Consider the following 538,473-nt stretch of genomic DNA (forward strand, 5'->3'; position numbering starts at 1 on the left):
GTGGCATGCGGGCTCTTAGTTGTGGCACACATGAGGGATCTAGTTCCCTGACCAGGGATTGAACCTGGGCCCCCTGCATTGGGAGCGTGGAGTCTTAATCACTGGACCACCAGGGAAGACCTGCCTTATCTCTTCCTTGAGGCCCCGTTAAATATTGGAAAACACATTACCGAATCTAACTTGAAAATATAATTTTTAGAAAGTGACAAACATTTTAGAAAAATGAAAATTTAAAGGGTTCTAGATGCATCGGGAGCTCAGTTATGACCTTCCCCAAGATCTCTCATCTCACCCAGAACCCATCTGCCCTCACGGAGCTGAGGGAACATTCATTTTCCTGAACTCTCACGAACAGTTTCCCTCTGGATCCAGCTCCATGTAATTGGGCAGCCAGTGTCCTGGGGACACAAAGTCAGAGGAAATTCTGAGCCAGGTCCTATATTTGCTGGGAAGGTAGAGGGACCATTTTCCATTTTTCACTTCTTGCTCAAAGCGCAAAAATGACAGGCCTGTGTGGCCTAGTTACTGCTTTCTGTCTCTCCAGGCGCCAGCACTCAGCTTCCTCCTTATTAATGTTCTGTGATGGTCCCCCCCTGGTGCTGTGATCCATCACACAGGGTTCTTAGAGGGCAGACACCAGCAGGGAAGGTGTTGTGGGCTCACTCTCATAAATATCATCCCTTGTATTATCAGAGCAATTACAAAATACTGCACTTAAAAATGCAATAATAAAATACCCAACTTTGAGGACTCTCTGTATAATTTATTTGTCTGCCAACTTTCTATTTTTACGATAGAAGGTTGAGCCATGAGGGAAAATAAACCCCAGAGAAGTTTAGTTACCTTAAGTTCTTCCAGGAGATCAAGAAATTTAGACATTTTATATCTTTTGTTTAAAAAAAAATTTTTTTTTTGCCTCCCTAATTCCATGAAAAATAAAAAGAATGAAAGAAATTGTGATTGACAGCGCAAAGATCTGGAGTTCAGGAGGCTCAGAGGAATGGGGGTGGGAATGGAGGGGGTGTGTTTTAGGCTCAAATCAGAACCATTTAAGAAAAGAAAATGACGTGGTTGCAGAATGCAGGTTCTATAAGAACGGCTGGAAAATGAAAATGTCATTTCTTACAGAATTAATTCAATGCTGCACAACTGTTTGAGGATTCCTAAAAGTCCAGGTTGATGCTAATAAAGAGCTTACCTTCTGAAAGAATGGGGTTCAATGTTCCAGTGAGGTCAGGAAAAAGAAAAATAAGAAAAACCAGGCCTGGGAAAACTGAAGAGGCTGAGGGCAGGGGACAAAATGCTCAAGGAGTGGCTGAGCCTGAAGCCACACTAAGCCACAGGCGACGCTCAGAAAGGAAGGAGGAACTGCTGACTCCAAGTGTCTCCTCGTGGAACAGCAGTGCCCCAAAGCTTTGGCTGGTATCTCTCCAAGTGTGGCCTACCCACCATGCCTTGGGATGGTGTTTGTTAAAATGCAGATTCCTGGGCCCCATTCTTGTCTTCCTAAATTAGAACATTTCGGAATGAGAAGGTGGAATGTGCATTTTATAACATAGCCCAGGGGCACGTTATTCTCACGTTCCTCTCCAGCGCCCTCTTACACAGTCGGACAATAAACACCAGGTCGGGCTTCCCTGGTGGCGCAGTGGTTGAGAGTCCACCTGCCGATGCAGGGGACGCGGGTTCGTGCCCCAGTCCGGGAAGATCCCACATGCGGCTAAGCGGCTGGGCCCGTGAGCCATGGCCGCTAAGCCTGCGCGTCCGGAGCCTGTGCTCCGCAACGGGAGAGGCCACAGCAGTGAGAGGCCCGCGTACCACAAACAAAACAAAACAAAACAAAAAAACACCCGGTCCCCGCTGTGTGTGGAGAAACATCCCAGGAGTGGTGTGGATGTGCCGCTCCAGAGCCTCACACCTCACCTGTTTCTCTTCTCACAGGCAAAAAGCAGATTCAAATTGGGCAGATGGTGAGTTGCCCAGAGGTGGAAGAAGCGTCAGTTCCGAAGCAGGGCGAGAGGGCAGGTTCCCACACGCATCAGAGAACCTCGGGAGAAAATGCCAAACAGCTGTACCCAGGAGGGAGAGGAAGTGGTGGGGCAGGGGAGGGCCCCACTTCATCCCAGCGGGCCTGGGCCCTCCCTGCCAAGGTGCCTAGTCCTGCTCGTCTCCGCTACTCTGCCCCCTCTCCCGGCAGAGCCTCCCAGTCCCGCCTCAGCACCTGCAGGAGAACCCCAAGATCAGGATGCAGCAGGTTGGCTAACTAGCAAACCAAGAAGGCTGACCGCAGGTCTGGCCTTGACCACTGACCACCTTGTGCCTCCTCAGTTCTCTCTGCAAGAGCCCCCCTCCTCCCTCTCCCCGCCCCGCCCCCGCCCTCCATTTACCCCCGTTCCAGTACATCTGTGGCCTAGCCCGTGCGTGGCCTTGGAGCCTGCTCTTCAGGATGCGAATCCCTGAGGAGAAAAGTTTCTGGAAAGCAAACAGAAGGCTTTTGTAGGAACCCGAGCCGGGGTGAGGCCGCAGCGGACCTCCCAGCTCGGGGCTGCGACGCCGGGGTCCTCTGTCATAGATGAGGGGTCCTCCTCCTCCCGGGACTCCCTCCCTAGAGGTCAGCCCGCCTCAGGCTCCCGGCCCCAGACAGAGTGCGACGCCTGCGCCACCCAGTGTGCGCCGCGGGAACTGCACCCCGCGAGCCCGGCTCCCGCCCGCCGCTCGCGCTGGACGCCGAGACAATTAAGAACAATGCCTGGCGCCGAGTAGTGCGCGGTGTTAGGTTGCTGTCATTCCTGTGCCAGGAACGAATCCACTTTTAGCAAAAGAAGAGACCGGAATGGCAGTAATATCAACAGCGCGGACGAAGACGTTCTGGGCCAGAGGACTCTATCACAGCCCGTGGCAGAAGTGAGAGGTCTGCAGGACTATTACCAGTCTATGTCTTGGGGACCTTGAGGTCCATGCCTTAGAAGCATTCATTTATTCACGGAGCTGCCCTTGTCCTTTAAACTTCAGTCCCTGAAATCCGAAGGAAGCTGCCCAGGAAACTGCACCCCCTTCTGCGGCCCGGGTAGCTCTCCTATGGGTCTCGGTGCTTTTTCTCTTTTCGCCTCGGAAAAGCAAAGGGATATTTTCCGCTGGTAACTTCCTCTACCTGTGGGGACAGAGAAAGGCTCAGAGAGGGGAAGGGAGGCTTCGGAGAAGGGGAGGGTGTTGTGGATTTCACCTCCTTGCCCTGAGGATGCTGCTTCCAGCCGGGAGGTGATAGAACACCTGAATCCATCGGGCTTGTCCTCCGCCCACCAGTCCTGGCCCTCTGGCTGATGTGAGAATAGGAAAGAGGTACCTGGAGGCCAGAGCAGGACTCCTCCAGCCGACCAGGTCTGCATTCCCACACCTGAGGCTGCCTTGAAACTCTGGATACCTCCCCAGTGGGGTTTGGGAGCCTCATTGAACACTATTTGTAGAAAATCAAGTCATTGTGAAGACATGCGTGTAAATATGTAGGTATATATGCTTCCTCACACCAGGTATTTGCATGACTTTCTCCAATACTTGTTCAACTGTGCCCACATGTCTCCTCCTGAGAGAAATTTCCCCTCACCACCCTAGGACCACAGCCCCTGATCCACCTCCTCTACTCTGGCATTATTCTAGGCAGAACAGGGTAACGGAAGGACCAGCTGACACTCAGAGCCAAGGAAGGGAGGGGACGTTGTAGAAGATGAGGTGTGAGAGGTGGCCAAGGGCCAAAGCAGGTGGGGTCTTGCCAGCCATAGTAAGGGGTGTGACTTATGTTCTGAGTCTGAAAAGGAGGGATGTGATCTGATTTTACTTTTGTTTTGTTTTGTTTTGTTTTGTTTGGCTGCTCTGCATGGCTTGCAGAATCTTAGTTCCCTGACCAGGAACTAAGAAAGCACCAAGTCCTAACCCCTGGACCACCAGGGAATTCTTTTTTTTTTTTTTTTCTGATTTACATTTTTAAAGATCACTCTGGCTGCCATTCGGAGAACTGATGAGGGGAGTATGGCAATAACATGAGCAGGGAGACTGGTTAGGAGGCCATCGGAAGTGACGATGTAGCTTGGCCTAGGCCAGTAGCAATAGAGATGGTGGGAGGAGGTCAGATCTGGGATATGTATCTGAGGGTGGAATGGACAGGAATCACTGATGGATTTGGATATGATGTATGAGGGAAAGAGAGAAATAAAGGATCCTTTTCAGGGTTTTGTTCTGAGCAACTGGAAGGATGACAACTCCTAACATGTACTGTTAGCCAGGCTAACTCTTCTGAACCCTTGACATACTTTAAAGCCATTACAACTTGACAGTAGGGGACTTCCCTGGTGGCGCAGCCGATAAGACTCCGTGCTTTCAATGCAGGGGGCCCGGGTTTGATCCTTGGTCAGGGAACTAGATTCCACACACATGCCATAACTAAGGAGCCCGCCTGCCGCAACTAAGGAGCCCACCTGCTGCAACTAAGACTCAGCACAACCAAATGAAAATAAATTTTAAAAAACTTGACAACACTCCTATGAACCAGGTGTTATTACTGTCCCCATTTTACAGAAGAAGAAATTGAGGCACAGAGAGTTTAATCCATTTGCATAGTTTCACATGGCTAGCAAGTGGAAAAGCTCAGATTTGAACGAACTCAGTGTTTAACTACCGCACAGCTCTTCCTCTTTATAAAAAAAGAAGTATGCCATTAACTGTGATAGGGAAGGCTTGGGGAGGAATGGGGTGTCGGGGGAGCGTGAATCCAGAGTTCTGGCTTGCATGTGTTCAGAGATGCCTTTCAAACATCCAAGTTAGGTGTATGACTCTGGTCCTGGAGGCAGGGAGGGAGCATTTGGGGCTGGAGTATTAACCGTGGCAAGGAGAGAAGAGAGGTCTTGAATGGATGGTGATGGAAACTGATCTTTCAGTGCAGTCCATCAGGCCTTTGGGGCATCAGGAAGGTGTTGAGGAAATTTTGTTCTAGCGGTGCTTGTTTTCATCTGAAGATGCCAAGAAAAGTTCTGACCTTGCTCCACAAAAACTGCATGTGCACACACGCAACATCTTCCACACAATTTCAGGGTGTCCATGGGCCCTCAGGAGCCATCCATGGGCCATTCTAGTGTTACTGTCAAACCTCCCCTCACCCTTCAGCAACAACCAGATGTTACCACTTCCCATAGGGTCTGACAGGACCTCTGACCAAGTCTCCACAGGTCCCAGCATCCTCTCTGGCTGCGTGAGGTGGCATTTGCACCACTGGAAAAGCAGACTCGCTGGAGGGTAAGAATGGAGTCATTTTGGAATGTCTACGTAGGGCAGAGATACTCACCCACCCCTCCACCTCCGCAGATGTTGCATCTATAGATGTTTGCTTTGGGTACAGCCCCATGTGGAATAGGAGGCTGTGTCCACACGAAGCCTTTTGCTCTTTCATTCATCTCTAGGTGATGTTATTCACCTGGATATTCTCTAAGTTTAAAGACAAGAGTAGCTCATCGTGGGCACTGGCTGCTGTTGCTCTGTTTGTTTAGGCTGCCCCAGTTTCCAGCACGCCTCCTCTTTGGAGGGAACCCCCCTGTGTGAGTCTCGGCAGAAGGCAGGATCCATCAGGCCCTCCGGGAGTTGAAGGCCCAGGTGTTCCCCCATCTTCCCACCCCCACGGAGCTTGTGGGCTCCCCGTCCTGGCCCAGGCAACGGGGGGCTCTGACCTGGGATGGGAAAAGTGCAGGGACAGAAGAGAACTCATCTGGGGCCGTGGCAGCTCGACCAGAAGACCATCTGTGAAGGCAGCGTTCCGTGCCCAGTGGCAGCAGTCCCGGCAGTGGCATCCTAGCCGTAGCGTGGCCTCAGCTGGGTCTCCTGCCTTGGGACGTTTCCCCAGTGTGGGTCTCCAGCCTCCCCGCTGATGACATCTGTGTGCATCCCCACATCCACTGAGTAAGTTCCTTCCGTGCTTAAGCCAGTCAGCCAGTTCCGTGCCCCCCGCCACCCGGGCTCTGCTGGAGTGGCTGTGCTGAGCTTTCAGCTGCCGTCTCGCTCTGCCTACAGTAACAGTGTTTGGGGTCCTTCTTCTCCCGGTCCCTGAAGTTAGGGTTCCTGGCCTGTCAAAGCCTTGCTATGTGACTCCTGCCAGATCCCCACCCGTGTCCCTGAATGCCCGTGCCTCACAGGAGGAGGGCTTCTCTCCCAGCGAAGCCTCTGCAGGTGAGAGCCCCTATGTAGGTAGCAGCCAGCCCCCATCATACCGCTGTCATGTCCCAGGGACAATCCTTTGACATTCCTGGCTCTAAATGAGTCATCAGACCTCCCAGTCTCATGTCCCTGATATTTTTTTCTAACTTCACAAGACCAACTGAGGCTGGAGTCCTCCTCCCAAGGAAGGCTATAAGCCTCCAAGTCGGAGACTATGCTGGGAGGCTCCCAGCTTCTCCTGGGTGGGGCCTGGGCTATGGCTGGTGATGGCTGGATCAGGATAGAGATGTCACAGCTTTTCCAAAGGCAGCAGATGACTGCAGGGTCCTCGGCACTATGCTGGAACATACCATCCTTTTTGAGAACGAAGGAAACCCAGCAGCTCCTGACTCACGACTGTGTCCTCCTGCAGACAGCATGCAGCTGAGGTGTCCAGTCGTAGTGTCTGTATGCTGGGCTCACATCTTGTGGCCACTGCCCCACCCACGGGCTGGGCAGAGCTTCCCTGGTTCATGCTACTCACAGCCCCGAGGATTGTTGAAACCCCGAAACACTTCCATCCTGGGAGGTAAACAGCTGCTCCTCTGAGCCCACCCCCCAACCCAACTGTGACCTGTCCATCATTACCCTGGTCCTCCCCCAAGACCCCACAGACCTCACCATAACCCAGCAACTGGAGGGTCACAGCTGGCACAGATGCAGGGTCGGGCCGGTGGTTAAATATTTTGGGTATCACCCCCACCCTCAGGGGTTCTCAGAGCCCATTTTCTCCTGATGTGTCTCCAGTCACCACCCACACGACTGCGCAGTCCCACTACTTCTCACCCCCAAACTAATGGCCAGCCTGTCTTCCTTACCTGCTTCAAGTCCTTCCTCCTCCAGGGAACTGTCCTGATCCCATAGGCCACAGATCTTGCCCTCATACCCACATCACACTGCCTTTCTCCAGGCTCATATGGACCCAAGGACGTCTCGCTTGAAGATCCTTGAGAGGCTTTTTTTTTTTTTTTTTTTGCGGTACGTGGGCCTCTCACTGTTGTGGCCTCTCCCGTTGCGGAGCACAGGCTCCAGACGCGCAGGCTCAGTGGCCATGGCTCACGGGCCCAGCCGCTCCGCGGCATGTGGGATCTTCCCAGACTGGGGCACGAACCCATGTCCCCTGCATCGGCAGGCGGACTCTCAACCACTGAGCCACCAGGGAAGCCCCCTTGAGAGTCTTAAACTTATCCTTGCCCAGTTGCTGGGATATAGATTCCTGTCTTATTGTTACCTGGTGGCAGGTAAGTGATGCCAGGACCTCTCGGGCCAGGGCCAAAGAGGGGAAGGTCCCAGGAAGGCCAGGACATAGCGAGTAGGACTGGCCTGAGAAGGGAAGCTCTTGAGAGAGGCCAAGCCGGAAGAACTCCAGGGCTAGGAGCCGTGAGCAAGGCTGAGCCGGCCAGTGGTCAGAGCAGGTACACGTGGGTGGGGCTGAGGCAAGGGGAAGGTCACACCCAGAGTGGAATGAGGCAGAGCAGAAGGAGGTGTGGTAGGTGATCAGCTGAGTCTCAACCCCTGCGTTGGGGTGGGCCTTGCCTCTGGGCCAAGGTGGGCCTGCGAGTGATGGACCGGAGCGAGGCCACGCAGCACCCACACAGGCCGAGGACATGTCCAGCCACCTTGCCCAGCGAGGAGGCTGCAGTGAGGGCCCTTGCTCTGCACCACGCTGGATACCTGGGAATGGAAGTTTGGAAACTCGAATCACATTTTCCCATAATGTGCCACGATGGCTTAGAAACTGCCTTCCTCAGCTGCCAGGGATCAGTGGCTCCTGACACATTGACTTCATTTTCTCGTTCCATATTTTTTTTATTGGCGTATAATTGCTCTACAATGTTGTGTTAGTTTCTGCTGTACAACAAAGTGAATCAGCTGTATGTATACATATATCCCCTCCCTCCCACGTTGACTTTAAATCTCTCTGTTCCCTGTCAGTTAGCTAGTTGAACTTTCTACGGTGGCACCGATGAAGGTCACCATTCAGCACCAGACCCAGATCCCGAGGGAGGAATTTTGTTGCCATGGAGATGGAATCTGGGCTTGGCGCTGCTGGCTTGGCCGCTGGGTGTTCCTGGGGTTGACTCACAGCCCAGCACAGAGCAGGAGGACATCCCTGTGGACCCCAAAACTTTCCTTCCTCAACTGATCCAGACCATGACTTCTGCTGGCCAGCTCTTTACCCTTGGTACTTGCTACGTGCCACCAAAACCTGGAGCCCCGGGAGCCCACAGCCAAGCCCACAGGAGCCAACCTTTGACCTCCTTGGATCTCAGCCACACCCCAAAGACCCAGAGAAAAGTGACTCAGGTTGGACACAGTGGCTCCAAATGACCTCAAGTGACTCAAAGAAAACAGAAAGAGGTTGACACCCGGTGTTTCACTTACCAACTCGTTTTGTCATTTATCCGGCAGTGACTGCCATCGTTTCCCAGCAGGTTTATCCAGCTATTTAAATGTGGGCAGGCTGGCTAAAAGCCTCTCACTCTGGCTGCGTGTCAGGGTCAGTCACCTGGGGGAGCTTTGGCAATCACTAAAGCCTTGGGCCTCCTGCAGAGATTTAATGGGGCCAGGGCGGAATCCTGTGCATCTGTGCGTTTCCAGAGCTTTCCAGGTGATTCGAATGTGCAGCCAGGTTTGAAACCCATGACTCTAACATTTGATTCTGTTGGGGAGAAGGGTGCTAAACTGACATACTATTTCCACCCCCAGCACGGCCGTGAGCACATCTGCAGCCTGGCTCATGCCCTTGGCTGGTGGGCCTCTGGTGTGAACTGAGCTATGCTCATTTCTGACCCATAATTCTTTTTTTTCTTTTTTGGCTGCACAGCACGGCATGTGGGATCCTAGTTCCCCAGCCAGGGATCAAACCCGTGCCCCCTGCAGTGGAAGCTTGGAGTCTTAACCACTGGACCGTCAGGGAAGTCCCCCATAATTGTCTCTGTATCCAATTCTTTCTCCTTCAGTTTTCAAAACGTTTACGTTTCTGCTTCATTCTCTGGACTGTGAGTTGAGAGTCTCATTCTATAGAACACTGCTGAAGGCAAATTATTACGTTACAAAAAATCTAATTATGGGAAAGTAGGTTGAGAAGGAAACAAGAAACGTCATCTTATTGTTCTTAGACAGTTATGGATCCTTTACCTACACTCTGTTTTGTTTTGCTTATATGTTTTTCTTACATCAATACTTTGTTATAAATCTTTTGTTTCTCTGTCTTAGCTTCTTAATTTTCGAGACTTTTGAACATACACCAAGTAGACAGAATGCTATGATGAGCTATCACACACCCGTCAAACCCCAGCAACGTCCAAACTGGCCCCATCCCCCCACTCTCAACAATTTAGCCCATCTTCTATTATTCTGAAGCAAATCCCAGATATCATATTACTTCATCTGTAAAAGTCTTAGTAAATCACTCAGAAAGAACTCTTTTTGTATCGTAACCAGTAATTCCTGGTGTTCGAATTCCCCAATTGTCTCAAAATTATCATAAATGGATTTTTAGAAAAACAGTTTGAATCAGGGTTTAAATAAGGTTCACCTGTTGAAATTGGCTGCTATAACTTTTGTTTTAATCTATAGGTTACTCCTGTTTTTTCTTTTGTTTTTTTCTCTCTCAATTTGTTTGTTGAAGACACTGGGTTGTTTATTCTGTAGATTTGTCCACAATCTAGATTTTGCTGATAACCTTCCTATAGTGTAATTTTACAGGATCTCTGTCCCTATTTTTCCTGTAAATTGGTACTTGGATCTAGAGCTTAATCATATTCAGGTTTGGTTTCAGTGGTGGGATATTCTTCCAACAGGAGGCACATGATGTCTGTTTGTCTCTTTCCGTGATATTAGATGCTGCAGGTGGTCAATGCCTGAATCTTTTGAAATATCACTCTTTCAAAATAGTCATATCTGATTCTATCATTTTCTCCTTCATAGAAGTATTCCTACTTATAAATAAAGGAGGAATAATAGAATCAGATATTACTGTTTATCTACTGTTTGACACCCAGGATAATTGCTTGATTTCCTCCCTTTATTTACCATTTTCAAAACAATGAATTGCTTTCTTACCATCCTCCAACAGTGAGCAATCAGAGTTTAGTTTTTAGTATTACTATGAATTCATGGATTTTTAACACATTTGATGTGTTTCAATTCATTGCAGATAATATTCTTACTGATGCTCAAGTGGCCCCATTTTGATCAGCGGGAGTCTCTTCCAGTTGGTTCCTGAATCTTTTAAACGTGACTTGAGAAGATTTGTACATTTTCTGCTTAGACCTAGAATCAGCCATTTCTCCCAAAGCTCTGATGCCTTTCGGTGGGAAATGGTATTTGGAGACCTCACTTTGGACGTGCAAAGTTGACATATTCTTTTATCTGACCAAAGTGTCCCCAGATTTCAGTTTCTCTATCCTGGTCTCAGAGTTAGAGTAGGTATTGGCTTTAGTTCTGAGGCCACTAGCACTGAATCCACAAATGCTGATGAGCACTAGGTGGGGAGAGACAAAGACAGTTGTAAGGTGTAGGCAGCAGGTAGAGGGGGAGGGAGGTGGGGGAAGCCTTCTAGATCAGCGGTCCCCAACATTTTTGGCACCAGGGACCAGTCTCATGAAGACAATTTTTCCACGGCCAGGGCGGGGTGTTGGGGACCCCTGTTCTAGAGCAGTGTTTCTCAAACCTTAATGTGCGTGCGAATTACCTGGCGATCTTGTTGAAAGGCAGAGTCTGATTTAGCAGGCCCGCGGGACATGAAATGTCTCACATCTAAAAAGCCTCCGAGGGATATAGGGATGCTTGTCCACGGCTGCACTCTGAGTGGCCAGGCTCTACAAGCAATAAGCAGTAAGCAGGGTATCAGCACTAAATGCTAAAGGAGCTCAGAGAAGGGGTGAGGGAGCCATCATAGAGGAGGTGGCATTTTTGTTGTGACTTTTTTTTAAAATCAGGAGCCACAGCAACAGAGAAGTGGCATCTTCACTTTTAAATTAAAAAAAACTATTATTAAGGTATACATTCATAGATCAAAGGGAACATATCTTAAGTGTACCACTTGATCCAGTTTTTGAGATAAAATTCACACACCATAAAATTCACCCCTTTAAAGTACACACTTCAGGCATCTTTCATACAGTCACAGAGTTGTATAACCATTGCCACTAACTAATTCCAGAACATTCCCATCATACCCCAAAAGAAATCCCATATCCATTAGCACTCATTCTCTACTTCCCCCTCCCCCAGACCCCAGCAATCACTAATCTACAATATTTTCTATCTCGGTGGATTTGCCTGTTCTGGACTTTTCACATTAACAAAATCATACTATTATATATACAGTCTTTTGTGACTGGCTTCTTTCACTAAGCATAATGTTTTCAAGGACCATTCATGCTGTAGCATGTATCAGTACATCATTCCTTTTTATGGTTGAGTAATATACCATGGTATGGATGGGTCACATTTTGTTTGTCATTCATCACCAGCTGATAGACATTTGGGTTATTTCTCCCTTTTAGCTATTATGAATAATGCTTCTATAAACACTCACGCACACATTTTCTGTGTGGCATATATTTTCGATTCTTTGGGGTGTATACCTAGGAGTGGAACTGCTGGGTCATAATGGTAACTCCTTTAAATTTTTGAGGAACTGCCAAACTGTCTTCCAAAGCAGCTGCACCATCTAACATCTGCAGCTTGATGAATAAATTTTTATACATAGCACACACCCATATTGCCACCACCCAGATTAAGAAATAAAATGTTATCAGCACTCTAGAACCCTCCCCTGAACCTCTAGTTTGACCTCTGTCACCATTGATGGCTGGGACTTTGAAAGGTAGAACTGGGGGAACATTGCCACAATGAACCAGGCAGGGCTTTAAATCCAGCTTTAAATCCTTCCATGTGGACAGGTACGCAGCTTTTCCTGCTGTACCAAGGCCTGGGGAGCAAAGAGGTTTCCTCCCTCCTCACCTCACTCCCTGCACAGCCAGGGGACCCTTTCAGAGGAATAACAGGTGGCAGGTTTGGGATCCTCTGGGAGCCCTGGGAGCAGCTGAAATGAGGAAGCAATGTGCCTGATGCCCAAGATTCATCTTGAAGGAAAACTTCAGCCCGAAGCACCCTGGTTAAGCCTGCTGTGTGGCCCACGGCTGCGATGGAGGAGTCTGCCTTTGCAATGGTCCTGTCACCATCCTCCCTGCCTCTTTAGTGTCCCCTTACCTCCCACCAGCAGGCCCTTTAGGAAAGACCAGCCCTTCAGACCCCAGCCCACCCATAGCCGCCGAGGCAGGACTTTCTGAGCAGGTCTCTGGCCATCAGGGAACCGTGCAGGGCAGTGGGCAGCACAGCCTTCTGTTCTGCGGCCAGAATCTGCAGAGTGTGCTCGGCCAAGCGATGCTCCCGGGAGGTGGCCCTTGCAGAGGCAGGCCTGGTGCTGCCACAGTGAGGCCCCGGCCCCAGGCCCCGGGAGGCCCTTTCTCCTACCTCAGTGGTTCTCCTGAGTCCAGCCCTGCAATCCATCCTTTTCCCCTGAACTGACCTTCTCCTTCTGGCCTTATCCCAGCACACACAGGGAATCACACACACACGCACACACGCACACACACACACTCAAAACTGCTCAGAGAGATTAATCTCTGACCTGCAAATCTTCTATTGTCAATGACTTTTCCATACTAGCACCCACCCCCGCCCTGGAAGTCACTCCTGCCAGCTCCTCTAAGAGACTGTGTGAGACACCCCTTGGCAGGTGCTCTGGCCTTTCTCTCAAAATACCACCCCCGACACAAACAGCCTGAAATTGTCACATCCCTCCAGCCCACTGTCTAGGAATCTACCACTCAGAGGTGAATTTGGGTAATCTTGAAAAGATACATGTCCTTGGGAGGATCAATCTGCCATATATCAGGGTGCGTTAGCTTAATGGATTACTCAGCTGCCAACACGGAGCTGAGAAGGGTAGCTGCAGGCCTGGGGGTGTGGATGGGGAGTGGAGGGGTAGAAAACTCTGGAGCACGGCCTCCACGACGGGCAGGGTGGGCTGGGGCGTGCTGCAGGAGCTCTGGGAGTGCCCCATGCAGTCCGAGGCTCTGGAGAGGTTAAGTCCCAAGTCAGGGTCTAGAAAGGGAAACGGGAGGAAGCCATAACAAACTTTTTAAGGTTCTATATTTTATATGCACCAGGCAGGGGATGGAAGCCAAACTGCCTTCCTCTTCCCCGGGGTCCCCTTGCTCTTCCTCGTCTCTCCTCTTTCTTCTCTCCCCACACTTTCTTTCCTCTCCTCCACACTGCCCTTCCCCGATTTCTTTCCTCTGACCCTAGAACAGAAAATAATCTCATTAGTTCTATCTTCTCTATATTAAAGATTTGAAAGTCTTTAGGGGGCTAGCCTTAGAATCTAACTATTGTTATGGCACCACTTTCTGGGAAAATTGCATGGTCTAGCACTGTGCCTGGCTCAGCAGGTGCTCGACCAATGCTGGTTAAGTAAATAAGGGAGTAAAGGAAAGTCACTTCATTGTGAATCCCAAATGCCAGACTGGGCGGTGGCCTTTTGGAACCGATCTCTATGTGGGTGACCACTGGCTTGCCGGTGGGCACAGATCAGAGGTGTCCGGTGTCCTGGGCTCCCACAAGATTCCAAAGATGAAGCCAGGGTGGGACCCAGGACCCAGACCCCTAATCTTGTGTGATTTCCTTCCTTGTGTCTTTGCAGCTTTTCCTTCTGGAGAGGTCACTGGGGCAGGGACTGATGGGGTCACAGTGCCCTCTGCTGGTCCGTTTTCATAGTCGGTTTTTACATACTTGGATTTACATTTATGTTTACTCTTGTTTTGAATGGGCTTTCAAGAGGCTGGAAGGGTGGGTTTCTGGTTTTATTCCAGGCCCACTCTTCATGAATGTCAAGACTGAAGGTGGCGCTCAGTGATAAAAATAGATGTCAGGGTGGGCTCCCAGACATTAATAATTTAATTGACAGTAGCTTGTTGTTTTTTTTTTTTTGCGGTACGCAGGCCTCTCACTGCTGTGGCCTCTCCCGTTGAGGGGCACAGGCTCCGGATGCGCAGGCTCAGCGGCCATGGCTCATGGGCCCAGCCGCTCTGCCACACGCGGGATCTTCCCGGACCGGGGCACGAACCCGTCTCCCCTGCATCGGCAGGCAGACTCTTAACCACTGCGCCACCAGGGACGCCCTGACAGTAGGTTTTGTTTCTGTTTTAACAACCTCCCTGGCCCGAGTGCCTAAGTGTCAGGTGGAACTAGCTTCTGCTCCAGTCTCAGTGCTGCATCTCTGATGCCAATGGGCTCTCTCACATGCTTTTAAGAGGCACAGGTCTGGTTTTCCCTGAGTGAGCTGAGAGACCTTCCTCCAAGAAAGAGAAGCAACAGTGCCCACAGCAGGACTGGCTCCTGGACAGAGGTTGGCATTGAGTTTTCCCTCCTCATCACGAACCTTGGTTCCCCCCAAAGCCCGGCAGATACTAAAGAGCTCCTGGGTCGAGGGGTAGCGGGCAGGAGAACCATCCACAGGGGTAAAGAACCCAAGGCCACTAACCCAAACTGCGGCAGCCCCTTGCTCAATGAAGCCCCCTATTTTCCATACACCTGCTGGCCCAGCATAGAGCACTGCTTCTCAGACTACAATGGGCACTGGAGTCACCTGAGAAGTCTTGTTAAAATGCAGGTCCTGATTCAGTAGACCTGGCATATAGCCTGAGACTCTGCATTTCTAACAGGCTCCCAGGTAATGCCAATGCTGCTGGCCCAGGGACACACGGGGAGATTCTGACATCAGAATGCTCGGGTTCAAACTCCAGCTCTGCCACTTATTCTGTGACCTCAGACAGATTACTTTCATTACCCTCTCTCTCTGAGCCTGTTTTATCCTATATAAAATGGGGAGGATGACCACTTAAATGACTTCATAGAAAGACAGAAAGAATGATTTCATGGGGTTATTGTAAGAATAAAATGAAACAATGCAGGTGAAGATCTTAGTGCAGAGCCTGCAGTGCTCAGTACATGGCAAATATCTTTATACTCATGTGTCCGTTCAGCAAGCCCCCGTCAACTCCCTGCTGTGCACTTGGCACTGCCCTGGGCCCTGCCGTAGAGCAGTGACAGAAACACAATCTCTGCTCTCAAGGAACTCACATTCGAGCAGAAGAAGACAGACCACAACAAGTGAAATGAATAGTACGTAAGTCGGTGCTAAGTGAGTTGGAGAGGAAAATAAAGCAGAGTAAAGAGGATAAGGAACGCTGGAGGTGGGGATATTGTTGTTTGTACAGATGGGGAAAGTGCCACTGAGAAGGTAACTTTGAGGTGACGGCCACACAGATAGTTGAGGAAATGGGCAGGAATGTCTGTGAGTGCAAAGGCCCTGAGGCAAGAGTGTACACGGTATGTGTGAAGAAGAACAAAGAAGCCAGTGTGGCTAGAGCCCAGAAAGTAAGGGGGAGAATAGTATGTGAGTGTGAAGGTAGCAGGGTGGATGCCACAGGGCATTGCAAGCATCAACTTTGGATTTTGCTCTGAGAGAAATGGGGGAACACTGGAAGTTCTGAGCATAAGGGCAACGAGATCTAAGTGACATTCTAAAAGGACAAGTTTGGCTTGTTGGGGATAGACTGCAGGGGCTCCTTCTCTACTCCAGACCACTGTAATTCCTCAGAGGAGAGAGGAGTGTGCAGGGACCCCTGGTAGCAGTGGTGGGAGAATATGTATCGAATAAGTGTCACTCATGGGTAAAAACATAAAGCCATTTTCATTTTGTTTTCTATTGTCCTTTTAAATTGTCCTTTTAGTGGTGTTAATTCGCCCCCTTCCTCTGGATGAACACATAGACGGCATGACTTCACTGGCCACTCCCAGGAAAGAGAAAGGTTCCAAGGTGCTTCCCATCAGAAAGGATGTGGGGAGATCTCACCTGACTTTGTCTCTGTTCTTAAGGGTCCTTCCTGGGCCACCTTTCTCTTCCTTAAAAAAAGAAACATGTTATTAGTTTTATTATACAAACAATGCATGTTCCTTGTAGAAACTTTAGAGATTACAGATAGGCACAAAGTATGACATAACTTGTCATAATCCTACTTCTCAGAGAAAACTACTGCTGTTATTCTATTCTTGTATATATCCTTCTAAGTCTTTTCAGTTCATGCAGGCCTCCCTATGTGCACACACACACCCCAAATTTTTACCAAAAATGGGATTATACTTTATTTCATAACTTGCTTTCTTTTCATTTAACATTATATCATTAATGTCTCTTGATGGCATTAAATATATTTCAACAACATATTATTCTTAATATCAGTGGAGCATTCCATTTTATGGATGTGCCACAATTTATTTAACCAACTGGTGTCCACTTATGTTTTTTCTGATTTTTAAATATATATATCATAAATGACTCCATGATAAGTATCCTTATAACTAAATCCTAGTGGCCACCTGTAATTTTTTCCTATCTTTTAAAGCATCTGATATGTATCACTTAATTGCCCTCAGAAATATTGTATGGATTAGACTCATATTGGAGTTGCTCATCTCCCCACAAACTCATGACCCATAAAAAAACCTTCTTGGTCACATTTAAAAGCTGATATTGATAAAAAAATGTCAGGTGGGCAGAACCTTGCACCATTCTGCTCCATCACCTGCTGAAGGCATATTCTGCACCTTCTGAGCTCTCTAGAGTTGGAATTGGGGTTGGGCTTTCAGACTCACTGTTCATTCTCCAGAAGTGAGATTTTTTTTTTTTTCCCCTGGTACACGGGCCTCTCACTGTTGTGGCCTCTCCCGTTGCAGAGCACAGGCTCCGGACGCACAGGCTCAGCAGCCATGGCCCACGGGCCCAGCCGCTTTGCGGCATGGGGGATCTTCCTGGACCGGGGCACGAACCCGCGTCCCCTGCATCGGCAGGCGGACTCTCAACCACTGCGCCACCAGAGAAGCCCCAGAAGTGAGATTTGATTTCTGTTTGGTTGTGTTTTGATCTAATATAGAGGGAAGTACCAAAGAGTCACATTGATCACCCGTATAGGAGGGTAAATGACCTTTCAAATACTGAAGGGGTTCAGGGAGGCTCTAGGGGTCCCTGGAGCCAGTCAGGGCAACTCCCCTCAGGAAGATGGGTGGGTAACCCATTGTCATGGAAATGGATATACTCAGACCTGTTGCATCTGAGAGAGATGGGGCCCCCCCGTCTGTGGTGGTGGACACCTGAGCCCATCCTCACCCACCTTTTGGGGCTGGCTGCGGCCTGTGACCAAGAGAAAGGAAGCTGTGAGTGGGGGTCATGCCAGGGCCCAGGGCAGTGATGGGAATGGATGACACAGCCTGGCCTCCTCCTGGGCCCAGCCCTGCCTGCCTAATGGCTGCCAAATGACGCACCCTCCTGTTTCTCTGGTGACTGCTTGAGTCAGGGCCTGGGGCTGCAGCACCTGTTACCTGTGCGTGAGCTAGAGTGAGCCACTTACCCCTCACTCTGTTGGAATCAGACACCGAGGTTACAGGATGGGATGCTGCGTTACAAGGGACTGTGGAAAACAGTATGGAGGTTCCTTTAAAAACTAAAAATAGGGTTTCCCTGGTGGTGCAGTGGTTGAGAGTCCGCCTGCCGATGCAGGGGATATGGGTTCATGCCCTGGTCCGGGAGGATACCATATGCCACGGAGAGGCTGGGCCCGTGAGCCATGGCCGCTGAGCCTGCACATCCAGAGCCTGTGCTCCGCAACGGGAGAGGTCACAACAGCGAGAGGCCCGCGTACCGCAAAAAAAAAAAAAAAAAAAAAAAAAAAAAGCGGGTGTGAAATAAAATATGGAATCCCATTAATTCGTCGTTCATTGAACTGAAGCCAAAGAATCGCACCCATGGCAAGATAGTTTGTTAAAATACTGTTTTCTCTGTATTTTTCTTTGCTCTGGTTTCAAGCCAGCAGCCAGGCTTCACCTTCCCTCGGTGGAGGGATTTGAGGCAGGACACAGCGTGGAGAAGTGGGAGGTCAGTGGCTTGTCCCCACCTTTAAAGGCCTCTGAAAGGCTAGGTCTCCTTTGGGTGGGGGGTGAGGAAACTTTCCAGAGGATAAGGAGGGTGGATCCTTAGAGCCCAAGAAGGGGACCAAGTTCCTATAAGCAGTGGAGCCTCAAGTCCTGCTTAGTGACGAGACCTCAGAGGGAAGCAGTGCAGGCTAGACCCTCTTTTGACCTGGGACATTTTCAGAACCAGGTGAAGAGGAGGGAAGCAGGGATGAGGGGGGAAGGATCAATGACCTTAAGAATTTTTCACTAAACCATCAGGAAGCAAGAAGAGAGGTTGGAGTCTGAAATACACTGGTTTCAATCCAAAAAAGTGACACTCCTTGCACACTCAAGTTTGAGGCTGATATTCAACGCTTGGACTCCCGCTTTGGCCTTAAATGAAGATTTTACTCTCCGGGTAGAGGGAGACAGGGGCAGGGTGGTATGCAAGAGGGCAGCAAGCATTTGCTGTGCAGCTCAAGGAGAGGGGAGAGGCTGAACCAGAGCTGCTGATAGGTCCTGCGTTGACACTAAGTTGGAACTACATCCTCAGTCACACAGGAGTTGAAGCACAGATAAATCAGAAAGCAGGTCCAGATGCCAAGGGTGAAAAGGATGCCCAGGCCTGGTATGGAAGTTGCCTGTTATATGGGGAGAAAGTCAGGAGCCTGAGGCAAGGTCAGCTCAACAGCTGGCAAGGCACCCTCCACTCCATGGGGGCCTCTAGGCAGCAGCCTCCAGGCTGGGCTAAGCAAGTCCTCCTTCCTGTGCCACGTCCTCTAAGACTGAGTGGATGTGATGTGGGGCAGAGCCTGCATAACCATAACCACGGGTGAGATTTGATGGGAATGCACCACTGAGCACACTGCCTTTGGGAGGACGGGGCACTGGATTGAGATAAGGGGCTTCCATGGATCTACTTACCGCTGACTGTAGTTGTTCTTTGGGGCACACCACAAACGTTTCTCCTGTGGAGGACAGAAACGGCACAAGAAAGATCATTTTCCCCTGGTCCAAGATGGCCAGCCTGCTGGGCACCTCATCAGGTCTTGCTATAGGGAAGGACAGAACAATACTGTTGCACTTGGGAACAGGTGCGTCCAGGGTTGAGTCCTACTTGGTCATGGTTTTGGAATCACCCCAGGCCTGTAGGGCAAGACCCCAGAGAGGACTCAAGACTAGGGAGGCATCCTGGGGCCAGGAGAGGAGTGGAACCAGTCCTTTACAGCAAGAGGTAAGGGAGTGAGAGAGCCCAGGGGAGGTTGGGGGGAACAGGAACCCAGGGGTGTAACACTGGGGCAGGGTCAGGGAGGGCTTCATTACACAGCAGGTATCACACTGGTGAAGGGAATCCACTGGATTCTTTTTTGGTTGTTGTAGTGCCGTCATCTTTTTATGAAGGGCCAGTGGTGCTCCATCAGCTCCATCCATTTTCTTCAGCTGGATCTGTGGGTCTGTGTCCGTCTTTCCTATCAGCCTGAGTTCTTGCTGCTCCTTTGGTCCTCTCCTGAGAGGACTGGGGAGTCAGGGAGGGGCAGAACTGGGGAGATAATTTTCAACAGGAAAGGAGATAACCGGTAGCATGGTTGGCCGTGGAAGGCCTTGACTACAAGCCACTGGGGAAGAGAAACCAAGACAGCTCCTTGAAGGGTCTGGGAGTCCACTGAACCCCGAGGACACTAGGCAAAGCGAAGGGAGGAGATTCTTTAGGGTTGAGGAGAGACGGGTGCAGGTTACACTCACAGCTTGCTGTTCTTCTGTATATTTATTAAAACATCCATCTTCTCATCCATATCCTTTTGCATTTCCTTCAAGAGAGAATGCAAAGCTAAAATCATCATCATGAAGGGCTTTTGAAGTCCCTTTTCCTGCCTCACTCTGCAAACCACTCAGAGACCACCGCAGCATCTTACTTCCTCAAGAATCCTCACCACCTCTGGGTAGGGTGGCTCATCAGGATGTGTCTGACACGTGCCACCCCTCCCTGTGTCCTCCCCCATTCCATAGTGAAGCTGAAGCACAGGCAGAGTCATTGGGGGCTTGTCCAAAGTCTCCATGTGAGTCAGAGGCCAGGATCTAATTTACCTGATCTCACACTTGAATAAAACCCTTATCTGCCTTGGTTCAATGCCTATGCAATCTTCCCCAGTGGCGCAGTGGTTAAGAATCCGCCTGCCAATGCAGGGGACACGGGTTCGAGCCCTGGTCCGGGAAGATCCCACATGTCACAGAGCAACTAAGCCCGTGTGCCCACAACTACTGAGCTTTCGAGCCACAGCTACTGAGCCCCACACGCCTGGAGCCCGTGTTCCGCAACAAGAGAAGCCACCGCAATGAGAAGCCCACGCACCGCAACGAACAGTAGCCCCCACTCGCCGCAACTAGAGAAAGCCCACGTACAGCAGCAAGGACCCAACGCAGCCAAAACTAAATAGATAAAATAAATAAATTTATAAAAAGAAAACAAACCCCGTGACCTCCCCCACTAAAGACGTTTCTGACTCCAGTGTTTGGACCCCTGCCATGTACGTAGATCCTGTGTATCTGTTTGTTCCATCTTTTACCCAACTCCTGGCAGAAATGGTCAACACAAAATAAAGTAGACAGTAGCTCAAATGGCACCTCACATTTATTATTAAGAACTGAAATAATAATAAAATCTTCTTGGCAAATTTTAGATCTATAAAATTTGACCTGGAAAAATTGGATAGAAATAGTGGTCACAAAGAACTTCTAAGATGGTGACAGTATTAGTGACAATATCTGTTAAGGACAAAAACAGGGTTGGATTGAATATCACAAAATATAAATGAAAAATAATTTGCTTCAAGGAAAACCATTTTAATAAAAAATGAAAGATCTGGGGAGAGTTTACTGATCTGGGGTAGAAAATTGATCAAGGAATTACACTGTCAGGATGGAAATGATTTCCAAAAAATATCTTCTTGAAAAGCATTTAAAAATGTTTGTATACATTTTGAATAAGACATTTGCATTTGTAAATAAAGTCAAATATCCTTGAAGTCAATATTCCCCCGGGTCCAAAATATCAGAGTCAAAACGTCCCATATTCTTAAAAGTCTCACCATCACTTCAAACTCATCATGTTCCAAACTGACCTCTTCACTTTCTCTTCTAAATTAGCTGCTTCCCAACTAGCCTGTCACTGTCACCACTTTTTTCTAATCATCCGGATTAAAACTTTGGTGTTATCATGCACGCTTGCCTCTCCTTCATTCTTTATACTGAATCAATCACCAAGAATGTTATTTTTCCTTCGCTGCATCTTTCAGATTTACCCTTTTCCTTCTGTTTCTAACTTGGTCCAGCTTCCTTCACCTTGAGCGGAGATGCGGCTTCCAGTTTGATATTCTTGCTCCAGACGGCCCCCACCGGCTCCCTCGGCGCCCCCAGGCCACCTTGCAAGCAGCTGCCAGCTCAGCTTTCTGATGTGCTGCTCCTAGCATGTTCTTTGATTAAGAATCTCCAGAGGCCTCTTACTGCTTACACAACCAAGTCCCAACCTGTCTGCCTGTCTTTCAGAAGCCTTCATTATCCACCGCCTTTGTGCCGACTCCATTTTATTTCTCACAGTTTCCCCCAATGATCCCTCTTTTATGACCGATCTCCCCACTGACTGTGAGAAGCTTCGCGTTCATCCTGCTTCCATGCTGTGTGCAAGCTGTTCCCGAGCCCGAAATAGCCTCCTTTGTGCCTTGTGATACCCAGTCCTACCCACTAACAAAACACTTACTGTGTTTGCATTTTGATATAGAAATAAGACATGCCCTTTGCAGAAAATTTGGACAATACAGAGGAATATAAAAGAAAAAATTAATCTTATCGCCTTTCAATAACAGCAATTAACCCTTTTGGTATATTTCTTTCCAGTCTTTTTTCTATATATTTACTTACCAATTTCTTTTCACCTGTTGAGATCAGCCTGTATATATTACTTGCATCTTGCTTTTTTACTTCTCATTAAAAGTATTCTTTCTAAATTCTGTCTCCTATAGTGAATTTTCATTATATAGATGTATCGTAGTTCTTTTGGCTATTCCTCTACTTTTGAAAATTGTGGTTGTTTACAATTTTTTGCTATTATAAATAATCCTCTGATGATCTTCTTTTTATATATACCCATGCTGGCATTTCTGATTATTCTCATAGGTTAAATTCTGAGAAGTCAAGGAGTTGATAAGTCATGGAGTTTTGATATTTTTGATACCTATTGTCTAATTCCTTTTTAGTTTTGTACAAACTTGTACTCCAATCAGCAGTACAAGAGCATTCCTATCTTGCTTTACCTAATTGTCATAAATTACAACTTGGCTTATTTGAATGTGGCAATTATCTAAGTATTGTTTTCATTTGCAGTTATTTGATTACTCATGAGGTAAAACTTGTCAATATATTTATTGCTTTTTAGTAATATTCTCCTCTGTGGATTGTTCACATATACCCTTTGCCCATTTTCCTAGTTGGTTCTTATTGATTTGTGTGAGCTTTGTATGTTAAAGATAAAAAGCTTTTTTCTATGTCTATCATATTTGTGGAAAATTATTTCCCCAAAACTATTGCTTACTTTTTCACTCTGTGTATGGTGCTTTTCTGTTATAATTTTTAAAATTTTTGTATTGTTAAACATTAACAATACTTCCTTTGTGATTTCTTCCACTGTAATTATATTTAGACCATCCAGTTAAATACATACTTATTTTTATTTTTAAAATTCACTTTATATACTATTTCAGTTTATAGTGTTAACTGAGTTAAGCTTTCCCCTTATATAGTCGGGCAATATTCTTTTTTTTTAAATTAATCTTTATTGGACTATAATTGATTTAAAATGTTGTGTTAGTTTTTGTTGTACAGCAAAGTGAATCAGTTATACCTATACATATATCCACTCTTTTAAAAATTATTTTCCCATATAGGTCATTACAGAGTATTGAGAAGAGTTCCCTGTGCTATACAGTAGGTCCTTATGAGTTATATACTTTATATATAGTAGTGTATACATGTCAATCCCAGTCTCCCAATTTATCCCTCCCCACTGCACCACTTTCCCCCCTTGGTGTCCATACGTTTTTTCTCTACATCTCTATTTCTGCCCTGCAAACCGGTTCATCTGTAGCATTTTTCTAGGTTTCACATATATGCATTAATATACGATATTTGTTTTTCTGACTTCACTCTGTATGACAGTCTCTAGATTCATCCACGTCTCTACAAATGACCCAATTTTGCTCCTTTTTATGGGTGAGTAATATTCCACTGTATATATGTACCACATCTTCTTTATCCATTTGTCTGTCAGTGGGCATTTAGGTTGCTTCCATGACCTGGCTATTGTAAATAGTGCTGCAATGAACATTGGGTTGCATGTGTCTTTTTGAATTATGGTTTTCTCTGGGCATATGCCCAGTAGTGGGATTGCTGGGTCATATGGTAATTCTATTTTTAGTTTTTTAAGGAACCTCCATACTGTTCTCCATAGTGGCTGTATCAATTTACATTCCTACCAAAGATGCAAGAGGGTTCCCTTTTCTCCACACCCTCTCCAGCATTTGTTGTTTGTAGATCTTCTGATGATGCCCATTCTAACTGGTGTGAGGTGATGCCTCATTGTAGTTTTGATTTGCATTTCTCTAATAATTAGTGATGTTGAGCAGCTTTTCATGTGTCTTCTATGGAGAAATGTCTATTTAGGTCTTCTGCCCATTTTAGGATTGCATTTTTTTTTTTTTTTTTAATATTGAGCTGCATGAGCTCTTCATATATTTTGGAGATTCATCCTTTGTCCGTTGATTTGTTTGCCAATATTTTCTCCCATTCTGAGGGTTGTCTTTTCACCTTGTTTGTAGTTTCCTTTGCTTTGTAAAAGCTTTTAAGTTTCATTAGGTCCCATTTGTTTATTTTTGCTTTTATTTCCATTACTCTAGGATGTGAGTCAAAAAAGTTGTTGCTGATATTTATGTCAAAGAGTGTTCTTCCTATGTTTTCCTCTAAGAGTTTTATAGTGTCTGGTCTTACATTTAGGTCTTGAATCATTTTGAGTTTATTTTTGTGTATGGTGCTAGGGAGTGTTCTAATTTCATTCTTTTACATGTAGCTGTCCAGTTTTCCCAGCACCACTTACTGAAGAGACTGTCTTTTCTCCATTGTATCTCCTTGCCTCCTTTGTCATAGATTAGTTGACCATAGGTGTGTGGGTTTATCTCTGGGCTTTCTATCCTGTTCCATTGATCTATATTTCTGTTTTTGTGCCAGTACCATATTGTCTTCATTACTGTAGCTTTGTAGTATAGTCTGAAGTCAGGGAGTCTGACTCCTCCAGCTCCGTTTTTTTCCCTCAAGACTGCTTTGGCTACTCGGGGTCTTTTGTGTCTCCATACAAATTTTAAGATTTTTTATCCTGGTTCTGTAAAAAATGCCATTGGTAATTTGATAGGGATTGCAATGACTCTGTAGATTGCTTTGGGTAGTATAGTCATTTTCAAAATATTGATTCTTCCAACCTAAGAACATGGTATATCTCTCCATCTGTTGGTATCATCTTTAATTACTTTCATCAGTGTCTTATAGTTTTCTGCATACAGGTCTTTTGTCTCCTTAGGTAGGTTTATTCCTAGGTATGTTATTCTTTTTGTTGCAATGGTAAATGGGAATGTTCCCTTAATTTATTTTAGTTTTATTGATCTTTGCTCTTGTTTTCTTTGTTTCTATTTATTTCTGCTCTGATCTTTATGATTTCTTTCCTTCTGCTAACTTTGGGTTTTGTTTGTTCTTCTTTCTCTAGTACCTTTAGGTGTAAGGTTAGATTGTTTGAGATTTTTCTTGTTTCTTGAGGTAGGCTTGTATTGCTATAAACTTCCCTCTTAGAACTGCTTTTGCTGCATCTCATACGTTTTGGATCGCCGTGTTTTCGTTGTCATTTGTCTAGGTATTTTTTGATTTCCTCTTTCATTTCTTCAGTGACCTCTTGGTTATTTAGTAATGTATTGTTTAGCCTCCATGTGTTTGTGTTTTTTACCTTATTTTTCCCCTGTAATTGATTTCTAATCTCATAGCGTTGTGGTCGGAAAAGATGCTTGTATGATTTCAATTTTCTTAAATTTACTGAGGCTTGATTTGTGACCCAAGATGTGATCTATCTTGGAGAATGTTCCATGCACACTTGAGAAGAAAGTGTAATCTGCTGTTTTTGGATGGAATGTCCTATATGTATCAATTAAATCTATCTGTTCTATTGTGTCATTTAAAGCTTCTATTTCTTTATTTATTTTCATTTTGGATGATCTGTCCATTGGTGTAAGTGAGGTGTTAAAGTCCCCCACTATTATTGTGTTACTGTCGATTTCCTCCTTTACAGCTGTTAGCAGTTGCCTTATATATTGAGGTGCTCCTATGTTGGGTGCATATATATTTATAACTGCTATATCTTCTTGGATTGATCCCTTGATGATTATGTAGTTTCCTTGCTTGTCTCTTGTAACATTCTTTATTTTAAACTCTATTTTATCTGATATGAGTATTGCTACTCCAGCCTTCTTTTCATTTCCATTTGCATGGAATATCTTTTTCCATCCCCTCACTTTCAGTCTGTATGTGTCCCTATGTCTGAAGTGGGTCTCTTCTAGACAGCATATATATGGGTCTTGTTTTTGTATCCATTCAGTGAGCCTGTGTCTTTTGGTTGGGGCATTTAATCCATTCACATTTAAGGTAGTTATCGATATGTATGTTCCTATGACCATTTTCTTAATTGTTATGGGTTTGTTTTTGCAGGTCCTTTTCTTCTCTTGTGTTTCCCACTTAGAGAAGTTCCTTTAGCATTTGTTGTAGAGCTGGTTTGGTGGTGCTGAATTCTCTTAGCTTTTGCTTGTCGGTAAAGCTTTTGATTTCTCCATCAAATCTGAATGAGATCCTTGCCAGGTAGAGTAATCTTGGCTGTAGGTTCTTCCTTTCCATCACTTTAAATATATCATGCCACTCTCTTCTGGCTTGTAGAGTTTCTGCTGGGAAATCAGCTGTTAACCTTATGGGAGTTTCCTTGTATGTTATTTGTCATTTTTCCCTTGCTGTTTTCAGTAATTTTTCTTTGTCTTTAATTTTTGCCAATTTGATTACTATGTGTCTCAGCGTGTTTCTCCTTGGGTTTATCCTGTATGGGACTGTCTGTGCTTCCTAGACTTGAGTGGCTATTTCCTTTTTCATGTTAGGGAAATTTTTGACTATAATCTCTTCAAATGTCTTCTCGGGTCCTTTCTCTCTCTCTTCTCCTTCTGGGACCCCTATAATGCTAATGCTGTTGCATTTAATATTGTCTCAGAGGTCTCTTAGGCTGTCTTCATTTCTTTTCATTCTTTTTTCTTTATTCCATTCCGCAGCAGTGAATCCCACCATTCTGTCTTCCAGGTCACTTATCCATTCTTCTGCCTCAGTTATTCTGCTATTGATTCCTTCTAGTGTATTTTTCATTTCAGTTATTGTATTGTTCATCTCTGTTTGTTTGTTCTTTAATTCTTCTAGGTCTTTGTTAAACAATTCTTGCATCTTCTTGATCTTTGCCTCCATTCTTTTTTTTTTTTAATTTATTTTTGGCTGCGTTGGGTCTTTGTTACTGCGTGTGGGCTTTCTCTAGTGGCGGCAAGTGGGGGCTGCTCTTTGTTGAGGTGCGCGAGCTTCTCCTTGCAGTGGCTTCCTTTGTTGCAAAGCATGGGCTCTAGGCACATGGGCTTTAGTAGCTGCAGTGCGTGGGCTCAGTAGTTGTGGCTTGAGGGCTCTAGAGCTCAGGCTCAGTATTTGTGGCACACGGGCTTAGTTACTCCGCGCCATGTGGGATCATCCCAGACCAGGGATCAAACCCATGTTCCCTGCACTGGCAGGTGGATTCTTAACCACTGTGCCTCCAAGGAAGTCCGCGGACCTCATATTAAGAGGTTCCCATATAATTGCTATGGGGTGCAGCCAGGCGTAAAGAGGAGCTGTTCAAAACGACAGTACAGGTGATTTCAGCACGTAGCCAATGTTAATAACTACTGCTAAAGTGCGAAGGACCTGGTTCTCATCAGGAGCAAGCATCTGAATCACTTAAGAGTTTTGAGCAACTGTGCCCAAACTTGGAGATTTTTATTCAGTTCATCTTGGCCAGGGCCTGGGTAAATGGACTTTAGAAATCCTCAGAAGTGATTCTCAGTGCATCCCTGGCAGAGAGGCTGTTACATGATTATCTATGTTGGTTTCTTCATTTGTCTGGTTATCCTTGGGCTGTACCACCTTAATTTGATTATTAAGTTGGCTTCATTATGATTTTAATATCTGGTAGAAGTAATGCCCCCTTACAACTCTTGAAAAATTTATAAATAAGTGCTTTTGTCTATTTATGCTTCTGCATTTGTTGTTCTCAAACTTCTACCTGGGGAACATGAACAAAACCCCAGGGTGCCAGCCCCATCAACACAGGATCTGAGCTCTGTTTCCTATATTTGTGCTCCTGGTGATTCTGAAACCCACCAAAGTCTGTAAACTGCTATTCTAGAATCTAGGTGATCCTTTTAGTAATTATTGAGTTCAAAAATAATCTTACTGGGCTCTTGGTTAGATTCACATTAAACTTCCAATGCTGCCTTAAGACTCACCTTAAGGCTCACTTCCTCTAAAAGGACTTTTCTGGTTACCCTAACCCGCATTCATTACTCACTTCTCTAAACCCCTGGTTAGTTGACAACCAGTCATCATTTAGCTTAGTACTTACTTGTTATTTAATTCTTTTTTGCAATAGAGTTTGGGTCTCTTACTAAGCTGTAAGCACTTGCAGGGCAGGCTCTGGTATCTCCTTGCATGATTCCTAGTATGGTACTGGCCCATGGAGGGCACTCAGTAAATGCTTACCTTCATAATCTCCACAAATCCCTGGAGTTTTTCAAAATCCTTATCTATTACATCTTTTATCTAGTGAGGAAGAAAGGCAAAGAGCACATTATTGAATGTGGAGTTGTCTTTCAGGCATTTTAAGCTAAGGGCTGCAGCTGCTCCCCTGGAATGAGCTGGATAAAGATTAAGGAATTTTCTAATAATGGCCTACTAAAGCCACTTTCTTCCCAAAAGTCTGTGAAGGGACTAGGGTGAGTGTATCATCAAGTCAACACCAGCAGCAGCCTTGGCACAGCTTGGATCTGGTCATTGCAAGGCTGCCATGTGGAGCTCAGACCACAGCTTCAATTACACGTTCTTGCTTGAGCATTTCCTTTGTTCATAAATATGCTATAGGTAATTCCATCAGAGAAACAAGAAGAGGATTCTTGCTCTACAGCTTGCTCAGGGGAGGAGTATTAGGATAATGGAATTGGTCCCTGACTGACCCCAAATTCCAGGTCAGCCCCTCTCACTCTGTCACTAAGGTTGTATCTCCCCACCCTTATCAATGAGATATCTTAGAGAGCCCTTATCATTCAAAATTTGGGTTTAAGCATCAAACAAGTAAGAAACAGATAACCTAAGCTGCTGACACTTAATCACTCTAGGGTATTTGGGCTCATTTGGTTTGATTGCTTTTTCCATGCAATTTCTGATTTTCTTTACTATTCAAAGTTAGGCATTGCATTTTCCTTGAAGCTACACTTTTCCTCCATGAGCTGAAAAGTCTCATCCTGTTACCTGTTTTATCTCCTCCATTTTTTCCTTGAGCTCTTCCCTCACCTCCCTGAGTTCATTCTGAGAAAATAAAATAGAGAAGGAGTAAAGAAATGTCTTGGATGGAAGGGAAACGGTCAGAAGGAGGAAAGGAAAGATCCTGGGGCATTGCCAAAAGAGGAGCAGAGAGATAGATGCCAGCAGGGAGGAAAGAAAGGATGCTATTAAGAAAATAGGATACTGGGACACACAGACATCCTGTACCTCCAGATGTGATGCACTTTGAAAAGGTCATACTTTCACTCCTGTGGTGTGACCACCGAAAAATGCATGGCCTAAGTCTAATGGTGAGGAAGCATCAGACAACCCAGATTCAGGGTCATTCCACAAAATAAATGATTTGTCATAAAAAATGACAGTGTTCCAAAAGACAAGGTCGAAGAACTGTTCCAGACGAAAAAGACTGAAGAGACATGGAAACTAGATGCAAGGTATGATTCTGGATTGCATCTCAGACCAAAAAAGTTATCTTCTCTTTTGTTATGAAAGACATTAGTGGGATAACTGGTGAAATTAGAATAAGGGCTGTAGGTGAGAACTGTATCAACATTAATTGCTTTTGATGTTTGGATAATTGTACTGTGGCTGTGTAAGACAGTGTTCTTGTTTTGAGGAAATATATACCAAAATTTGAGAGAACCACTTGCTCGCAGATGGTTCAGGAAATATATATGTTATATATAGGTGTGTGAATATGAAAGAGAGAAAAAAAAACCCAAGATAAAATGCCAACATTTGGGAATCTGGGGGAAGGGTATACTAGAACTCATTGTACCATTTTCTGGAAAATTTTCTGTAAGTCTGAAATTATTTTAAAATAGAGAGAACCAGGGCTTCCCTGGTGGCACAGTGGTTGAGAGTCCGCCTACCGATGCAGGGGACACGGGTTCGTGCCCCGGTCCGGGAAGATCCCACATGCCACAGAGCGGCTGGGCCCGTGAGCCATGGCCGCTGGGCCTGTGCGTCCGGAGCCTGTGCTCCGCAAGGGGAGAGGCCACAGGAGTGAGAGGCCCGCATCCCACACACACACAAAAGAAAAAATAGAGAGAACCAGAAGGAATGAAGTCACAGGGTCTGGAGCAGAACTGTAGATGCCGGCAGTTTACCTGCTGCAGAAGTTGTTCTGTTGGCCCCACTTGTTCACTGTGCTGATCCAACTTCCTGTCTCCTGGGTCCACACACCTACCTTTAGCTCCTTTGTCCCTCCTGGTTTGGTAAATGGCCCTTCTTGTTTAGCTCCTTTGTAGTCATATGTCTGTTGGTTGGAAACAGAAACACAGAATATTGGAAACTGCAGGTGTGGGAGGGTGAGGCAGGAGGGACGACCCCGAGTTTCTGCTCCTCCCTTTGGGTCAGTGCAGAGATAACCTGACCTCACCTGTGCAGGAGTTTCCTCCATCCTTCTCCCCTCTCTGAGCTCATCTCATTCCACTCCTTCCTGGCCCACTGGGCCTCAGCTTTCTGTCCCCTCCACAGACATACTCATTCCCACCTCAGGGCCTCTGTGCGCGCTGCTTTTTCTGCCCACAGCACTCGTCCTCAGCCCTCCAGGGGCCGCAGCCTTGTCCTACAGCTCTCAGCTCAGAGGAAGGCCTTCCTGATGCCCTCAACGCACAGCAGCCCCCCGGTCACACCTCCCTATTTTAATTCCCTGCATCATAGGTAAAACTACTGAATTTTTCCTTATTTATTTAGGTATCTGCTTTGTTCTGTGAGAGCAGAGAGGTTGTCTCTCTCTCAATGTATCCGCCAGCATCTGGGACAAGTCTTGGCCACCAGGAACAGTGAATGACCCCTGACTCCAAGTCACCTCCCCATGCATCTCAGGCCTGGCTGCCGGTATGGCCTCAAACAAGCTTCTTACTCTGATCAGCTCTGGCTTCAATTCCAGGCAAACTGCCTTGTAGTTCTTGTTCTGCAGAGACAGGAGGCTGGGATTCAGGCTGCCAGGCATCAGGATTGGGGAGGACCCTCCACCCACCCAACCCTGCCTGTCCAACTGCACTTAAGCTCAGGCCCACATACCCCCAGCGCCTGAGCCAAGATGACTCACGTTTTCTCATGTTCTACTCCTCTCATGAGCGACACCTGCCTGTTCAGCAGGCAGCCCTCTCCCTGGGGAGCTGGCGGGGGTGAGGCCTGGCGGGAGCACTTTAAGATAACTCAAGGAAGCCGTCTAAGCATTTTTTCAGGAGCATCGACTTTGGAGGTAGACAGACAGACTTGGATTCTAGTCTCAACTGCCCTCCTTACCAGCTGTGTTGACTTAGGCAAGTTATTTAGCCTCTCTGAGCCTTCACTTCCTCATCTGTAAATTGTGGATGATAATTACCTTTATCTGATGAGGTTCTTGTGTGCCTTAAACACGCGGGTAAGATGCGGGCCTGGCTGGGGTCATGGCTCCTGGAGTGGCTGGGATAGGGGTGGGGCATTTCAGTGTTCCTTGTCCTGGCGGGGGTCCTTCCCACCCCAAGGCCAGGGGTCCATTCCCCACCCTCCTTCCAGCCTGAGAGGCCACGTCATGCTCAGAGGGAGCAAGAAAAGCCGAGGGTTTGTTGGGGACTCTCTGTACCTTTTCTTGGCAGCCGGAGGTGATGAGGATTCACCTAAGGAAGTATTTCTAGATTCTGAGGGGAGCGGAGCTCTGGAACAGGTTTTAATTTAATTCTGGGGCATCTTTAAAGAATGGAACGCACCTCATCTAGCCTCAGGGCATTAGCAATTAGCAACAGCAATTACTTATTGCGCAATAAAGAGGTTAAAAGTGTGGGCTTTGGAATCAGACTTTATCACTTGCTAGAAATAAGGTGAGCGGCATCTCTGAGCCTCATTTCCCTCGTGTGGAAAAAACAAAATGGTATTGATGATGTATCTCATAAGATGGCTTTGAAGAATGAATGAGAATAAATATAAGGGACCTAGTAGAGACCCTGGCACAGAGTAAGCAGCCAAAAGATACTAGCTACTGACACTGTTGTCACCACAATCACATGGGAACCAGAGGCTCACCTGGTTATTCTGGATCTTGTGTGTGAAACGTCCCCTCAGCAACAGACTTCATCCTGCCTTGTCATTTCCGTCTCTCTTCTCTTTCCTCCCTTTCTTCTTTCTTTCCTTCTTGTTTGTATCAGCCTTATTGAGATATAATTCATGTACCTTTAAAATTCACTCTTTTGAGGTGGCCGGTATAGTGAGATTTAGTACATAGCCAGGTGGTCCAATCATCACTACTATCTAATTTTAAGACATTTGTATCACCCCCAATAAGAAACTCCTTACCCTTTAGCAGTGACCCCCCTATTTTCTCACACCCTCAGCCCTGGCAACCACTAATCTACTTTCTTTCTCTGTGGATTTGCCTATTCTTGGCTGTTTTCTTTTTGTATTCTGGATTTGATGAGAATCTTGATCCTTATCCGTAAAATAGGAACAATGGTTCCTCCCTTGTTGTGAGGAATAAAGATTGTGAACATACCTGTCCTGTGACGGGGGCCCTCCTGAGTCTGGCTCCTGTGACGGGAGGCTGGTCATCAGTGTCTGGTGGGACCTCTCACAGGTGTGTCGGCTGTGGCAGACCTGGGGGTGCTATGTCCCCCCTTATCAGCCCTGCCCTCACACTCACCGGTGGTGTTTTCTTGCAGACCCCACCATTGGACATCGGGAGTCAGCAGCCCTCCCTTAGCTCTCCTACACACCCTCCTCAGAAGTGACCATGGGGACAATGCCCAGGCCAAGTACCCTCCCCTGTTTTCTGCTATGGGTGCTTTGAGCCTGTTCTTGGCTGGATTCTGGGGTCTCCAGGGCCTGGGAAGTGGAGAGGGGAGCCTGGATGCAGCAGCACAGGGTGGGTCCCATGGGATCTTCCCCAAAGGGCCAGGGAGGGGCCAGGAAAGAGGTGAACCAACGGGGTGGCGACCATGGGCCACTTATGGAGAGGGATTTCCCTGGGCCCCCCACTCTGCTGGGCCAGCTGGGGTTTGGAGGAGGAGGACTCGGTCACCATCAACCTCCTTCCTTGAACTGGACCACTGGACTTGCAGCTCCCGGGCCAGGGGACCCAAGAGAGGTTGTGCAGTCTCTCAGGTGAGGTGATGAGGGCCTGGCCTGGGAGACAGATGGGAAGACCCCCTCACTGCCCAGCTGAGCAGTGCTTCTGAGGAAAAATCATGAGAGAGGCCTCTGAGGTTCAGCATCCAGAGAGGGAAGTGCAATAGTGGGCCAGACAAATCCCTTTCAATTTGGGGCTTTTCTGGGAGGAGAGAAGATGAGAGATGAGTTGTGGGGACATGGCTGGGAATGACAGTGATAGTGTTCCTTCAGCATCTTTAAATTCCTGAAACATCTTCACAGCTATTGCCTCATTTTGCTTCCCATGAGATCTGAAGCAAACGAGGATAACTGCGGGCAAAAATCACTGCTCTCCTGACATCTTTACAGATTCCTACGTCTGACAATGGTATTACTGCCTTTTTTGAGGACACAGAGACGTTAGGGGGCTTGCTCATAGTCGCACAGAGCTTTATTCATTCCAGGGACACAAGGGAAAGGCAGGGCCTGTTTTGAAGGAGCTGACAGCCAGCTGGGAAGAGGGCTCCTGACAAGCAGTGTTGCCTGTGTAGTCACAGGCATGGTGGGGACACAGAGAAGGGGATTGTCCCCGCTCCTGTAATTAAACGAGGATTTCCTGGAGGAGGTGATTTCGAAGTTAACTTGCAGAGGGAGTGGAGGGGGTCGGGGTGCGTAGCGCTGAGCGGGGAGGCCCGGGTCCTGCAGGGGTGGGGTCCCTGTGAGCTGCTAAGGAACGCGGCCCTACCCCCCGGAGGCAACAGATTAGGTTAAGCGGGGGGAAGAGCCTGTCTTCTGCTTTCCATCGAGGTCTCACCCGGCCCAGGCCGCACCTGGCGGGGTCAGGAGGCCCTCCCTGCTTAGCCTTGTCTGCGATGGGTGTGCAGGGCAGGGCGCGGAAAAACCGCCCGAACGCTGCAGGGCCCTGGAGCCCAGCGCACCATGGTCCCCCCCGCACCCCCCACCCCGGCCGCTCGGCGCAGCGGGCCCCACGGAAGCCTTCTCTCTGGCGTAGGGACCAGAGCCGGCCCCGCGCAGGGTCCGGCTGCGGCGGCGCGTCTCCCGCAGCTAGTCAGCCCGGAGCCCGCTGAGCTCGGCCCCCGCCCCCGCGCCCCCGCGCCCCCCGCGCTTCCGCCTCAGCGGGCCCTGCGGCGCCACAAGCCCAAGGACGGCGGCGCCGAGCCCTCCGACCCACCTCGAGATCCCGGGGTACGGCCCGGTCCCAGACAGTGGGCCCTCGACCCCGCCGGCCACCGCCCAGAACACGTCCTTCGGCCCCGTGCCCCCGGCCTCCGCGCCGACCCCAGCCTCGAGCCCCGCGCTCCTGGGGAGCCCCTGTCTCCCAGGAAGTGACCGAGACCCCTCTGGCCTCCGCCTCGAGCCCTGCTCCTGACCCCGCAACCCCCGGAGGACCCCGTGACCCAGGGCGGGCCCGGGACGCCGCGGGAGGACGCAGCGGGCCCCTCGCCCGGCTCCACCCGCGGGGCCTCGGCTCACCCGGGGGCGGCGGCGCCCCCCGGGTCTGCCACGTCCAGCCGGTCCCGCATCGCCGAGCTTCTGGGGACGGAAGAAAGCACCTCGGAGCCTTCCGGCTCAGGGAGCTCGGCTGGGCCTCAGAGAACAACGGCGCGCCGAGACGGGGTAGCTCCGAGCCAGGCCGCACGCCCGGAGACCGCCGGCAGCCGGCCAGAGCCTGAGACAGGTGCCCGCCCACTCGCGTCGCTGGGGGTTGGGGGCCCCGCCCTGGCGCCTGGGTCTTCCTCTGAGGAGACCAAGCCCTAGCTTCCATGCCCCAGCCACAAGTCAGGGAGGTGGAGGGGGTGAGGGTATGTGCTGGGCCACATCTCCCGGCACTGGGTGCATTCCAGACCACTCCATGGGGGATCCTAGAGCCAGTTCACCCCCTCATCCTCCCCCTAGATAATAATTTAGGGTGGGGAGAAAAACCTATCTTTGGCTAGAGGAGGCTTTCAGTCAAGGGTTGGAATGCTGGGTCTTCTACTTACTGTGTGGTCTTAGGCAAACTTCCTAACCTCTCTGAACTTCATTTTTCTCATTTTTAAAGTGAAGAAAAACACCAAATGTCAAGAGGTATCTTTCAGTGCCTGGCATCAATGAATGGTAGTTATTACTATTCTAGTCTCAATTCAGTAGTGAAATGTTTAGTGATTCAGTCTCCCATCTGTCCTTACCTTATTCAATAGACAAGGTTGGCCTCAGTCTCGTTTTATTAATTACAAATGATTATGAATGATCACAATTATGAATTATTAAGATTGTGAAATCTCACAGGGCAGGGGCTGTTTTATGTTTTATACCTCTTTATATCTTTCCCAGGCCTAGAATAGTGTTTTGCACACTGGTAGATGATTTAATTCAACAATCATTTCCTGAGTACCTGTTTTGAACAAGGCAGTGGATACCAAGATGAGCAGGACCTGTTTCCTGTTTATAAAAGAGCTTAGTCTAATAGGGGCTAATAGAGACAACCAGGACAGTTTAATTAGCGCTGCCGCAGAAAGGTGAACCAAGAGCCTTGGCAAGAAAATGACTCATTTATTCTGCCTGGAAAGGTGGTGGTAATTGGACAAAAGGTAATGGTGGATTTCATCAGGCAGCAAAGGCTAGAAGGTTCTTCGTGGCAGAGGGAACAGCATGGGCAAAGATAGGTAGATGTGGAAATGTGTGGTTTGGGAAAGACAAGCAGTCTGATGTGACTGGAGTGTCGGTCACATATTTGGGAAGGAAGCGGCAAGTGATGAGGGGAAAGAGGTAGACCGAGGCCAAATTCTGAAGGACTGGATCCCGCAGTCAGCACAGCCATCAGAGGATTTTAGCAAGTGAGCAAAATGGTCAGCTCTGTAGTTAGTAGAAGCAAGGTGGTTTTAATGACATGGGGCAATGCCTGTATCAGGATGCTAAAGGAAAACAGATGACTCAACATTATACATATAACACAGTCACAATAATGTTGAAAGGAAACATCAACCTATACTTGGGAAAAAAAGATTGTACAGAAATGTGTGAAAATGTTAACAATGGTTAAATTCAGGCAACAAGAATATGAGTGTTTCCCCCCTTCTGTGCTTCTGGATTTTACAAGCTTATTCATTTCACTGAAGAAATGTACAATGCTTTGGGTGGAGTAAGAAGAGGGCATTTTGGAGAGGAGACACAGGAAGTGTATGTGTGGGGAAAGACTTGCACAGTCCGGGAGAGTGGAACCGAGGCCAGATCTGGAGCAGTGGAGCAAGGAGGGACTTGAGGGAACTGACTTTACATCGTTTGCAAGTGAAGAAATATAAATACAAACACATTTTAAAAAATGCTCAGCTTTGTTCATTGAATGATAGCAGTGCAAATTAAAAGCAAGATGCATTAAAAAGTTCTTTGTTTTAACTTAGCAGTTTGGCAAAGATCTGGGGTGATAATGCTGATGAGAGTGTGAGAAAATCAGCACTGTCAGACATGGGATAGCACAGTAAACTTGTGCTACCATTCTTGCAATGCCTGTTAGTTCCGACATGTGCATACTCTTTCATACAGAAATTCTACCCTTGGAAATTTATTAAGGAAATAATAGTACAAGGTGCACATACACATATATACGTGTCCTCCACACACAGGTTGTTTGTTGCAGCATAGTTTATTACAGTGAAAAACTGGAGGCAATCTAATGTCCATTGAAAGCAGATTGATTAAATAAGTCATGGTACATTCAGTGAAATACTACTATGCAGCCTTTAAAGAGAATAAGGTAGATCTCTACGCATTCAAATTAAAAAATTCAAGTGTGTGAAGGATATTCTATAGCAAACTGTTAATAGTGGTTGTCCCTGGGTCAGGAGAGGGGATACTTTTGCTTAAATATTTTACAGTAATATACCACAAGAACAATATGGTTCAAATATTCCATATTTGAAAAAAAAAAAGACATCTGCAAGGCACTGACAGGACTTTGGTGACTGAACGTGACAGCAAGTGCGAGGGAGTAAGGGAGCAGCTGGAGAGCCTCAGTAGATGGGCACCATAAAGGGGGTGAGGAGGCTGCTGGGGGAGGCTGAGCTTGGTTTTGGAATACGTACTTTGAGTTTGAGGTGCTACCCCTTGATGGAGAGGTTGGGGGTTCCTGGGTGCCATGGTGGGGGCCCTGTGTAGCTGGCAGACTACATAAGGACACTGGGCCTCTCGGGGTAGGAACTGCTGAAAATAAACACTCACTCCTGAGGAGATATAATATTGCTAAGCCCCACAAAGCCTGGTATCAGAGACACTTTATGAGAGATGATGATGTAGCTACCGGGTACATGAGCCTACGGAGGTAAGTGAAGGATTGGCAGGGACTGAGTGTCCCACCCCGGATGGTTTCTGCAGGATGGTGGCTGCCCGTGCCTGTCTTCTAGCTCAGGGGCAGTCACCAATCTCAGACCACCTTGCTCCTGGCTGTATTTGCAGTAACTCCTTTATTTTCCCCTCTTGTAGCTGTGACCAGTGAAAGGAGTGGCACTGATATGACACATGCAGCTATTGCCACTCAGGCCCAACATTTGAGCTCATCTAATCACTCAGATTCTAAAGAAAACACTCTAGCACCAAAACCAGGTAACTGCTTCTGGTTACCAAGTTCCCACTCTTAACGACCAGACAGTTAAATCTGGACAGCCACTCCTTAGCATAGGGTGCTCAAGACCTTTTTGTGAAAGACAGCCTGAAATGGGAAGGGAACAAGGATGAGGATCCTAGAGTTGGTTAGCTCCCTGGCGATTGTGAAAGCTCGGGGGGCATGTTTCCTTACTTCAGAATCTCCTCTTTCTCATACACAAAAGGGACATAGTAAAAATGACCCTGCCTACATCACAGGGTTGTTTCAAGTACCCAATGAGATAATTATGCAAAGGTACTTTATAAACTATAAAATGCTGTACAGATATAGAGTAGTCCTATTATGAGGCTGTAGTCCCTGTGATTACAGCCTTCGTGGCCAAAGGCTGAGCCTGTTTATAGGCTCAGAGAACTTACGAGTTTTCTGGGGTACAGCTGGCCTTTACAAATGTGGTGGGTCCAGGGGAGAGGTGAATATTTCCAGCAGGGTGTGGGATATTTACTCAACAGATTTATTAAAAGGAAGAAGCAACAATTCCCTGGCAGTCCAGGGATCGATCCCTGGCTGGGGAACTAAGATCCTGCAAGCTGTGTGGCATGCCAAAAAAAAAAAAAAAAAAAAGAAAAGAAAAAAAAAGAAGAAGGAGAATACTGAGGAGACAGAAAAGAAAATAATTGCCTGAGGGTGGCCAGGATATGGGAGGAGAGCAGTGGTTACTCCACTCATGAGACTCTTTCCTGCCAGCCACTAGCTGGTTGTGGCTGAGCGTTTTTCTGTCCAGCGGTTTCTTCTTTCTTTTTGAAATCCTAAATCACCATGTAGCATCTATGGTGTCCAGGGGGCACTCCCGACTGCCAAGAACTTGAAGTTTTCAAATGGCTACGAGATAATCTCCCCTGAGCCAGGTAGTAGTACTTCCTTTTTCAGGGCAACTCTTTGGAATCCTGAAAGGAGATTTTCTTATCCCAGTTCTGATGAACCCAGAAGACACGAAAGACCAATTTTTGAGTGAGGTGAGACTTCTCTGTCCTCTAATTTTGATCAGTCAGGTGACTTGACAATGCAAAGCGATCCTGTCAAAGCCAATACAGGAAGAGAAAAGGCTTTGGAAAATTAGCTCATCTTTTCCCATTGTCACCATCCTGGCTCATGGTGACAGGTTGGTTCATGTGCTCAGATCTTTTCTTACTCTCTCCATTTTTCCTGAGCTCTTAAAAAAAATCAATACAGCATAGTCAGAAGGACCTAAGTTTGGGTCTTGGCTTTGAGCTTATTAGTTGTGTGACCTTGAGCAAGTAACTTAATCTTGCTGAGCCTCAGTTTCCTCATGAATTAGGAACAACAGTACCTAACTCATATGGCTGATATTATGACAAAATGAAATATTCTATAAAAAGTGCTTAGCAAATTGTCTGGCACATAGGAAGTGCTCAGTAAATATTAGCTATTATTATTATCAAATTATTATTCTGAATATACATTTGTTCCAGGCTTTTTTTTTCCCTCTTGTTTTTTTAAAGTATTGTGAGATGAGAGATTGTGAAGAGGAAGAATTATTCCTAAATATTGTGACAAAAGCCTCAAGCTGATTTTTGAATATGACCTAAAGGCACGTTTTTCAGTGATATCAGATAATAATCATAAGATGTCAGAGCTAGAGAGTTCTTCATAGGCCATCTAGGCAAAACCATAATTTTACAGACAAAGAAACTGGTTGGCATTAATCTGGTAGCTTATTGAAATTTACTCATAGGCCAAAGAAATAGCACCCAGGCAATTCATTCTAAAATCTCACAAACATGTCTCTAGGAAGAACAGTTTTTTTTGTGTGTGTGTGTGTGCGCGCACGTGCCCGTGCACATGCACGCACAAATGCCTGCCAGGTAGTGGGGAGGGAACTGGAGAGCTTTCAGTGCATTTTGCTGTTGAAGAACAGGTGCAAATGATGCAGTTTGGCATCTGATAAATTTTTTAGTAAAAGTTCAAGTAATAAGACTGCAGTGCTGAGTATTAAGTCTACAAAAGTCAAGAACCGTTTTTTGTTTTTTTTTTTGTCAGGGGAGGGTTACCAAACCAGAAACCATCTACCTTTTATTTTAAATTAAAACCAATAATGGGAAAATTGGGGTCAAGATGGGAAATTCCAGCTTCTGGTCACTTTTGTTGGAATATAGCTATCTCATATTAATGGAGAGAATTTCTACCTCACAGATATACAGGATGGAATTGGTGGGGACAAGGTAGAGTATATTATCAGCTTTAGTAGCATTTACTGATAAAATTTGAAATAGGAGGCAAACAAAACACCTATAGCCAACTTATCCCAGCTTCATGGATGGGAACAGAGAAAACATTGTAACAGACACTCACACAGTGCTCAGAGAGAGATATGGACTAGTGGTTGTTAACCCTATCTGAACTTAGAATCCCGTGGGGAAGGTTAAAAAAAAAAAAAGCCTGGCCCAATCCTTAGAGAGATTCTATTGAATTGTTCAATGGTGGGTCTAAAGGGGCATCTCTACTCTTATTTTTTCAAGATCCCAAGTGATTTTGATGAACAGTCAAGACTGAGAATCCCTGTCATTTGTTTTAGTCTCCTTTGTCATTAAACATTTTTTTGTGTGCTGGGGGTGGTGATGGTGACCTAACAAACTTGATTTCTGTACTTTCCTATTGGTGAAGGTGCTAACGACAAAAGGCAGGTAGCTGCAGGGAGGCTAAGAAAAATAAAGGGTATATAAAAAAAAATAAAGGCTGGACATAAAGGGTAGATGGGTGGACAGTTAAGGGCTAAGATGACTAGGAGGTCACAAGATAGCATCAACAACAGTTTCTTTCTTTTTGATGTTTCAGATCCAAGAAGTCTTAAAGCTTACATTAGGTCATGAGCAATTCAGATTGAAATGGGTTGGCTTTGACGTAAACAAAAAATAGCACATGTCTACTGTGACCTTGAGTCTCCTCACACAATTTTCTCTGGATTTTGAGTGAATTTTAGTTTTTTAATTCATAGTAAAACGGAACTAGAAGTCACTAGATAATGTGAAGAGGCTAACTGGTGGAATTTCAGACCTATACTTAGCCTGTAAGAAAACTACTTATGGGACCTGCATGCTGGGGTTTTAAAGAATGAAGGTAAGCAGAAGATGGGAGTATTTGGAAATAACCTCGAGAATTACAAGCAAACAAGAACAAAAAACCCCAACTAGACAACAAAAATCCTGAAACCACATTAATCTATTGGGGAATTAAGAGAGGATAGTACTGGTCTGGAGAGCTGAGTGGGGCCATACTTTCAATAAAGTGGAGGACATTTTCTTCACTAGTCACAAGCTAGTAAAGAGACTTCCAACTCTCCAGAATGAGGAGCTCTCGAAGGGTGTTATTACAATACAGTATGTGTTAATGCTAGCTCTTTGTCCTACGGCTAAATATTTTTTACCTGGAAATTGGGAAATTCTAAGACGCATTGTTCTTAATGTTAAAATATACCTTCAGAATAATGTTCCTGCATACATTTTGTTTCTGGTTTTTCTCCAAGTGTTCTAATCACCCAGATAACATGCTAGAAGTCAAACAGTAATATGTCAAATACAGTAGCAACTTTAGTCTGAAATGTTTAAAGTTAAAGTTTATTTGTATTCTTTGTAGGAATATCAATAAAAGACCTCAAACGTATCTATATCTGTACATGTACAAGAACCGTCAAAAATTATTCACAGAACAAAAATAAATCTTCTTTTAGAACAAACCCAGGTAATGAAATGCAGATATGGATCTCACATATGGAACAATCTAAGTGCCATTAGCACAAAAATATGGCTTTAAAAATAAAATAAAATCTTGGGTTTTGTTTTTCTAACGTGTATTTCTCTTTCTTGAAATAAAAAATAAATTATTTAGAGCTATCATTGTACAATAGTCATGTGTATTAACACACTCTTATTAAGGCCCTGGAGAGGAAAAACAAAATCAAATTTAGAAGTTCCTCACAGGTGTGATTCAGGTTAATGGGCTGCTGTCTGCTTTGAGTTAATTTTAATGTAACTAGGAAATGTCTAAGCACCAGTCAAAATTTAACCTGTACTATTTATTTCAAATTTTCCGCAGGATAGTGGTCAATTAGTATTTAACTTTTTGGTGAACTGGGAATTGAAATTTTTCCCTTGGGAGTTTAGAAGTGACATAAATATGATAGTTATTCTTAAATATTTGTAGCCCCACACAGATGATCGAGGCCCCTAAAACACAGCTTCTGTGGAAATCTTTCTACAACAGATATATCTGGTTTTAAATCCCAAACTAAAACATTTCCTAGGGAAAAACAAGGGCACTGAAAAATAAGAACTGAATAGGAAATTAAAATGCATGCTGAAATCTGGACACAAACGACCACTTGGCTTTCCTTGGGTGGCTCATCGCCAAGACTTGCTGGGTTGGTTCTTCAAACACCTGAGGATTAACTGATCAGGAACCAAAGCTATTTCTTTCTGTATCCTACTGTCGCATCAGTGATATTCAGCTTTCTTTCTGTGACTCCCCAAGGTATCAATAATGATATCTAGGGTTCTTGAGACAATGTCAAGCCAAATTTCAAGTCACTTTAACTTATATATACATATAACACATATGGTACATTTTAAAGAGGAAAGAACCACTGTCATAAAATCTAACAAAGGAGGGCATAAAATCTAAAAAATCTCAAGGAAGTTTGGGAGTCACTGCTCTATAAGATGGACTAACATTCAGAGAAAGGAAGCCCTAGGAATCGTGTGTTTTGTGGGGGTACCCACATGTTGTCTACAGAAACGGCCTTTCTATATATCTATGTATTTCGAGATTGGGCAAAGGATATAAATCCTCCTGTTTCCTTGAACCGTTGGGCTATGGAGAAGGCTGCTGTGCATTAGTCCCCTTTTGGATCATGTATCTTCCTCAGGTTCTTTCACTCCTCATAAGATATTTATTCTGTCTCATGCAAATTTCATCACTTTTGTCCTTCCTAAACTCAAGAGCATTCCTAACTGGGTCATGACAGAATGCTTCTAGAACTAATAACAATCACTCAGAGACAAAGAGAGATTCTATTTAAAAATTCATCACCCCAACATATCTTGCTTTTAAACAAACTAGCAAAATAGGTCCTTTCCATTGACATACTGATAAAAACAAAGTATCCCAAATTCTTGGCCCTCAGGTAAGGGGTGGGAAGGCAACTATTTACTGTTGAAGCGAGCAGGAGACTTCACTGTCAGACTTGAAAAAGGGAAGGGGAATGGAGAAGAAAGCCCTTTGGTTTTCCATAATCTGTAGAAGGTGACTCCCCCAAAGGTGAAAACACAGGGAAGGTATGGTGTGGGCTCCAGAGCTGCTGAGTCAGGCCCAGTGACAAGCCTAGTCTGGCGTCAACTCTAGTCAGGGTCACATGGGCCTTAGGTAAATCCCAAGGAGGGTTCCTTCTCCAAGTTCAGTCCCACAACCAGCCTTCTCAGAAATTCCAAACTGGACGTAACTGGAACTAAACCTAGACGGAAGGCAGAATAACTTGTAATCAAACTCACTTGATGGCAACTGTCTTGCTCTGGGGCTTCCAAAAAGGAAGTGCTCTCAACCCAGTGTGCCTCTGGGGACAGAGAGAGAAACGAGGGTCGGTAGAGCTACAGATCCACAAATAGACTAAGATCTAAAAAGCTTTACTTAAAAGTCAAGTTAATTCTCAAGCGCATACAGCAATCGCAGACAGGAAATCCTACTTTTTCTTTCACTGTGCAACACCATTACAGGGAAAGGGAAAGGTAGAAGCAGACTAGAGAAAGCTAATTCTGACCAACTCAATGCCAAGTGAAAAGGCAAAGTTACAGCAGCACGATGACCTCACTTTACCACATTTCCCTTACAACAGACTGCCCTGGACCCCGACAGTATCTTGGTGATAGTGCCTGGATCATAGTAAGTGCTCAAGTGTTTGTCATTGTTACCTAGTTATAATCTCCCCTCCTTCATGGCTTGTATTGCAGAGACTCGGGTAATGTGATGACTTGAAGGAAATGTTACTCCTTTTTGCTGCTTCGGCTCAGAAAGCTTATTGCTCCAGTGAAAATAAAAGGGAAATATAAAGCTCTTTCCCTAAATCCTACCAACATTGTCCTTGTTAATGGCCAAATCTGGTTGTCATCTGGACAAGCATTTTGCAAGCACTTCACCGGAATTCTAAATTCCATTCAGCCTTGGTCTATGCTGCACCCCACCATGTGGTGACGTGTTGGGTGTTAGAAGGAGTGCAAGACATGCTATCGTAATCCACCCACTTCTCTTCAACCATACACCTCCTCCCAGCAAGAGAGGTATGCACTTATCTGGGCTGAAGAAAAGCCAATTAAGCAATACCTCCATAAAAATTATCAGCTGTTGCTGACTTTTTCCATACTTAAAAAAAAATCTTTCAGAATAAGTTCTATAGACTGCAGCATTCTCTAAAGAAATACTCAGAAAAATATTCGGACAGGAATAGGTTCAAAGGATAATCTAAGATTTAACATCTGGCAACTACACTGAACTCCTAGCTTATCTCTAATTTTATTATTTGTTTACTCTTTTCTCTTCATTCAAGATAACCTGATAATAGAGGGCTGCATAATCTATCCAAACATTTTGGGCATCTAATCTTCCAAAGTAGGCAGCCCTCTAAGAAGCTCCCAGAATGCTGACACGATGTACTGCATCCATCAAAAACATATTTGATTTTGTGTCCTCCAACCCTCCAATATAGTTTATCAGTCCTCTGTCATCCGTAACCACCACCTGAGAGCTTCCAAACCTCAATGTAAGACATCACCCATGTTACATACTTAAGGCCACTGAAACGGACCATTCTTTTACCAGGTTTTCTGAAGACTTTTATAAAGAATGGCTAGAGCTGAAAATAGCCACAAACAAGAACGGACCTATGTTTACATACCCTCTCCCCAAACACGAAGCACTACTTCAGAATTGGTAATGTTTCTTTCCTATTAAAATAAGTCATTTGGCCACAGTGTGCCCTCAGCTTGGAGGGAAGAGAGAAGAATTTGTAAAATAATGATCATGGGTCAAGAAAATACACAAGTGCCAATACATGTGGGCATGAAGTCTGCAGATCAGATAAGCACACTGGGCAGCTCCTGATTTAGATCTCTGACTGGCAGAAACAGGAGTGTTACGAAGGGGAAATGTTTTAAAAGGCTGTGGGCTGGGGACCATGGTGAGGTTGCTGAGATGCAAGGCCCAACACAAAGACCCACCTGAGGGCAGTGCTTAAGAGGTCAGAATGCAAGCCTGGGGGTGCGGTGGAAATGGAGGCTTGGTGTCTCTGTCGGGGCTTCACCCAAAAGGGGACACAATAAATGTTCTCTCGTCTCCTTATAAGTATTCTGTTATGTGGAAACACTCACTCCAGGTCTATGGCTTCCTCAGGTGTTTTTTTCCCCCCTCCTTTCTCCTTTTCCTTCTTAAAAAAAAATTCCTTAAAGTTTATAATTTCAAATAAACAGCATTAACTTACTTGAGAAATGTTGTTCCTTTCTCAATATAAACAATTGCTTAGATCTTGCTTAAAGAGATTCTAACCCCTTTAAACATTATATCCAACAGCATAGAAGGCAGGAACTTTTCCTATTTGTGCAGTTATATGTACATATGTGTGAGTATATGTGTGTATATATACTTGTAAATATAATGTCTGTTTAACTTGTAACATTCCATACTTCTGATAATCAAGGTTGCATTCAAGATGACATTTCACACCTCTGGAAAAAAGGAAGTAACTTAGCTTCCATGACTGCTTCTGTCCCACAATAAATCTGTCCTACAATAAAGCCAACGATGACAGCTAGTGAAACTGGGTTATATTGCCAAATCTACAAAGAGCATGGGAATAACAGCTGGAATGTGCTGTCCTCCCACTTTTAGTATTTTATTTTTCATTAAGAGTAATCATGACTTTTAAGAGAGCAATGCTTCAGATTTGGACTTCTTTTCCAAATTTTACTGAGGGGATTCGAGGAAGAAGCAATTTACAAGTTAAAGATTGAGATAAACTTACCCTGCCCAGAGATCTGCTGGTACACCGGGTGAAATCTTTATCCCAAACCAAAATTATAACTTATAAATAGAAAAAAATGTTCGATAGGAAATATTCAGAGATTCCCGCCATGGTATGGTATGGTTAGCCCTTTTCTGTATGGAAGAAAGGGTGTTTATTTCAGATGGCTTATGGACAGCATATTTGAATAACCTCTCCAGGGGAGAGTAAACCCTGTTGGTGATGACTGCTCCTACCATGGGGGAGGAAAGGGCAAGTGGGTGTGAAGATGCAGATGGTTTATAGAGACACAAATATTTATAGTTTTGTAAACTCTAAAGAGGAAAAAAGAACACCCTTTATTACAACTGGGGTAAAAAAAAAAGCCCCCTATCTAAAATGGAAAATTCCCGTCTGCTACAGACAGAAGGAAATAAACATCAACAGGAGTTCAATAGAAATCACTCCTGAAGTCCAGTTTTGATACAACAGCTCTTATCTGTGTCCTCTGGAACAGTGTATCCCCAAATCAGATAGCTGTCCATCCAGAACCAGTCTTGGTTGATCAATGGGATAAACTGTTTTGTTTGGATCTCGGTATTTGCATGTTTTCCTAAAGGACAAGGGAACCGGAGTGGGGTTTTTAAACTGGTAGAGGAATCCCTGAAAAACTCATTCTGACAATGTCCTACTGCGGTCTGTGTGCTCTATCAGACAGACACGTGGTCTCTACCAGCTGAGCCTTCAGGCTCATCTCTCATTCACATGTAGCTCCTACTTTGCCTCCTCTAACAACTGCAGTGCTTTCAACAAGAGGACAACAATAATAAAAATAGCAATAATTAAAAAGGTCGTCTACATTATTAACTTCCTTTGGGTATATTACAGTTGTATTTTCTGTACATGGCCCAGAACTAAGTTCCCTATGTACACAGAGCCGGGGTGGGGGTGGGGGGGCGGGGAGCATCAACCTTGGAAGTCTTAGCCTTATGCCCTGAAAGACAAGGTTCCTTTATTCATTGGAGATTTGCTCGCTGTTCTGAAGTAGCAACATTCTGTAAACCTGGTGGGGCTGGGGAGGGGGCTGGGGATAGGAGAGCGGGGGCATTTCCTTCTGTCTCCTCCCACAGTCTGTCTATTCACAAAGCTGATCAGCAGCTGCTGTTTTTGAATTCACCATTCTCCGTGATGGAAAGCTTGGTGGGGTTGGTGGGGGAGATGCCATTGCGGACCTGCATGCTGTACCGCTCCTTCACTTGGGTCAGCGCGCTCATCAGTCTGGTGTTGGCCGAATCCAGTGACACGATCCGTTTTTCCTACAACACACCAATCATGGCTTTATTCTGGCTCCATGCAGGCAACTACACCGTAATATTCTACTGAATGACTGTTCTAATGCTTTCTATCAAACAGCAGTACACATGATGCTTCCCAGACAAATGGAACGTCTCTGCCTCTTTCTGCACCCTAGTCAGGCCAGCTTCCCCTGAGCCCAACGGGTCTGTGTTTATTTTCTCTCTTTTTTCCTTTCAGCATAGCAGGATTTGTTATTAATCATCCCTTGGGACCCTAGGACATCATGTAAAAATGACACCATGTGTTACGTCAGACTATGAAACAGAGGTGTCAAGCTGCCTTGCTGTATTAAGTACTTTGGGTCAAAACTAAAACATGGGAATTAGGTGGCAAAGAAAGAAGCACCAGAGGTTTCATTTCACAGAGGAGAAGTGCATGTGATCTATGGGTTCTTAGACCCCGAAGGGGGCACATCAGTCACATTTGGAAAGAATTCACATGGTGCTCAAAACTGAAACAATACATGGTGGCAGTTTATAGTCACCAACAAAGTGAGGATGCAACAGCAAGAGGGGGAGAAGCAGCCAAAAGCTCAGACCAAGGAGTTATTTGAATATGGGAAGGGAGATGTGGCCAAAGGGGGATGCCAGAAACATAACACATGAAAACAAACAAAGAACACAAGCTCCTAGACTCATTCCAGCTCAGAGGTACTCCAGGAAAGCTACCCAATAAGGAGACTGCTTTCATTTTACTTTTGAATCTTGGGGAAAAAAAAAAAAAAAAAAAGGCTTAGAACCAATATTTTGGAACCAAAGATGGTTGAATACACACACACAAAAAAAAAACCAAGAGAAAAAAGAGGGAAAAAATGGCAATCTAGAGAAAAGTAGTCTCATCTAAATTAAACAAAACTAAAAATCATCCCATCAAAATATTATCAGTCTCACAAAGACTAGGAGAGAAATCCTAATCTTAGCTTCACCAGCTAGGTAAATCATCCTAGAACCTTTCCTACATGAAGTTGCCATTTTTTAGAAAACAAGTTAACGCTGAGAAGGACAGTCTTTACCTACATCTATGATATCAAAAAAAAAAAAGAAAAAAAAAAGCATGTGAGGAACAATCCCCAAAGCCAAAAAGAGCTTTCCTACCCAGGGAGTGTTTTAATTTACTCAGGGAAAAGCATGGTAAGGATAGTCATGGCCAGGTTCAGAGAGGGCATACAAGGGCTGAGGGTTAGATGCGATTCCTTGCTGTTACAGCATAGCTCCACAGGGCCGTGAGCAGCACTGCTCGGCCAGAAACGTGCTGCCCAAGGATGCAGAGTGAAGACCACTGACTGCCCTGGGGGGAAATTTAGGTAAAAGCATATGCAACAACAGCCTCAAGTAAGGCTTCCCTTTAATCTCCTGCTTTTGGGGGTGGGGCGGGGATCTGTATGGCAGCAGGGCTGGTGGTCACAGTTTCAAAAGTATGAAAAAAACTAGCTCATACTTGTTATTATTAACATTGTTTTTTTCCTTTCCCTGATGGAGAACTCAGGTGGTAAGATACAAAAAAGTCAGCATTATTAACTAACCCCTAATCTAGCCTAAGAGGCTTTTTACTTTGGGAAGGTAACTTGTTTTAAGGATAAGCAAAACTCAAAGAAAGAAAGAACTACAAGGCTTTTTAAAAAATAATAATTAAAAAAGTACAGCCAGTGGAATTTACTGGGATAACACGTATAGATCCTTTAAAAGTCAGTAAGTAAGGGTTGGCCAGTGGTTACCAGGAGAAAAGGGGTGGGAGCCAGATATGATGTTTCCCCCTACGGTTAGAAATGATCTCTAAGCAGAAAACCTGGTAATATCTAAAAATGATTAAAAAAGAAAAGATATTTCAGTTTTGGGATAAATTATAATGCCTCAGGTCTAAGGAGTGCAGGATTCTCTAGGGTTGATCCAAAGAAATTAGGTATTCATGAAAAATTATTTGATTCTTAAAGGGTCAAAAAAGGCTAAGAATGATTGTCTTTATTTATTTCCTGCAAGAGTAACAGCTGAAGTCAAGCAGCCCTTCTACTAAACAGTTGAAAGTTTCCAAGTGCAGAAACTCCCTTCTGTAACTACCCCCACTGCCAACCTTTCAAAGTAAAACAAAAAATAAAAGAAAAAAAATCAAACAGGGACTTTTGAAAGTCAAGTTCAGTTGGCAAAAGATGGCCTTGACTTCTCCATTCTGCTTCGATTGAACGGCAAAGCCATCTAGTTCCTGTCTGACAGGAAGGATTTCAAGTGTGGGGAGTGCAGGAGCTGGAATGTGTAGGAGGCCAGTGCACCGGGCCAGGGCTGGGAACTGCTCAGCTAGAGAATGGACGGGTTACTTGCCTGTTTGCATAATCTCATCTCCATTTATGACCTGTAATTTAACACAGCGGAGATATCACTTGCAACAGTAACTAGGCAGCTGCTTGCTTCTCCTAGGAGGAAGTTCTCCATCTGAGTCACATGGAGAGATCCGGGGGTGGGGTGAAAGGCGGCACAGTCCCTGGTCTGATGTTTAAGAAATGGTCCCTTAGTACCATCACCAGGATCTCCATGGTGGTGCTACAAGGCCCAGGACAGGGTCACCAGGGGAGTACTCATCCTCTCGCAGTTCCAATAGAAAGTGGCTGACCCCGGTGGGGCCTTTGGAGCCTAAACTGACTGGAGGAGATGGAGAGGCTGAGTTCAGGGACCAGCCTTGTCTGTAGGGGCACAGGGCTGCTGAGAGAGAAGATGGAAACCAGTTCACTGGGTACCTGACCTGTCCTGTTTGGGGAAATGTTGGCCCATTGCTAGTATAAGGAAAGCAATTCATTTCAGAAATATTTTTTAACTGCCAGTGGCACCAAGGCAGATGCCAGGGACATAAAAGGATGGGTTCCCTGGCTGGGAAGCTTTCACCCCCAAACACGTCCTCGTTCTATTAAATAATGCCAGGAGGGCTGCCCTGCTCCACCAAACACGTAAGATGTAAGATTTATCCTTTCAAAGGGAAAGTCATTTGTTACAAAAGACACTAAAGGATTTTCATAGTCTTTTGCTAGAATAAGATTTTCATGTATCAGTGAGACAACAGCTGGAATTGGGAAACCTTCCTTTTAAGGAGATTATAATTTTTTAAAAAACCAGTTGTAGTGTTTATCATCTGTGCTGTGCATGGTACAGTGGTTTTCAAAATGTGGTCTAATGGATTCTCCACGTGTTCTTTAGGGATCCATAGTGAGCCTCCGGTAGAAAATTTATTATACAGTAAGACAGTTCGTTGAGAGAAGCCCTCGTTCTCGAATGGTCAGCAGGAACAGCTGGAAAGCCATCTATGGGAGGCACCTCTGGTTCCGCCAAAACAGTCCACAGAATCAAACCATTTGAAAACCACTGCCTGAAATATGGACCCAAACTGTTATCTAGTTTAGCCAGACCACAAGTCTGACATTGACTGATGCTTTGAGGATAAGAGTTCTCCCATTCCTGAATGGTGACGTCCTCGTGTTAACTGAGAGAAGGTCCTTACTTTCCAGAGTTTTTGAGCCCTGATGAACCTGATTCCCTCCCTTGCTTTCACCTTCTATGCCTATGACTCCTGCTTCATACCCAGTCATCTTACCCTAGACGTCAAAATGGGGGCAGGGGTGGGGTAGAAATCTTCAGAAGCTAATGATGAGGTTGTCTTGACAGGCAACCGAGAAAGTGGAAATACTGTATGCACAGAGCCAGGACTACGACACCCCCAAGCTCCCTCTGCTTAAGCCTGACACGGTTTTAGACAAGCTGAAGTTATTAAAACTGTCTGTATGATCTCATTAGAACTAAAATCTATTCGGGTGTAGTTATTAATAGAACTCTCCCTGCTTTACACTGTCACATTGAAGATCCCAAAGTGAACACTTATCAACACTTGTTTTCCCGACTAAATTGCCTTCTTTATCCAGACTGTTTCTCTTAAGCCTCTCAGATGAATTTTTACAGTGTGTCTGTCGAGAAGGCCTTGTCTCTGTTACCCTTCCCTCACCTACCTTGGGGACACCTAGAAAAGTTTAAAAAATGGACCAAGTAAGAACTTTCTTCTGATTCTTAGGAGGTCTAAATATCCAGAAGCTGCAGAGTTCAAGGGTCCAAACTATTCTGGGAACCGTGCTGACGAGAGAGCATCACAACTCACCCTCGACTGCTGGGTCTCGTGCACGTGAGGCAGTAGGAGGCCCATGGCGCCCTCTTCCCGTGGCTGTGCTTTCAGCCTTACTCCCAATTCCTTTGAAAAATAAACCCCATCCCATAGTAGCCCTGTCAGGACATTAGACTGGGGGTAAAATGCGTGTTTAAGAATACTGGGGGCTCTACCATAGACTGACTACTGGCTGATAGGGAGAGAAGAAAGTTGGACATAAAGTCCTTGCTCCCATTTCTATTTCAGAGCTGAGGGAAATTATATGGTACTTAAGGGTGAGAAATGCAAACCTGGCTGCGTGGTCTTCAGGGAGGTGATGCATTCAGTGGCCAGACCAGCCACATCCAAGCTGCACTGCCTTTTGTTATTTGTTTCACTCTTAAGAAATACAACCGTGTTTTGCACTGATAAAATGAAAAAGGAATTAGAAACGTGTCCTGCCTCCTGGGTTTTGCTCTGATCACGGACGTGAACCTGGGAGGGGGTGCTCTTGGCAGTCGTCCGTCATGCCATTATTATCACAGGTAGAAGCTGCAGTGAGCAGAGGCCCAGGTTCTGATTTCATCAACCAAAAGAGGCTCTCCAAGCACAGCGCCAACAGAGAAAGGCAGCCAAGCAAATCCCAGGCACCAACGCCAAATCCGGAACCAAAAGAATAACACGGAAGGGTACCTTTTACAACCCTGTCTTTCCCCTGCAGCTAGACTACTGTTTGGGGCCAGAGGCTGATGGCACAGTGGACGTGACTGACAAGACTGTGAACATCATAGCCAAGCAATGGTCAGTGGAGGTCACAAGCCAGACACATGCAGTGTACTTTTCACAGGTACCCCCTTAGAGAATGCCCTCCTTTCCAGAAGGAAAGAAGTGAACCCCATCATGCACTAGGTGGAGATTTGTCGAGCAACTGCACTAAGCACGCTAAAACTTTGCTAGGTTAACAGACTCATCACCAGTAAAGGAAAGAAAAGGTCACAGAGGTCACAGAGAGACTCTTTTACTCTTCACAAGGTAATGCTGAGAACTTTCCAGTGACCTATTGTCCATCATGTGCCTTGGCATTTGCAAGGGGTGGGAAGTCAGGAGGTAACAATTATACACAAGTGCCTTCCACTAGATTAAGAACCTGCTTACCTGTGCATCAATTATTTTTTGCTTTGCATCGATAACTGCTTGCATCTCAGCATGATCCTTCTTCAATTCTTCTTCCACAGCCATTAGCCTAGAATGGGGTAGTAAGGAGAAATCAACAACTTCAAGGAGAGAGCTGGCTAACGTAGAGGACAAGAAACCCACACTCAGGACAGCTCAGTACTGCCACTCCTTCCTAGTACAAGATCTGCAACCACGCTCTATCTTCTCACCCACCTTAGAAGAAGACATCCAAAGTTGATTTCTCTACTGGGACTGGATTTTTACCTCCTCTGGAACAGCATTCCCACAATTATTATCTCCCTCTTTTCTATCAGATCCTTTCCTCAGCACAACTTATTTCATCTTAAAATAGCAAACCAATCCACAAAAACCAAACCCTCTCTTAATCTTGTTACCTTGTAACAGCTGACCTTTCTCTTCCCCTGAACAGCTAAGTTTCCTCAGAGCGTACTCTACACATAGTAGGTCTACTTTCTTTCTCATCCACCATTCACATCTTAACCCCCTGATGTTTAAACTCCATGAAAAGCCTCTCGGTAAGACTGCTAAATACTTCTGTGCTGCTAAAACAGCAAACCTTCTCTGACTTTAAGTTACTTGACCTGCCTACAGCATTTAACAACACTGAAGCACAGTGGTCATGAGCATGGACTCTGGGGCTTGACTGCGTGGCCTCAAATCCCAGCAGCAACACTAAGTGACCTTGGGCAAGTGACTTAATAAATTTGTTGCCTGTTTCTTTATTTGTAAAATGAGAATAATAATAATGCCTACTTCAGAGGTTGGCATTAATCAAATTATTATTAACAGATTAAACATTTTATCTGTAAAGTGCTTAGAAAAGTACCTGGCCCATAGTAAGTGCTATGTAGTGTTTGGTAAAATTGCCCCCTCCCTTAGTCTCCCTTGGACGTCCTTGGCCTTCTCCCTTGATTCTCTGGCCCTAAAGACATCCCATGAAACTCCCTTCCACCTCTCTGGACTTGCTGTAAAAAAACTAAGTTAGCCTTTGACATTGAATACGTACATTTTTAAGATTCAGTTTTCCTCTAAGACCTCTCAAGTGAGTCACTAAGTTTTAATTTTTTCTAATTGTTACAACTAAAGGAAAATAGACTACCTCTATCTTCAAAGGAAGTGCACTAAGGTCTCACATTTAGAAAAGTGTAAGAGATATAGTCAGCTGTCACCTTTGTACCAAGTACCACAGAGGACATGCAGAGTTGAAAATGGCTTTTGCTGCCATTGCTTTAGGATTCTCTGGGTCATCGTCCCACCTCTTTGCAGCCCTAGCTACCTAGCCCACATCCACCGCCAGGCGACCTCTGACCTGCTGATGATGCTCTTCATCTGGCTATCCTTCTCCTCCTGCTGCCTGCGCAGCCTCTCCTCGCTGTCCTCCAGCCGGGCCTTATACTCCAGCAGCAGCTTCTGCATCTGCTGCTCCTGCACCAGCAACCGGCGCTCATACTCCTCTAGCCGCCGGCTGGACACTCGCAGGCGCTCCTTCAGTTTAGTAATTTCCTGTTCGTACTAGAGCAGAGGAGAAGAGGCACCACAGACAAGGAGAGAAATACTGGAGTTACGCTGGTTTTAGACGTTAGTGACTTATTTTTTACGAAAGAAACCCTAGGCAATGGAGCTGGATGCTGCCTGAACTGCCATTCCACAGGCTGCGGACGTTCTTTATTTTTTTTTTATTTTTTTTATTTTTTTTAAATTTTATTTTATTTTATTTTTTTGCTTTATAACAAATTTAATCAGTTATACATATACATATGTTTCCATATCCCCTCCCTTTTGCGTCTCCCTCCCACCCTCCCTATCCCACCCCTCCAGGCGGTCACAAAGTACCAAGCTGATCTCCCTGTGCTATGCGGCTGCTTCCCACTAGCTATTTACCTCACGTTTGGTAGTGTATATATGTCCATGCCGCTCTTTCACTTTGTCACAGCTTACCCTTCCCCCTCCCCATATCCTCAAGTCCATTCTCTAGTAGGTCTGTGTCTTTATTCCTGTCTTACCCCTATGTTCTTCATGACATTTTTTTTTCTTAAATTCCATATATATGTGTTAGCATACAGTATTTGTCTTTCTCTTTCTGACTTACTTCACTCTGTATGACAGACTCTAGGTCTATCCACCTCATTACAAATAGCTCAATTTCATTTCTTTTTATGGCTGAGTAATATTCCATTGTATATATGTGCCACATCTTCTTTATCCATTCATCCGATGATGGACACTTAGGTTGTTTCCATCTCCGGGCTATTGTAAATAGGGCTGCTATGAACATTTTGGTACATGTCTCTTTTTGAATTATGGTTTTCTCAGGGTATATGCCCAGTAGTGGGATTGCTGGGTCATATGGTAGTTCTATTTGTAGTTTTTTAAGGAACCTCCATACCGTTCTCCATAGCGGCTGTACCAATTCACATTCCCACCAGCAGTGCAAGAGTGTTCCCTTTTTTCCACACCCTCTCCAGCATTTATTGTTTCTAGATTTTTTGATGATGGCCATTCTGACTGGTGTGAGATGATATCTCATTGTAGTTTTGATTTGCATTTCTCTAATGAGTAAAGATGTTGAGCATCCTTTCATGTGTTTGTTGGCAGTCTGTATATCTTCTGTGGAGAAATGTCTATTTAGGTCTTCTGCCCATTTTTGGATTGGGTTGTTTGTTTTTTTGTTATTGAGCTGCATGAGCTGCTTATAAATTTTGGAGATTAATCCTTTGTCAGTTGCTTCATTTGCAAATATTTTCTCCCATTCTGAGGGTTGTCTTTTGGTCTTGTTTATGGTTTCCTTTGCTGTGCAAAAGCTTTTAAGTTTCATTAGGTCCCATGTGTTTATTTTTGTCTTTATTTCCATTTCTCTAGGAGGTGGGTCAAAAAGGATCTTGCTGTGATTTATGTCATAGAGTGTTCTGCCTATGTTTTCCTCTAAGAGTTTGATAGTGTCTGGCCTTACATTTAGGTCTTTAATCCATTTTGAGCTTATTTTTGTGTATGGTGTTAGGGAATGATCTAATCTCATACTTTTACATGTCCCTATCCAGTTTTCCCAGCACCACTTATTGAAGAGACTGTCCTTTCTCCACTGTACATTCCTGCCTCCTTTATCAAAGATAAGGTGACCATATGTCCGTGGGTTTAACTCTGGGCTTTCTATCCTGTTCCATTGATCTATCTTTCTGTTTTTGTGCCAGTACCATACTGTCTTGATTACTGTAGCTTTGTAGTATAGTCTGAAGTCAGGGAGCCTGATTCCTCCAGCTCCATTTTTCGTTCTCAAGATTGCTTTGGCTATTCGGGGTCTTTTGTGTTTCCATACAAATTGTGAAATTTTTTGTTCTAGTTCTGTGAAAAATGCCAGTGGTAGTTTGATAGGGATTGCATTGAATCTGTAGATTGCTTTGGGTAGTAGAGTCATTTTCACAATGTTGATTCTTCCAATCCAAGAACATGGTACATCTCTCCATCTATTTGTATCATCTTTAATTTCTTTCATCAGTGTCTTATAATTTTCTGCATACAGGTCTTTTGTCTCCTTAGGTAGGTTTATTCCTAGATATTTTATTCTTTTTGTTGCAATGGTAAATGGGAGTGTTTCCTTGATTTCACTTTCAGATTTTTCATCATCAGTATATAGGAATGCCAGAGATTTCTGTGCATTAATTTTGTATCCTGCAACTTTACCAAATTCATTGATTAACTCTAGTAGTTTTCTGGTAGCATCTTTAGGATTCTCTATGTATAGGATCATGTCATCTGCAAACAGTGACAGCTTTACTTCTTCTTTTCCAATTTGGATTCCTTTTATTTCCTTTTCTTCTCTGATTGCTGTGGCTAAAACTTCCAAAACTAGGTTGAATAAGAGTGGTGAAAGTGGGCAACCTTGTCTAGTTCCTGATCTTAGTGGAAATGGTTTCAGTTTTTCACCATTGAGGACGATGCTGGCTGTGGGTTTGTCATATATGGCCTTTATTATGTTGAGGAAAGTTCCCTCTATGCCTACTTTCTGCAGGGTTTTTATCATAAATGGGTGTTGAATTTTGTCGAAAGCTTTCTCTGCATCTATTGAGATGATCATATGGTTTTTCTCCTTCAGTTTGTTAATATGGTGTATCACGTTGATTGATTTGCGTACATTGAAGAATCCTTGCATTCCTGGAATAAACCCCACTTGATCATGGTGTATGATCCTTTTAATGTGCTGTTGGATTCTGTTTGCTAGTATTTTGTTGAGGATTTTTGCATCTATGTTCATCAGTGATATTGGCCTGTAGTTTTCTTTCTTTGTGACATCCTTGCCTGGTTTTGGTATCAAGGTGATGGTGGCCTCGTAGAATGAGTTTGGGAGTGTTCCTCCCTCTGCTATATTTTGGAAGAGTTTCAGAAGGACAGGTGTTAGCTCTTCTCTAAATGCTTGATAGAATTCGCCTGTGAAGCCATCTGGTCCTGGGCTTTTGTTTGTTGGAAGATTTTTTATCACAGTTTCAATTTCAGTGCTTGTGATTGGTCTGTTCATATTTTCTATTTCTTCCTGATTCAGTCTTGGCAGGTTGTGCATTTCTAAGAATTTGTCCATTTCTTCCAGGTTGTCCATTTTATTGGCATAGAGTTGCTTATAGTAATCTCTCATGATCTTTTGTATTTCTGTAGTGTCAGTTGTTACTTCTCCTTTTTCATTTCTAATTCTATTGATTTGAGTCTTCTCCCTTTTTTTCTTGATGAGTCTGGCTAATGGTTTATCAATTTTGTTTATCTTCTCAAAGAACCAGCTTTTAGTTTTATTGATCTTTGCTATCGTTTCCTTCATTTCTTTTTCATTTATTTCTGATCTGATTTTTATGATTTCTTTCCTTCTGCTAACTTTGGGATGTTTTTGTTCTTCTTTCTCTAATTGCTTTAGGTGCAAGGTTAGGTTGTTTATTCGAGATGTTTCCTGTTTCTTAAGGTGGGATTGTATTGCTATAAACTTCCCTCTTAGAACTGCTTTTGCTGCATCCCATAGGTTTTGGGTCGTCGTGTCTCCATTGTCATTTGTTTCTAGGTATTTTTTAATTTCCTCTTTGATTCCTTCAGTGATCACTTCGTTATTAAGTAGTGTATTGTTTAGCCTCCATGTGTTTGTATTTTTTACAGCTCTTTTCCTGTAATTGATATCTAGTCTCATAGCATTGTGGTCGGAAAAGATACTTGATACAATTTCAATTTTCTTAAATTTACCAAGGCTTGATTTGTGACCCAAGATATGATCTATCCTGGAGAATGTTCCATGAGCACTTGAGAAAAATGTGTATTCTGTTGTTTTTGGATGGAATGTCCTATAAATATCAATTAAGTCCATCTTGTTTAATGTATCATTTAAAGCTTGTGTTTCCTTATTTATTTTCATTTTGGATGATCTGTCCATTGGTGAAAGTGGGGTGTTAAAGTCCCCTACTATGATTGTGTTACTGTCGATTTCTCCTTTTATGGCTGTTAGTATTTGCCTTATGTATTGAGGTGCTCCTATGTTGGGTGCATAAATATTTACAATTGTTATATCTTCTTCTTGGATCGATCCCTTGATCATTATGTAGTGTCCTTCTTTGTCTCTTCTAGTAGTCCTTATTTTAAAGTCTATTTTGTCTGATATGAGAATTGCTACTCCAGCTTTCTTTTGGTTTCCATTTGCATGGAATATCTTTTTCCATCCCCTTACTTTCAGTCTGTATGTGTCTCTAGGTCTGAAGTGGGTCTCTTGTAGACAGCATATAGATGGGTCTTGTTTTTGTATCCATTCAGCCACTCTGTGTCTTTTGGTGGGAGCATTTAGTCCATTTACATTTAAGGTAATTATCGATATGTATGTTCCTATTCCCATTTTCTTAATTGTTTTGGGTTCATTATTGTAGGTCTTTTACTTCTGTTGTGTTTCTTGCCTAGAGAAGTTCCTTTAGCATTTGTTGTAAAGCTGGTTTGGTGGTGCTGAACTCTCTCAGCTTTTGCTTGTCTGTAAACGTTTTAATTTCTCCATCAAATCTGAATGAGATCCTTGCTGGGTAGAGTAATCTTGGTTGCAGGTTTTTCTCCTTCATCACTTTAAGTATGTCCTGCCACTCCCTTCTGGCTTGTAGAGTTTCTGCTGAGAGATCAGCTGTTATCCTGATGGGGATTCCCTTGTGTGTTATTTGTTGTTTTTGCCTTGCTGCTTTTAATATGATTTCTTTGTGTTTAATTTTTGACAGTTTGATTAATATGTGTCTTGGCGTATTTCTCCTTGGATTTATTCTGTATGGGACTCTCTGTGCCTCCTGGACTTGATTAACTATTTCCTTTCCCATATTAGGGAAGTTTTCAACTATAATTTCTTCAAATATTTTCTCAGTCCCTTTCTTTTTCTCTTCTTCTTCTGGAACCCCTATAATTCGAATGTTGGTGCGTTTAATGTTGTCCCAGAGGTCTCTGAGACTGTCCTCTGTTCTTTTCATTCTTTTTTATTTTGCTCTGCAGCAGTTATTTCCACTATTTTATCTTCCACCTCACTTATCCGTTCTTCTGCCTCAGTTATTCTATTGATCCCATCTAGAGTATTTTTTATTTCATGTATTGTGTTTTTAATCGATGCTTGATTCATCTTTAGTTCTTCTAGGTCCTTGTTAACTCTTTCTTGCATTTTGTCTATTCTATTTCCAAGATTTTGTATCTGGGAAATAGAATCTTGGATCATCTTTACCATCATTATTCTGAATTCTTTTTCAGGTAGAGTGCCTATTACCTCTTCATTTGTTAGGTCTGGTGGGTTTTTATCTTGCTCCTTCTCCTGCTGTGTGTTTTTCTGTCTTCTCATTTTGCTTATGTTACTGTGTTTGGGGTCTCCTTTTTGCAGGCTGCAGTTTCGTAGTTCCTGTTGTTTTTGGTGTCTGTCCCCAGTGGCTAAGGTTGGTTTAGTGGGTTGTGTAGGCTTCCTGGTGGAGGGGACTAGTGCCTGTGTTCTGGTGGATGAGGCTGGATCTTGTCTTTCTGGTGGGCAGGTCCACGTCTGGTGGTGTGTTTTGGGGTGTCTGTGGACTTTTTATGATTTTAGGCCACCTCTCTGCTAATGGGTGGCGTTGTGTTCCTGTCTTGCTAGTTGTTTGGCTTAGGGTGTCCAGCACTGTAGCCTGCTGGTCGTTGAGTGAAGCTGGGTGCTGGTGTTGAGATGGAGATCTCTGGAAGATTTTCGCCGTTTGATATTATGTGGAGCTGGGAGGTCTCTTGTGGACCAGTGTCCTGAAGTTGGCTCTCCCACCTCAGAGGCACAGCACTGACTCCGGGCTCCTCAATTTGGGATGATGTGTTGTCTATTCATGTATTCCACAGATGCAGGGTACATCAAGTTGATTGTGGAGCTTTAATCCGCTGCTTCTGAGGCTGCTGGGAGAGGTTTCCCTTTCTCTTCTTTGTTCTCACAGCTCCTAGGTCTCAGCTTTGGATTTGGCCCCGCCTCTGCGTGTAGGTCGCCGGAGGGCGTCTGTTCTTCGCTCAGATAGGACAGGGTTAAAGGAGCAGCCTCTTCGGGGACTCTGGCTCACTCAGGCCAGGAGGGAGGGAGGGGCACGGAGTGCGGGGCGAGCCTGCAGCGGCAGAGGTCGGCGTGACGTTGCACCAGCCCGAGGCGCGCCGTGCGTTCTCCCAGGGAAGCCGCCCCTGGATCCCAGGACCCCGGCAGTGGCGGGCTGCACAGGCTCCCGGAAGGGCGGTGTGGGCAGTGACCTGCGCTCGCACACAGGCTTCTTGGCGGCGGCAGCAGCAGCCCCAGCGTCCCACGCCTGTCACTGGGCTCCGCGCTTTCAGTCGCGACTCGCGCCCGTCCGTGGAGCCCCTTTAAGCAGCGCTCTTAATCCCCTCTCCTCGCGCACCAGGAAACCAAGAGGGAAGAAAAAGTCTCTTGCCTCTTCGGCAGCTCCAGAGTTTTCCCGGACTCCCTCCCGGCTAGCTGTGGCACATTAGCCCCCTTCAGGCTGAGTTCTCGCCACCAGCCCCAGTCCTCTCCCTGCGCTCTGACCGAAGCTCGAGCCTCAGCTTCCAGCACTGCGTGCCCCGGCGGGCGAGCAGACAAGCCTCTCGGGCTGGTGAGTGCCACTCGGCACCGATCCTCTGTGCGGGAATCTCTCCACTTTGCCCTACCCAGGTATGTGGGGAGTTTCTTGCCTTTTGGGAGGTCTGGGGTCTTCTGCCAGCGTTCAGTAGGTGTTCTGTAGGAGTTGTTCCACGTGTAGCTGTATTTCTGGTGTATCCGTGGGGAGGAAGGTGATCTCCGCGTCTTACTCTTCCGCCATCTTACCCGGAAGTCTGCGGACGTTCTTTAAAATTATCAACAGGCATCACTTAGGAGCTCTGCCCGCCTCCTAAAATTACATTTTTAATCTTACCTTGGCATTCCAAATCTATATATTTATGTATCGCTCTCCACATTAAACTACCAGTTCCTGCAAGCCACATCCAATCTGTGACGGTATCAAATGGGAGCAGGAAAAAAAAAAGATCAAGCTCTTAGAAGTCTGACAAATAACTTAAAATAAGCCAAAAGCCAGTTGTCTACATGAGAAAAGATTTCTGTATCATCACCTGTACTGTAGGATCTCTGACATGCCTTCACTCATCAGGCTGCCATTCTTTCACCCTCCTAGAGCCAGCCCTTTAGAGACCAAGCAGCACTTCTATAATGTTAAGTTACTAAATCAATAAATAGAATTTTATGGCAGAATAGGTTATTGCTGCTTTCTCCCCAGCTATAAAAGTATAAAACATTCAGGTCACAAGCTCTAGGCAAAAGGCCTACATGTTCTCTGAGGCCAATTAATACTGCCTCTTGGCCCATTTTCATGATGTCGTTCATCTGCTCAGTTTGCTACTGCTTGTTGGAACACATATGTCTGTTTTCTCACTAAATCTTTATATACATTTATATTCACTAAAGCTTTATATAATTCAATTGGTTACGTGGCCCTTTCTTGTACTGAAGCTGCTGTGGGTTGGGGTTTGAGTAACTGGAATGTCAAATTTCTGGGTGAGTTGAGAAGCATTAAGCTTTCTTGTATATGGCCTATTTAAATTCATTAGTAATTAATGATAAATCCGTATGCTGCTTTGTAAAATGCAATGTATTTTTACATAATATTCCATTTAATTGACAATCAGACAGTTAGCTTCTGCTTATCCAACGTCATGGTCCTACACTATGCTTATTAATCCAGAAGGTCAAAGATGACAGTTCTTATACAGTTTGAAGAGGTAGACTGAATCAATAAGAATAGTTTAGGATCCTGCTGATAAGTAAGCAAAGCTACTTGTCTGGTTGTTAATGAGGTAATGCCATACAGGATGTCAATGTTCTTGTTTGATAATCCTTATTCTTCATGTCAGCTTTTCTTAACAAAACAAAACGAAACAAAACTGAAGCAATAGATAATGTCTTTTTTTTTTTTTAGTCAATGTCTTTAAAAAAATCAGCTATAGTGTTACAAGTTCTTTACCCAGAGAAGTTGAAAAGAAAAACAAAAAAAGGGACTTCCCTGGTGGCGCACTGTTTAAGAATCTGCCTGGCAATGCAGGGGACACGGGTTCGAGCCCTGGTCCAGAAGATTCCCACATGCTGCAGAGCAACTAAGCCCGTGCACCACAACTACTGAGCCTGCGCTCTAGAGCCCACGAGCCACAACTAGTGAAGCCTGCAAGCCACAACTACTGAAGCTCATGCGCCTAGAGCCTGTGCTCTGCAACAAGAGAAGCCACTGTAATGAGAAGCCTGCACATCACAACAAAGAGTAGCCCCTGCTTGTGGCAACTAGAGAAAGCCCTTGCACAGCAACGAAGACCCAACGCAGCCAATAAATAAATAAATAAACAAACAAAGAAAAACAAAAAAAGACAAAATCATTACAAAGATATAGAAAGGAAGTCTAGTCCAAGGGTAATCTTGACTTTGGTTAGTTATACAGAAACACTAAATATTCACCTAAAATGACTAGAAATGAGTAGCAGAGTTTTCTCCAAGTTAAGGCAACTCATACTAAAAAAAAAAAAATTAGAGCTAATCCTCCCACCGCAGCTTGATGGACATTTCCACATATTTTCAAACACAGACACTACTGAATTATCATACACAGATACGTATATAAGGGTTAACATAAGAGGTGGAGCTGAAGTTGGGGACCCTGGGGAGATCATCTCCTTGGCTAGATGACCCTTTGGGTGGCCTATCACTGTGTGGGCGATAAAGATAGACTAGGTTCTACCTTCTCGGCATGCTTGGCTTCATCTTGATTTTGCTCGGTTTCTTCTACATCTTCTTCATATTGCCCATTGTTCAGAACCCAGGCTGCTGTCCTCTCTACTGGGGACATTGTGGCAGAGTCCACAGGTGACTGAACCTGCGTCAGAAATACCTATTAGCATCTCCAAAAAGAGCTCATCCACAGTTAGGTTTCACAAAGAGAGCTATTCTTAGAAGACGTTATTGTGATCCCTGTTTTCTGTTAAATGTTCCCAGTTCTAAATAATATTTTGTTACTGCAAGGGCTGGTGGTGAGGGAAGAGAATATCCATTTATACAAGGATAAAATATTCTGAAATGTTGTGAATAGAAATCACATCTAAGAACCTGCCTTTTTTTCCCTCCAAAGAGGGAAAGCCAAGGCCTTAAAATTGTTAATTAGTCCAATGGTTTCATTAGGTCATTACCTAATGAAATTACGATGATGACAGAATGAGAGAAAGAAAGCACAAGTTGATGGTTGATTGCTCAGGTGAGGAAACATCTGCTTAACCAGGGATGATCAGGAACCAAGGAACTGATTACTGCTAAACAACTCACAAGTACCCATTTATATATCAGAATGCCAAATTCTTAATTTTCATATCAACCATTTAGGGAAAGAGAAAAAAAAGTGATATTGGTCATTTTTACACACACTGACTTCTTCATGGGTTAACATCACTCAGAAGTCCATATTTTACCAGAAAGTTTCTTGATGAATACAGGATCAAAACAATGGACATCAACATAGCCTAAGGGATATTTCTATCCAGTTAGGATAGCTAGATACATTGCCCTTTTCCAATAGATATACAGAGTGATAAGAATTCTGGCTTTGAGTAGCAATTCTGCTACTTACATTGTCACTTAATCTCTTAAATACTTTTTTCCAAATCTATTGAATAGGGCTACCACCACCATCACCACCAATCCTGACAATCTCCCAGGGAGTTCTAAGGACTGAACAATATAATGTATGTGAAAGTTCTTTGGAAACTATGGAGTACTATAAAGCTTAGATGTTATTACTGTATTTATGCTTAGAAAACTGGCCCTGGATATGACAATTTATATTGGGCTACTGAACATTAGTGCTTTCTCCATAAACAGTGCTGGAAATAGACAACAAATTCTTTTTCTCTGCCTTTCTTGAGAGAAAGAGAGAGAGATAGGCAGAACAAAGCATTTTTATGTGATTTAGCCTTTTTATAATTAAAATGAGTTTCTATTTTGAGGACCAATACTCTATAAATAATTGGAAGGGAATTTTCTCTCCCATGCAGAGCTATGTACCTTAAGAATCTTTATGTCACTTTGGAATAAAACCCGGTTAAACTCTAAATATATAGATATTTTAAAATAAGGGGTATCTTGATGACTTTGAGATTTAGAAAGACTAGATGAAAAAAATTGGTTGCAGAGACAAAAAGGTTACTTGGGAGAGACTTTAAAAAATATTCATACAAAAGTAGTATGAGGGTATTTCCTAAAGGTTTGAAGAAGAACCTGGTTTGGCTGATTTACAAACAGATTACAGATACATATCGATAAAAAACAGCTTCATGCCTGAGGCACACACAAGCAACAGTGAACGAACTTTTAGAAATTCCTTCTTTAAAGCCATTTTCTCCACTGTGTCAAGAAAAACATAAACATGTCTTAAACTTCAGTACCCTCAGTTCTTAAAATGTCTACCTTCATCTCCACTATGGTAGGTAGGCTTCTTATACTTCATTCATTTGTGTATCATTCTCATTATTTTTGTCATAACCACGTTGTCACTGATATATTATTTATCATCTCTTTAAAACAACCTTTTTCAGTTAGCTAAGTCCTTATGCTAAGCAATATTATCAGTAAAATCATGAGTTTAATGTTATATATATTACAAATTTATAAATACATTTTATATTATATTTTTCTAATATGTATTAAAATAATTAAATGATTGATTAAATACCTTGTATATTTAAATAATTTTTAGTATCACACTTTGGAAACACTGATCTATATAGTATCATTTATATTAAAAAAGATAATAATTATCTACTTCAAAAGTTATTATGAGAAACAAATGAGATAGCATGTAAAAGCAGTTTGTAAACTACAAGGTACTTCACACACACACACACACACACACACACACACACACACACACACCCCTCCCCTAGTTCTCCCCCTACTGGATTTTGAAAGCAGAGCACAATAAATTGCTTTAGTATTTAGAGAAAAATAGTTTAAAAAGGGGTTTAGGTTTTTATTTGATATATGTACACCTGAAAGGCAAAATATTGTGGTTCTGAGTCTTTAAAAATTAATAGAAAGTCAATACTTAAAGGAGACAAATGCCTTTTTAATTTTAGAATCTTATTCCTTTACCATATAGGGCACAGGAGAGGTGCTTTTCTGTGAAACCAGGATTTTCTATTCAGCTGCTGCTTGAGATAAAGTAGCCACTAAAATGAATAACTTTAACGTTTGGAATTTATAACTTCAAGGAAGCTAATTCAGTAGCTTTCTGCTTTATAGTTAACAATATGTTGTTTGCAAGAACTTTCTTCCCCTGTGATTTGTTACGAGTAACTATTTTTGAGTGCCAATAAATGCACTACAAGCTAATAGTATCCCTAAGAACATACTAAAGAGAGGTCTTAGTCCCTAAAAGCATATTAAAAACAACTTCTTAGGTAATCTAGGCATAAAATGTAAAATGAGAAGCTGTAAAAACAAAGAGTTGGTTCATTTCACTGGTGTCGGTGGTAGCTACCATATCTTCAGAAGGACTAACAATGTCCAGTGAATTATGAGACAGTGTACAATGGGAACTGGGCATTCCAGTCTATTCCTATTTTATTGGTTGAATCTGTTTTTCAACCACTCCTCATATACCCTAGCACTTTGCATGGCATACGGTAAGTGGTCAATAAGTTTTAAAAAAATAAATCAGACTAATATAACTATTCCTTGTATTTACGATAAAACCTTTATATAATTATAAAGAGCAGAAAAGTAATATTGAACAAATCAGAAACAGTTTTATCTACATTGAAGACTATGGAGGTGATTTTTATTTCAAAAATTTTTTCAGAATTATTTTTTATTGTACTATGTTCTTCATATGAAAAAACTGTATACTGTCTTTTACATCTATTTGATTGATCTTCTGAATGCTGGTCTTATTTTCTGATTAGACTGTCAACCCTTGAAGCATGGCACCATATATCATAGAATTTTTTTCTTTTGGAATTAGTGACTATGTCATTGCACAATTGATGCTCAATAAAATATTATTCATTTATTATTACTTTGGATTCTCTTTAGAATTCATTACCAAAGTATAATTTATTACTAAGAGAAGGATACCCTATGTTTTTCCTCTAATCCTTTGGAAGTACATCAAAGGCTTTTCCTCAGTGATTGTTCTATCTCCTTTATAAGCTGGATAGATAACAAAATTTATTACCTCTAGTTTATAGTCAAAGAAATTGAGAAAAGAGGTTGGTAAATGGTTCAGGTGCCATCTTGCTTAGCTATAGCCTTAAGAAGAGCATTTTCTCCATTGACTTCCAACAGTGGATCATTAAAGAAAATGAAGGATGAAAAAGACAAAATGAAAAGGAGCCCGGATTCCTATTAGGAATATCACCCTTTTGAGATAAAGCTTTTATAGGGTTTCTCTGGGAAAAATAATAACACTTTAGGGCAAAAGGGCCCGAGAAAGCAGTTTCACTGATCCTACAGTTAGCCTGGCTATGCTGAGGATGACTGAGAACAGGCCGGTTCCCTGTTTATTTACTAGATATAAATAAGACTTGTTGCTTTCAGCTTCTCCATAGTCTGAAATAGTCAGGTTCCCATAAATGAATAACACTTTTGCTATCAACACCAAAGAAAGAGCTGAGTAAATTAGTAAGTAAACTCTGAGAATCCTTGAAGAGGTTGGTTAGGAGAGGGTTCAACAAATCCAAATGTGAAAACTGTAGCATCATTCTGATAGGCTTGTCAAATACCTATTTAAAAAGCCTCTTCAAATTAGAATTTCTAAGGTTAGGTAACGCTATAATCTGAACAACTCATATATTGTAAATAGAGTCTGTTATGTGCACAGAGTACATGATACACAAAAAAACAAGATGGAGAGGAAAATGATTAAAAAGAAATCCAAACAGAGGCCGAAAAGGGTCAAAAAATTCCTTCTCTGTAGAACTAGGATTTTATTTCCTTCCTACTCAGCAAATGGAGAAGACTGAAGCTAGTTACACTGCCAACAATGGCCGCTCCTTTGTGCTAAGATACAAGTGGAATTTGCATGGGACAAAACCTCCAATAATTACAAGTGCCGGCAGAACAATCCCCACAAAGAAATCCTCCAGTTTTGGGGAAAGAAGAATTCCCCAACACAATTTGCAATTAAAATATGTAAAGGAATTTATGTAAAAAATGTGCTGATTATATAGAACATCAGAGGCTTCATGGGAGTGAGATGAGAAAGGCAAGCAAGAAAGATAAGGAACAAAAAAAAATAATAAGTTTGAAAGAATAAAACATCTGCATAGAAACAGCCAGTGTAGAAAAAACAGAAAATTGAGCAATCAAAATACAGTGATTTATGGTTTAACTGGTATGACAGTGGCAGCACCAGCAAAGGCACAAACAGGGCTGAATATGTAAAGCTGTGCTGTGGCTATGCCCCACTTCATGCCAACATAACATAGACATTCCCAAGCTCATTAATGGCTATGGCTCAAAAGTATTTTAATTGGTTGTCTGAAGACCATATATGCATTTCCTACCTCCCATCTATCCGGACAGCTTTCTATTCACACACAGAAACACGTAGTGCTTATATGATAGGTGTTATATTTTCCTACAGCACAGATATTATAAATGACAATTGGTTTCAGGTGATCACACAAAAGGCTATTTAATTTACAATATCTATAAACAGTCAGTCTGAGTCATGGGTCCTGGGAATTGAGGACAACATGATACAGGAGGGAAGGGTGAGCATTCGTCTTTTCTCTCCAGGGCTGGGACTAAGTCCACCTTTGAAAAGTAGGCCGAGGGCCCGCCCTGTGCCCTGTCTTGCCCCTCTCTGCCAATCTGATATTCTTCTCTACTCCTTACCTCATCCTCAGGGCCTTCAAGCTGCACTAAACCTGCACGTAGACATCTGCCTCCACACAGTACTGCATCTCTAAAATTACTTATCTTGGGGCTTCCCTGGTGGCGCAGTGGTTGAGAGTCCGCCTGCCGATGCAGGGGACACGGGTTCGTGCCCCGATCCCGGAAGATCCCACATGCCGCAGAGCGGCTGGGCCCGCGAGCCATGGCCGCGGAGCCTGTGTGTCCGGAGCCTGTGCTCCGCAACGGGAGAGGCCACAGCAGTGAGAGGCCCGCGTACAGCAAAAAAAAAAAAAAAAAAAAAAAAAAAAAAAAAAATAAAATAAAATTACTTATCTTTCTTTTCTCCTCTCAATCAACAATTTAATTCTCTGAAAGGGGTTGATCTCAACTAGAAGCTAGCATAAAATCAAAGTATGGAAACTAATTCACAATAAAGTGGGAAAGACTGATAGCCTCCTAATGTAAATTAAATGGACATATATGACATATATATAAAAAAGCATTTTCATTTAAAGAAAAGATTATATAATATAATCATTATGTAAATTAACAGAGTATAATCTTTTTTCCTTTTCTTTAAATGAAAATGTGTATTAAATCAAATGAATTGGTGAAATTTGGGGAAATATAACAAAATAAAAATGAAAAATTTAAGACTGAAGAAAAAGTTTATTTCTCAGGAAAGAATTGACCAACTAGGAGGTTTTGCCCAGGAAGTTGGCTACCAGAATCAGCTTAAGTTTTTCATCCCTTCTTCTACTTCTGTATCTAAGGATTCTGTAAATGTTCTAATTTTTTTTTTAAACAATAACTATCAAAGTAGGGGCAAGGGCTCTGGCCACAGCAGAGTGGTGGCAGAAGCAGCCCAATCAGTAAATGCCTACCTATAAAAACGCAAATATACTAAAGAGATACATTGGAGGTCTCACTGCAGTCTCCTCTGACCAGTGATTCTGCTGACAAAAGGATTTGTCATAGAACTCTTCTAATCACAAAGCTCCCTAATACAAATAAAGTAGGGTTAGGTTTCAAAAAAAATTCAACAAAGCTTTTTTTAGGAGAAAAATCTTTTTTAGATGAAAGTAAGATATGTATATATGCATTCATAAGGTTCTTAGTTTATTTCAAGAGCAAATATGGATTGGTGCCTCAAAATGTAATCTGTAAAGAAGAGGTGATAAAATTCTTAAGGAACATTTTTATTTGTGAAGAAAAAAGTTTGATAATCTTATATTAAATTTAGGTGAGACACGAGCTGGGCTTGTCCATGTAAATAGAAATATAAGAGATTTTCATAAATGTTTAGAGAATACTTGTCAACCACCTGTGTTTCTATCTTTTTACCTCTCTCCTTTACCTTGCTTCTATAGGTGTTCAGTTGTTTATTTTTCTAGCCATTTCCAGGAAAAGGCACACGGGGACTTACTACTTCCAGAGGGAGTTGGGGGATGGAGTAGAGAGCAGTTACATTAAACTCCTGGCTGAAAGTGCAAAACTTTATTCTGGAAACTTAAGAAAAAAAATTAAGGAGGATTAATGTCCAGATTCCCAAAATATATCCTAGTTGATTCGGCCTGTAGATTCACAGCTTAAGTGTCTAATTATTACTCAACATCACAGATTGTTCTCAGTGCTGAGATCACAGCTCTGCTGCTTGAAGAGACAGAAAGGCCCCTGGAGTGGTTGTTACAGTCTCCTAAGAGTAATGAGGCAAGCTACATTCTGCTGCCTCATCTAGCCAGAAGCCTCCCAAACTTTTCATTTCCTCTTCCATTAAAAGGTGGCAAAAAATAGTTTTAAGTGGAAACCCTGCTAGCAATTGGATTTCTCAATGATTTATATATAAAGAACCGAGGAAACAGTTGGACCAAGAACCTGGCAGCCCCCTCCAGCACTCACCCCTACCTGCTGTGTCTGCTGTCTCTGGATCGCTCTCACTTTGGGAACAGGGCTTTCTCTGGAGGAAGAGGACTGCTGCCGGGACCGGCTCCCATTTTGCACAGGTTCGGCCACCAAAGCCGCAGATGCCAGTGACATGCTCCCGGTGCTACGTAGGGAAGCACTGTGTGGCAGGGATGGTGGGGCTTTGGCTCGGGCACCTAGCCCAGCCTGGTCCATTTTTCGGATCTGGGCCTGCCCCGTGCTATTCTGCCGTGGCAGAGCAAGAGGTATGTGTCTGTCCGACACAGTGTGCCGCCTGGAGAAGTCCTCACTCTGAGTGCTACGTTTGGTGAAATCTTCCATGCTGCTATTGCTGGGTCCACTGAGTTTGAAGTCTTCACTGTTACTTTGGCTCCTGGAACTGGCAGTGCTTAGGTTCTCCAAACTGGAATCCACAGAGGCCTTTGGCATTGCTGGAATTGGGTTATTGAGGTGATAGACAGGGTTCTGGAATGACAAGGGCTGGAGGCTGCCTGGCTGGTTCAAGGCTGGGTGCAGGGGCCTTCGCACTTGGGGTGCACTCTGGGGAGTGCTCTGGGTTTCCCGAAGTTGTTTGATGCTGGCCACCTGGGTTATGGAAAGTTGGCTTCCAGTCAGGCGCATCGGCACATCAAGCATGACAGACGCATGCTCCACTTGGGCGGCATGAGTGTCCTGAAGGTCCATGAGGGAGATGCTCCGGCCATTAGGAAGGCTACTTTCCTTTTCATCCTTTTCAGAGTAAGTCATGCTCTGGGAGGAGGCTTGCTGAACCAGCAATAACGTTTTCCCTCTGAAATAGCTATCTGTGTTGTCCTGGCTTGGAGATTTTAGTTTATGCAAATCACTGTGGAAAAGGAAAGGACCCTTAATTACTCCTGAGGCAAATTCAACAGAGTTAAGATTCCTCAACTCAAGCACATGAACTCTTCAGAAGGCTCAGAGGTCTGGTGTGGATACTTACACTGGTTTCTAAACACAGATTTCATCATCACAATTCTTAGGATAAGATCCAACATTTTTAGTTTTTCTTCAAAGGTGAAGAATAACACTGTGTAGACCACTCCATCCCTGTCTTAGATTTTTACTAGAATTCCAATCATTTCCTAGTTAGGTTTTAAACCTCCCAAGGTATTCTAATTCATAGTTAATTGGTTCTGTCTAAACCTTCGAGAAGCCCTTAGTGCACAACCAAAGGGTCCCTACTAAAGGCACAAATCTTGCCAATACAGAAAACAAAGTCTAAGCATCAACACTGTATCTACCTGTCCAGCTGACACAGCCAGCTCTAAAATATTTTCAACTGAGGTTCTAAGATTTTTGAGCGCTACAATACCTGAAAATATCAATTTCATAGAGCCCTTAGTCTTCCATTAAGCAGGACATAGGTTCTTTTTATAAGTTTGTTGAATATAACTCTACAATATCATTCTAGAAAATAAGTATCCTAGATCATGTGTATTATTATGACAAACAATTGGATTTATCTCAGAAGATTCTTTCCAACTGCTCATGATTTTAAAGTTGTAAATTCAATAAGTAAGTTAAATAGATTTTTCCCAAATCTCTAAATATTATCTCCCTCTGAGATAAGTAGTTCCAATTCTCTCTGAAATTCATACCTGTCAGTAGGGTCTTCAAAAATTTTCTGCAGCCCAGAGGAGAGGCTTCCACTGACATTTGGACTGGAGTTATGCTCAGTGAAGCGTCTCAGTTGCTGTTGTATTGGTGTAGGATTAGTCAGAGATTTGGTAATATCAGCAAGAACACGAGGGAGAGGTCCCAATTTTGCCACGGTTGCCTGTAGGAAGGAATTTTCACCCTAATTGGATAATAAGCATTGCGATATCCACCACAGATAGTTTTTGGGACAACGATGCCCATTGATGGAGGGGTGGAGGTTGGAGGGAAGGGTAGGTGTTTGCATATGGGAGTGGCAGGTTCATAATGCATTGTTATGGAGCAGCAGAACCATGGCGTCGAGATGAATGGAGGAGGCGAAACAAGATGCAGCAGACATTGAGGAAAGAAAGGAAATAGAAATTAGGATTATGCAAATAAAAATTAAAAGACATGCTCAAAACAACCGAACTATTGCCATTCCAACTAAAATAGACATGCAAAGCAAACTAAGTCTTTGGGAGGCTGGTAGATCAAGGTGGGGGAGGGTAGGGGAAGAACCAAACACCTTCTAACCAAAAAGAACTTTAAGACCAGAGGATTGGCTAGTGTGATGAAACTTCCAAAGAAAAGGGATCATGTGAGGAAAGAAATGCATGCCAACATACAAGAAGGTGTTACATTCAGGGGTCCAGAGCACTGCAGGGCACACAGTTGATATTGCCATCCACTAGCCATTTAATCTTGGGAACCCTGACCTACTGTCAGCTGAGTTTGCATCAGCAAGACAATTTAAAAAAAAAAATTTAAACAGCAAAGTTATGACACATCTATGAGATGTGTCTAGATAGATGTACTGCTGGTTCCCAGGACCAAACAGCAATTAAAAAGGAGAACGTGTGCTTACACAGCAAAGACTGTTAAAAAGACCTTGACCCTGAATAAACCAGGTTGATTTCAGAAGATAACTGTATCTGCATCCCACTGATGTTATTCTTCAGTGAAGAATAACTTTTTATGATTTGCTTTATCCACCTCAAGCATTTTTTTCTTTGGGGAATTCTCATTCTCATGGGGTCTTATGGGAACCTTCATCCATTAGGCAGTTTTACATGGCTGCCTCTGGGCTTTTGGTGTCTTCTCAACAGACTCTTCTACCCTGCTTAAATAAGTACAGATGCCATCTGAAGAATGTCTTTACTTGCTTGACTCTCTTGAGCCATGACTCATATCCAAGGAATTTACCCTCAGCAAAGCTGCAACTTAAAATCTAGCTAGCATTTCTAAAAGTTAAGAAGGGGTCCTTGAGAATAAGAAACAGTTTATTATTTTACAAATGTTTTGGGCACCAGTGGGCACCCTACCATTTACATTTCCTCAGGAAAGTGGTCTTTGTTAATAGGTTTTACTCCCCGCTCCTTCATTTTATTGGTGCAATGTTTTTAAAGATAATTGGGGGTGGTGGTGGTGGTGGGATGAATTGGGAGACTGGGATTGACATATATACAATAACATATATAAAATAGATAACTAATAAGAACCTGCTGTATTAAAAAATAAAATAAAATAAAATTCAAAACATAAAAAATGTCTGACTCAAAAAAAAATAAAGATAATAGGAAAATGGAGGAAAACAAGTAAACAAATTCTTATCACAGAAAAATAACTTTGTTTTTTGAAGTTATTCTAACATACCACCACAGATATTTATAAAGTAGCTGTAGCAAACAAAAACATCAATAAATAATTATTGTGATAAACCTCGCCAGAGTCTGTTAGACTGTTTTCCATAACAAATTCTATTCCTCTTTGCAAAATTCGAGAAGGAAGAAAATGATTGGCAAGAAAATGATTGGTATATATTTAGTTATTAATATGATATACAAAAAAATTCTTAGCTTATAGTCAGAAAATAAATGATTAAAATGATAATTGTTTTCTCTATTCTTAATTCACATCTGCAGATGAAAAGAAAACATCAGGATTTCCAGATCCCACATAACTCTATAGGTACTAATAGTTATGTTAAACCCTCTGACTTGCATGATAAAAATAAATCTCATGGTAAGTTACTTAAACACGATAGTCTCAGTATTTTTCTAAGTCCACACTTCCGTTAGAAATTACTACATGAGGTTTCATCTCACTCTACTATACATGAATAAGGCTTCACACACCAATATTTGATATTAGTTTCTAGGCAAATACACAAACATATTTGTTTATAGAAATATATACTCCATTAATTCAGGTAACTACTTAAAAATATATGTTAATAATTTTGTGGCTTATTAGAATTTCCTGGTTTGTAGGGCACATATTTTACTCAGAAATCATTACTATTTCCTCCCAGACTTCTAGGGCAAAAGGTTGCTTTCAACAAGCAGAAAGCATGAATGTGATTCCTCTGTAGATATTCTCCAGAATCCAGGTACATTAGAGTTCTCTACCTCCCATCTCCTGTTACCCTTCCCGCCTACTTTACCTTATCAAGTTGGGAAACTACTTCCCACAGTAAGGAATGCAAAACTGAAAGCTCTCGGCCCAAATCAATGTAACCATCAAAGCCTGGGGTGTTTGAGATGGTGTCCGGATTAGAGATCTCCAAAAGAAAGCGCTTCATTCCACCCCATTCGTGTTCTAAAAAATCATTCATGAATGCCATGTATTCCTCTTTGTTACCAAATCTGAAGTAGAGGGAGAGAAAATGAGAAAGAACATATTCAGGAAAAGAGATGTGATCATTTTGAATTGACTTTACACAGAGCTATAAACTTTTTTATTTTGAGGAGGTGACTAATTTGTTTATTATCTATAAGTGATAAATACTAAAACATACTTTCTTAATATTACATTAATAGTCAAAAACTTTGAATTGCTTTCTATTCTCTATAGGTTAAAGACAAAATCCTTTTTTCCTGGTATTTAAAGCCATTGTAAACATTCATTATCAGTATAAACCTTCAATATCACTAGCTTCTTCAAAGTCCCCCAAATACATTATACTCTTTTTCTTCTCCAAGTCTTTGCTCATGCTATTTATTTCTACTAGAGAACTTCCTCTCTTCTTTGCCTATCTAGGTTCTCGCTATCTTCCAGGCCTAGTTTAAGTCCATAAAACATGTTCCAAAATAAACTAGAAACAATTTTTACAAGAATTAGCTCAAATATGGGTAAACATGTATATTTCTGTGTTAGCATATATAGAGAGCACACAAAGTTAAAATAGTGCACTTCTAAAAAGCCACATGCTAGAAAAAAATGTATCTCATTGAGGTTCTAATCTTTTCCTTCAATTCATTGCTATTAGAAACTTGTACTTAAGCTTCAATACTGAGTAAATCTGGGATCGATTTTGCCAGTGTGAATTGCTTCTCAGTGATTTCTTAAAATTGGTTTCTATAAATTATAAAAATTATACAAACTTAAGAAAAAATTGAAAACAATGAAAAGTGGAAGGAAAAAAGGGTAGGTGTACCCATTCCACCACCCAAACATATCTGCTATTACAGTTCAGTGCATTTCTTCTCCAACTGCTTTCTCCTAACTTCTTTTGAAAAAGTTGAAAGCTACAGAAAAGTTGAAAGGATATACAATGTATACCCATATGCCATTCACCTATATTAACCAACCGTTCCCATTTTGCCAAGTTTGTTTTCACTCTCTCTCTTTTTTTGATTGAACCATTTTAAACTAAGTTGCAGACATAGCCTCTAAGTACATTAGCACCTATTTCTCCAGAATAAGGAATAACACTTACATAAACCAATGCCATTGTCACACTAAAACTTTTAAAAGACATTACTTATAAATTATCTCATATATAGTTCATATTTAAATTTCACCAATTGTCCCCAAAATGATTTTTATAAATGTTTTTTCCAGTTCAGATCCAATTAAGATTCAAGCACTGCATTGTCTCTTTTAATCTAGAACAGTCCTCCCTCCATCTTTTCCATTTTTCATGATATTGACTTTTTGAAGGGGCCAGGTCACTTGTCTTAGATAATGTAACCATAGAATTTTGACTGATTGCCCTTCCCAACGTTCCTATACTTAGGTTTTTGTGTTTTCATATTGTTGGGATAAAAGTATATGCACCATTTGGTATCCTACCTCTTTTTGGCTGGAGGTTTTTTTTTTTTTTTTTTGCGATACGCGGGCCTCTCAGTGTTGTGGCCTCTCCCGTTGCGGAGCACAGGCTCCGGACGCGCAGGCTCAGTGGCCATGGCTCACGGGCCCAGCCGCTCCGCGGCATGTGGGATCCTCCTGGACTGGGGCACGAACCCACGTCCCCTGCATCGGCAGGCGGACTCTCAACCACTGTGCCACCAGGGAAGCCCTTGGCTGGAGTTTTTAATAAAACTTTTCATTTAATATAATTATATCTTTATCATTTTGCATATTATTGGTTCTTTGTAAACACAACTTGCAGTGGCTGCAAATATTCCACTGAATGCACAGACTACTTAACCATTCCTCTATAGTGAATATTCAAATTGATTACAATTTTTTTGCTATTTTTAATAATACCACAATGAAAATTATGTAACAAGAGTTATGAGGCACCCCACGCTCATCCAAAGGTTAGGTCTCATGTACTTTTTAAACAATGTTGTTAAAAAGTGGTTACGGTAGTGACACCTACTTGGCAAAGTTGGCCAGGTTCTGGATGACCTTGGCAATTAGAGTTAGAGTCCGAGATGTGCGATCATCAGGATATTCCTGCATGAGGTTGAAGAGACTGGGAGACATGATGGCTGGGCACAGAAAACGGAGAAACAACGAGGCACTGATGAGCCGCTCGCTGATGTCTTGCTTGCTGCGGTTCAGGCACTGCTGCTTCCAGGATGCAAACACTTCTTTCAACTCACGAGGGAAAACACTGGGGAAGGAAGAAGGACCAAATATAAAAGTACCATAACCCAAGAAAGCGCAGGTGATCCCACTCTGGCCCAACAGAGCCAGGCTATGAGGAGGGCCTAATAGAGAGAGCTTCTGTCTGATTCATGCCTGAGAAGTGGTGGAAAATTCATAGACGTCCAGATGGAGACCAGAAACCCAAAGCTACAAAACTCAGGAATTAGTGTAAACTTAGTTTTGCAAAGTGGGAAAATGGCATGAGGCTCCCGACTAAATCATTTGGTTTACTACAGCTCATCATAATCTCTCTAAAGACTGTTCATCAAAAAGCTTCCAAAATCTCACCAATTGCTGGGGTTAGAATAATGATCAAAAATCACTAACACATTTGTTTGACACTAGTAAATATGTTTAAAAGTCCTTAAAATACTTTTGGTATTAGAGGATGTGGTGCTAATATTCTGGGGAAATATTATATTTATGTGGATAGTTCAGAGCCACGTCTGCTTACAAGAGAGGTTTAGATTTTAGACAAAACTGTATTGGGGAAACTTTCAATTTTTCCCGTAAGTCCTTCCTTTGGTTGGGAAATAACAGTTAACACTGTGATAACTCATATTGAAAAACTGAAGTTCCAGTAGCAGGGAACGAAGCACCGACAGCAGCTCACCAGTAAGAGTTGATGATCTTGCAGAAAGCCAGCTCACAGCACATTTTCAGGTTGCTCTGATGGTCTATCAGTTCGCTAGATGAGCATTTGCTGGGATCCACTTCACAGTTTTCATCTGACTCATACAAAGCTTTGATGAACTCCCCTATTTCAAGAGAGAAGATGACGGACAGTATAACTATAAATAGTGTCTTCCTGAAGAGAATAAAAGAATGTAGGATTTCTGTACTAAAATGTGTAATGGGGAATTCGTTCTGATGCCTGACATGGAGGGCACAAAACACCATTCACGAAGGGTTACTGCTCTGGAACCCAAGAGATACCACCTCCTATACGTCATGTTTATCTTCCTTACTCTGGAAGTGGAAAAACAGCACTCATTGACATCATCATCATGGTATTTACAAAAAGAATAATGAAACTACTTTAAAAAATGCTACAACTTTAAATCTTTTATCTGAAACCACAAATATATTTAATTAGCAGGAACTCATTACTTCTTCTTATTATAAAGCCTCTTTACCTTATGAATAATGTTGTTACTATTTTAGAAGAATAAATAACCCAAGTCTGAATGATTAGCCTACCTATGCTTTTAACTGCTAATACTGGTGCAAACACATATTCAAGTAAGGGTCTCTAGGCCTACCTCTCTTAATGGGGATAGTCATTCAACATAGCACAAAGCAGAGCATCTCTTTATATAATTTGGATGTTTTTCCAAATAAGTTTAGCTTAGACGCCCTGTTCATATATCTTAGCCTCTATAGAGATATGCCCAGTATTTCCTGTAAGAGCAAATCCTTACCTTACCCGTTTATCCTCCACCATGCACTATACCATGTATTTGTTCTGTTCTATGTTTCACACTGTTTTGTGCTTATTTGTTCACACGCTTGTCTCATCTTCAGGATGAATACCATTGAAGGTCAGGGACTGGGTTCTATTCATGTTCAAATCCCAAACCTATTAGACAGCTTCCAAAGCACTGCAGGGGCTCAATAAATATTTGTTAGAGATGGTAGTATGTTTTTATTTTTTGTTTTTTCTAGGTCTTTATGACAGAGGAGTAGAACTTTCACAGCTCCTTTTAAATCTGCTTATATTAACTGAAGCTCAGGCTGGTTATTAATAGATTTCATGAAAGTGAACAGTAATTCCTATAAAAAATTAAGTGGCAGCAGCAATATCAAAGAGCATTTTCTATCAAAATGGTTAGTACTAAGATTAATGAAAGATTTAAAAAATAGCTGTGATAGAGGAGGGGAACTGATTATTTGGAAGAACAATGCTTGGAGAAGAGGCATCTAAGTGATGCACAGAAAAGAGAGTGGTGCAGAGAAAAAGTAAAGGCTTTGGAGCCAGAAAGATCTAGGGTCAAATCCTGGACCCATCACTTAACCAACTGTGGGGCCATGAGAAGTCACTTAACTAGTCTGAGTTTTGGGTGCTTTATTTGGAAAATAGCATTAATCACTCCAACCCTCTAGAGCTATGGTGAGGATCTGAAAATAGTGCATGAAGAAAAAAGTGTCTGATATGGTGCCTGGTACTTAGTGGGGGCTCCATATAATAAGTACTGTTCTGTACAAACTTTGTAAATTTAAAATAACTTTTCATAGAGTGAAATAATCAAAATTGGTAAAAGGCTTTTAAAAATGTTTACCAACTCTCACAGGATTTCTATTGACCATGTTCTCAACATCACCTCTGCTATGTGCTCCCACAGAATCCACCTCATTTACAGAGTACCTGAATTTAAAAATAAGCCATCAATGTCAAGTACTTCATGTAGAAATCAATCCACCTCTAAATTTATATCATTAATATTCAGCTTATACCTAGGTGAGTTATACCTATTCCAGGAGATAATAACTAATATTAATAAATAACTTGTGAATTTTGAGAGTAGTTTTCTTTTACTCTTCAAGAAAAGAACCAAATAAACAACTCAAGGGTCCAGAAGTAAATTAATTGTCTAAAGTTTTTTCCTTTTACCTGATTATGATATATTTAAAATCCTCCAAACTTGAGAAAATTCTTTTCACTTTTGAAACTGTAACCTGGGACTTTCCTGGTGGCGCAGTGGCTAAGAATCCACCTGCCAATGCAGGAGACACAGGTTTGAGCTCTGGTCTGGGAAGATCCCACATGCCGCGGAGCAACTAAGCCCGTGTGCCACAGCTACTGAGCCTACGCTCTAGAGCCTGCAAGCCACACTACTGAGCCCACGTGCCACAACTACTGAGCCCGTGCGCCTAGAGCCCGTGCTTCGCAACAAGAGAAGCCACCACAATGAAAAGCCCGCGCGCCGCAACGAAGAGTAGCCCCCACCCCCTGCTCGCTGCAAGCACAGCAATGAAGACCCAATGCAGCCAAAAATAAATAAATTAAAAAAAAAAAGAAACTGTAACCTATGTCTGATAGTGTGGAAAGTACCACATTGAAAGGTGAACTTTTATAGATCTGCACCTAGAAGCTGTTTAGCCGATCACAAATTACTGAGACAGATTTAATGATCCCGTCATGTCTGCTCTCCTGCCTTTAAAAAAAAAGATCAAGGACAAAGAGGATGGGTGTTCAATATGTTGTTTAAATTTGAGTTTGTGCCTAGAATGTTCCATGGTGTGTTTCATTAACTCATTATTATCTAGCATCCAAATTTCATGTATCGAAATAAGCTGCTAGGTACAGACATATTATTGCTAAAAGGAAATTTGCCTCTGCCACCAATGATGGAAATTAGGCCTTTTTAGAGACCTTTCTATATGTCACAGAAGATGGTGTTTCCTGTTGATCAGATGCATCAACATGCAAACTGATTTCAATTAGAAAGGTAAAAGGGGTTAACAGATGAAAGACTTAATTTAAGTCTAACTGAGGCAGAGTCTGTACACAGTAACGCTTTTAATCAAGATAAATGAAGACTGGCTAAAAGGCAGGTAGATATTGTTTAATATGACTGGCAACTTTTAACTCAATTTTCTCTGAGAATTCTTCAGGTAGCCTGCAAATAACATCTATTTTTTTTTTGCCCAAAGTGTACGAAATACAACAAAACTTTAATTATTCAGAGTGCTCAGCTGTATTTATTAATTTGATTTTTTGGTTTACTGAGATTCACTGTGAAGCCTTTTTATTTAAAACTTCTCATAGGGACTTCCCTGGTGGCGAAGTGGTTAAGAATACGCCTGCCAATGCAGGGGACACGGGTTTGAGCCCTGGCCCGGGAAGATCCCACATGCCGCGGAGCAACTAAGCCCGTGCGCCACAACTACTGAGCCTGCGCTCTAGAGTCTCCAAGCCACAACTACTGAGCCCACGTGCCACAACTACTGAAGCCCACGTGCCTAGAGCCCGTGCTCCACAACAAGAGAAGCCACCGCAATGAGAAGCCCGCACACCACAACGAAGACCCAGTGCAGCCAAAAATAAATAAATAAAATAAATTTATATATATAAAAAAAGGCTAACTAGAAATATGGGGAGTTAGATGGGGAGAAGACAGTAGAATTTCTTTCCTGAAGAAGCTTACCAATTAATTTTGTTTGTGCTCTTGGAAGCAGTATCCATTTTCACCACCCTGGTCCTTGCTTTTGGGTTACAAATATAATAGAGATCTTTGTAGGGTTACTTGAATTTCTTCCCCTGCTCACTGAATCAATTTTCAGGTCTCATTGAGCCAATCAGCTATTTAACTATTAACTGTTCTAGAACAGTTAATAATTAACTGTAATGATTAACAAAGGACTTCTCTCTCCTTTTCACTTCAGGAATTATTTCATTTGGGAAGCCTATTTAGCACACTGATGGTAGAATATGAATATCTGATTTTTAAGAAGTAGATGGTCAACAAATATCTACACCTTTATCTCCCCAGAATAGAGAATACTGTTTGAGATGCATCATCATTGCTTTTTATAAGGCAGTGCAAATCATTAAAGCAAACCATGATATGTAATTTATGATATGACTGTATAAGCTTTTTATGTGAAACTGATTCTGTACCTTTCCTAATGTCAATGAAAGTCCATTTTCACTAGTCTTCTTTTAAATTCCTATTAGATCTTAAACTAAAGCACATGACTTAGAGAAAAGAAATAAATATGAAGATAGGAAGCATGAGAAGAAAAAATGTACTTCTCCAAAGTAGGAATTAACTGCTACTACAGTGAGTCCAGCATAGGTAAACACAACGGTCCTGTTTCTTGAGCAGTCATTCACTTTTTAGCCTGTGCAACCTGGCTCCTGTGCTCCTGAGAGCAGTCCCAGTCATCAAAATGCAATAGCCATGTTTTCTTTTTAATCTTTACTTTCCTCAATCTCTGACTCTATTGATACTTTTTTCCTCTTGGTGTCTAAGACACAGTATTTTCCTGATTTTCTTTCTTTTTTTTTGCACGTGTGCATGTATGATTCCTCTCTCTGACCACTTCTCTGATTCCTCTGCTTCCTTCTACACCATAAACCAGGTACATTGTTAGATCTGTCTTTGGCCCTATTCTCTTCCTGCTCCTGTAATCTTGTAGTTTCATTGATTCCTTCCACATGGGTAACTTAGTCCTAAATTTTCACCAGCCAGCTAGACAGATGTCTTGGGATTTCCTATCTAGAACCCCTGGGATTTCCTACTTGATCTTCAAGTTGAATACATGTGAAGTGAAAATATCATTTCTCATTCTTTCAAGCCTACTACTTTTATGTTCTCTTTCTGTTAAGAATCTCATCATCCTTCTTGTCACTCACAAAGGCCCCAAATTCACTGTAATCTTTGATCTCCTCCTCCACCACGCCCTGCCCCATTCCCACAAACTGAAAAGTTGCCAAGTCCTATTAGCTCAACTTCTTTACTATTTCTTAGATCCAACTTTTCTCTTACTCTTGGCGATTACCTCATTCAGAGTCTTGTTATTTCTTGCCTTCCTTATTATAATGGCTTCTTAACTGGTCTCTGCGTTCAGCTGCTTTCTTCACCAACCCATTTAAATCACTCTGTTAAACTGATTCTATTAAAAACACCCTGCTCAAAACTTCCAGTCATTCACCAATGATTACTGTAAAATCTACACTCCTCAGCCAGGCAGTCAAGGCCCTCAACTCATTGGTTCTAATTATTTGTCTAATCATTTTTGTTGTTGTTGACTTGTCTTTTTCACTTTATTTTCCAGCTAATTGGCTATATTCCAAACATGCCTGGTTCTCTGGTACCTCGATACCTTTTTGTTCATGAGGTTCTTTCCATGTTAATCCCTGCCATTTCCCTTGTCCAATCTCTGCTTTTATAAACCTTGCTAAACTTCGAGCTACACACACATCATAAATGTCACAAGGGAAATTTTATAATTCCATCAGGTATAATCAATTTCTTTAATTATTTGAAAAGGCACAGGATTCTCTTTCTCTTTTTGGTTATAGGGATACCTTATCTTTCTTATCTATCTATATTTTAAGCTCCCTAAGGGCAAACATTTATCCATTCATTCATACCTTATTGTCTATTCTTGATAGTCTCATGTGACTGCTGAGCACTTGAAATTTGGCTAGTGCAAACTGAACGTGTAATAAATATAAAATGCACACAATTTCAAGAGTTAGAATGAAAAAAGTAAAATACTTCATTAATAATTCTTATATTGATAACATATTAAATAATATTTGGATATATTGGGTTAAATAAAATGTTATCAAAATTAAATTTACCTGTTTCTCTTAACCGTTTTTACACTGTGACTACTAGAAAATTTAAATTACTCACATGTGACTCACATTATGTTTCTTTAGGATGGTGCTGCTCTACATTCTATGTGAAGTACTGGGGATATGGGGATAAAAAAATGACACTGTTCTTCAAGGAACTCATGTCTGCTTTATCAGAATGTATATCAAAGTGCCAAGCACAGTGCCTTACTCTAGTGGTTAACACCTGAATTTCACGACCAAATATGGAGCTGCAAGTGGGTGGCCTAGTCATTAAGAACTACTGATTGGACAAAGATGAGCTGTGAAAAATTCTGTAGGTCTGGAAGGCAGAAATTGGGAGTTGTGGGAATTGGCAGGAGTTTCTCCATTTTTGATGCATAGTAACAAATGCCAGCACTTTCAAGACTTAGGTAATGTATTTATATCATGATATAAATACCCAACACTTTGGGGGAAACATGTCAACTAGAAATGACTTCTCATTACTAACATTACTGTGTATCTCAGAACCTCAGGGACTTGAGGGCATGGGGGTAGCTGCCTATGCTGATGAGCTTTCTCTTTCGGTACATAGTGTAAGAAATCAATCTGCTGTTCCTCCCCTGCTGAGTATTGCAGAGACTTCTTACAGCTGAAACTCCAACTTTAACACTTTAATCAACTAGAACCAGATAACATGAAGAATTTGAGTTCCATTTGGTTGTTTCATGAGGGTCTAAAAATCAAAAGGGAAAGAAAAGAAAACAGATGTTTTTCTTCTCCATACCCAATGCATCATGAAGATACTGTTGTCCCACCAACTTGAGGTATTCCTCAATGGATTTGGTGGCAATGGTGTTCTCTCTGAAGATCAAGACATCATGCTCTCCACAACGATCCACCTCAGACATCACCAAGTCGGTCAGAAAATCCTGGGAGAATAATGTTCAGTCAGGCAGAAAGCAACTGAATAAATAATGTACATTAGGGGAGACTGATGAAATATCAAACATCCTGGGAACTCTGCTTTAAAACTAAAGCTACCAGATTCATTTGAAAAAAAAAAAAGTCAGTCAGGATAAAATTTTAGGTGTCACCAATCCTAAGTTAAAAATTCCTTCAAAGGTTTTTCATCACACTTTTGATATAGACTGTAGTTCTGAATGTGGCCTGCAAGTCTCTATATTTTCTGCTTTCTATCTTCCCAGCCTCATCTCATACCATTCTCTCTGTATTGTGCTCCAGTCTCAAGGGCCTTTTTTTTTTGGTAGGTCCTTGAATACATCAAGCCCTTTCTAATACACAATGTTGTCTCTTCACCACAGAGCTTTCTGCAAATGCTGTTCTCAGTTCTGCTTCACTCCCACCCTTGCTCTGCCCTCACTGCTATGGAGTTAATTCCTCAGATCCTTTGGATTTTAGTTTGCACATCTTTCCTCAGTGAAGGCTTCTCTTACCAACACTGCCCCTGAACTCCATTAGTCAGGTCCTTTAATCCACATTCTCACAGCACCATATAACTTTTTTAAAATCTGCACTTTTCACAGTAATAACACATTTCTGTAATTATTTGATTAACATCTGTTTTCTCCAGAAGACTGAGTCCCATGAGACCAAAGACAGTGTCTATTTTTATTCACCTCTATATTTCCAGCATTTAACAGCTTCTGACACGTATTAGGCATTCAATATATAATGGTTACAAATTGGTCTATAGTATCAACATGAAATTTCTTGAACTAAACATCTGAACTCATTTTCTAGGCTGATTATATTTGTTTGTATGTATGTATGTATCCCCATCCATCCATCCATCCATCCATCCATCCATCCATCCATCTATAGCGAAGGAAGGCATAAGGAGAAATAAAGCCCTTAAGAAATAACTGCTTCATTTCTCACCAGTCTAAGGAACTTGATTTAAAGTTCATTGTTTACTGTTGTTCAATTTGAAATGTGATAACATTCTTTATTTTGAATGTTATATATTCACTGGATATTTCAAAGTCTCTAAAATCAAAAACAGAGGGAATATGTTGATTTACTTTTATTCTAAAATTAAGCATTTTAAACATGAATGGGATTTATTCCAGGGTAGATCAACACTGTAAGAGTCATAGACTTAGGAGTCACTACTAAAACTCTTGTGCTAAGGGTCAGGAAGAAACTTGGGGGTGATGGTAACATTCTGTATCTTGATTGCTGTGGTTTCCATGGGTGCATAATCTGTCAAAACTCACTGAATTTTTCACTTTAAATGGGTATAGTTTATGATATGTAAATTGTACCTCAATAAAGCTGTTAAAAAATCTTACATATATCCTTGAACCTTGAGCAAATGAAGAACAGAAAGAACATATCCATACAATTTCAAAGATGAGACTCAAAATTTCAATGACACCTTTTTTAACACCAGAAAGCTCAAAATTATTATTAGTAAATTCAACCACCAAAATGATAATCAGTAGGAAGGCAGTTAAATAAGGGACTAAATATTGAATATTTGATATATTCTGATTTGTATCAAGAAATTTAAAAAAATGCTTTATTTTATTGTTCAGTTCTACATAAATTATTCTAGCTGTGAACTCCTCTATGTCTAAAATACAATTTTACTATGACCGATTTGCATATAATATAATGGAGACTTAGCCTAGTTAAGTGAATATGCCTCACAGAGGTGATAATTACCACAGTTCAGGCTGATCAAAGACTCTATCAATTGTTACATCTGAAACTAACACATTGTAAATCAACTATACTCCAATAAAAATTTTTAAAAAAAGATTCTATCATTTGTTTAGTGTTCTTTATACAATTAGTATATTTCTCTCTTTTATCTTCCTGAACTTTTACTTCTATCCAGCATGAATTGAGATAAGGTTATCATGAGACAGCTAACAATTAAATAACATCCCTTGGTATTTTAATTCCAAATTTAGTTGTTAATCTCATGAAGGCTCTTGTTAATGACCAGCATGCTTCTGGAATACCTCCTTCTGTGACTAGCTGGGTACAGTCATGAGGCAATCTTAATTTAAAATATAGTGAGGAATAAAACCATCATACAACACACTCCAGAACTAAAGATAAATAATCTTGCACATATTGTGGGATTATCCACCAATCCTACCATTTATTTTGTCAGACAATAAAGAGCTAGCTGCGGTATCTCTATATTTCATGCAAATAAACTTTAAATAAATACTTGTTAGTCTCCATTTTACTTCTTTACTTTTAAAATCTCCACTAATAAGTGGACCTAAGAACTATTAATAGGTTTCCTTCCTAATTCTTTTTTTTTTTTTGACCAATAGCAAAGCATATATCTCTAATTTGAATCTCCACAGTAAACATGTGTTTCTTCATAAAAGGTAAGGAAGAGATTTTGGGTAATGCAACCCTCCTTTTCCACTTACCTTGGCTCTGCCAGTACTTTGAAGAATGTGCACTAGGGCACAGGCCAACTCTTCCTTATTTCTCACACTAATTACTGGTTCAAGAACAGAACACAACATGGTGTAGTTGCTGGTGACAAATTCTGCAAACTCTTTGTATTGCTCCATAGGCAGAATGGTGATAGTTTGGAAACGTGATTTAATCCGAATAGAAGGTCCTCCTGTTTTTCCTTTGTTGGGTGTAGGTGTACTCACTGGGTACCACTTTTCTACAAATTGGCGACCAGTCACACTGGCAGTGGGGATATTGACTAGCCCTACATAATTATTCTTGTCTTTTTTTTTCTTTTTTTCCACATCTTTATAAATGTGAACTGTGATGCTATGAAGAGGTGGAAGGCTGTAGAACTCAAAATGTTCACCCCAGAAAATATTGTCTGCTTTGGTCTTGCTGGTTGTACGAGCAAAGAGGGTATCATCAAGGCACAGTTCACAGAAATATTTCTTTTTAGGGGCAAGGTCCTTGGCTTCAATAATCCATAAACGGAGAACGTTTTCCGCTCGTCTGCAATTGTCCTATAAAGAAGTAACAAAGTTGTGTTTGAGAGTTGAAATCCCAGAAAGACAACATTTTCCTCTTAAAGTAGGTGATGCTATGTACTTCATTAAGAGCAGTCAAAAAATAATGAAGGGGATTGCTATCTCATTGTTCAAGATAATAGCAAGCTCTTAGAGAGCCACATACATTCTATTTTACTTGGGTCAAAAAAATATCATCCTGTAAGTTCTCATATAGCCAGTCTTGTGGCAACTGAATTAGCTTTCTGAAAATAAAATAGAGATAAGTAAGTAATTAAGAAACTTGTGTTCTAGTCCCATTTCTGTCTTGTACTAGCTTCTCACCTGGTCAAGTGACTTAACTTCTCTGAGTCCTCTTATCTAGGGGTCCCCAACCCCCAGGCCACGGACTGGTACCGGTCCGTGGCCTGTTAGGAACTGGGCCGCACAGCAGGAGGTGAGCCAGTGGGCAAGTGAGCGAAGCTTCCTTTGTATTTACAGCTGCTCCCCATTGCTTACATGACAGCCTGAGCTCCACCTCCTATCAGCATTATGGTGAGTTGTATAATTATTTCACTATATAATACAATGTAATAATAATAGAAATACAGTACACAATAAATGTAATGTACTTGAATCATCCCAAAACCCCACCGCCCCCTGCCGTCCGTGGAAAAATTGTCTTCCATGAGACTGGTCCCTGGTGCCAAAAAGGTTGGGGACCGCTGCTCTTATCCACACTGGTAAAATGATGATACTATCTGTGATAAGATTATTTTGAGCATAAAAGGACAAAACGTATATGTGTTTAAAAGTTCTATAAAATTTAAGGTATTATTATTCTATTTACCTTCAATCAACTTACTGCTTATAGAGTTATACATTTTTTGGACATTCAAAGCCACTATTACCTTATTTGGTTGAACTGTCCTGCGAAGGTTTTCCATCCACTTATCTCTCTCTGAAGCAGAGTTACAGCTGAAGCATTTACTTCCACTTAAGTAGGTAACCTTCAACATAAAGATTAGAGATAAGGAAAAGGAAATGCAGGGCTTGGGGTCTCTATCTTCCTAGTTGTATCATTAAAGAGTTAGAGATATGCTATGAACCCATATTATACTACATGGTAACTAAAATGATATTTGCTGGTTTTATGATATCTATATGTACATCCACATTCACTTTTTGCTTTGTTATCTAGTTAGCATCTACTAGAATGCAGGTATGAAGACAAAGGCCATTGAGAATTCAGCTCAGGAACCTAAAGCTGGCCTACAGTTTAGAAAGAACAAAACTAAAACCCTTTAATTAAACTTAAACCTTAAAAACTTACCTGCAAATAAATATGCTCAATTCTGAGTTAATAAAAATAACTAAAAAGGAAAGAAGGTCTCTAAAACAGCTTATTTCTTGGGACTGCCTTCATTATAATGTTACAGAAGGCTACTACGTGAAACTGAAAAGAGTTACCAGTATTGAATTACTTTGGAACCCATTTCTCTTCTACTAGGCAACCAGTCTGATTGCCAATCATTTAATTAGGTTAGCCTGATGATTATTATCAATGTCCTTTAAAAATGAAGCATGTTGTCTCTATGCCTAGAACCTAACACCTGGCTGGGCATACAATCTGTTGAACTGTGTTCTACAAATATGGCAAAGTTCAAGTGACTTTTATACAAAAAAACACCAATAAATGACCTGTCCAAATTGCTAAAGTGGTTCACATATTAACTCAATCTCAGATTATAACCTAGTGAATCAGATCAGATGTCACAGTCTGTCTAATATGGTAGCTATTAACCACACGTGGCTAGTGAGCACCTGAAATACTAGTCCAAACTGAGATGTGCTATAAATGTAAAATATACATCAGGTTTTGAAGATTCAGTTTTTAAAAAAAAGAATGTAGAAAGTTCCATTGATAATTTTTAGTTCCATGTTAGAAGTGGTAACATTTGGGTTTAGTAAAATTTAAAATTACACATGTGGCTTGCACTGTATTTCTGTTGGATAGTGCAGGTCCATAAGAAAAGGTATAAAACATCTTTCAACTTCTACAATATCTAACATAGGACCCATCACTAATAACTTTGTAAGTTTGTGCTCATTAATTAAATCATAACCCTAACAAGTATATGGATGGTTTTGAAATTAAATTTGCAAACGGCCAATTGTGTACATTTACTTTGGGAGGGGGAAATTACCTTATAAAAGGTGATGATGATAATTTTCTGGTGAAGGGCAATTTGTTCACTGAAGAAATTAGGCACCTGCAATGTGCCAGGGACTGGGCTAAGTGCTGGGGATTACAAAGATAAATAAGACATGGTCCCAGATCTTGAACTGCCCATGTTTTAGTTAGAAAAATTATGGTTTTAGTCAATTTCCTCAAAAGGATCATTAAAATTGGGGGGTTTGGTTTTCAGGAGAAAAATAATAACATATTGTGTGATATCTTTATCAATACTAAAAAATTAAAATACTAACAATAAGTTATTATTAATCTTGTGACCTCTGCTGAGAATGCACTAAGAACCCATTTATTTATTTAGTTTAAATTGGGGTATAGCTGTTTTACAATGTTGTGTTAGTTTCTGCTGTACGGCGAAGTGAATCAGCTATATGTATACATATATCCTCTCTTTTTTGGATTTCCTTCCCATTTAGGTCACCACAGAGCATTGAGTAGAAGAACTCATTTATTTTGAAAGCAGACAAGCCCAAAAGGAAGGAGAAGTCATCATTAATAACTTTAATCACCAACATAATCAGATTAGCAGATTTCCAATTTTTCCCCTGTAAGTAGGTAATTTTCAGCAACTGAAAACCAGTTAAGATGATCAAATCATCAATACTACAGTAATGCGATCATAAGAATACTGGATAGAAAAATCTCTTTGTTGTCTAACTACTCTTCCTTTTTCCTACACTTTTCTACCTCAAAGCAGAAGTCTTGTCCAAGGATGCTGCTATGGAGTGGCTTCACTGATACGGGCTCCCCTCTACCAAGATCCAGACATTCCACTGCACTGCATGGGCTCAGCAGGGATTCATGGGAACGTGACTCTTTTAGTTTAGGCAGCCCACGAGACCTAAAAGTAGAAAGAGATATTTATGGTAGTGTAATTACTTGGCCAACAAGAAAATAAATGTCAAATGCAATGGAGGCTTAACCAAATGTATAAATGCCTAAGAGGAAAATAAATGAGCAAATTAACAGTTAATCTGTAACAATAATAATAGGACCATATTCATGTGGCACAGATAAGCCACATACATATTTGTGTCTGTGTGTACACACTTCTGTTTTTCAACAAAACACAAAAATGTACTATAATTTTACTCATCTCAAGGGAGCTTGAAGTTCCACAACAGACATTGTTTTTATCCTCATTCCCGTGTTGGAGATGGAGAAATATATATCATCTAAGGTTATCTTACACATTTTTTTTATGCAAAGGTGTTATCAAAAGACATATCATTTCTTTTTACTTTTTTTTTTTCCCATGCTATAGCTTTATCCTCTATTATCAGTGACAAAATAGCAGTGACTGAACCCTCATTCTGTTTCCTTCTGCTTTGGCAGAATAAACATACATACACAAACCCAGAATCAAAGCCAAACTTTTCAGCACAAGACCCTGCTTTTCCAAAGGTCTGATTTCCATCTCTATATGGAATTCTTTTCTGGCAAGCTTTTGGTTCTATCTATGCTTTACTGTACAAATATGAATAAAGAGTGAAATGCCTTGAAGAAACTTCCCACCCTCAAAAGAAATGTTCAAACTAGAAGAACAGACCTTTGTCAACACCGTTCAGGCATTCTGGTTGATTCTGTCCCCTAGTTGTTTAAAAAGGAATGCGGGGAAGCAGGACTCTTGTCACTACAGGAGCTAGTACTTCACTGCCTTCCCCTTGGAAGAATCAATGAAGCCAAACAATATAAAACACAATATTCTTGAATCCAGAACTGGGTAGCTATGCAGTTTTACTCAATAATTATAGTATTTATTGACTGAAACACCCAGAGTTAAATACATATATTTCAAGCAGAAGTACCTAGTAATAGGGATAAAAAGAAATGTCTTGTGGAAAGACATTTGTTTGTGTAAAACACATTAAATAAGCAGCTTCATTCATTTCCTTGAAATAACCATGTTAACTTAAAAAGGAACCAAAATACTTAATGCCAGAGTAGCTTTCAGTTAAATTATAAAGTAATGAGATATAGGAAACTAGCACGAAAGGCCGCTCTTTCCCTTCTGTTTCCATTCTAACACTGTTTAATCAAACTCCATGCAGTAAAAAAACATCTTAAGCAATAGGACCTTAGTCCATTCTTCTTTCCACACACAAAAATGTGTGTTCTAATGTTCAGCAATCTTTTTACGGTCAAAAAGTCAATAATTATATTTACCATTGATAATACAAAGGATGCACAAAAGCCACCTAATGTTTTGTACCTAAAAATATAACAATGTAATGGCTCCACATTTATTTCTTTTTGTTCTACTGGATAAGACAATGACATGTTATATACTGTCAACAGAGCATATCAACTATAAATAACTAAATGCAAAAGCAAATTTTAATGTAATTACCATACAACCTTTCCCAATATGCTTCATAGGAAGCCTGGCTGAGGCAACAGGATACTGTGATCTTTTCTAAACACATATGAAACAACAGTTCCAGCCCGTTTTTCCCAGGACGAGTTGCTTGTAGGGGAAAAGGCTATCCTGCTCTGGGAGTGAGCCTCTCAACAGGGAAGATGAAGGCATATTTAAGATAGGAGGTACAAAATAAGGCTTACTTTTATGTTTTAAATTCTTTAGGAAAATATTCTAAAACATAAATTAATTTTATCTCAAACCAAATAAATGTCTACCTACATGAAGCAACTGTACAGCCATCTTGCAGTGCACCCCCAAATCACTGCGGTGCCACATGTCATGGTACAGAAAATCACTTTCTGAACTACATCTCAGAAAACAACTCTGTGTTTAGAAGAAAGAACCAATAGAAGGTGGTCTCCCCTGCTGCCTTCGGTTACTGGTAACATCTCTGGATAAATGTTTTCCAGGTGTAATTTCAAGTCTTCAGTAGAAGCAGAACAGAAACACATATAACAGAACGTGAAGTCATCTTCCAAATAGGCTGCAGGACAGGTAATATTCTTCTTCTCTTCCTCAGGCTGCATCCAGCCCCTCAGGTAACACAAACAAGGTCCCTGGGCTCTAGGCTGGGCCTGTTGCCATGGTGCTACACCTATAAGGAGATTAGAGCCAAAGGCAGCTGGGAGAAGCTGCAGCTTGAAGGACTCAAGGAGCATGCTCTGCAAATGTGACCATTTTAAGACAGAAAGGAAGGAATGGCGAGGCTCCACCCATTTCCATGAACAATTTCGGAGTCAAAGCTGTAGGAAAAAAACTTAGGCAACTCTGGGGGTGGAGGAGAATCTCTGTGCTAGAAAACGAAGCTGCGAAGCTTTAGATGTTTCCTAGATGATCCCCAGCCCACTACTAAAAGGTATTTGCCACATCCCACCTTGCAAGTACAATCTTTCTCTCACATCTGTTTTATTTCCTTTGCAGTGCTTATCCTAGTTTAATGTTTCTAGGTATTATTTTCATTAACTTATCTGAGTTATATTTTTTTTTCTTTCAGAGAGTTGGATAATTTTCTTTATTCACTGTATTTCCAGTGCTGAACAAATGTCATTTTGACATTTGTTGATATCTGTTTATGGCTGTATTTGGAAGGTTTAACTTCCAAATACAGCCATAAACAGATATCATAACCAAGCCACCTGGAATTAGAATTCAAAATTCTTCCTGGTTACAGAAATTTCAGCTGTTAATATATATAGTTCAGGGTCTCCTATTGTTCAGCATTTATGTGTTTGTGTGTATATACACACTGACGCCCATGAACTGAACACCAAAGTTGCTAATATGTGCAACACTGCTAATGAATAAATAAGCAAGCCCTTCCTGTATTGGGAAGAAAGTATCTTGAAGAAGACAGAAGTAATTCCCAGAGAAGCAGGATTACAGTAAACAGGAAGATCAAGCAGCCTGGGAGTGGCAGCGGTGGGGAGGCATTATCTGTGCAAATATTTCTATATAATAGCATTAGTAAGCCCAAGTCCCCTCTAAGCATGTTTACCTCCTCCTGTACCTTCCTATGAAATGATGTTTCTTAGATCTGCTAATTAGAGTTTTAGCAGCTCTGTATGGCACCGCAGTTTACTCCTCTAATGGAAAGTGGAATGTAGATTTATTGAGAGAAAAATAGGAGTTTAAAACGACTTTTCCCAGTCCAATCTGACAATGGCCATCAAGGAACCTAACCTCAAAACTGGACGTTGTGAATCCCTTGACTACTGGTTCTCTTCCCGACCCCTGCACCCCTACTCCCCAACCCCCATCATCCCAAACACCATGGAATAATTCAGGGCTCAGTGTGATAGGTAAGGGTTAAAAATCTAATTGCTTTGCTGATGAAGATTACCTGCTGCTTCTGACCTATTTAAGAGAGAAACTACAGGGCAGGAATAGCTTTCTATTACCCACTACAGTGAATTAATATTATATTGCTTTAATCCACATCACTGTCTGAAATCAATCTTAAAAGACAAACGTGAAGGGGTTGGGGGTGAGGAGCCCACACACACACCCCTGGATTCACGGAAGACAAAAAGGAGTCAAAGAACTCTGACTAGTGCGATGTTACGTAAAGCAGCTGGATTTTTCCCGGCCCCACCACCCAACTGTTTAAAAGCATATACTTCCCCCACAGCACCGGTGGTGCTTGGGTGTGCTAGCTCAATCTGCCACGTGTTTACAGATTCAATTCCAAATGTGGGAAACTTGTAATTAAAACTATAACTGAAAAACATGCTTATTGCCACACAAAATCCTGGACTCCAGTGCAGGTGAACTTCTGCGTGGCGTGGCAGTTATGATTCCAGACTGCTTTGCTGAGTTCTTGGAAAGACAGCTCAGCCATAAACTAAGTATAGCAATATATGTTGGTACTCACCAGTATGTGTTCCTAGGGCACTTTACCTTGTTTGAAAATTTCCCAGGTAGAAATTAATAATACTCAGTATCCTAATAGTCTACCAATAAACTTACAAAGGGTCTAATCCGTTTTTTAAAACTTGCATCTGAGCTTTCACTTTGGGAAAAAGACAGCTTTACTTGCTCCCCAGATTTTATTGTTTTTCAACCTGGTATCTGTGAAACGATCCAACTGATGTTTTCTGTTTGAAAGAGCAGATCCTTTCCTATACTACTGAATATAAAGCTTTCCCTACCTGGATTAAAAAAAAAAAAAAAAGAAAAGAAAGAAAGAAATTACAGCTCATTCATCAGAGTTCTGCTTGTGTGCTAAAATAAAAAAATGTGCCCCCGAGGATCCTGACAGCCCTAGGTGCACTGATTTACCTGCTGCAGTTAAAGCCAGTCCCTACTGCTTATACTACTCACTGGTTTTTATGTTTACTTAAAAAAATACCATACAACCACTCACACAAAAAGCTATTATGGGGCTTCCCTGGTGGCGCAGTGGTTGAGAGTCCGCCTGCCGATGCAGGGGACACGGGTTCGTGCCCCGGTCCGGGAGGATCCCACATGCCCCGGAGCGGCTGGGCCCGTGAGCCATGGCCGCTGAGCCTGCGCGTCCGGAGCCTGTGCTCTGCAACGGGAGAGGCCACAACAGTGAGAGGCCCGCGTGATGCCGAAAAAAAAAAAAAAAAAAAAAGCTATTATGGAAAAGTAACATGTACCGCCGATCTTCCTTCTCTCTGCTCTCAGCCTCTGTTCTGACAGGATAGTCTAATGAGCCCAGCTGCTAATGGTAAAGAAGGATGTTTGTCAGTCTGAGTTTTCACTTAAACTCATGGTAAGGAAATTTATCATCACGGTCAAAAACGACATTCAACCTATTTTTGGTACATATACATGTATACAGACAATGAAGACAGGCACAGAATGAAGACAAGATTATAAATATTAAAACATGTTCTGAGGGGCAGAAAACTCAACCAGCCTCCAATATGACAGACACTAGGGAACAATCTCCTTACAGAAACTGTACCATATTGTAACACACTTTTTTTGTTCTTAAATTGCAAATGGAATAAAATCTACTAGTGTCTATTAAACAAATTCAATGTAAACACAACTATACTGAATTTAAAAAAAAACCATGAAACTAAACCAAACCACACTCATAAACCACTCAATTAACATACTTACTAGTGTAACAGTGAGTGGAAAGATTAGGGTTTTTTTTTCTTTTTTTCTGAATTTAGGCTTTCAGCCTCATCGTTACCGTAAAATTAAGTATGGGTGAAAAGAGGGTAAGAAAGTTAGAGGGAATTCCCTGGTGGTCCAATGGTTAAGACTCTGCGCTTTCACTGCCAAGGGCATGGGTTCAATTCCTGGTCGGGGAACTAAGATCCCACAAGCTGTGCCACGAGGCCAAAAAAAAAGAAGTTAGACACTGATGGAGTTCAATGACACTTACTACTTAATCATCCCTAAATTCACGACTATTTGCTTTCCCATTAGTTTCAGCCATTATTTGGTTGAGTAAATGAATATATGTATGAATCCATCTATCCATTCAATAGTTACTTTGTGTACGTTATGTGCCAGGCACTATACTAGATACCGATGCAAGGAAACAATGGTGAAGAAGAAAGGCAAGGTCCTTTTACTCACACACAGTTTATAATCTAGTGAGTTAAAAATCTATTATAAGGGCTTCCCTGGTGGCACAGTGGTTGAGAGTCTGCCTGCCGATGCAGGGGACACGGGTTCGTGCCCCGGTCCGGGAGGATCCCGCATGCCGCGGAGCGGCTGGGCCTGTGAGCCATGGCCGCTGGGCCTGCGCGTCCGGAGCCTGTGCTCTGCGGTGGGAGGGGCCACAGCGGTGAGAGGCCCGCGTACCGAAAAAAAAAAAAAATCTATTATAATACAATGGGATGAGATCTAGGAAAAAGGATGCAATAGTGGCTCTGTGGGCACTTAGTAGGGGCCCTGGATCTTCAGTTGGGGATTCAAAGAAAGTTTCTTGGAGGTAAAAGTAATGTGAAGTTGTGAACTAAAGGATGGAGTGGAATTAGCTCTATGCAGATGTGGAGGTACTGAGCATTCTAGAGGGAATGGCCAGCATGTGAGAAGGCCTGTAGTGAGAACATACAAATCTGGGGTGTTTGAGGAACTGAAAAGAATTCAGCAGTGTGACTCCGGTGCAGTGTGGATGTGTGTTGGGGCTGAGAGAAGAGGCATGGGGAATAATGAGGCTTGAGAGATACCATGATGGGACCCGTAGTAACATGGGTGTTCCAATTTGATCACAAGGCCAGTGGATGGACAGAAAGGTTGTGGGTGGTGGAAGGTGAATGACATGATCAGATGTGTGCCTTGGCAAGAGTATACTTTGGCTAAAAAGTGGAGAAAGAGAGGGGTACACAGAGGAGAGAGAAATAATGAAAGACTTAGAGACTGGTTCACAGGTTATGATAGTAACCCGAGTAAAGATCACAAACTAGAGCAGCAGAAATACAGAAGAAGTGGATGGATTTGGGGGTAATTAGGAGGTAAATAGGCCCTAATAACTGCAATGCTGGAGGCAATAGGGAGAGGGTAGAGTCAAGGTTGAGCCACTGGGTAGAAAGATGGTAATGTCCTTTACAGAGATGGGAAGTGAGAGGCAATGTTGGTTGAACCAAGGGGGGGAAATAAAATCAAGTTTAGTACAAGTTTGAGGTTCCTATGGGAGTAGATGTTTGCTGCAGACTGAATGTCTCACCCAAAAATGTATGTTGAAATGCTAGCCTCCAATGTGATTGTATCAGGAAGTGTGACCTTTGGGAGGTGATCAGGTCAGGGGGGTGGAGCCCTCATGAAGGGGATTAGTGCCTTTATAAAATAAATCCCAAAGAGATCCATCACCCATTCCCCCACCTGAGGACACAGAGAAAAGGAAGCGTTTTGAACCAGGAAGCAGGTCCCTACCAGACACTGAATCTGCCAGAACCTTGATCTTGGACTTCCTAGCCTCCAGAACTGTGAGAAATAAATTTCTGTTGATTATAAGCTATCTAGTCTATGATGTTTTATTACTGCAGTCTCAACAGACTAAGACAATGTGAATACTGAAATAGAACATGTAGACCGAGAAATGCTAACATTTAAATCTACAAAATTGACAGAGAGACTGAAGAATCTGAAAGACAGAAGGAAAACCAGGAGACTCAAGTATCATAGAAGCCCAGGGAAGAGAACTCTTAAAAAGGATGGTTGTCGCCCTCACTCGCCGCCGACGGCCTGTCTCGTCGCTCTCTAGCTGTGCCGCTGCCCCAGAAATGCTTCGATTGCCCGCAGTCCTTCGCCAGATTAGGCCAGTGTCCAGGGCACTGGCTCCTCATCTCACTCGGGCTTATGCCAAAGATGTAAAATTTGGTGCAGATGCCCGAGCCTTAATGCTTCAAGGTGTAGACCTTTTAGCTGATGCTGTAGCCGTTACTATGGGGCCAAAGGGAAGGACGGTGATTATTGAACAGAGTTGGGGAAGTCCCAAAGTGACAAAAGATGGTGTGACTGTTGCAAAGTCCATTGACTTAAAAGATAAATATAAAAATATTGGTGCGAAACTCGTTCAAGATGTTGCCAATAACACAAACGGAGAGGCTGGGGATGGCACCACTACTGCTACTGTCCTGGCACGCTCTGTCGCCGAGGAAGGCTTCGAGAAGGTCAGCAAAGGTGCTAACCCAGTGGAATCAGGAGAGGTGTGGTGTTAGCTGTTGATGCTGTAACTGCTGAACTTAAGAAGCCGTCTACACCTGTGACAACCCCGGAAGAGATCGCCCAGGTTGCTACGATTTCTGCAAATGGAGACAAAGAAATCGGCAGCATCATTTCTGACGCGATGAAAAAGGTTGGAAGAAAGGGCGTTATCACAGTAAAGGATGGAAAAACACTGAATGATGAATTAGAAATTATTGAAGGCATGAAGTTTGATAGAGGGTATATCTCTCCATACTTTATTAATACATCAAAAGGTCAGAAATGTGAATTCCAAGATGCCTATGTTCTGTTACGTGAAAAGAAAATTTCTAGTGTCCAGTCCATTGTTCCTGCTCTTGAAATTGCCAATGCTCACCGTAAGCCCTTGGTCATAATTGCTGAAGATGTTGATGGAGAAGCTCTAAGTACACTCGTTTTGAATAGGCTGAAAGTTGGTCTTCAGGTTGTAGCAATCAAAGCTCCAGGTTTTGGTGACAATAGAAAGAACCAGCTTAAAGACATGGCTGTTGCTACTGGCGGTGCAGTATTTGGAGAAGAAGGACTAACTCTAAATCTTGAAGATGTTCAGCCTCATGACTTAGGAAAAGTTGGAGAGGTCATTGTGACCAAAGATGATGCCATGCTCTTGAAAGGAAAAGGTGATAAGGCTCAACTTGAAAAGCGTATTCAAGAAATCATCGAGCAGTTAGATATTACAACTAGTGAATATGAAAAGGAAAAATTGAATGAACGTCTGGCAAAACTCTCAGATGGTGTTGCTGTGCTAAAGATTGGTGGGACAAGTGATGTTGAAGTGAATGAAAAGAAAGACAGAGTTACAGATGCCCTTAATGCTACACGAGCTGCTGTTGAAGAAGGCATTGTTTTGGGAGGGGGCTGTGCCCTGCTTCGGTGCCTTCCAGCCTTGGATTCAATAACTCCAGCTAATGAAGATCAAAAAATTGGTATAGAAATTATTAAAAAAGCACTCAAAATTCCTGCAATGACCATTGCTAAGAATGCAGGTGTTGAAGGATCATTTATAGTTGAGAAAATTTTGCAAAGTTCTTCAGAAGTTGGTTATGATGCTATGCTTGGAGAATTTGTGAATATGGTAGAAAAAGGAATCATCGATCCAACTAAGGTTGTAAGAACTGCATTACTGGATGCTGCTGGAGTGGCCTCTCTGTTAACTACAGCAGAAGTTGTAGTCACAGAAATTCCTAAAGAAGAGAAGGATCCTGGGATGGGCGGAATGGGTGGGATGGGAGGTGGGATGGGAGGTGGCATGTTCTAATTCCTAGAATAGGGCTTTACCATCATTCATGAGCTGTGAGAGGCAGTGTTCCTCACCAATAACTTTGAGAGGTCAGTTGAAGGAGGTGACTGAAGAAGAGGCTGGCTGAGGTTTCAGAAAATCACTATAACCGTCAGTTACTGGTTTCAGTTGACAACAGAATGGTTTACTGCTGTCATTGTCCATGCCTACAGATAATTTATTTTGTATTTTTGAATAAAGACATTTGTACATTCCTGGTAAATGAGTATAAGAGCCATGCACCAATGTACTGCTTTCAACTTAAATCACTGAGGCATTTTTACTACTATTCTGTTAAAATCAGGATTTTAGTGATTGCCATCAACAGATGAGAAGTTAAGAAGCAGCCTTTCTGTGGAGAGTAAGAATAATTGTGTACAGAGTAGAGCAATATCCAATTATGTGACAACCTTTGTGTAATAAAAATTGTTTAAAGTTAAAAAAAAAAAAAAAAGGATGGTTGTCCATTACTGTAGAAGATAGAGTGTGTTAAAATATTAACAGTAGGGCTTCCCTGGTGGCGCAGTGGTTGGGAGTCCACCTGCCGATGCAGGGGACATGGGTTTGAGCCCTGGTCTGGGAAGATCCCACATGCCGCGGAGTGGCTTGGCCTGTGAGCCATGGCCGCTGAGCCTGCGCGTCCGGAGCCTGTGCTCCGCAACGGGAGAGGCCACAACAGTGAGAGGCCCGCATGCCGCAAAGAAAAAAAAAAAAAAAATTAACAGTAGCCACTGGGTATGTGAACTGAGAGATAATTGGAGATAATTGTAGCAGTTTCAGTGAAATGACGAGGACGAAAATGAGACTCCAGATGGTTGAGAAAATGAATGGGATATGAGAAAGTGGAGACTAACTCATAAAGTCTGATGGTGAAGGGGTGGCAACTGGGAAACAGCTACAGGGAGGCATGAAGTTGAAATGGGGTTGAAGGAGGTATTCTCTAATCATTTTCTCCCCTTAAATAATAAAGTAATAAATGCTTTTGGTAATAAATGCCAAGAGCTTAGAAGGACAAAAGGTGAAAAATAAAAATAAGGGTACCTCCCTCAATCTCCTACGGAAAATACTATTAACGATTTTTGTGACCCCTCCCAGAAATTTTTTGTACACAGACAACCAAATATTATACACATACATATATGTGTGTGTATGTGTGTGTGTGTATGTATGTATACACATACAAATGAGATTCTACCATACTTTTTTTCCTTAAGAGTATATTTTGGAATCTTGTCTACACTGGAACATATAGATATAAATTGCCGTTTTTTAATGATCACTCTGTATTCCCTTACATGGGCCTATAGAAGTTTAACCAATCCTTGATGACCATCTAAGTCTCTTTTCTTTTCTCTTTTTTTTTTGGTGATCACCACCGAGGTTCAAAAAGTATCTTAGTACATATACCTTGAAGCACATGTGCATGTATACATGCTTTAAAGTTCCAGATGTGAAACTGCTAGATCAAAGGGCACATACATTTAAAGTTTTGATATTGCTAATTTATCCTCCATAATAGATGACATCAATTTAAAGTCCTACCAATAGTGCATGTTTCTATACACTATCACCAAAATGAGGTATGGCTACACTTCAAACATCTTTGCCAGTATAATTGGTAAAAAAGGGTATTTCATTTCTATACTATTGCTTTAGTACGAATTTCTTTAGTTATGAGGTTGAGGACATTTAAACATGTATATTGGCAATCTCAGTTCTCTTTTCTGTGAATTATGAACTGTTATTTCATATTCTTAAACCATTTTTCTAATTGTTTAAGTTAACTGAATGTATTGATAAATATTATGTAAATTAAGTAAATTAGTACTTTTTCTGTCCTATTTGTAATTATTTCCCCCAGTTTATGCTTAGAAAGGGTTCTTCCATTCCAAGATCATAAGAAATCCAGCTATATTTTCTTTTACTGATTCTATTTTAATTTTTCACCCAAACCACTTGGATTTGGAGGGAAGGGAAGATGATAGGAGCATAGTAGGGAGTTTGCTTTATATTTTACCAAATCGTGAAAATATAATGACCAATTTGACTCACTAATTATTACTGCATAGTATTCTACTCTTATTAAGAGTTGTTGTTTGGGGCTTCCCTGGTGGCGCAGTGGTTGAGAGTTCGCCTGCTGATGCAGGGGACACGGGTTCGTGCCCCGGTCTGGGAAGATCCCACATGCTGCGGAGCGGCTGGGTCCGTGAGCCATGGCCGCTGAGCCTGCGCGTCCGAAGCCTGTGCTCTGCAACGGGAGAGGCCACAACAGTGAGAGGCCCGCGTACCGAAAAAAAAAAAAAGTTGTTGTTTGAATACGTTTGTGTGTATGTTTGAATATGTATGTTGTGTGTATATATATGTGTGTGCATATATTGTTTGATCTTTCCTTCTTTCTCAATCATTTTCTCAGCAGGTTAGGCTTCCTATCAACACATGCAACAAAGAGGATAATGGAAAAGGCAATCAACTTGGACTCAAAAGTCCTACGTATTCATGTCAGCTTAAATCACTCACTAGCCATGTGACGTGGAACAAACAATTTATTACTTCTAAACCTTAGTTATCTCATTTGTAAAATGTGGATAATGATTTCTGTTCCTATACCTCCCACAGTTATTGTGAAAATCAAATGCAATCATCTATGATTTTAAAAATATCTCATAAACTACAGTACCATACAAATGGGACTATCATTGCAAACATAGTTTTTCAAAGTGATATGACAAGCATTAGTTCATTTTATGTAAACTATTAGGTTAGGATAGCTATTCCCAAATATATTCCTTGCTGGAAGAATACGAAGATAGAAGGTATAAATGTATGGAAATAATTTTTTTCTATTAAAATAAAGCATTCTAATGAATTTAAAATGCTATCATGACATAATTAGAAACTTCAATTGGATTTTAGTTCACAAAACTAAGGGCTCCTTAACTGGTCCATATCAGTAAACACTGGTAAGGGAAACTATAATCTATAGCTAGGCTGTATTGATTAATTAATGGCCTGGAATCCAATAATTTCGGAGAAGTTGTCATTCTATCCAAGTACACCATAGTGAAGGAGATTCTTCTTCTCTATTATCTGGAATTTGTTTGGATTCTTCCCTTTTGTTTCAGGCCAAGAAATTAAGTTTCTTAATAGGACAGGCATCGTGGTAGGGGGTGGGGATACAAAGATTGTACACTTGCGGAGCTTCCCATCTGCTGCAGTAAGCAGAAACATGAAAAGATAAATTCAATAGAAAGCAGTCAGTCCTATAATAAGGTGTATACAGTAGGGTATATGGGGTAGGTGCTTAGTCTAGAATGATGCACAGGAAGAACAAGGAAAAGAAGTCAGGGAGCATATGACTCCTGACTTGGGTACTGTTGCATGTCAAAGGACACGGTGTAGGAATAGGATATGGTATTTGGGATAGAGAGGGCAGCAAGATTAAAAGTAGAGAAATATGAAACAGTTTAGTAAGTAAATGATGGACTTCTGGTAGGAGTGGTAGGAGGTAATGCTGAGAGTTAGGGAATGGACAGAGCCATGTTCCATTTTGTACGTTATGCTCAAGATTGTAGATGAGTAAAAGTATTATATACATATGTGATGAGATATTAAAATTGAAGTTTCAAATTGAGACTCTAAGGTAAAACAGGTGCATGCTGCAGTGAAGTACCAAACTGTAGAATCTACAAAGGAAATATTTTGGAACCGATTCCATTACCTTGAACCTCTCAGTCAGAGCAGGACTATAAAAAGTGGTGACAGTATGGAGAAGGGAAAGGATTTTGTGAGAGATAATTTTTGGAGAAAGCTGTGAGGCTTATCCCTCCCATCCCCCCCCTCCCCCCAACATACACAAGGGATATTGGTAGGGAATGCATACAAGGTGGGGTTTGATTTTACCTGGGAAATCTAGAGGATGAGAAATGACTAACTGTCGGTAGCACAGCCCAAGTTGATACTTTTGGATTAGGCTGCACTCCTAGAGGTTTGTCAGGGCAAAGGATGTGTGAATATTTCCTGTAGACCAGAGGACTGGAAGGGTGAAGACTAGAACGGCAAAAATTCCTTCCTAGAAACTGTGGAAGGAGTTGCAAGTGAACACCTAGAATAGAAATGTACCCATGAAACTAAAAAAAACCATAGATGAGAGTTCCTCAAAGATGAGGCATTTCTGAAGAATTCTTCAAAGTACCTCATGATAGAAGAGTCAGCTTTAAACACCTGCCAGACTCAGAGAGCATTATGGAAGGCTAAGATAGTACTAAAACTTTTCTTATTACCTTTCCCCTCCTTTCTGTCTCTCCCCTTGCTCCAAATCTGGAGGGCACCTAAAGCCACGGGTAGTTAAGCTGGATGCGAAGAGAGAAGTAAGTAGTTTATAATACTTCCTTCTCCAAAAGCAGACTGTCTGCAATTGGCTTGGCTGGGCTAAGTATGAAGTTTGATTACTATCTCGAAGTGAACACCAATAGGCTCTGAGTTAAGACCTTTGATTTAGAGTAACCATGGATTAACTACATGGATCGTAGATCTAAATATAAAAGCTAAAAATCATAAAACTTCTAAAAGAAAACAGAAGTGAAAATGTCTTGGGACACACACACACACACACACACACACACACACACACAAAACCCATAAAAATTGCTGGTGGGAATGTAAAATTGTACAAGTACTCTGGAAGATAGTTTGGCAGTTTCCTCTAAACCTAAACAAGTACTTATCATACAACCCAGCAATTGCACGCTTGCGTATTTACTGCAGAGAGGTGAAAACTTATGTGTACACAACTGTTCACAGCAGCTTTATTCCTAATAGCTAAAAATCAGAAACCAGTGTTCTCCAGTAGGTGATTGGTTAACAAATTTTGATACATCCATAAAATGGAATACTACTCAGCAATAACAAGAAACAAACTATTGATAGATACAACAATTTGGAGGGATTTCAAGGGCATTTTATTTAGTGAAAAAAAAGCCAATATTAAATGGCTACACATTATATGATTCCATTTATATAACATTCTTGAAATAACAAAACCATAGAAGTAGAAAACAAAAAGTGGTTGCTAGGGGACAGGGATGGGTGTGGGGAGGTGGGTATGACTAAAAAGTAGCAGAGGGAGTTCTTTTCTGGTAATGGAATAATTCTGTATCTTGATTGTGGTGGTGGTTACACAAATCTATACATAGGATTAAATTGCATAGACTTATAAATACACACAAATGAGTGCACATAAAAATTGGTGAAAAATAAAATCTGTAGTCTAATTAACAGTATTGTACCAATGTCAATTACCTGTTTTTGATATTACACTACAGTCATAAGATATCACTATTGGGGGAAGTGCTTGCAAGACTCTACAACTTCTTGTGAGTATACAAATTAAAAAAAAAAGAGTTAAAAAATTAGTTCTAATTAGGAGAAACTCAAGAAGCTGAGTATATACGCCCTACAAATGAACACTACACTTATTCTTAGGTATCCTCCTGACAAAGAATAAGCGGACTACTTTAAAACCATGCTTTGTCAGTGAGCCTCAGAATTGAAGACATTACTGCAAAGGTTTTTACTTGAAGGACGTTTGAAGGAGTTGAGAAAATTCTATTCCATGTGCTTATCTTCACCTCAAGACTTGGTAAATTTAAGTAGCACTTCCAGAGTAAGGTTGGCAACCTGACAGGCATTCGAAATCCTGGAATGCCTGACAATGCTGTATAACCATGGTTTTTCAGCATTTCCTAGTTTTTCAAACTTTTCAAAGTGCATTTCAATATAAGGCAGAAACAGCAGAGTCTTCTCCTGTCCCAACACCCTTCCACATGACATGGCTTTAATGTGAAAATGCTGCCAATATCGATTCTAGGAAATCACTTTACTGGCTTTTATCTGATTAGATGGCTTTGGAACAATGATGACTTTGTGACATCCTATTGATTTTGCCTCTAAAATGTTTCTCCTATCTTGTCTCTGACTCTTCATTCCCACTGCCAACTACCCTCTTTAGAGCCTTTCTTATTTCCTACCATAGCTTTTTTTTTTTTTTTTTTCCTAATTGGTCTCCCAAACTTAGTCTCTGCAAACCAAGTCATTTGAAATTCCATTGTTGGATTAATCTATAATTGGCACAATTCTGATTAGGTCACTTCCATGCTCAAAAATGTTTAAAAAAACCCCATTGCTTATACAATAAAATCCAAACTCCTCATCTGGCATTCAAGGACTGTCCTGTGTATGGAATACTGTGTTGAAAATAACCTCCACTCAGAATTTTGAAAACACTGCTCCACTGACTTTTGATTTTCAATATTTTATTGAGAATTCCAATGCAATCCTTTCATACTTCCTTTGTATGTAACCTATTTTTTCTTGCTAGAAGCTTTTAAGATTTTTTTTAAAGCCTTGGTGCTGTGCTCTTTCATGATGATGTGAATTGGTGTGTGTGTGTGTGTGGTGTGTGTTGGAAAGTCTTTTGTCATTTTTCATTCACTGTATTGGGAATTTGGTGGCCTTTCCAATCTGGATATTTATATTTTCTTGTTTTGGGAAATTTTCTTGTATTATTTCTTTGACAATTTCCTCTCCAAAGTTTTCTAATAAAACTTTTCTTTTACTAGAATCTTCTGGATTGATTTTCTCATTTTCTGTTCTACTTTCTGGGAGATTGACTTGACTTTAGCTTTTATATTTCAATTTCCAAGCTCTCTTTCTTGTTTCTTTGAGGTTCCGTTTCTTATAGCATCTTATTGTTTCATAGATGCACTATCTTATATTTTGAAAATATTTATTATGCTTTGAAGTTGATTTTGGCTCTACGCATTGTCTCTGTTTCTTCCGGGTTCTTTTTTCTCTCTCCTGTTTATTTGTTTTTCTCTCTGCCTTTCATGTTGAAGAACTTCCTCAAATATCTGGAGATTCTTGGCCATCTGTTTATATTTAAGATTAAAGCACTAAAGAACTCAATGGAAGCTTTGTGTGCTGGAATAGAGCTTACAGATTAGTGAGCTTCACTGCAGAGTACTTCCTGGCCAGCTGTTTGTTTTTTTTTTTTAAATTACCATCTTTATTGAGATATAATTAACATACCATAAAATCTACCCACTTAAAGTGTACGATTTTCAGTATATTCAGAGTTGTGCAATTATCACCACAGTCTAAGCTTAAAACATTTCATCACTCCAAAAAGAAACTTCATGTCCATTAGCAGTCATTCTTCATTCATCACTTTCCCCTGCCCTATATCCCCAGCCTCTGGCAATCATTAATCTACTGTCTCCATAGATTTGCCTATTCTGGACATTTCACATAAATGGAATTGTACATTATATAGTGTTTTGTGATTGGCTTCTTCCACTTTGCATAAAGTTTTCAAGGTTTGTCCCTGTTGTAGCATGTGTCAGTACTTCATTCCTTTTTATGACTGAATAATATAGCATTGCTTAGATATATCATGTTTTGTATATCCATTCATCAGTTGATGGACATTACCACTTTGGGGCTACTATAAATAATGTTTACGAACATTCATGCTACAAATTTTTGTGGGGACATACGTTTTTCACTTCTCTTGGATATACTTAGGAGTAGAATTACCAGCTGACATTGTAATGGGGGAACATAAATGTTGGTATCTGTAGGTCTTTTTATCTGGCTCAGTTTCTCAAATTTGCTGTGTGATGAATGTAAGCCTGGCTGCTGGCCTGCTAGAGCTGGGTGGGAGCTGAACCTTTCCAGAGTTCTGGGGGTGAGTGGGTAAATCAACCTCTTTCTTCTGTTAGAGATGCTAGCTGTCTTCCTAATGACCATCTTTTCCTCCTTCCTTAATAACAGACTCTTGTATTATTGGGGGCAACAACGTACCCATGTATAACATTTCCCAGTCTCTCTTGCAGATAGAAGTGACAATGAGAAGCCACTGGGTGAGGTTTCAGGGAAATTGCTCTAAAGGAGATAACTTCGTTGGAAGACAGGTGTCCTTTTATGGGCCCCTCTTTTCTGGTACCTGAAACATGGATGCTATGGCTGGAGCTCCAGTAGCTAACTTGTGTTCATAAAGAGATCCTTGAAGATCTTGAGAATGGCAGAGGAAAAAGCCCACAAAGAGCCCTGAATCCTTAGTCCTAGACTGCCCACCCTCAGACTTCTTATAGGTGAGGAAAATATAACTTTACTTTGTTTAAGCCATTACTGTTTTGAGTATCTGTTAATTAGCAACTGATCTGAATCATTAAGCGATAGACTTTTTTTTCAGAATTTCCTTCTGCAGGCAACTACGTCTGATCTTCCTCTAATTTTTTTTTTTTTTTTTTGCGGTATGCAGGCCTCTCACTGTTGTGGCCTCTCCCATTGCAGAGTACAGGCTCTGGACGTGCAGGCTCAGTGGCCGTGGCTCATGGGCCTAGCCGCTCTGTGGCATGTCGGATCTTCCCGGACCAGGGCATGAACCCGTGTCCCCTACATCGGCAGGTGGACTCTCAACCACTGCGCCACCAAGGAAGCCCTGATCTTCCTCTAATTTTAAGTAATCTATCATTCAGATTTATCCTAGTTTCATCAAAGATAGAGTTCATATTTCTGTTTCTTATACATTTTAAGTCATTTTTACGACAAAAAAACACAGTTTTTTACCTATCAATGTAAAAATTGGAACTTTACCTTTCCAATCATTTCCTACCTCACTCCTTTATATACCATGAACTACTCAGTATTTCTTTTCAAGCGCTGTAGTTTCCTGTTTTCTTCTTTTGCTCATTATTTCCATTCTGAGGAATGTTCTCTCCATGCGTCTGTTTCTCAGTTCCAATTATACCTGCTCTTTTAAGGTTCAACTCACAGGCCACTGCCCTCTAAGGTCTTTCTTGGTCCACCTAACAAGAAGTAATCTCACCTCCCTTATACCATTTCTTCCTTAGTATTTACTTCTTCTACTGGACACCTTGAGGTTGGGGCTGTGTCTTTAGTACTCTATATTCCCTGGTAGCAAATGGCTTTCTAGTCTGTACATAACTGTCACAATTAGATATGTTACTGTGTATCAAGAAATTTGGTTCTTAAAAATATTAATTATTTGGCAAAGTTTTAGTCCTTATGCCTATGCCCCACAAATTCCCAAAGGAAATTCTGAGTTTAAGGATCATCATAAATTGATCCCCAAAGCAACACTGGTACCAAATTCCATCAGGGCCTTAGAGCAGAGTCTACGACTTGCAGATCATTCAACTAGACAAACCTGGAGGGTCTTTTTGATCAATTAAGTCTGCATGTTAAAATACCCTATGTTCTTTTGGACAGAAAAGCTTACTTATCATATGTAGTAAACCTTCTTTAGATGAAATCAACTCATTTACAACTGTTTTTCTGCCATCTGAAAGCAGTAACTCAGACCTCATGAGGATAATTTTATCTTTTAAAAATGTAATGAGTGCAGATAAGGTTTGTTGTTATCAAAAAGCCTGAAGAATTCAAAATATCATGATCACTACCTCATTATCCTCCTAATACCCCAGGCAGAATATTTCCTCCTCCTGAAGAAGTAAGATATAGTGATTTGAACAGCATCATAATGAGAAATTTAATGAGAAAGAGATCCCTGGCTTCTTGAGTTCAGTGTTCTGGTCAAATTTGGCCAGGTAAGTCAACAAAGAAAAAGACTGACATGTTGGACCAAATGAAAATCTAAAACTTCTATATAATTTAGACACATGATTTAAAAATACAAGAAACAGACTGGAAGAAAATTTTAACAACGTGCATAATAGTGGCTTACAATCCCTAGTAATAATAAGCACTACTCCAAACCATAAGAAAAAGGACAAATAGCTCAATAGAAAAATGGCAAAGGGATGAATAAGCAAGTCATAGAAGAAGAAAACTTGCGAAAAGATGTTCAACTTAGTAGGCATTAGGTAACTACAAATTAAAACAAAGAAATGCCCCCCACCTGCTTTTTTTGTGAGAGGCAATATAGCATAAATTAAAAAATGTAGACTCAAGAGCTAGAATTCTTGGATTGGAACCGCAGTACTGCCATTTTCTAAGTTGTGTGAACTTGTGCAATTTACTAATTTCTCTGTTTCAGTTTTCTCATCTTCAAAATGAGGTCATGACTGTAACTAGAGTTGTTGTGCTGATTAAATGATTTCATTTATGTAAAGTGCTTAGAACAGTGTATGGCACATAGTACATACTGTATATGTGTTTATTATTACTATTCATCCATCATACTGATAAAATGTAAATGGTTGTTTGAATGATAAAAGTAATTTTAAAAAACTGATGTATAGTTGATTTACAATGTGTTAATTTCTGCTGTATAACAAAGTGATTCAGTTATATATATACAGTTCCCTGTGCTATACAGTAAAATCTAAGGGAAAAATATGAGAATAAAAGATCTTTTTTTAATGATTATCTTAAAACAAAAAGGTATAAAAGACATATTTAACAATACAATTACACCGCAAATTGAACATACTTGCAAATTTCACAGACCATCTCTAATGTGGTTCAGGGATAAGAAGAGCTGATAAAGCAGTAGCCTCTTATCAACTCAGTATGGGGGACAAGTTACTTCACATATAAAACGAGAGTAATTCTCTGCCTGGCAAATCTATAATCTGCCATTATAGAGATTATAATCTATATTTCTGTTTGTTATGCAGATAACTGGAAATAATGGACTTATTACCAAAAGTAAAAAAAAAATAAAAAACACCCAAGTATAAATAAGAGTATCATTATGAAAGCCAGACATGAGTTTAAATCAAAGCTCTACTACTTAGCTGTATGACCTTGGGCAAGTTTCTCAATCTCTTTTGCCTTAGTTCCTTTTCTGTAAAATGAGGATAATAATAGTATCTAGGGCTGTATTACATAAGATACTACATTAAAAATACTTGGCACAGAATAAGCACTCGGTAAATACTGGTGATGGTGGTGATGTGTCAAGACACAACAAGTACCATTTCCTAAATTTTGAACATTGTAGAGACGTGAAGTATTACAAATGTGTCCTAGCATACATTCAATCATTTTAGAGGGTTGTTATCCTTAGCAAGCCATGCATTTGAGGTTTGCTTAAGCTGGTAGTCCTAATTATTGAAATCCAGGCTTCCTCTTCATACATATCTTCTAGACGTGACTGCAAATTAATGAGGCTAAGTCCATATACTATACACAATGAACAATGAAGCAGTGAAGACCATGGACCCTTAGAGCCAAATTACCCAAGTTTAAATACCATTTTTGCTATTTACTAAGCAGTATAACCTTGGGCAAGATTACTTAACTTCTCTGTTCCTCAGACTTGTCATCTATAAAATGGTGATAATATTAACATTTCTCTTACAGGGTTATTATTAAGATTAAACAAGATAATGCATATAAAGCACTTAGTACAGTGCTCAGAAAATGTTAGCTATAGCCATCATCATCCCTTATGGTCATCCTACAAAAGAAAGATACACCTCTGACCACTAGAACTTGGTTTGACAGAAACAGCACAACCAATTCTTAAATTAGTTCTTAGGTATCCACACACTCTCTAATATTGTAAGATTTTTAAACTGGTTGGATATTTAAGCCAATATTTTGTACCTTGCCTCAATATGAGCAAGGCAAAAAAGTAAATTTTGTATCGGATCTTTCCAAGTATCATTGATGCAAAGTTAACGAAGACCAAAATGTCTTATCAAAATGCACTGTAAAATTTCTTTCTTTGTTTTAAGCAAGTGAACTCCTACCTGTCATCTGTATTGCGAAGGGAGGGAAGCCGAAAGCTCGTGTTTCGGTCAAGCTTTGATTGGCTTTTGGTCCTCTTGATGGAGCCTTTCAGGCGCTTGCTGAAGAACCCCTAGAATGAAAAGGCAAAAAGTGATGGGAAGAAGAACCAAAAGGGAACCTTGCTGTCTCCTAACTCATCTGCACTGCGTTTGCAAAAGATACTCAGATTCTTATAATGAAGACCAGAAACAGAATTCAGCTTTAAAATTTTTAATTTATAAAATACAGCTGCTGGAAACTACCTGATAATGTGATAAAAATTTTTTTCTTCTATGATAATTGGGAGAATTAAACTTTTAAAAAGTTTATTTATTTATTAACATCTTTATTGAAGTATAATTGCTTTACAGTGTTGTGTTAGTTTCTGCTGTATAACAAAGTGAATCAGCTATATGTATACATATATCCCCATATCCCTTCCCTCTTGCATCTCCCTCCCACCCTCCCTATCCTACCCCTCTAGGTAGTCACAAAGCACCAAGCTGCTTTCCCTGTGCTATGCAGCTGCTTCCTGCTAGCTATCTATTTTACATTTGATGGTGTGTATATGTCAAGAATTAAACTTTTTTTTTTTTTTTTTTTGCAGTACGCGGGCCTCTCACTGCTGTGGCCTCTCCCGCTGCGGAGCAAAGGCTCTGGATACGCAGGCTCAGCGGCCATGGCTCATGGGCCCAGCCGCTCCGTGGCATGTGGGATCCTCCCGGACTGGGGCATGAACCTGCGTCCCCTGCATCGGCAGGCGGACTCTCAACCACTGCGCCACCAGGGAAGCCCAAGAATTAAACTTTTTGATGGCACTTAATTTCTTATTTCTTAAACAGTTTCTATACTAGCTATGGTAAAGAAACTTCTAACTTTTAAGGTAATACGTTGGTGGTCTCAGCAGTGGCAAAATCTGATCTATGTCACCTTGGATATGGTACTTGTGAAGTTAAATTTTAAATGTAGTTTAACTATTTTAAAGTGAAACAGGTATGTATCATGTATGAAACCAGTGAAGGACCCAGACTTCAGAAGAACAAAGTGTCTTATAGGTTTTAGCCCTGCTTACCTTCTGCCACTTCCACCAAACTATCTAGAGTGCCTTGAACATCTTCCTAGTCTTAGCACCTGGCAAATAATGGGCATTCAAAAAAGTTTGTTGAATTAAAGAATAAATGCAAGAATGAATTGGCATTTCTGTTGTTGGCAGATAAAAGGACATCTTATAGAAGTATACCAAAATGTCTTGACAAAAGACTATAATTCAGAGAAAAGTATTTTGATGTATGGAATTGACTCTAATCACCTTGTGATGAATATTAGCTTATAGAAGCTGTGTACAACAAATATTTCCATAAGGAAGAAAAAAAAATACTAGGCCAATACCAGCACATCAAATCTGTTATATTCTTTTAGTTACCATTAAAGCCCACTGTTTTGGGGTGAAGACTATATTAATCATGATAAGCTAGGTTATGCTTACCTAATAACCCCACAATCTTACTGGCACAAAATGTACTATATGTCTATGAGCAGGTCAAATATGATGGGGACCTGGCACTATGCTGTCCTCACTCAGGGACTTAGGCTAAGGGAGGCTCCATCTTTGTGCTTCTATTAGTTGCTGCCTCAGGATAAAGGAAGTGTGGTAAATTTTGTACTTGCTCTTAAAGCTTCATGTCATTAGTGGTCTCATTTTATTGGACAAAAAAGTCACATGACCACACCTAACTTCAACAGGGAAAGAATGTACAATCCTGTCACGTATCTAGAAAGAGATATTTGGTGAACAGTAGTGTGGACTACCACAGTGCTTTTCCATGCCAAGTAAACACACAAGCACTGCTAGAGAAAAAATGGAAACAAACTTATTTGAATCAGAAGTAGAGCTATTTAGCTGACTGAACAAAAATGCTTATATTATTTCTTGTACTTATAGCCCAAAGAATAAGGGTGAAAACTAGAAAATATCACACAGACATAATTCACTAAGCTGATCTTTATTCCCTAGGCTGTTTTTTATTGTAGGTGTATTGAGATTGATTGGAGGGAAAAAAAAAGGGCTATTTTAAAAAGTACTATATTTCTGGGCTTCCCTGGTGGCACAGTGGTTGAGAGTCCACCTGCCAATGCAGGGGACACGGGTTCGTGCCCCGGTCCGGGAAGATCCCACATGCCACGGAGCGGCTAGGCCCGTGAGCCATGGCCGCTGAGCCTGCACATCAGGAGCCTGTGCTCCGCAACGGGAGAGGCCACAACAGTTAGAGTCCCACGTACTGGAAAAAAAAAAAAAAAAAAAAAAGAAGTACTATATTTCTTAGAGACAGGCATTTGCCTGATCTCCTGTATAATCTTAGCATCATTAGGGAAAGTCAATGTTATCTGTTCTCTAAGGCAAAGGTTTTATTTACTACTTTCTATGATTCAACCAAGATGAGTCACCACATTTCCTTGTAAATGTAGTCAGCAAACCAGACCTAAATTTATAGAATTCTATTAGGATCATTTATAGTTGGTTCAAAAACCACTGGCCTAAGCTGAGCTTCAGCCCAAGGACTGGACAAAACACCATATATAAATACGGTTCTAACACACTACAGTTAAGCAGTTAATTGAGAATGTACTAGTAGATGTTCACTCATATAGTACTTTACCTGCCTGTGGCACTTATTGTATAATACTTCATATTTTAATCCATTTATTTATTAAGTATTTATTTTATGTGTATATGTTATAAAGCATGGTACTAGGTGTTGTAAGGGAAACAAAGATAAAACAAACACAAACTCTGCCCTCAAAGAGCCTGTAGTTTAATATAAGATTAGAAATAAATACAAATATAAATGACACAACATGTATTGGGAAGGTACATGCTCTTAATGCCTGGCATATTTAATCACAAAATAATACTATCATATTTCTTTGAATCTAGGACACCAGTGATTGTAAGTCACACCATTATTCTATGTATACAAAGAAAAAAGCAGCCAATTAAACTATAACACAATGCCTTACCACTTAGAATTTTTATTTTGTATTAAAGAAGTTTTTTAAAGACTTACTTTGGCTGGTTTTGTCATATATCACATAGTGTACACACAAAAAGAATATATACAAAATCAGTTAAGGTATCCCTATGCATCTTCATTCTTCGGAACTATTTTTTTGACTCAGAGTACCTGTTGTTCATGTTTTTCCACAGAATACCATGATATATTCTTTCTTTCAAAAACGTTGATGACAAATGGCATATGATAAAAGAGTAATTTGAGGGAGACTGGTTCAAGATGGCTGAGTAGAAGGGCATGCTCTCACTCCCTCTTGCGAAAGCACTGGAACCACAGCTAACTGCTGAACAATCATCGACAGAAAGACACTGTTAACTGACCAAAATAGATACCCCACATCCAAAGACAAAGGAGAAACCACAATGAGACGGTAGGAGGGGCGCAATCACAATAAAATCAAATCCCATAACTGCTGGGTCAGTGACTCACAAACTAGAGAATACTTATACCAGAAGTCCACCCACTGGAGTGAAGGTTCTGAGTCGCATGTCAGGCTTCCCAACCTGGGGGTCAGGCAACGGGAGGAAGAATTCCTAGAGAATCAGACTTTGAAGGCTAGCGGAATTTGATTGCAGGATTTCAACAGGACTGGGGGAAACAGAGACTCCACTCTTGGAGGGCACACACAAAGTAGGGTGCGCATGGGGAGCCAGGGGAAGGAGCCATAAGAGACTGAACCAGGCCTACCTGCTGGTGTTGGAGGGTCTCCTGCAGAGGTGGGGGGTGGCTGTATCTCACTGTGAGGACAAGGACACTGGCAGCAGAAGTTCTGGGAAGTACTCCTTGGCATGAGCCCTCACACAGTCTGCCATTAGCCCCACCAAAGAGCCCAGGTAGGCTCCAGTGTTGGGTCACCTCAGGCCAAACAACCAACAGGGAGGGAACCCAGCCCCACCATCAGGAGACAAGTGCATTAAAGTTTTGCTGAGCTCTGCCCACCAGAGGAAGAGCCAGCTCTACTCACCACCAGTCCCTCCCAACAGGAAATATGCACAAGCCTCTTAGATAGCCTAATCCAACAGAAGGCAGACAGCAGAAGCAAGAAGAATTACAATCCTGAAGCCTGTGGAACAAAAACCACATTCACAGAAAGATAGACAAGATGAAAAGGCAGAGGGCTATGTACCAGATGAAGGAACAAGATAAAACCCCAGAAAAACAACTAAATGAAGTGGAGATAGGCAACTTTCCAGAAAAAGAATTCAGAATAAAGATAGTGAAGATGATCCAGGACCTCAGAAAAAGAATGGAGGCAAAGATTGAGAAGGTGCAAGAAATGTTTAACATAGACCTAGAAGAATTAAAGAACAAACAAACAGAGATGAACAATACAATAACTGAAATGAAGACTACACTAGAAGGAATCAATAGCAGAATAATGGAGGCAGAAGAACAGATAAGTGACCTGGAAGACAGAATGGTGGAATTCACTGTTGCGGAACAGAATAAAGAAAAAAGAATGAAAAGAAATGAAGACAGCCTAAGAGATCTCTGGGACAACATTAAACACAACAACATTCGCATTATAGGGGTCCCAGAAGGAGAAGAGAGAGAGAAAGGACCCAAGAAAATATTTGAAGAGATTGTAGGTGAAAACGTCCCTAACATGGGAAAGGAACTAGGCACCCAAGTCCAGGAAGCACAGCGAGTCCCATACAGGATAAACCCAAGGAGAAACATGCCGAGAAACATAGTAATCAAACTGGTAAAAATTAAAGACAAAGAAAAATTATTGAAAGCAACAAGAGAAAAATGACAAATAACATACAAGGGAACTCCCATAAGGTTAACAGCTGATTTCTCAGCAGAAAATCTACAAGCCAGAAGGGAGTGGCATGACATATTTAAAGTGATGAAAGGGAAGAAACTACAACAAGATTACTCTACCTGGCAAGGAACTCATTCAGATTCGATGGAGAAATCAAAAGCTTTACAGACAAGCAAAAGCTAAGAGAAATCAGCACAAACAAACCAGCTTTACAACAAATGCTAAAGGAATTTCTCTAAGTGGGAAACACAAGAGGAGAAAAGGACCTACAAAAACAAACCCAAAACAATTAAGAAAATGGTCATAGGAACATACATCTTGATAATTACCTTAAAGGTGAATGGATTAAGTGCTCCAACCAAAAGACACAGGCTTGCTGAATGGATACAAAAACAACACCAATATATATGCTGCCTACAAGAGACCTGCTTCAGACCTAGGAACACATATAGACTGAAAGTGAGGGGTTGGAAAAAGATAGTCCATGCAAATGGAAATCAAAAGAAAGCTGGAGTAGCAATACTCATATAAGATAAAATAGATTTTAAAATAAAGAATGTTACAAGAGACAAGGAAGGACACTACATAATGATCAAGGGATCAATCCAAGAAGAAGATATAACATTATAAATATATATGCACCCAACATAGGAGCACCTCAATACATAAGGTAACTGCTAACAGCTGCAAAAGAGGAAATCGACAGCAACACAATAGTGGGGGACTTTAACACCTCACTTACACCAATGGACAGATCATCCAAAATGAAAATAAATAAGGAAACAGAAGCTTTAAATGACACAACAGACCAGATAGATTTAGTTGATATTTATAGGACATTCCATCCAAAACCAGCAGATTACACTTTCTTCTCAAGTGCACATGGAACATTCTTCAAGATAGATCACATCTTGGGTCACAAATCAAGCCTCAGTAAATTTAAGAAAATTGAAATCATATCACGCATCTTTTCTGACCACAACGTTATGAGATTCAAAATGAATTACAGGGAAAATAAACGTAAAAAACACAAACACATGGAGGCTAAACAATATGTTACTAAATAACCAAGAGATCACTGAAGAAATCAAAGAGGAAATAAAAAAATACCTAGAGACAAATGACAATGAAAACAGAACGATCCAAAACCTATGGGATGCAGCAAAAGCAGTTCTAAGAGGGAAGTTTATAGCTATACAAGCCTACCTCAAGAAACAAGAAAAATCTCAAATAAACAATCTAACCTTACACCTAAAGGTACTAGAGAAAGAAGAACAAACAAAACCCAAAGTTAGCAGAAGGAAAGAAATCATAAAGATCAGAGCAGAAATAAATGAAACAGAAACAAAGAAAACAATAGCAAGGATCAATAAAAGTAAAAGCTGTTTCTTTGAGAAGATAAACAAAATTGATAGACCATTAGTCAGGCTCATCAAGAAAACGAGGGAGAGGACTCAAATCAATAAAATTAGAAATGAAAAAGGAGAAGCTACAACAGACACCACAGGAATACAAAGCATCCTAAGAGACTACTACAAACAACTCTATGCCAATAAAATGGACAACCTGGAAGAAATGGACAAGTTCTTAGAAAGGTATAACCTTCAAAGACTGAGCCAGGAAGAAACAGAAAATATGAACAGACCACTCACAAGTAATGATATTGAAACTGGTATTAAAAATCTTCCAAGAAACAAAAGTCCAGGACCAGATGGCTTCACAGGTGAATTTTATCAAACATTTAGACACGAGCTAACAGCCATCCTTCTCAAACTCTTCCAAAAAATTGCAGAGGAAGGAACACTCCCAAACTCATTCTACGAGGCCACCATCACCCTGGTACCAAAACCAGAGAAAGATACTACAAAAAGAGAAAATTACAGACCAATATCACTGATGAATATAGATGCAAAAATCCTCAACAAAATACTAGCCAACTGAATCCAAAAACACATTAAAAGGATCATACACCATGACCAAGTGGGATTTATCCCTGGGATGCAAGGATTCTTCAATATATGCAAATTAATCAATGTGATACACCATATTAACAAATTGAAGAGGAAAAACCATATGATCTTCTCAATAGGTGCAGAAAAGGCTTTTGACAAAATTCAACACCCATTTATGATAAAAACTTTCCAGACAGTGGGCATAGACGGAACCTACCTCAACATAATAAAGGTCATATACGACAAACCCACAGCAAACATCATTCTCAATAATAAAAAAACTGAAAGCATTTCCTCTAAGATCAGGAACAAGACAAGGATGTCCACTCTCACCACTATTATTTAACATAGTTTTGGAAGTCCTAGCTATGAGAATCAGAGAAGAAAAAGAAATACAAATTGGAAAAGAAGAAGTAAAACTGTCACTTCTGCAGATGACATGATACTATACATAGAGAATCCTACAGATGCCACCAGAAAACTACTAGAGGTAATCAATGAATTTGGTAAAATTTCAGGATACAAAATTAATGCACAGAAATCTCTTGCATTCCTATACACTAACGATGAAAAATCTGAAAGAGAAATTAAGGAAACACTCCCATTTACCATTGCAACAAAAAGAATAAAATACCTAGGAATAAACCTACCTAGGGAGACAAAAGACCTGTATGCAGAAAACTATGAGACACTGATGAAAGATACTAAAGAGGATACAAACAGATGGAGAGATATACCATGTTTTTGGATTGGAAGAATCAATATTGTGAAAATGACTATACTACCCAAAGCAATCTACAGATTTAATGCAATCCCTATCAAATTACCAATGGCATTTTTTACAGAACTAGAACAAAAAATCCTAAAATTGTATGGAGACACAAAAGACCCCGAATAGCCAAACAGTCTTGAGGGAAAAAAAAAGAGCTGGAGGAATCAGGCTCCCAGACTTCAGAGTATCCTACAAAGCTACAGTAATCAAGACAATATGGTACTGGCACAGAAACAGAAATATAGATCAATGGAACAGGATAGAAAGCCCAGAGATAAACCCACGCACCTGTGGTCAAGTAACCTATGACAAAGGAGGCAAGGATATACAATGGAGAAAAGACAGTCTCTTCAATCAGTGGTGCTGGGAAAACTGGACAGCTACATGTAAAAGAATGAAATTAGAACACTCCCTAATACCATACACAAAAATAAACTCAAAATGGATTCGAGACCTAAATGTAAGACCGGACAGTATAAAACTCTTAGAGGAAAACATAGCAAGAACACTCTTTGACATAAATCACAGCAAGATCTTTTTTGATCCACCTCCTAGAGTAATGGAAATAAAAACAAAAATAAACAAATGGGACCTAATGAAACTTACAAGTTTTTGCTCAGCAAAGGAAACTACAAACAAGATGAAAAGACAACCCTCAGAATGGGAGAAAATATTTGCAAATGAATCAACAGACAAAGGATTAATCTCCAAAACATATGAACAGCTCATGCAGCTCAATATTAAAAAAACAAACAACCCAATCCAAAAATGGGCAGAAGACCTAAATAGACATTTCCCCAAAGAAGACATACAGATGGCCAAGAAGCACATGAAAAGCTGCTCAACATCACTAACTATTAGAGAAATGCAAATCAAAACTACAATGAGGTATCACCTCACATCAGTTAGAATGGGCATCATCAGAAAATCTACAAACAACAAATGCTGGAGAGGGTGTGGAGAAAAGGGAACCCTCTTGCACTGTTGATGGGAATGTAAATTGATACAGCCACTATGGAGAACAGTATGGAGATTCCTTAAAAAAGTAAAAATAGAATTAGCATATTACCCAGCAATCTCACTACTGGGCATATACCCAGAGAAAACCATAACTCAAAAAGACACACGCACCCCAGTGTTCACTGCAGTAGTATTTACAATAGCCAGGTCATGGAAGCAAAGTAAATGCCCATTGGTAGGTGAATGGATAAAGATGTGGTACATATATACAATGGAATATTATTCAGCCATAAAAAGAAACGAAATTGGGTCATTTGTAGAGACGTGGATGGATCTAGAGACTGTCATACAGAGTGAAGTAAGTCAGAAAGAGGAAAACAAATATCGTATATTAATGCATATATGTGGAACTTAGAAAAATGGTACAGGTGAACTGGTTTGCAGGGCAGAAATTGAGACACAGATGCAGAGAACAAACATATGGACACCAAGGGGGGAAAGTGGCAGGGGGAGGGTGGTGGTGTGATGAATTGGGCAATTGGGATGGACATATATACACCAATATGTATAAAATGGCTAACTAATAAGAATCTGCTCTATAAAAAAAATAAATTCAATTTTTATTGGGGAAAAAAAGAGTAATCTACAGAGATGTTAAAATGTGAAAAAATGTGCATTTTAGAATTGATGAAACATGGTATTATTTTAGAGAGGTACATAGGAAATTATTTCAGGAGTTCGTCAAAACAAAGGGAAATTGTATGGAAGAAGTGGTATATGCTAGGTCCAAATGGTAGACATGATTTGCGTTTGGGGCTGTTGAGTAGCAAAGGTATTGTATGGAGCATAGCATGAAAAACGTCATGGAGGTAAAAATACACAGGGTATACACTAAGTAGATTTAGTTTGGTGGGTAAATGATTAGTAGTAGTGAAAAATAAGATTGGAAAGATGATTTGTCCAGCTATTCATGTATAATTATTGTTCCCTTTGGCCCTTAAACATCTTTTTTTTTGTGGTACGCGGGTCTCTCACTGCCGTGGCCTCTCCTGTTGCGGAGCACAGGCTCTGGACGTGCAGGCTCAGCAGCCATGGCTCACGGGCCTAGCTGCTCCACGGCATGTGGGATCCTCCCAGACCGGGGCACGAACCTGCGTCCCCTGCATCGGCAGGCGGACTCTCAACCACTGCGCCACCAGGGAACCCCGGCCCTTAAACTTTTGAGGAAAGGTATAATGCTATATCTATCTTAACATCGACCACAGAGTCTAAAGCTTAATAAGTGCTCAGTAAATAACTCAGAAGTATATACATAAAATTATGGTTGTTTAAGGAATATAGATAAGGGAAAGTGTAAGACTGCCCTAAGTGGTCAGTGATATTTCATGGAGGTAGTAGAATCTACTACAAAATTCTGTTTTCATTTCCTTGATATAACTGAAACATGGTTTTCACCCGAGAAGACTGTTTAGCTTACAGCCCTATTTGACAGACGTTTTCCATTCTCCCTACCCAATATTTAATGGTACCAGAAAGAGGAGCTGGGATTTTCCTAGCTTATTACGACTGCTTCCAAACCTTTATTCCATAAAATAATGGTTTGGAGTAAAGCATATTCTTTGAGGTTCATACGACCTTGATTTAATACCCTTTATCACACTCTTTGCTGTTCTCATGTATTAATCTCTCTTTCACTTTCCTTTATTCATTAAGGACTTTAGCCCCCAGCTTGCAATATTTCTCTGTCTCTTAGCTCCTAATACCATGGTAGAAAATAACTGCGTAGTGATCCATCTAATATGCTAGCTTCACAATTCCTTAACTCCAATAACTTAACCTCCTCTCCAGCCACTCACTCCTAGAACCACGCCCTAGATATTATCATTATTCAGATCCCTCACCTCAGGCACCTTAGACAGTCATACTCTTCTTTCTGACTTTTCTTCCTGACCAGGTATGTCTTTCTCCAAATACATCTACTCTCCAACCTCATAGAAACCGCTAGTCTCTTGACCACCCTATTTTTCTCCATGACCCTGCTTTTCTCTCTATTCAACCAAGACTCCCGGACCAATTATCTGAAGCTATTCAATCACCAATAACCTCTATTCCCTTAATGATCAGCTATCCAAAATCAAAACTGAATCAATGTTTAAAATCTGGTCCCATGATCAGGCTGTGCAGGAAGATCACATAGCTGAATGGGCTGATGCCACTAAATATTCACTATCTCCAAGCTTGGCTTGGCTTTTACTATGCCTCTGCCTCGACCAACCATGCACTGAGCCTTCCAGCAACATTATTCCCTCTGGGAAGCCTCAGAGTGTATGGTATGCCCTCTTTCCCACGGGCCCCTTCGGAGCAATTCCTTACATACAGGTCAGTATGCTCTGTACCACGAAGAGCCCTGGCTATAGCTGAGTGGACCGGGGTGGATACTTGACCTAAAGGTACCTAAAAGAGTGGTCCTGGTAAGAGTTCTCCCTGTAGAATACGGTATTATCTGGTAGCTACTAACTGCTCTAGCTGACCCCTGACAATTCCCTGCTTCATGCTTTACACACCAGCAAATCTAAAAGCCTCCAATTCTCTACAGTCATCATGAATCTATGCTACTGTTCATATTCCCTCCCTTTTCCCTGGTTAAGTTATCCTTTCAGACTCAGCTCAGGCATGATCTCCTCTAAGCTGTCTATTTTGGCATGTCCTGACCCTGCTCTAGATTAGGTGCCCCTCCTATGTGCTTCCAAGAATCTATAAATAGAGTCAGCCTTACATTTAGCACACTGCATACCCACTGATGTGTCAACAGACTTCCCTGCTAAACTCTGAACTCCACAGGACAGGGACTAAACAATTTTTGCATCCCCAAGGCAGGGCTGATATCTGGCATTTAGTAGGGGCTCAGCATATGTTTGTAGAACTGAAATAAAATAGGCAGTGAAATGGATAAAAGCCATCATGGTGTTTCTGCTACAACTGCTACCACAGAAAGAACAGGGAACTCAATCAGGAAGTGTGGCTTCAAATCCTGGCTCCAATTTCTCCTAGCTGAATGACCTTGGACAAGTCATAGCTTCTAAGTTTCAGATTGCTTATCTGTAAAATGAGGATTAAAAAATCCTCTTCCTAAGGCCATCCCAAAGAATAAGATAACTGAATGCAAAGGTAGTTTTAAAATAATGGAAAATGGGTACCTATAAGTATTAATTGAATATAAATCTAGGATGAGAGACTACTGAACAGGCTAGGTGAAATCATGAGTCTTTCCTCCTAGAAACGACCACAACAAAGGAAGGGAAGGAAACTAGAAATAAATTCCACAATATTTGGGATTTGGGGCTATTTTGTTCTGTAATGTACGCCAGTGCCAATAAATGATACTTGGTATATCCTAAATGTTCAATAAACATTTGTTGGCTGAATGAAGGCTTCCTGGCTATCAAGCACTGGCCAGGTGCTTTCCAATATGTGATACCATTTAATCCATGTAACAACTCCACAAAGCAGGTATTCAGTAACTTGCTTTAGGTAACACAGTTAATAGGCAAGGAGTTAAAATTTAAACCCAGTATATTGCTAGTACTTAAAAAGTTTCATTTGTGCATATATTTATTTGCCAGATACTTGAGGCACTTGAGATAATCAGTGAACAAACAAAAATCTTTGCTTTCATTAACCTTATATACCAGTGGAAGGAGATAGACAATAAAGAAAGAACAAAATAAGTTAGCAAAAGACAAGCACTGTAGAAAAACAGAGCTCTGTAAAGAGGGTTGGGAATACAAAGTGGTCATAGTAGACCTTATGGGGAAGGATTATATTCAGTAAGGAAGAGGAGGTGAGTTAGCCTTGAGTTAGCAGATACTGGAAGGGAAAAGCATTCTAGGCAACAGGACTAGGCTCAGCAAAGGCTTTAAGGCAAAAGTATGCCTAGTGTGATCAAGAAAGAGCCAAGAAGTCAGTGTGGCTGGAATGGAGAAAGCAGTAGGAAGGGTTGTGGGAAATGAGGTCAGAGAGGTAGCAGGCTGGTGTTGGTCCCGGTACTGGGGTAGGGGACACAGTGTGCAGATCCTGTAGGCCACTGTAAGGACCTCACCTTTTACTCTGACTTCTAAGGAAATCAACAATGAGAGACAAGACCATTCCAAGCAGTCATAAATAAATAAGCATTTGCTTTTCTGAGAGAAATACTTTTACCTATGAAAATTTAATGTAATTTTGAGCAAGAATGCACAATATATGAAGAGTTCATTTTCTTCATCAACTATATATCAATAGCAGAGATACAGAGAAGCTATCTGACTTTTCCCAAGTCACACAGCTGCTAAGTCGCAAAGTAAAACTTCAAGTTCAGGCAGTCTGACTCTGGAACGTTTGCTTTTTAACCATCATACTGTACTAATTCTCCACATTCTAATTTCTCTTCAAATGCTCTAGGCACTATAATATAATGCATTTCCCCCATGTGTACTACACTTAATTTCTACATACATCTTATAGAATTATATACCACAAAGAGGCAAAAATGCAGTATAACATTTCAAAAATATGAGAGAAAAAAGGAAAACAAACCAAAAAAACCACTAATGTGACATGTGACTAGAAAAATTTGCTCCTAAGTCTCCTATCTCTATAATTAAACTAGAGTAAAATTGAAATCCTTTTGAGATTACTTTTATATGTAATTGATTCTGTGGTCACTGAGAAGAAAAACCCAAATATAAAATTTAAAAATAGATGGACGCCAATTAGGAAAATGTTTCTCTTTCACAAAAAGTTATGATATCTATGTCTTATGTTAATTTGAAGGGTAAATGATGCTCCTATAAATGTACCCTAAAAATCCTGTATCATAAATGGAAACAAAGAAGACCACAAATAAACTTGATTTCACCCTTCTGATACCAACCTAATCTGAAAGAACACAAATAAAACCCTCCAAACAAATCCTACTTCATACAATTCTCCTTTGGATTGCTGTTGCTACCATCTACAATTTTTAAAAATAATAAAAAGTGTATCATTTTAAACAACTATATCGTCATAGCAATTGATACAACTAAAATGACTTACTTTAAGTAGTTGGTACTATTTTTGGTCAAAATAAGTCTTAAAATTAGCAACTGCCAGTGAAAGAGAAAAAGCCAAATGGTGTCTTTCTCTAGAGCCTGGTAAATGTTAAGATAACAATAAAAGTTGTTCACCACCTGCAAATTGGAGTAACCCCTGAAGGCTGAACTTGGCTATCAGGGCATGATTGGTAACTGAAATAAAACTGCTGCTATGCAACTACTCTCAGAAGCCTCAGTGGTGGTAATCAGAGACACTGACTTGCCAGCATCCTAGTGCTGCTGCTGTTCCCTTAAGACATGGAGAAGAGGCAGAGAAACATGTCATTACCTTTCACACAAAAACACAGTGATGTGCAACAGAACCCTGCTTTAATCCTGTTTGAGACTTTTCCATATCAGTGACCACACATGGGATTAAACAATTTTAGGTGATTAAGTAATTTTAATAGCAATTCCTTAAAATGTTATATGACTCACACTAAGAAAATGTCACCTTGTCAACTAGAAAGAACCACGTTTTTATTCTTGCTTTTTAAGTTATAGTTTAATTACTAACTTAACCTGTGTATTTTGCATATTTTAGCAGTTCATATTATTATGAATTGTAATTACCTGAGAAGGGCTGTGCCATATATAAATTATTCCCTCCCTTGTTTTCTTAATATAACATAGGAACTTATAGATGTTTGATAAATGCTGACTAAAATCTAATTGTAGAAAACAAGGAAAAAGAAAAAGGAAGGGTAACCGAAAATGTCAAACTCTACTTTTCAGTTATCATATTTTACTTAGTTTATCTTCCAGTTATTGGAAGTCTAAACAGAAGGGGAAACTCTAGGTAACAAGAATAATAACAAAACCACAAACAGTTACAAAGTGCTTTATAGTTAATAATCAGTTTCAATGTGAGTAATTTCTCCTCTAGTGGGGCTTTTTGATTTTGGGTTTTTTGTTTTGTTTATGTTTGTTTGCAAATTTAAGCATCACGGGAAAAGAAAAGGTTCTATCATAAGTTACAATTGTTTTTCTAGCCCAGAGCTGATGAATCAGACTCTTTGATATGAAGCAGTGATCTCCATTTTAAGAAGCATCCAATGATTCTTTTGTTAAATGAAGTGAAACTTTTATTATGAAACTCTTAAACATACAAAAGCACATAAGTTAATACAATAAACATATACCCGTTAATCAGATCTAACCAATGCTAACATATTGATATTATTAGGTTATAGTAAAATATAAAAGTAAAATATGTATATTATATGATATAACATATGTTATACTTGTTATATATAACATCATAATATAACTTACTGATATGCTGATTTACTAGGGGACCAAACAGACGATATTAAGCACACCTCTTCTATCCTTAATGATATTCTTTGTCTTAAAGATTCATTTTCACTTGATAGAACACTGTTATGCCAGATTTCCTTTGATTATTTTCTTGTTAAAATTTTTTAAACTTTCTGTTTTCAACTTTTATATATTATGTTTAAAATATATCTTTTCTATTAAAAAATTAGGTTCATCGGGCTTCCCTGGTGGCACAGTGGTTGAGAGTCCGCCTGCCGATGCAGGGGACACGGGTTCGTGCCCCAGTCTGGGAAGATCCCACATGCCGCGGAGCGGCTAGGCCCGTGAGCCATAGCTGCTGAGCCTGAGCGTCCGGAGTGAGAGGCCCGCGTACGGCAAAAAAAAAAAAAAAAAAAAATTAGGTTCATTGAAGTATACTTTATAAAAGGAAAAATCCACTATTTTTCCTTTCCTATTTTAGGTGTATAGCTTGATGAGTTTTGACAAACTTATACTACCACAGTTGAGATACAGAACATTTCTATCACTCAAAAAATTTATTCGTGGGGCTTCCCTGGTGGAGCAGTGGTTAAGAATCCGCCTGCCAATGCAGGGGACACGGGTTTGAGCCCTGGTCTGGGAAGATCCCACATGCCATGGAGCAACTAAGCCCGTGCACCATAACTACTGAGCCTGCGTGCCACAACTACTGAAGCCCGTGCGCCACAAATACTGAAGCCCACACGCCTAGAGCCTGTGCTCTGCAACAAGAGAAGCCAACTCAGTGAGAAGCCTGCGAACCACAACAAAGAATAGCCCCTGCTCACTGCAACTAGAGAAAGCCCGTGCACAGCAACGAAGACCCAATGCAGCCAAAAATAAATAAATGAAAAAAAATTTACTCATGCCCCTTTATAGTCAATCCCTTCCTCCTCCCTCAGCCCCTAGAAACCACTAATCTGATTACATATAAATGGAATTATGCAGTAGGGAGTCTTCTTTCACTTAGCATACTGTTTTTGAAATGTATCCATGTTGGTGCATGTATCAGTAGTTGGTTCCTTTTTATTCCACTGTATGGATGTACCAAAATTGGTTTATCCATTCCCAATTGATGGACTTTTGGGATGTTTCCAGTTTGTATCTATTAAGAATAAATCTGCTAAAAATTTTTGTGAACAAGTCTGTACTTTTCACATGAGTTAAAAGCCTAGTTGAAAATTCACAAAGGAATAGCAGGAAAGAAATGGCAACTAACATTAAGATGTTAATGAGGGTGAGTGGGGGAGGGATCTTGAGAAGGGAAGGAATCTCTGATATTTTTTCCTTTATATTTGGAAAAATAGTACAGAGAGTTTTCCTTTGCCCAGCTTTGTCTAACATTAACATCGTATGTAACCATAGTATAATTATGAAAACTAGGAATGAACATAGGTACCATACTTTATACAGGCTGGGACCTGGGACCTGGGACCTGGGACCCTTTGCTGTAGTGCTTGCACCTGGACAAACGTCTCCTCCAGCAACAAAATACAAAGGAACTAAAAATAATTGTGTACATGCGCAGTTGGGGAAAATTATGAACAAGATACAAAAAGACCAAAAACCCAAGTGCCACTTCTGAGGAGCTGGGAGCAAAAGCGCCCTGCACACAGCACCACCAAAGGAGTGGGCAGACCACCTAAGCCACCCCTCCAGCCCGACCTGACCCCTGTACCCACTCCTACCCTCATCCCATATAAGGAATCAGCTTGCCTCCCCCTAGGGAGCGAGGAAGGGAACCTGTTGTTTGTTTTCGCTCCCTCCTGCTGCAGAAGGGGCCCCAGTAAACCACTGCCTGAATTTCTTGTCTGGCCTCTTATCAATTTCTATTAATTAAGGAGGCCAAGAACCCTGGTGGGTAACATACTGACTGAAATTACAGACTTAATTCTAATTTCACCAGTTTTATCACTGGCAGTTTTCTATTGCCACTGTAACAAATTACCAAAAACATGGTGGCTTAAACAGTACAAATTTATTATCTTATAGTTCTGTAGGTCAGAAGTCCAACACAGATCTCATCTGGCTAAAATCAAGGTGTCAGCAGGGCTGTATTCCTTTCTGAAGGCTCTATGGAATAATGCGTTCTTTGCCTTTTCCAGCTTCTAAAGGCCACTCACATTCCTTGGTTCATGGTTCCCTTCCTCCATCTTCAAAGCCAGTAATATTGCATCTCTCTGAAAGGTTCTCAGTTTCTAAGGTCTCATGTGACTAGAATGAACCCACCTGGATAATCTAGGATATTCTTCCCACCTTGAGGTCTTTAGCCTTAATCACATCTGCAACAGTCTCTTTTGCTATGTATGACTACATATTTATAGATTCTGCATATTAGGATGTGTACATCTTTGGTTTTTTGTTTTTGTTTTTGTTTTTTTGCGGTACGTGGGCCTCTCACTACTGTGGCCTCTCCCGTTGCGGAGCACAGGATCTGGACGCGCAGGCTCAGCGGCCATGGCTCACGGGCCCAGCCGCTCCGCGGAATGTGGGATCTTCCCGGACCGGGGCACGAACCCGTATCTCCTGCATCGGCAGGCGGACTCTCAACCACTGCGCCACCAGGGAAGCCCAGGATGTGTACATCGGTGAAAGGCCATTACTCTACCTTGCACACGTAGTTGATGTAGTTAATTTCTTTTTTTCCAAATGGCCGCTCAGTTGTCCCTACGCTATTTATTTTGAATACCAAATACTATTTATTTTGAATACCAATGGTTCTGAAAACCATTCTTGATTTCTCTAATAGGAGTTAGTCTCTCACTTCTGATTACCTAAGATGTTTTGTTTATACTACTGTTTTTCTCTGTTTTGACCAATAATTAGTGCTATTCCTATTTTTTATCCCTTACTGAGTCTTAACTCCTAAAGGCAAACATCTTTGTATTTCTTCAATGCTTAGCACACAATGGGCTACTTAATATATATTTGCTAAACGCTAATAATGATTAACCTGAATTATTAAGAAAATTCCAATTCACTCAAGAAAGTAGGGGAAATATCTAATACATCTGAAGGAAAAAAACCTCAACATTATTAAAATAAAACCAAATCTGGTGTTTAAAGAGGAAAAATTTAGTATCTGAAATATGCACTTCTGTAGACCACCTTAGTTCCTGCTAATGAGGTACATGTTGATTTTCTTATGACTAGAAGAGACTGCTGATCTTACTCAAGTTCACAGAGTATGATTATTAAGGAAGATGGCTTTAAGGGATAAAATAATGAGAAATGAAGGGTCAAAACTAAGAAAGATAACACTCCCCCTAAGTGAGGTCTATTAGTCTATTGGATAGTCTCCCAGAGGTTATCATGGAAGCCTGAAAAAGTATCATATAATGTGAAAGACGTTTTTTCATTGTCAGGGGAGATGAACTAGATGAATTTAATTGAAATTTTCTAGCTCTCATTTCTAGGACTCTAAGAATAACAGCATCATAGATGAAGGGGAGCTTTGGAGCCTATTAGTTGTTTAAAAAAATAAAATTCTTCCTGCCTCTGGTGAAACAAAATGTGCCTAAAACCCATATTATGGAATTGGTGGTGAGCAAAAGGTACAAGTAAAACAACGTAATTACTCTTTACTAATGCCTATCAGGGTAGGCTTTTATTTATTTATTTTTAAAGTATAGAATAAAGTGGGGGAAGGCAGGGAGAAATGTACAATGGAAAAGATTTTACTAGGCATATTTATATAACTTCTAGAGGCTATTTCCTAACTGTACTCCTTTCTAATGCTGCAAAGATTTTTTCCATTATGAATTTAGGCCCCCAAATATTAATAAATTGGTTCTTAGTACATGATACCTTTTAATCTGCAAACCTGAAAGGATCTTAAAATATTTGTGTGGTATTTCATTATCATAAAAAAGGCACCATAGGCCTTAGAAGAGGTCAAAAAATTTGCTCTTGGTCACACAAGGGAGATGCTAGCTGAACATACATTAAAAAATACGGTTCTTACCACTCTTTTCCCTGTTCTATGTCCAAATTCTTAAATGGTAATAATATGAAGTCTTGTACTGATACTCTGGCATAATTAAAAATGCAGGTGACACTGGCCCTAGATCACATGGGCAGAAGAGTGCAAAGCCTTTTTCAACTGCAGGTAGCTGATTTTAATGGAGAAGTTCTCCTGAGTGACAGTGATGGTCTCACTGACTGCATAAGATATGAGCCCACATAGCCAAGGACAGATATCAAGTTTTGACCTTCACTTCTGCCAGATGTAGTATCTTTTTTTTTTCATTTAACTTTTAAAAGGCTGAGAGAAGACCACATTACCACACCTCCAATTATTCTCTGGGTGAGAAGCAAACTAAGATAGTCCCCATGAGTCATTCTTTCTACCATTAATCTAATAGGGCTGCAGTGAAAGAAAATTATTTCTTTCTACTCACTGTATTCCACCCTTAATTCTATTTTACTTAACAGATTAATGTACAATCTTTTTTTAAAAATCCAGTATACAATGTTGATTAATTTAAAACCATCACCTAATGATGAAGATGCTATGGCATAAAAGGTTAATGTCTTTACAATGTGCATACGCTGGGCAATCATGAATGTCACCTATTTATTGAGTTTTCATAAACAGATTAGGAAAAAGAAAAGGTCATTGCTGGAGTTGTAAGATAAATAAGATACAGTCTTGATTTTCTAAAAGAGCGGTTTTTAAAAAATATTGTCACTTTTTAAAAGTTTTATTTTTATTGAAGTATAGTTGATTTACAATGTTGTGTTAGTTTCAGCAAAGTGATTTAGTTACAGATACATATATATCTTTTTTTTTTTCAGATTCTTTCCCCTTATAGGTTATTACAAAATACTGCGTACAGTCCCCAGTGCTATACAGTAAATCCTTGTTGGTTACCTATTTTATATGTAGTAGTGTGTATGTGTTAATCCCAAACTCCTATTTTATCCCCCTTCTCCCCTTTCCCCTTTGTCAACCATAAGTTTGTTTTCTATGTCTGTGGGTCTATTTCTATTTTGTATATAAGTTCATCTGTATCATTTTTTTAGATTCCACATATAAGCAATATCATATGATATGTCTTTCTCTGTCTTACTTCACTTAGTATGATTATCTCTAGGTCCATCCATGTTGCTGCAAATGGCATTATTTCATTCTTTTTTATGACTGAGTAATATTCCATTGTATAAAAATACCACATCTTCCTTATGTATTCATCTGTTGATGGACATTCGGGTTGCTTCCATGTCTTGGCTATTGTAAATAGTGCTGCAGTGAACACTGGGGTGTATGTGTCTTTTTGAATTATGGTTTTCTCTGGATATATGCCCAGGAGTGGGACTGAAGGATCAGATGATAGCTCTATTTTCAGTTTTTTAGGAACCTCCATACTGTTCTCCATAGTAGCTGTACCAACTTACATTACCAAAACTACAGTACTCAAAACAGTATGGTACTGGCACAAAAACAGAAACAGAGATAATGGAACAGGACAGAAAGCCCAGAAATAAACACATGCACCTATAGTCAATTAATCTAAGACAAAGGAGGCAAGAATATACAATGGAGAAAAGATAGTCTCTTCAATAAGTGATGCTGGGAAAACTGAACAGCTACAAGTAAAAGTATGAAATTAGAACATTCTCAGACACCACACACAAAATAAACTCAAAATGGATTAAAGATGTAAATGTAAGACCAGATACTATAAAACTCCTGGAAGAAAACACAGGCAGAACACTTTTTGACATAAATGGCAGCAATATCTTTTTGGATCCGTCTCCTAGAGTAATGGAAATAAAACCAAAAATGAACAAATGGCACCTAATTAAACTTAAAAGCTTTTGCACAGCAAAGGAAACCACAAACAAAATGAAAAGACAACCCTCAGAATGGGAGAAAATATTTGCAAATGATGTGACCAATAAGGGATTAATCTCAAAATATAAAAACGGCTCACACAGCTCAATATCAAAAAACCAAACAACCCAATCAAAAAATGGGCAGAAGTCTAAAGAGACATTTCTCCAAAGAAGACATACAGATGGCCAAAAGGCACACAAAAATATGCTCAACATTGCTAATTATTAGAGAAATACAAATCAAAACTATAATGAGGTATCACCTCACACCAATCAGAATGGCCATCATCAAAAAGTCTACAAATAGGGCTTCCCTGGTGGTGCAGTGGTGGCCTTCCTAGGCAGAAATGTGCAAAGAAACCTGAGAAAACTTGTTTGAGGAACTTAAGTTTGATAAAGATGGAGCACTAAGATGGAGCACTCTTTAAGTTTGGAGGCTTAAAGAACTGGGAGTAGGGAAGGGGGTATTGGGTATAAAGAAATAAGACTGGAAGGGCAGCAGAAAACTAGATAATGAAAGGCTCTCTGTGCCAAGTTAACTTTGGTTTTGATCACCCAGTAAAACACAAGTTAAACGCAAAATGTTTCGGCACGTAACTGATGCTTTTTGAAGGAAAGGCTAGCTGTGTCTGAAGACATTCAAATGAAGGGAAGGAAGAATGGAGAGAGGGAGGAGAGTGGAAAGAACCCACTGTGCAAGCCAAATAAAATGTACAAAATTTGGTCACATCCATGGGTGTGGGACCATACAGAGCTACTAAAGGACTTTAACCAAGGGAGAGTCAAGTAATGATCAGATTTAAATTTTAAAGAGACCACTCTGGCAGCAGTGTGAAAGCTAAAGTGGGTGAAGGAGGAATCGGAGGCCAGGAGATGAGTTAAAATCCCCACTGTATTAGATGGGACCAACTACATATTTTGAGGGGCTCAGTACAAAATATTAGGGCTCTTATTCAAAAAGCAGGAAAACAGTGCCAGTAAGTACTAAAATAGAAAATGTTTCCCAGCGGTCTCTCTCTCCATCTGCTATGGTATTTTTCATTTGCTATTTAATGTCATGTTCCCTCGGGCATTAAGGCAAGAAGTGCAGACCTTCACAGATGCCTGGGGCCCTAGCCCACAACTCACTGTGTGGGTGACCCACTGGCTGTTAGGTTGCCCCTCCCCAGCCACCAAACCCATGTGCCATGCCCTGGCCCAGGGCAGGGAAGTTGAGCCAGGTTTCTTCCCTTCCCATGGCTGCCACTCCAACTCACTAGGTACCTGGAATTGGGGATGAACAGAGGCTTGCCTCAGTTGGGTTGTGGTCTCTGGCCACCTGTCAGACATCAGTGAAGATGACAGGTAAGGGCAAGGACAGCCCTGCCAAGAGTGCACAGCCTAATCCCTACCTTTCTTATGCTTGTGCACAGGCCCCGCTAGGGTCAGAGAGTGATAGCTGTGGCTGGGTGAGGCAGAGAGAGGAAGGGAGGCTGGTGTTCCAGTGGGTGGGAAAGTGGGGAATGTAGAATCCAGCCCAGAGAGGCAGTGGGAGGTGGTACTGTGCCTTGGTTCCAAGTCCCTGCAGGTGCTCCATTATCCCACTGGACTTCACTTACAAAACACAAATCACAAATCCAAAAATGAATCATTAAGAATTTTGAGATGGCAACCACTGAGCATTAAACTCTATGCAGAGGGCCTTCCTGAGTGCAGGCCCTGTGCATTACACTGGTCTCATACTCATGAAGCCAGGCCTGACTCTTAGGTTTTTGGCTCTGGGGAAGTGAAGAAATTTGTAGTACTACAAAGTTAGAAATTCAGAGGGAAAACAGTTTTGGGGAAAAACATAAGTGGGTACAGTTTGGAGCAAGCTAAATTTAAATTACTATGGGACACTGAAACTAGGCATTAGGAGAATACTAACAGAAGACTGTTTAGAAGGCTGTCAAAACAATATCACTTTATATTTCCTGATTTGTGGATCATTAATTACATTGCTATAAAAAGTCATAAAAGCATCCCTCTAATATGAAGATCTCAGCACTAACAAAAGCTAAAAGAGTATTCCATGCAAATGGAAAAGAAAAGAAAGCTGGGGTAGCAATACTTATATCAGGCAAAATAGACTTTAAAAGAAAGATTGTAGCAAGAGACAAAGAAGGACATTACATAACGATAAAGGGATCAATCTAACAAGAAGATATAACAATTGTAAATACATGTGTACCCAACATAGGAGCACCTACATATATAAAGCAAATATTAACAAACATAATGGGAGAAACTGACAGTAATAGTAAACAGGCAGTAATAGTAAGTGACCTTAATACCCCACTTACATCAGTGGACAAATTATCCAGACAGAAATTCAGTAAGGAAACACTGGCCTTAAATGAAACATTAGATGAGATGGATTAATAGGTATATAATGAGAACATTTCATCCAAAAACAGCAGAATGCACATTCTTTTCAGGTGCACATGGAACATTCCCTTGGATAGATTACATGCTAGGTCACAGAACAATTCTCAATAAATTTAAGAAGATTAAAATCACATCAAATATCTTTTCTGCAGTATGAGACTAGAAATCAAACACTAGGGGAAAAAAACTCCAAAAACAGCACGCTAGCAAACAATGAACAGGTCACTGAAGAAATTAGAGGAAATTAAAAAATATCCAGAGAAAAATGATAAATGAAAACACAGTGATCTAAAATCTAAGGGACACAGTAAAAGCAGTTCTAAGAGGGAATTTTATAGTGATACAAGTCTACCTCACAAAACAAGAAAAATCTCAAATAAACAGTCTAACCCTACACCTAAAGGGACTTGAAAAAGAAGTACAAACAAAACTGAAAGTTAGGAGAAGTAAAGAAATAATAAAGATCAGAGTGGAAATAAATAAAATAGAGACAAAAAAGACAATAAAAAAGATCAGTGAAACTAAGAGCTGGTTCTTTGAAAAGATAAAAAAAATTGATAAACTTTTAACTCTTCAAGAGAAAAAGAGATAGGGCTCAAATCAATAACATCAGAAGTGAAAAATGAGAAGTTACAACTGACAGCACAGAAAGACAAAGGATCATAAGAGACTAAGAGGAGCAACTATATGCCAATAAAGTGGACAACCTAGAAGAAATGAACAAATTTCTAGAAATGTATAATCTCCCAAGACTGAATCAGGAAGAAATAGAAAATATTAACAGACCTATTACCAGTTATTGATTAATTTATTAATTTATTAAATTATTTATTTTTGGCCACACTGTGTGGCTTGTGGGATATTAGTTCCCTAACCAGAAACTGAACCTGGGCCCATGGCAGTGAAAGTGCTGAGTCCTAACAACTGGACCGCCAGGGAATTCCCTGAATCAGTAATTTAAAAAACTCCCAATACACAGAAGTCCAGGATTCGATGGCTTCACAGGTGAATTTTACTAAATATTTAAAGAAGAATTAACACCTATCCTTCTCAAACTACTCCAAAAAGTTGAAGAGAAAGGAATGCTTCCAAACACAGTCTATGAGGCCAGCATCACCCTGATACCAAAACAAGACCAAGATATCAAAAAAAAAAAAGAAAGAAAAAAGAAAGATAAAAAGGAAGGAAGAAAGAAAGAAAATTACAGGCCAAGATCACTGATAACACAGATTCAAAAATCCCCAATAAAATATTAGCAAACCAAATCCAACAATACATTAAAAAAAATCGCATACCATGATCAAGGTGGATTTATCCCAGGGACACAAGAATTTTTCAGTATTTGCAAATCAATCAATGTGATACACCACATTAACAAACTGAAGAATAAAAATCACATGATTATCTCAATAGATGCACAATAAGCTTTCGACAAATTTCAACATCCATTTATGATAAAAATTCTCCAGAAAGTGGGCATAGTGGGAACACATACCTCAACATAATAAAGGTAATATATGATAGGCCCACAGCTTACATCATACTCAGCAGTGAAAAGCTGAAATTATTTCCTCTAAGATCAGGAACAAGACAAGGAGGCCCACTCTCGCTACTTTAATTCAACATAGCATTGGACGTCCTAGCCACAGCAATCATACAAGAAAAATAAATAAAAAGGAATCCAAACTAGAAAGGAAGAAGTAAAACTGTCACTGTTTGCAGATGACACGATACTATACTTAGAAAATCCTAAAGACACCACCAGAAAACTACTAGAGGTCATCAATGAATTCAGTCAAGTTGCAGGATACAAAATTAATATACAGAAATCTGTTGCACTTCTATCCACTATCAAAAAACTGTCAGAAAGAGAAATTAAGGAAACAATCTCATTTACAATTGCATCAAAAAGAATAAACCTACCTAAGGAGGTAAACGACCTGTACTTGGAAAACTATAAGACACTGATGAAAGAAATTTAAGACAAAAAAAAAAAAAAAAAAAAAAAGGGATGGAAAGATATACAATGTTCATGGATGGGAAGAATTAATGTTGTTAAAATGAGCATACTACCCAAGGCAATCTACAGATTCAATGCAATACCTATCAAAATACTAAGGATATTTTTCACAGAACTAGATAAATAACTTTAAAATTTGCGTGGAAACATAAAAACCCCTGAATAGCCAAAGTAATCTTGAGAAAGAAGAACAGAGCTGGAGGAATCACACTCCCTGACTTCACACTATACTACAAAACTACAGTAATCAAAACAGTATGGTATTGGTATAAAAACAGACACACAGATCAATGGAACAGAATATAGAGCGCAGAAATAAACCCATGCTTATGTGGTCAATTAATCTATGACAAAGGAGGCAAGAATATACAATAAGGAAAAGACAGCCTTTTCAATAAATGGGAAAACTGAAGAGTTATATGCAAGAGAATCAAATTGGATTACGTTCTCACACCATATACAAAAATAAAATCAAGATGGATTAAAGACCCAGATGTAAGACCTGAAACCATAAAACTCCTAGAGGAAAATATAGGCAGTATACTCTTTGACATCAGTCTTAGCAATATTTTTTTGGAGCTGTCTCCTCAGGCAAGGGAAACAAAAGCAAAAATAAACAAGTGGGACTACAACAAACTTAAAAGTTTTTGCACAGTAAGGAAACCATCAACAAAAAGACAGTCTACTGAGTAGAGTAAAATATTTGCAAACAATATATCCAATAAGAGGTTAATATCCAAAATATACAAAGAAGTTATACAACTCATCATCAAAAAAACAAACAAGCTGATTAATAAATGGGTGGAGGACCTGAAGAGATATTTTTTTTCCAGAGAAGACATACAGATGGCCAACAGACACCTGAAAAGATGCTCAAGATCACTAATCATCAGGGAAACACAAATCAAGACCACAATGAGATAACACCTCACATCTGTCAGAATGGCTATCATCAAAAAGACAACAAATAAGAAGTGGTGACAAAGAAGTAGAGATATGGGAACCTTTATACACTGTTGGTGGGAATGCAAATTGGTACAACCACTATGGAAAACAGTATGGAGGTTCCTCAAAAGATTAGAAGTAGAACTACCATAACAGTCACCAATTCCACTTCCGGGTATTTACCTGAAGGAAACAAAAACATTAATTTGAAAAGATATGCACAGCAATGTTCACTGCAGCATTATTTACAATAGCCAAGATATGGAAACAACCTAAGTATCTATTGATAGATAAATAGATGAAGAAGATGTGGTATGTATGTGTATGTATATGTATGTTTGTGTGTAACACACACACACACTAGACTGTTGGCCATTAAAAAAATAAAATAAAATCTTGCCATTTGTGACAACATGGATGGATCTAGAGGGTATTTTGCTAAGCGAAATAAAGTCAGACAGAGAATGACAAATACAGTATGATCTCACTGCTATGTGGAATGTAAAAACAAAACAAACAAATAAAACAAAATGAAAACCAGACTCATAGATACAGAGAACAGATGGTGGTTGCCAGAGAAGAGTGAAATAGGAGGGGGATTAAGAGGTACAAACCTCCAGTTATAAAATAAATAAGCCATAGGGATGTAACATACAGCATAAGGAATATGGTGAATAATATTGTAATAACTTTGTATGGGGACAGATCATTAATAGACTTATCATGGGGATAATTTCATTGTATGCAAATGTCAAATCACTATGCAGTACACCTGAAAAGAACATAATATTGTACATCAACTAGTTTTCAGTTAAAAAATAAGTAAATGATAAATTGAAATTCATAGATGTTTAATATAAAACAAACAAACCATTTAAAGATCCAGTGGAGTGGTACTGGCATTGATTATAAAATTAAATGGCCTGATGGTAGGAAGGCACCTCAGGGGTATTACTGTTTACCAGCAATGCTTGTACCTTGTTGACTATAGGTATAGCTAAGAAGTACAAAAATACCTTTCTGTACAGCTAACCCTAGCAAATCAAGAATTTGGCAAGGTTTCCTTTATATATTTCTAACTTCCTAACTTCTTTGAAAGGAGAAAGCATCTGATATCAGTTATACTTAGTGGTTAACTATATGCTCCCCTAAGTGAGTATTAGCCCTTCAAAACATTTATCTCTGGTTGTGATATGAAAGGAGTTAAGCCTCTACTTCCCTATTAAAACAGAAGAAAAATATCTTGGCTTTGAGGAGATGGCCTTATTACTATAAGGCCTTATTACTATCCTTAAAAAAGAACTATATTTGAGTTCATCCTGTCCTCTCTCTCAAACAGCCCTCTTCTCCTGGGCAGGATAAGGTGGAATCTCCACTAGTTAGCACTATTGCAAACCTATTGCTAGGAATAACCATAGATTGAGGAGGTTTTCCATCATTCTTTGATTCTTTCAAGTTTAGGATCTTGGCAATATTCCCTGCCATTCTTGCTCTCTTCCTCCAGGTATTTGCTATCTGCTTTCTATCCTCCTTAAGGGGTTGTATCTATCCTTAATCCTTTTTTCTTTTCTCCAAATTTTACATTTTCTAGGGTGTTTATTGTTAAAAGATTTTAAAATTACACCCGTTCTGATTACAAAATGATTTAGAGGTATAGTTAATATTTAATATCTTCAGACTATAATTTTTTTTTCTGACATCCCTATGTTTATTATATTATTTTTACCTCTGGTAGTAATATTTTGATAGACATATAATATGAATATGTATTCATATATCTATGAATATAAATGTTCTCTTTATTGAAAAAGTTATCACTGAAGGGTAATCCTACTATTTTAACTCCATGCAGATGGTCAGGAAAGAGAAGAAAGATGCATAAAGAATCTTTAAGCAGCAGAGTAAAGAACTTTAAGTGTCCTGGAATACAACAGCAATGAGAATATAAAAATTGAAACAGGATTGTAGCTCCGGTGCTATGAATTCAAATTGAATATTTTACTGCTAAAACAGATTCTTAGCCTGGTCAGAGGCCACTCTGCCACAATAAAGCAAGTATTTTGTAAAATTAGACTGGTCATCTGAACTGACTGTGGTAAACACTCAGAAGGGCAACTAATGTACAACACAGCAACTTGTTTGTGAGCGATAGCATGCCACTGAGAAACTATCACTTGCTAGTTTTTTACGGCAGACTTGAAGGTACAAAAGAAGGCACTGATGTCCACAGGGAATACATTGACTAAGTGGGTTCCTAATACTTTAACCACTCATTTAGACAAATAGTTCTCAACCCTGGTTGCACGTTAGAATCAACTGGAAAGGTTTTAAAAAATACAGAAGACTGGGCTCTAGTCCAGAGATTTGATTTAACTGGTGTGAGGTGGAGCCCAGGCAGCAGTATTTTTTGAGTTCCTTAGATGATTTTTGTGTACAGCCAGAGTTGAAAACCACTGGTTTAGACAATGAACACTTTCTGGTCTTTATTAAGTGGGCATGAAGCTTTCTGTCTCTTTGTTTACCTTGGAAAAACAAAGATCTTATTGAGAATTCTATTCAAAACAATGGATAATACCAACTGAGCCCGATATCTCAATACTTAAGAAAGGATGTAACATTACTTTTTTTTTCTTTTTTACAGAATTTAACTTAGTCTACATTTATTCCTCTAAAGCTTTACTTTCTTCTAAAAGCTATGCAAAGGTTCCATCTTTTGACAATCTTTTGTACCTAGTATGTCTGATTGGGAATGCTCAGGAGTCACTGTGACAAGAACACAAGGAGGGTTACATAGGAATATTCGGTTACTGCTTTAGTTCAACTTTGCATTCTGGTTGTCTTGGCATGTATTTTAGTGCCTGAATTCTTTCAGAGCCAAGCTCAAGGCTAATATAAATGAAGCAGCTGCGACTGCATTGTGTTACATTCACAGGGAAGGCCAACTCAGACCATTGTGTTATGGAAATGAAAACACTAAGCAAAGCACCTGGCCCAGTACACAGCAGCTTTCTTTCAGCCAAAGCTAAATTGATGGCATCGTCTAAGGAGAAGCGATACAAAAATCATAAATATCAATAGTCACTTTATAAATAGAATATTAAAGAAAGAAGCCTGTCGCAAAAACTCAGGCAATGTGAAACAAATATATACAATTACAAGATGTTAGCATATTCTCTTTCTGAATTAAAGTACCTGGATAACTTTTCATTAGTTTACTCATTCCTTCCCAGTCACTCTTGTAACATCATTTAAATGTAGTTTTAACAATATATAAAACATACAATGAATATTTTATTTAAAGGAAAACACACATATGACAAAGGCAAAAAGTCTAGCAGGATGTTAAAGAAAAAAGTGAAAAATAGGATCTTTAAAAAGAGGCAAAAAACTATTCAAATGACTAAAATTGTTCTTGAAGAATCTAACAGTCAAAACTCAAATCTGCAAAAACATTGCGAGCTTATACATACGTCTGACACCTAAATGGTTCAAAGAAATATCCACAGAGATAAATCATTAAATAAAGAATCCTACCTAGTTTCACTTCCCAACCTAAGTAGAAAGAGTATACACTACATACATAAAATACCATAGCCCTGGATTCCAAATATAAATTAAGATCTCTCTTTGTTGAAGAGAAAAAAAAAGGTAACTATTTTGCACAGATGCACTCCTTTACTCCAAATGATCTCTTAGTGGTTATTAAATGGTTTAGTAATCCACTAGACTAGAGACATCATCTGTAATACCAAGAGAGTAAGTAAGTGTGAAACACAGTCACTTGATTCAGGTTCTTAGATAACTCATTTATATTTTATCCACTCAACAATTACTTGTTGAGTGTTTCCTATGTGCAAGGCTCTGTTGTTAGGCATTGGGGTAGCTACAAAGATAACTCTACTCAATGCTCTGCGGTGACCTAAATGGGAAGGAAACCCAAAAAAGAGGGGATATATGTATACGTATAGCTGATTCATTTTGCTGTACAGTAGAAACTACCACAACATTGTAAAGCAACTATACTCCAATTAAAAAAAAAAGTTAAGTAGAAGAGATATTTATTGTCTAATGAGGCAACAGACCTACAAACAAATAACTGCAATTGGAATTAAGGTGAAGAGATATGGAATCAGAGTGGAGGAAGAAGTGAATAACTACCCTGCAGATCTCTGCTTTTCTTATGCCTATGATTAGATATAAGTACAAATACATTTAAACATTCCCAAAAGCTGAGACCTTACCTTAACCTATAGGTTCAGTGGCCATATGACTTCCTTCTTTCATTTCTTACATTCTTATTTTTCAACTTATTGACTCTGCTGTCTATCTGCATAAATATGGATTAGACTAAGTAAGGAATATACATGAATATACTACTTACTAGTTATCCATTTTAAGTTTAGAAAATATAAATTTGGGGGAATAAGGAAGATATACAAAGATACATATCCTTTCTGCCTTATCTAGCAGCAGTCAGCAGGATACAAACAACTCTTATCCACTGGCTTCTGGGGATCTCTCAAAGGCTAACCACTACTCTATAACTACCAGCAGTGTCAGCTGATAGCCAGGGGTGGATGCTGGACTGGCCTTTGATTGAATGATAGCCCCTTACCTATCACCCTGAGTTGAGATAGTGATAGCAAGAAGAGTCACTTAGGTTAGAGTCAAGTAATTTACCAGTATGTCCCAGTATTTATATAACTTGGTCTAGCTTTTAAGCCAAGACAAATATTTCAATTAAACCAATCTTTAATGCTTTAGTGGCCAGCAAAATTTAGTTAAGCTTGACAAACAAACCCACTCACAGTCTTGCCCCAACCTACCTCTCCATCCTCTCTCTAGCCATTTTTGCCTACACGCTTTTCAATTCCTCCCTCGAAAAGCACGAAATGCTTTCCCATATTCCCTTGAAGTGTGAGTCACCTTATGAAGTGTGTCTTTCCAAAATGCTATTCCCTCGGGCTGGAATACTCTCCTTCCCCTCTCAACTATTTTCATTCAGCCTTTGAAACGCAGCTAAAATACTGGCTCCTTGACAAAGCCTTAGCTTACACAGCGCATTGTTAAAAACCGGTGTCACCACGCTCATCTACCTCCTTACGAATCTGGTCATTTTTCTGTCTCTTGCTACTAGACTATAAGTTCTCTTGTATGGAAATTCTGTTGTGTTCATTTCTGTTTCCCCAGTACCAAGTAGAGCGCCAAGAAAGCATCAATAGTCTCATCAATATCAATTGGTGAATCACCAATACTTTGCCCAAAGTAAGCATTCATCAAGTGTGTCATTGTCAACAATTTTCATCAAGACTTGTTAAAAATCGATTTCATCTGCCCTCAGTAAGCCTGAAAATAGATCTAGGAAGAATAAGGCCCTTTTGGAGAGTCCACAACTAGCTCCTTTTTGGGTCCTCCTGATGGGTAGTGAACCTGCTGTTCACCACAGCAAAGACACCTGAGTCTTAGAACCACAAGTACTTGTGCTTAAATCTCACCCCTGCCCCTTCATAAAGTTAACACGAAAATGATCTTTGAGGTACTATATAAGTAACTAAAAGTTAAGTATCTCAGTTAGGTTCCTTTTTGTACTGCTTTCCCATATTCAGAAAGTCTTTTGTGATATTTATTATTAAAATATTTTGTGTTGATCTGAAAACTAGACATACTTCTTCTGGCAATACATTTAAGGGATGTAAGTCACATTAGCTTTTGGTATCATATGGAGATTTAAAAAATACAATGTACTTCCACAGACATCCAAGTACTGCAGTGCCTCATTTAGCCAGCATATTTTGGTTTCTCTTAAAAGAATATAAATTATTTATCCAGCATTAACAAGGAGTGAGGAACTTCACAAACTAGATTTTTTGGAATAGCAATTTTTTAAACCTTCACATATCTTTAAGATTTTAAATATTCTCAATGGATATATATCACACAATATTACAAAGTTTCCAGTTTTTAAAAAAAGCCTGGTACAAACAATATAATTTCACTTTTCCTTGATGATTCAGGACTATTATTATCAATGTCAATTACTGCACTATGCACCATCCATCCTGTAATAAAATGGTACCCTTAAGGACTATCAATAAGTAAAAGGCTATCTTCCTTTATCCTAAATGAATTCAGATTGTTTTTATGACTCCTTGTTTTTCATTTTCTCTACCTCCTCCCTCTACTCATTGACATTTTTTTTTTTTGCCATTAAAAAAAATTGCAGTCAGTGTGTTTGTATGGTTATTTTTCCAAACAATTGCCTAGATGAAGGCATATGAATGGCTAAATTCTACTCGAGAGCTAAGTGCATGGGCTTTGTGACTGCAATTTGCTAGTCAGGGGACCCTTCTTTCCCTCAGTATTTCTAAATCCATGACGTGGCCGAGATTGTAAAAGGAATAACAAATGAGGGAATTCCCTGGCGGTCCAGTGCTTAGGACTCAGCGTTCTCACTGCCGGGACCTGGGTTCGATCCCTGAGTAAGTGGTCTGTGAGTAGTGCTAGTCTTCATGTATATGCATCATTGGTTTATTACTTTTACTCAAAAATAATTAGTCTTATTATTAAGGTAAACCTTAAATTAGCTGTCAATTTACTGTTTAAATATAAATGAAAATTGTTTTTGCTAATTAATTCAAATTTTAAAAGGCCAGTCATGAACTTCAGATTCAATATAGGAAGTACTTCAAAGTTACCACATTGCAGAGAAATATTCTTCTTCAGTTACTGATGTTGAAAAAAAAAAAATTAAGTATTCACCGTTCTATTCTAGCATGACAGTAGGAAAAATTCTAACTCAAACCTTTTCACCAAACTCTTTATATAGATAGTTTCACCATATTTGATTGGTTTCATCAGGAAAATAAGAAGGGGAAGGGAGAGAAAAGATACTTTTTTCATTCATGAAACCAAATTTTAAATAGATAGTTATGTCTATTAGAATAAAGAAATTTAGTAAAAGGCATGAAATCCAGTATTTTAAAACTCCTGTCACAATTTGGTTAGAATATTAATCCAACACTTGCTTGTGGTCTTTAAAAATGAGAAGATTTGTAAAAATTTGAAAGGTGTCACAATAATAGATATTCACAAACTCTACAAGGCACTTAGATATAACAAGGGGAAATCTTGCTTCTCAGGGTTAATGTAAAATAAAACATTCACTTTGGTTAATTTACAAGTGAATGCCAGCTTTATATCTCAAAATACCAGTTCTACTTAAAAGGTCATCCTAACTTAAAAAAATTGTATTGAAATAAAGAACACAACGTATTAACTTGGCTGAATTAAAAGAAAAAAAATCCTTTTTTTCCCAATAGAAAAGGCTATTTCTACTTTATACTGATTTCCACTGTACCTATAATAATGACCAACTTCACGGATGTAATTCTTTTTAAGTTTAAAAATAATTAATTTTAATAAAATGATATGATTAGAAAATGGATGAATTAAAATCTGGGTTACTCCAAGTTACATCAAAGAGGTCCAAACTGCAACTCGTAGTCAGCTGACCTGATCACTTACAGACTTTCCATCTGAGCATTCCTTCATATTTAATATTGATTCTCAGTACTGCCTAGTCAGTTTAAGGAGTATTTTTAACTGGAATATTTCTTCCAGGGTATTTCTTAAGCACTTATATAATCATCTAAAAGATGGCTTAAGCAAAGCATAGGCCAGGTTTCAGGATTAGAACTCACAACTGTCTAATTTTCTAATCTAATTTTCTGATTTTCTGCTCTGCAACTTTATGAGTCTCATCATTCTCTGCTTAGGCTCCATCACTAAAAACACTATACGCCATCCTTTAAAACAAAAAAATTCCTACCAGCATCTTTATAGAATTGTGATAGGTTTTAGTTAGTAACTTGATAAAGGGATTCTTGAAGAACAAAATGTTTTGATTTCTTAGCAATTGTCTCTAACTCTAAAAAGAAAGGAGAAAAGTAAAGTATTCTTTTAGAGAAGAGAAGCACTTACTGGTACTTTGAAGGGTGAGGTATTTGCAGTATCCATAGAGTTAGGTTTCTCTGATGTACTGGTCCCTGAGATACTCCGTCTGCGGGGGGACCTTTCTGCTGGCACCTCTGGAAAAGAAAAAAAGAACATCATAAAAAACCCAAATTTAGGATCTTTCGCTAACCTGTAAAATTACTGATTTTTTTCTCACAAAAATTAGTCTGCTTTAAAGATACATTACATTCTATCTCTACCTAATTTGTTTCTTTATCTCTAAAGAGATATTATCAAGACACTAGGGAGACTTGGTCACTGTTAAGAATCTGCTTTAGTGTGACAGCTTATATCTTTATGCACATATAAAAAGTAATTTCCTCTGAGCTATGTTTAATATCTCTAAGTTCACTGAATATTTGCATCTCAGTGTATGAATCTACTTCTCTATGTCAGCAATATAGGAGTTAATATAATCCAGTGAAATTTTTTCATATTCTTGTGAACAAATTTTGCCTAGTGAACATGATTTGATGGTGTCTGCACAAAGGTCAAAGTTCAGTTCTGTGCAGATAAGATGATTCACTAGCCTGCAGCCAAAGGTCTATGAGAAGACTAAAAGCTACTGCTAGGATAAAATAACATATATGCCTATGCTGATATAAAAATAGATCAGCTTCTCCTTGTTCTGGCAATATGACCTCACGAAGATCTTACTCTGGAATCCTAAATCTGTTCAAACTGACCTAACAAGCTTCAGATTTTGCAGATGATGTGGTATTCTCCAATTTAATTACTATACACTATATTAAGGTTACATTAAAAATTTTTATAGAGTGATATACATATATATGCATATATATATGCACATAAACACGCACACACAGATGATAGATATATACATATTATACCTTTATCACAACTGCTTCCCATCTCCACTTCAACTGACAGACATATAGGAATCCAGCTTCTCAGATAACATTAGATAATCTCAACATGGACAAGGGAAAGAAAAAACACATCTTAAAAAGAGTATTCTGTGTTATCTTCCAGATCTTAAAAAATAAGGAGTAAATCGTGACTCCGGAGACTGACATTTTGATTCCTGCTGTTCTCCCTTTAAAAGATAGATGCAGTTTAAACTTCCATTTCTGGCCTCCTGGCCCCTGGGATCCGTGCTACTTCCACTTAACAGAAAGCGTTTTTTCTCGCTCCCTCCCTGTGTCTTGCTCTTCCCCCTCCCTCTCTACAGCTTGCAGAGAGAGCAAGCGAGAAAGCAACACACAGGACTGCAGCTATTCAATCAATTGTTCCGACTACACATCCTCATTAGTTACTTTCAGGCTATTAGCAGACGCCCAACCACTGCCTCCCCTCAGTTACAGCAAATTTCACTGTATTACACTAATCTGCCGAAGAAAAAACATTTCCTGAAATTTATATTCATCTAGTGCCAAAAGGACACCATTTTACACAGACCCAGTAATACACACAAATCAATCCCTCCTATGAAAATCCAGTTGGGAGTGCTTACCCTATTACTATCTTTGCGTGCTGGACACTGATTTTCTTTCCGTGACTAAACATTTCTTCACTGTGACATCCTGACCAGTAAGACATAAGCCAAATCGCAACATGCCTAATGACCGAGAGGTTGACAACACAGCGTCTTAAATGCCTGCAGTACCAGAAAGTTCCATGCTATTACTGTGTTTTAAAATTATGACCAATAACTGCCTCTCAACTTCTCTCTAACCATCTGTGGTTAAATGAGCCTTAATGTACAAAGCCATTTTCAGAATTAGGCACACACGAATTCTACTGCACATTTCTAAAAAATGGTACTATAATTAAAATTCATAGGAATGGCACAAAGCACTGAATTTAAACAAATCAGTTTGTCAGAGCACACTGAACAACAAGACCTTCAGACTCCAGGAAGATGACTTTAAAGGGTGATTATCTAAGTCAGGCAATTCTATATGGGGGGCAGGCAGGTGGGGATAGGGGCTGGTGAAGGTATAAGGAGATCTCATCTTTCATCTGATAATTACCGATCATTAGAAGATACATGAGATTGAATATTACAATATAATATATTTTAATCTCTGAATAATTGATGGAGAAACCATATTGGGAGAAAAATAAGTTCCATTAGCAAGGATAAAATGATCTAGTAAACAGTTTTCCTTAATTTGCAATGTTCTGGCTAAGGAAGAAAAAGAAACTTATCTCCTTACTGTCTTCCAAACATCTAATTTTAGTTTTCAGGCATATGAACTCATTACGTAAATATATTTCAGTGCTTTTAGCTATTTGAAATTATTTTGGCTATAATGAGCAACCACATTTCAAACCCTAACAATATGTTCTTTGTTGTACTTATCTTTAGATTCTCTTTCTGTATCATGAAAAAAAAATCACAACTCTGATGTAGCTTAAAGAATGTCACTGGGGGCTTCCCTGGTGGCGCAGTGGTTGAGAGTCCGCCTGCCGATGCAGGGGACACGGGTTCGTGCCCCGGTCCGGGAAGATCCCACATGCCGCGGAGCGGCTGGGCCCATGAGCCATGGCCGCTGAGCCTGCGCGTCCGGAGCCTGTGCTCCGCAACGGGAGAGGCCACAACAGTGAGAGGCCCGTGTACCGCAAAAAAAAAAAAAAAAAAAAAAAAGAATGTCACTGGGTTCAAAAAGAAGAAATTAAATTATTTTTGAAGTTTGAACAATTGCCATTAAAGAGGGAAAAGCAAGGAAACAAAATAAGCTAAATCAACTAATGATAAGAGGAGGAAGTCTACACTTCTTGACTTTCCCAGCCCTCACATCAGTGCAACTTATCTGCTGATGTCTTTGAATATTAGGGTTGCTTAGTTTTCAGAAGATTCATAACTATTTGAAAGCTGAGAGAAGAACATATACCCAAAGAACTAATGACCACTTAGAAACAGGGGAGCAGCATCAGGAAGAGCAGAATTAACAACTTGCTGGATTAGTCACAGGCTGGCCTGCCTGTTAAACTCATCCAGCTACCTTTGACTTTAAAGCTCCAAGCAAAAAGTAAAGCTGCTACTATGCTCTTAAAGCTACATTTCTGCTGATTTGGATGGAAAATCTATACCAGTCCCAGTAGACCAAAATTAGACAGCTCTCTACCCTACCTGCCCCATGCTACATACTACTGCATTATTTTCACTTGCTGTAAAAATTAATATTCCTTTCATAGTCACAATATTAAATTACAGTCATTTTAAAATATGCTCTCTCTCTAAGACAAGAGGCATATGATATTGTTTCGGTAGATAAAGGTCTAAAACTAATTTGTTCACTTTCTCACCCTCTAAAAATAATATTTTTCATTTTCAGATTGAAAGGCAAAAAAACTTATAAAAAGCCCAGTTAAGTTTTAAATTTATCTCTTCATTTCCTTTGCCATTGGGTATGAACTGAGCTGAGGTGACAACTTATAATAATGAGAGATAACCTCCAATACAGCTCCACATAGGATGATGTATTGAACAAAGAGAACATCTGGGTGCTTTTCTTAGCAGCTCTACCAACTATCTGTGTGATTACGTGTAAGCCATTTCAACCTTTCCTGCTCTGGTCTGCATTAATAAACTGGGTTTTTCAGACCAACCAGAGATGAAGACAAGATAAATGAGTTTATATGCTTTGACCCAAAATTAGCTTTTTGGAAGAATGGGGCTCTCTAAATCCAAAATACATTATTACAATGTCATTTCCTCAAAATACACATTTTCTTCTATGTCAATGTGCTTTCTTTTAAAAGTGTGGCAAAGTAATTGACAACTAGATAATTATAAGGGCAAAGGCACTTTTGGTGGAAGATGTGCCTATTTGACAGACAGAACTCAATTCTGCCTTTCAGACCTAATAGTGTGTTCATGGCCTTTAGTTTACTTATAATGAAGTCAATGTAACAAATGGTGTTTCAGGGAGGGAAAAAGAATAGGACAGAGAAAGGGAGATGAGTAGGAACAATAATTTCACTACAGTAACTATAGTGAATAGGTAGATAGATGCATTGAGAAGGTGAGTGAGAGCCAATACTTAAGGAAGTGAAGAGGTCAGGCTTGTAGATTTATCAGGGAGGGAGACTGCAGACAGAGGGAGACCAATACAGAGCTTCTAGGGTAAAGTGCAGCTGGGAGGCCAGTGGGGCTGCTGTCAGTAAGTGGGGACAAATAATAGCTGAAGGCCTAAGAGGAATTAGGGCAGGCGTGCTCAGATCATGTAGGCTTTGTAGGCCTACACATAAGGACTTGGCTTTTTACTCTGAAGGAAAAACCACCTGGTGAAACGCACTTCATCCAAAGGTACAAGTCACAAAGAAATACTATGGAGAGACACTTATTGGCACTTTCTTAATTTTTTTTTTCCTTAGGATTTCGAATAATGAATGTGATTGAAATGATTCTCGAATATTATCATGTTTGGAAAGAGAGTAAGGAAAATGCTTATATTAACTGAGGGTTAGGTTCTAAAAGCCTCTACAAATAAATGAGAAAAGTATCTATTATATAATATCATTATGATAAAATATCTATAAATATCAACTATATTTACTTTTTGTTCAGTCACATTTAACCAAATTTCATATACTGTCATGTCATACATGCATATACTTAACATAAACAACATAGCTAAAACTGTCATGAATTCTGATAATGTCTATTACTTAGAGTAAGTTACAATGTTTTTTTTTTTTTTTTAAGTAGAGGAGATGATTCAAAAATACGTTTTTTTAGGAGAAAAAGATGTACTTCAAAATTATTTAAGTACCTCTTTTGTGAATAATTTGTCTAAGGCAGAAATATTTTTCTATTTTTATGATAATTTGAATTAATGTTAAATGTTTGTTGTGTGCTAACCACTGGGTCTAGTATCTCTCTTACTTAGTTCTTGTGGGAGCCCCTGAGGTAGTAGCAATTTATTACTCTCTTAGATGAAGGTGGAGGCAAAATCTAAAGAAGAGAATAACCTTACCAATGCTAAAGTAATTTCAGAAAATTCAAAACAAACGATAAACAGACTGAAGAAAGATATTTATAAAGTTTCGATTTGGTGGACAATGATGTAAGGAACCAAAATATCCTTCTTACAGCAAAATTCTCTAGTTATGACAGACCAGAAAAACATTACATGTTCACAGATGCAGTCAGTTGGCATATACAGTATGTCTAAATACTTCACATTAATAGCAATCCAAGCCAATTCCTAGTAGTTTTGTGTACAGAATTATAAAACATGAATGAATGTGAATGCTCTGTCAATTATAATTATTCACAGGCCCCATTAATATTTTTGACATTATATTTAGGAAACAAGTGCTCTATTGTTATCAAAAGGAAATTCTTTAGTTCACTTCAAAAGCCTTTTCAAAAATCAAAAACATTTCAATAAAGCATGATAGAAAATTAAATACACACCAAAATGTTTGTTCACCCATTCAAGTCACTGGAATTTCAATGTGTATAGTGTTGCTGTGAATGAATCCACTTCACTATCATCTATTTTCCCTTATATTGCATAAATGATGACAAAATAGGATGTGATAAGTCCATGGCTCAAGTTATTAATGAATGAGTTAATAAGCAAATAACTTATTTCTCCATGCTGTGAATTCTAAATTAGGAGAATGCTTCTTCCACAGGAGGCACAGAAGACACTTAAGGAACAGAATAGGAAGGAAGGAATAGTATTAGGAAATGGGTTTGTACCTCTTTAGCAAGAGGGCCTTTAATAACAAATGGCAAACATGAAAGAAAAAAAAGCCTTCATGACGTTTCATACTTTTTGTTGGAGGATTCCTTAAAGGTAATGAGAGCTTAAAGATGAAGGTAGAGAAGAATTTTATAAAGGAAAAGTGACAAGAGCAAAGAGGAGAAAATTACATCCTGCATTTATATAGTTGCTAACAACATAGCACCTGGGTGTTTTATAGACTTCACCACCTGATTTTCAGTGGGACATTTTCTGCTGTATCTCACTTTTACTGCTGTAAAGCTGAGGCACTGACAGTCACTACCATTCAGCTCCTCTGAAGTACAAATCCCCAGAGCCGCTTTAATTCATCCAATTTGTATCACTTAGACTGCAGTACTTCACTCAAACAAGCAGTCCTTTCAAGTTTGCATGTCCTAGACACATTTCAATACGTATAAATTGGTGCTAAGTACAGAAATGTGGTGAATTCTCAGAAAGTAAAGGCATCTAGTCTCCCCCACCTTTTCTTTACTTCAACAAATTTATTCCCTATTATTATTTTTAAAAAATTCTTCTTGTTAATATAGTAGGAGAACAGATTTCTCTCTGGTCAAGCAAGTATTCCATTTCTTCAACTTAGGGTTTCACATGATTATACTGGATGAGATGATAGAGAACACTTTTCACTGTCAACTGGAGAGACAGAGTTTAGAGATATTTATATGGTTATCTTAATTTTCAAATACAAAGCGTATCTATGGTTCTTAGTGATAACAACCAGGGATCTTAGTAGTAATAATAAAAGTATAACAAGGATAACTACACCACCAAACTAACATTTTTATTCCTTATTACATGCTAAGTGTCTTATATTAATTTCTCTTCAATCCTCACAATTCTCTGGAATTGGAATTATCACCCCCATTTTACAGATGAGGAAGCAAGATGTTCTATTACTCTGCCCATGTTTGCAGGGTTGGTAAAGGGCAGAATCAGAATTAGAACCCATGCAATCTGAATCTAGAGGCTATACTTTTAATCACCATGCATGCTATCCTGTTCTCCTTGTATTTTGTATAATGGATTGTAATGAAGAAAAATAAGGTAAACAATCATGGAGACTTCAATTTTCTTACTTCTTCCTAAAAATAATTCAAAGAACTTTAACAAGTGCACATGATTCTTCATATTTTAAAGAGAATTAAATCATACTCTTTGGGGATAATTTACTGCAAACAAAACCCCATCAAAGAAAACTCTCAATCCTGGAATGCTAATGCTAATAAGAACATTCTAATCAAGAAACAAAGAGGGGTAAGGCAATGTGGTAAAGAAGGAAAGTTACTTGCTTAACGTAATGGTGAAAAAATTTGAACAAAATAGGAATTAAGCTATAAAGAATATCTACCACTGATTCCTTGAATTAAAAAGTGACAAAAAGCCCTCCAAAAAATAACCCACCCTTAGGGGGATGGATGAATAAGCAGAGCACAAAGGTTTTTAGGGCAGTGAAAATATTATGTATGATACTGTAAGGGTGGGTACATGTCATTACACGTTTGTCCAAACCCACAAAATATACAACATTAAGAATGAGTCCTACTGTACTATGTACTTGGGGTAATTATGATGTGTTAGTGTAGGTTCATTGACTGTAACAAATGTATTACTCTGGTGGGGGTACTGATAATGGGGGGAGACTATGCATTTGTGGGGACAAGGGTACACAGGAAAATCTCTGTAACTTTCTCTTAATTTTGCTGTGAACCTAAAACTGCTCTAAAAGAACAGTCTTAAAAGAAAAAGAAAACCTGCCCTTCTATCCTCATAAAGCAATCTTCAGTACACCTAAGTGGAAAGATAACTACTTAGGCCAATTCTATGAGACAAAAATAGATAAAAAACATTGGTCAACATAAAGTTACTGTTTTGAACATTTCAATCTAGTTATTTATAAGATTTTCTTAATCTCATAGCTTCATTTTGGTGAATAATATTTTGTCTTCAACTCTGGAAGACAATAGGTCTTCTAATTTACAGAGATGCTCTAAAACCTTTATCTAAACTTTTTCTATAACTGACTTTATTAGTATGTTTCAAATATAATTCTGGGTAAATCTGATTTATTCATACCATAATTTCACTGTTCATCTCTAAAATCTTTTTCCAAAAGATCTGATCCTTGATTATGCCAGGGTCTTTTAAGACTAATTTGGGTTTTATTCCAAAACAGACATTAATAGAAAGCATTGAAAGTATTGAAAACATAGAAATATTTAAGCCTCTAATAAAGATGAGAACCTAATCATTTACTGAGGACCAAATATGCATGCGGCGCTGCACAAAAAACAAAAAATCTTTACAGTGGACCTCACTTACTAGTGAAAGTAGCAGAAACGGGAGGAGCCTATAATGTTGATTGGTACCCCTTTAAACACCGTCAAGTCTCTCTTTGAACGTTAACTTCATTTTGTTCTCTTTATTTCCTCTACCATATATCACTCTAGTCCAGGATTTTTTATTTTCTCATGTAGATTATGGCAGGACCCTCCTAACTAATCTCACTGACTCCTGTCTCTCTCTGCTTAAAGCTATCCTGCTCACCATTACCAGATTAATCTTCCTCAAACAGTACTTTCTTAATGTAATTACCTTCCCAGAAATCTTAAAGATAGACAATCAGGCATTGAAAAAATATCACCTAGCCCCCACCTTACAGTCACTCTTTTCTGCCAACACTTTCCAACAAATTTCCTTAGTCAGATGATCTCTGATCTTAAATGGGCCATATTAATTCCTCTGTGTCTGTCTTTGCTAATGGTTTTCACCTATCTGCCAAATCTTAGGTAACCTTCAATACCAATTTCAATTCATCTGCTTCCATAAAACCAGGCCTAATTATTCACATTTCTTTGATTTCCAAGTAATATATTTGTATAAGTTCACATTACTTGATTATATGTTCTCTAGTTTTGGATGCCAAACTACGTGAATTCAGGTCTTGCACTGCAAGATTTGAACAGTGGTGATCCTGTCTAAATTTTCAAATAAAATAAATTTTAATAAATAGAATTCTCTGAATTTTAAGTATTTCTCCCACAATGTTTCCATAAACCTTTTGCATCCATTCTTGCTTGTCGTGCAGGGACTACTGAAACAGAATAAAAGATAATTGGTAACAAATAAATTTTAACTAAACAACTAAAAAATAGCTCAGCATAGTCTGGTCACCTTTTTTCTCCTTTAATAAACACATGTGATCGTATAGAATTGCCATTTTTTTGTATGTTAAAATGGAAAAATATCAGCAATTTCATATGGTTCAACTTAATTCATAATAAAATTATTAATAAATTTTCTAGTTATTTCTAATTCACATATGGCATTGAAGTGTATCACTAATCAAGTTTAAGAATCACTCTCATTTTATGTCTATTAACTTGAATCTTCCACTATAATTGAGATTTTGATAACGAAGTTTCATGGGAGATTAAGTTTCTCCTTCTATGCATCATTCTATTTAAAGATTCACAAATTTTCAGGTTTTATTAAGAAGCACACTTAAACATAACTTAATCAGGTTTCTGTCTTTATATTTTCTTATTAATTTCCATTTTCTTGAGATATCTGTTCACCTTGATTTCCTTTAGTTTTTTACTTGCATATCCCTGTAAGGAAAAATTTTGAAAGAGTTTCCTTTTTTTTTCTTTTTTAAGGATATCCCCTCAACAAAGGATGTAATACTTAAAAACTCTAAGGTAACAATGACCACCTGTGGGGCTCAATATGAATTGCCATGCTTAGGTTTTAGCATGGTTCTTAGCATTTTTTTTTTCAATTTAGATACCATTTATTCACTTGCAATGAAAAACTGAACTAGCACTGAATGTAAACATTAATGCAAGTGTGATCCAGCATTTATTCTTTTTCAGAAGTCAAGCTATATGAGAAACCAAACCACAATCGGTGGTACATTTTAAATTATTGATTCAATTTCTTTAATGGTTATAGGTAGCAGCCCTACTTACATTTTTTTATTCCTACTATAGCCAATTTAAATAAATTATATCTTTCTTTAAAATGTCCATTTTCTTCAATTTTCTATTTCTTCAATAGTCTATTTTTTAAGTCTCTGATTTTCTGTAATTGAGTCCTTTTTCCCATTTCTAACATTGTTTATTTGTGGTTTCTCTAATGTCTTGGTCAAATCTTGACAGTTTTATCTATTTTTTTTTTTTTGCGGTACGTGGGCCTTTCACTGTTGTGGCCTCTCCCGTTGCGGAGCACAGGCTCCAGACGCGCAGGCTCAGCGGCCATGGCTCACGGGGCCTAGCCGCTCCATGGCATGTGGGATCTTCCCAGACCAGGGCACGAACCCATGTCCCCTGAATCCGCAGGCAGACTCTCAACCACTGCTCCACCAGGGAAGCCCAGTTTTATCTATTTTCATTGGACTTCTTTAAGAAACAACTCTTAGCTTTATTGATACTATTATGTTTAATTTCTGTCTTCCATTCATTATCATCTGCTGTTATCTTCATTATTTCTTTCCCTAAACTTTCCTTGGGTCTATTCTTTCTTTTTCTGCTATTGTTGAGCTGAATGCTTAACTGGCTCATTTAATTTTATCCTTTTCAATATAAAAGATTAGGGCTGTAAGTTTCACTTAGTAACTATTTTAGCAATATTTTACAAGTTTTCATATGTACTATTTTCAGGATGTTTAGTTCTAAATATGTTATAATTTCCATCGTTATTTTTTTCTTTGACTAAAGAGTTATAATAAGTAACTTTAAAAGTTTCCAAAAAGAAAAATTTTAAGAGTAAATTTTTTGGTACTAATTTCTGACTTAGTTCATTAGATCAAGAGAATATGTTTGGGGGACTTCCCTGGTGGTCCAGTGATTAAGAATCCACCTTCCAATGCAAGGGACACGGGTTTGATCCTTGGTCGGGGAACTAAGATCCCACATGCCGTGGGGCAACTAAGCCTGCCCACCTCAACTACTGAGCCTGTGCACCACAATTAGAGAGCCCACGTGCTCCGGAGCCCCTGTGCCACACCTAGAGAGAAGCCTGTGCACCGAAAAGAAGAGCCTGTGTGCCTCAACAAAAGACCACGCATGCCACAACTAAGACCTGACACAGCCAAATAAAAGAAGGAAGGAAGGAAGGAAGAAAGAAAAAAAGAAAGAAAGATTAAAAAAAAAGAGAATATGTTTGTATGATGTAAAGGATTTGATTTGTTGAGATTTGTTTATGCCCCAATCCACTGTCAGTTTTCATAAACATTCCATATGTACTTGAGAAGACTACATAAGTTGGATTCAGGATTCTATACACGTTCATTAACTCAAGCTAATTTTGTTTTTTATATCTTCTATACCCTTACTAATTTTTGTAAATAGGATCGTAGATTTATCAATTTTTCCTTATACTTCTGTCAATTTTTCCTTATAAATTTTAAGGCTCTGTTATTGAGTGCATGTAAGATTGTTATAATTTTCTAGTGATTTTTATATGCTATCATTACATAGGGACCTCCTTTATTTCTAGTAACACTTTCTGACATAAAGATCCATTTGATTTCATTTTCAGTGGCTATGGTAGCTTTCTTTTAATTAGTATTTGCCTGATATATCTTCTCCCAAAACTTTTACTCTTTTTTTTTTTGAGGAAATAAATATTTTTAAATTTTATTTATTTATTTATTGAAGTATAGTTGATTTACAATATCATGTAAGTTTCAGGTGTACAGCACAGTGATTCAGTTATACATACATATATATGTTGTTTTTAAAAATGATTTTCCCTTCTAGGTTATTACATAATATTCTTTTTTTTTTTTTTTTTTGCAGTATGTGAGCCTCTCACTGTTGTGGCCTCTCCCGTTGTGGAGCACAGGCTCCGGACACGCAGGCTCAGCGGCCATGGCTCACGGGCCTAGCCGCTCCGCGGCATGTGGGATCTTCCCAGACCAGGGCACGAACCCGTGTCCCCTGCATTGGCAGGCGGACTCAACCACTGCGCCACCAGGGAAGCCCTATTACATAATATTGAGTAGTCCTTGTTGGTTACCTATTTTATACACAGTAGTGTGTATATGTTAATCCCAGCCCCTAACTTATCCCTCTCCCACCACCAAAACTTTTACTTTTAACCCTCTTGGGTCCTTGTGTGTGTGTCTCTTTTTTTTGGCCACACCACATGGCATGGGATCTTAGTTCCCCAGCCAGGGATGGAACCTGTGCCCCCTGCAGGGGAAGTGCAAAGTCTTAACCACTGGATCATAGGGAAGTCCCGCTTATGTCTCTCTTATTCACAGCATTTAAAAAAAATTAAGTCTAACATACTTTACCTTTTTAACATTTTTATACATTGTGTTTTCTGATATAGTTGGATTTTATTTTTACCATCTTATTGTGTTTTCTGTTTACTTTATTTCTATGCTTTTTTTTCTGATTTTCTGTCTTTTCTCAGATTGATCAAGTTTTAAAAATTCATTTTCTCCTCTACTGTTTTTGAAATTATGCACTCTATTTTTATTCTTTTAATAGTTGTCCTTAACATTTTAACATGTGTACCTAAAGCCTAAAGCTAATCCTGATTTCTATCCTTCTCTTGAATAATTCAGTGATCTTAAAATGTTTCAATTCCAATTACCCCCTTCCTATCTCTGACATATTATTGTTGTCCACTATTTCTGTTTTACCTTATCAGAACTGTGGTTATGAATTCTCAGGGGATTTTTATCTTCCTCCATCCCCCATCAGTCCAGTCTAAGCTAAATAAGATTTGTCAGTTTTGTCAGTGAGCAGATTTTTAAATTTCCACTTTCACTCTACAAGGAACCCCATCCTATGGGGAACAATGGGGTGGGGCTTTCGGTTCTAATTCCTCTCTTTGTTTGGTCCCTAAATCTATCTCCTATCTTGTGGCCATTAAAACTTAACTTTTTGGAATTCTGAGACAGGCAAATGTCCCCAGGACAATTCACTACCTGGATTTTTAGTTGTTTTCTTTTGTTCTCTTCCTGGGAATTTCCTTTCCCTCCTGAGAGGGGAGTTCAGCCATTTAGTTTTAAATGTTTCTTTCAAAAGAGTCCAGGACACAGAGAACAGACTTGTGGTTGCCAAGGGGGAGAGGTCTGGGGGAGTGACGGAGTGGGAGGTTGGGGTTAGCAGATGCAAGCTATTATATACAGAAAGGATAAACAACAAGGTCCTACTGTATAGCAGAGAGAACTATATTCAATATCCTGTGATAAACCATAATGGAAAAGAATAATAAAAAAATGTATATATATGTCGAACTGAATCACTTTGCTGTACAGCAGAAATTAACACAACATTGTAAATCAACTATATTTCAATTAAAAAAAATAAAATTCTCATTAATATGACATTTCTAGTTGTTTCTGTATTATTTTTCCGGATATCTAGTCTGACATATTGCCAGAAATGAGAGTTTTAATTTTTGAATGTGCTTTCCACCGATGTTAGGTGTAATTTAAAAAAATCAGATAATAGTTGTTAATGCCAAATTATTAACTATAGTTAGTAGAGTCACTTAGACACTTAAAAATATTTAGATTTTATAAAAATCATGTTCCTCTTTTATAGAATTACCCTATTACCTGAATGACTTAATGAAATGAATTCATGTATATCAGTTTAGAAAATGTAAAGGAGTACAAAATATTTGTTAAGTGTTTTCTTTTTTTCTAGAATTTGGAAAATCAATTTATAATGCACTGAATAATAATTGCAAACACTACCAATGTACCTTAAATGGTACTTGTAGGTATGAGAATAGAGAATAGTAGTAAAAGGTAGATCCGCCAGAATAATTTAGATAACTGTGAAAATGGCTGAATCTCAAACTTGTGGGTATCTGAACAGCATTCATTCATTCATTCAAAAAAGTACGTATTAAGTATTATTAATTAAGCACCTATTTACTACTATTCTGGAAAATGCCAAATATTAAGATCCCTACCCTGAAGTAGCAGGGGAGTGCTGGATGGGTACACAAATAACAACATAAATGGATACACAAATAACTAACTACAATGCAAGTCTGGATAAGACAAATGCCATAAGATTAATACAATGGCTATTATCTCCCTCATCTCTCCTACCTTCTATGGCTATATCTCTTCATGCATCTTTGATTCCTGTATGAGTTTCTCCCTTCTCCCCCTCAAAAGGTTAATTCTGTGCCCTTAATCCCACCCTCACCCTCAAAACCATAAAGGATTTTTGTTCTCTCAGTTATCTTTCTCTCTTGTAAGTTCAATATCTTGTTCTCTCCTCCATCTAAAAATATGCACGTCTCCCCAATTTAAAAAAAAAGGTATCTTTTCCTTTCTATCAGTCACAGATTTCTCCAGACCAGAGACCTAACCTGTGGCTCTCACTGTCTCACCATCTGCTGTCTTTCTCAATATTATAAAATCTGATTTCTTCTCCCTTAACTCTAATGAATGAAATAGCATCGATACCTTCACAGGTTATTAAAAGCCTCTCAATTGTCTAATTCAGTGTACAAAATTTTCTCACTTCTCTTGGGCCTTTGTAACCAATGACACTATTGACCACACTGTTGACCTTTTCTATCTTTCCATTTGGATTGTTCTGTATCTCTTCTTCCTCTCTACCACACCCCACCCCTACCTTTGGTGTTCTTCAAGATTCAGTCCCTGCTCTCCACTTTTTCTTGACAGTCTCTCAACAGTAGATAACTTACAAATGCTTCAACAATCTTTCTTCTCTAGATGGCTCCCAGATGCTGCTCTCTACCTGTGACTTCATTTCTAATCATCAGAACTATATTTCTATCCAGATGTGTACTAGCCACCTCAAACTCAATATATCTAAATAGAAATTACCCTCTTCCCTTAAAAACTGGCTCCCTTTCCCAACTTCTCTATTCCTGTTAGTAGTACCATCAGCCTTCCAACTTCAAAAACAGTCTTTGATTCATTTTGTTCCCCATTCCTCTAATCGGTCACCAATTCTGCTGATAGATCCTTTATAATCTCTCCATATTTTCATTTCAGTTATTCATCTGAACTGTGCAAATATTCATGTGCATCTGGAGTGTACTGGGTGCTGAAAAGACAGAGGATTGAGCCCCTGTTGTGGAGGCATTCACGATCTAGATTAATAATAAATAAACACCTAATTATAATATAGAGGGTTAAATCTTAAAATAGAGGCACTTATTTCATACCTGGACTACTGTAATAGCTTTCAAAGAGGTCTAACCACTTCTAGGTTCTTCCCCTAGTGTGACACTTTCAGATATGTCTTCCTAAAAAACTATTTTGACCATATCTTTTTTTTGCTCAAGAATCTTTAATTCTTCTCAACTGCTTTCAGGATAAAATTGTCACTAATTAGCCTGTCATGAAAGATCCTAAACAGTGAGCCACCAAATATCCTTCAAGTATTATCTCTTACCACTTCTTTACATGAACTTTCCATTCTTTTCAAATCAGTTTACTCTTCGGACATGAAAATAATTTAATATTCCTCATGACACTCCCTTCATACAGCAAACTCTACCATTTCCATAAAAATATATTCTATCATTTAAGATCCAGGTTAAATCCTATCTCTGTAAGGCAATCTTCAGTGTTCCTAATCAAAAATGATGTCTCCCTTCTTCAAATCCTCAAAGAAATTTTTGCCTGGATAAATCGTCTCACAATCAGGTACTGCCTTATTTTATTTTCTCCACTGTTGTCTTGAATTATCATTAATTTTTTCTCACTTAATTGTACATAGTTCATGTTTTCTCCCCAACCAAACTCTATGCTTCTCACAAGCAGCTCTATCTTATACTTCTTTGTATCCAGCCATAGTACCTAGCACAGTATCTTGTTCATGAGCAAGATTTGAAATAGCGGTAGGGTCTTGGAAAGTTCAGTTTGGATGAAGGAACATTGCCGATAGAAGAAACAGCACATGCAAAGGTAGGAAAGGGCAGTGCTTGTCCAAGATACAGAAAGTTAATGAATTTGGTGGAATGAAGGGTCCTCCCTACCTCTGACCTACCACCGCCGAAAGGAATACTGGAATGTCAGGTGGAAGGGCCAGAATAAGTTCTAGAGTAAGGTGTTTTATCTGACAGGTGATGAGGGAGCCATGGAATTTTTAAATAGACTAATGAAGAGGGCACAGTTTCATGAAATTTCATCAAACCAGTAGTGCACTAAATTAATAGGAAGGCCTGAACATCACTTAAGTGGCTATTGTGCAAAGATGAAGTAGTAAAGCCTAACCAGCATTGAGTGCTTTTCTTTCATCTCCTCTCCTAGAAGGATATCTGCCATAAAATTCCTTAGGTAAAGAAAGCACAGTTGCATAGGTTATCTGATTCAATGTCCCTTTCAGTTCCACTTATCCTAGATTCACCATAAAGTAGACTGTTTTCTCTTGGCATCTTCCTTGGGAAAAGCAAGTTCTCATCAATGGTAACTACATTAGCAAATGACTCACTGCAAGTTATTTCAAGCTATATCAAAGAGAGTTTGCTCCTAGTTCCTCTGGAGAAGTTTAGTAAATTCCTGTTTATACACAGATGGAGGTGTTTGCTACCCATGCTCAGGACTGAGCTTCAATCCCTAAACTAAGACTTGCTGACATCCAGGGCTCAACCCTGCCACAGCAGAGCATGGGATACATAGCTTCTATTCACTCAGTAACTAACTTCTTGTTACAGCCCTTGAGCAGAATCATGACTCTGACTTACCTGTGTTTTATCTATTATATATTCTCAGGTTTCCTTCCACTGGGTGGATAATTTGTAGGAATTTGCACTTTTCTTCTAAGTATGTCCTAACATCCTTTGTCTTTATTATCTCAATCTGTGGATAAAGAGGAATGGGAGTGGGGGTAGGTGAGAGGGGGCACAAACTCTAGTACTTTTTATTTGCCCATCTCATTTATTTGATCAAATCCTTTTTAGGCATAGTAGGGAAATAGACAAAAAAAGAAATGAATTAATCTCGAGGATTGATAATTAAAATTCATAAAAAATATAATGCAAGAGCAAAGGAAAGATCTTTAGTGATGACTACCTTCCTTGCCCACGATGCAGTAGGGTCTAAGTGGTTGGTTTTACTCAGGGATATTGATATTTCTCTATGTGTGTGGGGGAAGGGAATGTGAAGCAAGTAGATTTAGAGCAGCTTCAGAGAAATGAGGAGTTAAGAGGTACATGTATTTCTTAAAGTCACCAAATGCCCAAGATAAGTAAAGCTATGATAAACAAATTAAGAATAGGATTAATATCTAAATATATGTATCTGAGTCTTTATAGAATAAAAAAAAAACCTGATTAGGATAACTCTTTACATCTAAACTGCATAAAAAAAGAAATCATTTATGGAATGTTAAAATTGAAAACATAATTGAATTAATAAAACAGAAACTTATATGCTAAATATAATAAAAGAAAGTAAAATAAGACAGAGATATCTTTTGGAATGGCAGAAGACTTTTCATAGGTCATAGAGAATATTTATGAGGAATAAATTAGAACCCCATAAATTCTGCCCATTTATAATAAAGGTATACTTATATTTAAGGAAATATAAGATAAATCAAATTTATAAAAATGATAAATTTGAAGGCAATTATTAATCTAACAAAAGTATTCACAAGTAGGATTTTTATAAGTATCAAGCACTCCTATTAACTTAAGATACAATTGAATTTACAACCTAACTTTCCTAGGAATTTGTTTATTATATCAATAATTCCATAACCAATAATTGCTTTACTTAGAAATTTATTAGAAAGCACCCGTAAATGGAAAGTTAAAGTAATAGCTGGTCCATGTGTCCTATTTTATATACTCAGTCGAAATCTTATATATGAACATTCCAAATATTTTAAACCTTGCATAAAAGCTACTTCTCAATCCATATGTTGGCTTTTCTTGCACACAAAGCCTCCTCCCACTCTCACGCGGCAAGCCTCATCATCACTGTATTGAAAGGTATAGTAAAACAATAATACATTTGGGCTAGTAGAAGTTCTCTAAATACCATGAACAGCTGACCAGATGACATGGTAAGCCTTGCATGGAGCTGGCACTCTTTGTTAAAGCCAAGCAAACTGTCTCTTATTTCTCATAGCCAATGTTGATGGTACTATTTCTACAGACATAAACAAAACTTGAAAAGCAAACAACTTAAACATATTCTGTTAATTCCTCTTCCCTCTTTTAAAAATACAGAAGTGGATTTTATAAAATTCAGGGTCCTACTCCCCAAAGTAAGAGAAGTTCAGACAACAAAGGGTTAAAAGAACAAGCAGAGCCCTACCGTACCCAGAAACGACAGAAGGCTCTTCTCCTCTTCCGTGCTACTATCCAACCACTCGGCCACATCACCGGGGGAAAGGAGACTCATTCTCCAGCCAGAAAACTTTTCCATACAGAGCACAATTACTGAATGATGGAGCGGGAAAAGAAAGATACAGACTAAATTCTTGGGGGTCTAATACTAAAATTGCTGGCTAGGCTGTAATAATGAGAGAAAATGTGATCCTCCCTCTACTCTGAATTCTGTTTCTGTGACATCAATCTAATGGGGGGGGGGGGAAGGAAATAGAGAGGGTTAAAAGAGGGTGATAGAAGAGAAGGAAAGAGATTTGTCCTTCAGTCTCTTGGTGTTAAGCTTTAGCCTGAAAGAAAAGCCAGCAAAAAACTGAATAATGATTTGTGTTCAATGTCAGGAGACAGCAAAGGAAAATAAAGAATAAAGATACTCAAAGAAAAAGAAACAGGTTCCTACACTGAAGCAGCTTAGATAACCGGACAGCACAATAGCTAATCAGTTAAGTAAATCATATCATCAAACAAAAACAAAGGCAAAAGAACAATTTCAGCGTTTTGTTTTGTTCTGAGAAGAAAGGTTTTCAAATTTCCTTTCAGTCAGCCGGAAAGAACTGCAGCCCCCAACCCCTTCCTGCTTTAGCTGTTTCAACAGCATCCCAGCCCCCTTTATGAAGATTTCCTGTGAGCAAAGGCAGGTTGATAAATCTGTGAATAGGAAGCTCTCATCCCTCCTTTCTTCTGCTCCTCCTCCATCCCTCCCCCCACCTCGCATGGCGACTGCATTGATCGACAATAATGGAATCTGTAACTGACTGCCAACAGCAACATTAAGGATATTACAAGTCCACTTCATAAGAATTCGAGCCGGTGGTCGGAACTTGGGGGCAACTCTGGGCTTGTAGTCAATAGCTTTGTCTTTCTTAGCAAGAAAGGAAAGGGTGTGTGTGTGTGTGTGTGTGTGTGTGTGTGTGTGTGAAAGAAGGCTGAAATCTGAAAGAAGTAAGAGAAGTGAGCTTGTTGGGCTGAAGATTCAAAGATCCATTAATGGAGCAAACAACTGTCCTTCAACTCCTGTCACACTTACAATGTCTTTGTGAAGGAGTCAGATCCAGATGGATTTTTTTATGTGATTTACATTACGTATTTACATGGTTTGATTTAGGATTATTTCACAGGCTTATACCTTATTAATAGGCAGAGAAAAATCAAGCAGAAGAGGTATTTTGAGAGACCTAATATCCCTGTTCTCTGGAGACTGATTGGGTTTGTTACTATGAGGGAAAAAAAAACCTCTCTTGAAAAGATAGAGTTTTCCCCTGCATTAGCAAAAAAATAGCGCTTTTCCCAATAATCTACTCTTTCTTTCTGTTCTAGAAATCTGCCTTCAGAGTGAATTCTTACTGCTTAAGGGTTACTATCTCAATATATGGTGAATCCATACCCTCCTCTCTATGTTTACTTCATTATTCTTCTTCTGGACTCGTTCACTTTGTAAGTTCCCTGAGGACACAGCTTTGTAACCCTGGAGGCGAGAGCAGTGCCTGGGAGTGCACTTAGTATTTACTGAAGTTTTGGTTGGCTGCTCTAAAAGCTTCAACAGCTTCCACATTGGCAGGAGATCTCAGGTTGGATATTTTACAATCTCTTTTTTAAATTAGTAATTTTGACAGACAGTGACTTAAAAGTCATAGCAATAGTACCAATTGATTGAGAAAATAGAAAATGTTAAAAAAAGGGTATTAGGAACTCATGTTTAAATAAATCTATATTTTATTACTCAAAATAACTACATAAAATTGAAAAGTAGTGATAAATACTTATAGAAGACATTTTATTGAAATGTCTTGCTTGTTTAGCATCTAAGCATGGATTGATAATCCCTTTGTAATAACTTTATAACACATCAGTATCTCTGGAGCTCCCAGGTTGAAACCACTGGCCTAGAGCATTGAGTTCCAACTTTCTGGTGTGATATGGCTCCTGTTTTTTTCTTGGTAGGGGCCCCCAAACTCTCCTTGGCTCAACCCGTTACTGTTTACCTCACTCCCATGCCTTCGCATGTTCCCCTTAAAGTACTCTAAACAAGAGCAGGAAAAATTTACCTGCTTTGTTCATTGGTATTTCTCCAGTACGAGCATTATCTGGCACACAGTAGGTGCTCAAAAATTTTTGTTGATTGATTTTGGTACTTCCTCTGTGAGGTATCATTCAACCATATGTACCTGACAACATCAAACTGATCCAGTGAGGCTCAGCTCAAATATCACCTCTCCAGGTCTTCCCTGACACTTTAATGCAGAGTTAATAGCTTTGTCATCCACACTTGCACTGTTATTGCTCCTAGTACTTTACTGAAATTATTTGTTTAGGTAGTTATTTCCTCCACTATACATTTAGAAGGCAAAAAGTGTGTTCTACTAATTAAAAAAAACTTTAATGCCTAGTATATAGTGGATGATTAATAAATGTTAATTGAATGATATATAACTGAAAGTAAGATTGTGATTCTATATACCAAAGACAGATTAAAACAAAAGAATCCCATACATTCCTGAAAGGAATATGGATAGGTAATGTTGGAGAGGCCTACAATTTTAGAGGATAGCCAGGGAGGGCATCTCTGAGAGACTGACTTTTGAGTAAAGGGTTGCTAGGTTTTTAGGAAGAGGGAAAAACCAATAAAAAGGGCTAGAAGCAGTAATAGTCAGGAGACCAGTGCAGGTAGATTGATATGACCCTCATCTTCACAAAAGTATGTATTAGTCCTCCTTATGTAAAATTTTCCTTACAGATAAAGCAATGAAACTTACCTGACAATGTAACAATTTTTATAATGGACTGTACATTTTGCTAAAATATGAATCAAAGGCACTGAAATACTGTGAGTAGGACTCACAGTTAAGAAACAATGCTTGATTATAATCTTTTCAACAAATGACCAAATCCTGTAGATTTTGGTGGTTTATTGTGTGCCTGAAGTGTAGTAAGGACTTAATCAACATTTGTTGAATTTATTTTATCCATTATTTTCCTAATAATATTGAAAGTACCTGGAAAATGTGATTGAAAGAGTTTCTACTTGAGGGCATTTATGTTTCTGGGTGTGTGTGCGCACATGCGTGCACATGCACACGCCACTTACTGGGCTACAACTTACTAAAGTATTTTCTGGTCACTTCACTAAGTGCTTTACATATAATATCTCATTTAAAATTCTTAAACAACAATGTAAGGTGGGTATTATCTTCATTTTACAGATGAGGAAACCAAAGATCATAAAACTTAAACTTGTTCAAGGTAACATAGGTAGTCAAAGAAGAGAAATTTGAACTTCTCAATATGTGGCCAAGGTTCCCTACTATAATAATCTATATCCTACAAGGACTAATTTAGGCAGGTGTTAGCTAACTTCTCTCATAGAGGGTCAGACAGTAAACATTTTAGGCTTTGTGGCCCATACAGTCTCTTTCACAACTATTTGAACTCTACTATTAGAGCCCAAAAGCAGTCATATGAAACAGAAGCTTAAAAGTAACGTGTCAAAGGGCTTCCCTGGTGGTGCAGTGGTTGAGAGTCCGCCTGCCGATGCAGGGGACACGGGTTCGTGCCCTGGTCCAGGAAGATCCCACGTGCCGTGGAGCGGCTAGGCCCGTGAGCCATGGCCACTGAGCCTGCGCTTCGCAACGGGAGATGCCACAACAGTGAGAGGCCCGCGTACCGCAAAAAAAAAAAAAAAAAAGTAACATGTCAAAGATTAATGGCAGATTTTGTTTAAGGAAGTTGATGATTATCTAGAATTAAAGATAATCAGATTCCTTAAACACTGAAGCTATTCTTTTAAGGAAAAAATGTAAGTAAAGTGACAACTGTAGTTAATGAACAAATAATTCTTTCTCAAAAAGATCCAGAAAGTGGATAATGTATAATTATTCTTAAATGATTTTTCTTTAAAATAAAAAGTTAAGCTTTGCAACTAATTGGACTCAAAGCAATTCTTGGAGTCTTTTATTTAGTATCTAACACAATGTCAAGCAAATAGACCCTCAATATTTATTGAGTGAGTGGGTAGATGGATGGATAAACCTACACATCTAAGATTATCACTGCTATGCAAGTAAACTGAAAATATCTTCTTTAATGTCTCTAGAACCAATAATAGTTTGAACATTTGTCGCGAATAATAAAAGATCAAATATATTGTGCACTTACAAGGGTAGTACACGAAGTGCTTTATATGTGCCAACTGAAAATCGGCACTTGCCATCTGCCTCTACAAGAATTAAGTCGCAAGCCACTGCAGCTGGCTGCTGACCCTCAACACACCCTGAAAGGAGTTCAGGGTGGAGGTCAGGAACGAGGAACTCTGTGCTCTGGGAAAAACTGGCAGAACAGGCCTTCACATAGTTAGATATTCTCAGGAGAAGATTTTATGAGCCCAAATTCTTTCATCTTCTCATATCTAAAAAAGCACTAAAATCCTTAACAGAGATATCTGCTCCTCATGACTAGCAGTAACCTTCACAAGACTAGCAGCAGCCTTCTACAAAAATGTGTGCTTGACTGCATGTATTCCCCTTCACCAAAATCACATATATACTGATCCCCCCCCGCCAAACCTCTTCAGTGCAGTTCCTCAGAGCTATCTTGAGATGCTGTCTCCCGGGCTATAGTCCTCATTTTGCTCCAAATAAAACAACTCACAACTCTCATATTGTGGGTTCTTTTTTTCAGTCAACACATGTTTAATTTCATTTACTCCTCATAACAACCTTGTGTGGTAGTAATATTTTCCCCATTTTGTATCTGGGGAAACTAAGGTTTAAAGAAAACTAAGGCTTAGAGAAGTGACAAAGTCATATAGCCAATAAGGGGTTGGAGGTGGGTGGTGCCAGGACTTACACATTCCTATTCCAGAGCTGACCCTCTTTACCACATTCCATATTAGAGGTTTCTTTCCTATAAAATTCTTAGACATTTTGGGAAAAGTTTGAAAGGTGAACAGTCATTAAGTGGGAAGTAAAATTATTTTCATTGCTCAATGATCTGAGATAGTACAACAAGGGTAAATAAATTGTGTTGGAATCTAAAGATCCCAGCAAAATCAGGAAGGCAAATCCCATAGTTTCTAAAGTGAAGGTATGAAAAGATCAAATTGGATTTCATAGAGTACAGACGTTTGTTTTATTCCTTTCTACCAATAAGTGATTCTGATAATCTGATTGTTTTTTCACAAGTATCTCTTAAATAAAGGAAAGTTAGTGCAATGCTTGGCCCAGGGTAAGTACTCAATATTTGTTAAGTGAATGAATAAATAAAAATATTTTTCCATGCCTGATCAGGATATGTGACATGGTTGTTTGACCCTATAGGCATTTTAATGAGGCTGTTTGATGCTGTGCTTGACAGATTTGTTACTGCTAATTTTACAATGGAAACCATGTCAATTTTTATTCATCATTTTAAGTAATTTTTTCAAGTTAGAGAATGTAACATGCTTGGAGAAAAAAATATAATGTTTGGTGGATTTAAGAGAAAACCTAACTTTGGACATGTGGTACCTAATAAAAATTAATGGGTACTAAAGATTATGGGTACATAATGATTATTATGACAATGAATGTATATATTATTGCAGAAATGTTTTGGCAACTCAAAAAATCAAGTGGTTTTGTACTTAGCTGGTGGCACAGTGGTTAAGAATCTGCCTGCCAATGAAGGGGACAGGGGTTTGACCCCTGGTCTGGGGAGATCCCACATGCCACGGAGCAACTAAGCCCGTGTGCTACAACTACTGAGCCTGTGCTCTACAGCCTGTGAGCCACAACTACTGAGCCCATGCACCGCAACTACTGAGACCGCATGCTGCAGCTACTGAAGCCTGCATGCCTAGAGCCTGTGCTCCGCAACAAGAGAAGCCACCACAATGAGAAGCCCGCACACCACAACAAAGAGTAGCTCCCGCTAGCCACAACTAAAGAAAGCCTGCACACAGCAATGAAGGCCCAACGCAGCCAAAAAATAAATAAAATTTAAAAAAAAATTGAGTGGTTTCACATCTAGTTTTTTACATTAAAAACAGTAACTATCAAAAATTTTAATAAATTTATTTTCACTTGGATTGTTAAATCATCATACAGACATGCTCAAAAAACAAACACTGCAGTCACCTATTTATTTTCCTTTTGGTTAATATTTGAATATGTGCAAATTGGGCTTTCCTATAACAATGAATTGGAACAAAACAGTTGCATCAACAGATATGCAAAACGTGCTCCATTTGATATTAAATGAGTTTAAAAGGCAGAACTTCTTTACTATTATCTACCCGGGAAGGTTATTCATACAAAAATAGAACACATACAATTCTGGCATCTAAAGATAAATCAGAAAAAGAACTTGTTCTCAAGAAGCTCATGGTCTATACTTCTCTGATGATCTACCCTTACCACCCAGATTTAAAGAGACAAAGTATCCTTAAGGTCTTTCTCATTTAAACTAAGCTGATCCTTAGTGAACAGTACATTTAAAAAAAAAAAAAAAAGGAAAAAAAGAAAAAAATAGTACAACCAAAAGAAGGGTAAGGGGATAGTACTTTATTATTTGAAGGAATTTTAGGTTATAATTGCCTGAACAATCCACTCCCCTACTTAGTATGTGCACAGACTGAAATGATTCTTCCCCTCCCTCTATTCGAAAAAGAACATTGAGTAGGTTATTTCCCATTGCCTCCCACATTTAAAATAAACCCAAAGTGGATTAAGTATCCCTATATTTCAAAGAAAGTGGAAAACAACTGGAGCCAGATACCTCCTCTGGGTTATTGGGAGGTGGCCTCTCTGCTTCCTCAAGTTCTCAGTCTTTACAAGCAGGGCAAAGAGGATTCAAAGATTATCTTCCAAAATGTCAGGGCTGGTCTAGAAAGGAGTGCTTTCCCTGCCTATCTATCCGCTCCCCCCACAACCTAATAAAGAAGCACCAAAAGAATCACTTATAAAGACTGGGTGTATCTGACTAGTAATTCATTCTAGGTTAGAGAGCTGAGGCAGTAGACCTGCTGGAGAAAGGAGGGGGAGGGAGGCGAGGATAAAAAACATGGTTTGAATTGTGTCTCCTAAAAATTCATAGACTGAAGTCTTAACTACCAGTACTTTAGGATAGGACGTTATTTGGAAATAGGGCCACTGCTGACATACCTGGTTAACATGAGATCATTAGAGTGGACCTTAATCCAATATTGCTGATATCCTTATAAAATTGAGAAATTAGGACACAGAAGCATGCATACAGAGATAATGCCATATGAAGATGAAGGGAGAGATCGGGGTAATGCTTCTGCAAGTCAAGGAATGTCAAAGATTGTCAGCAAACTAGGCAGGGAATAACATATCTCTCACAGTCCTCAGAAGGAAGCAACCCTGCTGACACCTTAATCTTGGACTTCCAGCCTCCAGACTGTGAGACAATACATTTTTGTTGTTTAAGCAACCCAGTTTGTAGTAACTTTTTTACAGAAGCCTTAGCAAAATAATACACTGACCAAGATGCAGCAGTGGAGCAGCCTATAGCCTTGTAATTGTATGTTCAGCTAAGTAAAAACTTGTGTCCCTTTTCTTACTTAATCCCCTTTCCCAGCTCCAACATCAGAGGAGTTAGAACCAGAAAAGGAAGGGAGGGGGTGGAAGGACTGAAAGAATCAGCTGGCATCTCCCACTCAAGTTAGGGTGGTGGGAGGGGCATTTTTAATTACTGAAAGTAACCAAAAAACTATTGGTTCCCCACCATATTATTAGAGATCAGCTTTCTAGCACTTACAGTATAGATGGGGGCTAGGACTGGAGAAAACAACAGCCATTCCTGCTCCTCTTGGCTTACACACAGAGACAGACTTAGGGGCTGAGGGGCCTGAAGCTTGTACAATTTGTGGGCTGTCAGAAAAATTTTACAAAATTATAAACACAAATCTCTCTTTTCTTGTTTTCTCCATTTTATTAAGGTCTCTTATACTGAAAAGATCTTGAGGTTTGGGGCAGAAGAAACTGCCATAGATAAAAGAACTTAATTCAACAACAGTAACACAGTCAAAGGTCTGTCAAAGTCCTACAGCCATTTATAAGAGAATCATTCACAGTTCACTGAAAGATAACATCATTTGGCTTTGGTGTGGAATCTATGGTAATAGGTCACCGCCTCGCTTTCCTTAAATGTATCCTTATGTTTCAGCAGTGATGTTATTTAGTCAGCATGAAGAAAGAGCCCCAGGTTTTTCTGCAGATAATTTAAAAATAACAAAACTTTAAATCTCTCGGGAAATTCATTAGTGATGTTTTATAAAATAAAATTAGATAAGCAGAGTAAAAGGATAAGCACAAGGTCAGTATGCTGGATAACAAATACTTAAATATTCTAAGGGATTTTGAGAATACTAGAAAGGTCATATTACCAATGACCTACCAGATTTAGTCTTCCTGGCTTTATATCTGTGACTTGGGAGAAATAAATAAACATTTTAATATACTATTATGATAGATTAAAAGATAAAAACCAAATGATCATATCAAGAGATACTGAAAAGGCAAGTGATAATATCCAGTACCCCTTCTGAAAGTAATCTTAGAATATTTGGAATAGACTGGAACTTTCTTAACTTAAAAAAGGATATAGGGCTTCCCTGGTGGCGCAGTGGTTGAGAGTTCGCCTGCCGATGCAGGGGACACGGGTTCATGCCCCGGTCCGGGAAGATCCCACATGCCGTGGAGCGGCTGGGCCCATGAGCCATGGCCGCTGAGCCTGCGCATCCGGAGCCTGTGCTCCGCAACGGGAGAGGCCACAACAGTGAGAGGCCCGTGTACCGCAAAAAAAAAAAAAAAGGATATAGAAACCAGTAGTTCTATTATATACAAACTTAAAACATTAAAAACATTTTTTTAAGGTTAGGATCAACATAATGATATCCATAATCAGCACTTTTTTAACAGGATGTAGGCTTGCCAGGGTCTATTATATGTTACTGCTAAGAGGTTCTAGCCAATGTGGTTAAGACAAGACAAGCAATAAGGAATATAAATATCAAAAAGAAAGAAGCAAATGATAAGTATATGCAAAAAATAAGATGTATCCCTAAGTGAGGATGGCAACAGCAGACAAGACAATCAATTGAAAAACAATAAACGGATTTAGTAAGATGATTAGAATAAAGATAAATATACAGTAATTGAGAGTTTCCTTATACGTCAGTAACTGCCAATTAGAAAAATTAAAGGGAGAAAAGATCCCATTCAAAAAAAAAAAAAAAGAAGAAGAAAACTATAAACTAGGGATAAGCTTAATAAGAAAAATTTAAGACATTTGCAGAAAAATAGGAAACTTTACATATGACAGACAGGGGTGCTGTTAAATCCATGAGGGAAAAGAAAGACTATTCAATAAATATGGCAGGAAAAAGTTTCAACATGAAAGAAGTGTAAACATATAAAAACCAACTCTTGGTGGAGTAAGGCTTAAATGTCAAGAACAAAAATTTAAAACTCCTAATAAAAAATATCTTGAGGCCTTGGGGTAGGAAATAATTTTATAAACAAGTAACAAGAGATACTGACTAGAAAACATTGATAGGTTTGTCTTTACAAAATTATGAACTTTTGTCCATCCAATCACCTTAAAAAAAGAAAGTGAAAGGACTAGCTACAAATTGAGAATATATTCACAATACACAAAACTGTTAAGGGTGACTATCAAGAACATAAAAAAGGGCTTCCCTGGTGGCGCAGTGGTTGGGAGTCTGCCTGCCAATGCAGGGGACATGGGTTCGTGCCCCGGTCCGGAAGGATCCCGCGTGCCGCGGAACGGCTGGGCCCGTGAGCCATGGCCGCTGAGCCTGTGCGTCTGGAGCCTGTGCTCCGCGGTGGGGGAGGCCACAACAGTGAGAGGCCTGCGTACCACAAAAAAAAAAAAAAAAAAAGAACATAAAAAGAACTCCTCCATATTAATAGAAAGAGCATAACAACTCAATAGAAAAATGAGCAAGAGAGAAAAATAACCAAAGTATTAACATATATAGCCATAGAATTATGAAAAACTGTTAAGTATCACTGGCAATCAGGTTATGCAAATCAAACACTTAATCTTCATTACAAGACTAAAATTTAAAATTCTGACAATATCAAGTATTAGGCAGAATGTGGATCTCTCAGGAGTTCATATACATTGTTGGTGGAAAATAGGTTGGCATTATTTGACCATTTATTCACCCTAAGACCCAGAAATTCCACTCTTAGGAATACAGCAAAGAGGAACTCCTGCAAATGAATAAAAGAAGATACATACAAGAGTGTTCATAGCAGCACTGCTACCAACAGCAAAATTCTGTTAACAAACCAAATACCCTTCAGTGAGTGATGGAACCCTAGAAGCACACCCAACCTAAACTCTAAATTTGTCTTCGAGTTTCAAACAGTGTATTCAAACAGTGTAAAAGTCATATAGTAGTCAAATAAATGAACACAGCAACAACATGGAAAGATATTAGTCATATAATATATAAGTGAAAAAATAAGCCCTAAAAGAATCTCTAAAACTTGCTCTTTATATATATATATAGTTAAAAACAACTAAAACTTAGAAATGTGTATGAAAGCTAATTCTCCACCAAATAACCTATACTCATTATAATCCTAGGTGAAATGTCAACACACATTTTTCTATTTTTGGCTCGTGGTGGGGGACAACTTGCTTCTACAGTTCACTTGGAAAAGTAAATGTATGAGTGAAAAGCCAAACACATTTTGAAAAGGAAGAACTAACTAATTAGAAGGAGTCTGCTACATCAGGAAGAGAAACACACTAAAATCTATAGTCATTAAAACATTGTGATATTGATGTAGGACTAGAACAATAGATCTGTGGAACAGAAAAAGAATTTAGAAAAAGACATATAGACATTTAGCTGATAATAAAGGGCACTTTTCAAATCATTGAGGAAAGAGTAGGTTATTCAACAAAAGGTGTTAAGACAACTGGCTATACAGGTGGAGAAAAAAAAAAATCTCACTTCAAAAAACCAAAAATAAATTCCAGATAAAGACCTAATCTTAAATTGAGAAAGCCTTTCTAACCATGACACAAAAGCCAGAAACTACAATGGAAAAGAGACAGATTGAAAAACATAAAAATTGGAGATTGGTTCAAGATGGCACAGTAGAAGGACATGCGCTCACTCCCTCTTGCGAGAGCACCAGAATGACAACTAATTGCTGAACAATCATCGACAGGAAGACACTGGAACTCACCAAAAAAGATACCCCACATCCAAAGACAAAGGAGAAGCCACAGACGGTGGGAGGGGTGCACTCACAACAGATGGTAGGAGGGGCGCACTCACAATAAAATCAAATCCCATAACCGCTGGGTGGGTGACTCACAAACTGGAGAACAATTATACCACAGAAGTCCACCCACTGGAGTGAAGGTTCTGAGCCCCATGTCAGACTTCCGAACCTGGGAGTCTGGCAATGGAAGGAAGAATTCCCAGAGAATCAGACTTTGAAGGCTAGTAGGATTGGATTGCAAGACTTCAACAGGACTGGGGGAAACAGAGTCTCCACTCTTGGAGTGCACACACAAAGCAGTGTGCACATCAGGACCAAGGGGGAAGGAGCAGAGACCCCATAGGAGACTGAACCAGACAAACCTGCTAGTGGTGGAGGGTCTCCTGCAGAGGTGGGGGGTGGCTGTGGCTCACTGAGGGGACAAGGAAACTGGCAGCAGAAGTTCTGGGAAGTACTGCTTGGAGTGAGCCTTCCCAGAGTCCGCCTTTAGCCTCACCAAAGACCTGTAGGCTCCAGTGCTGGGTTGCCACAGGACAAACAACCAACAGGGAGGGAACTTAGACCCACCCATCAGCACACAAGTGGATTAAAGTTTTATTGAGCTCTGCCCACCAGAGCAACACCCAGCTCTACCCACCAACAGTCCCTTCCATCAGGAAATGTGCATAAGCCTCTTAGATAGCCTCATCCACCAGAGGGCAGACAGCAGAAGCAAGAAGAACAACAATCCTGCACCCTGTGGAACAAAAACCACATTCACAGAAAGATAGACAAGATGAAAAGGCAGAGGACTAGGTACCAGATGAAGGAACAAGATAAAACCCCAGAAAAACAACTAAATGAAGTGGAGATAGACACCTTCCAGAAAAAGAATTCAGAATAATGATAGTGAAGATGATCCAGGACCTCGGAAAAAGAATGGAAGCAAAGATCGAGAAGATGCAAGAAATGTATAACACAGACCTAGAAGAATTAAAGAACAAACAAACAGAGATGAACAATACAATAATGGAAATGAAAAATACACTAAAAGGAATCAATAGCAGAATAACTGAGGAATAAGAACGGATAAGTGACCTGGAAGACAGAATGGTGGAAATCACTGCTGCGTAACAGAATAAAGAAAAACGAATGAAAAGAAATGAAGACAGGCTGAGACATATGGGACAACATTAAACGCAACAACATTTGCATTATAGGGGTCCCAGAAGAAGAGAGAGAAAAAGGACCCGAGAAAATATTTGAAGAGACTATAGGCAAAAACTTCCCTAACACGGGAAACGAAATAGCCACCCAAGTCCGGGAAGCGCAGAGAGTCCCAGGCAGGATAAACCTGAGGAGAAACACGCCAAGACACATAGTAATCATATTGACAAAAACTAAACACAAAGCAAAATTATTAAAAGCAACAAGGGAAAAACGACAAATAACATACAAGGGAACTCCCATAAGGTTAACAGCTGATTTCTCAGCAGAAAATCTACAAGCCAGAAGGGAGTGGCATGACATATTTAAAGCGATGAAAGGGAAGAAACTACAACCAAGATTACTCTACCTGGTAAGGAACTCATTCAGATTCGATGGAGAAATCAAAAGCTTTACAGACAAGCAAAAGATAAGAGAATTCAGCACCACCAAACCAGCTCTACAACAAATGCTAAAGGAATTTCTCTAAGTGGGAAACACAAGAGGAGAAAAGGACCTACAAAAACAAACCCAAAACAATTAAGAAAATGGTCATAAGAACATACATATAGATAATTACCTTAAACGTGAATGGATTAAATCCTCCAACCAAAAGACACAGGCCTGCTGAATGGATACAAAAACAACACCCATATATATGCTGTCTACAAGAGACCCACTTCAGACCTAGGGACACATACAGACTGAAAGTGAGGGGATGGAAAAAGATAGTCCATGCAAATGGAAATCAAAAGAAAGCTGGAGTAGCAATACTCATATCAGATAAAATAGACTTTAAAATAAAGAATGTTATAAGAGACAAGGAAGGACACTACATAACAATCAAGGAATCAATCCAAGAAGAAGACATAACAATTATAAATATATGTCCACCCAACATAGGGGCACCTCAATACACAGGCAAAAGCTAACAGCTATATAAGAGGAAAGTGATAGTAACACAATAACAGTGGGGGACATTAACACCTCACTTACACCAATGGACAGATCATCCAGACAGAAAATTAATAAGGAAACACAAGCTTTAAGTGACACAATAGACCAGATAGATTTAATTGATGTTTATAGGACATTACATCTGAAAACAGCAGATTACACTTTCTTCTCAAGTACACATAGAACATTCACCAGGATAGATCACATCTTGGGTCACAAAGCAAGGCTTGGTAAATTTAAGAAAACTGAAATCATATCAAGCATCTTTTCCCATCACAATGCAATGAGATTAGAAATCAATTACAGGGAAAAAAATGTAAAAAACACAAACACATGGAAGCTAAATAATACGTTACTAAAAAACCAAGAGATCATTGAAGAAATCAAGAGGAAATAAAAAAATACCTAGAGACAAATGACAATGAAAACACGATGATCCAAAACCTATGGGATGCAGCAAAAGCAGTTCTAAGAGCGAAGTTTATAGCAATACAAACCTACCTCAAGAAACAACAAACATCTCAAATAAACAATCTAACCTTAAACCTAAAGGAACTACAGAAAGAAGAACAAACAAAACCCAAAGTTAGCAGAAGGAAAGAAATCATAAAGATCAGAGCAGAAATAAATGAAATAGAAGCAAAGAAAACAATAGCAAAGATCAATAAAACTAAAAGCTGGTTCTTTAAGAAGATAAACAAAACTGATAAACTTTAGCCAGACTCATCAAGAAAAATAGGGAGAGGACTCAAATCAATAACATTAGAAATGAAAAAGGAGAAGTTACAACAGACACCACAGAAATACAAACCATCATAAGAGACTACTATAAGCCACTCTAGGCCAATAAAATGGACAACCTGGAAGAAATGGACAAGTTCTTAGAAAGGTATAACCTTCCAAGACTGAACCAGGAAGAAACAGAAAATATGAACAGACCAATCACAAGTACTGAAATTGAAACTGTGATTAAAAATCTTCTAACAAAGTCCAGGACCAGAGGGCTTCACAGGTGAATTCTATCAAATATTTAGAAAAAAATCTAACACCCATCCTTCTCAAACTCTTCCAAAAAATTGCAGAGGAAGGAACACTCCCAAACTCATTCTACGAGGCCACCATCACCCTGATACCAAAACCAGACAAAGATACTACAAAAAAAGAAAATTACAGACCAATATCACTGATGAGTATAGATGCACAAATCATCAACAAAATACTAGCAAACTGAATCCAACAGCACATTAAAAGGATCATATACCATGATCAAGTGGGGTTTATTCCCGAGGTGCAAGGATTCTTCAATATATGCAAATCAATCAATGTGATACACCACATCAACAAACTAAAGAATAAAAACCATATGATCATCTCAATAGATGGAGAAAAGGCTTTTGACAAAATTCAACAGTCATTTATGATAAAAACTCTCCAGAAAGTGGGCATAGAGGGAACCTACCTCAAGATAATAAAGGCCATATATGAGAAACCCACAGCAAATATCATGCTCAGTGGTGAAAAACTGAATGCATTTGCTCTAAGATGAGGAATAAGACAAGGATGTCCACTCTCGCAACTATTATTCAACATAGTTTTGGAAATCCTAGCCACAGCAATCGAGAAGAAAAAGGAATAAAAGGAATACAAATTGGAAAAGAAGAAGTAAAACTGTCACTGTTTACAGATGACATGATACTATACATAGAGAATCGTAAAGATGCCACCAGAAAACTCCTAGAGCTAATCAATGAATTTGGTAACGTTGCAGGATACAAAATTAATGCACAGAAATCTGCTGCATTCCTATACACTATCAATGAAAGATCAGAAAGAGAAATTAAGGAAAGAATCCCATTCACAATTCAAACAAAAAGAATAAAATACCTAGGAATAAACCTACCGAAGGAGGTAAAAGATCTGTACTCAGAAAACTATAAGACACTGATGAAAGAAATCAAAGATGACACAAACAGATGGAGAGGTATGCCATGTTTTTGGACTGGAAGAATCAATATGAAAATGATTGATGAAAATGACCATACTACCTAAAGCTATCTACAGATTCAATGCAATCAATCCCTATCAGATTACGAATGGCATTTTTTACAGAACTAGAACAAAAATCTTAAAATTTGTATGAAGACACAAAAGACCCCAAACGGCCAAAGCAACCTTGAGGGGAAAAGAACGGAGCTGGAGGAAAAACTTCAGACTATACTACAAAGCTACAGTAATCAAGACAATACGGTACTGGCACAAAAACAGAAATATAGATCAATGGAACAGGATAGAAAACCCAGAGATAAACCCACGCACCTACGGTCAACTGATCTATGCAAAGGAGGCAAGGATATACAGTGGAGAAAAGAAAGTCTCTTCAATAAGTGGTGCTGGGAAAACTGGACAGCTACATGCAAAAGAATGAAATTAGAACACTCCTTAACACCATACACAGAAATAAACTCCAAATGGATTAGAGACCTAAATGTAAGACTGGATACTATAAAACTCTTAGAGGAAAACATAGGAAGAACACTCTTTGACATAAATCACAGCAAGATCTTTTTTGACCCACCTCCTAGAGTAATGGAAATAAAAACAAAAATAAACAAATGGGAACTAATGAAACCTCAAAGCTTTTGCAAAGCAAAGGAAACTACAAACAAGACAAAAAGACAACCCTCAGAATGGGAGAAAATATTTGCAAACGAATCAATGGACAAAGGATGAATCTCCGAAATATATAAACAGCTCATGCAGCTCAATATTAAAAAACAAACAACCCAATCCCAAAATGGGCAGAAGACCTAAATAGACATGTCTCCAAAGAAGACATACAGATGGCCAAGAGGCACATGGAAAGCTACTCAACATCACTAATTATTAGAGAAATGTAAATGAAAACTACAATGAAGTATCACCTCACACCAGTTAGAATGGGCATCATCAGAAAATCTACAAACAACAAATGCTGGAGAGGGTGTGAAGAAAAAGTAACCCTCTTGCACTGCTGGTGGGAATGTAAATTGATACAGTCACTATGGAGAACAGTATGGAGGTTCCTTAAAAAACTAAAAGTAGAACTACCATATGACCCTGCAATCCCACTACTGGGCATATACCCAGAGAAAACCATAATTCAAAAAGACACGGCACCCCAGTGTTCACTGCAGCACTATTTACAAAAGCCAAGTCATGGAAGCAAGCTAAATGCCCATCAACAGACTAATGGATAAAGAAGATGTGGTACATATACACAATGGAATATTACTCAGCCATAAAAAGGAATGAAATTGGGTCATTTGTAGAGATGTGGATGGACCTAGAGACTGTCATACAGAGTGAAGTAAGTCATCAAGAGAAAAACAAATATCGTATATTAACGCATATATTTGGAATCTAGAAAAATGGTATAGATGAACTGGTTTGCAGGGCAGAAATAGAGATACAGATGTAGAGAACAAACGTCTGGACACCAAGGGGGGAAAACAGGGGGTGGTGGGATGAATTGGGAGATTGGGATTGACATATATACACTAATATGTATAAACTAGATAACTAATAAGAACCTGCTGATAAAAAAATAAATTAAGAAAAATAAATAAAAAAATAAATAAACCCCCCAGGTGGTTAGGTATGGCCAGGTAACTAAGTTCTAGCCAATGGGATGTGAGCAGTTGTGACTTGCTCCTCTCCAAGGCCTGGCCCATGAAGACCACCCACATGCATATCTCCATTTAAATTAAGTTTTAATTTTATGACAATGATAGATTTGCATACAGTCAGAAGGAATAATACAAAGAGATCTCCCAGGAAAACTGTATCCTCTACTCAGTTTTCCCCAATGACACATTTTGCAAAAGTATAGTAAAATACCACAACCGGGATCAACATTGATACAATACACCATTGTTTGGATGTAAAAGGTAAATAAACTTCTCTTGTATCAAGCCAATTAGAAACAAAATTAAAAAAATAAAGAAAGAAAGAAAAGAAAAACATAAAAATTAAAAGCTTCAAATAGGAAAGAAAAAGACATCTTGAACAAATTTGCAAGGCTTGTTAACAGTATCTATCAAGTATGAAATGTAAACTACCTTTGATTCTATTTCTAGGAACCAATCCTACAGAAATATCAGCACAAGCAATTGAACATAGATATATGTACAAAGTTGTTTAATAAAAAGTTGGTAAAGGCAAAAACTAAAAACAATAAGTGTTCCTAAGCAGGGGAATAGATAAATCTACAATGGAATAATATGCAGCCTTTAAGGATCTACAGATGTAAATATAATGAAATGAAAAGATGTCTTCAACATATTATTTTTATTTGAAATATTAAAATAGCGTACAATTTAAGTGTAGAGTTTAATGAATTATCTAATATCACCAAAGCAAACATCACAACAGTGCCAGCAACCCATAAGTCCCCAAATACTCCATGTGATCCCAATTCCCCCTACCCAATGGATAACCACAGGCCTGCCTTCTGTGCTAAACATTCTTTGTGTCTATTTACAGTTTTAACACCCAAATGTGTATTCTTCAATACACAGTTTTGTTTTCCCCTTTCTTGAATTTTATATAAATGGTACAACACAACGTGTGTATTTTTGAATTTGGCTTCTTTTGCTCAAGATTATATTTTTAAGATTCATTAATATTGTTGTGTGTCACTATAGTTTTTTCATTTTCATTGCTGTATTCTATTGCATGACTATCAAACTTTTTAAAAATCCCAATTTATTGATTTTTTTCCAGGTTGTATGCATTTGAGGGCTATTATGGATGTTTTTTATTTTTGTACATGTATCATCATGTACATAAATATGTATTTCTACTGGGTTAGCATTATTTTCAGTTTTACTAGATAATGCCAAATTGTTTTCTAAAGAAACTGTATGAATTTTCACTCCTACTAGCAATGTAAGAACTCCCATTGCTCTTATACTCTTGACAACTTTGGTTTCATCAGATTTTAAATTTCAGCCAACCTAGAGGCTGTATGGTGATATCTTGTAGTTTTAATTTGGGTTTCCTTGATTTTTTTTTTTTTTTTTTTTTTTTGCGGTACACGGGTCTCTCAGTGTTGGGGCCCCTCCCGTTTTGGAGCACAGGCTCCGGACACGCAGGCTCAGCGGCTATGGCTCACGGGCCCAGCTGCTCCACGGCACGTGGGATCCTCCCGGACCGGGGCATGAACCCGTGTCCCCTGCATCGGCAGGCGGACTCTCAACCACTGCACCACCAGGGAAGCCCCTCCTTGATTATTAATCAGGCTAAGAACCTCTTCAAATGTATATGACCATCTGGTTATCTTCTTCTGTGAAGTGCCTATTCAAGTCTTTTGTCCACTTTTCTATTGAGCTTTGTCTTATTAATTTGTAGGAGTGCTTGATATATTCTCGTATTATTTTCTTTGTTGGTTTATGTAGCTTGCCTTTTTGCTCTCTGAGCAGTGTATTTTGATAAAGAGAAGTCCTTAACATAGTAAAATTGATCACTTTTTCCTTCTTTACAGTTAGTGCTTTTTCTGTCTGATTTAAAAATTATTTCTCTATTCTAAAGCCATAAAGATGTTATGATACAGGCAAGAATATACAATGGAGAAAAGACAGTCTCTTCAGTAAGTGGTGTTGGGAAAGCTTGACAGCCACATGTAAATCAATGAGGTTAAAACACTCCCTCACACCATACACAAAAATAAACACAAAATGGCTTAAAGACTTAAATATAAGACATGATACTGTAAAACTCCTAGAAGAGAACATAGGCAAAACCTTATCTGACATAAATCGTACCAATGTTTTCTTAGGTCAGTCTCCCAAGGCAAAAGAAATAAAAGCAAAAATAAAACAAATGGGACCTAATCAAACTTATAAGCTTTTGCACAGCAAAGGAAACCATAAACAAAATGAAAAGACAAACTATGGACTGGGAGAAAATATTTGCAAATGACATGATCGACAACGGTTTAATTTCCAAAGTATACAATCAGTTCATACAACTCAATAACAAAAAAACCCAACAACCCAATTAAAAATGGGCAGAAGACCTTAATTGATATTTCTCCAAAGAAGACATACAGATAGCCAAGAGGCACATGAAAAGCTGCTCAACATCACTAATCATTAGAGAAATGCAATTCAAAACTACAATCAGGTATCACCTCACACCACTCAGAATGGCCATCATCAAAAAGTCTACAAATAATAAACCCTGGAGAGAGTGTGGAGAAAAGGGAACCTTCCTTACTTTGTTGGTGGGAATGTAATTGGTAAAGCCACTATGGAGAACAGAATGTAAGTTCCTTAGAAAACTAAAAGTAGAGTTACCATATGATCCAGCAATTCCACTCCTGGGCATATATCTGGAGAAAACTCTAATTCGAAAAGATACAAGCACCCCCAATGTTTACAGCAGCACTATTTACAACAGCCAAGACATGGAAGCAAGCTAAATGTTCATTGACAGATGAATGGATAAAGAAGATGTGGAATATATACACAATGGAATATTACTCAGCCATAAAAAAGAATGAAATAATGCCCTTTGCAGCAACATGGATAGACCTAGACATTATCATACTTAGTGAAGTAAGCCAGACAGAGAAAGACAAATATCATATAATATCACTTACATGCAGAATCTAAAAAAGTGATACAAATGAACTTATTTACAAAACGGGAACAGACTCACTGACACAGAAAACAAATTTATGGTTACCAAAGGGGGAAGAGTGGGGGGGAGGGATAAATTAGGAGTTGGGATTAGCAGATATAAACTACTATATAAAATAGATAAACAACAAGGTCCTACTGTATAGCACAGGAACCATATTCAATATCCTGTGATAAACCATGATGGAAAAGAATGTGAAAAAGAATACGCACATACACACACACACGAAACTGAATCAACACACACACACACACACGAAACTGAATCACTTTGCTGTACACCAGAAGCTAACACAATATTGTAAATCAATTATACTTCAATTAAAAATATGATATATTTCATGTTATTATTTTGTCATTTACATTTAGGTCTACAATCCATATGAAATTGATTTTTGTGTAACTAACATGTGAAGAAGGAATCACTTCCTTTTTTTTTTTCATTCGAATAACTAGCTGAGCCATTACCATTTATTGAAAAGACCATAATTTCGCCACCACTCTGCAGTGTCAATTTTATCATAAATAAAATGCACATATAGGTACAGATCTGTTTTAAGACTCTTTGTTCCACTGGTCTATTTCTAAAACCAATAACACTTTGTCTCAATTACTATAGCGTTATAAAAAGTCTTGATAGCTGATAGAGCAAGTCCTACCAATTTATATTTCTTCTAGAGATTTTGGTTATACTCAGGCCTTTGTATAATTTTATAATCCATATAAATTTTATAACCCATTTGTAAAATTCCTCTGTAAAACACTCATGAGATTTTTACTGGGATTGTATTGAATGTATAGTGAAATGTGACAGAAAATTAACATCCTACAAACCAATATTCTGATTCTAGAAATATGGTATAGCCCCTTTTCAATTATTCTTTAATTTCTTTAAATAAAGTTTTATATTTCTGCTGTACAGCAAAGTGAATCAACTATACTTCAATAAAAAACATTTTACTGCTAAAAAAATGCTAACCATCATCTGAGCCTTTAGCAAGTTGTAATCTTTTTGCTGGTGGAGGGTTTGAAATGTTGTGAGAATTACCAAAATGTGACACAGAGACATGAAGTGAGCAAATGCTGTTGGAAGAATGGCACCAATAGACTTGCTTGATTCAGGGTTGCCACAAACCTTCAATCTGTAAAAAACTCAGCTATCTGCAAAGTGCAATAAAGTGAAGTGCAATAAAAAAAATAACAAAGTTTATAGTTTTCTAGATGTTTTGTACATCTTTTACTAGATTTATTTCCTAGGTAATTACTTTTTATGTTATTGTAAATAGTTATCTTTTTAAAAAATTCACTTTTAGTTTGTTGTTGATACAGAAATGCAATTGATTTTTGTTTCCAGATGTTGTATCTATCAACCTTGCAAAACTCATTATCTGTAAAGGTTGTTTTTTTTTTAAATTTCCTGAACAGATAATTACATCATCAGCAAATTATTAAAATTTTGTATCTTTCCAATCCTTTTAATATTTGCTTGCCTTGCTGTACTAACTAGGACCTCTAGTATAATGTGAAATAGCAGAAGTAATAGTGGACATCCTAGTCTTGGTTCTCATCTGAAAGGGGGGCTTTTAACCATTAAGTATGTTTATTGAGGGGCTTTTATAGATACCCTTTATCAGAGTAAGGAAGTTTTTTTCTATTCCTGTTTTGCTAAGAGTTATTATTAATGGTTGTTAAATTTTATCAAACATGGTTTTTGCACAATTGAGATGATTTCAAGTTTTTCTCCTTTAGTCCACTGATAGTGAACTATACTAATTATTAAATAGTAAACAAATTTTGCATTGGTATAATAAACCCAATTTTGTTATAATGTATTACTCTATTTATTAATATTTGTTTAGGATTTTGGCATCTGTGATAATGAATAAGACTGCCCTATAATTGTCCTTTCATGTAATGTTGTTGTCAGGTGGTATAGAAGTGATGCCAGTGTTATAAAATTAGCTAATGTGTACAGTCTCTTCTTTCTCAGAAAGAATTTGTGTAATCTGAAATTATATTTTTTCAATTTTTTTAATTGAGTGAAACATTCTTTAAATTCTCTAGTGCCTTACCATTTTCAAAAGTTTCACGCACACAATTTCATATAGTAGGTCCCCCGCATACAAACAAGTTCCATTCTGAGAGAGCGTTCTTAAGTCCAATTTGTTCGTAAGTCCAACAAAGTTAGCCTAGGTACCCAACTAACACAAGCGGGTATACAGTACTGTACCACAATAGGTTTATAATACATTTCACACAAGTAAAAATAAACAAACACAAAAAATAAACATTTTTAATCTTACAGTACAGTACCTTGAAAAGTACACAGTAGTACAGTACAACAGTTGGTATATAGGGGCTGGCATCGAGTGAACAGGCAAGAAGAGTTACTGACTGGAGGAGGGAGAGGAGGTGGGAGATGGTAGAGCTGAAAGATCGTCAGCAATAGGAGATGGAGGGCAAGCTGCAATTTCACTCACGTCTGACATTGATGGAATGCACGTTTGCATTTTTGAGAAGTTCGCAACATGAAGGTTCATATGTAGGGGACTTAACTGTAATCTCATAATAATCCTTTCCCCCCAATCCTATATTGCCCCTCCCCTCTTCCTCCTCCCCACTGGTAACCACTAGCTTGTTCTCTATATCTGCGAGTCTGCTTCTTTTTTGTTATATTCACTAGTTTGTTGTATTTTTTAGATTCCACATATAAGTGCCATCATACAGTATTTGTCTTTCTCTGCCTGACTTACCTCACTTAACATAAGGTCCTACAAGTCCATTCATGTTGCCACAAATGGCAAAATTTCATTCTTTCTTATTGCTGAGTAGTGTTCTATTGTATGAAATTACATCTTTCTTAAATGTTTGCTAGAATACTTAAGCAAAGTCTTCTGGGCTTGGATTTTTACTTGAGGTAAAGCTCTTAATTTCAGATTGAATTTCTTTAACAATATTAGGATCTTCTTCTTGTGTCAGTTTTCAGCAAGTTGTATTTTCCTAAAAGTTTCACTAGTTCATCTAATTTAAAAATTTGTTTCCATAAAATTGTTTATAATATTCTGTAAGTATTTTTTACTGTATGCAGGATTGATAGCAACATACCCTTTTCCATTCCAGATAATAATTATATTTTTCTTGATCAGTCTTGCCAAAGGTTTGTCAATTTTATGTCTTTTCAAATAACTAACTCTTAGCTTTGTTGATTTTCTCCACTGTATGTTTGATTTTAATTAATTAATTTAATTAATTCCTATTCTAATCCTTTTTTCTTTCCTTCTATGCTCTTTACTATGGTACTATTTTTCTAACTTCAAGTTCTACTCTAGCTAAATCATACAAGTTTTGATATATAATATTTTCAGTATCATTTGGTTCTAACTTCTCTTATGATTTCTTCATTGATCTGTGGATTATTTAGAAGTGTCTCTTTGATGCTTTTAAGAAGACAGTTATAAAAAAAAATACATTTATCTCACTTAGTTGTTTTCAGTAGGAGGGTTATTGAGAAAACTTAGCCCACCATTACCAGAAACAAAGAGCCTATAATATGTTCTTAAGTGAAAAACACAAGTTGAACTACAACATGTATCATTTGATCCTGCTGAAAACACAGAAAAATTGTCTATGTTCAAGTGCTATTTACACACATACATATACACACACACACACATATAGAGAGTCTGGTAGGATAAATACTAATTGTTAATTTTAGTTATATGTGTAGAAAATAATAGAATTCCTGGAGTGTGGGAGAAGGAAGAGCTTTTATACCTGGGCCTGGTTTGAACTGTTAGGAATGTCAGCTATTATTGTTATTTTCTTAATTAAGATTTTATTTAAAATAGACCCACATAATACTTCAATTATTATAATGGATTAGAAAATTATATATAATCAGGGAGCACAGAACTTGAAACTTTACTCAATTAACTTCTTTGGTTTTCAAGTAGGATTTATTTGACCTCAGGAAAAGTAAGATTTAACTTATGATGTCTCACAAAGAAGAAGATCCTAAGAGTCACAGTTTTAAAGCCCCAAACCTACATACCTCTATTTCACTCAGATTCTACATACTGCCGCATTCTCTTTTTTCTCCTCTTAATGGATAGGGAAAATAGTTTGTGACAATGTTTTCATATATATTTTGTATTACTGTGTTCCTCACACTGAACAACCTTAATGTCTAAGTTTTCTTTAAGATCTTATTTTCTAGCCTTTCCATCACTGAAAACACGTCCAAAATTTTTTAGATATGGCACACACAAGAGAACAGAGTACTCTAATAAGGACTACAAATTAAAACGGAAAATAACTTAATATCTCGTGTTATGTTTAAAAACATAATCTAATAAACAAAGCAAAATAAAAATAAATAAATAAAAGTTCAAGGGATAAGAGCAGCACAGGTTACCAAGAATTATGAGGCATTAAAAGATATGCATTTGGAAAGATCTATAATTAGAAGGCAGGATTGAAAATGGGCAGGAAACTGTCATGATGGGCAGGATATACAACATCTTTAGAGGCCTAGGGAGCTCCCTAGAGTTCAGATCATTCTTCAACAGCAAAATAATTTAAGAATGGATAGGTCTGTAACTTTTTAATTCAGAAATTTTTAAAAATTCAGGACTGTCATTCATCAGCTGATGATAAATATGAGATGGGGTCACATGTTCATCAACAGTTTATTTGGCATCAGAATCTGTTTGGCAATATTTGCATGATTATATTGTGTTTTCCTTTATTTTATTAAAAATGGGTGGCAGATTGAAAATGAAAATGCTGCTATCACAGAAAAGAAGCATAGGCCTCATAAAACTAATATTAATTTAACTGAAATAAAGATGAGATTGTTAACCTGTCAGAACTAGAGAATCATTAATTTCAATGAATAGTCTACATTCGATATGAAAGGGGGGAAAAAAAGCACAATTAAGAATCGTGCACAAAGGCTTTGGTGTTTATGATGTGGGTATATATGGTACTCACATCTTTGTATAATCCTCTACCCTTGGGTGTAGGTGGGGCCCTGGATCTGTTAATATGATGGGATAGTCACTCCCTTGATTTGGTCGTATTATATGGTATAGTCATTCTTGTGATTATGTTGCATATTATACTGGACTCCATCATAGTAGACTAGAGTAAGATTCTCTCACTGGCTTTGAAGAAGTAAGTTGCCATGTTCTGGGAGTGTCACAGGAATGAGATGCAAAGGTGGTCTCTAGGAGCTGAGAATGACTCCCTGACAATAGCCAGCAAGAAAACAGGATTCTCAGTCCTACAACTACAAGAGGACTCTGAGCTCCAGATGAGAATGCAGCCTGCTAATACTTTGGTTTTGACCTTGTGATACGCTGAGCAGGCAACCAGCTATGCTCTGCCTGTACTTTGGTTGTATAGAAACTGTGAAATAATAAATGGGTGTTGTTTTAAGTCATTGAGTGTATGGTTGTTATAACAGCAATAGAAAACTAATTTAGTATGTTAACATGAAAACACTGAGCTTGAGTAAAGCGTGAAATATGAAGGATCTAGTGGAGAAGACTGCTGTAAATGAATCCATAAAGAGCTAAACACATGCATCTTAATGATTCAGAACTGGAAGGATAAGATGGAGGGGGGGCGATTTATGTGAGAAGAGAAGAAAGGCATGCTCAAGAATATATCATGTTTGGATTTTTGCAAAGAAAAAGAAGGAAATTAACATTTATTAAGTATCTTCCATTTATTGTGTTGGATATTTCCACATTTCAGTGATGAAAAAGCTCTTTTAGACATTTCTCCAAAGAAGGTATACAGATTGCCAACAAACACATGAAAGAATGCTCAACATCATTAATCATTAGAGAAATGCAAATCAAAACTACAATGAGATATCATCTCACACCAGTCAGAATGGCCATCATCAAAAAATCTACAAACAGTAAATGCTGGAGAAGGTGTGGAGAAAAGGAAACCCTCCTACACTGTTGGTGGGAACATAAATTGATACAGCCACTATGGAGAACAGTATAGAGGTTCCTTAAAAAACTAAAAATAGAAATACCATACGACCCAGCAATCCCACTACTGGGCATATACCCTGAGAAAACCATAATTCAAAAAGAGTCATGTACCACAATGTTCACTGCAGCTCTATTTACAATATCCAGGACATGGAAGCAACCTAGGGTGTCCGTTGACAGATGAATGGATAAAGAAGATGTGGTACATATATACAATGGAATATTACTCAGCCATAAAAAGAAACAAAATTGAGTTATTTGTAGTGAGGTGGATGGACCTAGAGTCTGTCATACAGGGTGAAGTAAGTCAGAAAGAGAAAAAACAAATACAGTGTGCTAACACATATATACGGAATCTAAAAAAAAAAAAAAAAAAAAAAAAGGTCATGAAGAACCTAGGGGCAAGACGGAAATAAAGACATGGACCTACTAGAGAATGGACTTGAGGACACGGGGAGGGGGAAGCATAAGCTGGGACAAAGTGAGAGAGTGGTAGTGTATATATGGACATATATACTCTACCAAATGTAAAATAGATAGCTAGTGGGAAGCAGTCGCATAGCACAAGGAGATCAGCTCAGTGCTTTGTGACCAGCTAGAAGGGTGGGATAGGGAGGGTAGGAGGGAGAGAGATGCAAAAGGGAAGAGATATGGGGATATATGTATATGTATAACTGATTCACTTTGTTATAAAGCAGAAACTAACACACCATTGTAAAGCAATTATACTCCAATAAAAATGTTAAAAAAGTTTTATTTTTTTTCCAATAAAACAAGTAATCACATATCCTTTAAAAGCATAGAAATGTTTTTAAAGCAAAGTGATATTAAAGCCAAAGGTACAGAAAACTCATTAAATTTGTATCTAGAACTAATTAATAACTATATGTAAAAATTAATGTGTTTGGTATGAGTAAATTTATCTTTATATACACTACAGAAATATATATAAATTGTTACTACTATAAAATATTTAAGTTATATGAAAATTAGTGTTTTATATGTCTTTGAATGCTTACGAATGGTACTTTGAAAGTTTATGGAAAGCCTGGTAGTTCTATTATTCACATCCTGCAATTTTGTTTTGAAGATGCACTTATAAGCCCAGTCTATCTGAGACTTTCCCCATCTAATCCTTTAAATGACTCCAAATGTAAAGTCCCTGACTGCACGCATAGACTGGGCAAATTTATTTCTTTATTTTTGGCTGCACCACATGGCTTGCCGCATCTTAGTTCCCCGACCAGGGATTGAACCCGTGCCCTCAGCAGTGAAAGTGCTGAGTCCTTACTGCTGGGCTGCCAGGGAATTCCCTAGGCAACTTACAATTTAAGAATAAACATGGGGTCATTCCTCACCCTCTATGTAAACAAAATGGACTTTCAGAGAATATCATACCATCATCCTGGAAGTTTGTTTACTGTTTTTTGTTTCTATTTTGTGGTTTTGTTTTAGCAAAATGGAAAGATTATAAAAATTTCTTTTCTCAGACTCTTTACTAAAGGATAACATGCATTCAGAAAAGTGTATCAATAATGAGTGCACAGGTCAATAAAGTTTTTCAAATGGAACTCATCCCAGTAAATAGCACCTAGATTAAACAAAACAGGACAGAACAAAACAAAACAGCATTACCAGCAACCAGAAGCCTCCTTTATACATCCTTTCCAGTCATTACCCCATAAGGATAATCGCTATCCTGACCTCTATAACCTCAGATGAATTTGAACTATATAAAAGTGGAATCAAACAGTGTGTATATTCTTTTGAGACTAACTTTTCATGCTCAATATACATTTGTGAGATTTATCCATTCTGTTGCAGGAAGCAGTAGTTCTTTTCAATGCTGTATAGAATTCCATTGTGTAAGCAAACCACAATTTATCCATTCTACTGCTAATGAGCATTTGGGTGGTTTCTAATTTTTAGCTATTATGAACATTTTTTGTACAGGTGTTTTGGTGAACCTATGTATGCATTTCTGTTGGGTACATATATAGGAGTGGAATTGCTGGGTCACAGAGCATTGTTCAGCTTTAGTAGATACTGTCAAACAGTTCTTCAAAGTAGTTGTACAAATCTATACTTTCATCAGTAGTGTGTGAGAATTCCTTTTGTTCTAGATCCTTGTCAACATTGGGTATTCTCTGTTTTTCTCATTTTAGACATTCTGATGGTTATGCAATTCCATTCTGGTTTAAATTTGCATTTCCCTGATGAATAATGAAACTGAGCACCTTTTCATATACTTAAGACCCACTTGGATAGGCTCTTTTGTAAAATAGGCATTGAAGTCTTGCCTTTTTCTCATAGGTGTGTAGGAGTTCATTATATATTATGATTGGATATTAAAATTTGAAAGTATCTCTTTTCAGATTGTCAGAGAAAAATGTAACATAAGCAACATCTGGACTAAACCTGGAAAGCCTTAAAAAAACCAGTTTCTATTCTCCTGTAACACAGGTTTGACAGGGGAAAAGAGAAACAAAAAGTCTACCTTTAAATATTTAATTCAAGAACTAAGCAAAATAAAAATGGGCTTATAATTTCTGACACTGGAAGAATCCTACTGGGAAGCTGTCATAAATCACAGTATTTTATAGCAATAAAATAGTCACATCCTTGAAGCTCACTATTTCTTGTTAATTAAAATTTGATTGTCAAATACATTTTGCAGTTTCTCAGAAGATATGTTTCTGAGAAAAACTGGTAAATAATTGGTTGGATTTTCTTTTTTAAAAAGGACCAGAGGAAAGCCTGGCTTCTGGTTTTAAATACCCTTCCATTTACAAATAAAACAAACAAGTAACTTCTAAACTTTCTAAAAAGACTTCTGCCTTTTATACTGCAATAAATTCCCTTTGAATAAGTACACTTTGGTTTTGTTAATAAAAATGTTTCCAAGGGAGACTGGTTTTCATTCTTTGTAATGACAGCAATAACTCCTCGGATTTCTTCCTTACACCATGTTTTAGGTTTTGTTAATAAAGATTGTCAACACTGGCTCCAATTGGAAAAAAAAAAAATGAAAAAAGCTACTTCTTTGGAAAATTTACCTTTAAAAGTTGATCAAGTATTTACTGAGTGTTGTATTTATAAGGAAAGGAAATTAATAAAACCAGTTACTAAAAATATATTTCATAATTTTAGCAATTGTCACTGTGCAAATATTTACAAGTAAAAAATGGTACTCATAAAACAGAGTGACATTAATTGTTTCAGGAAACTACCATGATGTTTCACTGAGTATTAAGTGGAGGCAAAAATGCTTCAAGAGAAATTTCAAGATGTACGTAAGCTAACTGTATGGAAGATAAAATAAAGATCTTAATTCATTAAAAATATCCTTATATTTCAGCTGTATAATGGAGACTCACAAAAATCAGACCAAATACTTACTGTGATACAGTTCCTTTACCATATGCAGAAGGTAAATAATCTATTACGCTTTCTTTGAGTGATTTGTTTCCCATACTTTGAGAAGATGCTAATAAGAAATATAACCATACTGAACAAAATCTTAGAAATGAGCTCTTCATAATGAGCTCTTGGTACACAAAAGATGATTATCCTTCCCTGTTCACAGACACATCATATCTTGTCCTGTCCTTTGACTGAGCAAACCCAATTCTTTCAATGTATTCACACAGGCTAGATTTTTGTGTGGCTCTTCTTGAACTCCCTTTGACACATCATTCCTTTTTTAAACAAATGAAATGAATTATTTCATTTATTTAACTGATCCTTTATAGTCTAGGTGTTCCTAGAAAAAGGGATTATTGAAGTAGGGACCCAAACATCTTATCTTCTCCTATCTGAATCAAGAGACCAGAAATCAAATCAACTACACACAACCCATTTGAAATGTAATTTAGCAAGAAAGTTACAAACCAGGGTGTTAAAAAGTGAAAGAATATCCAGTTTTTCTAGTTTTCATGTTAACTAAAGGTAATATCTATGAATAGTTAACTATACAACAGTGCTGCTAAGTTTTTCCAAAGGTACTCTATAGTCTGTAGAATTAAATGCAATAATCAGAGTAAGCAAATTGTCCAACAGGCTGGCTATCCTAGGTGACACCTGATCCTGAATGACACCGGCTTGATCCTGGCAGTTAAACTTGCTTGCTTACTTACTTTTGAAAGTCTGACAAAGAAGGGCAAGCAGAACCAGGTCATTTTTATTCTTCAAAGAACAGAACTGTATTAACCTGAACTAACTTTACAAGTTGCTGTTTCAGCAATTCATTTATTTATAAAATACCGGAAACCTGAGAATGACAGAAATGTGGAGTTTTATAGAGTCTAATTATTGACAAGAACTCACTGGCTCCCTCTCCATGTGTTTAAGTTCAGAGAGCTCCTCATTCAGCAGAATGGTACAGTCTGAGTAGGGGTGAGGAAGGTACCAGAGAAGATAAAGACTTTCATCTGAATTTTAATGATGATTCAGTAAGTCTCTCCTACTTGTCAAGTATGCACAAAGAAAATATTCTCAGGGGCAACGCTTAAGGCTTCCAGACACAAGCTGATATCATACCCATAATTACATGTGAAACTGATAGACTGAATTCCCCATCAGCATGCCACACACACACATACACACACATACATACAAAGGAAGACAGAAATAAAGAGAAAGAAAAGACAGCTATAAGAGGATTCATATTGCTGAGTCATAACTCATTTTCTTGACTCACTGTTCACTAGGAAACAACAGGACATAATCAATTTTTTTCTCTTTCTGCACTAAAGAATTAGATATTTTAGAAAGTTCATGCACCTCAAGCGTTAAGAATCTGCTGAACCTGATTTCACCACAGTCACCTGCTTCACTAAAACTGATAGGGAACTGAAAACAAGAACAACCACAAACAACCACTAGAGAGCGTGAAAGAACAGAAAGAACAAAACCAGCGTCACACTTTTCCTCTTTACAGGCTGCTGAAGAAGGTCAAGACCGGAGCAGAAGGGGAAACACAACCATGTGGTCTACATAATAGGATTCCCAGAGTTTTGAGTGGATAATCAGGTAACCTTTATGAGTAAAGAATTAACTTGACAACTCAGAGCATTACAAAACACTGAATTATACCCAAGAAGTAGAGAGAAATTGCAGCGGGAAAGAAGTAACTCCTCTGAATGAGACAAAAGTTTTGATCAACTATAGCCAAACTTCTATCAGAAAAATGTCAATGGCTATGATGCAGAGCACTTTACCTTCTTTGCAAATTTAATATATAAACTATATGGATATATATTTCATGAAAAAAATTTAGAGAAACTAGTATCAAGGAAAAAAAATCATGAGTAGTGAAAATGGGCCTGCCTTCAAAAAAACAATGGTCAAAAGAAAATTGTTTCACATACATAAGAGAGTTTCTTTCCTCATGTCATTCATTTCACCCTATCCACTCCCTTCCCATTTACAATCTGTCTTTGGTCATAAAATGGGCACCTTATTAGCACACTGCTTTTCTCTAACAGAGAAAGTATAAACCTGCATAATCTGACATCTGTATTCAGGACAGAAAAAGGAGTATGTGTTTCCTTCTAATATTTTTCTCTTTCCAATGCATGGTAGTAATTTTATAATTATCAGATTGGTTAATAAATTAGTTTCTTTCAAGTTAGGTCAGTAAAATACCAGCAATAGATTAATGACTTGATTGTTTCTAACATGGGGAAAAACACTAAGGCCAAAAGTCCATCTTTATCCATCCATCCATCCATCCACCCACCATATACACACATAACATAATATACACACATATATCATGGCAGTCCTTTCACATACTCCAGCAGGATAAAAGATGAGAGAAAAAATCTAAGCCCTGTGTAACACAACATGAACACTGTTAAGGTGGATAGAGCATTATGTCCTCATTCTCACAGCCATCAGTGCTTTTATAAACAGTGTGTTTTAATAATAGATTCGGCAGTAAGACAGTCTCTTGTTTCCTTCTGGGTAGAGAATGTACTTTGTAGTTTGATTTCCGATAGTCGAGAGCAGTAGTGAAACTGTTCCTTACAGCTTACTGTTCATCCCTCACAAACTTATGAATCACAACTGCATCTACACAGACGTAGTCAAAAAATGGAATAGCAGGTCAAGCTTTAACACAAAAACACTGCATCTCTTTACTGTGCTTATAGCCAAATCAAGCTAACTTGTTCCCAGGAATTGTAAAGAGCCATGACAGATCCTTTTGACAGTGGCTATCTTTACTATTTAGCTCACTAGAATAGTGTGGCCTCTTTCAACCCCACAATGGTCTCCAGAAAAATGGAAAGGGCAGCAACCTTTTTAGGGACTAAATGAAAATGTATGAAGACAGATGTTCACTGTCTGTTGTGACTCTCAAGATCCTCCACTTAAGTTACCCTCTAACACATAATTTATGAGGTGAAGTAACAGAGGACCCTTATAAATGGAGGAAACAGAGCTGGACCTTGGATAAGGAAGCAACTGGTTCAAACAGTTGGATAATTTTAAAATGTTATCTTACATTAAAAAAATATAAACAGAGAGAAGGCAGTGAATATGGGATGATGTTTTGCTTCCAGTAAATAGATACAAGTTACCCCAAAACAGCTTTACTAACTTAAATTATACAGTTGCTAAGTCCCAAAGTCTTTAAAAGAAATTAAAATCAATTTGAATTTTAATTTCGTATACAGATATTCAGAACATGCCACAGCTATGTAATTGTTTATATAAAAGCAACATACAAACTATAGTTATTTTCCTTAACTGAAAGCTATTTTTTATTCTGATAAATATTTTGTCATATATTTTTGGTTTTGAACAAGAATATATCAATATTGATGACATCCATCCCCCAATATTTCCTCCCCATAAGATTTCAATCTAGGTTTGTGATGCCTTTGGTCTTTAGGCAATAATTCATGGTACCTGAGCCAGCAGATACAGTATGGATAAAGTATAAAGCCTAAATGTATTGATAGCTGGTACCATGAAAAAAACAGTAAACTGCAGATCACGAGACCTGAATTTTCTTTTCAATTCTGTTGTAATGCTGTGATCTTGAGCAAGCACCAACTCGCTTAGACCTCAATGTTCTCATTGAAAATGGAGAGAGTGGACTGCAGTAGACGTCTCTCAAGTCTCTTTCAGATTTAACTTTCAATGAGCTAATTAAAGTTTCTAACTTGTCATCTATTGGCAGAGGATGTTAAAAGCCTGCTTGGGCAAAAAAACCCACAAAAAACAAAAAACAAGCAAAGTTCTCATTTGAACTCTTACTGTTGTCTATGGATCCAACCTGTTGAGCTTTCCGAATTAAACAGATTTACTACACGCTACTGAGATTCAAGCAAGGTTGTTACAATATTATTAATGGTCAATATATTTTATCTCCCTCAGAGAGAAATGGGCTGTATCCATTCCCAGGTATCTTAATATTTCATAAAGAATCTGAGGAAGATAGAGAATAAGAAATCCACTTCAAATTATTAAAAGAACAAGTAAGTGTTACAGTGTTAGTATTTTGCTATGATCATTACACCTTTAATTTATCTGAGTTTCTCAGAAGGCTATTCTTGAGCTGGATTTTGTACTAGATGTTGACAGCCTCCACACAGTATTCCTGTGAACTCACAGTAATGAAAAACAACCTATTTTTTAAAGCCAATAAGCACAAAAGTAAACAGTCATTCCATTCGTGTAATTTTGAAAAAGCACACATTCCCTTTAAATATATACGAACTTTTAATTTCTGTCTCAGACAGACTCTAGGAACTCTTACCTGGGGTCTGCATTCCGTGAAGTTTCTGGGTGTTGCTAACATGATCCTTCCGGCATGCCAGTCAAAACACTTTCTATACCGTATGGCACTCACCGTGCTTGCTTACTTGTGCTCTCTCTCTCTCCACTTTTTTTTTTTTTTTTTTTTTGCTCTCGCTCTGTGCCTCAGACAGATTGGAATGTAGAAAAGCCAGAGCCAACGCCAGTCAAACTCCATCCCCCCACACACCCCTCCCCGCCCAGTTCTTTTGCTAGAGAGCATTGAACAATGGCTATCCTTCCTGCTCAGAGCGCCTCTCTTTCACAGCACTGGATGCAGGAGGCAATCTAGTTCAGGAGAAGCAATGTGATTTACAAAGCGAGGTAATTCATTTCTTCTGTCCCAAGGGTGGATGTGTACATCTGTGTGTTTTAAGAAGTGATTCATTTTTTTTTAAAGCAATCTACTTCAAAATCTGTCCTATTTTAGGGATAGAAAAATAAAACAAATTTCAGAGATTCTTATTTTGAGTGCTATTGTGCTGAATTAAAACATAAACTTTTCAAAGTACAAAACCCAGGGAAATATCTTACAGCTGATGTATATATAGAAGTCTGTTAACACAAATATTATTATCTTAAAGTCACTCAGTGTGTCACCTTATCGCAATAGAAATATTTTAAATTCAGAAAAGAAAATTTTTATTTCTCTGAAACCTTTCATTCAGGCCTTAAGCTAGAACTTCATTTTAAAAATAAAGAATAATTAAAAATTAATTTCATAAACAGAATGGCTCCTGATTAGTCAACTAGTTGTGATGAAACTATAGATAATATCACTATTCTCAGTCATTATTTTGGTTTGTTTTCAAATCTGACGTATTTCTAGGGTTTATTTTTTTCTACATTCCAAAAAAGGAAGGCAGGTCAATGATGTAATCTTCATCATTGGTATGATGACCTAACACATTGTGCAGCTGCTCGTTTGCTGAGGTTAGCATGTCAGCATTGAGCAATTAAAAAATTCACTGTTTGAATCACTGAGAAGATTCCACCTGCCACTTCAGATAGTAGAACAGGACAGACATGAGAAGAGCCAGGTTTCAATCTTTTATCTACCGTTTAACAAACATCTGATGGAAACAAATATACTCTATCTCTATTTATGTATTTATATATATGTATTATATATCTCTCTCATATACTATCTAGATATACATTTACACACAGATATATTTGTATATGTACACATACATATATATGTGTGATGAGTGTGAATGTATGTATCATTGGCACCCTTTTTTCCCTCCCCTTTTCTCTCCAAGTCTCAATGATTCACATTTAAAGTCTCCTTTAACTCCATCATGATTTGGTTTTCGTTATCTGCTTTCATTTTCTTTCAAGGATCATAATACTCTAACATTGCATTTTCCTCTGCCTTTACTTTGAGTTTCCTATTTCTACTTCAGAAGAACTATTCCTATAAATCCTATTGCTACTCAAATAAGAGTCATAGAGGGGGAAAAGACATAAACAAAAAGTTATACAGAAAAGAACAAACTAAGGATCTGACCATGAAGACTTACAGACCACAGATTTCCACCCTGCCCTATATGAAACAAAACACCAACAACCCCTACCCTCTTCTCACCCAGGTGAGCTTTAAGCTTTATCATTATTTGTCTCATTTATAATTAACCTTAAAATAGTGCAAAGTATACCAAAATTATTTTTACTTATTATTCCTCAAAATATTTATAAAAAATAAGTCATGATTTCCATCATTCTATCCAAGAGTCAGAGTCTAAGTTAGAGTCTAAACAGTGAGTCTAAATGATCAGGGAAAGAGATTTCAGCTCAATACAAGGAAGTCAGAGCCATTGCAAGGCTCTTTCCGAAGGGGCTGCCTACTACAAGAGGCAGTGACTCCCTAACTCTTCCCACACGGGTTGGCAGCCCATCTGATGAATAACTGTAGTGCCGCAGCTCTCAAACTATGCTACTGAACTCGTGTTCTGATGATAAAAAAGAATAATAGCAATCTTCCGTGACATGACAGAGAAAGTTCATGTATACGATTTTCTCAAGGGTGAGTTTTTTCTTTTTAAATATATTTTAAAATGTTAGAATCGGTTACTGTTAATTAACCTTAAAGATGCCTGGAATAGTTCCAAATTCAGATCGATAATGACATTTTCAGACATTTGAAGGTGAATTATAACAATAATTTATCGTGTTCTGCAAAAAGCACTTTTACTACCTAGAGCTCTGATACTTGAGTAAATCTGAGAAGCACTGTTGAGGAAACAATTTTTCATATACCCAAATATGATGTTATTCCATTAGTCAACACTGTTCAAAGGATAGTATACACCATATTTTATTAATTTCTATACTTAATCTTTTTCACAAGTATGCATTCCTATTTATAATCCCATTTTATGCCTTCTAGCCTTGATGTTGCTGCTTCTCTATCTAGAAGCTCCTTCCTTGCCTGGTCTGCCTGTCATACTCTTATTTACCCTTCAAAACCCAGATTTAAAATTATATTCTTAGTGTGGTTTACCTTATTTCTGACCCAGAGTTGATTACATTCTCCTCTGTATTTTTTTTTTTTACTCTCCACTATTTTTTTTTCTTTATAGCCTTCATCATTCTCTAACATTATACTATGTACTGATGTTTAATGTCTCTTTTCCCCACCAGAACATGAGGTAGATGAGGGAGGGGCTTTGTCTTGTTTTCAGCTTACTGCTAGAGCCTAGAACAGTGCCTGGCTTAATAGGTACTTAATCAGTGATGCCTGGATGGAGAGATGGATGGATGGATGAAAGAAAATATTTCAATTACCAAACCTTTGTAAGTACTTACACTGAGGACTGCTTTAGAATAACTTGAGGACAGGGACCACAGCATATCCATTTTCTGATGCCACAGCCTAGCACTGTGTATGTACACGTGGTGAAACAAGAATATAAAGGAATTCGTCTCAGGTTTGTGCGATTTCAAGTTAACTAACTGAAGCCAGTCGAATTATACACGAAGGGAAAATAGTCATTTCATCATTTACCCAATTAGGACCTACTTATAATAGGTGAAATCCTGATCCCTAGATGTTGCTTCTTGGAATAATTTTTAATGTCTCTGGACCCACAGCCACGTGTTGTGCTGCCTTGATCACAGAAATGCAGCTTTTGAGGTAGACACTGAAGAGACTGATAAAATCTTAAACTACGACACTAAGAAGGAGTTCTCTAAGAAGCTGGAGAAGCATGAGTAAATGGCTCACACTCCAGCCATGAGCTCAAGTTACAAAGTAACTGAAATCCATGTCCATGCAGAAAATCCCTCATGGGTTAGAAGAGGCTCACAGAGTCTGAAGGCATTTTGAAATGATATATTGGATCACATAACTAGAAAGCTCAGCACCCAGCATATTCATTTCGGTTAGATGAGGGCACTTGCGCCATTTTATTTTTGCAAATGGTCACTAGGTTGTCAATATCTGGTTTCACATTTCTCCCCTATACAGAGAGTTGGATAGGGTTGTCTTGACTAATCCATCTTACACAGTCATGATCCAGCACTGTACTTACTAAATGGTTCTACTAGGTTGAACTACGTGAAAATGCCATTTTTGTAAGTCAAAAATAGTCGAATATCAGCAATGATCAAATGAATAATAAGAAAGATTCAAACACTGAATGAAGGATTGGAGTAGATAATTTTAAAGGTCTCTTCTGGTTCTGGAATTCCATATTATAATTCAAACATAAATAAGAGCATCAATCAAATTTAAAGTTTGGTCACCACCTTGTCAAACTATGGTCTTATTATAACTTAACACAGCACTCTGTTCTTGTCCTTCTTAGAACTTATATAATGTCTGCCACATAATAAATGCTTAATAAATATTTGCTAAATAAACAAATAGCTTGAAAACAGGTATAAATGGACTACCGAAGGCTGACTCTATGTGAGTTTCCAAGTTCAGTGTCAACGAATATTGGTTTTGTTTCTAAAAGGCTAGGATATTTTTTTCTAGTTATGAATCAAACAGTATGTTTTGTGAACTTTGAAGAATATGGATAGTATATTTTCTCCCTACCCCTTAGAAAAGTAACTATGGAATTCTGACTTTGGTACAGGTATAGAAGTCAATGTAACAACCATTAAGAAACCCTAAAACTATAGATGCATGATTTTCTGAAAGTCAAAGGGCACACACAAAAAAGCTAGCTGCATATAATTAAAAGTTACTTGCACATCCACTTTCTTATCAAACAAATTAACAAATGAGCAAACAAACAAAAAATCCTGGTAATACATGTTGTCTCCTCCTCCAAGCAGATACACATATTGATAGCAGTCAAACTGAGGTGTACACCAGTCTGTACGTGTGCTCCCTCTTCTGAACAGCAGATGATCAGAGACACAGCTTCTTCTAACCATAAACACAGTTTCTTTTAATGTCTCCCCATAAACCAGACTGACATTCTGATGCTGTGGCCTTCCTACTGCATTCTTTTCAGAGTTCGTATTAGAAAAGGAAACCATTGTTTATAACTAGAATGACAAACACCAAAGTCACCCACTTATTCAGAAATGCCACTGAAATTCTAATTTTTATTCCATTTTATTTGTATATGATGGGACCACAAGGCATACTTCTCTTCTGATAAAAAGGCATTATAAAGACCAGAGGATCTGTTAGTCATATGGTTAGCAAAGTATTCAGAGTGTTTAGAAAAGGCACATGCCAGACAAGTGACAATTTTCATGGCCACACAACGTTTTTACAACTTCTGGCTAGACATTAGAGCTTTGCCTTGCTTTTCCAGCTAAGATGATTTAGTAGACTGTATTTGCTTACCTGAAGTGGCCATTGGTCAGGAGAAAGCATTATAAAGAGCAGGCAAAATCACACATCAGTCACCCTTCTCAATACTCAGGCTGTCATATGAATAGGACCGTACTTCAAAGAAAAATAAGCAAAACCTTTGTGGAAAAATCCAGGCAAATCTTTTTCTAGTTTTATTTCAGTGTATGAGTAATAATATACTACAGAAATAAAAGCAACACTTCTATTTCTATGAAAAAAAATCATTAATAAACAGTAAGAAGCAACTAAAAGCTTTCTGGGATAGGGTTGGATATTAATGGATATCTCAATGTGTTCACAGAGCCAAGGACATGCCTGTGACACTGGCCCTCCTCATTTAAAAGAAGAGCTTAAACTGAACTTTAATAAAGCCTTCAAAAACTCATTTTCTTCAGTGGCTTTAAATACATATATAACTATCTGCTCGGCTTGGCTTGTGGATTTCCTGTTAAGCTAATCTGCTGTCACAACTGAAGTACTATTAGTCCACCTTTCCCATATAATGCAGATAACACTTCAGTTTCAGAAAAAATATGTCATTAGGCATTTATTTTTGCCTTAGTTTTAAAGAATATTTGCAAGTGTGGGCTACTGTTTCCATAAATCTACTTATAAAAAGCAAAGATCTTTGGCATACCACTGATACAACAACATATACATGTACTATATAATTGAGAACATTAGTGCATACGGCAAGTAAAGTCCACTTCACTCAATTTCCATTACTCTCTGACAACGAACTAAAGCAAGCTAAAATCTAGTAGAACTCCAAGAGATAAATCATGAAGTAAAGAAGACATCAAAATGGACAACAGACACATGAAAAGATGCTCAACATCACTAGTCATCAGGGAAATGCAAATCAAAACCGCAATAAGATATTATCACCTCACACCCATCAGAATGGTTATCATCTAAAAGACAAGGGACAACAGGTGCTGGTAAGGATGTGGTGAAAAGGGAACCCTCATACACTACTGATGGGAATATAAATTGATCCAATACTATGGAAAAGAATATGGATGTTCCTCAAAGAATTAAAAATAGATCTACCATACAATCCAGCAATTCCACTACTGGGTACATACCCAAAGGAAATGAAAACAGTATTTTAAAGGGATATACACACTCCCATGTTTACTGCAGCATTATTCACAATATCCAAGATACAGAAACAACCTTAAATGCCCATCAGCAGAGGAGTGGGTAAAAAAGATACGATTTATATACCGATGAAATATTATTCAGCTATGAGATAGGAGGATAGCCTGCCATTTGTGACAACATGCATGGACTTTGAACACATTATGCTAAGTGAGATAAGTCAGACAGAGAAAGACAAATATGGTATGACATCACTTATATATGAAATCTAAAATGTCAAACTCAAAATAAACAAGTCAGACAGTAAAATGGTGCTTACCAAGGGATGGGTTTGGGGGGATAAAACTGATGTTGTTTAAGGGTATAGACTTGCAATGGATAGTAAATAGGCCATAGAGATCTAATGCACAATGTAATAACTATAGACAACAAAATTATATTACAATTATGTAATGTGATAAATAGCATTACAACGGTAATCATATTACAATATATAAATGTATCAAAGTAACATGTTGTACACCTTAAATTCATACAGTGTTATGTGTCAAATATATTTGATTTTTTAAAAGATGGTTCTGATTATTTTATTATTTTATTTTTTTAACATCTTTATTGGAGTATAATTGGTTTACAATGGTGTGTTAATTTCTGCTTTATAACAAAGTGAATCAGTTATACATATACATATGTTCCCATATTTCTTCCCTCTTTGATTATTTTTTAATAGAAAAATCCATTCCCCAAAGGAAAATTGAAATTCTTAAGCAAGGGGAAAATTAATTGTGGTACTTCTAGTCATTACTTCTGAACCATTAGGATGGTGATAGTAATAAAAATTAGACCCTTTTATTCAATTATATTCTAGGCTCCAAGAGTGTATCTCTGTTCCACTTTATGATACTAGTGTTATTACATTTTCATTTCAAATATTATATTTTGAAATACATACATTTTCCCCCTATTTTTTGAGAAGGGTTATTTTTGAAAGTTCCTATGTAATGATATGAGATTTTTTTCTTATTTTGAAAGGTGAGATGAATTATATGCCAATCTGTTAAAGTCCAGTGTAAAACATTATGGACATGAAAAATAACTCCATAAATAATCATTTTCAGTTTTAGAAAATATCAGTAAAAATGAAAAATAACTTTCAAGAGGTTAAACTTCCTTCTAAATTTCTGCACATACAGTAAAAAAAAAATCTTTATAGTTACCGAATAAAGTTCTACATAATAAGAAATAAATTAGACAGTCTTCCAGAAAAGGCAAAAGCAATGGTACAAAAGGTACAGAATTATGAGACAAGGCACATAGTCAATTCCAAACCAGCAATCCTACAAAGAAAGCACCATGTAGTTCAGCAACAAAAATACTGCATTCAAGTATTGATTTACCATTTGCTTTAATAACAAATTTTTCGGTCCGTCACAACGGATAACGTATTTTCTCTCTGCAATAGAACATGGCATCTAACTTTATTATTGCTGAAGCTAAAAACCAATGAAAAACTTGAAAATCATCTATGAGAGATTTGTTTCAGTGATAGGAATGATGTAACCCCAATAAAAAACAAAAATTTGGGTTTTAACATATTCAAGAATTATGATTATGTGCCTGTACTATTCTTTAACCTACCTTCAATAATGGTTTCTATTAACAGATAAATCTGCCCCAGGATATAATAAAGTTAGAGCGTCTATGGCTTGGGTTTTTGAGCTAATTTAAAACTAAACAATGTATTTAACGTGCTGGTCTTAAAATGTCATATTGATAGAAAACAGAAATAAGTGAAAAACAGCTATATTTAGGGAAAGTCTAATACTTCAGTGATATTTTATAAATGACAAAAACTGAGAGATAAAAGAGGGGTTAATGATTTGCTAAGGAAATAGTCATTGGTGACTAAGGGCAGAATCACACTGTCACTATTAGATCTCTCAAGAGGCCATCCAGAGAAATAAGAACAGGGATATTTGTGTCTGGGAACTGGAAATATCCCTTTCCCCCTCATGTCAGGAAATAAATACAATGGTTTCTATCTCATTGGCAAGAGAAAGAGCACAACACTGCTTTTAAGGATATAGTTTTGTCCTTAGAGAAGTTCTAGGCTTGAATTTGTAAAATGTGATTATTATGGATCATGGTTTACCCTGTACCATCAGCTGTTACATGATTAAAATGATCTCCTATAAAACATTCAAAATTTCCTAAGGCTTTCATGATACATATTTTAAATTCTATATCACATGAAATTAAAAAGAATATGATGAACTGGAAAATGCTGAAAATATATTGTGCATCCTTGTTCACTGTTTAATTAAGCTCAATATTTATTGAGTGCTATTAAGTGCCAAACATGTTCTTGGTAGAGAAGTTCTCTAAATGATGCATGAAGTTGCATCTTTAGTAAACAGAATTTCATTCATCACAGTTTTTCCTAAGATTGCCAGTAGCAACAAGAAACCTACATATTTTGTTTTCATATTTTCAAATAAATGACTACACACTATTTTCCACTAAGTGACAGTAAAACAGACAACTCTGCTAATAAATTTATTTTTTTAACGGTATAGGAGATAACCGTTGACAGCGTCATAGGACTCGGGAGTACTCAGCCTCTTTTTTTTTAGAAGAGATTTTTAATTAATTAATTAATTAATTAATTAATATTTGGCTGTGTTGGGTCTTCGTTGCTGCGCGCGGGCTTTCTCTAGTTGCGGCGAGCAACTGCGGGGGGCTACTCTTTGTTGTGGTGTGCAGGCTTCTCACTGCGGTGGCTTCTCTTGTTGCAGAGCACAGGCTCCAGGTGCGCAGGCTCCAGTAGTTGCGGCACGTGGGCTTCAGTAGTTGTGGCTCATGGGCTCTCGAGTGCAGGCTCAGTAGTTGTGGTGCACGGGCTTAGCTGCTCTGCAGCATGTGGGATCTTCCTGGACCAGGGCTCGTACCTGTGTCCCCTGCATTGGTAGGCGGATTCTTAACCACTGCGCCACCAAGGAAATCCTAAGAACTCAGCCTCTTTTGCTCACCACTCTAAGGTGAGCAGCAGAAAGAGCATATAGGTTCAGAGGACTAACTGTAGGGCGAGATTACCAGGTTCAAATACCAGCTGTGCCATTTACTACTTACAGAGTCTTGGAAAAGCCCTGCCTTGGTTTCATTAAATATTAAAAAAGTAAACAAACAGAGATAATAATAGTACCTAGCTCATGAAGTAAGTAAATATTTGCAAAGTGCTTGGAACAATCCGTGGCAGAAACCACTATGTAAGCACTTGTTGAATAAAATAAAATAAAAATAGTATTCTGTGTGTTTGGGGGAGGGAGGCTGTAAAAGGGGGGGGGGATGAGAACAGTTTTTATCATTCATCCCTGATTTGACATGGCACTCTTTGACTCAAAAAGCTCATCTTCTTGTGATAAATATCTTTATGGATTTCTTCATTTACCAGGACTCGCAAGCTATCATCACCTTGGATTCTCTAAATGGTTCTTTTCCTTCCATTTATAAATATGTTTAATTCTTTTACCAGAGATCACTTTTTTTTTTTTTTTTTTTTTGCGGTATGCGGGCGTCTCACCGTTGTGGCCTCTCCCATTGCGGAGCACAGGCTCCGGACGCGCAGGCTCAGCGGCCATAGCTCACGGGCCCAGCCGCTCCGCGGCATGTGGGATCCTCCCGGACCGGGGCACGAACCCGTTTCCCCTGCACCAGCAGGCAGACTCTCAACCACCGCACCACCAGGGAAGCCCCCAGAGATCACTTTTAATGCGTTCATTACATGGTCTAGAGTACATCCCCCTGCAACTACAATCATGTGAAGAAGTCTGTAACTTTGTCAAAAAAGTATTACTCTTACCAAGACTATTAGAGATAAGACACTACATATACCCTATACTGTAATAGTAGATACCTCGATAAGAAAATGCTGACATTATAAATTACCCAAGGAGAGGTACAAATGAAATGTTCTGTGAAATAACTTCTCAGTAGGTATGTAGGATGGTAGCTTATAGAACTTTGGGCATATATTTCAAGCAGCAACAGTAAAACAAACAACACATCACTTATGTCCCTCATATTACGGGCTAATATTAGCTCAATCTTCTGGACTTATCCAATGAAATAATTTTGAGAAAAGATTGTGCAGGGTTTACTAGTCACCTGATAGTAATGCTGTAATAAAGTGGAACTGAAATAAACTGGTGCCTTCACTTTAGCAGTCAACAACATTTATACTTTTCCTGCCACAAATAACTCTGATAACTTAAGGCAATTTAGTCAACAATATTATCAACCAAGATTTATTGAATGTATAAATAAATACTGATCTAAACACTGCTGGAGATAGATTTTCCTGTCCAGTTGATAGTAAGAAGTACATCCAAAGTGGTTAAAGGGTATTAAATTTCATCAAATTAATTGTTTGCTGTGTACTTCATTTCTGATTACATATTTACTATCTGTGACTGTTTTTTAATGAAAGGAGTTGTTCTCATGAAAAATCTGGCATCTAGAATGTTTGTCATAATCTATTAAACTATGCATAATTTGTACTTAAAGTCTGAAATTTCAGTACCCTACTTAAAAACTAGTTGGATTTTAAATGTGTTCATACCTCGATTGTATGGAACTCAAGATTTCTTTTCTTACAGAAAATACAGCAAAACTGGCAGAGAGAAAGAAACAAACATTTAATGAGCACCCAGTATGTGCCAGCATTCTTCTGGGGAACTTAATTTTAACATGTTGTTTTTCACAACCCTGTAAAGTAGTAACTATCATGCTGATTTTACACATTCAGAAGGTTGTTTCCTTAAATTTCACATTACTTTATTAAGTAATATATGTACATTGTGGGAAAAATCTCAACTATACTTACAATCAAATAGGCTAATAAAAAAATAGCAACCCATAACCCACCCCATCAAAGGCATTCCTTCTTTTAATTTTTAGCCTTGTCTTTTGGTATTTATCTCAACATTTCTAAATAAAACCTAGTGGTATAAGAATATTATTTAGATATATTGAGATTAAATTGAGAAGGCCTTAAAAGCCTTCTATCCTCTTACCCCAGTTTGGACTGGACACTCTCAGCCAGCTACATGGCTGCCATCCCGGGACATCCCTTCACCAGTATTCTGGGGATTCCCTTTGTCTTTTTCTTGTCCTTTTTGATTTATCCCTTCTGTTACTTGACAGATCATTTAGCTTGGAATACAATTTCAGTTTAGAGTCATGTTCGCTTGGAACTTTAATAGCACTACTCCATGGTCTTAGCCTCTAACATTGCTGTCAAGAACTCAGATGTCACTCTTATTTGAATGCTGTGTAGCATATTTTTGTTTCTATTTTAAATCCCTGAAAACTTTTAGGAGGTTCTCCTTATCTCAGATGTTCTGAAATTTCCCGAAGATGCACTTTGAAATAGGTCTTTATTTACGTTGTTGAGCACTTAACAGGTTCATTTAACCTGGAAACTCATAACCTTCAATTCTGGGAATTTTTCCTTCAGATCTTGACCAAATGTCCCTTAAACAGTGAGATCTTCCCTGGTCATCTCATATAGAATAATGTTCCTCTGCCTTCTTGCCCACCCACAGTACTGTACCCCACCTCAATTTTCCCCCACTGCATTCATCACCGTATGACATAATGTAGAGCCGTCTATCTTTGCCAGTCTACTCCTACTAGAATGTAAGCTCCATGAAGACAGGGGCTTTGGTCTGTACTGCTGACTGTTTTGAATGCTTTATTCACATAGGCCAGAACAGTGTGCAGCACATAATAGAAATTTTTAAAATATATATGATGAATGAAAGGATTATCTCCATAAGGAAAGGTAATTTGCTTAGTCAGTCACTCTGTAGGGCTTTGAATCGGGAACAAAATCTTGGGAAGAGAGAAAAGAGAGACAAGGTCTCACAGCCGCTTGTCAGTAATTTAAGTCATTTTAAAATAAGAAATAGCCAATCAGTAATTGCGATTTGTACAAAGGGATGGGGAAGCACCATAATAAACTGGATTTTGAGTCATACATATTTGGGTTTGAATTTTGGTTCTGCCATTCATTTGGCATCAGTATTCTTGTCTATAAAATGAGGATAATAACAGCGTCTGTTTCACAGGACTACTGCCAGGAGTAGACGACAGAATGCATAGCCAGTCCTTAGCATGGTCACTATTTCATCATCATTGTGTCTATCTGGCCACACTTCTTGTTTCTTCATATTCATAACTATTTATTTTTATTCTAAAAATATAAAGAGATAAAACTGATAGAGCAATCAGTGATACTAAGAAACAGGAAGAATCAGAGATTCACACTTAAAATAGCCAGTTCATGGTATTGTATCCAAAAAACATGATAGGTGGTGAGATAAAGTCTACACAGCATACTTATTCAAGAATTTATTGAATTTATCAAAAAAAAAAAAACCCTATTGCAGCAGTCTGCAACCCAGAAGAGGGCCCTTAGTAGACATCAAATCTGTTTGCTGTTTAAACCACCCAGTCTATGGTATCCTATTATAGCAGCAGGAACTAAGACAAGTACTATATAAGAATGTATTATTTAGGCATAAATACAACAGAGCAGTTAAATTCATTGCTAAGTTTGGGAAAGCTTATGGAAATTTTAGTATAATTCTAATTTATGAACCGTAGAAACACATTTAGTTATAAAAGCTCATCTTTATCAATAACCCTATGCTATATCACTGACATTAAACATTACTAGAAGAGGCCACATTTTCTGCTCATTCCTATTTTGCATGTGGTTTCTTTTTTGGGAGGCTTACCTACCACTGTGGAACTTTCTAGCTTTGAGCAGCTACTCCAAGGCTATTTTTATCTAATTGTTTTGTGCACTGCTGATGATATTCTGCTTTTAAATATATTTTTCTCTCTCTTATTGTCAGTCACTCCCAATGTATTATTTCACAGGCTCCCTCCCTAGCTCATCTGGTTCCTAATACACACATCTGAATACTTCCCTACAGTTCCTACTTTTAGAAATTAATTACAAAAGGTTTGTTTAAATATGTTTTTGACTCTTTGATGGCACTACTTTGATTAAAGTAAAAGGAAAAAAACCCAAAGGGCTCTAAGATATAAAAAAATGAACTGACATAAAATAATAATCTTTATTACCAGTTCTCTTTCTACTTCAGTCTCTTTCACTTCCTTCCTCTCCCAAGAATTTATCTTCTTTTTACTCTTTTCTACCTTGAATTTTTCCTGTTATTCTCTACTCTGTAGTTAGAAATAACTTGGCAAACACAGACAAAATAAAAATTATTTTGTAAGCAAAGGAAAAAAATGAAATGGATGGGAAGTTCCTGTTGTGATATATTAACTGTCAATTGAAATGGGAAAAAGTTAACGTGCAAATTTCTGAAGACAACAGGAAAGTAAATAGGCTGTACCTTTCAGAGAAAAGAAAGTAGTTAGAACAATCCAGCAGACACAACAGCTTTATGAGAAACTTGGCAGCTTCCTTTCTTAAGTATTGCTACTATAGAAATTAGGTGGCAGGGGAGTGCCAAGAGGGTCATAACAAAACACGCTTCATCCCTGGAGGCAGCTCCAGTCTGTTTTGGATACAAACTCAACTAGATTTTCCACCTCTCTGATTTACAAATCCTTCTGTTTGAAATATAAACTAAAAAGGCTTCAGTAAATAGCTGAGCCAATCCTGCTCCCTCCCCCCACAAAAAAAAGAACAGGAGGAGGGTGTGGGAAGGCCTGGGGAGAGGGAGACACTGCTGGTGCAAGTAAAGTAAGCAATGTTTAGATAATTTTGCTCAACTTATCTGAATCATATATTTTTCCTTTTTGGAAAGTTTCTATAGCAGCCAAGAGCCTAGATCAAGTCTCAAAAATAAATCTCAAGATGCACTATAAACAACTCCACTCCCATCTTTCTACCTCAAGTTACATAACAGAATGGTGAATTATGACTGTACTTTAGAAGAAAGGAATTTGCCAAACTGTGCAAGTAAAAATGGAAAAAACAAATGAGTAAAGTCATGAGATACAGAGACAGGATGCTTCCTAAGATGCCATACCTGAAATTTCTTTATTGGGTTGGTTTAAACCTGTCCAAGCAAAATGAGAAACATAACACTTCTATAATCTCACTGGTTCCATGAGTCAGAGAGAATTGAAGTTTGTCTCAAATCAAAATTTATGTTGTTGGTCATGCATTCTTCTTTCAAATCATAATAAACATCTCCTCAGATAAGGAAGCTGAGGCTGACGGTTAAAAATGATGAGAAGAGGGGATTTCCCTGGTGGTCCAGTGGTTAAGACTTCACCTTCCAATGCGGGGAGTGTGAGTTCGATACCTGTTTGGGGAGCTAAGACACCATAGGCCTTGGGGCCAAAAAACTGAAACATAAACCAGAAGCAATATTGTAACAAATTCAATAAAGACTTTAAAAATGGTCCACTTCAAGGGAGGGGGTATCTGTGTGTGTATGGCTGATTCATTTTGTTGTCCAGTGGAGGCTAACACAACATTGTAAAGCAACTACACCCCAATAAAAATTAATTAAAAAAAAAAAAGGTCCAGGGCCTCCCTGGTGGCGCAGTGGTTGAGAGTCCGCCTGCCGATGCAGGGGATACGGGTTCGTGCCCCGGTCTGGGAGGATCCCATATGCCGCGGAGCGGCTGGGCCCGTGAGCCATGGCCGCTGGGCCTGCGCATCCGGAGCCTGTGCTCCGCAACGGGAGAGGCCACAACAGTGAGAGGCCCGCATACCGCAAAAAGAAAAATAAAAAATTAAAAAAAAAAAAAAAAAAAAAAAGGTCCAGGGCCTCCCTGGTGGCGCAGTGGTTGGGAGTCCGCCTGCCAATGCAGGGGACACAGGTTCATGCCCCAGTCCGAGAGGATCCCACATGCCGCGGAGCGGCTGGGCCCGTGAGCCATGGCCGCTGGGCCTGCGCATCTGGAGCCTGTGCTCCGCAACAGGAGAGGCCACGACAGTGAGAGGCCCGTGTACCACAGAAAAAAAATAATAATTAAAAAAAAAAAGTCCACATCACACACACACACAAATCTTAAAAAAAAAAAAAGTGATGAGAAGAGATGGAATTGGAATCCAGTTAGGGCAACTTCAAAGCTTGTGCCATTTCCACTGCCTCACAACTGCCTCTGATAAAGGCAATCCTTTCAGAGATAATGGAGAGTTCCAGTCACAGGTATGAACTTTCTTTCCTAAAGCAGTAAGCTTCCTACCTGTGAGATAACTGCTAAATCTGCTCCTGTGATTTTGATAGACTAATTAATCTCTTAACCGAAACGCCAACAATAGCACACACGTGTATGCTATCAACTTGAAATGCAGCAGAAAGGATAAAAAGATCATTTTCTATTATTAAAAGAACATATTTTATCTTACCATTCTGTATAGGAACCAGAAAATATTTAATAAAAGCTATTTACTACCAACAAAATCTTTTTAAAAAAAAGCACAGATGCTGTGCTCACTAACACAACTATGGTTACAATATTAACCAGCAGCACAATCTAAGAGTTCAGATCTGACATTTGCAACCAGGTACACTTGACGCTATGACTAGTTAACTTGGACAATGGCGCATACCAACTTTGCATTTATCAGAACCAACAGCTGTGACTGTATAACTGTTTATAGTCCCTGTGGCCGCATAATGATACTAATTCTCTAATTTTGTTCCTAAACTATTTCTCTGAAGTGGATGTGGTTTTCCCTGCAGAGGATGGGGGTGGAGGGGAAATACTTCCCACACCTAAGATTACTTTTCACTTTGAAGTGCCTCACCTGAAAAAGTCAAGCAAAGTTTTCTCTAGTGTGTCAGTCATTTGCTCAACAATCACTCACTCACTCAACCTGCAACCATGCACAAAACAACCTGCTAGTTGCCATGGCGACACCAAAATGAAGATAGTGTTGTCAACTAAGAGGTTCCAATCTAGTAAAGAAGATACACACTGACAACTTGTTAAAAGCGTAAGGACATACATTCATTATTAGAGGTAAAAAAGGAGCTGTTTATCAGAGATAAATGCTGTGAATTCGGATGAGTGGAATAAAAGAAACAACTGCCAAGAGATGATATCTAATTGGGCTTCAGGACAAATGGGACTATCATAGATGAGGGTGGTGGAGTGAGAGAACATAGCAAGATAATCCAGGCTGATGGCCCAATGTGAGCAGAAGCCCAGGTATGAGAATGCCCGGGAAACCTGAGCAGTCCTATGACCTGGACCCAGAATATCTGTGGTGGGTAAAGAAAGAGGAAGTTAGAGAGCCAAGTCTGGGTCAGAATCCAGAGGACCTGTAGTGTTATTGCAAATCTGGATTTCATCCTATAGATAATGGAGATCCGGCAAAGTGTTTAAAGAAATAAAGTAATATGATTCAATAGTGATTTTAAGAAGATTAATGCCAAAAAAGCAGTGAAAGGAGTAACATGAAGGAAGAAGATAGAACCAAGCAGAGATAGATGGGTAGTTATTAAGACATCTAGGTAGAAACAAATGAGTAATGTAAGGTTAGAAGGACTAGAAGGATGGTGGTCATTTTAACAGAAACAGCAATCACATGAGAACAACAGGCTGTGGGGGAAGGAGGGGATAAAGAAGGGAACTACACAAAGAGAATGGCTTCAGTTTTGAACGTTCCAGTAGAGATGTTCAGATGACCAACTGGGAATTCAGGTCTGGAACTGAGAAATTAAAGCCAGAAATAGGGACTTAAAAGTTATTGGCACCAAGATGATATCTGGAAACATGAAAACAGGTGAAGTCATCTACAGAGAAAGGACAAAGCAAGCGAAGAAGGGTAAGGACAAGGCCTTTAGATACCTGCACTTACAAAGAGGGAAACAGTCAAGAAGGTACAGCGAGGGAGAAACACAACCAAGAGAAAAAAAGTTACAGAAGTCAAGAAAGGAGAGCTCTAAAGAGGGGAGGGAAGTCAACAAACTCTGAAGAGAGTTGGAAGGTGAAGAGGACAGCAGTTACGGAACTTATCACATCTCTGAGACTGCTAGAAATTTCAGTGGCAGATGAAATCAGATTTCAAGGTACAGAAAAATATGATTAGGTAGTGAGCACAAATAAACTGCTTTTTAGAAAAGGTTGATGAAGAACTGAGCTAGTCCTAAAGTGTCCTAACTTCTAGTCAGTTCTAGGACCAGATAATATACTAAAAATTAGAATGTGACAGTTACTGGAGAAGGATGTTAAGTGAATCAGTGAAAGAGCAGAACCAGGAATGACTCAAGTTTGCTATTTTGATTTTAACTTATCTAGCTTCTAAAATAGAGTAAATTTTATGAATTAAATACTTATAATAAAGTGGGAGGAAGCTGGCTTTAGTCATAAAAGCATTAATCTATGTTGCTTATCACCTCAAGTCTAAGAAGACATTACAACTAGTATTGAACAAGCATGGAAACTTGCTTTAGTTATTGTCATCATTTATTTGCTTAGATTTCTATGTCCTTATTGTCAATTTGATCCCAAATTCATTTCCTGTTGTTTCAATTAATTCAGTTATATCAATTTGGTCTTCTTGGAGACGTCTTCACGGCAGTCTTCTGACTGCTCCAGTCTGAACTGGCTGTCATCACTCTGCGGCTGCTACTGAGCTATGTAACTGGGTTCACTTTGCACTCTCCGTCTCTCCCCTGAACTGGATCTCCTATCCTATATCCCACATCCTGCTCGTTTGTGGTTAACAATGTATCCCATTAGCTTCAGGAGAAATGATGTGTAGGAGGTAATTTTTTAAAACTTGTATGTCTGAAAATGTCTTTATTTTATCCTCATGTGCAATTCATGACTTACAGCTAAATACAGAATTCTATATTGAAATAATCTTCCTTCAGAAGATTGAAGGCATTCCTCATTGTTTTCTAGCTTCTGAAACTGCTGATAGAAGTCTGAAGCCATTCTGATTTCTGATCCTTAGTTTGTAATCTGTTTTTCCTTTTTAGGCAGTTTGTAAAACGGCCTCTTTGTCATCAGAGACAAACTGAAATTTCCCGAAAATGTGCCTTGTCATAGGCACTTAGTAATTCCTTTCAATCTGGAGCCTCATATCCTTCAGTTGTGGGAATTTTCTTAAATTATTTTTCTAGTGACTTCCTCCCCTTGTTTTTCTTTTTCTGGAACTCATTGTTTTGACTTCCTAAACTTATACTCTAATTATTTTATCTTTTTTTCCCTCTACTTTCTGGGATATTTCCTCATTGTCATCTTCTAACACTTCTATTGAGTTTTATTTCTGTTACAATTTTTTTTAATACACAGCAGCATTTTGGCTTTGTATAACATTCAGTTCTTGTCTCACATATGTAATATTTTCTCTCTCTGAAGATAATTATAATTTTTTTTAAGTTTTCTATTCCCTGCATACCTCTGTTCCTCAAAGTTTCTTTTTCCTTTTGTTTTTTATTTGTTTTGGATTTTTTCTTTCAAGCTAGAGGCTTTCCCTCTGATGACTACTAGCTTTGGGAATGTCAGTGTCCTTAGGTCTTTCCTCTTGGGCTGGTTAAATATCCCCATGGCACTGATCTCTTGCCTGGAGGGTAAAAGGCAAGTGAGGGAGACAGTTGGAGGGGTCTCATCATTCAGTATGCAGGTGTTCATTTTATTCCCTTGCATTTGGTAAAGTGCCCTGTGCTCTCAACTTTGCCTGGTATAACCCAGTCCAGAGACCCTTGAGTTTTCTCCCCCAGAGAATTAACCTACGGCCTTCCATTAGGGTAGAGATGGGGGCAGGAAGAGCAACGATTCAGTGGTCTGGGGGAGAGGAGAAGACTGAGGGATCTACTACTATGTGTTCTTGCTGCCATCGATTCCTGAGCTATTTGAAGATTCTGCGGTAAAAATCTGGTTGGTTCTTGGCTTTCTTTGTTGCTAGATTAAGATTTGGCTTTCTCAGGTCAGCTAGGACATTTACCACACTCCATTTGCTTTCCAGCTTTCAATTTATTATTATGTATTATTGTTTTTTGTGGTTGTTTTCTTCTTTGCCATTCTCCTTATCCTTGAAGGATCATGTCTTTAAAAGAATATCCTTTTACTATAGTTGTAGTGGGGTTTCTGCGAGGAATACAAATTATATGCTTATGTTCAATCCACCATTTTTCTCTTCAGAAGTCCAGGCTGAATCAAAAACCATTTCTGATGCCACTCATTACTATTCCCACCCAATTCTCCAACTATCATAGTGGTTTACTAAGGTTAATATTGCCTTAGGACTGGTTGAGAGAGGCCCCTCACCTGGGCATCACATTTTAGAGGGCTCTACTTGGTTGGTGTTTTGGGGCACCAACCCCAACAGAGCTTGAATGTATCAGCCAGGATGTCCACATGCCTGTTTGTAGGGTCTCTCATGACATGGGACCAAATTTGAAAATTCTAGCCTGACCTTCCAGATTGTTATAAAAGTATACAGTCAAAGTTGAAGAATAGAATGTATTTTATTTAAGTTAAAAAAAAAGTTTGTTAGACTAACTTAAATATTAAGATATGATACAGTTTCTAAACTTAGCAATTAGCTGGTCCACAGTTAAACACTGACTTCCTTCATGATTTCTCCTTCCCCATGTCTTCTGGATTTACAGCAACCCTGACAGTAGCCTATACAAATGACTTACTTAACTGAATCAGAAAAGGAATTTTTTATTTAAGACACCTTACTGCCATCTGCTGGACATTTTAAAAAATAAGGACAGATCAACAATGAGAATTAGATGACATGTACCCCTAGTTGCTGGGCAACACATAATTTGCACAACCAGATGGGAAGCACTGCCTTGGAATTACCTTTCACAAAACTGAACTAATCTGTACTATTCCATGATGAGGGTGGGGAGGAAGATAAAAGAGCAAATCAGGAGTCTAAACATCCACTTATAACTTAGAAGAGACTGTGGTCTGATACCTTGACTTAGAACCGGTTTCCTCATTTAAGAAATGATTTAGCTGTTAATCTAAATCTAGCTCATAGGAGTGAAATTTAAAAAATGGCTTTAGGACCAACAGGCTGGGAGCCACTGAATGAGGCAGGGCCTGGCAGCCTTCTGGGCTAAGGGCCAGCCCTGCCTATCAGCCCACCCATCGTAGTCAGCTCCAACACAACAGAAGGGCCCATGGAGCCCACACAGGGGACACCTCTAGAGTACATAGCTCTGGTGACCAGAGGGGAATGCCCCATTGGGCTTCATAGGATGTCTCCTACATAAGGCCACTTACCCAAAATTGGGAAATGTAACTGACCTACCTAATATAGAGAAAGAGAATTAGGCAAAACAAGGAGATAGAAGATGTTCCAAAGGAACAAGACAAAAATCCCAGAAGAAAAACTAAGCAAAGAAGACATAAGCGATCTAACCAATAAAGAGTTCAAGGTAATGATCATAAACATGCTCATGAACTTGGGACAAGAATGGATGAACACAGTGAAGTGCTTAACAAAGAGTTAGAAGATACAAAGAAGAACCAAACAGAGCTGAAGACTACAGTAACTGAAATAAAAAATATACTAGAAGGAATCAAAAGTAGATTAGATGATACAGAGGAACAGCTCAGTGAACTGAACGACAGAGTAGTGGAAATCACCCAAGCTGAACAAAAAAGAATTAAAAAAAATAAGGATAGTTTTTAAGATACCTCTGAGACAACATCAAGCATACTAACATTCACATTATAGGGGTACTAAAAGGAGAAGAAAGAGAGAGGGGGGGACAGAGAATTTATTTGAGTAAATAATAGCTGAAAACTTCCCTAACCTGGGAAAGGAAACAAATATCCAAGCCCAGGAAGCACAGAGAGTCCCAAACAAGTGAACCCAAAGAGATCGACAACAAGACACATTATAATTAAAAGGGCAAAAATTAAAGGTAACAAGAGAATTTTAAAAGCAGCAAGAGAAAAGCAACTAGTTATGTACAAAGGAACAACCATTAGACCAGTGGTCCCCAACCTTTTTGGCACTAGGGACTGGTTCTGTGGAAGACAATTTTTGTATGGATTGGGGAGTGGTAGTTCAGGTGGTAATGTGAGCGATGCGGGGGATGGTTCAGGCAGTAATGTGAGCAATGGGGAGCCACGGGGAGCAGCAGATGAAGCTTCGCTTGCTCGCCCGCTGCTCACCTCCTGCTGTGCAGCCCGGTTCCTAACAGGCCAGGACTGGTATCGGTCTGTGGCCTGGGGATTGGGGACACCTGCATTAGACTATTAGCTGACTTTTCAGCAAGAACTTTGCAGGCCAGAAGGGAGTGGCATGATATATTCAAAGTGATGGAAAAAACCCCTACAAATAAGAATCCTCTACTTGGCAAGGTTATCATTCAGATTTAAAGGAGAGATAAAGAATTTTACAAAAAAGCAAAAGCCAAAAGAGTTCATCATCATTAAACTGGCCTTACAAAAAATGTTTCAAAGACTTTACTAAGGGGAAAAGAAAAGATGACAATTAGAAATACGAAAATTACAAAAAGAAAAATCTTATTTGTAAAGGCAGAAATACAGTAAAGGTAGTAAATCACCACTTACAAAGTTGGTAGGAAGGTTACAAGACAAAAGTAGTAAAATCATCTATATCTACAATAAGTAGTTAAGGGATAGACAAAACAAAAGATGTAAAATATGATGTCACAAACATTAAATGTCAGGGGGTGGTGTTAAATGTAGGGTGGTTAAAATGTGTTCGAACTTAAGAGATCATCAACTTAATCTTCCTGCAGAATAAAGAGGGGGCTATAGAATATGTCCTACCTCCTTTCATGCAAGACACATCCTTCTATTAAGGACCTTAACCCTCTATTTACTTTACCATGTTGCACCATGTGATGATTTTGCCCACCTTCACCATTTGACTGTTGGTAAAAAAAGTATATTTTACTGTCTTCCACAAAGTTTGAATCCTGTTTTATCTCTGATTATAATTAACACTTGTTTCTGCAAGATTAGCAAAATGATGACAATTGATGAAGTTCTGTAATGGGTACATGGATGTGTATTGCATTATTCAACTTTGTGTCTGAAAATTCTCATAATAAAAAGCTAAAAATAAAAAAAAAGAGAGACTGTCAACTTAAAATAATCACATATAGACAGGTTGTTACATATGAACTTCATGGTAACTACAAACCAAAAATAAATAATAGATGCACACCAAAACGAGAGAAAGGAATCCAAACAAAACACTAAATTCTATGAGAAGAAAGCCAGGGTAGCAATACTTACATCAGAAGAAATACACTTTAAGACATAGACTGTAACAAGAGACAAAGAAGACATTACATAAAGATAAAGGGATCAATCCAACAAGAAGACGTAACACTTGTAAATACATATGCATCCAACACAGGAGCACCTAAATACATAAAGCAAATATTAGCAAACATTAAAGGGAAAAATGACAGTAAGACAATCATCGTAGGAGACTTTAATACCCCACTTACCTCAGTGGATAAATCATCCAGACAGATAATCAATAAGGAAACACTGGCCTTAAATAACACATTAACTATTTGAATGTAATAGATATATACATAGAATAGTCCATCCAAAAGCAGCAGAATACACACTCCTTTCAAGTGCACAAGAAACATTCTCTGAGATAGATCACATCCTAGGACACAAACAAATATATTTAAGATATTTTATATTTAAGAAGACTGAAATCATATCAAGCATGTTTTCCAAACACAACAGTATGAGACTAGAAATCAACCACAAGAAAAAAACTGCAAAAAACACAAACATATGGAGGCTAAGCAACATGTTACTAAACAATCAATGGATCACTGAAGAAATCAGAGTCAAAAAATACCTGGAGACAAATGAAAATGAAAACACAATGATCCAAAATCTACAGGATGCAGCAGAAGCAGTTCTAAGAGGGAAGTTTACAGTGATAAAAGCCTACCTCAAGAAACAAGAAAAATCTCAAATAAATAAGCTAGTCTTACATTGAAAACAACTAGGAAAAAAGAAAGAACAAGAAAAACCCAAAGACTGGAGAAAGAAAGAAATCATAAAGATCAGAATAGAAATACAAGGAGAGGGGCTTCCCTGGTGGCGCAGTGGTTGAGAGTCTGCCTGCCAATGCAGGGGACACGGGTTCGAGCCCTGGTCTGGGAAGATCCCACATGCCACAGAGCAACTGGGCCCGTGAGCCACAACTACTGAGCCTGCGTGTCTGGAGCCTGTGCTCCGCAACAAGAGAGGCCACGACAGTGAGAGGCCCGTGCACTGCGATGAAGAGTGGCCCCCACTTGCCACAACTAGAGAAAGCCCTCGCACGGAAACGAAGACCCAACACAGCCAAAAATAAATAAATAAATTTATAAAAAAAAAGAAAGAAAGAAATAGAAGGAGACTAAAAAAAAAAGAAAGAAAAAAAAGATCAATGAAACTAAGAGAAGGTTCTTGGAAAAGATAAACAAAAGTTGATAAACCTTTAGCCAGACTCATAAAAAATATGAATAAAAAGAGAGGTACCAAACAGATGAAATCAGCAATGAAAGAAGTTATGATTGACCACACAGAAATACAATAGACCATGAGATTGCTATGAACAATTATATGCCAATGAAATGGACAACCTAGAAGAAATGAACAAATTCCTAGAAATGTACAATCTCCCAAGACTGAATCAGGAAGAAACAGAAAATATGAACATACTGATTACCAGGAAGGAAACTGAATCCATAATTTTTAAAAAACTACCAACAAACAAATGTCCAGGGCCAGAGGGCTTCACAAGTGAATTCTACCAAACATTTAGAGTTAACACCTTTCTTAAACTATTCCCAAAAATTGAAGAGAAAGGAATGCTTCTGAACACATTCTACAAGGCCACCATTGCCCTGATAACAAAATCAGATAGACACGACCAAAAAAAAAAAAAAAAAAAAAGATTACAGGACAATATCACTGATGAACATAACATGCAAAAATCCTCAGCAAATATTAGCAATCCAAATTCAACAATACAATAAAAGGATGATATGCCACGATGAAGTGGGATTTATCCCAGAGAAGCAAGGATAGTTCAATACCTGCATGTCAGTCAATGTGATACACCACATTAACAAACTCAAAATAAAAAGTATACAATCACCTCAACAGATGCAGGAAAAAGCTCTAACAAAATTCAACATCCATTTATGATAGAAACTCTCAACATGGTGGGTATAAAGGGAACATACCTCAACATAATAAAGGCCATATATGACAAACCCAGAACCAATATCATACAAGACAGTGAAAAGCTGAAAGCATTTCCTCTAAGATCAGGAACAAGACAAGGATGCCCACTCAGTCCACTTTTATTCAACACAGTACTTGAAGTCCCAGCCACAGCAGGCAAGAAAAAAAGAAATGAAAGGAATCCAAACTGGAAATGAAGAAGTAAAACAGTCACTGCTTGTAGATGGCATGATACTGTATATAGAAAATCCTAAAGATGCCACCAGAAAAAACTATTAGAACTAATAAATGAATTTGGTAAAGTTGCAGACTAAAAAATTAACATAAGAAATCTGATGCATTTCTATACATTAATAACAAACTATCAGAAAGAGGCATTAAGAAAACAATCCCATTTACAATTGTATCAAAAAGAATAAAATACCTAGGAATTAATCTAACTAAGGATTAAAAGATTTGTAGTCAGAAAACTATAAGATAATGCTGAAAGAAATTAAAGACAACATGGACAAATGAAAAGATATACTGTGCTCACAGGTGGGAAGAATTAATCTTTTTAAAATGACCATAGGGCTTCCCTGGTGGCACAGTGGTTGAGAATCTGCCTGCTAATGCAGGGGACATGGGTTCGAGCCCTGGTCTGGGAGAAAGCATGCACTTATGAGTGTTTGCACTTTCTAATTAAACCAGCTTTATGATCACGTTTCTGACATCACCTGCAAACAAGGTTCTTGCTCACTTCAGGCTCTGACTTTGCTTTGCCCATTTGGGCATCAAAGCATTAACTTTACTGGAATGTCAAAGAAACACAACAACCAGACTGGACAAGGTTCTCAATTCACCTTTGTGCTATCCCTCAGCCAGGCAGCAGAAAACATGCAGTAGCAGAGACACATTTTTTCCTCTATAAATGTATGCGTCACAAAAATGTTGTCCACTGTTCAGCTTTCACTTTTCCTCTATTTAACAGTGTTCTTGAAAGGTGTCCAGTGGCTTTTAAAAAAGAGTTGAATTCATGTAGGTTATATTTACATTGAAAATGAATATTTACTCGTTCTAGTTCATGTGGTCAATTTATATACCTCCCTGTATTGTTTGTATGCAAAGACCCTACCATCTGAAGAAGTAATTTCCTTTTGAAAATTCAGTAAATCATGCTTTTGTATGGTTTCAATTTGAAAAATCTTTTTTATGAATAAATTAAAATCTGGATATTGTTACCAGGGGAAAATAGTTTTTTCTAGGTTTTCTAAATTTGGAAATGGGTGCTTCAGGCCAGATGTTCATATGCCTTAAGAAAACATCTCATTTTCAATGGAAAAGAATTTGCTGTATCAAAATCTGTGTCAAATGCCAGGGTAAATATAAATTTTTTGTATTTTGGGTAATCTGTAAGCTGCTGAATGCAAGAGACTGAGAACTAGCAAGTGAGAAGTACATTCTGGGCTTAACCACTCCCCACTCTGCCTCTTCACACATACTTTTTTTTTTTTTTTTTTTCTTTTTGCTGTATGCGGGCCTCTCACTGTTGTGGCCTCTCCCGTTGCGGAGCACAGGCTCCGGATGCGCAGGCCCAGCGGCCATGGCTCACGGGCCCAGCCGCTCCGTGGCATATGGGATCCTCCCAGACCGGGGCACGAACCCGTATCCCCTGCATCGGCAGGCGGACTCTCAAACACTGCGCCACCAGGGAGGCCCCACACATACTTTTTTCTTCTAAGTTCTTGACATTTATTAGGTTTCCCATCACTATGAACTTGCTCATGTTGAACAATGTGTGAGGCAGAAATAGAGGCCTTCCCATCCTTTTTACACTCATGTTTTTTCACCAGTTTTAAATCTCTGAAGGACAGTAAATTGGCAGCCACTAACAAAAGTTCTTCACAGATCCTTTATATTCACAGGGCTCTTTTCTTTTATGAATTTTCTGAGGTAGAATAAAAGGTGCATGTTTTTCATGAGTGAGCATTTCTCCATAGCTGACTGCCTCACACCTGAAATCAAAATGTATGCCATGGTTTTACATCTGCAAAAACTGATCTGTCCTCCTTGGGGTTCCTCTACTGGTGAGGAACAAAGAGCATGCAGAGCTTGCAAAGGGAAAGAACCCTGCAAAAACAGAAGGGCTTCCCCACACACTTGACTTACTTATTTGGAAACAAAATTCTATATCTTCTTTCTCTTTCTCTGGTCCATCCTTTACTAATGCATCCTCATCTTCCTAACCTCTAAATGTTGCAGGGCTTAGTCTTAAGCTTTTCTCTTCTACCTAAATACACTTCCCTTGATGATCTCACTCAATCTCATGGCTTCAAACACCATCCATTTGCTAAAAGCCTGAATCTGTATCTCCAGTCTGTACTTCTCCCTTAATTTCGACTCACTTATTTCTATCTGTGTATCTAATAAGATTCTCAAACTTAAGATGTCCAAACTGAGCTCCTGGTCAGTCCCACTTTCAAACTTGCTTCTCCCAGTCTTCCTTATTCTAAAAATTTTCATTCTTCTGGCTGCTCTAGCCAGAATTCTTCACTCTTCTGTTTCTCACTTCCCACATCCAATCCAACCAGCGAACTGGCTTGTTGGCTCCACCTTCAGATACAATCTGGTCACTTCTCAGCCCTTCCACTAATACCATTATGGCCCAAGGTCTACCATGTCTTGTATAGATTATTGCAGTAGCACCCTAATTAGTTTCTAAACTCCCATTCTTGCTTCCCTAGTCTTGGTATAGATGTCAGTGGCTCCCCACCTCCCAGAGTAAAAGCCAAAGCTCCTACGATGACCTACAAAACCTTTATGATCTGCTTGCCAAAGAGCTCAGTGATATCATCTCCAACTACTCTCGTCCTCGTTCATTCCATTCCAGTCTCATTGGCCTCTATGCTGTTCCTGGAACACTCTTAGCATATTCCTACTTTATACTAGCTGTTCCCGAGTGAAACCCCTCACTCACAGGTATCTACATGCATTATACCCACACTTTAATCAAATTTTTAGTCACATGTCACTCAACAGTGGGGCATTCCTTGGTCACCTTAGCTAAAATTATACTTCCCTGACACTTCCTATCCCTGATCCCTACTTTATTTTTTTCTCTGTACTTATCACCTTCTAGCACAGTATATATTTTACTTATTACTCTTGCTTATTGCTTGTCACTACTCAAGAGAATGTAAGCTCCACCAAGGGAGAGGTTTATGTCTATTTTTTTTTCACTGCTATATCTCAAGTTCCCAAAACAGCATTTGGCACATAGTTCGCACTCAATAATTATTTGCCACATAAATGAATGTTTTTAAAAAATAAAAATCAATAAAAGCCACACAATATACAACAATAATAGCATATACTGTGAATAGGCATCAATAATCTATCTTTCTAACTAAGTAAGAATTTTCTAAAGGCAGAAATCTTATCTCTATCTCTTTTCATTCTTAGGGACTGGCATAAAAGGTTACATATATAGCAATTGCTCAATTAAATAGCTGATAGCAGGAAATTTTGCCTCAAGACAAATCACTGAGAAATAAAAACAGAACAACAGAATAATTATCTAATTCGACACTAGATTGGCATGTAAGGAAGAATGACTCTAAAAGTAGTCCTTTTCTCTCTAATATTTATGGGCCGTAGCTCCTAATGCTAATTTAGGACATCCACTCCAAAAATGATCATGGACTGCCATGAGTCAAGATGGCTGCCAGACTTGTCAAGGACAGAAGGTGGAGGATTGGCTCTGGACTACACATCTTGGCCACCTCATCTTAGTTTGTCTTTCGGACCTGTACCTGGAATGTTGGAGACATTTAACAATTTACTAAGTATTCCTCTCCTATAAAATCATAATAATTATTCAGACTACAATTACACTTCCTCAAAAATCAGCTGACTTTTGTGGATCAAAGTGTGAATAGTCAAAGGACCCTAGAGAAGTGGCAAAGAGAGTCATCAACATAACATTACAAATAATGACAGCAAAGGAGTTGAAAGAAGGTGACTCTGAGCTAGTCCAATTCACATAGAACTTGTATGTGAAACACTAACAGGCTAAAAAATGGTTACATCCAGGAAGGTTTGCAATATAATTTAAGCCCACACCTAAACTGGTTTCAACACATGCTAAAGAAGTACAATGGATGAGAGGAAAATTTGATTTTTCCAAGTATGACCCCTTGGAGAAAAGTGTTTGCTAACCTGACTAATGTCTAGAAAAGCGATAAATGTCACAGGATAAAAAGAGAACTAAAGGATTCAAATTCTGACTAAGAATCTGAGCTCCATTTAGAAAATGAAAGGAGATGAAGGAAAAGGCAAAAACAAACAAAAAAACCAAAACCCTGATTTTCAAAAATACAACAAAATCACAAAATTATCCATACTAACAAACATAGAGACAATAAATGATTCTGTTTTATCTGCCTACTAAATGTCTATGACTAAATGTCTAGGTTCACTAAGCAAAGAATAATACCACAATGCAAAACACCAAAGCAACTCCTACTTTTCAAATTCTTTCATTATTTTACTTAATCTTAATTATGTTCACTTAAAATTACCTGACTGGTCTAATTATTTAAATATCCACTGGTAAGCATGCAAAACACCAAACAGAATCATTTGGTAGGAAACAGGGAAAGAGCAGCTTTGATATTGACATTAATTCCTTTAGTATATAACAACTCAAGTGGGGTTTTCTGATGTATCCCTTCTGTCACCCACTCCAACCACAGTCCTGAATATAATTTACATGGGCCATATAAAATTAGCGCAGCTAAACTACCTTAATCTGACATTACATTATACAAGACAACATCAGGAGCTGTGTGAACAGGGCACAAACCATTCAATACTAAGTTTCCAACCAAAACTGGCTCCCCAGTAAATCTCAGTGCTTCAGTAAGATCACCTAATGTTCTTTCAAAATTTAAAGCCAAGCAGTAAAATCAGAGACAACGTATCATCCGGCTTGCCCAGGAGTTTACAGCAACTAACTAGCGCTCAGATAAATTTTCTCTCTGTAAAATAACTTTGCTGCCACTTCGTTATAAAGAATAAAACTTTCTAATGATCTCTAATTCTTGGTTAACATACTATATTTTAAAGTACTTACTTAACAGTAAATGAAGGATGTTTTGTTTTACTGTAACACTCAATAACAAGTCCATAAATTACCAGATAAAAACGAGGAATTTCTTTCCTTTTACATTAGCTTACCCAGTTTAGTGGCGCCCTCTGGTGGGTACTCAGGAAACTGTCCCTCGGAAGGGACACTGACAGTTCTCCTCAGGCATCGCCCTTTGGTGGAATCTGTCTGCTGCTCCTGTCCTCCCTCCACAGGTATCTAGTAAACCAAAAAAGAGATGAAACTTAATAGTGCCATAACTACCTTCTGACTGAATAACGTTTTTAGTTGATGAAGGTTAGGAGTGTGTAATCATCAGAGCAAAACAGAAGAAATGTAGAAATAATGTATGCACAAAGGCTAAAGTTATTACCAACCCTTTTCCAGGAATCTTTTCTTTAAAAAGAAAACTGAAAGATCAGGAAAGGTGAGTATGCAAATTAACTTACATGAAGTATGTACAAATCACATCCAGTTGTGTACGTGCTTAGGGAGCTCAGAAAACAAAACACCCACACAAATAAGATTCTTTTACATCAGAAACTGGTTCACAAGTCCCATTCCTGCCCAATCGTCAATAAGGTAAATGGAAATGAAAGTTGACCAGAAAGATTTCACTCCAAAATTCTCTTAAAGGAAGGTTTTGTTAGATAAAAGTAGTAAAATCAACCAAATTTTCTCCAATTTTAAAAGTAAGCACTTAGAGATAGTTAATGAAATACTATACTACCTATACACGTTTTTAGAGTATAGATAGTAATTGATACACAAAATGGCATATTTTATTCCACAAATGAGATTAGTTTTTGAAATCCTAAAAAATACTTCTTCTGGCATAACTTTTTTTCTGTTTGTACATGTGGAATAAGAACTATGTATGGTACAAAAGATCTCTAATTCCGTTAACTATTTTACAATTTACACACTGCTTTATTACTGTAGAGTAATGGGACGGCTCTAAGTTGCTTTTTTTTTTTTTCAATTTCGGTAATTCTAAAAGACCAAGTCAACTTACTTTGGGGGTAGAGGGCAAAGACTTTTCACAATGAGATTTTATTAGTAATCTCTATCAGAATTAAGAATAGTATTTGTAACATCTTAAATAGTTTGGCAAAATATGTCAGGAATTATGTTACCAAGGCAGTTGCCCGGGAATCATACCTCCCCCCCTCCCTCAAATGGAAACTAACTGCCCTTATCTGAGTTTCATGCTCAATTACAAAAGGAGGAAGCTGCAAACAGAAAAACAAGACCTGGTTAGAGCCAACTGGGCCCAAGATAGCAGAAAACCTGATCTCCAGTGCACCTTGAGCCTCTCTGTACGTTCACTGTAATACATTAGAATGCTGAATGACACAATTATGAGCACCATGACAACTGGAGTTGCCATGACAACTGGAAAAGTCCATACAAGGACTGAAAAGGGGTGTTCCCTCAGTTCTGGGTCCAAACCACAGCCTTGTTCTCAGATATCTTATGAATACTCCTTCTCTTTACTCAATTCTTTCCCTTTTACCTGGACCCTTCTATATATATGGTGTCTCAGCCCGAATCAGGTTGAGAAGTTGATTTGTGAACTAAATTCCCACACTCCTCCATTCTTTGGCCAGTTTCATTACTTGCTGTGTGAATCTGAGTGGAAAAAGAACCTCTCTGGCTGAGAGAGCCTAGGCTAGGGCCCTGGTGTGGGTCCAGGCAACCAATTCGGTAACAATTAATCACAGTCTCTAATTCTTATGGCTCCAATACAGGCATTTTAAACAAATTTCAATAATAATGACTAGCATTAAATTCTTACTATGTACAAGGCTAAGGAATTTACATGTGTGACATTATGAGGAAGCCATTATTATTATCCCCTTTTCACAGATGAGGAATAATTTATCTCTCCAGATGATTACTATGGGCATATCAATTGATCCAGCAAAACTGGAATAGATATGGGCTTAAATGTACATGCTTTCTGCTTTGCCTCAGTAATCCAACTCCTAAGACTGGGGTCAAGAGGATGATACCAACGGAAGCTTTCTCTGTGCTACTGAGAATTTGAAGAGCAAAATTCTAATGTCTTCATAAGGACTGAAAATTCTCATTTCCTCATGACCATAATAACTACGGTTACTGCTTGCACACTGAGAAACCAAATGGTGGAATTAAGAAAGGTAAAATTCTAAAAAATAAGGGAATATCAAATAATAGCATCAGTAAAGCTAATAAGTCTTCTAAAAGTTCTCTGTAATATAAAACTTTAAGAACAGTAATCTAAGTCATCCACCCCTTTCAGGATGGAAATGATCTCTACTTAAATAATTAAAAGAGTAGCACCAAGAGGTTAAAATACCTCCCTCCTAGTAAGAAAGGTAAAAATGTATCCTCTACCTGCCTTAGGAAAGAACGGATGTAAATTTGGAAAAAAAAAAAAAAAGTAGTCTGGATCTTTGAACAAACAGATGAACATAAATAAACATAACTATTTTTGTAATAGTTCCCCCAAAACTCCTATTACCTGAAATAATGAAGGCCTAAGCCATACAGAAAAGAGGAGCTATTTTTGACATTTTAGGAGGGAATGACCTACAGTCTTATCTGTGGAAATTTATAAAGGCCATACCCAGGAAAAAGAAAGAAATGGTTTCTATTATCATTATACTTTGTCTCTATCATATCTAAGAAGAGAATAAATAAAATATATCAAACTTCTTATTTGGGCCTAAACTTCACTCACAATTATATTCTCAAAGTTTGAACGTAGACTCTTCGTTTCCCATTGTTGAAACTTAAAATATGATGAACGGTTTTATTCACAGTATCACTCTTAAAGTTGAGGGCATTTTATCTCTGACTCAGAATATAAGGGAAAATAGTATTTACTTTTATTCTAAACATGTGTTTCTTAAGAATCATTTGTTTTTACAACACCACTGACTGTTTCTTACATAAATAATTCTTTTAAAGATATTGACCCGCTTCTTAAAAGTTAGTATAATATTTCAAGTATCTTCAAATGAACTAAGCTGGAGTTTACAAATCTTAGTATACAGCCAAAGAAAATCAGTTTTAGAAAAGACAATTTTAGAAAAATGATTCTGTCCATTCTGATTGTCCTAATTTAGTTTACTAGTTCACATTTACTTGTTTACACTGAATTAGTCTAAAAATTGTATATCTTTCAGGTTCGGGAATGAGAGAAATTTTTCTTTTTCTTTTTTTTTTTTAAACCTTTTTGCCTTGTATGATACTTCTTCTGAGCCTTCTTTTTCTTCAGGGAGAATGGTGACCATCACTGTCTTTGGCTACCTATTGTCCAATGCCTGAAAATAGCTGCTATATATATATATTTTTTGAATTTTATTTTATTTTTTTATTTTTTTTATTTTTTTGTAAGAGAAGTAAGCCTTTATTTCCTTGTTTCACAAATAAAGCCAGCTGAGTTGGCTGCTTTTTGGTGATTAGTCAAAGAGACCAAATCCCATGTCCTCGTCCGACTCCTCCGACTCTTCCTTTGCTTCAACCTTGGCTGGGGCTGCAGCGGTAGCAGCAGGAGCAGCAGTGCTGGCAGCTGCCACGGGGGCAGCAGCCACAAATGCAGATGGATCAGCCAAGAAGGCCTTGACCTTTTCAGCAAGTGGGAAGGTGTAATCAGTCTCCACAGACAAAGCCAGGACCCGCTTGTACCCACTGATGATAGAATGGGGTACGGATGCAACAGTTGGGTAACCAATCTGCAGACATATGCTGGCAACATTGCGGACACCCTCCAGGAAGCGAGAATGCAGAGTTTCCTCTGTGATGTCAAGTACTTCAGGGTTGTAGATGCTGCCATTGTCAAACACCTGCTGGATGACCAGCCCAAAGGAGAAGGGGGAGATGTTCAGCATGTTCAGCAACGTGGCTTCACTGGCTCCCACTTTGTCTCCAGTCTTAATCAGCTGCACGTCACTCAGGATTTCAATGGTGCCCCTGGAGATTTTAGTGGTGATGCCTAAAGCCTGGAAGAAGGAGGTCTTCTCAGGCCCCAGACCAGTGTTCTGGGCAGGCACAGTGACTTCGCATGGGGCTATGGCACCAGCACGGGCGGCAGCTGGCACCTTATTGGCCAGCAGCATGTCCCTGATCTCAGTGAGGTCCTCCTTGGTGAACACAAAGCCCACGTTCCCCCGGATGTGAGGCAACAGTTTCTCCAAAGCTGGGTTGTTTTCCAGATGCCCTCGGATGGCCTTACGCATCATTGTATTCTTGCCCATCAGTACCACGGCCTTCCCTCGGAGAGACATGCGGATCTGCTGCATCTGCTTGGAGCCCACATTGTCTGCTCCCACAATGAAGCATTTCGGATAATCATCCAGAAGTTGGATGAACTTAAGGAAGTAATTGGACTTCCAGGTCGCCCTGTCTTCCCTGGGCATCACTGCGGTGCGTCAGGGATTGCCACGAGGGTTTAAAGACGATGTCACTCACTCCAGGACGCCTGGCCTTGAATTTTATTTTTTTATACAGCAGTTTCTTATTAGTTATCCATGTTATACACATTAGTGTATATATGTCAATCCCAATCTCCCAATTCATCCCACCACCACCAACCCCCTGCCACTTTCCCCGCTTGGTGTCCATACGTTTGTTCTCTACATCTGTGTCTCTACTTCTGCCCTGCAAACTGGTTCATCCGTATGACTTTTCTAGCTTCCACATATATGCGTTAATATACAATATTTGTTTTTCTCTTTCTGACTTACTTCACTCTGTATAACAGTCTCTAGATCCATCCATGTCTCTACAAATGACCCAACATCGTTCCTTTTTATGGCTGAGTAATATTCCATTGTATATATGTACCACATCTTCTTTATCCATTCGTCTGTTGATGGGCATTTAGGTTGCTTCCATGACCTGGCTCTTGTAAACAGTGCTGCAATGAACACTGGGGTGCATGTGTCTTTTTGAATTATGCTTTTCTCTGGATATATGTCCAGTAGTGGGATTGCTGGGTCATATGCTAATTCTATTTTTTTTTTTTTGCGGTATGCGGGCCTCTCACTGTTGTGGCCTCTCCCGTTGCGGAGCACAGGCTCCGGACGCGCAGGCTCCGGATGCGCAGGCTCAGCGGCCATGGCCCACGGGCCCAGCCGCTCCGCGGCACATGGGATCCTCCCAGACCGGGGCACGAACCCGTATCCCCTGCATCGGCAGGCGGACTCTCAACCACTGCGCCACCAGGGAGGCCCGCTAATTCTATTTTTAGATTTTTAAGGAACCTCCGTACTGTTCTCCATAGTAGTTGTATCAATTTACATTCCCACCAGCAGTGCAAGAGGGTTCCCAGAGGGTTCCAAGAGAACCCAGAGGGTTCTCCACACCCTCTCCAGCATTTGCTGATTGTAGATTTTCTGATGATGCCCATTCTAACTGGTGTGAGGTGATACCTCATTGTGGTTTTGATTTGCATTCCTCTAATAATTAGTGATGTTGAGCAGCTTTTCATGTGCTTCTTGGCCATCTGTATGTCTTCTTTGGGGAAATGTCTATTTAGGTCTTCTGCCTATTTTTGGATTGGGTTGTTTGTTTTTTTTAATATTGAGCTGCATGAGCTGTTTATATATTTTGGAGATTCATCCTTTGTCCGTTGATTTGTTTGCAAATATTTTCTCCCATCCTGAGGGTTGTCTTTTCATCTTGTTTGTAGTTTCCTTTGCTTTGCAAAACCTTTTAAGTTTCATTAGGTCCCATTTGAGCTTTTTGTTATTTCCATTACTCTAGGAGGTGGATCAAAAAAGATCTTGCTGTGATTTATGTCAAAGAGTGTTCTTCCTATGTTTTCCTCTAAGAGTTTTATACTGTCCACTCTGACATTTAGGTCTCTAACCCATTCTGAGTTTATTTTTCTGTATGGTGTGACAGAGTGTTCTAATTTCATTCTTTTACATGTAGCTGTCCAGTTTTCCCAGCACCACTTACTGAAGAGGCTGTCTTTTCTCCATTGTATATCCTTGCCTCCTTTGTCATAGATTAGTTGACCATAGGTGCATGGGGTAATCTCTGGGCTTTCTACCCTGTTCCATTGATCTATATTTCTGTTGTTGTGCCAGTACCATATTGTCTTGATTACTGTAGCTTTGTAGTATAGTCTGAAGTCAGGGAGTCTGATTCCTCCAGCTCCGTTTTTTTCCCTCAAGACTGCTTTGGCTATTCAGGGTCTTCTGTGTCTCCATACAAATTTTAAGATTTTTTGTTCTAGTTCTGTAAAAAATGCCATTGGTAATTTGATTGCATTGAATCTGTAGATTGCTTTGGGTAGTATAGTCATTTTCACAATATTGATTCTTCCAATCCAAGAACATGGTATATCTCTCCATCTGTTTGTAACATCTTTAATTTCTTTCATCAGTGTCTTATAGTTTTCTGCATACAGGTCTTTTGTCTCCCAGGATAGGTTTATTCCAGGGATTTTATTCTTTTTGTTGCAGTGGTAAACGGGAGTCTTTCCTTAATTTCTCTTTCAGATTTTTCATCATTAGTGTATAGGAATGCAAGAAATTTCTGTGCATTAATTGTGTATCCTGCAACTTTACCAAATTCATTGATTAGCTCTAGTAGTTTTCTGGTGGCATCTTTAGGATTCTCTTTGTATAGTATCATGTCATCTGCAAATAGTGACAGTTTTACTTCTTCTTTTCCAATTTGTATTCCTATTATTTCTTTTTGTTCTCTGATTGCCATGGCTAGGACTTCCAAAACTATGTTGAATAACAGTGGTGAAAGTGGACATCCTTCTCTTGTTCCTGATCTTAGAGCAAATGCTTTCAGTTTTTCCTCATTGAGAATGATGTTTGCTGTGGGTTTGTTGTATATGGCTTCTGTTATGTTGAGGTAGGTTCCCTCTATGTCCACTTTCTGGAGAGTTTTTATCACAAATTGGTGTTGAATTCTGTCAAAAGCTTTTTCTGCATCTATTGAGATGATCAAGTGGTTTTTATTCTTCAATTTGTTAAAATGGTGTATCACATTGATTGATTTGCATATGTTGAAGAATCCTTGCATTCCTGGGGTAAATCTCACTTGATCATGGTGTATGATCCTTTTAATGTGTTGTTGGATTCTGTTTCCTAGTATCTGTTGAGGATTTTTGCATCTATATTCATCAGTGATATTGGTCTATAATTCTCTTTCTCTGTAGTATCTTTGTCTAGTTTTGGTATTAGGGGGATGGTGGCCTCATCGAATGAGTTTGGGAGTGTTCCTTCCTCTGCTTTGTTTTGGAAGAGTTTGGGAAGGATAGGTGTTAGCTCTTCTATAAAAGTTTGTTGGAGTTCACCTGTGAAGCCATCTGGTCCTGGGCTTTTGTTTGTTGGAAGATTTTTAATCACAGTTTCAGTTTCATTACTTGTGATTGGTCTGTTCATATTTTCTATTTCTTCCTGGCTCAGTCTTGGAAGGTTATACCTTTCTAAGAATTTGTCCATTTCTTCCAGGTTGTCCATTTTATTGCATAGAGTTGCTTGTAGTAGTCTCTTGGGATGCTTTGTATTTCTGCGGTGTCTGTTGCAACATCTCCTTTTTCATTTCTAATTTTATTGATTTGAGTCCTCTCCCTCTTTTTCGTGATGAGACTGGCTGATGGTTCATCCATTTTGTTTATCTTCTCAAAGAACCAGCTTTTAGTTTTATTGATCTTTGCTATTGTTTTCTTTGTTTCTATTTCATTTATTTCTGCTCTGATCTTTATGATTTCTTTCCTTCTACTAACTTTGGGTTTTGTTTGTTCTTCTTTCTGTAGTTCCTTTAGGTGTAAGGTTACATTGTTTATTTGAGATTTTTCCTGTTTCTTAAGGTAGGCTTGTATTGCTATAAACTTCCCTCTTAGAACTGCTTTTGCTGCATCCCATAGGTTTTGGATCATGGTGTTTTCGTTATAATTTGTCTCTAGGTATTTTCTGATTTCCTCTTTTATGTCTTCAGCGATATCTTGGTTATTTAGTAACGTATTGTTTAGTGTCCATGTGTTTGTGCTTTTTTCCACTGTAATTGATTTCTAATCTCATAGTGTTGTGGTCAGAAAAGATGCTTTATATGATTTCAATTTTCTTAAATTTACTGAGGCTTGATTTGTGACCCAAGATGTGATCTATCCTGGAGAATGTTCCATGTGCACTTGAGAAGTGTAATCTGCTGTTTTTGTTTCCTTATTAATTTTCTGTTTGGATGATCTGTCCATTGGTGTAAGTGAGGTGTTAAAGTCCCCCACTATTATTGTGTTATTGTTGATTTCCTCTTTCATAGCTGTTTGCATTTGCCTTATGTATTGAGGTGCTCCTATGTTGGGTGCATATATATTTGTAATTGTTATATCTTCTTCTTGGATTGATCCCTTGATCATTATGTAGTGTCCTTCCTTGTCTCTTGTAACATTCTTTATTTTAAAGTCTATTTTATCTGATATGAGTATTGCTACTCCAGCCTTCTTTTCATTTCCATTTGCATGGAATATCTTTTTCTAACCCCTCACTTTCAGTCTGTATGTGTCCCTAGGTCTGAAGTGGGTCTCTTGTAGACAGCATATATATGGGTCTTGTTTTTGTATCCATTCAGCGAGCCTGTGTCTTTTGGTTGGGGCATTTAATCCATTCACGTTTAAGGTAATTATAGATATGTATGTTCCTATTACCATTTTCTTAATTGTTTTGGGTCTGTTTTTGTAGGTCCTTTTCTTCTTTTGTGTTTCCCACTTAGAGAAGTTCCCTTAGCATTTATTGTAGAGCTGGTTTGGTGGTGCTGAATTCTCTTAGCTTTTGCTTGTCTGTAAAGCTTTTGATTTCTCCTTCGAATCTGAATGAGATCCTTGCAGGGTAGAGTAATCTTGGTTGCAGGTTCTTCCCTTTCATCACTTTAAATATATCATGCCACTCCCTTCTGGCTTGTAGAGTTTCTGCTGAGAAATCAGCTGTTAACCTTATGGGAGTTCCCTTGTATGTTATTTGTCATTTTTCCCTTGTTGCTTTTAATAATTTTTCTTTATCTTTAATTTTTGTCAATTTGATTACTATGTGTCTTGGCGTGTTTCTCCTTTGGTTTATCCTGACTGGGACTCTCTGTGCTTCCCGGACTTGGGTGGCTATTTCCTTTCCCATGTTAGGGAAGTTTTTGCCTATAGTCTCTTCAAATATTTTCTCAGGTCCTTTCTCTCTCTCTTTTCCTTCTGGGACCCCTATAATGCGAATGTTGTTGCGTTTAATGTTGTCCCAGAGGTCTCTTAGGCTGTCTTCATTTCCTTCCATTCTTTTTTCTTTATTCTGTTCCACGGCAGTGAATTCCACCATTCTGTCTTCCAGGTCACTTATCCGTTCTTCTGCTGCCTCAGTTAGTCTGCTATTGATTCCTTCTAGTGTAGTTTTCATTTCAGTTATTGCATTGTTCATCTCTGTTTGTTTGTTCTTTAATTCTTCTGGGTGTTCGTTCTTTAATTCTTCTTGGTCTTTGTTACACATTTCTTGCATCTTCTCGATCTTTGCCTCCATTCTTTTTCCAAGGTCCTGGATCATCTTCACTATCATTATTCTGAATTCTTTTTCTGGAAAGTTGCCTATCTCCACCTCATTTAGTTGTTTTTCTGGGGTTTTATCTTGTTCCTTCATCTGGTACATAGCCCTCTGTCTCTTCATCTTGCCTATCTCTCTGTGAATGTGGTTTTTGTTCCACAGGCTGCAGGATTGTAGTTCTTCTTGCTTCTGCTGTCTGCCCTCTGGTGGATTAGGCTATATAAGAGGCTTGTGCAAGTTTTATGATGGGAGAGAGTGGTGATGGGCAGAGCTCAGGAAAACTTTAATCTGCTTGTCTGCTGATGGGTGGGGCTGGGTTCCCTCCTTGTTGGTTGTTTGGCCTGAGGCGACCCAACACTGGAGCCTACCTGGCTTTTTGGTGGGGCTAATGGCGTACTCTGGGAGGGCTCACACCAAGGAGTACTTCCCAGAACTGCTGCCAGTTTCCTTGTCCTCATGGTGAGACACAGCCACCCTCGCCTCTGCAGGAGACCCTCCACCACTAGCAGGTAGGTCTTGTTCAGTCTCCTGTGGGGTCACTGCTCCTTCCCCTGTGTCCTGATGCGCATACTACTTTGTGTGTGCCCTCCAAGAGTGGAGTCTCTGTTTCTCCCAGTCCTGTCGAAGTCCTGCAGTCAAATCCCACTAGCCTTCAAAGTCTGATTCTCTAGGAATTCCTCCTCCCGTTGCCAGACCCCCAGGTTGGAAGCCTGACGTGGGGCTCAGAACCTTCACTCCAGTGGGTGGACTTCTGTGGTACAAGTGTTCTGCAGTTTGTGAGTCACCCACCCAGCAGTTATGGGATTTGATTTTATTGTGATTGCACCCCTGCTACCATCTCACTGTGGCTTCTCCTTTGTCTTTGGATGTGGGGTATCTTTTTTAGTGAGTTCCAGTGTCTTCCTGTCGATGATTGTTCAGCAGTTAAGTTGTGATTCCGGTGCTCTTGCCAGAGGGAGTGAGTGTGTATCCTTCTACTCCACCATCTTGAACCAATCTCTGGCTGGTATATATATATTTTTGGTCCAGTCTTATTTTGTTTGCAATGGGAGGGCTAGTCTTGTACCAGTTACTCCATCACAGCTGGTGTCAAAAGCCTCTTATTCTCTCTTATCCAAACTACTAATACAGTCTCTTCATTGGTGATATTCTGCCCCTTAAATCTATCCTTTACATAGTTACCAGAATATTTCTAAAATGCAATTATAATCATTTAAGGTACACCTCCGTGAGATTCCTCCAATAACAGACCTTTCTCTCGCACTATACTTATACATGGAATCATAATTAATCATAATTATTCATTTGTGCAACTAATTCCACATAAGTTAACAGCTTAACTTACCAGTCATTCTGAGACTTAAAGGCCTTCAGTTGCTCTCCTTTGCAGTGTTTTTCAAAGAAGTGATGGTATGTTTGTGTGTGCATGTGACAAGGGACATATCCCTCTGCTTCAACCAGAGCATAATTCAGAGTTTATCTGTTGTACAGGGCTTCTACATAAGCTTTTCTACAAAAGGCGTTGTTCTGCTAAAAGAGTGTTTTGAAACTAATGTCTTACAGAGCAAGTGCAATTTCCCTGATATAGTATACCAGGTTTTCCACAATCTGGCCACTGTATAAGTAACCAGCTTTAGATTTTACATAGTAGGAACACCAAATTGCTTGCATTTCCCTAAAATATTCCTTATGTTGTAGTTCAGTGCCTTTGCTTAGTTTGTTCTCTCAGCCTGAAATATTTTCCCTCACTTTCTTTTCTATTCTATACCTGCAAGGTAAACTCCTAACCATCCTATGGCTTAGGACAGGCATTGCTTCTTCCAGGAACCTTCCTTTCTATCATTTCCCTAAGGGAGGTTAAGGTACACTCCCTGAGGTTCCTCCAATAACAGATCTTTCTCTGGCAGTATACTTATACATGGAATCATAATTATTCATTTGTGCAACTAATTCCACATAAGTTAACAGCTTAACTTACCAGTCAATCTCCAAACCTTAAAATAGCTCCAACTCACAAATGAATAAATGAATATTTGATGGGTAGAGATGGGGGCCACTTTAGGCAAAGGAAATAACATAACATCAGCCAAGAAGTTGGTACGCATACTCTTTTTTTACTGTATTTGGAACCAGGAGTAGGCCAATTTAGCTAGAGCTTCTTAAGGAGGAGAAGTGGGAGAACACCAAAATATATTATAACTGCATGGGAAGGCTTTAATATCAGGCCATGAATAATTCAGGAAGCACTGGGAAACAATTCAAGTTTTTAGATCAGAGGAACAGTAGTCTTGTAATTGGTCTGTCTCCTTCCTACCTTTCCCTCTTCCAATATATCTTACAGATTAATATTCATAACACATAACTTTGATCCCCTTTCTTTCTTAAGCTTCCTTTGGTAATTGCCCATTGTCAATAGCATCTTAATGACAGAGACTACAGTGCTTTAGAATAAATGGACTTCTTTCTTTTATTCTATCCAGTTTACTTGTGCTATTTATCAAATGCCATTTTAAAATCATTTTTCCTGTTCCCACAACTAAATTTGGTACTGGGGAGAGGGGAAAGAATTGTGTCTTATTCTTTGTAACTCCTAACAGTGAATTCACATACAGGGGCACATTATGTATCTGCTGAATAACTTGAAAGCAGTTCTGAATGAAATATGCCATGGGTAGTTAACCCCAGGATAAATAACACTTGATTTTAGCTGTTTGCACAAAGCCTAACTGCTATTTTCATCAATATATCTGAGTGTAAATACTGTTTTCCAAAATCATGAAAAATATTTTAAAATATTTTGAAATTGCATTATTACTACCTTGCTGCCTTTACACTAGCATCAAGCTTTTAAAATTCCAAATACAGAAAGTAGAGTCTGACTGAAGAAAAAAGGAGCCACATTTACCATTTTAATGCCTTGTTATTGCCAAAAGAAAGGAACTCACAAATTCAGCTTTCTTTTGTATTTTTATACTGGCTGCACCCTGGAGAGTTCATGATTATCTTCTCTACCATTTCCCTCAACTCCTTAATCTCTAGTTTACTTGGCCTTATCTCTTGCAAGCAAAATGGAATTCAAGTGGCCTCCTACGTCCTCTTTGAACGGGTTGGTGCCAAGCCAGCTGGGGCCTATCCTGGCATCCGGACAGGGAAGTAAATTCATAACACATAAGCAATGTCTATTTGGCACAATTTGCATGAAGCAATTTACTGAATCAGTGAATCATTTCTCAAGGTGATACTCCTGGCACCTCTTTCAGCATTCTGCCCAGATCTACTCTTCTGTTACATTCCCATTTTGGTAACTAATATACTTAACACTCTTCCCATGTACATTGCCCAAGCAAACCTTTTCCCATTTCTGACAGGAAACATGCAGAGTTAAGAGAGAGCATTAAAAGATCCCACACAGTGAATACATGAGTGATACTAGACTAATATAATCCTCCCACATTCCAACAGTGCCTGGCTAAGGATTCAGTTTAAACCCTTACAGAACCCTCTTAATTGATCTTATTAATACAGCAATAAACACCCCTGTGATTAGCTGATTAAGGTTTAAGACAGCTTTTTAAGATAATTTTAGCAGGAAGTTCCTTAAACTCCTTGTTTCAAGGAATTCTAAACTGTTCAACGCAAAACTCCAAAGATAAGAGTTATATTCTTCAAGATAGTGTGGGTAGAAGGTAAAAAGAGTGACAGCGTATTCTGGTCCTTCCACACACACACAAAAAAGTATTTCTAAACTTTTCCTATCATGAAATTAACAGAATATTAAATAAAATTCAAGTAGCAGGTATAACAATGCCTTAACATTTTCTTATCCTAGAGATTTAATCCAGTTTCTCCAACTTATAGTGGTAGAACCTACCTGTCTCAGGGCATTAAACGCTGTGTAAACTTGTCATCCCTTACCTGGTCTATTGCAATAACATAACTCATCTATTTCCTTCTGATCCCTTTCACTCAATTTTCCACGTGATCAACAGAGTTACTTTTCTAAGAAGCAAATGTGATGATGTCATTGCCGTGTTACATACCTTTCCATGGTTCAAATAATTTCTAGAATAAAGTCCAAATTCCTTAGCATGGCCTTCAAGGCACTTTATTATTCAGCTCTTGCCAGCTATCATTTTTCCTCTTGCAAATTATATTCCAAGAATTCTGAACATTTTGCAGTTTGCCAAAGAGATATAAGATGTTCCTTGACTTTGTATCTTTATATATACATGGAATATCCTTCCCTTCCTTTCCTCCAGGTGAGCTTCTATTTGTCCCTAAAGACATGGCTCAATCACAAATTTATCTGTAGATACTTTTTTGGCATTCTCTACTTTAAACAATAACCCACCCCAGGCAATATCTTAGTTAATCTTTCCCTTGTGGTAATGTAATAATCTTTTTTAAAAAATTGTATTGAGGTGAAATTCACGTAACATAAAATTAACCACTGTGAAGTGAATAATTCAGTGACATTTAGTACATTCATGATGTTGTGCAACCACCACCTCTGTATCTAGTTCCAAACAGTTTAACTTTTAATTTACCTCAATGTGTTCCCAACAAACTGCATCTCTGCAACCACAATACTTTACACATAACAGATGCTCAATAAATAAAGATGGAATTTCATATTCAACAACGGAAAAGCATCTTATGGATTATTTTTCCCCTCTTTTATTATCCAGTCTTAGAAAAAATATGTAATTACACCTCTTGTTGTGGGAAGACTTATCACATAAAAAAGAAAAGATAGAAGGTTCGTCTCCTCTCAAACTTAAATTTAAAAAATGGATATTCAGGAATCAAAGTTTATAATTTGGCTTTTTCAAAATTTATTCAACAAATATTTGTTAGAATTTACTTATGTATCAGGAACTGTTCTAAGCACTGAGGGATATAGCACTGAAAAAAACAGACAATATCCCTGCCCTAAAAGCTTATATAAGAGAAAAGAGACAATAAACATAATAAATAAATTATATAGCATTTTAGAAGGTAGTAAATGCTATAGGGGAAAAAAAAATACAGCCAGGTAATTAGATCGGAAGTTCTGAATGGAGATACAGAGAGGGGTTGCAATTTTGAATAAGTTGTCAGAGTAGGGCTTATTGAGCAGGTGATATGCAACCAAAGAGTTGAAGGAGGTGAGAAAGTGAGTCATGCAAATATCTGAGGGAAAAGCCAAGGCTAAGGTCTTGAGGCAGGAACATGCTTGATGTGCTTAAAACAGTGATGAAGCCATATCCAAGTAGAGGTGTATAATGGACAGATGGATATATGAGTCTAGAGAATAGAGATTGTGTAGGCTTGAGATAAAAAATTAAGGTCATCAGCTTTAGAGAGTATTTGAAGTCATAAGATTGGATAAGATTCCTAAAGAAGTGAGGTCCACGGACTGAACTCTGTAGCACTCCCCTGTTGAGATTTGGAGAGTAGAAGAGAGATCTGCAAAGATGACTCAGAAGAAACTGCCAGAAAGACAGGAAGAAAACTAAGACAGCACAGTGTCATGGAAGCCAAGTGAAGAAAGTGGTTCTAGGAGAAGGAGTGAGTGATCAACTGCATTAAATGCCACTAACAGATTAAGTAAGACAAGAAGTGAGAACTGACCACTGAATTTAGCAATGTGGAGGTCACCAGTGCGTGAGCTTAACAAGAGCAATTTTCACAAGGTGGTATAGGTCAGAGTATGAATGAAGTAGGTTTAAGAGAGAATGAGAGGAGAAGAATTAGAGACAGTGAGTTTAGAAGTTTCCAGAATTTTTGCTGGTAAGGGAAGCAAAGAAAGGGGTGGTAACTGGCGGTAAAAGTGAGATTAATGCAGGCTCATTTTTTCTTTTAAGATGGGAGAAATAATAGCATGCTGATGGGAACGATCTAGCAGAGAGCAGAGAGTTGAAGATGTAAAGAGGTAAGGGAGAACTGCTATTGATACATCCTTGAATAGGCAAGAATGGGCACAAGGGGAGGGGCTGACAGTTGGATTGTAGGCAATCCAACCACAGTGAAAAGAGGGAAATCAGAGTAAAAGGAAATAGTTGTTGGTGGATGGGTAGACATGGTAAAAGAGTTCTCTTTTGACTGGCTGAATTTTCTCAGTGAAATAAGCAGCAAAGTAATCAGCTATAAGTGAGGGTAATAGACAAGGAATTATAATAGAAGAGGAAGCATGAAAAAATCATCTTAGAAATTATCCTGGATTGTACTACTCCAAGTGTGATGCAAGGTCCTGTGCTGTTCTTCAAACTGTTAATGGTCCACAATAAGCAAGTTAGCAACACAGAAATTGAGAATTGTGCCTGGTGTGATCAGTGGATTCATCTCATTGTACAGCACACTCTCTATGAACATGTACAATTTTTGTAATTCTATTCCTTCTTTCCCTATGTTATGATTATTATTGAACTGTAATTTCATTTTTGTTCAATCTAATAAAAAATTTGGACTTAGACTTTTGTCTTTTTAAAACTTCATTTTTCTTCACAATTCACATTATTGTATTTTATTGTTCATGATGAGGTAGGGAAAAACTTGGTCCTTTACCACGCATGAACTGAGAAGTACTAGTCCAGTAGAGTTGGAAAGTAATTGGACTAGGAAATGTTTTGTGATTGCCAAGCAGCATTAGAGGCTCACATGAGATTTGTAGTCATTAGTTTAAAGACTGTCAGCAGGGTGGAGTGATTTTCTCCAGACACATTATGCTGCATGGAAGCAGGGCAGGATAGATGAGGAGCAGGATTTAACTGACCTATCACATTGCCAAGTGAGTATGATGATGCAAAAAAAGGGCAAGGAAATAGTATGCAAATATGAAAATGACTGACCATGGAATGCAAGCTGGGAGAAGAGGGAAGAGAGGATATCAGAGGTATGAGGGGCAGAAAAGGTGACAGGATCAATGGCCCATAGGTCCCAAAGGATTGAAAAATTGTTGGAAAAAGGGATGAGCTAGAAAGATAGGAGGTCAGACAGTAAGATGCACACAATTGAGAATATTGAGAAGTTGTAGCAAAGAGGCAAGGTAGAGGAAAAGATTCTTGGAGGAGAGGAGTTCAAGGAACTTACAGCCAGTGTGTTGAAAGATTCATCTCTGCAGATATGGGAATCCTCACAAGTTAAGGCTGGAGTAGTGCTGGAAATAATGATAATGAACCAGAAGCTAAAATCAACAAGAAATGATGGGGGCCAGGGGTGGGGCTGGAAGATGACTACAACATGGGACTCAAGAGTCTGGGCTTTATAGGGAAAATGAGGGAGAATAGACAGGAAGCAGCCATGAAAGGAGAAGGATGCCTACTACAGGCAGCATGGTCTGAAGGCTGTGGGAAAAAAACAGCCATCACTTGACAGGACTTCACAGATGACAGTGTCCTCAGGAAAGCTACAGGTTCTCATGAGACCAGGAAGTTAAGGAACTGCTTCAGAAAAGGGGTGAAAGAAACAGCTGATTGGGTTGATGATGGACTGTGAGTTGCAGAGGGCATAGACAAAGGGTTTCAAGAGGTGGGAAAGGATGAGTGGAAGGCAGGGACAGAAAAGAGGATTTACAGAGCGATATGTAGATGAGAAAATGAGGGGTTACCCAGATGTCTAGGGCTACTCTTGATGGCTGGCATAAAAAGCGATAAAGTACAGAAGAAATTGTTTTAGAAATCATTCATCATGGACAGTTATTTTATGGGACTAAAGGGAGCCTAAGCCTGGATTACTCAATTGATCAGTAATATTTAATCCATGTATTATATCTTGGTTCTAGATAAGGAATGCTCTTGACCTTATGCTATCTATCTTTAGGCTATTTAATTTCTTACATTACTAATTGAATAAAATGTAGGTAAGGGCAAAAAGATGGCAGATGATATGTTCATATCACTCCTTATTAACAGCTCTGATAAAAGACTGCTGACAGAGTCAACTGGTTTAAATGCGCATGTTAAATTATCTGTCTATTCAAATTGGATAATTAGAAATATTCTACACTAATATTCACTCTACCAATTTTTATTATGTATCTACTTAATAGAAACAAAGCAACATGTACTATACTGTTCCAGAAAGGGCTCACCTTTATTGAATTATTTTAATAAAATTAAGTTTAATTATATTACAATACTGGAAAAGGGTCATGGGTAGGGAGATGGTAATAAAAGTAAGGGACATTTTTCAATGGTTGGAGAAAAAGAATAACAAAGTTCATAGAGGGCACATTAGCCAGGCCCTTGCAAGTAAGAATTGCCTATGAAAATAAAAGAAGAAACTGAAATTGCTTTATTGCTATGAACTTGCCTTTACGATGTTAAAGAATGCTGAGTAAGAGAAGAGATGCAAAAGAAAAGGGACAGAGGGGGAGGAGAGAGAGAAGAGAAAAGGGAGGTAGAGATCCACAGACTAGAATTAAGAAATGTGTTTTTTGCGCACTGCTTCCTCTGAACTAACTTTTCCAGAGGGATGGCTTATGAAATTGATATTCTACTTACAGCTTTCTAGTTATTTATATATATTTTTGGCAATTAATCTTTCTCCTTCATTGAATAAGATCTCTTCTTCTCCTTCCCTCCCATTATCCCTCTTCTTGTCAAGATCATACTAATTTTTTTATGTTGTGGAGCTCGGGAGTAGGATGGTTTTTTGGCCTTACCAAGTCAACTATCCAATACATCACCAATAAGCAAATGAATTATTTGGATGTGGAAGGATTTGTACACTATAATAATTTGAGGAGTAAAGTAGTAATAGTATATGATAAGTTCAAGGGTTTTTTCACTTAGAGGGACAGAAAGTTTACCTAGAACTAGATGTCTGTACTAATTACATTCTGTCTGCCTCTCCAGATTCTACTCTCTGCCCTTCTCTCCCTTGCTGTGCTTCAGGAAACAAATCTCTACAGAACACATCAAAAGCAATCTTTTCCTTTGGCTTCAAGTTAGGTTTGGCCAGTAGGTAACACTGGCAAGAAATCAGAAAGCAAGAAAGAGACCTGGTGTGTCGGTTGTCCCTTGCTTCCTCCCTGCTGGCCATTTTTGTTTTGGTAGAGGCTGTGTTCTTTCGTGTATAGCCATAGCAACTGTTATGCAGCCTTTTCATGCAACTACAGTTCTCTGGGTTCCAGAAACATTGCTCCCTTCCCTTGCCCTGAAGGTCTAGGGTGACAACTGCTTTCTGCTGTTGCCAGTTCATGGGTACTTTACCCCCTCTGATGAGTCCCCTATGCTGCCCATGCCTCTGTATAGTCCCTTCGTTAAACCTCTTTCAATTTATCTGCTGACTGTGCTATTTGTTACTTGCAAAGAGCTAGACTGATATAATTTCCCATAGCCTCTCTGGACCACTTGCAGGGCCAGGTCTACACAATCCAACCCATTCTCATTCCAAATTACTCAACTCAATATCTCTTTTACTATTCCTTAATGAAAATCCAGCCCTGTCTTGTTGACGTCACACCTTTGCGGCAGTCACATATCATCATGATGACATCAGCAGCCCCTGAGACCCACTTAGAGTGTATTCTTCATAAAGTCTCCATTTTCATAAATGCAACTCATCGAGATGCAAATAAAAACTAGATTATTTCAGGAATTTGGTCAGAAAAGGGAAGTAGCTTTTCTCATAATATCCACCTCACCTCCTTTTCCTTGTTGAGCAACACCAGCTGGCTGTCTGTGAGGATGCAGTACTTCCGCTCCCATGTTGTTGTGTCGGTGTAGGGTGACTGGCCACAAGACAGACGATGGGTAGGTGGCCCTTTCACATCTGTGTGACAAACACAAAAAACAAAAGTGACAAATCATTGCCGTGTTTGGTAAACTCGTAGTTCAAATGTAAGATTCTTCAAAATCAAAGTAAGGAGGTCTAAACATAAATCTAAATGGTAAACTGAAAACTTAAATTCCTCTGAAGAAAATAAAAAGTTATATACAGAGGGAAAATTTTGCCCCATAGTCTGTAGAAAAGAGGGCTGAGACACTAGGAAGAATTGTTAGTACAAACTTGACACAGTAATCACCACTGTGCATGCACTAAAATAATGGGAGGTCACTTCAGAGCAAAACTAGTATCATTCAAAAGAAAGAGATGGGCGTGACTCAGAGACAAGAACAAAAGATAGACAGTCTTTAGGAAGAAGATGATATTGCATGTACACTCAAGAGTGCTGTTGATCCAGTACTGAAGGAGTGAGTTATTGGCAGCCTATGTCTTCAAAATAACTTTATTTCTAGTCAGTTGTAAGATTTAGAAATGGTTAAACTACAGCATCATATTACCACTAGAGGCCAGTAAGATCTTAAAAACATAGAAGGCAATTTCCTCAAGGAAAGATCTAAACATATTACCATCATGTCTCTTAAAGGTGGAGGCACACAATATCAAAGTTAAATGTTTCAACTCTTCTAAACATCTCATTTCCTGTTACTTTAGTTTTTTTTCTTTTATTAAGGTATAATTGATGTGTAACATTATACTAGTTTCAAGTGTACAACTTAATGATTTAGTATTTGTATACACTGCAAAATAATGACCCCAATAAGTCAATTACCATCTGTCACCATAAAAAGTTACAAAAAAAATTTTTTTTCTTCTGATGAGAACTTTCTAAGATTTATTCTCTTGGTAACTTTCAAATATGCACTACAATATTATAATCACCATGCTACAGTTGACATCCCCATGACTTATAAGTGGAAATTTGTACCTCTTGAAACCTTTCACCCCCTCACCCACCCACCCCTTTCCTCTTGGAAATCACCATTCTGTTCTCTGAATCTCTGAGTTTTGTTTTGTTTGTTTGTTTTGGTTTTTAGATTCCACATATAAGTGAGGTCATACAGTATTAGTTTTCCTCTGTCTGATTTATTTCATTTAGCATAATACCCTCAAGGTCCATCCATGTTGTCGTAAATGACAAGATTTCATCTCTTTCAATGGCTGAGTAGTATTCTATTTATCCACCAATGGACACTTAGGTTGTTTCCATATCTTGGCTACTGTATGTATCTTTTCCAATTAGTGTTTTCATGTTCTTTGGATAAACACCCAGAAATGAAATTGTTGGATTGAATGGTAGTTCCATTTTAATTTTTTGAGGAACCTCTATATTGTTTTCCATAGTGGCTGCACCAATTTACATTCCCACCAACAGTGCATGAGGCTTCCGTTTTCTCTACATCCTTGCCAACACTTGTTATTTCTTGTCTTTTTGATAATAGCCATTCTAACAGGTGTGAGTGATATCTCATTGTGGTTTTGATTTGCATTTCCCTGATGATTAGGGAAGTTCAACACCTTATTATATACTTGTTGTCCATCTATATGTTTTCTTCGGAAAAATGTCTATTCAGATGCTCTGCCCATTTTTTAGTCAGACTGTTTTGGGTGTTTGTTTGTTTTGCTGAGTTGTATGAGTTCTTCATATATTTTGGATATTAACTCCTTATCAGATATATGATTTGCAAATATTTTCTCCAGTTCAGAAGGCTGCCATTTCATCTTGTTGATGGTTTCCTTTGCTGTACAGAAGTTTTTAGTTTGATATAGTCTTACTTGTTTATTTTTGCTTTTTTTACCTTTGCTTTAGGGGTCAGATCCAAAAAAATCACTTAAAAACTCTTTAATATGAACTGTTTGTTCATTTGGGCTGTTGAAAAACTTGGAACATATTTTAATCATAAGTACACATTAGATCCATTGAGTAAGGCTTTTATGACAGTTCAGTATATACTAAAAGTTCTTTAGCCATGAAGGACTAATTCCTCTCAGGATATACTGCAGGAAACAGTAAAATACATTACTCATTATTATTTAATTATTACACTAGAGGAGCACCTCAAACTGAAGAAATTAGAAAACAAACACCCATGAGTGCAGGAGAGTTGTAAATAATTAATAAGCACATTTTACCTATTAGGTGAGACTCTTCATTACTATTACTTTCTAAGGACTTTTAGTCTTTTTATCACAGGATGATAGGTATTCCTGGTATTGACTGACTTCAAGGAAATTCAAATGATTTCCTAGATTTTTTATGCTATAATTATTCAAATATGCATACCTATAGCTGGAGATCTGTAGAAAGTAAAGAAGTTAGTACTTAGGGCATTAGGTATATGTCTCTCTTCTTGCATCCCCTTATGTGCTCAATATTCTCTTCAGTACTCCTTCTGGCTTAACTTCTTTGCTCTCTAAAAGTCTATCTAAACTTGTTGCTCTGCTCGCTTGGGGAACTTATCAACTACCCTCCAAAATAACTCAAAATTCAATAACTAATAACATTACCAGGGCTTGGCTTGACATGTTACTAATTCTTAGAAGTTCACTGTTTTTCCTTTTTCCCCTTGTTTTTCCGCTTCCATCTCCTCTGAACCTCGCACAACCAGTACATGCTGCGTCAATAGCTTCTCCATTCTACGCCAACTCTCTCTTCCCTACCCTTAACTCTTTTTTTTTTTTTTTTTTTTTTTGCGGTACACGGGCCTCTCATTGTTGTGGCCTCTCCCATTGTGGACACAGGCTCCAGACGCGCAGGCTCAGCAGCCATGGCTCACGGGCCCAGCCGCTCCGCGGCACGTGGGATCTTCCCGGACCGGGGCACGAACCTGTGTCCCCTGCATCGTCAGGCAGACTCCCAACCACTGCGCCACCAGGGAATCCCCCTTAACTCTTTTATTTCAAGCATTTAAATTAATTTAAAGTTTTCTTTATATTTCAATTTCTCCTAAAATTATCACAAAAAGCTTTAAAAGAACTGACTCAATCATTTTTGACACATAAAAGATTCTTGCCTGAACTTAAAAGCCATGTCAAAGCTGATTTTCTTCACATGATTTGGATAAACAAATGGGTTAGATTTTTACCACAATGTAGGCCTATTTTTAGAGTAAAATACGAAGACCACTTCAACAGAGAGGGATGCACCTACTTTATGTAGAAATGTGGTGGTTTTGTGGCCTAGACAAGTTTTCATTCAAATGACTAACCTTCTTATGTAAGTTGGCCATGGGTGACCTAAACTGCCCCCTGCAATTTAATCTGAATAGTAATCTTATGATCCACACTGAGCAAGAAGACATTGACAGATTCTGTCCATAAAATTATAATATAGGAAACTGTATTACAGCAGGAAGCCCAGTTTTCCTGACAAAATATAAATCTGCATCAGCACTGAATTTAAGAAAACCTAAATTATCTTCCCTGTGTCATCCTGAGTTAATTCTCTTACAGTCTCCCTTAATGCTCTCCCCTTCTCCAACTGGAGCTTTGTTCCTAGTTTCTTCATGGTATTGTGAAACAAGACAATGTCTCATAAAGCATATTGGGGACCCCAAATTACTCCTCTCCAGGGCTAAAGGTAGAATGAAATAGGGAGCAATACTTCTATATTTTACATTTTTCTGTCAGTCTAAATTATGAGGTTGATTAGCCACGTTATAAATTTTATAGTTTCACATTTTTTTCTACTCTCTATTATCCACATTTTGATCATTTTATAAGAATGCATAAAAGGAAGAAAACAAGAAAGAAGTCAGAATAAGTAGGATTTTTTTTGGTTCTTTTTAGCATTTCTGGATGAAGGTTTGAAGGGCACTTTAAGTAACAATTTAAATAAATTTTTTAAACCTATAAATTTAATTTATTCATTCTATCTTGTCCTCATTTCCATGGCTAAATGAAGGTTTAATAGTACACTTGTAAAGCCTGTTTACTGAGACTATATTAACAGGACAAACTCAGATTATTGCCTTATTTCACTTTACCAATTCTACCAGTCCTCCCCTCCCTCCCTCCTTTCCTCCCTCCCACCCTCTTTCTCTCCTGCTCTGGTGACACACTTCTAATTTCTGACTTCCAATTACATTTAGTATCTAAAATTCACTACAGAATACGATAACTACCTTAGAATTAAAAATAAGAATCTTAATAGCAAAACTGGAAAAAAAATTTATATTTGCGCTGTCCCATTCCTATAAGGATACTAAGGATAATGGATGTTGACCTTATTACAAAAATTGAATAATTTTAGAAACATTAAAAAGAATCAGCAGTTACTCAATGAATCCCATTGGAGAGTGCTTCTTTGAGACTGGATATTACCAGTAGACTAGTAATTATCAAAATTTTTTGATCTCATGATCCCTTTAGACGTTTAAAATTGAGATTTTGTTTTCAAAGAGATTTTGTTTATGTGGGTTATATCTATCAATATTTACCATATTAGAAATTAAAACTGAGAAATTTTAAAAATATTTACTCATTTAACAACAATAACAAACCTACTGCATGTTAACATAAATAACACATTTTTGATGAAATGCAACTATTTTCCAAACAAAACAAAATAATTAGTGAGAGGAGTGACACTGAAGTTTTACAAATCTCTTTAAAATCTGGCTGAATAGAAGACAGCTGGGTTCTTGTATCTGTTTCAACTTTTAATCTCTTGCTTTATGTTGTTTTGGTTGAAGTATCAGTAGAAAATCTAGACTCACACAGATATATAGTTGGAAAAGGGAAGAGTATTTTTTTTTAATTTATTTATTTTTGGCCGTGTTGGGTCTTCGTTTCTGTGCGTGGGCTTTCTCTAGTTGCGGCGAGTGGGGGCCACTCTTCATCGCGGTGCGCAGGTCTCTCACTGTCGCGGCCTCTCTTGTTACAGAGCACAAGCTCCAGATGCGCAGGCTCAGTAGTTGAGGCTCACGGGCCTAGTTGCTCCACAGCATGTGGGATCTTCCCAGACCAGGGCTCGAACCCGTGTCCCCTGCATTGGCAGGCAGATTCTCAACCACTGTGCCACCAGGGAAGCCCAGGGAAGAGTATTTTAATAGCATTTTCAGGTAACTGTGGCTTACATTTTCTAATACTATACCAAAAACTGGCAAGCAGTTGCTCCTTAAAAGTAAGTAAATTGTGGAATTTGACACCACTTCAATAAACTTTTCATACTCTGTTAAGTTAAAAATCATTGGTCTACCTTGCCCTTTGAGTGGATCTTTTTACCCATATGCATGACTTTGAGGCACTCTGCATTGATCATTTAGGAAAAAATGGTTCACTTAGTTTTGCAGATCTTCCAAACATTGACACTTTTCATTACATAATATCAAAAAATCACATTCATTAATCTTCAGAAAGTCTTGATCATCAGAAAAGTCTTTAAGTACTGGGAAGCTGTCAAGCTCCATGTGGCAGATTCAAGTTTTCCAAAATACTGATCTTTGTTTTGTATCTTAAATTTTATCATCGTCAATAAATACTGTTGTTTTTTTCCCCTTAAGAGACAGGTTTGTGTCTTTTTTCTCCAGAAAATGGATCACTTGTGGCTAGTCAGGAAATCCCCTATGCTCACCATCACCCTTTTTAAGAGAAGACAAGCAGGAGATAACGTATGACTCTTCTTTCTGGTGAATTATTTCCTTTAGCCTAAGGTTTGCAAACAGCCCTTCTGCTGCCTCACTCTCAGTTTCAGCAGCACCAGGGGCAAAGCACAGGGGTTATTCTAACGCTGCTCCATCACACTTAACTGATAACACACTTAACTGATAACAACGTAATAAGTTCCTTAAAGGCATGACTGACTTAACATTCTTTATCAACTATTCCTTGATAAAGGTAACACTTTTCTTTGCAGAAGAACTCATTTTAGTTTGGGAAGCAATTCCTATCATGGTTCCACCTTGCTTCTCCCTTCCACATCACTAGTACACAGTTTGCACTGCACCTGATCACTTGTGCCATGCAACAGCAGGCAGAGCAGATCATTTCATTTTCCTTCACTTTTTAGATATGCATTAGAAGAAATAAGTCCCATAATTGTCACATTGGGCCAAGCACAGCTAAAGCAACTATATGGCTTGGGTAACTGAATAGAATGTTATGAATGATGCCATTTTAAGATGACAAATGGCAGTCAATCACAGCTTGCTCTTCAATCCTAATAGACCACTCACATCTACAGTTCATACTCTTACCTAAACAGAAAAACAGAAAATACTCAAAATAAAATAATTCATTTATATACTCATCCTTAGAAGGAAAAAAAAGGGGGTCTATATGCAAGTTTTCTTAAACAGTCAAGCACTGTGCAAATTTAAGAAAAGTGTAAGAAAATATAAATCTGGCACTTAAAACATAACCATGGTGTTGTATAAATGATCAAAACTCAAGATCCTTTTTGTATTTCATGTTCCTGTTACTGATAGAAAAACAAACTATACTAAGAATTAATCTCAAACACTATGTAATACTCAATCTTCTTGTTATATTTAGTACCTCTTCCTATATTAATATACCCCCCATGCCTGCCTCTTTTTGAATTGAATCTCATCGCTTTCCTTTAGGGGCAGCTGCTGTGGGGAAAGAAGTAGAGCTTTTAAAAGAATGTGATTCTTAGAGGAGAAAGGAAAAAGAAAAGTAAATAGCTTACCACTATTGAGAGATCAGTTTCTGGGGTTTTCACAATTGGCTATACTGCCAATACTGTGTCATTATCTCACTATAGGGGAGTAGAAGAAGGCAGACTGCATTAAAAAATAAAACTTATCAAGAGTTTGGCAGCATTAAAAAATTTTCTAATAGCTCTACCTCTCTCCACAGTATCAAATGGAATAGAACACAGACCTAAATTTGCATCTTTTCTGAATTGTGACCTGTTTGAACCACAAATCACTGAGCTTACAGTGAAAACTATCAAGGAGATAATATGTGCAGGCTTCTTTAAAGAATCCTATCAGTCACTCACTGCTAAGTCACCAAGCCAATTCAGTCAGCTAGGTCCTGACACAACTCAGCTGACTTACATGAGAGGTGAAAAACCTTTCTTGTTATCAAAAAACCAATGATCTCAAATGAGTAAGGGGAAACAAACAACTAAAATATGAGACTATAAAGCAGTAAAAGGAAGCATTTCACATTGTCTCTCCAATACAATCAACACAAATAGAACGCACATCCCTCTTATCTAAATCTAGTCCATTTCTGAAAATGTGTTGGATGGCAAATTTTCACATAACGGAGACTATACTCTGATTTTAAGTGGAAAAAGAATAATTCAGTTCAAGCCCATCTAAAACTCCCAATTAATTTCCCCCAATATTAAGTATTCTTAAGCCCCCCTATACAATCCACCAAAAATTTCTAAATTAAAACTAAACATACAGAATCATTTAATATTTAAAAAACTTGTTAGTGAATACATTTGCACATATATACGGTATTGGATACAAGTTACATTTTCCTTTTTTACTGCAAACGTGTTCTATAATGTAAAGAAACAATTATCTGTTAAAGATGCATAATGAATGCAAATAGCACAACAAAATAAAATTAACTATGAGGTTTCAAAAACTAACATCACTTTCATAATTTTATTTTTTCTCACAAATAGGTAAAAATCATATGTATAGTACATCGGAACATGTGCACAGCCAAGTTTATATCTTTTAACTTTTTGTCTTTTGTCTTTCAGCCTTTATCATTTCCTAACATAAGAGCTTTTCTAATCCTCTAAAAGCCTTTCACAGGCTTTTCCATTAACTTAAAAGATAATTGGAGGGCCTCCCTGGTGGCGCAGTGGTTGAGAGTCCGCCTGCCGATGCAGGGGATACGGGTTCGTGCCCCGGTCTGGGAGGATCCCATATGCCGCGGAGCGGCTGGGCCCGTGAGCCATGGCCGCTGGGCCTGCGCGTCCGGAGCCTGTGCTCCGCAACGGGAGAGGCCACAACAGTGAGAGGCCCGCATACCGCAAAAAAAAAAAAAAAAAAAAAAGATAATTGGAGCTTCCCTGGTGGCACAGTGGTTAAGAATCCGCCTGCCAATGCAGGGGACACGGGTTCGAGCCCTGGTCCAGGAAGATCCCACATGCCACAGAGCAACTAAACGCATGCGCCACAACTACTGAGCCTGCGCTCTAGAGCCTGCGAACCACAACTACTGAAGACCGTGTGCCACAACTACTGAAGCCTGCGTGCCTAGAGCCTGTGCTCCGCAACAAGAGAAGCCACCACAATGAGAAGCCTGCACTTCGCAACGAAGAGTAGCCCCTGCTCACCGCACCTAGAGAAAGCCTGTGCGCAGCAACAAAGACCCAATGCAGCCAAAAATAAATAAATAAATTTATTTTGTAAAAAGATATTTAAAAAAAGATAAAGATAATTTAGATTGCGTGAAACCTTTAAACAACATTATCATGAAACACAATCCTGTTGTGAAAACAATTGATTCACGGACCAATAGTCTACTTCATATTCTCTCACTCAGATTAATGTGCAACTTAATGTTTTTGGCCGGAACATACATGCAAGTTTCTTTCAATGATATTTCAATGTGAACAGTCAATTTTAAGTTAAAAATTTCAAGAGATCGTAGCAAATATTTAAATGGTGAGAGTTCAGATATCGAGGGATACATTTCACATTATAGACAGTAAAGAGAAAAAAAAGAATATAGGGAAGCAAATAATGATGAGAATCAAGTGGGAGAAGAAATTTAAAAAATAAAGGTCAACAGGATAAGAAATGCATAGAAGAGGAAGAAGGAGACCCTTTGGGAAACAAATCAGAGTTGAAAGATCTTGAAGGTCAGTAAATCACACTTCCTCAATTCATAGATTAATAAAAGGAGGCTCAGATATAAAATTACTTGTTCAAAGTGACACATCTAGCACAGTTATCTTAGAATTTAGTCTGATATATAAACTAGGATTTTTTCTAGCATATCATAAAGCTTCTCCTTGTTTTTTTGTTTCATTTGGTTTTGGTTGTAATTCAGTATGTATTTATGCACTGTGTGTAAAGCACTGTACTCAATGCTGGGGATCTAACAGTGAACAGGACAGACCAAGCCACTGAACTCATGGAATTTAAATTTAGTTGAGGGGTCAAATACCGTACAATTAGCATACAATTAAACAATTATGATACACACTATAAAGAAGCAGTATAGGGTGCTGTGGGAGCACAGAATGAGAGCTATGGACTTAGTCTGGCGCATTATTGCAGCTGGGAGCATGGTTACTGGTGTGTCAGTATGGAAAGGACTATAAGTATTAGCATTTCAGACAAATGAAATAACAGGCCCAAAAAGCCCTTGAGGAAAAAAGTGGTTCTGCTCCTCTAACAATCTGAAAAGGAGGCCCATATGACTGATGTATGGGGAACAAGAAGGTAAGTGCAGAGTTAGGGGGCTGGTGAAATAGTACAGGCCAAGACACCCAGAGACCTATAAACCAAGTTAAGGATGTTGATCTTGATCCTAAGAAGGAAAGGAAGCCCCTGAAAGGTTTTAACAGGAGAGTGACACCACTGATTTGCATTTGTGTGAAGAGGTGAATGGGGGTTTCATTTACTGAGACTTGAGGATATGGGGAGGAGGAAGGGTAAGCTGTGACAAAGTGAGAGAGTGTCATGGACATATATACACTACCAAACGTAAAATAGATAGCTAGTGGGAAGCAGCCGCATAGCACAGGGAGATCAGCTAGGTGGTTTGTGACCACCTAGAGGGGTGAGATAGGGAGGGTGGGAGGGAGGGAGACTGGAGAGGGAAGAGATATGGGAACATATGTATATGTATAACTGATTCACTTTGTTATAAAGCAGAAACTAACATACCATTGTAAAGCAATTATACTCCAATAAAGATGTTAATTAAAAAAAAAGAATTCTGGAAGAAGATTAGGTTTGAGGGAGAAGCTGATGAATTTAGTTTGGGTCACATCAGGAAAAAAAAAATCAGTCAAAAGCTAGGATCTGTCTATCTAGGTCTAAGACTTCTAACCTTGGCCTACAAAAGAACCCGGAATTACTTCAAGAGGTCCACAAATGCCTTATTCAAATTTCATTTCAAGAAATACATGGCAGCTACTAGGATAAAATGGCAGACTGAACATATAATTTCAGTCCTTCTCAAAACCCCACTGAAACTACAGTAAAGATAAATTTATATTTATATGTAGAGACAGTGACGATAACCCACAACGACAGAGAAAACAGAAATAGAGAGGAAATAAGTAAAAATTTAGAAGCTATAAAGAATACATTCAAGTGGTAACTAACTTAACCAGGCCTGAGAAAATTGAATCCTGAGATAAGACTGAGAAAAGGTAAGAACCAACCCAATTTATACTAGAGAATCCTCAAAAAGTTCAGGGATAGGCCAGCACTAGGTATCTCACAATGGGGAGAAGCGGTGGTCTAAAACAAGAAATGGGTAAAACTGATTTAAGAATGAGAGTCCCCACAAACATAGAAAATAAACTTATGGTTACCAAAAGGGAAAGGTGGGGGGTGGGGAGCAGGGGTAGAAATTAGGAATTGGGGAGTAACGTATACACATGACTGTATATAAAACAGATAAACAACAAGGACCTACTGTTTCGCACAGGGAACTATATCAATATTTTGTAATAACCTATATGGGAAAAAAACTGAAAAAGAATATATATATAATATGTAAATATATGTATAATCACTTTGCTGTATACCTGAAACTAACACAACATTATAAATCAACTATACTTCAATTAAAAAAAAAAAGATGAATCAGAGTCCCAAGATTCTCTCTCTGACTATTTAATGGGTAACTATCTCCCCAACCCAGGTAAAAGAACAGAGGTTTGCTTGCTTGGAAGGGTAAAATAAGGGGTGGAATAAAGGGTGACTATCACAGTTGAGAAGAGCATCCTGGAAACGTTCAAGGAATGCTTAGAAGTGCTTCCTCCAAAGTTCTCTTCACCCCCCCATCTGTCTCTCATAACAGGCAGATAGACTTGTACTCACCAGAAGAGCACTCTTTGGGAATCAGATCAGCTCAAGAGGAAAGAACCAAAGATACTAACCAAAGGGGCTCTCCCAACAAACAGCCCACCCAGATCACCTTACGGTAAAGCCCTCAGTGGACAAGGCCCAACCTCATACTCAGATCTTCCAGGCAATTTTCTTATAATCCATTCTTAATATGGAGCAGACAAACAAGGATTACCAGAGATCAGAGGAAAGCCTATAGCATGAGAAAATGGAGATCAAAACAAAAAGTAAAAGGCAACTTGAAGGAGATACAAGTGATATAGGAGGAAAAAACCAAACAGCCACCATTATCCTCAAAGAGACATGAGAAGTAATGGCATCCATGAAACAAAAACAGGATACTTTTCATAAAAAACAACATTCATAGAACTAAAAAGAGCTTCTGATATTAAAAACATGATAGAAAAAAATACAAAGCAAAATTCAACAGTACAAGTGGAAGATAAGGTTCAGAAAAGAATCCCAGAAAGCAGAACAAAAAGACAAAGAGATGGAAAAGAAAAAAGGAATACTGAATAATGATTTAAAAAATATATATATATAGATAGATAACTATGATAAGGAAGTTGGGATGACTGTATATGACAGCTTAATCCTCACCTATCATAATAGAAAATCAACAAAAAGCTCTAAAATTGATGAATAAAAATGCAGTAGTATATGCATATTGTTTAGAATAAAGAGATGTATAAATGCCAGAATAAAAACTAGAAGAGTCAGAAGTTCATGTCTCAGAAAAAGGGGACAGAGATAAGGAAAACCAATATATTCTGTTAAGAAAGGGGCAGACACCCAAATGAAAAATGGGCAAAAGACATGACTACCACTTCATAAAAAAGAGTATCAAAATGTCCACTTAACATGTAAAAAGTTGCCCAACTTTATTAATCATCAGGGAAATGCAAATTAAAACCACAGTGAGATATTACTACACACCCACCAGAATAGCTATAATGAAAAAGATACAGTGTTGTTGAGGATGTAAAGTAACTGCAGGTGGGAGTGTGAATTGGTAAAATCACTCTGGAAAACTGACAATATTTACTAAAACAGAACATATACATATCTAGCAATTCTACTCCTAGATATATACCCAAGAGAAATGTGGACACTTATTCAGCAAAAGACGTGTCAGAATGCACACGGCAGCACTAGTCTTAATAGTAAAAACTAGAAACAATCCAAAATGACCACAAACAGAATGGATAAATTGTGAAATTTTAGAAAATGAAATATTATATACCAATGAGAGTGAAAAAACAACTACATGTAACACCATATATAAAGCTCACAAATATTCAGCAAGAGAATTCAGACATAAAAGCTGTATAATGGCTTATGGAAAGTTCAAAAATGTAAAATTCACCTACAATATTAAAGTCAGCATCATAGTTAGTCTTTGGATGTACAGTGACCGAGAAAGGACATAAGTGAGTTCCTGGGACTCTAGTAATGCTCTGTTTCTTCAGCAGGGTCCAAGTTACTCAGGTATGTTGTCTTTATGCAAATTCATCAAGCTATACACCAAGCTATAGGATTTGTGCACTTTTCTCTGTGTACATTATATTTCAATAAAAATTATCATTAAAAAGATTCTAGATCTTCTGTTTATAAGTTGTGTGACTTTGGTCAAATTACTCAACCTAAGTAAACCTCAATTTCTTCATTTTTAAAATAAGGATGACAAAGCAACTATTCTCTTAGGGATTTCTGTGAGGTTCAAATGAGATAATACATATCAAGTGCTTCACAAATGTCTCACACATACTAAGCACAGAATAAAAGTTTATTTGTTAGTATTATTATTAACCACTTGGGCATTAAAAAGGTAGGGGAAATCACTATATGGTCCCATTTTGAACAAATCTAACTCACATGGAACATGAATTTAGCTGTGTAGTCAGATGATTATATTCAAATCTGCTATTTACTACTTCTATGATTTGGGGCAAATGATTTAACCTCTCTGATACTCCTTTCTCAATTATAAAAGAGAATAAGATCATGGTATTGTGTGTGTGTGCATGTGTGTGTGTGTTTAGAGATAATTTTTAAAATAGATTAAAAGTGGAAGATAGTTCCAAACAAAGAGTGTTTGAAACTATGTAAGTCTATCTATATTTTCATATGAATATGTGTGAATTATTTTAAAATATGAAGGTAAGTAGTAGAAAAAGGCTCTAAAGGAGCTGAAAGTGGATGCCTGCATGGAACAGAAACCAGCTGCAGCAATGTGTAAGGAAGCTAGCCACTCTTTTGCATTTCAATCCTTGTAGTACCCACTTGTAACTATATACATCTACTACTTTAAGATTAAATTTTAACTCCAATAAAAATTAATTTAAAAAGATTAAATTTTAAAATAACTTTATTCAATAAAAAATATATAGTTAGATACTACCAAATTAGAAAATGATTAAAGGCAAGCTCCAAACTTAAGTTGATCAATTATCAAGCTGATGGACAAGAAACAAAACAAAGTTTAAAGCACTTCAATACATCCATAATTCAACTTCTCTATCGTGGTACAGAGTGTGGGTGGCATAGAAATGCTAACTTTGAGTCCACAGATTCTTAACTTCCTCTATTAATAGTTAGAGAACCAAAAAAAAAAAAATTAGAAAACCACCTGTTACTAGGGAACCACCTATTTTTAACTAGTTCAAGTCTACTTAAAGAACCTAGGAATCAAAAAAGAAATGCCGGCTATAAGGCTTTAATATATATATAGCATTTGGAACATGGAGTTGAAACTTATACTCCTCATATGACTCCCTAAGGTTTTAATTTCCCCTTGAAGATAAGTAATAAAGTACTTCAATATACAGGAAGGTGACACTAACTCACAGTGCCCTGGCACATACTGACCTCGGCTAGGATTCTTATATAGAGCTGCTTAGCATAACTCAACCCTGATTTTCAGCAGATTTGAATTGTTTACAAAGATCTTTGAGAAGAGACTACTAAAGCCAGAAATTTGGCAGTGAGGCTCAGAGTCATGGCAAGACCCACGTCCCCAGCGTAGGTTATTTGATTAAGTTAACACACTAAAAAAAGCTGAGAATAATTTCTCAATTTCTGGCACAGGGAAGAAATTCTGGCTTAGTAAATATTAGCTCTCATTATTGTCACTGTTATTGAGAAACATATTGGTCAAGCGGTTAAGAGCACAGACTCTGAGTAAGACTGCTTGATAAGGAATCCCATGGCTTACCAGCTGTGAGACTCTAGTCAAGATACTTAACCTCTCAGGCCCTCAGTTTTCTTACTTTTAATATGGGAACAATATGGTTTCTACCTCACAGGGAAGTGGTGAGGATTAAATAAGCAATGTCAAGCATTTAGACAGTGTCTGGAATATTATAAGACTTCAGTAAATGTAAGCTCTTATTATTCTTTTTACATCATGTATCTGAAATAATGGAGTCGTTTCTTAATCCAATTCAAAACTACTGATGCTGAAAATATTGAAAAAAATGAGGGGAAAAAACAATTTAAACTATGAGTGATCTTCAGGATTATATGATATATATAAATAAATATTTCCATGGAAATATTCTGGGGAAAAAAACAAACTACACAGGCTTGCTTCTGTTATCATTGGACAGGTTCTCATAGATCACTGCATCATGAATATACACAACATTCCTGATGCAAACTTTACAAGGGAAGAGCCAATAAACCTATAGCCACTTGGCCATAGAAACAATTATAAGCAGAAGTGGATGTAAGAGAAGAAATACATTCTTGTTTTTGGACTAGTTTGGTCAAATTAATGTACATCATTTAAGTCAGCCTACCAATTACGTCTGGCGTGGGGGGGAGTGGGGGGAGGGGAGGGAAGGGAGGAGGGGAGGGGAAGAGGGAGGAGAGGGGAAGGAGGAGGGAGAAAGAGAGGGAGGAGAAAAAAGAAAATTATCTTTTTAATGGCACTGTTTTATTCCAACCAATTAGTTCAAATACTCTCAGCTCTATAAGCCTCTTACCACTGCACAGCTGATGGCTAAACTTGAGAGGAGCAATTAATTCTCATCTGCCTCTCTACATGTTTCAATTAGCACAAAAACATGTATATACTCCTCAAAAGCAATCACAAGAATGTAAAACAAAAAGAAATTTAGGGCTTCCCTGGTGGCGCAGTGGTTAAGAATCCACCTGCCAGTGCAGGGGACACGGGTTCGAGCTCTGGTCCGGGAAGATCCCACATGCCACGGAGGAACTAAGCCCGTGCGCCACAACTACTGAGCCCACATGCCACAACTACCGAAGCCCGCACGCCTAGAGCCCGTGCTCCACAACGAAGAGAGTAGCCCCAGCTCACCACAACTAGAGAAAGCTTGAGCACAGCAAAGAAGACCCAATGTAGCCAAAATATATATAGAGAGAGATATATATGTAGACATATATCTATATATATACATATATCTATATCTATATAGATATAGATATACACACATATAAAAAGAAATTTAGCAGGTGATATTTTTTCTTTTTTAAAAAAGTTGAATCCAAACTCAAAAGATTAAGGAATGGATAGTAAGATTGTCACTGGTTCTTAAAATTAAAGCCTCAGAGAAAACTCTCTCTCTCTTCAGGTGCTTTTCCAAAACTATCTGAACTCCTCTGTAGGTCCACAAACAAGAGATCCATTGTGTGGATCTGTAAATTGTGTGACATCATTGAAACACAAGCACCAATTGGTATCACAAACAGTTTGTGTTTCCAAGGATACCAGGAACTTTAAATACCCTGCAGTTATACAAAGCCCAGGAGCATGACCTTCATAACAATACCAGGAGCCTGCACACTTTCTTTTTAGTCACTGTTTCCAGCAGAGAAAAGGCACTGATTCTGCCCCAATAATTCTTCCAAATAATATTCTCAAGAACGTTACTCAATCATTCAATTATTCATTTTTATATTCTCAACATAATGACAGCAAAAAAGAGGATTAAGAATTTACATAGCCCTATTAATAGAGAGATTCTCAAAAGGCCAGCCTAGGGTATCTTTAATGAAACCACACTACTGATTTTTAAAATGCAATGCACATAAACACTTCTGATTAATCTCTACAGTAATGTTCCTCTGTGTTACAGAGTACTCTTTTAGTAAAAGTAAAATAACTTCTTCCTTGTATGCCTTTCCTGGAAAAGTTATTTTTCCTTAATATTAGCCTTTAGCTCACACATATGACTTTAGTATGTAAACTTGTTTACTCTGGGTAGAATAACTACTGCAACATAGAAACACAGGCTAAGTGTGAGGTGATTATGATTAACTATATTATTGTTAAAAGTCAAACAAGTTTAAAATCTTTTATAAAGGACTCTTTAGAAAGGTGGTAGTTTAGGGCTAAATTGTTATAAAAGGTCTATACTAAGCTCTTCTCTAATATCTGTCTATCCAGAGTTAAACCTAAATACTTATATTATCTTTACATCAACTTTATTTGTGAAATGCTTTCCATTAATTACGTGTGCCATTGAGATTTTGAACAGTTCCAGAGTTATTTTTCTATTTAGGAGATAAATATTTTAAGTAAGTATTTCTCCAAATGCAGGCTGGAAACGTACAAGGAAAATTGGGAGAATTCACGGAGACTGCAGCTAGAGAGTTCCCAAGAGCTGTTTACCGAGGATGGAAGCAAGTAGGGAGTTCAAAGCTCTAAGAATGAAAAGCCACACCTTGTGGTTTTTCTCCGTTATACTACCTCACATTTGGACTGTTACAATGCCAAGATTACAGGGCAAAGAAAGAGACTCTCTATTAAGTCATTTTTGTACTTTAAAAAAAAATAACATTGTTGATGATTTTTAAAAAAAAATAACATCGTTATTTTCTTAAAAATAACTCCTCTCCGGGAAGGTTGTATTGGGTTGGCCAAAAAGTTTGTTCGAGTTTTTCTGTTAGAGGTTATGGAAAAAGCCAAATGAACTTCTTGGCCAACCCAATATTAGATGCCTGTTTATCTTAATTCAAGTTATTAGATGCCTATTTATCTTAATTCAAGTTATTAAGTACCGAGCTTATTTTAGGGAGCTTATACATTGCTTGGTACTTTTGAAGATATATATTACATTGTTTTAATCCTTAGAAAAGTCAGAATCTTAGTGAAAAAAAATTATTTATGCCAGTGACTTATTTAACCATGCATAAAATCCTTTTTAATAAAAGTAATGTAAAAAATGATGTATATAAAGGCTCAACTACATGATGCTAAAATACAGGAGAGAGATATAAAATCTAAAGTTTTTTTAACTTTAGAAAGCCACTTGAGCTTTATATAAGTCCCTTAGAGCCTCCAAAAGTAAGAAATATTGCCTAATCATCAGTGTCCACATGACAATTAACAAGGAAGGGTACAGAAAAGTATCTATTAAATTTAGCGAGGCACTGGTACAAATCTGAAGCAAAAGAAAGTTTAAAGTACTATTCTCGATGGCAATAATTACAACAAAGAACCAGGTCATGGGTTCTATGCCTTCCAACCATAAAACTGAATTTTGTGACCGTGTACATCCTTATCAAGCCAAGATTTACACGCAAGTGCATTTCTTTGTCCAATAAACGACAAATATGTGATTAAACATATTTTGCTTATAATAAATCACAATTAATTCTGTCAAAACGGCCATCTACTAAAAGTAATTCTTTAAGTGGAATCATCTCACCTTATTGTAAAAGTACCTAATTTCATTGATTAAAAGCCAGTTTTATCATTAATGACAGTGCTTTCAAATTGTCAAATCTAGTCAAGCGTTTGAGATAAGTAGCTAAGAAGCTACTCAGTAACTCCTATAATTTCATACTTTCCATTATATCCAAGTAGGAAACAAGGAAGAGTGGGATAAAATGGCCAGGAGCCTATAGCAGGGCAAATGGAAGAAGCAATGTCCACTGAAGCAGAGAACAAAGAAAGAAATGGCAGGATATTACTACTATAGTTTAGCCATTGCAGACCAAAGACCAGACTGTATGTTTCTCTAGCAATGCAGACCAAAGACCAAACTGTAGGTTTTCATAACTATGACAAGAACAAGCACATGAAGATTATCTGGATCAAGAGGGTGAAGCATACGAACCTGCCCAATCTCTAGCGGTTTACTATATAAACTCTCAGTCCTACAATAAATCAGATAAACAAGATGGCATACATATTAATTTATTGATGACACAGAATTGAGTGGAATGGTACATATGATGGACACACAATCAGGGTCCAAAATTATCATGATGATTAAAAAAATGTGCTAAATTTAATAAGCTATAATTTATTGATAATATATTGTTTGCATTGTCTGATGTCCTTTATCATCTTTGACAATTATTTTTAAAGTAGCATTTACCATATAAATGTACCAAAATTCGAGTGAATTTCTTATGTTGAAGATATAGGTTTGTGCCAATCTTTCGATTTTATAAATAATTTCACAACAAATATTACACCCAAAGTTTGTATGTATCTCTGATTGTTTCTTAGAATAAGCTGTAAGAAATGTAATTATTGAATCAAAGGTTTACAGGTTTTAAGACTCTTATACACATTTTTCCAAACAATCCTTCAGAAAAATGTATGTACAAACTTATACTCTCCAATGCAGAAAATGAAGACATCCATTTCGACACATCTTGAAGGAAATGCATGTCATTTAAATCTATCAATTTTAAAGGGTAGAAAAATGTATGATCTTAAACATTTATTGAGTACTGCTTTAAGCAAATCATTGTGCTAGACATTAGGAAGAAAAGTAGAGTCCTTTGTGATAGACACATAATCAGATATTAGCAATACAATGTGATACACACAAAGAAAAACAAGAATCAAGTGCTATGGGTAGACAGAAGGAATAATTATTAAATTTAACAGTTGCAGGTATCCAGAGATGCAACAGAAGATATTTTACTCTTGTCAATGGTTAAGGATAGGGAGGACAACAACTTGACTGCAAACTTCTTGTATATGATGGTATGTATGACTATTAGGAAACTAGGCCCAAAGTATACTAGATGCCTTTTTATGTGATCATTTTTTTTAACTTTAGAAAGCCATTGTCAGCTAAATAATTTTTTAAAAGTTGTACTTGCATGCCTTAAAAAGTATATTTTAAAATCACACATATAAATGCAAACCCACTGGCCAATATTTTGTTACAGAGCCAAGCCTTCTTTTAGAATGTAAGTCTACTGATTCATAGACTGCACAGTATTTTTGCACAAACCACACCCATTATATACCAACTATGATTTCCAGTTATTGTTTTTATTTAATGAAAACCTGAAGACACTGATGAAATAACTGGAACACAGAGTCTTTCCAAATTTTTTCCCCAGTTTTTTATAGTTGATCATCAGATTAAGAACAATTATTTGTAAACAACCTCTGTTTATTCTTTCCAAAATATGAAAATTTAATTTAATGGAAACAACTTTTTGCATTCATACTTCATCAATTTACAAAACATGAAAATTTAATGTAATTCCAATAACAAAAATAAAACTGGCAGGTTTGCAAAGAAACATCAATGATTCTTGGTAAGCTTCCAACTTCACTGAAATGTACATAAGTGAGAGTGCATGTTGGAGAGCAGCCTTTTAAGCCCCAAATGTCCAGGGCATCCTGAGTGACAGTCACAAGGTTTCACAGAAGTAATGGGGAGTTTTGGGGGATTAATCACATCGCCTAATCCACCAAGTCTTTTATAAAATGCTCCAGCTATTTTAGCAATGCTACTTATTGAGGCTACAAAAAGACTTTAAATTATAGAAGAAATAAAATAATGAAACATAATTTTATATGTAAGCTAACTTGTTTTTTCTTCTTTGGAAGATTCTAAAAAAGGCTTTGTATAAATAATTAATTGATTTTAAAATCTGACAGCAAAAGTCATAATGTTAAACAAAATGAAAAATTTTAATATTTAAAATATTGAAATAATATAATTCTAATCAACTTAATTAAGATTTAGAGGGACTTCCCTGGTGGTCCAGTGGCTAAGACGCCACACTCCCAATACAGGGGGCCCAGGTTCGATCCCTGGTCAGGGAACTAGATCCCACATGCCGCAACTAAAAAAGAGATCCTGCATGCTGCAACTAAAGATCCCGCACGCAGCAATGAAGATCCCGTGTGCCTCAACTAAGACTTGGCACACCCAAATAATTAATTTAAAAAAAAGAATAAGATTTAGAAAAAGGATCCTAAAATCATAGAACCTACCATTACATTTCTCCCTTCCCTAAAACTAAAACTAAGAAGGAAACCTCCCTATTAAGTCCATTTTCTAAAGAACAACTCTCTTTCATATGACTTTCGTTGGTTTACTATCATATCATATTTCATATTCAGGTTGAAATTTCTACCTGGCAAAAGACATTTTTCATGTCACTGACACAATTTGATTCCTACTGAGCAGAAGTCTTAATGAGAACTCTAAAAATGTTTTTTTTTGAACATTTTATTATTTTTTAGTATTTCTCAATTTCCAATTATTACCCAACAACATGTATTGAGCACTTGAGTTAATAATAAAAGCATCACAGACAAAAGCTTTCTAATGAATTAAGTTGACTCTTAAAACTCTATTGTGGTTCTGTCTGATGACAGTTTTTGTTTTGTTTTTTTTAATCAAAGAGACATGATGATTTTTCCAGCTACCCAAAAGCTTACTTTGAAGTTTACTTGTACCTAGTACTGAATTAAGTTAGCAAAAAATCAGCAAATGCAGATTTTAACTCTTTTTCTACCCAGTAAGACTTATCTCCTATAACCCCAAACATTATTCAGCATAACTCTCTCACACCATCTCTGAATTCTTGTTCTTTCTCTTCCCTGAGAGCCTCCAGAAGTCAGATCAAGGAGCAATTAGGCATTGTGAGGTAACAGGCACTGAACAAAGTCTTTTTTGTTTGCTTTTAATTCAAGAATTCTGCTTCCAAACTTAATGTAATGGAACTTTTTCCTTAACAAAAGTTAAGACTGTAGAGGAAGATAAAACTAGAATATATACATACAAGATAAACGACATCAATCTTTCTTGGATCTCCAAATGTGCTAAAACAAGTTTTATAAATTTATTTTTAAAATAACAAAATTAACATCTACTATGAAGGCAAAGCAAACCTCCCATTTCAGGCAATTTATATCACTCAGTCTAAAATAGAAGATTTTTTTTCAGGAACTCAAATCACTAAAAGGCTGTTTGTGGCTGTACGCTACACTTTAAAGTCTAAAAAGCAATATAATCGTTATAAAATAAACAATATCTGTGATACCAAAACACATGTAATTTACCTGGGGAGATAGACGTTTCTTTTATAGTAGCTTTATTGAAATATAATTCACATAGAATAAAATCAACATGTAGAATTCAATGCTTTGTAGTATATTCACAGAACTGTGCAACTACCATCTCCATTGATTTTAGAACATTTTCATCACCTCGAAAAAAAATTTCATCATGCTTTAACTATCATACTCAATCTTACCTTCTCAATTCTAAGCAACCACTAAGCTACTTTCTGCCTCCATTATATCTCACTATTCTAGATATTTCACATGACTAGAATCACATAATATGTGGGCTTTGCATAACATTTTTAAGACTCATCTATGTTGTAGCATATATTAGTACACCATTGCATGTATATACAAATTGGGTTATCCATTCATCAGCTAATACACATTTAAGTTGTTTCTGCCCTTTAGTTCTTATGAATAATGCTGCTATAAAAACATTCATGTACACATTTTTATACAGACATATGTTTTCACTTATCTTGGGTAGTTATCTAGAAGTCCATCTCTTGAGTCATATGGTTATTCTATGTTTAATTGTTTGAAGGACTGCCAGGTTGTTTTCCAAAGCAGCTGCACCATTTTACATTCCTACCATCAGTATATGAGGGTTGCAATTTCTCTACATCCTCATTAATATTTGTTATTATCTGACTTTTTAATTCTTTTTTACGGAAATACATAAGCTCTACTCTCTTAGCAAACTTCAATTGTACAATATAGTATTATCAACCATAGTCACCATGTTATACATGGATCCTCAGACCATAGTCATATTATAACTGAAAGTTTGTATACTTTTACCAAACTCTCCCTATTTAGCCCAATTCTGACCCCTGGTAGCCATAATACTACTCTGTTTCTATAAACTCAACTTTCTTTTTATTTAAACTAGATTTACATATAAGTGATACCATTTAGTATTTGTCTTTCTCTGTTTGGTTTATTTCACTTCAGATAATGCCCTTCAACTTCATGCATATTGTTGCAAATAACAGGAGTTCCTTCTTTTTTAAAGCTGAAAAACATTCCATTATATATATATGTGTATGTGTATGTATGCGTGTGTATTTATTTCTTTATCCATTATCCATAGACAGACGTTAAGGTTGTTTCCGTACCTTTGCTATCATGAATAATGCTGCACTGAACATGAGAGTACAGATATATCTTTGAGAAAATGATTTTGTTTCGTCTGGATATGCATCCAGAAGTGGGATTGTTGGATCATACGGTAGTTCTAATTTTAATTTCTTGAGAAACATCCATACTATTTTCCTTAGTGGCTGTACCAGTTTACATTCCCATCAACAGTATTAAAGGGTTCCCTTTTATCCACATCCTCAGCAGCATTTGTTACCTCATGTCTTTTTCATGCTAGTCATCATAGCAGGTCTGAGGCAATACCTCATTGTGGTTTTGATTTGCATTTCCCTGATTTTTAGTGATGCTGAGCACCTTTTCATATATGTGTTGGCCATTTGTATGTCTTCTTGGGGAAAGTACCTATTAAAATTATTTGCCCAGTTTTTAATTGGGTTAATTTTTTTGCTATTTAGTTGTATGAGTTCCTTGTATATTTTGGATAGTAGTCCCTTATTGGATATGTGGTTTGCCAATATTTTCTCCCATTTCCATAGGTTGCCTTTTCATTTTGTTGATGATTTCCTATGCTGAGAAGAAGCCTTTTAGTTTGATGCAGTCCTACCTGTTCATTTTTACATTTGTTGTCTTTGCTTTTAGTGTCAAGTCCAAAAAAATCATTTCCAAGACCAATGTCAAGGAGCTTACCCCCTATGTTTTCTACCAAGAGTTTTATAGTTTCAAATCTTATATTTAAGTCTTTAACCAATTTTGAGTTGGTTTTTATGTATGGTGTTGGACAGAAGATCAGTTTCATTCTTCTATGTGTGGATGTCCAGTTTTCCCAACACCATTTATTAAAGAGGCTAATCTTTCCCCGCTGTATATCCCTGGCTCCTTTGTTGAAAATTAAATGACCATATATGTACAGTTTTATTTCTGGGTTCTCTATTCTGTTCCATTGATCTATGTCATTGTTTTTATTCCAATATCACATTGTTTTGATTACTGTAGCTTTCTAGCACAGTTTGAAATCAGAAAGTTTGATGTCCCCCAGCTTTGCTGTTCTTTCTCCAGATTGCTTTGGCTATTGGGGGTCTTTTGTGGGTCCATATAAATTTTAGGACTGTTTTTTCTGTGAAAAATGCCATTGGAATTCTGATAGGGATTGCACTGACTCTGTACGTCACTTTAAGTGGCATAGACATTTTAACAATATTAATTCTTCCAATCCATGACACAGAATATCTTTCAATTTACTTTTGTCTTCTTCAATTTCTGTCATCAATCTCTTCTATTTTTCAATGTACAGATCTTTTATCTCCTTGGTTAAATTTATTCCTAAGCATTTTGTTCTTTTTGATGCTATTATTATAAATGAGATAGTTTTCTTAATATCTCTTTCCAATAGTTCACTGTTAGTGTACAGAAATGCAACTGATCTTTTCTATTGCTTTCTAGTAGCTATATGATTTATTTCCACTCTGATTAGTTATTTCCATCCTTCTTCTTCTAGTTCCTGGAGGTATTAAGTTAGGTTATTTATTTAAGATCTTTCTTTTTCCTTAATATAAGCATTTATCAACATAAACTTCCCTCTAAGAACTGCTTTTGCTGCAACCCATTGAGTTTTGCTGCATTTAGGATATATCATCCCACAACCTTCTGGCTGACAAGTTTTCTGCTAAAAATCTGTTCAAAGGCTTATGGTGATTCCCCTGTATGTAACATGATGCTTTTCTCTTGCTGCTTTTAAGATTCTCCTCTTGTCTTTAACTTTTTTTTTTTTTTTGCGGTATGTGGGCCTCTCACTGTTGTGGCCTCTCCCGCTGCGGAGCACAGGCTCTGGATGCGCAGGCCCAGCAGCCATGGCTCACGGGCCCAGCCACTCTGCAGCATGTGGGATCCTCCTGGACTGGGGCACGAACCCACGTCCCCTGCATCGGCAGGCAGACTCTCAACCACTGTGCCACCAGGAAAGCCCTGTCTTTAACTTTTGACAATTTAATTATAACATGTCTCAGTGTGGGTCTCTTTGGATTCATCTTCTTTGAAACCTTCTTGGCTTCCTGAATCTGAGTGTCTATTTCTTTCCTCAGGTTAGGGAAGTTTTCAAACATTATTTCTTTGACTAAGCTTCCTGTCCTATTCTCTCACTAATCTCCTTCTGGGACTGCTATAATGCATATATTGGTCCACTTGATGGCATCCCTTAAGTCCCTTAAACTATCTTTTTCATTATTTTTTCCTCTGTCTTCAAGCTTGCTGATCCCTTCTTCTGCTTGATTTAGTCTGATGATGAACCCCTCTACTGAATTTATCAATTCAGTTATTTTATTCTTTAGCTCTATGAATTCTGGTTGGTACTTTTTAATATTTTCTATGTCTGTTGAAATTTTTACTTTGTTCATTGCTCTCCTGACCTGAGTAAGCATCTTTATGACCATTAATTTGAACTATCTATTGGGTAAATCAATTATCTCCATTTCACAAGATCAGATTCAGGAGATATATCTTCTTCTTTTGTTTGGAACATACTTCCCTGTTTCTTCATTTTCCTTGACTCTCCCTTATTGGTTTTTGCATGTTAGATAAAACAGCCACCTCTCAAGCCACTCCTCAAAGTCTTAACCTACTGGTCTTGTGTAAGAGATAAATCTTGTCAATCAGCCCAATCTGATAAATCTTGTCACTCAGCTCCTGGTTGTCTCTTGAACCTCTGTGATTGTCCAAAGCACCTTCTTTCTTCTTAGTGGCTCCCAGTAATTGAGGGTGTGCCAAGACCCATCAGTATCTCCAAGGTGTGAGAATTGCCCATACAGGCTCCCAGGGACTACAAACTGACTGACTCTTCGGCTCCCCAATGTAGGCTAATTAGAAACCTTTCAGGTGGGGGCTGGGAGAATGGAAAGGTTTCTGTGTCAGGAGCCCCACAGGGTCCTGCTCGGTTTTAGTCCTGGGGTACCTGTGAATGCCAAGCCTGTTCCCAGAGCGATGTGATTTAGGAGCCAGTCCCTTGGGTGGCAGCCTTAACAGTTTGGGTACTAGATGTGTAGACAGGCTCCTTCCAGGGAGATGCTGGCAACTTGATTTAACTGTTGGAGTGAGACAGTTGGAAACAGCGGGGGATGTGCCCATCAGGTCTGTCAGGCCCCCTCTAGTATTTCAGTTAGCACATGCAGGCTGATTAGAAGCTAGAACCTCAGGCAACAACTAGGAAAGTATGCAGTCAAATCCCTCCCAGGCAGAAACTGGGAAACTGGCATTTTTGCCTTTCTGGCTGAGCCCCATCACCCTAACTGTGGAGGGTGGGGTAAGGATAGCTGCGAGAAATGCATGTGCATCCATTTGAAAACTGTGGGGTTTTTTTTTTTTTTTTTGCTTAATATGGTCCTGTGGGACTCATGAATGCCAAGTCCTGTTGGTTATCAGGGCTAGGAGATATGATAGCCCGTCCCTCAGGTGGCAGCTGTAAAAATGGGGGCACTAGACAGGTGGACATGCTCCTTCCAGGTAGCAACTAGAGACTTTTTTTTTTTTAATAAGAGCAAGCCAGTGGGAGAATGCAGGGCAAGTACCCACTGGCTTTTTTGGTCTCCCAGGAGGATCACAGTCAGCACCTCTATGCAGGCTAATTAGAAGCTGTACCCTCAGGCAGCAGCTTTTAAAGTATGCAGCCAAATCCCTTCCAGGGAAAGACTGGGAGATGGGCACGTTTTCCCCTGCTCCCTCTGCACTGAGCCCCAGGGGAATAGCTGCAGTGAGTGCTCACACACACATTAGTAATTACTTCTTTGTCTGCTATACTCCTGTGGAAGCCCTATTGGTTTTCAGCGCTAGGTGATTTGGGGGTCAGTCCCTCAACTTTAAAAGTTGGGTCCTAGATATATGATCTAAACCCTTCACTCCTGGGAGTTGAGGCTTCCCTCACAACTATATGGTACTATGTCTGGGATGAGATTTATGGCAAGGATTGTCCAGCTTTTTTTTACCTGTTTTGATATGAGTTTTTCTCAGCTGTCCAATATATAGGAGGCACTCAGCTAGTTTCTAGATTTCTCACAGAAGGAATCATTCTGTGTGTAGCTGTGTATTCAGTGTGTTCATGGCAAGAGAAATTTAGAGCCTCCTATGTTGCTATCTTGGTGATGTCTCTCTCATTGTAGTTTTGATATGCATTTCCCTGATGACTAATGTTGTCAAACATCTTTTTTTTCCCCCCTGTATTAGGGTTTGTTCAAACATCTTTTCATATGCTTATTATCATTAGTGTATCTTCCTTGGAGAAATGTCTATTCCTTTGCCCATTTTAAAAACTGGGTTGTCTTTTTAGTTTTGAAATGTAGGAGTTCTTTATATATTCTGGATAAAAATTCCAAATCAAATAGTTGATATGCAAATATTTTCTTCCATTCTGTGGGGTTGTCTTTTCTTCACTCTCTTGCTGGTATCCTTTAATGCACCAAAGTTTTAATTTTGATTAAGTTCAAATTATCTATTTTTTTTTCTTTTGTTGCTCATACTTTTGGCATCATTTCTCAGAATCCTTTGATAAACCAAGATCATGAAGATATACCTCCATAATAATTCTTCTAAGAGTATTATAGTTTTAGCTCTTATGTGTAGGTCCTTGATCCATTTTGAGTAAATGATGTATCTGGTGTGAGGTAAGGGTCCAATTTCAATTTTTGTATCTGCCTATCAAGTTGTCCCAGAACCATTTCTTTGAAATACTATTCTTCCCCCACACTGAATGGTCTTAGCACCCTTGTGAAAAAATAGTTGACCTGAAACACATGATTTTTTTTGTGGACTTCAATTCTATTCCATTGATATATATTTCTGTCCCTGAGCCAGTAACACACAGTCTGGATTATTGCTGCTTTGTAATAAGTGGTAAAATTGGGCAACGCTGAGTCCTCCCACTTTGTTATTTTTGATTTTCAAGATTGTTGTGCATATTCTGGTTCTTAGAATTCCATATAGATTTTAGATTCAGCGTATCATTTCTACAAAGAAGTCAGCTGGGGTTCTGATAGGGATTGAATTGAACCTGCAGATCAGTTTAGGGAGTACTGCCATCTTAACAATATTAAGTCTTCTAATTCATGAACTTGAGATATTTTTCCATTTATTGAGATCTTCCTTAGTTTCTTACAATAGCATTTTGAAGTTTTTCAGAGTAAAAGTTCTGCACTTCTTTTGTCAAATTCATTCCTAAGAATTTTGCTGTTTTTTTGATGCTACTGTGAATGCAGTTGTTTTCTTAATTTCATTTTTGTATTATTCATTCCAAGTTTATGGCAATACCACTGATTTTTGTATATTTATCTGGCATCCTGCTGAACTCATTTATTTAACAAAATTTTAGTGGCTTTCTTAGGATATTATACTTGAGCATTTCATTTTCAAATAGAGATATTTTTACTTCTTTCTTCCTTCCCAATCTAAATGCCTTTTATTTCCTTCTGTTGCCTAGCTGCCCTGGCTAGGACTTCTAATAAAATGTCAAGTTGAGATGAGGTCATACTGGAGTATGAATCATGTCCTTATAAAGAGAGGGAGATTTGAAGACCCAGAAGAGACACACAAAGAAAAGGACCATGTGACGATGGAGAAAGAGACTGTAGTGGTGAAGCTAAAAGCCAAGGAATACCAACAATCACCTGAAGCTAGGAGGAAGGCCTAGAACAAATTCTCCCTGACACCTAGATTTCAGACTTTTGGTCTTCTGAATAGTGTGAGAACCACCTGTGTTTTAAGCTACACAGTTTACGGTAATTTATTACAGCAGCCCTAGGAAACCAACACAGAGACTATTAGGGTAATCCAGGCACAAGGGATGGAAGATTGGGGTCAGTGTGTGGTAGAAGAAATAAAGCAAGGTCATATTAGAGAAATATTTAAGTGGTAGAAAGGACATGACTTGATGATGAACTGGATTTGGTGACAGAAAGGGAAAACAAGGTGTTATGGAAAAATCCTCAGTTTCTGGACTACCAAACTAGATGGTAGATAGTGATTTCATAATGCTTCTTAGCATTTGATCCTTTTTCTAAATATCACTGTAAACTTTTTGCCTTTAACTTTTAACTAAAAATTCATTCTTGAGCTTTCTGGGCCAATGCTTGAGTTCTAATCTTAATAATTAATAGACTTTTCATTCCTCTTTCTATGTAGCATTTCAGAGATCTGCAAACGAAGGAAAAAGACTAAGAGAAACTGGTTGCCAGTCCTAAACATCACATTAAAAAGTCCCCTTAAAAATAAAATATAACTTATCATTCATTTTCTAATCTTCATGTAACTACAAACATTAAAATATAGTTTACTTTTTATTTAAATATCAATGTTCATATTGCGATCTTGCTGGGATAAGATAGTCCTATCCTAATATTCTCCTCCAAGAATAAGTGAGTAGCAAGATCCCAGGGTGAGTTTTACTATTTGAATATTCATAATCTATACGTGGATTATTCCAATTTTACATTTAAAATGCAATAATTCGGGCCTCCCTGGTGGCGCAGTGGTTGAGAGTCCGCCTGCCGATGCAGGGGATACGGGTTCGTGCCCCGGTCTGGGAGGATCCCATATGCCGCGGAGCGGCTGGGCCCGTGAGCCATGGCCGCTGGGCCTGCGCATCCGGAGCCTGTGCTCCGCAACGGGAGAGGCCACAACAGTGAGAGGCCCGCATACCGCAAAAAGAAAAAAAAAAAAAAAAATGCAATAATTCATAGGTTTAGAATATAAGTTTTCACTTAATTTTATTTTCAAATCTTGAATTTCTTTCAATTCCTCAGAATTACTTTTGAAGTGAAAATCGTTCAGGTTAAATCTCAAAGTGAATTATAAGGAACAAAAAGCCACCTAAAATAATTTTTCAGATTACACAAGTTTTCAATTATTTTATTCTCCTGAATACATAACTTTTTCCTTTATTTAAAAAATATAAATTAGCACTGAATCTGGACTACAATGAGAAATCAACTTGGCAAATTTAATACCTTTTCTGACCTGACTGTTTGACCTTTTGAACCTTATAAAAATATTTAGCTAAATCTCACTAATTTAAAATAGTCAAAATCTTGTGTAACATTTCATTTCATATACTGCCTCTACCTGCAACCACTATCAGCTACAACATTAAAGATAATGTAAGAATAAGGTAAACAGTTACATTTTAATTTTCCCTAATAGAATGTAAGCATGTAAGGAAAAGAACTGTCCTACCTTTTTCCATGCACATAATAGCCACTTGATCAATAATTACTGAATTGAATTAATTAAAATACAATTCTAGGGATTCCCTGGTGGCGCAGTGGTTGAGAGTCCGCCTGCCAATGCAGGGGACACGGGTTCGTGCCCCGGTCCAGGAGGATCCCACATGCCGTGGAGCAGCTGGGCCTGTGAGCCATGGCCGCTAAGCCTGTGCGTCTGGAGCCTGTGCTCCGCAACGGGAGAGGCCACAACAGTGAGAGGCCCGTGTACCACACACACACACACACAAAATACAATTCTACTGTGGCAGAAGAAGAGACTAAATGTTCTTATAAGTTACCTTTTAGCCCATATTTTATTGTCATTATAATTAATCAACCAACCATTCTTTGCCCCCATTTTCATACTTTTTCATTTCTTTGAAAAGAGTCAAATCTACATTATAATTAAAACTAAGTATAAAAATGAGAAATGATTGTTTGGTCATTATCCATAATTTATACATCCGATTTATATATATATATATATTTCTAATATAATGTGGCAAGGAGGATCTATGTTTTTAAATGATGAAGAAAACACAAAAGAAAATGTTCTAACAGAATTATCATCACCCACACATTATACATATATAGTAACTTTGGACTACTAGTTATGCTGATGAAAAACTGTATACATATTTAATGAGCAAGTGAATGTCAATGCAGAGATGAATAAAGTTATAAGCTTATATAGCACCTTTCTCCCACAGATCTCAAATCATTTTCCAAAAATTATTTTACCATCTTCCATGAAGTGAGCAGATGGCAAGATTCTTCTAGCTTTAGATTGCAAGATGTAGACACAAAAAGGTTAAGCAGTTTCCCAAAGAGTCCAAGTGAGTCAGGAAGAAAACAGAAATAGAACCCCAAACTCCTGATTCTTAATCTCACACTGAAGCTACCAGACCTCACTTAACCCTTACCTTTTCTGATCTTAGGATTTTACAAAATAACAGTAGTAATAACAGCAGCAAACATAATACTAAGTGTTAGCCACCTACTGTACTAAAGGCTTTATATGCATAACCTCATTTGAGCCTCACAGCATCCCTGCAAGGTTGGAACTATAATTACTGGCATATTAACACATAAACAAACTGAGGCACAGAGAATCTGAACAAATTGATCACAGTCACACCGTTAGTAGGGAGTAAAGTCAGAATATGAACCAAAGTAGTCTGACTCTGTAGCCCACAATCATAATCATAATGCTATGCTACATCAGGGCTACCCAACAGGAGTCAGGAGATTTGGGATCTCATTAAACTAAATTATGTACTTACGGGCAATTTGATCTTTACTAGCATGACCACATGTCCCAGATTATACCTGTTGTCCTGAAGTAATTGTTAATAATGCCCCCTTTCAATCTTCAAAAGTCTCTCTGTTTAGATTACAAATTACAAGGTCATCTTAATATTAGGCATGTCTTTAATATTTTACCTGTGTGTAAAATAAAGACACAAGAGGACTTTTAAGGTCTTTCTAAATTCTAAAGTAATATAACAAAATAAAGTAAAACAACATAAACATACAGGAAGGTTTTTGCTTATATAAGTATTCACTGTAGTCCTCACAGTTATAAATTTTTATAGAGAAGTAAAAGTTTACCAAACACAAAAATGTTCACTAGTTAACTGACTCCTTATAAAACTCAATCTCCACTTGAACAGTATCCATCCCTAAACCTTTGTTGATCACTGTTGAATACTGTATGAGTGCAAAATAACTAGAGTCAAATTGCTAACCTTGTTAAAAAGAGATAGAATTTCACAAAGCTGATGAGAGCTATGTTAGGAAAGAACTCAGATCCCAAGTAAAAGTTCTTATAAGACAGGATACAGAAGATTTATATTGTTTAACAACTGAAGAAAATTGACATAGATGATCACAGGTTAGGCACTCTAAACAAAAATGTGAATAACAAAGAATTAAGAATGAGTCTTGGACCAGACAAGATGACACAGACTCCTGTCTTGCTGCTGCTCCCTGCTAAATACAACTATAAACTTTGGAACTTCAAAAGGCAGCCATAGGACTCTGAAAATAGAAAGAAGGCTGACTTGTTAGGTGTCTTCGGAATGGAATGATCCTTAGATTAGCTTCAGTAACAAAGGTTCAAGTATGTCCCAAAAGGGGTAGTGTGAGAAATGGGAGAAAGGCTACAGGAATTAGATTAAGCCATAAATTTGTACCAACCTGGTGAATGCAGACAGTCTAGTTTCCATGCTGCAGTGAGGACAGCATAGGGTATCACAAAAAAGGATGCGCCCAGGAAGAAGAGATGCAGGAACTCCTAAAGGACAAGATGTGCCCTATGGGTGCTCTGGTATGGGATATTCCCAAATCTCTGGGGTTGTGGAACTGACGGTAAGTATAAGGGCTGTTTGGTTCATATGTTTTGACTTATTTATGTAAAGTAGATAATTCTAATTTTCACTGAATTGGCAGAACATCTTACAACCCCAGATTCAACAAAAGAAGTTGACCCAGACCTTGCCCCAAACCTAATAACAGGAAGTGCCCTAGGTAGGCTCATTACTTTCAGTGACACTAGGCAAGCCCAACAGCACTGGTAAGGGGGTATTGATAGGGAGGACTACAGACAGTGAGCAGCCAAGGAAAGCACTCTCATTCCCCCCCCAGACCTGAGCTTCCCCTCTCCCACTGAGACACTAGGTCGAGGTATTGAAGGTGGCACTGGAAAGAGGGACCTACCACAACAAGGGCTCAGCCTGGGAATTGTTCTCCATCTCCTACAGACAGTGGGATCCTACCACAGCAGCCCAGCCCAGAAAGCCTCTCTGTATCCACTAGCTGGAGACTCCCTTCTCCCTTCTAGAAGCACAGATGGCCTATTCTGGGGAAGCTCATTCCATTCCCTGCAACCAGCACTAGCAGGGACCAGTAGGAGGTCCAGATAAACCAAGTAGACTAAAACAGTGCTGCAAAGGATCTGATAATTAAATTGTCATTGGAACCATGCCCCTCAATGGCAGGCCTAAAACTACATGGTAAATCTAAATAGGGTGACTGCCTGCTAAAATAAAAGATTTAAATAGACCCAGAGTTTCCTAATATAACAGTCAAAATGCTCAAGATTCAATTTAAAAAAAAATCATCCATCATACCAGGAAACAGGAATATCACAACTCGAATATGAAAAGAAAATCAACTGAGATGAATCAGATGTTGAAATTATCTGAGAAGGAATTTAAAGCAGCCATCATAAAATGCTTTGCAAACAATTATAAATTCTCTTAGAACAAATTAAGAAAATAGAAAATCTCAGCAGAGAAATCAAAATTATTTTTAAAAAACCACATGGAAATTACAGAACTGAAAAATACAATAACAAATAAAAATCTCACTAGAATAGCTCAACAGTAGAATAGAGATGACAGAAGACAGAATCAGCAAACTTGAGGACAGATCAACAGAATTTACTGAAAATAAACAACAGAGATAATAAAATAGACACAAAAAAATAATTTAAAAGGAATAAAGACCTGTAGGACAATATCAAAAGATCCAATATTTGTATCATCAGGGTCCCAGGAGAGGAGTAGGGATAAAAGAGTATTTGAAGAAACAATGGCTGAAGACCTCCCAAAGGGTAGGCAAAGACATAAGCCTACAGATTCAAGAGGCTAAACAAACCCAAATAGGATAAATCAAAAAAAAATCCAAGACAAGACACATCATAATTAAACTTCTAAAAACTAATGACAAAGAAGAAATCTTGAAAGTGGCCAGAGAAAAATGACTTATTACCTCTAGGGAATTCAGTGGATTTCTCATCTGAAATCACAGAGGCCAGAAGGAAGTGGGACAAAATGTTTCAAGTGTTGAAAGAAAAGAACTGTCAACTGCAAATTCTATACCTGGTGAAAGTATCCTTCAGAAATGAAACGGAAATAAAGACATTCTCAGATGAAAGAAAATTGAAAATCACTAGCAGACCTACCCTTAACGAATAGCAAAAGAGGGTTCTTCAAACAGAAAGGAAATTATAAAATAAGGAATTTTAGAGCATCGGGAAGGAAGAAAAAAAATAATGGCAAGTGCAGAAATATGAAGACGTATAATATTCTACCCTCCTCATGAGTTTTATAAATATTTATTAATTGAAGCAAAAATTACAATACCATCTGATACTCAAGAAAATGTTATTTTAAAGTGGAGGGGCTTAAATGGAAGTAAGACTTCCACACTTCACTCACTCAAAGTGGTAAAATGTTGATACCAATAAACTGTGATGTCGCATATGAATATTGTAAGACTTCTAGAGCAACCACTAAGAAAACTATACAAAGAGATACACTCAAAAACACCATGAACAAACCAAGAAACAACCTGTGGGTGAAATAAGGCAGTTCTCTATCCTGGTGCTCAAATAGTGCTCCATGAGTGACTGACCAGGTGAACGGAGGAGACAGCTAAAGGTAAACACCATAGCAAGAGAATATAAAATCTTCATATGGAAAGAAGTTTCCAGACTAAGCAGTCCAACTGTAGCCTCTGCATGTACCTCTCTACATATGTATGTATGTGACAGGGGTGGGGGGTGTAATTCATCTGTACTATTATCTGCATTTATCAGTTAACCAGATGAAGAGTAAAGTTGTTCAAGATACTGCAGTGATAAGTTAGGAGGCTGCTTGCCACCCTTGGCTCATTGCTCAGTACAACCTTGGTCATCCTTCTCTGACAGAGGAAGAAAAGGTATTAGTAAAGGTTACTGAATCTCACTCATGATCAATGCTAGACTTATTCTAGTTAAATTAATGTAAAGATAGAAGGATAGAGATATCAGATTGGTGGAGGATTCAGGTCTAACTCTCAGGATCTCCCATTTCTCAATTCCAAATCCACAGCCACATTTTTAAGAGGAAAGAGCTTCCTTCTGGAAATACAATATTTATCTCCACATATAAAGTGTTTTTACCCATACAAAATGTGAACTTACTACTTTCTCCACAATGTACTTATCAAATAACACATGTGATAGGGTTTGAAAACTGCAAAGAACCCCCAAAATATACAGTACTTTTGTTGCAATACAGCTTGGAGATCTTTTGATGTCTGTACATAGAGAGCACTTTATTCTTTAATACAGTTACTCAGCATTCTGCATTTTATACCAAGGACAGACAAGATTTATATCAATAATACTCCTTTAGGATATGTAAGTTCTAAATACATAGCACTCCAGAAGGAAGCATGATTATCAACACCTAGATATTCAGGTGTATTCATAAATCCATTCTATTTTAAAATTTTATTTATAAATTGTAAACTATTCTTTCTTCAGAATTTTTCCTTGTGCTTGATGTTCTGTACTTTAATTTTAAAACAATGTTGTTAAATTAGAACAATGAAAGAGATCTTTCAATGATCTCTTTAGTATCCTATTTTAGTATCTTATTTTAGTATCTTATTTTAAGGGCACAACACCTCCATCCAGCTCAAGGACCAGTAGTAATACAAGAAGGCTTATTTTTTAAAACCCTTGGTTTAGGATGCTGTCAAGAGGATGGAGGTAAATAAAACTTAAATACTAGAATGTCAGTGCCTCGTCTCCACATATTAGAATCATCACACAATCTTAAAGCATGTTTCTTACTCTGAGATTCTGGAAAGTAATACTGTGAAATGGATGAGTTCTACTAGGTAGAATTTTGAGCAGTCCCTTGGGTAGAGTAATGTCTAAATACTTTGAAAAAAAATGTTCATTATAAGTTGCTTAAAATACCATCACTAGTACTTAGGAATATTAATCATGTTTTTCTTGAAGACAGCATAAAGAATGGAATCACAAAGTACCCATGACAGCTATCATTATTTTACCTATACTATCAGTAAGTTGTCGTATATTATTCTGCCAACTGTATAAAATCTTCACTAGTTACAATGTATTTACAGTATATAAAGCACTGTACTAAACATATACCAAGCATGGTCTCTGTCTCTCTTCAAAAAAAAAAAAAAAAAAAGCTTGGATCTGAGAATAAACCCACAAATGCTGACAACAACTCATATGTTCTTACCACCAGATACCACTTTTCTCCAGAACAACAAACCACACACATAGCATTCAAAATATCCTTTATTTTCACCACGGTTATGGTTTTTTACTGTGCTAAATTATAATTGAATTGGTATCCCTTAAGCTTCAAATTACTTTGACATTTCGGTGACAATGTCTAAAAACATGGATACAACACAGGATTTCTGTTTTGTAAAGGCAAACGAATAATCATCATCGAATCCAGAAATAAACTAAGAGAAAAAGAAACTAAGGATATCTCAATGAGAAAATTCACAAGAAATGACAGGAAAAATGCCTGTGGTTTACTGACTAAAGCTCAGTAACTACGAACCTGTATACTCATATAGATGAGGTTTCATAATTATAGATTCAGAGTCATTACTCATTTTACTCTTCTCTTTGCTTCCTCACAAAGATATACCAACCCTGAGCATGAGAAATTACATGAAAACTGCCCCAGGCAGATAAAAACATGACAATCATCCTGGCAATGAAGACAAATCATCATGTTCATTACAGTCAAGCTACCAAAAGAAAACTCTAGATCACACTAAACTAAAAACATACTTATGTTTATGTTTTCATTACACATGTAGGAAATTGCCAATTACTGAAAGTAATTGTAGGATATGCCATGTAGGAAATTGCCAATTACTGAAAGTATTCAATTAAGACTAGAATCTTATAAATACCTTATACAAATATTTAGTGAGTAAATATACAGATATAACACACAAATAAAATGGCAAAATTGTTACATGTTTAGATAAAAGATGGGAAACTAAATGTAACTTAAAGTCTCAAAACACTAATTCATTATCTTGGACGCAGGATGTGTCCTTCACAAAATAGAAGGGTAAATACCCAAGAGAAATGAAAACATGCCCATGTAGAAACTTGTTCGTGAATGTTCAAAGCAGCATAATTCATAATATCCAAAAAGTAAAAACAATTCAATGTCCATCAACTGATGAATACATAAATAAAATGTGATGTATCCATATAAGAGAATATTACTTGGCCATAAAAAGAAGTGCTGATAGATGCTACAATAAGGACGAACCTTGAAAACGTTATGCTAAGTAAAAGAGGCTATACACAAAAGGCTATATATTGAATGATTCCATTTATATGAAATCTAAAGGCAAATTTATAGTCACAAAGCACATTAGTGGTTACCTATGGCGGGGGAGAAGGGGGTGCATTGGGAAGTGATTGCTAATAGGTACAGGGTTTCTTTTTGATGTTATAAAATTGATTGCCGTGTGACTGCAAAACACCATGAATATACTAAAAACAACTAAATTGTACCAAAGGGCAAATATTGTGTGATTCCACTTACATGAAATACCTAGAGTAGTCAAATTCATCAAGACAGAAAGGAGAATGGTGTTACCAGGGGCTGGGGAGAGAGAAGAATAGGGAGGTATTTGTTTAATGGATACAGAGTTTCAGTTTAGAAAGATGAAATACTGTGAGATGAATGGTGGTGATGGTTGCACAACAATGTGAATGTACTTAATTCTACTGAACTCCACACTTAAAACTGTTAAAAAATAAAATGTTTAAAATAGTAAAATGGTCAACTTTATGGTATGTATATGTTACCACAATTCAAAAAAAACCAATTGCGTTGTAACTTTAAATGAGTAATTTGTATGGTATGTGAACTATATCTCAATAAGCTGTTAAATAAATAAGTTGAGTGGGTATAAAAGTAAGAATGTTAAACTTGCCACCACGATAGGTTAACTCCAAGTCTATAATTGTAAAAGTTGAGTGGCTCTGCTAATAGACTCTGGTTAGCCTGGAGTAAGATGGCTGGATGTGCCAAGGTCAGGGTGCTAGTCTTGACACACTCATTACCCTCACACTACATCCTCCACTGAGTGATTTCATACTCCCCTGTGACTTCAACGTCCTTGTATATCTTCATACGGGACCTGGTCTCTAGTTTTGAGCTCCTGTCCCTTTATTCCTCAGTGCTCATTGGACAGCTATTCCCAGGTTTTTGGAAAACTCTCAAACATCACATCACAAAATGGAGGGTAAGAACAGGAGCTTGGAGTCAGAGAGACCTGGATCCACCACTTAGCTGCACAGTCTAAGGGAAGTAACTAAACCTTTCTGGGCCTCTACTTCCTTACTTTTAAAATGAGAATAATTACCTCACAGGATTATTCAGAGGATTAAACCAGATAAATGCATATAAAGTGCCTGTAGGTTGAAAAACCAAGCATATAGAAAATACTGAACACATGTTCACTGCCTTTCCCTACGAACTTGTTCTGCTTTATTCTCAAACTTGGTTAAAGGGGTCACCATTTTCTAAATCTACAAAATTTGTTACTATTGATTCCTATTTGTCTTCTGCATTATTCTTCAAATTCTGTCAGTCTACCTCAGAAAAGTCTTTTTAAGTCTCTATCCTCAGTCATAATCAACACTTTAATTTAGGCTTTTATCATGTCTCATTCTGGCACAATTTAATTGTATCTCTCCATCATTAGTCCACCCTCCATGCTAACATAAAATTATCTTCCTGCTTATCTCCTACTTTAAAATCTCTGTTCAAACTTTAGCTTGGTACTCAGCATAGAATGCTTCAAACACTGACCCTCCACTTTCCTTTCCAGTCACATCTACTCATCTTCACATACTCTACACTTTTTACCTTGTGAACTTCTCACCATTCCCTAAATGTACTCCTGGCCTTCACACTGTTCCCTCTGTCTAGAATACCCCTAACTCCTTTACTTAACTTGGGAGACTTTTATTAATCCAAATCTATTTCAAATGACATCTTCTCAGGGACTATTATTTATCTGTTTACATATCTGCCTCTTCACTATGTTGTAAACTAGTATGGAGTATGGATAATGGGCTATATTCCTTTCTGTATCATCCTCAGCGGCTGGTGATGAAGAAAAAAATGAAGGGAGTCAATAAAGAAAGGAAGATCTGGATCCAGTTACATTAAGGTATCAGAGCCCAATATAAAAAGTCACAGGTTGGGCTTCCCTGGTGGTGCAGTGGTTGGGAATCAGCCTGCCAATGCAAGGGACGCGGGTTCGTGCCCCGGTCCGGGAAGATCCCACATGCCGCGGAGCGGTGGGGCCCGTGAGCCATGGCCGCTGAGCCTGCGCGTCCAGAGCCTGTGCTCCGCAATGGGAGAGGCCACGACAGTGAGAGGGCCCGCGTACTGCAAAAAAAAAAAAAAAAAAAAAAAAAAAGTCACAGGTTAATTTTGCTCCAAGGTAAATGCCAGAGATCCTAGTGTTTGGTGCAAGTCACAACATAAAGTTCCAACCAGTGAAATAAAGTATTAATCACAATATTTAAAACCAAATCCTTTCTGATTTTTTTTCTTTTTGCTTTACTTTGCTTGTTAAGACTTTACTGGAAAACTATGAGCAACTGAAAACTAAGGAATTACTCATCTTTATAGGCTTAAGGAGCAAAAAAATGACCCTGCTGCAACTATATAAAAAAAAAATTATTACTTGGATGACTAGGCAAGTTTTAGAATGGTTATTGAGAATTCTACTAGCTTTCAGCTTATGTCCAAAATTAGAATCTCTGATTTTGGAAACTGAGATTAACAACAAATTCTAACGCTGAAAGACAGGTCCAGATTACATACCTATGAAGTGATAAATTCTATTCAAGGTTAGAGGTAGCTCAGCACTCAAGATTATTGGGCATAGACTAGAAAAACTGCTATATGGTTGATGTCACCATTAACTACCATTTGGACCTAAAATCTCAGTAAAGAATATCTTCTGATTATCTAAGGGTTTGATAATCAATGGCTCTCTAACTTACATTTCTACAAAATGAGCATGAAAAAAGATACTGGCAGCCAGGAGAAGGTGGGATAACACCTGAATATATATATATATATATTTTTTGTGTGTAGAAAACACACTAGGATATGTTAGATAAATAACTAAATAGCTAGGAAATTTTATTCCTTAGGATGCTGGCTCTCTATAAATTTATCGATTTACTTACTGACTTGATGAATTTAAGTTAAACTATTTTGTTTTAGATAAGAAAATCAAACGAGTTATTTGTTAAGGAAAGTCTTTGCATATAAAGCACATATTTTTTTCATTTTATTATTCAGATTGCTCAGAAATTACATAACCACATGGAAAGAGTGAAATCTGATCATTTAAGCATGAGACAAAAAAGACAAGAAAATTCTACTTTCAAGAATAGATTCGTTGAAAATAAGAAAGAATGTATGTATATGTTTAACTGAATCACTTTGCTGTATAGCAGTAATTAACACATTGTAAATCAATAAAATAAATAAATAAAAATTTAAAAAAAGAATAGACTTATTGAAGCTTTTGATACAAATTCACTGAGGGAAATAAACTAAAATATTTAAGCAAGTTCTTTTTATTGATTATACCTAATAATCAGCTGTATTTATATTAATTGGATTTACTTAAATATGAGGCAAAAATAAATACAAATTTTATTAATGTTGGAGGTTATTTTACTTAGCACATATTAATATACTGAAAATTCACGTGAAAATAATTTAAAAACAGAAAGCACCATAGTGAAACAAGAGGTAGAAAAACAATTATCAATAATAGGGAATGCAAAATATTAAATCACCTTTTTAAAAATATCACTGAATAATTAAGGCACCATGAATGAATTCACTAGAGATAATTTCCGAAGTATTATATATCATTCTAATATTCAGAAAAGGATTACACTTTATTCAACGGGCTAAAAACTAATACATAGTTTTGACCACAAAATCACTCAAAATAAGATTAAAAAAATTACTGTGCAATCTCAAAGACAGAAACATAGTTACAGATGACTTACCAAAAAAAAAATTGCTAGCTTACCTCAGCAAAAAATACCTCAAACCAATTATCCACCATACATAGCTTATCCTAGACTTTCAATGTTAGTAAAATAATAGAAAAAGAATGATAAAAAAGTAGATCTCGGGCTTCCCTGGTGGCCCAGTGGTTGAGAGTCCGCCGGCCGATGCAGGGGACACGGGTTCGTGCCCCGGTCCAGGAAGATCCCACATGCTGCGGAGCGGCTAGGCCCGTGAGCCATGGCCGCTGAGCCTGCGCGTCCGGAGCCTGTGCTCCGCAACGGGAGAGGCCACAACAGTGAGAGACACGCGTACCGCAAAAAAAAAAAAAAAAAAAAAAAAGTAGATCTCAGTAGATGACAGTAAGGCATTTAATAACAACTCAGTATTCAACTTTAATTGATACTATAGAATATCAAAGTTCCTCATGTGAGAAAAAGCATATTTATTTCTAGAGTCAAAATCATATTTTCTGCAATAATGCTAGTTATTAACTCTAAATATTTAAATAATAATAGGAGTTAACAGTGGTTATTGTTAGACATTTAACACTGTGGCTCCTGAAACACCATCACCCCAACCACCATCCCTCTCTGATCTGTAACATTTCTGGAGTATAAATAGTCCCACCATGTCTAATTTTAAGCTATCATTGCCATGTCACTATCGGAATTGGGAACAGATGTACAAAACTGGCTTCTGCTTGCTGCCTCCAACAAACCACTGAGTATTAACTTATTGAGCTCTTACTATCTGACGAGCACATGCTATGAACTTTACACATCCCCTTTCATTTAACCCTCACAACAACATACAAAGCAGATATTACTTCATCTTACAAATAAGGAAACTGAGGCTTAGGGAGATAAAGTAATTTGCCTAAGGTCACATTACTGAGTGGTAGAGGCAGAATTTAAGAATATCTTTAATCACTTTAATTATCATTCTTTATTCATGACCTATTGTTATTAAGGAGTCATGCACAGCCTGATTTGTAAATTAATCAACTCATCCATTTATCTCCTTATTTGTACTGCAACATATATATTGGTAAAACCATAATTCAACCCCTAATGAAAACAATACCAGTGACTTACATCAACCTATGCATTCCTTCCCTTCATGTCTGCTTAGCTCTCCCCAGCAAAGGTAAATCCTAAAGTTGGTGTTAATTATTCTCTTTAAAGCCAGGTTTACATCCCAAATATCTCTAAAGAAAACCTCAGATTCTTGACAACTGCATTACGTTGTTTTTTAATAATCTTTCAATATAGATATTATCCTTATTTTAGATATGAGGAAGGTAAGGCTCAAAAAAGTCAAACAAACTCACGAAGAATTACTTAGCAAATAGATGACATAAAAAGAGTTTGAAAACAGGTCTTTTTGTCTCCAAAGACCGATCTTTTCACTAAAATATTCTGCTTCAAAAATAAGGTGATTTTAAATATCAGATAATTAATCAGTAATAAACTAGAGCTCACCATAAAGATCAATGTACCTCCTTACCATCTTTAAAATTAACTGTAATATATGCAATAAAAACAGAGCCCAATCATAAGTATAATAATATTTGAAGGTTAATTTTTTTCTTATTAAAAAAAATATGCAAAATTCCAACGGAAAAAATTAAAGAAGTCAAGAACAAATGGAAGTGTATACACACACACACACACACACACGGTGCTCTTGATTGGGAAGACTACATACTATAAAAAATTGCAATAGTTCTTCTATTAATTAAACAGTTAGCAAATAGGAAGCTAAAGTAAAGTATTCCCAGAATTTAAAAACATATTTAGAAAATAACACTTAGACAAAACTGATTTACAAATATATAACTAAGATTGGAACAGTTTTATTTATTAAGTCGACTGAAAAAAGATTCCAAGGTGTATCTTCATGAACATACAGCATTATTATTATTTTAAACCATTAATTGAGCTCTTACTATAAGTTAGGTAACGTGCTTGACACATACTATCTGATTTAATCCTTATAACAACTTCATGACATTTGTAATACTAGCTCTATTTTATCGTAAAGAAAATAGAGAATCAGATACGTTATGCATAAATTTTAAACAGAAAATTTTTTTTTACTTTTATAATTGGAGAAAAGGCTATTTCATTTTGCAGGGGAAAAAAAAACACCTTATTGCTTCTAGAAATAGAAAAATCTGTGAAATAAGAGAAATTCCAGGGAACATTTAAAAACAGACATAGACATTCAGAATATTTTAAACATAAACACTACCAAAAAAGAAAATTACAAGCCAATATCTTTGATGAATATAGATGCAAAAATTCTCAACAAAATATTAGCAAACCAAATCCAATAACACATAAAAAAGACCATATACCACGATCAAGTTGGATTCACCCCAGGGCCACAAGGATGGTTCAACATACACAAATCAATCAGTGTGGTACACCACATCAACAAAAGAAAAGACAAAAACCACACGATCTCAATAGATGCAGAAAAAGAATCTGATAAAATTCAACATCGATTCATGATTAAAAACTCTTATAAAAGTAAGTACAGGAGAAACTTATCTCAACATACTAAAAGCTATTTATGACAAACCCACAGCCAACATAATACTCAACAGTGAAAAGCTGAAAGCCTTCCTGGTAAAATCTGGAATAAGGATGCCTACTCTCACCACTTCTATTCAACTCAGTACTGGAAGTCCTAGCCATAGCAATCAGATAAGAAAAAAGAAATACAAGGCATCCAAACTGGAAGCAAAGAGGTAAAATTGTCATTATATGCAGATGACATGATACTATATATAGAAAACCTTAAAGTCTCCACACAAAAACTACTACGACTGATAAATGAATTCAGCAAGGTAGCAGGATACAAGATTAACACATAGAAATCTGCTGCATTTCTTTACACTAACAATGAAACATCAGAAAGGGAAAGTAAAAAAAGAATCCCTTTTAAAGTCACATCAAAAAAATAAAATATTTAGGAATAAACCTTACCAAGGAGTGAAAGACTTATGTGCTGAGAACTACAAAACATTGCTAAAGGAAACTGAAGATGATTCAGAGAAATGGAAAGATATCCCATGCTCTTGGATTAGAAGAATTAATTTTCTTAAAATTAATATTGTTAAAAGGGCCATACAACCCAAAGCAATCTACAGACTTAATGTGATCCCTATCAAATTACCCATGACATTTTTCACAGAACTAGAACCAAAAAAAAAATCCTAAAATTTATATGGGAGAATAAAAGACCCAGGATTACCAGAGCAATCCTGAGAAAAATGAACAAAACTGGAGGCATAACCCTCTCAGATTTCAGACAATACTACAGTAATCAAAACAGTGTGGTACGGGCACAAAAACAGACATATGAATTAAAGGAACAGAATAGAGAGCCTAGAAATAAACCCAGACACCTATGGGCAATTAATCTTTGACAAAAGAGGCGAGGATATATAACGGAGGAAAGACAGTCTATTCAGCAAGTGGTGTAATGTAAATCTAAATGTAAATCAATGAAGTTAAAACAATCCCTCACACCATACACAAAAATAAACTCAAAATGGCTTAAAGACTTAAATATAAGACATGACACCATAAAACTCCTACTAGAGAACATAGGCAAAACATTTTCTGACATAAATCGTACCAGTGTTTTCCTAGGTCAGTCTCCCAAGGCAATAGAAATAAAAGCAAAAATAAACAAATGGGATATAATCAAACTTATAAGCTTTTGCACAGCAAAGGAAATCATAAACAAAATGAAAAGACAACCTATGGACTGGGAGAAAATATTTGCAAACGATGCAACCAACAAGGACTTAATTTCCAAACTATACAAACAGCTCATACAACTCAATAACAAAAAACCAAGCAACCCAATCAAAAAATGGGTAGAAGACCTAAACAGACATTTCTCCAAAGAAGATACACAGATGGCCAATAGGCAAATGAAAAGATGCTCAACATCATTAATTATTAGAGAAATGCAAATCAAAACTACAATGAGGTATCACCTCACACCGCTCAGAATGGCCATCATTAAAAAGTCTACAAATAACAAATGTGGGAGAGGGTGTGGAGAAAAGGGAACCCTGCTACACTGCTGGTGGGAATGTAAATTGGTTCAGTCACTATGGAAAACAGTATTGAGTTTCCTTAAAAAACTAAAAATAGAGTTACCATATGACCTTGCAATCCCACTCCTGGGCATATATCCAGAAAAGATGAAAACTCTATTTCAAAAAGATAAATGCACCCCAGTGTTCACAGCAGCACTATTTACAATAGCCAAGACATGGAAGCAACCTAAATGTCCATCGACAGATAAATGGATAAAGAAGATGTGGTATATATATACAATGGAATAGTACTCATCCTTAAAAAAGAATGAAACAATGCCATTTGCAGCAACAAGCATAGACCTAGAGATTATCAAACTAAGTGACATAAATCAGAAAGAGAAAAACAAATACCAGAGAATAACACTTATATGTGGAATCTTAGATAAGATACAAATGAACTTATTTACAACACAGAAACAGACTCACAGACATAGAAAACAAAGTTATGGTTACCAAAGGGGAAAGGGGGTGGAGGAGGGATAAACTAGGATTTTGGGGTTAGCAGATACAAACTAATATATTTAAAATAGATAGACAACAAGGACCTACTGTATAGCACAGGGAACTATATTCAATATCCTGTAATAAACTATGATAGAAAAGAACATGAAAAAGCTTATATATATAGTTTATATATATATATATAAAACTATATATATATATATATATATGTGAATCACTTTGTTTTACACCAGAAACACATTGTAAATCAACTATACTTCAATTTAGGGACTTTCCTGGTGGCACAGTGGTTAAGAATCCACCTGCCAGGGCTTCCCTGGTGGCGCTGTGGTTGAGAGTCCACCTGCCGATGCAGGGGATGCGGGTTCGTGCCCTGGTCCGGGAAGATTCCACATGCCGCGGAGCGGCTGGGCCCGTGGGCCATGGCCGTTGAGCCTGCGCGCCCGGAGCCTGTGCTCCGCAATGGGAGAGGCCACAACAGTGAGAGGCCCGTGTATCGCAAAAAAAAAGGAGAATCCACCTGCCAATTCAGAGGACATGGGTTTGATCCCTGGTCTGGGAAGATCCCACATGCTGTGGAGCAACTAAGCCTGTGCACCACAACTACTGAGCCTGCACTCTAGAGCCCACAAGCCACAACTACTAAAGCCCGCATGCTCTAGGGCCCACGTGCCACAACTACTGAAGCCTGTGTGCCTAGAGCCTGTGCTCCACAACAAGAGAAGCCACCGCAATGAGAAGCCCGTGCACCGCAATGAAGAGTAGTCCCCACTCACCGCAACTAGAGAAAGCCTACACACAGCAACAAAGACCCAACGCAGCAAAAAAAACACCAAAAAACTATACTTCAGTTTTTAAAAATTTTTAATAAAAAAAGAATATTTTAAACACATACTGAAATCATGTAGAAAGAAATAATTTGTTACAAAGGTTTTAAGTTACAAATAATTCGCTTAGCTCTATACCTCACTTCATACAACTAAATCAATCCCGGATAGAATATAATTAAGCATTTCCAAAACAAATTTTTAAAATAATGAACTATAAGGATATATTTGTACTAACTGTTAAGATAAAGTTTCTAAATAGTCAAGAAATGAAGAAGGATCACAAACATGCTTTAAGGTTTGAATAAGTCTTTTAAACTGCACAAATTTTGTTTGAAAACAAAAATATCTGGGATAAATGTAAACAATTTTAAAACCTACAATGTAGAGTAACTGAAAATAAACGAAAGATTGCTACAAATACTCAGATTCCACTTGATAGTCAAAAGAAACAAGAGGGTCTACGTGAAAAATACTCAAATATTATATTACAAATATAAACTATTTTATGGAAAAATATACCACTTCACTAATAAAATAAAAAATACAACAGTAATATTATATACCTATTAAACTAATAATCATAAAAAATTTATTAACTAAGTACCTAATAAGAGCTAGATATCTTGTTTCATTTACTATTTATAATAACCCTACAAGATGTTATCACCATCCCACACTTTACTGATGAGAAAATGGAGGCTCAGAAAGGTTATGTGAAACTTTCTCAGTCATATAACTAGACAACCGCATGGGTAAAAACCTGAACCTACTAGTCCAACTCCAAAGATCTTTTCTTTTTCTTCATCCTATGCTATGAGTAAAACACAAATCACAGAACTATAATAAAGCAATGCCTAAGCCCAGATTTGGTAAAGTCATGGGGGGAAATTGTACTCATAAATTGTAATGGGCATTATTAATGTGTTATATCTTTCTAGTGGAAAATCTTATAATATATAATGAGCTGCGAAATAGTCATATTCTGCAGCATAATCATTCCTAGTATACCCCCAAAGAAATAAGCCAAATTGGGGAAATGGGGGTGGGGCACGTATCCATAAGGAGAAACTGTAATGGAAAAAAACTATAAACAACTGAAGTGCCCAACAGAGCCTACTTCAACATTTCAATATAATATTAGATTAGCAGAGATTAGATTAGCAGAGTATCCTACATCCTCAACATTTTTATTATTGGTCAATAGACGGGAGTGTATATGAAATAGTCTTAAATGAAAAAAAGGAATACAACTTACACTGTTTATAACTATTTTAAAAATATACATACACAGTGAGAAAAATAAGACAAATTTAAAGTGACATAGCCTATTTTTCTCTAAAGCTACTTAACTTCATAACAAATTATTTTAAGTTTGAGCATATATATGACTATGTCATATAACATTTTAAAATTTATGCTAGTATATTGCATTAATGACCTCATAATTGATGAGACCTTTGTTCCCTGATGTTATGGACTGAACTGTGTGACCCTAAAGTTCGTATGTTGAAGCCCTAGGCCCCAGTGTGACTGTGGGCCTTTAAGGAAGTCATTAAGGTTAAATGAGGTCATAAGGGTGGGGCCCTAATCTAATAGGACTGGTGTCCCTTTAAGAAGAGAGAGAGACACTAGAGTTGCCTGTGCACAGAGTAAAGGCCAAGTGAGAATATAAGAAGACAGCCCTGTCTACAAGCTGAGGAAGCCTCAGGAGAAAGCAGCCCAACCACACCTTGATCTTAGACTCCTAGCCTCCAAAACTGTGAGAAAATACATTTGTTTTCTTAAGCCACCTAGTCGGTGGTATTTTGTTATAGTAACTCTAGCAGACTAATACACCCAGAATACATTTATTTAAAAACAGAAGAATTATACTGATATGTTGGATAATTTTAAATACAATAAAGTTATATGTAAATAGCATAAATTATTAAAGTTCATTGCCTAAGTTTTAAAAAATATATTTATTAACTTCAAATAGACATCATAAATAACATAACAATAGACATCATAAATAACATAAGTGACAAAACGTTGGACTGACAACTGCAAGACAGCTTAAAAGCAATAGATGAGTGACAAACTGCTAGCTGGGTAGGGGTTATGCATACTGAAATGCAATGATTCTTAGGAGAAATGGCAGGAAAGGAACATATTTCTCTGTATTTTGCAAAGAGGTCTCTTTTAATTCATTATGATATAAAGCAAATAGAGAAGATCTGAGGTATTATATAAGTTCTTATAATAACTAGACCTTACCACTATTTATTATATGTACATCTTATGAACCGAGTACTCTATTTTTTTTCTAATTTAGGTACTGACTCCCTAGAATAAGTGAGGAAGTCACTAGTTACTTAATTAATGTGCTGTGTTCCCAGTACCAAGAGCAGTGTCTGTTGATTTAATGTATAAGGTCCTTTTGAATTAGATTTTTTATTAATAAGTTGATTAAATTTGAATGAGACTATTAAAAGAAAATTATCTTGAAGAAAAAAAGTAAAGCTTTCTAATTCCCAAGTTAGGAGGTCTTTAAAAATGTAACATGGGGAGAGAGGATATTGTTATTACTATGACATTATGGATAAAGACAACATATTAACTGTAACCAGAAAGGAGAACTACATAAGGTATATTTAATTTCTTTTCCTACTTTTTTTTTTAAGCTTTCAGTCCTATCTATACCTACTGACAGAGGAAGAAAAATAATTTAGGAATAAAACTGCTTCCCAGTAATTTCTCCTTTTAAGTGTTATACACATGGGATATATATAGTTTACATCCCATGTATATTTATATTTTATAGTTTCTTCTGAGTTTCACACAGCTAATAAGTGACAGTTATGTAGACCATATGGTATTTTGTTGATTTGATATGTCATAATCTGTCTAGTTAATCCTCTTTTATTGGGTGTTTCAACTTATTTCCACTATTGCAAGCATGGTGACACCATGAGACATGGGCCCAAAGCAGTTGGAATTACTTCTAGCTATAAGAAGCACAAGTTTTATTTTTTATATTGTAGCAGGTGAAGGAATATATACTGCACAGCTGGAGGGTTAAACATAGTACAGTAGTGAAACCTCTGAGCTTTTACCTCTTCAACGGGCTAATAATCCTGGGTATGGTATATTTCATTGCTTTAAGCATGAGATTAACTGTATTCAGCTATGACACAAGGAATTGTTACTTGTATATGCTCAGAACATACACATGCTCAGAACAAATTCAGATTCACAGAATTTAAGACTAGCACATTACAATTTATTTACGTTTGGTAATTATAACAAATTCAATGATCAGGTATCCTCTTTCTCTTTCCTATTTTTTTAAAACTATATCCCTATAAGTTCACTTTCTTAATAGAAACAATATCAAATATATACTGAACACTGTAAATCAACTATACTTCAAAAAAATGGAAAAAAAACATTTTGACTGAAAACAATGAAAACATAACATTAATATATATATATATATATATATATACTGAATTGCTATGTGCCAAACACTATTTTAAATGTTTTAAATACATACTATATTATTTAATGCCCCTCATATGCTGCAATTCCTATCAAATAAGAAAAGTAACAAACACTAGTGGGTTTCAATTTTTAAAATATATTGATTTTCTTAAAGACATCTATATTTTAATAATCTCACACCTTGCCGTAATACTATAATAGCAACTCTGATAAGAACACGTTCTACTCACACAGCATTTGTGAATAAATGCTACATAAACTATAATTTACACAGTATTTCCAAATTTCATTTATCACTTTGTAAGAAAGAAATTACTACCCCATAAAAGTGTAAAGAGAAATTCAGAGATTAAATTTCAAAAATGAGAATTGGCATAGATGGAAGTAGAATTCAGGACTCGTGGGTCAATGTATTTTTCCCCTGTCGGGAATGAGAAATGAAGAAAGGTTCACAACTGCAGAAAGTTAGAAAACCACTTACGTAGACTCTAGGCTGGGTAGAAGCTACCACCCAAAGAGAAAAGGAAATCTCTACACAAGAACTAGCTCCAGTCTTTGTATTAAACAGTATATTTCTGCCTTAAGAGCTTGACTCTCCACTAGTGAAGCACTTAGGAGATATCATAGTTACTGCTAAATAAAAACTGCTGATCTGACTGGTAGGAACACTATGTACTGTTCTTTACTTCCTGGACCTGAAATCCCTTATAATAGCACCTTAAACTCTGTTTAAGCCTCCATTTGCATAATTATTATATGATTAGAATGTATAAGATATTATGAAGTAATAAATATAGAATATTTTATATCACTTTAAGTTGACCATAAATGTGTAAGAAGCAGGGACACATTCTCAGAGCACCTCACACATAAGTGGGTTACCAATAGGTTTGCATAGTTGCTAAAAACTGAAAGTTAACTACAAAAGTACAAAAATATTTGTAAATACAAATACCAAACCCCCCCCCCAAAACCTATAGACTTCTTTTATCAAATGTATACACGTTAACCACTGAGAGGCACTGATTCTAAGAATTTCTTTTAAACTCTTTATTTTCTTTGATGCTCCTTTACTTAGATCATCCTATGATCACCTGGCAAGGAAACAGACATACTAGTATCCAAGGAAATGCAACAACCTAGCCTTTCAAAAATTTTAGCAGAATGTTAATAGAGGTACATCAAGAAAGACTTTATTCTTTTGGTAATTATCTATAAGCCAAGGGTAAGGGGAAAACATATTTACTTAATAGTATAATTAAAACTCATCGGGCAAAGGGAAATCTAAGGGAGGACAAGGTTTAGGAGAAATACTGAATTTCTAGCACAAATATATTTAGAAAATTACTCAACTTTTCACTGATATTATTTTTAAAGAAATTAAATTGTACTCCTATAAGAAAAGTATTCAACAATTCCCACAGTTTTAGGAAGAGTTTAAACTTCTGCTGATGTGGTCAATCTCATAACAAAGATAAGATAAAGTTTTCTAAAGTTAAGAGCATATCCAAAAGTTTCAGTGTTAAGGTTTTCAAAAACAAAAAACAAACAAACATAGGTCCTAACTCATAATTGGAATTCTTCATCAGATAAGGTCAATCATTTCCAAGGCAATCAGATAAAAATCTAAGTTCTTTTTGTAGTCTATCATCAATATAAAACTTTTTAAAATTTAAACAAGTCCTAAATGAGTTTTTTTTAAATGTTGACGACTCTGTTACCTGATACGTATCAAACACGAATTTCTATTTTGTCATCTAAAGAAATATTCAAGATTTGCATCTTCTGCTTCCACATTCAAATTGTGTATTACTATGACATGAGCAAGCCCCACTTATTAAAAGCTATCAATACACTTCAGCTCTAAATACTTCTCTCTAATAACATTTGTCAATTTTTATGAAGAGATAATAGTAGAAATTCTACCTTTTAATTCTCAACTTTGTCAGGAGAAGATGGTTTGATAATTTCTCCCTCTAAATTGCATTTAATGTACAAAAGTAGATCAACGGGATTAAAAAGGGTAAAAGACAAAACAAAACAGTTTTACACAGGCCCCAAAATAGAGTTCCAGAGTATAATGTAATAAAAAAAATTCTTCTAAATCCATTTTTTACTATTAATTACTATCATTCATTGAGTCTCGAAAGCAGTGTTTATTACTTTCTAAAAACTGTACTAATTAAGTAAATTAGTTTATAATGAGCAAATAGAATGGTTTAATTTATTATAAAACACAAATATTAAAATTCCAACAGTCATTAAATCTGAGCCCTCCCTCTTTCCCCTTATTCATCACAATATACCTTCTCTTACTGGCTCATTGGTTGATTCTCCTTTTAGACTCAGCATCCTGGAGAAGCCATTAGAAAGAGTAGAGAAAATGTCACGGATGAAATATCCCTGCTGCTCAGACTCCATTGACCCCACTGAAGTCGGCCACCGTCTAACAAATCTGATACTGCAGTGGTGTTCTGGCTCTGAAAGAGATCTGCTGAATGGAACCCGAAGTGACCGAGTGTTGACCAGGTTCTGCTTCTCCATTGATGTTCCAAGGACCTCATTAGCAGAGGAGGCAACATTATCCCCAACCATCTTTGGCAGGACCTCTTGTTGTGGTTCATCCAAGCCTCCTTTATTATTTTGCAATTGCTCCCTTTTGCCCCCTTTCCACCTAAAGCTGGGATGTGTTTGCCACCGATAAGCACCCAGTGGCTTTCCTAGATTGGAAACAGCCTGTTCATTTTTCTTCCTCTTGCTTTTCATTGGACCACACCATGGATAACTCTTTACGCTTGTTCCTATCTCTGAATGTGCATAATCAGGTTCTGACAAAGATCTTCGATAGCTCGGAGGACACGGTGATGTTTGTCTCCTAAAGATGCTCATCTTCCATGACTCCATTTTTTAACAACTTCTTGAAACTTTAAATTTCCACTGCTCTGCAGTCTTTGCAGTTGAACCACACTTGTCCGTGCAGTCCAAAACATTCAACTGCTTAAGCAGCTTTCTTTGTGCGGCTTTGAACCACAGCAGATGTTGCTGCTTAAGAGCTGGTGTCATGTTATTACCCCATTTTCCCAGATCTCCGAAATTTCAGCAAGCACCCAAAAACCTCCTGTCTGAAGCAAATTATCTTCATAATACAGCAAAAGAAGATCATCTCACTTCCTGCAGTAGGTTATATTTCTGCACTGAGTTTTCAGGAAATGGTGTTTTTAAAAAATGAGAAGTGAAATGAAAGCGCTAAAAAACCCACAAACACCTTTATGGACCAATAGCAATTAAGTGTTCACTATGTGAATGACACTGGGTTAAAAACAGATTGTGAAAGTACTCAAGCTGACATCCACACTTTCCGGAAGAAGAAAAAAATCTGCCTAAAAGCCTGCTCTCTAAGTGACAGCTCTTCAGAATAGTTTTTAAAGTTTGCATTTCAAGAAAATCCTTGCTATTTACACCACAGCTTCTCTCAAAGTTAATACTGTTTTTCAACTAATAGGTAAAGTCATATACTGTTTTGTGCAAGTAGGCACTGCAAAGACGAGGAAAAATGGACAAAAGAATGCCAAAATATAAAGCTATTTTTAATGTAAACATACTAGGGAGAATTTTAAAAGCACAAATGGATTTAAAAAAAAGGGGGATAGAGGATATCTGCTATGAACTATAGCAAAGGAAAAGGAAAGTCTTGAGGCAACATCTTGTGGAAACTGGAACACAGGAAAGTACATACTTAAATGATTTCTAGAAGGAAAAAGTCTGCTTTGAAAATCTAATTGGGATAAGTTGTCTGGAAAAATATTCCCTATGTATCTAACCAAAGAAATTCCTTTATTCCTCTTTGTGCTATTTACAACTTAAAAAAAAAAAAGAGCTGACTACCTAAAATTTTGTTAAAGCAAGTACCTTATATTGAACCAAGATCATGAGTGCCAAGTTTTTGGCTGGTTAATTTTTTTTTCAACTGTCTGCTCATAAACTCCTGAAAATAGGGGTTTCGAATGGAAAGCCTGACAGACTTTAGACCACCAACAGAAGAGATATAACACAGCAATCAAATCACTTTGCAAGTTGTATAAAAAAATGATGATTTCATGTGGCAAACTAAAAAACCATCCATTTATTTGTAGAATATGTACAATGAAAAACAGTTCTTACACTAAGTCTCTTTCTTATTACTGCCAAATAGTAAAGTTGGTAACATACCTATTCTTTGAAACATATTAAAATATTCTAGTTATTTCCATTATCATAAAGCAATAATCTCATCTTCATTTGTTTATATAGTCTGTAAATTTACACATTTCTATATTAAGGAAAGTTTGAAGAACTTGGCTTTCCCAAAAGCATAATATATCAAACTAGAGCGTATTACAATCGTAAAATTTTCCCTTGTTTTAAAAAAATACTTAGAAATGTCAATCTGCATAAAGAGAAAAACAATAAACATTAAGTTCTAATCTCTATTTATGGTACATCACACAATCCACAAAAACTAATCTGTGATGGAAAATAAACCTAAAAGTAAAATATAAAATGATAAGGCTTGTAAAAGAAGTCACAAGAGAATATTTTTGTGAACTGAAGGTAAGCAAAGATTTCTTAGAATACAAAATGTAATAATGATAGGAAAACATTAATAAATATGAATTCATAAAAATCAAAACCTTAGTATGTCTAATAAGACATATTAAGATATTAACAAGCAACCTACAAAATGGGAGAAAATATACATAATACAAACATCTCACAATATGTACCACAAGATATAAAGAACTCCTACAACTTATTAATAAAATGAAAACCCAATTTTTAAAAATAGGCAGAGAGAGCTGAACAAATCCTTCATAAAGAAAGCTATATGAATGGTCAATAAGCATATGGAAAAAGTACTCAACCTCATTAGGATTTAGAGAAATGCAAATTAAAGCCATAATGAGATATCACTCACATTCACCAAAATGGTTAACACTTAAAGGGCTAATAACACCAGACGTTGGTGAGGATGTGGAGCAACCAGAAATCTCATAATTAGTAATAAAATTAGTATGAAATGATACAATTGTTATGGAACAAACTTGACAAAATTTTTTTACAAAGATAAACACACATCTACCCAATGCACATCAGTTCCACTCAAAGGCACTTACTCAAGAAAAATGAAAATACACAAACTTGTACTTCAATCTTCACAGCAGCTTTATTTATGATACCCATAAACTGAAAACCACCCAAATATCCATCACAGTAGAATGGATAAACAAATTGTGATGTTTTCATACAACGGTATACAACTAAGCTATGAAAAGAATAAACTACTAATAAGAAAACAATGTGAATGAATACCACAGATATTATGCCAACAAAAGAAACTAGACACAAAAGAGCACATACCGTATGATTCCATTTCTACAGAGTTCTAAGACAGGCTAAACTAATCTACAATGGGGGAAAAAATCAGGAAAGCAGTTGTCAGGGGTGGAGGGCATTACTAACAAGAAAAGGACACCAGGACGCTTTCTGGGGTGATGGAAACTTTCTAAGTCTCGATGTACATGTGAGTATGGGTGTGTTTATTTGTCAAATTCATCCAACTGTTCCCTTAAGATTTATGCATTTTTCCATAATTAAATTTTACCTTAAAAAACTATAAATACTGTACTCTAGTTAGTAAGTTTATTTATCCAGTGTAATGGGTTAGCAATTCTGAAAGCACTTCCTGTGTATTTTAGGCTTGAGGAAAGGAGTAAATACATTGAAGAGGATGAATGAATGGATGAATGAATACATACATACAGACAGACAGACAGAAAGACATACCAATACTGGAACAAACCAATATTATGCAACTCCTGATATGATGAACTGTGAAAGAACAGCCTGTGATTTATTCCTGCCAAAAAAAAATTGCATAACCTAAATTTAATCACAAGTAGCATCAGATAACCTTGCATTAAAGAAGATCTACAAAATAACTGTATCCTTTGCTTCAAAAATGTCAAGGTCAAGAAAATCAGAGAAAGGCAATAGAACTGTTGTAAATCAAAGGAAACTAAGTAGAAACAATTAAAAATAATGCATAATTTTGGATTTGATCCTAAAGTGTGTGGGGGAGCTATAAAGAACATTATTGGGACAATTGACAAAATTTTAATATGGATTATGGATTAGATAATAGAATCATACCAACATTAAGCTTCCTGATTTTGATGAAAGAAAATGTTCTAATTCTTAGGAAATTCACACTGAAGTATTTAGGGATCTACAGGCATGATGTTTCCAATTTACTCTCAAATTACTCAAGGAAAAAACTATGCATGTAAAGGTAGATAAAATATGACCAAAGAAATGGGGCAAACTGTACACAATTATTGAATCTAGGTAAAGGGTATATGGGAGTTTCTTGCATGCTTGCAAATTTTCTATAGGTTTGAAATTTCATCAAAATAAGACATTACACAAGCAAAATTTTTTTAAATTTCAAACTACTTCCTTTGTGTCTGTAAGATATTTTTATTATTAATAATGTAATGGTCCCTATTTCAGAGTATCTTTTGAGTAATACATATAACAAAGTATCTAGTTTCACAGCTTTCATGAAAGGGAACTTAATCAAGATCACCCTATTAAAATACCTCAGTGAAAAATTAAATTAAAACTATAATTTTGAGAAAAGTTGCACCATAGGAGTAGAACTTGAGCCCCATAATCAACACTGTAAAATTCAGAGACTCAGTGTTAAATGAGAAAATACTTTTACACACTAAATAGGTAAGGTAAAAATAATTGCCATAGTTTCTAAGGAACTATATCCAAGTAAAGCATCGTGTTGTAGCAAATACTGAAATTCTTCTAACCATAAACTTCCCTATTTAAGGAATATGGAAATGGAAAATATTAAACAGCACAGAAAAACATTCAAGCGAAATCAGAAAGCAAAAGAACTACAGATTGAAGAAGTGACAGTCTCTAAGTAGGAATAATCAAAGAAATGAAGAGATTCGCCTCTCTCACAGTTGGCTAAAGGTGGATTTGGCAAATGCTTCAAATTATCTTCTATCATTATGAAAGCCTAATATCATATATGTTAGTTATTTCTCCAAGCTTTATCTTTCATCTGAATATAAGACAACTTGACACTCTTGGTTTTCTGAATTTTATCAAATATATATAATGAATTTATAATTTTTAAGAAAATATTCACAGGTTTTATAATTTTTAAAATTAGAAACAATGACACTAGTGCCACTGAACTACCACATTCATTATGAATCCTAATATAAAAATTGGCTGCTGATGGAAGTGTCATAACAAGAACATTACTGCCACCTCAAGTATCAACTAATTATTATTAATATTCTTAATAGTAATTTGTAATATTTAAAGCACAGCTTAAAGAACCACTCTGTTGCTAAGTCAAAAGAAACATCTGAATTCTCTAAATAAACATACAAGGCCTTCCCTGGTGGCGCAGTGGTTGAGAGTACGCCTGCTGATGCAGGGGACACGGGTTCGTGCCCCGGTCTGGGAAGATCCCACGTGCCACGGAGCGGCTGGGCCCGTGAGCCATGGCCGCTGAGCCTGCGCGTCCGGAGCCTGTGCTCCGCAACGGCAGAGGCCACAGCAGTGAGAGGCCTGCGTACTGCAAAAAACAAAAACAAAAAACATACAAGTACTTATATTCACATAGAACCATATTTTAAATTGTTATTGAGTACCTGCCATGTATCAGGCACTGTATTAAGACTAGAGGGGCTTCCCTCGTGGCGCAGTGGTTGAGAATTCGCCTGCCAATGCAGGGGACACGGGTTCGATCCCTGGTCAGGGAAGATCCCACGTGTCGCAGAGCAACTAAGCCTGTGCGCCACAACTACTGAGTCTGCTCTCTAGAGCCCGCGAGCCGCAACTCCTGAAGCCCAGGCATCTAGAGCCTGTGTTCCGCAACAAGAGAAGCCACCACACTGAGAAGCCAGTGCACCGCAACGAAGAGTAGTCCCCATTCGCCACAACTAGAGAAAGCGCGCGTGCAGCAACGAAAACCCAACGCAGCCATAAATAAATAAATAAATAAATAAAATTTATTAAAAAAAAAAAAAGACTAGAGGAACAAAAAAGAATAGAACACTGTCCCTACTCTCTTGGAACTGCCAGTTGACTAGGAAAGACTGACATTAGGAAGGGGGGTCTACAGAATGTTAGGGAAGTGATTTGTAAGGGAATTTTGAACCATGTCTAAGGCATAAGGGATGGAACCAATTTCTTCTGAGATTATCTTAATCTTTAGATTCTGTTGTTATACTCAATTCTGCTATAATGTGACATGCATTTCTAAAAATCATCACACTATACAAAATTGCATAATAAAACTTCAAGACTTATGAGGCAGTGGGGTTGGGAAGCAACGTTCAGAAACAATGACACATAAAAAAAGATAAGAAGCTAATAAAAACTGTAGACCATTTTACACAGGTTAAATAGTTAAGAAACACCTAAATGCTAAAATAAATATAGCACGCTACTTTGAAAAAACCCTGAAGTTTGCAGTGGGCATCAGAAGGGTTGTAGCTTTTGTGTTTTTGTGAAGTGATGGAAGGAGGGTTATCTGAAATCTGAAGGACAGCTATAACACTTAAGTGGATGGATGTGGCTCATAACAAATATGGGGAACTGAGGCAGCGGTAGTTGGTCGAGATGTATGCCTTTCAGTATTTGCTACAACACGATGCTTTACTTGGATATAGTTTTCTGTATTCAGCTAACGTTTCTCAAATAAATGGCACATAAGCAAACACAAAATTCATGGAATGCTCAAATTGTTCCCTACTATCAATCATATGGTACAAATCCTCATTTTCAAAACAAGTGTGATATAAAATAAAATTAAATTTAAATAATTTTTTTAAACACCTGAAACATGTAATAAAAAATAATAATAAAATAAAATAATTTTATCTTTAAAACACCAAAAACAAAAACAAAACCAAGCATGATAGTAGAACTGACTATATTTTCTCTTTTCCATATAACTGGTATGGTAAAAAAACAGGTAAAAATCAACAGGAGACCTTACCATTGGAAGGCACAATAAAAGCAGAGGGGAAATAGCTCTTATCCTTAGTAAATTCCACTCTTTAGTTCAAAATTTTCATTTTTTTTCTTTTCTTCCTCCTATCTATATCAGAACAATAAGAACCAAAGGATCAAACTCATGATGTGGGCACAGAGGACCAGCATAAAAAGGTAATGCGGGCTTCCCTGGTGGCGCAGTGGTTGAGAGTCCGCCTGCCGATGCAGGGGACACGGGTTCGTGCCCCGATCCAGGAAGATCCCACATGCCGCGGAGTGGCTGGGCGCGTGAGCCATGGCCGCTGAGCCTGCGCGTCCGGAGCCTGTGCTCCGCAACGGGAGAGGCCACAATAGTGAGAGGCCGGCGTACCGAAAAAAAAAAAAAAAAAAAAAAAAAGGTAATGCAGCAGATCTGCTTCTAAACTGGTGCTTCTCACATTGTAACATGTAGATGAATCACCACAAGATTGAATTAAAATGTAGATTTTGCTTTAAGTACATGTGGGAGAGGGCCTGAGATTCTACATTTCTACCCAGCTCCTAGGTGATACCTATGATGATTCATGGGCCAAATTGTGAATAAAAATTACAGACAGATTTTTAAATAAAAGGACTAATGGAATTCTCAAGGCTCCCATAAGATTCAGTCAAGTTCACCAAAATAAAAAAATTGTATTGGGATTGAGGGTAAAGTGAGAACATTTGCCTGAAATGTTCTGTGAGAGCATATACATCACATTGAGACTTAGCTCATGGTAGTGTACTGAGAATCAAATATACAGTAATCCAAACCTCTTCCTTGGAGACAGCAAAAACTATCTACAACATATAAATAAAGCACAATTAAAAACTGAATAAGGCTTTGCTCATGGCGCAGTGGTTGAGAGTCTGCCTGCCGATGCAGGGGACGCGGGTTCGTGCCCTGGTCCGGGAGGATCCCACATGCCACGGTGCGGCTAGGCCCATGAGCCATGGCTGCTGAGCCTGCGTGTCCAGAGCCTGTGCTCCGCAATGGGAGAGGCCACAACAGTGAGAGGCCCACGTACCGCAAAAAAAAACAAACAAACAAAAAAAAAACAACTGAACAATCTTCTGCACTTTATGAACTGCAGCATTTTTTTTAATGGAAGGAAGCAAGGGAGGAAGATGCGAATGACCATCTATAGGAGAGTGACAAATAAATCACAGTACAGAACTATGTAAAAACAAACACATATATTAGGGTGAGCTACAAAGACACACATTTTTAAAGAGTGATGCCTGTGAGGAGTACAACTGAGAAATCACCTTAGATCCTTAAAGTTTTATTTTTTAATTGTTAAGTATATACTATAGTCATAATAGTAAGAAAAAACTTAAACAGAAATTTGTGTGGTAAGAGGTCTAAGAGATAAGGTAGAAAAGCAATATATACTATAAAAAAGTAGATCATGATCCCACTTTTATTGAAGATTATCATTAATACATCAGTATGTACATGGTGGAATATGCACGGAGAGAAAAATCTGTTGCTATTTCTTTAAAATATTTTCTTTTTTTTTTCTTTTTTTTTTTTTTTTGCAGTACGTGGGCCTCTCACTGTTGTGGCCTCTCCCGTTGCGGAGCACAGGCTCCGGACGCGCAGGCTCAGCGGCCATGGCTCACGGGCCCAGCTGCTCCGCGGCATGTGGGACCTTCCCAGACCGGGGCATGAACTCATGTCCCCTGCATCGGCAGGCGGACTCTCAACCACTGCGCCACCAGGGAAGCCCAAAATATTTTCTTTTTTAACAATAATAAAATCTGTTGTTATTTTTGTTACTACAGATTTTTATGTTTATATTATTAATTTCTGTAATATATGAAATTTTACAATGAGTGGGTATTTTTATTCCTTTTGAATGCAGAAAATTTAAATTATTATTATTGTTATTTTTTTGGCCACACCACACAGCATGTGGGATCTTATTTCCCTGAACAGGGATCGAACCTGCGCCCCCTGCATTGAAAGCGTGGAGTCTTAACACTGGACCACCAGGGTCCCTAGATAAATATATTTTTAAATCTACCCAGAGTGAAAATGGAAGCCTTAATGTTAACCCACAGAATCAGAATTAGAAAACAGAGAACTAAACAAGTCATCACAGATTAACTTAACCAACTCTTTCATATAATCAAACAAGACCAGAGAAAAGAACTTGTCCATGACTACTCAGTTAACAGCAAAAAACAAAACAAACAAACAAAAGGAAGAACACAGATGTATCCTAATTCCCAGTTCAGGATTCCAAAACCTCTTTAAATTAGCATTTTCCAAATTATGATCCACAGAACGTAGCTGAGAAATGTAGGCTTACAGAGCATAATTGTGACATTAAGGCCAGACATTATAGTGTTATTTCGTTTAAATGCTAAAATTCTTTCTTTTTTAAAGGTTAAAATAGGATATTAGTTTCTCATTAAAATGGCTTTTAAAAATTTATTTCAACTAAGGGAAGCAAGCGAAGATGAAAAGGCAAAACTTGAGCTTTCTCAGTTTACAAATACTAGTCTGCCACCACTTCCTTTCTTAAGACACACCTTTTCTATAATGAAATTCTATACTATAAATCCCACATGCTCTTTTATAATAGAAGACATAACACATGTTACAATTAACAAAGTTCTGGAGCTCTGTTATCAGAAAAGAGAGTACATACCTCTTAGATCGACTCATGAAAAACTTTAAAAATAGGATTAATTTCTATAAACCAGAAGAAGACATCTTTTAAAAATACAAAGTCTTTGTTTATACAAAGCTAAGTAATTAATAACAAAACATCCCCTTCCCATCTCCTATCACTGGAGCACATCTGCTTCCCGATGAAACACTTCCTGTAGCAAAAACTACCTCCCTTCTGAGCAGTAGAACTCAAAGACACACCTGACACGTACACAACTGCTTTTCATTTAAGAGACAAAGATATGTCTAAAAGCACTAAATAAAGATTATTTTTAACAGACAACTGCTGGAATGATAATAATTTTTTAATAAGAAAACATTTTTAAATGAAAACAAAAACACAGATGACTCCTAATGCCATTATTAAAGTCTTTTTTAAAAAATAAAAACTTCTGCTTTTCCTCTGACCTCTCTGATCACACCTTTTCTGTCTCCTTTGAGGCGCATTCTTCTCTATCTAGTCTCTAAATGTTAGGAGTTCTTCAGATTGGGTCTTAGGCACCCCCTCTCCATATTCTCACCATGCACATCATCATTCACAGATACCACAGAAACTTATACCTCCAGTTCAGACCTTGTCTCCTTTGAGCAATATACTCATATATTCAATTTGACAATTTGTGTCCTCTCAAATTGAAAATGTATAAAACTTAACCCGTGATCTTTCCTTTAAAATCTGGTCTCATTCCAGTGTTGCTTATTCTAATAAAAAGCACCGCATCCACTCCACTGTACAAGCCCCAAACCTTAGTCCTCTCCCTCTCTTACCATTTAATATCAAATCCATAAGACTCACTGATTTTCCCTCCTAAGTATTATTTAATCTATCTACTTCTCACTATTTCCTCTAAATCAACCTACTATCATTTCTCACCTAGATTATAACAGCCTCCTAAATTAGTCTACCTACATCTACTACAGCCCCTTGCAAACCATCATTCCCACTATAGTCAGAATAATCTTTTCAGAATACAAATTTACTGCATACTGTTTAAAACCTTTCAATTGCTTCCCAATACTCTTATGAAAACAACACAAAACAAACCAAAATTCCTCAGCATAGGCTGGTCCCTACCTATCCCACCCCTTCAGCCTCCCTTGAAACCTTTTGGTCCTTCATACTAGCCACTCTCCTTCCTCACCATAGGGCTCTTGCCCACACTGCTCCCTCTACGCGGAAGGATCTTTCTCTCCTCATCAATTGCCTACTCATAATTCACATTTCAGTTCAAGTGTTACCACTTCCTGAGGGAGGCCTTTCCTGACCTCCCTGACTAGGTCAAATCTCCTTTTATAGGCCTTTACAGTCCCATATATCTCCCTATTACAGTTACAGCTATATTTGGATATTTCCTTGTGAGATTATTAATCAATGACTGTTTTACCCACAAAGCTATCATTTCCATGCCTGTGTTATTGTCTACAGAGTTCTCAATGCTTGACATATGATAGGCACTCAATAAATATTTGTTGAATTCATTAATAAAATCTGAGAAAGATCTAAACTAAAAGCACCTAACTTCAGACTAGTAGTAAGAAGGGTCAGTGATCACCTACTTGAGTTTAACATTTTCTCTGATACCAGGAAGATCACATTAACATACACACGATGGGGGAGGTGGACAGGGGAGAGAAGATAGTCAGATATACTCCAGGGAGTGGTTTTCCCTGAACCAAGTGGCTATTTGTTTCTTCAAGGTTATGGACAGAGAGGAGCATTAACAGAGGAAAATAAAAGAATTCTGTAAAATGAGAAGAGGGCAAAAGGGAGGCAGGAAATATTGCTTTAATTGTTAAGAAATTTTTTTCCAGAAATGTCAATTTAGTTGATGCAGAAACCATTATCTGGCTTTTCTAGGTTTTCTTAAAAATTATTTTTAAGAAAAATTTTGGCATCACTGTTTTCAGAAAATCTTAAAAAAGCATAAAAAGATAACTACAAGCACTCAACAAGTTATATACATTCTTTAATGAACATATACTTGGAAAATGAACAACATTCTGATAACCTGAAATAAATATCAGCATTGTACATCTGATAAATAACCAAGCAGCTTGTACTAAGGTAGACTTAGCTAAGCACCAAAATTGGGGATGCCAAAGGAAGGAATTAGGAATATTTTATTATTATAAGGTACTTGCACTACCTGGGAAACAATATAGTATCATTTGAAAGTGGACTTGGATTAATTGTAAATATATATTGCAAATTCTAGGGCAAACACTTAAAAACTTTTTTTAAAAAGTAAGAAAGAAAAAATAGAATGATATAAAATAATCAATTAAAATCACAAAAGGCAAAAAAAGTGGAAGACAAATACAGAAACAAAGAACAAGAGCAACAATTAGAAAACAGTAACAAATATAATAGATATTGACCCAACTATATTAAAAATCCCTTTAAACATAAATGGTCTAAATAGTACACCAATGAAAAGATTGAGATTGTCAGTGGGGATCAAAACACAGGGCCCGGGCTTCCCTGGTGGCGCAGTGGTTGAGAGTCTGCCTGCCAGTGCAGGAGACACGGGTTCGTGCCCCGGTCCGGGAAGATCCCACATGCCGCGGAGCAGCTGGGCCCGTGAGCCATGGCCGCCGAGCCTGCGCGTCCGGAGCCTGTGCTCCACAGTGGGAGAGGCCACAGCAGTGAGAGGCCCGCGTAACGCAAAAAAAAAAAAAAAAAAAAAAAAAAAACACAGGGCCCAACTATATGTTGTCTACAAGAAACCTGCTTTAAATATAAAGACACAAATATATTAAAAATAAAGGGATTGAAAAAGATGTACTATGCTAACACATATAACATATAAAATGCTAATCAAAAGAAAGCTAAAGTAGCTACGGTAATTTCAAACAGAGCAGAATCCAGAGCAAGGAGAAGAATTAGGGATAGATAAAGGCTTATGTAATGATAAAAGAGTCAATTCCCTAAGAAAATATAAGAATCCTTAATAAATATGCATCTAACGGCAGAGTGTCAAACTGCATGAGGTAAAATCTGCAAGGAGAAATAGATGAATCTCCATTATAGCTGGAGATTTCAACCACCCCTCTATGAGAAATGGACAGATCCAGTAGGCAGAAAATCAGTTAGACACAGCTGAACTCAACAGCACCATCAATCAACCAGGTATAATTAATACCTATAGATTACTTCATCCAACAATGGAATACACATTCTTTTCAAACTCACATGCAGCATTCAAAAAGATGGACCACAGTCTGAGCCATAAAACATACCTTGAAAAATTTGAAAAACTAGAAATCATACAATGTATGCTTCCAAACCCATGAAGAATAAACTGGAAATCAGTAACAGAAAGATAGCTGGAAATTTTGAAAATATGTGGAGATTAAACAATACTCAAAGAAGAAATCTCAAGAGAAATTTTTTAAAAAATCTGAACTAAATGGAAATGAAAATAAGATGTCAAAGTTTGTGGGATGTAACAAAGAAGTACCTAGAGGGAAACTGAATGCATATATTAGTAAAGGAGAAAGATCTAAAATCAGTAACCTCAGCTTCCACCTAGGATAACAGAAAAAGAAGAGGAAGTTAAATCCAAATTGATTATGTCTAAATATGTCTTATTTCAACAGTGAAACTCAAATATTTCAAAATTATGCTATTTAAAGGTTTATATAACAGTCTAAGACATATCACCCTCAGCATGACTCAAAAAAAAACATGATAAAGACAGTAGATGAGGTAGGAGAGACTACCTTTCAACCACGTTCTGGAATGAGAACAAAGGAGCTGAAACTCTGGATCAAAATAATGAAAATTCCATCAAAAATGAGAAGCCCGGCTAGATGGTCACTTTCCAAGTCTGATCTCACTTTCTCATTTAGTTCATACAGGAATTTTATAAAATCTCATGCATTTCATAAAAGCCAACACTATTTGATGCCCTACATGAGATTATTCCTAAGGCTTCTCTTTTACATAGGTCTGTATTATTACTATAATTCTCCTAGGATTTACATCCAGAAATTTACCACATCACTCTTAAGTGGTATAGTTCACAACTAGTAGCAATGTTCTACAACTGTTTGTCAATATAAATATCAACATAATTCCTACACTTAAATAAAATCTCAATTTCCTAACTTTTTAAATTACAATTATATACTTATTGTCAACATTTTTTTCTGTCAGCTAAAAATAAATCCTTTCCCATTTTTTTATTCCTATTCTTTCATGTATGTTTCATACTTAAAAAACAAAACAAAACAAAAAACCAAAAACTCAAGCTACATCACTCAAACTGTATCTTACCTATAAGTGTGATGGGCCATCACCTCTTAATGGCAGCCATTCAGACCTCAAGCATGTGAGTAATAATGTTAAATATCTTTATTTCTCCTAGTCATCCTTTCCCTCAGACTATTAGCAACCAACAAGGATATGCAGTTCTTGGGGAGTTTGGGAGAGAATGTATACATTGGCTGAGTTGCTTTGCTGTGCACCTGAAACTATCACAACATTGTTAATCAGCTATATTCCAATAGAAAATAAAAAGTTAAAAAAAAAAACATAAAAATTACCACCACCACCACCCCCCACACACAAAAAGATATGCAGTTCTTCAAATGCCCTACTTGGGATTATTTATTATACTGCTGCTATATCCTAGTACCAGTTCCTATATGGGTTAATTGACATGAGCCATTTAGTAGGTCATAGAATTCACATAAAAGAACCATACAGACAGCAATCTGAAAATGCTTTTATATTTGTTTAGTTATTTCAACTTATTATATGGTTCACCATATTATTTGTTGGGTGAGTTCTTTTGTAATTCACTCATTCGACAAACACTTTCTGAATGCCTACTACCTTATGATGAACTGAACTAGTTGAACATATACTCTGCCAGTTTTTGGTGACCTCCAAAATTTTACAGGGACTTTTAGACATTCTTTTCCAAACTGTAGATCATCTCAACATGTAATAGGATACTAGAATTCTACAAGATAAAACTTTAGAAACTATATAATGTACTTCTTCATTTTATAGTTCATTATGAATACCAAGTGAGAAAGATTTTACAAGACCGCTCAGGTCAAAACATTCATTCAGTTACTTCAACAGACATTTTTAAGGCACATATTATATTCTCAGAGTTAGGCTAAGGAATGGGCGTAAGTTACAATGCATTCTATATCCCCTCAATGACCTTAGAGTCTAGTAAGGAGAAACAGACATGGACACTAATAACTGCTAAGGTAGGTTGGTTAGTCCAAAAGTATTAACTACATATGGAATATAATAGGGACAAAATGGAAACCATAGTCTACTCTGTGGAAAATGAGGTGATAAGAGAATACATGAAGAAAGTTCTACAGAAAAAAACAACAATTCTCCCAGGTTTTAAAGGATGAGAAGTTCTTCAGGTCAAAGGGATAGTGTTTGAGGGTAGAAGAAAGGCACTCCTAGCAAAGAGAAAAGTACAGGCAAAGATTCAAAGACATAAAATATTTCAGGCAAAGATTAGCATACAGAGTATAAAGAGAAAGACAGTGGGAGACAACACTACTGTAGAGGTAGGCCAAGGGAGGACTAGTGAGACTCTTTTTTGCTAAAGAATTTGGCCTTCATCTTATAAATAATGAGAGCTACTAAAAATGTTTAAGTGAGCTAGTAATGTGATTGTGTTTGGGTGTTTTTAGAAAGCTACTTCTGGTAATGGTCAGGAAGTTAGATGGCAAGGGACATGGCTCAATGGAGGGAGACCAGCTAGGATATAATTGGAAGTAAAATAATGAGAACCTGAACTGAGACAATTGGGTTCATGATCCCATTCCTGGTTCCAAGACCTACCAAAGATTTCATGTTATCAAACAACTAACCATGGTGAGGAAGTACCTGAATGAGACAACAATCCAGAGGAGTAAGCCTGGCACTGGAAGCAGTTCCTACTTGAAAGCCTTTGCTACCAAAAAGAGGTCCTGAGAAACTGAGCTATGTTGTTAATAGGCAAAGGGTCTAACGAGATAAAAAGTCAGAGACCAGGGAAAGACAGGGTTGGAAACCCAGGTTACTAATCTCCTTCTCTTTAGCCCACTTTGGACTGGGACTCCAAAGAGTCACCCTAGGACTAAAGTGAATTACAAGTAAACCAGATTTGTAAAGAGCTTGGCTTTTACTCTTTTAGGTTAGCTCATCAAAAATCTCAAGAATTGAAATTGGATATGATTATTCCCGTTTGTTAGAACCTTTGGTGTTTGGCAGGAAATAATACAAATCTTACTGAGAGAAATATAACATTATCCCAAGCCTCATATTATTTCTAGAAATAAATTTTCAAATAGGTCCACTATTGTTTATCTAAACTTTCAGGCTAAATGTGTTTGAGAATTTGGAAGATTTCACATTTTGGAAAGATAATATGGTACATACACCATGTATTGTTACATCATCAGTAGGGCATAGGGCATCACCCTGTTATCAATCTGACACAAAAAGTACAAACATTTACACTAAGTTGGATAAGACTAAATAGCTTTGTGTCACTTCACAGCAGGTTTGGACAATAAATCAGTTATGAAACAGATTTAGTTGCAGAGCTTTCTGGATTTCTGTAGATAAAGGACTCTAATGCTATATAATGCTCAGCACAAAATAAAAGATAACAATGAACATGAGAAGGCAATAAATCATGAGCACAAACAAGTAAAACCAACAGGCAATAAAAACATACATATCTAACAGAGTCATTAACAGAGATATGCACTTGAATTGCAAAGCCAAGTCTATATAATTACATGCCTACAATATACAGAACAATAAAATCCAAGCTTTGAGATTTAGCAAAACATTTCAAATTATAAAAATGTCATAGTAGATCAGAAAAAGAACTAAATAGAAGGCCTAGATCTCAGAAAAACCATTAGATACTGCTGCAGAGAGAATTAGGTCAGAGGAAACTATCCAGAAGAAAGCATGGAAATACAAAAACATGAAAAACATAAAAATATAGAAAGTATTCAGGAGTAAAAATATAGGAGTAAGGAGACCTAGAAGTTACAAGGAGAATGTTTAACACATTAAATTGGAGCCCCCAAAAGAAGAATGAATGAAGACAGGTATTGTTTGAAAGGTTAATGACTAAGGATTTTCCATATTTGATGAAAGATTTCAATCCACAGCTTTAAGAAGTTTGAAAACGTCAAATAATTTTTTTAAAAATCCAGGAAATATAACTTTGAGCTTTAAGATAAATAATAAGCCCTCTTATTACTGTTCTCAGAATGATTCATGCAGATATTTGCCTTCATTAAAGAAAAAGAGGATGCTATAGAAAAAAAGCAATTTTAAAAAAAACTAATTTATTTATTTATTTATTTTTGGCTGTGTTGGGTCTTCGTTTCTGTGCGAGGGCTTTCTCTAGTTGTGGCAAGCGGGGGCCACTCTTCATCGCGGTGCACGGGCCTCTCACTGTCACAGCCTCTCTTGTTGCGGAGCACAGGCTCCAGACGCACAGGCTCAGTAATTGTGGCTCATGGGCCCAGCCGCTCTGCGGCATGTGGGATCCTCCCAGACCAGGGCTCGAACCCGTGTCCCCTGCATCGGCAGGCAGACTCTCAACCACTGCGCCACCAGGGAAGCCCAAAAAAGCAATTTAAAAAAAAATTAGCTTTTATTTGGTTTATAAAATTGCCCAAGAATCTTAGGGTCAAAAGTAAAAGTCATATTACTCCTGCCTCAATTTTTACCACTAAAAATACACAAACAAAACAGTTGAAACACTTGTACATAGAAAAATGGGCAACTGTATTATGCAACCTCATTAACACTTTAATTGTTCCCAAACTTCCAATCTACCCATTCCCCCCACCCTTTCCCCCTGGTTACCATAAGTTCATTCTCTAAGTCTGTGAGTCTCTTTCTGTTTTGTAAATAAGTTCATTTGTATCATTTTTTTCAGATACCGCATATTAGTGGTATCATATGATATCTGTCTTTCACTGCCTGACTTACTTCACTTAATATACACTACTATGTTTAAAATAAATAACCAACAAGGACCTACTGTGCACCACAGGGAACTCTGTTTAATATTCTGGGAATATTATATAAATGGGAAAAGAATTTGAAAAAAAATAGATACATGTATATGTATAATTGAATCACTTTGCTGTACACCTGAAACTAACACATCATTAATCAACTGTGCTCCAATAAAAATAATTTTTTTAAAAAAAAGACTTTAATTGTTGTATTTTTAAAATCATGTGTATGGTCAAATATCAAATGTTACAGACAGCACATAGTAAAAAGGAGGTCTATATCCCACCCTTGTCCCACAGTGCTTTTTCCAAGAGTCAACAATATGACTTGTTTCTTATATCCTTTTAGAACTAATCAATGCACACCCAGCATTTAGGTAGGTGCCTCCTTTTTATTTCTCTCAGGTGATAACATGATATAAAAACTATACAGGACTTTGTTTTCTTTTCTACTATTTCCAACATATCTTGGCAATTATTCTATGTTAGAATGACCAGAGTTATCTCAGTGTAGGAAAAAAGCAATTATATTACAAGAAAGAACTGCTGGGGATTCAAATTAGCCAAAACAAAACAAAAAGATTAAAACAAATTCTCAAATACCACTTGAAAAGTAAAGTTGGGAAAATGTCCTACAAATAAGGACCAAAAAAAAAAGGGGCAGAAAAATGAGGGGGAAAAAGATACGCAGATCAATCTATGAGGTCTAACATTTGATTAATAAGAATCCAAGAAAAAAAGAATGGGAAAATGGACGGGAGGATAGTGTTATATAAAAGAAACAGAAAGAAAGAGAATTTCCCAGAACTGAAATGCCAAGTCTTTAGATTAAAAGAACCTACCAATTATTGAATGAAAAAAGACCCAACCAGTGCACATCATCACAATATTTCAGAATATTGGGAATAAAGAGATGAGCTTAAAACTTTAAAGGAAGGGGGATAAAAATGTCACCTACAAAGGAATGAAGAAAATGAAAAAGCACTGGACTTTTCAGGAGCCACAGTGAATACCTTCAAGATATTAAAGTGTTATTAGACCAGAATGACATGCAAGGACTCAGAAATTTTTATCTCAGTGCATCATTTCTTAGGAAGCTACTTGATGATATGCCTCAGCAAAATGAGAAGTAATTCAAGAAAGAGGAATACATGGGATCTAGGATATAGGGTATCTAATCCTAGAAAGCAATTAGAGGAAGTCCCAAAAGTAGGTCACAAAGCAGAAAAGAATATAATCAAAGTATGGTCTCATGTTAAAAAAAAGTTTTTTCCGATTTGACTAAACGATATACAGCTATTTTAGAGATGCTGTAGTGAAAGTGGGTGGTATAAGACTCCTAATGTCTCAAAAGAGGAAGAATTAAATATATAATATCTAAGATCAAGAAATAGAAAATATTGTCACATTACTTATTTGAGAAAACCCAGAGTAAACCGTTTAAAGAATTTAAATGTAGTTGCTCTGGAAGTGAGAAGGCAGAGGGAGGAGGGGACTGTTGTTTTTCATTACAAGCGTTATAAGTTATTAACCATAGGCATACATTAGTCTGTTTAGCAATAAAAGAATAATCTAATATCTCACCACTCAATGAACATTTTAGTTTATTCTCTTCTGGTATTTTTTTAATGTGTATGTGTGTTAGGTATATGTATATTTCCTTATAATTGAAATCATAATGTTTTCATATAACATATTTCCAGTCATCATTAAAAATGCTTTAAGCTCATTACTTTTTTTTTTTTTTTTTTTTTCCGGTACGCGGGCCTCTCACTGCTGTGGCCTCTCCCGTTGCGGAGCACAGGCTCCGGACGCGCAGGCTCAGCGGCCATGGCTCACGGGCCCAGCCGCTCCGCGGCACGTGGGATCCTCCCGGACCGGGGCACGAACCCGTATCCCCTGCATCAGCAGGCGGACCCTCAACCACTGCGCCACCAGGGAAGCCCATGCTCATTACTTTTATTTTCTATATTACATTGAATAGATCACCATAATTTATTCAGACATTTCTTTAATGATGGACGTTTAGTTGTTCCAGATTTTTCATCGGTTTGTCTTTGCTTTTAAAAGTAACATTGTGACAAACAACTTAATACAGATCTTTGCTCCAATATTTACTTTTCTGGAGTAGATTTTTAGAAACAGAATTCATGGTTCAAGGACTTTTACCAAAGAGTAGCGACTAGGATGGGATCTTAAATTGAAAAAGAAGATAATGGTGAATTGCAAAGAACATGGATGGGCTCTATAGCCAGACAGCCTTCCACATCCAGTATTAGTTCCATTCCTTATTAGCTGTGTAACTTTGCTTGGGCTTGTCACTTAACTGGTTTCCTCATTTCTAAAATGAAAATAATACTTCTCTCAGAGTTTTTGTGGACAGTGTCACACACAAGTATTGTCAATAACTCTTAGCTGAGAGTTTGACCAAGTAGAAAGGGAAAGGTTGAATATTCAAGAGAGAAAAGCATTGGTGTGGCAAGGTCTAGTAGGGAATAGGAAGGGAAAGGGAAGGGTAGAGGTAAAGTATAGTTTAGCCATTTGGTCTCTAAAACGAGATCTTTAAGAATAGAACAGAATGCTATTCCTCTTTCCTCTCTGGCTTTCTTTATTCCTATCTTTCCTGAAACCTTCATCTAAGCTGGCTTGTTTGGGTATACAAGAGTATAAAGAGAACAGAGTACACAGAGCAAGAGAAATACACTGATGAGAATTTTATACTTAAGGGAAGGGCAGAGGACTAGAACTGAGGAACAGGCTGGGAAGGAACAGTCAGAAAAACAAAATTAGGACAATAACGTTAAAGAAACCAGAGAAGAAAGAATTTCACGGACAGTATGGTCAAGCGTCAAACAAGTCAATAATGTTCAGGATTTAGAAGTTGCCATTAGATTTAGCAACTAGGACCTTCGTGATTTCAGTAAAATGTTAAGTATAGATGTCAGGTTCCAATAAGCTAAGAAGTAACTCTGTTTCTGGCCTTTAACTAAATCATTCAGGGAAAAAAAACACTTTACTAAAAATTCTATAAGATCTGATATGGCCTGTTAAATCACATAAGCATCTATTTTTCCATAAACATGAACCAATTTTTGACAGTATCTGAATAACAAAAAGGATTCTAAATAACTGGCTTTACTAATTGCTTGACTATATATTTTTACCTAGTAATTCTAATATTTCTTTTCCCTTTTTATCATGGATATGTTAGGCCCTAATTATGGTCAGGAATGAATTTGGAAGCCTTTATATATTCCCCCAGTTATGAAATACAATTATATTCCATTTTCTGAAAGAAAATACATGATAAATTGTAACTGAAATTAAAATGGCAAATATTTTGTCTTTAACTGTATAAGCATTTTATAAACGAATTGGAAAAACCCATGAAACAATTTCATAAAGGGCTTTTATTCTTTCTGTATAGACTATAGGATGATTTAATCAAATCTTAAAGTCAAGGTTTCTCAAAATACAGCGTTGTACTTTCTAATTTGTGGAAATTTTCAATATTTGGCTTAAGAACCATGTCTTTCAATTTTTTGCCTCCATCAAGATCAGCAAGCAGCTTTCTTCTGGAGATTATTTTAAAAAATGCAAAAATCTTCCAGTTTGTATTTCCCCCTTAGCAGGATACTGCGTTCTACATACGCTTGAGGAACAGAATGAAATTATCAGAGGTGCAGAGAAGAGGGAAAGTGTTAGTAGAAGGCTACATTTGCTTAGTGCAGGGTCTGGCTTCCTCTTGTCAGCCTCCAGGTAGTTGAGGCTAGAATTTTTGCCTCCAAAAAATTACAAGAGTATCTATAATAGGCTATGAGCATGTTTAACTTTAGCAAGTAAAGCCAAAGAGGTTTTTGTTTTTGTTTTTTTTTTTGTGGTACGCAGGTCTCTCACTGTTGTGGCCTCTCCCGTTGGGGAGCACAGGCTCCGGATGCACAGGCTCAGCGGCCATGGCTCACGGGCCCAGCTGCTCCGCAGCATGTGGGATCTTCCCGGACCGGGGCACGAACCCGTGTACCCTGCATCAACAGGCAGACTCTCAACCACTGCGCCACCAGGGAAGCCCAAGCCGAAGAGTTTTTTAAAGTGCTGTACCAATTTACAGTCCCATGAGATGTATTAAATAAGAATTCCTATTGCTGTATATCTCCTTCAATATTAATTCTAAATGTTTACTGACCTGATGGTGTGTGATGGCGTTTCCTTATATTTTAAGTTGCGTTTTCCTGACTAGTTACTAGCAATTTCTGTTTCTGCTTTTGTGAGATATCACTTGAAGTCTACTCATTTTCTATTGGATGGTTTGTCTTTCCCTTATTAACTTATAGGAGTTCTTTATTTTAGATGTTTAATGCTTTGTTTTATATTGATACATTGCAAATACCTTCTCTCACTTTTGGCTTTTCTTTGACTTCTCCTTCTCTTTATAGTGTTATATATATATATATATATTTTTTTTTTTTTTTTCTGTACGCGGGCCTCTCACTGTTGTGGCCTCTCCCATTGTGGAGCACAGGCTCCGGATGCGCAGGCTCAGTGGCCTTGGCTCACGGGCCCAGCCGCTCCGCGGCATGTGAGATCCTCCCAGACCGGGGCACGAACCCGTGTCCCCTGCGTCGGCAGGCGGACTCTCAACTTCTGTGCCACCAGGGAAGCCCCTATAGTGTTATATTTTTTTTAACATGGTTTTAATGAGTGTGAATGGCCCCCCAAATTTGCAAAGCAATATTTTTAGGCATATATGATACCACTGGCAACTATTCACTTTTTTTTTTAATCAATGAAAACAAGTACCACAAAGAGAGAAAACGCTTTTGAGAATTAAAGTCTACTTTATTTCTTAAATTAAAAGCCTATAATATTTTACATCCTTCTTTCCTTTTTTTTATTTACTATGTTTATACTGATATCCTCAAGTATTTCTGAGATCTAGAATCCTCTTAAGTCTTTGATCTCAGGTTAGTGGATTTATATCTTTAATATGTTACAGAATCCTAAGATTTACATAAGTCACTTCAATAGTGTGGACAATATATATTAATCACATGGAAAAATATGAATATACATATGTGAATGGTATGAGTTGAGGGGAAACTGTCAGTAACCTATTTTTTTTATGATCACAATAACAGCCTTGGAATAATGAATCCAATATATTTAATTCAGAGCCCACCATAATTAGCTTATTTTTTTGTCCTGGGTATATGTGCTATGCTTTGAAGAGTTCTATCCAGAAAATAATGTGTAGTTTGATGAATAATTCTGTTTAGTCTTGATATCATAAAAAAAATGATCCATCTTCTGCAGCAGTTTTTTGAGAGGGAAAATAGCAAGTATGCTAAAGGATAATAATACATACCATTTATTGAATACTTAACATCTTATATTATCTTTTTTAATTCTCACAGCACCCTATGAGGTAGGTATTATTCCCATTTTATAGATGAAGAAAATGAGGCTAATTCCCAAAGCCACACAATTAGGTACCAGAGCCACAGTTATTAAGTGGTAGAGCAATATTTAGCAAGAGGCAGAACAATTCAACACAAGCCTAGTAACTCTTAACTCTCATAATAACCAAAGTTGCATATTATTGAAAAGATAATAATCAGCTGTTCAAGCAAAATTAATTAAATAGCAAATATTTAATGAGCTTTTACTATAGGGAAAGTAGTGTCTTGACTGCTGGCAAAGTAGAAGAGGTCTGGATTGTAGGATAGAATATAAGCTTTACAATCAGAAAAAAGATGAGGTCTAGCTGGTCCCACCCACGACAGTCTAGCTGGCTGACCCTGAGCAAATCAATTAATATCTCTTGGCCTTACTTTACTCAAATAAAAAAGGGACTATAGTGGAATTGAATTGTGTATGTGTATCTGAGCTGAGTGAAATGGAAGCAGGAGTGGAGTTAGGTCTCAAAGTAAAAGTTAAAATTGGGTGGAGTCGAAAGTTACCCTTGAAAGTTTTTAAATTACTCAAACTACAGTATCAGAAGTACTATGTCTTACAGTGTCCTTTTGTTTTTCATCAATTGACTGGCAGGTAGAGCAACACAAAAATGGTTGGCAAACATTTGGTGGGCATACTGAACCAAAAATATCTAAATTTAAATCTTAAAATCATTCTTGTGTCAAGTCCTTATAGTTAGATTTGTTTCAGTTTCACATATGTATGAGGCAATAAAGTTGTTAGCTACAAGGAAACAAAGATTAGGTCCCTCTCAAAGAGGACATTTTTTTTTTTGCGGTACGCGGGCCTCTCACTGCTGTGGCCTCTCCCGTTGCGGAGCACAGGCTCTGGACACGCAGGCTCAGCGGCCATGGCTCACAGGCCCAGCCGCTCCGCGGCACGTAGGATCTTCCCGGACCGGGTCACAAACCCGTGTCCTCTGCATCGGCAGACAGACTCTCAACCACTGGGCCACCAGGGAAGCCCTTAAAGAGGACATTTAAATCTAGGTAAAGAAGTGATATATTAAGTACCTGTGTTAGCTGCTGAGCAGGAGTGGGGGGTCGGTGGTTGGGGGAGAGAGAAAAGAGAAGTAAAAAGTTAAAGAAATGAAAAAAGGTTAAAGAATTTCCAAACAGAATTAAGTTTTATGAAGCATGATGTCATAAAACCATGTCCTCAGTTTTTTAGGACAGTGCTAGCTTATTTAATTTTTGTTCTTTTCAATATAGAGGACTCATAAAATTATAAGCAAAAGCAATTTATTTTTACCGTTTTAAGACTTTTCCAACAAACTTCTCATCAGGAAGGATAGAAAAGAGGGTCTATGGCATTCATGGTGGACTTCAACATTCGCTTGATAAAATGACCTGTTCTTATCCTATGAACCATATTTAGAGAACATTACACAGTTGGCAGGTGGGGTTAAAACACAACAGAAGGGCTTCCCTGGTGGCACAGTGGTTGGGAGTCTGCCTGCCGATGCGGGGGACACGGGTTCGTGCCCCGGCCCGGGAGGATCCCACGTGCCGCAGAGCGGCTGGGCCCGTGAGCCATGGCCGCTGGGCCTGCGCGTCCAGAGCCTGTGCTCTGCAATGAGAGAGGCCACAACAGTGAGAGGCCCGCGTACTGCAAAAAAACAAAACAAAACAAAAACACAACAGAAGATTATCAGTCAATGTTTGTGAAGGATCATCAATAAAGGTCATTGCCACATGAATCCACACTGATTTATGTCATGGCAGAATAATTTGAAATTGTTGGGATGGGTTCCCTCAAATGTGATCCAGATTTAAATATATTTTTTCATTGCTTCTTGTTTAGCTGAAGAAATCTGATCCTACTAAGGGCCTTTATTCCTTTAAAAAGTAATTTTCCTGATTCTCAAGTTGTGACTCAGTCTGGCTGTGTCTATCTGCCTCCTGCCAAGGATCAGCTTCTCTGTGGGAACTGGAAATGTGCGCATACCCATAAAGTGATGCAAGATCTGAACTTTCCCCAAGGGCAGTGCCAGCATCCTAAGACTTCAGACTTCTGTACTTCTTCCCTCTCCTAAACCAGTCTCTCAGAGATGGAATGCAAAGGAAATAGTTGTGCAGCCTCACAGGAGGAAGTTCTGAAAATTATACACTCATTTGCCTACTCAGTCACACTTTCAAGGCAAAAGACTGTATACCTCTAAATTCCTCACCATTTTCATCTCCTGTAGATTAGAGGCTAAATTTAAATTTGTCCATTTGTTGATGGGCTGCTTAAGCTAGATCAATATCGTCTATCTATCCAACCACCTTTCTCTAAATTATCGATTTTATTATTTAAAGAAAATATTAAATCCACTTCAGTACAGATGTGTCATCTATAAACACTTTTAATTTTAAAATAATCTAGACATATTTAAAATTTCTTCATTACTCTTCTATTGCAGTATCTAATGCATTTTACTCTGTATTTTAGTTAGTTTTATATATTTTGACTTATTCACCAGATTTTAATCTCCTCACGCTCAAGTTCCTTTGTACTTTCCAAGGTGCCTAGCAGAGTACTCAGTAAGGTACCATCAAATATACATTAAAATAAATTGAAAGAGTATGATGGGATACCAAGTTGGAGGAGCAAGAAGAAGGTATCAGTATAGCACAAAGTAACCTTCAAACTCTTACGGCATTAGTTTTCAAGCCCTTTCCCCATCCTAACATCCTCCTCCTCTGCCAAAAACTGTTTAAAACAGGGTTGCTAGCAGGTTAAAGTGGTTTAAGTTCTTTTTTTTCTCCCAGTCTGTGTTACACAGTTACAAAATGCGTGTATGTATTCCTCTGCTTTTCTACCAAGAATTATTTTTAGGGCTTCCCTGGTGGCGCAGTGGTTAAGAGTCTGCCTGACGATGCAGGGGACACGGGCTCGTGCCCTGGTCAGGGAAGATCCCACATGCCACGGAGCGGCTAGGCCCGTAAGCCATGGCCGCTGAGCCTGCACGTTCGGAGCCTGTGCTCCGCAACGGGAGAGGCCACAACAGTGAGAGGCCCGCGTACTGCAAAAAAAAAATAATTATTATTATTTTTATAAAACTTTGATTCACATAGACATAAGATTACTAGTCTAACTTTTGAGACTAATAAACTGTCTTCTTTTCTTCCCAGAAAATGAAGTTTTCCTCCACCCAGTATGTACTGACATTTAGAGCCTTAGGATTTTGCTGCATTTATATATTCAATTCTTATTTCATTCATCGAGCAGATTTTTACTTATTGCCTGTTATGTGCCACAAACCTTCCTAGATCCCCAGTTCTTAAGGATTGTTTTTACATTTTCCTTAAATAAAATAAATGAATTAATAAAATAGTTGATAGAATGAAGGCCCCTTTGAAGTAAAGTGAGAGTACAGATGATGGATTTACCCAAGTCGGCTTGGGTAAGTCAAGGAAAGCTTTGCAGAGAAGGTCATACTTCAACTGAGATTAGGCAGGAATTTGTACTTAGTGAAGGCTAAGTTGTAAACAGTAAAAAAGGAAATTTTATTTCAAATAACTTCTATTGAAATCAGTCCTATTCAAAACTTAGTTCTCAGACCTCTGGTGGTCCACAAACTGTTTGCTATGAGGCTGTGTCAAGATGAATACAAAAATCGAGAATAAGTGTTTAGAAAGCTTTACAGAAATTTGACAGAGTAATTTTATATCTATTGAATCTAATAAAAAATTACAGCTTTTTAAAATTTCATTTCTCTAGTTATCCATTTTTATTGTGTTTTGCTAAAGTACTGGTACACAACAGATTGAAAAAATTTTTTAGAGGGAGATAGTTTGAGTAGTGCTATTATTAAATGCATTTAATTCTGACTGTAACTCTCCAGTTGCTCCCTCTTTAAAGCTTATTTCTGGATTTAGAGGGAACTCAAGAGGCTTATCCCCTGACTTCAGGGAGAACCTCATATATCAATTAGATGATGATCCATTTTAATTAAGAATCATGCTAACAATTCAGCTATGCTGACCAAACTCCTTAAGCATCTTAGTGGAGTGAGGGACAGCTGGTTCATATTCTTTGGCATATGTTATCAAAAGTAGAAGCAACTAGATGTTGATAGAATACTGTTCTATTTCATTTTTCTAATACTTGAAGCCATTAATCCTTACACAACTCTTTTGTAAGGCCAGCCTTGCACCTCTTTGGAATCATCTTAATTCAAAGCACACAAGTACACATAGAAATAAGACACGTTTGATTCAGATATAAATGCAAATAAAGACAGGTCTTCACTATCTAAAAACTTGTGCTCTGAAATGGAAAACACACAGTGAATGTTTATTCCTACTATAAAACGGGTTTTTTCTATCCCTAGGCTGTAAAAACCAAAATAAAGTTTAATATGCAAAGAATAATGTACTGAAAGCACATAAACTCAGAAATAAAATTTCAAGTCAGAATCTTTCACCAAAATCATTAGACCATATAGTCTTTGTTCTTTACTTTGCAAAACAGTTCATTCTAATTGATGATGGATTCTCTTCTGTCAACCTTATCAGTAGCTACTTTTCTTTTTAGATTTCGATGCATCAGGACACCAATTTAATTTATAAAATATCAAAAGGTTTGGTAGCATACAAAGTAGAATCTGATGAAGTGTAAAATCATACACAAATATTTAAGATACTACTATGTGGGCCTTCACACATTTTCTTACTTGTTTTCCTCTAATTAATTAGATTATCCTTTTGGTTTTACAAAAGTCTGGATACTTACAAATACCTTCAGTTCTTTTGATGCCTATTTTTGAGATACGAAAAATATAGACATACACACAGGAAAGCCCAGTCTAAAGTGAGTCTAAAGTGAGATGAAAAAGAAAAATGGGCTAGACTCACTTCTTTGCTATCCATCTATCAAGGAAGAAGAAATACAGCCTGCAGCAAGTTTTCTCAAATTCATTTTAGACCAAATGATAATTCTTTGTGTGTGTGTTTGGTGGCATGTGCTAGCGGAGAAAACTGTTCTATGAACTGAAGGGCATTTAGCAGTACCCCTCGCTTCTGCCCACTAGACACTAGAAGCTCCCTGAAGCTACCCTTACTCCCTAGTCATGATGATCAAAAATGTTTCCAGACACTGCCCCCAGTTAAGAACCGCTGATTGACAGTAGAGAATAATAGCTCCAAACTTTTTTCACCAACACATACTGTCATTAAAAAATAAATTTGAGCGTGCATCTCTATCTAGTTATATTTATGAATTACATACATAGACTATTTTACTAATGTTACATACATTGTAAAGCATAAATTTAAACAGAATGAGATTTTAAAATATCAAATAGCAGTGCTAATACTTTTAAGACCTGAACCCAGAGGATTATTTTGTGTACTCCCAGGGATGTTGTACACACCACACTTTTGAGACAACTGGTATAGATTATATTCACAGATTGGAGATTTGGTTCCTTTGCTAGCTCAGTTACTGATCTACACTGAGACTTCGAGACAATCAGAGTTAATATAACTCTAATATATGGTATAAAAGGTTATTACGACCTTTGTTGAAAATGAAATAATTCTAAAGCTTTCAAGACACTGTATTAATTAAATTCTTGATATTATTAAGAAGTATGATCTTGAGACCAATGACTCAGGATGAATTCTCTGGTTGACTATGATCTTTCCTTCTCCTATATCTGATACTTGTACATATTATTAGTTCAAAAAATGATAGATGCAGTATTCCTACCAGTTACCACAAAGTTCCACAACCCTTATTTTCAACTGACTCCAATACTGGACCAGGAATTAGTTATTATATCCTTACATGATAATCAATCTTTATTAAAATTATGTGCGGTATATGTACCAGGGAATATAAGAACTATAATTATAGCTATTGCTAAAAGTCTCTTATTTATGCCATAATGATCTCGCCACATGGTTTTGGAGACTATCATGAATCGTTTACTTATGATGCCTCATGGTTGATAATGATGCTTTGATATCTGTGTAATCGCTCCAGATTTTACAAAGGTAACATAAATAAACATTAGAAGTGGATGACAATAATTGCTATGGTTACGTGCCTATATTTTGGATGCTTCTAACAACCATATGGGTTTTTCTTTTATAATTGGTGCAAGTGAATATGGCTCCATATTAAGCAAACTTAGTGGTCCCATCTATGAATCACTGAGTCAAAACAGAAGAAATGTCTGAGGAATAGGGGGTTATATAATTGAGAAATTAAGTACTTTTAGTGACTCCTAGAGTTCTTCACCCTAGAACAATGCAATTTAGTTCATATTTAGGCTAATATACAGATATTTGTAAATACTAAATATAATTTACCTTCTAAATAGTAATACTCCATAAATGTTTGTTGAATTAGAATTAAACGTAGAATCAGAAAGTAAGTTTAAGGATTTTACTATTTCTAGGTTTTATTTAAACATGCTTTGTGACAGGAAATATTTTAAATTATCTGTTAAGTAAAATTACTTTAGTGGTAGACTTTTTGGTGACATAATTAATATTGTGCTAAAAGCGAAACTACAGTCATCCATTTCCTGCCATGACCAAGTAACTGATATTGAACTTGCCCTCCTGCTGTAAACAACTAGAAAACCAGACAAAATATACGAAACAAGATTTTTCAGATATTAGAAAACAGGAAACACAGGACTGTGATCCCTAGGAAACGGAAAACATGTCAGATAAGCCTTATGACAATTCTGGGTTTTAAACTGGAGGCATTTTCTGAATATTGGCACAGGCCAGAACACAGGCAGAACACAATCGTCTCACTGAATTTGAGGAGACAAAAATGGGAGTTCAGGGAGATTGAGGCTGATGGAATTTGCGGGTAAAGTATTAGAGAAAAGGAAATTACACAGAGAAAGAGATCCAGAAATCTGCATGGGGATCCCTTTGAGTGACTGGTTGCATAATTAAGCTGCATGTGTGGAGGATTAAACTTCATGACTACTGGCCAAGAAAACTACTAGGGAGCTATAAACTGGAAAATCCTCACAACTCAGGTCTGGAAGATATTTGAGATCCCTCAAGTCAAAGAAGAAATCTTGTTTAATACCCAAAGCATGTGTAGATATCCCCAAAGGTTATGCATTGGTAGCAGGACTAAATTAGCAGAAGAAAAAAAGGCTACTTTATACCCATCCTAACACAGCTTTAGGTCAAGCCTCAAAACTAACAAGCTGATTCTCAATAAATGTAAATTCAATCATAATTAGAGGAAGACAACAAAAAGCAAAAAATCAACAATGTAAATTTCACACTGTCCAAAATCCAATCAAAAGTTACTACCCATGTTGAGAAGTAGGAAAATGTGAAACATAACCAGTAGGAAAATTAGTCAGTAGTTACAATACCAGAAATGAAAGAGATGATGGACTTAACAGAGAGACTATAAAAGAACTATTAAAATATGTTTAAGGACTTGAAGGAAGACAAGATAAGAGGCAAAGAAATGGAAGAAATTTTTTAAAGAACCAAATGGAATTTATGAAACTGAAAAATACAATATCTGAAATGAAAATTTTACTTGATAGGTAGAAGAGCAGATCAGATTACATTCCACAAAAGCAAATATTGTTAAACATGAAGAGAGAGCAATTCAAAATATATCAATTGGAAAACAGATGTGGGAGAGGAGGCTGATGATAATGACCAGTAGTCTGTGGGACCATATCAAGCAATTCCTGAAGGAGAGGATAGAAGGGGAGGCGACAGAAATAAAGTTGAAGAAGTCTGAAATCTGTAAAAATTTGAACTAAAAATCCATAAAACCAACAACAAACCCCAAGCAGGATAAAGCCAGGGAAACCACAACAAGACACATAATACAGTTGACCCTTGAAAAACACAGGGGGTTGGGGTGTCAACCCTGCCACATATAACTTTACAGTTGGCCTTCCTTATCCCTGGTTCCACATCACCAATTCAACCAACCACAGATCCTAGTATGTATTTACTGAAAACAATCTACATGTAAGTGGACCCCTGCAGTTCAAACCTGTGTTGTTCAAGGGTCAACTGTAATTAAATTGCTGAAAACTAGTTATAAAAAGAAAAATAATAAAGTGAGTCAGTGGGTTGGGGGATATACCATGAAGAGGAGCAAACGTGAGAATAACTTGATTACTCATCAGAAAAAATTCAGGCTTCAAGATGATGGAATAACATTTCTATGAGCAGGAGAAAAAAAAAAAACACACCAAACAAACAAACAAAAAAACGCACCCTGTCATACTGAATTCTATATTTAGGGGGGAAAAAACCTTCAAAAATGAAGGGGGGAAAGAAAAGACATTTGGGGGGAAATAGAGCTGAGTGAATTCACTTAGAGCTTGCTTAACTGTAAAACAAGCAGGGGGAAAAAAAAGAAACAAATAAATGGAACTGAAAATGGGAAAACAATAGAGAAAAATCAACAAAACCAGAAGCTAGTTCTTTGAAAGGATCAATAAAATTTCTAAATCTCTACCACAGGTAAACAAAAAGACAGAAAACACAAATTATCAATTACCAGGGGAAAAAAAGAGAAGTCATAACTACTGATCACACAGACATTACAGGATAATAAATGAATATTACAAACAACTCTGCCCATAAATTTGAAAACTTAAACGAAATAGTTCCTGAAAGACTTAACTTACCAAAACTCACACAAAAATAAAAAACATTAATAACCTTATGTATATTAAAGAAAATGAATCAATAATTAAAACAGGGAAGAAAAAAATCTGACTCCATATTGGATCTGTTTCTTTTACTTTAATGTTTGTATTCTACTGCTTTTGCTACAAATTAATCACTGAAGGGTTGTTGCCTATAGCTTAACGTATACATAACGGCCCATATCTCCAGGGAACCCAGTTTCCCACGCCTGAACTTTAAGCTAAAATACCTTTGTTTAAGGTCACAGGAAACATCCTGACTTCGCCCACCTGTGCATGGCTGCAGGAAAGAAGAAATTAACACAGGCCCTGCAGAGTCTGGCAGAACCAGGAAATACTTGCAACAGCTTATCACCTTTTTTACTTTACCTCCCCCTCTCTGCTCTATAAAAGAAACTAGCATCCAAACCTGGATAAGATGTTTCTTTGGGACACTAGTCCACTATCTTCTCGGTCTCAGGGCTTTGCTAATGAAATCATTATTCCTTGCCCCAATACCATGTCTCTTGATTTACTGCTGTGGTGTGGAAACCAGTACAAGCTTGGACTGGGTAACATAATAATATTCTAAAAACAAAGAACCAGGTCTAGATAGTTTCAGTGGTGGATTCTACCAAACACATAAGGGACAAGTAATGCTAATTCTCCATAATCTCTTCCAGAAAACAGAAGCAGAGAAACCACCTTCTAACTCATTCTATGAAGTGAGAATTATCCTAATATCAAAATCACATAGAGACTTTACAAGGGAAAAAAAAAAAAAAACGACTGAACAATCTCTCTCATAAACATTGACATAAAAATCCTCAACAAAATATTAGAAATCAAATCCAATAATGTACAAAAAGAATTATACACTACAACCAAGTAGGATTCCAAGCATGATAGAGTAGATCAATAATCAATATAATCCACTATATGAACAGGATAAAGAAGAAAAATCATAAAATCATCTGAAGACAAAAAAAAAGACTTGGAAAATCCATATAATATTTTAAATCAACTATACTTCAATTAAAAAAAGGAAAAAAATCCAACACTCGTGAATTTTAAAAAAACTTTCAGCAACTTTCCCCAACTTCATAAAGAATATCTACAAAAAAACTTACATAGCTAACATCATATTTAATGGTGAGAGACTGGACACTTTTTCCCTAAGATGTGAAATACGGCAAGGATGTGCACTCTCACCACTCTTACGCAACATCCTACTAAAAGTCGTAACTACTGCACTAAGACAAGAAAAGAAATAAAAGCCATCCAGATTGTAAAGGAAGAAATAAAACTGTCTTTATTTGCAGATGACATGGATATCTGTAGGCAAAAAACCAAAAAATCTCCTGGAACCAGTAAGCAATTATAGCAAGGTCACAGGATACAAAGTTAAACAAACGTTAATTGCTTCTCTATACATCAACAAAGAACAATTGTAATTAGAAAATTTTAAAATACCATTTATAAAAGCATCTCACTCTCTTCCAAAAAAGAAAAATACTTAGGTATAAATCTAACAAAATATGACCAGAAACTATATGCAAAAACTATAAAACGTTGATGAAAGAAATCAAAGAAGATCTAAATAAATGATGAGCTATTCCATGTATTGGAACACTCATTACTGAAAAAGTGTCAATTCTACAAACTTGATCTATATATATCAACACAACCTCAATCAAATTCCTAGCAAGTTATATTGTGGATACCAACAAACTGTTTCTAAGGCTTTATAAAATGGAAAAAGACTAAGAATAACCAACATAATACTAAAAAAGAACAAAGATGAAGGATCACACTGCCAGATCTTAAGACTAACTATAAAGCTGCAGAAATCAGGACAGCATGGTATTGGCAAAAGAAGAGACAAATAGATCAATGGAAAAGAATGAAGAGCCGAAAGGAGACCCACACATATATAGTTAACTGATTTTTGACAAAAGCAAAAAGGCAATGCAACGGAGAAAGGATAGTCTTCCAACAAATCAGATGTCTATACGTAAAACAATGTACCCAGACACAGATCTAACACCTTTCACAAAAATTAACTAAAAATAGAACACAGACCTAAATGCAAAATGCAAAACTATAAAACTTGTAGAAGAGAACATAGGAAAAATTCTATGTCACCTGGCGTTTCATGTTTGGTTTTTAGATGTGGCATCAAAAATACATAATCCATGAAAGAAAAAATTGATTAAGTAGGACTTCATTAAAATTAAAAACTTGTGCTTTGCAAAAGATAGCTCTAAGAAAAAAGACAAGCCATATTTTCTGCAAGAAAATATTTGTAAAACACATATCTGACATAGGACTTGTCTTCAAAGTATACAACGAATAATTAAAATTCAACAGTAAGAAAATAAATAACCTATTAAAGAATGGACAAAAGATCTGAAGAGATACCTCATCAAAAAATATACAGATAGAAAATATGCGTATGAAAAGATGATCATGTGTCACTGGGGAAATTCAAATTAAAACAATAAGATAGCAGATACAAACTACTATATAGGTAAAGAAGGTCCCACTGTATAGCACAAGGAAGTATATTCAATGTTTTGTAATAAACTGTAATAAAAAAGAATATGAAAAAATATGTATAATTGAATCACTTTGCTGTACACCAGAAACTAAAACATTGTAAATTAACTATACCTCAATTAAAAAAATTTTTTTTAATTTAAAAAAAGAACAGTAAGATACCACAACACACTTATTTGAATAGCTAAAATCCAAAACACTGATAATACCAATAGCTGCTAAGAATGCAGAGCAACAAGAACTCTCAATCATTGCTGGTAAAAATGAATAATGGTACAGATGCTGTGAAATACAATTTGGCAATTTCTTGAAAAGCTAAACATAGTCGTATATAGTCATATGACCTAGCAGTCATACCTCTAGGTATTTACACAACTGTTTGAAACTTATATCCACACAAAAACCTGCACACAGATGAGCATGGTAGCTTTATTTATAATCACTAAAACTAGAACCAACCAAAATGTCCTTCAATAGGCAGTGGTAATAATAGGCTATTAAACAAAAGAAAGGAATGAGCTATCAAGACACACAAAGACATGAAATCTTAAATGCATATTATTAAGTGAACAAAGCCAGTTTGGGAATCCTATATAATATGTATGATTTCAATTGTATGACATTCTGGAGAAGGCAAAACTATAAATAAAGATGGTAAACAGATCAATAGTTGCCAGGGTAACAGGGGACAGGGGTATTGAATAGGTGAAGTACAGGGAATATTTTTAGGCAGCAGAACTCCTCACTATGATACTGCAATGGGGGATATGTGATACTACACATTTGTCAACACATAGAACTTTATAGCATAAAAGACTGCACTTAAAGGATACAAACTAAAAATAAATCATTTAGGAAGTTGGGGGATCCCAAGATTGAATGCAGAATCTGATAAAACAAACTACCTCTCATACAAATGAAACAATCTCACTTTAGGTGGTGGGGGTAACAAGTGCTACTATAAGTAACTCTGGAGTCTGTAAGACTAAAAGTAAAAGAAATTATATATAAGCACTCTACTTTAGGTGATGAAGTTATTTCCCACAGATGTGGATTAACAATTCTGAAACCCCTACACAGGTATTCTGAAATTGAACAATTAGGTAAATAAATGGGTGTCAGACTATGGGAGCCAGGTTTCTCCTTGTTGGAGTGGGAATTCACAGATAAGCCATGGAAGGAAGGTAGAATGATCCATGTGGTAATAGAAAACAGTTAGAGACATGAGTATGAACTTATGTTTTAGCTTATATAGATACAGATGGTTACATTTAAAAATATTTATTTATATGTGTATATACACCGGTCAATATACACACATATATGTCCTTCCTCTGTCAACTTAGAAAGCCAAGAAGCAACAGAGCCCCAGTATAAACAAGAACACCTAGTGCCCAGATCTTGAGTCCTAATGCCATTCTCCAATTAAAAAAAAGGAACCAGGGCTCTTTGGAGAAATAGCTGATTCTAGGATTGGGGTAGAAAATATATAAGATGGGCCGGGAGCATCCTGTAGTTCCAGAAAGTAAGGAACATTTTCAGACAAAAGCACAATGATGGGGTATGTCAAAAGGACAAAGAGCCAGCTGAAAGAGCTTCTAAAGGCTAAAGCGAGAATAATGTGAACAGCAAAAAAAGTAGTATGGATTGTAACCCAAAGTATGAAACAGTGATATAAATAAGTAAATGGGGGGAAGGGGGAGACAAGGAGGAATAGACAAATCTCCTGTGCAGAAACAATTTCAAACAATTCATGTAGATACTCCAATTTCAAGAATTTGGAACATAACTCATCACTCCTTAAGTGTGCTGACCAGTGGACTTCCTTCCCAAAAATACAATATGAAAAAGAGGGGAAAAGAATGACTTCACAGTGTAGAAACTTGACAAATGCTATCTCAGCCAGCTGATCAAGGTCAACATCAATTCTGTTAAATCATGTTCTTAAATGTAATACCTGAAACAGTAAAACTACTAGATGAAAACATAGCAAAAAAGCTTCTTGACGTTGGTCTGGGCAATGATTTCTGGGATATGATGCCAAAAGCACAGGCAACGAAAGCAAACATAGACAAATGAGATTGCATCAAACTAAAAAACTTTTGCACAGCAAAGAAACAATAAAGTGAAAAGGCAACCTAAAACTGGGAGAAAATATTTGCAAACCTTGTATCTGATAGGGGTTAATATCCAAAATATAGGACTTCCCTGATGGCACAGTGGTTAAGAATACGCCTGCCAATTCAGGGGACACGGTTTTGAGCCCTGGTCTGTGAAGATCTCACATGCCGTGGAGCAACTAAGGCCGTGCGCCGCAACTACTGAGCCTGCGCTCTAGAGCCCATGAGCCACAGCTACTGAGCCTGCGTGCCACAACTACTGAAGCCTGTGCACCTAGAGCCCGAGCTCTGCGACAAGAGAAGCCACCGCAATGAGAAGCCCGCGCACTGCAACGAAGAGTAGCCCCCACTCATAGCAACTACAGAAAGCCCGCACGCAGCAACAAAGACCCAATGCAGCCAAAAGTAAATAAGTAAATGAATTTTTAAAGAATACATTTAATAATTTAAAATATATATATATATCCAAAATACATAAGGAACTTCAACAATTCAACAGCAAAAAACCCGACCGATGTAAAAAATGGACAAAGGCCCTCAATAAACATTTTTCAAAATAAGACATACAAAAGGCCAGAATATATATGAAAAGGTGCTCAACATCACTAATAACCAGGGAAATACAAATCAAAAGCACAAGGAAATATCACATCACATCTGTTAGAATAACTACAATCAGAAAAAGGAAAAGATAAGTTGGTGAGAATGTGGAGAAAAGGGAACCCTTGTACACTGTTGGTGGGAATGTAAATTGGTACAGGCTTGTGGAAAATAAGATGGAGGTTCCTCAAAAAATTAAAAGTAGAACTACCCTATGACCCAGCAATCCCACTTTTGGGTATATATCCAAAGGAAATAAAACCTGGATCTCGAAGAGATATCTGCACTCCCATGTTCATTACAGCATTATTCACAATGGCCAAGACACAGAAACAATCTAAACGTCAAAAGATAAATGGATAAAGAAAATGTGAGATATATACACACACATACATACTTACACACACATATGCAATGGAATACTATTTGGCCTTTGTAAAGGAGGAAATCCTATCATTTGCAACACCATAAATGAACCTGGAAGACATTATGCTAATTAAGTCAGACACAGAGACACAAATACTGTATGATCTCTCTTATATGTAGAATCTGAAATACACATACAGCAGAATGTGGTTGCCAGAGATTAGGGGGGTGGAGAAAATGGGGAGTTTCAGTTATGCAAGATGAATAAACTCAGTTGACTGAATGTACAGTACAGTTACTATAGTTAATAATGCTGTTTTGTATACTTGAAATTAAGTCGGTAGATCTTAAGTGTTCTCAACACACACACACACACACACACACAACTACGTAAGGTGATGGATATGTTAATTAGCTTGACTGAGGTGATCATTTCACAATGCATATCAAAACATCAAGTTGTATACCTTAAATATACACTATTTTTACTTGTCAATTATACCTCAATAAAGCTTAAAAAAAAGTGTTACGTTGATAGTATGTACTCTTGATATGATGTAATGAAAATGGCACTTTACCTCTGCATCTCTCTCCAAGAAACTCCTAACCCAAATCTAATCATGAGAAAAATGATACATAAATCTCAACTGAGGCACCCGACCATTACTCCTTAGAATTGTCAGGGTCATCAGAAACAAGGAAAGCCTGAAAACTCTCACAGCTAAGAAACACCTAAAGAGATAATGATAACTAAATTTAATGTGGTATCCTAGATAGGATCCTGGAATGGAAAAAACACATAAGGTAAAAACTAAGGAGGGACTTCCCTGGTGACACAGTGGTTAGGACTCCACACTCCCAATGCAGGGGGCCCGGGTTCGATCCCTGGTCAGGGAACTAGATCCCACATGCATGCCACAACTAAGAGTTCTCATGCCACAACTAAGGAGCCTGCATGCCACAACTAAGGAGCCTCCCTGCTGCAACCAAGCCCAGCGCAACTAAATAAATTTTTTTTAAATAAGGAAATAGGAATAAAGTATGAACTATAGTTAATAATAATATATCAATATTGGTTCATTAATTGTGGCAAATGTGCACTAGTAAGATATTAATGAGGGGAAAATAGGTGTGGGGTATATGGGAATGCTGTAGTATCTTCATAATTCTTATACAAATCTACAACTATTCTATTATTAAAAGTTTATTTAAAGAAAATGTAACAACATCAGTAACTACGCATATTGACTGCCCCTCTTAACAAACACACTCCAGATCTTTTTCTGGAACAGGCACTAAATTATGAAGGAAAAATAATGCAGTGCACAAAATACAGATATGATCAACATGCCATTTACCTTGGATTTCTACCTCTTTCTAGTCTTCAAGGTATCACGGGCATTTTCAATGTGTAGGGATTTGGGGTAGGAGGATAAAATGTAGCTGACCTGATATGAAAAGGAGGAGGGAAGTGAAACAGTAGTTGATGTCGCAAACACATCTTCCCCTGATCAGGGAGTTGGGAAGATGTTATTAAAGGGTACAAACTTGCAACTAGAAGATGGTTAAGTCCTGAAGATCTAGTGCACAGCATAAAGATTATAATCAACAATACTGTATTATAAACATCAAAATTGCTAAGAAATTATACTTAAATGTTCTCACCACAAAAAAATGATAAATTATGTGATGTGATAGAGGTGTTAACTAAAGCTACAGTGGTAATCATACTGCAATATGTAAATGTATCAAATCAACACGTTGTACACCTTAAACTTACATGTTATATGTCAAATATAGCGCAATTTAAAAAATAAATTGGGAGTTCCCTGGTGGCCTAGTAGTTAGGATTCCGGGCTTTCACTGCTGTAGCCCAGGTTCGATCCCTGGATGGGGAACTGAGATTCTGCAAGCCACACAGCACGGCCAAAAATAAATAAATAAATATTTAAAAATTTTAAGCATCACTGACACAAAAAGCTGGTTTTTTGGAGAAAGATTAATAAAATTGAAAAACCTCTATTCAGATTAACCAAGAAAAAAAGGTACAAATTACCAGTATCACAAATGAAATGGAGACGTCGCTACAGAGTCTAGAGACACTAAACAGGTAAGAAAATATTATAAATAACATTATGTCATTAGATCCAGCAACTTAGAACGGAATGTATATCTTATCTGATACCAAAACTGGCCAGTAGAGAGACTGGTTCAAGATGGCAGAGCAGAAGGACGTGCACTCACTCCCTCTTGCAAGAGCACCGGAATCACAACTAATTGATGAACAATCATCGACAAGCAGACACTGGAACTCACCAGAAAAGATACCCCACATCCAAACACAAAGCAGAATCTGCAATGAGACAGTAGGAGGGGCGCAATCACAATAAAATCAAATCCCATAACTGCTGGGTGGGTGACTCACAGACTGGAGAACTCTTATACCACAGAAGTCTACCCACTGGAGTGAAGGTTCTGAGCCTCACGTCAGGCTTCTCAACCTGGGGGTCCGGAAATGGGAGGAGAAATACCTAGAGAATCAGACTTTGAAGTCTAGCGGGATTTGACGGCAGGACTTCGACAGGACTGGGGGAAACAGAGACTCCACTCTTGGAGGGCACACACAAAGAAGTGTGCGCATCAGGACATGGGGGAAAGAGCAGTGACCCCATAGGAGACTGAACCAGACCTACCTGCTAGTGCTGGAGGGTCTCCTGCAGAGGCAGGGGGTGGCTGTGGCTCACCGTGGGGACAAGGACACTGGCTCAGAAGTTCTGGGAAGTATTTCTTGGCATGAGCCCTCCCAGAGTTCCTCACTAGCCCCACCAAAGAGCCGGGTAGGCTTCAGTGCTGGGTCGCCTCAGGCCAAACAACCAACAGGGAGGGAACCCAGCCCCACCCATCAGCAACAAGTGGATTAAAGTTTTACTGAGTGCTGCCCACCAGAGTAAAACCCAGCTCTACCCACCACCAGTCTCTACCATCAGAAAGCTTGAACAAGCCCCTTTGATAGCCTCATCCACAAGAGGGCAGACAGCAGAAGCAAGAAGAACTACAATTCTGCAGCTTGTGGAAAGAAAACCACATTCACAGAAAGATGTACAGAATGAAAAGGCAGAGAACTATGTAACAGATGAAGGAACAAGATAAAACCCCAGAAAAACAACTAAATGAAGTGGAGATATGCAATATTCCTGAAAAAGAATTCAGAATAATGATAGTGAAGATGATCCAGGACCTCGGAAAAAGAATGGAGGCAAAGATCGAGAAGACGCAAGAAATGTTTAACAAAAACCTAAAAGAATTAAGGAACAAACACCTAGAAGAATTAAAGAACAAACAAACAGAGATGAACAACACAATAACTGAAATGAAAAATACACTAGAAGGACTCAATAGCAGAATAACAGAGGCCAAAGAACGGACAAGTGACCTGGAAGATAGAATAGTGAAATTCACTGCAGTGAAACAGAATAAAGAAAAAAGAATGAAAAGAAATGAAGACAGCCTAAGAGACCTCTGGGACAATATTATATGCAACAACATTCACATTATAGGGGTCCCAGAAAGAGAAGAGAGAGAGAAAGGACCTGAGAAAATATTTGAAGAGATTATAGTCGAAAACTTCCCTAACATGGGAAAGGAAATAGCCACCCAAGTCCAGGAAGTGCAGAGAGTCCCAGGCAGGATAAATCCAAGGAGAAACACGCCGAGACATATAGTAAGCAAACTGACAAAAATTAAAGACAAATAAAAATTATTGAAAGAAGCAAGGGAAAAACGACAAATAACATACAAGAGCACTCCCATAAGGTTAACAGCTGATTTCTCAGCAGAAACTCTACACGCCAGAAGGGAGTGGCATGATATATTTTAAGTGATGAAAGGGAAGACCCTACAACCAAGATTACTCTAGCCGTTAAGGATCTCATTCAGATTTGAGGAAAAAATCAGAAGCTTTACAGACAAGCAAAAGCTAAGAGAATTCAGCACCACCAAACCAGCTCTACAACAAATGCTAAAGGAACTTCCCTAAGTGGGAAACACAAGACAAGAAAAGGACCTACAAAAACAAACCCAAAACAGTTAAGAAAATGGTAACAGGAATATACATATCAATAACTACCTTAAATGTGAATGGATTAAATGTTCCAACCAAAAAACACAGGCTCGCTGAATGGATACAAAAACAAGACCCATATATATGCTGTCTACAAGAGACTCACTTCAAGCCTAGGGACACATATAGACTGAAAGTGAGGGGATGCAAAAAGATATTTCATGCAAATGGAAATCAAAAGAAAACTGGATTAGCAATACTCATATAAGATAAAATAGACTTTAAAATAAAGAATGTTACAAGAGACAAGGAAGGACACTACATAATGATCAAGGGATAAATCCAAGAAGAAGATATAACAATTATAAATACATATGCACCCACCACAAGAGCACTTCAATAAATAAGGCAAATGCTAAGAGCCATAAAAGGGGAAATTGACAGTCACACAATAATAGTAGGGGACTTTAACACCCCACTTTCACCAAGGGACAGATCAACCAAAATGAAAACGAATAAGGAAACACAAGCTTTAAATGATACATTAAACAAGGTGGACTTAATTGATATTTATAGGACATTCTATCCAAAAATAGCAGATTACACTTTCTATTCAAGTGCAAATGGAATATTCTCCAGGATAGACCACATCTTGGGTCACAAGTCAAGCCTCAGTAAATTTAAGAAAATTGAAATCATATCAAGCATCTTTTCCAACCACAACACTATGAGATTAGAAATCAATTAGAGGGAATAAACCGTAAAAAACACAAACACATGGAAGCTAAACAATACATTACTAAATAACCAAGAGATCATTGAAGAAACAAAAGAGGAAATCAGAAAATACCTGGAGACAAATGACAGCGAAGAAAAGACGATCCAAAACCTATGGGATGCAGCAAAAGCAGTTCTAAGAGCGAAGTTTATAGCAATACAATCCTACCTCAAGAAAGAAGAAAAATCTGAAATAAACAATCTAACCTTACACCTAAAGTAGAGAAAGAAGAACAACACGCAAAGTTAGTAGAAGGAAAGAAATCATAAAGATCAGAGCAGAAATAAATAAAACAGAAGCAAAGAAAACAATAGCAAAGATCAATAAAACTAAAAGCTGGTTCTTTGAGAAGATAAACAAAATTGATAAACCTTTAGCCAGACTCATCAAGAAAAAGAGGGACAGGACTCAAATCAATAAAATTAGAAATCAAAAAGGAAAAGTTACAATGGACACCGCAAAAATACAAAGCATCATAAGAGACTACTACAAGCCACTCTATGCCAATAAAATGGACAACCTGGAAGAAATGGACAAATTCTTAGAAAGGCATAACCTTCCAAGACTGAACCAGGAAGAAATAGAAAATATGAACAGACCAATCACAAGTACTGAAATTGAAACTGTGATTAAAAATCTTCCAACAAACAAAAGTCCAGGACCAGACGGCTTCACAGGTGAATCTATCAAACATTTAGAGGAGAGCTAACACCCATCCTTCTCAAAGTCTTCCAAAAAATTGCAGAGGAAGGAACACTCCCAAACTCATTCTATGAGGCCACCATCACCCTGATACCAAAACTAGACAAAGATACTACAAAAAAAGAAAATTACAGACCAATATCACTGACGAATATAGATGCAAAAATCCTCAACAAAATACTAGCAAACAGAATCCAGCAACACGTTAAAAGGATCATACACCATGATCAAGTGGGATTTATCCCAGGGATGCAAGGATTCTTCAATATATGCAAATCAATCAATGTGATACACCGTATTAACAAATTGAAGGATAAAAACTATATGATCATCTCGATATATGCAGAAAAAGCTTTTGACAAAATTCAACACCCATTTATGATAAAAACTCTCCAGATAGTGAGCACAGAGGGAACCTACCTCAACATAATAAAGGCCATATATGACAAACCCACAGCAAACATCATTTTCAATGATGAAAAAATGGAAGCATTTCCTCTAAGATCAGGAACAAGACAAGTATGTCCACTCTCACTACTATTATTCAACATAGTTTTGGAAGTCCTAGCCATGGCAATCAGAGAAGAAAAGGAAATAAAAGGAATACAAATTGGAAAAGAAGAAGTAAAACTGTCACTGTTTGCAGATGACATGATACTATACATAGAGAATCCTAAAGATTCCACCAGAAAACTACTAAAAGTAATCAATGAATTTGGTAAAGTTGCAGGATACAAAATTAATGCACAGAAATCTGCTGCATGCCTATACACTAACAATGAAAGATCAGAAAGAGAAATTAAGGAAACAATCCCATTCACCACTGCAACAAAAAGAATAAAATATCTAGTAATAAACCTTCCTAAGGAGGTAAAAGAACTGTACTCAGAAAACAGTAAGACCCTGATTAAAGAAATCAACGAAGACACAAACAGATGGAGAGATATACCTTGTTCTTGGATTGGAAGAATCAATATTGTGAAAATGACCATACTACACAAAGCAATCTAGAGATTCAATGTAATCCCTATCAAATTAGCAGTGGCAGTGTTTTACAGAATTTGAACAAAGAATCTTAAAATCTGTATGGAGACACAAAAGACCCTGAATAGCCAAAGCAGTCTTGAGGGGAAAAAACGGAGCTGGAGGAATCAGACTCCCTGACTTCAGACTATATTACAAAGGTACAGTGATCAAGACAATATGGTACTGGCACAAAAACAGAAATATAGAATAATGGAACAGGACAGAAAGCCCAGAGATAAACCCACACACCTATGGTCAACTAATCTATGACAAAGGAGGCAAGGATATATAATGGAGAAAAGACAGTCTCTTCAATAAGTGGTGCTCTGAAAACTGGACAGCTACATGTAAAAGAATGAAATTAGAACACTCCCTAACTCCATACACAAAAATAAACTCAAAATGGATTAATTACCTAAATGTAAGACCAGACACTAAAACTCTTAAAGGAAAACATAGGAAGAACACTCTTTGACATAAATCGCAGCAAGATCTTTTTTGATCCACTTCCTAGAGTAATGGAAATAAAAACAAAAATAAACAAATGGGACCTAATGAAACTTAAAAGCTTTTGCACAGCAAAGGAAACTACAAACAAGACAAAAAACAACCCTCAGAATGGGAGAAAAATATTTGCAAACGAGTCAACAGACAAAGGATTAATCTCCAAATATATAAACAGCTCATGCAGCTCAATATTAAAAAAAGAAACAACCCAATCAAAAAATGGGCAGAAGACCTAAGTAGACATTTCTCCAAAGAAGACATACAGATGGCCAAGAGGCATATGAAAAGCTGCTCAACATCACTAATCATTAGAGAAACGCAAATCAAAACTACAATGAGGTATCACCTCACACCAGTCAGAACGGCCATCATCAAAAAATCTACAAACAACAAATGCTGGAGAGGGTGTGGAGAAAAAGGAACCCTCTTGCACTGTTGGTGGGAACGTAAATTGATACAGCCACTATGGAGAACAGTATGGAGGTTCCTTCAAAAACTAAAAATAGTATTAGCATATGACCCAGCAATCCCACTACTGGGCATATACCCAAAGAAAACCATAATTCAAAAAGACACGTGCACCCCAATGTTCATTGCAGCACTATTTACAATAGCCAGGTCATGGAAGCAACCTAAATGCCCATCGACAGATGAGTGGATAAGGAAGATGTGGTACATATTTACAATGCAATATTAGTCGTTAAAGGAATGAAATCAGGTCATTCGTAGAGATGTGGATGGGTCTAGCGACTATCATACAGAGTGAAGCAAGTCAGAAAGAAAAACAAATATCGTGTATTAATGCATATATGTGGCATCTAGAAAAATCGCACAGATGAACTGGTTTGCAGGGCAGAAAGAGAGACACAAATGTAGAGAACAAAGGTATGGACACCAAGGGGGGAAAGTGGCAGGGGGTGGTGGTGGTGTGATGAATTGGGAGATTGGGATTGACATATATATATACTAATATGTATAAAATAGATAGCTAATAAGAACCTGCTGTATAAAAAATAAAATCAAATTAAAAAAAAAAGAAAGTTTCCAAAAAACAAAAAAAACAAAAAACTGGCCAGTAGAATTAAATTTCAGTATTTTCTTCTTTCCAGATTCAATAGGTACATTTGGTTGTAAGCTACAATTATTTGTACACAAACAAAGTGTGTTTTACTATACTATATCCGTTTTTTAGAAAGTCCCTGTTCAGGATTATTTTAGTATTTTCCTGAATAAACATTTTAGATACTTCTAGTTGCAAAACTAACTATAAAATTTGTGGCTAAGGTAGAGTAATGGTGCCTTCTTTTCTTATTTTCCCATATCCTATTTTTAATACCAGATATTTTACAAGAGTGGGAAAAGGAAAGATTTATAAAATTAATAATGTGTTGTCCTTCTTGTTGGGTGTTAATGCTACTTGGCTCAACTCAGCCTTTATATGCTTCATGAAAGAATCTAAATACCATTAAAAGAACTCAGAACATTTCAGTAAAATACATGTTTTTTGTTTGTTTGTTTGTTTTGCGGTACGCGGGTCTCCCACTGTTGTGGCCTCTCCCGTTGCGGAGCACAGGCTCCGGACGCACAAGCTCAGCGGCCATGGCTCACGGGCCCAGCCGCTCCTCGGCATGTGGGATCTTCCCGGACCGGGGCATGATCCCGTGTCCCCTGCATCGGCAGGCAGACTCTCAACCACTGTGCCACCAGGGAAGCCACAAAATACATGGTTTTTAAGTGATTGGTTATAAACATACAGAAAAACTTTTTAATTTGGCACCTTATATATCTCAAAGCTACATGTAGTAATAGGATTTTACTGTAGATAGAGCATCCAGATTAATACATATTTCATAATCAGTCTCTGTAAAATTCAAGTGAATGAACACTCATTCTAGATGTGCTCTGAAACCCTCTCTCCCCTTGTTATTTATAACAATAAGCAGTTTTGCAAATGCTGAATATACGACAGCATATTTGGTTTTCTTTTTTACCCCAGAAAATTGTGATCATTTTCTGTGTCATATGAATAAGAGACTGTTATTTATTATCTACATTAGCTACTTTGTTGGACTGTTTTTGTGTGTAATGGTGTGGTCACTGGTTGAAGATGGTGTGAATAAGAGCAGTAAGAATAGATCATCAGTTACAGGAAGGGGGTTGTCTGAACACAATCCCAGTTAAGATATGGTGGCCATTATTATCATTTCTATATTCAGTGCAGCCTCCTGAGAGTGAAAAAAATCACAGTTGGTTGCTACCATTTTGATAAAACTTGAGTTATCACTTTAACTAAGACTTACATTTCTCTTCCCCCACTCCAACATGGTCTGAATCAGTTGCTCTCAAATTTCAGTCTTAAAGCTCCTTTCTTCCTCCTTCTCCGCTCCCTCCCCCTTTTCTCTCCCATCTCTTCCAATTCTTTGTCTTCCTCAAGTTAAAAGGGCAGTACTCTACTAATTTTTATCCACAAAGGAAAAGGAGTATTCTAGAGAAAGTATAGTCTTTAGAATTAGACTGATATGAGTGTGAATTTTGCCTTTATCTAATTAGTTACTTTGTTTTTAAGATCTCAGTCAGTGGTACCCTAGAGCCTGCTCATACTGCTGGAGGGCCAATCATGCCCTTCTCTTCCCAAATCCCCTTCACGGACTTCATCTGAAGTCAGCTGATAACTTGAAATCAGCCATGGTGGGAGCATTTACCCCACAGAAATCAGCAAATGTTTCAAATCAGGGCTTTTTTTTTTTTTTTTTTAACCAAGGAGCCAGTCGTTGAACATTCACCAACACAACACTGAACACTGGCTTAGTTTCCACACTTCTCAAACAGGTCGATAATGTGAACCCTGAAAATCTGTTGTAAGAATTTCAAATATAAATAAAACGCCTAGCAAAATGCTAGACACATATAAGGCACTTAGTATGTGGTAGATGGCAACATTGTTATGGTATTACAGAGTCTGGCTATCTGAAAGTAGAGCATTAAAAAAAAAAACATATAAGCCATGAAATCAATATGAAAAAGTATAATAAAACCCTTGAACTTTATTTTAGTAGGGCTGTTGGATCTTTCAGAATTTATAAATGGAAAAAATTAGCACAGTATTCCATACAATACCCCTCAATTAATGAGAACAAATCTTTTTTTTTTTTTGCATCGACTCCAATTTTCCAGGTTCACTTTTAATTATGACCTCTGTTCAAGTTGTCAGCCACCACTACGTATCATATAAATGCAGACTTTTTGAATAGTGACTTGGAAGGATTCAGAAAGCCACAAGACTATGAGGAAGTACCATAAGTGGGAAGTCATAAATAGAGGTAATTTAGTAACTGTAATTAAGTGTATAAAAAAACTCTTAGGTTCATCATTAGGATCACCTGTTTACCATTTCTTCTGACACTGAACCAAGATTTTGGCTTCCACTAGAAAAAGTGGAATTTTTTTTTTTTTTTAAATAAATGTGACCTTCTCCTAAACAAGGAGGCAGAAGAGAAGGGATTATTGTGACCAATAATCTTGGACTGTAATCCTTACTTCTGGGTCTTGTGTTTGAGGCTTTCACAGTTCATTTTACTGAAGGCTTCAGAAATTTGAGCAAAATCTCTTGCCTATAGTTTCTGCAAAATAAACTGACTTACCATACTTCATTTAAAAAGATCACTTGGAGGCCTCCAAGTGTCTCAGAGTAAGAAGTGTTTATAAATCTGTCTAAAAAGATATTGTTTTTCTTCCTTCATTAAACAATGATTTGAGTGTTTTTTTTACTTCAGCTCTTATAAATAAATACCAGTTCTTCATTACAGGTTATCGCTATGTTGCAAACATGACATAAATGAAATAAATCATTTAAATAATTTTTTATTTTCACATTCTTTGTTTCAAGTGGTTACTACTCACATTTCCTACTCAGTCCTATATATCCTCTGATGCTGATTTATTACTTGTATTGAAGTTAATTTTTTTTATGGTAATCTAATGTCTAAATGTTTGCACTGGTGTTCAGAAGCTCTCAAATTCCTTTCTTATCACTGACACAAGTCTTATGATAGCTAATACTCCTAAGGCCAAAAATCAACTCAATAAGCAACACTCAACACAAAATTTGAAAACTGTAATCACAAGACAGATAGATAAAACTCTTCAATATGAGATTCAGGTTTTAGCTATGAATAGTTTGAAACTTTATGGAATTAACATCGAGATTGGAAATGTTTTTCTAGTCTAAAACATAATGGTAGTATAGGGCATTATCTATTATGAACTACAAAAAGTATTTACAGAAAACTTTAGAATTAATCTAGTCTTGTAGTCATTTAAATTAGCTATTTTTACCATAGGCCTGTTCCCTGCCTAATTTCTGGAACAATCTAACACCATCAATGACCCTTCACACCCAGCATTATTTGGTTTCTTTAGTTTTTTCTAATACACTATCCTTCCTCATTCCAAAGGGCCTTTCCAATGTTGTTCCTTCAGACTGGAATGTTCTCCCAGTGCTCCCTCCACTTTAAATCCCAATTCAAATATCACTTCCTCAGAGAAATCTTCCCTTATCTCCCAGTGAAAGTCACATTCCTTTTCTTGACACCACTTACCAGTTTATATTTATACATGTATTGTCTGTGAGACTAAACTTTAGGTTCCATGAGAGCAGGGACCTTATCTATTCCTGTTCACCATTATAACCTCAGGATGTAGCATGGTCTCTGGCACATGGCTGGTGAATGAATGAATGATATACACAAATTAAGTTTCAAGATATATTAATCCACAGTAGATGTAATTCAAGATCACGGTATAGTTACTGAATCCCAAACAACACTGATCTGGATACAGCATTATCAAAACTTAAGAAAAAGATCATATTGAAGCCTATTGATACCACTGAATATATCAGCTTCCAAAGACATCACTCAGGCTTTTTTTTTTTTTTCCAATAGCAGGGAGACTGAGTAATTCTCAGGCAGTATCACACCCTGTATTCATGACACTGTTCTCTCATTTACCTATGTTACCCACTGTTCCTTTAAAAAAAAAGAAGAAGAAGGAAATATTCAGAGGAAGGAGATTCTAGAGAGAGCAAATTTTAGATCCGTTTTCCATATAATGGTCTATGCTGATAGGATGCTCCAAACAGAACTTTAAAATTACAGTGGTTTAATATTACATGGTTTAATTTTATATGTGGTTTAATCTTATATGATTAACCAACTCTGATGAGTCAACACTGACTATCTAAAGTATATATTAAGAAAGATCCTGAACTCTACTCAATACTCTGCAATAACCTACAATGGAAAAGAATCTGAAAAAGAGTAGATATATGTATATGTATAATTGAATCACTCTGCTGTACACCTGAAACTAACACAACATTGTAAATCAACTATATTCCAATATAAAATTTCAAATTTTTTAAATTTAAAAATAAAATTAAAAAAGGAAAGATCCTGAGGCTGAGTCTAAGCTCAGAGAAAAGAGAACTGTGAAGGATTATTAATGAAGTATCAGCCAGCAGTGCAAAAGCCCAGGAGAGTAGTAGTGGCATATATGTGATGAATTTGCCCATCCTAGTTAAATGGCATGGATTTATTTTATTTATGAGAGAATTTTAAATGTTTATGTATTTTATGAATCACATTAACATTTTGTTTATCTGAATATATAACTGGACTAAATGCCAGTAGGGGAAAAGAGCATAGGTAAAAGGACAGTGTATTGAGAGGCTGTAACTACCTAAATTACTGATTGCCTAGACAAAACAAAGAGGCCTCAACTACATAACTAGTTCTGACAGGTTTCTTGGACTTGGAAACCTTGGCATGGAATGTTTCCACTCTGAAAATACCACCCCACTTTCAGTGCCATATGAAAATGGAAAGTTTTGACACAGTAAGTTTTTAAAACATGTGAACCAAATGGAAAAAAATTATAAAATATAAAGCACCATTACTATTGTTGCTTGAAATTATATCACATACCTTCTCACCATCTTTAAAATGGAAGAAAAGTACTAACTGATCATAAATTATTTTCTAATAAGGATCAAAGTGTAGTAACGGTCTAACAAAATAAATTGCATTAGTAAATAAGTTAGTTATTAAATAACTGTAAAACTCTATAGCTATTATTATGTATGTATAATCTATTTCAAAAGAATGTCAGTGTTCAAAATAAATATAAATAAATACAAAATAAAATATGATAAAAATAAAGTAAAATATAAAATATGTTTGGTGAAAAGTGAGCACACACATGCATTCAAACACATATGTGCTCATGCATGCATAGAATATTTCTGAGTGGATACAATGGTATTAATAGTTAGCTCTGGGAGAGAGGCCTGAGAAACTGGGAGAGTCTAGGGTAGGAAGTGGACTTCCCTTTCATAATACTTCCTTGTAGTTGTTATAATGTTTTCCATACTCATATGACTTCCCCCTCTAAAAAGTTAATAAAAATTTTCTAAGTTAAATGAATGGAATTAAGTGGGAATAATTAATCATTCCCATAACTTAACTAAAAGGGAAAAAAATGTTAGAATCATGGAAGTAAAAGGGACCTAAGATTACTCTCTGCATTTTATTAATGAGAAAACTGAAACAACAATTAAGAAAATGTTGTTCTCCTAAAGTCAGCAGTCAAGTCAGTGACATCAGCTCTAAAATCTAGAACCTCCCTATTCTCAGTAATGTGCCAAGTACTATATCATTCTATCTCATCTTAGTTATAAAAGTATCAAAAGCTCCACAGAACAGTAGAAACCTTTCTAAAAGTGTCTCTTGACTGACTCCAGGTAAGCAATATACAGCAATCAGGATTTGACAATAATTTTTACTGATTTGAAAACAGGCAACTCAAGCTGAAATCTGGCAAGGATGATTATTTTTTAAATTGAGCTCAGGAAGGAGCTGAATTTAGCTCATCAAGGAACTAGCTGCTGCCTGCAATTGTCCTTGGAAAGTAAATGCCAAAGTCAAAGGGTTCATGCATGAACTCTTTGGGCTGCTTAAATCCAGAAGCAGAGGCAGGAAACTAATTAGCCTCTCATTTATTATCTGTTCAGACCTTCTTGTCTGACCTAATTATAACTCATCTCCAACACAACCTAATCATTTAGGGAATTTGGCCTAGAAACAGTTTAACTTCATCTAACCTATGGAATACATAACTTAGGTGCCATCCTGATAAGAGAAGCCCCCATTAACTCTTCTTCCCCCAATGATATACTTACTTGAAAGATATTTTATGGCATCATTCAGATTATATGTTAGAGAAGACATATTTTGTCTCAGCAAAAATTGACAAATGCTTTTAGAATTTTCCAAATTAATACAGTAGAAACTATTATCAGGTAAACATTAATCTTGGATGGCAAATTAAAAAGGAAATATGACAAATATTAGAAGAGAGAATCCTGGTACCAGTTCCCAAATAGTAAAGACATAGAAAGATACAGATAGATAAGAGATACAGATATTCTAAAAAGACTACCAGGAGGATACAGTATAGGGTAAAGAGAATATCACAAAATATTTGCTATAAGAAGTAGACAGTGAGTGTGACAGAGTTGAGAATCATTGGTCTAGGGGTAACAATATTACATTTAAAAGGGAAAACTGTCAAGCTTCTTTATAAACTGAATATTGTTAAATGATAGTTTATAGGATTAATTTGTGGGTATTTTTATCCATCTCATTATGCTAGAGGATGGGTTTATAGTCAGCATCTCTTAGATTACCACCATTTCCACAAGTTATGCAGGCCATAGTCAGAAGTAGTCCTTCCTCTCACCTGAACCCTTGACACACTATTACCTGGGCCAGTTTGTAGGTATACTTGATTTTGTGAAATTGGATGAGGGAAAAAAACAAAAAAAAAGATTAAAAGGACTTGCAAATTCATTAAAAAGACATCTTTTTCATGTATCAGTTTTTCTTTGACAACTTCTCCAAACAGGACACAGTCAATAATAGTTTCAAATTTAGTCAGGCCTTGACCAGGTTCAAATTTCGAAAAGGGCTGTCATGAATGAACGTTAAGGAAGAGAAGAATGGAAAGAGGGGAAAAGGAAAAAGAAAAAGAATCTTGCTCAGGTTGGTAAGGCTACACATGAAACAGAAGATGAAAAAAGCTCTCCAGGAATGGATAAAATTTATACGCCGATAAACTTCTCAATGATTAAAACAATCTTAGGCATAATAAATCTTTTTAAAAAGCCTTCAATGATACAACCAAGTAAGAGGGTAAATTTATGGACAGGGTTACTCCCATAAAAGACTGTGAAAAAAGAAAGCAATTAATACTTGGGGGGGCGGGGGGGGGGCGTTCCCACTCCTAGCATTTCATTCTCACATCTCCCCCCAGGCCAAAACTTTGTAAAATATCTCCAAATAAGCCATCTGATTAAAATAGCTTAAATTTTTATTAAAATAGCTTATATTAAGTACTGGGTAAAGAACTTTTGCCACAGAAACTGTTCACAATCTACTCTTTCTATGAGGATCTGATCTACCAATTATAAAAAGTATCAAAAGCTCCACAGGACAGTAGAACAGGTTCACTCCAATTTCATGGGTACAATATCATCTGAAAGGACAAAGTACAATCTACCCCATTTTCAAATAGTCCTTGCTTCCCTCAGAACCACTAACTGCTCAGACTTCAAGGCTGAATTTCCCAGACCAATATTTTAGGCAAGTTATTCAAGTTTCAATTATTATTTTCATTCTTCTGTAGAGAAAACTGCTCACATAATATTAGAGTTTGCAGGTTTTATTAATGTTTCCTTAGCCTCTACCCTGTGGACAGAAACCAGTTACTGGTTAAACTGCCTGAGCTCCATGGTATTGATGCTTCTCAAAACAAAACCAGGACCAATGTGAGGGTAAGAATGAGGAGGAACAATATGCTGACAGATCAGACTACTTTAAAAGGCTTATGTTTTGTTCCTTATCTTTTCAACTCATATCTTCAGGATTAGAAATTGCTTTTGGATGGCCTAGAGATGTAGTATGTGGATAAAAATGCTCCATACTCTCAGGAACAATTGGTGTATAGTTGTGTATGAATTTACTGACTGCTGATTAAGTAAATATTAATTATTAACTTATTAAAGACATAAAGACAAGCAAATTTATTTTGAACAAGAGCATATGCCAAGAAACTTAGCCAAAATGAATTTACTGCTCCCATTCAAACTGGCTGAGATAAAATGTCATTAAAAATCAATGAGAAATGATGAAGGAAGAAATGGAATGATGAACAAGTCAAAGCAACAAAATTTAAAAGAACTGATCATTTTAAACAGAAAAACACCCAGGCTGCTATGTATGTGCATATGGGCATGCATGCATAAGTGTGCGTGTGTATATGTGTGTACGTGCTTAATTGTAAACAGATGCTGATGCATGAATGATTAACATTTGAAACCTGAAGATCTGAAAAAGGCTAAACATAGAGCAGAATTCCTGAATAAATAAGATCTGTGAAAAAAGCATGAAATACAAGTAAATGGCATGTCTTTCAGAGGACAAAGCAAACTGAATCAGCTTAAAAAGTGAACACAGAAGGGCCAACCATAAAAAAAAGAACCACCAAAGAACTCCTCTTGAAAAGTATGCTGTAAAACAGGAGAGAAAATTTTAAATAGTTGCACATGTTAATGAATATTAAAAATATTTTAATCCTCCTAAGAAGCATGTTTCTAATTAGATATTCCCTTTTCTGATTATATATTTTATTGCAATGGAGGAATTAACTATGACTTAACTCTTCCCACAATAGCAGCTGTTAGATTTAACTTAGCAGCTTCCTCTTTTATGCTCCTACCAAAACATGTGTATACTATGTCTTAACATACTTCTTCTGGGGAAAGACCACAGAATTTCTGTATCTCAATTTATCTAGTTCCTAATACAATTTACTGTATCTTTTTCTATGTTAAAATAGAGAGGAAATCCTTTAATCTACTCCATAAATGTTTAATTCTCTGGTCAACATTCTATTCCCTATAAAATGCAGGTCAAAAATCCACTTTCAAATATCTTGGAATCCTTCTTAGCAACCAAGTAATAGAAAGTATTGTCTATTTTCAACCTATATATTCAGAAATGAGGAAAAGTTTAAACCAAACAAGACAAATCTAAAATAAATCAGGGTGAGGAGGATGTGGAAGGACAAAGTCACACACTAAGTATTTTAAGAGTGAAAATAAATGTATTCATAATCACTTAGCCAAACTGCTAATCTATTTTAAAACTTCCATTCTTCCATGACATGTATTTCTTTGAAATATAAAAGTGGAATGTTAAGAAGGCAGCACTGTGGCAAGCATAAACACCCTAGTAATTTTTACAAGTTGCTTTTTGGAAAGGCCCACCACCCACCTAACTCCATCCCCATTTTAAAACTGTGCTGTCCCATAATTAAATAATACAGCCTTCATTTTAAAGGTAAAACTTCAAACTGTTCTCTACATTTGGAACTCAACATATGGTTGCAAACCCTAAAAAGCAAATTCAATCATAAATAGAATGGTAAGAAAAAGAAATGGTAAGAAAAAAAAATTCTCCACAAATTTGAGAATTGTGGAGAGGAACCTTTAATTAATAATTGTGTCATAAGCAAGACCAATAAGACTTCTGCATATCTCTTGCCTTATACCTCCTCTACAGGTAAAAGATAAAGACCATCTCTTGGATCTACTCAAAAGTTAGCATCCTCATTAAACACACAAAAAGGCAGGCAATTAGTGTCAACTGCAGTGATTAAAAAGAACACCTTTCAAAAATGAACTCATCCAAGAATTAACCTACTGAAAAGCCTTATCTGAAAGACATATAAAAATAAATGAACACTTCACCAAAATAAAATCTTCTAATAAGAACTGTCACCAAAGATCCCTTGGGGTTTTTCTAACTTGTGAATACAACTTGTCAATCAGAGAGGGAAAAAAAGTAACCATTACAGTTAAGTAAGACTTGGAGATATTCAAATATAAATAGACATTAGACTGTTTTCTTTGAGTACACACTGGCTTCAAAAAATAAAAAGGTAATCATAAAAATGTCAAAAAATTGACAAATGTTACATTTTATTTTATTTTATTTTATTTTTTTGAGGTACATAGGCCTCTCACTGTTGTGGCCTCTCCCATTGCGGAGCACAGGCTCTGGACGCGCAGGCTCAGTGGCCATGGCTCACGGGCCCAGCCGCTCCGCGGCATGTGGGAACCTCCCGGACCGGGGCACGAACCCGTGTCCCCTGCATCGGCAGGCGGACTCTCAACCACTGCGCCACCAGGGAAGCCCGACAAATGTTATATTTTAAAGGGCAGGTGGACAACTGGTATATGCAGTTGCATATACCAATGCTAAAAATAATTTTAAAGATTATAGCTTCTATTGCTCTATTACTGCCCTAATAAAAGATGAAAACTAAGGATAATTTCATTGATCTTTCCTTATTGTCTTGGAAATCTTAAATTTAAATGAAAATTAGTTTGGTAGTTAGAAGAATAAATTTATAGAGCCACAATTAACTTCAACATTACCGTACAAGCTCAAAAACATATTAAAAGACTTTGGTTTCCATATATGAGCTTTATAACACTTGACATCAGCATGACTATAAGAGTTCATTCTGTGTGACCCACTACCCACTGCTCACGTGATGGTACAGGCAGCCCCACTGACTGTTGTGAGGTTGAATATAAGCTTGTAGGCAAAAATCTCAGAAATACAGAGCCCAGTGTGCATTTCCACTAGCTTCCAAAGCTAGCAGTGCTATTGCTAAGACCTTCGGGCCACATTAAAGGCAGAACATACCACAATCCCAAATTTTAAAATGAGACAGGAAAGTGGGAGTAGAAAATATCATACTCAGAACAGAAGTGCTCTCTCACAGATTACCAGTGAAAACTTCTGATTACAAATCGGTCCTTTATAAAGTACTTTAAAGGAATTACCTCTGGAAATTAAGCTAAAGGTGTGAAAAGATTTCTAGTAATAAGATTTCTGATGAATTTTCTCCTTGGAGGATACATCTACATCCACATATAATAAATATGTAGTATTTTGCCAGTAGTAAGACAGTCAACTTTCTGGTCTACCATTTTCACTTTTTAGTTTGTCACAGGATCTGAAATAAGACTAAATCTTAGCTATTTGTGTGCTATCTCTGATTTCAACTTCAATCAATGTGTTAAAACTATAGAGAGTATTTAAGTTTAAAAGTGCACAGGATTTTATGAATACTAGAACATACGCAGGTGGGTGCTTGAGGAATTTTCTGCCCATTCTGCCAGAAGCAGGATGCCATCTGCTTGTGCCATGAATCAAGCTAACCCTCAGCAGTTTCCAAAGTTGACAGGAAAATCTGGTTGTTTAGTTAACATTGAAAACACACTCTAAATCCAAGATGAACTGATATTTTTAAAAATGCTCTTAGATGTATTTAAAAACTTGTTTTCCCCTTTAAAAGCAGCTGTCTGTTTTTATATCTTTTTTTTCCTCATACAACTAATTTAAAAAGAACTGAATTACACAAACTGCTGATTTCAAAATAGTACTCTCAAGTAACTGAAAATCTATTATTTTGATTATCTGAAAAACAAGCTCATCTTTTATACTGGAAATTATTTCTCTCTTGTATGGTACAGATATAAACAATAAGACAAGAAAAAGGCAAAGTAAAATCATTTACATGACTATGATTCACAACAGTTAAGTGGAAACTATAAATCTTCATTCTCTCATTCTGTTGTTTCTTTATCTGCCTCTCTAATTTAAACTTCAAGTCTTCTGGGCTAAAGTCCATTGTCATTCTGTCATTGTGTTTAAATAGCATAAAATACTAATAACTAGTAGCATATGCACATTCTTAGTGTGCATACTACTAAAAGCCTTAAAAAACCCACTAAAGATGGAAAATATCTTGCCAGATGTTGGTGGAAGGAAAAACAAATCTTGTTGGATGTATCAATTAGGGAAGTTTTTTGTTTGATTGTTTTGAGTAACAACTGGAAATGCATTCCTCAGAACAGAAGCTAGAAAGAACTGTAATAAAACTGGAAAAAATCCATATAGGGCTTCCCTGGTGGCGCAGTGGTTGAGAGTCCGCCTGCTGAAGCAGGGGATACGGGTTCGTGCCCCAGTCCGGGAGGATCCCACATGCCGCGGAGCGGCTGGGCCCGTGAGCCATGGCCGCCGCTGAGCCTGCGTGTCCGGAGCCTGTGCTCCGCAACGGGAGAGGCCACAACAGTGAGAGGCCTGCGTACTGCAAAAAAAAAAAAAAATCCATATAAATGACTAAAATTTTAAACTAAAAAGTGACCATCTGCCTGCTAATGCAGGGGACATGGGTTCAAGCCCTGGTCTGGGAAGATCCCAGAGATGGTACGAAGATGGTAAAAGAAAAACAAAGTGACCAGCATTCACTGATTTTTTAATTTTTGCTTCCTTTTTGAATAAACATACTAATAATGAGATATCTACCTCTGTCTTTTAAAACTATATAGAACTTTTAGCCATGTCTTATTCATATAAGGCACCTATTGATTTTAGTTCCATAAGTATGTCTGTCATTTCATTAAAAACTTTCCCCTTAAAATTGTTGATAGCATGCTTTGATTTTTTTTAAGTGCATTTAATTGAAAAATCCCTTAAGTGACCACACTGGTATTGTCACACAGCTATTATTTTCACACTTTGCAACACTGAGATTGATCACAGCACACAACCCATTTAAAAAAAAATCCTCCTATCTTCTCTGCTTCTAGCACCGTTAGGAAACAAAGTCTTGTTTTACTTTCAGGAAGCTGAAAACAGATGAATTTGGCTTTGGTGAGATCAGGCAACACTTATGCGAAACTGGGTTTTTGGCGTCTGGAGTGGAGATAAAGTGAGTTTGGAGAACTGTGTATGAGTATGCATGTGTGTGCATGTGCATAAAGAAGGGGAAAGATCATGAATGCAATTCTACCATCTCATTCATTTACAACTAAAGCCTTTAAAGAGCAAAAGGCAAATACTAGGTTAATGTTAGGCAGGAGGTCTAGTTTAAAGGTTCCTTTCAGTTCTAAAAATCAAATATTCATTGAATATCAATTACTAGGAACATAAAAATGAATAAAACATAGTTTTAGCCCTAAGGATGATTTGATGAAAAACTCAATCACCATGTTCACTGTAACTACATACTTCTGGACCTAAGGCTGATTTGATTAAAAACTGAAGCACCATGTTCACTGTTTCTAAATAATTTTATACACACACACGTGTACGTGCACGCACACACACACATATGAAATGTTTGAAAAACAAAAGCATGTCTTCTGAAAAACCTTAAAACTCTGTTCTCATGAAATGCGAAAAATAAGTAAAAATGACAATATATCACTCCACTAAAATAAGTAATTTATCAAGCACAGGACTGCCCAAGATCAAGCTTTTAACACCATGCTCAATAACCAGCCATACATATTTTTGTCTCCTTTAAAGAAGACAAAAATCCTGCATTCCTAGAGGAAAACGACATCAACAAATTTAATGATAGCTTATTTTCAGGAAAGCACTTAGAACAAGGAAGGAGAAATATGGTTTAAACACCACACACATACACATATATATAGACCACAATGCTATTTATCATTGTAATTCTTGTTTAGATGCTTAAAAATTAAATGTTTCCCATGAAGATTTGGAGTCTGTTCCATTTGGAAAGAACCAACTTTTTAAATAATTAGAATTAGAAATGACACTGATCTATCTGATTGCTGGCACAATAATAATTTCCAAAACAGAAGATGTTATAATTGGCGTCCTGAACTCAGAAATGCACTCTATTTTTGCCGACCCCACCCAGTATTGCCAAATAGTAAACTATTGGCAAATGTAAGAGCTAATTCCTGTATCTATCAGTTCCCTTATCTTCCTTTTATGTAATGTTTTTTAAACTTTTTATTGTGAAGTAATTTCAGACTCACAGAAAAGTTGAAAGAATTGTACAAAGAATTCTCATATACTCTTCACCAGATTCTCCAAATGTTCTTATTTTACCACATATGCTTTATCATTTTCTCTTTTTTTAACAAAATAGCATGAAAAGAATAAAATACTTAGGAATAAATTTATCAAAAGAAGTGAGAGCCCTGTATATTGAAAACTATAAAACACCAGTATAAGAAATTAAAGATGACCTAAATAAGTGGAAAGATATCCCATGTTCATGGACTGGATATCATTACAATGGCAATAGTCCCCCACCCAAGTTAACCTACAGATTAAACAAAATCCCAATAGACATTCCAGCTGATTATATTTTGGCAGAAATTCATAAACTTATTCTAAAACTCATGGAATTGCAAGGAACCCCCAAATAGCTAAAAACAATTTAGCTGTCAGAAATTAGAACTTAACATCTAGAAAAAGAACAAATTAGAATACACACACTTCTCCATTTCAAAACTAACTACAAAGCTAGTAATTAAGACTGTGTGGTACAGACACAGGATAGACAAATAGATCAAGGAAACAGAAAAAGCCCATATATTTAAGAACAATTGATTTTGACATGGGTGTTAAGACAACTTAATGTGGGAAGAATAGTCTTTTCAAAAGTGGTGCTGGGGGCTTCCCTGGTGGCGCAGTGGTTGTGAGTCCGCCTGCCGATGCAGGGGACACGGGTTTGTGCCCCGGTCTGGGAGGATCCCACATGCCGCAGAGCGGCTAGGCCTGTGAGCCATGGCCGCTGAGCCTGCACGTCCGGAGTCTGTGCTCCGCAACGGGAGAGGCCACAACAGTGAGAGGCCCGCGTACCGCAAAAAAAAAAAAAAAAAGTGGTACTGGAATGACAGGCTACCCACATGTAAAAATAAGAAATTGGACCTCATACCTCATATCATACATAAAAATTGACTCAACATTGATCTATGTATATTCTGGACATTAGTTCATTTATCAGTATACTTATATCAATATATGATTTGAAAATATTTTCTCCCATTCTGCAGCTTGTCTCTTCACTTTCCTGATATCTTTTGAAGCTAAAACTATAAAACTTTTAAAAGGAAACATATGCATAATTCCGTGTGACACTGGAGTAGGCAATGGTTTCTTTGATATGACACCAAAAGCACACACAAAAAAAAAGAAACAGAGAAAAAGAAACAGGACTTCATTGAAATTTAAAACTTTCATACTTCAAAAGACATCATCAAGAAAGTGTAAAAACGACCTGCAGAAGGGGAGAAAATATTTTCAAATCATATATCTGATAGGGTCTGGTATCCAAAATTCTTACAAATCAACCATCAATTTAAAAATCAGGCAAAGGATTTGAATAGACATTTCTCCAAAGAAGATATACAATGTCCCATAAGCACATGGAAAGACACTCAGCATCGTCAATGACTAAGGAAACACAAACCAAAACCACAAAAAGATGCCACTTCACACCCACTAGGGTGAGTATAGTGAAAAAGATGGACGTGAAAAAACTGGAATTTTCTTTCATCACTGGTGGGAATATAAAATGGTACATTTCTGCATTTCCTCAAAAAGTTAGGCACAAAGTTACAATATGATCCAGAAATTTCACTCCTAGGCATATACCTAAGAAAACTGAAAACCCATCAACAAGCTTGTTCACAAACGTTCATATCAGCATTATTCATAATAGTCAAAGAGCGAAAACAGGGGCTTCCCTGGTGGCGCAGTGGTTGAGAGTCCGCCTGCCGATGCAGGGGACACGGGTTCATGTCCCAGTCTGGGAAGATCCCACATGCCATGGAGCGGCTGGGCCCGTGAGCCATGGCCGCTGAGCCTGCGCGTCCGGAGCCTGTGCTCCGCAACGGGAGAGGCCACAGCAGTGAGAGGCCCGCGTACAACAACAACAACAACAACAACAACAAAAAGAGTGAAAACAACCCACATGTCCATCAACTGATGAATGTGGTATATTCACACATTGGAATACTATACAGTCATAAAATGGAATGAAGTACTGATACATGCTGTAATATGAATGAACCTTGAAAACATGCTAGGTAAAATAAGCCAGTCACAAAAGGCCACATTATATGATTCCACATATATGAAATGTACAGAATAGGCAATTCCATAATGACAGAAAGTAAATTAGCGGTTGCCAAGCACTAGAGGAGGGGAAAATGGGCAGTGACTATTGACACATAGAGGGTTTCCCTTTGGGGTGATGAATATTCTGGAATTAGACAGAGGTGATGGTTGCACAAGTTATTGAGCAATATACTAAAAACTACCTGACTATACATTTTTAAAGGGCAACATTCATGGTATGTAAATTGTATCTCAATTTTTTAATTATTTGAGGGGGGAAAAAAAGAAAAAAAATGTATTTGAGACCTTTGTGAGTAAAATGAGAAAGAAAAACAGCAGGATAGACACTTGGGAGAACCCTCACCTACATGGAGCAGAGAGGAAAAAGAGGCCAGAGAAGCAATCAGAGAGAATGTGGAGTTTATTATGTCCCAGAGAACACCACAGTCAACAGCATCAAATCCCTTTGGCAACTGATTCTGAGTGATGAACACGCTTAATACAAGTCTCACCCAGTTTAAGTTCTCTCTCTTACAAAAGAAGCCTGGTTACTACTCCCTCTTCCTTCTCTAGTGTGGGTTAATCCTGCACATTATTGGAAGCAATCAAGCTATCTTCTTTCAAAATGTTCCATAAGTCAGGCTATTCACTGTCTGATTGACCTTTTCTTCATTAGACAGGCTTAGTAAATATCTCCTCAATAAATTTAATATAAATGGGATCCCTTCATTACCAACCTTGACCCTGATCTCATTTCGTGAGTTTAGTTATTAAAAGAAAATCTATTCTCTTGACAATCTTATAAAGTAATAATTTTATTACTTTATTATTTTTATGAAGTTATTTCTTTTTTTCCTCTGGACAAGTTCTACCATAGTTTTCAAAACTATAGAAAACTTTCCCAGAAATAACTGGAAATTTTAAAGTTCTGATCATTTTGATTTTTGCTTTGGCCACACTCATCCAAAGTGGTATTTTATGGAATACATGCAGAAGAGAGAAAATTTTTTTCTTATTTTTCAATAATTGTCTAGTAAGTGAAAGCATCTTAGAAAAGAACAGGTGGATGTGTCAATCAGTTTGTCTTCAAACACTTTCCCTGCATCGCTTTGTTTTGTTTAATTTTATTTTCTAGGGCATCTGAAAACTACTAGGCTGTTAAGCAGACTGTCTGGTGAGCCAAGACAAAGCCTTGGCACTACTTTGAAATAAGATATGCCAGGTCTACCCTCCTGTATTATGTGACTGGCCTAGTTAGAGGATATATATACACATGATAGAGAGACATCATCAATATGGATGCTATGGGGTCATATCTCATGAGCAATGTTTCTTGTGGCAATGATGTGCATGCTAAATCAAAAAGGCAAAAATATGAAGGATAAAGAATTCTAAAATAAAAACCCAACATATCCAGTGTAATACTAACTTGCACAATTTAGTTGGAAACACCAAGTACAGGCTTAAACTTTCACTCTTTTAAAACTATATTTTATTTTCCAAGAATAATTTCTAAATTAAGTCTTCTATTATTTATTCTAGTTATTTTCCAAACTTCAGGTTACATTTTTACCTGCTTCCAGTATGATTCCAGTATGATTAATACTTTTTTAAGCCTATATTTTGGCAATATAGAGTTCACAAAGTAAGTACTATCCAGTAATCTAAATTTATGCCTTAGAATCTAGACGTCATCAAGAAACATTTTTATTACAATACTTTTTAATACTTGTATGTTGTCCCATGTTCTATGACCTCAGAAATATCGGGATGAAATGGATACCTATTAAGAGAAACATCAAGTAAATTTTAAGGGAGAAATCCATTTAAATATTTCCACAAAGAACTTGGGGATTTGAATTATAAGGTAAGAAAGGATGGGGGATCAAATTAATAGGAACTACTAATATTCTGAGAAAGCTACCATGATACTAATGGTTCTTCTGTCTACAGTAAGAATCACTACCATTTATGGTGTACCTACCATGTGCCAGATGCTACATATAAATTGTCTCAAATTAAATCCTTAAAAAGAATATTATTTTCCCCATTTTACAAATGAGGTAAATAAGATTTTGTCAACCACTTTGTCCAAGGACACACAACATATGAGGCAGAGTGGGGTTTTGAATCCAAGTTGGTCTAATTCCAAAACCTATCCCTTCACTATACTATGATGTCTGTTGTTCTAAAGCATGGTCACAAACTCAAATGTCAACAGGAGACTTGCAATTAAAATAAAATGTATGCAGTGAGTTAAACAAATAGAGAAAAAAAATAGAGAATAAGGTGGCTTTGCAACCAAGCATACACCTGCCTAACCCAACCTGGCCTCTTGATATATATTGTGCAAGCATAAGAAAGCAGCCAAACAAAATACATCGACTGGCTACTAATTTTCTAGACACATGTAAAAAAGAAAATTACCATTTAGAAATCAGCAAAAGATGAAAAGCAATCCAAATAAAAAAGTATTTTTTGAAAAATTAGTGGTTTTCATATGAGATGTGTAGGGCTGAAACTGGTTAACACTGAACTAAATAAAATAAAACACTAACTGACTTTTTAAATAACTCCTTTAACTTTTGAATCTTATATACAAACTTTGTAGCAATAATAAACTCTTTAGTAAAGCATCACTTAATACTGGTTGTCCCTTACTTTTATATTTAACATTTTCAAAGATGTGCTTGAAGGCTGAATGTGTACAAGTCTAAAAATAGATATATACACTATAACGGTGGTAATATTCTCAGAGTACTAAAAAGATATAATCGTATCCCTAATTAAGGCTTTGAGAGCCTGTTACCTGAACCAGCTACTCAGGGAGCAGCAGATAACCCTCAGAGGCACCTCAATAATCTCTGGCCTTGGGAATTAGAACCAGGTATTTCTCCTTCCTACAGGCCTACAGCCCTTCCACTGACCAAGCCCCAATCGCCACAAGAATAAAACCTAGGTGGTAAAATGGCAGAAGGATGACAGAAAGGGAATGGCAGGACATGGGGGAACCCTGAGTAGATGGGCACCACTGTAAACAAATTCTAGGCTCTGGCTGTGCAGTGATCCAGGGAAGCACCTGGCAATGTAAAATTTCTGGGAGGCTCCCTCCACAAGTCAGGACAGAGTGAAAATATTTAAACCATTGCCAGCCCAGTCACACTAAGCTAAAAAACATTGTGAATGATCTGGGGCAAGAAGTGTCACAATGCAATAGTTCAAAATCATCAAGGTTCAGGAAACAGAATATGGATGATGGGGATGCAGAAGAGAATTCAGGAAGTCTATATAATGTTCAGAAATAGGATTTTTATGAAAGTCAAGGCCCACCAAATATGTACTATCATTTTATATACACAAAGAAGGCTACCCATAATGTCAGATATTATAAGAAGAGATGATACTCGGGAGTAGGTATTTAGGTTAAATAGAATTGTGGATTTATAGATGAAATGCCATTCTAGGCATTCACAAAATGGCTCTGCCAAGGGTCTTATACATAATCACATTTTCCAACCTGTCCTAACATTATGTTTATTTTATTTTATGTTAATTAGTATCATCTATCTATACACATTCACTGAATCAGGTTTCTAATCACTGATATTTTTCACTGTGTTTTTAAGACTAGCATTTACTGGACAGTCTAATACAAGACCTGTTAAATGCCAATCATCCAAAACTCCATCACTTACTCTTCTAAACAGAATTGCTAAATGGCTCTAAAAAAGTCTAGTACTTTAGCTAACACTAATAATTTAGCCCCTCTAATTTCTTTCAAATAAAAAAGTATGCATCTGAGCACAGCTGACATTCTGACAACAACAAAAAATACATATCCCCTAATCCCATCCACAATTTACTGTTATAACCACCAAAGTTCCATATTAACATTCATATCATATTTTAAATTTACTGTTTACAAGGAATCCACTAAATTAACACATAACTCATATTCATCCTAGAACTACTTGATATAATAAGATGGGGAAGAGGACAGAAATCACACAATGCTTACTTAAAGATGAATGATTTTTATAATGTAGAAAATGAAAATTAAATTCAGGTAAATGAGAGAAAATTCTCAAAACAAACAATAATTTATATCACTATCATTTCTAAATAAATAGCTTCATTTCTTCTCATTTATGTATGTGCTTTCAACAGCGAATAGTGAATAATTTGGTGGCTCAATTCCAGTGTTTAATATGCCTCAAATGAAATCATTTTTAAACCTCCAGTTAGAAATTTGGGGACTGCAAGTTTCTATTATAAGGAGTAATTACGAGCTCCCAGCTGTGAAGTAAATATTACCTAAACAAAACTTCTTAAAATACTCTTTGCAATAAAATACCTAGTAATCATTAAACAAGGCAAGAAATATAAGGTTTATGGGGGGGTGGGGGACCAATGAAGCACGATTTTACAACAGGTTTCTGGAAACTATGAATTCAACTGGCAGATTACTAATTACCAGGAAGGAGAAGGGATCTTGCTTCTAAGATCTCTGTAACAACTTAGACACAGATGTAATAGCACCTAACTAAATTGTTCCCTGCATAGGAGAGAGGTACAGTATTCTCAACAAAGCCCTGTAGCATACACCACAGTCTGCTGAAAGATAGTCATCAGTGGTAACCAGTCATTCACGGGGGCTTTAAGTAGAACTGACAGAGGAAGTCCAACATATTCTGCATAAAAGTAAAAATAATTAGGCTGGCAAGATGATGGCGATCCAGCAAAATCTGTCTCCTGTGCTATATAAAAGATGTAGGAGGCTGCTTTAGAACTTACTAAAAAAATCTCCTGGAAGACATTAACAGATTTTTTTAAAGGTAACATGTAAATTATAACAATAGGATGTCACCACATTTCTAATCTTTTTTTTTTCCCCTGGGTTATTATGTACTGAGCTATGTTCTTCAAGGCAGGGAAAAACTTCCTAAAAATGTCTTAAATTTTAAAAATAAAGGGCAAGTTTATCAGGGAAAAAAATGCATAAATTATAATCAAGAAATTTTGTTAGAAGACAAAGCATGCAACCAGATGAAGATGACTCAGAACCGAGTCGTTTACATCAGAATGGCATCTATATCCTGAAATATGCTAATGCCCTCTGGGCCCAGAGAAGAATATAGAATCAAGGTCCTGTTTCCTGGTACTATATCTAGATTATCTGTCTAAACCCTTGTTTATACTTTATAGAACTAGATTTTAGTGTAAAAAAGACTGAATCAATGACAGAACCAAAGTGAATGACTATTTCTTTCAACAATATATCAATCAGTCACCGAGACTCAAAATCTGGGAGTTCCTTTCCCTTTCTGTTATGTCATATAATTAATCGATTACTAAAAACTAACTCTTCTCTCAAAATGTTCCTTACTAATTAGCACAGCCTCAGGATATCTCCCTCAAATACTGATTAATTACGTGGTAAGTTTAACATGTGTCCACAAATTCTTTGATATGCCTCCTTCCAGGGGGTGGAGCTTAGTTCTCTTCCCCTTGAATAGTGACTTAGTGACTTGCTTCTACTGAACAGATTATGGAAAGAGAAAAATAGCAACTTGGCAGTGGAGAAACCTTACCAAGTGATCAAAGTTAACATTACCAGTGTTAAGTCATGTTGATATCATGTATCTCTTTTTTTTTTTTTTTAGCCACACCACACAGCATGCGGGATCTTGCCCGACCAGGGATGGAACCCATGCCCCCTGCACTGGGAGCACAAGTCTTAACCACGGAACCGCCAGGGAAGTCCAATATCATGTACCTGTTGATATGACACAGTGAGAAGGTTTCTTCACAAGTGTGCTATTCTTCCCAGAAAGGCATAAATCCAGTCTAATCACGATAGGACATAAGCCAAACCCAAATTGAAAGACACTGTACAGGATATGTAACTAGTACTCTTCAAAAGTATCAGGTCATGAAAAACAAGGAAAGCCTGAGAAAGCATTACAGATTGGGAGAGACTAAGGAGATATGACAGTTAAATGCAACATGATATACTGGATTTGACCTTGGAAGAGAAAAAAGATATTAGTGGAAAAACTGGTGAAATCTGAATAAAGTCTGTACTTTAGTTAATGGTATTGTATCAATGTTGATTTCTTCATTTTGATTTAAGGTTACATAAGTTATTAACATTAGGGGAAGCTAGGAAAAAACACTTGGGAACTCACTGTACTATTTTTGCAACACATGTAAATCTAAAATTATTTCAAAATAAAGGGGTTTTTTTTCCAATTTCTTAACCACATCTTCCTTTACTTTTAGAGAGCCACTACCCTAACTCATAACCCTTATCACTATTACTGAGATTGTCCAGATTCCCATGTCTTTAGGATCTGCCCTCTCCAATTTATCTGATACATATCGAAGGATCAATCTTAACTTATACCACCTCCCTATTCAAAAACTACACACTCAAACCTACAAATGACTATTCAGTGCCTCAATATTATTTATCACTAAGCTTATCACTAAAAGGCATCTGCAAAACAGCCATACACTGCTTAGCTAACCTTCTATCACTACTAGAGATACTTTCTTTTTTGTGAATTTTATTTATTTCTTATACAGCAGGCTCTTACTAGTTATCAATTTTATACATATTAGCGTATATATGTCAATCCCAATCTCCCAATTCATCCCACCACCATCACCCCCCACCTGCTTTCCCCCCTTGGTGTCTATGTTTGTTCTCTACATCTGTGTCTCTATTTCTGCCTTGTAAACCAGTTCCTCTGTCCAGTTTTCTATATTCCACATATATGCATTAATATATATTTGTTTTTCTCTTCCTGACTTACTTCACTCTGTATGACAGACTCTAGGTCCATCCACCTCACTACAAATAACTCAATTTCATTTCTTTTTATGGCTGAGTAATATTCCATTGTATATATGTACCACATCTTCTTTATCCATTCGTCTGTCAATGGGCATTTACGTTGCTTCCATGACCTGGCTATTGTAAACAGTGCTGCAATGAACACTGGGGTGCATGTGTCTTTTTGAATTATGGTTTTCTCTGGGTATATACCCAGTAGTGGGATTGCTGGGTCATATGGTAATTCTTTTTTTTTTAATAAATTTATTTATTTATTTATTTTTATTTTTGGCTGTATTGGGTCTTCATTGCTGTGCGCGGGCTTTCCCCAGTTGCAGTAAGTGGGGGCCACTCTTCGTTGCGGTGCGCAGGCTTCAGTAGTTGTGGTTCACAGGCTCTAGAGAACAGGCTCACCAGTTGTGGCACATGGGATTAGCTGCTCCGCGGCATGTGGGATCTTCCTGGACCAGGGCTTGAACCCGTTTTCCCTGCATTGGCAGGCAGATTCTTAATCACTGCGTCACCAGCGAAGCCCTCATATGGTAATTCTATTTTTAGTTTTTTAAGGAACCTCCACACTGTTCTCCATAGTGGCTGTATCAATTTACATTCCCACCAAGAGTGCAAGAGGGTTCCTTTTTCTCCACACCCTCTCCAGCATTTGTTGTTTGTAGATTTTCTGATGATGCCCATTCTAACTGGTGTGAGGTGATACCTCATTGTAGTTTTGATTTGCATTTCTCTAATAATTAGTGCTGTTGAGCAGCTTTTCATGTGCCTCTTGGCCATCTGTATGTCTTCTTTGGAGAAATGTCTATTTAGGTCTTCTGCCCATTTTTTAATTGGGTTGTTTCGCTTTTTAATATTGAGCTTCATAAGCTGTTTATATATTCTAGAGATTAATCCTTTGTCCACTGACTCGTTTGCAAATATTTTCTCCCATTATGAGGGTTGTCTTTTCGTCTTGTTTATAGTTTCCTTTGCTGTGCAAAAGCTTTTAAGTTTCATTAGGTCCCATTTGTTTATTTTTGTTTTTATTTCCATTACTCTAGGAGGTGGGTCAAAAAAGATAGAGATACTTATTTTTAATCTTTAATCATATACCAATGATAATTTAAGAAAGTTTTTAAATTCAGTAATAAAGCTGGGCAATAATGGAGGATTTTTTTTTTTTTTTTTTTTTTTTTTTTTGCGGTATGCGGGCCTCTCACTGTTGTGGCCTCTCCCGTTGCGGAGCACAGGCTCCGGATGCGCAGGCTCAGCGGCCATGGCTCACGGGCCCAGCCGCTCCGCGGCATATGGGATCCTCCCGGACCGGGGCACGAACCCGTATCCCCTGCATCGGCAGGCGGACTCTCAACCACTGCGCCACCAGGGAGGCCCAATAATGGAGGATTTTTAAAAAGAAATATGGATTTTGCTTTTAGAAAGATTACAATCTTGTTAGGTACATAATAGTTATTTGTTTTGTATTTTTATCTTATTACTTATCACTTTTTAGTAATTTTCATAGGCTTTGTTCAATTGATTCCTTTATTTCCTAAATATCTGATCATATTTGTATAATAAAGCAATCTTATATTTCCCGTTATTTGTATCTACTTCTGGCAACGGTTAACAGTCTAAATTAATTTTGTTTTTACTTGAAAATAGTAATAACAATTCTCAACAATTACAAATGATGACATTATAAAATGTTGCAGTAAACACACAGCTGACCCAGAAGAGGATAACTGGTCACAGAATTACCAAATCTTATCAACACACCCTAAGAAGCCTCCATGGAATGCTTACTCTTCCTTTTTCCAGGAGGCTTTTTCAGTCCATTTTAATGGACAAATAGTTTACTAACTACCTACCTTAAAAATATTCTAATTATACCCACCAAGTTATTTTATAAATATCAACAGTCTGGTTCTAAAGTTTATATGGAAAGGCAAAAGGCCCAGAATAGCCAACACAATACTGAAGGAACAGGACAAAGCTGGATGCCTGATGCTACCTGACTTGAAGACTCCCTATGATGCAAGAATAATGACACTGTGGTATTGGCAGAAGAACAGACAGATAGATCAATGCATAGAATAGAGAACCCAGAAACAGACCCATATAAATATAGTCCACTGATCTTTGATAAAGGAGCAAAGGCAGCACAATGGAGAAAAGAAAATCTCTTCAACAAATAGTGCTGGAACGACCGGATATCCACATGTAAAAAACAAATCCAGACACAGATATTACATCCTTTACAAAAATTAACTCAAAATGGATCATAGATCTAACTGTAAAATGCAAAACTATAAAACTCCTAGAAGATAACACAGAAGGAAACCTAAATGACCTTGGATGTGGTGATGCCTTTTTAGATACAATACCAAAGGCATAATGCATGAAAGAGATAAGCTGGATTTCATTAAAATTTAAAATTTCTGCTTTGTGAAAGACAACATAGAGAGAATCAGAAGACAAGCCACAGACTAGGACAAAATGAATACAAAATGGGCCAAAGACCTTAAAAGACACCTCACCAAAGAAGATATGCAAATGGCAAATAAACATATAAAAAAATGCCCCACATCATATATCACCAGGGAAATGCAAATTAAAACAAGGAGATACCACTAACCCCTATACAGGCCCAAACCTGGAACACTCACAATACCAAATGCTAGCAAGGATGTGGAGCAACAGGAACTCTCATTCATTGCTGGTGGGAATGCAAAATGGCACAGACACTCTGGAAGACAGTTTGGTACTATCTTACAAAACTAAACATACTCTTACCATATAAGCCAGCGATTGTACTCCTGGGTATTTACCCAAAATAGCTGAAAACTATGTCCACAGAAAAACCTGCACATGGATGTTCACAGAAGCATAATCCATAGCTGCCAAAAATTAGAACCAAACAAGATATCCTTCAGTAGGTGAATGGATAAGTAAATTGGGGTACATTCAGACAATGGAATATTAATTCAATAATAAAAAGAAATGAGCTATCAAGCCATGAAAAGACATGGAAGAACCTTAAATACATACTAAGTGAAAGAAGCCAATTCGAAAAGGCTACATACTATATAATTGCAATTATATGACATTCTGGAAAAAGCAAAACTATAGAGACAGTAAAAAGATCAGTGGCTGTGGTAGGAGAGGGAAATGAATAGGCAGAGCAGATTCTTAGGACAGTGAAAATACTGTGTATGATACTATAATGATGGATTTATATCATTATATATTTCTCCAAACCCATAGAATATATAACACCAAGAGTGAAACCTTAGGTAGACTATGCGTTGTGTCAGTGTAGATTCATCCTTGTAAAAATACACCATTCTGGCATTCTGGGGGGTTGGGGGAGGATGCATGTGGGGGGCAGGGAGTATATGGGAACACCCTATACTTCCCTCTCAATTTTGTTGTAAACTTAAAACTGCTCTTTAAAAAAAGTCTTAAATTTTTAAAATTATATTTATAAACACACAATATATATTCATATACTGAATATTATATCTGATTCTTTATAACTGTTTCAGTTGGTTACGCTGCTTCCCTTTCCTTCTTTTCATTTAACCTTATGAGCCAATTAAACCCAAGTATCCATTTTGTCTTTGTAAGTCATCTGACTTCCCCTCTAATTTATCCTTTGTCTCAGTGCTACAGATGTGGGGAAGAGCACTGATGAGAGTCAAGCAAACTGGGGTATAACCTGACTCTGCTTATAACCATACAATTCTCCAAGTTTCAGATTCTGCATCTCTAAAATGAAGGTTAGAGACTAAATGACCTCCCAGTTCTTCCCAGCCCTAACCCTTTACAGTTCTCAGTAACAGGTACAAGTAAGATAAATGTGAAGGGATTTGGGGAAGATGATGAAGGCTGCAGACTTGTGAATTTCCCTAAATTTCCCTGTGAAAACAGAACAACTCGGATACCTAAACCAATAATTCACAAACATTTATTTAAAAACTAGATAAAGTGAAATTCCCACGAACCTCAAAATATAAGCAAACAAGGCAATAGTACCAACAGCTACAAGATGTGTATAACCAAAGATTCTATAGCAACACAAACTGACCTTAAAGTATATTGGCACATACTTTTATGAACATGCAAGAATCCAGGGAATATAATTCCCTTGAGCCCTTCCTGAAAACAGACTATAAACTGGCACTGTCCAGTAAAAGTCTCTGCAATGATGGAAATGTTCTTTCTATGCTATTCAATATAGTAGCCACTAGCCACATGTGACTATTAAGCATTTGAATTGTGACTAGTGTGACAAAGGAACTGAATTTTTAATTTTATTTTAAGTAATTTAAATAGCTGTTTTGCTAGTTTTTGGTTGTGCAACTATAGAATGAACATTAGACAACTAAAATGACTGGTATGCCATAAAGACAGGCAATATCTTGGAAAATAATTTGGCAGATTTTTTAAAGGTTAGTTATAGAATTATAATATTACCTGGCAATTCCACTCCTAAGTATCTTCACAAGAGAAATGAAAACATATGTTTGCACAAAAACTTACATACAAAAGATTATAGCGGTGGGACTTCCCTGGTGGTGCAGTTAAGAATCTGCCTGCCAGTGCAGGGGACACGGGGTCGAGCCCTGGTCCGGGAAGATCCCACAGGCCTTGGAGCAACTAAGTCCGTGCGCCACAACTACTGAGCCTGTGCTCTAGAGCCCACGAGCCACAACTACTGAAGCCCACTGACACCTGCGCGCCTAGAGCCCATACTCCACAACAAGAAGCCAACACAATAAGAAGCCCACACACCGCAACGAAGAGTAGCCCCTGCTCACCACAACTAGAGAAAACCTGCGCACAGCAACGAAGACCCAATGCAGCCATAAATAAATAAATAAATAAATAAATAAATAAATAAATAAGCAAACAAATAAATAAATAAATTTATTTTTAAAAGATTATAGCATTATTCTTTTCTTCTTTTCAGTTTTTTTTCAGTTTTATTGAGATATAATTGGCATATAATATTGTATTATATGTTCAAGGTGTATAACAAAATTATTTGATATATGTATATATTGCTAAATGATTACCACAATAAGTTCAGTTAACATCAGTCACCTCACACAGCTACAATTTTTTTCCCAGTGATGAGAACTCTTAAGATATAGTCTCTTAGCAACTTTCAAATATAAATGCAGTATTGTTAACTATAGTCAATACGCTATATATTATAAATCCTCAGAACTTATTTACCTTGTAAGTGAATTTTTTACATTTTGACCACCTTCACCCATTTCCCCTATTCTCCCATCCCCCTGCCTGTAGCAACCACCAATCTGTTCTCTGTATCTATCTTTAGTTTTTTTTTAGATTCCACATAAAAGTGAGATCACACAGTATTTGTCTTTCTCTGTTTGATTTATTTTACTTGGACCCTCAGGGTCCATCCATGTTGTCACAAATGGCAGGACTTCATCCTTTATTATGGCTAAATAATATTTCATTGTATAAAAATATACCATATTAGGTTGTTTCTGTGTCCTGGCTATTGTGAATAATGCTGTGATGAACATAGGAGTACAGATATTTCTTTGAGATAAGATTTTGTTTCCTTTGGATATATACCCAGAAGCAGATTTGTTGGGCCATATGATAATTCTATTTTTAATTTTTTGAGGACCCTCATACTGTTTTCCACAGTGGCTGCACCAATTTACATTCCCACCAACAGTGTACAAGGGTTCCCTTTTCTCCATATCCTCACTAGCACATATTATCTGCCTTTTTGATAAAAGCCATTCTGACAGGTGTGAGGTGATATCTCATGGTGGTTTTGATTTACATTTCCCTGATGATTAGGGATGTTAAGCACCTTTTCATGTATCTGTTGGCCATCTGTAGGTCTTCTTTGGAAAAATGTCTATTTGGTTCTTCTGCCAATTTTTTAATTGGATTGTTTTTGCATTTTGTTTTTGTTTTTCTGCTTTGAGTTGTATGAGGCAGCATTATTGTTAAGAGACATCAACTGGTGAATGGTCAAATGTGATATATCCATATAATGAAATACCATATTGAACAATAAAAAAGAACTAATTACTGATACATGCCACAACATGGATGAATTCAAAAATATACTCTGTACTAAGAAGCAAGACACAAAAGAACATGTTTTCTATGATTCCATTTACATGAAATGTCAAAAAAAAAAGCCAGGGGCAGAAATGGGGAGTGATTATAAATGGGCATGATTAGTGTGTTGCAAGTGTTCTAAAATTGTTATAATAGTTGCATAACTATAAATATACAGACATTCATTGAATTGTTTACTTAAAGCTAGTATATTTTACATTATGTACATTATACCTCAATAAGGCTGTTTAACAAAACAGTCTTGCCAAAAAATCTAAATCAGATCAAGCCCGTGGATCTAACTACAAATATTTAGGAAGTGCAGGGGCAAGATGACATGGTAATGACACCACAGGGATGCAATCAGCAAAACTTAGACTGTGGGAAACTGTAAAAAAGAATCAATCCTATTTCTTCAACAAAACATTGCAAGGGGGCGGGGGGAGAAAGAGAGAGAAACAGGAAGAACCTACAAAGTAAAAGAGACTTATGAATATATCGATTAAAATGCAGGAACTTATCTGGATTGCATTCAAATAAACTAAATGCAAAATGAAATTATAAAACCAGGGAAATACGAATAGTGATTGGGTATTAGATGATTTTTAAGAAATGATTAACTTGGAGAGATATAACAATGATTTATAGAGTTCTTATCTTTTATAAATACATACTGCAATATTTATGGGTAAAAAAAATGTATGGGATTTGCTTCAAAATAATCTGAAGTGTGACTGGGGAGTAAACTGGTATAAATGATTGGCCACGAGTTAATCATTGCTGAAGTTGACTAATGGTCACATGGGACTCATGACACGATTTTCTCCACTTTTGTGTATGCTTGAAATTTTCTATCAAAAAGGTTAAAAATAAGAAAGAGAGAGAGATGTATCAGTTTCTATGCCTGCATAACAAATTATCCCCAAAATTAGAGACTTAAAAATCACAGTAATCATGTATTAGCCTCACAGGATCTGTGAGTCAGGAATTTGAGACAAGCTCTGCCAGTTAATTCTCACATGGGGTCTCCCAGGTACTTACAGTCAGATGGCAGCTTAGGCTACATCCAACTGAATGTTTGATTGGATATGGAAGATCAGTTTCCAAGGTGTCACTCACCTGACTGGCAAGTTGGTGCTACAGCTGTGTACAGTTTTTTAAACCTCTGACACCAAATATATGGTGTCTTTTCCAACACCAATTCCCCAATTCCCCAACACCAAGTGTCCAACAATTCAATTCAATTCTGACACTAACTACTCAGGGTTAGCACAGAGCCCACAGGTTAAAAGCTCAGTACTACAGAACTGCTAGGTTCTAGTCACAAGTCTACAGGGGGCCATCCATATATCTGACCGACTGGCTCTAAACTGGGGGTTCCCAAACCACCTCTTCAGGTTCAATAATTTGCTAGAACAACTTGCAGAACTTAGGAAAACATTTTACCTACATTTACCGGTTTATTATAAATGATAAACTCAGGAACAGCCCAATGGAAGAGATGCATGGGCAATGTATGGGGCGGGTGGGGAGGGGAGTCCCTGTGGAACTTCCATGTCCTTCCACACCACCCTCTCAGCAACCCCACGTGTTTACCAATCTGGAAGCTCACCCAATCTCACTGTTCAAAAGCTCCTAAAGAGCTCAATATCTAGCTTCTCCTTCCTTCCCTGGAGGTCAGTTAGTTGGTGGGTTGAAAGCTCCCACCTTTTAATCACTTGGTCTTTCTGGTGACCAGCCCCATCCTGAGGCCAACCAGGTGGCCCACCCTAAGTCACCTCACCTACATAAACTCAGATGAGATCAAAAGTGGCTCACTATGAATAACAAAAGACACTCCTAATGTGCAGGAAACTCCCAAGGGTCCTAGGGGCTCCATGCCAGAAACTGGAGACAATGAGCAAACACATATTTTTACTATACCTCAGCTGGGGTCCTCAATTCCTTCCTAGGTGGGCTTCTCTATAAGAGTACATAGATGTCTTCTGGGTACAATAGCTGACTCCCCCAAGAAAGAAAAATCCAAGCGTCAAATTTGTAATAATGCCTTTCATGATCTAGTCTTGGAAGTTACAAATCATCACTTCCACAGTATTTTATTGGTCACACAAGATTCAGTGTGGAAGGGGACTATACTAGGGTGTGAATACAAGGAGGCTTGGATCATTAGAGGTCATTTTGGAGGCTGGCTACCGCACTATACAATCGATTCTCATTATTTGTAGTAGGTATGTTCTATAAAGTCACTGCAAACACTGAATTAGTGATTACTAGACAATTACTGCTAAGGAAAATAGTCGGTTAAGTTCCTGTGTGCCTCTGCTGACAACATTTTCATCAACTGATCAATATACTCTTGTTTATGTGTGTTTCTGTTTAAAGCATCTTAATATATATTGTTGACTCACTAACATTGAACTCACAGCCAACAGCACTATAACTCATGCCTCAATGAAGTGTATCTAACATACATGCTTTCTTCATAAAGTATATCACAGCCTTCTTGAGCTTAGGAACACAAGGTAGCACTTAAACACTATGCCTGGGTGCCACTTTAAATAATAAAATCACCAACAAAAAGCACAAAAATAGGATAAAATGTGGAATTAAATAGACAGCAAAAAGGACACACATTTACAGTATGAGAATTAAAACAAGAAGGTAGAGGGTTGCCCTGTTTGATCTCACCTGGGAACCTGCACATCCAGGAACTCAAATTTTCGGCTGTTCTGCAAATGGCCACAAACGCATCAGCGTATTGATTTTGGGTTACAAATAAAATTTAGCGAGTAGGCAAATTCTCAAACACAGAATCCATGAATAATGAAGCACAATTACATATGGAAAGCACAATTACTTCAAGTTGCACATCCATTTGGGGAGTTTCAGTGATCATCTGCGATTACTAAGTAGTAACTCCTTAAGGAGAATGGTCTAAAATGTAATACCCTACAATGCTTAAGGAGATATAGAGCCAATTAAATTAATCCTTTTTTTTTTTCTTTTTTTCTTTTTTTTTTTTTTTGCGGTACGCGGGCCTCTCACTGTTGTGGCCTCTCCCATTGCGGAGCACAGGCTCTGGACCCGCAGGCCCGGTGGCCATGGCTCACGGGCCCAGCTGCTCCACGGCACGTGGGATCTTCCTGGACCGGGGCACGAACCCGTGTCCCCTGCATCGGCAGGCGGACTCTCAACCACTGCGCCACCAGGGAAGCCCCAATCCTTTTTTAACATGAGAAATTTCAGCAAATTTTACTGATACCCCTGAAATTTTAGAAGTAACTAGCTGCTTTTTATTAATATTCATTTTGCCTTTTATTTTTAACCCCAGGTATGCATCCTGTTTGATGCAGATGTTTATTTTCTTTTCCACTGGGGAATATTTTTGAAGAAAAAAATTTACCAAACTTTCCTAATGATCATTTTAGGGTTATAAGCAGTATTTAAAGTATTGTTTCACCTGTAAAACAGAAAATGTACAAAAGACATAAATAACCTTTTATTCAACCTCCACAATACTAAAAAGCAGGCAAACAAACAAAAAGCACTAATTAAAATATTCCACAAAAAACGTACAGTCATCCCTCGGTATCTGACGGCGGGGACTGGTTCCAGGACACCCCATGGATTCCAAAATCTGCAGATGCTTAAGTGCCTTATATAAAATGGCATAATATTTGCATAACCTATGTACATCCTCCCATAAACTTTAAATCATCTCTAGGTTACTTATAATACCTAATACCGTGTAAATTCTATGTAAATAGTTGCCTGCAAGGGCAAATTTAAGATTTTCTTTTTGGAACTTTCTGGTATTTTTTTCCCCGAATATTTTCAATCCCTGGTTGGTTGAATCCAAGGAAGCAGAGCCCGTGTATACAGAGGGCCAACTACCATCACCATCTAAGCACAGCTTTATAACTTTACATACAAACTTCACACATTTTGAAACCTAGATAAAATAACCTATATATTTTTTAAAAATCAGAAAGCTACACGTCTTTAAAAATGTTGAGCCCATTCAAAGCAAGGGTTCATTAAACCACTGTCACTGTTAACCTGAACTGTATTCAGGAGACATGAATTACTATACTAGCGCTTATACCAGTTTTGGTCAAGCTATTTATCTTCTCCGAACCTCAACTTCCTTACCTTTGAAATATAAAAGTTGACCTGCAATGAGAGCACTTCCAACGTTGTAATTTTACAATTACTACTTCCTCATAAATTATAAAATAGCAAGAATCCTCAGCCCTTAGAGATCTACATTTAACTGTCAAAACAATTATCTCTAAGACAGCTATGCCTGACACTTCCACCTCTCCAAAGATTACAAAAATCCCCAGTGAAGATATCACTCCTCCCCTGCTCACAAACTTTTACAGATCTTACTTCCCTTTCTCTTCCCCTTTCCTCCCACTCCCAAAAGCTCAGGGAAATGTAATATACTGAAAGGTTGAGAGATCCTAAACTACAGTTTAAAAAATTGATGATGATGATAATGATGATGAAAGAATTTTGAACTACAAACAATCCCCATGGAAGCAACAAGTATTTATTATTTCTCTATCATGATATTTGAATTTAATCCCTAATGCCCCCATTAATATAACAGCAGGTGATATTTTATCTTTTATGGAGAAAATAATCAATGGATTCTTATTTTGCCTTTAAAAATACAAAACAGTTAAGTTCAATGGGCTATAATTTCTTAATTGAATCAGAAAACAAAACAAAGCTTTTAATTTTAAAAAAATCTCAGAAAATCTATAAAGGATGAAAAGTTTAAGGGACGAGCTTATCTAATGACCTAACAAGGAGCTAATTTACAATCTAACTCTCCAAAAGAGGACAATACTTTTAAAAATGGGAAAATTACAAGTTGAACCATCTAAAGCAGAAAACAACACTAACAGAACTCACAATGTTTATATACTGGGGTTGAGGCAGTTTCCAAGTCCAATCCACTAACAGCCATTCCTAGTCTAATTGTTCCCATTAGCTAATGAAGGAGGATAACCAATGGTCAGACAATAGATAATTAAGAATCAGTGATCCTATTTGCATCTTAAATGTATTACTTTAAGTGTAACAGAAACAGACTGCACTATTTGATCAAATCTGCCTTCCATTTAGGAAGGTGGCAGAAGGAAGGATGATGGGAAAGTGTTTAAGGAGAATATAGGACTGTGTTTTTTGGGTTTTTTTTTTTTTTTTTTTGGCTGTGTTGGGTCTTTGTTGCTGCATGCGGGTTTTCTCTAGTTGCAGTGTGTGAGCTTCTCATTGCAGTGGCTTCTCCTGTTGCTGAGCACGTGCTCTAGGCGGCGGGCCCCAGATTGCATGGGCTTCCATAGTTGCCACGCGTGGGTTCTAGGGCATGCAAGCTTCAGCAGTTGTTGCACATGGGCTCAGTAGTTGTGGCGCATGGGCCCAGCTGCTCCGCAACACGTGGAATCTTCCCAGACCGGGGATCGAACCCATGTCACCTGCATTGGCAGGCAGATTCTTAACCACTGTGCCACCAGAGAAGTCCTATAGGACGGTTTTGATTTCATACAAAAAAGAACATCCTTTTTAAAGTGACTGCTTTGTTCCGATGTGTCTCACAGAGAGAACATGGAATCTCTCTTCAAGTGATACTCAAAATGTTTGGCAAGGGCTCCCCTGGTGGTGCAGTGGTTGAGAGTCCACCTGCCGATGCAGGGGACACAGGTTCGTGCCCCGGTTCGGGAAGATCCCACATGCCGAGGAGCGGCTGGGCCCATGAGCCATGGCCGCTGAGCCTGTGCGTCCGGAGCCTGTGCTCCGCAACGGGAGAGGCCACAACAGTGAGAGGCCGGTGTACCGCAAAAAAAAAAAAAAAATGTTTGGCAAAAAGGTAAATTAATGATTAAGGCAAAATATGGAAAAAAGACAAAGACAGCAAACACCATTAGGCAAATAACAGAAAATTAAGAGATGACACACAGAAGAGAAAGATTGCCATGGTTGAAGAGGCACTGAAAGAAATATTTAGGCTAAGGGAGAAAAACGAATTAAAACCACAGCAATTTTGCAATTTCTTTTATTGACAATGTGTACAACCATCAGAAACAAAAAAAATCTACTTAAGATACATGCTTACTTAATCAGACTTTGGCATGCTCCTTACGAGGTTAAAACTCCTACAAGTGCCTAGTATGTTCCCTTGTATACATCAAATACTCAAAAATATCTAAGAACATAAACTCTTCCTATCTTTATTCTCCATAACTTAGGAATTGCTAAAAGGCTTCTTAGTTTTCATATCACTATGTAACACATAAATTAATGAATAGTTTAGATATAGCTTATGTCCTAGAATAACCTAGCTCAACAAGCACATTTTTACTCTGGTGTAGATCATCCACATGGCAAGATCCTCCCTAATGAAATAATTTTAATTATCTATATTTAAAAGAAGTAAGGAAGGGAAGATGAAAGGTCGGTGGGGGGGGAGAGGCACAAGCAAGCACGCACCTAATCATCCCAGTAGTCCCGTTTTTTTCCAGATAAGAGATACAGAAGACAAGTGGAAAATTATAGTGAAAGAAAATGTAATTTGCAAAATTACAAAGGCAATCTCCAAGACTGCCTCAATAAACCCATATATTTACATGCTAATATTCGTTTAAGTGTAGAGTAACAGTTTTAAGTAGCCATGGACAACTCTCCAAATTTCTAAACTCTAACCTAGTAAACAGTAAAGAGTAAAATAGATAAAACATAGTTGGCCTGTTGATTATGCTTGTAATAAAATGACTGTGTTTAAATTCGCCATTAAGGAGACAGTAACTAAATGGTTTTCCTTTGGACAATTTAAGATGTATATATGAAACTTGCCCCTGAAGGGTCAAAATTAAAAGTCAAAGCAGTTTACCAAGCCTTACTCTTTTTTGTCCCTTCTTTTATCTAATCCCTTACTTATGGTTTTATACTCTTTTTAAAAAATGAGTAAAGAAAAACAAATGAACATCAGAGAAATACCAGTTACTCCAGTGCAGATGCTTGTGGTAAACTAACAACTCAATGATTTTATGGCAAGTCTGGAAAATGAAAGCCACATCACTTCAGGAATAAAGTTACTCAGTAAAGCGAGCTTTCTCCAGCTGTACATTATGCACACAACGTTGTTCTCTTACTGCATCTTAGACCACCAGGGAAAAAACATCTTGCTTTGTATAATCTCATTTATTTGCCAAAGGGAGCCTGTGAGCTTATATATATTTTAATAGATTGTTCATGTTCACTTACCCATTTTACTGCTTTTATAAACAAACTTAAGGAGAGTAGAATGGAAGGTAGAGGTGAAGACAAAATATCCAATCCTCCTAATACAAAAGTTCAAAATAAAACAATGAGTTATTTACCATAAGCATCTACTTTTGGCATAACCAATTCAAAGGAAGATTTAATTATAGCTATAATGTGCAACTTCATAAATAATCCAAGTTGTATGGAATAAATGAGCCAATCTTAAGAAAGCTGGAAACAGCCAAAGGCTACTGCTAAAAGAAAGCATTTTATGATATTAAGTGACTCTGGCATTCATACCAAGCCTTTATATAGACATCTCCACCCACAGGTTAGCCTGACATTACGCCATGCTGAGACTAGGTCGGTGTGGGAAAGGTTACTGCCATCTATCACTGTGAAAATTAATAGCTTTGTAATAGTTGAAGAAATAAAGGTATGGCACAGCAACCTCGTAGCAAATATAATCTGCTACCAAAAAAGCGTAGGCAAAATCCATTCATAACATTCCCTTCCCAAGGCCACCTACAAGTTAATTCATTATTCAAATGCCAAAGACAGCAGCAGGCACACATACTCAGCCAATAAGTCACCATTATAAAAGCTGCATAAACATTTCCAGCTCAATCATCTAAGAATAACAGAATGAGACAGGAACATGTTTCCCAAGTATCTCAGCAATAAAACTTGCAACAGCTTTGAAAACAACATGATTGCATGCAAAAATAGGCACAACTAATATTTTTTGAGTGTCTCATGGAATAATTTATATATCCCAAGTTTTCTCTAATTTTCTTTTTGAACATCAGAAAACAAAGAATGAAATCTAACTAGAATTGGTATGCATATAACAGCGAAATAAAGCTTGCAAAGGATAATGTCAGAATCCCCTTAGGACTCCAGAGCTTGAGTATGAAGAGTAAAAATAAGAAAGATTATTCCTCTCTATAGTGAAAAATCAAAGTATAATCTGTCATTTCCCAGAAGTACCTTTTTAAAGCCCTCTGAATATATGTCCATGGCAATCGTCCATGTTCCTTCCAACAAGGAATTTATAAGAAAGACCTTGCCAATAGATGACTAAAATTAATTTATTACAAACTTGCAATAATCAACAAAATTTTCAGAACTACCTATTGTATCTCAGTAGAAACAGAAGCTATTATTTCCTTCTCTATGGTAGAGAATGCTACTTTCCTATCCAATATGCACTCTTCCTTCCTTAATAATGGAGCCCCAATTTTATTTGGGGCAGTAATGCATCTAGTTTACTTTCTCTTATAGCCAGGTGTGGCCACATGTCTAAATTCTGGCTAATGAGATCACGTGGAAATGTTGTGTGGGACTTTCTGGAAAGGTTACTTATATGTAATTGGTTCAACTGAACAGTGGAGTCTTTTATCCCCTTCTTCTTTGCTGCAATCTGGAATACTGACACAATGGCTGAGCACAGTGGTCTATGCATTACCTTAAAGATGGTTCTCGGAAGACGAAAAATTTTAGCTACTAAAATGATTGAGCAACTTCCCTGGTGATGCAGTGGTTAAGACTCCGCGCTCCCAGTGCAGGGGGCCCGGGTTTGATCCCTGGTTAGGGAACTAGATCCCACATGCATGCCGCAACTAAAAGTTCGCATGCCACAGCTAAGGAGCTGGTGAGCCGCAACTAAGGAGCCCGCCTGCCGCAACTAAGGAGCCCATGTGCTGCAACTAAGGAGCCTGCCGGCCGCAACTAAAAAGCATGCCTGCCACAACCAAGACCCAGTGCAACCAAATAAATAAAATAAATGAAATAAATATAAAAATAAATTAATTAATTAAATGGTTGATGGCCCTCCAAAGGGCCACATAAACAAATGCATATTATATCTATGATATTAAGATTTCATGGTGGGGTCTAAAAAGGCTCCTTGAGATTTTGCTTTTCTGGTCCAACAAGTAACGAGCTCACAAATACATAACTGCCAAATATTGGAAGCAAACGAGATGTCCTTTGATAGTATAAACAAACTGTGGTATATCCATACAGTGGAGTATTATTCTGAAATAAAAAGAAATGAGATATCAAGCCACCAAAAGACATGGAGAAACCTTAAATGCCTACTGCTAAGTGAAAGAAGCCAGTCTGACAAGGCTACAGACTATATGATTCCAACCATAGAACATTCTGAAAAAAGCAAAACTATAGACAGTAAAAAGGCCAATGATTGCCAGGGATTCAGGGGGACAGGGGAGTGGAAGAGGGATGAAGATGGGGAACATAGGGCATTTTTAGGGCAGTGAAGCTATTCTGTATGATAATGTAATGATAAATACATGACATTATGCATTTGTCAAAACCATAGAACTGTAAAACACAAAGTGAAACCTAACCTAAACTAGGGACTTTAGTTAATAATAATGTATGAATACTGGCTCATCAACTGTAACAAATGTACCACACTAATGATAGAAGAAACTGTGCATGTGGTGGGTGCAGGGGTTGGGGAGGGGGCTGGGTGGTATGAGAACTCTGTACTTTCTGCACAAGTTTCCTATAAACCTAAAACTGCTCCAAAAAATAAAGCTTTTTTTTTTTTTTTTTTTTGCGGGGTGGTGGTTAAGGCTGGGGGGTGGGAGTGGCATGGGGTAGGAGACATAAAGAAGAAAACGTTCAGAAGCACTGATCTAGTCTAAAAAGAGAAGATCCAGCTATTTCAGTTTTAAATTTTAAACAGCTTTCGGAGATTTTAGAATAATGTAGAACTGGATTCAAATCCTGGCATTTACTAATAAGGTAACAAGCTTTTTAACCTCTCTCAGCATTGTAAAATGGAGGTAAAAATACCAACTTTACATAGGGTATATGTAAAAAGGAAAATGTTATGAATAGCAAGGTTAATATAAGTGCACTTGTAAAGTGCTCAGACTCTGACACAGGGGAGCTCAGTAAAACGCAACCTTCCACTGTTTTATCATGAAACAGCTAAATTTGTGTACATTTCATTCCCATGAAAGGTAACAAGGTGTCTAGACTATTTTACCACTACCTTAATTTACCACAAAGGAAATCACCCTGGAAAAATCTACATTAAAAAAAATTATAATATAACAATTGATAACTTTATATGGCAATTATAATATGGCATATAGGCCATATCATTTAGTGAACAGTACAGTACCATATGAAAAGAAATAAGTTCCTTGGTTTTCTTCCCCCCAATATCACAGGCAACTTTCCTATTTGGTAAAAACTAAAGAATATTTTATCTATAACTCTGTAACAAATCGGTAATCAGAAAGAAGAATGAAATAATGGTAAGGAGTTACATTAGAAAATTCAGTCAGTAATCTTCTCTCCTTTGTATTTACTATATATCTGTAACATTAAGGAATTCAGTTTTCTTTTTCAGAATGTCCAATGGAAAGTGTTTTGTGTTCCACAGAGAAAAGGTATTATATAATCTTAAAATTATAAATAAATCAGCCAACCATGGTTGTTATATTTTTAATAGATATTAAAAATAGCTAACACATATAGCATTTATTATGTAGCAGGTACTAAGTGCTTTATGTATATACTAACTATTTTGATACTCAGAAGAACCCTTTGGGGTAAGTACTATCATCAAATCTCTGAAGGTGGCTAGTTGCTATGATCTTACCAGAAGGTATCGACAAAAGATTTTCAAATAACTTCATCTCTACTGTCATCTGGCTAACAGTAAGACATAGCAATCATAAACATACATCCCAACTTCAGAGCACTTAGAATATGAAAAACAAATGTTTGCAGTTCAGAATCAAAGGAAACAGGGCATTTCCATTCCATCCAGAGATAAGGGAACTACGGAATAAGAAGGTCCTGCTATTTGCTCAGGGTTATGTGACCACAACTCTCCATTCTGAAAAGAGACCAACAGAGATGTCTGTGATGCATTATAGAGAGAACATGCATGATAAAGTCAGTTCTAATTCAGGCCACTATTCTGAAAAAGTATTCTGTAAAAAACTTTTACAGCTGCGATATATCCATATGAGGCATAAAAGAACCACAATTATGACAGCCATGTACAAGAGTATATGATATCATTCATCTGACAAAGTAAAGGAACTTAAGGAGAATTAGCTCATGAGTTTAGAACTGGTTATCAGTTGTTATTCTCCCCTTTTTGTAAAGGTGGCCAAAAGATCTTCAGATTCCAGATTCCCTCCCTGTGAAAAACATAAAAGTGACAGAAAATTTATATTAACCAGCTTTAGGAGATAATATATAAATTTCCTCCCAACTGAATCTTGCCAGTGACTTTACTCTCTAGGACTACATTTGGGATCTTACTTAAAGGACGTAACAAGTAGATGCAATGCATATACTAGACTGATACTGGTTTGGAAAAATCAATTGCAAAGGAAACTTTGGGGTTAATCAGCTCACTAAGAAAAGATGAAAATTTATTGAAATGTTGGGAGAGCTAAAAAAAAAAAAGGCAAAGTAACATTAAGTGTTCAGACAATGGTAGGTGCTAAATGGTGGGAATTTAACTTTTTTTGCTTATCTAAATATTTAAGTAAAATATAAAGTATGTATGCATTTTATAATTTTCAACAACACACCTAGATTACTTCTATAATAATAAAAGGGGGTTTTTTTTAAAGGAAGGGAACAAAAGGAAAGAAAAGAGAAGAAAGAAGGAAGGAGAAGAAAAGAAAGAAGGAAAATAGAGGAGGAAGGGGAAGGGGAAGAAGGGAAGAAAGGAATGGAAAAGGAAAGACAGACATGGATTCAGAATTAGACAGACCTGGTTCAAATCCTGACTGCATCAGTTAAGAGATGTGTGACTATGGGCAAGTTACTCAATCCTTTAACGTCAGTTTCTAGAGAACATCACCTGTGTTATAAAAATGTTTATAAGGATTAAATAAGACAATTAATTATTATCTAACACTAAAGATTCATTAAATATTAGTCATTTTCTTCCTCTTCCTTCTCCATAGCTAACAGAAGGTGGGAAAACAAACTCAGCTCCTCTCCTGAGTGCTTCTGGAAAGTGTGGAGTGGGAGAGAAGCGAAAGCATCTCTGTTTCCACAGTGTCTTTGGCAACCCAGAAGAGGAGAAATGGTGGGAAAAAAACGGTACCTGCTACAGACACATTATATATTTTTACTTAGTTTAAAAAGTAAGTATTTGGTATTGGTTTAAACGAATCATCATAGTCAGAGCCTTGATATTTTGGCCACAAACAAATCATTTCCAAAAAATCCTTAAGTCTGCTATCTTGAAAGTCAAAATAGGTGACTATTTGAAAGCATCAGTCAGCATCTAAGGCTGACTCTTCCTAAAAGTACTGACAAGATTCTTCCTTTCAAAGTTAACAGAGGTTAATAAATTAATCACCAATATTATTCCCTACTATATATTCCAGATGCATAGCAATAGAATATTGCTGGCATGAAGAGAAAAAAGGGATGGGAGTATATGTGCCTTCGAAGTGTTCCAGATAATCTGCTTAGCCAACAGTAAAATCGTGCAGCACTCCACAGAAAAACAACAGAGGGAGACAGCAGAATTCACTTCAAATGCTCAATTCCTAACTTCCTTAAAAATGCAGTAATGGGAAGAAAGAGGACAGAGGAGAAAATAACTTCAATTCTGGGAGCAGAAACAGAACAGAGAGGAGGGGGAGAGTCTATCTCAGTCCCTGCAGTTATTTTAAAGTTCTTGCTGAGAAAGGATCTTAGATCTACATGGATCTCCTCTAGAAAATTTTATTCACTGGATTTTAAAAAATAAAAACACCTTGAAACCAAGTAATAAACATTAGATTCTCAGATTCTGAATAATAAAAGAAAATTAAATCCCTCTTCTGGGATTAACTGCAGCCTACTGTCTCAAAATTTGGGAAATCAGAGTTGCAGCCCCTGTGGAGTTAAACTCTCCAATGACTCCCACTACACTCAGAATTAAATACAAATTAATGTTTGCCGCAACCTCAAAGAGCTTTAAGAGTTGGCTCCTACTAAGTTCTCCAATCGTATCCCCACTCTGTGCAGGCACCAAGCCTTTATTAGTTCTCTAAACTGTCAAGCTCGTCTCCACCTACAGCCTTGCACACGTTACCCCCACTGCCTGGACAGAGCTGAACCTTTAGATCTCAGTTTAAACATATCTCCTCAAAGAAACCTTTCCTGACTGCCTTATCTTTTCATTCTTTAAGGGAAAGGAGTAAAAGGAAGGTAATTAAAATTTACTGAGAATCTAAGAAACATGGGGCAACCCTTCACATGATTTCCACTTAATCTTCACTATAAACCTCAAGAGATTGGTACTGTTCTTATAGATGAGAAAACAGACTCAGAGATTAAATTGCTGGTCCAAGGTCACACAGGTAATACAAAACAAAGATTCAAGCCTGAATTTGTCTAATCCCAAACCCACAATCTTTCTGCTGTACTATATTGCCTCTCTGTTTAAAGAGAAACTACCTTACTAGGAGGAAATGTTTAATTAAATACAAAGCTACAAAAAGGATCGTAGTTTACATAAAGATCTATAAACTGACAGTCTGGATAATTAACTCTATTCAGAACTCTCATTTGGTATCTGTATTTCTTTTATATTAGCAATTAGCTAACTAGGATCATTAAAGGGAGAATGGCTATTTTTCCTAAGACTAAAAGAGTTCATGAGATATATTTAAAATGTTGCTATTTCTCTTCTATATTTTATACAGTTGGTATAATAGGCAAATCAAGTAATTAAATTACCTGAATACCTGAGTTTACACTAAAGAGTTCAACTAACACACACTCAGGAACAGAACACTTTTTTGTTAATGAAGGGAAGATTTTTTTAGCATTCTCCAATTATATTTAATAAATTGAAACAATATGAGGAAAAGTTAATTTGAAAAAATTCACAAGTACTCTGGAAATATATTTTATCTTTGTTTCTTGTTGTTTATATAAATGCCTAACTTTCCCAACTAGGACTACAAAATCCTAGAGGGCAGAGTCTTTAACCTATATATATCCATAATACCTTGCAATGGAACGACTCAAAATATTTTCTAATGCCAGATATTAGGGGGAAAAAATTTCTTTTATATCCCCTATGTTAGTTTTAAAATATGTCCACAAATTCCTTAGCATTCCTCCCATTAAAATATGAAGCCTAATTCTCTCCCCTTGAGGGTGGGTTGGCTTAGTGACTCCCTTCTAAAGAAAAGAATAAGGCAGAAATGACAGTATATGATTTCCAAGACTAGGTCACAAAAGGTACTGCAGCTTCCTCCTTGCTCCCTCTTTTGAATCACTCACCCTAGGGGAACTAGCAGCCATGTCCTGAGAACATTCCAACAGCTCTACAAAGATGTCCACTCTGCTGGGACTAAGGCTTCCTGCCAAGTGAGGAAGTAAGGCCAGTGAGGAAGTGAAGTCTCCTAACAGTCATATGAGTGAGCCATCCTCCAGCCCCAAACAAGCTTTCTGATGATTACATCCTGGCTGACATCTTGACTACAGTGTTACAACACCCTGAGCCAGAACAACCCTGCTAATCAGCTCCTGAATTTCTGGTCCACAAAACTGTGTGAGAGAATAAGTGTTCATTACTGTTTTAAACTGCTAAGTTTGGGGAGGTGGGGGGATGTTGTGCAGCAATAGATAAAGAATTAAGAAATCTCTCAACTGTTAAAATCCTCTTATTGATACCAAGAAACATCTGCTTCAACCTTTTTCCTTTCCCAACATACATCAGAGTCCTGGGTAGCAAGGTAGCTATTTATTTAGAAAAGGTCCTCCCACATGATCCTGTCACACTTCTCCCTGATTTGACAATTACTGATAAAGAACATAATTATCTGAAAATAAATGAAATGCCCTTTAGATGTTGAGTACAGTAAAAAGGTAAGAGGACTTGTCAGACTTAGCACCCAGGCTCTCCCAGGACTTTCCTAACTGGTATGATTTATCTAAACCTCAGAACGATTCCCCCTACTCTCTCTTTCACATGAGCCCTATGAAAAGGCTTTCATAGGGAGCAGGGCAAGAGCCCTACGCATAGGGAAGAGAGCATGAGCCCCACCAGAATTCTTATGGAAACTCTAATACATTAAAGTACCTAATTACATATAAGACAAATTTTCAAAGTTTTGTTAGACAGTAAGTTATAGAACAACTTAAATTACTACCTCTCCCACCAAATATGCCCCCAACCTCCTGTAAAAACCAACAACAAAACAAACAAAAAAAGACCAACAACAGGGAGGTGTTTTCTGGTGGCACTTTTTTAAGTGTGAGAAAAGTAAATACCCTCCTTGCACACATGCCACATTCAAGTCTGTCCTGCTATTCATAGAACTGTCAGGTTTACTCATGGCGGATACAATGAGACCAAAGTGATCATAGAAAGGCAGGTGACAGGCAGTTTCGTTTCATGCCATTTAGAACTTAGAACACCCCCACCCCCCACACAAAAAAAAAGAAAGCAAAATACAAGACTGAAGTTATTTCCTCAGGCAAGTTTATGAAGGGGTTGGAAGTAAGGAGAGGAAAAGAATGGATACAGTAGAAGGATGATGGCAGACAAAGCACTGAGCACTAACAGACACCAAATTGTACTCTTAGCTCATGGATCTCACTTCCTTGCCCCAATCAAACTTCTGTTATCATCTAAATTTCCAAATTGCAAAAGATGAATGAAAGTAACATAAAAGATGTACAAATCATACAGTTATAGCACTCATCCTCCAAACCTCAAGAAAAACCCATCCTGCTGTTCAAATTCTATCTCCGAGTTAAATATCCAGAGAGATTTCTCCCGTACTTTAAACAGCTATCATTCATCAATTCATCACTGGGGAACTGCTTCTACTATAGTATTGAACTGTTACTTAAAGTTATTGTTATTTAATTTTCTTTAAGCATTTATTTATATTGTGAAAATAAAACAAGCTCATAGCAAAAATTTTAGAATACAAAAAGTTCTCCCACATCCAGACCTTAGCTCTATTCACTAGAGTTAATAGATACATCAATGATGTATCAAAATGACACATAAGTTTCCTGTGTATCCATAAAATTGGAAATTATTTACTTTTCACATACTTGTATTCTGTTTCCTTCTGAAGAAAGGAGCTATGCCTTATATTTATTTGCATCCTACCCAGCACCATGCATACAGTAGAAAATAACTATTTGTGGATTTGATTTGTTACTAAAAAGTACCTATTGTTCATTTATTCCCAGAATTGACCATTCCAATAAACAAACTTGCTTGTTTGCATATATTTCATGTAACTTGAAATGAATAAATCTACAAAAATCATGTCACAGTGCCAAGAAGATAACTGGAACAAAAAATCTAAGTTATGTTTAAACACAATAATGAAGTATTTGATCCTTCTGGAAAAAAATCTTGAGTGTCCCACAAGACATCTTACTGTAGTAACACTCTGCATATTTGGAGATAATTTATCTTGTAATTTATGTTATCCTGATTTATGATCTACTCACTTTTAGATTAGAAACATTAACAAGGTTGTTTACCTGATGTTCAAGCCTACAGAAGATTAGAAAAAAAAAATAAGAGGGATAAAAACAAGTATGTTTGACCGTAGTAAATTATCAAAAGAAAAAAAGAAGCCATAAAATGAGAAAACAAAAACTAGAAAAGCAGATGTACAGACCCCCCCCCCAAAAAAAAGAATAGCCAAATTGGGATTTTAATACAGGAATAAACAGTCTTATTGAGGGCATTCTAGTACTATATAACTGCTGATTTTTATAAAGATGTAGAGGTAATGCTGCATAGTGATTAACAGTTCAGACTCTGTGGTCAGACTGCCCAGAATTTACAGTAGCATTCTGCCACTCACAACTCATGTGACTGGCAAGTTACAATTATTTTACTGCCCTGGGGGTGATTCAATTAATCCTTAGTCTAAAGATACTAATACTTAATTTGTGTGCTAATGAGAAAATAAGATAATTGATATAAATGTTCAGCTTAATGCCAAGTTTCTGAAAAACACCATCACCATCACCACTCCCAATGGTTAAATAAATAAATAACGAGAATGTTAAATTAAGTTTGCTGTTTACTTTCTAAGAGGGCAAGAAAATGAATTTGAATATTCCCATCCAAGAAGCTTGCCGTTGAAAGGATCTTGGCATTTAGTAGGTTATAATCTAATTATATGGAAATTTAATTATACACATCCATCTCATAACCTAGCAAAACAAAATTACAAATATTTTATTTTTTAAGTGTATAGAAAGAAGGGAGGGAGGAAAACAGAAAGGAAGGAAAGAATATACGACAGGAAAAGCAAAGTCAGAAGATCAAAATTAATATTTGATTATATCTGCCCAATAAGGTAAAGAAAAAAATCTTTAACCTTGAGGTTTATCGCCAAAGGTAACATCCAAAGACTGGACCTAGATCAGACATACTGTAAATGACATATGGCTTCCTTATATTTCCCATATGATAAACTATTCAAGTCAACATACACTGTAGTCAAGATAGTATTCAAGATTTAACTTGTATAAAATATACCAAAAAAATAAGAATACATTCTAACTCTCACACAGAGATGATGTGGTTGAGGTTACATAAGATTTTTAGGAAAAAAAAATGCTCTTTCATATGCCAAAATAGTAAGTGTGGCCCTGGCCCCCTGTCCCCCACCGTGGCCGGCAGAGCAGGCGAAATTTGGTTGCTTGCTGGCCTTAACACATGCCTCCAAATTACAAAACAAGATTTACTACTAGGTACACATCGGAAGAAGCAGGTGTTAATACCACTGGAACTTTGCCTTGCAAATTAGTTACATAATCTGGCGGTGTGGAGGACTGGCTCTTGCTGCTCCAGTCAGGTGTAAGGGCTGGGCCACTGAGGTGGGAGAGCCAAGTTCAGGACACTGGTCCACAAGAGACCTCCCAGCTCCACGTAATATCAAATGGCAAAAATCTCCCAGAGATCTCCATCGCAACAAAAAGAATAAAATATCTAGGAATAAACCTACCTAAGGAGACAAAAGACCTGTATGCAGAAAATTATAAGACACTGATAAAAGAAATTAAAGATGATACAAATAGATGGAGAGATATACCATGTTCTTGGATTGGAAGAATCAACATTGTGAAAATGACTCCACTACCCAAAGCAATCTACAGATTCAATGCAATCCCTATCAAACTACCACTGGCATTTTTCACAGAACTAGAACAAAAAATGTCACAATTTGTATGGAAACACAAAAGACCCCGAATAGCCAAAGCAATCTTGAGAAAGAAAAACAGAGCTGGAGCAATCAGGCTCCCTGACTTCAGACTATACTGCAAAGCTACAGTAATCAAGACAGTATGGTACTGGCACAAAAACAGAAATATAGATCAATGGAACAGGATAGAAATCCCAGAGATAAACCCACGCACATATGGTCACCTTATCTTTGATAAAGGAGGCAAGAATATACAGTGGAGAAAAGACAGTCTCTCCAATAAGTGGTGCTGGGAAAACTGGACAGCTACATGTAAAGGAATGAAATTAGAACACTCCCTAACACCATACACAAAATAAACTCAAAATGGATTAAAGACCTAAATGTAAGGCCAGATACCATCAAACTCTTAGGAAAACATAGGCAGAACACTCTACGACATAAATCACAGCAAGATCCTTTTTGACCCACCTCCTAGAGAAATGGAAATAAAAACAAAAATAAACAAATGGGACCTAATGAAACTTATAAGCTTTTGCATAGCAAAGGAAATCATATACAAGATGAAAAGACAACCCTCAGAATGGGAGAAGAAATTTGCAAATGAAGCAACTGACAAAGGATTAATCTCCAAAACATATACAAGCAACTCATGCAGCTCAATATCAAAAAAACAAACAACCCAATCCAAAAATGGGCAGAAGACCTAAAGAGACATTTCTCCAAAGAAGATATACAGACTGCCAACAAACACATGAAAGAATGCTCAACATCATTAATCATTAGAGAAATGCAAGTCAAAACTACAATGAGATATCATCTCACACCGGTCAGAATGGCCATCATCAAAAAATCTACAAACAATAAATGCTGGAGAGGATGTGTAGAAAAGGGAACCCTCTTGCACTGCTGGTGGGAATGTAAATTGATACAGCCACTATGGAGAACAGTATGGAGGTTCCTTAAAAAACTACAGATAGAACTACCATATGACCCAGCAATCCCACTACTGGGCATATATCCTGAGAAAACCATAATTCAAAAAGAGTCATGTACCAAAATGTTCATTGTAGCTCTATTTACAATAGCTAGGACATGGAAGCAACCTAAGTGTCCATCAACAGATGAATGGATAAAGAAGATGTGGCACATATATACAATGGAATATTACTCAGCCATAAAAAGGAATGAAACTGAGTTATTTGTAGTGAGGTGGATGGACCTAGAGACTGTTATACAGAGTGAAGTAAGTCAGAAAGAGGAAAATACTGTATGCTAACACATATATATGGAATCAAAAAAAAAAGAAAAGAAAAAGAAAATGGTCATAAGAACCTAGAGGCAAGACGGGAATAAAGATGCAGACCTACTAGAGAATGGACTTGAGGATACGGGGAGGGGGAAGGGTAAGCTGGGACAAAGTGAGAGAGTGGCATGGACATATATACACTACCAAACGTAATATAGATAGCTAGTGGGAAGCAGCCGCATAGCACAGGGAGATGAGCTTGGTGCTTTGTGACCACCTGGAGGGGTGGGATGGGAGGGTGGAAGGGAGGGAGATGCAAGAGGGAGGAGATATGGGGACATATGTATATGTATAACTGATTCACTTTGATATAAAGCAGAAACTGACACACCATTGTAAAGCAATTACACTCTAATAAAGATGTTTAAAAAAAAAAGGAAGAAAAAAAGAAAAAAAAAAAAAAAACAGTGTGGCTCTGAGGAATATTTAAAAGCAAATGTCCCTAAAACAGAAAAGAAACTTAATTAAGCATTTTTCTTTTGACTTTTATCCTCTGAAAGTTGTATGATCTGCCAATTATCAATCACATATTACTGGTATTAAAATTTGGGTAGAAGTCAATAACCAGAGACCCAGAATGACAATAAATAAAGATGGAGGGACTGGTCTTTTAAACAAATCATGTTTAATGTGAGCCATAATTTAAAATGTGCTATACTTCTTTTACAAATTGCCCTGATGAATTTGGATATAATACAGAAAAGACCTGTTCTATATTTGAAATAAAGATTTTCCTTCTTTAGTTATGCAAATGTCCGTATCCTATAAAAAGCAAAGGGCTATAATACCGGTACTTATGTTAATGCTAAAATATAAATCTTGCTAATGAGCCATAATAGTTTATTTTAATTATTCTAATTTACTGTGCTGATATAAAAAGAAAAACATGTTTCAATGTACGTACAACATATCAAAAATTCACTAACAGTCTTACCTTATGGTCCATTGTTTTTCAACAAAGATGCTAAGATCACCTGATGAGGAAAGGACAGGTTTTTTAAACAAATGGGGACAGGATAATTGGATATCAACATGAAAAAAAATGAATATAAAGAATTTTACCTGATACCATATATAAAAATTTACTTAAAAATGGCTCAAAGACCTAAATTTAAGAGCTAAAACTACAAAACTTCTAAAAGAACCATAGATCATCATCACGACCTTAAGTTAAACAAAGAGTTCTTATACAATATATGATACCAAAAGCCTAATTCATAAAATTAAAAAATTGACAAACAAATTCACCAAAATTAAAAACTTTTACAGTTCAAAAGATATCATAATAAATAAAAAGACAAGCCATAGACTGGAAGAAAATATCTTAAAATCACATATTCTTAAAAAGACCTTGTATTCTGAATATATCAATAACTCATAGAACCCAATAATAAGATAAACAACCCAATTTAAAAATGGGCCAAAGATATGAATTAACATTTCACTAACAAAAAGATACAGTAGTGTCTAATAGGCATTCAACATCATTGGTAATCAGGAAAATGCAAATTAAAACCACAGTGAGATACCACTTCACACCTACTAGGATAGCTATACAAAACACACACACACACACACACACACACACACAAAGAAAATAAGTGTTGGGGAGGATATGGAGAAATTGGAAGCCTCAAACATTGCTGGTGGGAATGTAGAACAGTGCAGCTGCTTTAGAAAACAGTTTGGCACTTCCTCAAAAGGTTAAACATAGAGTTATCATACGACCCACCCCTTCCAATTGTAGGTATATACCCAAGAGAACTGAAAACATAATAACAAAAAACTTGTATATGAATATACATAGCAGTATTAGTCATAATAGCCAAAAAGTGGCAACAATACAAATGCCCATCAATTAATGAATCAATAAACTGTGATACATCTATACAATGGAACATTATTCAGCCATAAAATGAAATATGAAGTACTGATTCATGCTACAACATGAGTGAACCATGAAAAGATTAGGGTGAGTGAAAGAAACCAACCACACATTATATGATTCCATTTATATGAAATATCCATACAAGGCAATTTAGCTAGTCAGAAAGTAGATTAGTGGTTAACTAGGGCTGGGAGTGGGAATTAACTGCAGACAGATACAAGGGAACTTTTGGGGGTGATGGAATTGTTCTAAAACTGGACTGAAGTGACAGTTGCACAGCTGTATGAATTTACTAAAAAACAGTGAATTGTATAATTACAATAAGTGAATTTTACGGTAAGCAAATTACACTTCAGTAAAGCTTTTTACAAAAAAGATATACCAAAAAAAAGTACAGTGTGTTATGTTTCAAATTACATAAAATGTAATTCTTTCTGTTATAATGTTACCAATATGAGATACTGAGTAATTCACTTAATCGTTACAATAAGCTAGACTTCTATTACTATCTCCATGTCACAGTCCAGGAACCTTAAGACACATGAAGATTAAATAACCTGTTATTCAGTTAATAAATGGCAGAACCAGGACTGGAACTCTAGTTTATCTGACTTCAAGTTACAAACTTGATAGGTACTTCATTTGTTTATAAAATGCAATAAGCATTTTCTATATGGATCAATGTTTTTAATCCTGTGGTTTTCAACAGGAGAGAAATTCTTTAGATCACCGAAGAGATCATAAATACCTAAGAAGTGACATAGAAAGAACACTTCATCAGGGTCAGAAGGCCCAAGATGATAAACCTTATGTAAAAATGAGAACTGAACTAGGTTGTCTCTCTAAAATAAAATGCCTTTCAGGGGTTTCCATGGTGTCACAGTGGTTGAGAATCCGCCTGCCAATGCAAGGGACACGGGTTCGATCCCTGGTCCGGGAGGATCCCAGATACCACGGAGCAACTAAGCTCCTGTGCCACATCTACTGAGCCTGTGCTGTAGAGCCCACGTGCCCCAACTGCTGAAGCCTGCGCACCTAGAGCCTGTGCTCTGCAACAAGAGAGGCCACCGCAGTGAGAGGCCGTGCACCGCAATGAAGAGTGTCCCCCGCTCATCGCCACTAGGGAAAGGCCACGCGCAACAACGAGGACCCAACGAAGCCATAAATAAATTTAAAATATATATATATATACATACATACATTAAAAAAAATTTTTTTAATGCCTTTCAATTCTGTTTCACAAAATAAAATGTCTTCTGAAGAAAACAGACACTTTCACCACAGGTTTTCTATAGCTTTCTGTAACATAGCCACCATGGCAATCATTTGCTCCCTCCTAATTTTTTAATGTGCTTTAGTAGGTAGGGTAGAGAGGCACTGCTCTCTGTCTGGCCCTCTCTTCCATTAGTCATTCATTGCAAACTTCTATTCTTTAGGAACAAAGTAACAATGCCAGAATTCAACTGGTTATGTACAGTTGTCCTGATCAGAAATTGAAGGGGAAATGTTTATGGTCTAGGGAAATGTACATAAGAAAAGTCTATATTTGAGAATAAGTATTGAGCAAAGAAAAGCAAATGTACTAAGGGCCTTTTATACAAAGATCACCACTATAGGAATTTATCTCTAGCCTAAAAGTAACAAAGTTACAAAATGTAATGTTCATTCCATTTCCTCTGTGTCTTAAGTTTCATATATCTATGTATCTTAAATGAAGTTCCAAAGAGATGTGTTCTTCCCAAATAATCTATCCTTGAAATTTTAAAAATCAGAGAAAGCACTATCAATGACTCAAAGGAATCATTTTTACTTACTATTTGGGGATGAAAAAAAATTAATGCTGTTTTGTTATTCCCACAGTAAAAAAAAAAAAGGGACTAAAACTTCCTTGTGTCTTTAATGCTTCCATTTCAGAACAGAAAACATTTTTTTTCATGCTGCCTAATTTTTAAGAGGCTGTATATCTCACTAAAACTCAAGAATGATTCAAAGTCAAGAGAAAATGTTAAACTTATACATACTTAAATATAGTATTATTAAGTACTGGATAATAGTGATTGTTAGAAAGAAAGTTACTTTAAAAACAAAAAGCTTTCTTTAGTATCTTCAAACCACTCTATCTTCCTACCTCTGGAAATAATAAAATTAATAAAAGAAGAGTAGAATCAACCTATAATCTTTGGGTGACAATGTGACTGAGGGCAAAAGAAGCTATCTATACAATGAAGGACCAAAGAATGAAAACCATTCTTAATCTTCCAGCGGATGTTTGCCTCCCTTGAGGCTGGGGCTCAATCAAACCACTGAGTCAGATTTACTCAGAGAGTCATGAGGAGGCAGACTGCACATGACAGCATGCTGTGTAATGCATGACACAGACCTGAAGTATTTTGTTTATTTGTTTTTGTTTTTTCACATACATTTAGACTTTATTACAGTACCTATGGAAGAACCAAATTTAAGCATTCTTTGCCCATATTTTCTGAAATATCTTACAAAGCCCTCACATAATTTTTTTTATAACATTTAATTTACCAGGTTCTCTTCTATAGCAAATGAGAATAATTAGCAGTGTGATGATGCCATTTTCCAAGTTTATCCAGACAGCTGAAGCTTTCAGGATCAAGCTGCATTCGCCAAAATGACCGCATTCTCTTCTGCCGTGTTGCTCTCTCCCCGGCTGCAGAACCTTTGCTAAGTTACATGCAGATCGTGATGGAGATCGTGGCACCTACAGTCTGCACCCTCTGTACACTAATCGCTGCAGTTCTCCTGATGCTTCTGCTGCGGAGCCTGAGCTGAGGCAGGGTCACCCATTTTGTAGCTGCATCTTTCACAGAAAACCTTTGGGATCTTCTTCAGGATCTTCCTCCTTTTTCTCCTTCGAAGGTTTACATACATCTGTTTTCAGGTTCTGTGATAACTACCTTCCCGCCACCTCTCTCGCTCTCTCTCTCTCTTTTTTTTTTTTTTTGGCTTGAGCTTACAGAGGGCCCCATCAGCACACTTCACTTGAAATGCACCTGGCTGCAGGTAACCATGTTAGTAAAGGATATTCTTTTTTCCAGGCTATCATTTAATGTTAATTCAGAAAAATCATCTCTACCAGGTTTGTGAAGTATTAAAAGAAAGCTAACAAAAGTCATTTATGGGGGGTTGGATGAATGCAACTGCCCCCTTCTTTTCTTCCCTCTCCCCATCTTCTCCCATGGATTATGAAGAATGAGTTTCAAAGGGTAGTACAAGTAGAAATCCCTTGAAAAGGCGGCTAGGTTATAAAATATACTGCTCTTGAAGCTTTCCCAGATTTTAATTTAAATAGACTTCAAAAACAAGTGAAAGAATGTAAATAAACTATTCAATATGACTACATATTCATGGCTAAAAACATTTTTTTAAATGAACAAATGAAAAAAGTACTGCCTAAAAGAATGGTGTCTCTTTCCATCTTACCCACATAGAGTAGATATGCATAGTGGAAAGCCCATCCCAGCTCTCCATAATATTATGCAACAATACTGCCAGAGTCTAGAATTCTGATTCTGCCTTGCTATGCCAATCTTTGACTACTAACTGGACCCATCTTTCTCCTTATTGCCTTTATTTACAGTCTACAATGTTTAACAATATATATTATATATCTTTGCATGTGTTGGATACATGTCACCTCAACTAGACTACAGGTCATTTGAGGGCAAGAACCATGCCTTCTACTTTCTGGTATAGAGTACAGGTTAAGAGCACAGGCTCTGGAAATACCACCAGGGCTCAAATCCAAGCTCTTTCATCAGCTTTGTGACCTTGACCAATATTTATCTTCCCTATGCCTTAGTTTTCTCATCAGCAAAGTGAAGATAACAGCACACAGCTGTTGTAAAAATTATATAAGCAATAAATTCTGAGTGCCTAAAAGTGTCCAGCACATAGGAAGCACCATAAAATATTAGTTATTATAATTATCTGTACCCCCTACAATACCTAGTACCAAGCTTCGCTCCTTTAGCAGATGTTCAAGTACCTGCTAAATGGCCAAAAAAAAATGTACAACTCTTATCAGCAATACAATTTCTCTTATCACAGCCACATAACTTACAAACAATGTAATCTCTACAGTTCAAGAACACCTTCTTTAATTGTTTAAGATATTTTGCTCAGTTAGTCTAAAATGTAGCATCATATATCCCTACTTTTCAATCTAGTGCTAGACTAGTTTGCATACATAGTTTTTAATAGCAAACTACTAAGATAGAAAATTTTAAATATGTTATATTTTTTGCTGTAGTAGGGAGACTAAACTTGATCCAACCATCATCTTTGTGGCTCCAACTCATAAGACAATATAGTTCCTAAGAACTTAAATTCATGGGAGGTTTGCATAGAATGACTGATTAGTCATAGCAAAACTTTGCACTAGGGGTAGGAGAGATGTAAGAAAAAATCGTTTGTTTCGTAATAGAACCAGAATCGCAGCTTTTTAAAACCAGTGAGTAAGATACTAGCAGCAAAGAGAATGCAGATGTGTATGCTGGGAGAGTCTGAGGAGGAGGTTAAAAAATAACTACTAAGCACAGAACAAATTCTTCAGTTCGACAGTCCCAGCTATGAAGTATGAGAGAGCAGAAAACCTAGGGCAATCCAATTTTAAACTGGTTAGAACATCACATACATTATCAGAATACAGGAAAGTTTACTGTTATTCTTTTGAAAAATAATATAAGTTCTTAATTTCAAGAGCAAAACAAAATAATATATTTTAGAGACATTTTTCACAATGTAACAAAAGAAAAAAAAGCTTGTGATATTAAAACCACAATGAGATACCACTTTATACCCATCGGAATACTATTATCAAAATAAAAAGAAAAGAAAAAGGAAGGAGGGAAGGGGGGAAGGGAAGGAGGGAGGGAGGGAGGAAAGAAATTAAGTGTTGGCAAGGATGTGGAAAAATTGAAACCTTTGTGCATTTCTGTGAGAATATAAAATGGTGTAGCCACTGTGGAAAAGAGTATGGTGGTTCCTCAAAAAAGTAAACACGGGGCTTCCCTGGCAGCGCAGTGGTTGAGAGTCCGCCTGCAGATGCAGGGGACGTGGGTTCGTGCCCCGGTCCAGGAAGATCTCACATGCCGCGGAGAGGCTGGGCCCGTGAGCCATGGCCGCTGGGCCTGCGCGTCCGGAGCCTGTACTCCGCAACGGGAGAGGCCACAACAGTGAGAGGCCCGCGTACCGGAAAAAAAAAAAAAAAAAGTAAACACGGAATTAATATATGATGCAGTTCCACTTCTGGGAAGATACCCAAATGAACTGAATGCAGGGACTCAAACAGATATTTGTACACCAATGTTCACAGCAGCATTATTCACAAAAGGGAAAAAGTGGAAGCATCCCAAGTGTCCACTGATAAATGAATGGATAAACAAAATGTGGTATATAATACACTGGAATATTATTTAGTTTTACAAAGGAAGGACACTGTAACACACGCTACTATATGGATGAACCTTGAAGACATTATGATAAATGAAATAAATCAGTCACAAAAGGACAAATATTATATGATTCCACTTATAAGAGGTACCTAGAATAGTTAAATTCATAAAGACAGAAAGTAGAACTGTGGTTGCCAGGGCTAAGGGGAGGAAGAATGGGGATTTGTTATTTAATGGGTACAGAGTTTCAGTTTGACAAAATGAAAAAATTATGGAGATGAATGGTGGTGATGGTTGCACAATAATGTGAATGTACTTAATGCCACTGAAGTGTACATTTTAAAATGGTTAAAACTGTCAATTTTATTAATATTTTACCACTATATGTTTGTATGTATTGACAGATTATTTGAGAGAGAGAGAGAGGAAGAGAGAGGACAGTCCCTTAGAAAACAGTTTGACAGTTTCTTATAAAGTTAAATATACTCTTACCATATGACCCAGTAATCTAACACTCCTAGATATTTGCCCAAGAAAAATAAAAACATATACCCAGACAAAAACCTGCATGCCAATGAATATAGCAGGTTTATTCATAATTGCCAAAAACTGAAAACAAAATATTCATCAACTTGTAAGTGAACAGATACACCGTGGCACATTCGTATAACAGAATATACTCGGCAATGAAAAGGAATAAAATACTAACACATTAAAAAATTTAAAAATTAAAAATGGAAGAATCTCAAAAGCAACATTCTAAGTTAAAGAAACCAGACATACAAAGCTATATACTTTATGATTCCATTTATATGACATTCTGGAAAAGTCAAAAGTACAGGGACAGAAATCAGATCAGCGGTTGCCAAGGACTGAAAGTGGGAAAGGGGGACTGACCGTAAGACAAGGCTGCCTTTGGGATGATGGAAACACTCTCTATCTCGACTGTAGATGGGAGTTTACATGACTGTCTCTACTCATCGAAGTTCATAGAATTGTACCCATAAATGGGTATAATTTATTATACGTGAATTATAACTCAACAGCAAAAGCCTGGAGTACTATGAGCAATTTAAACATTTCTGCTTTTATAATAAGTATTCTTAGTAAGTATTCAATATATAAGACAACAGTAATTTTGTACTACTTTGCTCAAACAGAACAGAGGTAAAAATCATGTTTCTAGTTTCATCCTTCAAATTTGCATTTTATTCCTAAGACAAGGGGTTGAGTTCATCATGACAATACACTAGAAATAACCAAAGGGTGAGCAATAAATTGAAAAAAAATGGGTTATCATAACATAAATGGTTCTTTGGGAACTTATCTTACAAATCACAGTAACCAGACACAGCTTGCAGTTCCAGCAGTTTCCGCCTAGTGCAAACTCAAAAAGCACTCTCCTGTATACACAGAATTACCAAATACCACATAAAGCAGGATGGTCATGCATTGTTGCATGTAAAGTTAGTGTTTTCAAATGCGTTCTGTTTCTACTTCATAAAACTGGGTGAAATTAATAGCTAGCTGTTGTTTTCTACATCCATAGAAAGTGTTGAGGTACTAAATTTTCTACACTTTTATGAAAAATTCCATGCCTAGTTATTAGGTTCCTAACTTACCCAAGTTAGTAAGTATATTCCACATTTCATATAAAGAGACACCATCCCGCTGCCTTATGAAAAAAAAATAGGGAAAAACGTTTAGATAAGAATAGTAAGAATATCGTTCCAACATTCTTCAACAATCAGATACTTCAATTTCCCCTGAAATATAAAGCAAAAATTATCTGAAATGTGGTACACCTATTAAATATATAATGTCACAGGAACTGGGTAAAATGCTACATACCCACTGAAGGAAGCATTTGGGGTGAACAGAACTTCCTTAACGTACTTTTTCTAATTAACATTTGGGCATCAACTCCCCCAGGATATCTGTAGGACTGGCTGTTAGGAAGGACCTAAGAAGGGTAAGAGGACTTCCCTGGTGGCGCAGTGGTTAAGAATCTGCTTGCCAATGCAGGGGACACAGGTTTGAGCACTGCTCCGGGAAGATCCCACATGCCACGGAGCAACAGAGCCCGTGTGCCACAACTACTGAGCCTGCGCTCTAGAGCCCACAAGACACAGCTACTGAAGCCCGCGTGCCTAGAGCCCGTGTGCCACAGCAAGAGAGGCCACCACAGTGAGAAGCTCGCACACTGCAATGAAGAGTAGCCCCTGCTCCCCGCAGCTAGAAAAAGCCCCTGCACAGCAATGAAGACCCAATGCGCCAAAAAAAAAAAAAAAAAGAAGGGTAGGAGATAATTTCTCAAAGACTGAAACACAACATTCTAAACGTATATAGAATTTAATACTGAATTAAAATGCTGCTGCATTAATAGAAACAAGTTTATGGAGAAAGATTCTACAACTAGAAATACTTCCACTTTAAAAAAAGACAACTCACTTCAATAAAGGTGATCTAAAATTTCTTTTTTTAAAAAAAGTCAAATTATCTGATAAAAGCTGGTCATAAAATAAAAGCAAACCGCCCACCCAAGTTGGGGAGGGTGATTCTAAAAGAGAGGCTGTTGGGACTTCCCTGGTGGTCCAGTGGTTAAGACTCCATGCTCCCAATGCAGGGGTCATGGGTTCAATCCCTGGTCGGGGAACTAAGATCCCACATGCCACACAGCATGGCCTTAAAAAAAAAAAAAAAGATATCTTTGTTCTTCCCTGCCTTCAAAGATCTCCTAATTTAACTATCTTAAACAGAAGAGCAACATATGTAACATGCTGAAACATCTGTAAAGGACATCTCAATTTTAATGTGCCTCCAAATTACCTGGGTGCTTGTTAAAATGTAAATCCTAGGCAAAGTTCCCAAAGATTTTGATTAGCAGGAGACAGGAATAGGAAAGGTCCAGAGATCTGCATTTTTAACAAGCATTCCTAGTGATTCTTATGTAGATTGTCTGAAAGACTCATTTTTTTTTTTTTTTTTTTTCGGTATGCGGGCCTCTCACTGTTGTGGCCTCCCCCGTTGCGGAGCACAGGCTCCGGATGCGCAGGCCCAGCGGCCATGGCTCATGGGCCCAGCCGCTCCGCGGCATATGGGATCCTCCCAGACCGGGGCACGAACCCGTATCCCCTGCATCGGCAGGCGGACTCTCAACCACTGCGCCACCAGGGAGGCCCCTGAAAGACTCATTTTTAATAACACTGGTTGACATGTTGAATGTGGCACCAATGTTATCTGTCATGAAATTCTAACAATCTCTATCCACAGACTATACCATACTCGGTGTTTATTACCACTAGCCTCTGGTCGATTCAACTAAGATCTAAAGATAAAAACAGATTTTAAATACTATACAATTAAATGGTCCAGAGCAGTGTGTGAGCTAAGAAATGAAAAGTAAATATCAGAGATTCATTTTATGATGAATGGCTAGGCTATAAAATCCAATAAATTTGTATCATCAATTTTTCCTTCATGCAAAGCTACACTCACCGCAGCTATAATTTTATCCCCCAAAATAAATAAACCTTTATTGGTTATAAAAATTCTAGCTCTCTGATAAAGGTTTTTTTTAAATTTATCATCTTAATCTTTTTTTAAAATTATATATTTATTATTATTTTTTTTGGCTGTGTGGGTCTTCGTTGCTGTGCGCGGGCTTTCTCTAGTTGAGAGAGAGCGTGGGTTACTCCTTCCTTGCAGTGCGAAGCCTTCTCATTGAGGTGGCTTCTCTCGCTGCGGAGCACGGGCTCTAGGCACATGGGCTCAGTAGTTGTGGCTCGCGGGCTCTAGAGTGTAGGCTCAGTAGTTGTGGCGCACGGGCTTAGTTGCTCCGCAGCATGTGGGATCTTCCCAGACCAGGGCTCGAACCTGTGTCCCCTGCATTAGCAGGCATATTCTTAACCACTGCGCCACCAGGGAAGGGAAGCCCAGCCCTCCGATAAAGGTTTTTCATGCACCCCAAACATACTTGCCTCTAACAAACAGTACAGTCAGTTCACAAAGCAGTCGTTTTGATTCATTGTCTTCCTGGATACACGTTAAAATGACGTGCTGGGGTGCAAACAGATAAATGACTTCTCATGTCATTTTGACATCCAATCATTTTTACTGCATTCCTGCTACAGTCTTCATTCCTGAAGACCTGAAAATATTGTTTAAGCAAGTGGCCGTGTCAATTTCTTTTCCTCCATTTCTGACTTAAGCCCAGTTAAAGCAGACAGCATTATTTTCTTTTTGACTTAATGTGCCTCCCAAAATATTCAATTTTTAAAAAGCGTTGGTTTTATAAAATAGATGAATAATTCCATACTTGTCTGTTTTTTTCTTATACCATATAAAAATAGGATTACTGATAAAGCACACTAATGTTTTCACATTTCACCTAACATTCCAAACCCATTCAGTTGAACATTTCATGAGTCTCAAGCTAGCGGTACATTCAGTCACTGATTTTTTTTAGCAGTAACAGCAGGAGTCAGCTCCATGGATTCCATGCTCCTTTGAGCAAACTTAGGGCGCCCTTTGTCTTCAAGGTACAGAATACCATAAATAAAAATGAGGCAGTCCTAGAGCCAGGCTTAGCTTTTAAAGAACCATCTATCTCCAAAAGCTTCCAAAGGAACCCAGGAATGAAAACCATTATCAGAAAGACTAAAACCAAAAATGAGGTGAGGTTAGTGAAAAATGCTAAAGATAAAAAAAAACAAGGCTGGGTTTTTTGTTGGTTTGTTCTTTGTTTGTTTGTTTTAAGCAATTTACAGAAAAACAAAGCAGAGAGAGATCTAGGGTTTGAAGGGAAAGAGTGTAATGACAACAAATGACCAAGAGAAAGCAGAACTACTGTACTGGAGTCTCTAACTCTAAGTAAGTCCCAACCTGCTTCAGGCTCAGTTTCTTCATCTATCACCCTATTTCACAAAATTGCTATGAGGAACACAAAGGAAAATGCATATCTTACATGCCCAAGAGCTACACAAATATAAGTTTTTAATCCTTTAATGAACAAAATAAATTTTTTAAAAAGGAACATTAAGAGGAAATTGGAAAAAGAGAAAAATTTATTCACAGAACTCTGAAGGTGATCTTATGTAAAGGAAATATTGTATTGATTGTCATAAAGGAGCTAGGGGTAGGTCCCAGAAACCTAACAGTTTAGAAACCTAAATCACCAGTAAGTTTGATGACACCTGGAAAAAGCTGAAAATGTATAATGAAACAGCTGATTTTTAAAAACTTGGGGGAAAGAAGGTTTCTGGGATCCTGCTCTGATTCCCTTTAACACATTAAAAGAACTTGAAAGAATCGTATTGTCATATTCCAAATCTTAATTGTGCTTTATTTATAAGATCTTACTATTTTCTTCACTCAAGGTACATTTATTTTTTAATATAAGTAAATCAATATTAAAATGCAGCTTTACTAGTTACTTGGAATACACATTCAAGAGCTTTTTTTAAACTAAAATATAAAAACATCATATAATGCTTAAACAGAATGGGTTAGAATTGAGTTCATCTCAGAAACTAAACCTGATTGAGATGACAGCCCCAAAAGCTATTCAGGTCAAATTATCCAAAAGATTACTATTTACAATAGTATCATGACTTTAACACTCAAAGGGCTTCCAGTTAGATCTATTAGAGAAAGTAAAAAGGAATATTCTGATCTTTGAAAACACAAAATAATCTCACCCCACGGTCTTCTAAAGCATCCTTTAATATATGGCATGGATCTAAAAAATTAGAACAATACTTATCTTACCTACCTAATAGGGCTATTATAGGATTAGATTGAGACATATGTGTGAATATGTTTTGAACAATTACTAAGTTAGGTATTTTATAAGAACATGCTTAGCTCATCAATTGCAGACTGATGAATTAAATTAATCACCTATTTTGTTAAGAAACCTTGAGCAAAAGCAGATTTAACTGTAGTTCCTTCTTTAAAAAAAGTAATGTTTAGGGCTTCCCTGGTGGCGCAGTGGTTGGGAGTCCGCCTGCCGATGCAGGGGACACGGGTTCGTGCCCTGGTCCGGGAAGACCCCACATGCCGCGGAGCGGCTGGGCCCGTGAGTCATGGCCGCTGGGCCTGCGTGTCTGGAGCCTGTGCTCCGCCACAGGCAGTGAGAGGCCTGCGTACCGCAAAAAAAAAAAAAAAAAAAAAAAAAAAAAACTATTAAAAAAAAAAAAAGTAACGTTTAATAATGACTAATGATCTAAAAATGAAACCATAAAAGACCTTTCTACCATTATGTTACCCTAATGAATTCTTCTTGTATATAGATATCTTAATGTACACAGAGCTTTAATTAACTGAAATAGTATACTTCCTCATGGAACTCACACCTTACTAAGGTGATAGTATTAAAGAAATATTACTGTTAGTTGTGAGACTATCAAATTCATTAAAGAATAGTTCAGTAAAGAAACAGTTACTATTAGCTGTGAGACTATCAAAATGAATAAAATTCCCATTCAATAAGCAGCTTTCAATACAATAAAGGAAATAAAACATACACAAATAAGTAGAATACAAGTTAGATGATGAAAAGTTCCATAATAGAAATATAAACAAAGTTTAATATAAGTTCAGAGAAGGGAAATGTTATTTCTAGCTATGGGGGAAAGTAGGCAAAGAGATGTCAGGGAAGAAGTCATATTTGTGCTAGGACCTAAAGGATGAAGAGGACTTTGAAACATCCCTAAATAAAATACACATTTCCCTGGAAGAAAAATGCCTCCAGTTCACTGGGGGGAAAAAACTCAAAAAACAAAACAAAACAAAAAACTGTATCTCGTTAAACAGTACCAATATCCCTCCAATATTCATTCACAATTAAACAGAAGTTACCCTTTTCACATCCTCCCATCCTTCTCCATATCTCAATGCCCCATATTTAATCCTTCACCAAATCTTACCCATTTTAACCTACTAAATGTCTCTCAAATCTGTCCACTTCTCTCTTCTCCATCACCATCTCCATAGTCTGAATTACCATCATCTCCTGCCCAAACTACAACAATAGCCTTCTGACTGGACTCCCTGCTCCACACCAACCTATCTTCTACACTGAAGGCAGAGTGGTCTTTTCTAAAGCAAATATACCAGGCACTACCTTCCAGACCCAAATCACTGACACATGGTTACTTCTCTAGCCTCATCTTATACCATGTGCCCTCTCACTATTTGTGACCCAGCCACTCTTGTCTTTATTCCGAGTTCCTCAAACTTGCCAGGCTCACTAACACCAGGACCTTTGCACATGCTACCCTCTTCATCTGGAATACTTGCCCACTCCTAACTCCCCTCACCTAGTTAACTCTTATTCACCTCTTAGATCTTAGTCACTTCATTAAGAAAGTCTTCTCTATTCTCCCAAACTAAATTAGATCATTTAGCTATATACTCTTAGGACCGACCCTGTGCACTTTCTCATACAGTATTTGTTAGAATTGTAATTTTATATTTATTTTGTGTTTATTTGATAAATAATTACCTCCCTGACTAAACTTGTAAACACTATTAGGACAGGATTCACAAATAATTAGACCTGCCAACATACACATTTTTCCTAAGTCAATACATTTTCTTTTCAGTCAAAATATGTATGGTGAACCAACAGGTATAGACGTCACTGCCCTGACTACACTACAGCAAGCCGTCTGTACACCAAATTCTGGCCATTCACCAATTCCCACCTATTCTTGTTTCCCATTGTCTATTTGGCAAAAATTACTTTATTTTTTGACCTAATAATAAGCATGATTTAGTAGCTTAATTGCCTGCTAGTAAGAAGATTAGGAAGTTTAGTCTAAACATAGAAAAACTGACTTTGCTTGCCAAAAATAGCGCCTTCAGAAAAGAAAAAAAGTATTTCATTGATTTATTCAGGTCAAGTAAACATTCCCAACTTCCACTCCACCATTTACAGGAAGAGGTGTGCTATGAAATTTGTAGTCAGGGCTTATGCCATTAATAGTTTGCAGCATATTTGGAGGAATTTAAAGTAGATATGAAGGTTTTTTATTGTGTTGAGTCAGATGGCTATATGGGTGACACTACACTAAGGAGATACAGTGACCTCGTTGGAGCACTGACTTTAAATAAGTATAAGGCACTAAAGAAACCCAACTTGTCAAAGCTTCAACACCTCAAGGTCATACCTCCTTGAAGAAGTGAAAACACCAGATTTGAAACTGCAGAAAGAAAAGAAGAACACTGCTAATTTGCTCCAGCACCTGTTATCATTCAGGTCCAAACCAGATATGGGGGGACTTCTATCAGTCAAGATTAACAAGGACCAGATTTACCCTTCTGTCTGAAACAACTACAGTTATTATTTTCCCATATTATGTAAATCTTTTTAAAAGACTGAAGCAAAAACAATATTTTTGTGGGGTTTATAAGCAGAAGTAAAATGTATGACGACAATAGCACAAAAGCCAGAAAGGAAGAATTGTAGGTATAATGTTATACGGTTCTTATACTATACATGAAGTAGTGTAACATCACTTGAAGGTAGACTATCATAAGTTAAACGACATATACTATAAACTATAAAGCAACCACTAAAGTGAAACAAAATAGAAAATTGAACCATAAAGATACAGTTATTTCAAAAAGCATTAAAAGAGTAAAAGAGAGAAAAGAACAGATGACAAATAAAACATAAATAGTAAGATAAGAGATTTAAACCCAACCACTCAATTTAAACCTAACCAATCCCATTAAATATAAATAATTAAGTACAATCATATTAAATATAAATAGTCCAAATACCCCAACTGAAAGACTGGATAAAAGATCAAGACTCAACTACATGCTGCTTACAAGAAACCCACTTTATAAAGAGACAAGTGGGTTAGAAGTAAAAGGACGGAAAAAGGTATCCCATGCTAACACAAGCCACAAGAAAGCTAGAGTGGCTATATTAAAATCAGATAAAATAGATTCCAGAACAAAGAATATCACGAGTGATAAAGATGACGATTTCATAACGATAAAATACATAATGATATTATGTCTTCATCAGGAGGACATAACACACCTAAATGTTTATGCTCCTAATAACGAAGCTTCAAAATACACGAAGCAAAACCTGATAGAGGAACTTGCCTGGTGGTGCAGTGGTTAAGAATCCACCTGCCCCATCATCAAAAAATCTACAAACAATAAATGCTGGAGAGGGTGTGGAGACAAGGGAACCCTCGTGCACTGTTGGTGGGAATGTAAATTGATACAGCCACTATGGAAAACAGTATGGAGGTTCCTTAAAAAACTAAAAATAGAACTACCATACGACCCAGCAATCCCACTACTGGGCATATACCCGGAGAAAACCATAATTCAAAAAGAGTCATGTACCACAATGTTCATTGCAGCTCTATTTACAACAGCCAGGACATGGAAGCAACCTAAGTGTCCATCAACAGATGAATGCATAAAGAAGATGTGGCACATATATACAATGGAATATTGCTCAGCCATAAAAAGAAATGAAATTGAGTTATCTGTAGTGACGTGGATGGACCTAGAGTTTGTCATACAGAGTGAAGTAAGTCAGAAAGAGAAAAACAAATACCGTATGCGAGCACATATATATGGAATCTAAAAAAAAAAAAAAGGTTCTGAAGAACCTAGGGGCAGGACAGGAATAAAGACGCAAACATAGAGAATGGACTTGAGGACACGGGGAGAAGGAAGGGTAAGCTGGGACGGAGTGAGAGTGGCATGGACATATATACTACCAAACGTAAAACAGATAACTAGTGGGAAGCAGCCGCATAGCACAGGGAGATCAGCTCAGTGCTTTGTGACCACCTAAAGGGGTGGGATAGGGAAGGTGGGAGGGAGATGCAAGAGGGAGGAGATATGGGGATATATGTATATGTATAGCTGATTCACTTTGTTATAAAGCAGAAACTAACACACCATTGTAAAGCTATTATGCTCCAATAAAGATGTTTTAAAAAATAAAAAATAAACACAATCTTAAAGATTAAAAAAAAAAAAAAAGAATCCGCCTGCCAATGCAGCAAACACAGGTTCCAGCCCTGGTCCAGGAAGATCCCACATGCTACAGAGCAACTAAGCCCATGTGCCACAACTACTGAGCCTGCACTCTAGAGCCCGTGAGCCACAACTACTGAAGCCCGTGTGCCACAACTACTGAGCCTGCACTCTAGAGCCCGTGAGCCACAACTACTGAAGCCCGTGTGCCTAGGGACCATGTTCTGCAACAAGAGAAGCCACCTCAATGAGAAGCCCGCGCATCACAACGAAGAGTAGCCCCCACTCACCGCCACTAGAGAAAGCCCACACACAGCAACAAAGACCCAATGCAGCCAAAAAAAAAAAAAAAACCTGATAGAACTTCAGAGAAAATTAGACAAATCCACAATTATACCAAAGACTTCAACAAATCTGTCAATAATTGATAGCAAATCAAGAAGAATATAGAAGATTTGCACAACACTATTAACCAACTAGACCTAATAGATATTTATAAAACAACTACACTCCATGACAGCAAAATATACATTTAAGTGCACACTATATTCTGGGCCATAAAACAAGTCTCAGTTAATGTAAAAGGATTCAAATCATACAAAGTATATCCTGACCACAAATTAGAAATTAGTAACAAAAAGATACCTGGAAAATCCTCAAATATTTGGAAACTATATGAACTTCTATAAGCCCATGAGTCAAAGAGATACCAAAGGAAAAATGAAAAATTATTTTGAACTAAATGAAACATCCCACATGTGTGGGAATGGAACTAATGCAGTACTTAGAGGAACATTTACAGCATGGAAATGCCTTTATTAGAAAAGAAGAAAAGTTGCAAATCAATGGCTTCAGCTTCTACATTAAGAAGCTAGCAAAGGGATAACAAATGAAACCCAAAGTAGACAGAAGAAAGGAAATAATAAAGATCAGAAAAGAAATCAGTAAAATTTGAAATAAAGAAGAAAAAATAGAAAAAAGACAATGAAACCAAAAGCTGTTTCTTAGACCAATAAATTTGATAAACTTAAACCTACCAGACTGATGGAGGATAAAGTGGGGAAGACACAAATTTACAATATCAGGAATGAGAGAGGTAACATCATTAAAGATTCTGAAGTCATTAAATGGATAAGGAAATATCATAAACAACTTTATTCTGATAAATTTGACAACTTAGACAAAATGGACATAATCCTTCAAAGACACAAACAACAAAAGTTCATCAAGAAGAAATGAATAACCTAAATGACCTTATATTTATTAAAGAAATTGAATTTGAAGTGAAAAAAATCTTCCCACAAAGAAAAGTCCAGGTCCAGATGGCTTCTCTGATGAATTGTACCAAAAGTACAAAGAAGAAATAATACCAATTCTACACAAACTCTTCCAGAAAATCAAAAAAGAAAGAAATACTTTACAACACATACTGTGATGTCAGCACATTCTAAAACCTAAGCCAGAGAAATAACACAAGAAAACTACACACCAATATTCCTCCAAGAATATAGATACAAAATTCTTTAACATAATTTTAGCAAATCGAATCAAACAAATCAAGCAACATATAAAAAGATAATAATACATCAAGATCAAGTAGGGTTTATGCAAGAACGGCAAGTTGGTTTAAGGCTCAAAAATCAGTGTAATTAGGGAATTCCCTGGCAGTCCAGTGGTTAGGACTTGGTGCTTTCACTTGTGGTGGCCCGGGTTCAATCCCTGGTCAGGGAACTAAGATCCCCCAAGTCTCACAGCCAAAAAAAAAAAAAATTGTAATTAATATTATTAGACTAAAAAAGAAAAACTATAAGATCATCTCAATAGATGCAGAAAATGCATTTGACAACATCCATTCCTGACTGAAAAAACCTATCAAGAATAGGAATAGAAAGGGATGTCTTAAAATGGTAAGGGGCATCTACAAAAACACAAACAAACTTAAAGCTAATATCACACTTAAACAGTAAAAGACTGAAAGCTTTACTTTTAAGATCAGGAAGGCAAGGATGTCTGCTCTCACCACTTCTATTAAACGTTATCCTGGAGGTTCTAGCCAGTGTAATCAGGCAAGAAAAGCTAATAAAAGGCATCCTGATCCAAAAAGAAGTAACATTCTTTATTTGCAGACATTATATATGATCCTCTGTATAAAAAAGCTAATAGAATCTACAATATCCCCACTAGAAATAACAAGTGAATTTCACAAGGCTGCAGGATAGAAGACAAAAATGCAAAAATCTATTAGAGTTCTATATACTAGCAACAAATAATCAGAAACTAAATTTTTTTAATATACTATCTACAACATCATCAAAAATTGTAATATACTTAGGGGTAAATCTAATAAAAGATGTGCAAGACCTGCACACTGAAGGCTTTGCAGAGAAAAATTTTAAAAGACAAAATACAGAGACGTACTGTTATTAATATTATTAAAATATTAATTCTCCCCAAATTAATCTACAGATTCAACACAACAACAATCAAAATCCCAGCAGGCTTTCTGTATAAAATTGACAAGCTGAGTCTAAAATTCATTCAGGCATGGAAATGATCTAGAATAGCTTAAATAACTTTGAAAAAAGAAAAACAAAGTTAGAGGATTTATACCTGACTTCAAAACTTACTAGAAATCTATAGTAATCAAAATAGTACACTTGTGAATCAGGATAGACAGTAGAAAGACAATATACCAAAGACCAGATGTAGACCCCCATGTACATTTGATTTTCAACAAAGGTACAAAAGCATTTGAGTGCAGAAAAAACAGTCTTTTCAACAAATGGTGCAGGAACAATTAGATATCCATATTTTAAAAAGTAAATCTCAATCCTTATTTTGCACTATAGACAAAAATAAAATCAAAATGGATCACAGACCTGAAATTATAAAACTTTTAGAAGAAAACACAGGAGAAAATCTTTACAACCTTGGACTAGACAAAAATTTCTTAAGTAAAATATGAAAAGCACAATCCACAAAAGGAAAAGAAAATATTCATCAAAATTAAGAACTACTATTCTTTGAAGACAGTGTTAAGAGTATGATTAGGTAAGTCACAGAACGGGAAAAAACAACTGCAAATCACATATCTGATTAATGACTTGTATCCAGAATACAGAAACAACTTATATAAACTCAATAAGACACACCCAATCTATTTTTTTACTGAAGTATAGTTGATTTAAAAGTTGTGTTAATTTCTCCTATACAGCAAAGTGACTCAGTTATACATATATATACTCTTTTTTATATTCTTTTCCATTATGGTTTATTCAGGACACTGAATACAGTTCCCTGTGCTATACAGTAGGACCTGTTGTCCACTGACAAACCCAATTTTAAAATGGACAAAAGATTTGATTTGACATTTCACTAAAGAAGATAGATGAATGTCTGATAAGCATACGAAAAGATGCTCAACATTACTAGTCATCGGAAAAATGCAAATTAAGACTACTTTGGATATTGCTACACATCTCCTACAAGGGCTTAAATTAAAAAGACTGACCATACCAAGTGTTGGTAAGTCAGTAAAACTGGAACTGTCATATCCTGCTGGTGGTAAAATGACACAAGCACTTAGGACAACAGTTTGGCAGTTTCTTAAAATGTTAAACATAAACCTACCATATGACCCAGTCATTCTACTCTTAGGTATCTGCCCAAGAGAAATAAAAGCATATGTCTATACAAAGACTTGAACGCAAATGTTCACAGAAGCTTTATTTGTCATAGCCAAAAAACTGGAAACAACCCAAATGTTCAACAAAAGGTGAACTGATAACTAACCATGGAATATCTACTCAGTGGCATACTACTAGATAATACAAATGAATTAACTGTTGATACATGCCACAACATGGATGAATCTCAAAATGTGCTGAATGAAAGAAGCCAGACTAGAAATAAGTGTATGTTATATGATTTCATTTATATAAAATTCTTGAAAATCCAAACTAACCCATAAAGACAAAAAGCAGTTTAGTGGTTGTCTGGTGATGTGGTGGGGGGGATCGGGCAGGAAGATTACAAAGGGATGCAAGGAAACTTTTTAGAGGAAACAGACGTTCATTTTCTTGATTGTGGTGATGGTTTCATAGTTATTTATATATTTCAAAACATACCAAATTATACTTTAAATATGTGTAGTTTGTTGTATGTCAAATATATTATACCAAATTGGATTTTTTAAGATGTTGAATTAGATCAGAATGTAATACTATTAACTCACTTCCCATTGCTATACTGCCCATAACTCAAAGAATCACAGATTTTGAAGAACTGCAATTCGTTAGTAGGAAAGTTAAATTTCAGAACTGATTCCTAGTTTGCTGTGTTTAAATCATGCTTTAAGTTTCTGAGTCCTTGAAATACAAACCTTAGGATATGTTTAAACTACAAAGCATATGCACCATAAAGATAACCAGGTTCAAGAGGAACTAAGATGAAAACAAATCAGGAGTGATGAGAGGCCAGTGTTCCTGGGCTTTCGGAAAAGAACATGTGAATTCTAAAAATATCCTAAAATGTCTCTTATATGGCCAAGGTCTGATCAATGCTTGGGTTTACCCGGCTCTATGAAAGTGGATTCTCTTTTCAGAATTTCTGATATCAAAGGGGAGAGGCACTTGAAGTGTAAATCCTAGAACAAAGCTATGCCCCAGATGAATATGATTCATGGTTCTTATGACTGTGTGGTCTCTTAAATTTCAGTATTCTCACTGGCTTGGTCAAACATCAATAATAGGCCGACAAAGGCATTATTGGGGGAAAAAACCTATTTTTATATTTTGTATTACTGCTAAAAATACGTAAATTTTAGATCACTAATAGACTTTGTGTAACCTTTTTTAAATATAGAAATATTCACACCACTCACCCACATACAGCTGCCTCATGTTGTCTACAGTTAATAAAACTTGGACAACTCTATGAAGATGTTCAATAACATCATGACATCCAAAGCATATCCAGCACATCAAATGTCATTATTTTATAGTTATGGTGCTGTATAAAACACATAGGTAAACTTCAAGGTTCAAATTAACAAGTATCACAGTGAATGCTTTTTATAATAACAGTTTAAGGTTCTTATCTATGAGAAACGAAATTATACAGTAGTTAAGAACACAGACTCAAGACTGAACTGCCTGAGTTCAAATCTCACACTATACACTTACTTGCTCCATAACCTTGGCCAAGTTCCTTTATATCTCTACACCTCTGATCCTTCATCTATAAAATGAGGATAATAATAGCATTTACCTCATAGGGTAGTTATGAAGATTAAATAAATTAATAGGCCTAAAGAACCTCGAACTGTGCCTGGCTCATGGTAAGCAGCCAAGAAGTTGTACATTATTGTTGTTGTTATAATCATGCTTATGATTGTCACTGTTATTAGAGTTAAGATTACTATATAGGATAGTTAACACTTATCACTGATAATTTGAAAAATACAAATATATCTACTAAGAATTAATAGAAAAGAAGGATTTGAATAGACATTTCTCCCAGAAAAATATACAAATGGCCAATAAGCCCATGAAAAGATGCACAGCATCACTCATCATGAGGGAAATGAAAATCAAAACCACAATAAGGGTACTTCCCTGGTGGGAATGCAGGGGATGCGGGTTCCATCCCTGGTCAGGGAACTGAGATCCCACATGCCGTGGGGCAACTAAGCCCGCACGTCACAACTACTGAGCCCACGTGCCACAACTAGAGAGCCTACATGGCACAACTACTAAGCCCTTGCGCTCTGGAGCCTGCGCACAACTACAGAGCCCATGTGCCACAACTACGGAGCCAGAGTGCTCTGGAGCCCAAAGACCACAACTAGAGAGAAGTCTGAGCACTGCAACGAAGATCCCACATGCTGCAACTAAGACCCGACGCAGCCAAATAAATAAAATAATTAATAATTTTAAAAAAAAAACCACAGTGAGATATCACTTCACACTGACTAGGATGTCTTTAACAAAAAAGAAAGGAGGGCTTCCCTGGTGGCGCAGTGGTTGAGAGTCCGCCTGCCAATGCAGGGGACACGGGTTCATGCCCCGGTCCAGGAAGATCCCACATGCCGCGGAGCGGCTAGGCCCGTGAGCCATGGCCACTGAGCCTGCACGTCCGGAGCCTGTGCTCCGCAACAGGAGAGGCCACAACAGTGAGAGGCCCGAGTACCGCAAAAAAAAAAAAAGAAAGGAAAATAACAAGTGTAGGCAAGGATGTGGAGAAATTGTAACACTGTGCATTGCTGGTAGGAATGTAAAAAGGTGCAGATGTTGTGGAAAAGTGGCAGTTTCTCAAAAGTGGGTATAGATAGTGGTGAGGGTTACACAACTTTGTGAATATATTTAATGTCACTGAATTGTACAGTGAATTGGTTACTCTCTCTAGCATCCTCACTTTTATTCCTTCAGTTCACCAATGAAGAACTCAATACCCATTCTTACCTACATGGCTCCAAAAAAGGCAGAGAAGCTAGGATAAGACATACTGCTAAATTCTAAGAGAACTTAGAAAAGCATAAAAATACTACTTTGATAACTCGTGATAGGGACTTCCCTGGTGGCACAGTGGTTAAGAATCCATGCTCCCAATGCAGTGGGCCCAGGTTCAATCCCTGGTCAGGGAACTAGATCCCACATGCATGCTGCAACTAAGAGTTCACATGACACAACTAAGGAGCCCTCAAGCCACAACTAAGGAGCTCGCCTGCTGCAACTAAGACCCAGCACAACCAAATAAATAAATATATTTTTTTAATTTATAAAAAATAGCTCGTGATATATTTTAACACAACTATATTAAACTGGAAACAGTAACTATGAACTTGGATAATAGAGATAGGGTAATTTTTCCCAAAAAAGTACTGGATTGTAACTCAGTTCCAATCTTACTCAGATTCCAATATAACTTCACCAAGAATCTTTAAACCACTAACTTTACATGATTACTTCCCAATAAAATGGAGAAAAGACTTATCATTTTTCATAAATTTATTGAAAAAAAATACAGGATATTTTCAGACTGTGGAAAAAAAGCAACTTTGTAAAAAGGTATCATTTTATAGAATATGCTCACAGGTAAATGGAATAACATTACTGGTTATATAAGCGAAACATTATCATTGCCAGTTAAGCTACAGGCAAAGAAAGATTACCGGCTTCACAAGGTAATATGACTATTTCTCAAGGTATGACAATCAAGATGTACATCAAAAACATAACCTAAAGTGCAAATAACTAAAAATTTCCTCAAACTGATTTAGGGGGTGCTTGAAAAAGAATGACTTAGGACTTTCTGGCCTGAATAAAACAACAAGAAATATGGCCATATTAAATCCTCTAGAGAATCTTTCTATTTCAATAGGAATCACCACATATGATATTGTTCTTTCTTAACCATGTTATCAAACAAGATTCAAAAATTAGCAAATAAATCTTCATTTCTCTAAAAATGAAAACTACTATTAAGTCTTTATGAAGCCAGAAAATACTAAAAGTAGAGTTATTTTTTAGGTTTGAACCGCGTCTTTTCTTAGTTGGTAGCTACTATGCTAGGCATCTTTTTCAGGTTCATTGATACAGGCTAATCACCAACCACTTGGCAAAACCGGCCCATTTCAAAATAGGAACGTGCACTAGAAAGACCTTGGGTTTCCTCACTCGGGGGTATTCTTGAAATTTACAAATACATAGAAAATTGTACAGAGTCAAGCCTAAGGAAATCATGGGAACAAGATACTTATATAGTATATCCTGCCCAAATTTAAATCAAACAAAATCTCCTACAAACTTCCACAATATTAACTGGATACAGGATTCTTCATTTCACTCAAACTGCTCTATGTCACTATTAAAAGTTAAACTACTTTGTTCCTTTCTAAGTGTGCTCCTATTACATGCTAAACAAATGATTAATGGATAAAAGAAAATTTGGGTATGATTTCAACTATATAGCATTTTGAAAAAGGCAAAACTACAGAGGCAGTAAAAACATCAGTGGTTTCCAGGGGTTAGCGGGGTAGTGGGTAAGAAGAGATGAACAGACAGAGCACAGAGGGTTTTTAAAGCAGTGAAAATACTCTGTATGATCCATAATGGTGGATGCATGTCATTTTACATTTGTCCAAACCCAGAGAATGTACAACACCAAGAGTAAACCCTAATGTAGACTTTGGGTAAAAATGATGTGTTAATGTAGGTTCATCAACTGTAATAAATGTGCCAGTCTGATTGGGGATGTTGATAATGGGGGAGGCTATGTATGTGTGGGAACTGGGGATATATGGGAAATCTGCTATCTTCCTCTCATTTTGCTGTGAAACTACATCTGCTCTAAAAAAAATTGTCCTTAAAAAAAAAAAAGAAAATTTGGTTAACTGGTTAATGGTCTATACAAACTATGCTTTTTCAAAACAATTCCTATTCCTGCGCTTTTTTTTGAAGAAAATATTTTAAATTACTTTTGTCATTAATGTTAGTTCTTGTTGCCATTCCTCAAATTTGGCTTTGACATTATAAACTTCCCTAGAACATACCTAAATGAATCCCATGCTAAAAACTCAGCATTAACACAGTGCTATATAAGGTATACACCTCAGTCATTCATCCAGCTAAAACTAAATGAACCTATATTCAAATCACCGATGTCAATTCCTTCTAATACTCTGAGAAACAAAGAGTAGAAGGAGGACACGATCAGCTGAGATGAAAGCCACCAACTATGTTCTTCTTAGAGTATCTAGAACATTATGTATCTGTGTCAGGTCATTTCAGTTGGAGAGTCTAACGTAGTATAAATAAGGCCATGGTCGTGGATTTGACCTTTAGCAGACCAACTGCTTTGACTCTATACTCATGCTCCCCTCATTCACCTGGAAATATGCCATTAATCAAAAGGAGTACCATTGAGGAAAACACTCAGTTTTGAAGGTCAGTCTTATAAACATTAGAACTCTGAGCACATTTAACATGTGCTAAATAACGTTTAAGGCACTACATGAAATCTATGCAAACATACTTCAATATGTTGAAAGTAGCAATACAGAAGTAGGACTTAAAATTATGAGCTATACTTTCATATACTCGTGGCAAGAACTGCTTTCCAGGAACGTCACACAAATTTGGCACTAAGTCTCAGGCCTTTAAAAACATACTCTTCTAGGAATTCAGCCTAAGGAAACACTCAGAAGTTCAAAGACTGATGCATAAAGAGAATCAATAGACTGCTAATATAAAATTTTTGAAAAATGTTAATGTTTAAAATAGGATAATGGTTAAATCAGTTATGTTCAATTAGTCATTAACAAATTATATTTTCACATAAACCTCAGTAATAAAGCTGTGTGATACTGGCACATGAACATAGACAGACCAACAGAACATAATAGAAAATCGTGAAATAAACCAAAATGTATATGGCAATCTAATAAAGGAGTCATCTTAAATCAGTGGGGAAAAAATTAATTATTCAATAAATGATGCTAGGATAACCGGAAAGCCATCTTTCTAAAAGTGAAATTGTGTCTATATCTCATACCTTATACCAAGATGAATTCTAAATGGATCAAAGGTTTAAATGTAAAAATAAAAACAAGAAAGTACTAGACAAACCATTATTATTTTATAACCTCAGAATAGGAAAGGCCATTCTAACTAGGACATAAAACCAAAAAGCCCTAAGATTGATACATTCGGGATTTCCTTGGCAGTCCAGTGGTTAAGAGTCCGCGCTTCCACTGCAGGGACACGGGTTCAATCTCTGGTCAGGGAACTGAGATCCTGCATGCCACGCAGTGTGGCAAAAAAAAAAAAAAAAAAAAAAAAGAAGATTGATACATTCAACTGCATAAAAATAATTTCCTCATAGAGGAAAAGAAAAAAAAAAGATAAATGAAAATACCGGCAACTCATGGCAGACAAAGCGCTCTTAATATACTAAGAGTTCCTGCAAATCACTAAGAAAAAGATCCAACAACCCAATAAAAATGGGCAAAAGATATGTACAGTCACAAAAAAGGGTGTATTTAAATGGCTCTGTAAGATACTCAATCACACGTAATGTAAGATTTTAAAAATTAAAATTAAACTAAGACTAATTTTTACCTTTTAGATTGTCACATTAAAAAACCTTGATAATTCCCTATGTACGGGGAGATTGGCACTCTCATACCTTGCTGGAGAAATATAAATAGGTACAACCCCTAAGAAGAGCAATTTGGGAATATCTTTCAAAATTACAAATATACCTATCTTTGACCTAGCAATTCCATGAATTTTTGTTATAGATATACACAAGCAAAATGGCTTATATCCAAGATTATTCATGCACTATCACTTGCACCAGCAAAATGTGGGGATTGGTTTAATAAATTATGATTCATCCAAGCATCATGCAGCCATAAAAAGAATGAGGAACCACTTTACAAATGGACACGAAAATATACCCAAGATATATTAATAAGTGTGTGTGGAGGGGAGATGTGAGGGAGGAATAACACAAACTCCAGATCAATTCCTATAATGGGTTAACAATTCTGTAAAAAAGGAGAAAAAAGCATATATACAGTAAAAACTATAATACTATCAATTCAGATACTAAGCAATTAACAACAACTGCCTCCAGACCCCCAGAACACCCAACCAACTTCCTTTGGGGGTTTGTTCCAGTCATTTCATTAACCTCACAAAAAAATGACCCAGCTTTTTTTTTTTTTTTTGGCCATGTGGGATCTTAGTTCCCCGACCAGGGATTGAACCTGTGACCTCAGCAATGAAAGTACAGAGTCCTAACCACTGGACCACCAGGGAATTCCCAAACCCTGAATTTTTTTAAACTAAATTTCTTGGATCCCACTCTTGGCAGAGTTTTTACCTATCTATCTATCTATTTCTATATGCCTGGAATAGGTATGGAAGGATACACAAAAATTTCCAACATTTAATCATTGTGTGGGAGGGAAATGATTGCCTGCCAGATGGCAAGTGAGGGGTGGGGAGGAGGGGTGAGAGAGACCTCATGGCATATCCTTTTATACCTTTTGAATTCTGAAAGAAGGAAATGTATTTCCTATTTTTAAAATTACATTTAAAAATAAAAATATATTTGAAAAAATTTTAAACATTTTCAAAGCCATAAGAAAATATGCTATTAGAAAAAGGCAGGATATAAAATAGATGCAGTATGATACCAAATATGTACAAACAAATATATCTGTACACAGAAAAAACTGGAATAAAGTAAAATATTAAAGGAAGAATTATCTCTAAGAGGTAGAATTATAGCTGATTTTAATTTTCTTTGGCTTTTCCTATAATTCGAATTCTTTACATTAAGCATGGATTACATTCATAATTAGGAAAATAGTATTAAATTTTTAATAATATGAATCAGAGAGGTTAGAAATTAAAAGGGAGGTATAAAGCTACTAAGGATTACCCAGGATTCTAAGGATCATAAATGAAACATCCCTCAAAACATCCCTCAAAACATCCCTCCAATGGCAGAATAAAGAATTTAGGAAAAGATCTAATCTGTCCTCTAATCTACCTCTTAAGGATCACTATGAGATTATTCTCATCCTCCTACTTTCTGGATGTTTTGACCATTTTTGTTTTCTGTTACCTAGGTAATGGTACTTCCAGCATTTCCCTTAAAGACTGTGAAACTAACAATCTGGTATTTCTCACTGACCTTCAGCTTTGAAAGGCCATCTCCCTAAGGGAAAGCAGTAAGATCTAGAAGCTATAACAGGAGGCTGAGGAATCTGAGGTTAAGAGTTCTAATCCTGACAAACTGTGGAATTTGTCTCCAATTTTGGGAATAAGCTAAATTTCATGAGTCAGTTTACTTAATGAGGAAACTTAAAGGATTCTTTTGAAAAATATTTAGAGGACTATCAATTTTCTACACTTTTTAACTCTTCACACTATTCTTCTGAACTTTGTTTTCTTGCCTTACGTTAAAATTTTCCTCTCTAAATTTTCACTCTCCCAAACAGTATCTGCAAGTACTACCAATGTCTTAGGCTTAGGAGCAGGGAGGGGATACTTTTAGAAAGCCTACTGTAAATGACACAACATGAACAGAACTTGAGCCAAGTTGAAGACAATTTATGGGGGAATAAGAATGTAATCAGGATCTAAACTGGACCCTTATGAGCAAAGTGGCCACAGACAACCAATTAATGTAACTACACTGAGTAAGGGAAGGTAAAACTCAAGACTCCTAACACCTGAACCCTGCTGATAGAGATAGGAAGATGATAATTTCTAAGTCACAGGGCAGCAAATGAAGTTTTGTCATGCTTTCAAGGGCTCAATTTTTATTTCTTTTGTTTACCATATTCCCTCTAACCCCATTGAGCTGGGCCTCAGGACATCTTTTTTTCCCTACTATTTACATATCATGTACTTCTCGATGGCTGCCTTCCACAAGAAAACCAGCTACATTAAACTTGTAAAAGGTTCTCTACCAACAGGTCTTGAGAAGCACTTGATAGCCTTTGGGAAGAAACAAACATCAGAGAGCAATTATCCCTCTGCCAAGGGCGGAGTGCCCTCAGCACACTTCAAACTCCTCCTCCTGGTTAACAAGACTGAACACCTCTCTAGTTACTTAAAAGTTATTCCAATAGGGTGGGACAAGGGAGCAGACAGCTGAATTTTTTCTGGATTAACTCAGTCATTAGTTCAATGCCTTTCTGTGGTTCACCTACTCAAAAGGTAATCAAATCACTTTGTGCTACTCCAGAGAGCAATTGCTAAAAACAATTACATAAACCCTCCACTTCGATTTACCTTATCCTTCTTTCTAATAAAACAAAGTGTAAGAAACCACTGCCTTGCTACCATTTCCTCAGTAATCTCAGTAAAGCCTACTTTGTCATATGAATCCCTTTTCCTTAGCAAATCAGAAAAATTTATTTCATTCATCATAAATAGGACACAACTGTACATCACTTTTTTTTTTTTTTTTTTTTTTTTTTGCGGTACTTGGGCCTCTCACTGTTGTGGCCTCTCCCGCTGGGGAGCACAGGCTCCGGACGCGCAGGCTCAGCGGCCATGGCTCACGGGCCCAGCCGCTCCGCGGCATGTGGGATCTTCCCGGGCCTGGGCACAAACCCGTGTCCCCTGCATCGGCAGACAGACTCTCAACCACTGCGCCACCAGGGAAGCCCTGTACATCATTTTTTAAAGTGCATACACTGAATCTTATTATCTGAAGAAGATAAAGGCAATCCTTATAAACAAACTATTCTCAGATAAACGGGGGCATTCTAGAACTTCATATTATTTACATCAGAGAATTTGTACAGATCCTCAATTCCTTACCGGCAATTCCTAAACCCAAAAAGCTCTGAACGCTCTTTTTTCATAATTTCTCTAGCAGTAAAATCTGACCTGCACTGACATCATGCTATGTATAGTGTTATACCATACTTAGCATGAATGTCCATTTGTTTAATTGCAGAAATATTAACATGACTGATGTTGCTCCACACACCACTAGGGGGTTTATATCACTATATATACCATATTTTCTAAAATCAAAAGTTTTGAATTTTGAAACACTCTAGTCCAAACGGTTTTAGACAAGGGATTGTGGATGTATAGTTTCTATTCTGCAAAAATATTTTCGTTCTCTGAAAATGAAATAGCAATAAACCAACATGATAGAGGGTAGAAAAATACTAAGATGTTGTAAAGGAAATTGTCCACCATCTGAGACATTAGTAGAATACATAATTTAAATGAGATACATAAATTTTCTCTTGAAGGAAAAAAAGGAGGGCTATTTGAAATCAAGATAATTTAAAATAAACAGTATATACCTAGGCCTTCTTGGAAGTTCTCTTTAATTTCAGTGGAGAACTGTCTACTCCTACTGTGTATAAAATGTATTGGAGATTATGGGAAAATGATGTGTCAACACTCAAAGTCAATGCCTCATCCTTGAGTATTTTTTTTAAATGAATGGGCTTAAATACTTTTTTTTTTTTTCTTTTTGCGGTATGCGGGCCTCTCACTGTTGTGGCCTCCCCCGTTGCAGAGCACAGGCTCCGGATGCGCAGGCCCAGCGGCCATGGCTCACGGGCCCAGCCGCTCCGCGGCATATGGGATCCTCCCAGACCGGGGCACGAACCCGTATCCCCTGCATCGGCAGGCGGACTCTCAACCACTTGCGCCACCAGGGAGGCCCTAAATACTTTTTTAAAAGATTTACTTATTTATTTGGCTGTGCTGGGTCTTAGTTGCCGCATGTGGGATCTTTAGTTGTGGAGTGCAGAACCTAGTTCCCTGACCAGGGACTGAACCTGGGCCCCCTGCATTGGGAGCCTGAAGCCTTAGCCACTGGGCCACCAGGGAAGTCCCCATCCTTGAGTACTGAGCTCAAGCTTAAGATCCCAAGGATTCCTAAAACATTAATGCTCATTTGTAAAAGTTCAATTAATAGTATTTGAGGAAATTAAAACACTTAAGTAACATGAACATGTTTTGGGATATACTGAATACAAAGTCACTGATTTTCTTCTGGCAATCAATTAGATAGAGCACATAAAAGTTTTAGTCTTGGTTGAGCAATTTCATTTATCTACATGTTACCACAAAACAGGAGTCATGGGGTGCATATGTAAGACGTGTAAGAATGAGTGATTTGCGGAACTTCCCTGGTGACACAGTGGTTAAGAATCCGCCTGCCAATGCAGGGGACATGGGTTCACGCCCTGGTCTGGGAAGATCCCACATGCCGCGGAGCAACTAAGCCCGTGTGCCACAACTACTGAGCCTGCACTCTAAAGCCTGCGAGCCACAACTACCGAAGACCATGTGCTACAACTACTGAAGCCCGCACGCCTAGAGCCCGTGCTCTGCAACAAGAGAAGCCACCGCAATGAGAAGCCCACGCACCGCAACGAAGAGTAGCCCCCGCTCGCCGCAACTAGAGAAAGCCCACGTGCAGTAACGAAGACCCAATGCAGCCAAAAATAAAATTAATTAATTAATTTAAAAAATAATAAGTATTACGGGGCTTCCCTGGTGGCGCAGTGGTTGAGAGTCTGCCTGCCGATGCAGGGGACACGGGTTCGTGCCCCGGTCCGGGAGGATCCCACATGCCGCTCATGGCCGCTGGGCCTGCGTGTCCGGAGCCTGTGCTCCGCAACGGGAGAGGCCACAGCAGTGAGAGGCCCGTGTACAGCAAATAATAATAATAATAATAATAATAAGTATTTTTTTAAAAAAAGAATGAGTTGCTGAGAATATTCAAAGTGAATTATGCTAAGAACATTCTATATAAGGCCAGTGAGTTAGTCATAACTAATTCATACTGGACCACAATAAAATAACTTCCTGGACTGGTTACTGGTTGCAACATTTTAAGTAAACATAGAAACATGTTCTCTAAAAATGCAATAAAATATACTTCTTTAATTAAATCCTTTGTTTTAATTTATGAAGCATAAGCAATATTACTTACTACAACCAGATAAGACTTCTGCCCCCATCAACTCATAACCAGTTCATGAGAAGTCCTTACCAAATTCCCATTGCCATATTTCTAGAATTATATTATATTTGATGCAGTATGATTAATTCCCTTTTTCTTCTGCTTGCTGAAATAGTACAAGCCTTTAGAAAGTTTCCAGGAGGTCCCTATCAATCATTAATAAACAATGAGCTATATATTAGCTTAATGGTAGGCAATAATGTTGATACTATTTTATTAACTGAATATTTCAGATAAGTCCTGCCCATACTATTAAAATTAAAAACAATATGGTTTCTTGGTGATCACTTCATCATGAGAACTCTATTTCCCCTCTACCTATTTAAAAGCACATCTGTGCATACACCTGCAGATCTGTTGTACTGATGGGTGCAGAGCTCCAATGCGGGCACTGCTGGAGACTGGTATCTTTAATTTCCCCCAAATAGTGCCCTTCACTCACCATCCATTCATGGTAAAGTAGTTAATTTTAACGTCCTCATTGTTTACCAGAAAGCAGAGACAGTGAGGCTGGCTTTGCCGCTCCCGTTTCCTTTTGCTGGGCTGCTGAGCTTTTTCAGCCAATTGACTTCACTTTGAGGCTATAAATATCTGAAAAATGTTCTGCATTTGATGCTCTTGGATTCTGCATCCATATTTAGCTGTTTGTGGCATGCCTTTGTTTAAGCTACTCTACCACCCATACAGTCAGTCAGGTTGAGATCTGGATGGTCAAAGGACAGATGGATCAACATTCAGCACATACTGACTTACCATGGGGGAGGTATCGATCTGCTAGACACTGTGACAATGAAGGGAGTGGCAAGATAGGAATACAGAGATAAACAAGACAGATTCCCTGGTGTCAAAAATATTATAGTCTTGACAGGCATGGGCACAACTTATAATAATATTGGAATAAAACATACAACTAAAAGAAAATGAAGAATAGCACAGCATAACTATTTTCTCTTGGCTGTGTCTCAAAAATGTGCATTTGTTTGTGTTCTAAATATAGGTCTACAAATTATAAAGCTCTGGACATATTCCAAAAAGTTTGCAATCATGACAATACACAAAACTCTGAATATAGGTATAATCCACCAAAGAGCCAGACCTATCAGTAGCAAACTCAAAACAGTGCCCAGTCTTCAAATTTTGTGAGGCAAACTAATAAAATATTGTTTCCAAAAGTTTCTGTAAGTAAATAAATAAAAGTTTCGATTAAGATATTTGGGGAGAGGGGTTACTTCTATTCTTCTTGTTTGTTTGCATACTTATTTCAAACCTTAAGTATATTGAAGAGGATATAAACCATAGCCAGAAGCCAGGAGCACTTAATACAGCTCCTTACTTTGCATCTTATCTTTAAAACCCACAGGTCTATTCTAGGTTAGGTCTCAAAACTGAATGAGCTAGATCTGAGATCCCCATTCCCACCTTCCTATCTTGTGAAAACATTCCAAACAAATATACATCTGCCCTCAACATTCCTTTTTTCAAAACTCAGTTCATTGACCTTTTGATAAAAGTGCTCCCCAGAATCCTGATAGTCATGATTTAAATGTATTAAAGGCTTGCTTGATGCCTGGCCCCAAGAGTCAGGGTGGATTTGGGAGGCAAAGTTGTAGGTTAAATAATAGGGTAGGCCATAGAATCAGAAAACTCAAACTAAAATGTACCATAGATACAATTACTCCAGATTCCGCATTTTATGTAGAAACCTAGACCCACGGACTTAAAATTACTTGCCCAAAGTTAAACAACAATTTGTGGCAAGGCCAGAATGAAAACCCAGGTTCTCAGCCCCCAGTTGCATGCTCTAGACTAGTTTCTGGATTTCTTTAAAAAACATTTGAGTACACTCATCAAAGTCTCTTTCAATTGTGTAAAAGAACCTTGATGTTCCAAAACAATCAGGATTTTGAACACACAAAACAAATAAACAAGAAAACCAAAACGAACTGTTTTCCAAATTGATTTTCTACATTCTATTTTTTTTACTTCAAAGCTTTTCAAAGAGCTATACAACAGGCAACTTAAAAACTAGCTAAGGACATAGAAGAGCCAAGAGTCATTCAGATAGTTTTGGAATATTTACATCAAACTAAAGACAATAAAGTAGTACCCAAGATGAGCTGCCTTAGAGGAAGGAAAGTAGCAGTACTAAACAGTAAATAAAAACTTCTGGTTAATTGATAGGGAAGACAAAAAAGTTACAATGCAGTAGAAAGTCTGAAAATTGGCTTTGAAATGCACACTATATATGTGTGTGTGAGAGGGAATATACATATATATTTAAGAATATACACACAAACCTAGCCCTAGGAATGGACTACAAAAACAAGCACATAGTTTTATGGGTTATATGCAAAGAAGGTAGTTAACACTAGGTCTAGAAAATCCAGACAGAATAGTTTGACACTGAAATACTGAATTGTCATATATACATATTCTTGCAGTAACAAGGCCTTATCTCTAACTTCATATAAAAAACAACATACAAAAGAAGTGTACAAGGACAGGAAGGATAGAATAGGAAAAAGTTGTAACCACAATATACTCTAATTCAAGCTCAATTTCAGATTCCCACCAACCTTTGTTATAATATAAACCATTGGCTAAGTAGGAACAGCAGGTGGGTGGAAAAATCAGGCACTAAAGTTTTTAATCTGCTGAGAATGAACTGGGTGACCTTACATCATCTCCCACTTCTTTGCTTTAATTCTTTCAGTTAATTAAAATAACATCAAGAAACATTTATAAACATCCAGCAAAATACAATTAAGAATTGGTTATAAAAATTGATATATTTTTAGAACTACAAGGACCATTAAGAGATTATTTAATCTAATCCACTCATCTTACAGAAGAGGAATGAGACATCAAAAAAGTGACCTGCTCTGCTCCAAAGCACATAGCCATTTAGTGGAAGAACTGAGACAAAAATTCAGATCTCTGGACTCCCAGTTCTATGATCTTTCTCATGGTGATAGACTTTAAAGTCTTGAAATCAACTGAACTATCCAGGAAGACAACTTCAAAGTCACAGTCACTCTTGAATACTAAACACATACCCTGTTCAGGATGAAAACAAAAAACAAAAAAACATAATGTACTTGATCACTAACAGTATTAGATGCACATGACTGCAGGATAACATCTTAACATTGTGTTGATCTCAGGTGCTTCTAATTTGCCATCTTATACTCAGCCACATTACTAATGTCTTTTATAGTCCTGTGAGCTAAGTGATAAACACCTTGACGTTTCAATATTTTGGAAAGCCACAGCTCAGTCCTGAATGCCAGGCTATAAATCCTTGGGCTATGGGTTTTCAAAACCAGCATGGTTTTAATGCTGCCACAAGGCTCGCCCTAATAGAATCTCATCATTCAGTTTTAATTAAAGAGGTGGTTACTAGGAATGCAGAAAGGGAAAGTTTTAGTGTGTTCATCACTTTTTAACTTGCTGAGTAGCAAACCAGTCACTTTACAAAGAGCACCAGAAACAATAGCACAATCCGAAACAATCCACACCCCTTGGACTAAATGCTTGCCTTTGGAGAGTGAGGTTCAGAAACAGGTTATAGAATTAGACTGTTCCCACCAAATAAACGCTTCTGATTTTTATTTTATTATCTTAACCTCTGCTAAGCTTTTTCATAATATCTTAGTTTCCAGCCTTGCCTCACTCCAGAGAAAGCAATGAAACGCCATTCATTTGATTTCACGGTGTGTTCTTGAAGATCAGCTGACACTTCCCTTGAAGTCACCACCTGAGAATTAAGTCTACACAGCCCAACTCCACCTTAAATTTACTGCAGGTACATGAAAAGGTCCAAAGACCATACTGAGTCACATCTCTCAAGTACTAGTCTGGAAAAACTTGTCAGAAATGCACTCCAGAACCAAAAGGGATGTGGGAAACGGACCCAGGATGGATGGGGACTGAGAACAGGACTGAGACCAGGGAATGAATTTCAGCCTGAGCAAAGATACGAAACATCAGCCTCTAAGACGGCCTTTGGTCCTTACCATACACCCGGACCCAGCTCTGTTGCTGGCACACGGACTCCAGAAGGATCCGATCCAACATGCCACCGGCCACGGCCCCACTGACCGGGACAACAGCGTCCAGCTCCTCCGGGGGGAGCGGCGAGTCGGACTCCAGTCCCGGGAACATCTCCGGCCAGGAGAGCGCCTCCGCGGCTCCTCCGGACGACAGGGAGAGCTCCATGGTGCCCCTGAGGGACGAGGCGGCGGCGGCGGCGGCGGCGGGGCGGGCGGCGGCTCCGCGCCCTGCCTGCGGGAAGGGGAGGAGGAGAGCGCAGCTGCGGGGGCAAGGACCCGAGCGGCAGCCGGCTCGGACGCGGCTCACCTCCTTCCCCGCCGCCCACTGCCCGCGGCTCGGGCGCTGCTGCCCACCTGCAGCCGGCGGGCGGGACCCAGCCCGGGAGGCGGATCCAGCGTGGCCCCGGGTGGGGGTGGGTCCGGGCTCAGGTATGGGTCCCTCCCGGGAGGGGACGTGGAAGGACCCGGGAGGGGCAGCGCGCCCGCCCGCCCCCTCGGAGCCGCCTTTCTGTGCCCCAGCCGGCGTCACCCGCGGGCCGATCGGGCCGGGGCTGGGGATGGAGTGGGGCCAGGCAGGGCTGGGCTGGGGGCGTCGCCGCCAGGGGCCGCCCCCTTTGACCGGCTCCCGCCGCCGCCGCCGCCGCCTCAGGGGCTCCGAGTGTCCACTCCCTCACCCCTGGGTGGGGGGGCGAGGGGGGGCGGTGGCCCCGGGTTCTCGTCCGCCAGTCCTCGGCACCCACCCCAGGAATGAGCCGGCCCGCCCCTCTAACTCTCAGGCCAAGGTTCTCGCCGCTGCTCGGGGTCCGGCTCCGACTCCGCGGCGGATCCCACAAGCCCGGCAGCCGCGGTTGTGGCGGCGGCAGGCGGCATCCCAGGGTGATAGGCCGGAGTAATCGAGGGCCGAGAGCCAAGCTGCGTGTGCAGTAGAGTAACGAAGCGGAGGAGGAACTGCCGCCGAAGGCAGGAAAAATCGGACACCGAGTTATTCATCCAGCCAGTCCCGCCTACTTTCCAAATACCCTCTCCACCACCGCCCTGCAGTGCGTTTCCCGGTCTACCAGTCTTCCCAGCTGCTTCTTGAAGTGGAGCCGGCGTGGAGAGGCGGGGTGGAAAAGGGGTGCGGGAAATTTAAAAAGAAAGGAAAAGAGCTTCCCTTTCCCCTTTTCCCACCCTTTTTCTTGTATGTATACATTTATGTCTTTATTTATTTGGACCAACATTTCTCTCTCATTGGACGGAGAGATTGGAGATGCTGCTTTATTTTACAGTCACCCTAGGGGAAACGCTTCCTTCCTTCCCAGAGAGGAGAGTTGGCAGCGGGGTCTGGGATTATGGGATTGTGTGGGACAGTGCTCTGCGACCTGTCCGCGCTAAAGCTGGATTTGTCATCGGTTTAGAATAGCATGGTTAAGAAGTGTGGTGTGGATGGATGGACGGGCCTCGCAAGCACATGAAATGCTCAAAAGCCTAGTATTAACCAAACATGTTTCTCTTTTTTTGCCTTCGATCTTTCTGCAGTATGTTGGCTTTTTTACCGAAGTCTCTAATGATGTCACTTGAGTTTTATTTTTGGTCTATCTGTAGACTGTCTCCCTTGACCTTGGGTTTAATTTTATGCCCACCCAAGGCAATATTCACCAGTTCAGATTTGGGTTGCTTGAAAAGTAATAATTATAATTTTAAAATTGAAAACTAACAACTTAAACAGTGTCTTGCACATAGTAGGTCTCCAACAATGTTTCTTGAACATGGCTGCATAAAACCTAGCAAGGGTTCCATAAGTATACATTGCGTTGTTTTTTTTTTAACTCCTTTTGGGGGGGTGTTGTTTAGTGTTTGTCCCCCGTTTCTCCCTACTTGGCACAAAGGGACGGGTCTACAAGGGGACATTTTTGTTTTCTGTATTGTTTGGGTTTATCAAGAGGTATGAGGACGCGTTTTGTAATTTTCTCTAAACTGTTATTTAGAGTAATAGTATTTCACAACAGGAAGTAACCTTAGAGAGAATCTCATCCTGCCTCCTGTTTAACAGGTGAGAAAACTGAGGAACAGCCATGTTACCTGGCAAATCAACCGCCAATACAGATAGGTCTGCAATGCTTCAGTGATATTGGTTACTTCAACTTCTTTCCCTCAAAAACCTTTTGTGATTAAGCTTGTTGATATGTGGCTTGGTGATGGATTGAAGTGATCATTTCCAGTACCTAGAACCCTGATTTCCTACTATCTGACTCCATAGTCAGACTTCCAAGTCTAACCATCGTATCCCTCAGTGTTTGGACAAAAGAAAGTGTTGAAGCTAGAGATTTAGAGCCCTGCACTGAATAAAGCTAGAGCATTTTTATTTACACTAAATTACTGTTGCAGTCATGGTAACAGAAGTCAGGGACTTCCCTGGTGGTCCAGTGGTTAAGAATCCACCTTCCAGGTCTTCCCTGTTGGCGCAGTGGTTAAGAATCTGCCTGCCAGTGGTGCTGGGAAAACTGGACAGCTACATGTAAAAGTATGAAATTAGAACACTCCCTAACACCATACACAAAAATAAACTCAAAATGGATTAAAGACCTAAATGTAAGGCCAGAAACTATCAAACTCTTAGAGGAAAACATAGGCAGAACACTCTATGACATAAATCACAGCAAGATCCTTTTTGACCCACCTCCTAGAGAAATGGAAATAAAAACAAAAATAAACAAACGGAACCTAATGAAACTTAAAAGCTTTTGCACAGCAAAGGAAACCATAAACAAGACCAAAAGACAACCCTCAGAATGGGAGAAAATATTTGCAAATGAAGCAACTGACAAAGGATTAATCTCCAAAATTTACAAGCAGCTCATGCAGCTCAATATCAAAGAAACAAACAACCCAATCCAAAAATGGGCAGAAGACCTAAAGAGACATTTCTCCAAAGAAGATATACAGATTGCCAACAAACACATGAAAGAATGCTCAACATCATTAATCATTAGAGAAATGCAAATCAAAACTACAATGAGATATCATCTCACACTGGTCAGAATGGCCATCATCAAAAAATCTACAAACAATAAATGCTGGAGAGGGTGTGGAGAAAAGGGAACCCTCGTGCACTGTTAGTGGGAATGTAAATTGATACAGCCACTATGGAGAACAGTATGGAGGTTCCTTAAAAAACTACAAATAGAACTACCATATGACCCAGCAATCCCACTACTGGGCATATACCCTGAGAAAACCATCATTCAAAAAGAGTCATGTACCCAAATGTTCATTGCAGCTCTATTTACAATAGCCAGGACATGGAAGCAACCTAAGTGTCCATCAACAGATGAATGGATAAAGAAGATGTGGCACATATATACAATGGAATATTACTTAGCCATTAAAAGAAATGAAATTGAGTTATTTGTAGTGAGATGGATGGACCTAGAGTCTGTCATACAGAGTGAAGTAAGTCAGAAAGAAAAACAAATACTATATGCTAACACATATATATGGAATCTAAGAAAAAAAAAAAGTCATGAAGAACCTAGGGGCAAGACCGGAATAAAGACACCCACTAGAGAATGGACTTGAGGATATGAGGAGGGGGAAGGGTAAGCTGTGACAAAGTGAGAGAGTGGCATGGACATACATACACTACCAAACGTAAAATAGCTAGCTAGTGGGAAGCAGCCGCATAGCACAGGGAGATCAGCTTGGTGCTTTGTGACCACCTAGAGCGGTGGGATAGGGAGGGTGGGAGGGAGGGAGAGGCGGGAGGGAGGGAGAGGCAAGAGGGAAGAGATATGGGAACATATGTATATGTATAACTGATTCACTTCGTTATAAAGCAGAAACTAACACACCATTGTAAAGCAATTATACTCCAATAAAGATGTTAACTAAATAAATAAATAAATAAATATAAATAATGATAATAAATGCATGTATGGGCACTGAAAAAAAAAAAGAATCTGCCTGACAATGCAGGGGACACAGGTTAGAGCCCTGGTCCGGGCAGATCCCACATGCTGTGGAGCAACTAAGCCCGTGCACCACAACTACTGAGCCCGTGTGCCACAACTATTGAAACCCGCGTGCCTAGAGCCCGTGCTCTGCAACAAGAGAGACCACCTCAATGAGAAGCCCGCGCACCGCAACTAGAGAAAGCCGGTGCGCAGCAACGAAGACCCAATGCAGCCAAAAATTAAAAAAAAATAAAGAATCCATCTTCCAATGCAGGGGACGCTGATTCGATCCCTGGTCGGGGAACTAAGATCCCACATGCCGTGGGCAACTAAACCCGCGCACCACAACTGGAGAGAAGCCCACGCGCCACAACTAAAGATCCAGCAAGCGGCTGCAAAGACCCAACACAGCCGAAAATAAATAAATAAATATTTTTAAAAAGAGAAGAAGAAAGAAAGAAGTCAGAGAGCAAGGGAATAATGGGCATCAGATGTACAAATTTGGGCATCTCTTTATTAGTCACTGTATAAGGAATTTATTTACCCAAGCAGTTATTTCAAAGCAGCATTAGGAGTGGTGTATGAAACATTCACAGTGGTTTTTCTTTCTTCTTCCTAGCTTGCTGTCTCATTAGCGTCATTCATTGTTGAGCTGAAGAAAACAACTTCTGCCAATCCCCAGTAATCCTACTTACTGCATCCAGTTTCCCCAAATCCCAGTTCTTCCTTCACCTACCCATTCTGACCCCAGACTGGCTTCAGTGGTTATCTAGTTGCTTAAGTAACAGTATGTCTGGAATGTATCTAATGTTTAGAATTTAAAGAGAAAATACTTTCACAACCTGAACAATAATTCTGTGAGCTAAGCCGAACCAGTGTTTTTTAAAATCACCATTTAGCCAATGAAAAAAATTGAACCATAGAATTCTATTAAGCAACCTACATAAAGTAACATAGCTAGTTCATAGATTAAAACCCCAGTTTCCTAATTTTTTAATTCACTGATGGATCTGGATTCCTTAAGGGGTTTCCCCCCTTTGGCAGGTAGAATTGTTCTAACGGTTGTGGAGCCAAAAGTAAACATTTCATGGTTTTTGTAAATTATTATCACTTAAAAAAAATATTGAAGAAAAATAAAATGAACAAAAGTGTTAAACCAATCTGCATTGCTGGGAGGCAGTTAATCCTACTTGGATTTATACCAGTGTTATCTGCCTGGTGAAATCCCAGATTTTAAAGTGAAGATAAATCCTTTGCTGTTAAAAGTCTTAGTTTACATTGTAGTTTGCAAACAGGCCTTTGTGTGTGAAATACAATAAAGTCTCATTTCCCTGCCTGCCCTACTCTCTCCTCCTTTTTCCTCCCTCTAGAGCTTCTGACACCAAGCTCCCAGAGGTGATCTACATATTTATTGTCGATGGAATTCAACTCTAAGAATCTGACCCAAAACCCAGGACCAGAGGGAACTAAAAGTTGGGGAACTCTGGAGGAGAAAAGATAATAAATTCCCTGGTCATAGTCTGAAAAACAAAGGCTGGTGATAATCTGAGATTTCCAAAAGAAAGAAAGAAGCTTTGGGTTCTAAGTACACATTTTCAATATAAAGGAGAGATGAGGATTTGCAATTTTGGCTGTCAGTCTGAGGACCAGGTACATGTCCAATTTTCTCATTTGTTCATCTGTCAGAAGACACATACATAAGAGGCTCCATCATCACAAATGCTCTTAACTATTTTCTTAATAGCCAGTTCCTTCCAGGCAATCTAGACACTAGCTCTAAACCCTTAATCCCCCAAGCAGTAATGCAACTGTGGTTCAACAGCCACTCCCTTTCAATATTCCCTTTCCCCTTGGACACAATGATGTGGCACTCTCTTGATTATATTCTGTAACATTGGCCATGCCCAGTTCATCATAATGGAAGAATTTAGACATTTCTCAAGACTCTGTTGTCCGTCTTCTTCCTGCCTCACTCTCCAATTCCTTGGTGATCTTTTCACTTTGAGGACTTCAGCTCCTTCACTTAGGTAATGTTGACTCCAAGATAGCCATCTCCAGCCCCATCCACAGTACTGAGGTCCAGTCAGGAGGAGTTTGTGAATGTTGAACACCTCCACAAAGCTATGCATGCTTCCTGTGCTTCAAATTCCGTGCATGGAAAGTGAATTCTTTGCCCCTTTCCCCCGCCCAAACACCCTTCTCTTCTTGAATTTCCTTTTTATGTTAGTAGAACTAGTAGGATCTACCACTGACTTGCTTAAACACGGAGTTACCTTTGAGTCCCTTCCTCCCTCCCTAGCTTGCATAAATCCAAGCCATTTGAAATGCTTTCTATTCCCACTGACACCATCCTAGCTCAGGCTTGATTAGCTTTCACCAAGATTATGCATTGGCTTTTTAGCTGTCCTCCTTCCCCTGAGACCTTTCCACTTCCAGTTCATCCTACACTTTGCTGTAGGTGAATTATCCTAAAGCACAGTTCAGGCCAGGTCACATCCAAGTTCAGAAAGACAGCTCCCCACTGCCTACTAAGTAAAATGCATGCTCTACTAAGATGAAAAGGGCCTCCCTAATGTGGTCCCAAACCATCATTGCTACCTGACTCATAGCCTGTGCTCAGCCACCCCAAATGGCTCATGTTCCCCAAATACATCCAGCACTTTTCTTGCCCCTTGCCTCCTCTTGTTTCTTATATCGGGAATGTCCTTTTCTCTAACTCTGCCTGCTAAAAACTCACCAACTTTCAAGCCCCCACCCCCTCCCCCATCAAATGCGGATGTCCTCCTCCAGCAAGTTATTTCTTATCGTCCAAGCTGGCAGTGATCTCTTCTTCCTCTGAGTTCTCATGGCATTTGTTCATGTCTGCCTCTGGAATCAATCACAGTTTATAGTATTTTGTGTAACTCTCATATCTGCTAGTATGTTATAAGCATCTTGAGGACAGAGGCCTTGTGTTAATTCATATTTACGCCCTACCTTGTCTTTCACATACCAAGCCCTCAATGAAACTAAAAGCCAGGAAAAAAGAAACTAAATTGAAAAAGAAAACATGGTTGGGTTCATAGATGTTTAGGGCTGCAAAAACACCTAAAAAAGTCAATTTAATGAACCCGGCCATGAAACCCCATTCTCACCCTGCCCGTCCCCCATTTAAAAAAATATATATATACCAACAGAAATAGAGTCACAGATATAGAGAGCAGTCTGTGGTTGCCAGGAGGGGAAAGGAGGGGGAGGGATGAATTAGGAGGTTGGGATTGACATATACACACAACTGTATATAAAATGGATGACTAATAAGGACCTGATGTGTAGCACAGGGAACTCTTCTTCATACACTGTAATGACCTATATGGGAAAAGAATCTGAAAGGGAGTGGATACATGTATATGTATAGCTGGTTCACTTTGCTGTACAGCAGAAACTGACACCACATTGTAAATCAACTCTACTGCAATGAATAGTTTTTAAAAATAAATATAAATATAGCTAGACCCAAGAAAATGACCTGGCTTGCCCAAGGTCACACACCTAGTGACAGAGGAAGGATTAGAATTCTGATCTCCTGAATCTTAATTCGTCAACACCATCAACAGATTGTTTCCATCCTGCTCTTTTCTGTCCTTCTCTAAATGGAGGTTTTTCTTGTTGATACAGTTTTCTTCAGTAACGTAATTTTGTTCTTTTACGTATTATTTAAGCTTAAAGCATTTGTGCCACATTCCTGGCCCCATATATAATTTTAGCAAAATTATACTTTTTTTTATAAACCAAAGGACCAAACAGAGACATCAGAGAAACATCTGGTCTGATTCATCAGGGTAGCAGCAACATTTCTATTTATACATGAGCACAGCCCTATCTTTGTAGCTCTCAGCTGTTCCTCATTGCTCAGTATGTCCCTCTTTTCAGCCTTGTCTGTCCCCCATCAAGAGAGCATCCTGCATCCTGAGTCTTAAGCAGAATCCAAAGCAAAGGAAGAAAATAGATTCCCTACTCCCTAGAAGGGGTCTGTATTTCAAAGGAACTATTTCTCTACTTTCTGTCTTTTTATTCAAGAGCCTAGGACAGCGAGCCTCAAGTGGTTGGGTGGCTGCCATTCATTCTGCTGCATTCTGGGTAGAAAGAGTTGGATGAAAACCAAAGCTGTGGCATGAGTCAAGTTTGGAAGCAGGTCAGGTGGAAAGGAAGTGAGTATTCTAAACGGGAAACTGAGGTTGAGGTAGAGAACTTAAGGAACACTGACTCTCCTCACAGCAACATTTGACTGTGATTATAAATTAGAAACTGCTGGATCTTAGACATTCATCGGTACCAAGAAAAACTTAGGGATCTTCTGGGGTTTTGTGAGCATTCTTTTATACCCGGCCCGTGTTGCCTAAGAGAAAGTCACTGTTTGTACCAACCGATGACAGTATTGTTTGGGAAAGCAGCAGAACAGGCCAAACAGAGCTCCGCCAGTCATTTCTTTTTGGTACAACCTCCTCCGGATTAATAACCTTGCCTCAGCATTCAGCTGCAGGAATGCAAAAAGAATAAAAACACTCGGATGGAGCCACAAGGACCACCGACATCAGGGCCTCATTGAAACCTTTCGAGGTCCTAAGCACTGAAAATAATAAAGGGCCCTACCTCATACCATGTAATTAAAATGAAAACATTGCAAAGTGTCAGAGAGAGCAACAAAATGCTGATTTTTTTTTCAGTGATGACCACTACAGAGCCTGTTTTAGAAAGGGCAAGTATCGAACTCTTAAAATTTTTGTGTGTGTTTTTGTGTACTCCTGCTTTTGCCAGTGCTCTAAACACCGTATCTTTTCCAGCTCTGCCTGGAACATACAGTACCAACCATCTATTAACTAACACAATCTATGAAGGGGGTAATCTTTAGCAAATTAATTTCTGTGTTTTTCTAGTAGCTATAGAAATACTAAATTACTTCAGCCTAGCTAAAGAAAATGACCCCTTCCTTAGCATTTTTGTTCTAATGAGTCCCCCAAAAATGCAATTAAAAAAACAAAGCCAAATGATTCTAGAGTGGTGATTTTTTAAATGATTTCACTGTCCTTATGTTATCCTGAGAGCAATACTATCACCATTTGTCAACATGTGGAGGCTACACTGGCCCATTTTCATTCTGCCTCTAGTTTAATAAAGGTGTTAAGACATCGGTTATAATAGTTGGAGCCTATTTAAAATGACTCTTGTGAGTAAAGACCAAAACAGACCTAAAATATATCCCTAGAAGGTTGTCATCTAAATATGGATTAACATGGTCATACCTCCTGAAATGTCTCACCATTATTGATCAGGGTGGATTGCTTTTGAGAATAAGAACTCTGGAAAGTTTTTTTGGGTCATTTTCCGCTTGGTCTGTAACAGGACATCCTTACAAGACAACTTAGGGAGGAGCTAGAAGTTAGAAGCTAGTAGTCAGAAAGTGGGGTACTGCCGTTTCACGTTGCTGAGGTGTAATGTCTGAGTGATGACAAGATATAGAATGTGGTCCTGGGAAGTAGATAACTGAAGCAGAGTAGAAAAGAAGGTTGCAAGTGTTAAGGAGGTACAAAACTTAGGAAGCTAAGTTATTGAACTTTTAGGATGGGGGTAGGAGGTGGGATAAAGAGGACGACTGTGAGTTAAGTCTCAAAGTCTTTGGGGAATGAAAGGAAGCAACCTGAAGGGTGGCTAGTGGCAGGGAGGAGGAGAAGGTAGTGATCATCCTTAAGAGAAGGGTGAACGTTTACATGAGGGTTGAAGAGTGATGGTCTGGAAGTAGCAATGGGATTACAAGTAGCCAAATACCAACCCCTGCACCTCAACTCCCTCTATAGCACAGCACATAGCAAAGGGTATGAGAAAATGAACAATCCCAACTAGCGGAATTTGCAGGGTGAATCCTAGCCTTGAAGGAAACTCCCTTAATTACCTTGGAGGCACATACCTCCAAGAAGAAATATTAAGAATGTATTTTATTACAATGGAATAATGATCCATATGACTCAGTGGAAAGGATGATTAAGGGACTTGTAGTGATAGGTACAAGAAATAAGAAACAAGGGGTTTATAGTGATAAGCTAAAAAAGTGAGAAAGTACTAAACCGTTAAAAGGACAAGGGTAAAAGAGAATAGGTGACTAGAAGCATTTCTCTTTTAATCAGTGACTGAGGATTATAGGGAAGAGAAAGAGATGGGCTTCAAATGTTACACTTTGGTGCACAGTTTTTGTTGTCCCAATAGGATAAAGCCTCTGTCAAAATGCAGAGATGTGGTGAGGGCTGCCACAGTTTCTAAAGAGGCCATGAAGACTTTGTTCTTGAACAAACTGTGTCTCTGTGTTTGGAGTTGTAACAGTGAACCTAGTTAGAAAAAAGCTTCTCTCTAAATTTGTGGCTCAGCAAAGGGGTCATTTCTCCACTTCATGAGAACTCAAATCTGTTGATCTCTTTATTTGATCCCTAGACTCTCTTAGTCCCATGCCCTGCTTGGGATTAAGAATTGCTCATCTGAAATACTCTCACGTGAGTCTTTTCCATTCCCTTGCACCCTGTCCTGCAGCATCAACTCTAGATCTTTCCTACAGTCTGCTTCTTTATGCGTCTCTGTCTCAAACAGCTGAGAGCTGGAGAAGATCACATAACCTAGAGTCTTGCTTTGCTAAAGATTCAAGCTCATCCGGGCTTCTTTATGCGCCTCCTTCTCAAACAGCTGAGAGCTGGAGAAAATCACATAACCTAGAGTCTTGCTTTGCTAAAGATTCAAGCTCATCCGGGCACTCAGAGACTCCATCAATCCCTTAACTTATTTTTGATCAATTCCCTCTCCCATTCTCTCCAGTAAATATATCTAATCTTAGAAGTTCCCTGGTGGTCTAGTGGTTAGGATTCGGCTCTTTCACTGCCATGGCCCAGGTTCAATCCCTGGTCGGGGGAACTGAGATCCTGCAAGACGCGTGGCATGGTTTAATTATACACACACACACACACACACACACCCCTAATCTGTCTCTCTCCTCAGGACCTAGTCAACTCCCAATTCTCATTCTCAAAATATTTCTGCCTCCCATATCAAGGAGAAAAATTGAGGCCACCGAGAAAGGTCTCCTTCAACATCTCCACCCCACCACCACCTTTTCCTTCAGTCTCAGAGAATGAGTGGTCCCTCCTCTTTTTCAAAAGTCAAACTCTCCCACCTCTTTCAGCCTCAACAATTATCTTCTTTCTTTTTTCTTTCAACCACACTTTCAGCATTGAGGGATTCTTCCCTCAGTTTATATGTTCATCTCTCCCATTTAATCAAAAAGCTCCTGACCTATGAAATGCTCTGATGTCTGCAACTTTCTTTAAAGTGCATGCACTAAAAAAAATAAGATCTGTTGATGGATGGATAGATGGGCAGATGTGTGATAAACCAAATATAGCATGTGTGTATGCAAATCTTTTGATGATTTTTCCTATTGAATTTGTCTTTTGTGACTCCATGAAACTTACATATACATAATATATACTGAAATTTACTTTTTGCATTCAGTATTGTGTTTTTAAGATTTATCTACATTGATATTCCCATGAGTATCTAGTCCATTCATTTTAACAGCTGTGTAGCTTTGTATCGTATAAATATTCCAATATTAATTTATACATTCTGCTACTGATGGTTGTTTCCAAATTTTTGTGATTGCAAATAACAAAGCAGTAACCATCCTTAAGGCAATTCTCCTTGTGCATATGTATGTATAAGTGTGCCTCTAGATATATGTCCAGAAATTTAATTGCTATGTATTAGGGTACACACTGATTTCACTCTATAAAATATTGGCAAATTGCTTTCCACAGTGGTTGTACCAATTTACTTTCTCATTAGCAGAGTATGAGGGTTTCTAATTTCACATTCTTGCCAAAATATTATCAGATTTTAAATTTGTGCCATTCTCATATATATGAAAAACAGTCAAATTTTACATTTACATTTTCCTCTAGAGAGGTTAAGCATTTTTTATATGCTATTGGCAATTTGGATTTCATGTCTCTGAATTGCCTATTCACAGTTATTGACAAGTATTTTTCTATTGCATTTTGGTCTTTTTCTTATTGACTTATAAGGTTCTCTTTATATATTGTGCCCTAATCTTTTGTCAGTTATTTGATTTGCAAGTATTTTCTCTTAGTCTTGTCTCTTAACATTGTTTATGATATCTTTCTCAATAGAAATTTTAATTTATCTTTTTTGTTTGTTTTTCAGGCCTTGAAAAAGCCTCCCCGGGACTTCCATGGTGGAGCAGTGGTTAAGAATCCCCCTGCCAGTGCAGGGGAAAACAGGTTCGATCCCTGGTCCAGGAAGATCCCACATGCCGTGGAGCAACTAAGCCCGTGAGCCACAACTACTGAAGCCTGCGCACCTAGAGCCTGCGTTCCACAGCAAGAGAAGCTACCTCAACGAGAAGCCTGCGCACCGCAACAAAGAGTAGCCCCTGCTCGCCACAACTGGAGAAAGCCCGTGCGCAGCAACGAAGACCCAATGCAGCCAAAAATTAAAATTAATTAATTAATTATTTTAAAAAGCCTTCCCTACTTGGAAGTAATGAATATATTGTGCTCTATTACCTTCTGAAAGCTTTATTATTCTGCCTTTCACATTGAAGTCTTTGATCCAATTGTTATTTTTTTATCTGTACAGTGGGAAGGATCTAATTTTTCCTTGTATGGATAGCTAATTGACCCTGCACCATTTATTGAATAGTCCAGCTTTTCCCCATTACTTTGTACTTTCACTTCTATTATATACCAAGTTCTCATATGTGTTGCTTTCTGTCCTGTTCTATTGGTCCCCATTTATTTATTTATGCTCTAGTACCACATTGTGTTAATTTCTCCCCCTTATTTTTCTTTTTCAAAATTACCTTGCCTATTCTTGGCCCTGAAGTATTCCATGAACATTTTAAAATCGACTGGTCAAATTCCACAAAACACTCTGTTGGGATTCTGACTGTAAATTTAACAAAATTTATACATTGAGGAGAATTGTCTCTTTATAATATTGAGTTTTCCCTTCAAGAATAAGCTATTCCTCTCCTATTTTATATCTATCAATAAAGTTTTATTTGTTTATACAGATATTAGATTTTTTGTTAGATTTATTTCTGAATACATTATGGCCTTTCTTGCCACTATAACTCAGGGATTATCATTATTATATTTTCTAATTGGTTATTGCTTATGTATAGAAACACTATCAGTTTTTGAGCATTGATTTTGGGAATTCCCTGACCAGGGATCGAACCCGGGCCCCCTGCGTTGGGAACGTGGAGCCTTGACTGCTGGACCATCAGGGAAGTCCCTTGAAAAACTCTCTTATATGTATTGATTACATGTCAAAAGATTGTCTTGAATGTTCTCTGTAGATAATCATATTGTTTTCATATAATGACTATTTTGTTTCTTTCTTTCCAATCCCTTTTTTCCCCCTTGTCTTACTACATTGATTAGGTCCTCCAGGAATATGTGGAATGGACACACTAGTTCTGTCTTGTTTCTGACTTTAAAGGGAATGTTTCCATTATTTCACCATTAACTATGATGTTTTCTCTAAGTTTTTGATATTAATGATTCTCTGATCTATTTCTAGTTTTCTAAGAAGGATATTTTAAAATCATAAAGTGAGTGTTAAATTTTATTAAATGTTTCTTTTTGTATTTATTGAGGTGATCATTTAGTTTTTTCCCTTAATTGGACAAGATAGTGAGTTACATTAACAGATTTCAAAAATTAAAGGATCATTCCATTTCTGGGATTAAACCTTTCTGGATTATATTGTATTTTTAATGAACTGTAAACATCTAATTTCATTTTTATGTATCTATATTTATATGTGAGACGAACCAATAACTTTCCCTTCTGGTGCTGTCTTTATCTGGCTTGAGTAACCTTCCTGGATACTCAAGGGGGTTGCCTCCTTACGCACTCCTCAACCTGTTTCTACTCTATGACAACAGCTCTCAAAATGATATCTAAGTGTATAAATTGAAAGCCTTATATTGCAATGCTTCTGTTACATATAACAATTAAATTCTTCCTTCTTAAAAGTTACTCTTCATTTTAATAACACTCTCCTTGTTCTCTCATGCATCTTTGAGCATTCCTTCTCTACCTTCTTTGTTGGCTTATTTATCTTCTCCCTGGAATCTCCCTTGACCAGCACTTTTCTCACTCTACAAGGTTTCCTAGGTGATCTGACGCATCCTCAAAGTTTCATCTATCCCTGTACAGAGATGAATTTCAATGCTGTACTTTCATCTTACATCTCTCCCTTCAGTTCTAGCTTATCCTGACTCATTCTGGCTGTCCCAAAGTCACCTGGGACTTCACACATTTAGAATAGAACTCTCCATCTGCTCCATTAAACTAGCTTCTCCTCCTGTAGACAGAATCTTAGCTCATGACCCCTTTATCCATATTTGTCATCAAAGAGAGAATTCTTTGGATTCTTCTCCTTCATTTCACAAGTCCAGTCAATTACCATGCCTGACAATTTAACTTCCTCAACATTACTTGATCTGCTCCACCTCTCTATCTTCACTATCCATGCCCCAGATAGGGTCCTCCTCATCTTTTACCTGGACTAGAACAAAAATTTGCTAACAAATCTCCTTTGTTTTGTCTACCTCAAATATAGATACAACCACATGGGACTTCCCTGGTGGCGCAGTGGATAAGACTCTGCGCTCCCAATGCAAGGGCCCTGGGTTCGATCCCTGGTTAGGGAACTAGATCCCACATGCATGCCACAACTAAGAGTTCACATGCCACAACTAAGGAGCTGGCGAGCTGCAACTAAGGAGACCTGGAGCCACAACTAAGGAGCCTGCCTGCCACAACTAATGAGCCCATGTGCTGCAACTAAGGAGCTCGCCTGCCACAACTAAGACCAAGCATAACCAAATTAATAAATTAATTAATTTAAAAAATATAGATACAACCACAGGCGCCACTACAACCACTTTCTAATTGTTCTCTTTACAGTCACTGAAGTAATTTATTTAAAATTCTAATCTTGCCATGGCACTTTTCTGCTTCAAAACCCTCTAATGTTTCTCAATTGCAGATAGGTTGGTCTACATTTTTTAACATGGCATTCAAATCCCAGAGTTATACAGCCCTTATCTTTTTCTCTAGCTTCATTTATGTCTTAATCTTGCCTCCAGCAACTCAAAACCATGTGTAGCCTATGCATACTTTTCCTTCCATGCCTTTGCCACGTTGTTCCTTCTAGAAAGCACAGCTCCATTTCCTTTCACCTCACGTACCCCAACCGAAATCTAATTCCCCACCCCCATTTTTACATGACTAACTGTTCACATCCTTTAAGATCCAACTCAGCTGTCAGCTCATTCAAAAACCATCCTAATGTTGACCCCTCCTGCAGTCTTCCCTAAGTGCCTCTCTTTAATGATCTCATAAAAGTCATTGTTATTACTATATTTTTCACTTACCATTGCACTGTAATTATCTGTTTGTGTATCCCCACTGGACAGTGAACTTATCAAGAGAAGCAATTGGGTTTTATTCATATTTAAAGTTCAAGAACCTAGCAGAGTATCTAGCACAGAAATATTTGTTGAGTTCAATGAATAAATGATTTTGTTGAACAGAATATTCTCCTTGCAGAAATTTTGGTCTTTCTGATTATTATTGCTTAAAATTTAGTTTTCACTAGACTTTTCCCACCACATAGACTTCATAAATTTAATTTTTTTTGCCCTGGATAACCAACTCTAAGAATAGTAAAAAACAGTGACTTATGATGTGGCTAATATGGTCTAGATTGGAGTACAGAACCACCAGGGAGAATAGAAGCAAATAAAGTAGGATACAATGATGAAAGGAGAGGATCCAAATTGAAACACATACTGTCTATCATCCCTAACTAGGGTTTTCACTAATACTATGGTGAGGAGTAATGGAGTAATGAATATTTATCAGTAGAATCACACTGTTAATGTGTCCTGGATTACCTGGAAAGTAAGATATCACCTTGAGGTTTACATAAACTCATCTGAAAACCCCATCCCATGTCTTATGGGGAAACCAATGCTCTCCCCAAATTCCCTGCAGTTTTTCTGGGCTCCCCATGCTCTTGATAACCTCAGGATTTGATTTCTGGCTTCTGCTGAATTCCCATTCTTCACTCTCTATCTTGCAGCTGTTCCTTTATCTTCATTTGGCACTAACTCAAGGGTGGGTTACAGCCCCTCCTCCTAGATTTCCCACCCCAAATTCATGAGAGGCAGCTGTGTGCAGTAGTATCTTCGTGCAGATTCAGAGATAATGTTTGCCAGATAAGAGGCTAAATGGCAAATACGCAGCACTCTTCAGCAGCCAATTTAAAACTGAAAATTTGATCTTCTTGCTCTATTCCTACCAACCCAAATTTAAGCCTCCTGACATTTTGCTCAACCTTCTCTCCCACTCTTCCTTCTCATTTACTTCTTCTTTTTCTTCTCATATTTCCCAATTTCTTATGCAGAATGACTTTGTGATCTTTTTGTTGTTTCTTTCCAACACATACAGAGTTTGTACTTTCGCTTCTTAGGTGTCTCTCAACAAAGACAAGTTTTACCTAAAAAGAACGCATGTCAGTTCACAAAATAACATTTTCTCATTCCTTGACTAATTTTTATTTATGGTATATATGTTTATGTATCAGAGAGATAAGAGTTCAATATTGTTCATTTTAATTCATGTGATTATTTCTTCCCAATTAAATCTTTTGTAAAATCTTTTGTAAAAGAACACCTTTGCTAATGATTAGTGCCTGAGCCAGGTGGTACCAACCAACACGTATAATCACCATCCTGGTTTATAAGTTGGGACAAACCAAGGAGTAGTCTTTACAGAATTATGTCTGAACTGGGCCTTAAAATAGTCTCGACTTAACGCCTTTAAATAAACATTCCTCATGTTTGATACATGTATATGTGGTCAATCAGAATTGGATATTTCTGAACAACAGCAGATATTGATGGTTCCTAAACTTCTGGAATCCCAAAGAGATTTTCTCTTTTGGAAAGACTTGAATTCATATTCAGCAAATATTTGTCAAGAGCTTACCATGGGTCAGGCAGTATGGTAAACCCTAGGGACTGAGCGACGAGGAAAAGAGTTGAACTCCCTGCTCCATTGGAGCTTATATTCTAGCAGGGAGCACAGTCAATAGGAAGGAAGTAGATAATCACACATTGTGGTGAGTTCTATGAAGAAAGTCAGCATGGCAAGTTAATAGAGAACAAGTGGGAGGAAAGTGTAGTTTGGGAAGTCCTCTTTGAGCTTTGACCTGTTATCTGAGACCTAAGACATGAGAAGGAACCAGTCATGCAAAGAAATGGGGAGATCAGTTAAGAGTCCGTTGTAGCAGCCCTAGTAAGAGATGATGGTGGCTTAGACCGGGGTTGTGGCAGTGGAGAGAAAAGAAAGGAGATGTAGTCCAGATATGTTTTGGAGGTACACCTATAGTAGTATTGGCTAATAATGTATATATTTAAAGACAGAGAGAGGAAAAATGAGGGATAATTTCTATGTCTGTGGCTTGGGCAACTATGTAGTTCATTTTGACACTAAGATGAAGACTATAAGAACAGGTTTAGGTTGGGAAACCTAGTGTTCCATTTTGGACCTATACATTTAAGATACCTCTTGGACATTCAGATGTGGATATTGGATATATGAATCTGGAGTTCTGGGAAAGGTTAGGGCTGGAAAGAACATATTTGGAGTAATCAGCACACAGATGCTATTTAAAGCAACAGAATTGAATGAGCTCTCCTAGAAAGAGAGTTATCCTTAGAGAAGAGGGCCCAGGTCTGAGCAGTGAAGCATGCTGATATTTAGAGGTTGTATATAGAAATGAGAGACCGAAAAGGACTGAGAAGGAGTGGCCAGCAAGGCAAGCTAAAGCCAAGAGAGCATGGTATTAAGTCAAGAAAAAGTGGGACAACAATTAAGTCAGGGACAAGAGCCATGTTCACTATATGTTACATACCCAGTGCAAGAGTCTGCCCAACCTGTAAGTTTTCTTAGCCTAAAGATAGACATCAAGAAAGGTTTCTAACATCAAACCTTCCAGGGAAGGTTTTGCAACCTAATTGGGTGTCTGAAAGGCAGCAGCTCAGGGCATTTGCATGAGTTCTGGTTCTTCCAGGCTGTGATTGAACACAGTAGTAGTAGGCAGTTAACAAGTGACTCCAAGCTGCCTTCATATTGACATAAATTTGTTGGCTGCTTCTTAGTCGCTAATTCCAAAAGATCTTTGTGTTGAGAACAAAGTGTAAAGGCACGATTATAAAATTAGTATGGGAGTTTCACGACTTCCTTGGTAAAAGCTGGATCATCTTCATCAATTTGTGCCTAATTCCTTTTTGCAGGAGGCATTGATAACTAGAAACAGAGTGGTGCCCCTTTGTCTTCCAGTTCCTTGTGGTTAACTCCAGCTCCCTACTGAAATTTGGAGCATCAATGGAAAGAAACACAACTTTTCACCTTACCTTTCTATAAACAGCACTGACATCCTAAAAAGCATTCCTTTGATGGCAAGTCCTGTGCCAATGCAGGATACAGCCATTTTGATACAAGCTGTTTTATTATAGACAATTTGCTGACACACAGCTTTGACACAGTCATTTTGATGCCAGGAACATCTTGATGTGGCTGCCTTGAAGTGGCTGTTTTGATATGGGAACATTTTGACTCTGCCTAAAAACAAACCAATAAACTTTTCATTTAAAAAAGTTATTACCGAGTAATGTGCATTGACAGACCTCCTCACCCACTCCCTGGGCTCCATCTCATCCCCACCCCCTTCAACAGAAGCTGGACTGCAGAGGTGGACAGGGGGACCCTTGAAAGGAGAAATATCACCATGAGGGAGGGAGGAGACTGGAACGGTAGACCCAACTCAACAATACAACCTGAAGAAAGAGAAAGGTAGTTGGGCTCTTGAACCCATCTGTCTCAGCCCCTTAAAAAAGTCATTTCATCTCCACAACACTGCAAGCGGCTGAAGGAACTCTGCTCTAAGAGAAACCCCCATCCCCTCAGCTTGCAAGAGCTGTGCCGTGACCAGGCATTTCTTTTCTTTTCTTTTCCAAACAAAAGAAAAAACAAACAGAAGTTTAATAACATGTATACTTCCTATATAAACAGGAGATACCCAGGAAACTGAGTAACTCTAAGCAGGCATTTCTTTGACAGGACATGTACCATTGAATGAAACACAGTACCTTTGATCGAGGAGGTTAAAAAGAGCCACAGCCCTGCCCACCCAAACAGGAAGCAGCAGCTCCAGGCTGCCAAGTGACAGGTGTGGGCATGGAGGAATCCAATGGTTGGGTTGATCCAGGGTTGATATTTTGTCATTCAGGTGTGATTAGACAATAAAGAAAGGAAAATAAAATGCCTTGGGCCCATTGTCTCACTCATATTATCAGGGATCCATCAGGGATCTATTATCAAGTGTCCTATTAGATGAATGCAGAATATAAACTGACTTCCTCTAGAGCAAATTCTTTTTCTCTCTAAGAGCTCTCTCTTTAAGCAATAATAGAACTGAAACACTCTGGGAAACCAGTTAAATCATTAATATGATTAATGGTATAATTTCTCCAGTACTAGGTGTTCATATCATTTACGCTCATGAAATAAAATATTAAATATTTTCAAAAGATGATCTCTATTTCTGCCACCATTAAATGTTATTTAATTGCATTTGAAGATGTACGTGGAGGGTATTGAATGAAATGTAATATGAAAATCTATGCAGTGCACGTGATTTATTTCCTAGAAATAGAAATTTCCCTTCTCCCCAAACCCATTTACTTTATCTTTTATTGCAAGCATTTCTTTTTTTTAAACAAGTTTATTTTCTTTTTCTTTTTTTCTAAATTTTATTTATTTATTTTTGGCTGTGTTGGGTCTTCGTTTCTGTGCGAGGGCTTTCTCTAGTTGAGGTGAGCGGGGGCCACTCTTCATCGCGGTGTGCGGGCCTCTCACTGTCGCGGCCTCTCTTGTTGCGGAGCACAAGCTCCAGACGTGCAGGCTCAGTAGTGTGGCTCATGCACGGGCCTAGTTGCTCCGCGACATGTGTGACCTTCCCAGGCCAGGGCTCGAACCCGTGTGCTCTGCATTGGCAGGCAGATTCTCAACCACTGCGCCACCAGGGAAGCCTGATTGCAGGCATTTCTTAATGTTTTAGTTTCAGTCCTTTCCAAATACTCTGATTTCAGTTTAGGTCAGCAGATACGTATTAAATTCTATACTATGTGCCAGTCATTTTGCTAGGCACTACAGGGAACAAAAATATAAATGTGAATAAGAAATAGCCTCTGCTCTCAGGGAATATGGTGGGAGAGATTAGACTTGTCTCTAAACAAAATACAAAAATAGAGATGTCACTAGGCACTCCTGTACTTGAATATCATCTGATAAACTGGCATTATCAGAATGACCTGGGACCACAACAGCTAGAGTAATTAAACGCTACTGGGAGAAGGAAAGGAATATGGCATTTAACTGTGGATAGCCTGTTCTGTGATAAGCACTATGCTAAGTGTTTTACATATCTTATCTCATTTAATCCTCCCAACAGTCCCATTTTACAGCAGCTCAGCAACAATTAAGTACCTTGCCCAAGGTCACACAGCTCTGGTGTTGGAGGCCATATTCAAACCTGGAAGAATCCACATTCCTTCCAGTTCCCTCAAGGAAGGCAGCAGTGTGGATTACAGTTGAGTCAAGGGAAGAACTGACGGCTCTTGACATTCATGTTTGAAAGAATGACTTTGGGTTATTAAAACTGTATAAACAGAAGGTAAAACACATGGTAGTCATAGCCAATCTAGATCCACTACTGAGCAATTCAGCAGGCACTTCAATCAAAATGGCTATTTGGGGGACTTCCCTAGTGGCACAGTGGTTAAGTATCCACCTGCCAATGCAGGGGACACGGGTTCAATCCCTAGTCTGGGAAGATCCCACATGCTGCAGAGCAACTAAGCCCGTGCGCCACAACTACTGAGCCTGTGCTCTAGAGTCCACAAGCCACAATTACTGAAGCCCGTGAGCCTAGAGCCCATGCTCTGCCACAAGAGAAGCCACCGCAATGAGAAGCCTGCACACCACAATGAAGAGCAACCCCCATTCGCCGCAACTACAGAAAGCCGGCGCGCAGCAACAAAGACGCAATGCAGCCAAAAATAAATAAATAAACGTACTTTTAAAAAATGGCTATTTGGTAAATATGACTTTATATAAGCTTTGTTGGGTTGTCAATGAGAGTAACTAAGTAACAAAAACATACAGTTTACCTTTTAAAATGACTACACCAATTCTTTAGCTTCTTTTTTTTTGATTTTTAAAAAATATTTTTTTGGAGTATAGTTGATTTACAATGTTGTGTTAGTTTCAGGTGTACAACAAAGTGAATCATTTACACATATACATATATCCACTCTTTTTTTAGATTTTATTCCCATACAGGCTATTGCAGAGCATGAGTAGAGTTCCCTGTGCTACACAGTAGGTCCTTATTAGTTATCTATTTTATATAGAGTGGTGTGTATATGTCAATCCCAAGCTCCCAATTTATCCCTCCCCCCCTTACCTCGTGGTAACCATAAGTTTGTTTTCTACATCTGTGACTCTACTTCTGTTTTGTAAATAAGTTCATTTGTACCCTTTTTTTAGATTCCACATGTAAGCAATATCATGATATTTGTCTTTCTCTGTCTGACTTCACTCAGTATGACAGTCTCTGGGTCCATCCATGTTGCTGCAAATGGCATTATTTTGTTCTTTTTTATGGCTGAGTGATATTTTAGCTTCTTGAATGTAGAAATTTACCTTTTACTCCAATGAGAAAAATTAATAATTATAACCAACATTAATTGAATACTTACTAATGCTGGGCTCTGTGCTGAATATATAGAACCAGAGATTGAGATCATGGATTTAGAACCAGGTTTAGAGGATTCAAATCTTGGTTTCACCACCTGTTAGCTGTTACCTTCACCAAGTTACTTAATCTCTCTGGGCCTTAATTTCCTCATCGGAAAGACTCCATAGTGTCTGATAAACATCTAGTAAGATTAGCTGTTATTATGAAGTTGCAGTATGTTTAACTACTATCCTGGGGAGTGAGGGAGTTTCCTGAGTACACACACCCATGAATAAATCCAGGCCTCCCGCTTTGGGGCTCACGGCAAGGTGGGGGTCACACACACAGGGTAAGCAGGAAGGAGCCAGTCTCAGAGCATGGTGGACATCACCCCTGCTGGAAGGCCCTGTAAAATAAGGGGAAGTCTGCTGTGGAAGTAAAGTCCTCAAATGATGCCAAAAGGAAGTTGAGCTGGCAGAGCCATAAATGCTGATCACAATTCCAGGGAAGTCATGGTCTGCTCCCACTCATGCCTGGATGTTCCAACCAATGCCTCACAGTGTCTTTGATAGCCAGGCTCTGAAATAACCCCCAATGGTCCTCACCTTTAGTATTCACGTTCTCGTACAGTTCTCTCCCACATTGTAACAGGGTTGATCTTTGTAATAGGGCAGAAGTGATCCTAGATGACACATCCAAGATTAAGACACTGTGGCTTCTGTATGTTTCTTTCTTTCTTTCTTTCTTTTTTTTTTTTTTTTGGCTGTGCCGGGTCTTAGCTGCGGCACGCAGGCTCTCCTTCATTGCAGCATGCAGGCTTTTTTGTTGCGGCATATGGGCTCCTTAGCTGTGTCACGCATGAGGGATCTAGTTCTCCCACCAGGGATCGAGCCTGGGCCCCCTGCACTGGGATCTCGGAGTCGTACCCACTGGACCACCAGGGAAGTCGCCGTGGCTTCTGTCTTGGTCTCTCTCTTCTCTCTTTCAGATCACTTATCCTGGGTGAAGCCAGCTGCTGTGTCTTGAGCATCCTGATGGAAAGGCTCACATGGTGAGAAATTGAGGCTTCATGCTAACAGCCATGTAAGTGAGCTTGAAAGTAGATTCTCCAGCTCCAATTAAGTCTTCAGATGATGGCAGCCCAGCCAATGGCTTCACTGCAATCGTGTGAGAGACCTTGAGTGAGAACCACTGAGCTAAGCCACTCCCAGATTCCTAACACTCAGAAACTGCGAAATAATCAACGTGTGTTTGTTTCCTTTGACTGCTACTTGTGGGGGTAAATTGTTACAGAACGATGGATGACCGGCAGAGTGTCCAGCAATAGAGAGCTTGCTGAGTTATCCCTCATTCCTATGGGCTTGGTTCTGGTAAGTCTTGACTTCTCTCCAGTGACACCCTCCTCCCTGTACACACACACACACACACACACACACACACACACACTTCTGTTTCAGCTCCTTTTCTTTATTGGCCACTCCATGTGGCTTGCTTGCGGGGAACTGAGATTCCCGACCAGGGGCACAGCAGTGAAAGCGCCGAATCCTAACCACTGGACCACCAGGAAACTCCCTCAGCTCCTTTTCCTTCTCTCCAGGATGGAGGGAATCTTTTCTACTCTTCAGGGAAAATCAATTGCCCAGAGATAACCCTTCTCTTTTTTTTTTCTTTACTACAGACTTTTATTATGCTAATATGTATTGTGAATGATAGCATTTCCCATAATTAGTTTTCCCCAGGGCTCTTCCTTTGGGAAGCATCTCCTGGAAGTATGGTTGCTCACAACACACTTTTGGAAAAGCAAAATTAATCTCCCTGTCAGGGCAAGTGTTTCAATTGATTGTCTTTACCCAGATGAAGGCTGTAGATTTTCCCTTGATGAGGTTATTTGGTTAGCCTTTACCAGCCTGCCATAATGTTTTTTTTAATATATGTATATATGTCAATCCCAATCTCCCAGTGCATCCCCCCTCCACCGCCACCCGCCCCACTTTCCCCCCTTGGTGTCCATACATTTGTACTCTACATCTGTGTCTCTATTTCTGCCCTGCAAACCGGTTCATCTGTACCATTTTTCTAGATGCCACATATATGCGTTAATATACGATATTTGTTTTTCTCTTTCTGACTTACCTCACTCTGTATGACAGTCTCTAGGCCCATCCACACCTCTACAAATGAGCCAATTTTGTTCCTTTTAATGGCTGAGTTATATTCCATTATATATATGGACCACATCTTCTTTATCCATTCGTCTGTTGATGGGTATTTAGGTTGCTTCCATGACCTGGCTATTGTAAATAGTGCAGCAATGAACATTGGGGTGCATGTGCCTTTTTGAATTATGGTTTTCTCTGGGTATATGCCTAGTAGTGGGATTGCTGGGTCATATGGTAGTTCTATTTTTAGTTTTTTAAGAAACCTGCATACTATTCTCCATAGTGGCTGTATCAATTTACATTCCCACCAAGAGTGCAAGAGGGTTCCCTTTCCTCCACACCCTCTCCAGCATTTGTTGTTTGTAGCTTTTCTGATGATGCCCATTCTGACTGGTGTTGAGGTGATACCTCATTGTAGTTTTGATTTGCATTTCTCTAATAATTAGTGATGTTGAGCAGCTTTCCATGTGCTTCTTGGCCATCTGTATGTCTTCTTTGGAGAGATGTATATTTAGGTCTTCTGCCCATTTTTTGATTGGGTGAGACAACCCTTCTCTTGTTATTGGCTTCAGATGTATTGATTGCCTGGCATAATCTTCTTAATGGGTTTTTTTTTTTTTTTTTTGCAGTACGCGGGCCTCTCACTGTTGTGGCCTCTCCCATTGCGGAGCACAGGCTCCGGACGCGCAGGCTCAGCGGCCATGGCTCACGGGCCCAGCCGCTCCGCGGCATGTGGGATCTTCCCGGACCGGGGCACGAACCCGTGTCCCCTGCATCGGCAGGCGGACTCTCAACCACTGCGCCACCAGGGAAGCCCCCTTAATGGGTTTTGGGGCTCCTCAATTAGGCAGATACTTTTTTCTCTTGTCCTCCCTCCCCCACTGTACTTCAAGGAGTAGACCACAAGGAACAGTTCCAGGAAGAGAATTTGCTAATAACTTAAAAGTTAATATATCAAAAATATTATTCCACCAAATGCATTATCTCCTTTAAAAACCCTATGAGATAAATGTTCTTATTATCCCCATTTTACAGACAAAAAGTTATCCTGCTTTAGGTCATGTAGCTTGTAGGTAGCCTAATCAGGATTGAACCTCAAGTATGACTGACTCCAGAGCCTGTGCTTTTAACTATCAGGCAATACCACCTCCTTATACCAATTATTCCAATGTCGTGATATTAGAATCTAATGAAAAGATGGGATTTGTGGAGTCTGCATATACACAGCAAAATATAGCACCTAAAATGAATCATTAATGAATATTAATTCCAAGAAATACCTATTTATTCTAAGTCCAGTCAAGTAGCTGACATATCCACCTATGTTTCAAACTTGTTTATGGAGTAGGATAAAACACTTTCCCAGGCAAGCTCCTGGGTCTCATACAAAGCAGGGAATTTGGCTAAAAGCAGACATCACAGTGGGGGAGGTTCTTCAACGTCACTCCAGACCCAGCTGAGACCCTTGTAATACGTTCCCTTCCATGCTCCAAAGCGACTCTCACATGTTCTTCTCTCTCCGCAAATCTGCAGCCATCCTTCCCACCCACACATGTCACTTCCCCTTCACTCTCAGCAATTGACTCAACACCCACCGATAGGGAAAGTATACGCCACCCTAGATAAGCACCTCAGATTCCTACCCAAATCCTGCAGCCTGGCTCCCACCAGACATATCCCATCCGCCTTCTACTTGGTTACGATGGAAGTCCTCTTCCTTTTCTCTACGGCTAAAGCCCCTACCCGTCCTTTGGATCCCAAACCCTCCCACTTTCTCAGGAATGTATTGTTTTCTCCTCCTCTCTTCACTGCCCACATTTCCCTCCCAACAAACTCATTTCATCAATATTTTCAAATGGTTGTCCCAACTTAATCAAAAAAAAAAACAAAAAAAAAAACCAAGCACCCCCTTATGGCCTCTGTTCTTTCTCTCTTCCCCTTCTCAGCCACAGGTCTTAAGGAATTGTCTACACTTGGTGTCACTAGTTCTTTACCTCCCACACACTCCTCACCCTCACCACATCTCAGCTCATGCTATCAATGTTTTTCTCTATCTGCATCATCAAGGACACCAGTAACCTCCTTATTGCAAAATCCTAGGGACACTGCTCACTCCATTTATCTCCTCCCCTCTCAGCGTTTGATACTGTTGTTCATCATCTCTTGAACTGTTTTCTTTGCTTGGCTGGATTGTCTTTGTACCTCTCTGGCTGTACTTCTTTTAAGCTCCTCTTCCATTGGCCATCCCTTTCTCTTGGAATTCTGTGTAGGGTCCTTTTCATTTCTCAATCTGTACCCCATTTTCAGTCACATCTGATGGTCATACCTTTAACTATCTCTGGAATCCACTCACTTATTTTCATGTCCTCTACCACTGACTAAGCCAAGCCCCCACCTCCTCTAACCAGGATTACTGCCAGCATCTCCTGACTGGTCTGCTTGCATCCAGTCTTGTCCTTCTCAAATCCATTCTCCATCTTGCAGCCAGGGTGATCTTTCTAAAGTGCAAAATTTTCAAGATAAAACCCTACCTTCTTGGCATGGCATGTGTGGCCTCTTGTGACCTGGCCATCTGTCACCAAGCTCTCCTTTGTCCCCTCTACCCCCATACAGTCTTCTCTCTGGCCTCAATGAACTGACACTGGACTCTCTGCTAGCAGATTGTCCTTAGTCTCGACCTAACTAACGTCTCTTCTGCAACATCGTTTCTCCTCCACTAATTTATATGCCTGCATGTTTCTACCTATTGTGGATTAGGCTGAAGTACTCTCCCAGGCATGCTTTTGAGTCTCAAGCAAAGCAGGGAATTTGGCTAAAAATGTATGTCATAGTGATGGGTAGCTTGAGTCAATATATCTTTTAAATACTTTCTGATTTCCTACACTTCCTTCAATCATAGAACAGTTGTCTGTTTTCTCTCTTTAGACCCAAGGCACTTGAGACCATGACAATCAAGTACACTGGTTAAGAATTTGGGCTCTGGGGCTTCCCTGGTGGCACAGTGGCTGAGTCTGCCTGCCAATGCAGGGGACACGGGTTCGTGCCCCGGTCCGGGAGGATCCCACATGCCGCAGAGTGGCTAGGCCCGTGAGCCATGGCCGCTGAGCCTGCGTGTCCAGAGCCTGTGCTCCACAACGGGAGAGGCCACAACAGTGAGAGGCCCGCATACTGCAAAAAAAAAAAAAAAAAAAAAGAATTCGGGCTCTGGAGCAAGATTGCCTGGATTCAAAATCAAACTCTGTGATGTCCTAATTTTGTGACATTAGATGACTTGCTAATCTGTGCCTTAGTTTTGTCATCTGCAAAATGGAGATGAAAAAGTACTTATCTCATAGAACTGTTGTTAAGATTAAATGAAAAAAGCTAAGTAAAGCATTTTGAATGGCGCCTGGAACATAGCAAGCATTCAAAAGAAGGCTGTTATTACTTTTGAAGGCAGGTACTGTATCATTTACTTCCGTAGAGCTACTCACTAAATATTTATGAAATGAATACATGAAGGAAATGTTTGTATCTAAACTTGTTTGTATCTAAAATGTTAACCCAAGAGTGAATAATAAATAAGCTAAGCACCATGCATACAAATTACACCAATATGGTCGCTGGTCACCTGGAGCTTTTTGGAAATGAGGTCATTCTATTTCTACCCAAGTGCTCAGGGAATTATACTCTCTAGAGGAGGGAGGTCTGAATCAAACAGGACACCTCAAGGTTCTTGAAGGTGTCATGACTGACCCTGAGGTAATGTCTTCTTTACACAAATGTGACTGTTAAAAGCAAGGAAACATTAGGTAACTGTTTTAACTTGTTTTCCAGTAATTTAAGACTACTGGGCCTTCCATTCTGCCAGTGTCACAGACCTGTAATCTCACTCATCCAGCTCAAGGGAAGGGCTGTGTTCTGAGGGTGCTTTCCCTCCCAGAGTCATAGAAGCTAGACCTTAGTTCAGACTTCACAAACTTTTGTGATTTAAAAGTCAGTTTTTAATAACGAAAGTAGTGCCACCAGATGCTTAGTTTGATCAGGGGAGAGATAGAAGCAGAATAAAATTATTTAACAGAGGTGGGTTTGTTTCCAAAGAAACAGTCGAAGAGGGAACTAAGGTGGCCTAAGAGAAGTTTCAGAGTAGGAGAAAAAGCTGGACCAGACATGTGCATGGCACCAAATTGCCAAATATGTGTATGTGTGTATACATATGTATATAAATACATGTGCATCCCACTCTTATTACTGTGTGCCTTCCTCACTGGCCTCCTGCCTCTTCTAGGGATAGAGACACTGACACAGTATTTCTGTCTTCATAAAGGAAGGCGGGCATCTAGGGAAATGACCTTGATAGACTGAACTATAAATACAATATTAATCAGAGCAATTTGCTCTTGAATTGTGCCCCCTTTCCCAATATCCCAAAGCAACTCCAGGAGAGAGGCAAAAATGCTCAATCACTAGCCATTTAATGAGTGTGCAAGTGAAGGTCAAATATTCCCACACAGTGGGAAAGTAACCTGCGTCCTGCTTCCAGAGAAAGTTATTTCCCAAGATCGGCTACATCTAAATAGATTCCATAGATCCCTATGCCAAAGGGTCACTGTCTTGGTGTCATAGAGCAAGGTGCTAAGGAAAATAAGGTTAGGGGTTTAAATCACATGTAACTACTCACGTTTGCTCTCTGAACAATCCTTATTCTTGGACCAGCCGTTTTGCGAATGTCTGTCCTCCAGAATGTCTGGGGTGGGGAAAAGCCTAAGAAAGGGCCAGCCTATGGTCCTTACTGAGTAAAGGAAGCAACAACTCACAATCACAGCCTATTGGTAATAAGAACAGCACATTACATTCATTTGTTCTATAATATCATTGGACGTGAGCATTAATTTTCAGGTCAAATAAATGCTTGATTTCAACAAGACCAGGACTTTGTGTCCCCCAGATAAAAGTCATCAAGAGGATATTCCACCCAGTAAAAAAGAATATTTTCAGCGTAAAGGTTGAACACAAAAAGAGGAGCCCTTGGTCCTCCCTGCTTAAGAGCCTCTGCCGCCAATTTAGCTGCTGTTTTACAAGTCAAAAGCTGGCTTTTCAGCTGCCAGCACTGGGCCCTCCACGTGAGCCTGGAGAATTGAGCTGCACTCCCTCTGCCTCTAGTGACCTGCTGAGTAATAAAGGTTTGTGGAGTTGCTTTGTTTCTTTCTTTTTTTGTTTTTAAATCAGAACTAAGCTGACAGTCTTCATGATGACAGGGAGGGCAGGGGCAAGTTAAAATCCACCTCCAGCTCCTCGGGGAACGAAGAAGCTGAGGCTCGTTCCTGTCAGCAGGTGGGAGTCATCCACACAGGGAGCAGCAAAATTGAGGAAGAAGGTGCCATTTTGTTGTCAATGTTCCCACCACCACTGCACAGAAATAAATAGTTGGAGAAAATGATCCAGGATAAAAGAATGATCCGGCTGGGAATCAGACTGAATAGAAGGTTCCCATTGAATACTGCTTCATTATGCAACTTTTCCTTTCACTGAAGGATTCCAATTCTTGGTGAACCAATTGTGACGAGGAAGTGCTGACAACCCTGGGAACCAGCAACTCGGGCCTTTGATTTGTCGCTTTGAAGCCCAGTCCTATCACTGAATTGTTAGTTGCGTGTAACCAAGTGAACTTGGCCTCCTCGAGTCTCAGTTTTTTTAAATCTGGATCTGTAGCCTTTCCCTTTAGATTAATGTTTACATATAGTGTCTGAGTTGAGGATACCATCATGCCACTTTTTAACCATCCTCCAAACTTCCCCAGAGATACTCTCCTTGTCGTCTTGTTTTATTTTTAATTTTTAATTTCTTTTGGCCACCCTGCGGGGCTTGCGGGATCTTAGTTCCCTGACTAGGAATCAAACCCGGGCCCACAGCAGTGAAAGCACGGAGTCCTAACCACTGGACCACCAGGGAGTTCCATCTTCTTGTTTGTTGCTGGAGGGATGGCAACTGGCTTGATGTTTAGCCCACACTAGAAAAGCATCAAAGGAACCTAAACAGACTCAGGATAGAACTATCTCATAACCGATTTTCTAGTGAAAAAGATCGAAATTTAACCTCACAGCTTCATTCTATATCATTTATCATTTCTGTATGCTTAAGCTTTAACTGTTTTGTAAGCTAGACGTAGTTCATTCGAAATAAATTTGGAAAGGAGGACCTGTAGTTCATCCCAGAGAGTGGGAGAATTTCTATAAATCCTTTCACTTGTTTCATTATAAAGTCCAGAATTTTAAACAGAAAAACCCACCAAATATTATTTTACAATTCTGTGGTTCTCAACCTAAAGTGTACATCGAACATATTTTTGAGCCCCACTCCAGACCTACTAAAGCAGAATCTCCGAGGTTCTTGGGCAAGTGAAATTGGCAAACTTGCCACCATGTGATTCTGATTTGCCCACTTGGATAAGAACGCAGAAAAGTTACTCGGATCAAATGGACCCCAGGTGACCCTGGTGTAGCCTTTCCTTTCTCAGGTGATGTTTATTTCTTCCTTCCATTTGTTTAGGCCAAGAGCCTTGGCATCATCCTTAACTTTTATTGTCACACCTCACATCCAATCTGTCAGCAAATCTTGTTGGCTCTGTCTGCTTTCAAAATACATCCAGGAAAAAAAAAATGTGTTCATATATCTAGGATTCATCACTTTTGCTGATACCCTAACACAGTCTTTTTTCTACCAAGCAGCTAGGGTGATTCCGTTAAAATTTAAGTCTAATCATTTCATTCCTTTGCTCCCAAACCTCCTGTGGCTCCCTCTTTCACTCAGAGTAAAAGATAAAGTTCTGACCTTGGCACTCAGGGCTCTGCTGACCTAGAACCTGCCACCTGTTTGCCCTCTCCTCCTATACTCTGCTACTCCAGTCACAGTGGCCTCCTTGCTGCTCTAGGCACATTCTCATCTCAGGTCCCTTGCATTGGTTCTTCTCTCTTTCAGAAAAGCTGTCCTCCAGAGGCATCCACATGGACAACTCCATCACCTCCATCACGTTCTTGTTCAAGTACCACCTTCTCAATGACCTCCTCATGGCTACTCTGACTAGCCCATTCCCTTTACCCCAGCTCTCCCAGTTGCTCTTACTCTGATCTACTTTTCCTTTTCTTCTCCAAAGAACTTATCACCTTTCAATATATAATCTATTTACTATGTTTTGTTTATTGTTGATCTTCCCTGGCTAGAATATAAGCCCCACAGGGCCAGAATCTGTACTTGTTTTGTTTCCTAATGTATTCCAAGCCCCCAGAACACTGAGCACATAGTAAATGCTCAATAAATATTTGTAACATTTAAGGAATACAAATTCTAGAATCCAGAGAGAGCAAACTAGGTAAGTGCAGAATGCTGCCTCCACAAAGTTCGATTCTAATTGGGTTTGCCACTATGGGGACAATCACAGCTTATATGAGATATTGAGACCTTTGTGGTGCTGTTGCTATAAATGCCATGAAATATGCTTCTTTTGTTTTTCAAATCAAGAACTAAGAGTTGTCGAACTACTTCTACACTGACAACCAACAGCTAAATCAAAATCGTTGCTAGAAATTTTACTTTAGCTGCATGTTTGCGTGTTATGTGTTGTTATGTAGGAAAAGGGGTGAGACAGAATATGGCTTTAGTCCTGAGACCTCCAGCTTCTACCAGATGGGTGGGGGTCGAAAATCATAGTGTCAGAGGGTCCCTCTCTGAAATGAGTTAGTAATAGAAACTCAGTTCATTGCAGAAAAATGGTTTTTTAAAAAGAGAGAGAGGGAGGGGCTTCCCTGGTGGCGCAGTGGTTGAGAGTCCGCCTGCCGATGCAGGGGACACAGGTTCGTGCCCCGGTCCGGGAAGATACCACATGCCGCGGAGCGGCTGGGCCCGTGAACCATGGCCGCTGAGCCTGCGCGTCCGGAGCCTGTGCTCCGCAACGGGAGAGGCCAGAACAGTGAGAGGCCTGCGTACCGAAGGAAAAAAAAAAAGAGAGAGAGAGAGGGAGATTTCACTTCACATATCTATTTTTACTTTATTGGGCATTATCACAATCTCCCCCCAAAATGGTTAGCCCAGCTGGGCAGAGAGATCAAGAGCATCATGACAGCGATCAGAGGCAGTGGCACTCACCCCTGCTGGAAACAGTCTCTGAAACCTTCCCCTTCCCAGGACAATGCTCTTAATTAGCTGTACAATATTTCCCAGAGAACAAAAGCTCCCCACCCGTCAGAGGAAAAGCTTTTCCAGGAGATATCTCATTGGGGAAGCGCCAGGCACACAACAGGGAGAGGAGAACAGACAGGCTGTTCTGGGCTCTGCAAAGAGACACAAACTTTGGACTCCCAAGGGAGTCTTAGAGGTTACCTGGCACATTTTTCTCCACGTGACGAGCATGTGCTTCACATACCCTGAGGTGGCCAACTTCGGAGGCCCCCTTTTTCTCCTCCCTCTCCCTCAGCCACTAGCTGGGGTTAGGAGTCTTGCGGATGGCTGGCAAAATCAGCTGGAATCATCTTCAGAACTGAGCATCTGGGGAGCAGTAGGGAAGGAACTAGGAGTTTATTTCAGGTGACAGACATGGAGCAGGCCCCTATTTTTTTCCTGTGACTATAATAATATTTCTGAAACGGGGATGCTTGAATCATATGTCTCTTCATATCACTGTGTGGGAAGTCTCAGTTACAAGCCTAACAACGGAAGAGATGGTAGGGTTTTTAGGACTTGGTGGGTGCTGAGCAAAGGGGTCTGGAAGATTGCTGGGGGTGGGGATGGGGGATGGGAGTGGGCTGGAGGTGGGGAGTGCAGGCAGAAAAGGCAATTAAGGGCAAAAGGACTGCCTCACCTGAGCCTGTTTAGGGAACAAAGAAGAGGGGGCTGAAAAGTCTTCTCTCCATAACAATTTTGCTCCCCCCATTAAATGTGTTTTTTGAAAAAACACAGAGGAAAAAAAAAAGTCTTGTTTAAGTGCCTCTTCCTGAGTAAGTTCACTGTCAGGAAAGGAAAATCCAAACGCTCAGATAGTCTATTTTTGTGCCCAGAGGCTCCAGGCCCTGCACACAGACTCTTCCTTACTCGGAAGGAAAGGAAACTGGGCATGAGGCCTCTCTGTCACAGAGGCTGGAATTGAGGAACCTGTATTACTCGAAGGCCTGTTCCCCATACAACCTCCATTTTAGGGAATAAGGATATAGTGCAGGATGCTTTGGGACGGACCTGAGTGGTGTTGGTTAAAAAAACAAAAACAAAAACAAAACTCATTATTCTGTAGGCAAACAATCATGGCACTGGACTTTAATTGGAAAGTTCAATCAGCTGCATCAGTGTTGTGCTGCTTCTTCTACTCATTAACGTTGACTGTCACCACCTGCGTCTTGGCTACCGTGCAGATAAGGATGAGAGGCCTGATTAAGAGTTTTGATGTGCAGGTCAAGCCAAAGTCCTAAATCAGTAATAAGCATAATAAAACAGCAGTTCCCTAGGTAGATAGGCTTCTGTACATTTTGCATAAATTTTCTACACCACTCACAAGTTTGTTGTTTCTCCTCTGTACTGCCTTTAACCAGTTCAAGGGTGTTGCTTAAGGCGTCCAGCCAAGGAAATGGGGTTCAGACCACTCCCCCTTTCAATCCAGCGTGGCCCCGCCTCCCTGTCTACTTTGCCGGAGATTACCTTTTATGAGGACCACAGGGTACACCGAGAAGAGCAGTCCAGCTTGTGACAATCACACCTCTTGGGCTGTTCCTGTCTCCTCTGCTATCTGGCCTGTGAAGCTTGACCTTAAAAAGACACCTCTGCTTTAAAAGGGTTTCCTGGGGAGCTGGTGACTGGGGATGGAGGAAGGAAATTGGAGAGATCCAGTTAAAGGGAGAGACTGATTCTTTACTGGCTTATTAACAGTGGCCCTGGCAAAGGCAGAGCCTCCTAAAATGCAGATCTGATCATGGCACTATCCCTGCTCATAATCCTTCAATGGCTCCCCAGTACCCTTAGGATAATGTCCACATATCCCCAATAAGGTTTACAAGGCTCCTCACTCACTGGCCTCGGCTTGCACTGCTCCCCCAACGCTGTTTAGCACATTTCCCTTGCCCTCCCTCCCTCCCCAACTCTCCCAGTTGAATTCTCTACTGAATTTCTTTCGGTTCCTCAAATATCTGCTTCTTCTCTTCCCCAACTTTCAAACATCCTTTTGTTGCTGCTCCTAACGCATCCTTTAAGTTCTTTCATTGAACATTTCTATCCCAGGAAGCCTTCCTTCACCACCACGACTTGGAGTTAGGTTTCTCCCCTATGAGCTCCCACAAACCTCCTACTAAACCTATCACTTACACACTACTTTGTAATTACGCATTCATTTGTCTCCCTGCTGGATGTAAACACCCAAGGGCAGCACTAAGGTGTCTGTCTTGCCCACTGTTTTCTTCCCAGTGCACGGCCAGTGCCTGGCACGTACGTGGTAGTGCCCCGCAAGGGTTCGTTGAATAAATGGGCATTATGCCAACACGACAAAAGAAGTCCCAGTGGTCCTTCCCAGATTCGTGTTTGCATGTTTATTTGTCTGCTGAGACACGAGGAAGAGCCCTGAATTAAAAAGACATATGTTGTACTTGGGCCACCCTGGACCCCCCTTCTCCTCTTCCATGATGCCTTCCCAGGGATCCCGGTGTGCAGTTTTCCCAGTCAGCTCAGGGCCACCGGTGGAGTTCCTTGTTTGTGCATATATTGGCATCTGTTTGTGTGACATTTAGTAATTTATTCTATTTTTTATTAATTTGAAAATTAATTTACCATTATTTAATTATTTTCAAATATTTTATATTTATGCCTTATCTTTCCCACATTTTTCTTGAGAGTAGGAAATATGACTTCTTTTATCAATCCTTTTAATACCTAATGTTCACAATTTGTGTTTAATGAATATACACAAGGATGACTTAAAGTCTAATTTTTTCTTTAGAAACTGAATTTATTACAGGGCCATTGTAGAAATGCATGGTAGATCTATTTGGTGATGTGGCAATGGATTGTTTCTTAAAGGAAACTGTGGTTCCAGGATGGGCCTGGACACTGTAGCCCAGAAGTATGAGGGCGCCACAGCCCTGGTCGGTTGGCAGAAAGCCCGAAGCCTGGGGAAAATGTTGTTCCAGGGTGCCCTCTAGTGATCCAAGGTGCCACTATGTCAGAAGCCAAGGCCAGATGCTCTTGAACTTCAGCAGGAAGCAGAATCCATGGTGGGGGGGGGGCTAATAAAATGACAGATGCCAGGATGCCATGCCAGCTGGGAGACTAATCCTTCTAATCAGCACCTTCAGGCATCTGATGCACAGTCCACAGATCATACTTTGTGAAATACCAACTAAGTGATGCCCATCAAAGAAAATGTTCCAGATATGTAGTCTGAGAACACCCAGTCTCATTCTTCTGCTTGTAGGGGTGGATCACTGACTCCTTGCTGACTATTCAAGTATGGACATGAGTGAGAAAGAGGGAGACACAGAGATAGCCTAGACCTCTGGTATGAAATACAGTCCAGGAAACACAAAAACAGTCAGCAGCATTTTTAGCTAGACCACTGAGAAGATGTTTTAGGGAGGATTGTGTTACCTTCTCTTGATGTCTATTCTCCAATCTAATGGAGGGTAGCCCCTCTCCTCTTTTTTGCCCTTCCCAGCAATGGGTGACTGTTTTTTATTGAGCACACACTCTGTGGCCAACACTGTGTCAGACTGTTCATGTATATCAGTACATCATCTCTGGAGGTACCTGGAATCATCACAAGTGAGGCATGCCTTATGCCGTACAAGCAGAGGGAAGGATTGCAGGACAACTAGTTCAAGCATAGGCAACAGCTAGAAACTGCTTTCCTGCATTCTATACTTATGCTCTGTTAAGCAAACTCACTAGAAAGATACATAGAGCAAAACCCACATCATGTTCTCTATTGTGAAGGAGCTAATTCCTACTCAGAAACCAAATAACATCCATCAATGATAAAAAGAAAAAATTGTATCTCTGAATCCCTATCAGTACATTCATCCCTTGGTATCCTGGGGGAGTGGGAGAGGGGACAATTGGTTCCAGCACCCCCAGTGGATACCAAAATCTACGGATACTCATGTCCCTTATATAAACTGGTGTGGTACAGTCTGCCTCCATATCTGGAGATGCGGAACCTATGGATACAGAGGGCTGACTGTACTTTTCTTCTGTCCTCTTGAAAATTTCAGTTGAAGGCTGTTGCTTTAATTAGGGGCTGTTAGCACATTAAAATGTTTGTTGAACCTTGCAAGGTGATAAATTACTCTGATTTGCAGTCTAGTACTTAGGTCTAATTAGTTTATGTACTTTTTCATGTACTAACAGCACCTAAGGAATCCACTTAAATGGTAAAATCACATTTATTGAGTGTCTATGTATCCGGACACTGTGTTGGACTGTGGAAATATAAAGGAGGCTAGGTGAGGTTGAGTGCCTACGCCATGGGGGATCAGAGCCTAGAGGGTACATTATCTCTGATGCAATGTGATGAGTACCTTATCAGAAATATGAACCCAGGGTTAGGATAGCACAGGACAGTTACTTCTCTCCATGGGAACCGATTGAACAGAGAAATGCTATCACAGATACACACTAATATTCTAATAATTGATGAACAGTAGAATTTTCATGGGGAGTGGGGAAAACCACAACATTCATTTCCGAATTATCTTGGACTAAAGAGTTATCAAATCTCTCTTCTCACAAATAGCGATGTTTTCTTTCATACTACCCCACCCCCTTACTATATCTTTAAAACAAAACATGAGGTGCTGGCCTGATGCCATCTGATTTCAGTCCTGCTCATTTGCTTGTCCGGAAAACTTTAAGCATAGGCTCACAGTGCCCTTGATGAGAAAGCTCATTAAAAAGCCGTCTGAAAAGGGGAAACAAATTACATGTACAACACAGCCCACTCTTTTCCTCTTCATTTCCTTCTCCCCCTCTCAGACTGCGACATTATAAAAGACAAGGCAAAGTGAGTCATCAGGTCTGGAAAAGGCACTGCTGGATGGGTCCGTCTTTACCTTGCTGCTTTGATGACATTTATCTTGCTTCACTGCAGTACTAAAATGCTGCCCAAACAGCAGGAGGGCCCTGTGTGTGTAATGACGGCCTTGGGAAAGCCTTTGATTGTGTGTATTTGGGTGGAACTTGAGCTTGTAATTGGCAAATGCACACATCATCTGATTTCAGAGCATCTCCCTAGAAACTTGTTTATTCCTGAGGAAAGGGGAAGTTTCTTTCCTCCTAGGTACATCTGTAACCACCTTCTGAAGGTTTCCTCGGGAGCATTACTTCAGGATGGCAGCAATCATACTCAGGGCTGACCCAGCTACAAAGTGTCTTATTAAGTCACCCCCTACTCCTCTCAAGTGGGGAATTTCATGAGCTAGGATAGGCTTCCTGCCTCCTGGCTCAAAAGGGAAGTGATGGGGGTGATTGTCCACTGGGAGGAAGAGATGGGAGGTGAGTTTTATTTTTTCTTCCTTCTCATCCTGGAGTTTGCAAAAGGAAGGCTACAAATACCAAACAATCCTTCCACACCTGGTAGCTGGGGCAGTGTTTGTGGGGAAAAGGAAATCCTTCCTGCCACCTTGCCCCTTGTTATATATAAATTGCTGGGGTTGAGGCACTTACAGTAAAATGCTTGGAACATCGTTCATTTCTGTGCTGAGGCAGAGAGACTATATCCTTTAAAGTCAGAAGACTACGGTTGAGGTCCTGCCTTTTCACTTCCTAGCTGTTTGATTCTTGAGAACTTGCAAAACGCCTCTGAATCTTATTGTCTACCATGTGCCAGGCCCTGTGCCAGGCACCGAGAATGCAAAAATAGAGAAGTCACTGGCTCCACTCTGCAGTTTTGTGTAATCTCCTGCGGAGACAGACCCATGTACCGGCACGACACAACGTGGGATGTGCTTTACTGAAGCTACCGAAGAGTTCCCAGGAAAACGAGAGGAGGGGACTGTGTATGTTTTGGAGGTGGGAGAGAAGAATGAGAAAGTGAGAAGTGGTGAGACTATGGTTAGGGAAGGGCTCCCAAATCAGGAGCTTGGGCAGGATTTTGAAGAAAAAAGAGAGTTCACTTAGAGAGAGAGAGAGAAGGATGGTAGAAAGAACCCTGGCTGACAACATTAAAGAAGTGGCAGGGCTTCCCTGGTGGCGCAGTGGTTGAGAGTCCGCCTGCCGATGCAGGGGACGCGGGTTCGTGCCCCGGTCCGGGAGGGTCCCACATGCCGCGGAGCGGCTGGGCCCGTGAGCCATGGCCGCTGAGCCTGCGCGTCCGGAGCCTGTGCTCCGCAATGGGAGAGGCCACAACAGTGAGAGGACCGCGTACCGCAAAAAAAAAAAAGTAGTGGCAGAGGAAAGGAATCTAAGAACAAACCTGGGGAGTGGGCTGAGAAGTAGGAGGAGAACCAGCAGAGACTGGCTTCAAATGCTGCAAGAGGCCAGCTGCAATGGGGACTGGCTGGCAAGCATCCATTGGACCAGTGGCATTTAGGGCAAGAGCACAGTGGAGAGTGAACGGAAGGAGAGCCACAGAGTCACTGAGCATATTCCTTATATTATTAGCATTATTACTGAGGTATAGTTGATTTACAATATTATATTGGTTTCAGGTGGACAGCACAGTAATTCAGTATTTTTACAGATTATACTCCATTAAAAGTTACTACAAGATAATGGCTATAATTCTTTGTAAAATATATCCTTGTAGGGCTTCCCTGGTGGCGCAGTGGTTAAGAATCCGCCTGCCAATGCAGGGGGACAAGGGTTCGAGCCCTGGTTAGGGAAGATCCCACATGCCACGGAGCAACTAAGCCCACGAGCCACAACTACTGAAGCCCGCGCGCCTAGAGCCCGTGCTTCGCAACAAGAGAAACCACTGCAGTGAGAAGCCCGACAACGAAGAGCAGGCCCTGCTCACCGCAACTAGAGAAAGGCTGCGCGCAGCAACAAAGACGCAACACAGCCAAAAATTAATAAGTTATTAAAAAAAAATCCTTGTAGCTGATTTATATTATACATAGTAGTTTGTACCTCTTAATCCCCTCCCCCTACTGTGCCCCTTCTCCCTTCCTTCCCTCCACCAGTGACTGCTAGTTTGCTCACTCTATCTGTGAATCTGTTTCTCATTATATTCACTGGTTTGTTTTACTTTTTAGATTGCACATATAAGTGATATCATACAGTATCTGTCTTTCTCTATCTGACTTATTTCACTAAACATAATATCCTCTAGATCCATCCACGGTGCTGCAAATGGCAGAATTTCATGCTTTTTATGGCTGAGTAATATTCCACTATAAATCTTTTTTAGTCACTCATCTGTTGATGGACACTTGGGTTGCTTACATATGTTGGCTATTGTAAATAGTGCTGCTATGAACATTGCGGTGCATGTATCTTTTCCAATTAGTGTTTTTGTTTTTTTCCGAGTATATATCTAGGAGTGGAATTGCTGGATCATATGGTAGTTCTATCTAACAAGCATATTCTTAATGTTCAGTGGACTTGGCTGTTAGGAGGAGATGAATAGGGCGTTGGTTAGAGAGGGATGAGAGATGGACAAAGATTTTTGTTGTATTGTTTATGATGGAAGCTTGGGTGTAGCTATAGACCACAGGACAGGGGGAGTTAATTTAAAGGAAAGGGATGGGATTAAATGGGGTTAATTCCTACCTTGTAGAGCCCTTCTGAGAATTAAATGAAATCTCCTGGGGAACCCTTTTTGTAATGAGAAATACACATGTGAATATGATTATCCTGCTACTGAAGTAAAACCTCCGCGCATCACAAGGTATTTGAGCTCACTTATCACACGGCTGCTGAGATAGGCAAATCTCCCTCTCCATAGCCTTTTTGTGTGAGCTGCTGTCCTGTTTCCGCTTGCCACCTCTTTAGACTTAGAGCCCAGGAATGAATTGAGCCCTCCTTGACATTTCTTCCTGCCAAAACAACACAACTCACCAGTTCCCCTGGATCACAACAGGAAGCTGGGGGTTGATAAGTGAGAAGCAATTAAGGGAGGGGACAAGAGCCTCCTCCTTGTTAGGAGGTGGGACTCACATCTAGACCTCTTGGAAACTTGGAAACTCGCTTTGTCAGTTTATTAGCTTTTTATCAGATAACTTTGGAGCCACATGGGCTATGAAGTAGACTGTCCCCTCACAGACACCAGTGGCCCCCTTTCTATCTCAATTCATGAACTGCAAGTCCCAGTAGGGCAAGGATTTTTGTCTGTCTTGTTCACTACTATATCCCCAGTGACTAGAACAGTGTCTGCCACCAGGATGGTGTCTAATAAATACTAATATTAATAAGTGAATGAATTTACCCATTCATTCATCTTTCCATCGACTCAATCGAAATGGCCAACCATTAAGCTCATCCTAGATAAACAGAGATAAATAATTCCTGCTATCATTTAAAAAAATGTACATTCTGTGCCTGGCACATTACATACACTAGTTCATGGAATCACAATCATTTTACAAATGGGAAAACCGAGACTCAGAAAGAGGTCACTTGGTTGAGGATATTTGGCTGGAAAGTGGTGAAGCTGGGATTCCTCACTGTCTGATTCCAATACCTACGCTCTTTCTACACCACCATCTTCTCCAGTCTCATCCCTCACCATTCTCCAACTCAAACCGTAACTTCCGTCATAATTGACCACCTATAATTCCTTGAGCATGCCATGTTATCTCTCACGCACTCCTTTGCCTGGGACACGTTTAGCTGTGCCCTCTGTCTGGCTAATTCTTCCTCACCCCTCTTCTGGGAGACTTTCTTGAAATGATGCTCTACAAGTGGGGTAGGTTGACCTTCTGTGTGCTCTCACAGCCCCCTTTGCAGCCCCCTATCACAGGACATTTCACAGGCATTTTAGAAGCCTATATTTTTTTGGCCACGTCGCGTGGCTTCTGGGATTTTAGCTCCCCGACCAAGGATCGAACTCGTGCCCCCTGGGGTGGAAGCGCAGAGTCCTAATCACTGGACTGCTAGGGAATTCCCTTAGGAGCGTATTTTTTGTGTGCCTTTCTCCACTAGCTGGTGAAAGGTTCAAGGGCAGGGACTGTCTTCATAATAAGAGCTGCCATTTGTTGAGGGCTGCAATGTACTGGCTTATCTTGTTTAATTCTCACAACTATTATTATGCTTGTTTTATAGGTGAAAAAATGGAGGCTCAGAGAGGTTAAATAACTTTCCCAAGGTCACAATGACTGAGTGGCTAAGCCAGGAATCCAGCATAGGTACATCTGATTCCAAGGCCTAAATTATTTTCTCTTCAATATGTTATCATTGGAAACATCCACAATGCTCACGGCTTAGCTGTTGGGATAAACAGATAAATACCACCTGAACAATGAGGTTAGTGAGTTAATCCAGGTTTATAAAATTCTTGGGGGGAAACATGTGGAAGGGAAGGGTTTGTTCTCTCTTGGGGAGGTGGGGTTGGAAAGGCTTCATAAAGTTGCCAGACTGCTTGGGAACTTGTAAACTGGTTCCATAATGATGGCTTAAGATGGAAAATAGATTCCTGCATCAAATATTGGTGATTAGTTTTGGAGGCTATGGCAGACATTGTTCAGGTCACCACTGCTTCCAAATGAGTCCATCTGGGTGCCAGGAATTTAGCCCAAATGCCTGCTGGTACCTGCAACCCAGTCAGCAGGTTTCATTAAAATTCTATTCACGTGTGTGTGTGTGTGTAGATGTGAATGTGTGTGAAAACTACTTTACATAATCATAGTTTTAGTCTTACACACTACACTTTAAATTTAAATGAAATCAATACATTTTCAAGTTTGTGGCTATAATGAATAGGGTAGTACTCCTAATTATGTGTTAACTTTTCTTCCTGCTCTTGGGTCTTAACTGCAGGCATCCCTGGAGGCTGCTTTCTCTCTATTCTTCTCTTCAGGGAATTCATCTATTTTCTAGGCTTGAAGTACTGTAAAATTCCTATAAAATTAAACTTAAAACTACAAGCAAAAAAGCATGGCTTTAAAATGTACGGTACAATACCTTCTTTGTCTGCTGCAGAGGACGTTTGTAAGGGAGGGCACAGTGGGTGGCCGGGCTCTGGCATCAGGCAATTAGGAGGCTTCTAAACTGCTCCATTTCCTAGCTGTGTGGCCTTGGGAAAGTTACTTAACTTCCTTAAGTCTGCATTCCTGATCTATAAAAGAGTGAAAATAATAGTATCCTAGTAATAGGACTATTGTGAGGACTAATAAAATAATGCAAAAGCACTTAGTAACTTGTTTGTTGTAAGTTACCAGTAAGTGCCAGTTATAACAATAATTATTATCACTCTCATCCCTGGCAGGATAGAACAATTTGGGTGACAGTGATTTGAAACCTGTGATGTACTATGAAAATGTGAAATATTATTGTTTTGTATAGTGTTGAGTGAAATCCAAAGAGCTCGAAAGAAAGGGAATCGAACATGAAATCAGGAAAGCCAGATCCTAACAGATCCTAATGCTACTTCAGCCACTAACCCTCACTGTGACCTTGGGCCAATCTCCCTCTGAGCCTCCGCTTTCTCACTTGTAAACGAAGCACTTTGCTTAGATTATCTTGACGAGCAATCCCAGCTCTGAAATTCTATGATTCCATGAGTGTTGGAGCAAATAAGTTATGTAGCAAATCTTACACAGTTCTTGGAATAGACTAGAAGGTTAATATGTCCCACATATATCAATGGCCAAAGTCCATCTCTGAGGTTGATAAAAGTTAACTGCAACTGCAACAGTCAGAAAGAGCTATCTGGGGGAATTCAATGAAAAGGCAAACTACAACGCACCTCAAGACTCTTGGGAGACATCTTTTTTGGTAGACGATAGTATCTATAAAGGCAGTACTGAGCTAGTCAGAAAAAAGGATCAGATTATGCCCGGCAGCTGTATACTTAGGCAGGAAAGTAGGTGCAAGACCCCTTAACATCTTTGGCTGTGGCTTTGCATTGTAATGTGCTGGGAGTTCTCCCACACAGCTTGGGGGGCTCCTGGCTTCCTACCTTCCTAATGTACTGAGTATCTGCTCTGTGCTAGATGTAGTGGTCAACTGAGCTACTGAGACACACGGCCTCTATTCTTAAGGCACTGACAAACTATTGGATAAAGCATTTTAACTGTGAGGGGCTACTTTTACATTTTCAGCACAGTCCTGCATGGTATTTATATTGTTTATATACTGTTTGTCTATTATTCTGTGAAAACATAGCTGTTTGTGTATTCAGCTCTCCACCCTCAGCCCTCCAGCAGCTTCTGGATGTTAAATATTATCTCTTCATGCGAGCTGTACCAGCAGGAAGAGTCATCTGTTACTCTGACTTCCTAACGAGCCCTCAAACTGGTTTGTAGGGCAGTTATAGATTCTTTCTTTCTTCGCAGAGGAGTGATCATTTCGGATTTAGTTTGCTTGGTCTTATTCTCTGCCAGGACTCAAGTTTTGTTCTTCCTCTTCACTGTCCTACCTTACCCCACATAAAACAAATAACCAGAAATGATAACAAAAACCAGACAGTGTGGTGTGTTGGCAGCAATTTGATGGATCAGCTAAAATACTCCTTTTGCTGCTATAGCAGCTACTATTAAATGCCTTGTCACTCACTTTTGAAGCTCTTTGGAAAAGTGAAAGTTATTTTGCATATAAGTGCTTAAAATCACCTCAATTACCTAAGATACTTTCATCTCCCTCCAAGATTCTTCTTAAAGGGCCTTTTGCTATTTTCTTCAGATACTGTTATAAATGTAGAATGCAGTATTGATAGATTTCTCCAAACTCACTGATTTTCATATGCTCTGAGAATAACAAGGATATTATGAAAATGACAATAGAAAAAATTTCCGTAAACATAATTAATCAAAAATCAAAAACCTGATGCTTAGAGATACTTCCAATTATCTGGAAAATTGATACTAGGTAACCGAGTGCTCATTCAACAATTCAGTGATAAGCATGTATTAAGTGCCTAAAAGTGTGGCATTGTGCAAAGTACTGCAAACATAAAGGAGATTAAGAAATGGTTGTTGCTTTCAAGGAGCTCAATTAAAAATTGTTCCCTTTATGTAAACCAACTATACTTAATGAAAAAAACTTGTTTGCTTTATATCTTGTATAAAAATTTAATATTTTACAAAATGTTTTCCACGTGTCACATGTAACAACTCATTTCATCCCCAGATCAATATTGGTTTCATACTTCATAAACTTGAGATTTCTTGTTGCTCACTCTTATTTGGCAACCAGAATGTTGATTTTTTTTTTTTTTTTTTTTTTTTTTGCGGTACTTGGGCCTCTCACCGTTGTGGCCTCTCCCGTTGCAGAGCACAGGCTCCGGACGTGCAGGCTCAGCGGCCATGGCTCACGGGCCCAGCCGCTCCATGGCATGTGGGATCCTCCCGGACCGGGGAGCAAACCCATGTCCCCTGCATCGGCAGGCGGACTCTCAACCACTGCGCCACCAGGGAAGCCCCCAGAATGTTGATTTTGATGATGATAATGTTCGTATTTCTCCACTATTCCTGGTTTGATTTTATGTACCTAATGACTAAGAGTTTGCAAAGTGTCTCATGGAAGATAAGTTTTTCCACCTTCTCACCTTCTAGTCCTTGATCCTCTTCTGCCCAGTTTCTCCCTGAGGGAGGTGGGGCTAAAATGACTTCAAATTCCTCGTGAGTGCTCTTAAGATAACGGTGACCTCTGCTACATACCTGTGGTGGGAAACTGGTTTTTGAATTCCTTTCCCACCAAAGCCTTTAGGTCATGATTTCAGAAATTCATTCCTACTTCATTTTTGCTTTCTATTTTTCCTTTATTCCATTCCTGATCATTCCATATTTCTATGCTATCTTGGACTATTGTTTCCATCAAAAAAATAGAAACAGAATTTAGCAACCGAGGGATTATTCTGCCCAATGCTTTCACTTTATGGGGGAGGAACTGTGTTCCACAGCCATGAGGATTGCCAAAGCCATACAAATAGGTGGTAGAGTTGGGCTTGAACCTCAGAAGCTATACACTCTTTGACTAGATATCTTTTTTTTTTTTGGCTATGCCTGGAGGCTTGTGGGATCTTACAATAGTTCCCCCACCAGGGATTGAACCCTGGCCACCTGAAGTGGAAGCATGGAGTCATAACCACTGTACTGCCAGAGAATTCCCTGACCAGATGTCTTTTTAAAGATATCAGACTGTTTTTTTAAAAAAAATAAATTTAGTTATTTATTTTTGGCTGGGTTGGGTCTTCGTTGCTGCATGCAGGCTTTCTCTAGTTGTTGTGAGCGGGGGCTACTCTGTTGCGGTGTGCGGGCTTTTCATTCAGATGGCTTCTCTTGTGCAACACGGGCTCTAGAAGCGCGGCTTTCAGTAGTTGCAGCACGCGGGCTCAGTAGTTGTGGCTCACAGGCTCTAGAGTGCAGGCTCAGTAGTTGTGGCACACGGGCTTAGTTGCTCCGCGGCATGTGGGATCTTACCGGACCAGGGCTCGAACCCGTGTCCCCTGCATTGGCAGGTGGATTCTTAACCACTGCGCCACCAGGGAAGTACCAGACTGTCTTTAAAAGCTATCTGTCAAGTGAAACATTCTTCCCAGGATAACATTCTTTTATATTGCTAGTATATAAATATTTGGCTACTGTTGCAACAGAGACCTACCCAGTTTTACAATTTTTCACAGATTATACTGTTATGTTTTCAGTTTTCCCAGAGTGTACCTGTTCACCCAGGTACACTGTCCTTGAATCAATTGTTGAGCATCTACTACGTGTCACGCAGAACATAGGTGTTTTGGCCTAACTTTAATTGGAAGCACTCTTTGGATTCGCGTAGAATCATTTAACATTGGATTGCTAGTAACTGTACAGTTTTAGTGTAAGTGGTCCAGTAAGTGTGAGAAAATTAATAACAAGAATTGAATCCTAATAAGATGTTGAAAGTAGACATTAAAGCCTTTATGCAGTTAGGATTTCACACATGCAGAGGACCCCCCCAACCCCTAATTATTTATTTATATATTTTCTTATTGAAGTAGTTGATCTACAATGTTATATTAGTTTCAGGTGTACAACACAGTGATTCAATATTTTTCTAGATTATACTCCATTTAAAGTTATATTGGCAGTATTCCCTGTGCTGTACATTACACCTTTGCATCTTATTTATTTTATACCTAGTAGTTTGTACCTCTTCATCTCCTTCCCCTATCTTGCCCCTCCTCTCACCCCCCTTCCACTATTAACCACTAGTTTGTTCTCTGTATGATAACCGACAAGAGCTTCCCTGGTGGTGCAGTGGTTGAGGGTCCGCCTGCCGATGCAGGGGACATGGGTTCGTGCCCCGGTCCGGGAAGATCCCACATACCGTGAAGTGGCTAGGTCCGTGAGCCATGGCCACTGAGCCTGCGCGTCCGGAGCCTGTGCTCCACAATGGGAGAACCCACAACTGTGTGAGGCCTGCGTACTGCAAAAAATAAATAAATAAATAAATAACCGACAAGTATGGTATGTGTGTGTATGTATATATGTATTTATTTATTTATGCATGCATGTGGTACGCGGGTCTCTCACTGTTGCGGCCTCTCCCGTTTCGGACCACAGGCTCCTGACGCGCAGACTCAGCGGCCATGACTCACGGGCCCAGCCGCTCCGTGGCACGTGGGATCTTCCCAGACCGGGGCACGAACCCGTGTCCCCTGCATCGGCAGGCGGACTCTCAACCACTGCGCCAGGGAAGCCCCCATGTGTGGTTTTTAAAGTCTCCTGAATTTGCTACAAAAATGCCAACAAAGGTTAATCTCCGGGGATCTGTTTCTATTTACTCATCTTCCTCCATCCCCGCCCCCAACTCCACAGTGGGCTCCACCTTCAGGGGGCCCCGGGGGACCAGGGGGCCCGGGCACCCGGGAGAAGCGCGGCACCCCCGCGGGTGGGACTGGCCCGTGGCGCGGTCCCGGCCGCTGCCGCCAGCCTGGGTCGGGTCGCGAGTCCCCGGCGGCCGGGGCGGGGCGGGCGGCGTCCTGCTCTTCCTGCCGCGCTCGGACCTCCCCCTCTGGCGACACTTGCGCGGGGCCCTGGCGTGGGGACGGTGCTTGCCTCAGGCGTGGCTCTGCAGGTGCGGCCCTGACTCACCACGGAGCCCCCAAAGGCGTTAACCGGCTCGCCCCCAGTAACCCGACCCTTTGTTCTGCGTTGCAGGAGGGCCGGGCAGGGCTGCGGCAGGCACTACCGCGCCGCGCTGGGCGCCAAGTTGAAGCAGCCCCTGGCCCTTGAGGAGGCGGTCCCCCGCCATCTCCGGCCCCCCGAGGTAGGGTGACTGGCCTGGCCCCGGGACCCCCTAGACGCCCCCTTCTCCGCGGCCACCACCCAAGCCCCGCGGGCTCCTGACCGGAACTGAGTTCCCGAGTGCTCAGCTAGGGGGCGCCCGCGAGACTGGAGCGCAACTTCGTGCTGGGCTTCTAGAAAGGCCCTTTCTGGGGTCACAAAAAGGCCGAAGCGCAAAAGGAAGATTGTTCCCCAAAACACAAATGTAGAAGTCCCCAGAGCTGTTGCCTTAGAAACAGAGAATTCTGATTTGCATACGACTTTGCATAACCACCTGCGAGTTATTGATTTAGCACAGATAAATGCACCCCATGCTTTGCTTCCTCTTCTTCAATATCAGCATCTAATTATCTGCCCTCCCTCCTCCCCGCAAGCCAGCCCGATAACGCTATTTACATGATAATGTGCCTTGTTCCCTCCCCTGGTGTACTGCAGTGATTTGGGGTGGGTGGGGTTATATTAGGGTTGTGGGCATTTAACCACATTTAGGGAGGTGGAAAATGGGGTAGCCACTTTGGCTTTGCCTGTTGACCACCTTGGTAACACTGTCATCTGGCGTGGAGAATGAGAACCTCTGACAAGGTGAAGCAGGCAGTGAGTCTCAGGGTTGGGGACCGCTGGTGAGAGGGAGAAATGTGACTGCAGCCCTGAAGTGTCACTAACACGGACCCTGTGACTAAATAGATTATTTGGGTGAGCGCAGGACAGCAGCCAGTCTGCTTCCTGGGATTCACATGCTGAAAGATGTTCACCTTGAATCAGGGTGGAGTGGCTTGAGGATTTATAGGTGCTGTACATGTCAGCAACTGTGTCATGCACACCATGTGCATAGGCTTGAGGGCTGGGCTCCTTTGTTCTGTTATTTGTCGGGACAGCTGTGTCAGAAATTAGCTCCTGAGAGCTGGGACTATGAGAATTTATCCATCATTAAATCCCAATAGTCTGGAAGGGTGCCTGGCATGTGGCAGATGCTTAAAATATTGTTGAATGAATCCATTTTGCCCATAAAATATCTTCTCATAAATAAGGTCACCACAGTATGATACGGGAAATGTAAACAAACATATATAAATGAATGTCACCGATTCTGTCTCTCAGCCTTCACTTCCTGCCGTGATTCCAAGCCCTGTTGAGTTGGGTTGGTCTATGACAGTAGTTCCTTAACTCCAGGCTGCATCAGAATTACCTTGTCAAAACAGATTGCTGGGCTTTGTCCCCAGAGTTTCTGATTCAGTAGGTCGGGGGCTGAGAATTTGAATGTCTAACAAGTTGCCAGGTGACACTGAAGCTGGTGATCTGGGGACCACACTTTGAGAACCACTGCTTAACAAGATCTAGAGAAATTGCTGCAGGCCTGCCTCTGCTCTAGCTCTGTCATGAAACACATAAGCTGGGGAATCCTGTTCTAGCTTCTAGAATTCCTGATTCCCAAAACAGCTGATCATGTTACCCTCTGCTTAAAATCTTTTAATGGCTTCCACTGTTCTTAACGCTAAAGATTAAGATCCTCAGCAAACCCTACAAACCCTCAGATGCTGTGGGCCTTGCTCTCTAGCCCCATCTTTTTCTCTTCTTTATGCACTAAGCTGGTTTTTCTTTTGTCCCCACCACTGGGCCTTTGCACATGCCATTGCTTTTGTCTGTGCCAGGCTCCCTACCTCCCTATTTTGAATAGTTAACTCCTAGCTGTTCTTAGGTCAAGTGTTACACAGGGGATTCTCCTGACTTCCCCCAAAGGTCAAATCTCCCCATTATGTGCTTTCATGGCACTGTATATTTCTATCTTTAACATTTTGTGTAGGAGTTGTAATTTAACACATAAGTCCTCATAATTATTTGGTTAATGTCTGTCTTCTCTGCTATACTCTTAGCTCCATGAGGTCAGGGACCTTGTCCATTCTGCCTCATGAATGTACACTGGTACTTAGTTCAGTACCTGGCATATAGTAAGCATTCAGTAAATTCAGTAAATACTATGGTATAATTGAATGAACTTTGTCTCCAGAGATGTGTACTGCTCTGCCTTTTTGCTCTATTTCCTTTGCAGGTCAGAGTTGATGTCCATTTCTGTGGGGTTAACTTTGCTGATATTTTGGCTTGTCATGATCAGTATCAGGAAAGGCCCCAACTTCCCTTCACACCTGGTGAGTAGGAAGGGGCCAAGTGACTGCTTCAAAAGAAGAAGATATAGAGTGTTTTCAGAACCATGTGCTTCATCTTGGGCACTAAGATTGCAGTGTCTGCCTGCTGTCAGTGGTGTCTTAGATATGTCAGCCTCACTACTCATTAGAATCACTAGATTGCAAGTGCTGTGAGGGAAGGTTCTATTACTGTCTTGCTCAACATTATTGCCCTCCCCCCACCCCCCGCCCCCTTAGTACTCTTGTATCTGGCTCATAGTAGATGCTCAATAAATACTTGATGGATTGATTGAAATACAGTTGATGTACAATGTTATGTTAGTTTCATGTGTACTACACAGTGATGTGACATTTGCATACATTATGAAATGATCACTATGGTAAGTCCAGTAACCATGTGTCCCATACAAAGTTATTACAATATTATTTACTATATTCCTTATGCTATATATTACATCCCTGTGGCTTTTTATTTTATAACTGAAGATTTGTACCTCTTAATCCCCTTCACTTATTTCATCCACCCCTTAATAAATACTTTAAAAATGCTTAAATGAACAAATACAATTTTACATATCATTATGCTCACCAGAATCCTGATCAGAACCATCACTGGCCATAGTCATTCCCTTTCATTCCTTGACAGTGCCTCAATTTTGTTTTTACCCTGAAGGATCATAAACATCTGGTTGCAGCTAAAACTCTCAGTCCTCAAGAATACATTCCCAAAGAAACCTAATACCGGAGGATCAGAAAGAAACAATTTATACATTTCTTAGCAGCCTGCTCTCTGATTTGCATTATGCCCAATCTGATTACATTTAGATCCTGAATATGTGGACCAATGACTGATTTTTGTTGCTGAAAGTTATTAAAAGAGATATAAGTATAGTTTAGTATATATCTGTATATATATATAAGTAATATACAGTTATATACTGTAAATATACAGTACATGTATATTTTATACAGATATATACTATTAGGGATACAGTGATTGCAAAACAGTTGCTGTGTTTTGGCCTTAGGGTACTTGGTTAAGTCTCAACAATTGGAACCATTTCCCTCTGTTTTTATTTGTTGAAATGCTGGATGGGGGGAAGATGTCATACTCAATTGAGTTATTCTTCTGGCGGCTCAAGTGGGAAATGTATGATAATTAAATTCAGAAATTTTGGAGGTGGAAGAGGAAAGGGCAGACAACACCAATTCATCCAACTGAGCCAAGTATTATATGAATAAATATAATTCATGTCCTCGAGGGCCTCATAGTTCAGAAGAGGAGACATGGAAACAGATAAATACAATATGATGAATTTGTCATTGAGGTGCTGTAGGAACCCAAGGCCCCAGTGATCAAGGTCAAAAGTACTTGTGTACCCATGATTCTCTGTGCTTTTGCCCATTCTTAAAATTTTCATTTGTGTCACAGTAAGAATGGGACTACTATAGCTTTTCACGTTGTTAGCACGAAATCTTAGTTCACTTTCCTGTGCTTTGGGTACAACACTCTTACCCTTCTTCCTGGGTGGGGGGAACACAAACCCTCTCAGCTCCAGATTACTCATAGGACAGCCTGTTGATCAGGATTTTCTCATCTCTTGTGCTGGGCTTTACAGATAACCTAATCTTTAAACAATTTGTTTTAGGAATGGAGTTTTCTGGGACAGTATTGGAGACAGGCACAGATGTCAGCACGGTGAAAGAGGTAAATTAGTTGAATCTAGGGAATTGATGTGTGGGTAACTATGAGAAATGTGCTAACCTCATTTGTAGCCAAAGGGTCTTGCTTCTCCTGGACTTTGCCAGCAGACACCAAAGGGAAAACGAGACGGAGCAGGGAGAAACTAATTCTGAATTGAGGGAAGGAAGTCTGTGGAAGTTCCTGGCTTCGTTAAATTTTTTATTACTAATAAAAGGCAGCACCTGGATTTTTAGTTACTGAGAGGATAGAGAATTCTCAAGTTTCAGTTTCATGTGAAAGAAATGAACACTGGGATTCTAATTTATATTAGTCTTTTTCTTTTCTTTTTTTTTTTTTTGCGGTACGTGGGCCTCTCACTGTTGTGGCCTCTCCCGTTGTGGAGCACAGGCTCCGGACACGCAGGCTCAGCGGCCATGGCTCACGGGCCTAGTGGCTCCGCGGCATGTGGGATCTTCCCGGACCGGGGCACAAACCCGTGTCCCCTGTATCGGCAGGCGGACTCTCAACCACTGCGCCACCAGGGAAGCCCCATATTAGTCTTTTTCTTGCTCAATCCTATCATTGTTCAAAACGTGCTCAGATTGTCTTGGCCACCTGATGGGGGTAGTGAGAAAATGGCTGAATTATTTACTGAACAGTAACACTGAACAGGTAATTAAGGGAACCTGTGTCTTAGTGGGTCAGAAAGAAAGATTTTCTTTCTTTTTTGGATTAATTTGGGAAGGGATAAATAGCAAGGGCATGCATTTGAACATACCCTTAATGGTATTTTCCCTTCAGGGAGATGGAGTTATTGGCGTGAGTGGCTTTAATGGTATGGCTGAAGAATGCATCACTGACCACAAGGTAGCCCTACCTCTCAATACTAATCCTTGGAGATATTTTTTATGCTTTCTTTTCTTTACTTTTCATCTATCCATCATTCCTTCTTCTCCTTTCCCTCTCTTTCTTTGTATTCTTTTGGTTATATCTTGTTTCTCAGCCAAGCGCTTCTTTCTTTCAAATGCTAAACCCCTTCTTTATATCGGTGTGACAACACCTGCACAGAGGTTTGTTTGTGTGGAGTGGTTTAATGAAGAAGGGCATTTTGTTTTCTGAGCCCCGGAGCAACCGACTGGCTCTCCAACTGGACCATAGTTAGGTGGTTTTGGTAGAAAAACTGGTTTGGGGCATTGAGCTGGATGTAATGGGTTTCTTCCCCACATCAAGCTTGTGAAAGAGAGAGTCCTGGGAACATTGCCAGCCAGCGTGGACGTGGGGTGGGGTATATATATATATATATTTGTGTGTGTGTGTGTGTGTGTGTGGTACGCGGGCCTCTCACTGTTGTGGCCCCTCCCGCTGCGGAGCACAGGCTCCAGACGCGCAGGCTCAGCAGCCATGGCTCACGGGCCCAGCCCCTCCGCGGCACGTGGGATCCTCCTGGACCGGGGCACGAACCCGGGGGTGGGGTATATTTGTGCAGGATGTGAATGATGCCCCCTACTGGTGAACGGTACACTTTTTTAAAAAACAGCTTTATGTGAGGTAAAATTTTTATACCGTCCAGTTCACTCATTATACTACAGTGGCCTGTGTTAGTTACCTCCTCTATAAGCTGGTTCCTTCCTGATCCAGATGCCAGCCTTAGGATTTTCGAAGAGTGATGCACCCAAGTCTTGAACTTGGCCACTGCTTGCTTGGTCTTGACTTCCACTGGGCTTGGTTCCTGACATGTGTTGCCCTTTGCAAATCAAATCATAATATATATATTGAGCAGCCTTTATGAAAAGGTACAGGTGCTTAATCTCTAAGTCACTGTTATCTCTTTTACAGGCACTGTGGCAGATTCCAGAAAGGGTCCCCCTCTGAGAAGCTGCTGCCCGGCCGGTATCTTATGGCACTGCTACTTTGGCCCTGGAGTGTCAGGCCCATACCCAGCCTGGGTGAGGACTGTGTAGACAATAGAGGGCTAGATGGTACCTTCTCTGATACCAGAAGTGTCCATCAAGACCTTGCCCCTTCCTTTCCCTTCCCTGACCCTTACCTCATGTCTATCTGAGGAAAGGCCGAAGGAAGGTAGCGAGTGACCCAAGATTGGAGTCTGGTGGCAGTGGGGATATCCTTTTGTCTGAGAGGGAATGGTAGACTGTGAACTTGGCCAATATGTATTTGGAGAAATCTGTCCCTCAATTCTGACCCCTCTGGATATCACCTCCCAGAAAACTTTACATTTTAGCGAGCTGGTTTATTTAAACTCGCTTCACTCTGGTTTTAATGGAAGCCTGTGGTATTTGTTTCTGTGAGGCTTGGTTGGGTGTACCTAACTGGGATATTTCAAACTCAGAGGTGCTGAATTTCCCACTTTACCTGGAGCATAACTACAGCTTCTTGCTCTTTTCAGAGAGCCTCAGAATTGATCCAGGGAGATGGGCTTAGTTGAGCAGTGGCTGTTACCTTCTAAAATTTGGCAGTGTTTAGTAGGAGAATGATTTTAGGACAGAATTTATGAGGCAGGAATTGGAGTGGTAGTGCAAAGGAAGGCTGCCACTTCAGTGAGGAAGAGACTACCTAGAGAGATTAAGGACCCTTACCTGGGAAGTCTTCAAGACTGGACTAAATTAGCACTGATCTACATACATAACCCAGCCTGAGAAGCTGGAGAGCATACATATATGTGTACATGTACATGAAGGGTCAAATGAAATGGCCTCTCAGTTCTCTTCTTGCTTGAAAATGTCCTAGCTTCAAAATGTTAATGAAATCATACCATTGGATGATTTTTGATTTCTTGAGTAACACTCATCTTTCTCTGGCACAGAGGAACTGTTTTAGCGAGAGCAGCAGCTGGAGCCGCAGGCCTTGCCGTGGTTGATGTGGCAGCAAATATTCTTCAGGCCAAGGTATTTGCATGTTTGATTCTCCATTAAAAAATATCATACCTCTTGTTTTCAAACGTGGAATATATTCATTTATTTATTAAAAATCATGTGCAAGTTACTGGGGATGTGAAGTAACCTAGAGTAGGGTCTTGCCATCTGTTTGCTTGCAGACTAGTGAGGGGACTTAGGAGTAAACCACTCATCTTTCTAAGTTGCTAGAACCTGGCAAGGTTCAATTCGCTTCACAACCTCTGAAGATTCTATTCCTTCTACCTATAATGCTCTAAACTGTCCCCCCGCCGAACTTCAAATTTAAACTCAGATGTCGCTTTTTTGGAGAAGTATTCTTTGTCCCTCAGGAGATGTTTTTCCCCTCCCCTGGACTATTTGTATGTGGTCTCATAGCATCCTGTACTTCTCTTTCATAGCATGTGGTTAATCCTTTACCTGTGTCATTATTAGATCAACGTGTCCCTCCCACCGGACTGTAATCCCCATCAAGGCAGGAGGAGTGTCTGTTTGATTCATTATTTCAGTCCCAGCACCTAGCATGGTGCCGAGACCTTAGCAGGCACTCAATAATTATTTCTTGAATGAATGAATAAATACATGAAAGAAAGACCCACCTCTCTACAGGGGCTTTTCTCGGAGGCTGCGGGTATTAGAGAAGAAGGATTTCTTGGAGGAGGTGGACATTTAAGCTGACTCTTGCAGGACTGATAGCAGTCGAATAGAGGAAGAGGGGAAGGGAAGGCCATTTTAGTGGTGGGAGGACATATTAGAAGACAGAGACATAGATACTAACGTGATGCATCCAGGGAATTGCAAATAGCATCTGTGGAGCGAAGGATGTGTGTGGGGAACAGTGGGAGATGACTCTAGGGAGGGGGGCAGAGATAAGATCATGACGCACTGAGGAATTTGAACATTTCTTGGAAGCTGCAGAAGCTGTTGAGGATTTTGTAGAGAAGTGACATGATCATCTTTGCATTTTGCAAAGTTCACTTTGGTAGCAGTGGGGATGAGGGAGAGGGGCAAGGTCAGAGGCAATAGGACAGATTCCTGGAGCAATCCAAGCCAGAGGTGATGATGCTTGAAACAAGGCACTGGAGGCGGTGACCAGAGAGATACCAAAGTAGAAGAAAATAGAGAATTTGGTGACTGGGGAGCATCCTGATGTAGTTGAAGGAACAAGGACTTTGACATTAGCCTGACTGAGGGGCAAATTCTAGCTCTGTCTCTGGCTTAATAGCTTCAGTTTCCTCATTTGTACAATAATGCTTTCTCATTGGGTGGTTGTGGGAATATTGAGGTCACTCGTGCCATGTGCCTGTTTGAGGGCATGGTGTGTCATGGAGGATCCCTTAAAAAGGGATCCTGTTATTATTAGACATTGAGTGGGAAGGCGCAAACTAGGTGCACTTGGGGATTTGCCATTTGTTGGGACTGAGAACCCAGGAGGACGTGGTGAGTTCAGTTTTGGATGTGCTGAGTGTGAGGTTCCTGCGTAGCCTGCGGTTGGGGTATCCAGAGGCGCCAAGATGCTATACAGGTTTGGTGATAATTGGACTGGTGTGGAATTTCTCCAGGTGGCAGCTCTCTTTTCTCACACTGACTTTCTTTTGGGAAGGACATATGAGTTCTGAAAGCAGTCTTAGATACCAGGAGGCTCTTCATGGAGTATTAACACATGTCAACTCAAAAGTGAGGGCTTTTAGCACCTCTCAGCGGGGAGACCACAGTTAGTCTCATTGTCTAGAACCACTGACTATTTAACATTTCTGGGAAGATAAAACTGTACCATTTTTAAAATTTATTTTTAATTTAAAAAATTTATTTATTTATTTATTTATTTTGGGCTGTGTTGGGTCTTCGTTTCTGTGCGAGGGCTTTCTCTAGTTGCGGCAAGCGGGGGCCACTCTTCATCGTGGTGCGCGGACCTCTCACTGTCGCAGCCTCTCTTGTTGCAGAGCACAGGCTCCAGACGCGCAGGCTCAATAGTTGTGGCTCACGGGCCTAGTAGCTTCGCGGCATGTGGAATCTTCCCAGACCAGGGCTCGAACCTGTGTTCCCTGAATTGGCAGGCAGATTCTCAACCACTGTGCCACCAGGGAAGCCCTATTTTTAATTTTTTTTAGAAGGAGATTCTGCTACTTTTGTTTTTTTTTTTTGGTTGCACTGGGTCTTAGTTGCAGCAGGTGGGCTCCTTATTGCGGCAGGTGGGCTCCTTAGTTGCGGCATGCATGTGGGATCTAGTTCCCTGACCAGGGATCAAACCCAGGACCCCTGCATTGGGAGCATGGAGTCTTATCCACTGCACCACCAGGGAAGTCCCTACCATTTGTTTTAAATAGTTATAGGAAGTTAAGTAGAGAGAAACATTTGCTTTAATTCAGATATTGAAATTAAGCTGGATTTTCTTTAGCAGCAATAATGGTTTTAAGCAAAAACAAACAAACAAATAATGTCATCATTATTTTTGATGTCACCTGCTTGGAACAGGTCATTTTGATAACACCTCTCATTCACAGTATTTCATATTGCTTTCACATTGCCTCCACAGCAATTATCTTACCCTTGGTCCTCACAGACCCCTTGGGAGATGGGGAATGCAAGTGTTTATTATCCCTATTTCACAGACAAAGAAGGTGAGTCACCAAGAGAGAAAATGATTCACAGCAGGCCTCACTGGGACCTACAGAGAATCCTGGGGTTAGAATCAGATGCCTGACCCTCGACTGGTGTCTGCCCTCTATGGCACTGTGTGCTGATAGCAGTCAGTGAAATGCAGATGTTTGAGGGCTCCACGGGGAAGTATATGAGGGTAGCTTTCAGTTTCAAATAGTTATGGGTGAGTTTGGAATTTTTTAAGGGCACAGATGTTCTTGGGTGTTTGCACATTCTGAATGTCACCTTGGGGCCAAAGTTCTTGGGCTGGTGGATGCTGCCCAGGGATAAGGCACCTCTAGGCAGTTCTTGAGTGTCTGAAGATTTTCTGGAGACTTCCAAACCCCAGATCTCCTCACAGTATCGCCCACAGCCATCTATGCCATCTTTGGCAGGCCTTAGGCATGGCTTTCTCCCAGGGTGATGGAGTGGAAAAGCATGGGCTTTGGAATCAGCAGCATTGGATTTGAATAGTTGTTCTATCACCTACTACCTGGATGATCCTGGCTTAATTATTGGGTTGGCCAAGAAGTTTGTTCGGTTAGTGAATACATTGTTCAGTAAAGTTCTTCATGAAAATGAAAAATGTGTCTTTTATTTTTACTTAAAACCAAACAAACTTTTTGGCCGACCCAATACTTAACCTCTCTGGGTCTTTGTTTCCATCTACAGAATGGGAGTCACTGTACCTCCCCCATAAGGTTCTTATGAGGTTTAAATAGAATAAACGATTGCATATGTGTAACAATAGATTCAGTTTATCCAACACTTTGTTTTCTAAGTGCTTTATATACAGTATTCCATTTAATTTTAAAAATTTATCTTATTTTATGGATGGGTAACTGAAGCTTAGAGGAGTTGGCAGGCAAAATAGAGGTTAAAAGCATGAACTCTATCCGCCTGCCGATGCAGGGGACACGGGTTTGTGCCCCGGTCCGGGAGGATCCCACATGCCGCGGAGCGGCTGGGCCCATGAGCCATGGCTGCTGAGCCTGCGCATCCGGAGCCTGTGCTCCGCAACGGGAGAGGCCACAGCAGTGAGAGGCCCGTGTACCGCATAAAAAAAAAAAATAAAAAAAAAAGTATGAACTCTAGAGACAAATTACCTGGGTTTGGATCCCAGTTCTGCCTCCCATGAGCTGTGTGACCTTGGGCAAGATACTTAACCTCTTTTGACTCAGTTTCTTCATCTTTAAAATGGGAATAATAATAGTATGCAATATTATTGGGATATTAAGTTTAAATGAGTTATTAATATATGTAAAGCATTTAGAATAGTGTTGGGCACATAGTAAGCACCATGTAAGTGTTGGTTCTTACTAAGTAGTTTGCCTTAGGTAATACAGCTAGTTAGTAGCAGATCCAGGATTTGAACTCAGGTCTGTCTGACTTCAAGATCTTTCCATTGAATCATGTTTTACCCTCTGAGAAGTTTTTCCTGATCTTGTAGATCGAGGTTAGATACCTCTAGCTTGCACTTCTGGACCCCTCTGTCCTTCCGCCATCATACTGCTGGATCTTGCTTTTTTGACTCTAAGCTTGTTATTTAGCTTGTGTCCTTACTACTTGACTCATAGTGGGTACTCAATAAATGGTGGTTTTAATTTGCATTTGGAGAAGAATTTGTGAGTGTCTCCTGAACTGTCGCCTAGCTAGACCCACTGGGGTTCCAGGATTCCTGGAAATGTGGATCACGTTGCCAGTGGGTATGGAGGGGCCATTGTGATGGTGCTGTATGACGGGCCTTATGTGTTGGGTTGAGGCTGATGCTAGGACAGTGAGGTCACTCTGGTTTCCTTCTTTAGTTGGAGGCTGGGTGGGTGGGGTGAGCCTTCTTGGTACGTATTCTGGACCATCAGAAGCACTGTGTTCTTTATGTAGGTAATAGCTGCAGCCATGCAAGCTGGCGATGCAGAGGGGTGCACAGTCCATCGTGAGCTACAGTCAGGGCAGCCTGAAGGAAGCAGTGGGGAAGCTGGTGGGCAGTGGCAGGGTGAACGTGGTCATTGATACCGTGGAAGGAGATATCTTCCTGGAGGCTCTCCGCAGGTACATGCAGTCGTCCTCCCGAGTGGGCTAGACCTGGGGCTCTGCAGAAACCTTTCCAGACCTCTGTCTTCCTTCTGGCCTTGCTTCCTTTTTGTCTTTGCTGCTCACTTTTCCTGTAGCCACCGGCATCAACGAGAACAGCTGAGTGGGTGGATGAAAAGGAATAGAAGCAGAGGGAAAATCAGGAAATGCTTAAATATAGCAAAAACAAAATAGCCAACTGGAAAATATCCAGAAAACGACTGCGGACTCTCTAGTTGGCAATATCAAGTGTTTTAGAAATTATACATGTGTTAAATTCAGCTATGCCTGCCCCCACTAACTACTTTATATACGTGGTGTGGGTAATTCTTGAGGAGATCATTGTTCAGATGTTAGAATGACTGGGGTGGCAGTCTCCCAGTTCACTGAGCAACAAGGTACAGACTCTTTTGATCTTACTGGTTTCTGAAGCAGCCACCACTATAGGTGTCTCCTTGACTTGTTTTATTAAAAAAAAAAAATCACTGGAGATTTCATGGGACTGCTGTAACCACACCAATTCTCATTCTGTTTCAACCAGGGACCCTGGAGGGCTCTGATAATGTTAGCTTCATTTCTTGTGTCATCCTGGTAAGCACAGTTTTGTGGTTTATCTTGGTTTAAAGTAGAAGAAACAGAAGCAGAGAGAGCAGCTTGCCCACAGAAGGGATCCATGTGGTTCTATAGCCCCTGTGCATCACTGCACTGTGCCCACTGCTGTGCTTAGACAGGAGGCAAAGGGAGGAGTGTGTTGACTAAATGGGGAGCCAGGACAGAGGACTGCTAATACATACCCTTCTCTTGCCTTCCAGGTAATAGTATTTTGTCAATTATTCAAAATTCCCTAGAAAAGTATATAAATTAAATGAGGCCTAAAGTAAGCCTTAGTGTAAAGCAAATGATGCTTCATGAGAGTGTCTGAATTCTTATTCTTGCTTCCTAAGTTCAAAATTTTCAAACTGAGTTGTTCAGCATTGGAATGATATCTATTTATACCTGATTCCCTTCCACAAAGTAGTTGAGTAGTTAAATAGACAGCTTTGATTCTAAAGTGGGTTCCCTTACAAGACTGGCTAGTTTCTCTGACCTCCTACTATCTTGCTTATGGCTTATTTTTCTACTTTCCTACTGAGGAATACAATTTGGTGTAGAATGGGTCACCCCTGCCAGTTTGTAAGGTCAATAGGAATTCCCAGCTGGGTGTTTAATGCATGTTGTTTTTTTGTTAATTGTGGTAAAATTTACAGCAACCTAATATTTAGCATTTTAACCATTTGTAAGTATACAATTAAACATGCTGACAATGTTGTGTAAACATCCCCAACAAAAACTCTGTACCCATTACACAACTGCCCCCACCCCCAAAACCTACTTTGTCTCTCTGAATTAATGTACATTGCTTTCTCTCCCCTCATTCTGTGTTTTTTTTATTGTGGTCAAAAATACATAACAAAAGACTTGCTACATTTACCATTGTAAAGTGTAAGTTCAGTAGTGTTAAGTATATTTACATTGTTGTGAAACAGATCTTCATAAGTTTCTCTTCTTGCAAAACTGAATTCTATATCCATTAAACAACAGCTCCTCTTTCCCCGCTTCTCCCCAGCCCTTGGTAACCACCATTCTACTTTGCTTCTATGAATTCGACTACTTTAGATACCCCATATAAGTAGAATAATACAGTATTTGTCTTTTTGTAAATGGCTTATTTCACTTACCATAATGGCCTCAAGGTTCATCCATGTTTTAACATGTGACAGGATTTCCTTCCTTTTTGAGGCTGAATAATATTCTACTGTATGTATATAACACATTTTGTTTAAACATCCATCAGTTGATGGACATTTGGATTGTTTCCACCTCTTGGCTATTATAGATAGTACTGCTGTAAACATGGGTGTACAAATATCTCTTCAAGTCCCTGCTTTCACTTCTCTTGGATATAGACTCAGAAGTGAGATTGCTGGATCATATGGTAGTTCTATTTTTAATTTTTTGAGGAACCTCCATACTGTTTTCCATAGCATTTGCACCATTTTACAATCCCACCAACAGTCCATGAGGGTTCCATTTCTCTAAATCCTTGCCAACACTTATTTTTCTGTTTTTTTTTCTTTTTTTAAATAGTAGCCATCCTAATGGCTGTGAATGTACATTGCCTTTTTTTTTTTTTTTTTTTTTTTGCGGTATGTGGGCCTGTCACTGTTGTGGCCTCTCCCGTTGCGGAGCACAGGCTCCGGACGCGCAGGCTCAGCGGCCATGGCTCACGGGCCCAGCGGCTCCGCGGCATGTGGGATCTTCCCGGACCGGGGCACGAACCCACATCCCCTGCATCGGCAGGCGGACTCTCAACCACTGCGCCACCAGGGAAGCCCACATTGCCTTTTATAATCTTTTTTTCTTCTCCTTTTCCCCTCAGCCTGGCATGGGAGGGCAGGATTGTGGTGGTGGGTTTTGCTGGAGGAACCATTGCTTCTGTGCCGGCCAGTCTTCTGCTCCTGAAGAATACCTCTGCCATGGGGCTGTACTGGGGCCAATACCAGGACCAGAACTTTCCCCTCTTCTCCAGAGGCCTGTCAGCAATTCAGTACTGCCAGGAAGGGCGCATCCAGCCATACATTGCAGCGGTTTTTAAGCTGGAGGAAGTGAGACGCTCTTAAGGGATGTGATATAGATAAGGCCAGGAAATAATCTGTGCCAAACTACTGGATAGTTTCTCTCTAGATACTATAAATCCTCCTTTTATGGAATTAAAGAGTAAACACAATGCAGAATAATGAGGTCTCACAGGCTGCAGAGTCATAGCATTTCTCCCTGTTGGGTTGTATGGCTGTATACTCAGGCCTAGTAAGCCAGTGGGAAACTGAAACTGTGAAGGCCCTGAAGGAGCTGGATTTTGAGGGCTCTGTCTACATCACTGGTGTCTTAAATAGAGGGATGTGATAGTACTTTAGAAAATAATTTACCTGTGTTGATAGGAACTCTGAACTTCACAACATGCAAGTCTAAAAAGGAAGCACTTAACTTGACCTTTGATTTTAGAATACAGACTCCTTTAAAGTACAACCAGATGATTTAAGCTGGAGTTCTGTGAACAGAACACCAAAATCATGCTCAGTATCATATGACTATAATTCATCCATTAGTCACTGTCGTTAATTTCATTGGCTATTCAAGCCCTTTTTCATTCCCTCACAGTCACATTAGTGTGGCTTAAACTTCCTCCAAAGTATAATTGTGCACATTCATATGCAGTATAATTGTAAATGTGATTCTGTTAGGCATTCACTGTGAAGGGTTTTTTTCTTTTGGCTGCACCTTGTGGCTTATGGGACCTTAGTTTCCCAACCAAGGACAGAAACCTGGACCCTGGCAGTGAAAGTACTGAGTCCTAACCACTGGACCTTCAGGGAATTGCTGAAGGTTTTTTTTTTTTTGGCTTAATTTGTTTTAATGTTCAAAAAACTGTTTTGGTAACTCTAGTCAGCCATTGACGGAGGTGGTGTTTCATTCATATGCAGATTAGTGGAGCCCAAGCTGCCAGGCTTCATTGCTCTCCAGCCTTCCATTTTTATGTTTCTCCTATGATGAGGCACATTCTTCTCAAACATGTTTTACTTTCCTCCTCATCTTTTTGGTATGTCAGTCAAGAAGGTAATGTTCAGTGGTAAAAAGAGAGCCTGACTGGCCATCAGAAAACTGTTGGATTCTGTTTTAGCTCTGTCCCCATCTGCTTACAACTTTGTGGAAGTCCTCTCACCTTTCTGACCTTCACTTTCCACATCTCTAAAGTTGAGGGGCAGGAATTCCCTGACGGTCCTGTCGTTAGGACGTGGCGCTTTCACTGCCAGGGCCGGGTTCAATCCCTGGTCGGGGTATTAATATCCCATAAGCCGTGCGGCATGGCCAAAAAAAAAAAAAAAATGTGAGGGGTAGGACGGTATCAGTGGCTTTCAGATTATATTCCGAGCCACATTCGGGATGGGGGGTTGCAGGTGTAGACTTGAGCTTCTTGGGCTCTGGGACTCCATTTCTGCTGCTGAGGCCTGAGTAGCTGCACATTTTTATTTTTTTATTCATGCTTTTCTTAAGGTGTTGTGGCTTAAAAACTTGAAAACCACCAGTTTAGAGAATTTCTGGATCCCTTTGCATCTTGTGGCTTTTATTATGTGACTCGTAAACTGAGGTTTGCTTTACCTGAGGCTCACATACACCTGTTGATGGCGGATAAGCACAGTTAGGCAGTACCAGAGTGGAACCACGTGCTAGTCTGTGCTGTTTCTTCTCTGCTTTGGCGTGTTCTAGGTGCATCTGGTAAGAGAAAAAGCCAGAGGCAGATTACGGTTTTAATCATCCACACTGATACCCTCTCTTCTCTTAAACACAAATTACTAACCTGCTGTCAGCTTCCATTTGCCTACATTTTCACTGAGGAGGGCACATAGGATTTTTCTAGTTCTTCCCACTCTGCTGACCTTCCTGTTATCAACTGTTCCTCGAGGCCACGCTCCCTAACATATTTCAAGCATCTCATTTACACACCATCCATTTACTATTTCTTCCCTTTCTGCTTCTTTCAATATGCAAACCATTTAGAATAATAATAATAATAGCAGCTCACAGATGTTAGGTCTTATTATGGGTCAAGAACTGTGCTAAGCACTTTACAGGCATCTTCTCACCTAATCTTCGCAACAACCCTTTGAGGTATGAACCATTTTTATCACATGTTGCAGATGAAGAAATCAAGACTTGTAGATCTAAGAAACCTGCCCTATTGTATGTAGTAATGACAGACCCGGAATCCAGTCCAGGTGTGTCTCTGACTCCAGAATTGGAGCTCCTTATGGCTATGTCAAACTCTCTCTTCAAACAAGCCAGGAAATTGCTTCTTAGAAACCTTATTCTAGAGTATGAAGTTTATCCATCTATCATGGAATCATCTATGTGAATGAACTATCTCACTGTTAAAATGACCAGGAATCTTGAAATTTCCTAAGCAGTACCAGAATTTATATATTTTGTTCTTTTAAAATGAAGATGATTAAATGAAATTATAATTAATTTCACTGAACTTTAAAGCCTGGGTAATATTTTTTTTCATGTAAATCCATTAACATATTGGAAACAATTATTTATCAGAACCTGCTTGGGCTTGGAAAATGACCACTGTACTTATATCTATATAGTACCAGAGACACCAATGCTTCCTAGCTTATATTTTCTCCTGAATATGCGGACTTACAGGTTTGACCTTGATAGTTGACGTTAATATTGTTACCGACCAGAGTTCTTGGACTCCTTGGGCAATAGAAATTGATGATGCCAGACAAGAAATTCAGGCAGCACCAGGGAGCAAAAACAAGTAACAGTTTCCCTTGATCGCTCCCTGAGGTGGGGCGAGCTGGTGCCTTAGATGGGGTGAGGTTGGGGCAGATCCAGGGGTCAGGCCAGAGGCGTGGCTTAGGTGGTCTGCCCACCCCCTTGGTGGTGCTGTGTGCAGGGATCACGCACAGTACCTGGCTTTTGCCCCTGACACCTCGGAAGTGGCAGTTGGATTTTTTTTTTTTTTTTTTTTTTTTTTTTGTGGTATGTGGGCCTCTCACTGTTGTGGCCTCTCCCGTTGCGGAGCACAGGCTCCGGACGCGCAGGCTCAACGGCCATGGCTCATGGGCCCAGCCGCTCCGCTAGATGTGGGATCCTCCCAGACCGGGGCACGAACCCGCGTCCCCTGCATCGGCAGGCGGACTCCCAACCACTGCGCCACCAGGGAAGCCCTGCAGTTGGATTTTTGGTCTGTTTGTATCTTGTTGTTCATAATTGGCCCCAACTGTGCATGCGTGCAGTTATTTTTAGTCCCTTATTAGTTTCCTTGTAGTCTGTTGCTCGAGGAGACATTTGTCCAGGTGCAAACACTGCAGCAAAGGGTCCCAGGTCCCAGCCTGTCTCAATATGACCACATACTTTGTACCGTAGCCTTTCCAGTAGGCGTAGGGTGTGAACTTGTATAACCCTCTCTGCTTCTCCTTCATCTACGCGTAACTACTTGTGCAATGCCTGTCATTCCCATAGACCATAGACTCCACGGAGGCAGGGGCCGTGTGCTGTGGCACCTCCGTATCTCCAGATTCTGCCAGGTACTCACATATCTGTTGAATGAATGATTGAGAGTATGGGGCTCTAGGATCAGACCCCAGAATTCACACCCCGGCGCTGCCACTTAACTGGCTGTGGGTAGATGACTTACATCTTTGTGACTTAGTTCCCTCATCTGTAAGGAGGGCAGTAATATACCCAACCTCCTGGGGTTGAGGATTAAATAAGATAATACACATAAAGGCATATAGTAAACATTTTTAAAGCAAAATATGTAGTCATTATAAAGTAACAAAATTGAGCTTTTTCAGGTCCCTGAACTGTAACACTTTTGCATTGACACTTTAGAGGGCAGGTTTAGAGACACAGTCTTTAGATTTTGAATTTTAAGTAGAATTTATTGTTTCCTGAAGGGTTATATCTGTGCTGTGACAGGTGGATCATGAATTAGCCCCGTGATCTGTTCAGAGGATGGCGTTATTTAGACGTGCCAAGTCTGCTTTCTGTAGGGAGCTGCACACACACATCTCTACCTGATACAGTACTTAAACCTCACAGATCTGAACTTATTATGTGAAGGTTGGGTGAGATCACCACATGAACAGATTTAATAGGTAGAAATTGTTTGTTTGAGGTTTCTCAAGTGTATCTGTGGAATACTCTACAAAATTAAATTACTCTCTTAGTTTAGATGGAGTGTTAATTTTAGCCCATTGCTCTAGACCCAGTTAATGGGCCTCCCCACGTCAGCCAGCCCCACCTGCCCCAGGCCTTGACCACTTGTCACATTCCTCCCATCCCTGCAGCAGGACAGCCCAGGCCCTGTCCCTAGGGTCCATCTCCTGACACTGTTGATTGGCTCATGCTTTCCCCAAGGATAGGGCTGATCTTAGGCAAAGCTGCTGTTTTGCTCATCAGGGGGAGAGCTGCTGAAGCTCTGGCTTCCCCAGAAACCATATGCGGGGGTCTGGGTAACACAACCCAGAAACGTGGGGGAGCTCCCCCATGGGCAAGCTTGGACAAATGAGAGACAGGAGACAAATTGCTTGCTTTCCTCTTCCCGATGGCTGCTTTGATGTGACTTGGGTCCCATATGGCCTCTCTGGAGAGGCCCCGTGTGAATGACAACCAGCTGCATGTCCCTCTGAAGCTATGACCAGTTCAGGATCGGTAACACTCACCTTGTGGTTCCTCTTCCTTCTTCTGTCATTTACTCCACTTTCCCCTCACCCCTGCCTCCCTGGCATTGCAGTGTAGTATTAGGGGATATGTTTTGATCAGGCTCTATTTTCTAAGGAACCCAGGCAGACACTTAATTTTGAAAATTTATTTATTTTTGTGTTTAACAATACATGGCTTGACTTTTTTGAAAAAGTCAGGTTTATTGAGGTATAATTTACATACAGTAAAATTTGCTCTAAATTTGAGACATATGTAGCCACTGCCCTGCATTTCCATCCCTCCAGAAAGTTCCCTTGTGCCCCTTTGTCATCAATCCCCTTCTCCTACCCCTACAGCCCCTGGAAACCACTGGTCTGTTTTCTCTCCCTACAGTTTTGTCTTTTGCAGAATGTCATATTAATGGAATCATACAGTACGTAGCCTTTTGAGTCTGGTTTCTTCAACTTTGCAAAATGCTTCTGAAGTTCATCCATATTTCTGCCTGTAGTTTGTAGTTTGTACAAAGTCAGTAGTTTGTTCTTTTTTTATTGCTGAATAGTATCTCATGATATGGATGTACCACAACTTGTTTTTTTCTTCACCAGTTAATAGAGGCTTGATCATTTTCAATTTTTGGTGATTATGAATAAATCTTCTATAAACATTCATGTATAAGTTTTGTATAGATATAGGTTTTTATTTACAGTGGGATTTCTGGGTCATGTGCTAAGTGTATGTTTAACCATTTTTTTTTAAAATTTATACAGACTTTTAATTGGCTTTATTTATCCAGCAGCAGATTTCCCCCACCTGCCCCTACCCCGTCTCCAATTGTGGCTAGATAACATCATTAGATAAGATTGTCAGTTTAAAACTGACCAACATAGAGATCAGACTTGTGGTTTTGAGGGGGAGAAGGGATGGAGGAGGGATGGATTGGGAGTTTGGGGTTAGCAGATGCAAACTATTATATCAGTATGTAGAATGGATAAACAACAAGGTCTTGATGTGTAGCACAGGGAATTATATTCAATATCCTGTAATAAACCATAGCAGAAAAGAATATGAAAAAGAATATGTATATATATGTATCCCTGAATCACTTTGCTGTACACCAGAAACTAACACAACATTGTAAATCAACTATACTTTAATAAAATAAATTTTAAAAAAAAGAATGTCAGTTTAAAAGAAATCTGCAGAATCCTAAAGATAACAGATGTGGATGTTCCTCAAAAAGGGGCAAGCTCGACAAATCGGCAGCTTGCTGTTTCTCAGTTACTGAGAAGCAATTCTGTTACAGTCTCTACAGCTCATGATTTTGAAGGCAAGGCTACTATTATTGCATTCCTATCAAAGCCCATAGTACATAGGCTTTCTTATTTTTTCTCTTTCTTTTTTCTTTTGGTGTATTCTGGATTAGAAAGTTGTGCTCCAGTATACACTGTTTGAACATTTCAGGATTTTGTTTGTATTGGTCTGCTACTATGTGTTTACCTTTTAATAACTACCCAACCGTTTATCAAAGTGGTTGTATTATTTTGCATTTCCACCAACAATGTATGAGTGTTTTAGTTGCTTTGCATCTGCCAGAACTCAGTATTGTCAGTTGTTTTCTTTAATTTTAGCCATCCTAGTAGGTGTGGAGTGGTATTTGATTTGTGGGTTTAATTTGCATTTCTCTAATAAATAATGATCTTGAGTACCTTTCCATATGCTCGTTTGCTATCTGTATCTTTTCTGGTGAAATGCATTGACTGACTTTTAAAAGAAGATTCAGATTAACTTCTATCAGAGCAGTGATCTGATAAATATCACTCAGCTATGGCAACATATCACTAACTAAACATTTCTACCTTTTAGAAACAATCCCACTCAGTCCCTGATATACTCATTCATTCATGAGTTTATTTTATTCATCAAACATTCACTGGGTATATTCTGTATGCCAGTCAATAAAAAGTAAGACTTAAGGAATTTATTTTTTAGTAGGGACAGTCTCAGGACAGTGCTGTGAGAGGAAGAAGAGCTGGTTTCTTATGGGAAGCATGAATCAGCATAATATATGTAGGGAACTGTTTGATGAGCTAATTAAACGTTCCAACAGTAGAACCTAAAACAAAAACAATATCCTCACCCTGCCCCCAAATTCCAGGTTGCATATCTCCAAAGACAGATTTAATCACGGCTTCATCTACTGTAGGGCAGAGAACCAGGGTGCTGGGAACAGCCTGTGTATCTATCTAGGTATCAGTATGGAGCAGCCTCCCTCTCTGTGTCACAGCTTGTATCATACAGAAGGGGGAGAATGTCCCTAGGCATCTGAATTATCTATCAAAAAACTCTGGTCTAAAGCCATGTATTTCACTTCCTAGTCTCTGACTCAGAGCCTTATCACTCTTATTAAACATCTAGTCTTTTTTTTCTCCCTCTTCATTTACTTATTTATTTATTTTTGGCTGCATTGGGTCTTCGCGCTGCTGCGCGGGCTTTCTCTAGTTGCAGAGAGCAGGGACTACTGTTTGTTACCGTGTGCAGGCTTCTCATTGCGGTGGCTTCTCTTGTTGCAGAGCAACGGGCTCTAGGCGTGCCAGCTTCAGTAGTTATGGCACGCAGGTGCAGCAGTTGTGACTCACGGGCTCTAGAGTGCAGGCTCAGTAGTTGTGGTGCAGGGGCTTAGTTGCTTTGCGGCATGTGGGATCTTCCCTGACCAGGGCTCGAACCCATGTGCCCTGCATTGGCAGGTGGATTCTTAACCACTGCGCCACCAGGGAGGTCCCAAACATCTAGTCTTTAACACCACCAGTTGTCTGTTTTCCCAGCCCAGATAGAAACCACAAGGTAGAAAGGGACAGAGCTGGATTATTTTTAACAGCAGCTATCACAACAGAAGTGGCAGCTGGACATCAAGAGAATTAACAGAACATCTGAAAAACAGAAGACAGAATAATGGATGTTCAAGATTATGAGATTCCCAAGTCATGGAACAAAAAGGTTAGGCTTCCTCCTGCTCTCCAACCCCCCAACATTCTCTTTTAAAGAAATTAGGTAAATATGTGTTACATTTTTATAAAGATTTATGTGAAGAATGATTAAAAATAAGCCTCAGCATTTGAAGGTACAACTTTCTTTTTATGTTAACATTTATTTGCAGCAGATTCCTCATTGCTCTAGGATGCCAGGTGCAAAGAAATATCACTCTCCAATTACCCTTGTTTTCCCAAGTATTTTCTGTCATTGGGCTATGACAGATCTCTGGGAACAAGCAACTTCTAACTGACAGGGAGAGTGATGCAGCTGTGAGTCACCTGGAGATGTACCTTTGAGTTATTGACAGGGTGGAGGTCAGCGTTTCAAACATCTGTCTTAGACCTCTTCCACCCCCTCTGAGTGCGTCTAAATTTGCATAGATTGGAAAGGCCTCTGTAAGGCATTAAGCCCTGAAAGACAGATGTTTTTGAAACCAGGGATTTCATGCTGCAGAGAGATTGCCATGATTGATTTGTTTCTCTGCTTATCTTTATTTATTTAATTTTCTTATGCTTTTGCGGGGCACTTTCAAGTGGAAAGGGTTGGTTACTCAGAATCCTCTTTCGAAGCACATTTTCATTGTTGGACCACACAAGGTCCATCTTTGGCTTTCATGTTGGTATATTTATGGCGTCTCTACTTACTTATTCCCTTTTTCCTCCTTTCCTCCCCTCAGAGTCAGTCTCTATAATGTGTTCCACACATATCTTTGGATTTATATTTCCTTGTAAACACACAGAATCATTTTGTGTGCTAATTTACTTTCAAGTGATGTAAATGTGCTGTAGGTCTTACTCTGTTTTCTATTTTTTCACGCAGTGCTGTCTTTTTAAGATCCACCTGCATTGCTGGTCCTGTATCCAGTTCATTACATTCCACTGCTGCATAGTAGTCCATGGTGTGCATCTACCATGGTTTACAGATCCATTCCCTAAAGATAAACTTCAGAGTTGACTTGATTGCCTGCCACCATCATCGGTACCATCTATAACAAACAGTCTCATCGGTGACCGTCAGGACTTGTGCAAGTGTTGCTTAGGGAGTATTTTCCCAGGAGCAGGGTTGTTGGGTCACAGGATATATGCATATTTCATTTGACTGCCAACTGCTCTTCAGAATGACTTGCCCCGTTTATGTCCTTACCAGCAGTGCGTGAGAATTCTTATTTATTCGCCACCCTGTCAATATATAGCATTGTCCAACTTTCTGATTGCTTATTCAAATTGATAAGCATAAAGTGGTATTTTATTGTTTTAATTTGAATTTCCCTGGTTTCTAATTAATTTAAGCATCTCTTTATATATTTGCTAGCCATTCAGGTTTCCAATTCTTTGAATTGTAATTTAAGCCCTTTGTGCACTTTTCTTTGGGACTTTCTGTCTCTTTCTCACTAACTTGCAAAAGTTCCTGTATAACCTGTTGTTTTCAAACTTTACTGCGTACACGAATCATGTTAAGATGCAGATTATGATTCAGTAAGGGTAGGGTGAGGCTCAAGACTGCGTTTCTATAAGCTCCCAGATGATGTAGAAGCCTATGGTCCGGGACCACCCTGTGATTAACAAGGTTCTAGATGTTAGCTTGAGGCTTTTGCAAAAGTCTGTCCTTCCAGAGTTGTCATGTGTCTGTCACCTTTGTTCAGATTTAATGTAATCAAACACATCAATATTTTGCCTTATGGTTAGTGCTATTTGGGACCTGTTTAATAAGTACTTTGTCATCCCTGGGTCACAGTGATTTTCTTCTCCATTTTTCTTTTTTAACTCTGTACTTTTATTTCACACTTAAGGATTTAAATCCATCTGAAGTCACCTTTGCATTGGGTATAAATTAAGTAACCAATTTAAATTTTTCTCCTCATACTGAGCTTGTTTTCTCGGATCCAATAGTTCATTGTTTCTCTATTTGATTTGTCTTTTTTTTAATTTATTTTTTATTGAAGTATAGTTGAATTACAATGTGTTAATTACTGCTGTACAGCAGGGTGACTCAGTTATACATACATATACATTCTTTTTCATATTCTTTTCCATTATGGTTTATCACAGGATACTGAATATAGTCCCCTGTGCTATATAGTAGGACCTTGTTGTTGGTAATACCTTTGTCTTATTTCAAATTTCCAGATATACATGTATGTGTCTGCTCTCTGCTTTCTATTCTATTCCCTTGGTTCACATATCTGTTCCTATAATAGTATCACACTGTTCTATGTTTATAGCTTTGAAACATGTTTTAATATCTGGAAGAGTAACTCTTCCACCTGTGTTCTTCTTTTTCAAATGTGACTTAGCTATTTGTGAATCTTTATCCTTTTAGATAAATTTTGGAATAAATTTCTTTAGTTCCTCAAAAAATCTGGCTGAAATTTTGAATGGAATTGTGTTGACTTTAGAGATTAATTTAGAGGAGTATTGATATTTTTACAATTTTAAGTTGTCTCATTTGTGAACAGGGATATATTGCTATTTATTCAGATCTTTCATGTTTTTAAATAGAATTTAAAGTTGTTCTCCTTAAAGTCGTGTGGATTGTTCTGAGTTATGTTAATTACAAGTACCTTACTGTTTTTGTTGCCCTTCAGAACAATATTTTATTTCTGTTATATTTCCCAGTTGATTATTTCTGATATAGAGAAATACCAGTAATTTTTGTAAGCTGATCTTGTATCTTGTAAGTTTCCTCCATGTCTTTTCATGGCTTGATAGTTCATTTCTTTTTATCACTGAATAATATTACACTGTATGGATATACTACAGCTTGTTTACCCATTCACCTACAGAAGGACATCTTGTTTGCTCCCAAGTTTTGGCAAATATGAACAAAGCTACTATAAACATTCTTGTGTAGGTTTTTGGGTAGATGTAAATTTTCAACTCATTTGGGTAAATACTTAGGAATGTGACTGCTGGATCATATAAGATTATATTTAGTTTTATAAGAAACTGCTAAACTGTCTTCCAAAGTAGTTGTATCATTTTGCATTCCCACCAATAAAGAATGAGAGCTGCCATTGCTCCACATCCTCATCAGCATTTGGTGGTGTTAGTTTTTGGATTTTAGACATTCCAATAGGTGTGTAGTAGAGGTAACTCACTGTTTTAATTTACAATTCTCTAATGACATATGATGAGCATCTTTTCATATGCTTATTTACCATCTCTATATCTTCTTTAGTAAAGTGTCTGCTTAGAGCTTTTGCACATTCTTAAATGGGGTTGTTTGTTTTCCTATTGTTGAGTTTTAAGAATTCTTTGTGTATTTTAGGTACAAGTTCTTTATCAGATATGCATTTTGCAAATATGTTTGTCCCAAGCTGTGGTTTATATTTTTATTCTTTTAAGTGTCTTTTGCAGAGCAGAAGTTTTTAATTTTAATATGTCCTATTTACCAATTTTTTTTCATGGATTGTGCTTTGGTGTTATATCTAAAAAACTCATTCCTAAACCTAAGGTGCCTTAGTTTTTATCTTGTCTTCTTCTGGAAGTTTTTTAGTTTTGCCTTTTACATTCACATATAAGATCCATATTGAGTTAATTTGGTGAAAGGTATAAGGACAGTGTCTTCATTCATTTTTTTTGCATTGGATATTCAGTTGTTCCAGCACCATTTCTTTTTTCTTTTTTAAAATAAGTACATAAAGGCACACATTTATCTATTTATTTTTAAAATTTTGTTTAGTTTTGGCTGCGTTGGGTCTTCGTTGCTGTATGTGGGCTTTCTCTAGTTGTGGTGAGTGGGGACTACTCTTCATTGCAGCACATGTGCTTCTTATTGTGGTGACCTCTTGTTGCAGAGCACAGACTCTAAGTGCGCAGGCTCAGTAGTTGTGGCGCATGGGCTTAGTTGCTCTGAGGCATGTGGGATTTTCCCGGACCAGGGATCGAACCCATGTCCCCTGCAATGACAGACGGACTCAACCACTGTGCCACAAGAGAAGTCTCCAAACTTACTTCTTAATATGAGCTATTTTTCTATTTAAATGAAAGTTAGTTTTCAAAAATATCAAGATACCAACTTTGAAGCTAATTTTAGAATTTCCTGACACCTTTTGGGATGATAGAAGACATGCTGGAGAGACACCAGGAGAGAAGGAAGACAAATCAGGATTGAGAAAAGTACACAAGCCCCACTGGGAGGTACCTTTCCCACCGTTCAGAGCTGATCAGTAGATGTCACTAGTAATAAAGATAGATTGTCCCCAGCTCACTAATGTCAAAATGACTTAGATTGAAAGAGGCAGTCATTAAGGAGAGTGAGTTTCTTCAGGTTTAACAAGTATTGGTTAGAACCCCTAATGACCTGCTCTCTGCTTGCCTGTGTTCCTGCTTCATTAGAATGATTTTATTTGAAAGCATTTGACTCACATTTTAGTCATCGTTTGGTTGTTCTACCATCTAAGCCATTAGTTAGTCTGAAAAAAGAATCAATGCAGCTCCAAGTGACAGCATTTATTCTATATTCACAGACTTTCCCCAGCTCTCTCTTGTAAGCTGGCTGCTGGGGAAATCACTCCCACACAGCTACCTCTTCTTTTCCTCTAACTGTGGGTCTATCCACCTGCACACACTTCTCTCGACAACTGAAGTGAGGTTTTGTGCTATTAGCTGCGGAATAATCCTGTCTGCACATCACCCATGCATTTGTCCCTGCTCCTTCCTCTGCAGCCTGCGTGGCTGTAGAACGCTATCTTTTCTATTGGAACTATGGTAAAGACAACGAAAGATTTGTTCTTTGGCAAGGAAAGGAAAATAAAAGTATCTACACATAATCACTTTTATTTAACAACAAAAAAAAGCTAAGTAAACTAAGAAAAATTCACAGTATTATTTGTTTCTCTTATTTTCCTTCCAAGATTGTATAACTAAATAAAGAACAGTGATTTTTTCAAAATGTTTATTGTTTATATGGGTCGCGTGAGGGAAGGAAATGGTTGTATGTCATGTACATCCTCATTATGGAATACTAAGCAGTTATTTAAAAAAATGAGACAAACACATGCTGGCATGTCTCCTTGTTCTCTTCCATGCTGCCTCTTTTTTTTTTTTAATAGATCTTTATTGGAGTATAATTGCTTCACAATACTGTGTTAGTTTCTGTTGTACACCAAAGTGAATCAGCCATATGCGTACATATATCCCCATATCCCCTCCCTCTTGAGCCTCCCTCCCACCCTCCCTATCCCACCCCTCTATGTCATCGCAAAGCACCGAGCCGATCTCCCTGTGCTGTGCTGCTGCTTCCCACCAGCCAACTATTTTATATTCGGTAGTGTATATATGTCAGTGCTACTCTCCAGACACCGTGCTGCCTCTTCATCACAGCTAGATTGGAGATCTGAGCTGGAAATATGCTGATTTCTGGAACTTTATCATTGTTGAGGAATCATACACAAAGTGGTTATTTTATTTTATTTTTGCTGTACATAGAAATGGCCAGTTTCCTGAACTTCATTGAGTTCTATCATTATCTTTAAAAATGGTATTGTTAAAATACTAGCAAACAGAATCCAACAGCACATTAAAAGGATCATACACCATGATCAAGTGGGGTTTATTCCAGGAATGCAAGGATTCTTCAATATATGCAAATCAATCAACGTGATACACCATATTAACAAATTGAAGGAGAAAAACCATATGATCATCTCAATAGATGCAGAGAAAGCTTTCGATAAAATTCAACACCCATTTATGATAAAAACCCTGCAGAAAGTAGGCATAGAGGGAACTTTCCTCAACATAATAAAGGCCATATATGACAAACCCACAGCCAGCATCGTCCTCAATGGTGAAAAACTGAAACCATTTCCACTAAGATCAGGAACAAGACAAGGTTGCCCACTCTTACCACCCTCTTATTCAACATAGTTTTGGAAGTTTTAGCCACAGCAATCAGAGAAGAAAAGGAAATAAAAGGAATCCAAATCGGAAAAGAAGAAGTAAAGCTGTCACTGTTTGCAGATGACATGATACTATACATAGAGAATCCTAAAGATGCTACTAGAAAACTACTAGAGCTAATCAATGAATTTGGTAAAGTTGCAGGATACAAAATTAATGCACAGAAATCTCTGGCATTCCTATATACTAATGATGAAAAATCTGAAAGTGAAATCAAGGAAACACTCCCATTTACCATTGCAACAAAAAGAATAAAATATCTAGGAATAAACCTACCTAAGGAGACAAAAGACCTGTATGCAGAAAATTATAAGACACTGATGAAAGAAATTAAAGATGATACAAATAGATGGAGAGATGTACCATGTTCTTGGATTGGAAGAATCAACATTGTGAAAATGACTCTACTACCCAAAGCAATCTACAGATTCAATGCAATCCCTATCAAACTACCACTGGCATTTTTCACACAACTAGAACAAAAAATGTCACAAGTTGTATGGAAACACAAAAGACCCCGAATAGCCAAAGCAATCTTGAGAACGAAAAATGGAGCTGGAGGAATCAGGCTCCCTGACTTCAGACTATACTACAAAGCTACAGTAATCAAGACAGTATGGTACTGGCACAAAAACAGAAAGATAGATCAATGGAACAGGATAGAAAGCCCAGAGAGAAACCCACGGACATATGGTCACCTTATCTTTGATAAAGGAGGCAGGAATGTACAGTGGAGAAAGGACAGTCTCTTCAATAAGTGGTGCTGGGAAAACTGGATAGGGACATGTAAAAGTATGAGATTAGATCACTCCCTAACACCATACACAAAAATAAGCTCAAAATGGATTAAAGACCTAAATGTAAGGCCAGACACTATCAAACTCTTAGAGGAAAACATAGGCAGAACACTCTATGACATAAATCACTGCAAGATCCTTTTTGACCCACCTCCTAGAGAAATGGAAATAAAGACAAAAATAAACACATGGGACCTAATGAAACTTAAAAGCTTTTGCACAGCAAAGGAAACCATAAACAAGACCAAAAGACAACCCTCAGAATGGGAGAAAATATTTGCAAATGAAGCAACTGACAAAGGATTAATCTCCAAAATTTATAAGCAGCTCATGCAGCTCAATAGCAAAAAAAACAAACAACCCAATCCAAAAATGGGCAGAAGACCTAAATAGACATTTCTCCACAGAAGATATACAGACTGCCAACAAACACATGAAAGGATGCTCAACTTCTTTACTCATTAGAGAAATGCAAATCAAAACTACAATGAGATATCATCTCACACCAGTCAGAATGGCCATCATCAAAAAATCTAGAAACAATAAATGCTGGAGAGGGTGTGGAAAAAAGGGAACACTCTTGCACTGCTGGTGGGAATGTGAGTTGGTACAGCCACTATGGAGAACGGTATGGAGGTTCCTTAAAAAACTACAAATAGAACTACCATATGACCCAGCAATCCCACTACTGGGCATATACCCTGAGAAAACCATAATTCAAAAAGAGACATGTACCAAAATGTTCATAGCAGCCCTATTTACAATAGCCCGGAGATGGAAACAACCTAAGTGTCCATCATCGGATGAATGGATAAAGAAGATGTGGCACATATATACAATGGAATATTACTCAGCCATAAAAAGAAACGAAATTGAGCTATTTGTAATGAGGTGGATGGACCTAGAGTCTGTCATACAGAGTGAAGTAAGTCAGAAAGAGAAAGACAAATACTGTATGCTGACACATATATATGGAATTTAAGAAAAAAAATGTCATGAAGAACATAGGGGTAAGACAGGAATAAAGACACAGACCTACTAGAGAATGGACTTGAGGATATGGGGAGGGGGAAGGGTAAGCTGTGACAAAGTGAAAGAGCGGCATGGACATATATACACTACCAAACGTAAGGTAGATAGCTAGTTGGAAGCAGCCGCATAGCACAGGGAGATCAGCTCAGTGCTTTGTGACTGCCTGGAGGGGTGGGATAGGGAGGGTGGGAGGGAGACGCAAAAGGGAGGGGATATGGGAACATATGTATATGTATAACTGATTAAATTTGTTATAAAGCAAAAAAAAAATGGTATTGTTAAAATAATTACAATACCACAAGGTCATTGAAAAAAGTCAAACCAGCAAGGAGTTTTTGAGTAGAAGTTTCTATTCTATTTTTCTGTATCCTGTCTCAGTCCCTTTCTCCAGGGCAACCACTGTAAGCAGTTTGGTGTTAGTCTTGCAGATCTTTTTATTTTATTTGTATTTGTTTATTTTTTATTGATATTTAGTTGACTTATAATAATATGTTAGTTTCATGTGTATTGCAGGCCATTTAAAACATATACACACATATGCATAAACACATACACATGTATACATACAGAGATTTTTTTAAATAAAGACGTACATAGGTTTAAAAAATAACTGATCATAGTATTCATAGTGTTCTGTAATGTACTATTTTTAATTAATAATATGTCATGGACATCTTTCTGTATTAGAACATATAGACTTATTCTTTTTAACAGCTGCCTAGTATTCCGTAATGATGATGTATAATCCATACAACCGTTTCCTCATTAGTGAGTTTATTCATCTATCTAACAAACATTTATTGACATGCTTCTGTGTTCCAAGCTCAGCACAGCACGGGGAATATGATGGTGAGCAAAAGTTTACAAATCTGGTGGGGGAGACAGACATAAATTAAAACCATGCCCAAGCAGTGCTGTGAAAAGCATAATGGAAGAATTTAACTCAGGGAGGTCAAGATAGGATTTCCTGAGGAAAGACCCTTGAACCTCTATATGAAGTTGGGGCCTTCTAGGAATCTAATTCTAGTAATTTAAATAATCAGGGAAGACAAGGAAGAATATGTTAGGACCCTGTGGCAAATGAAAGCACGGTGAGTAAAGGGGCCTGAACGAAGGCTAGTGGGGCTGGAGCTTAAGAAATGAAGGCGAGTGCTGTGAGATGAGGCTGGAGTTGGGACCAGGTTAGGCAGGGCTGGTGGGCCAGTTCTGGGTATTTTGCCTTTACCCTACGAGCAAGGGGATGCCATTGAAGTGTTCTAAGCAGGGGTGGGGTAGGGATGGCATGACCAGAATGGCATAGTCTATAGTGAGGAGGAAGGACTGGAGAGGGAGACCAGTTAGGAGTCCATGAAAGTCCAAATGAGAGATGACGGCCTTGGACTAAGGTGGTGATTATGGGGAAGGAGAGAAATGGACAGCACGGGAGCTGTGTGGGAGGTAAAAGTGAAAGGACTTGGTGTTAGATTGGATATAGCAGTGGGGGTAAGGGGAGGGAGAGAGAAACGTCAAGACTCGTAGGTTCCTGGACAGGTATTTGAGAGGAGGAACATCAAAAGAGAACATACTGAGACATCCAAGAGATGTCAAGTACGCAGTTTTATACCTTTCTGGTGCCAGAGAGGAGGTATGGCCTAGAAATACAGATTTGGGAGTCATTTGCGTGGAGGTGACAATGATGCCTGTGTGGTGGCTGAGATTGCCCCTGGAGAGCATGTAGAGAGAAAAGGGAAGAGGGTTTAGATTAACCTTAAACATCTTTCCTTTCAATAGAACTATAGAATATTTTGTGACTGTGCTGTGGCCACTGAAAGAGACTTAGAGAGAGGTAGTCTGGTGCTTCAATGTAAATCACAAGTGTTTATAAGGAAGGCTATAATATTGAACAGTGGATAAAAGACCATTCTCTCGATGGAAGGCCAGTGACTGGGGCTCTAATTCCAGCTGTTTGACTGTGGGTTAGACTCGTCTTTTTACTTTTCTCATGTGAAAAATGAGGATAATAATACATTTTTTCTACTATGCATGGTTCATGTGAGGGTCAAGTGAGATAATAATGTATGTGAAAGTGCTTTGCAAATTGTCATTTTCATAATAGATTACAAGGTTGCCTAGTAGCGGTGTGTTCAAATTCATTTCAGACTTGAAGCAAAAATGGATATTTTTTTCATTCAGCCTATGCTGGGCTGACTTGGAGCAAAATAATTGCTTTGTTTTTAAAAGTGTCTCTCAAATATTTCTACATTTGATTTTAGCTGAAGCCATTTGCGCTCTTTTATAAAGAATAATGGACAAAGTGATGAGGGCCTGATGATCTGATACACCTCAAAGACATACAGAGCCAACCAAGGTCTAGAGAAGGACGCCTAAATTGGGCCAGAGGGTCAAGAGAGGCCTTTGTGGGGGATGATGAAAGAATTAGGGCTTTTCATTCTGGAAAGACCCAGGCTGAGAGGGGAGTATAATTGAAATTTATAAAATAATGAAAATCATAGGATAAAAATATGAACTTATGAAATCCCAGAGCACAAGAACTAGGGGCAACTTTATCATTTTAAAGAAATAGTTTTAGGGCAAAGTAAAAATAGCACTTCTTTCCACAGAAATAGTGAGTGTATGGAACTTACTACTCTAAAATTTGGTTAGGACCAAGCCAACTATTATAAGAGAAAGGCATGTTGTTGGAGGGTAGAATCATAGGAGAGTACAAAATGAAATTAAAACTGTTTGGGCAAATCTCCCTAATCTTGGGGGATGACATCATAGAGACTGCCCATTAAGCTTTCCTATCCCTATCTGGAATCTTTATCCAAATCAGGGTTCCTGAGTGGATATGCCAGAGATGACAGAGGACAGAATTGAGCTCAGAGGGCCTGGCTGCAAGTTCTACCTCTCTGACCTTAGGGACCCACTTCTTTTTTATGTACCTCAGTTTCCTCAACTGTAAAAAAAAAAAAGTCATATCAGCATTAAAACCCACCTAACTATTGTGAGAGATTCAAATGAAGGACTGTTCTGGAAGTGCTTTATAATTGATAAGCAGATATTATCTATATGAACTTAAGAATTTCCACATTTACTGTAACATCTCCAGTTCTATGTCCTCCAGGTGGGTTGACCTTCATCTTGCCCTTCATGATCCTGGCTGGCCTCCTTGGAAGCAGTATTTCCCAACTCAGAGTGAAGGAAAGGACTGAGGGCAGGGAACAATCCCTCATCCTCTCGGGAGGTGGAGAGAGTGCAGATACCTCTTCTCTCATGCCCTTTTCCTCCCTGGGAAGATGGAGAAATAAAAGCTAAGGAGAAATTTGCAACATCTCTCTTCTCCTTCATATGTTTTGGGTGGTAAGATGTCACCTAAAAAACTACTGTGCTAGTCTCTGGGTAACTGTGAAGGTTCTTGTGGATCTTGGGAAAACTAAAAATGTCTAACATAGGGCTGGATGAGCAAAACCATGGGGAATGGTTTCCTATGGTTTCTCATAGGTTTACGATTTAAGGGAGAGGAAAAAAATAGGACTGAAATTTCCTTTCAAGATGGCCATTGCAGTTCACTATGGCAGGAAAGCTGATGGAGATCTGGAGGGAGAGGGTGTGTCTTGCCTGGAGGGTCCTCTGAATTCTGTGTGTGAACCTTGGGAATCTGACTTAGGCAAAGCAGCTAAGGCAACAGCAGGAAGACACAACCGATAACCAATACCTTATTTCCTCCACAGCAAACATGGACTGCTTCACTGGCCTTCCAAGCACTCCACCATCCACCCACCCCTGACATAATTTCCCATGGGGTATTGTGGAAAGGGAATGGCCCATGAGCTAGGCAGCCCTGGATTTGAATTTTGGCTTCACCACTAATTAGCTCAGTGGGCTCAGTCTCCAATCCATAAAATGGCGATAATAGAAACCCCCCTTATCTTTGAGTTGCAGTGAGGAGCAAGTGAGATTATATTTGTGAAGCACTTACCATAGTGCCTGGCACATTACAGGCCCCAAATAAATGTCAACTTTTGTCAACCCACCAGTACCCTGGACTCTAAGGAAGCTGATCTCTGGACTACAGCTCTGTGAAAGCAGGGACCAGGATGCACTTCGCTCACCATTGCGTTTGTGGCGCACACACAGTGCCTGAAGAAACAAATCTCTTCACCCCAAGAAACTGTCACTCCCTTTCAGTGCAAGTTGTGTCCATTCTGAGCTTGGCTGAAGTCTCGTTTGTTCAGTGAAACCAGCTTGTATTGATCTTGCCCTTCTAGGAACTCTCCTGGCACACAATTCAGCCCTCAGGTTGCCAGGGATTTGCACAGTTGTCTTGTTGCATTGTGTATGGTAGTCTTATCCTTCAGTGATGTTCAACATTCAGGGAACATTTTCTTTTTTTTGAAATTTATTTTATTTATTTATTTTTTATACAGCAAGTTCTTATTAGTTATCTATTTTATACATATCAGTGTATACATGTCAATCCCAATCTCCCAGTTTATCCTACCATCCCCTTTCCCCCTTGGTGTCCATACGTTTGTTCTCTACATCTGTGTCTCTATTTCTGCCTTGCAAACCAGTTCATCTGTACCATTTTTCTAGATTCCATATATACGCATTAATATACGATATTCATTTTTCTCTTTATGACTTATTTCACTCTGTATGACAGTCTCTAGGTCCATCCACATCTCTACAAATGACCCTATTTCATTCCTTTTTATGGCTGAGAAATATTCCATTGTATATATGTATAACATCTTCTTTATCCATTCATCTGTCGATGGGCATTTAGGTTGTTTCCATGACCTGGCTATTGTAAATAATGCTGCAGTGAACATTGGGGTGCATGTGTCTTTTTGAATTATGGTTTTCTCTGGGTATATGCCCAGTAGTGGGATTGCTGGGTCATATGCTAATTCTATTTTTAGTTTTTTAAGGAACCTCCATACTGTTCTCCATAGTGGCTGTATCAATTTACATTCCCACCAACAGTGAAGAGGGTTCCCTTTTCTCCACACCCTTTCCAGCATTTGTTGTTTGTAGATATTTTGATGATGCCCATTCTAACTGGTGTGAGGTGATACCTCATTGTAGTTTTGATTTGCATTTCTCTAATAATTAGTGATGTTGAGCAGCTTTTCATGTGCCTCTTGGCCATCTATATGTCTTCTTTGGAGAAATATCTGTTTAAGTCTTCTGCCCATTTTTTGATTGGGTTGTTTGTTTTTTTAAATATTGAGCTGCAAGAGCTGTTTACATATCTTGGAGATTACCCCTTGGTCCATTGATTCATTTGCAAATATTTTCTCCCATTCTGAGGGTTGTCTGTTTGTCTTGTTTATAGTTTCCTTTGCTGTGCAAAAGCTTTTAAGTTTCATTAGGTCCCATTTGTTTATTTTTGTTTTTATTTTCATTACTCTAGGAGGTGGGTTACAAAAGATCTTGCTGCGATTTATGTCAAAGAGTGTTCTGCCTATGTTTTCCTCTAAGAGTTTTATAGTATCTGGCCTTACATTCGGGTCTTTAATCCATTTTGAGTTTATTTTTGTGTATGGTGTTAGGGAGTGTTCTAATTTCATTCTTTTACATGTAGCTGTCCAGTTTTCCCAGCACCACTTATTGAAGAGACTGTCTTTTCTCCTTTGTATATCCTTGCCTCCTTTGTCATAAATTAGTTGACCATAGGTGCATGGGTTTATCTCTGGGCTTTCTATCCTGTTCCATTGATCCATATTTCTGTTTTTTTTTTCCCAGTATCATATTGTCTTGACTACTGTAGCTTTGTAGTATAGTCAGAAGTCAGGGAGTCTGATTCCTCCAGGTCCGTTTTTTTCCCTCAAGACTGTTTTGGTTACTCAGGGTCTTTTGTGTCTCCATACAAATTTGAAGATGTTTTTGTTCTAGTTCTGTAAAAAATGCCATTGGTAATTTGATAGGGATTGCATTGAATCTGTAGATGGCTTTGTGTAGTAAGTATAGTCATTTTCACAATATTGATTCTTCCAATCCAAGAACATGGTATATCTCTCCATCTGTTTCTGGCATCTTTGATTTCTTTTGTCAGTGTCTTATAGTTTTTGAGTACAGGTCTTTTACCTCCTTAGATAGGTTTATTCCTCGGTATTTCATTCTTTTTGTTGCAGTTGTGAATGGGATTGTTTCCTTTATTTCTCTTTCTGATCTTTCATTGTATAGGAATGCAACAGATTTCTGTGCATTAATTTTGTATCCTGAAACTTTACCAAATTCATTGATTAGCTCTAGTAGTTTTCTGGTGGCATCTTTAGGATTCTCTATGTGTAGTATCATGTCATCTGCAAACAGTGACAGTTTTACTTCTTCTTTTCCAATTTGTATTTCTTTTTCTTCTCTGATTGCCATGGCTAGGACTTCCAAAACTATGTTGAATAATAGTGGTGAGAGTGGACATCCTGGTCTTTTTCCAGATCTTAGAGGAAATGCTTTCAGTTTCTCACCATTGAGAATGATGTTTGCTGTGGGTTTGTCATATGTGGCCTTTATTATGTTGAGGTACATTCCCTCTATGCCCACTTTGTGGAGAGTTTTTATCATAAATGGGTGTTGAATTTTGTCAAAAGCTTTTTTTGCCTCTGTTGAGATGATCATATGATTTTTATTCTTCAAGTTGTTAATATGGTGTCTCACATTGATTGATCTGCGCATATTGAAGAATCCTTGCATCCCTGAGATAAATCCCACTTGATCGTGGTGTATGATCCTTTTAATGTGTTCTTGGATACTGTTTGCTAGTATTTTGTTGAAGATTTTTGCATCTATATTCATCAGTGACATTGGTCTGTAATTTTCTCTTTTTGTAGTATCTTTCTTTGGTTTTGGTATCAGGGTAATGGTGCCCTCGTAAAATGAATTTGGGAGTGTTCCTTCCTCTGCAGTTTTTTGGAAGAGTTTGAGAAAGATGGGTGTTAGCTTTTCTCTAAATGTTTGATAGATTCACCTGTGAAGCCATCTGGTCCTGGACTTTTGTTTGTTGGAAGATTTTTAATCCCAGTTTCAATTTCATTACTTGTGATTGGTCTGTCCATATTTTCTATGTCTTCCTGGTTCAGTCTTGGAAGCTTATACCTTTCTAAGAACTTGTCCATTTCTTCCAGGTTGTCCATTTTATTGGCATAGAGTGGCTTGTAGTAGTCTCTTATGATGCTTTGTATTTCTGTGTTGTCTGTTGTAACTTCTCCTTTTACATTTCTAATTTTATTGATTTGAGTCCTGTCCCTCTTTTTCTTGATGAGTCTGGCTAAAGGTTTATCAATTTTGTTTATCTTCTCAAAGAACCAGCTTTTAGTTTTATTGATCTTTGCTACTGTTTTCTTTGTTTCTATTTCATTTATTTCTGCTCTGATCTTATGAGTTCTTTCCTTCTACTCACTTAGGGTTTTTTTTTTTTTTCTTCTTCCTCTAGTTGCTTTAGGTGTAAGATCAGATTGTTTATTTGAGATTTTTATTGTTTCTTGAGGTAGGGCTGTATGGATGGCTATAAGCTTCCCTCTTAGAACTGTTTTTGCTGCATCCCATAGGTTTTGGATCATCTGTTTTTCATTGTCATTTTTCTCTAGGTATTTTTTTATTTCCTCTTTGATTTCTTCAGTGATCTCTTGGTTATTTAGTAATGTATTGTTTAGCCTCCATGTGTTTATGTTTTTTACGTTTTTTTCCCTGTAATTGATTTTGAATCTCATAGCATTGTGGTTGGAAAAGATGCTTGATATGATTTCAAGTTTTTTAAATTTACCGAGGTTTGATTTGTGACCCAAGATGTGATGTATCCTGGAAAATGTTCCATGTGCACTTGAGAAGAAAGTGTAATCTGCTGTTTTTGGATAGAATGTCCTATAAATATCAATTAAATCTATCTCTCTATTGTGTCCTTTAAAGCTTGTGTTTCCTTATTAATTTCTGTCTGGACGATCTGTCCATTGGTGTAAGTGAGGTCTTAAAATCCCCCACTATTATTGTGTTACTGTCAATTCCCTCTTTTATAGCTGTTAGTATTTGCCTTATGTATTGAGGTCCTCCTATGTTGGGTGCATATATATTTATAATTATTATATCTTCTTCTTGGATTGATTCCTTGATCATTATGCAGTGTCCTTCCTTGTTTCTTGTAACATTCTTTATTTTAAAGTCTATTTTATCTGATATGAGTATTGCTACTCCAGCTTTCTTTTGATTTATTTGTATGGAATATCTTTTTCCATCCCCTCACTTTCAGTCTGTATGTGTCCCTAGGTCTGAAGTGGGTCTCTTGTAGACATCATATATGTGGGTCTTTCTTTTGTATCCATTCAGCGAGCCTGTATCTTTTGGTTGGAGCATTTAATCCATTCACCTCTAAGATAATTATCCATGTGTATGTTCCTATTACCATTTTCTTAAGTGTTTTGGGTTTGATTTTGTAGATCATTTTCTTCTCCTGTGTTTCCCACTTAGAGAAGTTCCTTTAGCATTTGTTGTAGAACTGTTTTGGTGGTGCTGAATTCTCTTAGCTTTTGCTTGTCTGTAAAGCTTTTGATTTCTCTGTCAAATCTGAATGAGATCCTTGCTGGGTAGAGTAATCTTGGTTGTATGTTCTTTCCTTCCATCACTTTAATATATCATGTCTCTCCCTTCTGGCTTGTAGCGTTTCTGCTGAGACACCAGCTGTTAACCTTATGGGAGTTCCCTTGTATGTTGTCATTTTTCCCTTGTTGCTTTTAATAATTTTTCTTTTTCTTTAATTTTTGTCAGTTTGATTACTATGTGTCTCAGCATGTTTCTCCTTGGGTTTATCCTGCCTGGGACTCTCTGCACTTCCTTGGACTTGAGTGGCTATTTCCTTTCCCATGTTAGGGAAATTTTTGACTATATCTCTTCAAATATTTTTTCGGGTCCTTTCTCTCTCTGTTCTCCTTCTAGGTTCCCTATAATGCAGATGTTGGTGCATTTAATGTTGTCCCAGAGGTCTCTTAGGCTGTCTTCATTTCTTTTCATTAATTTTTCTTTATTCTGTTCCATGGCAGTGAATTCCACCAATCTGTCTTCAAGGTCACTTGTCTGTTCTTCTGCCTCAGTTATTCTGCTATTGATTCCTTCTTGTGTATTTTTCATTTCTGTTACTTTATTGTTCATCTCTGTTTGTTTGTTCTTTAATTCTAAACATTTTTTGCATCTTCTCAATCTTTGCTTCCATTCCTTTTCTGAGGTCCCGGGTCATCTTCACTATCATTATTCTGAATTCTTTTTCTGGAATGTTGCATATCTCCACTTCATTTAGTTGTTTTTCTGGGGTTTTATCTTGTTCCTTCATCTGGTACATAGTCCTCTGCCTTTTCATTTTGTCTATCTTTCTGTGAATGTTGTTTTCATTCCACAGGCTGCAGGATTGTAGTTCTTCCTGCTTCTAACATTTAGGGAACATTTGCTATGACTGGGGCCCTGGGTTAGTGACCCAACCAGGGAGTAAATTCCTTAGACTCAGGACCTACCTCTGATACTTTTTCCCCTGCACGGGACCCCAAGCCTGGAAAGTACCCATCTTGTCACAGTCCTGAGGGAAACCATCTGTTCTTAGATGCTGCTTTTGACACATGACACAGTGGGATGCTTTGCAGAAACATCTCACTCTGAGGTCCTGGGAGAAATAGTTTGTGGCACTTAGAGCTTCCTCATTCCTGGTATTTTTGAGTTGATGGGACAGCTGTGCACAGGTGGTTATATTATTGCTGTTTTTTCTCAAAAAAACACAAAGCAGCACTCAGAATACCTTTCTTATAAGAACAGCATTCATATGTCAATTGGTGCCACTTTCATGTTACTTAGGGCAATGGCTTAAAAGACTCCCCTTCTTTTCATCTTGTTCTGAAATTGCAAAAGCCAGTGGTAGATGCTGGGAACAAACCCACTGAATTTCTTTCTCCCTTTCTTCTCTGAAGAATGGATCAAGGGCAGTGTGTTTTTAAAGGGAAGGCAGGTGTGGGGAAGTGCACATACACCCACACCATGCATGTCTCCTTCCGTCAGTTTCTGCTCCAGTCTCAGGTCCATGTTCTGATGTAGATTCCAGGCCACCCTTCTAAGTTCTGATAGAGCCAGGAAGTGCTGTCACCCACCAGGGACCCTCCCTGCAGCTTCCAAGTCAGGGTCAATAACCTAGCTGTTCCTATTGAATAGTTCCCTTTTGACTTGAGCTTGTAACATTTCTTAAATGTTTTTCATTTTTATCCTCTCCTTTTCTTTAAAGGTTATATTTTTAAGTTAAAAATAAGCACAGGGAGACCTTGTGATCCTCTTCTCACTGACCCAGATATTTTAAGAGCTGGAGGACTGACAGCAGCATCTCATCTGGGGATACAGGCTGGCTCTCAGGAGCCAACTATCTAAATGTAATAATAAAATATTAATACATTTATCCAATTTCCCCCACATAAAACCCTATTTTTTATTTCAAATAAAAAAAATTATTTTATTGGATTATCCAATAATCCAATTTCCCACACATAAAACCCTCTCCTTGTTTTGCCTTATCTATCCAAACCCTATTCATACTTCAATGCCTTGTAGAAAAAGCTATGGAGTTGAGGATAAAAGACTTGGGTTCAACTCCTGACTTGGAAACTTACAAGCTGTCTGACCTTAGGTGAGTTACTTTATGTCAGTGAACCTTGGTTTCTTCGCCTGTGAAACAGAGATACTGATAATCTCTTGGAGTGAGGGTTGGGGGTTTAGGGTCCATCCTGGTGACTGGGGTACACAGACCAGACTCCAAAAAAATACTTATCGAACTCCAGAAAGCCCCATTTGATTAATTCTGGAATCATTACTCTTCTATTTTTGGATTTCTGTATCATTGAGTCTATCTACACCATACAATTTAGCAATTAACTATCCATTGTCTTTAATATGTAGCTCTAGTTTCTTCACATCCCCAACTGATAGATAAGTTCTTTTCAGGGCAGTGCTGTTCATTTTATTTTTCTTGTGTCAATGCTACAATAATAGGCACTTAATCCTTGATAATTGATTGATGGAGTACCTTACTTTTTCAACTAAATTTGAGTTCTTTGCACAACACAGGTTATTTTTTTTTTTGGCTTTATGTCTCCTTCACTGCTTGCTGCTAATGGTGAGGTAGCAGAAAATCTTTGAGGTTTTCATTATCTTGTCACTTTGTAGCTTCTCATCAAATATATGTTCTATGTATATTCAAAGATACTGCTGACCTTCCATGGACACAAAGTTTAGTTGAACTGTTTATCTGCTATGAGGATGGGTTTTCCCTGAATCAGCTTTGTTTTCTCACTCAGGTAGGGTTGAGGACAGTCCACTGAACATCTGTGCTTGGTGAGGTTGCCCTTTCCCCTGCCTGGACACTGAGGTCCATAAAGTAGGCCTACTACTGGCCCTCTTATGCAATGATAGGTGAGCAGTGGATTTAATAGAGACCCAAAGATCCTGTGTTCTTTGGATAAGAACACTCTTCCTGATTGTCACATCACCTCCATGAATTGCCTGTTGTGGGTTGAATTGTGTCCCTCTCCTCCCCACAAATGATATGTTGAAATCCTAGACCTCGGTAGCTGTGAATGTGACCTTATTTGGAAATAGAGTCTTTGCAGATGTAATCAAGTTAAGATTGGTCACACTGGATTAGGGTGGGCGCTAATCCAGTGACCGGTAGCCTTATAAGTAGAGAGAGACTTGGACACGCACAGAGGGAAGACAGACATATAAAGATGGAGTCAGGGGCTTCCCTGGTGGCGCAGTGGTTAAAGAATCTGCCTGCCAATGCAGGGGACATGGGTTCAAGCCCTGGTCCGGTAAGATCCCACATGCCACGGAGCAACTAAGCCTGTGTGCCACAACTGCTGAAGCCCGTGCTCCTAGAGCCTGTTCTCCGCAACAAGAGAAGTCACCATAATGAGAAGCCCGTGTACTGCAACGAAGAGTAGCCTCCACTTGCCGCAACTACAGAAAGCTGGAGCACAGCAACAAAGACCCAATGCAGCCCAACAAACAAACAAACAACTAAACAAATTAATTAATTAACTAAAAAAAAAAGATGGAGTCAGAAATTGGAGTGAGGCAGCTATAAGCCAAGGAATGCCACGGATAGCTGGACATTGTCAGAAGCCAGGAAGAGGCAGAAAGGATTTTCCCCTGCAGGTCTCATAGGGAGCATGGTCCTGCCGACACCTTGATTGCAGACTTGCAGCTTCCAGAACTATGAGAAAATAAATTCTTTTTGTATTAAGCCACCAAGTTTGTGGTAATTTGTTACAGCAGCCCTAGGAAATGAATACACTGCCTAAGAGTCTAAATAAAATGCAAAAGAGAGGTTCTAATTAGAATCGAATACCCATCTTACCCGAAAGGCCTTGGTACTAATCCATCATGCCTCCTCTTGTCATTATTTTAATGCAAGACTCCCGAGTCCCCTTTCCCACACAGCATCGTACATCTCCTTATTTGGCTTTATCTCCCCCCCTCCTGACTCCCAAACCTCCCCTATGTCCTCAACCTCTTCTCTGAATGTCCCCTTCATCTTTTTGCTCGAATATCTGGCTCACTTCTGGGGACATGGGGACACCTTTCAAGTGTCCCAGGGCCTAATGATGGGGTAGGTGTCTGCTTTGATCCTCATGGCAACTCCCAGACCATGGTTCCTCCCTGACCTTTTCCCACCAATTTGAAGGACAGACCCTCAAATCTCCATAAACCTCCATGCTGTAGTCTTCACCAACCTACAGTCACTCCTCATCCAGTGAAGTTCTGCTGGCTCACTTCCACCATCTTCATGCCACTTCTGTCCTCACTCGGTGGTTGGCCCACTTAGATCAGTCAGTCCCAATCCTGGCTTCACTCTAAAATTATTCAAGAAGCTTTTAAAAAAAGCCCAGGTACCACTTCCCTCCCAAACAATTGAGCTGGAATTTTTGAGGGTTGGAGGCCTGTGTATTTAAGAGCTCCCCAGGTCATTCTAGTATGTGACCAGGTTTGAGACCACTGGTGTAGGTGGTCCAAGTAATATTCTGGCTTCTTGGATCCTTAACTTCCTTAGTTTTAACAATCCTTTCTCCCAACTCAGCAACCCACTCTTACAGTAACACTCTGGTGTGTCATTACTAGTACCTTCCCCAACTCAAAAACTTTGGTTTCTGGCATCTCACTGTGACCACCACCTCCTCACTTCCAGCTCACTCCCTCTAGAACCCCAACTCCAACCATCCTTCGACCTCACCAGGTCCACCAGGCCATCATCCCTACACCTTTCCACTGTCTGTCATGGCCCCTGGGCCTTGCCTTCCACATCATCAACCTGAGTCCATGGCCCAGCTCAACTCCCCACCTCTCTCCCCTTCTCCTGCCTGCACCTGGTGGACCCCCGGACCTGGTAACACTCTACTCACCTGTTCACGTCTGCATCCAAGCACCAGATCTCAGAATGTGACTGGATGAAAACACACAGCTGGCTGACTGGTCTTCATTTTATGGAAACAGGGCTCAAGTGGATTCGACAGTGCTGCTTCATTTCCCTAGTTAATTCACTTTCTTATTCTTTGAGAGGCTCTTTTACACCTTCTCTCTCCAGACCAGCTCCCTCCAGTATCTCTGGCCTTTTCACACCTCCAATAGGTCACTCTTGTTCCTGCCTCAAGACGTGCAATTACAGTTCACTTTGTTTCCACTCTTTCTCCAGATGATGCCTAGAGCATGCCTCACTGAATTCATCTTACCTTCTCAGGGAAGTATATTTCCTGACTCCTCTACCTAAAGTAGCCTCCCATCTCAGCCCTGACACTCTCTATCCTCCAAATCTTTCTTGTTTTCTTTAGGGCACTGACTGCCATCTGTTTATTACATGATGGACTGATTTTTGCTTGCTTGTCTATCTCCCTTCCCAGCATGTAGGCTTCATGTTGGCCATTCCTTTCTGGTCTGCCTAGTTCATGACTAGATCCTCAACAGCAGCTACAGAGCCTGGCACACAATAAGCTCTCAGTGAATGAATAAATGAACAAATGAATGAATGAACAAAAAAGGGATCTATGTTGTCTTTTTGTTGTTGTTTGTTTTTTTAATATTTTTTGTTTGTTTGTTTGCGGTACGTGGGCCTCTCACTGTTGTGGCCTCTCCCATTGTGGAATACAGGCTCTGGACGCGCAGACTCAGTGGCCATGGCTCACGGGCCCAGCTGCCCTGCGGCATGTGGGATCTTCCCAGACCGGGGCATGAACCCGTGTCCCCTGCATCGGCAGGCGGACTCTCAACCACTGAGCCACGAGGGAAGCCCTGTTTTTTTAATTTTTAAAAATTTTTATTGAGTATAGTTGATTTACAATGTTGTGTTAGTTTCAGGTGTATGGCAAAGTGAATCAGTTATACATATACATATATCCACTCTTTTCTTAGATTCTTTTCCCATGTAGGCTGTTACAGAGTATTGAGTAGAGTTCCCTGTGCTATACATCAGGTCTTATTAGTTATCTATTTTATATATAGTAGTGTGTATATGTCAATCCCAATCTCCCAATTTATCCCTCCCTCCCCCCTTATCCCCTGGCAACCATAAGTTTGTTTTCTACATCTGTGTGTTGTCTGTTTTTGAACTGCTGTCTTGAGAGGCAATATAAACAGTGATGAAAGATTCATAGCCCTGGATTCAAAGTCTGGGTTACCCTTGCTAGCTGTGAGACTTTGAGCTAATTACTCATTGTCTGCGAGTTTCAGTTTTCTCATTTATAAAGAAAGGGGAGGATCTTCTGGGTTGGTGAACACACAAAGATATGGGGAGAGTGGCATGCTGGGAGAGGATTTGGAAGCTCCTGGCGCCTTCCCACATACCTTGTCCTGTGCGACTCTCCCATCTGGCTGTTCCTGAATTCACACCCCAAAATAATTCAAGATAGATCATGGACCTAAATGTGAAAGCTGAAACTATAAAGCTTCTAGAAGAAAGATTGGAGCATATATTCATAACCCTGGGGCAGGCAAAGATTTCTTTCATGAGATCACCAAAGCATTAACTTTAAAAGAAAAAAGAATAGATAAATTGGACGTTATCAAAATTAAAATTTTCTGCTTATTAAAAAGCAGTTAAGAGTGGGGAGGGGGCTTCCCTGGTGGCGCAGTGGTTGAGAGTCTCCCTGCTGATGCAGGGGACGTGGGTTTGTGCCCCGGTCTGGGAGGATCCCACATGTCACGGACTGGCTGGACCCGTGAGCCATGGCCGCTGAGCCTGCGTGTCCAGAGCCTGTGCTCCGCAACGGGAGAGGCCACAACAGTGAGAGGCCCAAGTACCGCAAAAAAAAAAAAAGAGTGGGGAGGGATAAATTACGAGTTTGGAATTTTATGTATATATATATATATGTGTGTATGTGTATGTATATATATATGTGTGTGTGTGTGTACATATATATATATATATATATATATCTGAATCACTTTGCTGAACACCAGAAACTAACACAACATTGTAAATCAATTATACTTCAATAATAAAAAAGTTTAACAAAAATCGTTAAAAAAAAAAAAAAAAGACAGTTAAGAAGTGAAAAGGCAAGCCACAGACTGGGAGAAAATATTCCCAATAGATATCTCTGACAAAGGACTCGGATCCAGAATTAGAACTCCTACAAATAATAAAAAAAGAAAAATAAAGCTTAACATGGGCAAAAAAAGAAAAAAAAGAAAAAAAGAAGAGCGGTAACAGGAGCTACTCCATAAGGCTGCTGTGTGGATTACATAAAATTAATATAAGCGCTTTTTTCTGTAACAATTCAATTTCTTTTCTTTAACTCCATTTTACAGATAAGAAAACTGAGGCCCAGAGAGATTCAATTACTTACCTGACATCAATGGGGCTAGAGAGTGGCAGAGCCAGGATCTCTGCCTGACAGTGTGGCTTCAGAGCCCACACACATAACAATTGTGGTATACTTCCTCTGCTCAAACACCTTTTTTTTTTTTTTTTTTTTCTTTGCGGTACGCAGGCCTCTCACTGTTGTGGCCTCTCCCGTTGCAGAGCACAGGCTCCGGATGCGCAGGCTCAGCGGCCATGGCTCACGGGCCCAGCCGCTCCGTGGCATGTGGGATCTTCCCGGACCGGGGCACGAACCCGTGTCCCCTGCATCGGCAGGCGGGCTCTCAACCACTGCGCCACCAGGGAAGCCCCTCAAACACCTTTTGTGTAATCTCTCCTGGGGAGTTCAAGATGTTTTCCCGTCTCTTGACTTAGTCTTGTGGTGGGTAAACATGAGATTTTTGGTCTGTTATTATAAGTAATTTAGTTTAAGGGATGGAGCTTAAAATTCTTTCAAGAAGCAACGTCTGTGCTTGTTGTTTCCTTGAATCTGCTGATGATACTGCAAAGTATGTGCCTATGAGACCCAAAAGGTATGTACTTGGGAGCATAGTAGTCATTGCATTTTCTCCTTTTTATTTAATTGTTTAGTTACATACAGACAGGTCTATAACTTTCTCAATTTACCTGAGATGTCTGAGCCAAGGAAACTGCAGGTTTATGAAAATACGGATGTATGCTTTTTACACTTTTTCCTAATGTGTCTCTCTCTCTCTCTCTTTTTTTTTTTTGTGTGGTACGCGGGCCTCTCACCGTTGTGGCCTCTCCCATTGCGGAGCACAGGCTCCGGACGCGCAGGCTCAGCGGCCATGGCCCACGGACCCAGCCGCTCTGCGGCATATGGGATCTTCCCGGACCGGAGCACGAACCCGTGTCCCCTGCATCGTCAGGCTGACTCTCAACCACTGTGCCACCAGGGAAGCCCTAATGTGTCTCTTTTTAAGCGAGGGAAATGTGTGGAAAATGAGACCGCTAAATGGTCTTCGGATCAGGGTCACAAGTCCCATGTAAACTAAGGCCCAGTATGGTCAATAATAGCCTGAGCAGTAGAAGTGTTCTCAAAGAAGAAACGTTGTATTCTGAATATTCTTTCCTATCTTTTTTTGCCTTGATTCATTTTCTCACCACCCTTGAAATTACCTTAAGTTTATCTTCCTCTCCTGATTTCTCGTAGCTGACATCACACATTTGGCATTTATTTACATTCTGCTTTTTATGGATTTCTATTTGTATTCTTCATTTCATCTAGTTGAGTGATCATTAACAAGGTAATGGAGACTAGACTAATCATAAGACAAGATGGTAAAAGCAGGTCGTATTTAAATATTCTTTGCATAAAGCGGAGGTGCTCTTTGCATATAAAGCAAGAATATGATAATTATAAGTGCCTTCTCTAGTTATGACAAGTCAGGTTAGGTAGGATCTATTCTTAATACTTACAGCACAATGTTGTGAGATGATCTCTGAGAACCAGAGCCCTAAGTTCTACTGTGTGACCTTGGACAAGTTATTTAACCTCTCTGAATCTCTAATTATTTCTATCTAAAATGATGGGTTGAATTCAAGATCCTTTTAGGATAAAAAATTTTGCCTTTACTTTGAATTATTTTTGTAGTTTAAAGTAAAAGAACAACATTTATTTTTAAAAGGTTATTTCTAAAACAGTTCTATAATTTAGAAATTTTATCTAACTCAGGTCTTCTTCTCATTTAAGTTTAAAATTGAGAGCTTCACCCATTCCAGAGTAATGAATATATACATATGATATATGCCTTCTGGTTCATACAAATATCTACTTAATTCACAGTCTTTATGGTGATGGGACATCTTGAATTTTCTATGATTGCCCCCATTTAAAAAAACCTCTGTGGTGTTTCCATATAAATAATTTTACATCCAAGTACATTCATATACCTCACTTCATTTTAATTCAGAAAATGTGGCCAGTGAATACATAGTGACCTTGCCCATATTTTAATTATGTAAAATGTGTTGGTTATTTGGTCATTGATCAATAAGAGCTTATTTCCCAATTTCTAGCTCTGTTGCTGAAAGCAGGATTGACTGGTCAATTCCAACTCCCTTTTCCTCAATTGGCATTTTCCCAAATGATTCCTAAGTCACCTCTAGAGGCATAATCTGAGGCAGTATGGATTACAGCCCTGTCACAACTTCTCTGTGTGCAGGTGCCATGGGGCCCTCCCTCTGCACCACACATCACGGGAAGGTGTGAAGCTGTGACCCACCTCTGCCATCTATCTCAAAGGAGAGGAGAGCTGTGTGAGGTCTGGGCTAGAAGAGTGTTTTACATTTTGCTTTGGCATGGCTTGTCTGTTCCAGAAAAGCACAAGAGCATCTTCAGAATTCTGGAGTGTATTTGGAACACAAAGGAAAAAACCCAAATCTGTTTAAGATTCAGCAGAGGGCCTCAGAAGCGTAAGAGCTCAGGCAAGTTACCACTTGTCAATACTTTTTACATAATAGAAACAGCTTTATTGTTTGTTCTGATTATATACATAAAACTTTTTCTTTGAAAAAGATTGAAACACACATAAAATTACAGAAAATAAAATAAAAATCATGTGGAAGCCCACCACCATAAGGTATCTAATTAACACTTTTGTAAACTTACACATACTTCTCTTTAAGCATACACGCCATTCACAAGCAGATAATTTTATAGGAATGGTGTTTATTGTGAAGCCTTTAAAAAAGTTACTTCCATCCCTAGTCATTGCCCTTGTATATCCTCCCCCTCAAATAAAGGAAGTATTATTAACTGCCAGGTACATATCTTTTGTATACTTTTATCTATATAGATACATAGTCATATATAACCACATATAATCATATATATCTATGCATATATAATAGCATATGGGACAATATTATACTTTTTCATTCAATAATATGTCATAGGAACCCCAAACAGAATAATATTATACCTTTTTTGGCTCATTAATGTTCCATAGAAACCCCTTCAAGTTAACTGATATAGCTCTAATTCATTATTTGTCATTAGATATCTGAATATTCCACAACATAAATGTCTCATAATCTATTAAAAAATATTCCTGTTCATGAGAATTCACTTTCAGTTTTCTGCCACTCCAAGCTCATAATTTTTTTTTCAGCTTAAGCTCATAATTTTTTAATGAACTAAAATCTGTAATGCTGACTACAAGGCTCTAAATTTTACTTTTTCACTTTCTAATCCTGATTTTTTTTTGGTCAGTTATCAACTTGCTGTCATGATTGTTTAGAAAGTCAACATAATATTTAGGTTCCTTTTGGAATTCTCATTTAGATACATGAAGGGGTATGTGCCTTCTTTCTGTAATTCTGTAGTAAAAGAGGTAGTGAGCTCTTTTACTGAGACCTTCTCAATATGGTGGTCAGATCATGTTTCCAGCCTCAGGATCTACACACAAATCATTCCGTTGGGAAACTGTTGCTGAAGCAGAAAGGTTCTGGGCAGCTGACGTGGCATCACGCTTTACAGAGTCTGCCAGTTGTGAGTAACAGCAGGCTGTCATGTTGGGATATAGCCGAAGCAGCAGCAGCAACTCCTGATTTAGGGGCAAAAGATGTAAGTACTTATTTTCACCATTAGCCAATTAACCTAAACTAAACTCAAACTGAAGAATGCGAAGAGGGAATACAATTCCCACTAGAGACCCTTCTACCAGATTCATTTGAGAAACATTTTGTCTTAACCAGAGTAGAAAGTTTCAAGCCAGCACATGGTTTTCAGAAAAAGGAAGAAACTCACAGGGTTTTGCTTGGAAAAAAAAAAAAAAAACTTCAACTGTGGCTAATGCCACTTTCAAGTCCTAACTCCTTGAAGTACCTGCATACTCTGGCAGGGGCTGTCCCCTGTGGGATAGAGTGCATTGCTAATGTGCAAAAGGACACGTGATTTCAACTTATATAAAAATTTTAGGCAGGTTTGGTTATGGGGAGATGAAAGGAGGCTTAGCAGTTACAGTGTTTTGGGGAGAGGAGAGAGCCTCTTAAATATTTTAAGGTGGATTCCAGCTGGTTAAAGCTGACTTAGAGGCAATGGTGGAAACTTCTGTTCTCGAGGTATATAGATGACTAGGGGCATGGTGCCTGCCAACCCAATGACAAATGAAGCCCTGGCACGGATCCTTAGGTTGAGCTGCTGTTCCCAAGGCTCCCACCCTGGAAATCATGTCTTCAGTGTCTGGTATTTTCAGAGTTTCTAAACCATGTGTTTAGGGGTTGGTGATTTTTTTTTTTCTTTCTGTTGAGACCTTTTACTCTGATGCTCAGCTCTTCATAAAAGCTCACAAAGACCAACAGTGGTCCACCCTGAGTGTGGTTAACTTACTAACAGATATTTTTGATGGTTACCTCTATGCTGGGGACACCTAAGTGAACAAGATGGAAGGGGTCCCTGGCCCAGTGGAGTTCGCTGCCCAGCAAGAAAAACAGATGTTATGAGAGGAGGGATGAACAGTGGCTGGGGAGTCAGGAGACCTGGATTCGGGTCCTGGCATTGATCCCATTAACCATATGGCACTCTGGGCTTCAGTTTATGTGCTATAAAATGAATGGGTGGGAAGGATAACCCCATCAGTAATTGATTCCTCATCTAGTGTGAGTTTTCCCCTTGCTGAACAGCTTTTTACATAGCACTGAATTTGCTCCACAACCAATTTGAGAACGGGTGTTTTATTTATGAAATAGATCTCACTTGTCACCCACCAGGCTCTATCAAATGGTGATTTTTCTATAACAGAAACTTGAAGGATCCTTCTTGGATGGGCCCACATATGATATGATATTAATAGGAGGAAAGATTGTATCTGAGAAAGATGTCTTAAAGGTAGCAATTCCACACAGACTCACCTTAAATATCTATTTTCAAATGGTTATGGATTGGAACAGGTACTTTTCCAACTGCTGCTGATTTTTGAGGAGCAAAGACACAAGAGCCTGACACTAAGGAAAATGAAATTTCTTAAAATAAGTGTGACCCACAGGCTACAGCTTGAAATAAATTAAACTGAGTCAAAAATAAGCCAGACTGTGGTTTCCAATAGAATAGAAAATACAAAAAAAAAAAAGAAAAGAAAAGAAAAGAAAAATAATAGAAAATACCCACCACTGGGGACTGTGTGATACATCCTCAGCTTCCTGAAACCCAGCAAAATCAGCTCAGTCAATTTTAGCTTTGGAAATTGTGGGTGTCTCATTAACATGTTTTAATAGAATGAAGGATAAAGTCAATTTCTTTAGCATAATTAGTATGTATACTTTTTCTATCAGCCTTGCCTAGCCTAGCTCACAAAATTATCCACGTGGACATTCATACACTCCTTGTTGCTTCCCTCCCTTCTCAATGGCAGAAGTGTACTTTTTGACCCCTGAGTAATCTCTTCTCTTGGGCTATGAGCTCCATCCCCCTTGGCCTTCTCTCTTTTTCGTGTGTGTGTGCATTAAAAAATTTTTTTTTAATTTGTTTATTTTTTTTGGCCACACCACAGGGCATGGCATGTGGGATCTTAGGTCCCCTGACCAGGGATCAAACTCGTGCCCCTTGCAGTGGAAGCATGGAGTCTTAACCACTGGACCACCAGGGAAGTCCCCGCCTACCACATCCATCACTCATTTCTCTTATTCTCCCATCTCTTTAGTTTCTCCTCTACACTGTCTCTCTTTAGTTTCTCCTCTACACTGTCTTTCCACCATAGGTAAAAACATGTTCGAGTGTCTCCCATTTTATACCAACCAACCAACCAGCCAGTGAACAACCACTCATGGTCCCCTCCCTACTGTCAAGTTCTTATGTAACTTGATCTCTTGCTGTTTTTGTTCTCTTTACTCTTCCTCTGTCTTGACCCCTGGGCCTCCTTGATGCTGTTATGACTCTGCCTTCTTAGTCTTCATGAACTTCTCATTCTCTGCATTTTAGCCTTAATTATTATTAATTTTTAAAAATTTTGAAGCCTGTGCTATCCCTTGCCAATCTCATTCATATCTATGATTTTAATTATGACTTGTGTGCTGATAACATGTCTTCAGGAAAGAAGCAACGTATAAACAGATGAACACCATCCACCACATGTGTGTCCCTGCAGACTTTTTTCAGGAGCTCCTGACTCATATTCACTGCCTGAGACACCCTTAAGTATATTGTCCTGCGGATAGCAGTTCAACTTGCTATGGTCCAACCAGAACTTACCTTTCCTCAGAAAATCTGCTTCTTCCAGTAAAAGGCACTTCAATCTTGATCAGGGGCATCGCCATCTACCATCACAAGGCCAGAGCTGCGTAAATACAGTGAACCTCTAGATCCCATTTATTCTGCTTTCTTGTTTTCTCTTGAATCTGACACCTACCTCCTGCTCACTTTTTCCCTTCTACCAGTGCTTTAGTTTGGTTTGCATTGACTTTAAAAAGGAGGATGATGGTGACCGCCTCTTAAGGCTCACCCTGCCCACAGTCTGGCACTCCCCAAGCTGTTCTCTACATTGTGACTTGTCTGGTTTTCTAAAATTCCAACTTGATGATGTCACTTCTGCTTTGGGTCTTTTACAAGCCCCTTGAAGTCTTCAGCAAAAATCCAAGGCCTTCACCATTCAGTCCCAGTTTGGCCATCTGGCCTCCTTTCTCCCGCTCCCCTGAAAGGGCATTATCTTCCAGACTGATTGAATATGGTGGGTCATCAGAGCTTGTCCCGCTGGGCCTCCCCTGCATGCCTTTGAACTTACTGCTTGCTCTTCTGGAACCACCCCCATGCCTCAGTTCACTTGACTAAGTCCTAATTCCCTAACAAGGTTTAATGAGCGTTTTCCCCCCATAGGAGGATTGGAGTTGGCTGCCCTTCTGTGATCATATAACAATCTATGTAACATTGATCACTTTTAACTAAAGTGATTAATTTATTTGCCTTTCCAGTTGATGGTGAAAACCTAAAAAACAGAATTATGTCCTTTATTTCTGTGTCCCTAATGTCTACAACAGCATGAGGCACGTAGTAGTTATTCAAGAAACTATTACTGGGTGAATGAATGGGGTACAGATGGCTGCCTGCAGCTCCAGGTTGATATTCTATCACCTCAGTCAACCCAATGGGAAGCACACTTCTTTCCCAGTAGTTCAAGCATACCTTCTGGGAGCATGCTTCTTGGACATGTCCCTGGACATCTGCTAACTGCCAAATTAATCACTTTGGCCAGGGAGCTGCAGGACTCTTACTGTCAGGTATGAATTTTGCATCCATTCATAGAACAAGGGATGGGGTCAGTCGCATACATGCTATATAAACTGAGAGGGGGCAGGGAAGCTCATCAAAGGAAAACGAATGATTTATTACGAGAAGCTGGAGGATAGGATGCAGGGCAGGCAGAAATAACACGTTTGCCACACTGTGTGCAAACAGTCTGGGTACTGGGGACAGCTGGGGCTACACTCTGCTCTACTTGCTGGTGGAGGCAACTAGGACAGTCTCTTCAGTCTCAGCCCTCATCACTTCTGTCTTTATCCATTCAAGCTGCTATGACGTGGTACCATAGACTGGCTGGTACCAGAACAAACAGAAATTTGTTTCTCACCGTTTTGGAGACTGGCAAGTCTAAGATCAAGGTGCTGGCAGACTGGGTTTCTGGTGAGGGCCTGCTTCCTGGTTCATAGACGACCATCTTCTCACTGTGTCCTCACATGCAAGGAGGGGCATGGGATTTCTCTGGGGTCTCTTTTATAAGGGCACTAATCCCATTCATGAGGATTCTGCCCTCATGACCTAATCACCCCCCAAAGTCTCCACAAATACCATCAGATTGGGGATTAGGTTTCAACGTACAAATTTTGGGGGGACACAAATATCCAGTCTATAGTAACTTTTTTTGCATTCTAGGCTCCAACTACACTGAATATAAAACCCACTGAGGATGTGCTGAGTGCACAGGCCCTCCTTCACCTCTGAGCCCTTATCATATCCATCCTCTTGCTGGGATCACCTTCTCTCTTGCTCTCCCTTCCCTCCTTCTAGGCTAATGAACTCATATCCTTCAGGTCTCCTTTGAGACATCTTTCTTTGCTGGAAAGCCTTCTCTGACTAGGTTTGGCACCTCTGCTGTGTGTTTCATCTGTTTCTTACTGCCATCCTCTTAGCACTGATCATTGGTGTTGCCTGTTACTTTGTCTGCAGTAAACTCCAAGAGGGTAAGGAACAATCTCACCTTGGTCACTTCCTGTGGCCTGCACTTAACACCTAAGACAATGCTTGGCACATAGTAGGCACTCAATAAATACATGATGAGTGAAGTACTCAGTTTCTCACCCATTTCTCGGTTATTAAATAGGAACCAGGATTCTTTTGGTTTCCTTCTACATAGTCCTGGGGCTTGGTAGCTTTTTTTTTTTTTTTTTCCTCAAAGAAGAGTGAGTCTTGTCGTATTTCTTTCTTTTTTAAAAAAATATTTATTTAATTAATTAACTTATTTCTATTTGTGCTGGGTCTTAGTTGTTTCAGGAGGGCTCCTTAGTTGCAGCTTGCCGGCTCCTTAGTTGTGACATGCGTGTGGGATCTAGTTCCCTGACCAGGGATCAAACCTGGTCCCCCTGCTTTGGGAGCATGGAGTCTTAACCACTGCACCACCAGGGAAGTCCCCTTAGCAGCTTTTTTAGGGAGACTGTGGAGAGCCAGCTCATACAGGAGAAAATATTCTTATTACAATGAATAATATATTAATATTTGTCCAAAATATTATTTATTGAATGAAGGAAATAATTTAAAAAAATTCTCCCAGGGACAAGGCTATATACCCCAGTCAGATTCATTCAGTGACCTCATCCATCCAATGAACGATGTTTGGACCAGCACTAAGACATGGTGTCATAGTGTCACGATGTCATGGAGCATAGAAAGTATAGCATCTTTAGTGAAAAAGGAAGTATTCTTAGGAAGCTTGTACAGAAATGTCACAGAAGCAATGTTGGGAAAGGCAGTATTTACTCAGCATGTAGAGACTCTATAATATTCATTTATGGGCTGCTCCCAGAAAATAATGGACTTTGGCCATCTCCCTTGTGATGACTGCAGACATTTATGCTTAGAAAAGAAACTTCTCCATCAGCTTGTCAAGCCCTTGAGTGTCCTCCAGAAACTGAAGTTTGAGCTTTGTTTTTTGGCATCATAAGTGGCTCCTATGGAAATTGCCCTGATGTGCTAAATTCAGCATTAGAACAGCACTCCTGGGGATCTTGGCTATATCTGCAGTCACTTATTTCAGGCTGAGAGAACAAGAACGTGAGTGTCACTAAAATATGGGTATGCACTCACGCTGTGCACACACGGGCTATTTCTGTACGTGGAATATCGGGCAGAGGAGTAGAACCAGCAAAGTGATATGCGCCTTTACTGACTGACAAATGGGACAAGGAGGAAATACAGAAATTAAGCTTTGAGTTTCTGTTTTTATGAATATATATATTCCTATGTATATGTCAAATTGAATGAACCTATTTACAGTGACTAATAGCTTTGAAGATTATGGAATAGATTTTTAAATAATTGCATTTTTGTATTAAATATATCACATGGCTATTACTAATCAGTATGTTTTTCTGAACAAAGCTTTGACTAGAAGTCCTGTAATTGATTTTCCTCCACTTGATGACTGATACTGACACTGCGTGAGTTTAGTGGTTTAGTGAAATCCCTTACCCTTTCTGGTCTCACTTTTTTTTTTGTGGTACGCGGGCCTTTCACTGTTGTGGCCTCTCCTGTTGTGGAGCACAGGCTCCGGACGCACAGGCTCAGCGGCCATGGCTCACGGGCCCAGCCGCTCGGCGGCATATGGGATCTTCCCGCACCAGGGCACAAACCCGTGTCTCCCGCATCGACAGGCGGACTCCCAACCACTGCGCCACCGGAGAAGCCCTGCATTTTTGTATTGAATATATCACACGGCTATTACTAACCAGTATGTTTTTCTGAACAAAGCTTTGACTAGAAGTCCTGTAATTGATTTTCCTCCACTTGATGACTGATACTGACACTGCATGAGTTTAGTGAAATCCCTTACCCTTTCTGGTCTCACTTTCATTGCCCTCTAAATGGACAAACTCTGTCGATACCACTGGGTAATTAAATAAAGAGCCAAGGATGCCCACCACTGGGGAAGACAAGCTATGAATGCAGTGGATTATGATGATGAGAGAGAGGGCAGGAGAAAAATTAAAAAACAGTAACCTAAGATTAGATTCTAAGTCAGTAATAAAGAATAGCTAAGATAAAAGTTAAATATGAACAGCTATGATAAAAGAACATAAGAACATGTACCCTGAACAGCCCAGAAGGGAACTCTCCTGCTATGTTCTTTTACACAACAACACTGGCGACAAGCACATGGTGAACACTTACTATGTGCAGGCGCTGTGCCACATGCTTTTCCTAGCTCGTGCATTCATCTAGAATCAAATATTCATTGCGTACCTCCTACATGCCACGCACAGTACTTTGTCTCATTTATACCACAACAACCTTCTGAAGATATCCATTATTATACAATCACTTAACAAATAAGAACACTTAGCCTGAGAGGTTAAGTAACCTGCTTGAAGTCTCACAGCTAGTCAGGGGAGGCTCTGGGACTCATCCAATTTGGACTGCAAAACCTGAGCTCTTAACCCTTATATTGTACCACACTCATGAGCTTTGCACACAGTTTAGATTGTTACCCCTTTAACAGCAGGTAAGGAACCCAGAAGAGGAAGAGGCAAAGAGATTTATTGCAAACCTCTATTTAACAGGCACTTTGGTGTTTTTCCATGTAACATTTCATTTCATCCACATCACAGCCCTGTGATGTACTTTTTAGACTGCATTTTAAAGAGGAGGAGACTGGGGCTCATAGAGACTGAATGATGGTTTTACAAAGGCACATGGCTGGGAAATGGCGGTGTTAAAATTAAATCCAGGCTTCAATTCCTATCTCCTTTCCCCTGGGCCTTTGCTACTCTTCAAAATGATTGAGGAAAGGAAGTTGTACGAGGAAACATAAACGGGATTGGGACTATGTAACCTGGAGAGAAGAAGGAGGCTGAGTGGCATGACGTTTTCCCCTATTCAAAGAGTTTAAATGGGTCTGAGCCATGCATGTGTGTTACCATCAAGGAAGAGTATCTTGACTCTAAAATATTGGGGTGTGTTTCTATTAGGAGTCTGAGAATGTACCTTAACTGGAGAACAAACGCTTCCTGTCCCAGGTAAACTGGGAGAGTCACTGGCCTCCTGGGTACCCTGTAGAACCTTATATAATAGAGGATTTTTATCCAGCAGTGGAGAGCTTGGAGTGCTACAGATCTGTAAATCAAAGAGCTGTATGCCTTGGCCTGAGTTTCCCTGGCTTAGACACTGCTTCACCTGCAGGGATGGATTCCTTCCAGAGATTCTTTCCAGGTCATCAGTTACATGTCTGAATGTCTGCTCTTGTTCGGAATGTGTCTCTCAAACATTTCCATCAAATGGCAGGGAGTGATTCCTGGGGATGCAGGGGATGTATATGTGAATGTGTGCGTGTGTGGTGTGTGTACCTGTCCTGTTGCAAGTACAAAAATTTTTTGAAGTTTCTCATCGTTGTAAAAATTAATACAAATTTGAATTTTATTCCATAATATTCAATAGTACAATATTTGTGTTTGTTAAAAATTAAAATAATATTTTAAATAGCTTATAAAATAAAATTAGTGCTGATCCTGTGGCATCCTGCACTGTCCCTGGGGCTACAAGTAGTCCAGAGTGAGAAGCATAGGACTGCATTTTCGTGGTTTCTAATTCTGATGTTTTTACATTAACCCATTCTTTTTTGTCGTATGTAGTTATGAGACATCATTTCTCAATTTCCCCTTGATCTCATGGTTCAGTGGGGACACTGGGTTAAATGTGAAGGAGTTGTGGATTTCAGAGCAGGAATGGATAATCAGTTAATTCCTGACTGATGACTTGTACAGAATGCTTCCTAAGCACTTTATAGCATTTCCAGGGAAATGGTAACAGTTAACATTTGTTGAGCATTTACTATATGTCAGGTAGTTTGTAGTTTTTTAACCTAATTTTACTCTTAAACAGTAACTCTCTGAGAAAAGTTCTATTATTGTCATCCCCATTTTATAGAGGAAGAAAAGGAGATACAGAATAACTTGCTCAACTTCTTGCAGCCAGCAGATAGTGGGGCTGAGATTCACACTCAGGTAGCCTTATTCTGCTTACTTCCTATTGGCTTTGGGGGCTCGGAGGACACTCCCAGCATTTATAGCCTTTTATTTCATTTAGCAGGTGCATGAGTCACCTTTGCCTGATGGAACTTGATGTGGGGTTAAAAGTCACAGCAGCATCCAACTGCCACCCCACTCATCCTGGTTCAGGGGGCATCAATAAAATGGGAGGGGCAAAGAGCAGAGAAAGTGAGGCCCCCTCTGCCAGCCCAGGGCTGATAAGGAAGAATGGAGGCCTTTGTCTTCATGAGTGGTACCCTCCTTCTCTAGCGCCTGGCAGCAGAGGTGGAATCGGGGGGGGGCAGGTGTGCAGGCAGCCACAGGGGTGGCATTTAAAGGACCCCTTTTGTCAGGGCTCACATACAGAGTTCCTTGGTCCTCTAGGAAACCAATAAAGTAGCCAAACCTTCACTTCTAGGACTGTGGTGAGAGCAACAGTCCCAGGATTAGCATGAGTAGCTTGTGATGCCTGTGCCAGGCTAATTGTCTCTGGCCCTTAGACCATGTTTTCCTGGCACTCGTCCTTCCTGATAATGGAACTGCTGACAGGCACATGCTGTTCTGCCTCTCGCCTGCCACCCAGCTCACCGGAAGGAAGGGGTTGAAGCCTTGCTGGCCAATCCCTGGCCAAGGCCATGAGCTCCGGATCTCCAAGGCTGGCTTCAGGGTCTGGCTTTGCTGGAGTCAAGAGGCTGCTCGGCACTAAACCTTCCCCAGGTCTCCTTCCTGGAGTCAGAGCTATGAGATGCTGGCTGACTAAAAAGCATCTCAGTGTATCAGATATTTTTGGAAAGGTGGGTATAGGCATTATCCTGTCAGTCCCACTTTAAGGTTTTTTATTTTGAATTGTGATTGAATGTTTTTCTTTCACTGTCCTATTGGAGAGGGCCTCTTAAGTATTTCTAGGGACCTCAGTTTAACAAGGTATGCAGAGAATTTGTGTTTCTGTCTCATTTATGACCCACATGGCATACCTTTAACCACTCTCTGGTCAGTCCTCTTAACTCACTGCCTCAACATTCCCTTTTACTTTCTCTAGGAACTCCCTGTTAGAGTTTATTTCTATACTCAGGCTGTGAAAACTACTGGATACGATCTGCAGTAAGGCTGTTGCTGCTTTAATTTCAGATGTCCATTCATTTATAAATAAAATCTTTATTGCGCTCTTATCACACACTGGGCACCATGCTAGGCACCGTGGTCATAGCCTGGACCAAACACAGATACTCAGTGTCCCCATGGAGTTTCAGATCTGTCTAAGGGTCCAATAACAGCTGCACTTCCTGCCTACTTGTTCCTCTGAGGACATGTTCCTGGTTAAAGCCCACTCCCAGTTTCCACAGGGGCCAATCCAAACATTCATCACGTTTCTCAGGTCTCTCTCTAAATGCTCACCCTGATCTCTAGCAGTCTACTCCACAGAGAGGTCTCAGTATCCAGTCCCTTTTTGTACAAACTTGCCTCCATCCATGCCCATCTTCACCCCCTTTTATCTCTTTTTCAGAGGAAGAGATGCCCTTCCTCTTAGCCAGGCTTAACTTTTGCTCCTATGCTCTGGATCCAATGTGATCAGCCTCTTTTGAGATGTATTCCTTCAGTAATTGTATTTGCTTTCCGTATCTCCAATCTCCGTATGAATCAGCATATAACTCTCTTTCATCTTGTCCACCCTAAACCAATTCTTCAATCCCAAGTGCCTCATAGTAGTCGTGGCTGTCATCCCCTTTTCTTCACATCCAGCCTTCTTGAAAGAGTAATTCTACTTGCTTTCTCCTTTTCCTTACTTTCCATTTGCTGTATAAGTGATTTCTGTGTCTAATTCCCTCACTCCCTTGACCATAGTTCTACTGAGATTGTTCATGTTATGATCATCAAACCTCCTCGGTGGTTAACCCAGTGTGTGGAGAACACTTTCACTGTTGCCTCTCTCACTATTTCTCCTATTGTCAGTATTGTTGACCACACTCCCATTTCTGAAGCCATCACCTCCCCTGCCTTCTGGGACACCATCCTCTCCTGGCTTTCTGCCCACCTTCTGGCACTTCACTGTTATCTTTCACAGGCTCCTCTTTCTGTGTCCAGCTCTTCAGTGTTGCCATTCCTCAAAACTTCTTCCTAGGACTTCTTCTAACTTCAAGCTTTTCCTAGGCAATACTACCCATACCTGTGGCTTCAATCACCACGTCTCTCTCCTTAGACCCCTTTCTTAAGCTCTACACTCTTACAACTGACTTCTCACTGACCACACTTACCTCTGTCCACAGGCCTCTCACAATTAGCATGTTCAGAGCTGAAGTTGTCATCTTCTCCCACCAAACTGGCCTCCTCTTCCAAGATTATTATCCCAAAAAGGGGCAGTGTGGTCCTGTCTTTATAGCCTGAAAACTTGAGATTGTCCTTGACTTTTCCTTCTCCTTCATTTTCTACATTCAACAGTGTCAATTCATGTTGATTCTACTTTATATTCATATATCTGTTCCTTCTCTTCCAACCTCTTTGCAGTTGCTCTAGTTGAGGTATTCATTGGTCTTGCCTGTTTGTAACCTTGAACAGCACATCTCCCTGTTTCTAGTTTTGCACATGCCCCCGTGCTTCCTCCTATTTGAAAAAGTAGTGATTATACCCATTAGAACAATGATTGCATTGCATATTGATTGCATATTTGAATTTCTGCTGTTCCACCAGACTGAAAGCTAGGGCAAGGATTATATGCCATTTATCTCAGTATCCCCAGTACAAGTGACAATGCTGGGCATATAATGGGTGTTCAAAAAACATTTGCTTAGTGAATAAATGACTTCCAGAGTCGTCTTTCCAGAAGAGCAGACTGAGCACAATCGACCAATCTTGGATGCTTTGGGGAGTCACTGCTCCATTTTAGCAACATGAGTGCATAACTAGTTACTGATATGACAACACCACATTTGGATATAGTATTTTTTGTTGTTGCTATTTTTCATCCTTTAATTGGGAAATATTAAAAAGAATATCCAGTGTGGATAAGAATGTTCAGAAAGTTCTTCTCGCCTAGAGAATAGACTTGAGGACATGGGGAGGGGGAAGGGTAGGCTGGGATGAAGTGAGAGAGTAGCATTGACATATATACACTACCAAATGTAAAATAGATAGCTAGTGGGAAGCAGCTGCATAGCACAGGGAGATCAGCTCGGTGCTTTGTGACCACCTAGATGGGTGGGAAAAGGAGGGTGGGAGGGAGACTCAAGAGGAAGGGGATATGGAGATTTATGGATACTTATAGCTGATTCACTTTGTTATACAGCAGAAACTAACACAACATTGTAAAACAATTATACTCCAATAAAGATGTTTAAAAAAAAACTTAAAAAAAAAAGGTCTTCTCATGCATTGCTGGTGTGGTTGTAAATTGCTATAATATTTTTAGAAAGAAATTTATAAAAATTAACAAAAATATAACCTGTGACCTAGGAATCTTGCCTTGGATATAGTATTAATCAAAAATAATGCTAGTTGATTTTGTCTTTTAAAATAATGTAAGTTTATTGTAGGAAAGTTAGAAAATATGGACAAGCAAGAAGAGAAAAATAAAATCATCCGCAATCCCATTACCCAGACAAATAATTACTGTTCATCTGTTGACATAGGGCCTCTTAGTTTGTTTCCTAAATTTTTACTTTTAGTAAAGAAATGGGGTCAAGCCTGGGGGATGTCTCAGCTGCTGAGCTGTCCCTTGCAAGAGTCAACAGTCATTAAATCATAGTGCTCACGGATTCATGGCAAGCCTGACCTAGATCTAGGTGAGTGTTCACATCCATCAGCACTATTCTGGTGGGAAGAGATTAGCAGTGATGATGCTTTCGTTAGATAGATGTCAAACTAGGGTAGTCATTCCTGGCTGAAGCAAGATCCTCTTAGTGGTCTGACATTTGGAAAGGGTGGCAGGGACTGGGAAAGGAAATTCACAACAATTAGCAACTGGCCAGGGCTCCAATTCCAATGGATAGTTGGAATGCAGAGCAGGAATCAGGCAAGAGTACAGGACACTTGGGGAAGAGATAATGGGAAGACTATAACTGTTCCAGCATGTGGGAGCCTGTGGGATCATGCCAGGGCACTGCAGCCAGGACCTGAGGTGACAAGACCAATTTTAGCCCAACTCCTGTTGGGGATGAGCTGCTAATGTATTCTCAAACTGAGTGAGTTTTGTTAGGAATCAGGAAGACTTGAGTTGCCAGGTTGAAAGACTTAGTAACTGTTGATATATGGGGCTGGAGAAGGCAGGGACTGATAAATCCCAAGCCTTTTGGAGTGGTGAGATCCCACACGATCTATTTCATTCCATGACCCATATAACTGTGGTATGCCGTATGTCTATATAAAATAATTAAAATTAATTAAAATTAATTTTGGTTGGTGAGTGTTTGAAGAGTTTCATAATAACACTTGAGATAATTAGGGATGCTTTGGGATGTCACAAAAGGAGCATTTGGAATAACTGAGCTAGATGTTTAAACCAGAGACGTGCAATGAAGGCTTGTAAAAGAATGACAGTTCTGTGGTTGAAAGAACACTGGAATAGGAGTTAGGAGTTTGGAGTTGTAATCATTATGCCGATAAACTGATTATTGAAAAACAACAACAACCTGGCTTTGTAGGACTTGCCAATTTCTGTGGTGTAAATACTCTCACTGTGGTGGATTTCAAATGATCAATGGTCTAACTACTGGCTCACACAATTCCTGAATATTTAATAATCAGCTCTTGTAAGCCCGATGCAAGACAGGTCTAGTACATCAACATAGTCTTAACTGAGCTTCTAGTTAGCTTTGTGATGTTGGGTAAATCACTTCATCTCTCTGGATCTTAGTTTTATTACCAACGAAGTGAAGTTGCTAAAATAACCTGTAAGGTATCTTCCAAAGTCAACATTTCAGTAATGTAGCTGGTGTTATAGGGCAGGACTAACGTCATGTTATAAGCCAAAAGAGTTACATCAGATTTTTCTGAATGTTATTGTGAGATATTGGGACAGATAATTTGATATCTGAGTCTGTGTCATAATCAACCATGTTCTGACTCCTGCTGTCAGTGTGTGTGTCCTTCTCCAGTACTCTTCCTAGGAGGATTAAAAATGACAGTGCAGCCATTAGTGAGCCAAACCTCACCAGTGGGGTAAGAAACCATGACCCAGAGTCAGAGAATTCTACACTCAGTTGTCAGGTCCTAGGAGTCAGTTGTAGGGCCGTGACAAAATCTTATAGCTTCGGTACCTTACCCTATCTGACCATGAGACCAACCGTGACGGTCTTCCCTGGACTAATAACAACATGAGAAGTTAATTTGCTCGAAGCTTTTTGGAACCAAGGGCTGTGTCCTTCATGTCTATGTGTGTCAAATCCTGATACATAATAAGGACTCAGTGTTTGTTGAAGGAAAGAATAAACGCCTTGAGCCTTTTTAGAGCAAATTCTGAGTTTTATTTATATTTTCCCCCAGCTTTATTTAGATATAATTGACATATAAGTTTAAGGTGTACAGCATGATGATTTGCTGACTTTTAAAATATTAATTCAAAAGTGGACATGAGCTACTCTGTACTTACCTAAAGAAATGTATTTTTCAAACAAAGAAATTATTTTCTTGTAATAGAAAACTTCTCAGTGCCTTCAGTTCAATATTGGGAATTTAAATTTGCCTTCCAT

At 38.7% G+C, this 538,473-nt stretch overlaps 3 protein-coding genes and 2 pseudogenes across 13 annotated transcripts; 2 read left to right on the top strand and 3 right to left on the bottom strand.

The window, feature by feature from the left end:
• Window positions 1-12,948: 12,948 nt before the first annotated feature.
• Window positions 12,949-30,913, bottom strand: TEX35 (testis expressed 35; the record flags this gene model as incomplete). The annotated part of the gene is made up of 9 exons (XM_082612262.1): window positions 12,949-13,356; window positions 16,169-16,218; window positions 19,186-19,229; window positions 19,585-19,768; window positions 20,005-20,069; window positions 28,159-28,218; window positions 28,924-28,980; window positions 30,146-30,214; window positions 30,824-30,913. 9 exons carry the CDS (start codon window positions 30,911-30,913, stop codon window positions 13,154-13,156), a joined length of 822 nt encoding a protein of 273 aa, XP_082468388.1. The 3' UTR covers window positions 12,949-13,153.
• Window positions 30,914-41,231: 10,318 nt separating this feature from the next.
• Window positions 41,232-428,457, bottom strand: RASAL2 (RAS protein activator like 2; the record flags this gene model as incomplete). Of its 9 annotated transcripts, none has more annotated exons than XM_082612732.1 (19): window positions 41,232-47,002; window positions 49,355-49,385; window positions 52,311-52,398; window positions 53,662-53,864; window positions 62,600-62,734; window positions 69,646-70,513; window positions 71,289-71,467; window positions 73,772-73,973; window positions 75,935-76,171; window positions 76,820-76,964; window positions 83,286-83,430; window positions 85,918-86,472; window positions 87,366-87,464; window positions 89,396-89,549; window positions 110,322-110,431; window positions 144,466-144,572; window positions 225,841-225,967; window positions 244,907-245,034; window positions 427,810-428,457. In XM_082612732.1, 19 exons carry the CDS (start codon window positions 428,009-428,011, stop codon window positions 46,860-46,862), a joined length of 3,858 nt encoding a protein of 1,285 aa, XP_082468858.1. In that variant the 3' UTR covers window positions 41,232-46,859. The 9 variants fall into 9 exon arrangements, with proteins under 9 accessions (XP_082468858.1, XP_082468855.1, XP_082468854.1 ...); XM_082612729.1 differs by having other exon boundaries at window positions 69,652-70,513; window positions 71,289-71,488; XM_082612728.1 differs by having other exon boundaries at window positions 71,289-71,488.
• Window positions 96,785-99,020, top strand: LOC309799504 (60 kDa heat shock protein, mitochondrial-like; annotated as a pseudogene). The gene has a single exon. The product of its transcript is annotated as a 60 kDa heat shock protein, mitochondrial-like (transcript).
• LOC309800478 (large ribosomal subunit protein uL10) lies at window positions 229,108-230,235 on the bottom strand. The gene has a single exon (XM_082614604.1). The coding sequence runs from the start codon at window positions 230,152-230,154 to the stop codon at window positions 229,198-229,200; it is 957 nt and encodes a 318-aa protein (XP_082470730.1). The 5' UTR covers window positions 230,155-230,235; the 3' UTR covers window positions 229,108-229,197.
• A 46,223-nt stretch (window positions 428,458-474,680) lies between the features above and the next one.
• Window positions 474,681-514,854, top strand: LOC309799310 (quinone oxidoreductase-like protein 2; annotated as a pseudogene). The gene is made up of 10 exons: window positions 474,681-475,015; window positions 475,099-475,207; window positions 477,272-477,368; window positions 479,015-479,073; window positions 479,851-479,916; window positions 480,886-480,995; window positions 481,871-481,952; window positions 486,480-486,647; window positions 489,088-489,313; window positions 514,723-514,854. The product of its transcript is annotated as a quinone oxidoreductase-like protein 2 (transcript).
• Window positions 514,855-538,473: the final 23,619 nt, after the last annotated feature.

This window comes from Mesoplodon mirus (genome assembly GCF_964341445.2).
Source record: "Mesoplodon mirus genome assembly, chromosome: 3".
NCBI lineage: Eukaryota > Metazoa > Chordata > Mammalia > Artiodactyla > Ziphiidae > Mesoplodon > Mesoplodon mirus.

Excerpts from the sequence above, each read along its gene's own strand:
- LOC309800478 (XM_082614604.1), bottom strand. The coding sequence starts at position 230,154 with ATGCCCAGGGAAGACAGGGCGACCTGGAAGTCCAATTACTTCCTTAAG.